Source organism: Gorilla gorilla, chromosome 5 (assembly GCF_029281585.2).
Source record: "Gorilla gorilla gorilla isolate KB3781 chromosome 5, NHGRI_mGorGor1-v2.1_pri, whole genome shotgun sequence".
Taxonomy (NCBI): Eukaryota; Metazoa; Chordata; class Mammalia; order Primates; family Hominidae; genus Gorilla; species Gorilla gorilla.
In genome coordinates this window covers 25955962-26532677 of record NC_073229.2, presented here as the reverse complement: position 1 = coordinate 26532677, position 576716 = coordinate 25955962, and the positions used below count along the sequence as shown (strand labels likewise).

At 37.7% G+C, this 576716-nt stretch overlaps 2 protein-coding genes and 2 long non-coding RNA genes across 13 annotated transcripts; 1 reads left to right on the top strand and 3 right to left on the bottom strand.

The window, feature by feature from the left end:
- Positions 1 to 56784: 56784 nt before the first annotated feature.
- Positions 56785 to 62819, bottom strand: LOC129534379 (uncharacterized). The gene is made up of 5 exons (XR_008680963.2): positions 62549 to 62819; positions 60638 to 60750; positions 59013 to 59117; positions 58459 to 58535; positions 56785 to 56862 (listed from the first exon to the last, which is right to left on the bottom strand). It is a non-coding gene; the product is annotated as an uncharacterized lncRNA (long non-coding RNA).
- Positions 62820 to 118769: 55950 nt separating this feature from the next.
- Positions 118770 to 123154, bottom strand: LOC129534230 (uncharacterized). The gene is made up of 3 exons (XM_063707282.1): positions 121538 to 123154; positions 119632 to 120028; positions 118770 to 118833 (listed from the first exon to the last, which is right to left on the bottom strand). The coding sequence occupies exons 1-3, from the start codon at positions 121683 to 121685 to the stop codon at positions 118770 to 118772; spliced, it is 609 nt and encodes a 202-aa protein (XP_063563352.1). The 5' UTR covers positions 121686 to 123154.
- A 3371-nt stretch (positions 123155 to 126525) lies between these two features.
- Positions 126526 to 467724, bottom strand: LOC101127982 (uncharacterized). The gene is made up of 5 exons (XR_002006576.2): positions 467130 to 467724; positions 465285 to 465376; positions 344643 to 344701; positions 127638 to 127784; positions 126526 to 126854 (listed from the first exon to the last, which is right to left on the bottom strand). It is a non-coding gene; the product is annotated as an uncharacterized lncRNA (long non-coding RNA).
- Positions 467725 to 561694, top strand: SLC35B3 (solute carrier family 35 member B3). Of its 10 annotated transcripts, XR_008680456.1 has the most exons (13): positions 467745 to 467964; positions 468876 to 468921; positions 473186 to 473479; positions 475314 to 475435; positions 480793 to 480947; positions 482585 to 482692; positions 483725 to 483822; positions 485907 to 485999; positions 486407 to 486518; positions 488422 to 488491; positions 499663 to 499958; positions 524819 to 524924; positions 560983 to 561694. XR_008680456.1 is itself a non-coding variant. In XM_055389585.1 (11 exons), exons 2-11 carry the CDS (start codon positions 468919 to 468921, stop codon positions 489847 to 489849), a joined length of 1206 nt encoding a protein of 401 aa, XP_055245560.1. In that variant the 5' UTR covers positions 467725 to 467868; positions 468876 to 468918; the 3' UTR covers positions 489850 to 490327. The 10 variants fall into 10 exon arrangements, 7 of the variants coding, with proteins under 7 accessions (XP_055245560.1, XP_018885615.3, XP_055245561.1 ...); XR_010134176.1 differs by lacking the exon at positions 524819 to 524924; XM_055389585.1 differs by lacking the exons at positions 499663 to 499958; positions 524819 to 524924; positions 560983 to 561694 and adding an exon at positions 489699 to 490327 and having other exon boundaries at positions 467725 to 467868.
- The last annotated feature ends 15022 nt before the right edge of the window (positions 561695 to 576716 follow it).

The following is a 576716-nucleotide window of genomic DNA, read 5'->3' as shown; positions in this document are numbered from 1 at the left end:
TTTGCCCATTTAAGACTAATTGTAATTGGCTATTTTACAAATGGATATTAACAGTGAATCACCTTATCTAGTACATTTTCAAGGAGCCAATATAATTTTTGAACTTTTGTGTTAGGCTGTTAATAACCAGTATCCTATTAATACGATTTTCATTTCTTTCCAAATTACTGACAGAAGCCCTTAGCAGTCCCAGAAAAAATACATTCAGGATAATTTGATGTGGAAAACAATGGGTAATTCTTAATCATTTATTTTGTAAATGTAAAATGAAATGAACACACTTCATCTATCTTTCCTTTAGTGACAGTGATTTAGAGAATAAACAAGTTAAAATTTGTGAAACACTTTCAGTTAGCTTTAGAGCTTATTACTGATTTGCTCATTTGTTGATACTAGTAAAACTTTGTAGATTGTGGTAGCAGAACAAATTTATATTTATTTTTGAACTATGTAAGATTTGCATTGCATTTTAAGAAAGTTAAGTGAGAAAATATCGTTTTCATAAGTTTTCATACTTGTCTATTAATTTCCTAGATTGAAAATGAAAAAGTATTTTCTAAATATAAGTTACATATTAATGCATTGTTCACATTTCTTGTGAGCTATGATTACTACAAATACCAAAATATTAAATTACTGAATGATATTACAGATTCTATATTGTCATACTTCCATCTAAGCATTTTAGGTATTTCTCTGATTACCTCTCTTTTGAGACTGAGTGTATCACAGGCCATTGAGATATGATGATGGCAGATAAAAATCCTTCTTCCCTACAGTTGTATTGTATATATTTCTGATTGTAGGATAGATAGTTTCTTTATTTTCAGTGCATTAGAGATCCAAAATACAAATTAAAAACAAATTTGTGGTAGATATGATTGTTACAGAATTTTAAAAGTGAAACATGTAAAATGAAGAAATACTTCAAATACAAAAAAAATTTTCACCTCACCTAGAGAAATATGTAACCCCCTAGGAGGCCTCTGTTAAATTAATTCTTTGGTGAACTGGTGAACTTATACCTGTGTGTTTTGCTATTTTGTCTATTTTTTGTGTGTAAAGCAAGAACATTAGATAACTCTGCCAATTTAATTAAAGTTCTAGAAAAAGATGGAAATAAACAACACCTAAAAACAGCTTTTGTTCACACCTGAGAAACAGGAAAATCACCTAAATTTCTTTTTATTTTCTCATATTCATGAGACATAAATTTACTCATGGTCTAAATTGAGCCAATATTATAAATATTTGCTATAAGAAACTGATATAATACAACAAACAATATACAGAATATATGAGATTTTCATGATATTTATAGTGACTTTCATACTAAAGTAATATACAGTGTTGTATTTAAAATTTAAAAAATTCAGAAAAGTATAAAGGAAAAATAATCCTCATCCCTTCATCTATGTATTATATGTGTAACAAATGTTAGCTCATTATTATTGCCATTGATGTTAACTGCTTTTTTATTCATAGTTCTTGTTGTCTACGCTTTGCACATTTATTTGGATTTTGCAATATAATTTTTAAAATTTTATTAGTGTTTATAATTTCTAGATAATCTTATGTTAATCAGGCAGACCCTCCTGGTGCCATTCTGCCCACGTCCAATAGGATGGACATGCAGGTGAGTTAGTACCTATTGAATACAGCTCTAATGCAGCTGTCAACTGATAACTGGCAAAAGTTGTTGTAAATCTCTACATCCTTCAGGTGGGATAATTGTGACGTATGTCTTACACTCGTTTCCAGAGTTTCCAATTTTCTTGTGGTCTAAATTGAGCCAACAGTATAAATATTTGCTGTAAGAAGCTAATATCAGACAATAAGGAATATGCAAAAGTATTACATTTTTGTGATATTTATAGTGAATCATATACTAATAAAAGTCCAAATAAACACTTAAAAATAAGCCCTCCAAGTAAACCCTCCATGTTAACCCCATTCTCCCACAGCATCCTTTATTGGGTGTATTCCTTTTCCTGCACCACTCCGCTGACTCCTGAAGTTCTCAGCTCAACTATCTGCATTCTGATCTTTGGTTGAGGGTCTATTTCAGGGGGAATCTAAACTAAGAAAAAACTTCTATAACCAAAAAATGATGCAGATGCATTCTCATTTATAATCCAAATAAGCTTTAGGTTTAGTAAGTTCACATTAATCTGTTTGTGAAAATTACAAATTTAGGGCTACTATACCTAATATTGAGATTCCAATCAAGTACTTAGGCTTAATGAAGCTATCTCACAGACTACATGGTCAGATGCCCATGGTAAATGGTGCTGGACTTGAGAGAAGCACACCAGCGAGCAAAAGCAGAGGATGAACAAGAGCTCCAATAGTGCCACCTCCTTCCTTCCCTCGTGTGAAAGAGCAGGCACGCAGAGTGTGCTATGTCACTTTCCAGAAAGACATAAATTTCTGGAATGTGCAAAGCAGCTACCATAGGAAGGAGGTACAATTCTGTGAAGTTTTGTAATGGCTTTCTCCAAAATGCATTCCCAAAGGTTATGAAGAAAGCCAAAACAGATGGTTCCAAAGAGTATTCACTTCTTCTGAAACGTGTGTTCTAATATTTGACACTAAGCATTGTTTTAATGATTAAGCCTGTCTCTATTTCTCTATGAGAGTAATTTGTTTCCTCCTTTTAAAAAACCCTCTTTCAAACCATCATTCTCAGCAAACTATCGCAGGGACAAAAAACCAAACACCGCATGTTCTCACTCATAGGTGGGACTGAACATTGAGAACACATGGACACAGGAAGGGGAACATCACACACCGGGGTCTGTTTTGGGGTGGGGGGCGGGGGGAGGGATAGCATTAGGAGATATACCTAATGTTAAATGACGAGTTAATGAGTGCAGCACACCAACGTGGCACATGTATACATACGTAACAAACCTGCACAGTGTGCACATGTACCCTAAAACTTAAAGTATTAAAAAAAAAACCCTCTTGTTTTCCCATTCCAGATAGGCCAGTAAACCATTATTTTCTAAGCCACACAGAAGTCTTTTTTTTTTTAAGTTCTAAGAATGTATCCTTAACTTAATTTCATCAAGTTGAGAAAAAGTTTATTTTAATGAGATAATAAAAAGAACTTCAGGTGATTTTCCTGTTTCCCTGGCTTGAACAAAAGCTGTTTATGGGTATTGTTTATTTTCATCTTTTTCTAGAACTTTAAATCAGTTAAATCAACCATCATAAGGAAGTTGTTTCATACTTGAGAATTCCCTATAAGTAAACACAATCTAAATTGTATAAAAAATGTTGAAACCTGAAAAAATAAGATTTTAATTGTTTTTTATTTGATCATGAAGTAGGGGCCTCAGAGAGGATGAATAAGATAAAGTCTGCTGGCTGTCTCTCACAAAAGCAACCCCACTAATGCTAACATCTGGATTAGAGGCTGCATTTTCTGGGTTCGTTTCCTCTGCCTCCTTCTCCCTGATCAGTTTTGTATTAGACCTTTATGTTTTCATTATAACCTGGCAGCAAGGGCTCCCCTAAATAGAAAGTGTGAATGAAAGCAATTTTTTCCATTAACAATATATTTCCCTTTGGGGTCTCTGGCACATTATTGTTCTTTTTTTCAAGGAGCAAAACCCCCAAGAAAACTGTCTTCAGTTGTGAAGCATTATTATAGATCCTATCTGAAGGCCTTCGGTTTTGTTTTCTTCCTATGAAAACATCCTGAAATATGCCCATAAATAAATACAATTTCTGACACAACCAGCCATACAAGTATGAGCAAGTGTTGAACTAAAAACACACATCTTTTTTTAAGAGTAAATTTTCCCAAGTAGCCAATAAGAGAAAATCTGGAAGAACTGAAGTTTCAAAGTAAGGTAAAATATTACTTAAACATGTTTTTGGACAGATTGCATTTTTTTCTTGGAAACCACAAAAATATTACATGCAACAGCCCAAGTGTATTTATTTTACAGAGTTTGTTGATTGATTGTGATATATAATGCACTAAGACATATATATGTATATACACACATATATAAATATACATATATAAAATATCCTAATGTCTTAAGACTGTATAGTAGTGTGTGTATATATAATAGCATATAGTATATCAAAATAATTACCAGAAAAAAGGGTTAGAACAACTGTTCATACAATCAGACCCTCCCCTTCACCTATGTCAGGTCCCCTAACTGCATTCCTATAAATCAGTAAGGCAAGGGCCCAGTGGATGCTGGGCTGTCACCTACAATGTCACTGCAAATTCTACTCTAAGAAAGCAAAACTGTGACTGTGGCTGCCTATGTAATCTGCCCAGGGTCACGGAGTACGAAGAGTGAGGCTGAGGTTGTACCCAACAGTTCTCACAGTCCATGACTCTTTTGACAACATCATGTGAAATATGCTAACACATTTCATGTTGTGTTGTTTTTCTTTTTAATCCACTAATTCCAGTCATTGATTGCATTCTTATGCAATCAATAAGAAGAGTGTGGAAAACAGTAATATTTTAAGCCAATATTACATACTACTTCAATTTCTGTTAGAAAGTAAAATCTAGGTAGAAAAATAATCTCTCAATACACTTCAAGCTCAAAATGGTCCATTTACAACATGAAAATACAAGCGTGATAACATTTTATGGACAGCATCACTTAAAATTAACGGTGGCTAAAAGTTTAAGAAATGCCTATTTGCAGTTATCAGTCCCGGTATAAAACAGACAAACATAGACAACAGCAACATAATGTTATATAAATAGCTGTTACTATAAAGAAATGGTCAATTCCTTTCTTCCTACTCTATTTTACTTTTTAAATTCTGCCTGACAGGTGATAACTCAATTATCTACTGTAATGAAAGAACAGAGAGAAGGGAAAGAAAGGCGGATAAGGGAGCAGCTCTCAGTATCACATCTAGTTTAAAAGGAAAAATAAACAATGGAAATCATTTACAAATTGATATGTTGGTTCTGCACTTACCATATTGGTAATTCTGAGCGAGAGAAAAAATTCCCCAAAAACAATAAATATATAAATTTAAAAGTGCTCCGTGTCTTACCTAAGGCTCTCAAGGGAAAAGTGTTGTGGCCTAGCTTTTCCTGACCCTGCCACTTCCTGCTCAGCCAGGGTCTGTCAGCTCATCTAGGGACAGCTTACAGTCACACAGGTAAATGTTCAAAAATAAACACATTCCAGTAAAGGTTACCTAATGGCTTTTCATGGATTTCGAAATCACTTTCCAACTATGTCAGCCTAAAAAAAAATTCTGATAATTTATGTTACCCAGATGTTAAGAAATCCAACAGCTTTCACTACTCATAAATTTAACAGCATTAATCACCTGCTGGCTCCAAGCAACAATTCCCGCCAAGAAGGAAGTAAGGAGCTTTGTGATACACTAATAGGCTCCTTCCCTTACCATCCAAGCTGAGTTTGGGTCTCAGTCCTGCAGCTTCACACCCTCCCCAGCCTCCCACAGAGAGATCCTCAGGCTCCGCACACCAAGAGTTCCAAAAACCCACTATGCCAATTCTACACTGGATGCAGGAAGCGGAAACCAGAATTGGGATAGGGCTATTTCTAAATCTCAAGGAACAAGGAACCCTAGCTGTTGGCTAAATTAATAAACAAGAGAAGCATCAGAGCAAGTGTAAAATAACAAAAACTTAAACTTGAAAGTAGAGTAATATTAAAAAGTTAATTGTGACATGCCTTTAAACATGTGCATAAATTTTAAAACTATTTCGCCCAGAGTTTTCTCTTTCCCGTCTGCCAAACCCATTAACACGTGAAAAATTCTGGATTCAGATTACACTGAATTACACTGATTACATTTCATTTCTTTGATGAAAGTGCGAATGAGCATCAGAATGGTAGTAACATGGAAATCAGAAAAAGGTTAGATTTGAAACACATTAAAGCCCAGGATAATACTTGCTGATTCTCATGAGTTTAGTATTGGACTTAGACCACAGCAAGGAGGTAGTAGATCTGTAATAATTCAGAGTGATTTGTAGAATTTTCATCCACATAACTGCCAATCTAAGCCTTCCTGTCTTGCTCTAGCAAGTCTAACTCATGCCTCCCTGGACTTGCTTCATCATCTCTTGCACTTCTTGTGGAAGCTCAGAATTTTAGCTATAGGACTGGAAAAAACAAACAAACAAACAAACAAACAAAAAACTATTAGTGGCCCCCATGTGCCTGATCCATCTGAGAAGGCACCAGTTGGATGGATCCATTTACCCAGGGTTACCCAGGGAAGATGCACGTTGTCTCCTGAAGGGGGCTCACTACCTGATGCAATCGTTGCCGGGACTAATTACTGTCAAGGGCAAGATCTTTATTCTCTGATGCAAATTATCCTGCTGCTGCTCAGAGAAATGAATATCTTAGAGTACATACCTGCCATATATCAGTTAGAGTGTTTATAGTCTTGAAATGGTTAACCTCATTTACTCAATCTACATGGGGCACCTTTTCTTTTGACTGCCACTCATGATTCCAAGGCTACTTCTTATTCTTGAGGTGCTTCTCCTTTTATTTACCATTATTCTCCTTTTCCTCATAGAAGGATATGTTGGCATAGAAGGATCTGTTGTATATGGTTATCAAACCATATCCCCATCCTTTTGTACCTCCACCATTTGTTCATTGCATGAAGTACAATATGCAAGTTTCCTGCTAGTCATACTGGGCAATAAAGACGGCAATCCTTGGTTTCCTCATTCTAATGGTGTAGTTGGAAAATCAGAAAAATAACTCTTTATACACAAAGACTGGATATAGTAAGAAGTACTCTAGATGTAACAATAAAAAGCAATGTAGTCACAAGAAAGACAGACACAATCATTTTTGAGAGGAAATAGAGTATTTTTTTCTCTGAGAGGTTGCCAATCTACTCATCAATCAGAGTAGCTAATATTTTTGAATGCTTACCATGTATTAGACACTATACTAAGCACTTCATATACATTATAATTAATTCTCATACCAACTCTGTGAGGAAACAGGCTCAGAAAAGTTAGTTTGCCCAAGAGCAGACAGTTGAATTGGGATCTGAATCCGGTCTGCTCTTTCCAGAATGAGAAATTTTAATGACTACTTTATACTTCCTATATGAAATAAAGATAATATGGCCAGTGCATATATCCATTAAAATACTTTTTTCTAACCATCCACATTTTCACAGATGCAACTGTGTTGACTTGCAACTGGTTAAAGTAGCAGCATTTATTTTAAGTACTGCTTTCCCCAGTGTAATGAGATACGAGGAGGCTGTACTGGCAATGTTGTTATTTAATGTGCTTTTCAGTGGAAGATTCTATATAACTTATCATCATTAATCATTCATGGAAAAATGAACACTGAGTGGGTGAAGTTTTTTGTGGAAATATTATCTTAGGTTATTAAAATATAAGTAGATTTGTATGCACAGGAGTTATAGTCATGGGAGAGAAAAGTATGAACTTACACAGCAAGTGAAACCCAAGTTAGAAGAATACTACTAGGAAGTCTTGGAAAAGAGCTGAATATTTAATTTTAGGTAGACACTATCAGGCTCTGACTTTGAAAGATTACCTAAGAAAGAGGTTCAATAAAAGTGATAGGAAAACATGAGTCCAATTAATAACAATTATATATATATATATATATACACATATATATGTATCACCCAAGTATACCCATTACTACATCTAAGTCACTACTACCCATTGAGATAAACTATTACATCTATGAAACCCAAAAAGCTTTTATTAAAAATAAACATTCAGAAGCAAGAAATGACAGAATTCGTAGAAACTAGAAATATACATTTTAAAGTCAATAGAATTTGAGGAAATATGTAAAACATGCAATAATTGAAAATAATTTTATAAAAATATGAGAGACTTCCACATAGATTAGTATCCAAGAAGTTTAAGATTCTTATAATAGAAATGAAAGAGAGTAGAAAGACAATAAACTGGTGGAAACAATCAAAGAAATAATAATGGAAAATTTATCAGAGCTGATGATAACTATGAATCAGTCTTAAGAGTAAACATGGTGACTGAGTGCTCAGCAGGATTTTTTTGAAAAACAGATCCATCCCTGGACATATTCCAGTGAAATTTTTAAGCCAATAGTATATGAAAAATTCTTCAAAGTTCTAAAAGAGTCAATACAGCTTATCTATAAAGGATTGAATTTCAAATTGTCATGTTTCAATAGTGACGTTTACTAGAAGGCAATGTCTTCAAATTCCTAGGAAATGAATTTGTCCTAAAATTCTGTAGCCAGGAGAACTAACAATCAAATGCAACATCACAATACAACTTTTCCCAACACATAAGAATTCAGAATTTTATCTCCTATTATTTTTTAGATAAATTGAAGAGGTTCTCCAGGAAAATGGGTAAGAATTTATTTTTTTTGTTCTATAATAGTAAAAATAAGTGATGATAAGAGAGAAATTAATAAAAATTCTTACGCTCAAAAAACTAGGACATGTAAGAGTCATGCGTGTCAGGCTGGGTCCTCTAGGAAGCAGATGCCAGGCAAAGAAGAAATGCAAGCTATTTATTGGAGGTGATGCCTGTGAAGGATAAAGAGGAAGTGGGGAAGAGTAGGTGTGAAGAGGCTAAAGACAGAGGTGCTGGTCTGATACCTACAAAAGGTAAGCAGGTTATGAGAAAGGATTGGGTAGAAGCAGTCTCAGACTATTTGATATAGCTTGGAGAAGGTCTCAGTCAGCCCAAAGGAAGGTCCAGCTCAAAGATTGCTTATGGAGGGTTTCATACTGAGCCAGAATGGCCAGCTGCCAATATACCGTCATGCTTAGGCATTGGCTAAGCTGCCCAAGGAAAGCATGACCTCAGTTTGCATGTGCTGCAGTTAAAAAAGCACTGTAGTTGGAGACTGTCAGCTAACTTCACTCCTCACAACAGCTTTTCTTGGGGGTTGATCTGAGCAGCACATATCCGAGGCTGATTTACCATGGCTAGCTAGGTCTACAGCCCATGTTTTCAACCACTGTCTTATGTTATCTGCTTAAGTCTATGGGTAGTCATTCAAGATAGGGTGATTAGAAAGTGAATAGGAGGTAAATATGGATTAAATGCAAAAAATACTTTTGCATCCAAATGCTGGAATTTCTAGAATTTCTCCATTAGAGATTAGATATTTTAATATCTTATCTTACAAAACATTAGTAGTATCTTAAACATATATATAAAACATGCACACAAACCCATAGAAAGAGAAGTAGAAATGAAGAAAGCCAACTACAAAATAGTGATTACAGCATGCTACAATGAGTGTAGAAAATGGAACAAAAACATATAAATAATTGCTCCATATGTATAGTGTCTAAAAGCACACACACACACACGCATGTGGCACACACACACAACTCCTAACCCTATTTGCGTAAAGAAAAGAAAACTGTATGCCTAGAACATAAAAGTGGGATAAAGACTTCCAGCATTCACTTAGGAGAATTCCAGGCCAATGAAGGTGCAACTGTGTTATGTACTATTTTGACAATTTTTAGGCAAAATTCTATAAAATTTTCTGTTGGTTAGCAATGGCACTTTCTTCAGAATTATTAAGAGAACAATTGAGAAAGAGATTTTACTTCTCACCACTTGTTTTTCAGGTATACAAACTCAGCTGTCAATTCTTCAAAACGTAAATCCATAACTTGTGCCAAATCTGCCTCTTCTATCTGTAATCCCAGCATTTCTCCACTATCCAAAGCTACAAGACACAAACACTGTCTTTACATCCTACTTGTTGTTAGATTCAGTTCCTTCTAATTTCTTATCTCCTCTGTCTCCCTCTTCTCATTCTCTCAAAGAGGACATGTCCTAATTTCCTACCTTTCCCTTCTTTTACGTGCTTTTTTCCTCTACAGCAGATATGCACAAGTGGTGGCAGTGTAGAAAGAATTATGATCCACATGAATCATGTTGTGCATTAATTAAGTACTTTAGACATCTCTGTAAGCATAGACATGTTAGTATTCCACATCTACCTCATAAACCCATCAGTGTGTAAAATTTTGTCTTTCGTATTATTATCATTATTTTTATTTTTTTTTTTTAGTAAATACTGGTTTCACCATGTTGGCCAGGCTGGTCTTGAACTTCTGACCTCAGGTAATCCACTTGCCTCTGCCTCCCAGAGTGCTGGGATTACAGGTGTGAGCCACCGTGCCCAGCCTAAAACTTTGTTTTCGATACAACTTTGTAAGCATGATATAAGAAAGGACTTATACATTTGTTATATGAGCTAGGCAGGCCAAGATTCTGAAACTAAATTGGCACCAAAGAAAGCATGTTCACATTGGAACGCTACAACTTGACATCCTGAAGTTTAAAATGTCATGATTAGGTTAGTAAAAGTTTCTACTGAAACTCAAAAAGCGCTGAACTTGGGCAAAGGGAAAAAATGCCATGACTCTTGATGCTCTATTGATCACAGGAAACATGATTTTACTTTAGTAGTGACTGCATTGTAAATATTATGATTTACTTTATTGTTGTTTCAGATTTTTCAATTCCCTTCATTATACTACCAAAAAATTCTAGTATTGAAAAGTTTGCTGCAAATCACTGAATTGAATTAAGCAAAGTGGGAAATGAGAAGTACTGGAATTTCAGTTACTAGAACAATGAGGCAATTTGAATTATGACAAGGGCTAGCTGAAGGAAATCTTAATTCCCTAATAATCATTCAAATTTTGATTTCCAGACCTTCAACTCTCCAATACACTTGTAGACTTAAATAATAATCCTTGGGAAAGTAGCGCTTTCCCTGAGTTCCCTCCTACTGAAAGAAAGGAACCTGGAGAATCACCAGGAGTATATTCAACCCTGATCATATGACCTATCTCATTTAATTGTTCTTTTGGTAAGACTTTTTTTCTGTGTTCACTTACCCACTTTGTTCCCCCAACAATTAATTCATTCTCCCAAACCATCGATATGAGTCTCATAAAATAGAATTTATGAGTTCATCCTCATATGGGGAAATAGATAAAGCATTGCTTTAAAGAACCTGAGATTTCCCTTGCTGAATTTTTAATTAATAACAAATCTACGGCAGGAGCTTAAGGGCCTTTCATGTCGCAGCTCTGCTCTAGTTTGCTTTCAGACCAGAGAAGAGACATCTGCCAAATGCCTGGTTGAAGTGGTGTTTTGCTTTCTCTTTTCAAGTATATCTAGCAATTGGAGATGATATTTTTTCTCCGATCTGAACTACTTTGTCAGTGTGTACATTGAGCTGTGCCTCCAAATATTCCCACTAAAGCAGAAACAGGTCCGTGGGACGAGCTGCTGAACAGATGATGATCCCTGTTTTCAGAGCTTGCACCACTGAGCACCTACATCAGAAGCACTTTGTCAGGTGTCAGCTTTGGGGGAGAGAATCAGCTCTAGCACAGAACACCTGGCTTTTGGGAGCAAAACCACTATTAGCACTCAGATGGCAAAACAGCTATCCCACATCCTCTTTCCAGTTTACAAACCCAGAGAACTCAAGGGCTATGGGATGCTGCAAGAGTCCCCTGAAGCACTGGAGATAGCAGGCAACGAAGCTGCTAAGCTTAGATTATGCCTCTGAAAAGCTAGGCCAGCTACTCCATGGATCTCTTTATCTGTGGGTTCCACTGTGCTTTTTACATTTGGGGTGAAAATATGAAATCCAACCAATATGGGAATTTTCCACTGTGGTCCTGAACTTTTTGACTCTGACCAGGCACCAAAGATGCTAAAACCCAAACTGGCTCCAACAATTGGAAAACTTTGGTTTCCAGTGAGGAAAAAAACAAAGATTCACATAATTATACACACAATTACATATATATATATATATATATATATATGCACACACACACACATGCACACATGCATATGCACACACACACGCACACACACCACATCCTCCAGAAAGGAAAGAATAAAATACTTGGAAATATATGGGGGAGGAAAACAAGGAGATCTATACTTTAATTTCAAAATACAATAATATTTTCTGAGTTTTCCTCAAAAGCGGTCTTATTCACAAGTAGGAACAGGTGAAACTGATACTTTTTATATTTTATTTTTTCTTTTTAAGGAATACTATCAGTTAATCCCCCTTATTACATAGGGCTTACACAAAACAAATCAATATTTTTAAAGGATTGTGTATTTCTAAAACACATTGCATTTAAAGTTCCTTTTGCCAACAGGGTTTCAACACATTTTAGCATAATTTTTAAAGACAGAATACTCTTGTACATATATTTTCATCCTGATACACCAACAAAATGCAAGCAATAAAGCTAAGTTGAAACCAATTAGTAAATCAATGAAAGGGAATAAAAAGCATGAGTTATATAACTCTGGCTTCTTAAACTGATAGAAAACTCTTTTATCGACTGCATTTTGCTTACAACATGGGTAAGCAGGTCCCTGAGTTTTTTACCATTGAATTAGGGACAAACGTGTGTGTGTGTGTGTGTGTGTGTGTGTGTGTACGCGTGCATGCATCGGGGAGAGAGAATATGAAAGAGAGAAAGAAATACGGCATTTTATTTAGTGTTCTGTCCAATTTCAGTTTCTCAGACTATATGCCTTTCTATGCAATTGATGCTGAGTTCTTTAAGCCAAACCCAGCTGAAAGTTCAGATATGCATTTATCATAACACTTGAAATCCAATCTCTGTTCCTTTTCCTTTTTCTTTGTAAAAAGTCATTACCAAACATATTGACTTCAAACCCTGGGGACTGAGAACCAGCAAAATTTGGAACAAGGATAATAGATAACAGGTTTTTGTGAGTTTGCCTCCCTCTTAGTAATAAAGAAAATGAAGAGAATGAGATTAAAGAAGAGAAATAAAAAGTGAGCAAAGGCCCAAGACCAACGACCTCATCATCCCGCAAATTAGACTGGCGTACCCTCTTAAAGGGAAAATGTTTTAGAATTTCCAGACAGCCGTATCTTCTTTTCTGGAGGAAGCGTTCATCATTCGTGACAAAGGGTAGTTATTTTGTGTGATGCTTTGTGCTAGACAAATAACAACCTAATTCACGATGGGAGCTGTTCAATGATAGGTAATGATTTTTATTTGAGAAATGTGTACTAATATCACTTAACTGATTACCAAAGAGAACTTGGTCAATTTGGCTGCATTCCTCATTCTGCCTGTGCTGTAGGATTGTTTTAGTATTGGCATTGTCAGGCAGCTCCGGCATGGCACCTTTCATGCCCCATTGATTATTTTCAGCCTATTAAGAGATGCAATTCATCAGTCATTTTCAAGAAGTATTAGCTTTGTGTTTTATATGGCATTGGGCTGCACTCTTCCTGAAGGAAATAGAATGGAGGAGGTACTAGGGTGGCAAATGTTGCAGGACCTAAAAAACCAAATGAGGGCCTTCAAAGCTGTGCATCAGAAATTACTCCAGCCTAGTCAATGAGAGGTCCATTTCCAGTTTTCATATTATAGGACGTTTTGGCTACTGGCAATACATATTCTTCTCAAGGTTATCATGTGCCTGTTCTTAGCAATTTCGCGTCTCACATTGGCTGGAAGAAATGTTTATGCAGTTGCATTTGAAGTGTAATCCAAAAGTTTTCTGATCAAATATTTTATTCCTAGGAGACACTCAAATTCAATCACTCCAAGATAAATGCTGAGAAAGTCATGTTTAAACATCATTCTTAGCTTGACGGTAGAATATAATCCATTTTAAAGGTTCATGGTAACACTGAGGAAAAATAACCCATCATCCAACTGCATATACATTAGGCAAACCAGTCTATCTAAATGAATTGCATGGCATGACATCGGAAGAAAAAGGGAGAAGATTTAAAATAGGTGAAAATGGTTTCTAGGTATTTATTTAAACATTGTAATTCTTTATCACATGCACCCTTTACCTTCAAGTTATCAAATCATATTCATGCTTTATCATTTTATGCTAAGCATAAAGTATGTCTGCAATAATATCAGAAATGGCTTCCATTATTTGAGAACTTATGCATATAAATATTTTTACATTTTTTGCTTTTTTGTTATTTTAGTACATTTGTCTATGACAATGTCTGAGGACTTTTCTTTATCGCTTGTTAATTGTTTCCCAGTGTTCTCATACAAGACACCAAAGAATGTCTTATTGGCCCAATGGAGGTGGCAAGACTGATTGTCAGGATGTTCTTCTAAATCATTTAACTTCTTATACGCGAGTGTAATCTTTAACTTACTTGATTCTCCACTTTATCTAACTACTTTCAATAAAAATTAAAGTAAATTTTACTATTGCCAAAGCACTGGAAATTATATCAAAATGATTTACTGAATTATTTGTAGAGTTAATGGTTCATTAGGAAGGGGGGAAGGAAGGAAGAAAATAAAGAGGAAAGAAGGAAGAAAAGAAAGAGGAAGGAAGGAAGGAGGGAGTGAAGGAAAGAAAGAGAGAGGAAAAAAGAGGAAGGAAATTTAAGCCCATAGGAAGCAAATGTCCTGCATACTTATTTTTAATTACAAGTGAAAAAACTTTTTGCTTTGCTTTTTAAAGTTAGCATGAAAATATAAAGCTAACTTTACAAAAAGCAGAAAATATAAAATTTACTATGCCTTCCTGTGATTTTTTTTTTATCCATATTTCTGGCCAGCAGTAAAAGATTCTTTGTTTCTCTTTTTTTTTTTTTTTTTGAGACGGAGTCTGGCTCTGTCGCCCAGGCTGGAGTGCAGGGGCGCAATCTCAGCTCACTGCAAGCTCCGCCTCCCGGATTCACGCCATTCTCCTGCCTCAGCCTCCCGAGTAGCTGGGACTACAGGCGCCCGCCACCACGCCCGGCTAATTTTTTGTATTTTTAGTAGAGACGGGGTTTCACCATGTTAGCCAGGATGGTCTCGATCTCCTGACCTCGTGATCTGCCCGCCTCGGCCTCCCAAAGTGCTGGGATTACAGGCGTGAGCCACCGCGCCCGGCCCTCTTTGTTTCTCAAAGAGAAATAGAATTGTTTTTTAGTTTCACTGGAGTTTTAAGGTTACTTTAACTCCAATTAAACTTAATCATATTAATTATCCTTGAATCTATAATCATAATACCTACTCTTTTGTTTGTTTATGATTGCTTTGCTTGAGTGCCTCAATTTTTTTTTAAGTCTTAATGACCTGCCTTGGATAAACAGTTTATACTTGAAAATAAATGAAGACTCTTTGCATGTGTGATATTGTTGTATAATAGAAATTTTAAACTCCTTTAAGAACACAAGGAGCTACTTGCTCCATTTACTGTCTGAACTGAAAGAATAAGGTGCGATTATACACAGTGTAAATTAAGATGTCTTGAGAGCATAGAGCTTTAGGTGATACGTTAAATTAAGGTTCTCAGATGTGCGTTTAATTAAGATATTTAATTTGAAATGTCTGTGCTCTTCTTTAATTCCAATTGATTATTAAGAATAGATTTCTTTAGGATATTTAAAAGGTGAGTAGAGGAACATATGTTGGCTGACCTCAGAAGTTTATCTAAGATATTCCAATTGTCAAACAAATGTAGTGTTTGTCTCTACTTCACCTAGGATGTTCTGCCTGGAATCTGAGGCTCCTATTCAAATGCTAGATTCAGGTAAATCAAACATGGGACAAGTTGAAAATGCCCCTTAATTTACCAAGAGTAGCCTCCCTCCGAATCTCCAGCTTAGTTATTTATTATTTTTGCTTACACCTGATAAAATAATTTGTACTATAGCTGTGGCTACGTATCCAAACATTTTTAAATGTCCCAGTTTGCAAATATTCATTGAGAGCTTACTATTTGGAAAGGACTGTATCAATTACACTAAAAGTTGAAGAAAATTATTTGAAAGCATTCCACTGTCAAGTATCTTACAATCTAATTAAGAAACCACATACAAATACACACACACGAGTAAATGATTAGATGATAACATAAGATATGTTAAAAATGCCAAGTAATTTCTGTGAAAGTCAGAGGAAATCTAGAGGTGCAGGTGATTCTGTAGATTGTAATGGTAAAATATGGCCTTTCAAAAGAGGAGATTTTTGCTCTGGACTTTGAAAGAAGGGCAAAGTTAATAAGAGGAAAAAACATTGACTGACTTCCCATAATATATCTGGAATTCTCCTAAGTGCTTTTCATGAATGGTGGCTTTTAAATCTCAAAATGACCCCATGAGATTGCATTATTTATATTCCCTTCTACAGATAAGGCAGTTGAAGTACAGAGTGCTTAAGTTCCACAGCCAGGCGGTGCAGAGCCAGGATGTGAATGAACCTCAGAAATCAAGTTCCAGAACCCCTTCCCTTGACCCCCCTGCCCCCACCACAGCCTCCACGTATCAGAAAAGCAGAGAGACGAATATGGGTCAGCATGAAGAAGCAGTTTAAGATTTCAGTGGTGTAAGAAATGGTCCACTCCAAATCATATTCCAATGAAGTGATTAGAAAGTAGAGCTGAAATGTAGGTGAGGGCCAAGGTGAAGACTTCAAAAGGCAAATTAAGTTGATTAGGCCTTTGTCCTAAAGCAGGAGGGAGTCACTGAAGACTCTCCAGTTCACTGCTGACATAGCAAGGTGTCCTTTTCAGAGCGTGTTCGGGCTCAGAGGCCAGGATGATTCAACTTCCTGTGGAAAGCTAACACCCATCAGTTATTGACTACTTATGCTCCCTCCTCTAGCTTTGTATCTACAAAACCTGAAATTTACTTTTTTATTTGATTCACTATTTTCCCCTTTGTGTTTTGAATGATAACCTTTATCTATATTTCGGTTGTTTCTTAATGGAAACAAAAAGGCAGTGTGGGGGCTTGGAAAATTGACAAACTAGATTTGAATCTGGGTATCAGTGCTTACTAGCTGCAGGAATTCAGGTAAATTATGTAATCCTTCTATATTTCAGTTTCCATTCTCAAAAATGAGGAAAAAAATAGCCCTAATGATAAAATGAAAAAATGCAAGTGCGTGAACATTGTAACGACTTCAAGGATAATAAGAACCAGCATTAGTTTGCAGCTTAGTGCATGGCACGCACTGTTCAGGGTGCCTGATACAACCTACTGTGCTCATCTCAGGACACTTTCCTTAGGTACTCACTTGTAGTATAGCAAAGAGGACCAACAAAGCAAGTTACTTTCCCAGCCTCAAGAATAAGTAAAGGCAGAGCAAGGATTTGACGTCACTTCAGTCTGATTCAGAAAAAAATAATTTGGTCTTTTCTACTGGATGGCCTCACAATTGCTTACTGGTTGATAACACTTTACTTCCCAAATCATGGCTCCCTACCATCTCCATACACTTTGCTCATAACACAAACTGTCTGCATTTTTCTGTCTCTAACATCTTCCCATATACTATTATTATCTACTTCATCTGATTCCCAGAACACTCTTCCTGAAGCGCTAGGTGGATCATGTCATTCCCCTGCTCAAAATCTTTGAATGGCTTCCTGCTTCTCATTATCTAATGATTAAGATGAAAGCCAAGAGCCTCACAAATGGGTCTACCTCTATGATGGTATCTCTCTCCAGCACCTCTGAATAAAACCCTCTTCTCCATCCAGTGAGCTCACTATTTCACTGCTTGAACATACCTTGAACTTTCTTATGAGTGAGTCTCAGCTAGAGGGAGATAGAGACAAATGCATTATGTTTTTTCATGAAACTTATCAAGGCATTCCAACTATACGAGAAGATTCATAAAGGCATGGCTAAGCTTGTCCTGGTCACTTCCATGAGGTTCCCAGCACCTAACATGCATATAATATATAGATACACATACACACATACATATGCATACACACATATATGTAATAAATGAATGAACAACCATCTGCCTGGAGTTATGATAGCTGTGTCAGTTTACTTCAGGGCTTGTTATTTGTGACCCTCAAAAGGGCCTCCCAAAGTAAATGTTTCAGTTTACAAATAAAGAAGCTGAACATCAGAGGACCTTAAGAACTTTGCCAAAGGTCACTCAGCTCTCAAGGAAAAGCTCCCCAACTCCATCTGACTCAAAAGCAAGCCTTTCCACAGTATGCATCTTTTCACAATGGCTGTGTCATGCCGATAGATTCTCCTTTCTCTGTCTCAGGTTCCTCCCATTTAAGTAACTGTCATAGACTTGAGGTCGTTTCAGGTGGTCCCCTATTTTAACACTTGATGATTCTGTACATCTGTCTGTGAAATCCAGAGAGGATTTGTTAAAGTAAACATAGTTTTTTTGAAGTTCTTTGTGATCACAGCTACTGTTTTAATTCACCAACACTCAACAAGAATTCTACAGCAACCATCACACTGATGCTACCCATCAACAGCCCAGGAACCACAGCTCTCTTTACTAACTTAATTTATTCTCAACTTTTAGAAACTCCTGGGATACAAAGCCAGACTGGTTGCATGAAGCTGGGGAACAGGTTAAAATCTCTGGAGATGAGGGCATGAAGCAATAAATCTTTCTCTTTCCCCTCTAGTTTGACAAACTGAAGACTCAGAACCTCCTAGGTCCACGAGACCCCATTAGATTTCCTTACGTGGAGAGGAAAGTTCATCATAGTCCTGAGGCTGATCTCAGCCTGTTGGGGTGTGGCTTGGGGGTACAAGCGGACTCTAACCTTATCAACAACAACAAAAAATAGTTTGGAAGTTATGGAGACCATAGGAAATGTTTCAAGAAGCAAGTCAATGAAACAGATCCAGCATAGGAAGTCGGAGCACATAGCGCATCAGAGAGTGCATCAGTGTAGCAGGTGAGTCAACTCGCATAGAAAGAGCTGCCTCTCTAAAAGACAGAGGCCACCAAGCGTTTGACAAAAGACACTGATTTTTTTGTTCAACAGGAATCCATTAAGGACACTGGAAAAGAGAGAGAGGGAGAGAGACAAAGGAGGAGGGCAGCTCACTGGCAGGCACAACGTAATTACAGCTATTACATTTTTTTCCTAAAGTAGTTATTTGTGGTTCCTCCAAACTCTAATGTGTTTTTATGTTGCAGCCTGTTGTGATTGGGGCAGGCTGCTTGACATTTGCAAGGTTCCATTGCTATTAAAAAGAATGATGTTATCAAGAGGAAAGCGAGGCGACAAAGCAAAATTAATTAACACCACCATCTAACAAAGCAAAATAAATTAAACGATGGTTGACTTACATTGTGTACTTCCCAACGGTGACTGAGGGAAAACCTAAGCTTTTAACCCCCTATGCTCTGAGCTTAGCACCACGGGCGAGTGAGCTCCTGTGCAACTGAAGGACGCTCTATGTTCCATGTTTCTACACAGGCAAGCTAAGTGGTAAGCCATTCATACCCTTCAATAATAAAATTGTTGCTTGTGCTTTCTACAGAGAGGGCAGCAGATGGAACACTGTAGGGAATGTTTTCCCTAAGTCTGTATTGCCTCCAAGCACACTTAAAAGAAATATTATTAGCTTTGCCACACATTGAACATAAATGAGGATAAACCAACTGGTAAATTTTAAACCAATTAGAACCCACAATGTCCCCAGATTCTGTGGGTTCTATGGTGCCAGTGATCTGTCTGTCACTTTGCACATGCCAGTGTCACCAATAACGGCTAGAACAAGTTGCCCAAAGCTACCACAAAACAATAGTAGCTTTCTAGAAAATGCTTGATGGCATAGAAATGAATACTGCCATAAGTAGTTACCACTGTCAGTCACTAAATGCGGACCTATGCAGCTTGAATCCCGTGGCCAGAACTGTACTACAGGTGTAGAGGGACATAAGAGAAATATGGTTCGCTGCCTACGAGAGTTTGTAATCTGGTTGGAATGGTGAGATATGATCAGGTGCAACAAACAGAGCAAGATAATGATATACTGTGTGTGTATATAAATACACATATGTACATTATATATAAAACAAGAAGTTATATTGATCTACATGCAGTTACAAACAGAAAGCTACATTGCTAGATCTAATAAAGTGTTTAGTTTTTTCTTCTTTTGAAATTAACCCGCTGCTTCACATTTCTAACATATTTTACATTTTGTTTTCAAAGCACTTTAGTCTATAGTATTTGGTCATCACAACATGACTGAATCATTGCATGAAATAATTAAAAGACCAGCAGGACCACCACGAATATAGTCCCATTGTATAGATTAGTCATGGGCCTAGTGAAGTCACGCTACGTATGAGACCAAAAGACTAGTATGTTGTTTTAATAGTGCACAGATTGCTGATTTTTCATTAAATTTAAATATCAGAGAAAAAAGAGAGATCACTGTGAACTGACAATGTTCTAGAATATGTTGCAGAGGAGAAGAGGAGAGGGAGGCCTGAGGAAGGGAAGAACAGGTGCTCTGAGCAATGGCCACAGCAAAGGTTACCTTTACCTCATCCTAGTTTCTCTTCTTGGGGAACCACTCTTAGAGAGACCATTCTGAGCAGATATTACCATCTGCTCCCCACCATAGACAGGAGTTTTTTCTTTTATTTTAAGTTCTGGGACACATATGCAGGATGTGTAGGTTTGTTACATAGGTAAACGTGTGCCGTGGGGGTTTGCTGCACCTAGCAAGCTATTACCTAGGTACTAAGCTCGGCACGCATTAGCTGTTTTTCCTGATGCTCTCCCCACCTTCATAGACAGTATTTTAAAGTATGCCAATGAGTTTAACAGGTACTCATTTTTTAAATCAGTAATCAAATAGCTGTGATTAATTAGTAGGCACACATAAAATTCACAGAAAGTAAATGTCCAGGCAGGGCACGGTGGTTCATGCCTGTAATCCCAGCACTTTGGGAGGCCGAGGAGAGCAGATCACAAGGTCAGGAGTTTGAGACCAGCCTGACCAACATGGTGAAACCCTATCTCTACTAAAAATACAAAAATTAGCCAGGCGTGATGGCATGTGCCTGCAGTCCCAGCTACTTGGGAGGCTGAGGCAGGAGAATCACTTGAACTCGGGAGGCAGAGGTTGCAGTGAGCTGAGATTGCACCACTGCACTCCAGCCTGGCAACAGAGTGAGACTCCGTCTCAAAAAAGAAAAAAAGAGAATAAATGTCCAAGTAAAACTGGACCTGCAATTATTTGCACATTAATAAGAATAGCCTTTCCTTAAAGCCCATAAAATAACTACAAACCAAACATCGAGAACAGCTCTGTTCCTGAGGAAATCTCAGGGCCAAAAACTGTTATCCATTGTACCTATTGCCAAAGTAACACTACCTTTTAGGGGAACTTATTTTCAATGGTGATCATACAAAGGAACAGGTCATAAAGTTTGTATTGCCCTATTGGGAAATTTCTAGAGTTTATTTGTAAGAAATAGGCTTCTTAGGCTTATTGCAATAATAGAAAAGATAGACACAAAATACCTCCAAAAATGGAGGGTTTTAACTACCACCAATAAGTCAGCTGTTGTTCAAAGAGAACAAACAGAGATAAGAAGATATGAACATCAATGCAGGTTATTATTACTAAATGGAGCTCACTAAGCTCAGCATCCCTGACACAGTGTATTTTAGACGCTATAAATTTCAACCTAGGCCAAGCTTTACAGAAACTTTTAAAAAATGTTTTATTATGAGTTCAGGGATACAAGTGCAGGTTTGTTACATAGGTAAACTTGTGTCATGGGGGTTTGTTGTACTGATTATTTTATCACCAGGTATTAAGCCCAGTACTCATTAGTTATTCTTCCTGATCCTCTCCCTCCTCCCACCCACCACCCTCCGAAAGGCCTCAGTGTGTGTTGTTCCTCTGTATGTTTCCATGTGTTCTCATCATTCAGCTCCCTCTTATACGTGAGAACATCCAGTATTTGGTTTTCTGTCCCTGTGTTAGTTTGCTAAGGATAATGGCCTGGAAGACAACTTAGGCAACACTATTCAGAACATAGGCATGGGCAAAGATTTCATGACAAAACTGCCCAAGGCAATTGCAACAAAAGCAAAAATTGACAAAGGCGATCTGATTAAACTGAAGAGCTTCTGCGCAGCAAAGGAAACTACCGACAAAGTAAACAGACAACCTAAAGAATGGGGGAAAATTTTTGCAAACTATGCATTCTGGAAACGTGTTTTCTAAAGCAAATAGATACATACCTCTTCCATCTTAGCATCCTCATCTTCATGTACGTATGTATGTATACATAAAATATGAAACAGAACAAGATAAAATATAACTCATGTCTATATTCTTTATATGTTCAAGTCCATTTCTATGTTTATCTTTTTTCTCATTTCACCAGAGCTTATTTGTGCTAAAATTGATGAAGCTTATCCAATAATTAAAACTGTGGTTGAAGAAGATACAATGGTTCTGAAGTATCTTTCTTTGTCAAGCAACTCTATTTGGTACAGGGATTTAAGTCAGATGGCAAATGTGACCTAGTTTCAACATTAAAACGTTCCTAATTTAGAAATTAAAACGCCTTAGTTACACTACCTATAAAATGAAGATAAAGATTCTAAAGAATTCCTTAATGATTTATATAATAAAACATTTATAAATCACATCATAGACGAATGTAAAATAGTAATGACAAAGCATTCATCACTCTGATACCAATGAGGTGTCTCCGCTTTCATATTTTCAAATGGAAAATAGTATATACTCATTTCTATTTTTATTTGATAGAGAACATTATGTGATATTCTGCTAATTATTTCATTTTATAATTACACTTTGCTTAGCCAAAAGTTAAAATCCACTTGTTTTACTTGAATGTAGAGGAAGAACCCCAGGAACAGATATTCACTGCAAGGGATATTATCCTGGAATTTAAACAATTCAACACCATCTCGTACATGAGCTCATTCAGTTGTATGTGTTTATAAACTCCCCTATGGGGCATTGGATAATTATATTCATTCATCCATCACTCATTCACTCACTCTTGCATTCTTTAACAAGAATTAATTGAGCACCTATTATAAACTGTAACTTGCAGGATGCAGTAGTTTTCTAGGGCTGCTGTAACTAACTACCACTAGGTGGCTTAAAACAACAGAAATGTATTCTGTCTGAGCACTGTAATCTATAAACCCAGTGTCAAGATATCAACGGGGCCATGCAAGTCTGAGACTCTGGGTAGAATCTTCCCTTACCTTTTTCTAGCTTCTGCAGGTGGCCCCCAATCCTTAGTGTTTCTTGGCTTGCAGCTGAATCTCTTCAATATCTGCTTCTGTTGTCACCTGGTATTCCTGTGTGTCTCCACATTCATTTGGCATTTCTCTCTTCTTACACAGATACCAGTCATGTTGGATTAAGGGCGACCCTACTCAAGCATGATCTCATCTTAACTTGATTACATTTGCAGAAACCCTATTTCCAAACAAGATAACATTTCAGATACCAAGGTTAGTGTGTCCGGAATTGGTGGGTTCTTGGTCTCACTGACTTCAAGAATGAAGCCGCAGACCCTCGCGGTGAGTGTTACAGCTCTTAAGGTGGCGCGTCTGGAGTCTGTCCCTTCTGATGTTCAGATGTGTTCGGAGTTTCTTCCTTCTGGTGGGTTCGTGGTCTCGCTGGCTCAGGAGCGAAGCTGCAGATCTTCACGGTGAGTGTTACAGCTCATAAAAGCAGCGTGGACCCAAAGAGTGAGCAGTAGCAAGATTTATTGCAAAGAGCAAAAGAACAAAGTTCCCACAGTGGAGAAGGAGACCCAAGCAGGTTGCCAATGCTGGCTGGGGCAGCCTGCTTTTATTCTCTTATCTGGCCCCACCCACATCCTGCTGATTGGTAGAGCCAAGTGGCCTGTTTTGTCAGGGGCTGGTTGGTGCGTTTACAATCCCTGAGCTAGATACAAAGGTTCTCCACATCCCCATCAGATTAGTTAGATACAGAGTTTGGACACACAGGTTCTCCAAGGCCCCACCAGAGCAGCTAGATACAGAGTGTCCATTGGTGCACTCACAAACCTCGAGCTAGACACAGGGTGCTGATTGGTGTATTTACAATCCCTGAGCTAGATATAAAGACTCTCCACTTCCCCACCAGACTCAGGAGCTCAGCTGGCTTCACCTAGTGGATCCTGCACCGGGGCTGCAGGTGGAGCTGCCTGCCAGTCCTGCGCCGTGCGCTCGCATTCCTCAGCCCTTGGGTGGTCGATGGGACTGGGCGCCGTGGAGCAGGGGGTGGTGCTCGTCGAGGAGGCTCGGGCGGCACAGGAGCCCACGGAGGAGGGGGAGGCTCAGGCATGGCGGGCTGCAGGTCCCGAGCCCTGTCCCGCAGGAAGGCAGCTAAGGCCCGGCGAGAAATCGAGCCCAGCGCCGGTGGGCCGGCACTGCTGGGGGACCCAGTACACCTTCCGCAGCCACTGGCCCGGGTGCTAAGTCCCTCATTGCCCGGGGCCAGCAGGGCTGGCTGCTGCTCCGAGTGCGGGGCCCACCAAACCCATGCCCACCCGCAACTCCAGCTGGCCCGCAAGCGCCGCACGCAGCCCGGGTTCCCGCTCGCGCCTCTCCCTCCACACCTCCCTGCAAGCTGAGGGAGTGGGCTCCAGCCTTGGCCAGCCCAGAAAGGGGCCCCCACAGTGCAGTGGGGGGCTGAAGGGCTCCTCAAATGCCACCAAAGTGGGAGCCCAGGCAGCGGAGGTGCCGAGAGCAAGCGAGGGCTCTGAGGACTGCCAGCATGCTGTCACCTCTCATTAGGACTTCGATTTATCTTAGGACTTCAATATATCAAGGTTAGGACAATTCAGCCGGCAGCATATGGGAACAAGGTAAAGCTATGTAGAAGACTAACATGGTTTTCTACTTCATGGAACATACAATATTCAGAGGTGTTCAAACATACAAAATTTTTAAAAAATATTTTTATATGTCATTAATAGCAATGGTAAGAAGTACGGTAACAGAAAAGCATGATATGAAATGGTAATAAGGATGACAAACTGCAGGGGTGTGTATGGTTCATCCAATATACAGTACTCATATGAAGAAAAAGTATTCTATCTCTGGGCACAGTGGCTCATGCCTATAATCCCAGCACTTTGGGAGGCTGAGGCGGGCAGACCATTTGAGGTCAGGAGTTCAAGACCAGCCTGGCCAACATGGCGAAACCCTGTCTCTACTAAAAATACAAAAATTAGCTGGGTGTGTTGGTGCAGGCCTGTAATTCCAGCTACTTGGGAGCCTGAGGCAGGAGGATTGCTTGAACCTGGGAGGCGGAGGTTGCAGCGAGCTGAGTTCATGCCACTGCACTCCAGCCTGGGTGACAGAGCAAGACTCTGTCAAAAAAAAAAAAAAAGAGAGAGAGAGAAAGAGAAAGAAAAAGAAAGAGAGAGAGAAAGAAAGAAAGAAAGAAGGAAAGGGAGAAAGAAAGGCAGAGGAAGGAAGGAAGGAAAGAAAGAAGAAAAGAAAGGGTAATCTATCATTTTAGGATGGTACAAAGTCTGCAATTCCTGGGTTCAGAAGGATCAGCTAGTTGATGCTCCAGATTCTTTTTACCTTAAGTATTAGTTTTGCTATCATTAAGAAATGCTTAATCACAGAAGTGATAATGATGCGCAATGCAGTATGATTGCAGTGTGCAGATTCTGTGGAAATTGAATTAAATAATGTCAATGTTAAAAATATTGATTTTAATATATTTTGAATTCCCTGTAGCTGTTCATTCCTCGAATGCTGATGATATTTGGAGATGATCGAGAAAGAAGCATAACATTAATCAAAAAATTACAATTTCAGATTATTCAGAGCAAGAAAGTGAAGTTTACAAACCACTAAAGATGATGCTGTGGGTATTTGTACATATGAATGAGTTCTGTTGTCCATGTGGAAGTCTGTCATTTGAAGACAGGTACAGAGTCTACTGCAGCCAATTTCTATAGCAATAAGAGCCATTAAAAATGTCAGGATCATATAAATTGAGATCATTTGCCCCAACTTTGGGATTAGAAGCAGAGAAAACTCTCATTCAAAAGGAAATTTGTGCTAGCTTTGTCTTGCTTTTCAGAATAGATATCAATGCCAGGCTCTCAAGGCTTAGATTGCTTCTGTGTACCATTGAAATACAGAAAACCTTCCATTGTTCACGAATATTTATAAGCTTTCTCTTCCTCATGACACATAGGTAGGACTATGAACTTTAAGTGAGTGTATTTCTAAATATAACCCATTGACTAGTTGAGAGTTTTAAAATGTCCATTCCAGATTCCTTACATCTTCCTGCCCTAGATAAATTCAAATGTGGTTTGCTGTAGTACTCCTGATTACCAGGAACCATTACTGAATACAAAATGTGATTATGTCTATTTGAAAATGACAGAGACCATACACATTTCTGTTAGTGTAATTTTGGCCTCCTGCTTTGACATTTGTACATTCTCCCAACTTAAATAAAAATCTAAGGATAGCATTATTACAGTGCCCTTCAAATCCTCAAGTAACTTGATCTTAATAGTACATAGATGCTTCCACTAAGATCTTTCCTTTTGATTGTACTCAAATATTTTTGAAAACTACAGGCTTGAAAATACAGATAAAAGATAACTGATCCAAAAAGGTGTTCTAATATTTCCCTTGCTTGCTTTAGTGACATCTCATATTTCAGTTTCCAGTTTGCTTTTTAAAAATTTTTACTTTTGACCCGGTGCAGTGGCTCATGCCTGTAATCTCGGCACTTTGGGAGCTGAGGCAGGCAAATCACCTGAGGTCATGAGTTCGAGACCAGCCTGCCCAACATGGTGAAATCTCATCTCTACTAAAAATACAAAAATTAGCCGGGTGTGGTGGCAGGTGCCTGTAGTCCCAGCTACTTGGGAGGCTGAGACAGGAGAATCACTTGAGGTCGCGAGGTAGAGGTTGCAGTGAATCAAGACTGTGCATTGCACTCCAGTCTGGGTGACAAAAGCGAAATTCTCTCAAAAAAATACTGATAACAAAATTAAATGTTTGCTCTTTTTTAAGAAGCTAATTACTATCAATGATCAGTTTTTCCTGTCTAAACTATGTTCTAATCAGTTTATCCTCTGTAAACATATCTCTGTTCCTGGAAAATAATATGTCAAGCTTGGATGAGACAAGTTTCTAAAGTCCCTTTTGTTAATTGATTGATTGTGATAAGTCTATTTGATCTATGGTTTAGTCCTATGTATTTTGGAAGAAAATGTCTCCTCCCTTCAAAATACATGTGCTCAGCTACCCTGTAGTGAGTCAGTGAAAGGTGTCCACTTATGTACAGCAGAAAAGGGATGTAATGAATCAGAAAGGGATGTGTTTTATGCAGTAAGCACTTTCCACACTCTTTCCTGCACTGCTACATTTATGCTGAAATGGTCCATTTATTTTAATCCTAAATAGGGTCCCTAGACAAGAGCCGAGAATGGAAGTCAAGTAAAAGAAAAAAGAAAAGGATTTCTATTTCAGAACAAACAAAATTCAAAATAAGGGGGAAAAAAACAACCCTCATTTAGCCCTTGGTAAAATTGAATTTTTATGGCACCTACTCTTTCTCACTGTGGGAATTTGCTTTCAAAGCTTCTCCCTTACCCTCCAATCTTGACGGGGCTTGCAGCTAAATAAATCATCCCCACTCTCTCATCACAAGTATGTTTCTGCTGTAGTCTGCATCTCAGAAGAAGGATGGGAAGGTTGAGTTAAAATCATCTGTTCAAGGTAGAGACCTTCAATTGATAGGTTCGAAAAATGAGTCTGTGAGTATCAGCAGCCCCTACAAAATTATCTTCTACTCACACCAGTGGGATCAGGGCACAAAGTCAAGAGCACAGCCCTCCCACAGGCCCTACCAACCAACCCCAAACAGGCAGCATAGGAACATTGCTCAAAACAGAAATTCGGGAAAGCAAGCCGTGTAAGGCAACCACCCTCCTTTTTTTTTTTTTTTTTTTTTTTTTTTTGAGATGTAGTCTCGCTCTGTCGCCCAGGCTGGAGTGCAGTGGCCCGATCTCGGCTCACTGCAAGCTCCACCTCCCGGGTTCACGCCATTCTCCTGCCTCAGCCTCCTGAATAGCTGGGACTACAGGCGCCCGCCACCATGCCTGGCTAATTTTTTGTATTTTTAGTAGAGGCGGGGTTTCACCATGTTAGCCAGGATGGTCTCGATCTCCTGACCTCATGATCCGCCCGCCTCCGCCTCCCAAAGTGCTGGGATTACAGGCGTGAGCCACTGCGCCCGGCCGGCGCCAGCCCTCTCTATCATGACTGGGAAAGTTTAAAATCTTGACCAATTAATATAGTTAGATAATGAAAGAAATAGAGCAGAAATGGAGATTTTTCAAAGAACTGGAAATAAAACTACCATTCAATCCAGCAATCCCACAACTGGCTATATAAGCAAAGGGAAATAAATCATATAGAAAAAGATACTTGCACTCGTACATTTATCACAGCACAATTCACAATAGCAAGACCTGGAATCAAGTGTCCATCAGTGGATAACTGGATAAAGAGTGGTATATATACATCCCATGGAATATAGTCTGCCATAAAAAGAATATCATGTCTTTTACAGCAATGCAAAGAGAATTGAAAGTCAGTAGCCTTAGTGACATAACGCAAAAATGGAAAGTCCAATACTGCATGTTCTCACTTACAAGTTGGAGCTAAAAAACGGGTAAACACGGACATACAGAATGAAATAATAGATATTGGAGACTACAAAAGGTGGAAGGGTGGGATGGTGGGAGGGAAGTGAGGGCTGAAAAGTTACCTTTTGGGTACAATGATCACTACTCAGGCGATGGGTACACTAAACCCCAGACTTCACTACTACACGATATAGGCATGTAGGAAACCTGCACTTGTACCCCTTAAATATATAAAAATAAATTATATTTAAAAAGAAAGAACACAGAGAATATTCAGGATCTGGTAGTACCTAATTACCAGTATTAGATGAGCACACTTGTCCAGTAATAACCAATCATCTCTCCAACAGTTACTTGGTGGTTAACTACTAAAATGTAGTCAACATGGAAGTCACGCCACTAATTTCTCTTTTCTTAATAACAGCATTTGTGCTTGAAGTGAATGTTTGTCATATTTGGTTTCCCAGTATATAAACTCATTCTTATTTCAGAGGTATCTCCACTGTGAGAGTCTTTGTTTAAAGGGAGCCATAACTTCCTGTATAAATGAAAGACGGGACCAGACACTCCATCTCTCCACCCAGCCCTGAGAGTTAAGGTGCAGGCATGTGGCCAATAACAGAACAATTAGATACCACAGTGAGAACTTTGAAGCTTGAGCAAGTGACATTAAGACAAAGTAAGAGTTAAAATCCATTAATAGTAGTAGTGACATTAAGAGTTAGTAACATTAAGAGTTAGAATTCATGAATAGTGGTGGCATGTAGTGATGAAGGTGGTGTTGCAGTTTTGAATGCTGGTGGTTAGAATGCCTAGAAAGAGTGGTAGAAAAGTGATAATAGAGGCACTCTAACCAGGTTGTTTCTTTAATGTAATGCATTTGTTTCTACTGCCAAGCCTTCCTTAGTTTCTGCTAATTTTAGGGGTCTTCCAATTGTTTCTTTGAGCTACTATTTTGCCAAGTCCATTTCAGATTAACTTAATCATCTTCTGTTACTTACACTCAAGGAGTCAGGGTTATAGAAAACAGAGCCTTAGAAACACATGGGAATAAGACATTGGTTGCCTGTCCTAGGTTGAGGCAAATGTCAGTCAAAGTCATATCAATATTTCAGGATAGAAATATGAAAGCTCATGATACACATGGTTACAAAAGAGGAACTTGGAATTATTGCAAAAGAGAAGCAACAGGAGTCTAAGAATTCAAGAGAGCAAGGTCAGGTGGCTGCTCTTAACAGCACTTGCCAGCTTAAAAAAAGAAAATAGCAATTTCAAGTCTCCATACTGCATGATGTAAGGCATAGAGCTTACCAGAATATCTTATAGCTCATAACTACATAACTGAGATTGCTAAACTAAGCTGAAAATTTCACCCTAATGGTTGTTCAATTACAATAACATTGGAATTCCAAGTCTCACCATTTCTCAGTGAAAATAAAAGCATTGATTAGGCATGAGCAAAACTCTTAGGACTGGAAAAGCGTCTTGAAACCATAAACCCATGAAAAGTATTTGTCCGAATAAGGGTCTCTTTGTCCTATGGGTGGATTCTCATTCAAGAGTGAAGCCAGTGCTAAAGTCCCAGCTCTTTCAGGGTGTCCATGTCTTTTATCAAACTTAAAGCCTCACATGCTCCAACGAGCTAATTAAAAGCCAAACTGAGTAGGAGGAATCTTACATACACCAAAGTATTGCTGGATTTGGTTATTCTAGATTATTGAAAATCTGACTAGTGAGTATTGGAATGTATTCTGAGTATACTAGAACAAGGGAGAACAAATTTAATCCCAAATCCAACACAGCATCTATTTGAGAGAAAGTCTGAGTATGCAAGACTGGTTCACACTATGCAATATTATGATAGTCCACCCTAAGCATAGGCCCATTGACAAAAATGTATTGGCTGCATATAGAGAAGAGTGTTTACTGTCTCTGGAAGCTAGGAATGTTGGACTAGATACACATGCTTTTTTCCTGTCCTCACTCTCAAACAATGAGAAATGAACCTGGGGAATGCCAGCATTTGTGAACAGCACTTTAATGATGATTTCCTATATCTTGTGATGCTACAGTTCAGATATACATTCGTTAATTTTAATAGAGTGGGAGGATTCCAGAGTGTGAGATGCAAAGTGGTCACCAAAACAGTAATCAGAGAAGGCAGCAGCACCAGTGTGGGAAACAAGATGGTCCTATTCACAGAGGTCTTAGGAAGTAGTTAATTGATCACAGGACCTGTAGAACAAAAATAGATGAGTAGGCATCAAGGCCTGAAAATTTTAGAGCAAAGCCATGTTTGTTTCAGCAAATAACTATTCTCTTTTTGACAAATGACACTTGCCCTGTAACTGGGTACTACTGGAGATCAATCTGGTCGTGGGATATCAAGTGGCATGCAGTCTGAGTTGACTAGTAAGACTTGGACATTATACGCTCCTCCATTCACAAATTCACGTCTTCCCAGCAGCAGTCCATCATTAACTCGAAGTAATTTACGTGGAATTGGAAGTGAGCAGATCAGGAAGGCACTAGTAATCATTCACACTCCCAGCATATTTACTCCTTTCACAATTCTGCCCCCTCTAAAACTACCTATGGCTTCCTGAGTAATTTTCCAGGAGAATCAAAATACTTTGTGATCATCATATGGACAATACTATTGACACTAGACAGAATGCCACAACATTTCAGCCAGTTTAGAAGTGGCCCAAGAGGATTGTGGAGAGGAGAAATACACTGGTGATCCCTCAGTGGCTGCATTTTATGAACTTTACCTGTGGAGAGATTATCTGGGGTAAGTTTCCACATTGATTCATTGTCAGTAAATGATGGTTTTGCCAGGCATTCTAGAGCAAGATTAGAGAATGTACAACAAGAATCTAAGGATAAAAGGTATGTGAGAAGACCTCTCAGAATGAGCCCAAAGTTTGAAAACATTCACATCTCCTATGAGTATTCGCAAAAAGTCCCCTAAAGTAAGAGGACTTTAAATAAACATATACACAAGATTATCTACCCTGTGGGCATCTGTTAGCTTCCTTTCCTAACCACTCTAGTGCTTTAACTTATGAAAAAGGGGACAAGGTAGCATAGTTAGAGGTTAGCCATAAATTCAAAACATGGATTTTAAACTTGACCAAGATGATTAGTCCATTGACTGGTCTGTCCCCAGCAGCAGCAAAGCCAGAGCTCCTATTCTGATAATCATACCTCAAGGCCACCAGTCATATGTTCAGTGCCACATTGATTCTAGTTGACCCTGTTCCCTCATGAAGGGGATAATAGTTGGTCCTTGCAAGTATAAAGGCGTTCTGGATTTAGATTTGTCTTCTCTGCCCATCATTTTTCTGCAAACAACATCACCTGTGAACCTACTGAGCACCTTGCACATAATCACAGTATCCCATAAAATAAAATTGCATTCAGGAATTCACTTTGCAATTAAAGAACTCAGGCAGTGGGATGATGCCGATGGAATTCAGGATCTCAAAACACAGCATCAACCAGATGCAGATGGCTTTGTAGAGTAGTGACATCATCTATATGACTCAGTCTCAGCAGGGAGATAACTCCTTCTCAAGTTGGGGTGCAGTCTTATAAAATGCAATATACATTCTGATGCTATGAACAGTAGATGTTACTATCTTTCCATATGTAGAATCAAAGTCTCTGGAATCTAAGGGGTAAATGCATGAATAGTCACTCTCAGATAAATGACCCATTTACACTTTATTTTTACTCAGCTTCCTCAATTCTGGGCTCTTCCAAGTTTAGAGGTTTTCATAATAAAGGGAGAATATCCATCTCTACAGGCCAATGATATTATGGGATCTGAGACTGCCACATAGACATTTTAGGCCCCTATGGATAAACAGGCTGTCTTCTGTTACTGATACTATCTTTTTGATAGTCAGGATTAGGATTGTTGCATGCAGCAAAAAGGGTTATGGAAATGGAAACCAGAGGAGCCTTTATGTTGACTCATTATTCTATCATTCCCAGTGGCGGAAAATAATGGACCTTTACATCCCTTGTAGATAGGATCACCAACATTTGGGTTTCCACGCTGGGTAAGAAACCAGATCAAATGGGTTGCTAGGGAGAAGCAAAAGGAACACGGATTGGTTGTGGAGAAGGAAGGTGCTAAATACTAACTTCATGAACTAGCTTTCTTGCCAGTTATCCATAATTTCTAGAGCCTTCATCCATAATTTCTCTTTGTTGTGGAAATGTGATTTTATATATTTCAATTTCCCTTTTGGTTTCTATCTCTCTCCCCCACAGTTACCTATAGGGTTTGTTGTCTGTGGCCAACTTTAAACTTGCGCCATAGGTTGCAGAATATCTAACCAAGATCACCACAGAATAAGGAGAGAAATGGCCCATCACCTGGAAGGCTGTAACGTGGAGCCATAAGCAGATATTGAGAATTTGGGATGTCTCCCTTTGGGGAAAAGGAGTGGGTATATTTAATTGCCCATGGAGTTGCATCATATTGAGAGGTATTGTTTTAAGATTAGTGTGGAAGAAATATGTTATCTGGAGGCTGGATAACCAAATAGGCTGACTGTAGTGGATACTGTCTGCCCAGCATAGAAACCTCAGTCCCACTGTGGGGACTTCCTCCTTGGATGAGTCTCTGTGGCAACCTCCAGTAGCAAGCGTGCTGATGTAGCCATGAAGAAGGTAGTGCCTGTGGGGGTAGCATACCTGGAATGTAACTGCAGGGTGACCTCTGCTGTGTTCCCAAGTGTCTGGCCTCTGCATTCCCGTCCATTTTCTGAATCCATTTCTCCAATCATTTATTTCTTCTATGGATGACTTGATTCACTTCCATAAATTTGTTTTCTGCTTAAATTCATAAGAGTTGATGTCTGTGATCTGCATCCAAGAATGCTCACTGATACATACGCAGTGTCATAAACAGGAAAGAAAAATATCCAATGCTGTAATTAGAAAGAAAGATGAAAGTCTTGTGTATACTGTACTGTATCAACAGCTAATGTTTCTTGAAGATGCTTAAAAAATGTAACCAGTTTAATTATTACAAGTGGATACAATGGACTGAATGTCTGTGTCTCCCCTAAATTCCTGTGTTGAAATCCTAATCTCCACTGTGATGGGGTTAGGGAGTGGGCCTTTGGGAGGTGATTAGGTCATGATGGTGGAGCCCTCATGAATGGGATTGGTGCCCTTTTAAAAGAGGCCCCAAAGAGCTCTCTTCCCCTCTTTCTGCCATGTGAGCATACAAGGAGAAGTCAGCAGTCTGCAACATCGAAGAGGACCCTTACCAGAACCCAACCAGTCTGGCACCCTGAACCCAGACTTCCAGCCTCCAGAATGGTGAGAAATAAATTTCTTTTGCTTATAAAACACCCAGTTCATAGTATGTTCTTATAGCAGCCTGAACAGACTAAGACAGAGGATATCTGTGGTATATTTTTAACAAAATCATAGACAGCACAAAGCAGGCTGGAGAAGGAATGGGGGTGGAGTATGAGGAATAGAACACGATGAATGACTGAATCAGAATGGAATAGATACACAATCAGCTGGAGTCAAGGTCCAAATAAAATAAGATGAAATATAGTAAATACAAATATGGAATTCTGCATGATCAAAAAAAACAGCTGCACCATTATAAAATGTAGAAAGAGAGGGAGCAGGATGTGTTGACAACTTCCAGTGTGTTTCAGAAATATTTAGGCATTGTATTGAATAATAGTCTTTGGATGTATCAACACTGTACCTCTCCCCTTCCCAAGCTGCTTGCCTCTTGAGTATCTGTTTTCTCAACAAGCTCCTCCAGTGACTTACCCAGAAAGGAGAGTAAAAAAGGAAATGTACCGTGATGTCTCCTGAGACTGTACCTTAAGAAATTCAGCCCTCCTGATCCAGTATTCAGAGAACAAGTCTGCCTTCCTCTCTCTCTCTCTCTCTCTCTCTCTCTCTCTCTCACTCTCTCTCTCTCTCTCTCTCTCTCTCTCTCACTCTCTCTCTCAGCGGATCTCTATCAGAACCAAGGACCTTTTGGCTTGGAGCTGTGAGTACTCTCCTGCGCAGGAGGTGCTGCTTGGTGTCAGGTTTCTGGAATCCTCTTGCTTCCACCTCTGGTGGCTTGGATTTTATTCTTTCTCAGAAATGCATGTGCTTCCATGCACTCCATTCTCCAGAAGTACCCCTGAGCTCCTCCACTGGCTCCAAGATTGCATCAATAGTGAAAAAAATCTTGGCAATCACCAGAGCCTGCCATCTCATGCTCCCTCTACTAAAATATTGACTGCCTCCTACCACAGAGCCCCCAGAAAACTGACCAAGTGGGTCATTTCTAGCTTAGACAGAGGAAATACTTTATTTGAATATATGATCTGTGCTAAAACCAACCTGATAGGATCCCATCATCTTCCAGTTTTCCTTTGCCCTATCCTTCCTTGTCTTGTTATTCCACTGTATCCCACCTCAACTCATCTCTCAGTGGGTCTTATTTATTTATCTGAGACAAGGTCTCACTCTGTTGCCTAGGATGGCATGCTGGGAATACAGGTACATGCCACCATGCCTGGTTAATTTTAAAAAAACTTTTTTAGAGATGGGGTCTTGCTGTGTTGCCCGGGCTACTCTCAAACTCCTGGACTCAGGAGATTATCCCACTTCAGCCTCCCAACTAGCTGGGATTACAGGGATGAGCCACTGGCTCTGACAGGGTCTTTCTCCTCTTCTGGCACCTTGGGTGGATTATTCAGAGACAGACTCCAGGATGAAAATTTGGCTGTAGGAGATTTATCGGAGAGTCCTCTCGTGAACGTTATTCAAAAGAGGATGAGGGAAGCATAACTGAGCAGAGAGAGAAAGTGAACTGTGATGCAATTGCAGCAGAAGCCTCAGAGGATCCCACAATCCCACCAGGGCCTCTGAACTGGATGCAACTTCAGAATTGTCTCAAATTGAGGCAACAGAGCTGAGACTTTGTTCCTCCCACCACCGCCCTGCCCCCAGCCCCAGCTCATGAGCCATTAGAAGCAGACTATCCCAGGGACAGAGTGTAAACTTGCCCAAAGTAGCTTCCTTCAGCTAAGAGCAATTCCAAGAGAGGGATTTGGCTGTTAGACAACAGGAGCAAATACTCTCAGTGCCTTGGAGAATGAGTGTCCTTGTCTTGGAGGGGGCATCTGAATAGCACACCACAGCATCCGCTACTCCTGGGCATATACAGCCCAACACACCTAGAAGGAGAAGCTAGCTCTACGACTATCTAGTCAGAGGAGTGGGCCACCTCCCTTTCCACTCCAGTGAAACTCATGTTGCTACTTTTCCTAAGCACTCTTTTTATTAGAAGGATTCTATTCCACTGGAAAATACTTAATGCTCTAGTGTTGGGACTTCTAGTGAGCTTTCTTCACATAGCTCTTTAGTGCTTTTCTTAAGCTCCTGAAGACAAAAAAACCGAGGTGTCCCACACAGCAGTGGAAGGACCTTAGAGATGGCCTCATCTAGTCCCTTCATTTTCAGGTCCTCGGAGACATGGCACGTCTTCCCCAAGGCCACACATCTACTTAGCATTGGAATCAGAACCATAACCCTAGTCGAGTGGTCTTTGTTCTCCCAGCAAATGATGCTCTGACGCTGATGCTGTACTATATAACTCATTAAGTTTGGAAGTATGTGTCCTGGCTCCTCACTGAGGCTGCAAACGGAGGCATTTCTGAAGCTTTTTTACAGAATAACATATAAAACAATAGGAGGACTAGTAAAAGCCCATCTCTACTAAGACTTCATTCAACCACTGGGTAGGGTTAAACATTAATGCATTTTTTCAGTTTTTTCATACTGCACACTGGTGATTTTCTGGCTATAAGTTATAACAAAGTTTATCATTCAAATGGCCCCCTAAAGTGCAAGTTGTCTTAGAGGAATAAATAGTGTCTAATATGTCTGTTTTTCTGGTAAAGGAGAGAAAAACAGAAAACTGAATAATATGAAAAAGAAACAGGAGGAAAAATTAAAAACACAAGTAGCAGTGGTTTTCGCCCCAGTGGAAAACATACATTTATTGGGAAGAATTCTCAGCAGGAACAGTGGAAATCTTACATTTTCTAGTTCAATTACAACACCAGGATCTTAGATATTGGTAAGAGGCTTGTTTCCAAGAACTCTGATGCTGAATCAATACAGTCCTAAGTGATACATTAGAAGTACTGCAGAAAATGTCCTACCATTATTAATAAGTTGTTCCATAGCCTTCAATATATTTTTTCTTACACATTTAGTCATTGTTTAAATTACTGTTTTACTGAAATGAAATCATGAATGTTGGGGATTTAGGAAAAATAATGCTGCAATTTGTAAGCCAGCCAGCCTGGCTGTTCCGTCCACAGGTCGAACCATCAACTTACGATACACAATGGATTCCCTAGGAAATTCTCAGATCAGCAATTTTTTATGAAAATGCACCATGCTGTCCTTTGGACTCAAATTTGAGAATACTATTCAGATATTAGTTGGATGTGTTTATATTTATTGTTTTTAATGGGATTGCATGGTGCCAGGCAACACTTTTCTCTGTTGGATACTGTTTGGCCTTTGGCAAAGGAAAGAATCTATGCCGCTTAATACCCAGCACATTAGAAAGGGTCCCTTAGCCCTTCCCAAACTCCCGATTCTCTTCAGATAGCAGTCATCTCTTTACCATGAAATAAGGCTTTTCACTCCAAAATTAAAAATCAAGCCTAGAATTGAATGCCTCTGAGAGAAGAGATATATTGATGAAGCATTCATGGTGTTTTTGAGGTAATATTGAGAAATGACCCTTCCTACTCTGGACTTTGAGCAGAGATAATACATGTGAGATGTTTGGACACAGCATCTGATGTATACAGTAGCAGGTGCAGAACAAAGTCCTCTTGTATTAACTAAAGAATAGAATATAGGGCCGGGTGCGGTGGCTCACACTCATAATCCCAACACTTTGGGAGGCTGAGGCAGGCAGATCACAAGGTCAGGAGATCGACACCTTCCTGGCTAACATGGTGAAACCCCGTCTCTACTAAAAATACAAAAAATTAGCCAGATGTGGTGGCACGTGCGTGTAGTCCCAGCTACTCGGGAGGCTGAGTCAGAAGAGTCACTTGAGCCTGGGAGGCAGACATTGCAGTGAGCTGAGATCATGCCACTGCACTCCAGCCTGGTGAAAGAGTGAAACTCCATCTCAAAAAAAAAAAAAAAAAAAAAAAAAAAAAAGTAGATAGGCAGATCCAAATTGGTTGAAGATCTGTACTTGAAAAGTGTTGACTAATGAAAAATGTGACAAAAGCAGAGACTCAAGCGATATGTCACAGGAAATTTACACGTTAGGGCATTTAGTTAGGACTTCTGTTATAATGTCATTTGAGAGGATCCAGAATGGGCCATTTAGCCATTATTCTCTCTTCTACGAGCCTTGCATGGAGGGATAATACAAATTTTACCTTTTGTCACGCAAATTTGGCCTTAAAAAGAAAAGTTAACAGGTTGGATACACAGACACAGAACATGGTAAAGTTAATCCCATGCATAGTTTGGGGGAAGTGGGGAATATTAAAATGTTTTTTAGAGAATCCAGAAAGATGGGCAGCATATATTTTTTCCTCTTTAGAAAAGTTTGGTTTCAGCTGCTTTTGATTTCAGAGAAGCGGACAAACCTAATTGAATCTCTTTTCCATCAATGCAATCAGTTTTATTTAATTTATAGACCATAGCAGAATTCCTTAGAGGTCACCTGTTCTGACCCTGCCATTTCATGGATAAATAAACTGAGGTCCAGACTTACTGAAGGTCACATATCAGCCTGTGTGGGCACAGATACATTTACGATCTCATCTTACATTCATTCACACCTACAACTCCACCCGAGTTACCCAAGGAGGGCTTCTTTCTACTGGGGGCCAACATCTTGTTTCTTAGAAACAAGAAACCATAGAGTATTCTGTGGGTCATTTCCATTGGAGAAATAAGTGAGACCACAAAATGTCAGCCACAGAGGATGAGAAGCAAAAGGAAACGAGCTACGAAAGAGCCCACATGGAAGGGACAATGACAACTTGCTTCTTCTGCCCCATTTATACCTTCAGTTCCCTGCCAAGGTAAACATCCAATTTACATACACATCAGTAGGTTAGAACAGCACTGTTATCTCCATTTTACAGAGAGTAAGCTGTGGCATAGAGCAGCCAGAAGATTTGCTTCTGGGAAGACATTACTCAGGCAAGGTTGGTAGAACATGTGGCTCTGAGACCAGAAGAAATATAAATGCTTCCTTGTGCTGTAATGGGCCTAGATTAAAAAGGTTTCCTGGGAAGAGTGCTGTGATCATAAAGGGCCTCACTTTCTGCCCAAAGTCCAAGAAGGGGGAAAAGTTCCTGACTATAGAAAGGAGACAAGGACTGTAATTATGCTGGAGGTAATCCGACAGAAATGTTGTTTGGGGATAAGCTTCTTTGAAGAAAATTTTATGAGTGAAGTTGATGCTTGCCTTTGGCTGGCTGGCAATTTATGATCACGAAAACCCAGAACTGCAACTTTTAATAATGCTAATAAATGTCACTTTTGTCATTTCTTTTATCGTTATTTATAGTAAATTATTTCTTATCCCAATTCAATTCATCGAGCATTTGACATCTTCTGTGTTTCAGGCCTGTGGACTATACCGGAGATTCAAAGATGCGAAGATCTCAGGAAACCTCAGGCTTTGATGAACAAGCAGTCCAGACTTTCAAAATATGTTGCAGGGTTCCTATAAACCATGCATATTTAAACTTCTAAAACTGGAAACAAAGATAAAACATGGATAACTGGAAATATTCTGCATGACTGTTGGAAAAAAATAGCAATAACACCAACTAGGAATGTAAATAACATACTTAAAAGCAACCTGGGCCGGACGCGGTGGCTCACGCCTGTAATCCCAGCACCTTGGGAGGCCGAGGTGGGCAGATCACGAGGTCAGGAGGTCGAGACCATCCTGGCTAAAACAGTGAAACCCCATCTCTACTAAAAATACAAAAAAAATTTAGCCAGGCGTGGTGGCACGCACCTGTAGTCCCAGCTACTCAGGAGGCTGAAGCAGGAGAATCATTTGAACCTGGTAGGGGGGGTTACAGTGAGCCGAGATCGCGCCACTGCACTCCAGCCTGGGTGACAAAGTAAGACTCCATCTCAAAAAAAAAAAAAAGAAAAGAAAAGAAAAGAAAAAGAAATCTGAAGAATTGGCATTGGCAACGGCAAAAGAGACCTTTTCGTGGGGAAAAAAAAAGTGACTGCAGAAGAAAGCATCTTGTTGATGAGAAAGGGTAGTGGATCCGTCTGCTTATGAGAAAGGATTCAAGAGATAACTTCCATAGCTCCCCGGGGGGCTGCAGGACCCTTCCTGCTCCTGTATTTTCAGACTAACATGTTTCTGTCTTCTGAAATATAAGCTACTTGAGCATTTATAAATTACCTTGCAATATGAGGTAAATTTACTGCTTTCAGGATGACAGGCAGAGTTTGCAAATCTCTTCTTCTTCTTGCTTAATCCCTGGATTTTACCTATACTCTGAATGCAAGTAATGCACATTAGTCAATTAATAGGCTGTTAAATGACAACAGTTCCGGGCAATTTAATTACTGTTGGTAAAATAAGAAATGAATGATTTCATGTCAGTAACCAATTCCACTTCCTTTCCTTGGAACAGATTAACTTTGGGTCATGATAGTTTCTCTGGAAAAAAAAAATTGATTGTTTCTGTGAACATATTAGATGCCATTTCATGTATTACAGAAATTTAAGTTTTTGTGTTGTATTTCTTATCTAGATGGGGTGTGGGAAAGTTATACCAATGATATTTATTTTCAAATATAAGAACAATATTGACTTTTAAATAAATTAATTAAAATTGTTGATGGAAAGGCCAAGGCAAGAATGAGAGTCATTTGACTTTCTGTCCCTATTCGTCCTCTGCCCACCCTTGCCAATTCTAGACCATTCTTACTGTTTTATTAGTTGAGTAAAAATCAAGAGAAAAAATCAAGGAACAATAACCTTAGTTTTAGTGATTTTTTTTTTCATTTTGCACTCATTTTCCTTAGAATAAACCCCAAAATGTTTAACATAGTCTTTCTTAGTAATCTGGCTCCAAAGATTTGACGTGTTAGTTTGTTTGACGTCTGTAGTCCCAACCATAGTCTAAGTCTGATGAAGGCAGTTACTTAATTGCTTTGGTTCACTGTTATCTGAGGGATTTGAATAGTGCCTGAGCCAACATTAACTAATGAGTAGAACAGAAGATAGCTAAGGACAAGATCTCACTAAGAGATCTCTGAATGCATATAAAATAAGGAAGAGTGAATTGTCTAAAAACAATATATAGGAAAAAGTGAAAAATTCTACACTCTACTGATGAAACAAAGGATTGGACTGCATCACATAGGCTAAGATAAAGATAAATTGGACCTGAAAAAGTATGAACCATGAAAAAGCTGAATTAGAAACAGTAAAACTGTCAATCTTCTGTCCCTACCCACCCGAAGATTAGAAAACTCATTGCTTGCATCTCTGTTGATCATCTCCGTTGATAAACATGTTTTAGTAGCAATTAGGTGTGTTAATATCTAAGTTTGCAGATGGTTTCTTTAGAGCAATTAAGATTTTTGAAATATAGCCTTCCTCTGCAATCCCCTGTTATTAAATATTTATTGAAAAGCAAAGAAGATTTGTAGTTACATTTAGGAAGGATTATAGGGTTTACAGTTTGTGGGGATGAAACACCATAACATTCATTTTCAATGATTGGATCATCTTGCCTTACAATTAATTGCTTTATTGCATTGACATCTGGAGGGAGAATTTTTGGATCAAGTGCCAACAAATCCACATACATTCTTATCCATTTAAATATCTCTTTCAAATACAATCCATTCCCTGTAATACCCCTACGTACTCAGTCTACTACTGGAATACTATCTAGGCAGACACAAGTCCACCCTTCCTGTCCACAGTATAGACCATTGCAACAATCTCCTAATTGATTTCTCTGCCTTCAGCTTCACCTTCTACCAGTGCATCCTCTATTCTGGAAAGTTATCTTTCTAAAATGTAAAATTGATTCTTCCATTCAGTGGTTCAAAGCCTTCCATAATTTCTCAGTTGATAAATTAAAATCCAAATGGCTCCTGCTAGCAGAGATCTTGCACAGTGTCCCTCTCCAGTTTCATGACCTGCCACCCGGAACTCTTGCCCCACATCTGGCCATTCATGTTCATGTGCACCTTGCTAGTCTGTGGCTGCGACACTGTCCACATCTTCTGAGCAAGAGGCCTTTTATTTAACCAGAACAGCATAGTGATGAAAAAAGAACAGACTCCAAAGCCAGATACTGGGGTTCAAATCCCAGCTCAGTTCCATAAGAACAGTGTAATTTTGGACAAGTTACTGGTTTCTTGTGTTTTTGTTATTATGAGGCTAACAGTGCCATTCTTATTGAATTGGTTAACACATATAAAACTCTTAGAGTAGTCCCTGGTTCACAGTAGCAGCTCAATAAAGTCAGCTACCAGTACTCACCCTCCAAGTCCTGTCTCCAACATCATCTCCCCCGTGGGGTCTTCTCTGATCTCATCACCTGCCCTCGCCCCACCTCAAGCAGGTCTGATCACTCTGAACTCAGTTTCACCCACTGTGTTGCATAGAAATCATATATTTATAGATCCAGCTCCCCACACATTGTGTGATCATGGTCAGAGGTTTGCTGTGTTCATATTGGTATTGTGAAAACCTATCCCAACACCCAACATGGGTAACATAAAAGAAGCTCAATAATTACATTTAAATAAATGAATGAACAAATAAAAACACCAAAAAAAGTAAACTGGAAGTGCTGAAGGGCAGGCTTTTGGAGTCCTTCTGAGTGATTAGGCTCTGTAGTGGCACAGGCATGAAAGGGATCCAGGCTAGAGCTGATTCCGATCACATGGCTCTTCTCCAGTGAGAGGAGTGCAGCTAAGACTCCAACACTTTGGCTTTGTAGGTCCTAGCTGGTGAGGGGTGCAGGGTGTGGAACATCAATCACAGGGATCCCCTTTTGGATTCTAGTCACTGGCTCCTGCCAGGAGGCACCTCTCATTTTTCTTTTGGGTCATTTTCTGGCTTATTGAAGCTCGCCTTTTCCAGGGGCCAGGCAGAGCACCTCCTCTAAAGAGGCTGACGATAGCAAGGAGTAAGCACTGACTTGGCACCTGTCGCTGGGCTCAGTGCTATGCACAATCTATTTCATGACAGTATAGAGTTAACCTTAGTTTCTGAATTGAAATCCATCCCTGCTCCACCACTGAGTAGCTCTGTCCTTAGGCAAGTTACCTAGTTTCTCTGTGTACTATATCTTCAGGCATAAAATGAGAATAATACTAATAATGATACCCACCTCATAGCACTGTTGTAAGAATAAATGCATTCAATCCATATGAAGCCTTTAGAATAGTGCCTACTACTTTGTAAGCACTCAGAAAATGTTTTCTGTTGTTACTGTAATTATCCCCATTTGACAGATGAGGAAACTGAGGCTCGGACAGATTAAATCACCTACCAAAGGTCACAGGCTACAGAACTGGGACACACAACCACTCTTTCTAAGATTCATCACTGCCCCCACTCCAATAGTAAAATCTCCTTCTGTCTCCAGTCCATCATCCTTCTCAGGCAAGGCAGAGACATTATCCCCAGCATGGCTCCTGATCAATGAGGCACAACATGGCACAAGCAAAATCCCTACAATCTGCCCATGCATTTTTTTTTTTTTAAGACAGAGTCTCACTGCGTCGCCCAGGTTGGAGTGCAGTGGCACAATCTCGGCTCACTGCAACCTCTGTCTCCCGGGTTCAAGCGATTCTCCTGCCTCAGTCTCCCAAGTAGCTGGGATTACAGGCGTGCGCCACCACGCCCAGCTAATTTTTGTGTTTTTAGTAGAGACAGGGTTTCACCATGTTGGTGAGGCTGGTCTCAAACTCCTGACCTCAAGTGATCCGCCCGCCTCGGCCTTCCAAAGTGCGGGGATTACAGGTGTGAGCCACCGCGTCTGGCCTGCCTATGCAATATTTAGAGCAAACTTAAACTAACAACAACAAAAAATTGCTGCTTATCTGATATTGAGATCCAACTGGAAGTCCTATATTTGCATTTGCTAAATCTAGCCAAGCTACAAGATGTGTGTGTGTGTGTGTGTGTGTGTAAAGTCACTTGCACCATCAAAGAACTTTTGTCACCTTATTGCTGGCACCCTCGGGGAACATCTTAAGTTACAAGGCAGACCACGAAGGCAGACATCCTGTGTCTCCCTGCTCTTATGAAGAGCTCTGAGATATCAGTGAACATCTTCGATGCTAGTAGAAGGTATCTGTTAGAAGACACCGAAGTAGGTCTGTTGAAGATGGTTTAGCAAACCCATTAAATAAGAGAAATGGGATCTGATTTCTTGGGAGTGGCTCATGAACAACCTCAGCTCAGCCCGATTTATGTAGTTTCAAGAGATTTCCATTTCCTGAACATTTTATGATGTTTATTTTCCCCTCTGACTTTAGGAAATTTCACATGCATGATTGCAGGTTGAAGAAAATGTGGTAGCTTGTGGGGCTGCCCACTAAAACCATGTTTTCCTAATATTTGGCTTGGGTTAAGTAAGAGATGACACCCTCCTAAAATGATCTTCCTCCTCCCTCCATCCCAGGGACGCAAGATTCACTTTTACCTTTTCCAGAGAACTTTAAACTGTCTCAGATACCATGTGCAGCATCCACACTGCCCTTACTTCAGGAGTCTTACCAAGAACTTGGGCTATTGTGGGTGAAGATCCAGACATCCCACTACTGGATTCCAGACATCCAGACATATGTGGATTTGGGATAGCGTCATGCCATATGCAGGTCAAAGAGTAGCATCCTCTTAAGACTGGAAATAGGGTTGTAGGGTATTACACCTGGCGTTTTCCTCAGACTTCTCCCTAACTTCCCACACCTTGCTTCTTAGTCAAGGACTTTGGTTCTTTCTCTGAGCCTTGCTAGTAGGTGCTTTCAGACAGTGGAATTTTATTGCTTCTCTCTACTTCTGTTCATTCTTTGCTTGCTGTTGGGATTCCTATTTCCCATATAAGGGCTCCTAAATTTACTACAATGGCATAGAATTCCAAAAAGTGAGGATCCTTTGGTGCTTTGGCTGCCTGACCAACCTTCCCAGGGCTGAGTCCACTTTCACAAGGAGGAGGAAGAACTCTCATGGAGGAGAGAATGGCCCCCGGAGCCCTAAATGTGGGCTGCATTACCACTAAAGCAGACAGACTTCCCACTCCGGTTGTCTCATTCTCCTGCTCATTTGTTGTGTACTGTAGAAATCCAGGTGGAAGGATAACTGATATTGACAATATTTTGAGTTAAACTGAGGGCAAATTAATGCTAATGTTCTTATTCTACAACTCTAGTATATCTACTTCAGTATTCTGAACAATTATTTGGTTTACTTGAAATTGTTTCAATAATTTTTCATTCTGTTTTGAAAGAAATAAGACTCTGAGCATCTGAAGCATGCAGGCAAAGATGTCCTAAATGAATAAAGTTAGGAAGTATGTTTGTCTTATCACACCATCTCTGACATTCCAAATCCTCTGGCTTAGTTTCCCTGTTCTCTACAAATTGGCTCTTCATATTAAAACCTTTAAGAATTGCCTTCCTGAGATACTTTTCTTGTTCAACTCCTTGGAACAAAGATTTATCCCTTAGTTTTTTGGGTTTTTTTGTGTGTGTGAAGAATTAATTCCAGAACTTGATTTGGGAATGTTGAAATCAACTCAGATCTCTTGAGTTACTCCATATTCCATTCAAAGGGAAGTTTCCCCTCTCCTGAATTCCATTAGCCAAACTTTAAAGGCTTCTCAGACAGCATCAGTTTATGTGAAATAGACAGAGGTGGCTGTTCAGCCCACAGCTGCTGACCCAACTGTGGGCCGTAATTCATAGCGTGAAAAGGCGGTGGGCTCAACAGCAAGGACAATGTAAAATTGCCCTTCTGGAACAGGATGATGACTTTGCCTCTGTTGTGATGTTGAGGTTGCTGGCTTCACAAATGGAGGGAAAGGAAAAGGAGGATACTAGGCAAAGAAAATTAGAACTTGAAACATTGGGAAATACACCTGAGACACTCTTTTCTAAAGGCTTGCATATTCAATTGCAGATGTTTTTCCGTAAAGCAAACCTGACGATTTTAGTCTCTCATTTAAGGTTTTTACCAGGTGTTTGTTTTTTGTAAAAGAAAGTCCAGGCACTTTTGTGTGGCCCATACCAGGCACTTCAAAGTCTGGCTTGGCCAGTCTAATCCCCCAATATTTAATTAAAGGTACAAATGCTGTTTCTCTACTCAACTGGAAATGGGAAGGCCTAGTTACAAGAATGAGACAGCATTCCTTGCCCTTAGAACACTGTCTACAGGTGTGGCAAATGCGTCTCTTTCAGCCTTTCCCAGTTATCCCACACTTCACTGGGCATTTTCTTTTTTTTCAAAACCACTCACAATTCCCTACTTCCTAGCTTAGCCTTGATTGGTCCTTTCTTTTTACATTTGAACATGCAATTTCATTTAAGAAAATTGTATATATAACTTAAAAAAATAAATATATATTTATAATTGTACATATATGTATCCTTCATGGCCCTGTCTCTGCCAAATGCATGTGTCTGTGCTCTCCACATTCACAGAATTAGTGTGTGCTCTAACAGTCTGTTCTGTCTGTTTTCATGTCTGTTGCCCCTGCAGACAGTGCTCTAAGGGCAGGGAATACTGGCTCATCCCTGTAACTAGGCCTGTCCATTTCCAGTTGAGTAGAGAAACAACATTTGTACCTTTAACTAAATATTGGTGGTTTAGACTGGCATTACACTTCAAGACTAAACTACAAATTAAAAAATGATTTACTTTGTACACACACACACGCACACACACTCACACATACCTCAGTTCTGTATTATCAGGGTTGCAGTTGCAGAGGACAAGATAAAATTCAGCAAGAAATCTCCAAGTGCCTTCTACACGAAATATGCATAAGAAATATACAATGTGATGGATACCTTCAAAGGAAATGTGAAGTTATTAGGCCAAAAGCAGAAGATGATTATCATCAGGCACAAAACATGTGCTCCAGACAGTAGGAATGACCCAGGAAAGGCAGAGCATGGAGGAAGAATGAGATGTCAAGGAAGGCTCTGAGGAGGTGAGACCATGAGAAGGGTGAGGGGATGCATGGAGGAAGCTCCGGGGTCAGAATCTAAGGACATCACTGGCCAATCAGCAGCTTGGAGAGAAAGATGCAAGGGACAGCTTTTAAGGAAATGCCATCCAATTCCAGATGGAAATCCTGTCAGTCAACATTGGCCTTATGACCTTTGACCTTCAAGCTTTCTTGTTCTCCCACTGTCATACATTTTAAAATGACGAATCATGAAGTATAGAAAAAAGCCTGGAGAGAAAAATCACATTTTAGATTAAAACTCGAAAGCATTCCTAGTAGAAAATACTTAACACTGGTTGTGACATTTTTATGAGAATAGGCCCCAGATTGTCTAAATTTGTCTACTTGACTCTTTTTTTTTTTAACTTTTATTTTAAGATCAGGGATAAAAGTGCAAGTTTGTTACATAGGTAAACTTGTGTCATGGGGGTCTTTTGTACAGATTATTTCCTCACCCCCAGGTATTAACCCAAGTACCCATTAGTTATTTTTCCTCATCCTCTCCCTCCTCCCACCCTCCACCTTCCAACAAGCCCCAGTGTGTGTTGTTCCCCACTGTGCGTCCATCTGTCCTCATTGTTTAGCTCCCACTTATAAGTGGGAACATGCAGTATTTGGTATTCTGTTCCTGTGTTAGTTTGCTAAGGATAATGGCCTCCAGCTTCATCCATCACTCTTCTTATCATGCCATCTGAATAAATCCGTTGTTTAATTTACTTTCTCTTCATATCAAAAAAGATGAATTGAACTTGAAGTTGCAGGGTAAGGCGAGGAACTTACATAGAAAAAAAAGAGTGCATCTTTATTTTCTCTAATTTTTGAAATTTCCATCGATTATGAGGGCAGGCAACAAGTCACAGTAGTATTAGCAATATTGTGACTTTCTCGCCGGTAGAAGTCACAAGGAGCCTATCCTATTGGAGGTGTTGAAGCTATCTGAAAATATCACCAATGCCCATGACCACTTTGAGATTATACTTGTTATTAGAGTCCCCTCACAGATATTCTTATTGAATGCATTAATGAAGATGTGTACATACAAATACATCTTTTCTTAACTATTTTGACATAATTGATTTCCTTTGTATTCTCCTGTATTTTATTTTATAACTTTAAGGTCTGATTCTGAGAAGGGCGCCAAGGTCCTCTGCAGGCTGTCCAAGGAGCCATGCACAGATGCATGGAGAGCTCCTGACTAATGTCTATTACATAGGACTAATAGTGGTACTTCCTTCATAGGATTGGTTGCAATGATTACATATGCGAATTCATATCAAATTCTTAGAATAGTAGCTTGAGACATAGCTCCTAATGACCATTACTTCTTACTTTCATTATCAATACAAGGGAAGGCAGAGTCCTGAAGCAGCTAATGCTGCCCTTCAAAAGCCATGCAAATTCACTAGAACCCTCCATCGTCCTCAGAAAGAAAACCTAAAAGGGGGCTGTGACATGATACCAGGCAGTGGATATGTGAACATACATAAATGATTACCAAGAGATAGTTTGCCATGTATCTGTTAAAAAGAAATCAGCTTCTTCATCAATTGGTTCAAAACAAACCTTTTTGATTCCCCCTACTAGTGACAAAACCTGTCACACAAAGCAAGGTAATAAAAAAAATGTATAGTGCAATCATGAAAAGTGAGCATACAATTTCTTTTGTTTATCCTAGTTTTTATCAGTTCAAGTTCTGTTTTTTTCCACTCATCATCTGTTGTCACAGTTGAGAAATTTAGCATTTCGCCTAAAATGTTTCGCATGATGAATTATTAAAAATCTTTAACCGCTGGACAACCTTACTGTGGTATAGGTTGTTTTGTTTAGTTTTGTTTTGTTATGTTCCTTAAAAAAATTACCTCTTGTTTTGCTGTGAGGGGAGACAGCTAATGAAAAATGGCCCAGAATTATTGTGAAACAATTGTCTGTAGTGTAATCAAGTCTGTTCTGCCCTCCAACTACTCCAGGATATAATGATACATGTATCATTAAGCAGCTGCTATGGATGCCTGAGGAAACTGGTAGAAATTTGTACCTATTGTTTTCCTTTCTCCAGCCTCGTTTCCCAAGCATCACCCATGTTCTCTCATTTCCCTCATGCTTTTTGGAATATGGCTGCAAAAATTTTGTGAAATACAATCATGTATCTTCACACTTATATAAATGTGCGCATACACACACACACACACACACACACATTTCCTTTTCAAAAAGCAAACCATACAATAAAACATTCCATTCTTCTGGGAACTTTTTGTAATTATGCAATGCATAAAGTAAGCTTTTTAGGATGGTGATTTTTAACACAGAAAGCAGGGGTCAAGACAGAGTATGTGACTAACGTTTAATTAGAAGAGCTTCCAAAATAAAGCAATTGTTTGTTTAATGGCTGCTAAATTTTATGTAGCAGAAGGGCTCAAGCTTGATCTCTCTCCCTCGCTCTCTCTTTCTGTGTGTGTTGGTGGTGTTTGTATGTGTATGCGTTGGTGGTGTTTGTATGTGTATGCGTTGGTGGTGTTTGTATGTGGTGGTGTTTGTATGTGTGTGGTGTTTGTATGTGTGTTTCTGGTCATCAGGCTGCAGTTCAAAGCTGCATTCTTCGTACCACAGTCCTCCAACCCACAGGCAGAGTAGAACAGATTTGCCCAACAGCAAATCATTATCACCAGATAATGATAAGGTGATATCACAGTATTTACAAGTGCTCGCATTTATCTTTCATTTTCTGTCATGATTTCCATCATTTCAATGTTGCAGAAAGAAGAAGCATGGGAAAGAGTGGGTTATAAGGCAGTTCTATTTGTAGGAGATTCTCCTTTCATAGGATATAACATAAAACTCATACATCAAGAGGTTTTCCATTGAATGTTTTCTATTTGCCTATATTTTTGATGCCATAACAGGTCCACAATCCACCAAGCTTGCTCTCTATAACTAACGTATGCTAAAACATGTTTATCTATTGTGCCATGCAATTAATACAGCATATGAATAGATAAGCAACTAAAAGCTGTAACCTTAGTTTAGTGAAATAACAAATTAACATGTTGTTAATAGAACATTAACATAGCCCTGCCAGTAGAGAGCATTCAATGTCATATTTGTGTATAAATGTATTTTGGGACAATTAGAATTATCCTGGGGCAGATTTAACTTGTGCATTTTATATTTGTGTTCTATATCTGCAACAAAAGTACGCCTATGATGTGTGTTCAAGTGCCTCTTACTTGCTATGAATGTATGCCCAAACTAACATGATTTGCTTTTCAGCCATATAAAAACAGCGATCCATTTGAACAATAATTTAGAACTGAACAGTAATACACACTTGAGATAATATGGGAAATAGGACAATCTTTTAAATGATTTTTATGCTGTCCAACAATTTTCAAACATGTATATGGACAAATGGAAATCTTCCCAAAACGTAATTTAATTTTGAAGAAAATTCAATGTAAAGAGTGGAGCGGAGCGAGATGTTTTCAGCTACATCGTGCTGAACTACAATTACTGTCCTCATGTAGGATCCCACTAAAGAGAGCATATTATGTGTTCACATACCCAGCATCAGAAATTACCACAAGAAATACTAGTTCATTATCATATTTAAATAAGTTTCACTAATAAGAAACTACGGGGCTATTAATCCAACTAAATGAAGTAAACATTTAGACTTGAAATACAGATGAGTCAGAAAATTGGCTTTAATACTTTTAGAAATCAGAGTGCTACAATGGAAGGTACTCACTTCAAGTTGTAACCCTAAGACCAGAAAACTAAGGGAGAACAGGGGTTGGGATGGAAAATGGTGTCAGAAGCATCTCTGTTCCAGTATGTTCACTGATCATGGTCCAAGGAAGATGTTCAGTCTTCAGAGGAGATTCACTGTGCACCATTCCATCATCTCTCAGTTTATTCAAGAGCTCAACCAAGCCTTCAGCACAGATCAACCATGCTTCCTGTTCAGAGCTCAGAGCCATGCATCACTGCTGATGAAGCCAGACTTCTGGAGCAGCAGTGCCACACTGCTCTGACCAGCTAGGCCCTTGAGCTGTTACTTCTCCTGTGGTGTGAGAACAGTTCTTCCTATCTGTACCTTCTCTGACTCACATTCTAGGTAGCACTAAATACCCTCCAAGGGCACAGGGGAGAAGGAATGCCAGGGCACCATCAGTCATTCTTAAAATAGTCTCATTTCTTCCTATTTCAAAGCATATTATCTCCTTAGCAGGACTCATGATCACTTGCTTTGAAATTTGCATTGATATCTAGGCCTCTACAAAACATAAATGTGTTATAAAATAACAAGGTTTAAAAATACTATCATAAAATAAGACGTAACTGTATGTAGGGCACAGTAGAGTAGCCAGAGTCCCTATATCTCAATGTTTTCTGGAAGTGAAGTCTTACAGTAAGACTCTTAGATAGTCAAAGTTAAAATTTCAGGAAAAGTACATAATTCAGCTGGACTTTGAGCCAAAGGGATGAGCTTCAAGTTTCATGCTGCAGGTGAAAAGGCATTTTTGAATATTTGTATTCCAAATCTGTTCAAAACTTTATTTAGCTGAACAACCAAGGGGATCAATATATATGAATAAACTTGAGCCTTTACTGATGCAGCAAAGCTTTGATAAATGTCAATCAAACATCAATTTTTTAAAAGATGAGGAATGATAAATCTCCCAATATCCTTCTTGATTATGTTCTGTCATTGTGACCATCTCATGGGAAAGAATACAGGTTCTAGAATAGAAATCAACCAGGAACTTCATCAAATTAATATTTTAGTATTGTAACTGACTTCAAGAATTTTCTAAAACAGTTGATTTCAATAGAAAGAAAAAAAAACACCCAAGTGTACTATTTCAAGTATATACATAGGTTTTCCAAAAATTATTGAATGGTAATAGAACTGGAATGATGCCCTGAACCAAACCCCATCTAGTCCTCGCTCTCATTCTGCCAAAATCTAGGTTCCAAACTCTAAAAGTAAAATAAGTAACGACAGTCTGTAATTGGCTTTCTCTCTTCCTGAAACCTACTGAAAGACAATGGAATTCTGTGTCAAATTAGTTGGCATGCCATTCAGATGTTAGTAGAAAGATCTTAATGCTAAAATACATCAACATTCAATCTTTTGTGGTTTGTGGGAATGGAAAAACAAACACCAAATAAGTCCCGGTATTTGAACCACAGCAGGCTAGGACATTTATAAAATTCTCCTAAGGAGGCAATTTGACAAAGACCAAAGAGGGCAAAGAAGCTAGTCTGGGAGCCAGGGTATGTTTGTAGCACAGAGTGCCATCAGGAAGGCTTTGCACTCATCATAGAATTCATTGCACGTGGTCCCAGATGAAAAGCTATATTTGTAGACAAATGGTACATTTCAGAGAAATTACATCTACTATAGCTATGCAAGAGTTTCAATCTAACTCACCTAAGAAATCATGAATTTTAGTACTTTTTCATGCAATCAATAAAAATTGTAGGAAGTGGAACTTGGGACTGCATATTAATCTTGCATCCAGCTCCTTGCTAGCTTTCAACAGCAACTATTCATCTTGTTGAGCCTATAGAAGTGATTTGTTTCATCTGTACACTCCATGCACAGCTAAATATAAAATCAACTTCTATTTAACAAAGTGGACTAACAGCATGAGGCCTATCAGGGTAGCCTGCAACCTTGGTGTAACATTGCAAATGCCTGCAACATGTCAGCACTGAAGCCAAGCCATTAGAATGTTGCTTAATAATGAAGCCGTATCGATAGGTTGACTAATTGGAATTTTCCATCATAAGTTGCTGACAGACCTGGCTCTGATTTTGTTTCCAAGTGCTTCAACAAATATTTCTCCATGCCTTGAAGTTCTTCAATTACTTAATCCACTTACTGGAAATCAAGTTAAAATTATCCATTAAGCAAATGACTCATTCTCATTCAGCTAAATGAGGAGTGCAAATGGCCTTCACCTTTTTAAAAAAGTGAATTCTGCCCTGGTCCGTGTTTTACAGGTCTTCATCTGTTTGGCTGTTATTCTGCATTTAATAAATGGGGCCTAGACCATTGGCAAGTATAAAAACAGATTGGAACGTTGGATGTCCCCATCAAAGTCTATTTAACTTCCATGGAAAGGAAGAATAGATCACAATCATTGTTACCCCGCAAAAATTCCTCTGAGCTTTCTAAATTCTGTTTCACATTCCCCTAATTTCAGCATAGTCACCCACTGTCACATGTATGTCCAAGTGCATGCGTGTGATGCCTGTGTGCTCGCACGCACACACACACCATCCAGCTTCGATTCTTGGCCATTTTTCTTACCAAAATGGTCATCGCCAACTAGGATCCTAAAGATGTGAGGTTTTGTGCCAGCCTAGATTGATTTCAGAGTGACAGCTTTAAGTAAGTGTGAGGATATTAGTAGCGGTTAACTACGGCTTTTGTAACGAACCACTCTGAAACGTGGTGGCTTACAACAACCATCATTTATTTTTTCTCACCATTCTGTGGGTTTGCTTGGCAGTCCCTTTGCTGATTCTGCTTGTGCTCACTCATGTGGCTACGTACAGTAGCTTGAGGCTGGCAGGTTTAAGATGCCTTGGTCACATGCCTGGCCTTGGTGCCAGCCTTTGGCTGTGGCATTTTGGTTTGGTTTCTATCCACGTGGCGCCTTTTCCCCTGATAGACTGGAAAGGCTTCCTTACATGGTGGTATTCAGAGTGGCATCCTAAGAGATTAAAGAGTTGAAAGCCACACACTTTCTAAGTTAATTCTAAGTCTCGGGTCTGGACATGGAAGTTGTACCATGACACTTCTGTCTTTTTTTTTTTTTTTTGAGACAGAATTTTGCTCCTATTGCCCAGGCTGGAGTGCAATGGCGTGATTTTGGCTCACTGAAACCTCTGCCTTCCGCATTCAAACAATTCTTCTGCCTCAGCCTCACGAGTAGCTGGGATTACAGGCTTGAGCCACCACACCCAGCTAATTTTTGTATTTTTAGAAGAGATGGGATTTCACCATGTTGGCCAGGCTGGTCTTGAACTCCTGACCTCAAGTGATCCACCCCCCCACCCCCCACCAGCCTCCCAAAGTGCTGGTGTTATAGGCATGAACCCTCATCCCCACTTCTGTCATATTCTATCTGCCAAAGCCATCAGAAAGCCAGCCCAGATTCAAGAAGTGGGACAGCAACCTCACCACTGAATGAAGCAGCAAAGACATACGACAAAAGGGAGTGGATTCTAGAGTGGAAGAAATCTGTGGTCATATTTTTCAATTGACAGTGATATCAAAGTTGAAGGAACGTTTTCTTGAGGAAGACGCACTGCTCAGCCATTTCCCCTTGTTGGTGGTGTAAAGAAGTGGAAAATGCCATTGTCTTTTCACATCTTTTCCTATGATGTGGCTCCCTTGTGCTTATTAGAGATTGGCTATTTAAAGTTCTTCCCACTGGAGAGAGCTCTGGTGTGACCTCAAGAGGAATGTGAGTACAATTATAGCCTTGCATGCCTGTCTTTAATTAAGGGTAGGAACTGAGCACTTAGCACAGGCCCTGTCACCTAGGAGCTGTTTAATACAGAATAAGTAAATAAGGAAAAGATGGGCTCATCACAGAGAAAACTTACTGACCCTTTCTTTCCCTGATAGTTAATTTTTCAAAGACTAGACTTATATTTATCAGAATCAGATTCAGAAACATGTATTGAGTAACCACTATGTGGTCCCGTAGGGTTCTATGCATTTTGATGTTCATTATCTCACTTTTATCCAAAAGGCCAACCTGACCATGAACATTAATGGAGACAGCTAAGAGGAAGAAAAGTTTAAAGAATAATTTCTCTGGCCCTGAATACATTAGAACCTCTTCAATCTGCTCATTTTGTATTCAGAGTTGCCATCAAACCATCACTCCCAACATGCAATTCAATTCCAGGGCTATTTTTGTGATTGCATTTTATTACTTCTTATGTTAATATATGAAGATACTAAATTTATCCCACACTTCATTAACATTCTGTGAAATATTTTTCTTTCATCTTGACATTTCATTTTAAAAATTAACTGTTTGTTTGCTAAGAACATTCTATTATTTAATAAGTATTAATCTTTGAAGGCTGTCTTTCCAACGATAAAATGTAAATATTCCACATTAAGAATTTAGAAATGGCCAGATGTCATGGCATGGGCCTGCAATCCCAGCACCCTTGGAGGCCAAGGTGGGAGGATCACTTGAGCTCAAGAGTTTGAGACTAACTTGGGCAACATAGGATGACTGCATCCCAATAATAAATGTTAAAAATATATTATCTGGGTGTGGTGGTGTGTGCCTGTAGTCCCAGCTCCTCAGGAGGCTTAGGTGAGAGGATCATTTGAGCCCAGGAGGTGAAGCAGTAGTGAGCCAGGCTGCGGTGAACCATGATCATGTCATTGCACTCCAACCTGGGCAACAGAGTGAGACCCTGTCTGAAAAATAAAAAGAAAAAAAGAAAAAAAATAATTCAGGAGAATTGCCACTCTTAACTCAGTGGAATGTCAAATTAAAAAGCAATATTTTATGTGTACACTAAAAGAAAATAAATCTAAGTGTTTTAGTGGGTGAAAAGGGAGTAGAATACAGAGATAAACTTTTCTTAAAAGAAATTCACCATTAGAAACCATTGAGAGAGAGAGAGAGAGAGTATTTGCTAAGGAACCTAAAACAAGAGAGAACTTTTTAAGAATATAATTTTGATTACCTCAGTTACTCACTTCAGATGTGTCTGTCTCAGGGAACTAGAAGACAGAACCATAAAACATTTCCATTTGGGGAAAGCACTATTCTGCTTTTGTTTGTGACTATCAAGAAAGTCATTGGTTGGTTATACGTGAAAACAACACTGCCAAAAGATGTTGAAATAAAATGACAATTAATATGTGCTCAATTCACTTCAAAGAGACTGAAGTTTACATTAAAATTTCCCAAGTATTAGCTATTTACATTTTTAAGAACTTTTCTTAAGAACTGGAAAATAAAAAAATAAAAAAAAAAAAACACCATGAGGTGACCAAAATCAATACCTTACATGATGCCTAAAAGTGATCTGATGACCAGCATAGTTTATAAAACTCCAGGGAATGTGGTCTCTATAGCAGTTGACTCCTTCATGCTGGAGTAACTGAAGGTTCCTGGTTTCTAGAGAAACCAAAACAGATGCAAGTTACGTAATCAAGTTAATATGTATTGCGAGCCCACAAGGTACGGGGCTTAAGTAACAGTGTGTGGATCTCATGTACAGGAGCAGCTGTGGTTGCCTTACAACCTCTTTGTTTAATGGGGAGTGAAAAAGCCACACACATCTACAACTGATAACAGAAGATAAAATATTTTAGGGAGGCATTCTACAGATAAAATAGTTTACTTTTGGCTGAGTGTGGTGGCTCATGCCTGTAATCCCAGCACTTTGGGAGGCTGAGGCAGGCGGATCACTTGAGGTCATGGAGTTCAAGACCAGCCTGACCAACATGGTGAAACCCCATCTCTACTAAAAATACAAAATTAGCCAGGCGTGGTGGTGCATGCCTGAAATCCCAGCTACTTGGGAGGCTGAGGCAGGAGAATCACTTGAACCCGGGAGGGGGAGGTGTTGCAGTGAGCTGAGATGGCACCATTGCACTCCAGCCTGGGCAACAAGAGCAAAACTTTGTCTCAAAAAAAAAAATTTACTTTTAATGCATATAACATAGATTTTCCTTCTGATATTTAATATTTTATTATCTATTGACTAGTCATTCTATTATAATGATCCCAGTGGTAAGTTAAATGCAATTTAAGGAAGTTAGTGTGTGTCTTATCCCTACAGATTGAGTCTTATCTATGATGTTTTAATGAAGAATTTTATAAAATTTTAGAATGCAAAGAAGAAGAATGCCCTAACCTTTATTAGATGGAAAATGCATTAATATATTAACAACTTAATTAAACACCATGGCCATTAGCTCAAGCATTGGTGTCCAAACTTACCTGTGTTCCAAATCACCTGGAGGCCTTGTTAACAGAGCTCCTGGGTCCCACTCCTAAAGGTTCTGTATTCGATAGGCCTGGAATGAGGCAGGACTTTGCATTTCTAACAAATTGGTGATACAAATGCAATTGGTCCAAGGACCAGTCTTTGAGAACCACTAGACTAGTCTTCCTTGTAACCCAAAGGCTTCTACTGTCTTTCCATTAGAATCACATGGGGAACTTTCAAACTATAACAACTGGACCACAATCCAGAAACGAGTCAGTTAGTCCCTCTGCTGTTGGATCCAGAAATCAGCATTTTTTTTTTTTGAGATGGAGTCTTGCTCTGTTGGCATTTTTATATAATTTTCCCAGATGGTTGTAAAGTGCATCCAGGGATGACAGCCACTGATATAATTCAAGGATGGTGTTTTAAGAAGTCATTTTGAGCTCAGCACCCACTGTCTGTTCCAGTGCTCCCCTTCGTCTCAGCCCCAATGTGCCTTTCCACCTCTCCTTCCTCCAACTCCCAGGGCTCCTCTGTTCCTCTCATTGTTTTCCCTACTCTTATAGTCCTGTTTGGCCACTCCTCCATCCTTGGCTTTCCTGCTCATGTGTCCCTGGGGCCAGTGCTGGGAACCAGCCTTGAGAAGGAAGGCATATTGGACCAGAAGTCAAAGAACCCATGCACTAGCCTCCACTTTGCTATGAAATAGCGTAATGAATTTGGAAACACTTCTGAGTATCAGATTTTCAACTTTATAAAATGGTGGGGTGGGGTTTACTTTTAAGTTATTGTATTATTTTTTAAGATTCCCATCCAGCTCTAAATTTTAAAGACTCAGCCTGATCAACATGGAGAAACCCCATTTCTACTAAAAATACAAAATTAGCCAGGCGTGGTGGTGCATGCCTGTAATCTCAGCCACTCGGGAGGCTGAGGCAGGAGAATCGCTTGAACCCGGGAAGCGGAGGTTGCCCTGTGCCATGGGAGCTGGAGCCCTGGTGCTTCTTCATAGCTGTGGCATTGCTTTTGTCCTGACTTCGGCTTAGAAATCTAACTTCAGCTTCTTGTCCTCATTTTTTATTAGCTTCATCTATAATCAAGACACTCATCTCTCTCTCTCTCTCTCTCTCTCTCTGTGTGTGTGTGTGTGTGTATGTGTGTGTGCATGTATCCTATCTGATGACCTAACCTGTATCCAGACTTTTCTCTGTTTCTGAGCAATTGGTCATGACCTTTTTGGCTCTCTACTAAACTAGATTTTTGTTTGCTGGATTGTTTTAAATCAGAATAACTTTACAAGTAGGCAATGAATTTCCTTGTAACTATTGGAGAAATCTGGGATAGAAAACCTGCTAGGTCTCATTACTTCTTCTCCTACGCCAAATTTTCTCATTTGGAAACTGGGGAGAATGGCCTCTATAAGATAGGATTACTGTGAAGATTAACTGAGGCAATACAAGGCAATGAATGGAAGTACCTTCTCACATTCAGCCTAGAACAAGGTAAAAAATCAGTGGCTCTTAAAGCTCTTTCTGCTTTTTTCATTGACAAACATAGTTACTGGCCTTTAGTTAGCAGGGTGAACTGCTGTGGACCCAGGCTGGGCTTCTGATTGGAGATAGAATTTTAAACTAGGTGATCAGGGATGGGTAGAATTTAGAAAATCACAGAGAAGTTTTTCTACCTTGGGAAGAACGACATGGTCCCATGCAACAGCAAAGATGTGAATGAGGAGTGTCAGGGGAACAGTGCACTGGACACCTGAATGGTAAGAAGACACAGTGATGAGCAGATGTGAGGCTGAGTGTGTAGCTAATATCCATTGAGCCCTTACTCCATGTTTGGCAGCAGCATGCTAAGGACTGCATCTGTCACCCTCATTCAAACCTCACTATATCCTAAGAGTCTTTACTCTCATGGAGAAAGAAACTAAGGCTTACAGAAGTTGTATGGCCAGCCCGAGGTCAAAGAGTTATTAACCTCAAAGTCAGTGCTTAACCCTGATCCTCACAGACCAAAAATCTGTGGGAGGTTGGGTTCGACAGGTCAGTTAAGAGAGAAAGAGAATTCAGGAGGGTCTTCAGACAAAAGCAGTACATTAAAAGCAATACAAAAAAAAAAAAAAGATGAGCCTTAACATACTGCTCTGGTTTTCCTAAACAAAAGAAAAAATACAGCAGAAGCAAGGAGATAATCAAGATGGCTATCTAGATGTTACTTCCTGGAAGCAATACTCACGTTTTCATTCATTTTGCACGTGGACATAGTGGTTGCCACACACCAGGGACAGAGCTTGCTAAGCAGATAGCCATTCTCGTAGGAGCTCATGGTTTAGCAGGGGAGCTGGAAAGTAAATAAGTAAACAGAGAAAACAAATAAAAACAGATGATATGAGGCTATGAACAAAATGAACACTGTATGACAGAAGAAGCATCTGAGGAAGTGACAGCTGAACTGAGTCCCAAAGGTAGAGAATGAATAAGCCATGGCAAAAGCCTGATGAAGAATGTTCCAGGCTGAGAAACTGCTGAGTTAGGAAAGGGTTGCTTGGCTTCCAGAAACAGAAAGGAAGCTCACATGGGTCATGGGGATTCTGGAAGGGTGGTATAGAATGAGTTGGGAGAAATAGGCAAGACCTAAATTGTGCACGACCTTGTAGGCCTGAGAGCAGTGGAAAACTATTGAAAGACTGAGCAAAGGAGAAAAATGATCCCATTTGTATTACAAAAAGATTGCTGTCACTGCCATTGAACAGGGCTCAAAGAAGAAAAATGCAGAGGAGTAGTCCAGAAAAGAGATAAGATAAGCATATAGCAAATAAATTTAACAACTCAAGGAAGATCAAAGCTTCAGTGGGCTAGAGAGACGGATAGAGGGGGATATAGTAACAGTCCAGGGCTGCAGCAACTCTGGAAAATACTGATGAGTTGTTAGGAATTTCCCTCAGGTAGAAGAACCAGAGAGGCAGGAAGATGAACTGTTCATGGCAGGGAAGATTCATAGGGCCCGTACTCTAAGAACTGGATGTTCCAAACACATTCGAAACAAATTGTAATAGCTAATATTTCATAACACTCTGAGATGTGTGTACATATCACCTTCTTGAATCCTCAGCTCAGCTCTGTGAAGTAAATATGTAAATATGATAGTTATCATTCTTGCTTACAGATCAAAAGAACTGATTTGCCCAACACAATAAAAGAAATAGCCCCATCAGCTAAAGACATCTATTCCCCTACTATTCTAGCTGGATTGCTTGAAGATTGGAAACATGTCTTATCCCTGCTGGTAGATTGATTATATTACAATAGTTTTGTAACCCAAAGTTGTTGATGATAAACCTGAGAATTAGGACACAAGTGGGGTAAAACCTTAATGATTTGATGATGAGATTAAATTGCAGTAACTGTACTCCACCCTCAAACCCAGTGGTTCTAAATGTTTGGTCCCCAGACCAGCGGCAGCATCAGCATCACCCGGTGTATTAGCTCCCAGGACTGCCATAACAAAATACCATGAACTGGGTGCCTTAAAAAACAGAAATGTACTTCTCACAGTTATAAAGGCTAAATTGTCTAAGATCAAGGTGTCAGCAGGCCTCCTGAGGCCTCTCTTCTTGGCTTGCAGATAGGCATCTTTTCCCTGTGTCCTCATCTCCTCTTTTTATAAGGACACAGTCATATTGGATTAAAGCCTACCCTCATGACCTCATTTAACTTTAATTATCTCTTCAAAGATCCTATCTCCAAATATAGTGTGTTACGGCTTCAGCATATAAATTGGGGGAGAAGGGTAGAAATTCAGTCCATGATACCTGGGAATATGTTAGAAATGGCATTTCTCAGGTCCTGCTCCAGACCTACCTAGTTGGATACTCTGGGGGCTGGCCCAGCAATCTGTGTTTTCACAGGTTCTCCAGGGGGTTCTGATGTAGGCTCAATTGTGAGAATCACTGATCTATCGTAGCACTATTTCCCTTGACAAAGAAAAGGGAGAGAAGTTAAGAGCAAAATTTGAAGGACAGTTGGAAACACGAAGACATCAGCACACAGGAATACTGAAACACAGAAAAGAGAAGAGACAAAGGAAGGCCTGAATGAGGAGTGAGGGACATCTTCTGAGTACTCTGGTGGACCTCAGTTCATACTTACAGCATTCCTGATTAGGCAACGAGCAATTTACTTGATGGCACTGGTTGCCTTGTGGAACAGGCATCCACAATGTTTAAAAGAAAAAGCTCGGCCAGGTGCAGTGGCTCACACTTGTAATCTCAGCACTTTGGGAGGCCAAGGCAGGTGGATCATCTGAGGTCAGGAGTTCGAGACCAGCCTGGTCAACGTGGTGAAACCCCATCTCTACTAAAAATACAAAAATTAGCTGGACATGGTGGCACGTGCCTGTAATCCCATCTACCTGGGAGGCTGAGGCAGGAGAATCACTTGAACCCGGGAGGCAGAGGTTGCAATGAGCCAAGATCATGCCACTGCACTCCAGCCTGGATAACAAGAGTGAAACTCCAGCTCAAAAAATAAAAAAAGAAAGAAAGAAAAGAAAGAGCTCTTGCTGCTCTAATTGTACCACATGGCCCTGCTCAGCCCTTGTTTGACAAGTGTTGAATACTTCATCTGAACCTTGAGCTAGACCAATAAAGTCATATTGCCCAGAGATATTATTACTGAAGAAGCTGGTCTCCCCAAAAATGGGGTCTTTACCTGTTCGGTGCCACAAAGCCAGTACATAAAAATGAAAGTGAGAGTCAAATATTGCAGGCTTTATTCAATGGCCATGGAACTGAGAAGCAAGAGCTGGCTCACAAATCAACTTCTCAACTCAGTAGAGCTGGGAAGCCACAGATATAGGACATCTTTAATGAAGGGGTTGGGCACTAAAAGCAAGGGGGGAAATGTTCATATCTTTTCTGGGAATGGGTGGAGAACCCCTCAAAATTAGAATTTTTGTCCTTTGGCAGTTTCTTCTGGTCATTGTCATTGGTGATTGTCAATTGTCATGGCATTGGTGGGAGCGTCATTTAGCATAGAAATTAGATTATAAGGAAGTTACAGGTTCTTCCGAGGTCATGTGAGCTGTCATTGTATCCCACCAGCCTTAGCCAGTTTGGTCACAGGGGGAAACTTTGACTCAGGCATCCTGTTTCCTAGAGATAAGCAAAGTTAAGGTGGTGTAAAAATTCACCTAGGTCATGTAGGCATTACACTGGGTTATGATGTAAGGTTCGTTTGGAGACAGAAGTACTAGGGGGTCTTTCTGCTCCGTTGAACTAAGAAGCCTAGTAAAATTGGTGCCATGTCAGCCATATTAATGTTGTGTATGAACATATCAGAGAAAACAAGTCCTTAGAGGAGTAAGAAAAGGGGGTCGAATATACACCGAGAAAGAAAGCAGAGATGCCAGCTTCTACCTGGCTCTGCTTTTGATCCTCAGGCTCTGTGAGCTATCCCTATATAATTCCAATAAGTTCTCTATTTTACTTGTTAGGATGGTTTTCTACTCCTTAATCCCAAAGGATTCCTGTTACCTGGGAGCCAAATAGCTAAACTTTTACACCTATGTTAACATTTAGTTTAAAAATCCTATCGAGGTCTGTGTTGGTGAAGAAATGAAAGTCCATATTGTTTTGCCACAAAGAAACAATCCTTATACCTATGTCTATACACACTTAGGTGCCAGTTCAGTTTTCCATCTGTCCTAAAAACAGTAGTGATAAAAAGGGAGAAAAAATAAATTCGAATGACATTACTCCATCTGTTACTCACGTGATTTGAAAATGGCCTAAGCTAATAATAGAGCTTCCAAATTTCCATTTCTTCAGCAGAACTTGAATGCACCTGGAACTCTCTTTCAAGTTAATGTAAGCTGGCTATGCAAAGCGGTGAGGAAAGCTGGCACTGGATCACAGGTATTCTCTGCATGCGAGCCCTTAGAAGGTACGGTGGAGCAAGAGCAAGGTGCTATGCTTAATGCTCAATTTCCTTCTTTAGTAGATTCAAACTGTACCCACATGGTCTCATAAAATGCTTAACTCAAATTTCTCTGAAATTGAAAAGGCAGAATCCTTAATTATCTTACTTATGGAAAAACCTGTATAAAATCAAAACAAATTACATTTTGGCAGTGACTATAATAGATTAGGAAGGTCAAATGTAGTATTTTTTAACTGAACATACGTTTAGGAAAATATATCCCAATAGTTTATTTTCCTAAAAATCTTACAAAAACCCTTTGATGATTTTCTACTTGTGGAAGCCTGACACATGTATCATGCATATGGATAGCTATCTAACATATGTATGTTGGCCCCATCGACAATAGCCTTCCTTTTCATTGAATCATCAAATTTCCTTATAGAGAGAATTTCAAATCTCACAACTCCAAAAACAGGTGGATCTTGGGCATACTCTGATTTTGAAACGTTCTGTAGATTTAAATGCAGCCTTACAGCTATCACCACAGTTATTCTTCTTTCAATTTATTTCATGGTGTTTTTATTAAGCACCTATTATATACCAAGCATTGAACTGATCACTTCATGCTTAATGAGAAAGACAAAGAAAAATACAGAGAGCACTAGAAGTTTAGAAATGAGCTGTAGCAACACAGGGGAGAGCAGTGGAAGGGCCTGGTTATGAGAATAACAATTTAGAACAATATGTATGTTCATTATTAAATCCCCATTAGTCTTTGGGAATTTAAGTGCATTCACACAGCTGAGAATTTGTGTGATGCCTCAGGAATTCACATACTCTGGTCTACTTAAGAGTGCTGGGTCATGTTTGGTCAATGTTCTCATGAAAACAAACATCAAAGGTCAGAAAATATCTTATTTAGTAATTAGGATAGTCTATTTTTAAATGGATAATAGTAGCAAAGCTTAGAGCACAGTAATGAAACCTTAGAGCAGAGATAGGAGGAAAGATTTGTATAGAATGGTCAAGTGATTATAAGCAAAACAATTGGGTGGATCCGAGGTTCCCTTGGCCAACTTGCATAGAGCTTTGATTTGCTTTCAAGTTCTAAGTCTGTGCAATTTGCTCAGGGAAGGAGAGGAGAGGAGACAGTGTGGATGGGGGGAAACAGTCTGTGCAGCTACAGGGTAAACATGGAACTATTTTGGGTAGTCTTCTTTTTGCCCAAAGACTTGGGAAGTTAAACATTATTCTATTTAGCATGAATCAGATCAAATGTGAGACTTAAAGACATTTTACGCTTCACACAGGCTATTCAGGGTGATTTATTTAACCTTATAACTACCTCCATCTCTCTCCTCTCTCATACACACACACACACACACACACACACACACACACACACACACACACCACATGCACACATACACACACACAAAGCCCAAAAAACAAAAGAAAAAACTAGTTTACTAGTTTTACCAAAACAACTAGTTTACTAGTTTATTAGTTTTCTGTGACCACCAGTGGAAAAGTTTGAATTTTTTTTTTCTTGGCAGAATCAGTTTGACCACTCACCACTGAGATTTACCAAAGAGAAAGGAGACTATAAATAGAGAACGTGGAGAAAATGTTTCGGTAATCTAAAAATGAGACAAAACAGATCTATATATGAGGGAAGGCAGTGAGTGTAGCAAAGGAAAGGTCTACAGGACTTAGATCCAGTTACCAGAGGGAGGCAGAGGTGGAAGAAAGCTAAAATTAATTAAGAGATTTAGGGCTAAAATCTTCTTGACCTCTTGCCCGATTCTCAAGTTAGCTTGCAAAACTATATTCAACTTACGCTCCATCCCTTCCAGCTGGTTGATTCAGAACCTGAAAATTGTGTATGCTTTGGTCATTGAGATCAATTCCAAAGGGCTGTTATGTGAGATCAGAACTTTCTTCTCTATGTCTGATGAGTAGATCCTCCTGACCCTGCCTAGATTGTGTGCCTTCTTCTTTCAGCCATAAAGAGGATAACTGTTTTTTTGGTTTTGGTTTTGGTTTTGGTTTTGAAAGAGAGTCTCACTCTGTCGCCCAGGCTGTAGTGCGGTGGCATGATGTCGGCTCACTGCAACCTCCGCCTCCTGGGTTCAAGTGATTCTCATGCCTCAGCCTCCCAAGTAGCTGGGATTACAGGCGTGTGCCACCATGACTGGCTCATTTTTGTATTTTTAGTACAGATGGGGTTTCACCATGTTGGCCAGGCTGGTCTCAAACTCCTGACCTCAGTTGATCCACCCACCTCAGCCTCCCAAAGTGCTGGGGTTACAAGCGTGAGCCACCACACCTGGCCATGATAACTGGTTTTGCTTCTCACTATGACACAAAAGCTATTAAAGCACTAGAAGGAGACATTATGAAGGCTCTTTGTGATCCAGATTATGAGCTTCTCAATCACTCAGACGCCCAGAGATTCTCAGGTAAAGCATCCACTCGGTAGGAATTGAGTTTTTCAGCACATGCAACAACTTGGAGCTTCCATAAAACTTTCAGAGATGAAGTTTACTGGGTGCGATCCAAATTGTCTTCCCTGAGAAAAATGTTATGCTTCATGTACAGCTAAATATTCCATTCACAGTTATAAATACAGAAACGAGATTAAAAGAGAGAAGAAAAGAGGGGCGGTGGGATATAAGGATAACTTGGAGATAAGACAAGCTTACATAATCACACAATAATTTAACAAGGAAATTTCCTTGGAGTTAGAGGTTGCTAAACCTTCCACAGGAGCAACATTTTCTTCCTACCAGCAAATTCAGCGTTGGTTTCTTAAAGTGTTTTCCATAGAGCAGCATGAAGCCACATAAACCAAAACCATGGTTAGTTGTTCAAACACGTGACAACTATTTGTGCTTTTTGGTGATGAGTGGTTGAAATAATTAGGATCCTTTTCTAGTTATTGGCGTGCCAAGCCAGGGGCAGAGGGTGCCTTTCTGAGTGGGGAAAGGAAAAGCCAAAGGCAACTATTAGAAGAGACTGTTACACAATTTTGAGCTAACATATGGAATCAATAGCCAACATGAGCAGCTGTGCTCGGCTGTGGAAAGGCCTGAAATAGTGTAGTCACACTGTAACCAATAAAACGAATGATTGACTAAAGGAGAAAACATATGTGTGGAGAGAGGGGGAGCTCCAAAGCAGGATTAACAGATGCATTTACTTTGAAAAATAGAGTACTGAGAAACAAACCATGTCATGGTTTTCTTCTTGATTGACAGTGAAACATACAAGAGCCAACACTGGAGAAAAGGTCTGGACCCAGGATTATGTAGTTAATTTCTGACTCCACGCTCACTAGAAGTGAAGAAAGCTTCCCCTGCCAGAAATCAGAAATAAGCACCATGAGGCTTAGCTAGCACACTCTGTAGTCTGGATGCCTTCAACTATCCAGTGGGCATGCTAAGATGTCACAAAATACCCTCAGATCTACATAATGGGGAAACAAAATCCACTGTAAAAGAAAGGGCCTATATCATCTAAAAACTGGGTGATCTGTTTCTTAAGAACTCAAATTTGCCTATTAACACATTTCACAACTAACAAAGAGAAAATACTTTTATTGATGCTGCCAAAAGAAAACATTAGTTCTGTGTGTTTTATTTATTCACACTAACATTCATTTGGAAATCAAATAGCTTGGATTATATCTTCTCCATGTGCCATGACTCAGAGGTATAGTATAATACCAAAAAGCTTACTCAATCCCTTCATTTGCCATGTGTAAAATAGAAATAATAATACCTCTACATAACCAGGCAAATTTACTAGGGCAACAAATACCAATATAGAGAGCTATGTAAAGTATTATAAATTTCTTCAAGGAGAACTAAATGCACATTTCAAATAATATATGTATTATTGCTAGGAATAATAATGTATGTATATACCAATCTTCCACATTAAATAATCATTATTCTTTTTTAAATATGGTGCATTTTTTTTCTTGTGAGGGTGAAATTTGCATTATTTAAGTATAAAATCCACTCCCATCTAAGCTGATAGACAACGCATTCACATGACTTAACACCTTTTCTCCAGCCCTGAGTGGGCTATGCTGTGACTTAATAGTGATTTTCTGTGTGTTTTGAGTGAGATTCACGACCGTGTCAAGCCAAGAACTCTCACTCAAATGAGAACCACATTATTATTTTTTTTCCAAATAGAATACTTTCCTCGCTCAAACAAGCAGAAAGCCCTGCACCTGTGTTTAAAAACTCTAAAACTCAGAGGTTGTATTCACACTCTGGAGTGAAAGAATATTGCCCATGTACCAGGGCCTCTTGGATCCTCTCCATCAATTTTCTGTAGTTTCTTGCCTGAAGCCATCAGTGAGGAACCTCATAAACCCGAAAAATACTAAACACCAGACAATCAGTAAACAGGTTGTTAAAAAATAATTGAAACTCCCATTTCCACTGCCCATCCGGCAACTTTGTTTGTATCTAATTACTCCTCATTGTGCATCTCTGATGCATGGACAGGATGCAGAGTATCAGCATGACTTCTTCTGGAATTAAAACCTGGCCATCACATGTTACATTACTTCAAAGCCTTGAGAAGTTCGGGTCAGGGTCAAGATGATAACCAACAGCTTCACCTTCTCATTCTTGTCCTATAGAAGCACTGTGATGCACTACCCAGGGCTTTTGTGAAATGCTAAATACTTTACACATTTGCTGTTAGAGCTAAGGTTGTATTTTTTAGTTTTAATGGTATTTGGTCCTTTATTAAGTGTGTGTAAGGGTAAGAGGATGAGACGACCCAATTGAAAGGCTCTGCCACTGGGGAAGGTGGAGCAAAACAACTCCAAGTATTTGTCCAAGGATACAATAATGATACCTACAAAAGGGCCATACCATATTATTCATCTCTCTCTTTGCAAAAAAAAAAAGAAAGCTTATTATTATGAGAATGAGGGAGAGTGAGAGAGAGAGAGAGAGAGAGAAAAGCCTAATCACTGTATTAGTCAGGGTCCTCTAGAGGGACAGAACTAATAAGGTAAATGTATATATGAAGGAGAGTTTATTAAGGAGTATTAACTCACATGATCACAAAGTCCCACAATAGTCCGTCTGCAAGCTGAGGAGCAAGGAAGCCAGTATGGGTCCCAAAGCTGAAAAACTTGGAGTCCTATAGTCAAGGGCAAGAAGCATCCAGCACGGGAGAAAGATGTAGGCTGGGAGGCGAAACCAGTCTAATCTCTCCACATTCTTCTGCCTGCTTTTATGCTATTCCTTGCTGGCAGCTGATTAGATGGTGCCCACCTAGATTGAGGGTGGGTCTGTCTTTCCCAGTCCACTGACTCAAATGTTATTCTCCGTTGGCAACACCCTCACAGACACACCCAGGAACAATACTTTCCATCCTTCAATCCAATCAAGTTGACACTCAGTATTAACCATCACACTCTGTGTGGGGCCTTTTTGTATGGAGTTTGTGAGACTACTATAACTTGCATATTGCCCATTTCAACTTCATGCATTTTCCATGGGTCTTCGTTTCATTTTGGATTCTCAATGAAAATTTAGGCCCAATCCCTACAGACAAGCAATCAGGCTTTCATCATCCAGGCTGGAGTTTTGACTGGGGAATCTGAGATCCAGAGAGAGTGGCTCTCAGAATAGATATGCTCCATCCATGTGGTTATAGCTTCCAATTTGGTCCTCATTTTTAAAGATATTGAAATAACAACAATAAAGTTTACCAGGCACTAGAGGAAAGCCATTGACATAAAAGATGGAGACTCACACAAGCAGAAAGACAAAATCAACAACTTAGAGGAAACTGAGATTATGCAAGCGGAAGAAATCTTCCCTTAAAAGCTATGATTTATATTTTCAGAAAGATTCTAACAGATATAGCAGCTACAAAACGGGGACAGAATGCTATTAAATAGAGACAATGAGAAAACACAAAAAGAGTTCTCAGAAATTTCACATCTAAAGGAAATTAGTAAAAAATTCAATAAAAAGCTGTAAGAAAGAATTTCCACAAAGTAGAAACAAACAGAAAAGAAAAACAAACAGAAAATAGACAAAAAGATGAGTATTTGAGCTCAGGAAATCCGATACTCCTCCCACATCCCCCCACCCCACTCACCCTACCCCCTGCAAAAAAATTTTTTTTCAAACATATAGAGCAGTTAAAATGGGAGGGAAATATAATAAACAAAACAAATAGCGTTTTCTAGTAGTAAATGGCAAAAAAAAAAAAATCAGATTAAAAAGGCGTATCAAGGGCCCAGCACAAAGGACAATAAAGAATCAACAATTTGGTAAATTTTCATAAAACTGTGGCAACGTTGAGGTAAAACAAAATACTGACAACTTCCAGAGAGACAAAATAAAAGATCACACAAAAAGGATTAAAAATCAGAGTGGCATTGAAATTCTCTAGTTAGAAAACAATAAAACACAATAATTTCAAAATTCTGAAAGAGAATCATTTCCAGCCTAGAATTCTATAACCAGGCCAACTATCCACAAAATGTTGGACTAATAAAAGTTATTTTCTACATGGAAGGCCTGTCAAGGGCCCAGAACAAAGGACAAAACAAGAATTCTCTAGTTAGAAAACAATAAAACACAATGCTTTACTGTTTTCAACTCTACCACTATCAAGGGACTCAATCCAGAAAGAGTGACCGTGTGATGGAGTGGTCATAGCATGAGGTAGGAATTAGTCTGTGCCATATGAAGCACATAAACTTGGACAAGTTGCTTTGCTTCCATAAGCCCACGTTTCTGCTTCTATAAAATGGTGACAATAGATGGTTGCAACATGGTCATTGTGAAGATAAAATGAGATAATACACAGTGCTGTTTAATCAAGTTAATCTTTTGTTAATACCGGTGATTCCAGTACATTCCTATTTTTTTGCATAAGCCTCTTCTTTTAAGCCCTTTGAATGATGATTATTTCATTAGCAAAATTCCCGAAGTCCCGGCATGGTGGTTCAAGCCTGTAATCCCAGCTCTTTGGGAGGCCGAGGTGGGCGGATCACTTGAGGTCAGGAGTTCAAGACCACCCTGGCCAACATGGTGAAAACCCTGGTCTCTACTAAAAATACAAGAATTAGCCAGGCGTGGTGGCACATGCCTGTAATCCCAGCTACTTGGGAGGCTGAGGCAGGAGAATTGCTTGAACCCAGGAGGTGGAGGTTGCAGTGAGCCGAGATCACACCACTGCACTAAAGCCCGGGTGACAGAGTGAGACTCTGTCTCAAAAAAAACAAAAAAAAGCAAAAAAATAAAATTCCTCTAATAAGCATTACTGTGTACATCTACCCTTAAAACTTAGTTTCAAATTGAAATCTTATCTTGACCTATCTTGTAGATAGTATTCAAAAACGTTCCTATATAAGGGAATCTCTTAAAAGTATTCTTAAATGAGAAAAATTATGTTTTAAAAATATTATACATTAAATTTCATATTTCAACCTATTTGGTGATGTTATATTCTGAATCCATCTTGTTTTCAAAGGCAAAGTCCCCAGTATATACTGCATAGCAAGCATTCATACCAGCTTTTTTTTCAATTTCTATTATTTACTGAAAATATTATGAAAAACATCATGCTCAGAGCTGAATACATGTTTTCGTTACTCTTCCTTCCTGTTTAATTTTTTTCTGGAGCCTACTTCAGGATATTGGAAATGAAAATTTAATAAAAAATATACAAAAGCCAATGTGTTTTTCAAGGAAATTTAATCTATATGTTCTGATTCATTTCCATTTAAATCATCAAAATGTTACTTTACGAGAACCATTTTAAATATAAGGAGACTCCTGTGCCATTTGAGCTTCATTTTATTTTTATTAGAAAGTGCACTCTCTGTTGCTTTATATAAATGCACCCTAAAGTTTGAAACAAACCCCATTCCGCTGTCCAAACAGGTTTGCATTTTATACAGATACAAGCTTATCTTCATGGTCAGTTTCATCTCACCTGACTGGCGGATGCTTCTTTGAAAGGTAGGAACTAAGAGCTAATTGCAAACTACTTCTTTTGTCTTTATTTTGCAAGAGACTTGAACACAGACACATGCTTCACTCTTGATAAAATCTTTGTGTCCCTCACCTCTCAGGGGGCCATGCACACAGTTGCTGGTTCAGTGAGTTACTGGGTAGTTTCTTAAGACACCTGCAGTAATGCCTAGCCATCATGAATGCTAAAGAAGCCCTATTTCTACCTAATTTCTGCACTTTTCCTGCAGTCCTCAGGGTGCACATCTTAGGATGCTCGACTCCTGGCCATGTTACTCTTCCACCAACCGAGGGGCTCAGCAAGAGCCATCGGTTTATCCAAAGTGATTTGTAAATAAAGGAAAAGTCAGAATCACATCATTCTTGTGGTCTGACACATTATACCTCTAACCAGCATGTCATTCTAGAATTATTTCTCCTCCCTGCCTCAGTTCCTCTCTTTGTAAAAGGCCATATATTGCCATCATATTATTTTTGTCTCATTTAAAATTCTTTTATAATATTTTAAAACTAATAATAGTACTATTTCTATTTTGCTTAATTTTTTTCAGAAAACTTCTATATTTGTTATTGCCCTATACTTTGAGAGAATCCAAAAATCTATTTCAACTTTAACCGGACCTAGTCAGTGTTTTATCTATTGAATAAATGTATAAAGTTACACTTTTGAATCTATGAAACACATTGATAATTGAGGCATCTCAAATGTCTTCTGCCTCATTAAGTCATTATAATATATTCAGTTCAGCTTTATTATTGAGTGTATTTTATTATATGCTAATTCTTTGAAAATTAGAAACCATAGTGGCTATATGTAGAAACTCCCTTGTTAAATAGAATTTTGGATTAGGTAGATCTCTCTGTTTTACCATTACTACGATCACTGTGTTGCCTTAATAATAATAATACTAATGGTAATCACTATTATGTCTGGAATTCTAATCATGCCCAGGCCACTGAGCTGAGCAGCTGACAAGCTGCATCTCCTATAACCGTCACAATATTCTATGAATTGGTTGTTATTTTTGGCTTTAATTCACAACAAACCTTTTAACTATTATGCAATCAGATAGCTTAATTGTTATTCAGCAAATATTCTCACTGTCATATCTACAATGAACAGAATGTAATTCCCCTGAATGTTGATATTGACCATGGCCTGGGAACTTGTTTTGGAAAAGGAGGAGCTAGGCTTGTAAAATGCTGGTGTGGAAGAGCTTTTCCCATTGGGCACCAATCATCATGACAGAGCAGAACTCAGACCCAGGCATGTGTTGCTGTTTCCTACATGCTTACCATGTGCCATGCGCTTAGACAGTGCCTTCTCAACATGCTACATGCATTAACTTATTCCAGCCTTACCACAACCCCATTTTGCAGATGAGGAAGTGGAGGTATAGGTTTTAAGTAACTCACTGGTTCACATAGCTACTAAATGGTGGTGCTGGCCTTCAGCGGAGTCCAACCAAAGTGCACACACTTAACCACAACATTGCTGCCCTCATATTGGCTTCTCCATACATTTAAAGGCCTTTTGAGAAAACCAAGAGTTATTTTAAAAATGGGATTAGAGTATAATGGGTTCAAGGCTGAAACTGGCCTCTTTTAGATGGATGTCACTCTGAACTTTGGCATTCTCATTTGTAAAATGGTGACATAAATAGTATCCAGCAACAAGGACTGTTTTGAAAAACAGTCAAGATCATGCAGAAAAGAAAATAAAAACCCTCAGTAATCCTTAGCTATTATTATTACATAAGTCATAATGTAACAGAGGAAAATACTCCTATTAGAGCATATGTAATAGAAAATTCTGGTGCAAAGTACTTTGCAGGTCCACAGACATCATCTCCCTTCCCCTTAATAGTTATAACCAAAATGAATGGCGTGGACATTGTTTTATACACCAGTTTTAGAATTATACAAGGACCTAGCTCTATCAGGAGCCAATGAAAAATTGTACTGTGATTTTCCATTCCCTTTGTACATATCCATGGAAATTCAGTCGGCTCCCTCAGCCGTCTTATCTGTGCTTTCAGCAACCCGTTAAAGACCAGCTAGTGCATCTGAAAGTTCTTTTACTCAATCAATGAGCTCGTTGCCATGGCAGGCTAACACGAGGTGCCATTGATGATGACTCGATTTCCTCTCGCATCTGAACTGGAAAGGGAGAAGACAGACTAAATGAAATCCCATCCATCTTAATGAAATACAATTATATTCTCCTTATTAATCATTTACGAATCAATATGTCTCTTCTTGGTGAACCTCACCAGAATTTGTCATTCCATGCCAAGCCTCAATACATCTTGCCTTGTAGTGATTTTTATAAGTTCAGTCACCTGTGTCCCAGGGTAAATAACAGTGTTTTCTCATACTGCAGAGCGAGGGCAAGAACAGCAATGACAGGGTGGATCGCAGAAATCCCCTCTGAATGCTAAGCAGCCCGCTGAATATTGCCTTCACGTGCATAATTTAAAAATGTACCCTGTTTTATTTTTAAATAGCATGAAGGAAAATGGATTACCTTAGAAAGGGGCTTATTCTAGTACCATTAAGTGGGAAAACCTCTTGGGTATTCTTACCCATTGACTGCTATAATCTTGCACGGGCTTATCAACATATTATGTATGTATATGTATATACATAGAGAGAAAGAAAGATTTCTTAGAGCATAATTTATAGCCCATCTCACTATACTTTACATATGCATATAATGTATCAATTTAACATTTTACTTAACAACAGTCACCTGTGGAAAAACTACTATTGTTTATATCTTCTTAATACGGATCGCAAGACTAGACTTGGACTTCATGCATTCTGTGGCTGCTTTGTAGCTATTGTTTAATTAATGAGAACAAAGCAAAGAATAAGTAAGAAGAGAGAAAGAGAAAGACAGTGATTCCGGCGGCAAGAGTAAGGAATAAGTGAAGAGAAATAGATTGTTTTAAATGTTAAATTGGTTTTATGAGTGAGAAGTAAGTCATTCTATGGTATCTATCTCACCAGGGGATTTTTGTTATTTGTGCCAATTTTAACTATGTCTGAACCTTTATTGATGAGGAATTGTATAACCAGAACAAGTTTAAGAATACCTGGGGCATGCTCCAAGTTATATACATATGAGAAAATGCTTAACACAGATTTGATAGCTTTCCCACTTAGCATACATACTATCTATATATCTATTTTTATCTATGTCTTTATCTGGAGCTATAGCTGTAAGACCGTCTTAACAAGACTATATGCTTTTCCCTTTATGATTGAAAAAAAAATACTAGAGTAAAATAATCTAGGAGCTTTACATTAAAAAGAAAGGTTTGAAATGCAAGAAAACAAACACCTCACAAAGAAACATCCTGTGTGCTGTTGGCACCCCTCAGTGTCAGCCTCCTTGAGCAACATAAACGCAGGCACTGAGGCGTGACTCCAATGCACCCTGAAGTCAATGAAATTTGAGGTCAGTGATTTTAAAAAGTATCTGGAAAATCCGAAAGGATTGGTGCAGTTAGTTCAGTTACAGACACTGTTCTGAGTAGGTGGCTTTTATAGGCCCCATACCAGAGACTATCAAGGGTCTGGGAAACCCTGTCCTTTTTCCTCCCCGTTACAATTTCTTCTGATAGTACTCAAACTCGCAGCCTAACACGAATTGGCAGGGATGAATTAATTCAATTATATGATTGGTTCATTAGAGATTCAGGTTAAGGGTGAAATCCAAGAAATGTGTGAATCAAAGAGGATAGAATGCCTTTGACCCTTTAATCACTTCTGTGCCACATTCTGTCTTCCCTGCAAAACAGGAGAGGTTTCTCCTTCCTTCTCCTATGGTCTTCCTAACCATAGCTTCTAATCTCCCTCAAAATTTATTTTCCAAGGCTCTCAAACCCATGCTTGTAATAGGAGAACCAGAGATATATACCTGGGTAAGATTGCAGCCCCCTCCACCACACTTTAAAAAAGAAAGAAAAAGAAGTGGCACTTTAAAATCAATTTTTTTTTTTTTTCAGATGGAGTTCACTTTTGTTGCCCAGGCTGGAGTGCAATGGCAGGATCTTGGCTCACCGCAACCTCCACCTCCCGGGTTCAAGCCATTCTCCTGCCTCAGCCTCCCTAGGAGCTGGGATTACAGGAATGTGCCACCACGCCAGGCTAATTTTGTATTTTTAGTAGAGATGAGGTTTCTCCATGTTGGTGAGGCTGTTTTCAAACTCCCGACCTCAGGTGATCCACCCACCTCGGCCTCCCAAAGTGCTGAGATCACAGGTGTGAGCCACCGCACCTGGCCCATGCCCATATTTTTAATGGATCCCTACTGCTTTCCTCCAGGAAGCCTTCTTGGATTTCCTTGAACAAAAAAAGTACAAATACCTGAGTTTATCAGTCTTCCTATTGACAGTCTGAAGAAGTCTTTACAGAAGACACTTTGAAGACGCTAGAAAACAGAGAGAAAGAATTGTCTTAATATTTAGTGATCCTGAGAAAATCAGATTTGGAATAACCCTGTAAAGGTGTTCCCCCTGGGACTTAGAGTGAGTGCTCCACAAATATTTACAGTTGGATAAGGTTTTCCAAGGGGAGAATAAAATGCAAAGTTGTCAATAAGTAAAATTTGAAAATGCTCACTACACTTTATACTCCATAGGGACAAGTTTATTTTGTCTTGCATAGTATTTCAATCCCTCAATCATATGGTAAGAGAAGAATGTATCACCTTCTGAGAAACATCATGCATGGAAGGAAGGATTTTCTCTGTATCTCCTCTTAACCCGTATGGCAGGAATTTTGTGGTTGTTATTGCTAGTGAGGAGTTAGCTTGTTTTCTCCCACTAGGTTCAGGAGGTCAGAGACTGATTGTTTTATCTCTGTACTCAACACATATCATACTACCTGGCTCATAGTAAAGGCTATGATTTTAATAAACAAATATATAGCAAGTTTCTCCATGTAACAAATTAGTACATACATTTTTGTGATAGACGCAGCCCTTGCAGAATGGAGATTTTCATCATCACGAATGTTCTAAAGTGAGACATCGCACAGGCTACTTTTATTTTGTTTTTAGTACAGACACAAAGCTAGTCATAAAGCATTAACACAAATCTAGATCACTGGTCTCAGTTTTAAAAAAAGAATGATGCTCTCATATTCCAGTATTCACAAATTCTAAGAGATCTCTCTTTCATTCTCCATAATCCCAAACCTTTGCACTATGTTATTTGCAGGGTTATAAAAGGACAGTTCTGATCAGTTTGCCTTCTATAGGGTATCTGCCATTATGGCTGAAGAGCGTGAGTCTAATCTACAAATAAATGTGGTGCTGATTTCTGATTGTCGCAAACAATAAAAGAGGTTTTACAATTGCAAATGGTTTAATTTGTTCAAACAGTCCCTTGTTCATTTTCGCTTCCCTTTACTCTCATGTTTCAGTTCACATGCAAGTCTTCTTAATCCAGAGCTCCAAAATCAAGATTGGTGGGAAGAAAATCCAATTGTTTAGGGTCAAAATAAAGACGTTTTTCAAATGCCAAAGAAAGAGAGCAGGGTTATTCGACTTTGATGTTAATACCATGCCTTTTGTAGTTTTCCTGTTTGTTTGTTTTCATCTTCCACTGTCAACAGGGCACCAGATTTTATAGGCAGCTTAACACAGAGCAGATGTTGATTAAAAGAAATGTGGTTTTGAGTGTGACATTAAAAAAATATCATTGTCTCCTGTCTAAATGTTATATTCTTAATGGGTTTAATTTTTTATTAGTTGATATATAAGGAAACAATAAGCATACATTCAGTCTTAACTGAATCATACACAGCTCACTAGCTGGACCATGAATAAGGCAAGAAAGGTTCATACTTTAATATTTTAAAAAAGAAAAAACATCTACTTTGTGCAAAAAGCATGTGTTTCCTGGCCAAGCCTCTTAGCATTTGTATTTATTTTATGAATAGAAATGGTTTAACCGTGGTAAAAATGATCCTGAATGCATGATTTTAAGATCATCTCTAAATGCATTCTTAATCCGAGTATTTCTTTTATTTTGATCAATGATGACATACCAAGAGCAACTTTGGAACTAATAAATCTGGAATAAACGTGACAAAGATGAAAGCAGAGTTGGAACCTTGAAAGACAAAACCAAACAAACAAAAAAGCTCCAATGACTTTACAGACACCATCATGTAGGAATTAAACAGAGGCTATATTTGGCACAGTTGACCACTCAGGTGCTAGAGGCATTTCCAAATGACTGAGCCAAGAAAATAGTGCGTCCCTACTTGTGCTGATATAAGTTTGAAAGCTTTGATGAGTAGATAAGACTAGATACCTGACTTCAGCAGTCCATGACCCCAAAATAAATGAATGTGGAAGACAAATTTTGCACAATTGGAATGAGAAACCCTGCAAGATCCATAGCAAAGTACCTGTGTGATCATTTACTTGCATTGCCCAAAACCGAGCCATGTGCCAAAAAAGGCTTCACTTTGTTCTTTGGTACACAGACCAGAAAGGAACATATGCAGTATTGTGTGCTGCTGTTGTTCTTGCTATTTTGGGCTATAGAGGTGCTGTACCTACAGGTTTAGTTTCTCTAGGTAAGCTTTGGCCAGGTCGCTCTACGGCCATGAGTCAGCCATCTGAAGGTAAGTAAGTGCTAATAGTACTGATTCTCATCCTTTCTGTGCATTACTGGACCACATGTGGTCCAAGAGATTTGTTGGATAGAAAAAAAATCCTTATTCAAAGTAGTTAAAGCAGAATCAATGCGACAATGACCAGTTAGGTCAAATCTTAAAGTTAGTTTAAGAATTCCTTTATATTGGTAATCTATGTGCATTATGGAAAAAAAAACTGTTATCCAAATAATTCCAGCATAATCTCCTTCATTTGCCTCAATGATACTGCAGTTACCTTATTTAAAAATAAAAATGGCGTGTAATATTAGTCCCAAAGCAATAAAACCTGATATGTGCTATAATTGGGAATATAATCTCACATTTAAGGGTACACTCCAAAGATTCTAGCTCCTTCAAAAGGGACTGGTGGTGATGTATAAATGAAAACTGTATTTCAAAGAGTCCCGTAGACAGTGTAAATATGTTTACACACACACACATACACACACACATATTTTTAGTCAGGGAAGAAATACAGTGCCCTTAAGTTATCTTTGGTACATTTTTCGGGTTGTTTAATTCCTTAGTTTCTTCATTTTTTGTCCTGAAACACTTTGGAGATAATTAGGACCGCTATATTTTTGGTTTTTATTTATGAAAACTATATTTTTCCTTTCAAAATAATATTAAAAGATAAAACATAAAAATACAACTTTCTTTGTGCCTCATATTCCAATCAAGAAATGCAAAAAACATCACTAATATATCCTATAGCCATAAGTGGCATAATTAAAATGTTAGGAGGGTCACAAAAGTGAGAGGACTTCCCACAGACTAAGAGAAAATATTTACAAATAACATCTGATAAACAAATGACTGCTACCCAAAATCCATAAAGAACACTTACAACTCATCAAAAGGAAAATGAACAACCTGATTAAAAAATGAGCTGAAGACCTGAATAGATACCTAACCAAAGAAAATTTACAGATGATAAGCATTTGGAAAGATGGTCAACACCATATATTATTAGGAAATTGCAAATTGAAACAACATTGAGATACCACTGTACACCTAGTAAAAGGCCAGAATCTCAAACATTGACAACACCAAATACTAATGAGGTTGTGGAACAGTGGGAACTCTCATTCACCGGTGGGAATGCAAAGTGGTACAGCCACTTTGGAAGACAGTTTGGTAGATTCTTAAAAACCTAAACATACTCTTAACCATACCATCTGGCAATTGTGCTCCTCGGTATTTACACAAATGAACTAAAACTTATATCCACACAAAACCTGCACATGGAGATTTACAGAATCTTGATTCATAACTGTCAAAAGTTGGAAGCACCCAAGATATCCTTCGGTAGGTGAATGGATAATTAAACTGGGGAACATACAGACAATGGAATGAATACATGGAATATTTATTTATTTATTTATTTATTTTTGAGACGAAGTCTTGCTCTGTTGCCCAGGCTGGAGTGCAGTGGCACCATCTCAGCTCACTGCAACCTCCGCCTCCTGGGTCTGAGTGATTCTCCTGCCTCAGCCTCCCTTGTAGCTGGGACTACAGGCACATGCCACCATGGCCAGCTAATTTTTGTATTTTTAGTAGAGACGGGGTTTCACCATATTGGCCAGGCTGGTCCTAAACTCCTGACCTCGTAATCCACCCACCTCAGCCTCCCAAAGTGCTGGGATTACATGGAATATCATTTAGTGCTAAAAGAAATAAGGTATCAATCCATGCAAAGACATGGAGGAAATTTAAACACATATTGCTAAGTGAAAGAAGCTAATCTGGAAACGATACATACTGTGTAATTCCAACTACATGATACTCTGGAAAAAAAGAAAACCGTGGAGACAGTAAAAAGATCAGTGGTTGTCAGGGATTGGGGGAAAGAAGGGATGAATAGACAAAGCAGGGAGGATTTTTAAGGCAGTGAAACTGCTCTGTATGATACTATAATGGTGATACGTGCCATTCTACATTTGTCCAAATCTATAGAATATGCAACAGCAAGTGTGAACCCTAAGGTAAACTATGGACTCTTTGTAATAATGTGTCAATGTAGGTTCAACTATTGTAACAAATATACCTCTCTGATGGGGAATTTTGGTAGTGGGGAAAGTTGTGTGTATGCCGGAGCAGGGGGGTATATGGGAACTCTAAAACTATTCTGAAAAATAAAGGGTATTAAAAAATGTTGGGAGAACATTTGAGACACAGATGATTGCATGTGGTTGCAGCTGCTTGTCATTGTAATTTTGCTGAAATATCCACCATTTTATTTGTTGCATCACAAAAAGAACTGTGACTTACGTTTCGTAACATGCGTAGCTGATTTCATGCACTTTTAACAGTTCAGAAAAATCATTTCTCTATGCCAACTGTTGCAAAACATTTTTGTTGTTTATGACCTCTGTGGTCGGTCTCTAACTTTGCACACTAAATATGCAGAAGAAAGGGCAAATAGCAGCTTTGTATAAATGGAAAAACAGCGCTATATTTTCTAATGTAAATGACTGAAAGAGTATCCTTTGAAGTTGTAACTACTCATTATGACTGAAACTTTATAGATTCAGATCTGTGGTTCCCAGAAACTACAAAAAGGAAACAAAAAGGAAGATACCCCAGTAGAAAGCATATGGAGTGTGGCAAGTGAGAGGAGACTAGATCGTAGACTCACACAATATCATGGCAGGAAGGACCCTAAGGGAGATGTTGGCCCAAGGATCTTTTCTCCGCCCATCCATGGCTGCTTATAGCATCCGGAATAGGCTTCAGATAGATTCATGTAGCCCTAGAAACTACAGGAGAAAAGTTAATTCGCATCTGCATATGTGATGTTTAGGGAGAAGAAATCCCATCACTTTCATTAGAAATCTCAAAAAGCTATACGATGACCCCAAAATGGATAGGAATTACTGAGACTATAGTCAGCATCCCAGAGATGTGAAGAAACACACTTAGAGTCATGCAGTGCTTATATTGGTGTTTAAAAAGTTTGTTGACTTTTTCATAATCCAAGTGACTGATGAAACGTTTAAAGAATAAAATGACAATCATAGAAGCGTAAATATTATAGTTATCAAATTAGGCAAATGGTGCCTACTTGATTGTTTTTAAAAAATAAAACGTTGCCTAGAAAATATATTCCAGTAGGGTGAATCCCTTTGGTGTAAATATTAAATTATCTAACACATAATCTTTATTTCTCAGTATCAGACAATTTTTCCTGCATCTATGTAGAACTGTTTGTGAGCATAGCAAACAGAACACAGGTGATAACATATAAAAGGCAGCAGACGTCTCCCCTGCCACAGCCTACTGGCCACAGTACCTCCAGAATTTCCGCTTACTCTTTAATACTCCTGAATTAGGCAATATTATTTAATATTTGTTCTTTGAAACACAAATCTCATGAAATTCTCCAGGACAAAGGAGTCTCATATCAAATATGTTAAATAATATTTGAAAAATCCCAGTGTACATACATATATTAAAGGCTCTGACAAATTCTGTACTCAAGATATTTCACTAAACTTAACTAAGTTTTATTTCTTTTTTTTTTTTTTTGAGATGGAGTCTGGCTCTGTTGCACAGGCTAGAGTGCAGTGGAGCAATCTCGGCTTGCTGCAACCTCTGCCTCCCGGGTTCAAGCAATTCTCTGCCTCAGCCTCCCGAGTAGCTGGGATTACAGGCACCCACCACCATGCCCAGATAATTTTTGTATTTTTAGTAGAGATGGGGTTTCACCGTCTTGGCCACACTGGTCTTGAACCCCTGAACTCGTAATCCACCCACCTCAGCCTCCCAAAGTGCCAGGATTACAGGCGTGAGCCACTGCTCCCAGCCTAAGCTTTATTTCTTAAACATATTTGAGCCTTTTATTTATTTTCTTTAAAAAAATGCCCAGCAGGACTTGGAAAATAAGGGAAAAAAAGGCTCTAATGAAATGTAAACATGTTATCTGGAAGAGGAACACTGTAAATTATTATATTAAGAGCTGTGAGTGCTTTTCAAAAGTCACCAAGTAGAATGTTAAGGGAAAAGGACTCTCAGCGGGAGGAAGTCAGAAAAAGATGTTCAGCCCTTTGCAGATGTTAATCATGATTTATTCTCGGGGTAGTCTGGGATGAGACACATGGGCAGGGATTCACAGATTTTGGAGTGCAGGAAAATCACTTCGTGAACATGTGAAAAGTGCAGATCCTCATGCCCCAACTCAGTCTTTTTCCAAGTCTGCATGGACCTAGAGATCTCACATTTTTAGGAAGTACCCTGGTGACTTAGAAGCAAGTGGTGGCTGGATAAGCCTTGAGAAACTGCATTGAGAATGGAGAGGACAAAGAATAGGAAAGATAGAGAAGGAACAGGCAAGACCTGAGAGCAGCTGCCTGATTTCTTCTGATGCTCGGAAAGTTTGTGCATACAGCTTTTCCTGGGCCCACAGGAGAGGACTCTGTGTCAGCCCCTTTGTCCATCCAGTCCTACAGGGCTGCATTGCATCCTGTTAATTCCAGCCTCAATCATGGATGACTATCTTCAAGATGACACAAAAGCTTTTACATGAGCCGGCTTATTGTTACCAATAGTTTCACTTAAGCGCTTTGATCAATACCTGACAAGTCAATTAAAGCATGCAAATGCTTTCTCAGGGAGCCCCACTGGAGTCCCCTCTTTTGCTTTTAAAAAGCATATTTTGTTCTTTTTTTTTTCTTTTACAAAAAGAAACACAACTTTCCCAAATTTGTGCATCCTTCTGATTCTGGTTTTAGAAAGGAAATGAAATTTGTCACGCTGCCATACATCATTTCCCTCGCAGTACAATGTCCCATCTGTGTGTCAAGTACAAAAGAAAAGCATTTTGTGAAAAATTGCTGAAGAAGTAATGATTTTTGTCCTCAACTCTTTGTTTTGCCTTTCAATAAAGAAGGCGACATGTGCCACAAATGATGTATTATTGTTTAGGTACAACCCCAGTAATACAGTGCATAACCAAAACCATGTTTCACAGCAGAGAAACTATAGTTTACTGCCCCTATGGCTCTGATGAGAATATAATGTTCTACAGTTTATAAATGCTTTGAGGTCAATACATGATTTGCTTCAGCTTGTTCATCCAATGAGCAGGGGATCCAAAAATATATCAAGCTATTAGACAGCCCCCTGGAAGCTGGACTGAGGCAGCAGTGATGGAGAGGTTCCATGGAAACCCCTCTGTCAGCTGGAGATAAGATAATTAGATCCAGGTAATACACTGGAACCCCAACAGGGAGCCGCCATGCAAACATGTCATCTTTATGGGCCTTTCTTATCCTGCACAGCAAGTGTGGCCTAAGACAATGAAGCATTGAGGGATTCACTGATGCCCAGCAACGCCCCACAGTCACTCAGTCAGTCCCGTTATCTAGAGACCCTTCTTCCTACAGAAGTAAGCCAAAAGGACAGGGCCCCAAGAAAGGTTCTTTTTAAAGTACTTGTTTTTATTTGTCAACCAACATTTTTTTCTCTTCTTTTTTCCTTTTCTTACAATATACCATCAATCATGTATTGGATTCATCTTAGACTTCAATTATGTACATTACCAATTGTTCATTTGTTATTTAAAATAACTCTCATATTGGGAATGCCCTCTAAACTGTAATCAAAATAGTTACTTGATTCAATTCCTTGAATTAAGTAGAATGTACCATCCTTTCACCCTGACTTCAGGTGGCTAGTCCTTATGATTTCATCATAATTTTACTCATTTGACAAATATTTATCGAGGGACCTGAATTATGCCAGGCATAGCACTAAATGCTGGGGATACACTGGACCACAGTCAAGTTGTGAGAGATTTTACAATGATATTTTGTAAATAATAAGTTGCTTACATTTGTGAAAAGTACTGCGAAGGAAAAGTATAGTATGCTTGCCAAGAGAGATTAAAATAGGGGTACTTCATTTAGTTTGAAAAATCAGACCCTGTTTCTCAGAGAAAGTGACATCAAACTGAATAAGATTTAGCTAGGTGAAGGAGGGTGGAGTGATAGCGCTTAGACTGAGGGACCTTCTCTCAACAGAGGTAAATCCATGTGCAAAGTCACAGAGGTAGAAAGGGCTATCACCACCACTGCTAACACCAATATAAGCACCATCAGCATCCACTATCATCATTACTATTATTATCATCATCACCATTATTGTCACCACCACCATCATCATCACAATTGCCTCCACCACCACCATCATCACTACTACCATTACCTCTGCCACCGCCATCATCACCACTACCATTACCTCTGCCACCGCCATCATCATCACCACCATTACCTCTGCCACCGCCATCATCATCACCACCATTACCTCTGCCACCGCCATCATCACCACCACCATTACCTCTGCCACCGCCATCATCACCACCACCATTACCTCTGCCACCGCCATCATCACCACCACCATTACCTCTGCCACCGCCATCATCACCACCACCATTACCTCTGCCACCGCCATCATCACCACCACCATTACCTCTGCCACCGCCATCATCACCACCACCATTACCTCTGCCACCGCCATCATCACCACCACCATTACCTCTGCCACCGCCATCATCACCACCACCATTACCTCTGCCACCGCCATCATCACCACCACCATTACCTCTGCCACCGCCATCATCACCACCACCATTACCTCTGCCACCGCCATCATCACCACCACCATTACCTCTGCCACCGCCATCATCACCACCACCATTACCTCTGCCACCGCCATCATCACCACCACCATTACCTCTGCCACCGCCATCATCACCACCACCATTACCTCTGCCACCGCCATCATCACCACTACCATTACCTCTGCCACCGCCATCATCATCACCACCATTACCTCTGCCACCGCCATCATCATCACCACCATTACCTCTGCCACCGCCATCATCATCACCACCATTACCTCTGCCACCGCCATCATCACCACTACCATTACCTCTGCCACCGCCATCATCACCACCACCTCTGCCACCGCCATCATCACCACTACCATTACCTCTGCCACCGCCATCATCATCACCACCACCACCATCCCTAGCATCATCTTGACCACCCACATCACCACCAGCATCACAAGCATAATTTCCAACTTGTTGTAGAGCTACTAGGGACTAAGCTGTTACACTATAGAAGTCATCTTTAATGCTTAGTATAATTTTGAAAGGGAGGTATTACTATCCCCAACTCAAAAATAAGGATAATGTATCTCTTTATATTTGTAACTTGAATAAGTCAACCAGCTGATGAATGGCCGATCCTGTATTTTAATCAAATCAGTCTGAATCCAATGCTTATACGAGCTCATTATATTAATAGTAAACATTTTAGTATGGTATGTTTCTAATAATGCTTTTTTCAATAGGGATTTTTGCATTTTAATGTATGATTTTTTACCATGTTTGGTTAAAAGTTTAAATGCCAACATTTATGCCAGTGTGTTCAAAGAACATCTTTATAACCTTTATAACCCCCTCATTAGCATCATTTGATCTGAAGATTTTCTGTAAATTATTTCAAAGGCCAACTATCAGGAGGAGTTTCATCTTACCAAATAAATGTGAACATATATGAATTAGAGAATATAATTTTAAAAAAAAATTAAATTATAAACAAGATGGAGCAGAAGTACCAAACATGCTTCACTAATTGAAAATGCATTATACTAGTACCATTTTGTTCGGTTTGGTTTGATTTGGTTTAAGTTGAATGAGGCCTTAGAGATCATTCCAATCAGTACTTTTGTTTTACACATGAGATCCTGAGGCATGAGAGGAAAAGAGACTCATCTGTGATCATGATCTCAGTTTCATGGTTCACAACAATTCCTTGAACACTGACCATGTCCCAGACATCGAGTTATGCAACAGAGCTGCAAAGAAAAGTAGCCCCTGAAAAGTTTATCATTAATCAAGGGTAGATAATGAATTCAATTTCTTTAAAATGTGGTCTAGTGTAGAGATTGCAGCCTGCTATAGAAACAGAAAGAAGCAGCACTTGAGAATTTAGAATTAAGCACAGGAGAAAAAGGGAAGAAAGGTCACATCTAAATAGAGAGACTAGCTCAAGCATGGATATGAATAAATGCACTTAGAGCACAAGATGAAAAGTGGACAGTGGCTGGACAGATTGCAAGGACCTGAATATTGAAGGTTTTAGATGTTATGAAAAATTGCCTAGACTTGGCAGTGGCAGCCCCTGGATATTTTCCAGCATGAAAGTGTACAGGCTACATCTCTTCCTTCAGTAAATGGAGGAAGATGGTATAGTGACATGGAGTGGAGGTCAGATAGGAAGAGGGCTAGCCTGAAGTCATCATGTCCAAATAAGAGCCTGCTGCCATCATCCAGGCATAGAACAAGATCAATTAGAGTAGAGGTGGAGGTGAGATGACGCATTCAAGAAATATAGGGAGGTAATATCACTAGATACAAGATTTTGCATATGGTTTAAGTAACAGGTGGAGCCTTGAAATGAATAAAGACTAATGAAAAAGAAGCATATTGAAGGTCAAGTGCATAAAGGGCTGGATTGTGGACATTTATACTTTATGAATTTTGGATGCCTTTAGGGCTTTCAAGACAATACATTGAGTAGGCCATTGGCTATGTGAGCCCTGGTCTAACATCTGTGGGAAAGCCAAACTAAACTCTTGATTCCCAGTCAATTACTCATTCTACTATAATTTACTGTCTTCCAGGGACTCTGAGCTTTCCCCTTAAGCTGCTTTTTCACAGTTGAAATGAAAGAGTCACCTAATAAGACAACAGAAATTATATAATAAAATCTGCTCTGAGCTCATACCACATTAAAGACTGAATAATAAACAATTAAATGCCTCTGTGTTTGGTTCACAATGATTACATTTTAGAACTGGGAGAGAGCTCATAGAATGGTCTAGGGCCTCAGTTAATTCATACTCAAAAATAAATAAGTCAGTCTATGTGCAACGCAGTTATATACTCTCTGGTGGGTCCCAAGCCCTCCAGACATTTGGAATTACACATCCCTTTTAAAATTAAAGTAAAATAATGGAGTTATCATCCCATACACAATGGAGTTATTAATGTTCTCCCTAAGATTACCGTGGATGGCTCAGAGCAATCTTGCATAGTGGTTTAAAAGCAAGTTCCAGAGTCAGATGGTGTTTGAATCCATAATATGCCATTTACACCTATGTAATCCTAAACAAGCCGCTTAAGCTCTGTGTGCCTCAGTTTTCTTATGCGTAAAGTAGGGATAACATTACCTATGTAATAGGATTGTTAGGGTGTTAAATTTACAATGCATTCAAAGCACTCAGAAAAATGTCGAACACAGTAAACACCCAATGAATGTCAGCTGTGATGCGCTCATACCACTCACTTTCTGTCTCTTCTGAACATCACGTATTAGGCCATAGCAGGTTTCTCCTCTCACCCGCTAGTCCTTTGAAGACCATTTCCTTCAGACTGCTCAGCCTCAATCCAAAAGTCCTCTCACTTTATGATGCCCAGGGATTCCGATTCTCTCTTCCAGAAGGTGCGTGAATGGAACAGTGGAAGATGGGAAGCTGCCACTTCCACCACCATCAATCCCCACAAGGTGTCTTTCCAAGACAAAGGAGAAGTTCTCTTTCCACGAAGCATTCTGAACTGTTGGATTCTCAGGGCAATGGTTCATTTTTTTTCCTAGGTACCAAGTCCGGTGATCCCCAGTCAAAGATTATTTCTACAACACTGGGCACTGCCTTTTCTGCATGCTTGACTGCAGATGCCCGTCCTGTAGCTGTTGGTATAATCTGTGCATAAGCCATGGCTTTATAAAAATAAATTGACGGAGATGGAAATCTGTGAAGTTTATAAAACTGTGTATTTTTGACAAAAGTTACATTATAAAAAGGACAGAGGAGAGATATGGAATAATTTATAAGGACAATCCCATGGGATAGTAAATAAACTACAGAGTAAAGCCTGAGCCAAACTATCTTCTATTAAAGTCTCTTCATTGTTATTCAAGTGAATTTCATCCCTCTCCCAAGTGGAAACTATTTGCACAAAACAAAAATATTAGAAATAGAACCCTAGGAATTTGGGCAGTGAAAGAAAATCTTGTTAAAACTTGAGAGAAGAATTGGCTTTAGGCAAAATTGTCAAGATTCTTTTCAACACCTTTCTGCCTCTCTCTTCAGTCCCTTTTTCTTCTTTGCAAATTCTCATTTCTCCCAGATGCCTTTCTTCATTATTCCAAAGGCAGTATTACATTTGTTAACTCATTAATTCATTCATCCTTGAGTGCCTAAGATGCACTATGCACCCAGCTCTGGGAACACATAAATAAATGGGAGAGGGCTCTGGCCTTCCCAGAGCTTACACACCTCTCTTTAGATTGCTCACCAACTTGCAGAAACCTACCCACCAACATGTAAAAACCAACTATTATATTGTTCTTTTGACCCAGGAAATAAGCTTTTGAGATAAAAACAAGCAATATCCTCCCTCACTGGCTTTCAGATTACTAAAGAGAGATCACTGGACTTAGATCATAGAATCTGCCTATCCCAAAGTAAGAAGTCACTATTTGTATATTTATATATCTTTTCAACCTCAACTGTAAGAAAAACAGCTTGTGACTCTTCACTCAGCAAATCAAATGGTCTGGCTGGTACACAAACAACAAGATAACTAAAATCAGAGATAACTCCACAAGAACACAAGTTGTTTATTTGCAATGAACTTCACAAAGGGTTAATAACCTTAATATAAAACTAATTTAGAGAAATTAATAAGAAAACCACTAACTTTTCCAAAGGAAATGAGCCAGACACACAAAAAGGTAATTCACAAGTAATAAATTTAAACAAGGAATGAGCATTGTTTATCATTTATATTAAATAAGACATACATTTCAACTATAAAGCTAAAAGTTTTTTATACAGTGAATCAATATGTGAGAATATCTTACATTCCAATAAAACATGTTTGAGCAAGAGAATACAAAATCATGTTTAAATTATTTATCCACAGAAAATATTTTTTAAATGAGAATGTTCATACTTTTTTCTAAAAAGTGGATTAGAGTTGTTCTTTTTAAATATACTTTTCTGTATTTTACACTTTTCACTCCTTTACACCCAAACACTTCAGTGTGTATTTCCATATTTCTATACACACACACACACACACACACGCATTATTCTTTCTGCATAACCAGAGTATAATTATCAAAATCAGGAAATTAACATTGCCACAATACTATCATCTAATCTATAGATCTTATTCAAATTTTATTAATTATCCCACTAACATCCTTTAGAGAAAGCAAAGCAACAAAACAAAACAAAAAATGTGATGTGAGAGCCAATCCAGAATGACATGTTGCATTTAGTTGTCACATCTAGTCTCCTTTAACCTAGAACAGTTCCTCAGACATTGTCTTGTGCCACTTAACATTTTTGAACACTACTGGCCAATTATTTTGCATAATGTTCTCACATGGGATTTGTATGATGTTTACTCTTGATTAAACTCAGATCATGCATGTTTGGCAGGAATACCATAGAAGTGATACTGTATCCTTCTCAGTGCATTATACCAAGAGTCACATCATGTACATTTGCTCCATTCCTGGTGAGTTCAAATGGAATTATCTGGTTAAGGAGGTGTCTGCTAGGTTTCTCTAGTGTAAAGTTGTAGTGTTTTGTGGAGAAATATTTTGGTAAATAAACTTCCTGTTTCTCATCAAAATTAACCCACTAGTTTTAGTACCTATTGGACATTTCCTGGTCTGAACCAAGAATCTTTATAATCATTGTCAAATGGTAACTTTCTAATTTCACCACTTTTCTAAATTTATCAGTTAGTATTCGTATTCATTTTTGAACATGCATGTCTGAAATATAGAATCAGAAAAAAAATGGTGTTAAAACTTATAAATTGATGCATCTTGTTTTGTTATTTACCTTTAAAGAGTTTATAACTCTCATTATTTTATCAATTTAACACATTCCTTTTGTCTTTCAGAATATAAGGCTTTTTTTTTTTTTTTTTTTTTGGTTAGCAAATCAAAATTGCCTAAAAAGTGAGGGAATTCAGTCATTCAACTTCAATTACACAAAACCAATCCTTTTAATCCTGTCTTCTCTTGATTGTTTATGAGATTACCACTTTGTCCTGGACAGAAGGAGAAAAGTTTACAAGGTGGAAGCAAGAATTTCTAGTTCCAAAGCAAAATACTTATGGCATGACAACAGGAACAAAGGAGTAACTGATAAAAACAGCAGGAGGATTCATCCTTAAATTGATTCACGGGCTCAGATAGTGGAGCACAGGTTTAAGAAATGTGCAAATGCAGCAGTATTGACATGATTTCTGCACTCCTAGGCAACCTCTTGCCTGTATTCTGTGAGAACTCAACCCGCATACAGGGAATATACTGTGGGAGCATGTATTGAGATATTATGGGAGCTATAGTTTTAACGCAGGACTAGGAAAGTCTTGATATGCTAGGGAAAGATGTGAACACTAAAAGTGTGATGCAGTTCTGCATATTTCACTTACTGAATCATGCTGGGAAAGCACTAATGAAACCCGACCACATACTCCTTTAAAATGCCTCGCTCTCTCATTCCCAGAGAAGGAGGACTTGGTGGTTTTTTTTCTTTTATTATACTATTTTGCATGTTATAGATAGATATAGAAGTAAAAGTAGAGATAGAGAAATATTTTTTTTCACTTCCACTCAATTTTTATTTTTATTTATTTATTTTTGTATTATTATACTTTAAGTTTTAGGGTACATGTGCACAACGTGCAGGTTTTTTTTTTAATTGACTATTCCTTTTAAAATGTTTGCTGTTTGAAGATAGGTTCAGAAAGTTCATCAGAAAAGATATTGGACAATGTAGAGAATAATGAGGAAAAGAGAGAGGAGAGTTTTAGATCAAAAAAGACAAGTAGATGCCATCTAGTTCACACCACCAAATTTTATATACACACATATATATATATATGGAAATTAAGGCTCAGGAGAGGGAATTTGCATAAGATTTATGAAATGGAATAGAGGTAAGAACTGAGGTGGCCTGCCAGCCTCTGCAAGGCTCTGGAACTGCTATCCAATGGCACACCATGGTCATGCACAGTTCTAGGGCTGCTTTCTAGCTGGTGTCTAGCTGCAGTTGTAAAAGTAAGAAATCCCAAGAGTAGGGTTGCCAGATTTTTAAAAAAGGAGTGTCATCAAATTTGAATTTCATACTAAAACCAAGTAGTTTTCATATAAAAAAGTCTCAAATATTCTATTAGATATACTTATGCTTAAAGAAATTTGCTGTGTAGCTGAAATTCAAATTTAATTAGGCAGTCTGTATTTTTACCTGCTGAATTTAGCAACTTCACCGAAGAGCCGTGTGACCAGAGACTCACAAATACGGAGTAAAACAAGAAAATGGTATAATTCATCAAGAGTATAACTCTAAGAAGGAGTTTTTGATTTATGAAGTGATAGATGTGAGATGACATACCCATCATAGAATTTAAAGTTCCTATTTTTAAAATAAAGATTATTAAATAACCATATAGCAACCTTAGCTGTATTACCTCATAGATTCACTGTGAATATCCATTCAGATTTTAGTTGGAATACAATTTAAAAAATACATGAAAACTAGTGACCATGAAACATGCATATATATATATGCATCTAATATATATCCCGTTTATCCTCTCAATTATCCTCTTAGTTATAATCTATTTTACATCTATCTTATAGATGATGAAACCAAAACTCAGAGAAGTTGAGGTTGAGTAGGTTTTCCATGATGTCGTATGTTGTCAGAGTTTTTTGATAGACTGGCTATTTAGGCAAAGTCTACCTAACTCTGAAGTCCCAAATCTTAACCATGACATGATAAACAGCATCCCTATATTTGTAGGAATTTAATCAGATATGTACAAGGATATTTATGTTCTAGGATGCTCACCATAGAGTTATTACAAAGAAATTAAATTATTAGAAATGGTTACCAATAATAAATTCACTCAATGAATTAAAGATCACATGTTGATAAAATGCTGTGTCATCATTGAAAGTGATGTATAGAAAGATGAAACAACTAACTTAAGGATAAATTTTACAGAAGAAAACTTTGTCATATTTATCAGCAGGTATGTAAGTAAAAATGTTATTTTTGAGAAGGGGGATTATTAGTTGTGTTTAATATTTTCTACAATCTACAAAATACTTTTGTAATCAGAAAAAAATTGATGGACTCTATAAAAAACAAATTTGGTCAAATAATGAAATGTACCCAACAATATAATTATGTTTGTTCCCTCTTTTCTGGGAAGGGAACAAGAGGTGATGTTAGCTATGGAAGAATAAAGAACATTTGGATCACAGTCAAATCTGTAACACAAATCCTAATCTAAACAGACAGTGAATTAAGCAATAAATTCTTATTTTAACAATACATTCAAACATTTAATGGAAGTTATTTTTTCAGGTTTTACTACAATAACTATAATCCTGGATGGCTGGTGTAATTGGGAACTCATTAGCCAAAGTCACATCTGAAGTATAAGAAAACAATTACAATAGAAATTAACTATAATAACACCCAGGCATCACCTGCAAGCATGAGAAAATTTCCTATTCTAAATTGGATATCAAATTTTTGCAACTTTATAGTGTCATAGTTTCATAGTTTTGTAGTTTTTGTTATAAGATTATCATTGCTAAAGACAAATGGTATCTAAATGTGTTACAATTTCAATACTACTTGATTTAACAGAGTGTCCCTAGGCACACAGAGGATAGGAAGGACGGAATTTAAATACCATTTTGGACACTGGGGCATGAAAGTTGGTTTAGAAGTGTTGCACAAGTCTTCCAGACCAATGCTCATTCAAGCACTTTATAGAGCAATGCATATTTTAAACAAATCCAAACTTGTCAAAGAGTAGAGGCAATGATGTCAGCAAGAAGTTAAAATAAAAGCAGTCTCGCTATTCAAGCAAGATAAGAGTATTTACCTTTCCAAATGAGAAGAGACAGATGAATGCAGGAAATATCCGCTAATCATTTGGATTACTCTCTAGGCAGAAGGAGGCAAGGCCAATCCAAATTGTAGAAACTTCAAATTGCAAAGCTTTTCACTGGTATTTGTCCTCCTAAAACTGGCTAGTACTTATATATATGTATGTATTATATATGTTTCAGCTCCCAGTGGGCTTAGGAGACCTAGCTCCTAATTCAGTGAGCTGTGAAATAAAACCATACTGACTACCACACAGCAAAAGACTCAGGCACCCCACCAGGTTCTAGCCATGTGACTGATCTTGGTTTAGGTTCTATGGGGTTGAATCCGAGGCTACTACACCAGACACACAAGAGAGTTGCGATTCGGGTGCTAGTTAGGAAAATGCCATGGAGGAAGTCAGTGTTTGGTTGTGGGGAGGCAAAGTTCAGCTGCCAAACCTAGATATCAGAGGTGGGAAGTAAGGTTCTCAAGTAAGGTCTGAACCCATCAGATAATGGAATCAAAAAGACAGGCTCCTACTACAGAAATGGGTCAGATTTGCATAAAGTTGCAGGACTATTATGACCCACATCATCTGGGGTAGGTTGCATTCTTTCTCTTGGTCTCAGATTCTTCACCGATTGAAGGGCATAATATTGTTACTCAAACACCAGAAGTTCAGTCTAGATTCTGTTGCTTGCTGCACGGAAAGCCAATGACTGAGATGTCAGTATTGCCAAGGAAGAAAGCTTTCATCTTGTGCCACAGTTGAGGAGATGGGAGCTCAGTCTTAAATCCAGGTCCACTCACTCACTCCAAGACAAGATCTAGGGTTGTATATAGCAAGGAAGAAATGTAACAATGTGTAACAAAATAGAAACTAGGGAGGAGCAAGGAATCAATTACGGTGAATGAGAGGTCCACCATCTCATTGGCTGGATGTGGTGACCTGGTGAATTTCATTTCTTTGATACTTTGATACTTTGAGAAGCCTGAAGGTCTGCAAATATAAGGTTCAAGCTTTAAGAACAGAAGGGTCAATATCTATGCTTATCAAAAAACTATGTATGGGACTATTGGGTCGTTTTCAATATCAACTGCTCTACCCTTACCTCTAATGTTATTCATGGAATCACGTGTGATAAAGTCTCCTCAAAAATAAAGAGTGCAGAATTCTCTATATAAATTAATAAATATTTTCTAAATTTGGTATTCTGATAATTAGTTTATTTTCAATTATTAAATACATTATAAGTATCTTTACCTCCTTACTCCTTATGCCCCAACTCTCAACCCCCACACATCTCCAAAGAATGGCACCTCTTCTCCTAGCCAGAACCCATCCCTCCAGATGTACTTAGGTACCTGTCCCCTCATTCACTTATTCCTTCATTCAGCAGACCCTGATCCCTTAATTCCTTCTTATTTTCAACTTTTCCCCCTCTCCTGGCTCTTTCTCCTCAGCATTAAGACAATGTTCATTACTCTTATATACACATTTTTTCTTTCCTTGCATCTAATTGTAATCTTATCTATTTCTCAGTATTTTAGAAGGACTAGTCAACAATCTTCAACTATCAAAATATGACCTCAGCATTCATTTTACTGAAATGAATTTCACTAGAATAAAAACTAATAATAAAAAGTATTACAATGGTTAAACCCATTAAATGATAATTACTATTTGTTAGGCATTATGAGAATATCTCCATAGCAACTCTAAAAATTAAGCAAAACTGTTTATTACCCCTTTACAGATAAGGATTGAGACCTGAAGTAGTTAAATACCTTCTCTAAAGACAGAGTTGTCAGCATTGGAGCCAAAATTGGAAGCCAAGTCTACCAAATTGTAGATTTCAACTCAGAGTTCCTTCCTAAGTACCAGACCACTTACACAACTGTCTACTGTCTGTCTTCTCTTGGCAAAGCAATTTCAATAAGTTCAAAATCGAACCCATCATCTTCTCCTCTCTAAATCTGCATCCCTACTTCTGGCCACCTCCTGTGGCCTTCCCCTTTAAAATAAACTACCATATGTTTGTTCCGTCTGATGGCCAAACTCTTCCCAGTCCTATAAAAAGTGAGCTGTGCATAATTCCTAATGTTGCCTTACCTCTGAGTAGCCTCCCACTGTTATATTCCACAAGTGTTTATTGAGCAGCTGCTACATAAGGCACAGTTTAGAGCCTAGCGACACTAAAAGATGTAAAATACGATCCCTAGACTCAATAAATATATAATCTATTGAGATAGAAAAGAACCACTCAAAATAGTTAGAGAAAGCTATAAAAGGGATTTAGAACAAGAATCCATTTAGTATGTAACTTGCCACACAATACAGGAATCCACTTTCTGATATCTCTGCTCTGGCATGCCCAGTGAAGAGCAATTTGGAAAGCCTATGTATTAGAAAACATTTTTTATACTGGACTGAAATCTCTGTTTTTTATTCTACTCTCCAAAATAACATAGAATAAATCCAATCCTTTTATCCTCAAATTTTAAAAGCATTTTTGAATATCTTCAAATATTTTCAGTGTAAGACTGTTGGCCCCTCTGAAGGGGTTTCTTTGTACTGCTGATTGGCCTAGATGTAATAACAATATACCATAATGTCAAAATTTTCAGGTATTATTAATTGAACCCCACCAGAAGCCAAGAAGTGTGCTAAGAAATGTACACATATAGATGAATAAGACATAGCTCGTTTCCTTAAAAAATGTACATTTATATATATACATATAAATGTACAAATTATTATAAATATATATATATGTGTGTCTGTGTGTATATATATACATATATTTTTTTTTTTTTTTTTTGAGACGGAGTCTCACTCTGTTACCCAGGCTGGAGTGCAATGGTGTGATCTCAGCTCACTGCAAGCTCCACCTCCTGGGTTCAGAGCATTCTCCTGCCTCAGCCTCCTGAGAAACTGGGACTACAGGCATCTGCCACCATGGCTGGCTAATGTTTTTTGTATTTTTAGTAGAGACGGGGTTTCACCTTGTTAGCCAGGATGGTCTCGATCTCCTGACCTCGTGTTCTGCCAGCCTCAGCCTCCCAAAGTGCTGGGATTACAGGGGTGAGCCACCGCACCCAGCAAAAAATATTTTAATGAATTTGAAGTGATAATACATATATACAAAACTGGACATAATCAATGAAAAATATACCAAGTGCCTTGAAAGTACAATAATCCACCTAGGAAGCATCTTCTGTCAGTTGTGATGAAGGTTGAAATGAGTGCAAGATCTGAAATGATCATAGCCCAAGAAAATAGGATATGTATTTTTACTTTTCAAGCTCTCTTCATTTATATTTACATTTTACTTTTCAAGGTCTCCCCATTTATATTTATTATAGATATAAAAAGCACACTAGGCTCTAAAGCGTGCCTTATGTAGCATCTGCTCAATAAACATGTCTATGTATGTTTACATACATAAACATTCATGTATGTTTGTGTAATTCACATATACATTATAATATATAATATATACATATTAAACATTAATGTATGCATATTCATTTACATACACATACGTATATTTTATATATATCATATTTTTTATATATATCATATTTATATATATGATATATATATGAAATAGGTATCTCAAATGTAGAATGCTTGAAAACCAGGTCCAACTTTGAAATGCACACTCTCTAGTTCTCAGAAAGTGTTTAATCATTCCTGTTCATCAACACCCACACTGGCTTCTTCTCAACTGTTCTAAGGCAAAAGAGATATGAATATAATATCTTGCATGCATGAATGCATAAAATGAAACGGACTCTCACTAATTAAATATCCTTTGTCAAGGAAGATATAAAGAGTGGAAAAAAAATCAAAGAATAGAGCAATAAAAGGAAAGACTTTTTGTTGGCACTACTTTGCGAATCTATCCCAAAAATGTGTATGTAAGAGTCAGGTTTGGAATTGTACCGAAATTTCTCTGAAGATATCCATCTTTTGGAATAAAATGTCAGGCCAATTCCAAATTCTCAAATGACTATTTGCCAAAACAAAACATAAAAGCAAAGAAAGACATTTTCTGTATGGTGGAATGGAAATTTATTTTACTTCCTAGTAAATAAATCAAAACAATATCAAAGTAATGCCTCAACTTTTTTGTAGAGAAATGTGTATTCCTAATATAGATATTATGAACATAGACAGTATACATACTTGGTTTTGAAAAGTAAATAATAAATACAAATAAAATATTCATTTGTCATCATTTATCTCTTTCAAATTTTAGTTGCCCATAGGAAAGTCAGGTATACTATATACGAAAACACAGAAGAAAATTTTCTAATGATATATAACTGCCACATAAGATATTTAAAGAAAGACAATTTTAAAGGGAACACATTACCATATCATAATTAAGTTGAAAATTGAAAACACACTCTTTTTCTGTTTAGCTTGAATTTTCTAAACTGTATATACACATTAACAAAGGTCATCTGTGTTGGGGTATAATGAGTCTTCTGTTTATTTTTTTCTTCTTTGTATCTCTATGTACTGAAAAATCTAATTATCCTTTTTAAAAATAAATGTTAATAGCATATTAGTCATCTCTGCTACAAGAAAAATAACCTTAAAACTTTAGTGGCCTTTAACAACTGTTTATTTCTTAGCCTTGTCAAATGCTGGAAGCTGAGGTTTTTGTGGTCCTTGTCTATGTGACTTAACATTCTGGTTGAAGGAACAGTCTTTGTTTGGGACATGTTGTTCTCATGGCAGAGAGAAGGAGCAAGAGAGTTGGAAAAAAAAAAAAAACACACAAAGGCTTATCAGGTTTCTACCAGACTTGTGACCACCAGCTCACTTGTAGACAGCACAGCAAGTCACATGACCAAGCCCAACTTCAGAAACCCATAGGAGGCATAGAAAGTCATATGGTAAGTCATGTGACAAGGAAAGTCACATGCTACATACCCACATGGATACATGTCCTTTTACTGGAAGAGGTAGTGATGATTGCGAACAACAATAGCATCAACCAGAGAGTATAAATGTTTCATTCTAAGAGAATTTCCAGACTGAGTGACTTGCATTGATCATAAAGAGAGCTTTAAAGAAAACATACGTGCATATTTTACATGTATCTCATGTAAAATCTATCTAGCCAAAATAAGAACTTAAAATGATGCCGGGGATATAAATAATATGTAAGATATTTAACCATCTTTGGGAACTTAAGCATGAACAATCCACATTAATGAATCTCAAGAGTATGGTCTATCCACAGTTTTATGAAGTAAAATATCAGAATAGAAAAACGTATGAACATAAAATATTCAAAATAGCACGCTTGAGTGTGCCATCAGTCTGAATAGTCCACTCCTGCACAGCAAGATGTCAAACTTGATTTAATCTGAAAAGCACTTATTGAACCTCCCTCTTTCAAAGAGTTCACACTCTCCAAGGGAAGTGAGCACTCTCACGTGGCTGTGAGACAGAGCTGGGTACCAAAATCATGTCAAAGGACACCCCACACCCACGCATGGCATAGAGACAGTCATTCTATACTACATATACCCACGTGCTGCATTTACTACTGTTCACCAAGAGCCTCATCAATATTAAGGAAGGTGCTCAAGGGCCACTATCTAGTTTGACACTCTGAGGTAGGTATTTGCCCACTTCATTAGGAAACAGGACCACGCGTGTGTAAGCACCAAGCCACCTGAGGCCATGGAAACCAATGTTTAATTTGAGGAAGAAATAAACACTTAAGATTGATGTGAGATGCATTTAAATTCATCAACACTCTTACAGTTCTTTTATTTATAGGTTATACGGCAGAGCTAGGACCCCACGCCTGTGGTATTTCTAGGAGATGTGGACTTAAAATTAAATGAGAAAAGAGGCATAGTCATAAAGTTTGGGAAATAATATGAATAATTTCTAAACAACTTAGAGCTTGGAGGCTTGTAGTTTGCAAGTTAGAGCTGGAAGATTTAAGTTAGGGTCTTGTTTAAAATAGCAAAGAACAAAAGAAAAAGGAAAGAAACATGAGAATAATGCAAATACCTTTTTAAAATTTTTTTTTAAATCCTGCACTCTTTAAAGGTAAGATTTGCTTTAAATATCAGCTCAGAAGTGAAGAATATACAAATCTGATTTTTTTATTGTCAAGCTACCAAGGGGCTACTAGACCCCCGATTTGTATCCTTATCCCAAACGATCTCATTTTTAAGTGGTTTATAACCTGTCATAAAATTTCACTTTGAGATGAGAATATATGGTTTCATTTTTTTTATTATACTTTAAGTTCTAGGGTACATGTGCACAACGTGCAGGTTTGTTACATATGTATACATGTGCCATGTTGGTGTGCTGTACCCATTAACTTGTCATTTACATTAGGTATATCTCTTAATGCTATCCCTCCCCCCTCCCCCAACCCCACAACAGGCCCCGGTGTGTGATGTTCCCCTTCCTGTGTCCAAGTGTTCTCATTGTTCAGTTCCCACCTATGAGTGAGAACATGCGGTGTTTGGTTTTTTGTCCTTGCAATAGTTTGCTGAGAATGATGATTTCCAGCTTCATCCATGTCCCTACAAAGGACATGAACTCATCCTTTTTATGGCTGCATAGTATTCCATGGTGTATATGTGCCACATTTTCTTAATCCAGTCTATCATTGATGGACATTTGGGTTGGTTCCAAGTCTTTGCTATTGTGAATAGTGCCACAATAAACATATGTGTGCATGTGTCTTTATAGCAGCATGATTTATAATCCTTTGGGTATATCCCCAGTAATGGGATGGCTAGGTCAAATGGTATTCCTAGTTCTAGATCCTTGAGCAATTGCCGCACTGTCCGTCTAAAAGCGATCTATTTTATAAATGTTGAAAATATACCAGGTTATTTTGATGTAAATAGATTAGTAACTGGAAGAGTGTAAACTGCCTTCCTTTGGGCAGTACTGTGACCTGGTTAGAACTGGGAGACAGTTGTTGTACTTGAGATAATTTCACATCATAATGGAGTTCTTCACACACATACAGGTTCATACAACATGATCTGTTTTCCCCACCAAGATTTGTTTGTATTAACCTTGAAGATTAATAGGGCCACACCTATGATTAAGTTTTTTTGGAGATTGGCTCCTCTGCCTTGCAGATCAGAATTATGTACCATTGATCCACTCTGGAGATTACTTGGAAGGGCAGCTTGCAAGCCAGTCAAATAAAATCAGAAGGCCAGGAAAAAAGCAAATGCTTTTAATTTGTCCATGTTATGTCAGGGATAATAAGTAAGCATCAACATTTCAGGGCCCTGACCAATAGCAAAGACAAAAAGTGTGCGTGTGTGTGCACATTTGTGTGTGTATGCACATATATATATTTACATACTTAAATATATACATAATAAATAAACACATTTGTTTATATATTTAGATAACACTGTATATATATAGTGAGATCTCTCTCTATATATCTCACTATACATAGTGAGATATACACATATATATACTTATATATACATACAGTGAGATCTAAATATGTAAATAAATATGTATTTAGCTCTATAGCCAAAGCGAACTTCCCAGCTAATGCATCCAAGACCTGTGTAATTTTTGTTCATCTTTAAGAAGAACACAGGTGAGCAAATGATGACAATGAGTAGTGTCTGATACCATTAAGGCAATTTCTTGCTCTGTCTTCTCGTCATTGCCAAGCAATCCTTGAATGTATCTTTGGTAAAGGCTATACAAAAAAGGATAAGACTGAACATATCATATAGAAAGGAGATTGATGTACGGACAGGAATCCAAGTTTCAGTTCCTAAAATTGTTAAATGTTCAGACAGTTTTGTTGTTGTTGTTGCTTTGTGTTAGTTTTCTTTCTTTAAGCCTTAATTTCTAAGTAGCAGTATGGAACAAGATACTCTCTATTTTTAGCTCTAAAAATATAGGTTTCTATGCTTCTGAATGTTACCTCCTCCAGGAATAAGATATTCAGGGAGAAAATATCAAGGTTTTAACAACAGAGGTCCCCTGAAATTTTATTACTTGTTTTGTAGATTGACCCATTAGAAATGAAACAATTGGACATGTGTCTTTGTAATTAGGGTCATTAAAAGCTTTTCCCGACAAACCTCATCATGCTTGATAATCCTTACTTATTCACAAGGTCTGTCCCCTTGGGAGGCATGGTATCTGGCACCTAGAATAAGCTCAGACTCTGTCTTGACTACAAAACACAATAAAGTAATGAACAAACCCGTGTCCCCAAAGAGTGGTTTGTCATGTGTAAAAATCAGGAGAGAGGGCATACACATCACAATTTAACGAAAAGGGCATCTAAAACCACCAAATTTTACTTTTGGTTGAAATGTGGTGCTTCAGACCATAATCAGGATAGCTGGCTCTGCAGGAACCACTCCAAATACGTTATGTCCAAAGACATTGTTACCTCGGCATTCCTACTGACCTTTTGGGACTGACACCTCCCACCACGCAGCTCCCACAGAAGTGCTGTATGAAGTGAGGGAATTCCAAGGCAAACCTTATTTGCAGATCTAAAGGAATGGATTCCTCTTACTCTGTGCAAGTAAAAAATAACACTATTTATGCTCAACTAAAGATCTGCCTTTCTTGAGGTTGGCACTCCTTTTGGAAGGCATCTGTTACTGACACCCAATCATAAGCAACATTTTTTTTTTCACCATGAGCAAAAAGTTCAGGAGGTGAAGTCCACTGTCCTTTTTTTTAAGATTACAATTCACTTTTTATTTCTTGATCAGAAAATATATGAAGGGGACATGTCAAGCTCTTGTCGTATTTTATATCAGATGTCTTCTGAGCCACGTATGTATTATATGTCTCAATATGTAAAAAGAAGAAAGAGAAAAAGAAAGAAAAACTAAAAGAGGGGGGAACAATCTCAGTTTCAAATAATGAGCATGTGTACCTTTTTGCCTCAGGCCTTCATACACAATTTAGCCAGGAAGCCAGGGTAGATCATGATTTAGCTTTTGACATCTCCTGCCTTCAGGCCAGGAGAGACTAATACCGATTTCTGACTGAGCACGCCACAGGAAAAAAAGTGAGAGAGAGAAAGGCCTTTTATTGACTAAATGATAAAGAGGTTTGTAATGATAAATAACAGTCATTTTATTGTGGAATTCCCCAGAAAAGATGCATTCTGCAGTGTCTGAAGGAGCCTAAAAGCTGAGGTTGCTTCCCCATGGAGCCGAACCTGTTAAACTCCAATTTTTACAGCCAGGGATAGAGGTCGCAAATTGCGGGCACCTCTGGCTATTAAAACCGCAAACCCACTCTACATAGCTGGGGTGGCAGCCTGCTTCTCGGCTCAAGGAAAATTACCAAAGGCTGGATCCCAGGGTGGTTGGTAGAAGGTGCCACTGTCTGTCTGGTATCTGTCGGTCTGTGTCACCTCCTGGCTCCACACACTCGTGTTCTGATGTAATTCAGCTGCTTCTAAGCTCAGGCTGCTGGAGAAATCACTGCCAGTTTTGATCGATAGTTTAATTGTAAACTTTGGGAACAATAATGGATAATTTGGCTTGAACCGTCCATTATGAGCGATGTTGTCTAGGAGAGAGCCTTCAAAATTAAACAAGAGTTGGGCCACATTATTGCATTTGTACAACTCACCCAGAGTTAAATAAATCCCCCTTTACAAATGCTGTCTTGGCATTCTGTGGAGTTCAATAAACATAGGCCCAGGCAGAGACAAGGAGGAAAGAAAATAGTGAAGGGGCCAAAGTCAAAACTAGTTACCTGCTGTTTTCCTCTGAAATATTATTATTATGTCACCAGAATAATTCTTTAAAATAATCTTTACATAATAAAAAATGTAAAAAGAAAAACTTCCCCTGAAATAATTCATCCAAATAAGTGGATAAATTACTTCAGGGGAATTTTTGTTTTTCTTAATGGAAATTGAAGCCAAGCCAATGAAAATTTTTAAATCTGTAACATTGGTGACTACCACAGAATAGACTTCTCCGAGGGATATGCAAGACCATTTAGGCATCGGTTGTTTTTTTCATGAAGAAAAGACTATAAAAAATGAGTAAAAAATTATTTTTACTAAAATATTATTAAATAGTGGAAATAACATGTTGCATTAGGGATTTAAAACAACAAGCCCCAAACCAAGGTTTTTCTATCCCTGTAGGAATAATTAACAGCCTGGCTCAAACCAACCAAAGGGCATATACTTAGACACACTTCCGACATTGAACCCAGGGACTCAAATATCTACGAATATGGTGACAGGGTGGGGCTCAGCTCCAGAGTTTAGTGGTGGCCTATCTTGGTGTCTCACAGAAGCATTTTCCCAAAGGAATATCTCTCAGGAGATTGAATAGTATTACCACGCAGAATAGAGGAGAGTCCATAATGGAAGGATGAATAAAAAAGGGAGGTTCTAAAGACACCTGGATCCAAGTGCCAGCTTGTGACTCACTACCTGACAAGCTGCTTCACCTACCTGTGCCTCAGTGTACCCATATTTTACATGAAGACAATAATGGTAATCACTTCATAGAGTTATTACAAGCACTAAATAAATTAATATGTGAAAAGCACTTAGAACAACAGGAGACACATAATAACTGCTGACTTGAATAATAGTAATAATAATTCTAATGGAAATGCTTAAAAAGTGGCTGGTGAGTTGTCACGTTTCAGCAATAATATACATATATACACATATATATACACACACATATATACACACATATATATACACACACATACACATACATACACACATATATACACACACATATATACACATATATACACACATATATACACATATATACACATATATATACACACATATATATACACATATATATACACACATATATATACACATATATATACACACATATATATACACATATATACACACACACACACACATATATATATATATATTTTTTTTTTTTTTTTTTTGAGACGGAGTCTTGCTCTGTTGCCCAGGCTGGAGTGCAGTGGCGCGATCTCGGCTCACTGCAAGCTCCGCCTCCTGGGTTCATGCCATTATCCTGCCTCAGCCTCCCAAATAGCTGGGGCTAAAGGCATCCGCCACCATGCCGGGCTATTTAATTTTTTGTATTTTTTTAGTAGAGACGGGGTTTCACTGTGTTAGCCAGGATGGTCTCGATCTCCTGACCTCGTGATCCGCCCGCCTCAGCCTCCCACAGTGCTGGAATTACAGGCATGAGCCACTGCGCCCAGCAGCAATTATATTTTTTAAAAAGTCTTTGTATTTTTTATTCCTTTTGTGTGGGTAGAGACTTTCCTTTGACATAATTTTATTTTCCAATTTATGTTTGATGCTAACCTAATCTTTACTGAAACCAACATTCTAAGTTGTTGGCAGATTGGGAGCAAAAGGTGATACAATAGCTTTTCTTGTTCCAGGGCCCTGCTGTCATCCTCTCCATCCAGTAATCTCACCCTGACTAGTATGATAGTAAACTATCTTCCAGGTCAGTGGTAAATTTTAGGGTACACCAGTCCCAACCCTTTATAATCTATCCTTGTAACCACCTTTGGGCCACTGAGCTCTATTTTCATACTCAGGGATGCCTCCAGCTCACTGGATTAATCCCAAGGTGAGGAAGTCATATGTAACAGGCTTGGTGCACTTCAGTTATCAGCATGTACCCTGTAGTCAGGTCATCCCCCCCGTGTTCCAGCTTCACCATCACCTAACTATGACTTGGTCTATGTGCTTAGCTACACTGAGCTCCACTTTTGTTATTTGGAAAAGAAGGCTAATAATAGCTACCTTTTAGATCCGTTATAGGATAGGATTCAAAACAAGTTTGTAAACTCTTAGCACAGACTAAAAGAATGGCAATTGATTGTCGTTGTGAATAGTATCATATACTTAATCAATGAAGATTTTTGCCAGCTAGACTCGAGGCCATGCTCCATTTTTTTCTACAATAGCTCTGCATTGTTCCCAGGTTCAAGTTTACCCATGAGCTCTGCTTCTCCTAATGGAGTTTGTGCCAATGTCTATATTCTAGAGCTCCTGTGCTGACGACATGCCCCATGTTCCAGTCTTTGTTTAAAAAAATAGAGAGCTGGCTCACTCTTTCTAGATCCACATTGCTAGCACCCCATAAGTCTACGCCATTTATAACTAATCATAAGATAAGGCAAATTTATATTGTACTAAGATAATTACAATGCTTGGCTAAATAAAGGTAATGGCCCTTAGCTATCAAAGGTCAAAATTCATTTGGAAGTCAAAGGTCAAAATTCATCTGGGAGCTGAGGCTCCAGATGTAAAGAGGTACCAGAAAAAAACAGAATCATGTTCAGAGAAGGGTCAGCAAGATGAGAAAGTGACCGGAAACCACACCAAATAAAGAGCCATTATAAAGAGAACTAGAAGGAAATTTCAGGAAAAGGTTATAGCTTTCTTGAAGGGCTGCAAAGGAGAACAGTAGATAGATGTAATTACGCTCAGAACCAGCACCGAGAGAAAGATCTTTCCAACACTTAGCACATTGGCTAAGTGTTGCATTAGGGATTCTAATGAGACCATCTTCCCCAGAGAGAAGACAGTACCACTCCTGGAGGCTGTGTGCTGTGTGAGCACAGGGGTCTACGTGAAGCGTTTTATTTTAGGAAGATGTGTGGGATTAGATGGTCCCAAATGTCATTCTAACTCTCTGACTTTATGATCTGATCATGCTTCAGGGCATTAGTGCCTTGGGGTGCTTTGTTGAGTCTCAGAAGCTAGTACTGCCTAATGCACTTGACATTTAGAGGCAAGGAGCATGTAAATATCCTATCCCTTTCTCACAGTCCTGCTGTGGCTGAGGTGCAAAAGTTTTCTTTCTGGACCATCACAAGGTGAGGAGATCAAAGCAGCAACAACATGCATGGAGAGCAAACTTAGAGCTTCTGAGTCTTTGCAAAATGCCTCTTTATCCCTAACAATTAGGAATGCAAAAATGTTACAGTTTTCATAAAAATTAACACTGTAAAGATAACCTCAGTATGAAGCCTCTATGTGTAGAATAAATATTAAATTATTCAGTAAGATATTTCAAATACATTCTCTACTTGAGGATTCTTAAAAATCTCCCATGCCCTATTTGAGAAAATCTTCACTCAGATACTTAATTTTCTTCGTTCCTCAAAGCTCTCTTTCTCTGTTATTTAAAAGCATGAATCTTCCCATTGATGGAGATATCAAATGCCTGCCATAACCAGATTTAATCCTAGAATATCCTCTTCTCTTCTTCTCTTTGTAGACATTTGATTTAGCTTCACCCTCACAGAAACTCAGAAAGGATAACCTATTCTTTGCATTGTTATTGACAAATGCTTACTTGTTATTGCAATAGACTATGACAATAAGTTATTTGCTATTGACCAAATTTTGACAGTGCCATAAAATATTTTAACTTGAACTGACGTGGGAGTAGATGATCATGTAGTCATTTCTCCTAAATAGTACCCAGGGGTGCCTACATGCTCTGTTCCAGAATAAAGAACCCTCCAGGGATTTGAGATGAAAGACCATCACTAACGAGATATAACCACTCCCAAGGAGGGCGGATCACCTAAGGTTGGGAGTTCGAGACCAGCCAGACCAACATGGAGAAACCCCATCTCTATTAAAAATACAAAATTATCCAGGTGTGGTGGTGCATGCCTGTAATCCCAGCTACTCGAGAGGCTGAGGCAGGAGAATCGCTTGAACCCGGGAGGCGGAGGTTGTGGTGAGCCGAGATTCGTGCCAGGGCAACAAGAGTGAAATGTCATCTCAAAAAAAAAAAAAAGATATAACCACTCAGCAAGGTTTTTATGAAACATATTGTAATAAAAATGCATGTAAAATTGGAATGTTCACAAATACATGCTGCCATTCTTGATCTTCTACAAGACAAGACAACAAATTGACGGAATATTTGCTAAAAATACTTCTACATGTCCTCCTGACTTGGATGAATGACACATATGTGAATCTAGTAAATTAAATCCTGTGGTCAGAAGTCTTCGACGTGCATTCAACCAAACAAGGAGGCATGGTGAACATCCTCAAAGCAGCCAGGCAATGCAGCTTTGGGGCTGAGTAAATGGTTTGGCTTTTATTTGTAAATGTTGTGCTTTTCTTTCTTAAAGTTGGAATCTTGGAAATCTGTTGACTTTTTTTCCAATAGTGAGTTGAAATTGCCCTTCATTTATATTCACTTTGTTTTGTAATTAATAAAGACTAATTAAGATGAATCTTGAATTTTTTTCACTTCTCACCTTTTCTCTGGAACTTGAAATCCTATAACTGGTTCTTCCACAGCAAAAATATCCATCAGATCTGAGATCAGGATTCCCAGAGAACGCATCTTCACCAGTCACACCCGGAGGGCTTCTAGACAGCATGGTGGCGTGACTGGGAGACTACACAATTTTGTCTCTATCCTGACTGTAAGCATTTTGCCTGACAGGGAAAACAAAGCTATTTATATTTTAATTTCAGCTCATTTTAAATAAAATATCTTTCTGCTAGAGATAATTTTGCCCATTGATCATTTTGATCAAATGTGAGTTATGTTACAGCTATCCTGTACCTCTCTCTTCATCAATACCCAATGAATATTGTGACTTAGAAAAAAAATTGGCCAAGAGATTGAGCTTCTAAGTTTCATATCCTTTTTTCTATTAGTCTTTCTCACTCTAGTGAGAAAAAGAGGAATATATTTATATTCAGACATTGTGTGTTCCCCAAAAGAGAGGCTAACATCATCCTGCATCTAAGTTAGCCCTAGACAAAGTTTGATTCAGCAAGATTTGTCCGTGGCCCTATCCATTTTCTTTTTTCAATATCATTTTACACTTTTAAAACATACTTTCTCCTTTCCTTCCTGCATTTCCTAAACATATGCCCTTCATTCCTATTCAGTAATTTCACTCTTCTTTTTCCTGTTTTCTTTCCAAACTACTTGGACTACCTCAAGAAAGCTGTTGGCTCTTTCCAGAAAATGCACGTACCCCAAAATTCTGGTAAGCAACTTTGGGAGTTTTACAAATACCAGAGATGCCTGATGGGCTAAGAACCTATAGTCTTAATGGAAAAATTAAAGTTTGCTGTGACAATAAGCCTTGTATAAATTAGTTACTAAATCTAATTACTGCCTAAAAGACTATCATAGAGATCACATAAGTAATATCCCAAGAGTTTTGGGGGCAACCCTAGAATATAAACATAATAAAAATTATTCCATTTCTAAAAATTCCTGGGGTTCAAAGGACTGATTTTGAGTTGATAAAGAGTAAGAAAGGAGATATTATAACTGGAAAGATTCATTTCATTCATTAAGTGTTTGCTGTGTCTGGGTTGTTAAAAAATGTGGATAAGATGTCTTTGCCCTGGAAGGGCCCTCAGCCTCAAGGGGTGATTTTGATTCAGCAGGTAATTCTTACTCTTTAGTGTAAGGGCTTTGATATAAATGCACTAGGGACACCGAAGAACCCATGAGGGTTCAGGGATGGCTCATCAGTACATGTTAGCCAAATTAAAAGGTAGTAGAAAAATGTATGTATGTGTTGGGGGAGAAATGGAATCCAGAGAGAGTGAAAAGCACACCCAGTTCACAGCAGTGTGGAAACAATATGGCGGGTTCAAAGAGCAACAGTGTAAATTTGGATTAATAGAGCACCAAGTCTGAAGGAAACAATGTGGGAAATTAGAGAAGATATTTAGTCAATGGCTTATATTTCATATTAAGAGTCTTAAAATTAAATAAATATATATATATAGTGCAGAGGGATCTTAAGGAGGAGAATGGCATAATATTAATAGAAATTGCACTTCATGTGTTTGTCTTTAGCCATGAGGCAGATCCATGAAAAGAGGCCCATATAGGAGGCAGATAAAATGATGAAGAGACAGAGGTGATGCAATACAGTGACCTCCTGTTAGGTCTGTCTTGCATCAGAACCCATCACAAAGGGCCACTGTTCATAAAGCTACTTTTTTTGTGATAGAAAAGAATGAATCTGGAATTACAGAGGGTTTATTTTTCTTTCCTTCCTTCATAGCTTTGGCTGAAATCTCTGTCCTAAGTCTTATCTTATTTAAAAAAAAAGTTTTAAAGCAACTAAACATCATTGACAGAAGCAGCTTTGATGGGTAATGTTCCATGATTTAAATAATGCCTTTTTTCCACATACACGCAGAGCTCTTCTGAGAAGTAGCAATTATAGGATTAACCACCACTTCAACTATGAAGTATTTGAGTACCTCTCAGGCTTTTCTTTGTTGAGTTAATAGTTGTTTGTAAGATGACTTTACTTGCTTTCTGAGTAACGGGTACTGAGAATTATTGTTTTTCTTCTCAAATTTAAATATAAAATTGAATTTGTGCCATCCTGGAAATCCTGACCAGCAAACAATTTATCTCCTGAAGTTCATTATATTGTCCAGTAAGATGAATGTCATGTGTTGTCCCATTATTTTTGAAAATGAGGGGAAAAAAGTTAGCCTCTCCAAGAAAAAAGACAAAGAAAACAAACAAAAAATAGCATCCCTTTAAATTAACAGAAATTGTAGGCAAGGAATTGTGCCTGGTCACCATTACAGCTACCAATCTATCAACAAACTGGGTGTTTTGAGGACATGAGTCCTTGGGGCACATCTCTGATGTATCCATGTTCTTCAGAAAAGACCTGCTGGCCTGAGGCCCATGTGCAGCTACTGGAATTTCTGACACTGTGCTCAAGGGGTAGTCAGGAGGAGGCCGAAGGATCTACCAATATCTCCTGATATGGTTTGGCTGTGTCCCTACCTAAATATCATCTTGAAGTGCAGTTCCCACAATTCCCATATGTTGTAGGATAAACCCGGTGGGAGGTGATTGAATTATGGGGCGGGTCTTTCCTGCACTCTTCTCCTGATAGTGAATGATTCTCATGAAATCTGATGGTTTTAAAAAATGGGAGTTTTCCTGCACAAGCTCTTTCTCTTTGCTTGCTGTCATCCTTGTAAGATGTGACTTGCTCCTCCTTGCCTCCCTCCATGATTGTGAGACCTCCCCAGCCATGTGGAACTGTAAGTCCATTAAACCTCTTTCTTTCATAAATTGCCCAGTCTTGGGTATGTCTTTATCAGCAGCATGAAAATGAATTAATACACCCTCTGAATGTCCCAAGGGCTACTCACCCCTTTCCAAATTGTGTTCATTTCAAGACTTGGAGCATTCTCTTTTTGTTTTGTTTCTAGTGTTTTGATTTCAAAACTTACAGATTCAAAGAAGTTGCAAAAATAATACTTAATCAATAAGGCTCAAGGAAAGGAATTATGTCATTACGTTTTGTTAACAGCCATGACTAATAAATAACCACTGCTTCTTTCCAACTTCAGTTCAAGACTGTAGACATGACTGTTAACATTAGCAAGACATTAAATGTTAAAGAACATGGCTATTTGGTCGGGAGTGGTGGCTCACACCTGTAATCCTAGCACTCTGGGAGGCTGAGGCAGACAGATAATGAAGTCAGGAGATGGAGACCATCTGGCTAACACGGTGAAATCTTGTCTCTACTAAAAACACAAAAAATTAGCCAGGCATGGTGGTGTGCACCTGTACTCCCAGCTACTCAGGAGGTTGAGGCAGGAGAATCACTTGAACCCGGGAGGTGGAGGTTGCAGTGAGCCAAGATCGCACCACTGCAGTCCAGCCTGGGCGACAGAGTGAGACTCTGCCAAAAAAAAAAAAAAAAAAAAAAAAAAGAACATGGCTATTTAAATATAATATGAAACTACTATCATATGGGTAGTCTTGCTACTTAGCAGCTTAGTCATTGGTGGTTCAGATCCACACCAGAAGCATTAAGGATCTTTGAGTTTTTGCTTTCAATTCTGTAGAAGAGACAAAAGCCCTGTCCTTTCAAGTTGAAGAAGAAAAACACACACATGCACAGTGTATGTGCAAAGAAATAACTGATCCACAGGTTTCCCTCATAAGATCTAAGTACAAATTGCAGAAAAATTGAAAAACTGCTTTAATTATTTCATTTTCTCTGTGTAAGCAAAAGAAAAATACGTGAGTAAATACATATATTAGAAGTAATAGTGGAGAAAGGCTTTTGTTACTAAATTATCCTCAGAAAATTCAAAGAAACAATCAATAGAATCAAAAAAGCAATCTGTTTTATTCAATAGATTGTACTTTGTTTATGGGCCACCGGTGACCACTAATAAATGAAATGATGTTTGCCTTTGATGAATCTATTTGTATATCACTAGTTTTGAATTTCATTTAGCAACACAAGCCCAGGGAACACATTTATGGAAAACGAAACAAAACAAAACAACAAAACTGGCTCTGAGTAGATCATGGGCGTGAAGTAGGTCTTAAATCATTTAAAGTCATCCTTTGTCATTTAAAAATGCCTATGGTAAATCATAAAATCAGAAATGCTGCCACTAACACTCTTGAGTCTGGAGTCAGAGTGGTAAGGAAAAGAACTACATTGAGTCTGAGGGTTCCTGAGTGCTGGTCTCAGCTCACTCACAGACTTCCATGGGCTGACTATGAAATGTTTTCTCATCTATATGCATTATTTTCAGATGAGTGTCATGGTTTATAAAGAGATTAAATTGCTTGGTTTTAAGCTCCCTTTTAAATTTAAGTTAGGATTTGATGCTACTGTCTATTAATATGAAATAAACACAAACTTCAAATTTGAGTAAAATAAAGAGGAAAAATGAATGTGTACTGGACTAGCATGCCCCTACAGAATTCTCAGGAAGGAGGATGACTATAGTTTTAAAATATTTTATTTTATTTTATTCTCTTTCAAATACATTTTATTTAATATTTTAAATGTTTTATTTTATAAATTTAGAGTTATAAATAAGTTGTGAAACTATTACCTGTACTACAACGCGTAAAAGAGATTTCTCCTATACCTTTATCTAGCTTTCCCTAATGTCAGCCTTCTCTATAACCATGAAAATAATTACTGAAACCAAGCACTTAACATGGGTACTACACTATTCTCTGAACTACAGACTTTATTCTGATCTCGCTACTTTTTCCTCGATTGTCTTTTTTCAGTCCCAAGATCCCATCCAGGATCTCACATTGCATTTAGTTGCCACAGTTCCTTAGTCTCCTCCAGCCTCTGGTATTTTCTTAGTCTTTCATTGTTTTTTTTTTTTTGCATATCTAATTATTTATTGAATGAACAAAGAAACTTTTCCACCAGAACTGTTCTGGTTTCTGCCAGAACAGAATATATGTACCTTATACACGTGTTGAAAATCTACCTCAGTTTGCTTTAAAAATCTATTCCAGGCCTGTTATAAAAGATTCCTAAGCATTATTTATTATTCTGGGCTTCAAAACCCATTAACAAGTACTTACACCCCAGATAGATCAAATTGTAGACTAAACTACAGCTGGCAAAGATCACAGCACTAATAGAAAATTCTCTGAATCTCTTGAACTTATGGGTTCTAGATAAGAAAGGACTGAGGAAGAGCTCTTCAGTTTGGGAAACTGAAATGAGAACAAATTACAGAGCTATTGGTACCAATTGGTGACTATTTAAATGTGTTGCTAGGCCCATATTCCTGATGGATTTATTCCAAATCCAGTTTCATATTTAGGAAACAAATGAGATTAATACACGTGTGTACCCACATGTAGAAGCATATTTACAAAGTATAGATGAGCAACAATCTGGTGGGGGTGTTATCTGGGCATCTTTAGTGCTAGCTAAATGAACAGCTCACCAACTGCTATGGTTTTACAGTCAGCAGAAATAAGTGGCTGGAGTTCCAGACATCAAATCCTTCTATATAGTTATTCAGTGGCAACATCAAGTACATGAATGGAGGTGTTAATTCAGAATTGTGTGTGTGAAATAAACAAGGAAGACTAGAAATCCCATTAAGATATTCTCCCTTGGCCCCTCATGCTCACATACACACACACACACTCTCTCTCTCTGTCTCTCTCTCTCTCTCTCTCACACACACACACACACACACACACACACACACACCCCACATATGACCCTCAGGCAGTACGCCCTCTAATGGAGCACTAACATCAGGCATGACTTGGTGGCTGCTTTGGGGAATCAGGTGCTCAGCTTCCGCCATCTTTGCTCTGTGACAGTTTCTGTGTCACATACACCATCACCAGCCTGACACATGTATGCCATCTCCCTTAATAACCCAGGGAGGTCTTGGGGGTCAGAGGTTCCCCTCAAATGACTGACAGCCATGGAGGCACCATACCTGCAATAGAGCCGTCAGCTGGAGTGAGACGACAGGACCCCGTGGGGAATTCCTTTCTTTTCCAACAAGGAACCTTCACTCAGCATGACCTGCCTTGGAGAAAGCTTGGGACAAGGTCTTCTCTTTTCCCCTTCAAATCCTGCCTTGAAACAAGCTCTCTTGGCCACCTGCAATTGCTGTAAATCAATTTCCAAACAGAAATCACTATGCAAAATATGCGTAAGCCAAGATGGGTAAGAAGATGACAAGTTGCCCTGTCCTGCCTCCTGTCATGTGGGGTCTCCTCTCTCATCTTCTACAAAGCCCCAAGAAGTTCAAAGAGGACTCAGACTCACAGATATTTAAGACTAGAGATGGCTCAGATTCTTCTGCCTCTGCCACTACCCACAACCTAAACTCCTCTTGCTCCTTTGGTATATTTGATCATTATTGTTGTTTGGTTTTTGTTTTTGTTTTTGTTTTGTTTTTTGGTGTTTTTTTGCTGCTATAAAGGCACATGCACACGTATGTTTATTGCGGCACTATTCACAATAGCAAAGACTTGGAACCAACCCAAATGTCCAACAATGATAGACTGGATTAAGAAAATGTGGCACATATACACCATGGAATACTATGCAGCCATAAAAAATGATCAGTTCATGTCGTTTGTAGGGACATGGATGAAGCTGGAAATCATCATTCTCAGTAAACTATTGCAAGAACAAAAAACCAAACACCGCATATTCTCACTCATAGGTGGGAACTGAACAATGAGAACACATGGACACAGGAAGGGGAACATCACACTCTGGGGACTGTTGTGGGGTGGGGGGAGGGGGGAGGGATAGCTTTAGGAGATACACCTAATGCTAAATGACGAGTTAATGGGTGCAGCACACCAGCATGGCACATGTATACATATGTAACTAACCTGCACATTGTGCACATGTACCCTAAAACTTACAGTATAATAATAATAAAATTTAAAAAAAGTCTTTCATTGTTTTCTATGACCTTAACAGAGTGTTTTGAAGACCACTGGTCTGCTCTTTTGTAGAATGTCTGTTCACTTGGGTTTAACTGATGGTCGCATTAAGACTTTGTGTTTTTGGCAAGAATGCAACAGAAGTGATGTGTCCTCCAATATCTCATATCAAGGGTCTATGATGCTAACATGTCATCCGTATGATATTGTTTGTTTGTATAAATAAATTTTATATTCCCCTATAACTTCCTAAGCCTGGATATCAACAAATTTTTATTCATTTTTTCATTTAACAATAAGAAATACAAAACTCTATCAGTCTTAAATCTTAATAAGTGCAAAGAGTAAAACTATATATTCTTTATCTAAGAAGGATGCTCAAGTATGAAAAGGAGAAAATGGAAATTTAAAAGGGATAGGGGAGCTGCTTCAAACTCATGTAACTAACATGAAGTTTCTTTGTACGGGCAGCGATTGTATTTGCAATTAATAACATAGCCTTTCAAAAGCTTAGTGGAAATACAAAACAAATGACAAAAATAGACATGAAAATGTCTTTTTATATTTTTATATATATTCACAAATACATATATTTGTGAAAAGATACTCAATGATCTTTTCACTGAAAAGATACTGTAGATAGTGTTATCTATATATTTTTTACAACTGGTCTGTGTATAATTTTGCCACACTCTGTGTACAAAACCCCTAAAACATACGATTATACAATTTAATAAATTGATTTTCTTACTATTAATTTACCTAATGAACATAAACGTTCTTTGCATATTTACTTTCTACCTCTAGGTCTACCTATTATAGATATCCCCCCTGATTAATCGCTCTTCTCTTTGTTCTGCTTTGTAGAAGTTAGGTATAAACCAGAAAGACAGCAGGACACTGCATTCCCAAAGGTGAGATAAGATGAAGAGCTTTCTTGCTTCCATTAAGTTAGATTTGTGCTGCATTTACTAGAATGTAATTTGAAACAATTAAGCAAGAGGTTGACAAATCCTGAAAGTGAAAGAATGCCCTGAAAGGCGATGAGGAAATAAATGAAAAAGACAATTAAAAAACAAATACTCAGCTGTGAGTTTAGGAACAGCAAGGAACTCTATCACTGCATTTAAAATTACTAAGGCTGGTTTGCTGGGTTAGATATACTACAACTCAGAGTTTCAAACGCACATCTTAACTTGAGAAATGAATTCAACTGTGTTCCGGAAAAAACAAAGTTAATGTTTTTAAAACTGCTGATTCCCAGATGAATTAAATTTAAACGATAACAAAATATATTCAGAGATGAAATATGAAATAGCAAAACTGTAGCAAAAAATAATTATAAAATTCTTACTTCATGAATGTTAAATTAAGTTTAGCCTAAAGCTGCCTTCTTACATATTTTAAGTTCTTCCTAAAGGTTTTTTGTACATAGCGAAGTGTAAAATAACTGGATGTGTAAACAGACTGTGACATACACTCTTGTGCCAATTACAGATTTTCAACCAATTACGAGCAGTCAGCTGGTCAACCCTTTTCAAATAAGACAAACATGGAGCTGTAACTGATCCAGCTATTTCTGCACCTCACTTCCATTTTCTGTGCATCTTTTTTTTGTGTCCATAAATCATCTCCAACGGTGGGGCAGCACTGAAGTCACTCTCAACCTATTCTGGTTGGTTCATGGGCTGCCCAATTCACCAATTTTTCTTTGCTCAATTAAACTCTGTTAAATTGTCTTAAATTTTTCTTTTAATGTGAGGTACAATTCACATTTTTCTATTTTCCATTTAATAAACTAAAATAACAAAGTTCCAATGAGAAACTCTTTAATTTGAGCAATAATTTGTATTTTTTTAAATGAAAGCCTGATGTTATTTCTGATTTCATTTCTTTTTTGTATATATTTTATCATATACACTTAAGCAAATCTTAGTCAAAAATCAAAAGGCAATCACAAAAGATTGTAAAGATACCTGTCAATCAAATGCCCACCTTCTTCTGCACATTTGTTAGAGAAGATGAAGAACAGAACTTCTTTTGTTATTTAAAAGTTAATGAAGGTGGCTGGTAACTCTGCCCTGTCCTGCTCAGCAGCATTGTGTTCGGATCTGGATGTGGGGATTCAACAGGTCGTTAACAAACAAAATTCCAAGTAATAGTTAAAAATTTTGAGGATGTTTAATAAGTGATGGAAAAAGACTAGACTATAATAGCTGCCTCTAAACATCTGAAGCATTCTCAGGTGAAAGAGAGATTTGTTTCATTCTCTGAGACTCTTGGAGGGCAAAAAGAAAACAAAGCAGGAGAACATTGCAGAAAGGAAGATATTGGCTCATTGTAAGAAAGGACTGTCTGATAATTATTTTGCCTGAAAATATATCTAGCTTTCAAGAGAGATGGCACTACGTATGTACAAAAAAGTGAGATGACCTCTTATTATGGCTGTTATAGAGGTATTCATCCATCTGGTGATGTTATATTAAATAATTTTCATGTTTCCTAATACCTCAGAGACCTTATACATGTAAAATAGTTATGTAAAACAAGTAAGTAGAATATTTAAATTCCATAAATGTGTTCCTTTGTTTAGAAAGCTCTTAGTCCACTATGTTGTAAGTTGATGAATGAATATATATGAAACTGTCCTAGAGCTTCTATTTTAAACCTCAGGATTTTATTAGTAGTCATCAGTGTATTATGTAATAGCTAGCTATCTAGATAGATGTACAAAGTTACTCGGTTATATATATATATATACACACATATACATGTATATGTATATATTATATATATGCGTGTGTATAGATAGATAGATACATAGTTATTCAGGCTAAGAAAGTAAATAAAACAATCAAAAAGTCAGTATTTTAATTTATACTTTACACGGCTTTAAGTTACAAAATCATTTTTGCTGAAGCACATAGAAGGCCTTAAATAAAATAAGCCCATACTCACTTTTAAAAAATCCTTAAAATTATATTTCCTAAATAAATATGTTACTGTTAATAACCAAATGCTTTATGATAATTTCTAGAGAGTTTCAGAGACAGTTAATTTTCTGTGAGGAATTTGTTTTATTTCTATTAAATGTATTCTGTTTGTATTGTTTTTGAATGTTCACAGTCTGACTCTGTTTCCTTCACTTCTGTCTTGGGAAAAAAGAGTATCAGAGAACACAAACAGCTTGGGCTGATGTAGAAAAAACAAAGGTAAGGAAAGGGCATTTTCTTCAAGTCTTATTATACCAGCCTCTTTGGTTTTTTGTTTCCTCATTTATCAAGGATGGATGGGAGTGGGGCCTGGAGCTGCCCAACCAGGGGCTGGCACCTCCAAACAATTAAAACAGCATGATATGATTGGGGCCAGATTTAAATTAAAGAAAGACAAAGAGAGGACATGGATTCCAGCAGATACCTAATGAACCAGCAATACACTGTACCAAAACTGGTGAATACACGTGGTACATACAAGGCAGTAGGAAACAAAGCAGCTTGCAAAGGTAAGCTAACTAAGAGAAATCTTTCCAATCGTGCGAGACTTGAAGGAGGGGTTCTTCTAAAACTGCCATTCTCAGCTGCCCATCCCAGTATTTAAATGACTAGGAGTAAAAGGGGAGGAGCTATAACTAAACTTGCTGAGCATTGTCACCAAGGCTGATCTTCTCCAAAAGGCAACTCTCCTATTTCTGGGACTATCTATGCTAGATGATGATGATGATGATGATGATGATGATGATAATGATAAAAAATAATTCTAGATAAGCCTATGGAAGAGTGATTCTCACTTGAGAATCTTTTCTTATTGCCATCATGGATAATATAAAAACCCTACAATAGGCTCTTTCAAAAAAGGTTATAAAAAATGAAGTAGGCTAAGAATCCATTTCCAATGACTCTTATGTGGGGATGAGTAGGATTTTGATGTTTTTAGGCTTTGAAGGGTATACTATTCAACAAAAAACATTATTAAGCACCCTAAAGCTATCCGTCTCCTCCCAACCATTCTCCACATTGGACCCAGAGGTAGCATTCTAAACTGTACATGTGATTAAGCCCCTCTTGCCTGTTCCACTCTTTGAAGTCTTCCCCCGGCCATAGCATTTCAGACCCTCTGCAGCCTCATTTCTTACCACCCTTCCTTTTCTATGTTGCTAAATGAAATTCCGCCACGTGCTTCTAAGGTCCCCTGTGCCTTTCCTACAAGGACACCTAACACTTTATTATTTGCTCTATGTATCTGTCTATCTTACCTGAAAAAATAGAAACTCTGACATACAGAATGCCATACCTTCAGTACCTAGCACAGGGCTTGGTACATAATTGGAATACAAAAAATATTTATTGAAAGAATGAATAAATAGACTCAGTGGAGAAACAGGGAGGCACTGGGCGAGTACATTTTATCGTGGATCTATAATGCATTGCCCTCTTTCCTACAAGGACCACAAGAATGATCCTTTTTGCAAATAGAGGAACAGAGGCAGAATGTTTGATGCCGCTTCTAAATCACACAAGTCGTTACTGTGGAGATGCCCTCCCCTCAAATTGAGATTTATTTTAACCATGCTGTCACAGACAAAAACACCGTCTACTGGATTAAGTTCCCAAAAAGGAGAGGAAAAAGATATTAAATGGATCAATATAGAAACCAGATATAAGTGTTGTTTCTCCAGAGGTTTTACTTTCATTAACTAACTTACCGAGGAAAAGTATTGCACAAATAATCCATGGGTATAAAATGATCCTGGTATTTGGAAGAAAGAAACTAAGAAAAGGACTGAATTTGCCTAGAGGCATTTCCAGATTAACCTATCTATACCATGTTGCTCCAACGGAATTAAAGGCATCACAGGAAATAGATATGCCCAAAACCTGATTTTCAATCTCTCGATAGTTTATCAGATCTCTGGCATCACCACGTTTTTGTAATTAAGCAAACCAGGCTTGCTCACACATAAGACCTATAAAAAAGACAGCTTCTCCCATTTCAGCACACTGCGTACTCCACGTCACAGGACGGACTCTGGTGTAAAATAAAAGGAGAGCACTCTGGTTAGCAAACACCACACCAAACACTGCCCTCTGGCTTTGCTCCACTGAGACTGAAAAGATCCTATCAGCCTTTTCAGGTTATCCACTCCACAGGACTTTGGATGTCTTCCGTTTCTGCAGCTGGTTACTTTTACGGTATAATCTGAGATTAAACATAGGAAAGAAGAAAAAAAAGAATTGCAAGAAGTGTACTCAAAATATGATAGTCCCACTAGGAAGCATGCAACACTTAAACCTTGAACACCAATGGCCATACACAACACTACCATGGCCTGACCAATAAATCAAACACACATGGCTGTGACTATTATCTGTATACCCCAAAGTCTCCCTGGTGAAAGATAAGAATCTACCTTTGAGTTTTTATAGGAATGTAACAGGAAAGGGTAGCCTTAAAGTTCTAGTGGAGGGAAGAAAAACAGAACATTTAACCTATGTTTACGGAAATCTATTACAAAGTCATGATGCCATAGCAAATTTGTGCCCAGCAATGTATGGCCGAGTGTTTACGATCTTTGTAGGCTGAAGTTCACCATGAAGACTTACACTTCTGTGGCTTTCTCCTGTGGGTGTTACTACCTTACCATTTGAAGTCTCTTAGAAACTCTTATCATTGAACAGTAAACCTGTTGCACTTCCAGCGCCTATTCAGATAGTCTTCTGGATCATCACAGAGAGATGTTTCCTAATCTTGCCTTTTTCTTTCATTGAGGGTGGTTACAATGTGCTAAGAGCTGTGAGTTCAGGGTGTCTGGCTGCTGAATACCTTCCTCTCCTGATGTCAGTCGAGTCGGTTCCATTTACCAGCTGTGTGACCTTGGGAAAATCCCTTAACCTCTCTGTGTCTCCTCTTTCTCTTTGGTAAAATGGGAACAATTATAGTCCTCACCTCAGAAAATTGTTGTAGGAATTGTTACAAAGCAATCAATGAGCTTCCTACCCAATGCTCATAGAGGCCAATACCACAGCACCAACTTTAGGAAAAAAAAAAAAAGCTTTATTGCAAATTGACTGGTAAGGAAACAGGAGGAAATACTCAAATCTGTATCCTCGGGCTGGGTAGGGTTTCATAAGCATAGGGTAAGGAGGTGTGATCTGATTGGATCTTGCAGTAGGTGATGCCAGGAGGCATGATCCAACTGGATCCTTCCATGGGGTGACCCCAGGGCTCAATCTGATTGGATCCTGGATCCTGCCATATGGTGTCCACTTCTCACATTGGTCCCCGCTCTTCCAGCTCTCCCACTGGAACTCTTGGGTTCCCCCCTGTGGTTGTGTGCTTGGTTCATTTGGGCAGGCTGAGGTTATACGACCTTCAACTTGGGGGTCCATGGCAGCTGAAAGACAATTCGCAACTTTGTTACATAAAAATTGAACCAGATTGGTCTGGTGTGGCTGCAGAATGAACGAAAACGGAGAAGATTTAGAACTGTGTCTGGCACGCAAGAAGAGCTAGAGAGGCGTTGCTAATACTCCCGTTACTCACAAATGAGGCTTATAATATATGATTTAGGAAAGAGGAGTGATATTCCTTCTCTCAGAGAGTCAAAACCCTGTTCTCATGACACCAAAGGTATCTTCTCAACTCCCTCAGACTCCTTCTGCTATGCTCACTTAATCTGTCAGATAAATTAAGTGAACTAGCTTCATAGTTACCTATGTTTATAACAATTATTTTCTGAAACAATGAATTCCATTTCTAAACTACTTTCAGAATACAACTCATTAAAATCAGGGACTGCCCTCTGAGCTCTCCTAGCTGACATTTAGCATGGTATGTGGGCTAAGAAAGACAGCAGAAGAGAAATATTTTATGGCAGCATCAGGCCATTTAATTAATATAAACATTTAGGAAAATCACTGTGAGTGAATCTGATAGTATGCTTTGTGCATGAGTGGTTTTGACTAACTATACCAGTTTCTACAGAATAGTTATGGTTGGCCGGGCGCAGTGGCTCACGCCTGTAATCCCAACACTTTGGGAGGCCGAGGCAGGTGGATCACCTGAGGTCGGGAGTTCGAGACCAGCCTGGCCAACATAGTGAAACCCTGTCTCTACAAAAATACAAAAATTAGTCGGGTAAGGTGGCTGATGCCTGTAATCCCAGCTACTCGGGAGGCTGAGGCAGGAGAATTGCTTGAACCTGGGAGGCGGAGGTTGCAGTGAGCAGAGATCACGCCATTACACTCCAGCCTGGGCAACAAGAGTAAGACTCCATCTTAAAAAAAAAAAAGAAGTTATGGTCTTGTTTTCAAAGTGCTTCCTAAGCATATGGGCAAGTTAACTTGTTTAACCTTTGTCCTTGGCCTGATGGAAAGCAGCAGAGATGCATTTGGTTAAAACCTTCCGGTTAATAGATGAATGCTTTGAAACACTGCTCATGATTTTCATTCCTTGTAATTATATAATAAATAGAGGAATAAAATCTCAATAAATTGTGTCCTGAGCAATGTTTGATTCAAGTGAAATTCCAATTTAATATGTTCTATGGATAATTTCATGTTTTCATCTTAAAATTTTTTAAATTTTTATGTTCAGGGGTACATGTGGAGGCTTGTTATACAGGTAAACTGCGTTTCACGAGGGTTTGGTATACAGATGATTTTGTCAGCCAGCTAATAAGCATAGTACCTGATCCACACCCTCCCTTTCCCCATTAGTATGTGTCTTGGGAAGAAGCAGTGTGGTACTCTGAGAAAAGTATGACTTTTGGATTTAGTCAGACCTGCATTTGAATCCCGTTTCTGCAACTTTACAGCTGTTGGAACTTGGGAAATTTGCTTAGCTTCTCTGAGTTTGTTTCCTAAACTATGAAATAGAGATGAAAATGGCCGATGGCACACACCTGGGCCAGTGCCTGACGCTCGTAGGTGCTTCAATTGTGTTGGTTCTTCTCTCCTTTTCCTCTCCGCGCTCATTGAAGTGCAGGTCCCAAAGACTTCCATGTGGGTAGAGCACTTGCTGCTCCATCTCTTCCAGGGCAGTGCTTTCATGCCACTAACTTAGGACCAAAAACAACAACAACAACAAAAACCCCACCAGCTTTCACACTCTTCTACTCTGTTTCAGTACCCCCTGCTGCTTCTTTCAAAGGAGAGCCTCTCATTCCCCCTGACCTCAAACATTTCTCAGATCCTAGGAATATGCATTATCTATTTTCCACTTCAACCCAGATTAAAATTGTGGCTCTGCCACTTTTTGCTGTGTGACATTGGGGAAGTTACTTAACCTCTCTGTGGCTCCACTGCTTTGTCTATAAAATAGGAATAATAGAAAGACCTAACTCGAGGTCGTTTTGAGAATTATAGGAGCTAACAAAGGTAAATCACCTAGAACATTTTCAAGCACATGGGCAGCACTCAAATGCTAGCTACTATTGTTAATATTCTGCTCCAGCTCCCTGGGGCCGTCAACCCAGATTTTTCTTGTGGTCATGCTGTTCCCACACCAATCTTGTGTAACCAGAAACTATCTATGGCCACTCCTACCACAGCCACTGACACCTACAAGTAGGGGGCTAGTTCTTTAGGGTCTCTGATGAGCCACCTGCGACTCTCTGCTACCTGGGGACATCCCGCTGCCACCATGTACATGTGATGTCCCCTCTACATGGCCCTGACAGCCATGCAGCTGCCTTTCTGCCAGACAGAAACATTTGTTTCTGTTTTACTATTTTTTTCATAGATATTTCTCTACCACTCAGGTGTGATTTCACAGGGCTGGACCAGGGGATGATACTGATGACACATCTTCCCCTAATCTCAGATCACCCTTTCTGACCAGAAGCCATTTTTCTTGGATCTATGGTCTGTGCTTTGATTTCTCCCATCCGGAAGGTCAACTTTGTTAGGAAGATTCCTAATACCTCTTGCAAATAAAGCTGCTCCTCAGTGTGCCTCACATGTCTGAAGCCTGGACCTCCACTGCATGCTGATGGTCCTCCTCTTGGTGATACAAGTCACTGAAATCTCTAACTAGAGTTTTGCACAGGAAATTTCCTTGTTAGAAAAGTCAAATATGATTTCAATAAAGCAGCCAGAGGACCTGATGCTACTCTATCAGAAAATATACAAAGCAGCAATATGATGCTACAGAGAAAAACAGTTTTCTTCCCTATCTATATGGTCAGCTTTAATCTAGTCTCAAAGAGGGGAATCCCAAATGTCTTTTGTACACATTTGTCCACAAATGGGCATTTGCATGTGGTTAAGTTGTTGACATTTCTAGGCAGAAGAATGGTTTGGGGAAAGCAATGGATGAACATTTTCTACTTTGGTTTCAACTTCTTAATACTAAGTAGAAATCCCTTTTTCTGATATCATAGGCAAGATGACCCCCTAAGAAACAGCCTGGACAAGTGTGAGTGCCAGAGTAGCAGCACACGTCTGCGACATTCTCACAGCACACACTGTGAGAATGGCACCTGCGCAGATACTAATCTCAAGCCATCCGCAGCGTGTCCCTGGTAAAAAGAAAAGAAAACCATGAGAGTTCTAAAAGAAAATAAGAAAAGAATATTTGCCCAATTGCCTTGGTGTTTGGTTTGAAATGAATAAATAGTTTTGATGAAATTTCATCATTAGAATGTAAGCTCCATGACGGTAAGAAACTTAATCTGTCATGCTAACTACACGATCACCAGCAACTAGAATGTTTTTGTTTAATGTTCACTCAGAGTTAGTGACCATTTAACATATGAGAGCTATGCACTAGATACATAGAAGTTTATTCATTCATTCATTCTTCCATTTAGCATATATTTATTTAGAACCTACCAAGTCTACATGGACGACTGACTGAATGAATGTATGAATTAATGAAGTTTTCTCAATATCAGAATTTAGTAGGTTTTGTATTTTAATTTACTGATACTTTGAACTAGTTAGGCTCAAAGTCTGACAGACCGTAGGATTATTTTTTAATGCTCCTTCAGAATTAATGATTACTTCGAATATGAAAGGTAAGCACTGAAGTTGAACAAGTGCAAATTATAACATTCTAAAAAATACAGCTAGTAATTGTATTTCAGAGGTCACAATCAACAAGGTCTAGGCCAGATGTATCTGAATCTATATCTAAATATTTTACATCTATGTAAACTTAAATTGTGGAAAGCTGTGATCTTAAAATATTGAACTTGGAAATTCTTATAAAAGATCAATGATTAGTGTAAAACATTAGTGTAGTGTAAAACCACTGTCATTACCCAAACTCTTGGGACACTGAAGTTATGACTTTTTAACTGTGGGATTTTTCACTCTTCAGTTAGTTCTAGAGCTCATTATAAGGAAATATGTACACATAAGCTTAGGGGGAAAATTTTTTTGAAAAACTACTATTGTCTTTCCTTCAGTCTTCTTACTGAGGAAAAAAGTGGTTGTCACAGATCTTACATTTATGTAGAGTATATTTAGTGAGTTACAACTTGGATTGTGTCCTGTGATGTGAATGCTGTGTGTTTTGATATCAATGGTTTCTACTGCAATCACAGAATTATTTTGCATTAATCTCTTTAAATAGAAATTATAACCTTTGGGTATGACATTTTGTTTAACAAAGATAAAAGCATTACAAAAACTAGTAATGGGTGCTTATTTAATATGTAGGTAATTTTAACTTAAAATATAGTCTATACTGGTGTTCTAAATTGATTCACATTTGTCATTATTCTTCAAACCTGCCCATCTTTATCTAAAATGTTTCAACGGATGTTTTGATTACCACATTAAAATAAAATAAAGTGAGTTTGATATGCATGAACCTTTGCAACCTTACAGAGTTACAGATTTAAAACATGATCCTGGGAACTAACTTTGCTTTGACTCTGAATTTTTTGTATGTATTTGTGCCCCCACCCTCCTCCCATCTTTGTGTTATGTTAAAAGACATTTGATCAGTTAAAGTTGATCATGGAAGATGATTTGGCATCCATGTATGGCTGAGAAACCCACACACAAATATGAAAAAGGCTACTAAGCAAAAGAGCCCTGATTAAGCTTCTTTTAACCTAGCTACTTAAATAGCTAATCTCTACTTTTTATATCTGTTACATTTTATGCCAATCAAAAAGCCTTCCAAATCATAATTTTTAACAGTTTGAAAATGTTTGTTCCTGGCTTTTTAAAATTAGCATTGACTCCAGTACCTCTGATACTAGAAAACTAGTGCCAGCCAACATGTGCAAGATAAACATTTTAATGATAAATGGTTTTCTGACCAATTTCTTTCTTCTTTTCTTCCTTCCTCTTCTCCTCTCCTTGCCTTGCATCTCACCTCTTCCCACCTCTCCTTCCTCCATCCCTTCTTTCCTTTCTACTTCTTTCTTTCTTTCCTTTTCTTCTTTCTTTTCCTTTTCCTTCTTATTTTTCACTTTCCCTTCCTTCTCTTCCCCTACCCTCATCTCTTCTCTCTGTAATGTCCTCATTATGTAAGCAAATGATTAAACCGTGGAGACATTCAAATCACAGAAGTGATCAAACAGCCACAAGGATCTTGATTTCCTCCTTAGAGGTCTGGAGAATTGGCTTAATCTCTTGCAGAAAACTCTTTTCTGGGTTGGATCAGCCTTACATAATTGGGTGCAACTTGAGTTCTACTTCAAATAAGAGGACCCTCCAGGCCAGGCTGCTGTGCACTTGTCTCCTTAGAGATTTTCACAATGCCTCTATGATAGCCAATGGCCACAGAAAGTTCAATAATCCCTAGTTATGAATTGGAACTGGTTTATTAGATCTTAGTCAATGAACAATATGAAGGAGTGAGTTGTATCTTAGAGGTGGCACAAAGGATTCATTTTAATTAGCCCTCAAATGTAAAAGGTTGTGAACCACAGAAGATCTATCTGTGCATTGAAAACTGTTATGTGTATAAGCCTTCTCAGAAAGAAAAGGAAGCATAGAGAGTGGTGAATTGCTTTCCAGGAGAGAAATCTTGCATCTTTTTGGAATAAACACGTTTTGAGTATCTAACACCTATTTCTTCTGGGCACAGACATTATTTCTAAACTGAATGTGTTTTTTGTTTGAGTAAATAAAGCATAGAATTTCACAGAATTATTTTCCAACTACAGAATTTCACAGAATTTTCCAGAAACTGGTATGTATTTCTTCCATAAGCTCAAGACCTTTCCTTTCAAATTATGCATCTGTGTGGATGATTCGTTGTGTGCAAGGAACCTCACAAGGTAAGAAGTGAAAGCAAAAAGCTAAGTGGTATACAACCTGATGGTTCTTACCTGTAAGGATCTTACATAAACAGATAAATTGGTTACCCAAACAATCATGGTGGAAGCTGTAGTCTGGCAATGAGCTCTTCTAGGACCCTCTAGAAGTGACCCAACCATTATATGTTTTGTTATTCCACATAAAAGAAGGAACAACATTGTTCTCTGCCCTCCTCCCCCAGGGGGACTGGGGATAATGTTGGTAAAGTTTATAAAAGTTCTTGCTATTATGATTCGTCTTAATTTACTTGAACTTACTTGATCTATACTCTGCTAATGTATTGTCAGTGCTCAACACGCACACAAACATGCACACACACACACACACACACCCTTTGTGGAAGAATATATGCCACACCTCCCAGCTGATCAGCTTATAGGAGGAACATTAGCATGCTTGATAGAATGTCTTCCGTATGTGCAAAATGAATTTATGTTTTGTCCCATTTTTTATGCAGGCTCCCTAATGCTTTTTAAACATGATGTCATCATAAGAACATGTGTATACATGTACTTCTGCATAGAGCACTAAAATTAAATTGACTTGCTGGCAAAAGTTAGAGAAAATCCTTTTCTAGCTTCTCTGTACCACTCAATAAATTATTACAGTCTGTGCACAAAACACAAATTACATGCTTTATTAGTATGTTCTGTGGTAACCTCAAAACCACAAGTGTTTACATGTGCTGCACGCATGCACTTTGGGGCTTTTTAATAGCGGGTTGACAAGAGATTAAAGGCAGAAATATGGCATTTTATTAAAGCAAACATATCAGCATGCCTACCATGATAAAATGATCTAGTTTTCTTCAGACACGAAAGTTTCTGTTGAGTGATACCTTTGCAATTCCTTGAGGGCACCCTATTATTCACTTTCCTCAACAGAGAGCAGCTGCAAATGGTCTCCAATTTTCAAAGAGTGTTGCCTGGTCATTCTTTACTGTCAAAATGAAGAAGAGCATAAAAGTTAAGTCAATAAAGTAATATGAAATGCTTAATATAAAAATTCTAGAATGAATGATTAACCATTAAAAACTTACAGTAGCTATTTCATCCAGGAAAAAAAAAATTAACATTTCCCCTGAAACCTATTAACACACCTTGTAAACAATATTCTTTTTTGAAATATATGACCTTTCTTAATGCTCTCCACACACAATGCATTTTTTCTTCTATCCACTTCACCTCACTGATATGAAGTTAAATTCCCCAGGAGAGAGTGCTTCGAGCTCCTTCCTCAGAATCATATGGTCTCCTCTTGTATATTCCAAACGGATGCATTCATTTGTGTTAGGTGATGCAACAACCTGTTGTTGTTAATACAACTTCAAAATTACAGACTTTGCCAGTGGACAATCAACAGGCCAAAGATAATGCCTACCTTGGGGCCCACGCTTCCTTATCAATCTATAAAATCTTATACATTGATAATTATGGAAATTGGTATACAAACCTGTTCTCGGTTACACCCATCTTTCATCTATGTCTCTACTGTATCTATGGATGTTGTGTAGAGGGCCATGTGCAGAGAAAAGCAGACTTAAAAGATTTTTTTTTATATTTTTGAGGAAGCTATTTGAAAGAGCAGGGCTGAATTTAGTCTAGGACTTCTTTTCAAAGTTAAATCAGAAAAAAATCAAGAATATTCAGGACCTATCCTATAGCAAATCCCTCCATACCATGATGTTGCTAAGGAAAATAACTCCTTGGGCATAAGACTTACCAAGAATGATTTTGATGAAAAATGATATAGTTGGGGTCAACAAGACCGCTCTTTGAGGCTGCCAAATGTTTTCCACACCGCAGTTTTAGAGCTATTGGGGAAGCCTCCATCGTGTCATCCTCAGAAAGCCATCACCAGGGCTGTGTCCTGTTGGTTAACTTAGGAATGAGTGGGTATGACTTGTTTCTGGAAAAAATCTCACATTGTATGAATTTTAAGTATTCCTGTAAATTTATTTGTTTTAACGGATACTGTGAAATGTCATTTCTCAGATGTTTTATTCCAGGAATTGGACAGAAAATTTGTTTTAACATATACTGTGAACTGTCATTTCTCAGATGTTTTATTCCAGAAATTGGACAAAGATGTTCAAACTGCTCCTAGTAGGGAGACAGGAAACATACTGACTGGTGGCCTTATTGGGTTATCAAGAATTTGTCTAGCAACTTAGAAGCATTCTGCTCTTGAGGAAAACCTCAAAGAAAAAGGATGCGTGGAAAAGAAACAACTAAAGAATATACAGCAAGTCCTGGACAATAATACTCAAATGCTTTAGGTAGGTGCAGATAAAATGTGAAACGCCCCTTATATAGTCTTTGTTTGTTTGTTCTATGTTGACATTTTTTAAATGAAACAGTAGATTCCCCTCAAAAAACCCACAACTTACCTGCTCTCTCCTCACATGGATGAGCCTGGCCTTTCCATTCCTGCCCTATAGGACTAATTCTACAACTATCTCTGGGTAAAGGCTGGGAGGTAGGGAGGATCAATGTGGGGAGGGTCCCTTTGTATCCTCTTCTATCAGCCATTTCAATGCAATTTTAAAAAGATAAATTTTATATAATTAGCTATTTTTCATGCATTTGACTTATTAAAACACTTCTGAACAAGATACATGATTTCTGGTAGGTTTTAGTTACATTTACATGTGTTTATGTTGTGTGTGTGCGTGCATGCGTGTGTGTGTGTGTGTGTATTTTTGGTGTTACTGGCATAAGTTGTGCTATGCAATCTAGGAGATTGAAACTAATTATAGCAGTGAGGCTAACAAAGTGTGAAAAGTGTGAAAGCCATGAATCTGAATGAAACTTTCCACTTCTGTCTATGAGTTTTTATAAAAACTCTGATGATATTTTCACCCAAAATATGTGTTTTTCTTATTTTAAATTGTTAGCAAGCTAAATAAATCATCCTGATTATTTTTATATTACATGGTTAATTTATACATTTTTGCAAATGACATCAATTCCTTTCTTCTTGTGTCTCTTCTTGTCCTTTTTGCTTCCCTCTACAAACACTCAATGCATATTATATGTTTTTATATACACACATATGGACCATGGTTCTAGGTGTTAAACACACAGAGGCAAATTAAACTTCAATCCTGACTTCAGTGAAATTACAATTCAATTTGTAAGCATCATGATAAGGATAAGTAGAAGATTATGTGAAGTATACACCATGGAATACTATGCAGCCATAAAAAATGATGAGTTCATGTCCTTTATAGGGACATGGATGAAATTGGAAACCATCATTCTCAGTAAACTATCGCAAGAACAAAAAACCAAACACCGCATATTCTCACTCATAGGTGGAAATTGAACAATGAGATCACATGGACACAGGAAGGGGAATATCACACTCTGGGGACTGTTGTGGGGTGGGGGGAGGGGGGAGGGATAGCATTGGGAGATATACCTAATGCTAGATGACGAGTTAGTGGGTGCAGCGCACCAGCATGGCACATGTATACATATGTAACTAACCTGCACAATGTGCACATGTACCCTAAAACTTAAAGTATAATAATAATAAAAAAAAGATTATGTGAAGTAATTCCCCAGATTGTTTATGGTTTTATGCTACACAGCACAATAAGTGACTAACATACGTTATCTCATTCAAACCTTTGGAATTGAGAAAGATATGAGAAATCTGAAAAAGAGATCAGGAACAAATAGACATAGAAGAAGAACTAGGAAGCTACAGTGTCATGCAACCCAGAGGTAAATTGTAAGTAATGCCAAGTGTCATGGAAATATCAAGGATCAGGCTGGGTGTAGTGGCTCACACCTGAAATCCCAGCACTTTGGAAGGCCAAGGTGGGTGAATCACTTGAGCTCAGGAGTTTGAGACCAGCCTGGCCAACATGATAAAACCCCATCTCTACTAAAAATACAAAAATTAGCCGGGCATGGTGGCACACGCCTGTAGTTCCAGCTACTCGAGAGGCTCAGGCAGGAGAATTGCTTGAGCCTGGGAGGCGGAGGGGTTGCAGTGAGCTGAGATCATGCCATTGCACTCCAGCCTGGCCAAGAGAGCTAGATTCCGTCTCAAAAAAAAAAAAATCAAGGATCAATATGGTATATAAGCAATGATTTGGAGAATGATGCCATCATTAATATTTAAGAAAGTAATGGAATGGAATTATTTAATTAGTCAAGGTGAATGCAGATATTTATCTTTGTTCTCTTATGAAATTTTATTAAAATGACAGTAAAGGGAAAAGGAAAACATTACAAAATTAAATTAAAGGAAAAAGGAAAACATTACAAAATTAAAAAGTGTTTAAGAAAAAAATGGTAGCAGATGAAAGATTTCAAGACTACTCAGGAAAATGGAAAGTGATAGCTATATGATAGCAAGCTTATGTATCAGCCTCTCCACTCTATTCAGGGCCAAACAAGAAGCAAGTTAATTTTCACCAAGCAATTCCAGAATATCTCAAAAATTAGAGGCAGTGGGTACATATAGAGGCAAAGACACAGGATTAATGAGAAAAGGGGAATTGATAATACCCCATGATCTCACTCATATGGGGAATCTAAATGAGTTGTTCATAGAAGTAGAGAGTAGAATGGTTATTACCAGAGGCTGGGGAGGGGATGAGGGATGTGGCATGGGGAGAGGTTGGTGAACAAGTGTAAAGTTACAGTTAGCTAAGAGGAATAACGTCTGCTGTTCTATTACACAGGAGGGTAACTGTAATTAACAAAAATGTATTGTATATTTCAAAATAGCTAGAAGAGGATTTTTAATGTTCTCACCACAAAGAAATGACAAGTGTTAGAGATGATGGATATCCTTATGCAATAATAACATGATCCTTATGCAATGTCTACATGTATCAAAACATCACACCGTACCCAAAAAGTACGTACAATCATGTATCAACTAAACACAAAATAAAACTTAAAAAAAAACTGTACACTCCAAATGCTCTCTCCTATCTGATAAGGAACAACATTTCTGCCACCCTACAGGAGACGGGATGTTTACTATGGAAATACTTTGAACCAGAGAAGCTCTGGGATCACAGACATCAGACACAGTTGAACATAAGACTGAAGCACCAGTGCAGTGAGCCGAGATCACGCCACTGCACTCCAGCCTGGGCGACAAAGCGAGACTCCAACTCAAAAAAAAAAAAAAAAAAAAAAAAAGAGTGAAGCACCAGAAAGAGAGATAGTGAACTCTCTTTCTTATAAGAATCCCCCCACCTCCTCCAAAAGGTTGAGTTTCTACATGGTCAACAAATCACACCCACTTACTTGCCCAGGACTTTCTTTTAGTGTATCACTGCATCATTTTGGAATATGAACGGAGATCCAGAATAATGCAACATGTTTTAAAGTCTCCAACATGAAAGACAAAGATCAAAGGAGATAGAAAAGGAACTCAGAGAAAATGAGACCATTAAGAGAGGAAGTGAAAGCTAAAAAAACAAATGAGCAAATGCAAAAGAACAACAAGACAACCCTGGAATTGATAACCTCGAAAAATAAGTGAGAAAGTAAGAGAAGATTCATGAAACCAAGAAGAATACTATTAAATAAAACGAATATTCAGAAAAAAATTACTCTCAGAAATTACCAACTAGTACAAAATAAATCAAAAATGCTACTTAAGGACTGGAAGATACAATAGAAGAAAACGCAAAAGATAAAACAAAAATATATGAAAATGAAAAAAATGGATAAAAAAGAATCAATTTAGGAGCTACAGAGAGAACAACAAACTCAGAAGGAAGAAATCCCTTAAAGAAATAACAGAAATAAACATCTCAAAATTAAAAATAACCCAAAGCATTTCTTACCACATTGAAGGACCCAAGAAACATTCAACTCATTGAATGAAAGGACTCCACCAAAATGTGTCATTTAAAATACATACTTCAGGCTGGGTGTAGTGGCTCATGCCTGCAATCCCAGCACTTTGGAAGGCTGAGGTTGGCAGATTGCTTGAATTCAGGAGTTTGGGACTAGCCTGGGTAACATAGCAAAACTCTGTCTCTACAAAAATAAAAATACAAAAATTAGCCAGGCATGATGGTATGGGCCCATGGTCCCAGGTACGTGGGAGGCTGAGGTAGGAAGAGCGCCTGAGCCTGGGAGGTCGAAGCTGCAGTGAACTATGATTGTCCCACTGCACTCCAGCCTGGGCAAGAGAGCAAGATCCTGTCTCAAATAATAATAATAATAACACATACATACATACATACATACATACATACATACATACATACATACTTCAGCCAGGCATGGTGGCTCATGCCTGTAATCCCAGCATTTTGGGAGGCCAAAGCTGGAGGATCGTTCAAGTCCAGGAGTTCAAGCCCAGCCTGGGCAATATAGGGAGACCCCATCTCTACAAAAAAATTTAAAAATTAGCCAGGTGTGGTAGCATGTGCCTGTAGTTTCAGCTACTCGGGAGGCTGAGGTGCGAGGATCACCTGAGCCCAGGAGGTTGAGACTACAGCCTGGGTGACAGAGTGAGACCCTGTCTCAAAACAAAAGAAAAGAAAACAAAACAAAACACTATACTTCTCAGCCATAAAAAAGAATGAGACCATGTCTTATGCAGCAACATGGATGGCACTGGAAGCCATTATCCTAACTGAAATCACTCAAAAATAGAAAGTCAAACACTGCATGTCCTCACTTATACACGGGAGCTAAATAATGGGCCCACATGAACATACAGAGGGGAATAGTAGATGCTGACTCCGAAACATGGGAGAGCAGGATGAAGGTTGAAAAATGACCCACTGGGTACAATGCTCACTATTTAGGAGATGGGTGTACTAAAAGCCCAGACCTCACCACTATGCAATATATGCATGCAAGAAATCCTCAGCAGTACCCACTAAATATATTTTTTTAAAATTTCAAGGCCTAGACTCCCAGAGAAAAGGAAGATCTTGAAAGCTTACAGGTGAATATCTTAGTATTAAAGTTTACCGTATCAATAAGGATGCTATAGTGCTGTCAAAGAATCTGAAGATAAATCAGTAATAAATACACAGGGAATATAAGAAAACAACACAAATTAAGACAATTATTAACCTCCAAAGAATATAAGAAAGGGAATGTAATTGTAGTACTCTGCATTACTTAACTATGGACAATATGCATCTAGTTGTTATACTGTAAACAGGGACTAGTGATTTAATACAAAAATTGTAATTGAAATAGGGCAGGCAGGTGAAAGAAGATGAGGGGGGTTAGAGAGTTCCTTAGGGAAGATTCTTCTGTTGTAAGAAACCAATAAACAACACATAAAATAAAGTCCGGAAATAAGAATGTATGCATGTTATTTTGCAAAACAGATTTTCATGTCAGAGAAAATGTCCAAAAGAATTTCTGAGGAGTAAGTTAGAGAGGGATAAGACCAACAACTGCTATTTTTATTTTCAAGCCTTATAGTTTTCAGTGCTTTTAAATGTATTTATATGTATTAGTTAGCTAAAAATTTTAAAAATGAATACATTCAATGAGGTTAATCTAAATGCATTAATATCGTACTATGTTGAAAACACATTGTTATATGACGCGGGCTGCAGAAAAATACATTTAGTACTAACCCAATTATGTTGTTAATATATTTAAATATTTACTTCTAGCTATAATTTTGTTGAAAACGACTTAAAAGACCACATCAAACTGGATGGCAACTCCATGGGAGGAACTTTGACTTAACTCAAAATAGGTTTGATTCCCTGAAATTTTTATATTTACAGTGTCTTCAGATATTACAGGCATAATTTTTAAATATTTGGACACTAAACAATATTCAGTCCATATGAAATTACATATATGTGCATGGGAAAATAAATAAATTCACAATCACTGAAAGGTTGAGATGATATCTTAGGATAAAAGGCTTTCATTTCATTTTTACTCAATTATTTACACTTTTCTCTGTTGTTTGGATTTTTGGACAGGATAAAGCAAGTATGCATTAGCATAAGCAACCATGACATTAATATAAAGCTGCAACATGAAAATATATATGCACTAAAAACAACTCCCGGAAAGAAGGATAAAAAATAAAGGGTTGTAATTAAGACGGTATGATTACAAGGGTGAATTTTCTTACTTGTCCAAATTTTGCATATGTGCTATTTACACGAAGAAAAAATGGCTGATAATATTAAATAAACAAGGAAGGAAAATGGTGAATGTGGAGAGAAAATGGAAGTGGGGGGCAGGTGGGAGAACTCCTGTTTATTAATCATTTACTATACGCTGAGCACTGTGCTGTGTGTCTTGGTGGCAGGGACAGCAGCAGCCAAAAGATTTTCCCCACTGCCCTAGCACAGTATCAGATGTCCAATTAACATTCTTTTTTCTTTTTTTCTTTTCAAAAAACTATTTTTATTTTCTATATGAAGTATATTTAAAACTGGAGAACATGAGGACACAGATCATATTTTCCATAAGTCATGTCTTTCTTTGCTCCCAGCACTCTGTCCAGTGGGTCACGTTAGTGGCAAAAACCATAGAGAATGGTGCAGAGAGTTCTCTGGGACAAAGTAAGGGCCAGAAGTGATGTGTCATAGATGAAAAAGCAGATTACTAATGAAACTGAAGAAAAACAACATATGGCATGGAATTAACCCACAACTAGCAGTAGGACTTAAAGATGAGAAATATTAGAATTTTTTTCAATGACAATATTATAATAAAGGAATAAAAGCATTGCTATCTAAGACACTGCTTACATCTGGATTTAAATTTAGCTATTTTCTTTTTCTAGACAATCTATTATTATTTAAAAAGAGAAATGAAAATAAGAAATTTGATCACAGTTAAATGGGATTCAAGGAATCTTTTGCAACACATCATTTCTTATTAACCTGAGTTTTAGTGAAGGACCAAATGTAGTTTGGTGCTGTAAAAACAAAATCCTTTTTTTTTGAGACAGAGTCTCGCTCTGTCGCCCACGCTGGAGTGCAGTGGCGCGATCTCGGCTCACTGCAAGCTCCGCTTTCCGGGTTCACGCCATTCTCCTGCCTCAGCCTCACCGAGTAGCTGGGATTACAGGCACCCGCCACAGCACCCAGCTAATTTTTTGTATTTTTATTAGAGACAGGGTTTCACCGTGGTGTCGATCTCCCGACCTCGTGATCTGCCCGCCTCGGCCTCCCAAAGTGCTGGGATTACAGGGGTGAGCCACCGCGCCCAGCCCCACCAATTAACATTCTTTATAAACGGTTGAATCTAGGAATGAAAGAATGGATAAATCAGTGAGTTATGCAATATTCCTGAAGTTGGCAATGAAAAAAAAGAAAAAGATATAGTGTCCATGATAGTCATGAGCAGGGGCAATATTAAGTAATAGAATTTCATTTGGTTTTCACAGTGATGGAAATTGAATATGCTTAAGGAGAGTAGGGGATCTGAAGATGGTTGTGATGCGATTGTGAATGATGTCCTGAAAGGACTTAAAAGGTAAGATGGTAAGATTCAGAGCAAAACAGCCATTAGCTTCAGCTGACTCTGCTGAGAATAGAGGTGTACAGCTGTTCCCCAAAATAAGCACAGTTACATGGGAAGGTGATTTGAGAGTGTACTTTGCCTTGTCTCCAACTTCACATGAGCAGCCATAAGCTTGTACTTGGGGGGTAACAAAAGTGTAAAATGAAAGCTTTTAAAAGATCCCTTAAATATTAATGCTAAAGTTTTTTTGAAATATCTCTAAAACTCAGTTGCCAAAACGTCCTTAGAAACAGTTCATACTAAGGACTTGTAGAGTCTTGAAGTTTACAGGGGTATGTTTGCCTCTAAGTCCAAGTGCAAACATCAAAAACTGTGGCAATGAGCTTTCACTAGTATGTTTGATAACTGTAGGAATTTCTGTTTTAAAAGAACACACTAGATTGTCTCAAATTATTTATATTTGTTCATAATTCTAGTTATTTTATTGCAAAAAAATCAGAAGGTGAAGGATCATGAAATTCAAATCATAAGCTTTTCTTCTTTTATTTAAATTATTGATAAATTGGATATTCACTTTGAGTTGAGCTTAAACTTTTTAGAACTTCTATATTCTCTTCTATAAAATCAGGATTAGAATAAGTCTAGAGCCTCATGAACTATTAGCTTTTACATGATAACCACGACTATCAATAGACATTGTCCAGGGAATTCTCTCAGTAATCCCCAAATATGACAAGAACATGTGTCCTATAACCCTTTCAACTCACAGATGAGAAAAGTGACCTATAAATGATTTAAGGTACATGATTTAGGTATAAATAGCTGTGGGGAAAATGAGAGCACCTGTAATATCTTTCAGGGATTTAATATTGCAATTTAATGAAATAATTATGAATATGTATTTAAATGGAATATACATATTTTGAAGAGATCAGACCTCACTGTTTTGCCCAGGCTGGTCTTGAACTCCTGGGCTCAAGGGGTCCTCCTGCCTCAGCCCCCAAAAGTGCTAGGATTACAAGTATGAGTTACCGTGCCTGGCTTTAAATGGAATATTATTAAAGAAACATATCTGAGGCATGTTTTCTCTGGGCTTTGTGGTCTCTAAGTACCTACACAGAATTGAGACATGAAGATCTGGCCATTGACTAATGTAATGAATCACTTTAAATAAATGGATGACATATTGGTAGAATTAAACTTTTTGATAAAACTCTTTATGTACTTAGTACGTTACATGCAGTATACATATTTTACTATAGTGCACATTATATATATATAAAATATGTAAGTAATATATAGTAAAAAATTATGTTATATATAATGCACACTATAGTAAAAAATATAATGTGCACTATAGTAATAAATATAAAATATATTTATATTGAATATATATATAAAATGTGCAATATAGTAAAACATGTATATTACACATAATGTACAAAGGATTTATTTCCTTTATATTCACAAAAGATTCTGGATATTTTATCATAAATATTTAGCTCCAAATTCCCTGAGAATTTTAATATTTAATAGAAATTTTATAGATATAACATTTAATAGAAATTTTGTATCTTGAATTTTTATTTTAAATCATGTGGAATATATAAGGAGAAACTGGATTAATTAAAATGGCCCAAAGTAGGACATCTCCTCTATGATCTGTAAACAAGGCAGAGAAAAGCAGGGAAGAATAAAGACTGTACCAATTGTCAAGATCGGAACGATAGCATGTAACAGAATCAGAAAATGATGTATTTATTTTAAAAACAGACTAAACATATATTTTAAGCATGACATCATGATGGAACTGACTAAAGCTAGGTCAGTGTCAAACACTGACATAATGGTTCCTGTCACAGGATATTTGACCTTAGAGAACATTTGAGCACTTACCAAGGATATGAACCCACCTTGAAAGTCCCATGGTGAGATGTGTGTGATTAACACTAGGACTTTGTAATTTAACTGGAAATGGATTTTAATCAGGTGGTAATATTATGGGTCACACTCAAATGCTCTCGTATAAGAAAGTTTAGAAAGATTTAGACTTTTTTCTCTATAGTAGGTACAGATCATAGATTCTATCTTGGACTAGCATGTCTCTTGGGTGCTTGGTAGACATTGCTGCTCTTCTGATAGATAGAGAAAATGAGGTTACAAAATTGCTCTACTATCACTTACTCTTAGATGGAACAGGTAAAAATCCTTGGGGAAATCATGTTAATGGGCTATAGGCTTTCCAGAATTTAGCTATATGCTTGGAAAAAGAGTTAGAATGCAAACTTTAGATTTGAGCAATACCCCCATTTCATTTCTTATAATAGCACTGTGGTTTGGTGAGATATTTTTAAATTTGGAAAAGCAGAGCCGTAAAATATGTCTTTTTAAAGAAATGTATTCACTGAAAAGCAATTTATTTTCCTCGAAACATAACACATTTATGTATATGAGCATCATGAGAATTTGATATTGGTACTCAATATAGACTTTTTGATAAAGGGAGGCTTTGAGATAGATAAAGTTTCTTCTTGCTGATCAAGACAAATTCTCATCTTGCAAGAGCATGAGGACATGTTTAAATTCTATAAACAATACAATACAGAAAGAATAAAAAGAAATTTGTTGAGCAGGAGAGGTGAAATAAACAAACTAATAAAAATGAGGGAAACATGTAAACATTTACAACCTGTTTACAACTTCCTCTTAAAACTGCTTATCCAAGCTCATTCATTACATTAACAGAAAAAGGACAGACACCATGCTCTCGTCATCTGTCTAACGTGAAAATTCATTAGCATATCATTAGCATGTGGCAAAGTTTAAATTTTCCACTTATAAGCACATAGCTTGGGTGGGCTTTCAGCACACCAGCAATCTGTCCAGAAATTGTGTGAACATTGGTGTATTTAAATTCCTGAACTATTCTTTCCTGAAATATTCTCTACCAGTAAAGCTCATGAACATAGAACACCCATTCCCACTGACTGTGGAAGACAGTCGGCCTCCTTAAATCCTTCAGTTAAGGACATACAATGAAATGCCTTGTTAAGAACCTTAATTTAAAGCAGCACACAGTTCTGTATGTCAGAGGTAATAATTACCTTCTTTAATGAGCCTGACTTTTCTCTGTGATGAGTAAGACTCCCTCCACTTTGTTTATAGTAACTCTGGATTTATTTCAGGCTTTCTTCAAGTGCTCTTATTTTAAAAAAATAAAAATTTTGTCTGTTTTTCTGGGGTCAAATTCTGCCTACTCTATACTGAAACCATGTGCTGTTCAAGCACTGCTAAGACCAATTACCCATATATTCCTGGGACATGCAGGGGCCTATAGAAGTCATATCATCCATATCCCAGCTTCTAAGCAGAGCTACAGATAAATTATGTCAACCTGAAAAGGCCCTACCCTATGATTTTAAATAACTTCCATGTGAACTATAGCTATCCAAAATGTCCCAGCAAATTAAACAATAAAATTGAAAAGCTCTTGAACAAATTGATTTTATAGATATCTATTATAATCTTAAGAATTTAAGATCTATGTTTGCAGGCTGAGGAGGGCTTGAAGAGTTATACTCAAGTATATGAGAAGTTATGTGGCAACTTGCTTTAATTATAATATTGGGCATTTCTTGGTTTCCTCCAATATAGTTTGATCTTTCCCCTATCTTATCAGCTACCCATAACACGCTTCCCAAAATCGATACGCATTTCATATGAAATAATTGAGAACTGTTTCAGCTTTTAGATGTTGAAGAATTTAAATCACATAACATAGTCCCTTCAACTTACAGACAGGAAACAAATAAAAAAACACTAAATGGTTCCTCTAAGGTCATACAGTATTTATGTGAAAGAAGCAGAAGTTGAACTTAGCTAGTATTTGGTATATGAGTCTAAATCTTTCTAGTCTATGTAAGTCTGCCCTTTGTTTCTGGATAAAGAGAGCCAATTATACTTTCTAGTGTTTTATGAGATATGTACTATTGCATAAGGTTCATTTCATAGAGATGTTTTATGATTTTACAATTTGAAACTACTAGCTAGGGTTATTAATTTCTTGTTAATCCTATCCTAGCACCCAGTCAGGCTGAGATTCACAAAGGTTTGGAGTTGGAAAAAAAAACCTTAGAGGTCCCGTATAGAGACATTTTTTTAACTGTAAGGCAGTTTCACTAGTAGTCCTTAACTCAGGGACCACAGAAGAACCAAGCCACAGGCTTGCCTGTGTCACATAGTGAGCCAGAGATGGTCTGGATTAGCACTAGTACCACCAATACCCAGTACGGTTCCTTTTTCACTCTAAAGAAGACTTCTTAGGACAAGAATCTTGACCCTTTCTCAGTTTATATTTTTCAAGTGAAAATGGAATTGCAAAATTGGACCATAATTTGCATTAAAGTCACCCTAAACCCTTAGCCCCTGTAGCTGGATGCAGGAGCAGCAGAACGTGTCAGCATGGATTTGTCTTCTTCTGTTTCTTTGGTGTCCTTCCTTACAGTCAACCACTGAAAAGTTTCTACATGGAGAGAGAGTTTGTTCTTGAAGCCCCTTGAACTGGCACCATCCTTTCCAATATTTTCTCTGGTTCTTTCATGTAAGTGTTATATCAACTTTTGAAAGAGTGTTGGTCTGTTAATCATTTCTTCTACTACTAGAAAATTAAACAACATCTTTAAATCTCTTGGGTCTACAGTCTTTAGTTATTTTAACATTTAATACAGAAACTAGGACAATTCTACCCCTAAAACATCTTATTTTCAAATCTACTTGCTTCTGTTTCCAAAGTTCAAATAAAATATAGAGAAAAACCTAAATGGAAAGGTTCCTGTTTGTCATGGCTATGGCTAATCTGGCTATGTATTTAGAGCTTATGAACTGTGCCTGTAGGGCAAGGATGCAAAAAGTTAGGATTTCAGAAAGCCCCCAAGACACACAGCCAAATCTGTAATGTTTAATGAGATCACCTCCAGATGTAACTAACATTAGGAATGTCCAGTTGCGCAATATTATTTCTTTTATTAGCAGGTAATTTAGGCTTCTGAGCAAATTAACAAAATCAGCAGAATAGTCAATATTGAGTTGGGCTATCACTGGTACACTTAAGAAAGAGCTCTTTTGAATTTTAGGAGTTAGCACCTATTCAAAAATAAAGTATAGATTTGTCATTTTTATTTTTTCTTATCCAGTTCCCAGGCACTGGGAGAATGAATGGGATGACAGAAAATAATACAGACCTGAATTTGATAGAACCATGTTTGAAACCCAACTTTGTTGTTTCTAGCTATTATACTTTAGGAAACCCCTCTCAACCATATTTTTCAATCTATAAATTTGGAATCAATATGCAGTCTATAAGATTGCTGTGAAGAACAAAGTAGATAATTGACATGAAAAGGTCAAATACAATACTCGGCATGTGGGAGAGGCTGTTTCAGAAAGTGTGGCCCAAGATTAACGAAAGAAAAAGTGGTGATATGTATAATATTAACAATTGAAATATCTATGGTAACCTTTGTTTCTCCAAAAATGGGATGTTCATAACTCTAAAGAAAAAGTATTAACCCCAGAATTTTGGTTTCTTATTTACAAGGATTTTGAAGGCAGCAGAGCCAAGTTATGTAAACTCCTCCAGAGATTTTTGTCTGGTTTTTTAAACTTGTTTATCTGAGACTATATCTGATTGAATTGTCATAATTTTACATTGCATATTAAACCTGAAGAAATTTAAAATAGATATACTAAAATTCCATTCCAATCTCTAAGTTAGAATCATTCAACACCATCAAGTGCTTGGAGCATTCATTGCAACACTTGGCCCCAGCTCAGCAGGGCCTGGACTCGCAATCACCCTAAGCTTTATGAATTAGAGCCAAATCAGCCATTAAAGAATCCCAAATACTCAGTCTTGGGTAAAAAATGGTGGTTATCAGTGTACAAATGTGACTCCATGTATCTCTAACATCTATATCACTTCAGTGAAACAGCAACAATCACATTAATAAAAAACACAATCTAGAAATACCTCAATATTTATTAAAACAACACAAACAACAATAAATTTTGTAAGACTTTAGCCATAGCACTTGATATATGATAGAGGTCATGCTCATAAGTAGTTACTTTAGAAACTGTTAATCCCTTTTGGCAACCAGTCACAGGAAAGCCAGTAAGATTCATTAACCATTAAAGCTTCAGCAACTAATTTTACTACACCATTTTCAGAAAGAGCAGGCTGGATAGAATCAGCATAACTAACTTCCTAAGTTAATCCATATATTCAATGCAACAGAATTTTTTCCTAGAACTTGACAACCTTATCTTAATGTTTATACGAAAGAGCTAAAAGGCTACAAATGATCAATTCTATTTTGAAGGCAAAAAGGGTAAGGGATTCATCCTATCAGATACACAATGTTTTAGAAGGACCAGGAGGAAGGGGAGGTAAAAGAGGAAAAACTCATGTAACTATGACAATGTGTATTAGTGCAGGGCTAGGGAAACAGAGCAGAGAAACAGAACAAAGTGCCCAAGGATGTTTATATAGAAAATACGATTTAGTATTCAGAATAAAAAAAATCTTACAAATCTATGGACAAAACCCAGTGCAAACATTTCAAACTCTGTAGTTATAAATGAAATGAATATTTAAAACACAATGATCTAACTCTTCACACTCATCAGACTGACCAATATTAAAAGTTACTTAAAAGTGCTAGGATATGGAGAAAGAGAAGAAATTGTCAATAGCTAGTAAAGCTGAAGATGGGTATAACCTACAGCCAAGAATGCCACACTTGGAAAAACCTTCTACATGTGAATGTAAGAAAACATACACAAGAGTATTCATTGCATCATTGGCTGTGATTAGGGAATAGACTTAGGAACAAGATGACCTGAACATCAATCCTGGTACCAATCCTTATTAACTCTGTGAATTCAGGCAAGTTACCAACCTCTCTGTGCTGTAGTTTCCTCATGAGTGAAACAGCCTCACAGCTATTGTAAGGATTAAGTGAGTTCATACAAATGGAGCATTAAAAATAGTCTTTAAATTTGATGTTTACTATTGTTTAATTATATTTATTTAACATATACTTGTTATTCCAAGTTTACTAACCTACCACAATAGGAAATGATTCTATTTACAAATCAGAACTTCATTCTTCCAAGCTACACTAGGTCACATGGAAATCACTGTTCTTCAAGGCTCAAACCTCATTTCAGCTGCGGAAAAATTTCCTCAACAAAAGCTTAAGCAGAGGCAGGTAATGGGGTCCAGGATAAACCTAATCTTTCAGAAGTCAGCATGACATGGTTAATCTCCATCATGGTACCCAGATTTCACGGGTTAGTAGAAATAAGCAAAATTAAAGAAAACCAGATGCACCAAATTCTAAACCTAAGAATTGGGGAGACTAGGGAATGCTCACGTTTTTGAAAGGAAGCCCTCTAATTTCAATAAAGTGTAGTTCCCCCACTTTAATTCAAATTACGATTTGGTTTACAACAAATGCACACACATACACAGCTTGCTGAAATTTTTTAGAAAATGTACAATGTAATGAAGTGATTTTTGTACTTGAAATCTTTATTTTATAATCACAAAAGTGATAGGAAAATTAAAAATATTAAAAACACAGACTTACAAAGAGTCAAAAAATTAAAAATTATCTTAGCCTCTTTCCTTCACCCTAATGATTTCTTTCCCTGACATTTTATACACACACACACACACACACACACACACATACACACACGCACACCCCACAGGGTATTTTAAAAGCACATGAGATTGCAATATTCATTACATATGCATAAGACCAATTTTAGTTTCATTCTTTCTTATCCATGTGTATATCCAATTATCCCAATATCATTTATTAAATGACTTCCCACTGACTTAAAATGCTATTTTTATTACAGTCGTAGTTTTTTTCCTGGAATCTAGTCTATTCTATTGATCTATTAGTCTATGCCAGTGCCAAAAACCACATAATTTGATTTACTATACTTTTATATTATATTTTGATGTCTGTAGAAAAAGTTCTCCTTCACTCCTCCTTTAAAATTTTTCTTGGCCATTACTATGGTTTCTTTCCCTCACCTCATCTTTGTGATTGACTTACAAAGTTCCGTAAAGTATATTCTGGAGATTTAGATTGACACTTCTTTAAATTTATAGATTTATTTGCAAAAATGGGGTATTTTCAATATCCCAAGATATGCTGTAAGAAGAAAAAAGTGGATTACAAAAAATATATACCTTTCTTGAATATTGAATGTCAGAGAAAGGTAATTTTCTAAAGATAGATAAGTGAGGGTACTCATTTTTATTGTGAAATAGGAAGGAAAGGATAAAGTGAAAAATAAAGGCACAAACAATATGATGCATTATAGTTTAACTGATTCGATTTTGAGGCATGTCTCTTTTACCCTGTCTGGACCAAAATTTTCTCATCTGTTAAATAAGAAACTTGGACAGGATGAGGTCTAAGGCCATTTCCAGCTCTATAGTCTAAGATATTCTTACTTTAGACAGGACAAAAGCATGGGCCAAGACACATGCAGCTAAACACCAATCCAGACACACTTTGTGCGTGGCCATGCTTGCACCATATTCTGGGAAGAAAACAGATTTATTGCCCTGCCTACATTTGTGGATTAGTCAGCCAAACTGAAGGAAGGCATTGTCCATCTAATTTTTCACTAGAGAATGTTGAGGCTCAGCAGAATTAAGCAAATTTTCCAAGATCACACAGGTAACAAGTGGCAGAATGTCACTTCAATACTAGATGTGTGATTCCAAGGTTGATTTTCTTCCTGCTGTGTAAAGCAATTCTGAGTGCTTGGTGAGGCAACAATAGAATAAATGGGCAGGTAGATGTCTAAAAATTAAGAGATTAAGGGTATCACATTTCAACTATATATTATCTCCTGACTTCAAAGTAGAAAAATAAGCACTTGCTGAGAAAAAAAATAGACCATATTTAGAATTGACCTTTTAAAAATCATCATCGAAACTAGATGTCAGAAGAATTACTTTTAAAAAGCAGTGACTTAAGACTGACTTAAACGGACTTCAAGTCTCTAAGGATGAAGACAACAGGAGAAATCATTTTGTACTCTGTTATACCAAATAATACGACCAATAAAATGAGTGTTATCAATATCTTCCACCCTAACTAGCATCTATTGTACTATCTAGCCTATTTATAATAGCACCATGAATGGTAGCTTTTAAAGAATTATTTCTGTAAAATCAATAAGTAAAAGAACTATGTTAATAGTAAGAGTTTATATTTACTGTATATGCAGCGTATGCCACGTGTTGTTCAAGTTTTTTACAGATTGCATAGTTAAAGCAGTTTGCACTCTGCCCTTCACCTAGACAGCAGTGTGTGTATTTAAATACAGGCAACCCAGCCCCCAAACTCGAGATCACTGTGCTCTCACCAAGTAAATTTAATGAACTTCTGGGGAAGAAGAAGAAGAAGAAGAAGAGGAAGAGGAAGAGGAAGAAGAAGAGAAACAGGAAGGGGAAGGGGAAGGGGAGGAGGAGGGGAGAGGGATTGGGGGAGGAGGAGGGGAGAGGGATGTGGGGAGGGAAGACGAAGACAATGCAGGGGGAGGGGGAGGGGGGAGGAGAGGGAGGAGAAGGAAGAGGAGGAGGAGAATAGGTCAAGTTACAGTGCACAGTAGGTACTGAATACTCTTCTAAGCTCCTTTAACATATTAACTTCTAACAGCCCTTTGAAGTCCAGTCACTGCCTAATTCCTTAGAAGCTGTGTGATGCTGGGAGAAGTAACTAACATAACAGAGTTTGACATTAGAAACAAGAATGGTAATACTTAACACAGAGTTTCTCTAAGGTTTAAATGAGTGAATTCATTTGAAAGTATGCAGCACGTAACTGCTCAATAAATCCTTCCGGTTTTTGCCTTTCTGTACAATATTTTCCATGTAATTTCAGAAAATTTCATTGTCCCCATGTAAAAGAGTAACTTCATGGATCTGAATATTTAAGAGCACCAGAGTTTTCAAATTCATAATTCAATCTAAAAAATCTAATTTGTTCGACTCACTTTTACCTCCTTCTTAATAGTTTGTTTAATAGTTCCTTCTCTCCAACACACTAGGCTAAAAAATATGAGTATCTGTACACCCCACCTCTAAAGTCCCTTTCCAAATAGAAAAATACTTATAAATCTGAAATCAAAGCGATCTTGTGAGAAAAAAGAGGATTCTATTACAGTTTACACACAGTTTACACTTATATAATCATCCACTGATGTTAGTTAGGCTCATGCTAGACCAAGAGTCGCAGAATTTTAGGGCTGGAAGAAATGTGACTTACCTGTACAATAGCTGCATTTTACATATAAGAAAAGTAAATTTCAGAGAGGGTAAGCGGGTTGTCTAACATCACTGAATAGCTTGGGAGGCTTGCCAAGGGTCACAGCCCAGTCCTGTGTCCTGTAAGCATCGAATATGTTGACAAATTTAGTTACTTGGGCATGAAGTGCATGTCATCACACCATGCCCTCTCAGCACTGTTGGTACCAGCTGAACAATTATTAGACAGTTGTCATTACCAAGAATAGGTGGTCTTTGGCCTAGAGTTGTACTCAAACATTGTTTTTGTTTGTTTGTTTGTTTGTTGAGACAGAGTCTCGCTGTGTCACCCAGGCTGGAGTGCAGTGGCGCCATCTGGGCTCTCTGCAACCTCTGCCTCCCGGGTTCAACAAATTCTCGTGCCTCAGCCTCCCTAGTAGCTGAGACTACAGGCGTGCACCACCATGCCTGGCTAATTTTTGTATTTTTAGTAGAGATGGGGTTTTGCCATGTTGGCCAGGCTGATCTCAAACTCCTGACCTCAGGTGATCCACTCACCTCGGCCTCCCAGAGTGCTGGGATTACAGGTGTGAGCCACTGCACCCAGGCTCAAACATTGTTTTGTAAAGTGATAGGCTATCAGATGCAGAGTAAATATCATGTCATTTGTTCCCCTGTGCTGGCAAAAGGAGTTGAGAAGAGCAAACTGTTTTTATCTCTGCCAAAGAGGAGGAGAGACTTATTAAGAGACAGTAGTTCCTAGACATGCCCAGCAGGACATTTTTAAAAAATTATCTATACTTTCACCCACCCCATGATTTTGGAAAATGTGTGGAACAAACTACATAAGTGAATATATCCTTATATCCATTTGGTAGTTCTATGATCCACCAATAATGAGAATGCCTCAGATCTCCCATTTCAAGTTTTCACTTAAAAGTTTGAAGTCTTCAGATGATTCAATAGCCCAAAGTCTTAAGAAGTTTCGGAAGCTCAAGTTGGGATCTCTGCTCCTATGAACACCTTACGTTAAAAATGGGATCTGACGTTCAAAGATATTTTATCCCATTTTGTGCATAAAAATGTTCAGGCAAACCCAAATACACTAGAACAACACTCTAAGATGAATTTAATATCTTTTTATGTTCTTAACTAAGTTTTTAGGAAAATGTGATTGTTTCTCACCAATTGTAAGATGCAGCATCAGTGAGAAAGACTGAGGCTGAAAATTCAGTTGGCAAACTTTCACAAAGTTTGGAAGTGTGAAGCAGAGCTGTTTGAGCGCAGGAGGTCTTTTAGATGTAGGGAGTATCTGGATTGAACGATTTCAGAGAGAAATAAAAACCAACAATCCCATGTATGCCTACGGTAGCAAGCATGTCATACACAGTTTCATTTAGTACAGACTGAAGGTCTCAAAGTAGGTATCAATGACCTGATACAATGAGAGACTTTAAGAAACATGTCCAAGGGACAGAAAACTGTGTTTCATATGCTATCATTTATATTTTTATATGTTGAAATGAAAGCATGAACCAATATTTTCTTACATTGAAAATGAAAAGACAAACCAGAATTTTTTTAAAAGGACATCTAAAGGTGAAAGGTAGTGGAAACAGGCATAGAAAGATACAGGGGTAGAAGCTAGACTTCTCTGAATATACCTTGCTCTGTAGAACTTACTTTGGAACCACATAAATAGGTAAATAGTTCACATAATCATAAACCAAAATTAAATGTTAAAAAGTAATTTGTAATATCCAAAGCCAAATAAAATAAGTTAATTTAAATATGTGTCAAATTGACACCAATAGAAAAAGGGGGATTTTTTTCAAGTGACTTTAAGACATAGTATATGACTATACATCCCTAGTGGGAGAGACCCTGTGGGCAAATATAACCATGAAAAAAATCTGTTTTTGCTAAGCATAGTGTGAGCGGTAGTACTGGTATTGCTATTCTGAGACTGTTATGCATGGATTATGTAATACATCAATTAAGTATGTTGGCATTATTGAGAACTGGAATTTTCACTGTGACTTGGAGATATAATATTGAATGAGGGCAGGTAAAAATTCAGAATCCTGAATTTGATTAGGAAAGATCAGTATAAACCTATTATGCATTTTACCTTAGAATTGTTTACCTAGCACAATCTACTGAAAATGCCTAGAAACTATTAGGTAGCAACAAGCACCATTAGTGCCCAACACTATTTTGCACTAAAAGAAACCAGTTTTCTTCTGAGAAATGACTGATACCAAGCCTAGAGCAAGAAATGTGCAAAATGAGCCTGAAATATTTTGTACATTACAAAGTAAGAAAGCTACCAAAGACTTTTAAGGGTGTGTCAAGAAAACTCAGGAGCTAACTTGAACAGACTCCTGTATTAGCCAAAGAGACTTTTGAGGCATTGATAGGATAATAACTAAATCTGACTGCGATTGGCTTAAGGTGTTGCCAAAGGCATCAGATATATTTAAACAAATGTGTTCTTAACAAGACAAAAAAGAACTAGTTGGATATCTCTGGAGGATGATGATATGGAACCAACCAATTATTTTGAAAACTATTAAATAAAGAGAAAGACTCAAGCATTTATCCTGCCTTCCTGTTCATACATATTTTTAGTATTCCAATTAATATAAGAATAAATTTCCATTTTAAACATGTAAATTAAATACAATAAGACTTTACATATGAACTAAAATTTGCATTTACCAAACAAAGCTATTACACCTTGCGATTCATATTTTGTTTCAGTCTTTTAACATTTAAGAACAAATAACTTCAAGCGGTTTAACAAAATGACAGAATTGATGGAATTAAAGTAACGTGTTCTGTGTATTCCTCTTTACAGTGACACTGATATGATTATTGATTTAGAATTAAGCACAGGACGATGTAGCACCAGAGGGATTGGAGACACAGACTACACCCAGCACAAGCTCTAATGAATCCAAAGTTTTGCGAACTTAGTCTCAAAATTAAAACATTTAGCCCAATTCTCGTGTGTGAAGCCAACTGTGTAACTGGACTTCTCTGAATTTACTTCTATGTAGAATAGCAGGTTTATTAAAGAATATGTAATAAAAATGTGTGAAATTGAAGCCAAGATACATATTATTAAAACTCAGCAGTAACCACAGCAATTATTTAGAACTTAGTCCAACAGAAGATTTTCTTTTTCAGAGACATTATTTAGAATTAGCAACCTTAGTAATAATAAAAAGTATACCAGCTTTTAGTTAGTTTCGATATTGTTTTAAAATTCTCTTTAGGATTCAGATGACTGTGGGCAAAGCACCCCTTATTGCCTGCACCGAGAACAGGCCACTCCCACTGGCTCTACCCACAGTTGTTGCCACTGGATCTGGGCAACTGACTCCAACATCACAAGAGAGACAACTAGACATTATTCACCTACTAACTGAAATATGAGACCTTGTCCAAAAATAGTTCTTGCTAAAAACAGCAAATATAATCCAGCCTCCAGATTCAACTATAAAAGTGCAGGAAGTACAGAGTTCACAGAAATCAACCAGCAAAATCCAGACGGTAGGGAACCCACACAACAAAAGACACAGATTTTTCTTTTTCTTTTTCTTTTTTTTTTTTTTTTTTGAGACGGAGTCTTGCTCCGTCGCCCAGGCTGGAGTGCAGTGGCGCCATCTCGGCTCACTGCAAGCTCCGCCACCCGTGTTCACGCCACTCTCCTGCCTCAGCCTCCCGAGTAGCTGGGACTACAGGTGCCCGCCACCATGCCCGGCTAATTTTTTTGTATTTTTAGTAGAGACGGGGTTTCACCATATTAGCCAGGATGGTCTCGATCTCCTGACCTCGTGATCCGCCCGTCTCGACACAGATTTTTCAACAAATATTGCAGAAGGAGAGAGGAGACTTAAGAGATACATCAACTGATGGCAAACTATGGTCTTATTTGAATCTTGATTCAACACTTTTAACAAATTATCTGAGACAATTGAGAAGATATAAACACTGACTAGACATTTGATGGTATTAAAGCATCATTGTTAATTTTTACATGTGATAACGACATTACTTTTTAAAAAAATTTTAGACAGAGTCTAGTTCTGTCGCTCATGCTGGAGTGCAGTGGTGCGATCTTAGCTCACTGCAACCTCCACCTCCTGGGCTTAAACCATCCTCCCATGTCAGCCTCCAAGTAGCTGGGACCACAGGCATACGCCACCATGCCTGGCTAATTTTTGGATTTTTAGTAGAGACAGGGTTTCACTGTATTAACCAGGCTGGTCTCGAACTCCTAACTTCAAGTGATCTGTCTGCCTCGACTTCCCAAAATGCTGGGATTACAGACGTGAGCCAACACCCCAGGCCCTGACATTACTCTTATGTTTAATAAAATAGCTCTTAAATGTTAGTGATAAATACTAGATTATGATATAATATCTGATATTTGTTTCAAAATTATCTGACAGAATGGCAGTAAGTGCAAGTATAGATGAAACAAGATTACTATGAGTTAGAAACTGTTGAAGTTGAGTGTTGTATAAATGGGACCTTATCATTTCACCCCATTTCGTACATATTGTATATGAAATTTTCTATTAGAAAACGTGAAAAAAGAATTTCCAAAGATCACAAAGCTGATGGGAGATTTGAATGGTATGCAACTCGATTTCCTTTTATGGCAAGCAGAAGAAAAATTACAGAAATGAGGAAAGGTACTTGTTTCAGGAAGAGCTGAGTTAGCGGGAAAAGACAGGGCAATTAACCTCACTCTTTACACCTGAGAAGGAACACTTCTTTGAAATGGGAGACATGGAAAGAAGAATATGTGAAGAAATCTGAAGATATTGGCACATGTATGTTCTACGGAAAGAGACGGAATGTGGGGATCTTGAAGGCCTTGAGCAATTAACTTAACAACTTTGCTTCTGAAGAAAAGTGAAAGGGCCTGAGAAGATGGCCTCCAAGTCTCTTTCTCCGCTTACTTCTACCATATTCTCTCATGTCAATGACAGAGAACAGAACCAGTACCTTTTCAATTTCAGACTTGCTGTTAATAATGAATTTGAAGGCCAGTAATTACTTTCATTGTTAACTGCTTTTTCTCTGTTTCTCACAATACCTGGTAAAAATATGCCCTGAGAATCAGTTTTTCATAATTAGAGGTTCCATACTTGACCTGTAAATGATTCTTGTGTACTATTAAAGACTTGAAGTTACTACTTTACTTGGATAGTTGATAAAACCAGGCTTCACATCATTGTCAACTCATGAAATGGAAGGTCATTCTTGCAATAAATTCCAGTAAATTCTGATGGATTTTTCTTATGAGTAGTAGAAGGTGGTAAGGTTGGTTTTGTGGCAGGGATTTCGACCCTCAAATTTGGTCCTTTAGCTGCAAAAATTTAAGAACAGATGAAATATAGCTCTCATGTGGTAATATCTAGGGTGCCTGAGGCAAAGCTCACTGAGAAGATGGCCTGGCCGACTTGAGAATTCTGAATTCATTGCTTTCTATCTACGAAAGCCGTGGGAAGCACAGGAAAGGCAGCACTATTTCTGCTCTGCCAAAAATGTGTTTTGTAGCACTTCACCCCAGGATCATGGAGCGGAGTACTTATAGAGACTGACACTTCAATCATACATACATTGACACATCACATTGCATCACATCTCCTGAATTGAATTGATGAAGGAAATCAGAAAAGGGTGGCTACATTCAATAATCTGAATTCTTCGGAGACAGCTCAGTACTCTGCAAGTCAAAAGAAGAATAAATTATTACAGAGGACTCTACAATGCAGCTGCTTCATATTAAACACTGTCAAATAACTCCCAACTTTCTTTGATCTGAATGAATTCTCTATATTACTTTGGTGACCTTTAGCACATCTCTTTTTGACTTCCATTCTTTCCTCTTTTATTCTATTTCTGCCTATAAATGTTCATTCCTCATTTTCACTATGTAGCATATATAAACTTATATATCATATAACTGTGTGTATGTGTATATATAGAGAGAGAGAGAGACAGAGAGAGAGACAGAGATAAGATGTTCAGTTGCTTTTATTTTATGAATGGATTAAAAAAACCAGTAAGTGTTGTAGTAACTTAAAAAAATGATAAAGACACAAGAAGTTAAATAATCTGGCAAGAAATAAAACTATAATGCCCTGGGCTGCTGGAGTATTCTCCCTCTGATGATTTAAGGCATAAAAAAGACAAATCACACAAATTCTGTATCTAATGACTTTTTATGTTTTTCCTAGGAGTAACAGTAATGATTTTAAAACTTTGGAAGAAAAGAATCAACAAAATGTTGAGGAAGACAAAAGAGTACATAATGAAAATAAAAGCTATGTTCTTTGGGGAAAAAAATTGAAAGGTTGTAAATGGAGGAATAAGAAAATGGAGAAAACTGAAATTCCACAGGCAAAGTGTCTTCCATTATTTCATCTTTAAGACAGAATATAAAGCAAACCAATAAAACATCAATAGGGCAAAACAGAAGTATATTTATTATATTTTAGGTTTATTTTTTATAAATTTATCATAATAAATCTATGGCTACAGAATAATAAGAACAGTACTACTTATTGTGTACATACTAAGTTCCATGTTTTAACAGTTATAGTGTATAGATAACTTAAAAACTACAGATTAGAATAAGCAAAAACTGTGTGCTTTGAAACTTTTCGTTTCAAAATAAATTAAAAGATATAAGCAGTTTAGGCTGGGTGTGGTGTCTCACGCCTGTAATCCCAGCACTTTGGGAGGCCGAGGTGGGTGGATCTCTTGTGGTCAGGAGTTCAAGACCAACATGATGAAACCCTGTCTCTACTAAAAAATATAAAAATTAGCTGGGCATGGTGGTGCACACCTGTAACCCCAGTTACTTGGGAGGCTGAGGCAGGAGGATCATTTGAACCCCTGAGACAGAGGTTGCAGTGAGCCAAGATCACACCACTGCATTCCAGCTTGGGTGACAGAGAGAGACTCCATCTCAAAATAAAACAAACAAACAAAAGATATAAGCAGTGTAAGCAGTTTAAAACTTTCCCAAAGCTTGCCTTTTCTTAAATAATTCTAACAAGCTAGACAACTTTTCTGGAGGGGAGAATAAATTTCTGTTTGAAATGAACTCAATAGTAACATTCTTTGAACACATGCTTTTACATTATTTATGTGCCAAAGTAAGTTATAAAGACTAATTCACGTTTGGCCATGTATTACAAAATAATAATAAAATATACTAGAACATAGAACTGCTAATGAATCACTTATAGAACAGTAAATATAATACACCTGTACATCCAGAATCAAATTCTTCTTTTTAGGGAGACCATTACAAGGACTGTTTTTGTCCCTATCTTCGTATCACCTATCGAAGCCAAAACATTTCTTAAAGAATTTGATTCTTTGTTAAATGTAGATAGGTGACCTCCTAACAGCACCTAATATACAGAGTTACTATTCCATGGAATCACCTGTCCTTCAGTCAGTACAACTCTGAAATGCTCTGTCATACTTGCTGGAAATGGCACACATAAACAATTACATACAATCTTAGTACATTTTGAAAAAATAAGTTAATACAATACTCTTGATCAATCCCAAATAAATGCATTTTATTTTCCCTCTCACCACCACCTACTTATTATCCAATAGTTTAAAATGCAGACCAAACTTACTTTACAGACAGTATTGAGTTTTGAACAAACGATTTAGTTTATCTTGGGATGATGTAAGAATTTTAATTAGTTAATGATTACAAATCACTTTAGATCCTTAGAGTAAAGAAGTTATAGGTTGGTAAAGTGTTTGTATCATTGCAAAATTGTGAGTATAACATTGCATTAATTATGACTTTACATGGACTATAACTCTGAGGCATTTAACTCTGGAGATAATTTCAAGTGTTGACAGTCTTCTTGGAAGTTATGCAAAACTGTGTTGCTAGACCATGGTTGCTATGCTATGGGTTTTATCAATTTGTGCTGTCCCTGTTTGGTATAAATCTCTAAATTTTTTTAAACCAAGGCTACTTTCTGCTATAGGGTGTATTATTCGACAAATTATTTTCACTCAAATTTATTCTTTGTACAATTCAATGGGACTCTGTCATTGGAACTAACTCAGAGATTAATTAGATTGCCCCATCAGTTTTATATCTTTTCCTAGCACTATTTACATGTTTCTCATATTTAAAATTAATAGCTTTCTTTACCTACAAAGTCAATGACATCAACACATAAGTTAAGTGGCTTAGAACTAAACTATTATCATCAATTAGAAATACTTGTTGAGGTGGAGCCATAGCTCACTCCTGTAATACCAATACTTTGGGAGGCTGAGGTGAGCAGATCACTTGAGGCCAGGAGCTTGGGTCCAGCCTGGCCAACATGCGAAAGCCCATCTCTACTAAAAGTACAAAAATCAGTCAGGCGTGGTGGCACATGCCTGTAATCCCAGCTACTTGGGAGGCTGAAGCAGGAGAATCACTTGAAGCTGGGAGGCGGAGGTTGCAGTGAGCCAAGATGGTGCCACTGCACTCCAGCCTGGGCCAAAGAGACTCTGAGAAAGAAAAGAAAGAAAGAGAGAAAGGGAGAAAGGGGGAAAGGGAGAAAGGGAGAGAGAGAGAGAGGGAAGGAGGGAGGGAGGGAGGGAGGGAAGGAGGGAAGGAAGGAAGGAAGGAAGGAAGGAAGGAAGGAGAGAGAGAAAGAAAGAAAGAAAGAAAGAAAGAAAGAAAGAAAGAAAAAGAAAAAGAAAGAGAAAGGCTTGTTGAAGTTATACAAATCTTTTCTTCTAGCTTTATTGATTAAAATTCTTTTAGTGGCTTCCCATTCCAGTAGAAAAAAAGTGTTGGTGTAAGAGAGTTTTTATTCTTGGGACTCAACCTATCTTCAACTTCTGATGCTTTTTGATTTTACCACTTCTGTTTAACTCACACAGGTCCACATGTACACACACACACACTGTGTTTCAAGAACATGGATGGCCCACGTTCCCTTGAATACCTAAAAACTGCCTTCCTCCTTTGTATCCATCTGAAAATATTCTTTTTATGCTGTTCAAGTATCTTTTTATGCTGTTCAAATAGTTGACTTTTGCAAAGACTTCCTCAACATCCAAAAATAATCCATTAATTCTTCTCATATTGATTCTTAATAAAATATCATTTTTGGTTTCTACTATGTCTACATGTACCATTAATTTATGGGATCTTGAATAAAAAGAAAAAAAGATAAAATGAATAATTTTTATATCAATCCTACTTTGAAATAAGTATTTTTTCTCCCCATTTTTCCTGTGATAAAACTGGATAATATCAAGGTTGAGTAATAGCCAAGGTCATATGGCTACTAAGTGGCAGAGTCAGAATCTTGACCCCAAATTCATCCAACTCTAAAGCCTATTACCTTCCACTGTGTGAACAAGACTGTGTCTTAGTTCATTTTGAGCCCAAGTTCCTTACACCATGCCTGGAAAACAACATTAAATTAGTAAATGAATAGAGGTATAGATGACTAAAACTCACAGGACATGAATTCGACTACTTAAGTGGTAGGGATGAAACGCTTGATGAACAAGATGAGAACACCATAGTGACCTCCAGCATGTAATCCCTGCTTTTTACCAGCCCCAGCCCTGTACTGAGTGATAGCATAATGATGTCACTCATCTCCGGGAGACCTGCCACCTGCATGATCTGCCATCATGGGGACTTTTAGAATATACAGGGTGGTCATTGTTTCTCACATCACTGCTATTTTGGCAACACTCAATGTTTTGGACTTCCTCTTCTCCAAATGTACATATTTTATACATATTCCACCATTTTATAACTACTTTTTTAAAAGGCAATATAATATTATGTAAAAAAAGCATAGATAATGATTCCTTGATCCTAGCTCTGCCTACCTTTCCCTGGTTGAATGATCTTGGACAGATTGCTTAACATTTCTATATGTCCTTTCACTCATATGTAAAGTGAGATAAACAATACCTACTTCAGAAGGTCGTTGAGAGAATTCTATGGAGAAATGCACAAAAATTGCCCAGTACAGTCCCTGAGATAAAGCAGACCTTCCTTGAATATTAGTCTTTCCCCAGTAACCCTAAGAACACTCCTTGACTGTGCCTAATACTCAAGATCATGCTTGCTGTCACATCGTTCTGTTTCCTACTGCAGGCTGGGTGCAGTACCTGAGCAAATTCAGTGTTGTGATCATGAGTAGCTGCCACAGAGAAGGATGGGTAAAAGAGAGTGGACACGTTGATTAAAGATAGAGTGCAAAGAGAGGCCTGACCAGTTTACATTGGCTCGTTTGTTTCAACAGACTTGGTTCTCTTAAGACAGTGTCTGTGTAAGATTAATAACTTTTACTTACCTAAAGGAGGCAAAAATAGTTTAAATGAAGAATTCCCAAATGAAGGCACTGCTCATCACATTATCATTCCCCTAGGGAGACTACATCCTCCCTAGAATTCATTTCTTGATCATGTCTATTAAGAAGAAAAATAATAAATCTTCCAGATGCAAATAAACTATTGTTCAGTGTTCACTTCGTTCTCAAACACCCCAAAGTCAAGCTACTCCAGTTTATGGTTTACTTTCTCCACTTTCTTCTTTATGCATTCAAATTGACAAATGCCCTTGTACATTATTTTTAACCTGCCCATATCTAATGCATCAGTATCTTGTTATGTTTCCCTTGATTTCATTGCTTGCAATGCTGGTATCAGCAGCACAGAATTGCCAAAGCACTAAGCAGCCCAATTTTTCTTTAATTTCTCAGGAAATTGACAGTTTTATGAACTGTCTCTTTACCTATGCCCCATAAACATGTCAGGCTGTGGAAAACCATTCTAATTAAATCCCAGGGGACCGCAATGGAAGATTATAGCTTCTTGGCAGGTTATTAAAAAACAGTTGTTCATATATACACAAGTATGTGTACTGGAGCCTAACATTTGACAGAACAGTCAAGGAATTAACCCCACTACCAGCTTCAGCTCCAACCGACTGAAGAGAAATGAGCAAAGTGAGTGAAAGAAGAAGACTGCCCTATTCAATCTTTTATTTTTATATCCTTAGTGGGTTCCTGTAGATCACTAGATAGTTTAAAAGGTGTCTGAGGTCTCCACCTTCCTCAATGGATTTTAAATACCTGCTAGAGCGAACATATACAACTACTATTTTTCGAATGAGTAATTTCTGACACCAGGATGCACATGAAATACATCTCATCAAGCTGGTGGAAAAAAAATTAAATAAAAAGAGTTTTCCTCTCTCAGAAATTCAGAATGGAAACATCTGGTATATAGAAAGTCAAATTTAGGGAAAAAAGATAACTGTCATTTGTGAAATTGTTTTTCAATAGCATATTTATTCTTGCCAGATGAACCACCCATTGTAACTGGATAGGTAAATATTGCAACCTGATTGGTGACGGCCATTTCTTGAGTGGTTAAATTAAAATCCAATGTCAAGAGGAATGATCTGAAAAGTTGCCTGCAGGATATATGATTCATAGAAAAAGAGTATGACATTTAATTAATTAGTTTAATTGGAAATTGTGTACTAGCTAAATAATGATTCTACCTGACATATTCAAGAGTCGTTAAAGTGTGATCCTGAAAATATATCTTCCCATTTCCCAATGAGAAACGCCTGGTGGTTATGACATCTTGCTCCTAAGATTGGTGTTCATACTCAGCCTCTCACAGGGACAGTTCCGCTTTCTCTCTTCCATAGCGATGGAGTGTACCAAAATTTTCTGGCAACTATATGAAAAATATGGTTTTGGCCATGGTCTAAAGGAAAATTGAGTTGAGAAATTACTGTTGCCTCATTGCAAATCCAGCATCACTACTGTACAACCAGCCCACATGCCTTTCCTCAGAATAAAAATCAAGTGGTGCCAGCTTTGTAAATAAAAATCTTCGTGTATGTCACCTAGAATCCAAGCCAGTTGCCAATCGAATAGACTAAAATAAACCTGAGACTACTCATTAATCAGGTCCTATGTGATGATGAACACAGTAGCATCTTGAAAACCATATGAGAAAATGGGCCCAGTACTTGGAAAATTTTATTGGTTTGGCCTATATTTTTCTGTTGTCTGTTTTTTTCTTCTGCCTCTTTTGATACTTATTTCCTCTTACTTCCATCCTCATATCCCCTATGTTTTCCAGAATCCTTTTCCTCTGCCTACAAATATGCTCAGTTCTCCTTTAACCAAATATAAAAGTCTTTCCTTGAACCTACTTCATCCTAAAGCCTCTATTTCTTCCTTCCCTTCACTGAAAAAAAAAATCTTGCAAAAGTACCTGTTCTAATTCTAGTTTCTCATCCGCTCAGCTGACTACCTCTCCATCACTTCCAAACTGTGCTTAAGAACCTCACGCTCCTATTGAAAAGTGGCACCCAAGGATGACTAAAGAATATTCAGCCATGTGATGATCTCTCTCCACTCTGGACATGGTTTAGCTTATTCATTCCATGTCCTGGGAATCCGCTTGTATCTGCCTTGTCTGTAGCTCTTGACCACCTATTAGCATCCTGAATCTGGCCTTTGGGCACTGCTCATGTCTAGTTAACGGCTCCCCTATGACAAACCATTCCAGGTGCATCATCTCTCAGGTCCTGTTTGGCTACAAGGATTTCCAACTTCAACCTCTTAACTCTCCTAACTCAGGTACAGAGTTTCTGGTCAGTGGTCAGTCCCATGATTAAGGTATTCTATCCATATCACATTCTTTATTGAGATAATAAGTGCATAACTGCAACCTAAGATTTATTCTTTCCCAATTTCCTCTTTTATTCAATCTTTCAATTGAGTACTGGTTCATCCTCAAGAACCTCTCTTCTTAGTTTGCATGTTACCAAACTATCTTGATTGTTTCTAACTCTAAGAAATCTCTCTTAGTCCTGTTCAGCAATACCTCATAGTCTTTCTTCCCCTTAATGATAAAGATTATGCAAGATTATCTAATAAGCCATCTTTGTCTCTTTCTGTACAATCTCTCAAATTAATATGCTGTTCTATGGATTTGTTGCAGTCTCAATATCAAAAACTACCAAATGTCTCTCTCTTTTCTCTCTTCAGCTTCAGACTTAAATTTCCCGTTGGTCTTTGGCCATTAATATTTGGATGCCTACCTAACTTAGTATCTTCCAAATGAAAGTGTCCCCACAAGCCCAGTTATTCTTCCTTGTCTTTCAAAAGTCCATTGAAAACTATTTTCTCAGACTCCAAAGTTTCATTAGTATTTTTGACTACTAATTTTTACCAAGTAGCCAAATACTGTGTCTTTTACCTCTAAAAAATCTCACACATCTAACCAATCTTGCCCAATTCCCCTGCAATTTTTGTCAACTTTCAAATTTATTGCAGTAATCTGTAATTGATTTATTTGCAACATCTTCTCATCAAACATACTATCTTTAAATCTTCCTTGCTAAAATTTAATTGCAATCAAGTCTTCCATGTGTTTAAAAAAAGTTAAATAACAATTATAAGATAATTTATTATTGCCAAAAATGTTTAGAACCAATTCCCCATCCTTACACTCTGCCTTCAATCGCCTACTCTCCACCTCCTTACTCCAATTACAGCCAGACTCACAGAAGCATTTCCCTATCTCAACCAACCATATTTATAAACGCCTTCACTATTTACTTACATTCTTTCCTCTGCCTTTCAAAGTTTCCTTGACTATCTACATTTTAAAAATATATATGTATTTTTTTTTGCCATGTTGCCATGATGATTCCAAGTCTAGGGCAAGAAATATTTAAGATGAACACAGACCAGACATCTTGATCAGAGAGCAACAAAGCTGTGAAAGATTACTAGGGTCCCATTAGGGGATGTAAGCAACCAAAAGAATTCCCACTCGCCAAAGATTGGGCTCTGCTTGCCACAAAGGGTAATATCTAAAAACTATCACAACACATTAAATTTATTAAAAAGTCATGAGTTTATAATGACCTTTTAAAATATCATAAGAAAATAGTTCCCATCCTTTGAGGTCTATTTCTAACGGGACCTTGTTCACATATCGGTTTTTGATTCCTTCAAATGAATTGATCAGCTCCGTCTTTTGAATTTTTACAACATTTCACTCTTACTACTACTATTCTATTTATATTAATCTACCTGCATCTAATAATATGAAAAACAGGTGATTCATAAAATCACCTTTAGGGTCAAGATTGCATTTAAGATGCATAGAAGTGTTTTTTGAATGCTCGGTGACTCATTCTTCCACCCCAACAGTTCTAGTAAGAACCAATGTCTTACAAAACTAAAAATTTTAAGTATTCTCTTTTTGTTTATTTTCATCATTTTAAAGTTAAATTTACTCAACTTAATACCTATAACTTTTTTGTCTGTTACTTCAAATGCTCTGGCAAATAAAGTTATTATAAGAAAAGGGGAATCGTATATTAGTAGCCTGTTACACTGCAACTGTCCCTTTTATTGATATTCAATAAAGATTGTTAGGGAACCGAGTATAAGAAATCACTATTTCCATATTTGTAATGAATCAAAAAAAAATAGGCCAGGTATCGTGGCTTGAGCCTGTAATCTCAGCACTTTGGGAGGCTGAGGTGGGTGGATCTCTTGACGTCAGAAGTTTGAGACTAGCCTGGCCAACATGGGGAAACCCTGTCTCTACTAAAAATACAAAAATTAGCCAAGGATGGTGGCTCATGCCTGTAATCCCAGCTACTTGGGAGGCTGAGGCAGGAGAATCACTTGAACCCAGGAGGCAGAGATTACAGTGAGCCAAGACTGCAACACTACACTTCAGCCTGGGTGACACAGCAAGACTCCGTCTTAAAAAATAAAAATAAAATAAAATAAAATAACAGGAACAGAATAATTTGAAACATTTTAAGAAACTAAGATTCTTATATCTGGTTTATTATTAGAAAATAATAAATGAAAACTATTTTAGTTTATTTTATTTCCATTATAATTACTACAAAGATTGTAAAACATTGTTTTCAGCACTTTACTGGGCTTTGAGAAGTGATTAAACTTGCAAGTAACACTGAGAAACGTAGCACCTTGCAACCATGCAGCCAAGCTGGTGGACTAGCAACATGGCCATTGCCTGTGAGATTTTTAGCTATGTAGAACCCCAAAACCCACTCCAGAATGACTTAATCATCATCTGCATGTTAACAAGACTCCAGGTGGTTCCCGTGCCTATTAAAGTTTGAGAAGCACTGATGCAGCACACTGCAGGTGACGAACACACCTACTGCCTATTGAAATCTGTCTTTCAAGCTAGGATCACTAGTCAAGGATTGAAGGCAGTCCTCTTAATTAACAAGAACTAATTTCTACATAATTTCTACATGATATATCTTTTAAAATGAGGATTAGTCTTGCCATTATTCTTGGGAATTTTACTGTGTATGCAATGATCCATGGAACTCTCTGGACTTTCAGTATCTTGACCTTTTTAATTCCAAATTTTCTTTCAGTCCACTTCTGTGCCTCGTTTCAGGGGTTTGACTCTAGACCCAGGATCAGTACGTATAGCTACAAACTCTTTCCTACACTAGATGTCCCTCCCTCTTTAACTTATTCTGTAAAGAACTACCAAAGAATTCTTTGTAAATGCTGTGATATTTTATCATGATTACTCTCTCTTCTACTATTTGTAATGACCTCTTTAATAGCACCTACCAAATTGTTTGGTAATTTTTGGGTCTCGATGTTGATTCACTCCTCCCATTCTCCAACCCTTACGGTGTGTGAGATGATTCCCTATCATCTCTGTGGCATAAATGACTAGCCCAGTTCCTGTCTCAAAGCAGGCACATAGTAAATATTGGTTGAAGAACAGACACTGTCAGAAGGTTTTTCTCAGCTTTCAAGAACCTTCACACACAGCCATTTGGACTAAATATGAGTACCTTCATTTTGCAAATGAGGAAACTCATGGCCATGACTTGCCCAAAATCCAAAGATTAGAAATGGAATGAGCAACAAAGCTGTCTTTGACTATTCTGTGATGCTATAGCAGAATGCCTGAGACTGAATAATTTACACTGAACAGGTATTTACTGCCTCACAGTTCTAGAGGCTGAGAAGTCCAAGATCAAGGGGCCAGCATCTCACAAGCTCCCTCTTACTGTGTCATCCCATGGATGAAGGGCAAAGAGAAGGTGAGAGACAGAAAGAGATCTAAATAGTAGCCTCAAGCCCTTTTATAACGGCATTAATCTACTCACGAGGGTTCCACTTCACCTAAACTCCTCCGAACACTGTTGCATTAGGGATTAAGTTTCCAACACTTCCTTCATAGGGAACACATTCAAGGTAGGTAAAAACTCAAGTTTTTTGCTTCTATTAAGCATTTATGCATGGATTTTCATTTTAGTAGGATGTTTTTCCTGTTTAAAGTTATCAAAATAATTTAGTAGTATGTTTGCCAATTTTACATTTTAAGTCTTGCCACAATCCACCTTTTCTTGTTCATCCACTGGTAAGAGTGCACTTTCTCTTTTATATTCAGGTAAATCTGCTCACCGACCCACTCACCTCATGTCTCTTCCTTCCTCAATACCTATGTTCATTCAGTTGTTCTACAAGAAATGCTTTAATCCTTAAATAAATCCAACTCATCATTTAAAAGCTAGTTAATACAATCTCTAAAATTCTGTTTCAATGTTACTCAATACTGCATAATTTTGCATAGCTTCAATTTGCAAAATTACAATTATCTTGATTTAGTTAAATAACATCAATTCCCCCAACAACATGGTTCCAATTTCAGCTACCATGGCATATTAACTGTGAGTAATTGCATGAAGAAAAACCATGCTGCTAACTCTAGTTGAAATTTAGTTAAAGATCTACATCACGATCAGTGCACAACCATGTCACTTCCTCCAGAGTCTGCTGGTAATTGGTCACTGTGCCTGTTACCAGTTCACACAGAGACAGCAAGGTGGGTAGCTGTGTTGACTCTTAATCTCTCACCAATCACTCCAAGTAACATTTTACAAACGTGGATTATCAAAAGAGAAAACTAGTCAACCTACGTGACAATGTAACAAAAAATGAAAAGTGGTAATATTGAAAATGAAAGTAGGATCAGCGGTAACAGAGTCCTAGAAGAAATAGCTGATCGTGGAATGCTGATGCTGCCACCCTTCTGGAGATTCTAGATGTGCAGCCAGAGGAACTTAGTGAGGGCAAACTTACTGACAAAAGAAGAATGTGGTTGTGATGAAAAGGATGAACATGCTGACAAAACAAAGCAAAAGAAAACAACTTCACAGATAATTCATGGCATTGAAAATGCAAAGGATAAAATGTCAGAAGCTGACCCAAACTGAGAAAAGAGCATGAAAATTTGCCAAGGCATAGAGAACATGAGCTCTCCATAGTAGAAGCTATACAAAATGAACAAAGGCAAGCACTGTTCAAGCAACTCTAGATACATTTTTAATTAAAAAATCTTTAATTCTTAATGGTTTTAATATTTAAATTACACCACAGTAAGTAAATATTAGCTTTACTATTTTTATTTCATTTGCAAATGCTTATAATCAACAACACAATAATTCTTTTTTTTAATTTCAACTTTAATTTTAGATTCAGGGTGTACATATACAGGTTAGTTACATGGTATATTGTGTGATACTAGGGTTTGGGGTATGGATCCTGTCACCCAGGTAGCAAGCATGGTACCCAATAGGTAGTTTTTCAACCCACGCCTCCTCTCTTCCTCCCCTTTCTGTTAGTCCACAGTGTCTATTGTTTCCATATTTGTTTCCATATGTGCTCAATATTTAACTTCTACTTATATGTGAGAATGTGCAATATTTGGTTTTCTATTCCTGTATTAATTTTAGGATTATGACTTCCAGCTCCATCCATATTACTTCAAAGGACATGACTTTATTCTTTTTTATGGCTGCATAGTATTTCATGGTGTATATATACCATATTTTCTTTTTCTAATCCACCAGCGATGGACGCCTAGGTTGATTCCATGTCTTTGCTGTTGTGAATTGCACAGCAGAGTACATATGAGTACATTTGTCTTTTTGGTAGGGTGATTTCTTTTCCAGTGGGATTGCTGGGTTGAATTGTGGCTCTGTTTTAAGCTCTTTGAGAAGTCTCCAAATTGCTCTCCACAGTGGTCGATTTACATTCCTATCAACAGTACATAAGTGTACCCTTTTCTCCACAGTCTTATCAGCATCCATTATTATTATTTTTTTTTTTACTTTTTAGTAATAGCCATTTTGACTGGTGTGAGATGGTATCTCAATGTGGTTTTGATTTGCATTTCTCTGATGATTAGTAATGATGAGCATTTTTTCATATGTCTGTTGGCCACTCAAATGTCTTCTTTTGAGAAGTTTCTATTCATGTCTTTTGTCCATTTTTTAATGAGGTTATTTGTTTTTTGCTTGTTGAATTGTTAAGTTGCTTCTAGATCCTGGATATTAGACCTTTGTTGGACGAATAGTTTGTGAATATTTTCTCCCATTCTGTAGGTTCTCTGTTTACTCTGTTGATAGTTTCTTTTGCTGTGCAGAAGTTCTCCAGTTTAATTAGCCCTCACTTGTCAATTTTTGTTTTCGTTCCAGTTGCTTTTGGGGACTTAGCCAAAAATTCTTTACCAAGGCCAATATCGAGAAGGGTATTTCCTAGGGTTTTTCTAGGATTTTTATAGTTTTAGGTCTTACATTTAAATATTTAACCCATCTTGAGTTAATTTTTGTATATGGTGAGAGGTAGGGTCCAGTTTCATTTTGCATATGGCTAGCTAGTTATTCAGTACCATTTATTGAGTAGGGAGTCCTTTCCCCATTGCTTGTTTTTGTCAGCCTTGTTGAAGATCAGATGGTTGTAGATGTGCAGCTTTATTTCTGAGTTTTGTATTCTGTTCCATTTGATCCATGTGTCTGTTTTGTACCAGTACCATGCTGTTTTGATTACTGTAGGCTCATAGTATAGTTTGAAGTCAGGTAGTGTGATGTTCCAGCTTTGTTCTTTTTGCTTAAAAATGCTTTGGCTATTTGGGCTATTTTGTGGTTCTGTATGAATTTTAGACTAATTTTTTCTAGGCCTGTGAAAAATAATGTTGGTAGTTTGATAGAAATAATGTTGAATCTGTAAACTGCTTTGGGCAATGTGGCCATTTTAATGATATTAATTCTTCCAACTCGTGATCATGGAATTTTTTTACTTACTTATTTGTGTCATCTCTGATTTCAAGTGATGTTTTGTAGTTCTCTTTGTAGAGATCTTTCACCTCCTTTGTTAGCTGTATACCTAGGTATTTCATTTTCTTTTTGTCTATTGTAAATGGAATTGTGTTCTTGATTTGACTCTCAGCCTGGACATTATTGGTGTATACAAATGCTACTAATTTTTGTACATTGATTTTGTATCCTCAAACTTTATTAAAGACATTTATCAGTTCTAGGAGCTTTTTGGTGCAGTCTTCAGGGTTTTCTAGGTGTGGAATCATATCATCAGTGAAGAGAGATAGTTTGACTTCTTCTTTTTCCTATTTAGCTGCCTTTTATTTATTTCTCTTTCCCAGTTGCTCTGGCTAGGACTTCCAGTACTATGTTGAATATGAGTGGACAGAGTGGGCATCCTTGTCTTGTTCCAATTCTCAAGGGGAACGGTTTCAGCTTTTGTCCATTCAGTATGATGTTTCCTGTGGGTTTGTCATAGATGGCACTTAAGTTGTAGATGACTCTTTGTCTGTTAAGGATTTTTATCATGAAAGAGTGTTGTGTTTTTTCAAAAGCTTTTTTCTGCATGTATTGAAACGATCATATGGTTTTTGTTTTTAATTCTGCTTATGTAGTGAATCACATTTATTGATTTGTATACGTTGAACCAACCCCAACTTTGCATCCAAGGAATAAAGCCTACTTGATTGCAATGAATTAACTTTTTTATGTGCTGCTGGATATGGTTTGCTAGTATTTTGTTGAAGATTTTTTTGCATCAGTGTTCATCAGGGATATTGGCCTGAAGTTTTCTTTTTTCGTTGTGTCTCTGCCATATTTTGGTATCAGGCTTCATGGAATGAGTTAGGGAGGAGCCAGCGCCCTCATCCCTCAATTTTTTGGAATAGTTTCAGTAGTATTGGTGTGGGTTCCTCTTTGTATATCTGGTAGAATTTGGCTGTGAATTCATCTGGTCCAGGGCTTTTTTTTGGTTGGTAGATTTTATTACTGATTCAGTTTCAGAACTCAATACTGGTCTATTCAGGGTTTCAATCGCTTCCTGATTCAATTCTGGAAGGTTGTATGTTTTCAGGAATTTATACATATCTTCTCTAAATTTTCCAACTTGTGTGCCCAGCGTTGTTCAAAGTAGTCTCTTGTATTTCTGTGCTATCAGTTGTAATGTCATTTCTGATTGCAGTATAAAATTTCTTAAGGTTTTAACAAATTCTTAAGCAAGAGCACCATTAATTTTTTCTACTGATGATTAAGCTCTCTTTCCATAATTTCAGCTTGCATAGCCATTCTATGGTTTCACACTGCTGTGCTGAGAACTGCCTCTACCTGATTTTTCATGAATGTTAGTTCCATCTCAGCTAGGTTTAGAACTACTGGAAAATGGTACACTTTTTATAATCTTTTTATTGAGGTAAAATTCACATAATACAAATTCACCACTTTAAAGAGTACAATTTATGGCTGTTAATACAGTCATAATGTTGTGTAACCACTACCACTATCTAGTTCTGTAACATTTTCATCATCCCTAAAGAAAATCCCATAACCATTAACCGGTCACTCCACATTTTCCCCTCCTCTCTGCCACTTCCAACCACTAATCTACTTTATGTATGTATAGATTTACCTTCTAGAAGTTTCAGCTAAATGAAATTACACAACATGTGTTGTTTCTGTCTGGCTTCTCTAGCTTAACATAATGTGTTGAAGAGTCATCCATGTTGCAGCACATTCATTTTATGGTTGAATAATTTTTTCTTGTATGAATCTATCTTTTTTTGTTTATCCATTCATTAGCTCCTGGATATCATTCCCACCTTTGGGGTCTTGTGAATAGTGCTGCTATCAACATTTGTACACATATTTTTGGTTGAATATATGTTTTCAACCCTCTTAGGTATGTACCTGGGAATGGAATTATTGTGTCATATGGTAATACTGGTGTCTAATTTTCGAGGACTCACCAAACTGTTTTCTGCTGCAGTTGCATCATTTTACATTCCCACCAACAACGTATGAGGGTCCAAATTTCTCCACATCATTGACAACACTTTTGAAGTGTTTTCAGCCTAGTGATCCTAGTGGGTGTGATATGGTATCTGATGATCGTATTGATTTGCATTTCCCTAATGACTAATGATGTTGAGCAACTTTTCCTGTGCTTTTTGGACATTCTTATCTTCTTTGAAGAAATATCTTTTCAAGCCCTTTGCCCATTTTTAACTGGATCATTTGCCTTTTTGTCATTGAATTCTAAAAGCTATTTATATATTCTGGATGATAGATCTTTATCAGATATATAATTTGCAAATGTGTTTGGCCATCCTGTTGGTTATCTTTTCACTTGATTGAAAGTGTCACTTGATGTACAAAAGATTTTAATTTTGATGAAGTCCAGTTTATATATTTTTGTTATTGTTCGTACTTTTGGTGTTATATCTAAGGACCATTGCCAAATCCGAGGTAATAAAGATGTACCCTAATGCTTTCTTCTAAGGCTTTTATAATTTTGGCTCTTATATTTAAGCCGTTGATCTATTTTGAGTTAATTTTTGTATGTGGTGTAAGGTAAGAATCTAAATTCATTCTCTGGCATGTGGATGTCCAGTTGTCCCAGCACCATTTGCTGAAGAGACTATTCTTTCTCATTGAATAATCTTGGCTTCCATGTAAAAAACTTAAGTGGCCTCAAATATATGGTTTATTTATGGACTCAGAAGTCTCTTCCATTTATCTGCATTTCTATCCTTATCCCTATACAATGCTGTTTTTATTACTATACCTTTGTATTGAGTTTTGAAATTAAGAACTGTCAGCCAACTTTGTTCCTTTTCAAGATTGTTTTGGATATTTGGGGTTCCTTGCAATGTTGTGATTTTGACTGGGATTACATTGACTCTACAAACCAATTTGGGAAGTACCACCACCTAAATAATATTCTTTTATTCCATTAACACAGGATCTATTTGTAATTATTTTGGTCTCCTTTAATTTCTTTCAACAATATTTTATAGTTTTCAGCAGGCAAATTTTGTAGTTATTTGGTTAAATTTGTTTCTGAACACTTTATTCTTTTGAAGATATTGTAAATGGAATGTTCTGAAGTTTATTTTTGATGGGTCATTGCTAGTGTAAAGAAACACAACTGATTTTTTATATGTTAGTCTTGTATCCTGAAACTTTTCTGATTTTGTTTATTAGTCTCAATAGTTTTATTGGTGAATTCCTTAGAATTTTCTGTAAGATCATGTCATCTGTGGATAGGGATAGTTTTACTTCTTCCTTTCCAACGGACGGCTTCTATTTTTTTCTCTTTCCTAATTTCTCTGGCTAGAACTTCCAGTACAATGTTGAATAGAAGTGGTGACAGCGGACATCTTTGTTTCATTCCTGATCATGTGAGTGGGGGCAGCTTTCCGTCTTTCATCAGTAAGGATGAGGTGGCTGTGGGTTTTTCATTAATGCCCTTTACCATGTTTAAGGAAGTTCCCTTCTATTCCTAGTTAGTTATGAGTGTTTTTTTTAAAATCATGAAACAGTGTTATATTTTATCAGATGCTTTTTCTGCATTAATTAAGATGATCACACATTTGTTTTCCTCCATTCTATTAATGCGGTATGTTACATTGGTGGATGTTCACGTGTGGAACCACCCACACATCCCTAGGATAATCCTACTTGGACATATGGTATAATCCTTTTAATATGCTGTTGAAATCAGCTTGCTCACTATTTTTTTCGCACCTATATTCATTTGTTTTCCTCCATTCTATTAATGCGGTATGTTACATTGGTGGATGTTCATGTGTGGAACCACCCACATATTCCTAGGATAAATCCTACTTGGACATGTGGTATAATCCTTTTAATATACTGTTGAAATCAGTTTGCTCACTATTGCTGAACTTCTTCACATCTATATTCATAAGGGATATGGGCAGTAGTTTCTTTTCTTGTGATGTGTTTGTCTGGCTTTGGTATCAGGGTACTGGCCTAATATGAAGAGTTAGGAATATTTCCTCTTCTTCTGTTTCTTGGAGGGATTTGAAAAGGATTGGGGTTAATTCTTTTTTTGACATTTGGTAGAATTCAAAAATGGCATTATATTTTTCAGTTTGAGGGTATGTGTCGGGGGGTGGGTCAGTGTGTGTATTTGTTTGTATCCCTCACTGTGCTTAGCAGGGTACCAGACATAGAAAAAGAGATCTATAAATGCTTGGGTAAATTTCTAGACAAATGAGAACATTCATTTTAAAAATATACATAAGTCAACTTATACAAAGCTGTTTAGAAATATGCCCACTTTATGAATATGTTCCTCTAACAGCATTCCAGCCAGGCCCTGAAATGAAATGTTCAAAAGGCTAACATGGCAGGGATGATATGAACACACATTATGGACAGAGGAAAAGAGGAGCAAGCTCTACTGAGTGGCTTGAAAGGAATCCTTGGAGGTAGTACACTTACCATCCAAGGAGAAACTATGTAAAAATCCATAAATGGATTAACGAGCAGAACTGTGGCTGACGAAAACCAGATTAGCTCTGCCAAAGATAAGAGCCGTAAAATGCACCAAGAAAATATCCAACAATAAAAAGAGAAATTATCTGCTGGTAAAAATTCATGATTCTGAAAGTAGATACCACCAGCCTAATTTAATAATTGTAGAATCCCCGATGGAAGGAAAAAGAAGGATATGGTTGAGCCTTTTTCAAAATTTAATTAAAACCAACATGGCACTTATTCCTCTGCTCCTCCAAGATTCAAACAGTTTCACAGTGTAGCAGCAGACAGGCCACGGTCAGAGGCAGTGACTCACCATATTTTCAGAAGGGGATTTTAAGAATCAAAGAGGCACAGTTCAGAATTACAAGGCATAAAGTTCCACATGCAGCTTGCAAATCTGTCCTTCCCTGTCTATTCACTGCATGGTTTCTGCAGCATAGTGCACATAGACAGTGTGTACCAAATGAGGGCTGGCTCCTGCCTGCCTCACAGCCAGCCCCTGGCAATGCCACAGTCATCAGGGCCTTCACGTCTCCCTGGGAAGAGGAGCATTCTTCTCTTCCATGCCCAGGAAGGAAACTTACAAGATCACTCCCAGACATAAAGGGAAGCAAAGATCCTAATCCATATTTTAGGTCTGCTTGATATTTGTTGAGATGTAAACCCTACTGTTAGATGTTTCTCTTTTTTGCTACCTGCTGGAAGAATACAGGACCACATGCTAATTGCAGAATCCCTTTTTGAAAATCTTCAGATTCACATGCTGCTCTTACCATTTGCACTTAGCAGGCATCAGTCAAAATTTGTTAGATTTACTGGATTTGGCAGAAAACAATTTGAATACTAACTTTTGCTTTGAAATACATTTACACTACCCAAAAAAAGGGGAGAGAAGAGGAAAGTGGTGAGGAAAAATGGTGGTTAGCAGGAAAGCAAAGGCTCCACTGGATTTGGGTCAGCTTGGCAAGCTGCAACAAGCAAACATCCATGACATTTGCTGTTGCGGATTCACATCGCCTGTAACCCATTCCCCACAGCCTTCAGTCCAGGAAGTCAAGTTTATTGGTGAGTGATTTACTTGCAGAGGTGTTGAGCTGGACACAGGTAAATAATCTTTAGTGTCAAATTCTGCTCCAGAACATTAAAGGTATAAATACAAGTTATCTTTATTAAAGGTCTTATTGGATGTTTATGTTTTTACTTTCAGTGGTAGAAGTTTGACCCTGGAAATCTAAATAAATAAACAAAAAGCACTGGATACACAAATTTTGAATTAAAATGGACTCATCTAAAGATTTTCTACATTGGAGGAAAAGGCATATTATTTAGTGATGCACTGAGTTGTCCAAAGTTCATTAATGTCAACTGCTAGCAAGAAAACTACAAGATCCTAGGGTTTCACATTTATTAAATCTGATAAGAATTCAAAATATGTCTCAAATGTTTTCTTATGAAATAGTTAATTCAGTTACCACTTTCTTTTCAAAGTTTTGGTGAGTTCATTAAACTAGATGGTTAGGAAACTCTTTTTGTAAGTTTGTGCCCTCTTGATTTCTCCTCCAATTCATTAGCTGTTCATTCTTAATCCGATACTTCATGGACAATTTTTTCTGTTATTTGTTTTCTCTACAATAGTACCTATGATATATGAATGGCACATGGATTTTCAGTGTACTAATTGACTGGTTAGGTATGGCTTGCCCAGTCACTCAAGGAAGCTGTAACCTCATGCTGATATATGTATGTGTAAGGATACGTATGTGCGTGTCTGCCTCCCATAGCCATTATCAATCCATGTAGTAGCATTTTGTAATTATTTACACTTCAGAGTTTATAAGGCATTTTCATTAACAGTGTTTAGCTTAAACCCGATGAGCTAGGTAATTCTCATCCCCGTTTTATCAATGGTAAAAACTAGCTTCATATAAGTAGAAATAATTAACAATTTCACCTAACTACATATATCTCCTGCATATGTATTCTTATGAGTCCCAGTTTCAATTTGTATCTGAACTCATATAACCTAGGGGTTGAGACCAAAGGCTTTGTAATAAGATAAGTCTGAGTTCAAATCCTAGCTCACCTACTTACCACCCTTGGCAAATTATTTAAACTCCTTAAGTTTTAGTCTTCTTATTTAAATATAGGAAGTGTGCCTGTTACCCAGGGTTATTGTAAAGATTAACGGTGACATGTCTGACTCTTTTTACCAAGTATTAGTGATGTATTAACAACAATAAGAATGATAATATAAATGACATTGTTGTTTTGTTATTATTTATGAATCCAACTGCCATAGACTTGTTCCTTTATATTCACTGAATTAAATTTAATTCTTGCCCTCCTAAGAAATTACAAAAGGCACGCTTAGGTATCCATATACAGTTATAACATAAAATTTCTGTCAATGACAAACCACAAACACGATAGTGGTCCCATAAAATTATATGCTGTATTTTTACTGTAGATTTTCTATGTTAGATACATAAATCCTTGCCATTGTGTTACAATTTCATGCAATATTCGGAACAGTTACATGCTGTACAGGTTTGTAGCCTAGGAGAGTTACAGTTTGTAGCTCTACCACATAGCCTGGGTGTGCAGTAGGCTACATCACCCAGGTCTGTGTGAGTACACTATGGTGTTCATGTTCACACAATGATGGAATCACCTGACATGTCCCTCAGAACGTATCCCTCTTGTCAAGTGATTCATGACTCTATTTGTCTGAAAAGTAACCATTGGGGCATGAAGCTAAGTTCAGGCTGTGTGGATGGGAGAAGTCATCGGGGGTTGGAGGAGTATTTGCAGGGTGGCTGCCCCAGGGAGGAGCTGCAGTAGCTACATGGGTGGTTTGAACAGATGAGGCTGGAGAGGAGCAGGGATAGGGGAAAAGGAGGTGGTAGTGGCAGAGGGTGCCTGAGAGAGCCTGCCACAGTAGGAATCCTAGCGCCTCCCATCAGCTCCTGCCCCACGCCTCTTCTTCTAGATCATTCAGGGCTGCTTTATTTTCCCCAAATTTTGCTTTTTTGGCTTAAAATGTTTTACCCTGTAATTCCACTTGCCTTGCAGTGCCTCTCCCACGAAAGCCACTCCTAGGTCAGCCCAAGGTCAAAATGCCAGGGACTCCAGTTTTCTAAAAATTCTGTCAGTGATGGGTTCTCTGTATCTTGTCACTCCATTAGTGGGCTCCCTTTTCAGCCAAATCTGTTTTCACCCTCCCCCTTCTAAATCTGATGCTTGAAATTTCCTTTTTAGGATTCCATCCTTTTTTCCACTCCCAAGCCCAAAGCTGAGCAAATGCTCCCAAAATGGCTAGTCTTGGGAGAAGTTGTCTCTGTTCTCATTGAAGGCAAAACCTATCCCCTAATTTTCGGTTAAGCGACCCTTCTTGAGGTGCAGCATAGTGCTTCAGGGCACCAGGAGGTTAGCAGCAGCCTGCCTAGTGCAGACCCTGCCCTGCAACTTTTTGGTCACAGGCCTCAGCGAAGTCACTCAACCTCTTGATTTATCAGTTTCCTCCCTGTATAGTACAGGGACAATAACAGAACCAAACTCCTAGAGTTGTTATTAGTTAATATTTTTCGTTTTTATGACAGAGTATGGCACCAATTAAGCTCCATTCAAGTGTTTATTAAAAAGTAATCAGTAAATATTTGATCTTAAATTATGTTGCAGACATGCATCTACATTCCCAGCTACTCGACAGGCTGAGATGAAAGTATCTTAAGGCCAGGAGTTTGATTCAAGACCAGCCTGGGTAACACAGAGATACCCTGTCTCTAAAAAATATCTCTGTCTTACTTCATTTGGGTTGGTATGACAAAATACTACACAGTAGATAGGTTAAACAACAACATCCATTTCTCACCATCCTGGAGGCTGAGAAGTCCAGATCAAGGCGTCTGCAGATCCAGTGTCTGGGGAGGGCTTCCTAGTTCATAGATCACATCCTCCTCCTATGTCCTCCCATGGTGGAAAGAAAGCAAGAGAGCTCTCTGGGGCCCCTTTTATAATAAGGGCATGATATTCGTTCATGAGGAGTCCATCCTCATGACCTAGTCATCTCCCTGAGGCCCCACCTCCTAGTGCCATCACATTGGGAGTTATGATTTCAACCTATGAATTTGTGGGGGGGAACACACCATGTTCAGTCCACTACAAACTCACCCGCCACAGAAACTTCCTGAACTAGCTCGTCCTCTGCCTAACACTTCTACTTACTTGCTGGCCAGCCACCAGCAACTTGAATTAACAAAGAAAACTCATGCAAATTTTATTTACCTAATATGTCACCTTAGACTCACAAACTGCCTCATACATGAGTATGCTATTCTTGAACTTTATTATTTACTTTTCCAGGCCCTTATTTCTAGGCCATTGTCTCTTCTTAAACATCAGTATAATAAATAGCATTGCTTTCACTGAAATCCTTCTAGCTGCGGTCCCCCAGACCTAAGTCCTCTCCTCTGGACAAGTATAAGGGCTGAGTGTTGAGAGGAAACTAAAGGTAGAGAATGGCTGTAGAGACTGCTATGAGTAGGGCTTGTGTAGGCATTAGAAGGAAGAGCTGATTACAAGATTGATTTCTGCACCTCTCCAGTGGCTGCACCCACAGCTCATCCTGAAGTTAGATGTGCTATAAGACGCAAGAGACAAGAAAAGCCTCTCCTCCTTACTGCTCAGGAAACTTGTCTTCTGGTGTTTCTAATTTTTGCCTAGCCAGACCACAAGTTTACAATAGCTAAAGCAGCTTTCTGAACAGGGGGTCAATTTTTTCCCTTTGTGAGTAGTGGAAATCTATACAGAGCAGCAGTCATGGAGGAGGTCAGTAAACTGAATCATGTACATATCTGTTTACAAAGTGAAAGATCTTATAAAGCCTCTTTTTCTCCTTTTGATCAGAATGCAGCAAACCACCATGGCATGTGTATACCTATGTAACAAACCTGCATGTTCTGTACATGTATCCCAGAACTTAAAGTATAATTTAAAAATTTTTTTAAAAAAAGAGGTGGAGTGTAATTTCCCTCCCTTTGACTGTGGCTGAGAACAAGCTACTTGCTTCTAATGAATTGAGAAAAAAGGTCTGTGATAGCATGCAAGGTACTAAATGGTTCTGCAACTTCCAAAAAAAAAAAAAAAGAAATACAATAAACTTTTGAATAATGATCTTATACATACACTTATTAGTTCTAATATTTTTATGTAGATTCATAAGATAGATGATTACATCAACTGTGAATAGAGACAGTTTTTTTCTTTACAAATTAGGTGTCTTTTATATCTTTTCTTTGCTGTATTGCATGACTAGAACCTCCAGTTCTATGTTGAATAGAAGTAGTAGGAGCAGACATCCTTGCTTTCTTCCTGATTTTAGGGAAACGTGTTAACTAATTAACTATTAAGTTTAATGTTGGCTGTAGATGCCCTTGGTCAAATTGAAAAAGTTATCCTCTAGTCAGAGTTTTCATGAGAAATGTATATTAGATTTTGTTGAATACTTTTTCTGCATCTATTAAAATGGTCATATGTTTTGTTTTTCATTTTATTTCTTTAAGTCTGTCATGGTGAATTACATAAATTAATTTTCAAAGGTTTCATCAACCTTGCATTCTTGTGATAAGCCTCAGTTGCTCATTATATATGAAATTGAATTCAACTATATATATATAGTAATTTTGCAAAGAAATTTAAAAAAAAAGAAAAGAAAGAAAATCATTTCTGTCACTCTTCTAAACATTGCCTTGTGGTCAGACCTTTAATGAACATATGAGGCAAAAAAAATGGGCCCTGTGATTTATCAGACCGTGCGATTTAGATACGATTGAATTTAATGACCTCGTGCTCTGCTTCTCTTTGGCAATGGAAAATGGCGTCATATGTTGGAGAGAAAGGACCGGTAGAACCAAGTATTCAAATCTCAAGTTTAGGCTCTAATTTCCCTAAGAGTCTTAAGAGCCAAGATGGGGTTTTCGTATGAATGCAGAGTATGCACAGGTTCCTAGTGGACACAGTAGGCTTTAAGATCCTCTTTTGTATTTTCCCCAGTGTCTGTGCAACGTTCTGTCCATACATGCTCCATAATAGATCTATATTGGTTGATTTAGTGTATACGTAATAATAATGTGTTGTCTGTATTTGAAATGCTATGGCAGCTATATTAATAGTTAAATTACTTGCAGTTTCCCCATTGATGTCATATGAAATGGCAAAACTAAGAGCTCTATGTTGATGAATGAACACACAGGGCAAGCATCTGGGAGCACAAAGAGGTATCTCCCTCTGGTGGAATTTAATTGGCTTAAAGGAACAACTGCGCAATTATCTTCCCCTTTTTCTACTTTCTGTGCATAAAGATATTATTTCAGCATATATGTTTTCAGCACAATGTAGATAGAAAACTATTGAAAACATATTTGAAGCGAATCAGACAGCATGTATAAATAGTATGACTTTATTTGCATCTCCCTAATGAATGAGCCTCGTTTCATGAGTTGATCTATCCAGCTCCCATAATCTGTTTCTCTTTCCATCCATGAAGTCCATCAATCAGCTTTAATCAATATTTTTCAAAGGCAGCAGGGCTTTTGCTACTGGCTGATTAACACAGAGCTATTTAATCTTTGTCCGTCAGTCTTACCTCCAAATTCTAGGTTCATATCCAATTGGCTTGAAAATCTGATTGATTTAACATTATCACTTTTCTGGAGACCTCAACATTTGTCAATAAGCCTTTAAAAGATACCCCATTTATACAGGTGAGGTATATTTAATGAATTATTATACTAAAAATCAGCGATTGAAGTATTTCATTATTTATATTCTGTCATTTTAAAATAGCATGAATAAATAATTTGTACATCAATGTGTCTAATGTGTACTGGTTTATATATAAACTAATATACTACATTGCCATACTGAACTACATTTCTTATTGTAAGTGATGCTGGAATAGAAATAGGACTTGTTAATAATAATATTGTTTTGACAATAATAAAAACCCAAAATAAAAAGTATATATATGGATTGTGAACAAAAATCAGTTTCATAAAATTAGTTCTGTAGCTAGAATGCTTTCATAAACACAGATTTGGACTTATAAGTGTGAGAGTGTATTATATTTTTGAAATCTATCCACAAATAAATTTTCTAACCCTTTATTTATACACTTAGAGAATGCATGTTTACTACTATGTATAATACAATATTAATCCAAATTATAATTACAAGACAATGAAATTATCTTGTGTTAATTAAAAAGAGACCTTAGCACTGTAAATACCACACAGAAATGCTGAGTGAAAAATTCTGTTACTCATGCCAGGATTTCCACTCCTGGCTATGTTGAGTACACAGGAGTACAGTGAAACCCCTATCAAAAACAATGAGAAAAGTCAGATAAAACACAAAGTTATAAGTTTGAAAGCAGCACAAAGCCGCCAAGACAACCAGGAATTGAGGGGCCAAGATGTTGTAGAAAGGAGAACCAAGGAGAGATGAGCCTACTTCTTAGACCCATTTTTTCCTTGGAGCAGTTGCTGATTCTTGGCATTAGGTAAAAGGTGAAAAATTTGAGGTCAAGACCTGGGCCAGGAGGCCAATAGGCCAGCTGAGTGTCTCAGTTTCACAGGAATGGAGAGACAAAAATTGAATTCAGGGCCTCAAGGCAGCTTACATCCTATAGAAAAGGGGAGGATGAACAAGTGAGCTCAAGGTCAAGGTCTTCACGTTCCAAATTCTTTAACTGTGAAGCAAGAGGTTAAGAAGCTAAGCTGAGACTCTGAAAATTAAAACAGAGTTTTCAGCAGTTTTACAGGGCCTAGGAAATAAATATTGCAGTTCAGAACCCACCAAGGAGTTGGGGATTTGAGTAAACACCCCCAGTCTCCGGGGACTAACCCTTGGAGCAGTATGGACATGAGTTAGGAGCAGGCTGACAAAAATCACAGCCTGACCCAGGGCAGCTCAGTTCCTGACTGACTGAAAATAAATGTTTCCGTTGTCTAACACAAGTTTTGATATGTTATATATTTTAAGTATGCACATAAGTTTATATGAATATTTATATAATTGTGGATGTATGCATAAAATACATAAAACAAAATAAAATATAAATATCGGATATAAATATATGTAAAAATATAATACATATTTATAATTATTTTATATATTTATATATTTTAAGTAATAGCATTTAAATATATAAATGAATATATAAACAAATATGTGAATAAATATATTTCATTATTTTTCTTATTTAAAGATCTAATAAATATGTGAACATAAATACTATATTTTTAATATTACAAGATGTATACATGCATTTTAGATGATAGTCAAAGAAAAGGCTGAAATCAATGATCTCAATATTCATATTTTAAAGGAGAAAAGTGTACACCAGCTTAAGTCCAATGAAAGTAAAAGAAGTCATAAAGAGAAGAAATATATCATAGATACCAGAAATGAGAAAGAAGTCATTATAGCAATCCTATGGATATTTTTTAAAGTATTAAAAGTGTAGGATACTGTGCCAATATCCTCTGTGCCAATAAATTAAAAAATTTTGATGAAATAGACAGATTCCTGAAAAAACTCAACTAAGAAACTAACACAGGAAGAAATACCAAATCTGAATAGGCTTGTATCTACAAAAGAAACTGAGTCTGTTATTAAGATATTTCCCCAAAGGAAATACCCAGGCTGAGAAATCTTCACCAGTGAATTCTTCCAAACATTTAAGAAGCAAAGAAGCCTATTCTTATATAAACTCTTTCACACAGTAGAAAAAGAATAAATACTAGCCAGTTGAATAATAATTAAGTCAATACTAATTATATTCAATTGTACCAGATATAATATTGGTATCACTATATCAATAATAATTCAATAATAATAGTGTCATAATTATACCAGAAAAAAAAGTCAGCAAGAGCCTGTGCCCAAGGTCCCTAAAGACTTCTTCACAATAGCATTCAATCTTGTCAGTGGCCATTTGTAAACACCTCTGATTGCAGGTTTTGCTCATCACTGTTTTCTTAAAATGACGGGCAAGGATGCTAAAGACGGTCGGAACCTACAGCTATCCCCACTGTGGATATCTGTTTTCTGAGTCAGAGCTCTTCAATTAGATAATTAAAGTCTCATACCCAAATGACGAGCTTATTGTTCCCAGAGTAGAATGACTTTCTCAATCATAGACACAGAGTAAAATGTAGAGGCCCCTATATCCAGCAAAGCTGATGTACATAGGACCACACGTAACGCATGCTGGGATTCCTCTTCAGCAGCAAGCACAGTGCTTTTCACCCAGCAGACATTCAACACATTTTCATTACTTTATTGGAAAAAAAAACACAACGTGCAATTTGACTGAACTGCAGTAAAATCAATTAAGATTTTTATGTTTACTTTTTATGGAGTTTAGAAGGACATGGTAGTCTCATATCCAAGTTTGCCAGTTCATTACTGTCATTCTAGTTGAGTGTCATCGTGAAAGAGGAAGGAAAATATTGATTATAAAAGCCCTACGAATTGCAAAGAGCACATACTACATCACGGAGAACTCATTTTTGAATTCCTGCTCTCTGGGAAATGCCTGCTGGCTAATGTTTTGGTTTGAGGGCTCCAGATATCAGGAAAAGAAAAACAAGAAAATTCAGTAAATTGGCTAAACAACATAGTGCTCACCTCCCCCAGATTCAGAGGCTAAATTTTATTCTGAAGAGAAGTCTCACAATACAACCTTGGCGGTCATATACTGAAAAAGTTGGTGGGGAAAAACTGTGAAGCTCTTCTGCAGTGAAGCAAAGCATAATGACAGCAAGTTTTAAATTTCCAACTAGCAGGCAAATTCACTACTCCAGTATCACCAACTGAAGTGTTCTGTGGTGAAGCAGAAAACACCCCCATAAAGCAAAAGAGAAGATAGATAAAAGGAAGCGAGGTAAAGCGTGGCAAAGTCGAGCTTGCACCAATGTTTCCCAATTGTTCACTTTCTTTTTCATAGTTCATAACCAACAGTGGGCAATAAACCATCTACAAGATGAATCATACACTTTTACACACATAGGCTCATTTTAATTTACACCTAAACTTCAGGAAACATACATCACTATGAAGTCCTTTCATAAAAATGACAGATAAATGAAAATAAACGACTTGATTTAAAAAAAGAAAAAAACAGATTTTTCACCTTTACTTTTAATGAGAGAATCAGAAGTTTTGTTCCCCCTTGAAGTTAAATATAATTTTGTGTTGTATCAAATGTTTAGCACCTTTCTCTGCAGCTCCGAAGCAGCCCAAATGTAATTTGAGCTAATTCATGAAATGTAGTTTGTGTAACGATATTTATTGTCTGTGAGATAAATACTCAAAATATATCAGATTTATTGATGTCTTGAGGAAGTGGCATTACGGCTGCTTAGAGTGAACCTCTGGGCTAAATGAATATTCAGAGAAGTGAAAGCAGATCGCTGGTATGTGCCTTAAGAAAAAACAACAACAAACAGAAAAATAGCCGGGAAAAGGAAATTGCCTACAGTCTAGCTATTTTAGAGTGACGTGTTTAACATCGATTGCAATAGAGATCTGAATGTGGGTAATGCAGAAACCTTTTCTATAAAAATGGGCACAACAGAACAAGGATACGCAGAGTAGGGTTTGTGTTATTTCAGTTCTCTTCTTAGAAAATAACGGGAAAACAACGCCTGAAGAATTTATGAGCAAAAAGCTCTTGAGTATGTTTTTATGGCATTGTAGAATGAAAGAAATCATGCTCAGTTCTCAGACAAGATCAAGACAGAAGGACGACCCTGACCAACGTGGTGACACCCCGTCTCTACTAATAATACAAAATTAGCCGGGCATGGTGGCGGGTGCCTGTAATCCCAGCTACTCAGGGGGCTGAGGCTGGAGAATCTCTTGAGCCTGGGAGGCGGAGGTTGCAGCGAGCCGAGATCACGCCATTGCACTCCAGCCTGGGTGACAAGAGAGAAACTCCGTCTCAAAAAAAATAAAAATAAATAAAACAAACAATAAAATAATGCTATGAGTTAAAGTTTGCAAATCAATCATTATTTTTAGAATTTGAAGGATGTAAAGGAAATAAATACTTTAGATAAGTTTGTTGCCTAAATGGCTTCATAAGAAATTAAGGAGAAAGCCCTCAACTGAAAAACTGTTGGTTCATTGGGTTTAAGTTACTCTTCACTAAATAGTAGTTTGCTTTCTACTTCCCCTACCCACACCCTTTGCGATATATCTAATTTCAGAATTGGTAGAAATATATCTAATATATTTTTCACTTAAGTTTTTAATTTTAAATTCACTCTTAAAATTTATATTTGTTTCACTTTCCAATCTGCTTTCTTTGTTTCTGTAACAGAGATACAATCCATTTCTTCATCTACGAAACTTCTAAACATTACCATTTAAGTTCTTTTTCAGATTTTTCTATTATCTGCAGTCTCAAGAGGATTTTCCTGTTGGTTGCATTTGGTTTTCAGTTTTAGCTTAGGGTTATGTGTCAGTTTTATGGTATCAGTTTCTTGTCCATGTTATAGAACTTTTTTACCTGTATTCACAGTAGCATGGAATTCTAGTTTCTCACAGGGGCTTCTGTTTCTATCTATAACGAAGGGTGGGTGCATGGCTTCCAGGAGACTCCCTTAGACATTAGAATTAGTAGTGGTTTTATCCAGGTTAAAAGATAAAACAACACTTCCACATCCCACAGTGTCTTAGACCCATTGGTACGGAAACCCAAACACCTAAGAAAAATATCCAGCCTGAAAGCCCTGAAACACCCCATGCAGACTGTGGTTCAACTCCGTGACTCTGCATTTCTTTTTCTGGCAACTCAAGATTTCCCTTTTCAGGTTTTTGAGCTTAGCCAAATATTTTGCTTTGTTTTGTTTTAAACAAGCCCTTTTTTATCCAGAATTCCATATATCTGGGATACAGACACAGCCGCCCAAGTCAGCTTTGTCTGTGGCAGTGCACCAAAGAGAGGCAACAACATTCCTGCCACTTTTTCTTTAATATCAATGTGGTTTTTACTTGTAAAAGCCAGTCCATGCAACAAAATCAGAATACATTCTACCAGCAGAGTGACAATGAAAAACATCAATTACTATGGGCCATGTTTCCTAGGCATGTGATTGTTCACATAATTTTAGAAGCTGAATTATGCAGATAATAAAGTTATCAGATAGCACTAATGACCTAGCCTGGAAAGAAAGAGAAGTACTACTCACTAAAAAGAAATTGTAGCCAGAGGATACTAAATAATAATATAGTTGTGTATGGACAGCATATTAAGCAATTGGTGGTAGTGATGTCTGGGAATTGGGGGATATGTGTGTGTGTGTGTGTGTGTGTGTGTGTATGTATGTGTGTTTGGGAGATTTTAGTTTCATTCCGATTTTTGGTTTTAAGTTTTGTTTATTTGAATCGGCACCCTTTCTCCTGGCTGTTTTTCCATAGTCAGTCTTGGTTCACTGAGACTTTTTTCATTAAAGCAAGTAATAGTTTTCCTCTTCATTTTTTCTTTTAGACCAAGACTGAAATTGGCCTGCAGATCAAAGACCATGGCAAAAAATTCCTGACATTGGAAACTGCCTTCCAAAACATCCCTGTGCCTCATCCCTTTCTACACATTCCATATAAAGAGATTGTTTCATTTTCCACCTGGCAACGCTTAAATTGTTTTATTTTTCTTCATTAAAGCCACCACGCCTCTTCATTTAACTCATGTTTTAGTACCTTGATTCAGCAGGATCATAAAAACTTTTATTTTTGTTGTCGTTGCTTCTTTTCGCCGCAGGGAGAAGTAAAAAAGAAACAAGTTAAAGACTATACAGTTAACCCTTCTTTAAAAATATATAACTAGATTTCTAAAGGAATGAAAAAATATGGTACTAGTGGGAAAACTGTGCAGAAAAATCTATATTTAACTTGAAATAACATAACTTTTTGTGGGAGTGTTTGACATCCTCTCATAGCTGCTAAGTCCCCTTGAGTCTTCAGTAAATATTAATTATGGATAATTGACAATTTCCGTCTTCTAATGGAATCTTCAGAGGCAGTTTTGAAGTTTCCACTTTGTGCTAGTGCAGCCTTCAACACAGGCCTTTTCTCTGTTTTGGAATGTAAACAAGATATGCCTATAAGAAGTAAGTGTGCATTTGGGGGGTCCCCAAAAAGAAGTCAGATTTACATAGAATTACGCAGAATGAAATCCTATTACAAACAAGAGAAACTGGTTTTTATGTCTCTTTGTTTTTAAAAGCAAAAGAATAATGCCAGATTCTAACCAAACATTCTATGTTCCAAATACGTTTTCCATTGTGTACTAAGTTCCTCTCAAGTGAATGCTCTTACTGACCATCTTGTAAATGGCTTAAGTAGTTACAATCCCCTAATTAGAAGAATATAATGGCAGTGGCAAACGCCACCACAGTGCCTTAGCCTGTTTCCTACCAATTTGACTCGATCAGTCTATTATGTTTGCTGTAAATCTAAATGCATAGCGATCAGTGAATGACATGAACTCATTGTCTCAGCTCAGTTTAGAATTTTATTTTGTAATGGGCATAGATGCATTTTTAAATGTGACACAAATACAAACATGTGTACATATGTGTCTATATATGTATATATGTTTGTTTATATATGTGTATATGCAGACAGGTATGTATATACACAATATATGTACACTATGTATGCTATATATACTGTATACTATATACAAGGTTATTTTTGTTTTCCCAGAGTTGGAGTCTCACTATGCTGCCTAGGCTGGTCTTGAACTCCTGTCCCCAAACTATCCTCCTACCTTAGCCTCTCAAAGTGCTGGAATTACAGGCATGAGCCACTATGCCCTATATACAAAGTTCCATATAAGGTATTTTCCTCATCGTTCAATCAAATTAAAGTAGATTAGTTCTAGAATAGAAAGAAAACTATAATATATTTCCACTGTGATTTTTTTAGTAAATAAACAACTTTACAGCAATACCTAAATCTGAATTTTTGAGATTTAATTTCTATAAATGTTCAGAAACATGTCTTTTTTTCTCAAACAAGATTCACCTTCATTTGTTTTCCTCATCATAAACTGCATACTTAAGTAAAAGACTCTGAACTTCTCTTCTTCAGGTATCAACCATATAACTTCAAACACATGGATTTCTTGTTTGTGGATTGCATATTTCAAATGGAATTTGTGCTTATAATCCAAAACTGTTGGTAAGAATTTAGGTCACTCTGTGTACCCTGCTCTGCTGTGCTTAGTCAAATTTTCTCAAATACGAAACTTTCAATAAATAATATGAACTGATAGTCCCAGTCCCAAGAGTCAAATGGGACTAAAAAGCAAGAAAGAATACTGCCTGCTCATCTAGTCACAGGTAGAAATTGGGAAAATCTTGCTTATCTGAATTCTATGAAAACTCACTGTTAGCCACAGTTACACTTTTTATCTGTTTATCACTCCAACTCAGAAGAGAATATCCCATAGCAAACTTTCCTACCCAAGATAATATTAGTAAGACTTGTTAACGCTTACAGAGAGCTTACTACGTGTTGGGAACCATTCTAAACCCCTTACACAATTCATCTCCTTTAATCCTCACAATCTTGTGAAGTAGAAACTATTATTTTTTCAAAATTTAGATATGAAGAAACTGAGGTACAATGATGTTAAAGTAATTTGCTGAAGACTACATAGATTGTTAGTGGCAAAGCCAATTTAAAAGAAAATTCCACTTGCATTTGTCACTCACATTAAGCATGGCATTATAGAAGGATCCAGGGTGCGACTGCAGTTTAGATATTACATGCCCATATGCACTCAGGGCCAGTACACTTAATGAAGACAGTCTAGAGTGAGAAAAGTGATGGGCCAAGAATCAGCCGACCTTGACTTCCAGCATCACTTCCAGCCTAGCGCCTGATCAGCATTTAACCTTGAACAAACCACTTAACCCCTGGACCTAAATTCCCAATCTGCACAAGGAGAGATTAGATGTTCTCCAAGGTCCTTTTCAACTTCAAAACATATGTCTCTATGATTAATGGCTGAATGAATGTCACATTGATCTCATGACTTGTGGGTGTGTTGGCCATGTTAATGTTAAAGCTACTAAAATGAATCTATCTGCTTTCTAAATAGAGATTCAGCCAGTGTCTTCAGTTTAACAGGACTAAAGAAAAGACTGTTTTCCAAAGCCGTGAGTCTCTGAAATTTTTACCAGCACCAGTAGAGATTTGCTCATTCATTTATTATATTAAACTAATAATTTTTGAGTTCAAGTAATGTTCCAGGCATTGTTCTAAACATTGGGCTACATGTTTAGAACAGAAGGCAAATATGACTTCTGCCCTCATGAAGTTTCTAGCAATACATATGTTTGTATTTCTGTATGTGTGTGTGTAAACAGTCATAAATGATACAGGTTGTGATAAATTCCAGAAAGAAGGTGAAAAACTTTGCTATGACCCAGAATAGGGAGGAAAGCTCTTTTCATAGACATTTTGGGGAAGTCTAGCACTTTCTTAAAAATTGGAATGAAATTATATCTGTTTAGTAATCTCATCAAAATTAAGAAGACTTCAACGGTCATTTTGATTTCATAGACTATTTTTCTATTAGGGATTACGCATTAAATTTCTGAAATTTGTTAGAATGGAAGGCCTACCTCTATCACTTTTGTTCAGTTGTCCTCTGTAGTCCAAATTACTTGCTTAGTAAGGTATGGCTGCTAATAGCAACTCTTCCTTGAGGTTGTCTTGAGGATTAAATAAGATAATTGGTATACTGCACCTTTTATCAGCCATAGAAAAATAATAAACTATCAACAATTTTCAGTCATTTTATCTATATCTGAAGATTTTATATTTGTAAGGAAGATTGTCCTTCTCGTTATGTTTAAAGTAAGTATGAGCCATCTTACGTACTAAGTTTCTAGGATAATTCTAAATTGCTATTGAGCTGAGTCAGTAAATGTTGTTTTTTAATTTATAAGACACTCTGGCAGTTTCTCAAATCTGAGCGGGCATTAGAATCACCTAGAAGACTTCTTAAAATATGAGTTTTGGGGCCCCAGTTGCAGATTTCTGATTCAATAGATCTGGGGTAAGGCTGAGAATTTGCATTTCTCACCATTTCCCAGGTGACGCGCAAGCTGTTGGTCCAGGGACCACACTATGACACAGCAATTGCATCCCGTTACATGCCAGGCACAATGTGAGGATCTTTGCATACTGTCAAATATCTGATTCTCAAAATCACCCTGCACTGTAGGCATCAGGACACCTATTTACACAGAAATCAGAAGAAACTTGGCTAAGGTTGCAGAGTTCCCAAGGACTAGAGCTGGGTTTGAGCCTCAGTTTGCCTGTCCCAGAGCTCATTACAACACGTACTGTGCATTGAAACACTTTCTACCTAAGATTTACTGACAACTCTAAATTGATTTCTTAGAAAGACTGGGCCCCAGCAAAATATCTACATGACCATGGTATTTCAGTTAGAAAATTCATAAATCAAAAGCAAACTGAATCTCAGGAGGCTCTCTGTCATGATCGCATGTGCTGCCCAAAACCAAAAATTAAAGTCTCATGAACCATATAAAAAACATTGGCTTGGCATTCCATTTTCTTTGTTTATAAAACTAATGTAATACCTTATTTGAATTTTGAAAAATATATCTCCATAGAGAAAAATGAGTCATTCTGGAGGTTAAATCCACTCCATTCTCATTTTTGTGAAATATAAGTTTAATTGAAATGTAACAACAAGCTAGAAAGATTTGAGCTGAGTGAATGATGTTTGCTTGAGTTTTGATGACACCTAGGTGAAAGTAAAGACAATATGATATATCCCTCAACATTATTAGGATGGAAGAAAATTCATAAAATAAATGAGCTATCATTTTAGTTTCAATAGAAATGTCTTTTTCACAGCCTCACCTCATTCTTCGAATGCACGTAAAATATAATATATTGAAAGGAGAAAAGGCAAGATGAACTCCTTTCTTGGGGTAGTAGCCCTGAAACCCAGCACACTGTTGGCATCCCACAAAGTGGGAGCAGGCATTCCTGTAAGAAGGCTTTCCCCGGAGATGAATTCTTATTTGCACGTATCATTTACAGCTTTGCCATGTGGGTTCAGATGAAAATGGAACTCAGAGGGGGGGCATAATTAATTGAATCAACTCAAGTCCTCTGACAAAAAAACAGGCAAGTGAAAACTATCAGAGGTTTTTAGAGCTTCCTGGTGAGCTTCCACTCACCAGGAAGACATTCTGACTCCCAAAATGTATGAACCCATTCAAGTGCGCGAGCAAGTCAGACGCAGAGACAAACTCTGCATTTAATATCTTTTGAAAGCATACTTGATTTTTTTAATCAAATATGTTGCTTGTGTCCTCATTTGCACATTCTCTCACTAGATTAGTGGCCATCCTCTTTTAAAAGCCAAAGCACCTACTCATGTAACCAAACACTACCTCCTCCCCCAATAATCTATGGAAATAAAAAAATAAAAAATTAATAAAATTGTCTCTAACACTAAAAATTAAATAAATAAAAGCCAAAGCAGCGCCATAAAACTCCCCAAGCCAGAATGCAAAAAGCAGTCTTTTTTATTTTGCTCAAATCTTATTTCAGAACTTTAATTTCGATCATGGTAAACTAAAGTAATCAATCATTCGGCTTTTTCCTTTATTTGGAATTACATTGCTCCATTGAAGCCTATTATTTAGCTTGCACAAAAACTTTAGTTTTCCGTGACATGAAAGACATGTAGTTAAATATATGAACCCTGCTTAGAGAACCAAAAGGAAGGTCTCTTTTAGTGGAGGAAATGGAGAAAAATGAAAGAAACTATGGATGTTTAAAATTCTCTCTTTAATTTTAAGAACCATCGAGAGCCACCAACTATGTAAAAGTAACAGCAGGTGTCCTGAGATTAGAAAAGTAGGCACGCAGAAACCTAGACATCAGCTGGAGCCACATCAGTGAGGAGCAGTATTTCTGAAGAAAAGAAGGAAAGACATGAAGGCATGTGTGCATTTAATCAATAGTAATTAGGCATTGTTATCATAATGGAGATCCAGTGATACTTGAGGGTTGTCCTTGGCCTTGATGAACTCAAATCTAGTGACAGTCACTTACACAACCATGCATAAATCCAGGTAGAAGTGCCACTATCATATTTAAAAAGCAATGTCCCATTATGTGCCAGGTGCTTTATACACATCTGCTCAGTTCCACAAGTTATTGACAACCCCCATTTACAGGTGTAAAAACAGATTCCCGACTTGTCCAGGGCATATAGCTGATAAGTAGTGGAGCTCGAATTCTCTTCTTGCTCCCTCTGCTAAAGGAGAGGTTGGCCAGGCGCAGTGGCTCACACCTGTAATCCCAGCACTTTGGGAGGCCGAGGCAGGCGGATCATGAGATCAGGAGTTGGGGACCAGCCTGACCAACATGGAGAAACCCCGTCTCTACTAAAAATACAAAAATTAGCTGTGGCGGCATGCGCCTCTAGTCCCAGCTACGCAGGAGGCTGAGGCAGGAGAATGGCTTGAACCCGGGAGGTGGAGGTTGCAGTGAGCCGAGATCGTGCCACTGTTCTCCACCCTCCAGCCTGGGCAACAAAGCGAGACTCCGTTTCAAAATTAAAAAAAAAAAAAAAGAAGAAGGAGGAGGAGGAGGGGGAGGAGAAGGAGGAGTGGTCTTGCTAGCTGAAACTTACCACATTGACAGGTAAGAAAGACAAGAAAGGTAAGGGAGATGAAAACAGGGGAACAATATGTATTAAGGGCTTTCCATGCTGTGTTTTATATAAATCACCCTTCCTGTGAGGGCAGGGTAGAAGGCCAGGTCAAGAAAGACTCCACAGGGAAAGTTACATTTATGTTAGATCTTTAAATGAGTAGGATTTGCCTCATCCTGGTGTCTTCAGCTGAAGGAAACTCAAGGAGGTATACGGATGTAAGCCCCCTGGTTTGTCAAGAAGGCAGACTGTGGAAGCAAAGGGGAAAAGAGGAAGTTTGAGAAGAAAATTGGCTGAGGATAAGTTTAAAGAACTTTGAATATCTTGCTAAAGTATTGGATATTATTTAGTAGGCAAAGCTGAAGATGAGGTGACGGTTAAAAAAAGTTGCAATTTATACCTTTTATACACTCTATCAACTCTAATACACAGATTAGAGTATCTAGGTGTTGTTCAATGGATAATTGTCAAGTTACATTGAAGGCTGTGCTATTGCAGTGTTAGTGAAACTAATCACTCTGATTTATGTAGGGCTTCTCTCTCTCAAGTGCCAGGCACTTTGAATATATTATCTATTATCTTTTTTCCTTACAACAATCCAATAAGATTGTCATCATTGTCTACATTGTATACATAAAGAAATTGGGTGTATAGAGGTTATGCAACCTCCTAAGGACAAACAGTGAATATGCCACAAAGCCTAGATTTGAAGGCTAGTTTCGAATTCTAATACCTCTGCTCTGTCTATTCTTCTGTGCAGTTTTTCCAGATGCACTGATGGATTTGTACAAATCTATTCAAAATATTTGCCTTCTCTCCCACTCCAATCTACCGTTCCTTCTTCCCTTAACTGTTGTTCAATGGCAGCTTGGGTTGGAGATGAAATATGTGATGGTGAGCACGGGGAAGGTAATTGACCCCTATGGGGATCAGAACTAGCACTTTGTTCTTTTTGAAGTAGTGAAAACAGATGCAGTGAGCAGGAATTTGGACTCTGAGTAAATGAAGGAGAGTTAAGGCAGAGAAAAGGGGCGTTAGTGCCAACATGAGATAATGATGACAGAACACCAGGTGATTCAAACATATCACAACGTACAAGTGACCCTCTGGTTTTGTAAATGAGAGCATGCACCTGAGTGACAATTTACTACCAAAGAGGAGCAGGGGAGTTGGGAATAGAAAGAGCCTTGACTTAACTGAAGAGGAAACAAAGCCACAGAGGAAGTTCAGAAAATGTTCCCAGGGAAAACTGTGGGAGGCCTGTGCTTGTTAGTTACTTCCCAGGCCAAACCATACACAGCCTAATACATGTGTTTGCTTAAACCCTTGCACTGTAGCTTCTTCCAAGAGTAAGTAAGAGGGACTCTGTGTCCACTAATAGCAAATGATGCTTTCAGTGTCAGAGTGGGAAAAAAATAAGAGGTTCAGGATAGACTGCTGGTATAAAAATCAAAGGCATATTTGAAAAAGTTAGAGGATATGAGAAACTATTACAACATTTAGGAGGGCAAGGGGGAGCTTTTTGTCTAGATAGTTATCTATTCCTTTTCATTTTTTCCTCTCTGGGATGAACAATCTAGGAGAATAAACCTAAAATAAACTAGCAAATAAAACTCTCTAAAAGAAGCTAAAGGAGAAAATGTTAGGAAACTGTCAAGTCTCAATCATAATTTTGACAAATAACATGTCCTGAAAGGACATTAGCTTTTCTCCAATTCCTTTACCAGTATGTTTTCTTAAAAGATATTTATTAAAAATCCACAAAATAAACCAAAACCATCTTGTGAAAATGTATTTCCAAAGATAGGCTATTTTGTTATTACTTTGCTACTTGGAAAGGCATTATTTGCTTGAAATTTTACCCAGGCATAGGCACATTCTTTCATTCTTTTTTTAAATGCCATATAATATACTCTATTCCCAAGGAGTGGCTTTCCTGCCTTAAGAAAAAATATTGTCAATATAAAAATATTCATGTTAGAATTTGCAGGGAGATTAACAGCCATCAAGGTCCACTTTAAATTTCAACTGATTAAAAAAACCAGCTCAGAGAGGTAATGATTTATATCCTGTCACAGTGACTTTAGTGGCAGAGAGGACATTGGGGCCTCTATGTACTGAATCCATGCCCACTTCTCTAGCCACTACAACATTCACAAACAATTTTGAACTTTAGAGAAACTATACTCATGAAAGAGTGTCCCCTTCACCCCAAAGGAAGATGGGAAACCTATTACCAGTCACTTCTGGAATAAAAAGCCAAGCATTAGGCCTCCAAATACTCATCTGACATCTAAAAGATGATGCAGATAATGTGTAGGAACCGAGGAGTAAATATTATATTTGTAGAAATACTACTCAGAAAAATATATACTTTAAAAGATCGCTGATTTTATAATTTACCTGCACGGTGTAAGTTTTTTCACAACTCCACCCATAAACCTTCAGTGCAATCACCCCGCCATAAACCCATTGCTTTAATGATAAAACAGCTTATAATTTCTGCTATTAAACACGAAACCTATTAATCCAAATAGATGTCTTCTTTATTTTTTTTAATCTTAAAAATCAAAGGTCTATTTTTCCTCTGTGTATCCTGATTGGAATTTCAGAAGGAAGACATTAAGAATCCACAGTTTCTTCACATAAAAATTGAGTTTTCATGTCAAGAAATCCATGAACGATGATCTAACAGAGCTTCCCCTAGAGTACTGAAGAAGACGGGACCTTCCCTAAGTCGGCTTTGAACCATGAGAGCAGTCCATCTCTCTGGCTGTGTAACTGTTGAGCTCTCACCCTCTACCACAAGAGAAAGAAAATCACTACCAGCATTTGATTTGGAGTCTGCTCAGGGAATCCTGAGTTCTACATCCAACAGTGCAGATGGAGAAGAACAGAAGACTGTCGAGCGTCACCTTCTCTGAGGTGTCCACATTCTTTAATAACATCAGTTTCCCTGGTTTCTTTTCCTTTTGGCCAATAATGGGAGCAGACTAGCAGTGGCCATTAAGGTTTTCTCAAATGAGAAAACAGGAAATAGAAAGAAAGAAAGTCTTCTCCAAGCATGATGCTTCATAAACCCTAGTCCACATATATCCTCAGAAAATTAATGTGTCCCTGTTCTTCAGAGCCTTCTGCAAGAGGACCTCCAGATAAAGAAGTGTAACAACGCCATTACCAGTATCCCAAGCCATTACAGTCCATCTGCAATTTAACAGTTTGCTAAACTATCAGTTTCCTGTAAGGCGTTATAAAGAATTTTTTTCAGCAAATTCATAATCAGCAACCGAGCAAGCAGCAAGTCAGTAGTTGGAGTCCATGGTCTGAGTCTGTCCCATCTCTTGAGTCACCAGAATTTCAGGTAAAACAACACCTGATGGGCAGTAAACATTCTCAGGAAACATAGAAGTATTGGCCATCCATTCATCATGTAAACACTCTGTTTGTTTTGAATTAAAGAAAAACTTCCCTTGAGTCATTCCTCTTAAACAGAAGAGAAGACATTAAAGGAAACTACGAATAATCTGCTTTGGTTTGGAAAGGACATTGACAAAAAGCCAAAGAGCCTGTTTTCCCCCTTTAATTGATGTTCAAAGCTGATTTGAAACAGGCCAACTACTTTCAAACATACATGTTAACAGACCAGTACACTCCTCACTTGAATCAAAATAATCCAACTGGTCTGGTCTACCAACTTCTTCTAGACTCACAGAACCTTGTATATCCTATAGCTCTGTATTCTGTTCTATAGAACCCATGGCCCTGCAGCTCTTGTTTGAATATCATGAGTAAACTGAAGCTTATTTTATCCCGAATTAATTTTTTCTATTATTAGTTAAATCAAATTGTCAAAAAATTATTTCACATATTAAAACAAAATATAACTCTTACAGCACCCACACATTGACCCTAAGTAAACTCTCCAGAGATTATTCTTCAAAATAGATCTACTTCTTTTACATGATAGATTTTCAAATATTTGAAGATAAGTCTCCTCTAACTAAATCTCCTCAACATGATGTGTCGTTTTAGGCCACATTTGGTGATATTCCCCAGAACCTTCAATATCATATTATTATTTGCTTGTCCAGCAATGATGTGTAAAATAATGTACCAAAAGTGGAACACAATTCTCTAATAGCGGTTTTAATCCTTTAATCCAAGTAATGGTATTTAAAAGAGTAACTGATACTTCATAATCACTCAATAAATATTTTCTATTTATTGGTTCTACCAATTTGGCACTAGGTGCTGTTTTAGGTATTGGGGATACAGCAGTAAACACAATAGACAAAAATCTGACTCCTTGCCACTTATGTTTCATTTGTTACTTGACTCACTAGAACATTGGTTGAAGTAGACCCAGAATTATTTGAAAGGTATTGAACTGCACAGGGTTGGAAATTAGAAGGCTAGCACTTGGTTAATATTTTTTAGCGGATGACATCTCATAAACTTGAGATCATTTGCATTTCCTGCATCTTAAAGTAGCTGGATGATAAGTGAGGGTTAAACCTCCACTGGCTTTCCATTACCTAGGAAAAGGTAGACACAGCTAGAATAATTTGTAAGGCCCTCCACCATCTGGCTCTGATCTTTTTTTTTTTTTCTCTAGATTTAAATCTTGACCTTCTCCTTTTGTTCCCAAATTGTTACCTATTTTTTTTCCAACACCCTGTGTGCAAGCAGACACTACATCCTCACTGGTCCATCTCCCTAGAATTCCCTCACCCAGTTTCTCCTCCTAGCAACACCTCATCTTTTCTAATTTGGCTCAAAATCCTAAATTGTCTTCACAATCTTCCTTGACCCATCCCTATTTCCCCCAAAACAGTTTGTAGCTTCATCCTCTGCTTCTAAATATTTTATTTATGCCTCTTTTATAATACTGGTCTTCCCAGATCAATAATTCTTTACTTATCTGTCTACAGTAGTGTAATATAAGTTTTTTGAAGGCAGAAGTAATGTCGTAATCAGTGTTGTACATATAGAGTTTGAAAAACATGAGGCCTCTTGTTGTAAGTACACAATAATATTCATGAAAAGATAATTAATGAAACCATTTTGAAAATTATAAAATGATAATATACATATAAGATTATTTTAATAAATGTTTATATAATTTCTTGAGTCTACCATTTGATTATAGACGTCCAACTAACTGATTTTATGTGCATGTATGCAATTGACAGCATTAATTTAAGAATCAAAATGGAATTGGTAAACAAAATAAAAATGAATTTTATAAGGATCATTAACAATAATATTACCCTTATCATTACCTCAGTTTAAATAATTCCAATTAAAAAGTACTTCATACATTTCAAAGATTTACTCTATAGTGTATTGGCAATCCAATCTAAGGATATACTCAGTTAATTTTTAAAATAAATTCAAGTATTAATTGCGTATTGCTTATGAGGTCCCCCAAAATAATAAATATCATTCAAATTAACAATAAGAAATAAATACCAAACGACACTCAAATACCTTCAATATATTAAAATAAATATCACCCTTCAGATAAAAGCATTTAAATATGTTAGATATATTTTCATTGATGATATTCTTTATAGCAATAACTCTTCAAACTAAGCAAAAAACATGATCAAACCCCAAAAATGCCAAGAAATGTATTATTTTAGACTTATAATTCATTTTATTATCAGTAGAAATGATAAGATAAAAAACAACAATAATTAACAATTCTTAAAGTGTGAAGGTACTGAAAGAATATAGCCTAATAACCACAGTAGTTGAGAAAGAAAAGAGGAGACATTTTTCAGTAAATTCAGGGTAGATCTTGGCCACCACCCTTGCCAGGTGCAAACATTACATACTGGTAGTGTGGCACTGAATGTCTTCACCCAAAAGAATCAAGGGCAGAGTTCAATGCCCTGAGCTGCCTTGAAGGCCACTCAGTTCTGTACACTCTGGTCCTGTAATAAAGACAAATTGATCATCTGATTTTTGTTGATAATAGAGTGTATACTTCCCCACTGATTTTTGTCTTCACCTTAAGTTCCTTTCTCCCAGGCATGGCCATGGCTTTAGTTCCCAAGCTGATCTGAACTCATACTCTTTCTCATTCATTTCCTCCTGGTAAATGGGCTCTCAAAGTGGTGAGATTCATAGTTTCCTTGTACTCTCATTCCAGACTTCTCTGAAGGCAGATAACCGATTCCTAGATTTCCCTCTGCCAGGGAGCAAAGACAACATGCTGCTGCCTCCTTACGTCATTTGAAAGAGAAAGGTAATGCCAGAAAGGTACAAATGAAGTTTGAGGGCAACCTCTATAATGTATTTGTGACTGGTCTCTATACACATGGATCTGCTCTGCTTCAAGGCCACATAACAAAAAACAAAAACTCTAAGAAGCTATTAACAGAATAGCATTTTTGGCTGGGCACAGTGGTTCATGCCTGTAATCCCAGCACTTGGGGAGACTGAGGTGGGTGGATCACTTGAGCCTAGGAGTTCAAGACCACCCTGGGCAACATAGGGAAATCCCGTCTCTACCAAAAACACAAAAATTAGCAGTGTGTGGTGGCATGAGCCTGTAGTCCCAGCTACTCAGGAGGCTGCGGCAGGAGAACAGCTTGAGCCTGAGAGGTCAAAGCTGCAGTGAACCATGGTCACACCACTGTACTCCAGCCTGAGCAAGACAGTGAGACCCTGCCTCAAAAATAAATAAATAATAAATAAAAAATATATATGACATTTTCAAAGCTTAAAAATGTGAATTTATCTTAGCAAAGAGAAAAGCCTAAACTTGTTTAGAATAAAACACTAATGTTATACTTTAGCAAATGGGACCACTAGAGCTCAGTTAAATTTCCTTTGAGTTGATTGTTTTAGAAGCTTAAAATTAGGCATAGACTAGACTTATAACAGTGTGACAATTAATATTGTAAACTTGACTGGACCAAGGGTGCCAAGATATTTGGTCGAATATTACGCTAAGTGCGTCTGTGAAAGCATTTTTGGAGGAGATTAATGTTTTAATCAGGAGACCAAGTAAACCAGATTGTTGCCCTCCTTAATGTGGGTGGGCCTGAACCAATCAGTTGAAGGCCAGAATAAAACAAAAAGGCCAACTTTCCTGCTAGTAAGAGGAACTGCTCCTGCCTGACTGCCATGAGCTGGTATATCAGTCTTTTCCTGCCTTCAGATTCAAACTGAAACATTGGCTCCTCCTGGGTCTCAGGCTGGACGATCTTCAGAATGGAGCTACAACATTCACTCTCCTGGGTCTCCTGCTTGCTGGCTGCAGATTTTGGGATGTCTGAGCCTCCACAATCGTATGAGCCAATTCCTTGTAATGAATAAATGAACGATTAAATACACAAATAAATAAATAAATACTATTGGTTCTGTTTATCTGGAGAATCCTGACTAATGCAAGCAGTGTTACCAATCTTTACTTAACCTTTCTAGCCATTCGTTTCCTCATCTGTAAAATAAGAGGCGTTGCTTAACTCTGAGCCTCTTTCAAACATCATGTAGTTTTCCAATTCTGTAAATGCCAAGTCAAATGATCCTTTTTATCTCTGGCTTTTATGGGATGGGAGCTTACCTTATGCCCCACACTGGACTGGTGGGTGTTACATGTATCTGCTTATCTCATCTCACAACAAGCTGGGGTGTTATTATTTCTTATTATTATAGGTGAGGACACAGAGACATTCAGTAAATTGCCCAAGATCTCAAAACCTGGAAGAGCCTGGGAAAGAACGCAGACTTATTGCCTTAGTAAAGTTAATTAAACAAACAAACAAACAAAAAATGAAATGAAAAAACAACTTGAGGAAAATATAAGAAAGTGAAAAGTAGTGGAGTTGGGAAGTAACTTCTTGATACTTAACCATAATTCACTAGGTCAATCACTCTCAACTTACTTTTCTTCCAGATTAAAAATTAAGTACTTCTCTCTCAAAAGAAGGTTCCAGTTTTAGGATAGTTATGACCGTTTTGTTGCTGTTGTCGTTTTCTGTCACCCAGGCTGGAGTGCAATGGCGCAATCTCGGCTCATTGCAACCTCCGCCTCCCGGTTTCAAGCCATTCTCCTGCCTCAGCCTCCTGAGTAGCTGGGATTACAGGCACCTGCCACCATGCCAGGCTTATTTTTGTATTTTTAGTAGAGATGGGGGTTCACCATGTTGGCCAGGCTGGTCTTGAACTCCTGACCTCAAGTGATCCACCCACCTCAGCCTCCCAAAGTGCTGGGATTACAAACGTGAGCCACCACGCCTGGCCCATGACCATTTTTATGCCCACTCTACCCCTTCAAGCTTTGACCCCAATCTCACTTGATAAACAGAAACTCTGCCTGTTAAAAAGAAGAGGTGAATGTGACTTCTGGCAATACTTTATTCTCATGCTTCTATTTCTCTTGTCCTGAAAATGTGTCTCCACACCTGGTTAACCAAAGCACTGTTTTAAGTAATGAATTAAAATATATGGGCATGTGAATGCGCATACACAGTATGTGTGTGGAGGCTTGTGTAACATTCTATTCTTCTCCTCTGAAGCACATTGATGAAAATGAGTGTATTTATAGGTAGTCTTAAATTTTCCTGCACTTAATTGTGGTACACAGTATATTTTGAGCAGACTTATCTACTTAATTTTGTTTGACTTAGAGTACTACTAGTGTTCGCTATCCTCTTGAATTATTTCGGGAAGTGGAGAGAAAGTAATTTTGTTTGAAAATATGCCTGCACTCATCAACATATATGTAATAATAATGGCTAATATTTGTGGTATAGCAAACTGTATTATAATGGCAATATTTATGGTATAACAGGCTCTATGAAGCAAGTGCTTTTATTATCCTCATTCTACAGTTGGGAAAACAAGATCTTATGGAGGGTTAAGTAATGTATATTATATCACATAAAAGCTGAGATTTAGCTAGTCTAGAAATTATACCTAAAATTAAGGGAATGTAGTTTTCAGATAGGTTCAAGAAGCAGAATAATTACTAACTTTAGGATACACTCATTATGGACCCTATTCTGATTCTTCGGTGACTGCATGCACAGCAAGTATCCTCTAACCTCTTCTCTATGAAATAAAGTATTGTATAAGACAAATGTTTTATGCTACTTCTTCTGTGCTTAAAATACACCCGCGTGTTATAAGGTGTTCTAGAGGGATCCAGGTTTACCAGGTAACCGTAGATACCAAATCCTGCCACTGTCAAGAGTCTTTAATAGAAGAGACACCCAAACCTGCTTCAACACTGTCCTATTTTCCATGATTTCTTAAAGATTCTAAATAGAATCCATCATTTGATAAGCCATGGGGAATACTGTACTTTCAGATTGAGCAATTCTCCCATGAATAATCTAATTTGCTTTTCAGTTTGGGAACTCCCTCACTCACTGCTTCAGACTTTTAAGGGGTTTAGGATAGAAAGGAAAGTGAAGATTAAGTAAATACCTGAAGCAGCAACAACATTTTGGATATATCAAAGCTTCTACTTACTAGATTTAAACACAATGAATTTCCCAGAAAGGCAAAGGGGAGTGGCTCTAACTATGCCAGGGGGAACAGGAGTGCCAAGAGACCTGAGTGGCAGTTTGCTTGGCTCTGTGACAATGATTTTGCTCAAATGCTCCCCACCTTGCTTCCGAGCAGTGCAAGAGCCTCGGTTCAAACAAAGCACTTACACAGCCTCACCTGTGGGTTGCCAACACCTCGCAGGGTGGAATCCTGGCTGTCAGACAAAACTCCGACTGAAAGTTCATTTCATAAATGACTTTCCAAGTCAAAAAGCCATTTTTACTGGGCTGGTTTCAAGCATATCGCTGCCAAGACTTAAATTTCCCATCTCACACTGCCATCTACTGTCTAAGGCCCAGTGCTCTTAAAAAAAAGAAGAAGGAATGATACACTAAGCTTTCCAGGAGTCCAGGGCATTATTCGTGGACGCTCTTTTCAGAGTCCCTCTTGAGCGGTAATCAAGTCTGATTGCTTTTATGTTCACCAATAACGCTATACTTCAGAGTCATATGAAATACATGTGGACCAAAACCACATGCATTTGTGTGTGTGACCTCATGTGAGAAAAAAATATATAGTCTGTTTTAAAAGAATTGGAACCACCATTAGTTAGTATCCAGGGGAAACAGACCCAAGAGATCATGATTGAGAGTCATTGCCTCATTGTTTTAATTGTAGAAAAACAAAGCTGTCTCGAACTGACTGGACTTCATTGACATTAATGTGGTCTCACCCTACTAGACCTTGGCAGCTAATAAGAATCTTGAGAAATGAACAGTCAGGACTAGACAATGTCAGGATGCCCATCCAAGTCCAAGGGCGCCTTCAATCATCGCAGAACACTGATCCACTGTGGGCCTTGCATGTGCATTTCCTCCTTCCACCACTGATCATTTCCCCAAGACCAGGCTCTTTCACTTTTAGATAAATTGGCCCAAAACCCAGTGCTTCACTCTCTCCTTCATAGAGGGAGGGAATTCCCAGTCATCACTGCCACAAAAAACTAAGCACTTTTCTGATATAACTGTATTTATCATTTATCATGCACCATCATTTAGTTGTTGTTGTTTTGTTTTTTAAAGGGGCAATGGGAAGTCATAAACAAGTCTTGTATTAGAAGTCCAAAGAGCTAGTCTTCATCATGACTTTGGCACTTAGCATAAGGATGCATGACCTTGGATAAGGCACTTGATGTCTGCAAACCTCAGCCTCTGTTTCTCTATTTGAAAATGGGGATAATAATTATTTCCCTTCCTGCCTTATAGGTTGAAAGAATATAATTTAAGTAAGCTATACAACTTGAAATTTGCTAAGAGGATATATCTTAAGTATTCTCACCACCTCCTCATCGAAAAAAGAAAAAGGAAGAAAGAAAGAAAACTATCTGAGGTAATGGATATATTATGAGCTTTATTGTGGTGATTATACATGTATCCATCAAATCATGAAATTGCACACCTCAAATATTTACAGTTTTTAATTGTCAAATAACTCAATAAAATTTAAAAACTTACAAAAAAAGCTATACAGAAGTGAATGATCATTAATATTAACACTGTAACTTAACTGCATGCATATTTTTCCATTTAATTTAAGTGTCACTTCCAGTTGCACCTAGAATCTAAAGCTGTATCTTTCATGCAGTTGGCATTTCTGAAACATTTGTTGAATGACAGATTGATAGATTGATAGTCTCTGGAATTTCCTAGGAAATTCCACCTATCTACACGGAAGCACTTACGTTCTCCAGAGAGCATTTACATTAATTGTCCAACTTTAAATAACATCCTGATAAATAGAAAAGAGCTCACACAGGGCAAAGCGAGATGTTTTTAATTGAAGTCCTTGTGGTACTTTTACTATTTTAATTTTCAAAAAGCATTTGCACTGCTATCAAATGTGTTTTTGAGAAGGTATACAAAATACAACAAACTATAAGATAAATTTATTTGCTTTAAGTTGGAAAATAGCAAACCTTTCCTCGCTGAAAAACCATAACTGAGCAATAAGGGGAAAGTCAGAATTTCCAGAGCAGTAAAACTAAGACTTTTAGGCCACCCATTACAAAGCAAACCATTTTTAAAACCTTAAAAATAGCTCATGAATATATTTGTAAAAGAACACCACATACTAACAAACAAAAATAGTTGTGTGCTTGGGTGCGGGGTGTGTGTGCGTGTGTGTGTATGTGTGTGTGTAAGTATATGTAGGTTCCGAATATTTCAGGAAACAAGGATCTATGTTGATGTACGTAGATTCATTTCTTTCCATTTTGATTATAGTCACGTATTTTCAAGATACTATGCATTAAAGTTAGAGTCAACAGCCATGAGATTGACAGAGCAAAAGAATGGCCTTTAACATGTTCAAACTGATGTCTCTGACTTAACACCACCATGCTTCTTGCTGAAAATATATACTAAATTCATTCCTATTGCTTTCCCTTTAAACTAGTGAATTCTACTTTCCTTACCATTAATTAAGTCTATATACCATATAATTTAAGTAGGTTCATCTATGAGACTTTGGAGACACAAAATAGAGGAAAACCACAGGAAGCCAGCAGGAGGTCAGAACAATGCTTAGAGGATTATTCTGGCACAGGCTTTCCCTAAAGGGGTCAGCTAGTGATCTAAGAAGGCACCACTCTGAGCTTTGCAGCTGCGAGACTGAATCCTGCACCTCAGAACTACAACTGGGTTAGTTTTTACTCTGGACTTGGTAGTACTTTCAGATGGAGGAAATCTGCCTTGGGGAAGGGGGTAGAGCAGTGTCTGTACCAGGCGTCTCTCACATTACAGTGTGGGCCTCGGACTCCCAGGGAGGCTTGTTAAAACATAGGTTGCTGGAGTCTCTGCCCAGTAGGCCTGGGGAGGGGCCTAGTATTTGCATTTCAAGCAGCTTCCCAGGTGGTTTTTTTCCCAGGCTGATTTTCTTATATTTCTCTGTCTTCTTTTTTAAAGAAAAGAGAATCTGTCTTTTATTTCTAAGGCACCACTATATGGCCTAATGTTCACTGGCACATACTAGGAGCTCAATAAAAGTTTGTAGAATAAATGAATGTTTAAGTAAATTTAAATGCATAAAAATATAAATGAATGATGTAATCAACTAAAGTTCTATGTATGCTGGAAAAATAAATATAGATGTATACTGGAGGAAGCTCCAAACATCTTTTGAGTACCTACTATGTGTCAGGTGCTGTGCTAAAGAGCTAGGTATATGACATTAAAAAAAAAATAGATTCCATTTGGATCATCATTTAGTTTGTAGTCAAGTGGAGAAGATATACAGCTATGCATCACTTAGCAACAGGGGTATGTTCTGAAAAATGTGTCCTTAGGAATTTTGTCATTGTGGGAGCATCATAGAGTATATTTACACAAGCCCAGATGGTATAGCCTACTACATACCTAGGCTATGTGATAGAGTCGGTTGCTCTTGAGTTACGAATCTGAACAGTGTGTTACTGTGCTGAATACTGTAGACAATTGTAACACAAGGGTAAGAATTTGTGGATTTAAACATAGAAAAGGTGTAGTGAAAATCTATACCTTTCGCACTTATAAAAGATTTTTATATGGTACATCTGTATAGAACAGTTCCCATGAACGGAGCTTACAGGACGGGAAGTGGCTCTGGGTAAGTCAGTGTGTCAGTGGTGAGTGAACATGAAGGTCTAGGACCTTACTGCACGCTACTGTAGGTTTTATAAACACTGTACATTTAGGCTACACTAAGTTTATTTTTAAATATTTTTATTTCCTCAATAATAAATTAACCTTAGCTTACTGTAGCCTTTTTGTGTACTTTTTAATTTTTTAAACTTTTAGACTCCTTTGTAATAATACTTAGCTTCCCACACAAATGCATTGTATAGCTTTACAAAAAAATATTTTCTCTTTATATCTTTATTCCATAAACTTTTTTCTATTTTTAATTAAATTTTTTTTTTACTTCTTAAATATTTTTGTTAGTTAAAAATGAAGACAAACACACACATCAGCCTAGGCCTACACAGGGTCAGGATCATCAAGATCTCAGTCACTGCATGCTCTCACTCATAAGTGGGAGTTAAACAGTGAAAACACACGGACACAGGGAGGGGAACATCACACCCCGAGGCCTGTTAGGGGGTGGGGGCCAAGAGGAGGGAGAGCATTAGGACAAATACCTAATGCATGCAGGGCCTAAAACCTAGATGACGGGTTGATAGGTGCAGCAAACCACCATGGCACATGTATACCTATGCAACAAGCCTACACGTTCTGCACATGTATCCCAGAACTTAAAGTAAAAGAAAAAAGAAAAAAACAAAAAGATGCCACTAGGCAGTAGGAAATTTTCATGTATCCAGGAACTTAAAGTAAAAAAAAAAAAAAAAAAAAAAAAAAGATGTCACTAGGCAATAGGAATTTTTCAACTTCATTATAATGTTATGCAACCACTGTCATACCTGCAGTCCATCATTGACTAAAACATTGCCATGTAGTGCACAATTGTACATTAAAGACATAATTACCAATGTCTAAAATAGATTGTGAGGGAGGAGCACACGGTGCATGGAAACTCAGGCATGCTGCAGTGGTATGGGCAACTGTGGAAAATTTCTTTGAGCTCTGAACAGTAAGTGAGAATTATCCAGATTTAAATTGTAAAGATGTGAATATGAAAATGAAAATTCACTTTTACATGAAATATTTGAATATATCATATAAATCACGTTAATAGTGGATTTGGACCCTGCAGCAAGAAGACCACCTGTTCTTTCAAATGTTTTCAGGCCAACAAATATCACTGGTCTATAAGAACTCTGGATTTTTGTTGGTTTTATAAAAATTAAAACATAGAAGAAATCCAAGTTTTTAGTGAGTGACTATAAAGAGAAAAGGAACAACAGTGAAAAGAGTAGTAACATGTTTGTTGTAACTGGCATTTATCATCTCAAATCTTATTAAAACATGGATTACCTCAAATGCCCTAATTATATGTTCAGAATGAGCTATATCTCTTGTTAAGAGTATCAGAGTAAAATAAAAGCATAATGAGTTTAATTCTATCATCACTTTGGCTCTTGCTGGGTACAACTTAAAAGTTTATTTAGAACTGAGAAAATGCTACCTCCAGGGAACATTTTTCAGAAAAAAAAAAAGATATAATAAAAGTAATCATGTGACAGTCCTCCATAAAAAGAACTTCACTTATTGTAAAAAGAAAATTTTAAGCTAACATTGGCTTACATTTTTTAAATAATGCAATTCACACAAATTTATTCTCTGGACAGCTGGATGTTCCATTGTTTCCAAATGAAAATAGTAGATTGTTTGCACCTGGTTAACTTAAAGGCCATTAAAAATAAGAAAAATATAAATTTGGAATTTTAAAATAACTATATGTATTTCTGCTTTTATATCTTCTCAGAATTTTAGCGATATTCCCATAACCCACTGTATAAAAATAAATTAAAATATTTTAAGACTTCTCTGTGGAATTACATGAACAGGAATAAATTTCAGACTCCAAATACTTGAAGGAGCAATCATCGAACACCTGTTGGAACATGGCACGTGGTTATCCACTGGGGGATTGCGGTAGCATTTAGGTTGCAGCCAAAAGTACACAAAGACATAGAAAGTAAGAAAGAGCATGATGTACTCAAGAAATTAGTATGGCCTCAAAATAAGGTTGATGTGGGTAGGAAGTGGTTGTTGACTGAGGAAAATAACCTGGAGAGGGAAGTAAAGACCAGATTACAAGGCATGTTATAAGTCATGTATCCTAGCTTGTGTTTTCCCAAGAGTGAAATACAAGACAGGCCTTGGATACAGGTCATTTATTTAAAAGTTAATTTCAGAATGCACAAGCAAGGAAGAGGTAAAAGAGAGATAAGGAAAGAAGATAAAACAAAACAAAACAAAAAACAGTGTGTTATTGAGCTGGTCATGATTATTGGCAATGGGTCTCAACCCTACATGCCTACATGGCATCCCTCTGAGGTACCAAGTGTAGTCATGGCCTCCAGTGGCCTCAAGGGTCTAAGAAGAATCCCAGTGAAGGCTGGGAGGCTGGGGTGGTGGGAAAGGCTGGCACATCAATCCATTGATGCCGTCCTCCATTGTATGAGAGTTGCCCCAGGGGAGCCACATTGAGCGATGAGCAGCTCCACGATGTAGAGAAAACCCTGATGTAGAGACAAAGAGAGACCATTTAACTCACATAGGAAGCCACTGGCTTTTGAGAAACTGCCCCTAACCTCAGACATGCTGATGGACACAAATTATACGGGGCTAGATTGTGCATTCATAATGTCTCCCACTCCATGTGACTGTTTACATGTTACTGGTTTTAAGCAATGAAGGGACACAATCAGATTGCGATTTGGCAAGTTTAATCTAACTGTAGTGAAGCAAAGAGATTGAAGCTGAGCATAAGAAACAATGACCAGGCCGGGCACGGTGGCTCACACCTGTAATCCCAGCACTTTGGGAGGCCGAGTTGGGAGGATCATCTGAGGTCAGGAGTTCAAGACCAGCCTGGTCAACATGGTGAAACCCTGTCTCTAGTAAAATGCAAAAAAATTAGCTGGGCATGGTGGTGGGTACCTGTAATCCCAGCTACTCGGTAGGCTGAGGCAGGAGAATCGCTTCAACCCAAGAAGTGGAGGTTGCAGTGAGCCGAGATTGCGCCATTGCACTCCAGCCTGGGCAGCAGAGCAAGACTCCATCTCAAAAAAAACAAAAAAAAAAAAAAAAGAAAAGAAAAAAAAGAAACAATGACCAGTTGGAAAAACAAATACTTAACAATGATTCTAGATAGGAAGAAGTAGAGGGATTCATGTGCGATTTTGGAAGGAGAATGGACTGAAGGTAAGAAGTACATTATGGGGATGATAGATAAGGACAAGTTAAGGATGACCCCAAGCTTTCTGACTTCTACAATGGACGACAGTGATTCCATTCAGAAATAGGACAAGGGATCAACTGGGTTTCCAAAGTACAGCAACAAGAAGATACATCCATTCTTCATGTCATTTACTGATTCAACGATAATGTTTTGAGGACCTGCTGATCTAGGAACTAGAGATTCAGCAGTGAAAAATATAGACAATATCCATACTCTCCAGAGTTTATATCCATTTGGAATAAAAAAGAAGCAAGCAAATAAAAAGATAAATAAATACAACAATTTCAGATATGGACAAGTGATATAAAGGTCATAAAAGAGGAGGATGAGATAAAGTGTAATGAGAGTGGGTTGAGCTCCTTTGGAATGAGTGTTCAGGAGAGACCTCATGAAGAGGCGATATCTGAACCAAGGTCAGAGTAACACAAAGGAATCACAGGAATAACTAGGAGAAAACTATTCCAGGCAGAGGGAAGAGTGGGGGCCAAGGGTAGGATGAAAGCTGGCACACCCAAGGAGCAGAAGGAGACCATATGGGTGAAGTTTAGTGAAACCAGGTGAGCCTGGCATGAGGTGAGAGCAAGAAGGAACCACAGTGGCAGATCACGACAGGACTAGAGACCAGGAAAAGGAGACTGGATTTTTATTTCTAGCATTAAAAAAATCATTGGTGGTTTTCAAGCAGGGAGATAATGCAATTAGATTTCTGTTTCTTAAAGGTCACTCTGGATGTTTTGGGGAGAATGGATTTTTAGACAGGCAAGAGGAGACACCTGGGAGATTGATTAATAATGAGAACTAGCTCTAACATTGCTAAGACACTGCTCTAAGTGCATTGCAAGGGTTAATTTATTTAATCCACACAGCAACTCTACAAGGTATACATTATTTTTACTCCCTTCTACAGATGAGAACATACATGTTTCATAACTTGCCCACTGTCAGGAGGTAGCCTGGCTCCAACCCTGTGCTCTTACGAACTATGAATCTTACCATCAGATATGAGGCACAGTGCTTGCCCAGGCCAAAGGTGATAGAGTGGGTTGAGTGACTAGAGATTGAAACCAAAGTCAATTCAGGGAAAACTGTGATAGGCTGAGGTCCAATCCAATATGAGGTTCATCTCACAAACACCTAAATGTCTTCTTTATTCCTCTTATGCATGGGTTGGTACACTTTATTGACTTTTGGGCAGATTATTAAACTGGAAGAAATTTTCTGGATTTGAATTATTTAGTTAGGTAAAAAAGTAAAACATTCAAAATTATCTTTAACAGTTTTCAGCATTGACAAAATCCCCATAGTTCTGTAGGTGGAGAAGATAGAAACATTAATTGAACATGGTCAATATTCTTAAGAAATTGGTACTAGCGAAAGGGATGGTAATGCAAACAAATTTATTACAGTGAGTGACCTGGCAAATAAATGTTTAATAACTGGCACTTGGGAGTGAGGGAACCCTTTATTTGTAGAGTTTGCCAATTTGTGTGATTTCAAGCTGCTGATGGTACCTTAACTGACTCAAAGAATTCCAGAAAATTTAATACTCGGCTCTCTTGAACCAAGGCAAACTAGCTCCAGCACTTACAGTACAGTGTGAAGAATGTGGAAGAAAGGTGTTCAACAGAGGATCTAGGACCCCAGAAAGAATCCTGACTGATTATGCCCAAGAAAATCATGCAACACTTCAATGAGGCAATGGCATTTGAACATGGTCTTTAAGAAGGGAGGAGGAAAACTGTCAGTTTATGTATAGTCTATGGCAGCTTCAGTTTACATATTGTCCATAGAAGATTTCTACTACAATGGTAACATCAAGTAGTTATAATAAAGACTACAGGGACCACAAAGCCTAAAATATGTGATTCTTTCCAGAAAAAGTTGCCAACCCTTGCAATAATCAATGACAACAAAAATCAATTAAACCCTTAATAGAGAAATGTCTTAGACTTTCAACACACTAATACAACTTCTTCCATCCCACTCTCTGCTGATGAGCTTGCTTGAGATTTTACTGAGACACTGAAGCAGTCAGAGCACAGTATCCTTGCTTTTCCTCCTGCTACCACGGGCAAATGATCATTGTGCCTATCTAGAGCCAACCTTTTCATTTGTATGCTACAGACCCACCCCTCAGGCTCACCTAAGGTCACTGGTCCAAGTATCCAAGCCTCTCTCTTCCCTGAATCATCGGGTTTTTCCTCTCCACTGAATCATTCTGATTAATGTATAAACATGCCATTATTCTCATTTATTATTATTGTTATTATTATTATTATTATGGTAAATAACATTTGACATGAGATCTACCATCTTAAATTTTTAAGTGTATAATACATTATTTTTTACTATAGTTACAATGTTGTACAGTGGATCTCTAGAGAGATTATTCATCTTGCTTGACTGAAACTAATACCCATTGATTCATAATTTTCCATTTTCTGTTCCCCACAACAATCACCTTGCTACTCTTTGATTCTATAAATTTGACTATTTTAAACACCTCATCTAAATGGCATCATGCAGTATTTGTCTTCCTGTGACTGACTTATTTCACTTAGCATAATGTCCTCAAGGTTCATCCAACTTGTCACATTTTGCAGGATTTCCTTCCCTTTTTAAGGTTCAATGTATTCAATTGCATGTGTATACCACATTTTCTTTATCCATCCATTTGTCAACAGACATTTAGATTGTTTCCACATCTTGGTTATTGTGAATAATGCTGCAATGAACATACGAGTGCTTATATCTCTTTGACATTCTGACTTCAATTATTTTGGATAAATACCCAGAAGTGGAATTTCTGGATCATATGGTAGTTCTATTTTTTATTTTCTGATAAACCGCCATACTATTCATTCCTATCAACAGTGTGCAAGTGTTTCAATTTCTCCACATCCTTGCCAACACTTGTTTTTTGGTTTTACTTTTTATTCTAGTTATCCTAAGAGGTGTGAGTAGATAACTCATTGTGGTTTTGATTTACATTTCCCTAATTATTAGTGACATTAAGAATTTTTATATACCTATTGGCTATTTTATGTATTCTGGAAGCATCACAATTCCTGATGTTAAAATTCATTACAAACCTATATCATTAATGAAAATGATATAGTACTGGCATAATGACAGACCTGTAGACCAACAGAACAAAATAGAATATCCAGAAAGAAAATCATGAATATATGGACAACTGGTCTTCTAAAAGGGTGCTGAGAATATAAAATGGGGAAAATCTCTTTAAAAAAGGGTGTTGGGAAAACTGGGTATCAATATGCAAAAGAATGAAATTGGACTTCTGTCTTACACCATATACAAAAATCAACTCAAAATGGGTTAAAAGCTTTAAACGTAAGACTATAAATATTCTCAAAAAACATAGAATGGTCATATTTCTCTTGACAATAATCTCATGGATATACCACCACAGCACAGACAGCAAATATAATAATAAACCAGTTGAACTTAGGTCAAACTAAAAAGCTTCTGTACAGTGAAAGAAACAATCAACAGAGTAAAAAGGCAATCTATGGAATTGGAGAAAATATTTGTGAACCATATATATCTGATAAAAAGTTAATCTCCAAAATATATAACAAATGCCCACAACTCAGTAGCAAAAAATAAAACTACTAACCCAGTTAAAATCAGCTAAGGACTTGAAGCAACATTTCTCCAAAGAACACATTATACCATATTTTAAAAACAATCTGCTCCCGGCCGGGCACAGTGGCTCATGCCTGTAATCCCAGCACTTTGGGAGGCCGAGGCGGGCGGATCACGAGGTCAGGAGATCGAGACCATCCTGGCTAACACGGTGAAACCCCGTCTCTATTAAAAACACAAAATAATTAGCCGGGCGTGGTGGCAGGCACCTGTAGTCCCAGCTACTCGGGAGGCTGAGGCAGGAGAATGGCATGAACCCAGGAGGCGGAGCTTGCAGTGAGCCGAGATCGCAACACTGCACTCCAGCCTGGGTGACAGAGTAGACTCTGTCTCAAAAAAAAAAAAATCTGCTCCCAATCCCCGATTCAGCTACCACCTCTTTCTCTTATCTAGTTTCCCCAACACCTTTTATTGAAAAGACCTTCCCCATTTTATATTTTTGGCATCCTCTTAGAAAGACCCTATATTTGTGGTTTTATTTCTGGGCTTTCTATCTTATTTCATTGGTCTATATGTCTCTCTTTATGCCAGTACCATATTGTTTTGATTACTACAGGTTACTCCTCTTTTTTTTTTTTTTTTTTGAGACAGAGTCTCACTCTGTTGCCCAGGCTGGAGTGCAGTGGCACAATCTCGCCTCACTGCAACCTCTGCCTCCTGGGTTCAAGCGATTCTCTTGCCTCAGCATCCTGAGTAGCTGGGACTACAGGCACATGCCACCACACCTGGCTAATTTTTGTAGTTTTAGAAGAGACAGGGTTTCACTATGTTGGCCAGGCTGGTCTCAAACTCCTAACCTTGTGATCCACCTGCCTCAGCCTCCCAAAGTGCTGGGATTACAGGCGTGAGCCATCGCGCCTGGCCGGTTACTCCTCTTTTTACTTCAAATTCCTCAAAGGAGTTGTTCCTGATTTGTCTCTTGTTAATCTCTATTGTATCCACTTCACTCAAATTTTATCACTCCATCCTTCTTACTCTATCAAAACTGCTCAAGGTCAACAATGACCTTCACATTGTAAACTCAGTAGCTAATTCTCAGCTATGCTATGGTGTACATGTTGGTGTTCCCTCAAAATTAATATGTTAAAACCTAACCCCCAATGTAATAGTATTAAAGAGTGGGGCCTTTAGGAAGTGATTAGGTCATGAGAGCTCTGCCCTCATGGATGAGATTACTAACTGTATATAAGAAGCTTGAGGAAGCTCCACAGCCCTGTTATACCCTTCTACTACGTGAGAACAGAGCAACAAGGCACCATTTTTGAGGCAGAGAGTGAGCTTTGCCACACACTGAATCTGCTGGCACCTTGATCTTGGACTTCCCTGTCCCCAGAGCTGTGATACATAAATTTCTATTGCTTATGTTGCCCAGACTATGGTTTTTTGTTACAGCAGCTCAAATAAATGAAGACACTAGATGATACGGTTAATCACTTCCAATTCCTTAAAGTACTTATTCACCTGACTTCTAATTAACCATACTCATTTGATTTCCATTTTTGTCAGCATTAAGACCTCATTGACAGCATGTATTTCCACCTTCCGTGTCATAGATTAGAAAGATAAAAACTGAGGTGCACTTAACATGAAAATTATGCATTCACCCTCAAGTGAAGGCTATAAGGACATCACAACTCAGAACAAAGGTTTAGGTTTCATAGTAGTTTAAATGGATCGATATGAAGACAGAATTGACCCATTACTGGAAAATAAAAGTATGAACTTGCTAAACTTGAAAGAACTTTGGTGGCAACAACACCTAATTCCATGTTCATGTGGCGCAAGTGGTTCTGTCTCAGCAAAACAACATCATATGCCACAATAAATTGATCCTAATAATTCAAACACTACCCTGATTCCCTAAGAAATTACAAGAAGTGCCTTATGAATCCTTCTGATGCGTTTTCTTCTCTAATAAGATTATGGGTCAGTAACCTCAAAGGTAAATTTTACTTCTATTTTTAAAAATAAAGCAGATTCAGCAAGTTAATGTTTTATTTTCTCCTCTATTTTACAATTGAGATATATCTAAGCTTCAAAAGAAAACAGAAACGACTTTTACCCTGACCTCATCATATCTTCCTTATCTTCTTTTGACGTATACTCTCTATATTAATTGGTTCTTAATTAAGCTTTGTGCTTCGGGATTTGAAATAGCTTTAGAGTATTGGTAGCCAGTTTCTACTCTTGTTCTTTTTTTTTAACAATGTTGATTGAAAATTAATTCAATGTAGAAGAAAATGACGATGTACTATGTAGCAACGTGGCCTGTGGGTGCTCAATTTAAAAATCCTGTCAATTAGGGTCGTAATTTCAACTAAAGTTTGCATATAGACACTAAAAAGGCATCATCCTAGAGCCTAAAGGCATAATCCATGCTCAGAAGAATCTCTTTTGTTAGTCAATGAAGATATTATTCTTTATTTGGAGAGAGGACAAAAATATTTGTTTCTGGCTTTGAATTTCTAGTTAAACAATATGAAATTATTGAGGGTAATTGTACCCTGCACAAGGTCTTAATGTAACATGGAGACCTGAAAAACACACACATACAACTTTCTGAATGTTCCTGTAAAGCCAGCCCCCAGCTATAGAGATCTGAACAACATTTGATTAAGATTTAAATCTTATTGCTTTTTTCCTTACCCAGTGGGAGTCATTTTGTTTTTTGTCTGTTTAGAGCAAAGAATTCCTAGAAAACTATATTCAGATGGTTCATAACAATCAGGTGATTGTTCTTTTTCTTATTTGTAGACTTGATTTTTCTCTTTAAAAATTCATATTTATCTATTGTCTGATTATGTTCTCCATAAATCCAAATGTTACAATGATGGAAAGAGTATAATAATTCAATTGCTTTAACAATGGCTAATAACAAATGGAAAAATATATTCTTAGCTTACTTAATGCAAATCCACAAAAGCCTTTTTAATTTTTTCCCCTATTTTCTAATATTGAAACATCATGCTGCCACATTTAACAGCAGGTAAATTACTAAAACCTGAGCCAGCATTACCTTTGCTGAAAGTCAAATAAGGACATGTAGGAACTATACTAATTTTGAAATATAAACTCATATTTCCTTTTAAAAAATATTCATAATATGTATTCCATTAACACAGAGTATTAACCAGTCTAGTACATTTGGATATTTCTGGTTCTGAGTAAGAATGAATATTTACTAACAAAATTCTGGGAAAACTTGAATCTATTAACATCAATCATTCATGTCCCAATGTCAAAGTATTCTAGTTGCCTATCCAATGGCCCTTTCCTTCTTTTCCCCTAGCAATTGAACTGTGGACATTGTGACCAAATTGTGCACTTTGCAGCTACATTGTGGCAAATGACCAACTCCAGACCCATAGTATAGGTTATTGGTCATTCCATAGGTTCTATGAAACTGCTGATAATTCTCCTTAAAAAAGAGATCTGACACCGCTGTTTCTCAAATTGTGGTTCATAGTTACTTGGGAGTCTAGGAGTTCAAATATGATTTTTTAACGTCTATTTTAAAAAGAATGTATACAACTTCGAAAGATGAAACCTCCATTTTGCAATGAGGTTTCCCACTTTAAAGTCATCATCAGATGGCTTTTCTTTCTGAGCCTGGATTACTCCCAAAGCAGGGTCTAATGCAAAGGTTTGCTTGCACTTGTTCACTTAGGAATGTGGTCCCAGGGAGAAGTACATGCTGAAGAATAAAAGAGAGAAGAAGAGGAAAACCATCCCAAAAATGTTTTATCTGCTTAGCAAATGCTATGGGAAGCTGGTGCTTGATTTCCCAGTGAATACTGAGGAGACTTTGAAAAAACATCACAAAATTGCCTGGTCAGGAGATAAAAGAGGAGAGTAAGAGGAGTCCCACAGGTGGCAGTTTTCCCGCTTTTGGATTGCACACAAATTAGTGCAAAGTGGCTTCTCAAGAACGTGTCCTGAAAAGGCACCAGAGAAGACCAGGGCAGGAGCCAAGAGGTGAGTTGAACAGCTCAAGCTGAAGCACTGGATGATTGCTAGGCTCATCAAAGCCAGTATAGTAGCTAGGTTAAGAGGTGGAGCCAGGAGAATTCTGAGGGATAAAATACAATCTACCATCTGTACCACTCAGATCCATTCACGCACTTTATTATTCCAGTCTAATACATTGTGATGGTGCTAGCTAGGTACAATCTCAGCAAGGATGTTGTACAACAGAGCCAGTAGAACAAGCTAGATTACTCCTGTTACATCTGAGCCTGATATTCACTACAGCTCTCCCCAGCACGTGGGGATTACAATTTGGATTACAATTCAAGATGAGATTTTGGGTGGAGACACAGCCAAACCATATCATTCTGCCCCGACCCCTCCCAAACCTCATGTCCTCACATTTCAAAACACAACCATGCTCTCCCAACAGTCCCACAAAGTCTTCACTCATTCCAGCATTAACCCAAAAGTTAAAGTTCAAACATCCCTTCCACCTATGAGCCTGTAAAATCAAAAGCAAGTTAGATACTTCTCAGATACAATGGGGATACAGAAATTCGGTAAATACACCCATTCCAAATGGGAGAAATTGGCCATATCAAAGGGGCTACAGGCCCCATGCCCTAATAGGGCAATCATTAAAGCTTAAAGTTCCAAAATTATCTCCTTCGACTTAATGTCTCACATCCAGGTCACACTGATGCAAGAAGTGAGCTTCCATGGCCTTGGGCAGCTCTGCCCCTGTGACTTTGCAGGGTATAGCCCTCCTTCCAGCTCCTTTCATGGGCTGGCATTGAGTGTCTGCAATTTTCCAGGCACACAGTGCAAGCTGTTGGTGGATCTACCATTCTGGGGTCTGGAGGACAGTAGACCTCTTCTCACAGCTCCAAAAGGCAGTGCCCCAGTGAGGACTCTGTGTGGGGGCTCCAACCCCACATTTCCCTTCCCCACTGCCCTAGCAGAGGTTCTCATTGAGGGCTCCACTCCTGTGGCAAACTTCTGCTGGACATCCAGGTATGTCCCTACATCCTCTGAAATCTAGGCAGAGATTCCAAAACCACAATTCTTGACTTCTGTGTACTCATAAGCTCAACACCACGTGTAAGGCACCAAAGCTTGGGGCTCGCAGCCTCTGAAGCAATGGCCCGAGCTGTATGTTGGCCCCTTTTAACCATGACTGGGACAGAAGCAGCTGGGATGCAGGGCACCATGTTCCAAGGCTTCACAGAGCAGGAGGGCCCTGGGCCTGGCCCATGAAACCATTTTTCTCCCGTAGGCATCTAGGCCTGTGATGGGAGGGTCTGCACTGAAGGTCTCTGACATGCCCTGGTGACATTTTCCCCATTGTCTTGGTGATTAACATTCAGCTCCTTGTTACTTATGCAAATTTCTGCAGCAGGCTTGAGTTTCTCCCCAGAAAATGGGTTTTTATTTTCTACTGCATTTGTCAGGCTGCAAATTTTCCAAACTTTTATGCTCTAATTCCTCTTGAATGCTTTGCTGCTTAGAAATTTCTTCTGCCAAATACCCTAAATCATCTCTCTCAATTTCAAAGTTCCACAGATCTCTAGGTCAGGGGAAGAACGCCACCAGTCTCTTTGCTAAAGCATAGCAAGAGTCACCTTTATTTCAGTTCCCAATAAGTTCCTCATCTCCATCTGAGACCACCTCAGCCTGAACTTAATTGTCCATATCTCTACCAGCATTTTGGTCAAAGTCATTCAACAAGACTCTAGGAAGTTCCAAACTTTCCCACATTTTCCTGTCTTCTTCTTCTGAGCCCTCGTCTCCTGGTTAACTGGCTGTTAACCAGTTCCAAAGTCACTTCCACAATTTTGGGTATCTTTATAGCAGTGCCCCACCACCTGCTACAAATCTACTGTATTAGTCTGTTCCCATGCTACTATAAAGAAGTACCCAAGACTGGGTAATTTATAAAGAAAATAGATTTAGTTGACTCACAGTTCCACATGGCTGGGGAGCCCTCAGAAAACTTACAATCATGTGAAAGGCACCTCTTCACAGGGCAGCAGGAAATGGAAGTGCAGAGATAAGGGGGAGAAAGTCCCTCATGAGAACTCACTCACTATCATCAGAACAGCATGGGGGAAGTGCCCACATGTTCTAATCATCTACCACAAGGTCCCTCCCCCAACACGTGGGGATTACAATTTGTATTACAATTCAAGATGAGATTTTGGGTGGGGACACAGCCAAACCATATTACCACCTGAGCTCCATCTCCTTTCAGATCAGTGGCAGCCTCAGATTCTCACAGGAGCGCAAACCCTATTGTGAATTGCACATGCAAGGAATCTAGGTTGTGCACTTCTATGAGTATCTAACTAATGCCTGATGATCTGAGGTGGAACAGTTTCATCCTAAAACTATCCTGCCACCCTCTTCCCCTGTCCATTAAAAAATTATCTTCCATGAAACCAGTCCTTGTTGCCAAAAAGGCTGGATACCACTTAGACAAAATGGAACAATCCTCTGAAAAAAACACAAATAGTTACAAGAAACAATTTGAAATAATTTGAATAGCTCTTTAACTATTAAGAAAATTGAAATTGTAATTTTAAAAAATTCCCAAAACATAAATCTCCAGACTTCAATGAATTTACTGGAGAAGTCTACCAAATGTTTAAAGAAAATTAATGCCAATTCTAAACAATAGCTTTCAGAAAAATAGAAAGGAGAGAACACTTCTCAATTCATTCCATAAAGCTAGTATTATCACCAAAACCAGATAAAGACAGTACAAACAGAAAACTACAGACCAAGATCCCTCATTAATACAGACACAACAATCATTAGCAAAATCTTACCAAATAAATTCAGCAACATATGAAAAGAATTATGCACCATGACTACGTGTGGTGTACGGTAAGAACACAAGGCTGGTTCAGCAATCAAAAATCACTGTAGCCCACCATGTTAATACACTAAAGAAGGAAAATAAACATGAATTTTGACAAAATGTAACACCTATTTCGAAGAAAAGAAAGCTGTTGGAAAAATCGAAATACAGAGAAACTTCCTTGACTTAATAAAGAGTACCTGCAAAAAACCCTACAGTTAGCATTATACTTAAGAGTGAAAGATTGAATTTTCTCCCTGTGACTAGAAAGAAGGCAAGAGTGTCCACTCTCACTACTGTTAATCAAAACAATGCTGGAAGTTTTAGCTAGTTTAAGAAAGCAATAGAAAGTGTTCACATTGGATAGGGAGAAATAAAACAGTCCTTATTTGCAAATGACATAATCATCTAAATAAAAAATCCCCAAAAATAAAAAAAAAACCAAAATGAACAAAAACAAAAAATACCAACAAAAGAATTCTGGAACTTATAAGTAAGCTCATGAAGGTTTCAGGATATGAGATAAATATACAAAAATCAATTGTATTTCTATACATTAGCCATTAACACAAATATTTAAAACAAAAGATAATTTACTGTACAATTTAAAATTGCTCAAAGAAATAAATATATGTTAATCTAATAAAACATGTATAAGATTTGTATGTTGAAAACAAAAGACCAATAGAGGAAACCAAAGAAAACTGAAATAAATGCATAGCTATAGCATGATCATGGGATGAAGCACTAAACATAGCAAAGGTGTCAATTCTTTCTAAATCAATAAGCAATCTTACCAAGATCCCAGCAAGGTGTTTTTACAGACATAGACAAGTTGATTTTTAAATGTGCATAGAAAGGCAAAAGAATCAAGAAAGCTAAAATCATTTTGAATTAAAAATTGATCTACTAGATGTTAAGACTTATAGCTTCAATAATTTAGATGATGTGGTACTGGCAAAACATAGACACAAAAACCAGTGGAATAGAACAGAGATCCCAGAAATAGACCCACACGAATATGCCCAATTAATTTTTGACAAAGAGGCAAAAGCAATTCAATAGAGGAAAGGTAGCATTTTTGACAAATGATGCTGGAGCAATTGGATATTCAGAAGCAAAAGAGAGGGAGAGGAAGAGAGAGAGAGACAGAGAGAACCCAAACCCAAGTCTCATATCCTATAAACTCAAAATAGATTGGATCATGGACTTAATTGTAAAAAGTAAAACTGTAACACTTTGAGAAAACAGTAGGAGAAAATCTTCAGTATCTAAGGCTAAGTAAAGAGTTCTGAGATTTTACACTAAAAGCATCATCCAAAAATAGAAAAAAAATTGACCTATTGGACTTTCATCAAAATTAAAAACTTCTGTACTGCAAAATGCCCTGTTACAAGGACAAAATGACAAATTACAGACTGGAAGAAAATATTTGCAAACCACATATTTGACAAAGGACTAGAAAATATTAAAACTCTCAAATTTAACAGTAGAAATAAAAAAACAACAATTCAATTATAAAGTGGGCAAGAGAGATAAGGAGATATGTCATTAAAGAGAATACACAGATGGCAAATAAGCCCAAGAAAAGATGTTCAATATTATTAGTCCTTTGGAAAATTTAAATTAAAATCATAATGATATATCTAATTTATCAGAAAGGTTAAAATAAAAAAAAAAGTTACAAGACAAAATGTTGGGAGGAATGCAGAGAAACCACCAAATCACACCTACTATGTAGGCGGGAACATGAAATGGTCCACCCACTCTGGAAAACTGCTTGTAGGTTCTGAAAAATCTATACATGCAACAACTCTCCTACAACCTAGCAATTATTCTCCTGGACATTTCTCTCAGAGAAATAAAAACATGTTCACCCAAAGACACGAGCACAATTGTTCATAACAGCTTTATATGTAATAGCCTGGAAACAACCCAGATGTTCTTCATGAAGCAGTGGTTGAACTGTGTAATATTCATACCATGTATTGCACACTCAGCAATAAAAAGGAATAAAATACTGATACATGCCACAGTCTGGATGAATCTCCAAATAATTAGTTGGAGTAAAAAGGCCAATCCAAAAAGTTACACCCTATATGATTCAAGTTGTACAACATTTTTGAAATGAAAATATTATAGATATAAACATAGTATTTAGGCTGCCTGGAATTAAGGAGGGAATGCAGGCAGGAGGGAATGCAGGCAGGAGGGAAAGGCAGGTAGCAATAAAAATGCATGAGAGATGTTTGTGGTAATAGGAATGTTCTCTATCTTGCGTGTATCATGTGTGAATATCCTGAGAGTGAGAGTGTATTACAGTATCATAAGATGTTACCATTGGGGGAAGCTGAGTACACAGTATTGTGATCTCTGCATATTACATCTTATACTGTGTGTGAATTCGCAATTACCTAAAAATTAAAAATTAATTTATAAATTATGTGGTAGCAGTAATCCCATTATTTTCTTCAACCTGTGTCTAAATCCAGGTGCAATTATTTTTATATGCTGCTTAATAGCTAAATAGTGTGATGTTTATTACTTCCAGAATGTACTACACTGCATTGTGAAAGAGTCTGAAATTATTTTCAGGTGAAGAACAAAAGAAACAATCAAACCTCAAACTGTTGCCTTATTATTTTCTTTTTGCTGATTTTATACTAAACTATTTTAAAATATCCTTCTGTACTATTTTCTAATTGTAATTTTGTATTTAATTCATAATCCAAGGGTCTTTTAAGTATACTGATATGTTTCATTTCATTCTAATGATTAAGAATGGAAATTAAGTTTTACTCATGGCAGAATTGACTAAGTCTTCCACTTTTCTTCCAATGCTAAAATATAATTGAAACAGTAGAAAAATGGCAATACATTCATTGATGCTTGGTAAGATCCACCACATTTCATCAGTGAAATACATTATCACATTATCTACGAAACACATTGGGCTTTACTCAATACAAGGGTAGCTTTAAGCTTTTGAGCTTGGGATGGGATTTGTAGTTATTGTTTTTATTTGTTGGCAGTTAACACAAAAAAGTCAAGGACTTAAGAAGTAGGGCTTTTTCCTTAGTAATAGAGCATTAATTTAAGATTCCAAAGTGACTAAGTGATCCATGGTTACTTAAAGGATATTTATCAAGCATATGTCCATGTTTCCAATTCTCCCCATGAAGTTAAGAGTGAAATAGCTGTAACCTCTCAGGAACTCCAAACAAAGATGTTCCAGACTCAGCTGTACCATATAGGAGACTCGAATGAGTTATCATGAAATCTCATTGCTCAGTCAGGCACCCTCTTAACACTGCAAGATTACTTAGAGAATCCTGTAAATTTTAGTCATGTGGCTCAGAGAGTATTGCTCGGTGGTTCAAAGTAGACCTATTGGAGGGTAGTTCATGGTTTATGGATCAGGGAAGAGGTTAGGAAAGTCATAATTTACCTCTATGCCCTGCAAAGAAACCAGTGTTAGAATCCAGTCATTTGAAGTTAATGCATGATCACTTAAAAAAAAAAAAAAAGAACGGTAAAAAATTGAAGCATAAGAAGAATAAAAGGAAAGGTAAGAAAAAGAGCAGAGACAGCCAATCAAGATCAATAATCACTGACCTCTGTTTTAGCAAATTTAAAGAGTAAACATAATCCTAGTTCTTCTGATTTACTTAGTTATGTTGAAGTAACTCTAAGGGACATTTAAAAATATTTGTCTTCACAAATATGCTTAGCCAGCCCTTTTAACAAGCTTCTCGGGCTTTTGTCAATCAACTGGATATGTAGTATTTTTTTCACCATTTTGTACAAAGTAACACATAAATTCATGTCCAGTGTTTAGACCGACTGCAGTAGCATTTATGATACAGCAAATTTATGGATAATTCTATTTGCAACCCAATGTTACATTTATAATCAATACCTTTAACCTCAAATTCCATCCTCCACTCATCAAAAATTTCAGAAAAGTCAAAATGAGCCCCTTTTCAGAAAAACATTGGAGACTTTGTTGTAATGAAACATCTCCCAAGTCCATCATATACTCACACATCATAAACTTATTCTGTGTATGCTGTAGACAAACTTTTTCAAGTAACTCTAAAATGAGGGACCAGAGCACATAGATTATGAAGTTTCAAAAAGTGGAATGTGATTTACACTCTTTCATTATTTTCTCAAATTAGAGTTTAGTTGCCATGATTCTGGGAGTTGACTGGAGCCAAATACCTATGAAGGGAAAGAATATAATTTTTCCAATATCTGGGGATTGCCATATTCCATCAATGTAATTTATTTAGCATGTTCAATAAATCCTTATATAATTTTTAGAAAAAAATTAAAAATCACCTAAATGTCTAAAAGCCTGAATAATAAATTTTAAAAATCATTATTTTTTTGCTGCAAATATGAAACACCAACACCAAACATTGTGCAAGGCATGTAAGCCAAGATTACCAATTTGTAAGATTACCACTTGATTCCCAAACCTGTTTCTAGCCCTGTGTTTCTCATTTCTATGAATGCAATGTTACCTTCACTCTCCCAGGAATAGAGATGAATACCGAAATGCCTTTTAGCTTCTCCCTCCAACCTTCCCTGTAACATCCTCCCTTCTTTTGGCTGTTCACTACTTCTGATTCCTCTGACGTTGGTCCGGTATCTGTTTCTCCTATTCAAGTTCTCATTTTCTCACACCTAAGTGATTGTGGAATTCCCCACACTTCTCACCTAGGAGCTTCCTCTTCTCTTAGTCCATGTTAGGCACCCATGTAAGATTAATCTTCTTGTACCATGTACTGTATCATAATCCTCTCCTGCTTCAAAACCTTCTATAACTCCCTTACTGCACAGAAATCATTCAAGTTTAATTGCTCAGCCTGACATTCAAGGCCTCATGTGATCTGAATTTCCTCCCAAGGATCCCTCCTGTCCACCTTTGAGCTGTAACTCCTAGGATGATTTCCCACGACAAATGTTTTCTCAAACACATTTGTGCGCAATTTCCTATTTCCTACAGCTGTAGATAATTTCTCCCTGCTCTGGTGCTCTACCTGCATCCCCCAATAGCAGTAATACTTTATTTGTACATGTGCTTTCTTTTCCTTTTTTTTCTTTTTCTGGAGATGGAATCTCACTCTGCCGCCCAGGCTGGAGCACAGTGGCACGATCTCAGCTCACTGCAACCTCCGCCTCCCAAGTTCAAGCAATACTCCCCCTTTAGCCTCCTGAGTAGCTGGGACTACAGGCACGCGCCACCACACCTGGCTAATTTTTGTATTTTCAGTGGAGACGGGATTTCACCATGTTGGCCAGGCTGATCTCAAATGCCTGACCTCGTGATCCACCCACCTCAGCCTCCCAAAGTACGGGGATTACAGGCGTGAGCTACCACGCCAAGCCGCTTTCTTTTTCTTGATAGACTATATGTTCTGTGATGTTAGGTACCATGTCATATCCATCATGGTGTGATTCACCATATCTGACAAGTGATGGGGTAGACATAAGTGAGTATTTATTGGATAGACTGACATATTCTTCTTGAGAAACAAATTTTTAATATAAATACTTGCAAATAAAAGGGCCCCCTAGTTTTCCATTACAATTTGTTCACATTTCTTACATTTTATTGGTAAGATAAATGTAGATAGATCCAATAGATGAGTTTTAAAGCCAGCATGGATTAGTTAATAGGTTTCAGTTCCTTGGTTAAAAAAAAAATTCTGAAAATTGCTTGTTGTTATGTTTTAAAGAATTTTGCAATCTATTTTCAACAAAAACATAAATCTAGTCAATAAAATGGTGATGAAATAATTATGAGAACAATGATCTTTAAAGGATTCTTTTTTCTATTTTAAATGCCACCTCAGAGGCTGATGCATGGTTTTATTTTTTCACCCAGTGCAAAGAGAAGGCTTTTTTAAAAAAATTCTTCGTCTGGACTGAAGTAAAAGAACTATAAAAGACCTTAAAATAAAGTCACTTGGGTAATCCCCCTGCCTTGGGAGGACTATATATAAACCCAACTGGAAAGAGAGATATATTTTCAAAATTGGGAAGGGTAAATATAAACCTGAACTTCATGTTAACTTTCCTTTGATTCAACCAGGTGTTTAAACATCCTTGAAAGGTAAAAGTTTCTTTTTCCTCCTTAAATACTCTGCACTTCAGTCACTTGCATTGAACATTTATAATCTGCTGTGAATTATTTCTCTCATCAGTGCTAGAACTAAGAAATGTCCTGTTTTAATAGAATCCATTCCAAAGTAACACAAACTTACATAACACTTGAATTACAAAAGAACTCACCACAATGTGCTTTCAAATAATCAGTTTCCTTAGTGCATTTAAAATATCATTCAATTTATAACTTCTCAGAAACATATTTGTTACGCAAATTGAGGTTTATCTATACTTTGAATGTTAGGTTATATGGAACCTATGTAAAATGAATAAAAATATTTTAAAACTGCACAATATTTCAGCATATATAATAAAAGCTCTGAAGTTGGAATATTTTGAAATTAAGAGGCAGGTGACTAATAGTTATTTGAGAATTTACTGTGTTGGGTGCTATAATATGTTGATGATATGTTACTTACTATTATACCAGGCAATCAATAGACTTATCAGATTGAAACTATAGGCATCCTATTCAGCTATCTTTATACAAAAACCAAGTAGTTCAACATTATACGATTGTAATATTTTGGTAAAGACTTTGAAGCAATTGTTATGTTTTATTAAAATCTTTCACCTTACTCAAGTATTTTTCTATTCAAATAAACCATTTAATATAATGTGGACAATAATGAAAACTTCCTTTCTCTCTCTAAATGTAAAATAGTGGAACATCCATTTTAATTGTCATATATAAACATGAAAATTAAATGCCACTGAATACTTATAGCGTAGCTTGTATCCCATCCCCTTCTCATCAGAAATTGTGGCAGTGTATCTGCATGTGGCATTGATTTCTGAATAAGCAGCCAAGTTGAGGTGTGATCAGTTATACAGACAAGCTCACTGAACTTTCTTATATCTGAAACATCCCTGGAGGCCCTTACAATTTCTCAATGTCATAGACTTTAATCTTTATGGATCTTAAGTCCAAAATTAGAAAACACAGAATATCATGATTGCCTACAATATGAAATATTCACAAGTATAAGTAAAACCCATTTTCTTTATATAAAAAAGCACTTTATATTGAAAACCCATTTTCTTTATATAAAAAAGCACTTTATATTGAAGTGCATGATCAACCACCTTCGCTACAGTAACTTGCTTTTAAAAAATGAACAAATACGGAACAAATCTAAATTTTCTATCTAAACTTCTTGAAACCACACCTCACAACTATTATTCCAATGGATGTTATTTGTTTCCATTTGATTGTTTACAGCTCAACCACACTTTTAATAGCTCCCTGTATTGTAAATTCTGAAAGTTCCTGTACTGCCTTGACATCTGTGAGCCTTGCAAGGCTTCAAAGGCCTACTATGAATTTCTCTGCTCTCATCAGATATGCAACCTCTGCCCTCAAAAGGAAAGTCTCCCCACCTAGCTAGTCCCCCTATCTGCTGGGCCAGTTGCTCACCACATGGTCCCCCACACAACAGGTTTCACTTCCCTGCCAGCCCATGAAATTATTCAAACAAGCCAATCACATCCTTCCATAGGAACCAGGGGTCACCTCACCCTCTTGTTACTACAAAGCCTACACTCCTACGCCCTTTGGGGTTCACTCTCCTCCTGAGCCCATCCTCATGTGACTCTGCATGGAGCACAGTGTCCTCTTCCCCTGCACTGCAAATATGTATGGCTAATAAGCTGCTGTCAATCTCATGGTTCCCAAGTTGGGTGTTATGTATTTGGTCGTCTTGTAATTGGAATTGGGGGTTCCTCCTTCACCAACAGGGTGAATAGAAGGTATAGAAATATTCTTCTAATTTTTAAAATTCAGTTAGTAGGTGAACACGTCATGGAAAGGATTTTATGTTTTACAGCCCTGCCACACCCATGCTGCTGGATGAAGAAGGCACGAATAATGTGAGGTAGAAACCAGCTCTGTGCCTGTGTTTGGGTGTAACCACGCTGTGTGGGACACAGGAATGAAGGGAACTAGGACAAAGAAAGACCGAGGAGCATGGTAGCATCTCTGACATTGTTCTACACTGGGATAAGTTTTCTCTTCTCACCAAAAATTATACTGAGGGTCTAGGAGATATTTCAAACATTTAGAAAATGAGACTGAACATTTCACAAATCTCATTAGATGTCTCTCTTACTATTTTAACTTAGGTTACCCAGAAACCCAGAGATTAGGACTCTAGAGTCAGTGCTTCATTTGGGAGGTGAAGAAATGGGATGAGGATTAGCAGGAGGTAATTACAGTGTTTTATCAAGCAAGATGTCACTATAGATATTTGGAGCTTATTTCCACTGGGAGACTCTGAAAGACAGTGTATACATTCACCTCAGAGAAATCTCAGTCAAGATGGAGGGAGATGGGTTCCACAATCCTGAGATGGCTGAACTCAATAAGAATTAATTTTCAGCTACCCTTATCCTCCCTACATAAGGATCACCCTCTTTCAAACAGCGCACAGAACCCCTGTCCCCTGACATCAGTCTCTATTGCTTGTCCAGCTTTATTTAATTTATATTTCTTATCATCTCCACAAATACTACAATGTTCTTTTTCAGTTGCCTGTATCATCTACAGGGAAGATCCAAATGACTGGAGACTTGTTTTGTTCACTTCTGTAACACCAGGGAACAACCTAGTACATTGTTGGCACCCACTAAAGAATGAATGAATGAATGAATGAATGAATGAATACATAAATTCCATGGGGGGAAGTTCTTGGAGCAGTGAGATTTAACACTGGGGCAAGAGGACCAAACTCCTACTGGTGGGCTACAAGAAAAGGTTAGGGCTGAATGTGGGGCCAAAGCAGGCACACATGGTTCCCCAAAGGTGCAAAACCACTGAGAGAAGCAATGGACTCAGCGACTCTTCTCCAACATTACTCCTTTGTGCGACCGGCCCATGGGAAGCTAAGATGAGTCCTTCTCATTTGTCTTACCAGCATCGCTTTTTTGAAAGTAATCCCATATCACTCCTCGACATGTTTGTAGTAGCACAGTCTACATTATGTGGGTCTTTGCTGCACAAAACTATTTTCCCCACTAAAATGTAAGTTCTTTTTTTTTTTTTTTTTTTTTTTTTTTTTTTTTTTGAGACGGAGTCTTGCTTTGTCGCCCAGGCTGGAGTGCAGTGGCGCGATCTCGGCTCACTGCAAGCTCCGCCTCCCGGGTTCACGCCATTCTCCTGCCTCAGCCTCCCGCGTAGCTGGGACTACAGGCGCCCGCCACCACGCCCGGCTAATTTTTTGTATTTTTTAGTAGAGACAGGGTTTCACTGTGTTAGCCAGGATGGTCTCGATCTCCTGACCTCGTGATCCGCCCGCCTCGGCCCCCCAAAGTGCTGGGATTACAGGCGTGAGCCACCGCGCCCGGCCTAAAATGTAAGTTCTTGAAAGAGGAAATTGTGTCCAATCCACATGTGTACTCCAGTCAGAGGTGGGCAATCACGGCTTCTTAAAAAATGAATGAATTCATGATCTATTAGTTATTATTCATTGCATGTTTAATGGTGTGGCTTTCAGGAATAGGGTAGGTGGTCATTCTGATCCGTAAAGCAAGGATTTTCACCCATCCCTCATGCATGCAGGTAAAAGGAGCTCCCTTTGGCATTTGAGTCAATATTATTCAACTTTCTGTGCTGTCTTATTTGGCACCATATTTTCTAAGACGAAAGCTATTGTAGACCTTGGTTTCTATGTTGCTTTGCTTGTGGTTTTTCTCCTCTTCCCCAGCCTGCTAATGTCTCGGTCCCTCTTGAGGACTCTTGTTCCATTGTTAGCCTCTTAGGTGTTGGTGTTCTTCAGATCCTTCCCTGCACCACATTCCATTCTTACTCTAGATATTCTCTTCGAGCTATCTTATCGTTTCCAAGTCTGTATTCATCACACACAGTCTCCTGAAGCCCAGGTATTTTACTTCAGATCTGATCTTTCTTCTGAGCATCCAATCTGCTTACTAATCAGCTAATTGAAAATCTCTGCTGGGCATCACATGAGCCCCTCAAACTCAGCAGATACAAAACTGGGCTCATCATCCTTCTCCCTACACCTGCTCTTTTGCACGTATTTCCTATTTTCAGGAACAGTAAAAATATTCAACCACATTTATCCAAGCTGGAAATTCTATCATCATTATTGAGTCTTTCTTTTCATTCACTCACTCATTTACAGTGAAACAGCAAGTTCAGTCTTTACCTTTTGATCTTTCTCAAGTCTTCCCATGTCTCTTCATTCTCCACTGCCCCTTCCCTATCAAGGTGGCATTGCCCTTCCTCTGGGTTGCTGCACCAGGCTTCTAATTAGTCTCTCTGTCTCCAGTTTTACCCCTTCCCATACATTCCCTGTGCTATCACAAGAGTAATCTTTCTAGGACAAAAGTACCATGTTTTACTCCTCTGCTTAATATCTTTCAGTGATTTCTCATTGCTCCTAAATAAATCCAGAGTTTTATCATTGCATATAATACTTCAAATAGATACTATAATTTCAGTTCCAGCCTTGTCTATCATTTCTTTCTGAGAATTTTATTTTCCAGTTATATGGCACCTTTTTCAGTTTCTCTATGTGTTATGCTTTTTTCTTATTTCTGCAACATTTTGAGTAAGCTGTTACCTTTGCTTAAAAATTTATTGCTTCCTCTTTCTCCTTGTCTGTTATTCATTTTTCTGGTCTCAAGTTAGATGCAGCTTCCACAGGCAGTCTTTGCCGACCCCCATAAATCCAAATTAGGTTCCTCTTTTATATGCTTTTAAAGCTTACCCTATCAAAGCCCTGTCTTGCAATTGTCTGTCAATATTCTCTCTTAAACTAAAAGACATGTGAGACAGAGGAGGTATCTAATCCTTTTGATTAAAGAATCTATCACAATGCCTAGCACATAACTGGTAATCAATAAATATTTATTGAATGAACTAAAGAACTACTAGTAAAGTTGATTGGTCACCCCTGACGTACATTCAGAAAACAGGCATAGAGATATCCTAGGAAAAAAATTAAAACTTCCATAAATAATTATCAGAAATTATTTTTATCATGCTACCTATTGCTATTCAAGCCACTAATTATGTCTATGAATGATAAGTACCCCAAAGTGTTCTGTTTGATATTCTTCACACTTTTTAGTTGGCTAATCAATATAAATGCTGCGCTCAGCAAATTCTAAGCAAATAGGGTGAAGATTTATAGATTTAGGTTGATTTTCATACAAATTTGTAAATATGCCTACTGAGGCCTATAAATAATTGACAAATCTTTGGGTAAATATATCTATAAATTCCGATCTCCCCACACTTTGAAAGAATGTTTCTATAGCTTTTTGCAAGTATTGCAAAGCTGAATGATTTGATAGGCATAATACCAGAGCTGGCTGCTGGAATTTTCAAGTATGTTTACCAGGAGAAAAAAAGTGTGTGTGTGTGTGTGTGTGTGTGTGTGTGTGTACACGTGTGGATGCATATATTTGTATATATACACATGCATTAAATACATTTTTCAGATTGTAATTACTAAGTTTGTTCCTAAGGGAAGTGTGTGTTCTAGAATGAGGAGGATAGTTCTTCCTGAATGCAATGATTCAAATGCAGTAAGCTACATATATTACCTCTGCTACCTTTTCATCCCTAAAACCTGAAAGATTCAGTGAAAATAGCGTTAAGCAGTTGGTCACTGGTGTTTCTCATAGAATCAAGGTTCTATTTGGTGGATGTTTTCACAATTTGCATAAAATTAATCTAACCTGGAAACCGATTTTCTGTGTCTAGCTCAAAACTAATAATGAAGTGTAGTATTTGCTGAGCACCACCTAGCACTTTCATTTTTTTCCACACAAGTTAAAAATGATCAGTGACAAGATAACAAAGTGTAAATTAAAATTTTTCTCAGAAAAGGTTTTGGGAAAATCCTTTAGAATGGCCTACATTTTTCTGGTTTTGAGGCGACCCCAGGTAGTTCCTTTTTTTTTTTTTTTTGAGACGGAGTCTTGCTCCATCGCCCAGACTGGGGTGCAGTGGTGCGATCTTGGCTCACTGCAACCTCCGCCTCCCGGGTTCAAGCAATTCTCATATCTCAGCCTCCCCAGTAGCTGGGACTAAAGGCACCTGCCACAGCTCCCAGCTAATTTTTGTATTCTTAGTAGAGACGGGGTTTCACCTTGTTGGTCAGGCTGGTCTGGAACTCCTGATCTCAGGTGATGCACCCATCTTGGCCTCCCGAAGTGCTGGAATTACAGGCGTGAGCACAAAATTGTTGAGAATCTCTAAGGCAATTTATAAGAAAAAATTCATCTTGAAATTCATCATCTGGAAATTTACCTTCTTTTGTAAATATGTGGTAGGCTACATTTTTCAGAGACAAAGGTGGTATCAAGAAATCCAACATTCCTCAGAGGATAATGTCAGGAGCTATTGAATGTCAGTTACCAGTTATGGGTGGCTCAGAGTTTCCTTTAGAGATTGATCAGCTTCCAGGGACCAGTGCCATCCTTACTGGCTGAAATGATGTCAAAACAGTGAGCTGTGATCAGTGCAAGGATTGACCTGCCCTAGCAAAGAGGGACTCCTTGTGAATGAAACTGGTGTATCCTTTCCTAGTTGATTTCCACTTCTTTTTTTCTTTTTTTGAGACAGAGTTTTGCTCTTGTCCTCCAGGCTGGAGTGCAGTGGCGTGGTCTCTGCTCACCACAACCTCCACCTCCCAGGTTCAAGCGATTCTCCTGCCTCAGCCTCCCGAGTAAGTAGCTGGGATTACAGGTGCCCACCACCACACCTGGCTAATTTTTTGTATCTTTAGTAGAGACAGGGCTTCACCATGTTGGTCAGGCTGGTCTCAAACACCTGACCTCGGCCTCCCAAAGTGCTGGGATTACAGACGTGAGCCACCGTGCCCAGCTATTGATCTCCACTTCTTAACTTGAACATTGGCTTTAAATTCTATTGTTTAGTTTGATGAATCTCCAACTCCTTAATCTAACCCAGGCTGATTTCCAGAGTGAAGTTTACTATTCATTTTACCTTTGATGTCATTCAAATTTTGGACCCCATTCTTGCCTGATTGTCTTAAACCCATTTTCCTAAATCTTATCTCATAAAACATTCATATACCTGACTCAAATTTTTGTTTTAGTACTCAACATTATCTCTAAGGATACCACTGCTCATAAAGGGAGGGAGGGATTTTCTGGATCACCATATGCCATTGGGCCAACCTAGAACACAAAGAGGTGGCTTATCAGGTTGTTTACCATCACGATTTTGATATTCCTGCATCCTTATTACTACATTTAACCATAATTATTTGCTTATTCACCTTCTTCTTCATTGACCCATTCACCTCCCACCCTAGATAGTTACTTCTTAGAGACAAAAAGCAGGTCATATTTTCCTATGTATCTACCCAACAGATTATGTAAGATTTTGAAGTAAAATTGTAATTATTGAAAACAGAATGTCATTAAAATGTATCTTCACAAAAATAAGAGATAAATGGAATAAATTTAAAAATGAGAGGTGAAATGTACAGGACTAAATCTTGAAATTCTAAAATTGCATTTCAGAATATCTCAACTAACAAAAAGATACTTTGATGAAAAAACATTTACTAGGATAAATTTATATACTCTTTGAGAATAAAATGGAATTAAGAAAGGCTTTATTTTGTAACATCTAATGTTGGTGAAGGATTCAAAATAATCATAAAGAGATGTCATTTGATAAAATGTTTCTTATAAAATATTTGTCAAAGAAAATCTCTCTGAAAGAAGACAAAAGGAAATCATATTTGTGAAAATATATGTCAAAGAAATTGAATAGCCTTTTCTCCAAAGAAGATATATAATTTGCCAAAAAAGCACGGGGAAAGATGCTCAACATCACTAATCATCAGGGAAATGCAAGTCAAAACCATAACGCGGCATCATCTCACACCCATTACTATCAAAATAACAAATTCTGTAAGATTCCACTTATGTGAGGTACCTAAAACACTCAAATCAATAGAGACATCGGCTGGGCACGGTGGCTCACACCTGTAATCCCAGCACTTTGGAAGGCCAAGGTGGGCAGATCACCTGAGGTCAGGAGTTCGAGAACAGCCTGGCCAACATGGCGAAGCCCCATCTCTACCAAAAACACACACACACACACACAAAAACACACACACACAACTAGCTGGGCATGGTGGCATGTGCCTGTAATTTCAGCTACTAGGGAGGCTGAGACAGGAGAATCACTTGAACCCAGGAGGCGGAGGTTGCAGTGAGCCGAGGTCACGCCACTGCACTCCAGCCTGAGCAACAGAGCAAGTCAATGTTAAAAAAATAAAAAATAGAAACCTAGAGTAGTGGTTACCAGCAGCTGGGGAAAAGGGGCAATGGGAGTTAGTGTTTAACGGGTTCAAAGTTTCTGTTTGGAATGATGAAAAAGGTCTGGGCATGGTTGGTGGAGATCGTGACACAACAATGCAAATGTCCTGAATGTCACTGAACTGTCCAACAAAAAATGGTTAAATTAGTAAATTTTATGTCATGTCTTGGTAATCATAATTTTAAAAATAATTTTTTAAATTATTAAGGTCTAAAGTGAATAGTTCATTATTTGCAAATTTCTCAGCCATCAGCCATGAAATACCAACATTTCAGTCTTCGTCTGTCAAATGAACAGGGGACAAAGTGGTTATCTTTAAGCCAAACTCTGCCTGAAATAAGCTGACTACATTAAACTGGTCATGAAGTTATAAAGTCTCCATTACACTAGAACCTTTAGCTTTGTAAAAATTTTCACATGAAAATATAATTTAGTTTTAGATTGTATAAATTATTCATTATGAACATCATATATAATTTTATTATTAATAATGACAAACTAAAATGGCAGCATATTCTAGTTTTCTAAGGTATCGCCTCATCTATTGTCTCTAACTTTATCCTCAGTGCAACCTTGTACAAATGAAGACAAGGGTATTAAGCAATTTGCTTAATGGCAGATGTGGGAATAAGATCCAGATCCTCTTGGGTGTGTTCAATAATTACTTGTTTATGAACTGACCACTTGGGATTCTCCTAGAGAAAAAACGCTATGAATCTTAGGCCAGCCCATAGACTCCCTTATGTCAATTTAAGTTAAAACAAAGTTACCCACTGAAAACATTTTTTGATTATGTGATAATTTTATTCATAAAATATCCCTAATTATAAGAGCCAAATTAAGTTAAAAAATTCAATCTCAAGTCTCCCTTTGAAGTCTCAAATTTTGAGTGGGTTACAATGATCTGTGCCACAGACAAGCTATACCATAAATTACATTAAAATGTGGGCATAAATCTTATTAAAATAGGTAATCAAAGGTGGAATATAAATCATGCAGAAAGTAAAAGAAAAATGTTGTTTTATTATTTAAGCAACAAAAGAATCAGATGTAATGACAACTGATAAAATGATATGATGCACAACAAAAAATTCTCAATACTAATTATGCAGATTAAAAAAAGAAAATGAGAAAGTTCGTATTAGGTAAGCTTGTCATTAATAAAGTCCATTGAAGACCTCTAAGAACAAGAAATGGTGAATTTTAATGTAAGTATTGAGGTGGATATTGGAGAGCCAATAAAATTGGTACGTGGATGAATTTTATAAAGGAGTATAGAGATGACCATCAAAGCCGGAATTTCAACAGAAGTAGAACTGAGGCAGGACTTTATAAACAGTACAAGTTTCATGTACCCAAATCTGTGGACAGAGATTCAAATCATCGATTTTTTTTCATTTGAGGAAGTTGAGGTCCAGATATACTAATTAATTAGTCCCAAGTCATAGTTAGGCTGAAGCCAAGATTCATATACAGGCTCACTCTAACATTCTCAAGGCTTGGCAGAGAGGGCAAAGAGGCCCACGTATCCCATGCCACAGACCACATACCACAGCCCCAGCCTTGCCCTTTTTCTCTTTTTTTTTTTTTTTTTTTTTGAGACGGAGTCTCGCTCTGTCGCCCAGGCTGGAGTGCAGTGGTGCGATCTCGGCTCACTGCAAGCTCCGCCTCCTGGGTTCACACCATTCTCCTGCCTCAGCCTCCTGAGTAGCTGGGACTACAGGCGCCCTCCACCATGCCTGGCTAATTTTTTGTATTTTTCATAGAGACGGAGTTTCAGCATGTTAGGCAGGATGGTCTCGATTTCCTGACCTTGTGATCTGCCCGCCTCGGCCTCCGAAAGTGCTGGGATTACAGGCGTGAGCCACCGCGCCCTGCCAGCCTTGCCCTTTTTACTTCCCTATCCTGGTTCCTTCATGCAGCATGAAGGGCCACACATCCTCATGCATGCATGCATGCACTGTGGGCATCTCAGCCTGCAAGTCCAAGATCTGTCCGTGTTCCCCAAACCCCGGCACTTGCACCCCTCAGATTTATAAATGAGTAAGTCATGGGCGCAGCTGAGAAGGTGGGTCTAGGGAAGCGATCAAGGCAGAGCCAGGGAGGAGACTCAGGCTCTTCCAGCAGGGAACTCTGCGCCCCAGGTACCCAGATCATGGTGCAGAAACTGGAGCTTGGGCCCTGGTGGGCACTTTCCCTTGACCCCAGGGATTCCTCATGCTGTGAGGAGGGGCATGGCTAGAATAAGCTAGCACAGGTCCTATGAAGCATGTTCATTTCATTGGAGGCTTCCCTTCCCAGGTCTAAAAGTGGCACTTTGTATAAATCCCTTACGTTTACATAGCAACTGTGGTCAACAAAGCTGTTTTACACACATGATGTTATTTGATCATCCCAGGACACGCATGAAGTAGAAAACACAGGTGTCATTGAGGAAATTGTGACTTGAGATATGAGACTCAGCATCCCAAAGTTAGAAAGAAATGGACCTTAAGCTTGACACTACCTACTTCCACTCTGCTTTCATTTCCTCTGTTCTGTATCCATTTCCCCTTTCAAGAACTTCTCACTAAGCCATTCTTTTTGGTGTGAAAAACATTAAGCTAGATCATAACCAAAATGCAGGGGCCAGCTTGGGATTTCATTCAAGATATTTGGCTTTGGGATTTGGGAAATATTCACCATGAATAAAATTAATATTACATATACACTAGCACAAATTACTAATGAATTGTCTTAGTCTAGTCGGGCTGCCATAAATTTATTTTCTCACGGTTCTGGAGAATAGAAGTCCGAGATCAAGGAGACAATCAACTTAGTTTCTGATGAGGGCTCTCTTCCTGGCTTGCAGACAGCCACCTTCTTGTGATCTCACATGGCCTTTCCTCAGTATGGTAACACGGAGGAAGAAAGAGCCCTGTTGTATCTTCCTCTTCTTTTAAATATAATTATTTATTTGTCAAATAAGAATTGTATGTATTTACTGTGTCCATGTTGTTTTGAAATATTCTGTTTATCTTCTTATAAGGGTACCAGCCCTATCAAATAAGGCGCCCATCCCTGTGACCTCATTTAAACTTTATCACCTCCTCACAGGCCACATCTCCAAATACAATTACATTAGGAATTAGGGCTTCAACATATGAATCTGGGGCCAAGGACACAAACATTCCATCTAATATTAATTCAGACATAAGATGCATTTCTATCACAAAAGTGATGCCCAATAAGTTATTATTCACCCTATTAGAACTGATTAAACACAGAACTGCTTAGCTCTGCTGCATTCCACAAACATATGATTACTTTCTTTGTGTTGGAAGCCTCTGAAGAGCTTTACATTCTAGATTGACCTACATATAATTGCAAATGCATACTAAGTGTGATGCCAGACACGCACAGCATTCCATGGAAGTCTGTCCCAACTGTTGCTGTTACAAGCAAAACCTAAGTCCAGATTCCTTCAGTGCTCCCCACTAGCCATGGGTCAATATTTCTCAGCTGCTGATGGGTTCACCCTAACAAGGAGCTAGGGGAAGTTAACTCACCCAGCATTTTTTTTCCAGGGGTAAATATATGTAAGATGATACTCTACATACAATTTTACCTCCTGCCACATTTAATAATTATTCACTATTATGGTCAGCAAATATTTCATGTGCCAGAAATCATGCCAAGTGCTGAGGAGACAACAGTAAGCAAAACACACATGGTACGGCTCTCAGGAAGCTCATAGTTGACTGCTGACAAGCATTTTACTATGCCATGGAAAACCTTTCTGTGATGGCAAGTTTTATGTCTGCATTGCCCAAAATATGAAACTGCTTCCTAATGTTGAACATTTGTGATTTTTATAACACTGAAGTGATTTTTTCTTTTGAGACGAAAGCTCACTGTTGCCCAAGCTGGAGTGCAGTGGTGCAATGTCAGCTCACTGCAACCTCCACCTCCCAGGTTCAAGCAATTCTCCTGCCTCAGCCTCCTGAGTATCTGGGACTACACGCACGTGCCACCATGCCCGGCTAATTTTTTTGTATTTTTAGTAGAGACAGGGTTTCACTATATTGGCCAGGCAGGTCTTGAACTCCTGTCCTTGTGATCCACCTGCCTCGGCCTCCCAAAGTGCTGGGATTACAGGCATGAGCCACTGTGCCCAGCCCAATGAAGTGATTTTTGTAACACTTTTGATTTGTGATTTTTATAACAATGAAGTAGCTATGATAGATAGCATTGTCCACATGTTCTACTATTTCCTTGGGATGGAGTCTAGGATCTTGTTTTAAGATTTTAATGTAGATTAATCCCATAATCAATGGAAGTAATGTTTAATCTACGTGAGATAGTATATTTTAAACCCTTGTACAATAAAGAATGTCTTTTGCTTTTACAAAAGAAAGATAACACAGTCAGGTGTATAATTGTTGAGACAGAATATTTTCTTGTCAGGGATCTAGACAAGTTTGCCATCATTTTCAGTTATTTGAAATTTGCATTGTTTGAAAATTATTTCAAATTATTTTCATTATTTCAGTAATATAGTTTGGCTGTGTCCCCCACCCAAAATATGTTCTTGAATTGTAATCCCCATAATCTTCATGGTGAAGGGAAAGACCAGGTGGAGATAATTGAATCATGTGGCAGTTTCCCCCAAGTGGTTCTCATGATAGTGAGTGAGTTTTCAAGAGACCTGATGGTTTTATAAGAGTTTGATAGTTACTGTTGTGTTCATTCTCCTTCCTGTTGCCTTGTGAAGAAGGTGCCTTGCTTCCCCTTTGCCTTCCACTATGATTGTAAGTTTCCTGAGGCCTCCCCAGCCATGCTGAACTGTGCGTCAATTAAACATCTTTCTTTTATAAATTACCCAGTCTCGGGTAGTTGTTTATAGCAGTGTTAAAACGGACTAAGACACACTTAGCTTTTCAGAGATGTATGAAATCAGTTTGATTTTTCCTCTTTTAGTAATATATTTTTGTTGCTGTTGTGCCTGGATGCTTTAAAGGTTTATTTTTAATTTATTTGTGTACATTAAATTATGACATTGTACACCTTAAATATAAACAATTTTTTCTTGTCAATTATACCTCAATAAAGCTGGAAAGAAGTTTTAGCAACCTCTATTTTTACCTGTGACCTTCCTTATTAATGTTAACTGAAACATACAGTCTTTTGATCTGCATGTTTACACCATTTTTTCTGCTAGTGAAATTGTCATCAATGATTCTGAATGTTTGTTTGCTTTTCCCATTAGGAATAGCTATCATTAGGTTAGAATCTCCATTCTCTATTCTTCAGATGTGTCATCTTCTTTTGAAATCCAGTATTTCAATTGAATTTGTTTGTTCACCTGTTGTATGGAAGTTCTTCTTCCCAAATTTGCCCTGGACTCACTGATGTGATTTTCCAAGTGTCAGCTCTGCTCTTCATGTCTCCAATATAAATTTTAATTATCCTACTCAATGTATCACAGCACAGAAATTCATCTCTGTCTTATCCTTCTCCTACTGGCACTGTTTTCCTTTCATTTCGCCTTTCCTCTTTTAATATTCTGTGACTATTCCAGAGAAGTTGCATCTTCATGGCATCTTACTATTAATGCCTAAATAGTTTTGCTTTCTTCTAATTCCTCATACAAATCATTTTCATGATACACTGACTCTGAGTTTTCAGAATAATGTTTCATGTGCCTTGATGTAGACGAGCCTTTTATGGACCCTATTCAAGTTTAGTTGTTGTTGATTTTTCTGTTGGTTCATCCAGAAATCAGGAGGTATCTGTGCTGACTCATTCACTATTTACCAGTGAACAGCAAATGGGCCCTACCCATCAACCTATTCTCCACACACTCAGCGGCTGGTTTGTATGCCCCTATTGAATCAAGAGGGTCCAATTACCACTTTCCAGTAGACTTTTTCTGGGTCTTTCTAAACTTCACATGCGTTGTCAGACCTTTTGTACTATGGGTGGATGAAGGGCATAGAAAGCCATAATTGTCAGTACAAAATGTCACCCACACAATTCATCCTAGATTTCCTTGTAGAAACAGTATCACCCATAGTATAATATGCTGCTACCAATTCTCCAGCCCCAAGGCCACCTTGCACCTGGTTGTTTTGTGAGGCTCAGCATTTCTGACTAGAGGAGACACAAGACAGGTGGCCAATACTGTGCCTCAAGGAGTGATGGTTCTGCAGGACAATTATCTCACTAACGAAGAAGTAGACACTGCAAGAAAGCAGATCTCCCCAATTATTTTTATTACAGTTAGAGCATGGTTCCCTCTTCAGTTTAGTTCCATCATCCTTATGGTTATTAGAACATTCTTCCAGATTCTGAAATTGGATTAATGCTAGTGTTGTTTATTTTTATTTGCTTGCATATTTGCTTGTTTTTATTTTGTTTATATTTTGGTATGGCAATTTTGATCTTTCCATACTTTTATAGGAACTTGCAAAGGTTTACACCAGCATCTGTTAGCTACATGCTATTTTAAACCTCAAAAACATAAAATTTTGATTTGAAAGTCCATTTATACAGGTAGACACATACAGAATTATTTCATTGACCATTGTGATTGCACAAAGCCAGCTAACTCTAAGCTACCATATTAAACTAGTTATGGTTGTGTGAACAGAGGTCAGGCCAAAAGCCATCCAAATGCATATCCAAATGCAGAATGCACCTTGTTGTTCAATGATCAGTCACACCCACTATGTTTATGGCTTTTGATTAAAGTAATAAAAATATTTTCTCCCTAAGTTTTTATCCTTATCTGCTTTTGAAGAGACCCCCTAGGTCACTTCATACCATGCAGTAACCACTTTAACATTGTGCCAGTTCTGAAAGATTAAGAATCAAAGATAATCTGGTGAACCTTCCCCACAAACACATACATACAGACACACACACACACAACTGCACACAAGCATACATGGGCACACATGCATACATTGTCACACATAAACACAATTAGTTGGGAAAACAAGTTAAAGAGTTCATTGCAGACTAATCAACCCAGGGCAGGGTTTTCAACACGTTCAACCCGTTGCAAAACTTGATCTATTAGGACACCCCCCATAAATAAATGAAAGAACACTTTCCTGGAGAATTATTAATATATGTTGCATCAATTTTTGCCATAAGTGAAGTTTAACAATATTGAGTCACACCAGAACATTTTGTCATTATGAGTAAGTACCTTTCAACTTTTAAAAAACATGCACAAATTAAAACTAAAAAAAACACAGCATATCTTTATATTACATGAGAAGCACAAAGAGTATAATACCATAAATAATTTTTTTCTATCCAAGTTAGCATTGTTATTCAGAAACCCATTTAGAAAACAATAAAATAGGGTATCATGGGAATAAGGGATCATTTTCCATGAGACTTTAATGTGTGATTACTTAGTTACATAATTAAAAGCATGACAGTAGTACGGTGCCAGGGTTCTATTGCCAGGAGATTATATCAAAATAATACAGTCTATTTCACATCCTTTTTTTTTTCATTTTCCAGTACTGAACAAAATTGTATGTCAAGTCATCAGGTAATACTTATAACATAACCAATTTTAGTGATCAGCAAAGGGATGCCAGACTCTCACATAATGCTGCACAATAATATTGACCCGCATTTACAAATGTTACTGTCTCTTCACTTTCATTTCTTTTTTGTTTGACTTTGTAGCACTAAAGGTCAGGAAGTGGTTAGAATCACATGGAGAAAAATGATAAGAATGTCAAAATAATGAGTGCAAAACTTTTTTAAAGAGTTTTTTTTTATTCTTAAGGTTTCTATGGTTACATACAAACCACATAAAAGATAAAATAAATGTATGCCCAGTGCTGGGCCTCATGGATAGGAGACTATATTGTAAACAAACACAGTGACCTTTTCAAGCATAAGAGTACCCAGAATAGTACCTAGTACATCATCAGCACTGAAAAATATTATTAAACAAACATTAATTGGGCAATTACTTTTCTTCTAGAAGCTTCTATTAAATAGGAAAAGTTGACTAATTGTCCAAATAGACTCTTACTAAAATCCTTTCTGTAAGTGTGTTTTCTTTCTGGCCAAGACCACTAATTTTTTGAATGAGACAAACCAAATTGTCTAACATCATAGACACTTCTAATTTGTATTAGTGTCCCAGCATCTGCATTAATAAAGCCATGTTATCTGCCTGTAGCCCTGCATTTTTGCTGTAGAAAGCCATGGCAATCCCATTTAAAATCTTTTAACCTATTCACTTCATGGTAGCAGCAGTAAGCAGAGCCTTCTGGGCTTTGTAACATAATAGCGCCCCTTTATCACGCTGAATGGTTTATTAGAACCTGCTTGTACTGATGATTTAGTTTTACCATGGTGAGGCCACCACTCCAGGGCTTTCCACTCTGTTTGGGGACTCTTCTGTCATTTTAATGTTTAGGGGTTTGTTTGTTTTCTTGTGAAATGGCCTTTCATTTAATTTTAGCATTATTTACATTATTTATTATCAGGAGACAAATTGAAGACTTGGGGGTTGAGAACAGTGCACTGTACCACAGAATCCCTCTGAAATCTGTAGTGCACCAATATCACCGAGAATATTCTGACTCTCAAAAGTCAACACACAGACTCTTGTTTCAGTTACAGAACCAAATAGAAAAATAATTCCTAACCATCTTCCAAAGTTGAATTTTGCAAACCCAGCTGCTCTGTTATACCTAATGGAGTTTCACATCCTAATTTCCTTTGTCTTTTTTTATTCTCCAGTTTCTGGGTATGCTAAGGGCAAAAAACATAAGCTAGGACCTGAGGTCCTAATACCAAATACTGAGGAAAGTTAAACCCCTTGCTGCTGCTTTTTTTTTTTTTTCATTCTATCTTTTAACTGTATTTGCAGGCATGAAATTCTGCCTTTAATTTCATTATAAACCCTGCCTAGTTCCTCTGCCCCATACTTCCATCTCCCCTTTCAGGGAGGGACCATGAATTGAACCTCAGCCCACAAGATACCAGTGGGCTCAGCACCCTTTTGAGGTTAACTCTCTCCAGCCTATTTTGTAAACCTACCAATTGGGTTGCACTAGTCTTGGCTTTCTCTTCCTCCCTCTCTGAAATGGGCTTTAATTATCAATACATTTCCTTCTTCACCCTCCCAAGACCAGAGATTTAATGACAAATCTATTTGTGTCCGGAATTTGGGGGGTTCTTGGTCTCACTGACTTCAAGAATGAAGCCGCGGACCCTCGCGGTGAGTGTTACAGCTCTTAAGGTGGCGTGTCTGGAGTCTGTCCCTTCTGATGTTCAGATGTGTTCGGAGTTTCTTCCTTCTGGTGGGTTCGTGGTCTCACTGGCTCAGGAGTGAAGCTGCAGACCTTCGCGGTGAGTGTTACAGCTCTTAAGGTGGCGTGTCTGGAGTCTGTCCCTTCTGATGTTCAGATGTGTTCGGAGTTTCTTCCTTCTGGTGGGTTCGTGGTCTCACTGGCTCAGGAGTGAAGCTGCAGACCTTCGCGGTGAGTGTTACAGCTCTTAAGGCAGCGTGTCTGGAATTGTTTGTTCCTCCCAGTGGGCTCGTGGTCTCGCTGGGCTCAGGAGTGAAGCTGCAGATCTTCGCGGTGAGTGCTACAGCTCATAAAAGCAACGTGGACCCAAAGAGTGAGCAGTAGCAAGATTTATTGCAAAGAGCAAAAGAACAAAGCTTCCACAGGGTGGAAGGGGACCCGAGCGGGTTGTCAATGCTGGCTCGGGCAGCCTGCTTTTATTCTCTTATCTGGCCCCACCCACATCCTGCTGATTGGTAGAGCCAAGTGGCCTGTTTTGTCAGGGCGCTGATTGGTGCGTTTACAATCCCTGAGCTAGATACAAAGGTTCTCCACGTCCCCATCAGATTAGTTAGATACAGAGTTTCCACATACAGGTTCTCCAAGGCCCCACCAGAGCAGCTAGATACAGAGTGTCGATTGGTGCACTCACAAACCTTGAGCTAAACACAGGGTGCTGATTGGTGTGTTTACAAACCTTGAGCTAGATACAGAGTGTCGATTGGTGTATTTACAATCCTTGAGCTAGACATAAAGGTTCTCCACGTCCTCACCAGAGCAGCTAGATACAGAGTGTCGATTGGTGCACTCACAAACCTTGAGCTAAACACAGGGTGCTGATTGGTGTATTTGCAAACCTTGAGCTAGACATAAAGGTTCTCCACGTCCTCACCAGAGCAGCTAGATACAGAGTGTCGATTGGTGCACTCACAAACCTTGAGCTAAACACAGGGTGCTGATTGGTGTGTTTACAAACCTTGAGCTAGACACAGAGTGCCGATTGGTGTATTTACAATCCCTGAGCTAGACATAAAGGTTCTCCAAGGCCCCACCAGAGCAGCTAGATACACAGTGTCAATTGGTGCATTCACAAACCTTGAGCTAAACACAGGGTGCTGATTGGTGTATTTACAATCCCTGAGCTAGATATAGAGACTCTCCACATTCCCACCAGACTCAGGAGCCCAGCTGGCTTCACCCAGTGGATCCCACACCGGGGCTGCAGGTGGAGCTGCCTGCCAGTCCCGCGCCGTGCGCTCGCATTCCTCAGCCCTTGGGTGGTCGATGGGACTGGGCGCAGTGGAGCAGGGGGTGGTGCTCGTCGGGGAGGCTCTGGCTGCACAGGAGCCCATGGAGTGGGTGGGAGGCTCAGGCATGGCAGGCTGCAGGTCCCAAGCCCTAACCCGCGGGAAGGCAGCTAAGGCCCGGCGAGAAATCGGGCACAGCGCCGGTGGGCCAGCACTGCTGGGGGACCCAGTACACCCTCCGCAGCCACTGGCCCGGGTGCTAAGTCCCCCATTGCCCGGGGCCAGCAGGGCTGGCTGGCTGCTCCGAGTGTGGGGGCCCACCAAGCCCACGCCCACCCGGAACTCCAGCTGGCCCGCAAGCGCTGCATGCAGCCCCGGTTCCTGCTCGCGCCTCTCCCTCCACACCTCCCTGCAAGCTGAGGGAGTGGGCTCTGGCCTTGGCCAGCCCAGAAAGGGGCTCCCACAGTGCAGTGAGGGACTGAAGGGCTCCTCAAATGCCACCAAAGTGGGAGCCCAGGCAGGGGAGGTGCTGAGAGCAAGCGAGGGCTCTGAGGACTGCCAGCACGCTGTCACCTCTCATAATGACAGTAAAAGTAGAATTGAAATATAATGCTAATTTTTCAAAAAAATATAATTTTCATAAACTAAACATAACATCACTGTGAAAAACTATGGTATTGCTAAATTTATGCTATTTTAGATATGGAAGAACACAATGTTCTAAATTAAATTTGGTAGATAAGGATTGATTGGCAGATCTCAGCTTCCATTTAACCACAGCATGAGGAATACCTTTGTTTTTTTTCAGGCCACTTCTCAAATCATCAGACAACGAGAAAGCACTTTCTAAAATAATAATTTAAGGGCTAGTCAGAATAACTAACAAAAACCTTGTCATTTTAAAATCAATCAACAAAACCCAAAGGCTAAAATTATTCCTACCTCCATTCTTAATATCAGCAATGAGGTGAGAGATTTAATTAGGAGTAAAATGATCAAGAAAACATGGGAAAAAACTAAATACCTATAAAATTTTTCTTTAGTAACTTTGCTATGGATTAGGCCTTCAACTGCCACTGAAAAGGTTAAATTATTTATATATCTGGCCTTGCAGATCACGATATTCCATCATATTTGCTGTGTAAACCAGGAAAGAACAAAGACAATCAATGAGGGTGGATTCTTCCAAATTTCGGCAGCCTGCAATGCTAAGATACCCTTCCTGGTGACACATCCAAATGAACTCCATCCAGAATCAAACCTTTGCATTTGTCGACCTTTGGTGGAGGAGAAAAAAAAGGCTAATGGATAAATTCCATGACTACTTGCTTTCTGGTATGCAAATTTTCTTTGGCAAGTTCTGCATAACAGAAATCTCATTGAATTTAATGAAATCGACGCAACAGCCAAAAGTTAATACCATTTAGGTACCAAATGTGTCAATCACCATTATTGTTTGATTGACTTCAAAAATAAACCCACAAAACATCTCTGATCTCTTGTTCAGTTTCTGGGGATTTCAGAAGAAATTCAGTTAGTAACTTAACATAATTCATTTCTAGTTACTTCTTTTTTTTTTTCAGAGCTGGAAAATACTATAGTCATTGGCATTTGAACTGTTCCACAAATGATTTTTTTTCTCCCAATATGGACTGATTACAGTCTGAAGCTTCATGCATTCTTTTAATAAATTAGTTATTTGATAAAACAATAGAGTCAACAAAACTGATTCACCAAAGTCCATGCTCACCTCATTTGCAACCATAAGCCCACAAAGAATAAATAGCATCCAGTGTGACAATCCAAACATAAGGCTGAAGTTATCTTTTTGTTCATCATTCACTAAAGTTTGACCTGAAACATGAGTTAAAAGTAACTGCCTAACAGAAGCACTCCTGCTTTCTCCTGTATAGCTTCCAATTTGTCTTTGATCTGAGTTTTAAAAACAGAATCAAACAGTACTGATTTTTAGGAAAAATATAACCAGATCTCACTTCCTTAACAAAATAGATCCTTGCAAATTCTATAATGTTGTGTGAATGAGCTTTCTTACTAGAGACAGCACTGACTTATGGCATTAAATAATCTTAAAACAAGTCCTGCAATGGTTTCAGTGCAAAGCTTAAGAAAACTTCCACCACTTCACTCAATATAACCTGAGTTTTAGAGAGTTCTGAAATTATAAGTAACAAAATGGGTCAATTTGGCTTTCTCTGATTAGTTTTCTTTCTCATATTCTCTATCCTTAGCATCTAGCAGGATGCCTAGTTTGCAACTGGTATTTAGCAAGTATTTGATCAACGAATAGCATTTAAAATGAATGAATCAATAAACATCTTAGTTAGCCATGTTAATTATTAAGTGATGGACAGATTTTTCAAAATTCATATCCATAAAAAGAAGTTCCTACAGATGTAGAGGATATACTCTCTATATTTAATATAGGAGTGGGTAACTGAAATTAAGTAGCACATGAAAATGAAATCTCCCAAGCAGTAATGTAACCATGTATATCAGGGTTTCTGATTCAGGTTTTTAAGTTCTCCTATTTAGTAAAATATTTAAGTCTAATTTTTTATCTTTTTTTAAAGCACTCTTAAGTTTCATGGACCAAGTGCTAGTTATTCATTTTAGTACTTTTTTCTACAGCTTCCAGAAGGATAAAAAAGGAAGAAGCAAAAAGCCACTTATACCTCTGTTTCCAAAACATGATGTCACTATAATGAAGACAAGCAACAGGACCACAGAGAGATGCCTTCATTCAGCCTCAAGTATCCACAGAAAATTATTATTATCACCCCCACCACACACACACATACCACCAAAAAAAAAAAAAAAAACCTCTGCAAGATTTTTCAACTTTATCCTAGAGAGAGCCAAAACAAACTGTATTTTCTGGTAAGAAGAAAATTGGTGTTCAAAACCATAGAAAGCATAGATACAAATTACAAATTATAGTTCTGAATATTCATACCTGTATTCATTAGATTTCATTGCCTCGGTTATTGGCCATGTTGTTATGAGTATAGATATGAATCAAAGATAAGGAGTATTGATTTTTGAAACCAACCCTTCATCTTACCCTTAGTGCCACCATTTTATAGTTGTGTGATTCTGAAGAATACCAAACAAGTATCTGGTAAATATAAAATTTATACACTTTCTGCATATATATATATATATGTGTGTGTGTATGTTGCTTTGAGTAACTTAAAAATCATAGATTTTTCTAAAATCTGAAATGTTATTATTGTATTATTCACAATTTCAAAGCAGAGAATGTGCAGAGAAAAAGGTAAGTCTGAGGGTAAAAAACAAATTATCTAACTGAATGTTGAGGCTATTCATAAAATGGAATTTTATCTTATTATTGAGAATATAGTATAACATTTAAAATACTTAAATAAGCTATACAGACTTTCCAGATATTTTATTTCTACCTAAACTAACATGCTGTGATTAATTCTGAGCACCTATAACATAATCTTAAACTCTAATGTGACAAGTCAGAAAAACGAGGAACTTTTTTTTTAACCCAGGCTTTCATAATTTAAAATGTAACCTTTTGGTTTACATGATGCCTGCAAGCAGTGACATAGATGTTGACAGCATTAATATCACTATTTCTGTCACTAAAATCTATAGCAAATACATTAGCAGCCACAAACGGAGGTGGTTTTTCAGAGAGCTTGCTAATTGCATTGCAGCTGTGAACTTAGTTTTGCGGTGTTCATACAGAAAAACACAGAGCTGAGAAGGAAACACAAACCTTAAGAAGACTGTAAACAGGTTGATAGCTACTTTTGAGGCCGTGTATTTGTATTTAGATTATATATCATGTTCACATTATTGATATTGTAGACTGATGTTTCCCAAATCTTGATCAAAGATATAAAGACTATCTATTAGTTTGAGACAGAACAATTTACCAAATGCCCTAAATTAAAGGTAGGAATTTAATGGAGTACAAGAGCAGATCTACATTAGACTCTAGGATGAACTCAATTCTTACTCTTCTTTTTTTTTTTTTTTTTTACTGTTTTTTATTTTTTCCTTTTTTTTTATTATTATACTTTAAGTTTTAGGGTACATATGCACATTGTGCAGGTTAGTTACATACGTATACATGTGCCATGCTGGTGTGCTGCACCCACTAACTCGTCATCTAGCATTAGGTATATCTCCCAATGCTATCCCTCCCCCCTCCCCCCACCCCACAACAGTCCCCAGAGTGTGATATTCCCCTTCCTGTGTCCATGTGATCTCATTGTTCAATTCCCACCTATGAGTGAGAATATGCGGTGTTTGGTTTTTTGTTCTTGCGATAGTTTACTGAGAATGATGGTTTCCAATTTCACCCATGTCCCTACAAAGGACAAGAACTCATCATTTTTTATGGCTGCATAGTATTCCATGGTGTATATGTGCCACATTTTCTTAATCCAGTCTATCATTGTTGGACATTCGGGTTGGTTCCAAGTCTTTGCTATTGTGAATAATGCCGCAATAAACATACGTGTGCATGTGTCTTTACAGCAGCATGATTTATAGTCCTTTGGGTATATACCCAGTAATGGGATGGCTGGGTCAAATGGTATTTCTAGTTCTAGATCCCTGAGGAATTGCCACACTGACTTCCACAATGGTTGAACTAGTTTACAGTCCCACCAACAGTGTAAAAGTGTTCCTATTTCTCCACATCCTCTCCAGTACCTGTTGTTTCCTGACTTTTTAATGATTGCCATTCTAACTGGTGTGAGATGGTATCTCATTGTGGTTTTGATTTGCATTTCTGTGATGGCCAGTGATGGTGAGCATTTTTTCATGTGTTTTTTGGCTGCATAAATGTCTTCTTTTGAGAAGTGTCTGTTCATGTCCTTCGCCCACTTTTTGATGGGGTTGTTTGCTTTTTTATTGTAAATTTGTTTGAGTTCATTGTAGATTCTGGATATTAGCCCTTTGTCAGATGAGTAGGTTGCGAAAATTTTCTCCCATTCTGTAGGTTGCCTGTTCACTCTGATGGTAGTTTCTTTTGCTGTGCAGAAGCTCTTTAGTTTAATTAGATCCCATTTGTCAATTTTGTCTTTTGTTGCCATTGCTTTTGGTGTTTTAGACATGAAGTCCTTGCCCATGCCTATGTCCTGAATGGTAATGCCTAGGTTTTCTTGTAGGGTTTTTATGGTTTTAGGTCTAACGTTTAAGTCTTTAATCCATCTTGAATTGATTTTTGTATAAGGTGTAAGGAAGGGATCCAGTTTCAGTTTTCTACATATGGCTAGCCAGTTTTCCCAGCACCATTTATTAAATGGGGAATCCTTTCCCCATTGCTTGTTTTTGTCAGGTTTGTCAAAGATCAGATAGTTGTAGATATGCGGCGTTATTTCTGAGGGCTCTGTTCTGTTCCATTGATCTATATCTCTGTTTTGGTACCAGTACCATGCTGTTTGTCTTACTCTTCTTTAATTTGGCTATATCTACCTTCAGTCTCCCAATGCCCTCCAGGGCAAAGAAATCTCCTGTGTTCAAAGCACAAATCCTTCAGTTCCTGGTGATAACCTTAGAGAATGCAGTCAAAGATGACCTATCAGAGAGGAGTAAAGCTGGGTTTCCAAAATAAGCAACCTTATCTGTGTAGCCTACACTTTTAAACGACACATAGCAGGTTTGCCCTTCCATCAAAAGGCAAATTTATCCACTAGATATTCCTGGACAATGGAGGAAATGTGATTTTCAATTCTGAGCAATTAGTAATTTTTAAAAGCCATCACTCTGTTTCTATCATAAAGAATAAATACAATTTATTATCATATCTCTGTACCCCAATTTTGCTGTTTTCTTTAAAAACAGAAAAGAATTAACAGCTAAAAATCACTTTCCTTATTCCATCTGCTGAAAATCCCAGATCTTTAAGACTGGAAAGAAGTTTTTCAATTACTGCTTTCTTTCCCATTTTGTATATGGAAAAACATAGTTAGAGAGACGATGAGTATGATGAGGGCCCCTTCCAAAGTCATACCCTGGTTGGGGGCCCCAAACCCCTGGCTCCCTGACCCTGCTCATTCCACTGCCTGTCTCAGCAGAGCGCCTCAAGGATGTACATTTCTTAAAAGCCAGTGCTCCTCACACACCTTCAGAGAAAACATAAAGAGCGTATTCATTCATTAGATTTCATTGCCTTAGTTATTATCCAATTTGTAAAAGGATAAAGACATTTTTGTTTAAAGCATCATGATACACCATTGGGCAATGGTCATAAATTCAATATTCTTCTAAGAATTAATCGAAGAATAGAAAAGGACAGGTATACCTTTATTTGATAGCACTGCCATACCGTTAAAAGAAAAAAATACTTTCCAAATAAAACAAGTTATTGGCAGTAAAATGCGGGGTTTCCCCACCAATTTTAACATCAAATAATCATATCAGGAAGCCCCAACTGCCAGTGTCAAGAGGACAAAGGGATTCGTGAATGGCATGTTGTTAGATTAGCCTTCTTCAATGGGCCCCTCCTTTTCCTTTTATTCTCTGTTCTTTGTGATTGCCTAAGCAACAAAACAGAATCTTAATCTTATGATTGACTTAATTTATGACTTTGTGATTAACTTGATTCATGTGAACTTAAAGATGGAAGCATATCACCTAACCTATAAGAAATTATTCATGGTTCATAAGGTATTTAACTAATGCTTATTCTAAATCCTCACATATCATGATTTGCCCTACGGTGATAACCAAGAAGATAAGATAAAAGAAAATGACTCAGGAATAATTGGACATTTTATATTTGAGATTTAACATTTAACAAAACAATCTAGACTTTGTTCTTACCAATGAGGTTTCATATAGTTGAAACAAATAAAATCAGAGTTTACTAAACACAGTACTTTATTCATCTTATGTCAATTTCGAAACAAAGAGACAGGGTACTTGAAATTATATTGTTTTGAAAAAAAAAGGGGGTCCATTTTATTCCGACTCAAAATACATTATAAAAATGGACATAAAAATAACAAATTGCCAAAAATGATGAAACTTAATTCCTTAGAAGTAATAATTGAATTTTAGTTGACCTGTGTGTTTCATAAATATCAATTAAAATATTTTATTGTGTTACATTTTTGCAGTTGACCTTCAATCTGTGTAAATTCATTACAACTCTACATATTGGATTTTATTTCGCAGCAATTTGTGCCATAAAGATTATAAAATCAAACTGTGAGACAATGAGAGTCAGAAGGAACGTGATAGATATTTTGGTTTAAGGGCAAAGGCATGAGTTTGAATCTCACACAGACTCTCATCTTGCTTAAGATACATGATCTTACACAAGCTGCTTCACTGCTTTGGGCTTTGACTTCCTTTTCTATATAGAGGTGGGTAAAAAATACCCACCTCATGTGCTTATTTTAGTAAAAATTAAAGGGTCACACGGTTGCTGTTCAACAGTGGCATTCTTATTATTATCTAATTTATCTTCACCCCCTTCCTTTGAAATGGGAAAATCCATCCAAGAGCCAGGGTCATTCATGTTGTCAGGTACCACCCCTGTCGCTTTGTTAGTTTCAAATGTGCCCTTTTCCCAGGCCTTATGCTCATGCTGTGGGGATAAAGAGGGGGAAAATCTTTTAATATTGAAAACTGATTTGATTCCTACTCTCAATAGCTGAATACCTAAAAGGGAGGACCAAGGGTCCCCCGGGAACAGCAGTAAGCATCTGTAGTAACATGAGATATAAAATAACTCTATACATTGCTGCTGCTTATTTCATATGTCATAACTCAAACCTCCCACTCTGAAGTATTTATCAGTATGGATTATTGTCACTACAACAGGGCAGAAAATGGGTGGGTTGGGAGAGATGGAGTAGAGAACAAACCCAGAGTTTAATTATAGCCACACTGGGATGGTGTCTCAGTCAGTCCAGAATGCTGTAACAGAACACCACAGACTGGGTGGCTTCAACACGGAAATTTATTTCCCACAGTACTGGAGGCTGGGAGGTCTGAGTTCAGGGTGCCAGCATGATTGAGGAGTTCTGGTAACCCTTCCTTGGTTCATGGATAGCTGTCTTCTTACTGTGCCCTCACATGGCAGAGAAAGGGAGACCATCTTTCGTGTCTTTTTAAAGGACACTAATCCCATTCATGAGGCCTCCACTCTCAAAATCTAAGGCCCGGCCTCCAAATACCATCACGTTGGAAATTTAGTCTTCAACGTAAGAATTTAGGGGGGATGTGGGAACGCAAGCATTCTATCCATAGAAGATGGAGTAGGGAGACTTTGTAGGCTGGCAGGATTCAAGGTTACATGCAAGCTGTTAGCATCGGCCCCTCTCACTTCCCTTACCTGACCATTCTTCCTGTAGTTCCCCCAGGTGCCACCTTAGAGGAAGGGCTATGCTGTTTTCCGCTGCCTCAGTCTGCCCTATCTATTCCTCTAGAAAACTTGCTTTCCTTCCCTGCTGTTTAGTTAGATAGTATGAGGAAAGTGCCTACTTCATTCCCATGGAGGTAAGTGACTGATTACCCTTTATCTTCTGTGGCGCATTTGCTTGAAAATCCAAATAAATCTCAAATGGATCACATCCCAAACAATGTGAACAACATTTTCAGGTGGTGTCTGGTCACTCCTTTGAAAAATTGGGAGTACAAGGAATCCAGACGAGCTAACTTTGCACATGAAACGTGATTGCAGCAGCATCTCTAAACGGGAAGCTCGCTTACAGCCTAACACCCAGGGGAAGGCTGGTCTCTTTATTTACAAAACTCCTAGGGCTCATGGGATTTACTTTCTTTTAGCTCATTAAAGCTTTTCTTTCTAAAAACAGGCCTTCCAGCTTTCATTTCTCTGCTGGTAGCTCTTTAAGGACTCCACTCTCCCTTCTGATTTCTGCTCCTTGGACATGGATTCCCCAATGTTGTACTGATTCATCCACGACCAGGGCTCCCTTCCTGACAGCTGGCCTGTGCTTTGTTATGGGAGTTCCCCAACCTAGAGCTGGCTCATTTCATCGTTGTTAATTTACAGTGTCACAGGTGTATTTCCAAACAATTTAATAAGTGTAATTGAATCCATTATATACCAAACAAGTTGTTTCACAAAATTCTATTCATTGGGTTGCCTTCTACTGAGGAACATCAGTAATTACTCCCATGATGTAGAATACTTAATAATCCCGGCATCCCTGCAGAAACAGAAAAATCATCTTGAACACACGTATCTCCTCAAATTACTACAGTGATCACTGGCTGGAAGCCAATGATAAAGAATGTTTTAAAAGAGCTAGGACTTTTCATACGATAAATGAATGTTTAAGATTTTTCTGTTTTTTTTATTTTTTTTTAGGAAGGGACTCTATCACATAACATGCCTTGTCTATATTTAGAAAATGAGAACCAGATCATTTTATGCATCCACTTACTTCAGGAGCACTGCTATGCCTCAGCCATTTGAAGGGTTTGCTTATTTATCTTGCAGGGGAAGAGTAAGAGCTTTATGGCTATCTAAAGATGCTGCTAATGTAGGATAAAATGCCTTTTCATGAATGTTTTTGAGGTTTAATGTTAATGCACTGTATTATTACTCCATAGAAGGGAAATGAAATGTAGTGCAGAAAACTAAATGCACCCGATGCATCAAATCAAGGCTAAAGAAGAATTGTGTTTCATGGAGAAAAGTTGTCACTGAGATGGCAACTTACATGTGTTTGTTCAAATAGACAGATTGCTTAAATAGTGTGGATTGCTTAGGATGCATGATCATTGTGGGCTTTTTGTGGAAAATGTGTGTCCTTTCAATAAGTCAAAAACATTTTTGCTGACTAATGTTAGAAGATGCTAAATTTATCAGACTGGTTTATTCATTGAAGAAATGTCAGAGTTTCACATGAGTTGCTCCACACTGAGATGAACTAGTTTTAAAGTGAAATCTCTAACACATTTGCTATTTATCACAAACTTATGACTAAGATGAAAGGTAGCTGGAAGCAACAGAAAAAAGACTGGACCTGGTATCAGAAATAGTCCCTGGTCCAGTTTTTACTACTAATGAGCTCTGCTACCTGGACCTAGACTAAACACACTTTTTAGTCTTTTAAACCAGTACATTTAAACTTTATTTTATACACACATACCCCACAGGCTCCAGTTATATTGATCAAGACCTAAACTAAGAAGAAAGAGAAATATAAAAGCTCCAAATTCTTGACCTTCCCAAAGGGAGCATTAAAAGCCATAATTTTGTTCCTCTCCTTGATAGTTACATAAAATTTTAGCCTTCTCTTAAAATTTTAGCCTTCTCTTGAAAAAGATTGAAATAGCAACTGGTAGAATGAAAAAGAGTGGCTACACTTCCACCTGTAAAAAATAAATAAATAAAAGGCAAGAGTATTACATATTTTAAAAAGTATAAATCAGGATGACAAAAGAATAACAGAAGAATAAAAGTAAAGGGTCTAAATTTCCCCTTTATAATATAGGCAAAGACTCTCAGAAACAATTGAAAATAATAATCTGTTATTTCTTACACAAAATATCGCAAAAATAATGTATCACAAGAAAATGTCATACACGAGGCTCTAGAATGCAGTTCCCCCCCTCAAAGAAAAACCCAGAGTACAAATATTGATGTCAGTATTATTTGTAATAATGACTACATTCTCTGTAAGCTCTACAAAATGGGGACAGTGAATTTTGTTCATAGGCTCCTAAAAGTATTTGGAATGTAATCAAACTTAAAGAAGTACTTGTTGAGTGAATAAATCAGCTAATTAATCATTGTTTTGTTAAGACAAATATGAAATTGAGTAGAGCACAATTTTACATTGATCTAGTTTATAATCAATAAGAAATTTATAACTATTCAACTTTTATGCCCTGAATATTCTCAAAATGTCTTAATTTCAAAATGTCAAATGATGGAAATACAATCTTAGGTGTGCTCAAGTAACATTAAGAAATTGTATGGCTAAAAATATGGAAGCAACCTAGGTGGCCACTGATGGATGAATGAAGAAAATATGGTACACATGGAATACTATTCAGCCTTAAAAACATGAAGGAAATCTATCATTTGCAACAACATGGATACACTTTGAGGATATTATGCTAAGTGAAATAAGTTGGTCACAGAAAGGCAAATACTGCATGGTTTCACTAATGTGAGGTACCTAGAGGAATCAGACTCATAAAAGCAGAAAGTAAGATAGTGGTTATCAGCAGTAGGAGAGTTACGAAGTTGGGGAGATGTTGGTCAAAGGACACAAAGTTTTATTTAGACAGGAAGAAAAAGTTCAAAAGTTCTATTGTGCAATATGGCAAGTAGAGTTAATAACAATGTATTGTTTACTTCCAATTGCTGAGAGTAGATTTTAAGTGTACACACACACACAGATACATATGTGAGGGAATGCAAATATTAATCAGCTTAATTTAGCCATTCCACAATGCATACATATGTGAAAACATCATGTTGTATACACTAATTATATACATTTTTATTTGTCAATTTAAAAGAATAATAATGAAAGAAATTACACAGCTAAATCAAAGGATGCACGTGTCAGAGTAACTGGAAAGACAGCACATGAATGCCACACAAGAGTCCTGTTACGTACAACCCCACTCACAATCACCTCTTTTTTCATTCTGTACACACCAGGCTCACTGCCCAGCTAATAGCCCCATTAAGCAAACCCAGGTTCTCCTATATTTCAACCTCTGTTTAGATACATTGCCTCACACTATTAATAAGTATCATCAGCCTTCCTAGCTTTGCCAATGCCTCAATTCCCTTTCTGCCTTTCTGCACATCACTCCAACAATCACTGGTCGACTTTATTGAACCTGCCTCATGGGCAGGATCCATATAGGGCAAATTTGTGAAGAGCTGCGTTCCTCTGCTAAGCAGTTTGTAAGGCATTCTAGCTTAAATAGGGAAGCAGATAATTGTTTTCACCAACATACATTCCCTCGAAACTATCTCACTAAAATTAAAGCAAGGTCATTGGCAGGCTGGGGGCCAGAATAATGAGAGATTATTGACAAAGAAACTAGTTACGAAAATGCTGAGAAAATCCAGGCAATACATAGAGAACTTGGAATAGCACAATCAGTAGGAATAAACTGGAGAAGTCGGGTTGGAAATACGTTTGTGATTTAACAGGATGAGGTGGCTAACAAATAAGGTATGGAGTTAAGGATGACTTCAAAGTGAATAGTTTGCAAGATTCAGGGGATCATGATGCCATTCACACATAGACAGAATCATTTTAGAAAGAAAGGACATCTTTGAGGGGAAGGTAATGGCTTTCGTTCTGGACATCCTAATTTTGATGAACCCATGGGGCATCCAAGATGAGAAATCTAGTAGGCAGTTAAGAGGAATTTGGTCTAAATAATGTAGCTAATCTGGTAACAGGCTGTTTTGACTGAGTACCAGCTATAGGCAAGAAGTAATCATTGGAACAGTAAGAAATTACTAGATTTTACGGTGCATTAGATCAAGAAGAGGGATAAATCGCTCTTTGGCACAGCTGTACATCTTAGTGCCTATTTTGGGTCCTCAATAGAAATAGATTAGGACAGATTGAACCTATGGACATGGTGCAATATTTAAAGGTAAGCCATGCTGTAAAGAAATTAATATAATGTTCAGTATCTTTAAAAATATTAGTCATAAGTTACATAAACCAAAATAGCAATGCTAACATTGTAAAAGTAAATTTAGTTAAATTATTAATGACTCAAACTTACATCTCCCCACTTCTTAAATCCCACAAGATTCCTGTTGTATGTAAGCAACACTTTCCTCAAACCAAGAGCCTTTTAGGAGCCTTCTATCATATCCATCTGGCACCAGGGTAGCAACATTATGGATCATTGAGACAGGTTGGCTAGAAAGGTAGATCACTTTTGTCAAGGAAGAAAATTTAAAGAGTCAAAGGATCATAACTCTTATCCTCTACAGTAAAAATGGCATTGTTGATGATTTAAGAACTTTGGATGGTGCTATTCAGCCCAGATAATTATAAAGAATACCCCATTGTGGAATATTATTCCATAGGTCTGTAAATTTTCTGTCACTTTTCCTATTTCAGCTCATCTTACACATCAAACAACTCACCCTGTTTATAAAATGGAAGATATGCCGTATAACAGTTATATCAAAAAAGATCTTTTATGTGTAATCACTTCATAAAGTGCTGTTCAAACATAAGGTATTAGTAGTTATTTTAGCCTATCACATGAATAGTGCATCCAGACTCCAAGATTTAGAGATTTAGAGTCAAGCTCCTTTTTCTTTTTTCTTTTTTTTTTTTTTGCCAAGCTCTTGGAAACAGTACACTGGATTCTAAAATAGAAAAACAACAGTACAGAATTATGATCATTGCTCTAGACTTACTGGATTTAATTATTGGTTCAAATAACAATGATAATAATAAAACCAACTTTAAATTCAGCACTTTTTTCTATGCATTGTCAACCCCTTTTGAATTTCATCTTTGACCCTGAAGTACAGATTCGATTCTTTCTTCAGAATGTTTACATTTATTTCACCTTCCCAATTACCTCCTTTTTCCTTGGTCTCTGAGTTTCAGAGGTACCTGATGCATAATTTATGCCCTGGAGACAAAAATATTGGCTGCCAAGATGCATAAAACTAGTGGCCCAGTTGTGAGGATGAATTAAGAATGGACATCATTTTATTTCATTTTAATTTAGTTTTGTTTAATTCTAGTTTCAGTTTTGATGACATTTTGCCATGCTTCCCAATTTTTTTCTTTGATAACAACATAATTCAGGGAGAAAGTACAAATTTGCCACAGGTTGAACACTTAATTTGTGTTCCTTAAAAAATGATGCTGTGCTTAGTTTATTGCCAGGAAACTTCTTGCTTGATGTTTTGGTCTGTTTTGTTTTTAATGTTTTAAACAAAGAATATTCTGGCCTTTACTTCAGAGTTTCTTCCAAAGATACATACGCATTTCTAGGAAGAGGAAACAAAGAGTTGTAAGACATCTATCATCATAAAAAATTAATCACTTGACTCATTCCCTGTCCTGCTTGTTTCAGTTAGTATTTTCAGCTTCCCAAGACCATATTGTTCTACATCTGTATGTAAGAGCTCTGGTGTATCTAGAATTTGTAAGCTGTCCAGCAAAAATGAAAAAGGGTCTCTCCATTCACTTTTCAATGATTAAAAAAAAGAGAGAAAAGCATCAATTTTATATAACTCTCTCTTTTACTCTAATCTTATTCTCTGCCTTGTGTTAAATTCCAGCAAGGCCCTAAACAATTGAAAAATGAACAAGTTGGTTGATCTTTAGCAAGTGAATACATTGTTCCCTAAATGGTTTCAATTACACAGGTTAGCTCTGTTGGAGGTTGCACTCACTGTGATGTTCTAAGGAGACTACATGGTTTCTGAGAAGATAAAATATTCGGTAGCACTGAAACAGGTCGAATATAATCCTAGGTAATATTCTGGTGCTGTGTTGTGGATTTGCAATAGGTCAATTCAGACAAACTGGAACTACATTTCCCAGAATTCCTTTATCCGCAGAGTTCTGGGTTGGGGGTGGAGCATAAGTGAATTTGCACAAGATTTGAAAGGTAAAAGTGAAGTAGCAGCCATACTCTTTGCATTCTATAAAGGTCCACAAGGGCGTCAGGCTGTGCTTCAGACAGCACACATGGTTGTCCCAGTGCCAGTTCAACTGGTTGGCTGGGGTGGCAGCCTAGTGCAGCTCCTCAGCTCCTTCCCACTCCCCTCCTTCAGCTTATCACACCCATGGCAGCAGCAGATTTAGCTTCATGAGGAAAAGCTCCAGCTTCTCCAGCAAATCGATTCCATAATCAAAGATGGAGGCTAACAGGTGGTAAGAGGGGCTAATGGGTCCCAGTTGGTCCTTGTGGGAACCAGCTCAGCCTCAAGGGTTCCAGATTGTTTGAACCCCTCTCTGTTTCATGCTCTCTTTTCTCCCAACTTTCTGCCCCGTGGACTTAAAGCTCCAGCACCAGATAGTGAAGGAACAGCCCCACATTGACTGCTTCATGTGTCTCAGTCCACCTTCACGTGTCTCAGTCCGCTTAGGCTGCTATAAAAAATAACAAAGACTGGGTGGCTTAAACAGCACTTACTGGATCACAGTTCTGGAGGTTGAAATGTCCACGATCAGAGTTCCTGCATGGTCTGGTTCTAGTGACAACTCTTCCTGGCTTGCAGATTGGGGCCTTGCTGTATCCTCACGTGGCATAAAGAGAGCTCTTGTCTCTTCATTCCCTTGTAAAGGCTGCAATTCCATCATGAGTTCCACCCCCATGACCTCATCCAAGCCCAGTTACCTCCCAAAGGCCCCACCTCCAAATACCATCACACTGGAGATTAGGGTTTCAACATATGATTTTGTGGACTGCAAACATTCAGTGTATAGCAACCAGCTCCCACTTGTAGTGGACCTGCTTTTCTGACCCAAGCTCTAAATGCTGCACACTGAAATTGCCTTCTTCATGACTGTTCTTATGTGCTGTTTACTTCACTCTTTCCCATACCTCTACCTCTCAGAATCTGATCTAAACTTACACGAAAAACTCAAAGCCTATCTTTTGCATGAAGTCTTCCCTGATATTTATGGTAAAAATTAACCACTTTCTCCTGCATGTCCCTAAGCACTTTAGTTATATCTCTCTTTGTGCACTTAATGCATCCTGCCTTGTATGGCAGTTCTGTGTATCTCTGCCTCCCCTTGTAAATTTCTTGAGGGCAGAACGATGTCTCGCTCATCTTTGTATCCCCAAAAGCAACTATCACAGTGCCCCATGCAGAACTGGAGTTCAATAAATGTCTGTTGACTTGAAGTCTGGTGCAGCTTGCTTTATCCTCTGGCACTGCTTGGGTTGTCACCATGACTGTATCTAAAGGACAACTTTACCCTTCTGGGCTCTCTGCTCTTGTTTTATCTATTTTTATGATGTGTTTATACATAGTCCCTGCTTTATGCCAGAAGCCAAGCACTTTGGTGATACATTTTCAGTCAGGTTAAATGTTTGGCATTTTTTTTCAAGTGGAAAGGCCCTCACCGGATGTATTAAGAGTTTTCTTTTGAAATGTTATCATGAAAATAAATGGGGCAAATAACTGCATACAACAAGGCACTGCATAGTTAATGTAGCAAAGTACCCTGCACACAGCAAGCTCGTAGGAAACATAGGTTGAATGATGGAGGAAATAAATTGATGAATTTACTAATGAATGAAGAGCCTAACCAAGGGACAAAGCCATCAGGTATATGTATAGTACTGCCATTTTTAATGACATGATTTGAGACTCTTCCAAAGAAACATAGATAACTACCTACCTTGATGTAGTCCTACCAACAGGCAGAGGATTTCTCTCCTCCAAATTGCAGTAGTTCATCATTCTTGCTTAGAGTTTGCTATAAGCTATAGTTTATAATGAACTATAATTTATGGTGTATACAAGATAGGTCTTACCTACATTTCAAAAAATAGGGAACCACAGAACAATTCATGGAGCATAGTGTCGAAGGAAAGGAACTATTGTCAGAATAGATCTAGATCTATTTTTTTTGTCTAACATCTATGAAAGAAAGGGTGAATGGTAATGCATTAAATATTTTTCTAATATTGCTAAATGAGAATTTTATAAAATTCTTTCAACTCCCATCTTGTATATGAGATTCTAGAAGTTGCCATAAATTGCGCTAGAAAATGGGTACAGCTTTGTCTTGGAAGTTTTATGTTTCAAAACATTTTTCCCTCAAAGAAAGCTTTATTTCCAAGTCCTGAGGTGCCAGGTAAAAATATAATATAAAGTAATTATCTAATATCTCACTTAGTAAATCATCAGGATAAAACTTCTTTAGCAAAAAGCTAGCTCCTTTTGTTTATGAGGAAAAAAGAAATAAAAGAGACTCCGGGAAATTTTTCAAGTGATTTTAAAAAGCAAAACTTTTACTCTAATCATTTTCTTGTAAATAAATCTAAGAAAATAATACTTTAGCTTAAAGTAAAAGTGTCCTGGTTCAATTTGTGTCCACTTCTATGCACAACCTATCATGTTACCTTTCACAGTGTCTTTGGTTGCACTTTACGTATCTTAAGCTTATCCTGCTCAGTATAGTTATCTTCACAAAATTGCTTTGGTAACTCAGGAACTGCAACATTTCTGTTGCCTCATTATCTAACAATGTATCCAACCAATCAAAACTCAAGAGGGTCAGAGAAGATCCTGCAAGTCATTCATCCAACAAATCTTCATTGAGCAGTAATGAAACATAGGCTCTGGTTTTCAATTTAGGACTGAGGACAGATGCACCCACATGAGTACAACACTTGTCACAGGTGCAACCATGGAACATCTCCACAGACATCAAGAGGTCAAGAAAGACAGAAAGGGTGGCTTTTTTTTTTTTTTTGAGATGGAGTCTCGCTCTGTCCCCCAGGCTGGAGTGCAGTGGCACGATCTCGGCTCAGTGCAACCTTGGCCTCCCGGGTTCAAGCAATTCTTCTGCCTCAGCCTCCTGAGTAGCTGGGACTACAGACGTGCACCACCACACCCAGCTAATTTTTGTATTTTTAGTACAGACAGGGGTTCTCTATATTGGCCAGGCTGGTCTTGAACTCCTGACCTCGTGATCAGCCCGCCTCAGCCTCCCATAGTGGTGGGATTACAGGCGTGAGCCACTGCACCCGGCCAAGGGTGATTTCTAAATTACATCTTGAAATATTATCAGTGGTCATCAGGCAGAAAAAGGGTCTAGATAAGACAAAGGCATCTCATGCAAAGAAAGCAGAAGGAGCAAAGCATGAGATACGGAAGGCTTTGGTGTAATCAGAAAAACATCTGGTGTGGCCGATGCTTGTCAGGGAGAAGGAAGAAAGTAAGGGATGCATTATGGGTTGAACTGTGGCTCCCCAAAATTTACATGTTGAAGTCCTAACCCCATACCTCAAAATGTTACTGTATTTTGAAATCAGAGTCTTTAAAGAGGTAATCAAGGTAAAATGAGACTGTTAGATTGAGCAGTAATTCAACGGTACTGCTACCTTAGGAGAAGAAGAAATTGGGACACAGAGAGATACCAGGGATGTGTGTGCACAGAGGAAAGGCCCAGTGAGGACAAAGAGAGAATGTGGTATTTACAAAACAAGGAGACAGGCTTCAGGAGAAACCAGCCCTACTGGCACCATGGTCTTGCACTTCCAGCCTCCAGAACTGTGAGGAAATAAATTTCTATTGTTTAAGCCACCCAGTCAGTAATGTTTTATTATGGAAGCTCTAGCGAAGTAGTACAAGACAAAAGAGATGAGGGAGGCAGGGATCTTCATGGGATAACGTGTATGCCCTGAGAAGCTCACACATCCTGCAGGCTATGCAAATCCTTAAACAGTTAGACATAGGAAATTAGCAATACGTTAATAATATGTTATACTTCATAAAAGTATCACTCTGACAACTGTGTACAAGGTAGAAGATACCAGCTGACTACAGGAAGAAAAACTAACTGTTGAATCAAGTGGCAATGAGAGGCTAACAGAGGCAGGCATGGAGGGGAGAAGAGTTCTGATGTGTGAGATGTTTCAGAGGCACACTCAGCCAAAGCTGGACCCAGAGGTGATGTCATGTTGTACAAATAAGAACGACAACCTAGATCTGCTTCAATGCAGGGACCTACGATACAGGAACTCAATAAGCATTTATTTATCAAATGAATGAAGACAAGCCAACTACCCACTTTCATTAGATGGACATCTGAGAATAAACCATACTACTCCAAACATAATAACATCCATTCTACTACCTCATGTCAATTATGCTCTGCCATATACTAAATGTGCAGAGAGTTGAGTATTGACTATAAAACTATAGATAAAATATCCATCCATTCTCGTATGATTATACACTTTTTCTATAATGTGTTGATTGAGTGCTCAATGGATATACAATTATGTGCTAGCTTGGTTCAGGAGTGGTGTCATAAAGTAATGTAGAGTAGATTTGTGCTCTAAAAAATATTTCAAAAAATTCAGAGACCACAAAATATGTGTTCTTTGAATGTATGCAGCAAAACTAAATTTATTTCAAAATGTCAGAGGAGAGGTGCAGCTAGTGTGGCCCTGACATACCTTATTCTAAAGGGGTCATGTAGAAAAATTTCTGTGTGAAGGAAGAATAAAGAAAAAGTTTAATCAAGGCAGTAGGAACTTAGTGAGCATTGAGGGATGGGTAGAGTTAGAAGGTTTGTCTTCTTCAAGATTTTTGCAAAAGCACAAAAGAAAGAAAGAAAGAAAAGGGGTCTTCATGGGAGAACGTGTATGCCCATGTAAGAAAGTACACAGAAAACAGTAATACAGAAGTAATACAGTAAGAAAACAGTAATACAGAATACTGATCTGGCTAGTATGGAAAGAAGTACTGATATCATCTAGGTTACCCATTTTAGTTTAGAGCAGGGGTTGGCAAGTTGTGGTCCATGGGCCAGATCCAATCCACTGCCTGTTTTTGTATTGCCCATGAGTAAAGAATGGTTGAAAAACATCAAAAGGAAAAAAAAAATTGATATGTGAAAAGTACATGGAATCCAGTATTCGTTAGCCATAAAGTTTTATGGGAATACAGTCATGGTCATTATGTTTCCATATTGTCTGTGGCTGCAAGGGCGGAACTGAGTAATTGTGACAGAGATTGTATGGCCCACAGAGCCAGAAAGATTTGCTATCTGGGACTTTACAGAAAAAGTTTTCTGACCTGTGGCTTAGAGGAGAGACGAAAAGGCCAAAGACCTAGATAGTCACTGTCGTTTTATGAATACTACAGTGATACAGAGGCGAGCTTCCTGCACACAGGACCATGTAAGTGTTTGTTAAATTAGCATCTTGTAATGTGTACCCCATGGAAATTAAGTTCAAGGAATATTAAAAATTGTCACATGGCAAAAAGAGGTTCAAAACAGCCTAAGCAAATGATAACTTTGAGAGATGCTGAATGATATTTCAAGGCATTAATATGCCAATATGTTATGGGTCTATAAGGGAACATCACACACCGAGGACTGTTGTGGGGTGGGGGGAGGGTGGAGGGATAGCATTAGGAGATATACCTAATGCTAAATGACGAGTTAATGGGTGCAGCACACCAACATGACACATGTATACATATGTAACAAACATGCACGTTGTGCACATGTACCCTAGAACTTAAAGTATAATAATAATAAAATTTAAAAAATTTAAAAAAAATAAACATTTCTCAAACATCCTGGTATTTTTTTCTGCTCCATCTAACTCTCTAACATGGGACACTGAATGGCACTATTATTTAATAGAATCGGGGAGTGCCACATCAATTTGGTGAAGATGGTGACAATCGATAACATTTATTCAGTACTCACTGAATTATTTGAAAATTTAACTACAAAGGCATACAATATGTGATATTCTATTGATAATTCATAATCTCAAAAGTTGCATTCTGATATTAATGTTGCCAACACATACCATCTACTTCTTGGTGACCTGTAAGAATTAAATTCTTGGCAAGGAAACATAGCTTCTGAAGGCAGGGAAAGTCTACTGGCATGAGTGCTACTGTTTAAAAAGACCAAAGGGGGTTTAATGTAGTAGAAAGCCAAGGTAGCCAGGTTATCAACCAGCACAGATTTCACTCAGAGCCTCTAATCAGCAGGACCCCTTGGAAAAATACACAGCCTGCAAGGGATAATCACTGCTTGGAAGATATGTTATGCAAAATATGTTCTTTTTGTGCGAATACCACAAGGCACTGAATTGGCTCCTAGCAGGAACAACCATGGAGGCTGATAGAATTATCTCACCAATTTTTACTGTTTGGGAATATTCCTAAAATTTTAACTTCATTTCTTGATTTTATATCACTGGAGAGAAGTACTAACAAATCAGGACTGGGATAATAAAATATACTGCCGAAAATAAGAAGAGAACTTCTATCAGTTTGTTGAATGGCATACCAGAGTATTTGGTGTTTTTCGTTTTGCTACATATTTTGCCCAACAGTTGCAGTTTGCCTTCCCAAAGAAAATTCACATGCCCAGAAGGCACCAACCTCAACCTTTCTGTGAATGGTGGATTAAAGAGTACAAAAACAGGCCGGGTGCAGTGGCTCACGCCTGTAATCCCAGCATTTTGGGAGGCCAAGGTGAGTGGATCACCTGAGGTCAGGAATTAGAGACCAGCCTGGCCAACATAGTGAAACCCCGTCCCTACTAAAAATACAAAAATTAGCTGGGCATAGTGGCAGGCGCCTGTAATTTCAGCTACTCAGGAGGCTTGAACCCAAGAGCTGAGATCACACCACTGCACTCCAGCCTGGGCGATAAGCGTGAAACTCCATCTCAAAAAAAAAAAAAAAGAATACACAAACCTACTTTCTGCCCAATTGTCTGAGTATTATCTGTTATCATCATCATCATCATCATCATCAGAGAAATTTCTATTCAGGAAAGCCTTAATTTAAATTACCACAAAGGCCACGCATCGTGGCTCACATCTGTAATCCCAGCAGTTTGGGAGGTTAAGACAGGAGGATCATTTGGGGACAGGAATTCCAGACCAGCTTGGCCAACATAGAAAGACCCTATATCTACAAAAAATACAATAATTAGCTGGACATGATGGTGCACACCTGTAATCCCAGCTATTTGGGAGGATTGTTTGAGCCCAGGAGGTTGAGGGCGCAGTGAGCCATGATCATGCCACTACACTCCAGCCTAGGTAACACAAGAAGACCCCATCTCTAAATAAATAAATAAATTACCATGAAGTCATAACCCTTAGTAATCTGTCCAGTAATTTCTGATGTTTATATATGTTAACTTTCTAAAATATGGCAAAAGTTACTAAAAATGTGTCACTATAGCTGCTATCATTTTATTTTTTTAATATTAAATCCAAAGACTGGTTGCTAAGATCCTTCACAATAATGAACTTCAGGAAATTCTAGAAGAAAACAGAAGATGACACATGTGGATTGGTCGTCATGCATCCTGATGGCCAGCTTCTGGCACAAACACTGATTTTTATTTGGCACCTAACTCACTGTCAGTTCATAGGACCTGAATGTGACCCATGGGTTAACTAATCACTATGTTGCATTTTCCCTGTCCACAAATCAAGGTGGCTAGTAACTCTAGCTGGTCAAATCAGAGTGACTCTCAAGGCATGCTGCCAGAAAAGTTACTTGTTTGCTGCAGGCTTAAATGTTGCTGACCCTCATGCTGCTGCAGCCGTCCTGCCACTATGAAGACACTGTCTAGGCTAAAGCCAGGCTAGGGGGCAGACGAAGCTGTGAGCTGGAGGAATTTTGAGTACTGATGACATTATTCGAGGCCCTAGACCAGATTATGGTTAAATCTAGTCCTCTTTCAAACTTTTGAGTAATATTTCATTTTTATTATGCCACTTTGGGTAAATTACAAGGAAGCGTTTTAGCTGTTACAGTAACAAAAAAAAATAAGCATCAGAGCCATGCTGATAGCTCAGCTCCAATGAATCTAATGTTTCATTAGGAGAAGGAAACAAAGAGACTACTGAGTCTGGAGTTTCCTCCTTCTGGCGGGTTCTTGGTCTCGCTGACTTCAAGAAGAAAGCCACAGCCCTTCATGGTATTACAACTCTTAAAAGAGGCACAGCCCCAAAAAGTAACCAACAGCAAGATTTATCATGAACAGCAAAAGAACAAAGACCCCACAGCATAGAAGGTGACCTGACAGAGTTGCAACTGCCGGCTACTAGCCAGCTTTTATTCCCTTATTTGTCCCCACCCACGTCCTGCTGATTGGTCCATTTTACAGAGCACTGATTGGTCCATTTTACAGAGCGCTGATTGGTCCATTTTACAGAGTGCTGATTGGTCCATTTTACAGAGTGCTGATTGATGCGTTTATAATCCTTTAGCTAGACACAGTGTGCTGATTGGTGCGTTTTTACAGAGTGCTGATTGGGGCATTTACAATCCTTTACCTAGACACAGAGTGCTGATTGGTGTGTTTTTAGAGAGTGCTGATTGGCGCATTTATAATCCTTTAGCTAGACACAGAGCACTGATTGGTGCGTTTTTAGAGAATGCTGATTGGTGCATTTACAATCCTTTAGCTAGACACAGAGTGCTGATTGGTGCATTTTTATAAAGTGCTGATTGGTGCATTTATAATCCCCTAACTAGACCCAGCGCACCGATTGGTGTGTTTACAATCCTCTAGCTAGACAGAAAAGTTCTCCGAGTCCCCACTCGACCCAGGAAGTCCAGCTGGCTTCACCTCTCACTACCACAAATAAATAACTAGCATAAGCCAAACATTTTATATTTATTAAAACCTCTTTCCCTTCTGGGTTACAATATTAGTATTTTGCTCCTATTTCTGACCTTCAGAGTAATAATTATAGATCTGAGCTGCCTGGGGTTTGCCTGTATCCTCCGTAGATTATAACATTTTGTATTCCTTTATATTTAGATTTACTTTTTAGGCTAATCTTATGACACATAGTGACACTCAGAAGCTCAGTGTTTACTATTTGTCTTATAAAGAAATGAAAGCTCCATTCATATGCAACTGTTCCAACTGTGTCCAGGTATACTCATTCATGTAGTCAATAAACAGTTAGTGGGAAGCCTCTCTATTCTAGGCACTGTTGTCTGTACCGGAGACACAGCAGTGAGCAGATAGGCAGACATGCCTCCTCTTGAGGAGATCATATGCTAGAGGAGGAGAAGGATGATACACAAGAAAAACACATGAAATTTAAGCATGTTAGATAGTGAATTCCATGAAAGGGATCCCTGAGATGGGTAGGGGCATGGGTTACAACTTTACATAAAGGGGACTGGGGAAGCCTCATCAGGAAGGTGACATTTAAGTAGAGACCTTAATTAAGGAGGTCAGAAAGAAGAAACATTGTAAGCAGAGAGAGTAGCAAATGCAAAGGTCCTGTGGTGACAGCATGCTGTGGACACTGTGTGTGCTCTAGAAACAGCAGGGAAGCTGCATCAGTGGACCAGACAGAGTGAGGAGAGGGAACAGCAATAAGAGGTGAGATCAGAGAGTATATGGTGGAAAGTGAGTGGTGAAAGAAGGTAGCAGATCCAGTAAAGCCATACAGGCTATATGGATCCAGGCTCTTCGTTTGTCTGTTTCCTTAATGCGTAAAAAACATTGGAAGTTATAAGCCAAAGTGCCATAATCTAACTTACATTTTAACAGGCTTACTCTGGCAGTGTTAGAATAGACTTGAGGTCAAGATCAGAAGGGAGATCACACAAAAGAATATGATAATAATCCCAGTAAGGAATTATAATGGCTTGGATGGAGGTGGTAGTGATAGAAAGGTTAAGGATTTATCAGATTCTAATAAAGACAGTGGATATCGACAACATATTCTGATGAAGTCCAGATGCCATAATGTAGATGGAACTTCATGATCCAAGTGCCCTGGTCACTCCTTGCCTCTCATGCCACATTCCAGCCACCTTGACCTGCCTCCATTTCCCCTGGCGCCCTGCCCTCTCGCCCTAGCAGATGCTAACCTGCTGTCACCCGGCAGGACTCAAGCTTGAATTCACCTCCTCAAAGGAACCTTCAAAGCCCTCATCACACTAGTTCTATGTTTACTTGTCTACCCCCCACCACACCATTACACTTCTCGCTGCTTGAAATTCTATTCTGTGACTTGGTCAAGGTTACATCCTTGTGGTTTAAACAGTGTTTGCCATAAAATCGACACTCATAAATCTCTGTTTAATGAATGAGTGAAATCCCATTTTTATTTCGTGCTTTTAAATTTACTTAATTGTTCTTTCCTCATTTGTAAAATTGGGTAATAACTTCCTTACTAATTTTGTTGATGTGAAGATGTAAGTGTCCAAGATAAATACAGGCAGAGAAGAGGCACACAGACATTTCTATAGCTTAACTCACCGATTTTCAGTTTATACAACTAAGGAAGGCTGTCCTATTTTGGCTGACTTTCTCTGCCTTTTGAAAAATATGTCTCCACTTTTTATTTAAAGTGCTACTTTACATTTTTGAATGCTTGCTTTACCTTTTAAAATATTAGCCGAAGGATAGGGAAAAGACGTTGGATTCAGTGAGAAACAAACCAAACTTTTGCAAGAGCTTTGCTTATTCCAACAAAAACAGTACTGTGAATCCCCCCAAAGGGAGAGTGGGTGCTGACCTAATCTTGTTTGCTTTCCTATTCAGTATTCTTCCCTACCAGCCTCCCTGGGGGCCTTAAAAGGAATTACCAAACTGCACAAAGAACTGCCTTGATGGTCATGCTTACTTGGTGTTTCTGGTCTAATGGACGAGTGATGTTGAAATAACAGAAAAGTGCATTTTTTCATTTTTATTTTGATAGCTTAACATTTTTAGGAAGTTTGTCTTCCTCTCCAAAGAAGTATCACATAGAAACAGCAAATTGATTGCTTAGTAGGAAAAAAAATACCATCATACTCCCCGGGAGAAACTGAAATGATCATTAATTTAAGTAATTGTAGCCTCTATTTGTTGGTATTTACTATATAGGCTAAACAGGCACTGGGATGAGTGAATATTCTCATTTACCACCCACTCCCCTAGAAGTCTGTGAAATGTGTACTGGTATTATCACCATCTTGCATGTATGGAATATGAAGCTTAAGGTGATAGAGTAGTAACTTGCCTAAGGTTACATAGCCTTCTAAGTGGCAGAACCTATAGACTAGTGACTCCATGATACACATTTCACTCGAGAAGTGCCTTTTCATTTGTATCTTCCCATTTTATGAATCTTATATCAAGGCTTTCCATATCATTCTTCAATTGCTGTGGTGGGTCCTCAAGACAAAGCAAGAGGGAGAGAAAATTAGATAAGTCACCTTTTTAATTTTCCTTGGTCATCATGTAGACCATGCTAGAGGAATCTTCTTAAAACACTGCTTTCCTCTGACTCCTGCACTACACATAAAGCACTGATAACTCTCATTGCCAATAGAACATAGGTCATATTTCTTTGTCTGACATTCGAGGGTCTTCACCCTCTGCCCTGGTCTTCTTATCTGGTATTATTTGGGCCTTATACTCAAGGTCACAGCATGAGTTTCTGTACTGAAAGGCTGCTCAGCTATATGCAATGAGCCTGTTTTCAAAAGGCTTGAGCACAAGTCCATCTGTCTGCTCTCCATTTTTTAAATATCCCTTGGGCTCTCTAATTCCATTCCCAATTCATCTCTCTTGAATGCCTACCTCTATAATTTGCCTATTGAGATCCTATCATATTCAAATGACTGCTCAAGCTATTCATCTTTAATCATGTCTTTCCGAAGCAATTTCTCTTTTGTTCCACATTCGAAAAAAATTTACTCTGAACCATATATTCATGGTGCTATTCCCATATTGATTTGAATAGTAACCTGCCTCATCTCTTTTACTAGATTTCAACCAACTTGAATATAGGAAATTGTAAGAGTCCAGGATAGGTTTGGTTATGGTGTAATACAGAAATTTCTCAGTGAGTTACAATAGCATATGTGTATTTCCATTTCATGCTCTGTGTCCATCAGCTCTGAACTTGGTTTCCATAGCATCATCCTCCACCATGTGGGAAGTGGCCCATTAAAATGGCAAGGACAAGGACAGGTAAGGTAAACGCTAGTTCTTAGGGCTTCTACCCAGAGGTAGCACATCACACACATCAAACTTACTTACATTTTATTGTCCAAACCAAGTAATTGGTCAAGGACAACTTCAAGAAGAGTGGAGACATGCAAACATAGCATGGTCCTGGAAAGAAGAGAAACAGGATATTTATAAAATTCCCTAATGGCTATCAAAGCCATCTTCACAGGCATCACAAGAACTAAGGCCTTTACCCACTTCTGCATTTCAGGTATGCCTCACCAAGACAAAGACTAAGACCATCTTTCTGTACTTCTCTGCTGTGGTCAGTGTACAAGGGTAGGGCTAAAACCAAGACAAAGACTAAGACCATCTTCTTGTACTTCTCTGCCGTGGTCAGTGTACAAGGGTAGGGCTGAATTGCAAACACTCTCCCTGCTCTGGCTCCAAGTGTTTCATAACCATGAAAGTACAAAGCCAGAAAGAACAGACAATCGTGCCTGTACAACCTCAGAGGCCCTTTGACCTTCACACACAATCAATATTGTCTTGCTAATAATTAAAAGGAGGGGCTGGCTGATGTCTCAGTTATTGACAGATCCAAAATCTCAGTGGCATACAAAAATAAGCAAGTTTTTTCTCACTCACACATCTTCAGGGTAGTTGGGATGTAGCTGAGCTAGGTCAGCCGCAGCTGGGTTGGGGTCCAGGCTTCAGATTGGGTCCAAGTTATTCTGTGTGTGTCTCTCTCATCCTCTAAGAAAAATTACCAAGGTATCTTCTCGTGATAAAAGGCAGGAATACAAGAATGCAAGCCCAACTGGGCAAGCACAGGTTATGCCTCTGAACAAATTGTACCTGATAAGGTCTATTTGACCAAAGTAAAACACACACTCAAGCCCCAGGCCAAGGGGTGGTAAAGAACACCTCGTCCACCATGAGACAAAGTCACAGGGGCAAGGAGAGAAATAGTATACTCCTTCCACCAATGAAGTAGGGAAAGAGGTAACATTTGTGTGCAATAATCTATCTACCCTATTTGATGTCAAAAGAGGGGGAAATACATGAATTTAATGATAACATTTTTTACGCTCAAGCAATATTTCTGCAGGACTTCTCTAAGTCGAAAGATGGATGTGCACTTATCTAAGAGAGTTACGTCTGAGCTGTGTATGTTAACTGACATCCGGAACTATGTTTTTTAAAATAAATTGCCTATTCTTCTTCCACTGCAAATCACATAGAGAAAGCCCTGGACTGCTGGAAATTAGAAGGTGTCTGATGTGTTAGCATATGGGGGGATGATTGGGACTCCATGCCTATATTATTTGGAGCATTTGCGTCAGGTGTGATATGGCCAGTGCCAAGTTGTTGGCAGTAGCACCATTATCAAACAGCTCCAGCAAAAGATTCCCAACGTAGGTGACGAGGTTCTTGTTCCCTCGTCAAGACTCAACAGGAATCTTGAAGGGAAACAGACTGAACTCCTAGACCTCTTGCTACTACCAGCAGATCAGGAAGGGGGTCTTAAGTATTTCCACCCTGAAGACACACTGGAATCACTCCCCAGTTGTATAAGGTGGCACATGCTTACATAATTAATTCGAAATTTGCAGGATATTAAATTTAAAATGACTAAAACATGACAAAAATATTTAGAAAAATAGAGGCCAGGAAGAGAGAGGAGAGATCTAATGCAAGAAAATATTAATGCAAATCAGACTGTAGAGTGGAGGTCAAGAAACGGGAATGAGAAGTAAATTGTTTAAAATAACCCATTTGGAGAACTCTTTTTCTGCAGAAGGTCCAAGAAAATTAAGGCATTCAAAAGTTTCTGAGCATAGAGTTTACCTTATATTGAAAAACCACATAGACATATGCAAGAGCAGTGGAACTACAGTTTCTGACTTGAATTCAGTTCTGTGGGTCTGAAACAAGAAGCTCTGGAGGGTCTAAGGGAAGCAGGTTAGAACAAAGAGCTGGGCTGGAAAACTTCACAGTGCTGCTTGTGGTAGTAAGCTCTATAATTTACCAATAAGAACATAATTTGTATCCCCCAAACTGTGTGCTCTGTGGTAAGGTAAATTATCATTTTCTAGTCTAAACAAATGGCTGCAATATTCTGGTGTGGATTCTGCCCCATGAAAAAAGGATATGAACTATTTGTGTAGGACTGGGGCTGACCTTCCAGGGTTTGAAGAATGCATTCTCTCTTCAGCTTTTCATGGGTGGAAATGGAGAACACAGGTGACCACTGCTTGCCAATGTCCTGGTTGTCCCCACCACCATTTGCATTTAGCAACAGTGTGGTCCATCCCATCCCATTTGTGATGATGGAAATGTTCTATGTCTGTGCCACCAATAAAGGGGCCACTTGCCACATGTGGCTATTGAGCACTTGACAAGTGGTTGATATGACTGAAAAAATAATAATTTTAAAATTGTACTTAATTTTAATTAAATTTAAATAGCTATACGTGGCAAGTGGCTGCCATATTGAATAGCACAGTTCTAGAATCTCTGAGTCCTCTGAGCCTCCACACTCTTTTAAGTACTCAAAAGCTGCTCACATGGTCCCGGTTCTGCAAACACATACTCTCACTGCCAGTAACTGAGTGCCAAGGAGCAAATGGCAGTATCTTAGCAGCTTTTTCAGCTGTCAAAAGAAAAAAAATTTCTGCTTCTGGGCAGACATCTGACTGTGCAGCCGTTGCAGAGAGACAATTTAGTTCAGAATTATGTGCCACCCTGACTCTACCTGGCAGGTGCCTTCTGTGCTAGCTCTTCTATCTGCAAACTTGAGAAAGATGACAGGGTTTTAAATGATTAGCTCCTCTGGGCCACATTACTTAATTATACAGTACATCCAGGGATAGGCACATGGGTCTTTTATGGTAAATGATATGACGGTCTTAAAAACCCATTAATATGTCATTAACCAAGCAGACATTTACTAATTAAACAATTAGCCCCTCCGTTCTATTCCTTTGTTCCTCCCAGAGATGCTCGGTTACCCAGATCCCCAATTTAGCAGAAGTCCCCCACTTCTTTTCCCAGAGAAAATCACTCGTAAAGCAAACTCAGAGACTAAATGATTTTACCAGATTTTTTTTTCCAAGTTGGCTACGAAGACAATCAAAGCTGATTTCCATAGCATAAATGAATGTGGATGTTGGTCTGGTTTAAATAAATCATCTTGATATGTAAACCAATTTTAGATATATGTGAAATAGCATCCGCCATAACTGGCATAAATACTGAATATAACAAAACTACATATCCCAGTTAAGTAAATACAAACAGACAAGATTAATGACTTGAGATGTATTAATATGATTCATCATAAAAAGTCAATACCAAAGAAATGTGTAATGTTCTTAACTTTGTATCTCAGAAGGTTTTTAATATCCATTATGCTTTCAGCTAATTTTAACTAAATCATATTTGTTGTGCTGAAACTGTGCTAAACTGCGGCACAAGGAGAATTATTCAGAATATCAAAATATAACATCGCAAATGTCTTCTGAAACAAATGTCTTGTGTATTTTAAAAAACGAAACTTAAAAGTTTTAAATTCGGATTAGCAATTCTCTAAGAACATTCAGAAGTATTAGAACACATGCATATTTTTTCAGCTACATTTTGGTTCTCTATTTTATGATTCAACTTGACAGTTACCTTTATCAATCTCCTGTTGACCTAAAGTAATGAACACTGGCAAAGGATCAAAAGCTGGGTAATAACTGGTATGGTCCAGAGATGATTTAAAAAAAACAAAAAACGCTGGAATTGCTGGAGCTTAGATGACCACATTCTCATGTGGCATGATCAGCTCCAAGTTGATCAACTATTTTTGGTTTTTCTACTTTGTCTATTGGCTTGTCTTTCTGCCTTCCAATGAGGTGATGAAGCTGAATGAGAATTAACACAATGCCAGAAATTATACTAACCGCAAAGTATGTCTAGTTAAGATTCTCAATAGCTCTAATCTTGTGGAGGACCAGCAAATGGATTATCCACTCCATGAAATGGGTATGCAAGGGGTCTCAGGGTAGTTGGAGCACTGTACCCAGGGCATTAATTGCTCCAGAAAAGCCCACTTCATGCAGACAACACTGGTTCTTAGACCAGAAACAGCTCTACAGTGAAGCTAATAATGCTTAAGCTTCAGGACCCCTCAGTGGCCCAGGCTCTTGCAAGTACTGGGAGCTAGTACTTACTGGTTGGGCAGGGGAAGTCAGGCAACAGTTAGGAAAAACTCTTTATACATCGCCACAAGTGATTTAAGAAGGAAGAGGCATGGATCTCGAAAGCTTCTGTTACATGTTCACATTTCTATTCCCATTCTACATAAATATTGACTTTCATATTTATTTATATTTAAACTTTTCAGTACCTTTTTAAAGGAGAACTCCTCAAATAATGTAAGCTTTGGGATGCACAAATGTGGATCTCCTCTTAAGTTAACTGATGTGTTTGCTGCTGATATTAAATAACGGGCTCTGATGATCTATTGTAAGATGCTATTTGATGTAGCACAAAGTTGAGGAATATTAATTGATTATGTGAGTGTTTAAGGGTATTCTGCAAAAAGCATCATGATTTTTGTGACTTTCTGCTGGCAGAACCAGATTGGAAAACTCTCAATCCACATAGAAAACACTGGGCAGAGGAGTGGAGGATCTGGCTCTCCTCGTCTGTGCAGCACTAAGGGACTGTGTGGCCTTGGGAAAGTTAGTGTCTCTGGCCTTCTCCATGCTCACATATAAAAACAGGGAGGAATGGAAAGTGGACTAGATCCTTGGTACTCAAAATGTGGTCCAAGGAAGTGCTTTAGAAATGCAGAAACTGAAGCCCCACCACCACCCGCCCAGATCTCCTGAATCCAAATCTGCATTTTATCAAGATCCCCAGGAGATTCATATTTGCCTTGAAGTTTGAAAAGGGCAAGTACAGGAATGCCCCTAATACCCCTTTCAGGTCTAAAATCCCAGGACTGAAGTGTAGGAGGGCACAGAGAAATCAACCGAAATATTTAGGAAAAAAATATTAAACTCTTGCTCAACTTTACCTTCTCCTCACTATCCTTTTATCCCCAACCACTCACAAATTTTCTTTTTATCCTCCAGTCCAATCGTATTTTATCTATCATTCATATTATTTGGTTTATCTAATTTCTTAGAATAAATTCACTGAGGAATTTCAGTTTTATTTAATCATAATTGTGTTAGTTTTTTTCTCACACTGCTATAAAGACATACCCAAGACTGAGTAATTTATAAGGGAAAGAAGTTTAATGGACTCACATATCCACATGGCTGGGGAGGCTTCAGGAAACTTACAATCATGGCAGAAGGTGAGAGAGAAGCAAAGGCATGTCTTGCATGGAGGCAGGTGGACAGCAAATGAGGGGAGGGGGAAGAGCCCCTTATAAAACCCCCAGATCTCATGAGAACTTACTCACTATCACAAGAACAGCATGAGGGAAACCACCCCCGTGATCCAATCACCTCCCACCAGGTCCTGCTCTTGACAGGTGAGGATTATGGAGATTACAATTCAAAATGAGATTTGAGTGGAGACACAGAGCCAAACCATATCAATTATGACCTTTCACACGTTGCTGAATGTTTGTGCTCTCCCAAAATTTGTATGTTGAAATCTCCCAAGGTGATGATAGTAGGAAATAGAACCTTTGGGAGATGATTAGGTCACAAGGACAGAGCCCCCATGAAGGGGATTAGTGCCCTTATCAAACAGGCCCAAGGGATCTCATTCATCCCTTCCATCACGTGAGGACACACTGAAGAGAAGATGCCATCTACAAGGAAGTGGGCCCTCACTAGACTATTCCAGCACCTTGATCTTGGACTTCCCAGCCTCCAGAATGGTAAGAGAGAAGTTTCTGTTGTTCATAAACCACTCATCAATGCTGTTCTGTTTAGCAGCCCTAAAAGACTGAGACATGGATGCAGTTCAAAGTTTTGAAGATGCAAGAAATAAATAAAAATTATATACTGTCTTTAATTCAAAGTGATTTCCTATAAATACCAAAATACAAATTATAATTCAGTTCATTGATTATTTTGTCATGTCCTTTGAAACTTTCCTCTTTTTAAAAAATCTATGTAATAATTTCTCCAACTTTCAAGGGAAATTACATCAAAAGGCTTTCACAGTAAATCAGGCTGGGAGTGGTGGCTCACGCCTGTAATCCCAGCACTTTAGGAGGCCAAGGCAGGAAGATCGCCCGAGGTCAGAAGTTCAAGACCAGTCTGGCCAACATGGCAAAACCCCATCTCTAATAAAAATACGAAAATTAGCCAGGCATGGTGGCGCACACCTATAATCCCAGCCACTCAGGAGGCTGAAGCAGGAGAACCACTTGAACCCCGGAGGCGAGATTGTAGTGGGCCAAGATTGTGCCGCTGCACTCCAAGCTGGGTGACACAGCAAAACTTCATCTCAAAAAAAGAAAAAAAAAAAAAAAAAGAAAAGAAAAGGCTTTCACAATAAATCAAAGTAAAAAACATTGGTGGCGAAGGTTTGATAGTATGGCCCAAGTTTTCTGGATATTGACATAAAGCTGCCCAGTGACAAGCCTTCTTATAAACACTACTCAACTCTACAAGGTCACTGGCATGTATTTGGGTTAAAGAACTCTGTGAGACACACAAACTATATGTTTATAAGAAATGTTTAATTGAAAACGTATGCCTACATGAGATTGTATTCCTTGTTTATGAAACTAAAAGGTATTTATCTGTACAGGTTGCTATACTTGCATTACATGCAAATAGACTTAGAGATAATTTAAAAGTTCTAAGTAGTGTATACTTTGAAAAACTTTGATCCCTAAAGAGAGAAATAGAAGTCATCAATAAACTTGGCTCTGACTTTGCATTAGTCATAGATTCAGAGAATCATGAGCTCAGATTCCAGTAAATACCTGTACAACAGGAGAAAAGCCATTCAACATTTCAACACTGGGAAACATTTGCGTGAGAAAGTTTCTCACAAAGGGAAGATCAATCCCCCCTCCACTAACTGAAAACAAAATTAATTACCACAGTTGGCAGGAGATAAATGGCTTCAATGCACAGAATTGTGTAATTACAGCAGCTGCAAAGCTGGAAACCTGTTCCTAACTTTGAACCTCAACCTCGACTTGACATTTCTCTCCATGTTCAGCTGTGCCACTAGCAAGCATATTCAAAGTTCCTTCATCCTGCTTCCATAATTATATGTTGGGGTGCAGAAGTAATCATTGACTCCATTGCCTACATGAACCTTATCATCCTCTGCTTTGCAAAAGGTACGCTGTATCATCTTTTGAAGTGTTGAAATCTCCAGAGAGAAAAATTTATTAGGAGAAAGTTACTGGTATGGCAGCAAAATTAATTCTGCCAGAACATGTCAAATTAACCACCCTCCTAAGGACTGGAGTCACAGCCAAGTTCAGAAATGGACAAATATCCAGTATCAATTTCTTCAATGTCACTTTAGGTTCCAAGGTAAGCATCGCAATCTATCTCAACATTCCAATGTTTAGTCCAAAACAACACTGGCTGGAAAACAAGAGGTTAAGAACTAAGGAAACACTTCAAGCAATTCTTTTTTTCCCTCCCCCTTTCCAAGCAGCAACAAAGGTTGTCAGTTAGGCTCTGTGGAGATTTTGGTTCTCCCTTTGAAGCAAAGAGAAAAGTTTTTAATCTCATCTTTAATTTTAATCCTTTAAAATATGTAAGTGATTTAGAAATGTACAAGTTAAATTTGGCAGAGGAGCCTACTGGTAGAGAAGTAAAGCAATTTATTTCAACTTTGCAATAATAAAATAGTTCAAAGCTGGCCACCTAAACTATCCAGATGCCTCAGCCACAAGCTGCAATCTACTGATTTTTAAAATTCCCCTTATCAAAAATGCTTAGAAGAGCAAAGTATATGGTACAAACAAGGGGAGTGACAAGGTAATATCAAAGAAACATGCTCATGCTTGAAAATGTATTTACATATTGGTTTGTTTCTCCTGCAAGGGAAAAAAATCTCCATAAGCTTTTCAGAAAGTTTTTCTTATTCGAAGGGAGTTTTATCATTTCAGAGTAATACATTTACAGGTTGCTATATTTAGGGATTCAAGTCATTCATTTTTGATGCACAGCTATATACTCATAGGATTCTCATGTGATTTACATCAAGTCAGAGACAGTAGGTCTTGCTTAATGGTGGTATACTTGTGCCTGACAATGGTTTTTCAGTTACTATTTCTACATTTTAATAAACACTCCTCACTTAGCAGAATAAAACAAACACCATTATAATGGTCACAAATTCTGTGAATCGGATTTGAAGAGGGTGCGGGAGGGATGGCTTGCCTCTGCTCCATATCTGGCCATTCAACTGGGGAGATTCAAGACTGCAGGCAATGACTAGTCATCTACAGCAGGAATCCCCAGTCTCCGTACACAAACCTATACTGGTCTGTGGCCTGTTAGAAACCAGGCTGCACAGAAGGTAAGCAGCCATCAATTGAGCATTACCGCCTGAGTCTGCCTCCTGTGAGATCAGTGGCAGCATTAGATTCTCATAGGAGCCCAAACCCTATTGTGAACTGTGCATGCGAGAGATCTAGGTTGTGTGCTCCTTATGAGAATCTAAGTAATGCCTGATGATCTAGGTGGAACAGTTTCATCCCAAAACCAACCCCTTACCCCCAACCACCTCCAACCCCCACCCCTGTCTGTGGAAAGACTGTCTTCTACCAAACTGGTCCCTGGTGCCAAAAAGGTTGGGGGCCATTGATCTAGAGGATCATGCACACACATATGCGGTGACTGAGCATCATCTAGACCTCAGTTAAGACTATGGACCACAATACCTAAATGTGGCCTCTCCATTGATTTCTTGGGCTTCCTTTCAATATGGTGGCTGGATTTTAGGTTGTGATCTCAAGAGAGAGGAAATGGAAGCTGACCGTTTCTTAACACCTGGACCCAGAAACTGGCATGGCATCACTTCTACTACTGATCAAGCAGGCACAGAGTCCAGACTCAAGGTGATATATACCCCATCTCACAATTAGAGGTGTCAAGGATTTGTGGACCAGAGTGGTATGCTCATGTCCTCATCAAAGACCTAATTGTTGGCAATTACTTTGGACCCGTTCTGCCCATTCCAATTAACTTTGTCTCTCTAATTCCTAAGTTCTCATTGCCCATAACTATAAAGCTATAGCTCTTGCATCCTGCCCTGTTCTCATCATTTTTTACTTCTTTATTGTCCACTCAGTTCACAACCTGATGGCAAATCTCCAATCCCCTGCTCTTGCCTAATGGGTGCCAGTCATTAAGCAGGGGGGTGATGCTGTTTGGTGGATGAGCAGAAAAGGGACTATGGGCTATGCTGAAGTGGAAACTGGAAGGAGAATAGCTAAGGGAAGGTAGTAGAAAGCTTTTCACAGTCACTAAGGTCTAACACAGAAATCATTCCACTGACTTCTGGAAGGAAGCCAATACAAATCTAGCTTATCTTTTAGTGTTAATTTATTATAAATTCAAGTGTTAACTGGCCCAAACAAATCATTATTGCCAATTTTCATACAGCAAAAACAATTAAAATTTTAATGACAATCATATAGAAATAGCAAAAGCTCTAAAGATGTCATTTCCAACATCTTCAGATGGAATTTCCCATGGCAACCAAATGGAAAGTGATAAAAATTGTTTAATATAATTAATATGTATGTCTTACATGGAAATGTATAGCACTAAATCAGTGAGAACAATGAGACTGTATTTTAGAAATAAAATTAGCAATTGAAAGATAGGGATCAGCCACGTAAACCTTACCTATGAGATTTTACTCGTTTTTATGCTTGCTTGTTTTCTGTTTTTTGTTTCACTTTTTGTTTTGGAGGGTTCAGTTATTCTTGTTGTTGCATAGTATTTTAAAAAATACTTGCACACTTTTAGAAGAGTGGATACAAGATTTTAAGCTGATTTACTTAAATTTAATTATGCAATATAATCTCCATTTAATAGATATCCCATCAGTTCCCCTTTAAATGCCAGCCTGATGTTTCTTTTGAATGTGATCACATGCAGGTGACTGGAGATGCACCTCAGCTTTGCGTGGGTTGTATTTGAGGCTATATGCTGAGACTTTGGATTTAAGAAGTTCTCAGTAACATCTGAGATTCTATGATCACCTACCTGTCTGTTAGGTTTCAGTACACTATAAAGTGAATCAGCTGGGCATGGTGGCTCACATCTGTAATCCCAGCACTTTGGGAGGCCACGGCAGGCAGATCCCCTGAGGTCAGGAGTTCGAGACCAGCTGGGCCAACATGGTGAAACCCCATCTCTACTAAAAATACAAAAATTTGCCAGGTGTGGTGGCAGGTGCCTGTAGTCCCAGCTACTCGGGAGGCTGAGAAAGGAGAATCACTTGAACCCGAGACGCGGAGGTTGCAGTGAGCAGAGATCATGCCACTGCACTCCAGCCTGGGAGACAAGAATGAGACTGTCTAAAAAAAAAAGAAAGAAAAGAAAAGAAAAGAAAAGGAAAGAAAGAAAGAAAGAAAGAAAGAAAGAAAGAAAGAAAGAAAGAAAGAAAGAAAGAAAGAAAGAAAGTGAATCAACCCATCAAGGGCTACAATACTTTGGGGGGAAGTGGAGGGAAGTGAAGGAAACTGTCCTGTAGGACTGGATAAGCCAGATGGGAGCCAAATATCCACAGCTCAGGGTGAGTGCACTAAACTGAAAACTTCTAGCAAACTCCTTAGAAACACTGTAAAATAGAGATCAATGTTAACTAACACTTCATGGAAATCTCATGTCTTGAGAAAGTAGAGATTTTTCTTGATGGCAGGAGAAGCTGGGCAGCAGATAAGCTTAGGCCACTTGAAGGTCTCTGTACTGTTCCATCTGCAAACATGAGATCCAGGAGATTCAGCTGTTAACATGGTTTTAGAACTTTTGTAGAGTCTTGAAGGAGGTCATTCCGGGGATGAATGAAAGATACATTGATCTTTGACTTAAAGCATGCCACAGAAATATAGGGATTGAGAGCCTTGGAAGTGGACAAATGCCAACATTAGGAATCGTTCACAGAATCAAAGTTCTGAGGCCTCCATTCTCTGGCAGATTACCCTACTCTCCTAGATAAAACACATGGCAGAGTAAAGAATCCCCAGGATATATAGGTCAAGAGATAATTCTGTCATTGGCAGTTAGATAGAAGGTCAACATAGAGCATCAGGAGACCACATGGCCATATTAAAGCATTTTGGATGTCATCACAAACCAGGATCAGGGATGTATTCTGTTATTGAAGCTAAATACAGAAGAGAGGGTGGGGAGGGATGGAGACAGAGGGTAAAGCAACTGTACCAAGGCTCTTCTGTGACACCATCATCATTCTCTTAGCTGTTATGTTGAATGTCTCCAGGGTCTTTCAGATAAGGCCTTTCTGAAGGCCCCAGCATCCTTCAGAAGAGGGCTTCAGACTTTTTCTCCTATTTATTAATGCTTAGTACCTAGCTATTTAGGCACTTCACATTTTTTCTCCTATTTATTAATGCTTAGTATTTCACTGACTCCAATGGCTTTATAAGATGAAGACTCTCAAGTTTAGAACACCAATCCAGACCCCTTCCTATGCTCCAATCTCATATGTTCAACTGCATAATAAATATCTCTACTCAATGCTTAATAGGCATCTTGAAGTCAACATTGCCAGAAATAATACAGTGGTGACTCCTTCTGAGATCCGAGGCCCAAAAGATAAAATCCTACGAGATGAGGATAATTAGGTTCCTCATACTCTACTATACATCTCTAAGCAAACCCAACGTTTGGAAAGTGTGCCCACAGATTAGCTTCTAGACATCAAGATCCACAGAATTGCTGTGACTACTTCTACACTCTTGGACTCCAACTATAAATGAATGACAGAATGCCAGACTGCCCAAGATCAGGGAATAAAAGAGACACTCCCACATTGCCTTTATATGTGATTAAGATGTCAGGTTTGTTGACCATACTCATTACAGGCATGAACAATTCAAGTGGTACAATATGAAATAGCACAGTCATAATAAATGCCATGCAATGAATTCTCATAAGTATCCCTTTGCATGACTTTAGGCTAACATAAATGCTGAAGCAATGGCTAATATTCAGTACAGCTGAGATATTTCCTGGCAGCTGCTGAAGAAACATGGAAAATGGACCAATAAGAACAGGCTGAAGAAGGCTGAAGGAGGCTGATAATTTATCAGAACATTTGGTACATGACAACTGTTATAAAAGGTAGGGCATTTATGTTAATTCATCATTCAGCAATTTGATCAATGAAAGAGAAAGAAAGGAAGAAAGAGACAGAAAGAGAAGAAGGAAGGGAGGAAGGAGAAAGAAGGAAGGAAGGAAGGAAGGCAGGAAGGAAGGAAAGAAAGAAAGAAAGAAGGAAAGAAAGAAAGAAAAAGAAAGAAAGAAAAAGAAAGAGAAAGAAAGAAAGAAAGAGAGGAAAGAAAAAGAAAGAAGGAAGGAAAAGAAAGAAAGAAAGAAAGAAAGAGAAAGAAAGAAAAAGAAGGAAGGAAGGCAGCAAGGAAGGAAGGGAGGGAAGGGAGAAAGAATCAAGAAACGATGTATCTGAAATATCAGTAAGGTCCCAATAGGTGCTCTGTCCTAGTCAGTTTGAGCTGCTGTAACAGAACACCATAGACTGTGTGCTTAAACAATAAACAGTGATTTGTCACAGTTCTAGAGGCTGGGAAGTCTCCAGGCATTTATGCTCAATCCTTGTACTTTGCTTCTTGGACTGCCCCAGCATCTCAGAGTAAATTTCTGCCTTTGTTTCTTAGCTAATTCTTACCAAATTCTACAGAAAAGTCAAGAACAATGAGGACAGAAGAGAGAACTAAAAAGAATACAATTATTGATGACTGTGATCCCAGCAAAATGCTGAGTAAATTAGACTGAAATTTCAAAGGATTAAAAGAAAGATTGTTAGAGGATGAATAGAGCGGGTTGAGAGCATTTATTTAATACATGTCAGCAGTTAAAGCAAAATGAAATAAAATGATGGCTAGAAGAGGCAGACTATAAAAGGAAGAACTGTTTAAGAAAGGAGAGGCTGAGTGTTTGAAGGCAAGGAGAAAGGAATCGCTGTAATGAGAAAGACTTAAATCACAGTCAGGGGAAAAAATAAGCTTCAGAGTGAGATACCTCAAAATAACAACTGGACAGAACCTAGGACACAAATGGGGAGTGTTTGTTATAGTGAACAGGACTCAGCATGAGAGCTTAGCACAGAGGAAGAGATGAGTAAGAGAAAGAGATGAAAGTGGATGTTTCTGCAATGACTAGGGTTGGACTGTGAGAAAGAGGAAGTAAGAGTTAGTTTGGAACAGGGCCACAGGTGAAAGCAGTAAGGAATCAGAAGGAATAAATAGAAGAGCTTCCAAGAAGAAGCAAGTGCCAACATGTAGCTGGAAACAACATCTGCCATTTAAGTCTACATTTTTCTAGAAACAGAATTTAAAGCTATAAGATACCTCAGGAATGTTTTTATTTTTCCTAGTGATAATCTATGATCTAAAGAGAGGTGTGAATAATGTATATTTAAGAATTATTTTAGATTGGGGGGTTGATGTTGAAGGCTTATCTAAAATCAAGAGACTTCAGGAGTCTAGACTGATGTGTATGAACCACTAAAACTAGAGACAGCCTCATCATTCAGCTGGGGAAAGATGATGTCATCAAAAGACATGAAATACTGGGGCAAAATAAAATAAACTAAAAGGGAGTGTGGATCACGAGAGAAGAGATACTGAGAGTTAGGTTCAATGGGGATAAAGAAGAGGAGAGATGGCAAGCAAAACAGTGTGTCTGCAATGAGCCCACCAACTCAGATTTCAGCGGTATATGATGAGCAATTCCAGAGCATGGCAGCTAAACAGGGAGAGTGGAATGCTGCGACTGTTGATACTATGAGTCCGTAAAGCTTGCTTGATGAACTTTCAGTAGGAAAGCCAATGTCACTGAGAACAATGATCAGAAAGGAAGAATAAATGAATCAAATATTCTAATAACAACTAAGGAGGGTAAAGTCTGGAACAGACTCAAGGTTGACTCCCATCCGTTCCACTTAACAGTTATCTTTGGACAAGTTATTCAACATTGTGAGCTTCATTCTCCTCTGCTACAGAATAGAAACAATAAGTAGACACCTCTTAAGTATCATGATGAATAAATAAAATAAGGCACGCCAAGAGCTTAGCATGGAACCAGCGCAGAGTAACTCCTCAGTAAATGCTAGGAAATACCACTAGAAGGACAAAAATCAAATGCGGGGAGCACTCCAGGGCAGCCAGAATGATTAAGAAAGGAAGCATAAAGAGGCATCTGGAAGACTTTGAAAGATAAGGAATGATGGATAGCTGGCAGTGTTCTGGAAAGATCCATCAAAAATGGCAGAGGGAAGGGCATGTGTCTGTTAAGACACGAGAACCAAGGAAAAAGTGAAAATGAAAAATGGGCTCAAGAGAGACAGAATTTCCCCAGTAGCCAATCAAAGACTTTGTAAGTCACAATCAAAAGGAGTAGGGGAAATGAGGGGAAAGTATAAGGCAGTGGTGAACGCCCAAAGAAGAGATGAGCAGGAAAATGTTAGCTGTCGCGAGCACTGGAAAAGACTAGACGTGTCTAACTCCTCTCATCGTCAAGACCCAGAAGACATCTCCGCTAAACAAAAGGGGGAAAAGCATCTGCTTCTCAAAGACAAAGGGCCTGAATGTTTGTGTTCTGTTATCCCAAGAGCCAAGAACATGAAGTCAGGTGTGTGATGTTCCCCTTCCTGTGTCCATGTGTTCTCATTGTTCACACTGGGGCCTGTTGTGGGGTGGGGGGAGGGGGGAGGGATAGCATTTGGAGATATACCTAATATTAAATGAAGAGTTACTGGGTACAGCACACCAACATGGCACATGTATACATATGTAACTAACCTGCATGTTGTGCACATGTACCCTACAACTTAAAGTATAATAAAAAAAAATACAGCTATTATAATAAAAGATTTTACTCTCCTGGAAAAAAAAAAAAAGAACATGAAGTCAGAAAGAAAGATCACATAAGACATCATCGCATATGTGCTCACTAAGACCAAATAAGCTTTCACAGAAGTCTCATCCTCATAACTAGAAAAACACTACATAGACCATTTTGTGTTGCTTTTTTTTATTTCGTGTCTTTATTTTTCTGTCACCATGCTCAGGCCTCTCAAACATGTTTAAATAGTTGTGGTTTAACATTAATGAGGTACATGATCTTGATCTGCTAATGATACAGATTATGTTTTCCACCCCAAATATTGATTATTGTATGATGTAAGTAGTATTGTTCTGTTAAAATGCAGAACAGGTGAAAGCATCTTCCTGCAGAATTCATAAAAATGTGAAGAATCTATGTGAACTATCTCTACTATTAATATCCACCAACCTTAGCTACAAATTCATCTATTTCTATTTTGGTATCTTCCATCATCCTTTTATCTTCCACTTCAGAATAAACACTTTTAGATTTTACTGGGCTACAGAACTTTTATTTTCTAATCATTCACTGCCATCCAAAAACAAAAGTTACCGCATGTTTTATAGTACATCACAATGGTGTTTGTGAGATTATACTGGGAAAACTGGAGGAGTGGGGGGAGGGTTCTATCTTTAGGCCATATCATTTACATATGAGAACCTAATACTAGTTAAATAAGTGAAAATCACAGCCTTCCAACACAAAACCAGCTATTAAAACATTGCCATAAGCAAAATATTGAATCTTAAACTGAACTTGCACAAAATGGAAATGGACAGAAGGGCAGGTCACTAAAACAGTATTGTTTTAATCTTTTCCATGATCCTTTATATCCATGGATTTCTCTACATTCTCCCCTGTATATTTTATAAAAATCACTTTTAGGTTTATGGAAAATGGAGCACAAAGTGAGCAGTTTTTTTAAAATGAGTTGCATGGAAGAAAGAACAGCAACTAAGATTTTTGCGATTAATTTGATAGACTTCCAGTAGGAAGTATTTAGTTTATCTGCACATATAAAATGAATATTAAAATATTCATACCCCAAGGCTACCAGCAAAAGTAGATAACAGCTGTTGGTCTAAAATGTGGTTTCATTATGCAGAGATTGGAATAAGCTTGTAATTATGAATTAAAGCTGGAGCAGTTAAAAAATGTTGAGTAGATTTTCTAACCTCAACATTTAAAATCAGTTTTCTGTTAAGAAATAAAGAAAGTGTTCACAGCAATGGGCTTTCAAGTGGTATCAGCAATAGCAGACTTGCTTTTGCTCACCTCAAAGAAAAAAATGCAATAGATCCTTCACATAAATTTCTTAATGATTTTTTTCCTAAAGCAGGTTTGATTATCTTATTATACTCAGTCCATATTCCAAACAAACAAAACTCTAGTTTAATATTTGTTTTAGACCTGAAGACCCACTAATACAAGGAAACAAGGGTTTAAAATGTATTTTGGTTAATAATGCACATTATGAGTTTTTTATGTATATGTATTCTTTTCCCTGGGACATGATACCACTACAACAGATAATATTTTTAAGGTAGTTACACTATCAGATTAACAAAATGAAGTATTATAAATAATATAATTTTCTTATTTGAAAATCACTGAAGTTAGAAATATATTTTTGATTGCATTCTAGTAGTAAAAAATAGGATAATCTCTTTTCCTATTGTTCAAGTAATAATCCACTGAGAATTGCGACTTTAGTTTAAAGCAATGTAAATAATATAAACTCTCACGCAAACACACACACACCCAACATAAACAAATTATATGGAACAGAGTAAAGCATGAATTTTCTCTCTCACTGCTCCCCTATTACAATCTGTTAAAAAACAGGATGGATTATTACTGGAAAGAAAAGACAGACTATGATTGAACAATATGAATAGTGACTAAGAGATGCTTTTACCTTATTGTGACACATTTCGTTAAGAATTACAAAGCGTTTTAAAAATACTTTCTTAGATTAAGTGTTATTATCTGTTCTTCAAAATGAAGAAATTTGGCTTCAGAAATTATGTACTAGACCCAAGATGAGTAACAGTTAAGTACTACAAAAAAAAAAGATAAGAAACTGAGAAACTCTGTGTCCATTATTTGCTGTGACATTAACTTTCAGCTAAATTATGTGTGTCTTGGCACAGTGAATCACATTTCCGTGCTACTTTTTCCTTTTACTACTATACTAATATTCTACCTCTCTGATTCTAAAATGTGCCTAGAAAACGAAGGGGAGAGTTAACACTCTAACTCTCCTCTACACATTCCACCTCCCTGAATCAGATGCAGGTAAGACAGCAAGGCAGACAGCACAGAACCTCTGCAACCGTTCCCGTAGCTCCAACCAGCACCTTGAGTTTTGAGCTGCTCATGCAGAAGAAAGGGAGAACAGAAACAATGATCTGAATCACATTTTTAAAAAATCACTCTTTATTTTAAAATAATCTTAATAGTATAGCTGAATTGGAAAACAGAAAAAGAGAAGTTCATCTTTGTTATACTTTATGTATGACACCTTTAAACATTGTATGCCAGGCCGAACATGGTGGCTCACGCCTGTAATCCCAGCACTTTGGGAGGCCGAGGCGGGTGGATCACCTGAGGTCAGGAGTTTGAGAGCAGACTGACCAACATGGCGAAACCCCATCTCTGCTAAAAATACAAAAATTAGCTGGGTTTGGTGGTACGCACCTGTAACCCCAGTTACTAGGTAGGCTGAGGCAGGAGAATCTCTTGAACCTGGGAGGCAGAGATTGCAGTAAGCCTAGATCATGCCAGGGCAACAGAGCGAAACTCCATCTCAATCTCTCTCTCTCTCTCTCTCTCTCTCTATATATATATATATATATATGCTGTGAGTGTATTCACTCTGTTCCTGGAATGGAACAGTGGTAACAGAGCATCCAAAGATGAAAGATAAACCACGCAATGGCAAAAACCTGCCATTCTCCATGGAGCTCCAGTAATATATTCAATAATTTGTGTAGACAAACAGGCTTCTAAATGCCTTCCTTGAATAAATGATAACCATGAAAACAAATTGACCTCAAATATTTAAAAGTAACCTACTACTTTATTACCAATGTATCAGCAGATAAAAATAATTGCTTATCATAAAGATGACTTTCCAGTTATCCTTAACAGGAACCAAGAGAAACTTTGATGAGTGTAATCAATCTAAAATCTGTTTTTATGCTCATCCTAACAGAAGTTGTAATGCAAAAATTAGAATCTAAATATTTGTTAGATATAAAAACTTTTATAGCTGAATTATAAGTGAACATAAAGAAAAAGAGAGTATATTTCCTTCCCCAAAACTCAAATAAATAAATAATAAAATAGTTAACAGAAGTATATAATACTTTGATGGTTTACATTAGATAATCATGTTAATGTTTTAATTAGAAGCTCATGGGTAATATTAAATACAAATGTAAACATTAAAAAATTTTCTAGTTATATTGTGGTGCTTTTTTTCCTGAGATAAAATGCCAATATAAAGGTAGTAGATAACATTAAGAGAAACATGAAAAACGTTGAAAAGAATTTCTTTTTCCTTGCAAATGCCAACACATAATTATATGGCAAGAACAGAACTTGTGTAATTTTTTATATAAAATAAAAAACACCTTGAGAAATAACATCAGCCCTTAGAGCATCTAAATAGAGTTTAACATCTTTGAAAATACCATACAAATATTAATTAATCCTCACTTAAAAATGGAGGTAGATAAGCATGATCATCACCCTCTGATGAAGAAATAGACAGTGTGGTCAAGAGTCTAGCCCAAGGACTTAGGCTGGGGTCATCTGTCTTCAAAAGTGTGTAACTCCAGAAAAAATCAGGAGGGAGAAGACATACTTCAGATTGCAGTTGTTTCTAAAACATTAGGGTTTCTGTTTATGGCCTGAATCTCACCCATTTATATTAATTGAACACCTTTCTTTAAGGATAGCACTCAGCCACACAGACATCCTGCGCTCTTTTAATTGAGCCCCTTTGGGGGAAAGTATCATTTAAATATAACAATATATTCAGAACCCTAAAATAATTTGATCTATAATAAATTCTTAAGCAAGAGAGGAAGACCAGCCTGGGGACCCTGGGAGGGGAAGATTGCCAGGTACGAAGTCAGAGATTCACAAGGAAGTTGTAGAAGCTCCTTCCCTGGAGACTTTTAAAAATAGACTAGACAGCCCTCTCCATACCTTGGTGTAGGAGGCCCCATTATACTTTGCTATTAAAGAACTTCACTATAGGTTTCCTTAGACTTGATTTTTTAAAAAGGGAAGAAAAAAATGGGAGGAGGGGAAGGGAAAGCCACCTGGTGTGAGGAAAATTCAGTTTAATAAATGCCTTTGATAGTTTATTATAATATGAATTCTCTGATTTTCACGCTGATTTTAAGGATAACATCTTTAAGGGATTTAGATTCTGATATCTAGTAGGTTTCTCTGCTTTACATTTTTATTACTATTTTGTTCACTATATATTGTGCTATTTTTATAACTTCAGTATATACCAGGTCAAGCAGAAATTGGAAGTTGTGTGGATATTTTGTATTTTTCCCTATTTTAATGCCATAATTCCCAATATAATTGAATATATATGAAAACACACACCCCTAGATACATAAAATTTAATAATAACTTTTCAGAAGGAACAATCAGCATTTTAAATATATCTCTCTTCTAATTAATAAACTACGGAATATAGTCATCACAAATTCCACATACCTTTCACCTTCAATTATGATTGAAGTTTGAGACAAATCTTTTTCTTATTAAAAAAAATAAAAGAAAGAAAAAGAAAATGCTTCTGAGTTCATTCTGGATACTCGAATGTACGCAGAGCATTATGGAAACAAGATATTTTTTATCACCCATGCTCAAAACTTTGACAACTTTTTTACCTTTATGATTGACAGTATGTATTTGAGGCCTTTTGAGGACCACAGAGATTTCTTCTGCATTAACTATTTGGTTAAACTCATCATTTCTTTCTTAATTGAGTTACCCATTAGCATTTAGATAAGCTTCTCTTGAAAGTAAACTAGATGCTTTGGACAGATAGTGTTAAGCAGCTGAAAAATAGTATTCATTTGACTATGTCACAACTTCTAGAAAGTTCCACAAACTGTTCTAAAAGGTTTGGCAATTATATTACTTTAGTAAGTTTCTGCATATAGTATTTTTTAATACCCTATGATGCTGCAGCTGAATCATAGAGTAATCTTTCTGAAAATACTTCAAAAACTCCATTAGGGGTCCAAATTCAAGCTAAAATTCATTATGGAGCAACAATGCAAAAAATAACATAATATGTCCACCAGCCACATCATAATGTATAAGTACATTGTAACATAATTTCCCACCTAGCAGCTGACAACACTTTTTATCCTAATTGTGAATTCATCTATATTTAATAAATATTAATCAAGGACCCAAAACATGCTACCCATTACAGAGATTTCAGTAACATTTTAAGCTTTCGAAAGCATCACATATATTTATCCTTGGTATTAGTTTTCTATTGCTAATGTAACAAATTACCATAAACTGGCATTTTACAACCTAAGAGTGCTAGAAGTCAGAAATCTGACATGAGTTCCACTGAGCTAAAAATCAATGTGCTGGGGTGGTTGTTGGCAAGATGGCCAAATAAGAAGAGCTCCGGTCTGCAGCTCCCAGCGAGATCAATCCAGAAGGTGGGTGATGTCTGCATTTCCAACTGAGGTACCTGGTTCATCTCACTGGGACTGGTTAGACAGTGTGTGCAGCCCACGGAGGTTAGCCGAAGCAGGGTGGGGTATCGCCTCACCCAGAAGTGCAAGGTGACAGGGAACTCCCTCCCCTAGCCAAGGGAAGCCATGAAGGACTGCTATCCAGCCCAGATACTATGCTTTTCCCACAGTCTTCACAACCTGCAGACCAGGAGATTCCCTCGGGTGCCTATACCACCAGGGCCCTGGATTTCAAGCACAAAACTGGGCGGCTATTTGGGCAGAAACCGAGCTAGCTTCAGGAGTTTTTTTCATACTCCAGTGCCGCCTGGAACACCAGTGAGACAGAACCGTTCACTCCCCTAGAAAGGGAGCTGAAGCCAGGGAACCATGTGGTCTAGATCAGCGGATCCCACCCCAACAGAGCCCAGCAACCTAAGATCCACTGGCTTAAAATTCTTGCTGCCAGCACAGCAGTCTGAAGTAGACCTGGGACGCTCAAGCTTGGTGGGAGGAGGGGCGTCCACCATTACTGAGGCTTGAGTAGGCGGTTTTTCCCTTGCAGTGTAAACAAAGCTGCCAGGAAGTTCAGACTGGGTGGAGCCCACCGCAGCTCCACAAAGCCACTGTAGCCAGACTGCTTCTCTAGATTCCTCCTCTTTGGGCAGGGAATCTCTAAAAGAAAGGCAGCAGCCCCAGTCAGGGGCTTATAGATGAAACTTCCATCTCCCTGAGACAGAGGACCTGGGGGAAGGGACAGCTGTGGGCACAGCTTCAGCAGATTTAAACGTTCCTGCCTGCTGGCTCTGAAGACAGCAGCGGATCTCCTAGCACAGCACTCAAGCTCTGCTAAGGGACAGACTGCCTCCTCAAGTGGGTCCCTGATCCTTGTGCCTCCTGACTGGGAGACACCTCCTAGCAAGGAGAGCTCTGGCTGGCATCTCGCAGGTGCCCCCCGGGGCAAAGTTTTCAGAAGAAGAAACAGGCAGCAATCTTTGCTGTTCTGCAGCCTCTGCTGGTGATACCCAGGTAAACAGGGTCTGGAGTGGACCTCCATCAAACTCCAGCAGACCTGCAACAGAGGGACCTGAATATTGGAAGGAAGACTAACAAACAGAAAGGAATAGCATCAACATTAACAAAAAGGCTATCCACACAAAAACCCCATCCAAAGGTCACCAGCATCAAAGACCAAAGGTAGATAAATCCATGAAGATGAGGAAGAACCAGCTCAAAAAGGCTGAAAATTACAAGAACCAGAATGCCTCTTCTCCTCCATAGGATCACAACTCCTTGCCAGCAAGAGAACATAATGGGATGGAGAATGAGTTTGAAGAACTGACAGAAGTAGGCTTCAGAGAAAGGTGGGTAATAACAAACTCAACCAAGCTAACGAAGCATGTTCTAACCCAATGCAAGGAAGATAAGAACCTTGAATAAAAGGTTAGAGGAATTGCTAACTAGAATAACCAGTTTAGAGAAGACCATAAATGGCCTGATGGAGCTGAAAAACACAGCACGTGAACTTGGTGAAGCATACACAAGTATCAATAGCTGAATCGATCAAGCTGAAAAAAGGATATCAGAGATTGAAGAGCAACTTAATGAAATAAAGCATGAAGACACGATTAAAGAAAAAAGAATAAAAAGGAACAAACAAAGCCTCCAAGAAATATGGGACTATGTGAAAAGACTAAACCTATGTTTGGTTGGTGTACCAGAAAGTGACAGGGAAAATGGAACCAAGTTGGAAAATACTCTTCATTATATTATACAGGAGAAATTCCCCCACCTAGCAAGACAGGCCAACATTCAAATTCAGGAAACACAAAGAACACCACAAAGATACTCCTCAAGAAGAGCAACCCCAAGACACATAATCATCAGATTCACCAAGGTTGAATGAAGGAAAAAATGTTAAGGGCAGCCAGAGAGAAAGGTCAGGTTACCCACAAAGGGAAGCCCATCAGACTAACAGCGGATATCTCTGCAGAAACCTTACAAGCCAGAAGAGAGTGGGGGCCCATATTCAACATTCTTAAAGAAAAGAATTTTCAACCCAGAATTTCATATCCAGCCCAACTAAGCTTCATGAGTGAAGGAGAAATAAAACCTTTAACAGACAAGCAAATGCTGAGAGCTTTTGTCACAACCAGGCCTGCCTTACAAGAGCTGCTGAAGGAAGCACTAAGCATGGAAAGGAAAAACTGCTACCAGCCACTGTGAAAATGCCAAATTGTAAAGACCATCGACACGCTGCAGAAACTGCATCAACTAACAGGCAAAATAACCAGCTAACATCATAATGATAGGATCAAATTCACACATAACAATATTAACCTTAAATGTAAATGGGCTAAATGCCCCAATTGAAAGACACACTGGCAAATTGGAGAAAGAGTCAAGACCCATCGGTGTGCTGTATTCAGGAGACCCATGTCACGTACAAAGACACACATAGGTTCAAAATAAAGGAGTGGAGGAATATTTACTAAGAAAATGGAAAGGAAACAAATTTTTAAAAAAGCAGAGGTTGCAATCCTAGTCTCTGATAAAACAGACTTCAAACCAGCAAAGATCAAAAAAGACAAAGAAGGGCATTACATAATGGTAAAGGGATCAATGCAACAAGAAGAGCTGACTATTTTAACTACATATGCACCCAGTACAGGAGCACTCAGATTCACAAAGCAAGTTCTTAGAGACCTACAAAGAGACTTTGACTCCCACACAATTATAGTGGGAGATTTTAACACCCCACAGTCAATATTAGACAGATCAATGAGACAGAAAATTAACAAGGATATTCAGGACTTGAACTCAGCTCTGGACCAAGTGGACGTAATAGACATATACAGAACTCTCCAAATCAACAGAATATACATTCTTTTCAGTACCACATCAGACTTATTCTAACATCGACAACATAATTGGAAGTAAAACACTCCTCAGCAAATGCAAAAGAATGGAAATAATAACAAACAGTCTCTTAGATCACAGTGCAATCAAATTACAACTTTGGATTAAGAAACTCACTCAAAACCACACAACCACTGAACAACCTGCTCCTGAATGGAAACTGAACAACCTGCTCCTGAATGGCTACTGGGTAAATAACAAAATTAAGGCAGAAATAAGGAAGTTCTTTGAAACCAATGAGGACAAAAACACAACTTACCAGAATCTCTGGGACACAGCTAAAGCAGTGTTTACAGGGAAACTTATAGCACTAAATACCCACAGGAGAAAGTGGGAAAGATCTGAAATTGACACCCTAACATCACAATTAAAAGAACTAGAGAAGCAAGAGCAAAAAACTTCAAAGGCTAGCGGAAGACAAGAAAAAACTAAGATCAGAGCAGAACTGAAGGAGATAGAGACATGAAAATCCCTTCAAAACATCAATGAATCCAGAAGTTGCTTTTTTGAAAAGATTAACAAAATAGATAGAACACTAGCCAGACTAATAAAGAAGAAAAGAGAGATGAATCAAACGACACAATACAAAATGAAAAAGGGGATATCACCACTGATCCCATAGAAATACAAACTACCATCAGAGAATACTATAAACACCTCTATGCAAATAAACTAGAAAATCTAGAAGAAATGGATGAATTCCTGGACACATACACCCTCCCAAGACTAGACCAGGAAGAAGTCGAATCCCTGAATTGACCAATAACAAGTTCTGAAATCGAGGCAGTAATTAATAGCCTAGCAACCAAAAAAAGCCCAGGACCAGACAAATTCACAGCTGAATTCTACCAGAGGTACAAAGAGGAGCTGGTACCATTCCTTCTGAAACTATTCTAAACAATAGAAAAAGAGGGACTCCTCCCTAACTCATTTTATGAGGCAATCATCATCCTGATACCAAAACTGGCGGAGACACAACAAAAAAAGAAAATTTCAGGCCAATATCCCTGATGAACATCGACGTGAAAATCCTCTATAAAATACTGGCAAACCAAATCCGGCAGCACATCAAAAAGCTTATTCACCATGATCAAGTCAGCTTCATCCCTGGGATGCAAGGCTTGTTCAACATACACAAATCAATAAACATAATCTACCACATAAACAAAACTAATGACAAAAACCACATGATTATCTCAATAGATGCAGAAAAGGCCTTCAATAAAATTCAGCACCCCTTCATGCTAAAAACTCTCAATAAACTAGGCATTGATGGAATGTAACTGAAAATAATAAGAATTATTTATGACAAACCCACAGCCAATATCACACTGCATGGGCAAAAGCTGGAAGCATTCCCTTTGAAAAGCAGCACAAGAAAAGGATGCCCTCTCTCACCACTCCTAGTCGACATAGTATTGGAAGTTCTGGCCATGGCGATCAGGCAAGAGAAAGAAATAAAGGATATTCAAGTAGGAAAAGAGGAAGTCAAATTGTCTCTGTTTGCAGATGACATGATTGTATATTTAGAAAACCCCATCGTCTCAGCCCAAAATCTTCTTAGGCTGATAAGCAACTTCAGCAAAGTCTCAGGATACAAAATCAATGTGCAAAAATCACAAGCATTCTTATACACCAATAATAGACAAACAGCCAAATCATGAGTGAACTCCCATTCACAATTGCTATAAAGAGAATAAAATACCTAGGAATACAACTTACAAGGGATGTGAAGGACCTCTTCAAGGAGAACTACAAACCACTGCTCAAGGAAATAAGAGAGGACATAAACAAATGGAAAAACATTCCCTGCTCATAGATAGGAAGAATCAATATCGTGAAAATAGCCATACTGCCCAAAGTAGTTTATAGATTCAATGCTATCCCCATCAAGCTACCAATGACTTTCTTCACAGTATTAGAAAAAACTACTTTAAATTTCATATGGAACCAAAAAAGAGCCCATATAGCCAAGACAATCCTAAACAAAAAGAACAAAGCTGGAGGCATCAAGCTATCTGACTTCAAACTCTACTACAAGGCTACAGTAACCAAAACAGCATGGGACTGGTAACAAAACAGATATATAGACCAATGGAAGTGAAAAGAGGCCATAGAACCAATGCCACACATCTACAACCATCTGATCTTTGACAAACCTGACAAAAACAAGCAATGGGGAAAGGGTTCTCTATTCAATAAATGGTTTTGGAAAAACTGGCTAGCCATATGCAGAAAACTGAAACTGGACGCCTTTTTTACACCTTATACAAGATGGATTAAACACTTAAACATAAGACCTAAAACCATAAAAACCCTAAAAGAAAACCTAGGTAATACCATTCAGGACATAGGCACAGGCAAAGACTTCATGACTAAAACACCGAAAGCAATGGCAACAAAAGCCAAAATTGACAAATGGGATCTAATTAAACTAAAGAGCTTCTGCACAGCAAAAGAAACTAGCATCAGAGTGAACAGGCAACCGATAGAATGGGAGAAAATTTTGCAGTCTATCCATCTGACAAAGGGCTAATATCCAGAATCTACAATGAACTTAAACAAATTTACAAGAAAAAATCAAACAACTCCGTCAAAAAGTTGTCAAAGCATATGAACAGACATTTCCCAAAAGAAGATATTTATGCAGCCCACAAACATATGAAAAAAGCTCATCATCACTGGTCATTAGAGAAATGCAAATCAAAACAATAATGAGATACCATCTCACACCATTTAGAATGGTGATCATTAAAAAGTCAGGAAATCACAGATGCTAGAGAGGATGTGAAGAAATAGGAACACTTTTACACTGTTGATGGGAGTGTAAATTAGTTCAACCATTGTGGAACACAGTGTGGCGATTCCTCAATGATCTAGAACCAGAAATACCATTCGACCCAGCAATAACATTACTGGGTATATATCCAAAGGATTATAAATCATTGTACTATAAAGACACATGCACATGTATGTTTATTGCAGCACTATTCACAATTGCAAAGACTTGGAACCAACCCAAATGCACATCAGTGATAGACTGAATAAAGAAAATGTGGCACATACACCATGGAATACTATGCAGCCATTAAAAAAGATAAGTTCATGTCCTTTGCATGGACATGGATGAAGCTGGAAACCATCATTCTCAGCAAACTAACACAGGAACAGAAAACCCAACACCACATGTTCTCACTCATAAGTGACAGATGAACAATGAGAACACATGAACACAGGGAGGGAACATCACACACCAGGGCCTGTCAGGGGTTGGAGTGCTAGAGGAGGGAGAGCATTAGGAGAAATACTGAACGTAGATGACGGGTTGATGGGTGCAGCAAACCATCATGGCATGTGTATACTTACGTAACAAATCTGCACATTCTGCACATGTATCCCAGACCTTAAAGTATAATAATAATAATAATAAATCAATGTGCTGGTAGGGCTGGCATTCCCTTCTAGAAGCTGTAGGGAAGAACCTATTTCTTGCCTTTTGCAGATTTTGGAGACTGCCACATTCCTGGGCTGTCTTCCTCCATCTTCAACAGTGATTCTCAACCTTTCTGCACCAGCAACCGGTTTTGTAGAAGACATTTTTTTTCACAAACGAAGGCAGGGTGGGGATGGTTTTTGGATTATTCAAGTGCATTATATTTATTGTGGACTTTATGTCTATTATTATTACATTGTAACGTATAATAAAATAATTACACAACTCATAATAATGTAGAATCAGTGGGAGCCCTGAGCTTGTTTTCCTGCAACTAGACAGTCCCATCTGGGGGTGATGAGAGACCATGACAGCTCATCAGGCATTAGATTCTCATAATAAGCACACAGCCTAGATCCCTTGCATCCACAGTTCACAATAGGCTTCATGCTCCTGTAAGAATCTAATGCCATTACTGATCTGACAGGGGGCAGAGCTCAGGCAATAACGAATGATGGGGAGCTGCTATAAATACAGATGAAGCTTTGTTCACTCACCCACTGCTCACGCCCACTGTGTGGTGCAGTTCCTAACAGGCCATGGAACAGTACTGGAGCCTGGGAACCCTGATCCTCAAAGGGCAGGTTGAGGCCTTCTCAGGTCATTTCACTCTGACCTGCTCTGCCTCCCCCTTTCACTGTTAAGAACTCTGTGATCACATCTGATCAGCTGATTAGCAATCTTAATTCCATATAGGACCTCATTTCCTCTTTACCATGTGACCTAACAGAGTTGCAGATTCCAGGATATGGACCTTTTAGGGGGAGGGAAGCAATTATTATCCCTACCAACTTCTTAATCTAAACTACAGATTTATGATAAATTCCCCCATTCCTGAAAAGTACTGAAAAAATGCTTGAAACTGTATGCAAGCAGGAAGGAGGGGGATGCCGGCTACATCTTGATACAGCATCTGCATCTTGTAGTGCACTAAGGGGAGGGAGAGGAGACGGTGGCAGAGGCAGAGGCTGGTATCTAGCCCTTCTGGGCATCACAGCACAGTACTGAGTTCCTGGAAGCTCTAGCACTCAAATTAAGATGTGGCCATCCATGTTGTTATAACTTATATTTGCCAAGGTAGGAGGGTAGAGCACGCAGTAAGTAGTCTCTTGGTATCCATTTGGGATGAGTTTCAGGAGCCCCTGTAGATACCAAAATCTGTAAGTGCGCAAGTCCCTGATAAAAAATGTTGTAGAATTTGCACATAACCTGCACATATCCTCCCATATATTTAAATAATCTCTAGATTACTTACAATACCTAATACAATGTGAATGCTGCATAAATAGTTATACTGTATTGTTTAAGGAGTCATGACAAGAAAAAAAAAGTCTGTACAGGCTCAGTACAGATATAACCATCCTTTTTTTCTTCCAAATATTTTCCATCTGCAGTTGGTTGAATTCACGATGTGATGGAACCTAAAGATATGAAGGGCCAACTGTATTTGAAAATTTGTTAGTTTGATTTATTACTTTTAAGTATTTATGCATAGGGTGTATGGATGTCCATTGGTACACTCCTGCCTTGGGTCTTCAAAATACCAGAGGCCAGTCTGTCTCAGGTATCCTCATTCTGATACTTTAATTCAAATTAAATTTGCACATCTATGAAACAAGTTAACATCTCCCCAGAAAACAGTCTGCTGCCAAATACTAGGATGTATTTAATTTCTTTTGCCTTAATTTGAATTATTCTCTGAGACTACCAGCATTTGTTAAACTCAGTGTTTGAAGGACCTGGATGATTTTAACTTCATTTTCTTATTACTCATGTGTATGTCTGTCTAAGTAAGGGTTCTGAGTTAGCTTATATACAATGGAAAGCCAGGGGAAACCATGAGAACTCTGGGGACATAGGATGAGCTGAGCATAAAGGTTCTCGATAGAGAATCTAAGAGCAGGAAAAATAAGTAGGGTCACTCCAAGTAATGATAACAGATTTTGATCATGTTTTGCTGGTAGAATTATGACATAAAATCTGGAGAATCCAGGAATTTTACATAGGTGTTCATACTGATTCATTTAGTGAACAACATTTTAACTTGGCAAAAAGTATTTGCAGAAATGCAAATTCAAGGTCTTCTTATAATAAAATATGAATCTGAAATTTCATGGGACATGCTAGGACATGACCAACAGCAAGTCTAATCAACGCTGATCATGTGGACTAACACCATCTCTGATAAATGGGCATTAATCTCTAATTGAAGACCAATCTTATTTTTAATATATTGCCTCACTGTTACTACATATTTAGCTATTTGTGTTATTGAAAACAAAACAAAACACAAAAAATTCCAGGTTGTTTTCTTACATCCAACCTCTTTTTGGAGAGGAACTCTGGAAAAAATTAACATATTTCTAATCTCTTATTGATTATGACTTCCACTGGTTATGGATAACAATTACATGAAGTTGACAAGGTTCATTCCTATTAGTTTGAGCCATAAAAAATCAATTAGTCTTTGTTTTGTATAACTATTTTATAAACATACTATTGGATTGTTCTTTCCTGTAAGATTGTTTGATTATGTCTTCTGCGAAAGAATGGGGGGAAATTAATTACCTTAAAAAATTACTGAATCTTAAGAAGTATTTTACAAAATGCCATTTTTTTACTTAATAAAGGGCCAGCTCATATTTCATGAGTTTCCATTCATCTGACAGAGCTGTGGTGTTTGTAATTGTGTATATAAAGTCATCAGTCTTCTAGAACCATCTTTAGCTGAGCAAGCCCCAAAGCATGGTCCATTCTGCTCAGATCTGATCAGCATCTTTATAGCATATCAGCCTTGGGGTTCAATTTTGTTTTAGATGCTTTTATAAATGAGCACAATCACTAGTGAATCTGTTCTTCCAGATTGCAAAGAGAAAAATTGAGAGAGGAACTTTAGTAGATTACTGTGTCATTGAGAATAAAATACAAGCACAAATGCACCTAACGTAGTCTCAGGGATGATTTTGTCGGGTGTACATTTTCAGTTTTATTTCAGTAAAATTAGATGATTGTCTTAGTTATTATCGTTTTTGAAGTTATGCGCTAACCCCAGGCTAGGGGTATGATCAATGCGCTATCTAAAAAAATCAATTTGTTCCAAAGTACTATGTTTTTCTTAAAAGGAAGGAAAGGTAAAAGAAAAGAGAAGCAGCAATAGAGGAAAAGCGTAAGAATTATTTCAGGACTTTCTTCATTTAGACAGGTGTATGATGCATTTAATACTTTTTACTAGCTAGATTCAACAGTATAGTTGTTCTTAGGAACCAAGACATCTGCAGAAATAGCAGAAACCAAGAGGAAATTTTAATCATTTTAATGGCTTTTGTACTTATAAAATTTTCTCAGAAAAGAGCTCATAATGCTATTACCTTAATGAGTATTTTAAGTCAGTAGAACAATTACAGTATAACATTCAGATAAAAGTTTTATTTTATATATATATTTATAAAAACCTTTTGCTGTAGCCAATGTAGATCAAATAAAACATTGTTTTATTTAATATTTTAATAGAAGAAATAACATTTCCAAAGGTCAGGATATCAAACCATCAAGAGCTTATTTGTAATTTATGAAGCCTCAGAAAGACTATGAGGTTGTTAAAGCAATTCCAGTGCCCAGCCAGACATAATTTTCCCCTTTTATGCTAGAAATGTAGAGGAGTAATAGCAGCATCAAAAATCCATGTCAATCCTGTCCTGTTCCTGGAAACCTACTTCCAGTTATTGTAAACTATAACTATATACTAGAGATTTTACTCTGCATTGCAGGAGTGAACACTGACATGAATGAGCCTCAGATAACGTTCCGTTTGCCTGGTTCCTATCTACCCATTCTGTGCAGGGCAGCATATCCTATAGCATCTTTTTAAAATAACACTCACAAACAGAACTGAAAAGTGAAATACAATCCAGCAATCACACTCTAGTATTTTTCAAAGTGAGTTGAAAACCTACACCCACACAAAACTTTCACATGGACACGTATAGCTGCTTTATTTATAATTGCCATAACTTGGAAGCAACCAAGATGTCCTCCAGTAGATGGCTGGATAAGTAGACTGTGGTACAACTAGACAATGAAATATCATTCAATGCCAAAAAGATGTGAGCCATCAGACATGAAAATACATGAATGACACAAATGCTTATTATTAAGTAAAAGAAGCTGCTCTAAAATGCTACCTACTGTACGATTCCAACTATATGACATTTTGGAGAAGACAAAACTATGGAGAGAGTAAAAAGATCAATGGTTGTCAGGGGTTTGGGGAAAGAAAGAGAGAGATGAATAGGCAGAATACAGAAGATTTTTAGGGCAGTGAAACTATTCTGTATGATACTATAATGGTAGACACATGACATTATACATTTGTCAAAAAACAGAGAATGTACAATACCAAGAGAAAACCCTAATGTAAACTGTGTGCTTTGAGAGATAATGATGTGCCAAAGCAGGTTCCCTAATTGTAACAAATTCTCACTATGGCTAGGGATGATGATAATGGAGGAAACTGTGCATGGCGGGGGTAGGGGGTAGGTGCGACATCTCTGTATTTTCTATTTCACTTTGCTGTGAACCTCAAACTGCTCTAAAAAATAAAGTATATTTTTTTAATGTGAAACAAATACCTGAGACCACTTCAGATGCATTTCTTCTCATAATTTCTTCTCCATCACACAGTAATCTACTAAAGTTTATTTCTTGACTTTCGGCCCCTATCACAGCATCTTTAGAGTTGACTGCATGTCTGACCATTTTGGCTGCATTCACCTTTATGGTCACATAAGTTCACTTCTATACCAATCAGCAATAGAGCCACAAATACCAGATCAACAGCCAAGATTTCTGGTTCCCCGGGCCCACGACTCATTATCTTGTCATTTTTATGTCAAACAGAAGCTAGAAAAGAACTTTATAGAAGTCATGAATGATTTAAACGATTTTTAATTACTTTTCTTCGAAATAAAACAAAACTACTTCCGGTATTTCTCTAAAAATATAATTTACCACATTTCCCCATCCCCACCCCATGGTTTTTTCCTCCTTTTTTGTAAATTTCAATTTCATGAAACTAAGTGTAGTTAAATGTAATTAGCATGAAAAATATTGATTTTAAAAGTGGCTGCCATTTCGGCCGGAGTACACTATACTCAGAAGTTTGTGGAGAGCTTCAGCTTTTAGTAAAACTGAACACATTTTGGGTTAGCTACAAAGAGAAAAGGTAAGGGATGAAACAGGATTTCTGAGTGTTGGCTTTATGCACAAGTCAAATGGAGATAAGGAACTTCATTGCCAGCATTCGATTGGGTCACAAAAAGACACATTTGAAGGAAGGAAGAATTATAAAAAAATTACTGCCCGGCTAGTAGAGATCTTTCAACCAGACCTCTCACCCTTGGAGGAGGGGGAAAGGAGACGTTAAGCACCACAGTAGGAAGATATTAATAAATAAAACTAAACTAAAAAGAGCAGTATCTGAGAGAAAAAAATGACAAAGAATGATAGACCCTCTAACAGCAGATTCAGAGCTAAAATACTTCCAGCCTAGGGCAGCTGCCCCCCGATGGAAAGAGATCACCAGTGTGCTTCCTGCCTGGGCTGGGCAGCTCAGGATTCAGGTACAGCTCAGCTCACCGTCACATCTCAGGCGGTGCTGAGGAAATAAGAGAAACACCATGTTTGTAAGGTTAAATAGACTTACAGAGAAAAAGAAATTAGGAATATAGGCAATTCTATGGAAACCAGAAATAGAAGTGCGAGTAGAAATATTGGTAAGAACTTTGAGATGCCGTAAGTATTCAAAAGTTCTTACCAATATTTTGCTGTTTGGCCTTTTGAAGAAATCTATGGTGAAAAAAAAATTCCATACATGGGTATCTACCCAGAGGAAAAGAAGTCACTATACAAAAAAGATACTTACACACACATGTTTATAGCAGCATGATTTGCAATTGCAAAAATATGGAAGCAGCCCAAATGCCCATCAGTCAACAAGTGGATAAAGAAACTATGATATATAATGGAATACTACTCAGCCATAAAAAGAAACAAAATAATGGCATTCTCAGCAACCTGTATGGAGTTGGAGACTGTTATTCTAAGTGAAATAACTCAGCAATGGAAAGCCAAACATCATATGTTCTCACTCATATGTGGGAGCTAAGCCATGAGGGTGCAAAGGCATAAGAATGATACACTGGACTTTGGGGACTCGGAGGTAAGGGTAGGGACTGGGGAGGGATAAAAGACTACACATTGGCTACAGTGTATACTGCTCGATGATGGGTGCACCAAAATCTCAGAAATCACCACTAAAGAACTTATTCATGTAACCAAACACCACCTGTTTCCCAAAAACCTATGGAAATAAAAAAGAATAAAATTTTAAAAATTCTATACATGGGGATTAAAAGAAAAATAAATGATGGAGTAAAAAATAGGGAGGAAAATGACAGAAAATAGGTATTTTAAAAATGAAAAATAAAGATATTTCAGACAATAAAGATTTCAGAAATAAAGAATTAAAATGACAAACTAAATTCTAGACTGCATAGAGATAAAGAATTTATGAGCTGAATAATGGTACAGTACTAAAGGATTTGCCCAGAATGTGACTCGAATAGACAGAAATATTACATTTTTAGGAATTTTGTAAGTATATTAAATGATAATTTTCCAAAACAAAAGAGATAAATTAGTTGCAAGATCAGAATGTATTTAGTATGTTAAGAAAAATAAATAACTACAAATCAACTCCAAAAAATATTGCAGTGAAACTATAAAAAAAAAGAGAAAAAGCAAAATCTAAAATACTATAAAAGAAAAGATAAACTACAAAGTAGTGAAAACCCAGCTTCCTATCAGTAATAATAGAGGTCAGAAGACAATGTAATAGTATCTTCAAAGCTAACAGAAAGTAATTGTCAGCCTAGAATTTTATATCTAAACCTCATTCAAAAATGAATCCCAAATAAGCAATTTGAAACATAAATAGAGAACTACTACCTATAGGTCCTCAGTATTAAAAAATATTTCAAAGAGAGGTTAATCCAGAGTAAGAAATGGGAGTTAAGAAACAAGAGTGCTCCCAGCTATTTGAGAGGCTGAGACAGGAGGCTCACTTGAACTCAGGAGTTTGAGTCCAGCAAAACCCTTTGATAGCAAGACCAGTCGAAGAACTGGGAGAGAGAGACAGAGAGAGAGAGAGAGAGAGAGACAGAGGAAGGAAGGAGAAAGAAAGAAAGAAAGAAAGAAAGAAAGAAAGAAAGAAAGAAAGAAAGAAAGAAAGAAGGAAGGAAAGAAAGAAAGAGAAAGAAAGAAAGAAAGAGAAAAAGAAAGAAGAAAGACAGGAGGAAGGGAGGGAGGGAAGGAAGGAAGGAAGGAGAGGGAGGGAGGGAGGAAAGAGGAAGGAAGGAAAGAGAGAAAGAAAGAAAGAAAAGAAAGGAAGGAAGGACGAAAAGAAGGAAGGAAGGAAGAAGGGAAGGAAGGAAGGAGAAAGAAGGGAGGGAGGGAAGCAGGGAGGGAGGAAGGAAGGAGGAAGGAAGGGAGGGAGGGAAGGAAGGAAGGGAAGGAAGGAAAAGAAACAGAGTGAGAGAGAGAAATAAAAGAGAGAAAGAGAGAAAAGAAACAGGTTGGGTGTGATGACTCATGCCTCTAATAATCCTAACACTTTGGAAAGCTGAGCCAGGAGGACTGCTAGAGGCTAGGAGTTTGAGACCAGCTTGGGTCTCAAACATAGTGAGACCCCCCCATCTCTAAAAAAATAAAAAATTAGCTGAGTGTGGTGGTGTGCACCTGTGGTCCCAGCTACTAGGGAGGCTGAGGTGGGAGGATCACTTAAGCCCTGGAAGTTGAGGCTGCAGTGAGCCATGATTGTACGAGTGAGAGAGTGAGATCCAGTCTCAAAAAAAAAAAAAAAAAAAAACAGAAAGAAAGAAACAAATAAAGGTGCACAAATCTTAAAAACATATGCTAGTAAGAAGTATTTGTCCATTCATTCATTCATTCATTATTTAGTGATACTCTCTAAGAAGTGATCATAATATTTGTTTATGATTCTTAATTAAAAATAAAGTTGGGGACTGAGATCATCATGGTAGACAGGAGGTAGGACTAGATTGCCGCTCCGACTCAGATGGACAGAGCAGTTTGCAAAGGCTTGCATTGTGAATTTTAGCTCCAGATCGACTGCAAGAACAAATCAGCAATCCCGAGAGGACCCACAGACCCTCTGAAGGAAGTGGACTGCACCTGCAGGACCCAGGAGACATCCCAGATACTGTTAGTGCCCCAACTGTGGAAGTGGGAAAAGAAGAGCCTCCTCTCCCGAACACTCACCCCCGCTGGAGAAACTGAAGGTCTGTTTGCCAGAGAAGTTTCCTACCTTAACTGAAGCTGAGTCAATTTAGAGAGCCAAGCAAAATACAGGGATAGAGGAAGCAGCAGAAAGACCCTGGGAGCTCAGCTGGGTCCCCAAGCAGGCCATTCCTGCCTGGAACCACAGGCATCCAATGGGAGGGCAGCCAGAGGAGCAGGGCAGAGGGGAAAGCATCACAGGGAAAAGGAAATTTCCAGCTGAACTTTGTAATAATTTGAATGGGGTGAGAAGCCTCTTGACTAGAACTCCAGGGAGGGTGTGAATCTGGTGTGCAGACTCCACAGGCAGGGGAAGAACCAAACCCTTTTCTTTCACAGCTGGGAGGCGGATAGCCTGGGGCAAGTTCTCAAGCCCAGCTAGCCCACTGCCTGGAAACAAACTCAGGGCTGTTGGTGGGGGCACAGTGGGAGTGAGACCAGCCCTTTGGATTGTGTGGGAGCTCAGTGAGGCCAGTGACTGCCAGCTTTCCCCTACTTCTCTGACAACCTGCATGACTCAGCAGAGGCAGCCATAATCCTCCTAGGTACACAACTCCAGTGACCTGGGAATCTCACTCCCATCCCCATAGCAACTGCATCAAGACCCACCCAAGGAGAGCCTGAGCTCAGAAACACCTAGCCCTGCCCCCACTTGATGGTCCTTCCCTATCCACCCTGGTAGCTGAAGACAAAGGTCATATAATCTTGGGTCCTCTCGGGATTGCTGGTTTGTTCTTGCAGTCTCCCGCTTTTCCTATTGATGTGGTTTCCTATGAGCCAAACTGCAACGATTGTTGTTGTCTCTCTTCTGGGTCTAGCCACTCAGCAAGTCTACACATTTCCAGGCTGGTACTGGGGGTTGTCTGCTCAGAGACCTGTGATGTGAACCATCTATGGGTCTCTCAGGAGGTTAGTTATTAAGCTAATCAGGGAGGCACCAGAGAAAGGCAAAGCCCAATGCAAGGAAATCCAAAAAATAATATCAGAAGTGAAGGGAGAAATATTCAAGGAAATAGAGAGCTTAAAGAAAAAACAATCAAAAATTCAAGAAACATTGGACCCAATTAGAGAAATGCAAAATGCTCTGGAAAGTCTCAGCGATAGGCTTGAACAAGTAGAAGAAAGAAATTCAGAGAACAAAGACAAGATCTCTGAATTAACCCAATCCAACAAAGACAAAGAAAAAAGAATAAGAATATATGAACAAAGCCTCCAAGAAGTCTGGGATAATGTTAAACAACCAAACTTAAGAATAATCAGTGTTCCTGAGGAAGAAGACAGTTCTAAAAGCTTGGAAAACATATTTGGGAGAATAATTGAGGAAAATTTCCCTGGTCTTACTACAGACCTAGACATACAAATACAAGAAGCACAGAGAACACCTGGAAAATTCATCGCAAAAAGATTATCGCCTAGGCACACTGTCATCAGGTTATCCAAAGTTAAGATGAAGGAAAGAATCTTAAGAGCTGTGAGACAGAAGTACCAGGTAAACTATAAAGGGAAACCTGTGAGATTAACAGCAGATTTCTCAGCAGAAACCCTACAAGAAAGAAGGGATTGGGGACCTATCTTCAGCCTCCTCAAACAATTATCAGCCAAGAATTTTGTATCCAGCAAAACTAAGCATCATACATGAAGGAAAGATACAGTCTTTTGCAGACAAACAAATGCTGAGAGAATTTAACAGTACCAAGCCACCACTACAAGAACTGCTAAAAGGAGCTCTAAATCTTGAAACAAATCCTGGAAAATTATCAAAACAGAACCTCTTTAAAGTTTAAATCACACAGGACCTATAAAACAAAAATAAAAGTTAAAAAGCAAAAACAAAAACCAAAAAACAAAAGTACACAGGCAACAAATAGCATGATGAATGGAATGGTACCTCACATCTCAATACTAACATTGAATGTAAATTGCCTAAATGCTCCACTTAAAAGATACAGAACAGTAGAATGGATAAGAAATCACCAACCATCTGCTGCCTTCAGGAGACTCAGCTAACACGTAAGGACTCACATAAACTTAAAGTACAGGGGTTGAAAAAGGCATTTCATGCAAATGGACACCAAAAGCAAGCAGGGGTAGGTATTTTTATATCAGACAAAACAAGCTTTAAAGCAACAGCAGTTAAAAGAGACAAAGAGGGACCATTATATAATGGTAAAAGGCCTTGTCTGACAGGGAAATATCACAATTCTAAACATATATGCACCTAACACTGGAGCTCCCAAATTTATAAAACAATTACTAATAGACCTAAGCAATGAGATAGACAGCAACACAATAATAGTGGGGGACCTCAATACTCCACTGACAGCACTAGACAGGTCATCAGGACAGAAAGTCAACAAAGAAATAATGGATTTAAACTACACCTTGGAACAAATGGACTTAACAGATATATACAGAACATTTCATCCAACAACTGCAAAATATATATTCTATTGAACAGCACATGGAACTTTCTCCAAGATAGACCATATGATAGGCCATAAAACAAGCTTCAGTAAATTTAAGAAAATTGAAATTATATCAAGCACTCTCTCAGACCACAGTGGAATAAAACTGGAAATGAACTCTGAAATGAATCTTCAAAACCATGCAAATACACCTAAATTAAATAACCTGCTCCTGAATGAGCATTGGGTCAAAAACAAAATCAAGATGGAAATTTAAAAATTATTTGAACTGAACAACAATAATGACACAACCTATCAAAACACCTGGGATACAGCAAAGGTGGTGCTAAGCAGAAAGTTCATAGCCCTAAATGCCTACATCAAAAAGACTGAAAGAGCACAAACTGACATTCTAAGGTCACACCTCATGGAACTAGAGAAACAAGAACAAACCAAACCCAGAGCAGAACTAAATGAAATTGAAACAAACAAACAAACAAACAAGGTAGATATATATATAGATATATATATCTATATATATATGAGATAAATGAACCAAAAAGCTGGTTCTTTGAAAACATAAAACTGACAGACCATTAGCAAGACTAACCAAGAAGAGAGAAAATTCAAATAACCTCATTAAGAAACAAAACAGGAGATATTACAACTGACACCACTGAAATACAAAAGATCATTCAATGCTACTATGAAAACCTTTATGCACATAAACTAGAAAATCTAGAAGAGATGGATAAATTTCTGGAAAAATACAACCCTCCATAAATTAGCATAAATTAGGAAGAATTGGATACCATGAACAGACCAACAACAAACAGCAAGATTGAAATGGTAATTTTAAAATTACCAACAAAAAGTGTCCAGGACCAGATGGATTCACAGCAGAATTCTACAAGACATTCAAAGAATTGGTACCAATCCTTTTGACACTATTCCATAAGATACAGAAAGAAGGAACCCTCCATAATTTATTCTATGAAGCCAGCATCGCCCTAATACCAAAACCAGGAAAGGACATAACCAAAAAAAAAACTACAGACTGATATCCTTGATGAACATAGATGCTAAAATCCTTAGCAAGATACTAGCTAACTGAATCCAACAACATATCAAAAAGATAATCCAACATGATCAAGTGGGTTTCATACCAGGGATACAGGGAGGGTTTAACATATGCAAGTCAAAAAACGTGACACACCACATAAACAGAATTAAAAACAACAAAAATCACATGATCATCTCAATAGATGCAGAAAAAACATTTGACAAAATCCAGCATCCCTTTATGATTAAAACTCTCAGCAAAAGTGGCATACAAGGGACATACCTCAATGCAATAAAAGGTATCTATAACAAACCCATGGCCAAATTTATATTGAATAGGGAAAAGTTGAAAGCATTCCCTCTGAGAACTGGAACAAGGCAAGGATGTCCACTCTCACCACTCCTTTTCGACATAGTACTGGAAGTCCTAGCCAGAGCAATCAGACAAAAGAAAGAAATAAAAGGGATCCAAATTGGTAGAGAGGAAGTCAAACTGTCACTGTTTGCTGATGATATGATCGTCTACCTTGAAAACCCTAAAGACTCCTCCAGAAAGCTCCTAGAACTGATAAAAGAAATCAGCAAAGTTTCCAGATACAAGAATAATGTACACAAATCAGTAGTTCTTCTATACACCAACAGCAACCAAGTGGAGAATCAAATCAATAACTCAACCCCTTTTACAATAGCTGCAAAAAAAATACTTAGGAATATATCTTAACAAAGGCGTCAAAAGACCTCTACAAGGAAAACTATGGAACCCTGCTGAAAGAAATCAGAGATGACACAAAAAAATGGAAACACATCCCATGCTCATGGATGGGTAGAATCAATATTGTGAAAATGACCATACCGCCAAAAGCAATCTAAAAATTCAATGCAATCCCCATCATAACACCACCATCACTCCTCACAGAATTACAAAAAAAGCAATTCTGAAATTCATATGGAACCAAAAAAGAGCCCGCAGAGCCAAAGCAAAACTAAACAAAAAGAACAAACCTGGAGGCATCACACTATCTGATTTCAAACTATACTATAAAGCCATAGTCACCAAAACAGCATGGTACTGGTAAAAAATAGGCACATAGACCAATGCAACAGAATAGAGAACTCAGAAATAAACTCAAATACTTACAGCCAACTGACCTTGGACAAAGCAAACAAAAACATGAAGTAGGGAAAGTACACCCTTTTCAACAGATGGTGCTGAGATAATTGGCTAGCCACATGCAGGAAAATGAAACTGGATCCTCACCTTTCACCTTATACAAAAATCAACCCAAGATGGATTAATGATTTAAATCTAAGACCTGAAACTATAAAAATTCTAGAAGATAACATTGGAAAAACCTTCTAGACATTGGCTTAGGCAAGGATTTCATGATCAAGAACCCAAAAGCAAATGCAATAAAAACAAAGATAAATAGTCGGGACTTAATGAAACTAAAGAGTTTTACAAGGCAAAAGAAACAGCAGAGTAAACAGAGAATCCACAGAGTGGGAGAAAATCTTCACAATCTATACATCTGACAAAGGCCTAATAATCAGAATCTACAACGAACTCAAATCAGTAAGAAAAAAAACAAACAATCCCATCAAAAAGTGGGCTAAGGACGTGAATAGGACAATTCTCAAGAGAAGATATACAAATGGCCAACAAACATATGACAAAATGCTCAACATCACTAATGATCAGAGAAATGCAAATCAAAACTACAATGCGATACCACCTTACTCCTGCAAGAATGGCCATAATCAAAAAAATAAAAAAACAGTAGATGTTGGCATGGATGCAGTGATCAGGGAACACTTCTATACTGCTGGTGGGAATGTAAACTAGTACACCTGCTATAAAAACTGTGGAGATTCCTTAAAGAACTAAAAGTAGAACTACCATTTGATCCAGCAATCCCACTACTGGGTATCTACCCAGAAGAAAAGAAGTCGTTATATGAAAAAGATAATGTGCATGCATGTTTATAGCAGCACAATTCACAATTGCAAAATCATGGAACCAACCCAAATGCCCATCAATCAATGAGTGGATAAAGAAACTGTGCTGAGTGTGTGTATGTGTGTGTCTGTGTGTGTGTGTGTGTGTATACATATACACACATATATACATATACATATGTGCATATATACACACATATATACATATACATATGTGTATATATACACATATATAAATATATGATGGAATACCACTCAGCCATGAAAAGGAATGAATTAACAGCATTTGCAGTGACATGGAGGAGATTGGAGACTATTACTCTAAGTGAAGTAACTCAGGAATGGGAAGTCAAACATTATATGTACTCACTAATAAGTGGGAGCTAAGCCATAAGGGTGCCAAGCATAAGAAAGATACAATGGACTCTGGGGACTTGGGAGGAAGAGTGGGAGGCAGAGGGGTAAAAGACTACAAATATGGTGCAGTGTATACTGTTCAGGTGATGGATGCACCAAAATCTCACAAATCACCACTAAAGAACTTACTCATGTAACCAAATACCATCTGTACTCCAATAACTTACGGAAAAATAAAAAAATAAAATTTAAAAAGCACCACAGAACTAAACTTCAAAAAAATTAATAAATAAAGTTGGAAATAGCAATGTAAAATGGAAGTTGTTTATTAGATAGCGAAAAAAAAAAAAAAGCCAAGATCCTTTTTTGTGTTTGACAGTTGATTGAATAATTTTGGAATTTTTGGAAGATTTTATAACTAAGTATATGTACTAAAAATTAAAGGTAAATAATAAAATAAAAGTAAAATTTAATACAGATACAAAGAATGGCTTTAAATTATTACAAGATGGGGGAAAAGAAAATATATAACCTTTATCAAACTAATGCAAGCCAGAAAAAGGAGGGAAAAAAAGGAAGAAAAAAGGAAAAATAAATGATACAAATCCAAATATATCAGAATAAATGTAAACAAAGTAAATCCGTGATCAGATTATCAGATTGCATTAAATATTCAAAACCCAATTTAAAACAGAATCAGAAAGACAAAAAATAAAAGAATAGAAAAAAATTATGCAGCAAATCCTAATTAAATCTAATTAACTATAACTATTGGCTAACTATAATATATTTTCTAACTATATTATAAAATCATTGAAGTATTATTTGAAGTCAGAAAAATTAATAAACAAGTAATATTACAGCAAAACAAGTAATATTACATTACTAGAAAAAACAAGTAATATTATATACTTCATGCATTTAACAACTTGACTTTTAAAAACATTAAAAAAACTAATAGAATTATTTTAAAAATCACAAAAACAGAATCATTGTTTGGATAGTTTAATATATTTGTCTCAGAAACAGAAAAAATTTTATTAAAAATATAGAGGATCTGCAGAACAAAATCATAAACCTGATAATATATAATTTATCTGTGATAAAAATGTATAATTTATATTTAAATATTCTGAATTAATCATTAAAATATGCATTAATATCAAGCCCATATGGAACATTTATAAAATATTTGACCCACATAGTGGGTCTTAAATTAAAACATAAATTTTTTAAAAAACCAGTTTCACAAAGGTCATATTCTCAGAAAAAGAAACACAAAATAGAATTCAACAATAAATAAAGTTCGTCATTTACTTGGAAATTTAGACAGGGATGTTTAAATAACTCATTAGCTTAAAAAAATCACAATAAAAATTATAAAACACACTTGAAATAAATAAAACCAAACAATGAAAGTAACATGAAAATGATAAAAGTAACATATTTAAAACTGTAGAATGTAGCAAAAGTAATACCTAGTATTAAATTTATGGTCTTAAAAGTGTTCATTTAAAAACAAAAAGAAAAACTGAGGGAAAAGAATAGTAAAATGTTTAGGTCAAAAGCTAAAAAAAGAGTAAGGGAAAATGTAAACCTTAGGAACAAATGGTAAATACAGTGTTAGAGTCAAAATGAATTTAATAGATCACTAATAAGCAACAGATCACCCAGAAAACCGTTAGTTGCCTTATGTAAACTTGTTATCCATCGAGAAGAAAGTTTACATCAATCTCACACATAAACAGAAATGCAAAAATACAAAATAAAATGTTAGCCCAACGTCAGCAACAGAAGTATACAATATACAGTACTATACACACATCTAGACACATACATATTTTGGTGTAAGAAAGTTGGTTTTAAAATCAGAGGGCTGAATCTGAGTTCCAGACTATCCACTTACTAGATAAGTATCCTTAAGTTTAGTGTTTAAGGTATCTGTTCTGTTCATGTAATTTTAATAGAAAACATCGACATAGCTACACTCCAGATGGTTCTGAATTTACTCAAAATTATGAAAATCAAACATTTCTCTTTTTTTGAGAAAGGGTCTTGCTCTGTTGCCCAGGTTGGAGTGCAGTGGTGCTATCTTGGCTTACTGCAGCCTCGACCTCCCAGGCTCAAATGATCCTCCCACTTCAGCTTTCCGAGTAGCTGGGACTAGAGGTGCACACCACCATGCCTGGCAAATTCTTTTTTTTGGGGGGGCAGGGGAGACATTTTTTTTTTTTTTTTGTAGAGATGGGGTTTCACTGTGTTGCCCAGACTGGTCTCAAACTCCTGTACTCAAATGATCGGCCTCTCAAAGTGTTGGGATTACAAGCGTGAGCCACCACGCCCTGCAAAAATCAAACTTTTAATGGAATATTTTAGTGGACAAAACATCACCTTTGAAGCTATTCTTTTGTCCCAAAAAGTGTTAATGCTGTAGTATTTTTGTTGAGTAAAAGTAAATATTAACTAAAATAATTTTAAAGTATAAACATATTCCAGGGTTGGCAACTGAATGCTGTTTTGATTTTGTTTTGTTAAAAACAATGTTTTTGTGGTGGTGGTTTTCTTCGTGTAAGTTAAACATTAAAAAAATACTGCTTATCATGACTTTACTTTTTTACTGATACATAATTGTTCATGTTTGTGGGGTACAAGTGATATTTTGATACATGCATATAATGTGTAATGATCAAATGAGCGTAATTTGATATCCATCACCTCAAATATTAATCAATCATTGCTTTGTGTTGGGAACATTCCAAATCCACTCTTCTAGCTATTTTGAAATATATAATAAATTATTGTTAACTACTGTCACCCTACTGTGCTATCAAACACTAAAACTTATTCCTTCTATCAAACTGTATTTTTGCACCCATTAACCAACCTCTCTTCATTCTCCCTTCCCCCTACCCTTCTCAACCTCTGGTAACCATTATTCTACTCTCTGCCTTCATGAGATCAACATTTTTAGCTCCCACATCTAAATGAGAACATGTGATAATTTATCTTTCTGTTCTTGACTTATTTCACATAACAGAATGTCCCCCAGTTCCATCTGTGTTGCTGCAAGTGATAGAATTTTCTATGGCTGAATAATATTCCATTGTGTATATATATCACATTTGCTTATCCATTCATCTGCTGATGGACACTTAAGAAGGTTCTATATCTTAGCTATTGTGAATTGTGCTGCAAGAAACATGTGAGTACAGATATCTCTTCAGTATACTGATTTCCTTTCTTTTGACACTGTACCAAGCAATGGGATTGCTGGATCATACAGTAGATCTATTTTTAGTTTTTTGAGAAACCTTCACCCTGTTTTCCATAGTGGCTGTACTAAGTCACGTTCCAACAGTGTAGTAACATTCCCATTTCTCCAAACCCTCATCAGAATTTTTTTGTCTTTTTTATAATGGCCATTTTAACTAGGATGAGATGATATCACACTGTGGTTTTACTTTGCGTTTTCCTGATAATTACTGAAGTTGTGCATTTTTCATATACCTGTTGGCATTTGAATGTCTTCTTTTGAAAAATGTCTATTCATACTTTTGTCCATTTTTTAAAAAATTCTGATTATTTGTGTTTTGGCTATTAAGTTGTTTGAGTTCCTTATACATTCTGGTTATTAATCTCCTGTCAGATAGATAGTTTGCAAATATTTTCTCCCATTCTGCAGGTTGTCTGTCCATTCTGTTTATTGTTTCCTTTGTTGTATAAAAACATTTTAGCTTGAGGCAATCTCATTTGTCAATTCTTGCTTTTGTTGCCTGTGCTTTTGAGGTCCCACCCAGAAAGTCTTTTCCCAGACCAATGTCCTGAAGCATTTCCCCAGTGTTTTCTTCTAGTTTTTTTTATAGTTTTGGGTTTTGCACTTAAATCTTTAATCCATTTTTATTTGATTTTTATATGGTAAGAGATAGGGGTCTAGTTTCATTCTTCTGCTTATGGATATTTAGTTTTCCCAGAACCATCTATTGAAGGGATTGTCCTTATCCCAATAAAATTTCATGGTGCCCTTGTCAAAAATGAGTTGGCTATAAATGTGTAGATTTATTGCTGGGTTCTCTATTCTGTTCCATTAATCTATGTGTCTGTTTTTATGCCAGCACCATGCTGTTTTGGTTACTATAGCTTTGTAGTATGTTTTGAAGTCTGGTAATGTGATCCCTCTACCTTTGTTCTTTGTGCTCCGGATACTTTGGCTATTTGGGGTCTTTTGTGATTCCATACAAACTTTATGATTGTTTTTTTCTATTCCTTTGAAGATTGTCTTTGGTGTTTTGATGAAGATTGCATTGAGTCTGGAGATCATTTGGGGTAGTATGGACATTTTACACAATATTATTTCTTCCAATACATTAGCATAGGATATCTTTCCATTTTTTTGTGTGTCTTCTTCAATTTCTTTCATCAGTGTTTCATAGTTTAATTGCAGAGATCTTTCACTTCTTTGGTTAAATTTATTCCTAAGTATTTTAAGTTTTTTGTAGCTACTGTAAATAAGACTGCTTTCTTACTTTCTTTTTCAGATTATTTGCTGTTGCTGCATAAGAATGCTACTGGTGTATAGAAATGTTGCTGATTTTTGCATGTTGATTTTGTACCCTGCAATTTTACCGAATTTGTTTATCAGTTCTGACAGGTTTTTGCTTAAGTCTTTAGGTTTTTCTAAATATTGGATTAGTCTTGACATTTCTGATTGTGAACTGCTTCTTGGTACCCTGAGGGGTCAGAATCAAGCACAGCGTAGAAATTCACAAACTCCACCCACTGCATCCAAATGTTACTTATGCAGGGATATACAGTGTCTGCTCTCACGTGGTCTGAGTCCTCCACCAAGGTCTTGATCCTGTAATTCATGAAGGCAATTAGGGTAGAGTCATTATCAGGACAATCCAGCCCTCAAAATGAAACCATCTCCCTTATCTCATCATTGAAATTAATGCCATGATGCTGGAAGAGACCTTAAAGATTATAATCAACCCTCTTGGAAATTTGAAAGCCATAAATTTAGTGGTTCAGGTACCAGAGAAAATTAGAATTAATGAACATGTCCGTAAAAACAGATCAATTTCCAGCCAGCTGCCAGAAGTTGGCATGCTGGCACTGTGCCTGCAGCCCACCCCTGCAAAGTGTCCCTTCACCTGCCAGTGGAAAATCCAACACTTACAGTTACCAAAACAAAAGTGCTGTAACTTGCCTTTTAAGGCAAATTTTTACAGGTATAATGTATTCTATTAAAACATCGCCACCTTAGAACACCTGGAGACTCTGTAGAAACTTGGCAATAGTTTTGTAAGGAATCTAAGAGTTACAGTTCTGGGATTTCCTCCTATCTTCTCCTTTGGTCTATTTCCCATCCACCAAAATAGACCTTGTTTACATGTTTATTTGTGTAAGACGATCAGACCATTTCTTACACACCTGAATACACATGGGAGTGGAGAGAAGGCAAGAATTTCTCCTTCAGAGCAAAAGATGGCATCCTCTCTTGCCATGAGATATGCTGAACTCAAATTTCTTCTTGGATCAACAATAGTAATTAATGTGGATCTGATTATCCCAACTAATGATGAAAGTCCGCTTTGTCGCTATTATATAGAATTTATTTAAGGATCAACATTATTTTATTACAGACCATACGTAAAAGGACAAGTATAATAAAATCTATAAGATCATATAAGGAAAAAATCATATTCCTCTCTACACAATTTGCTTTGTCTTCAATATCTTTGTTTTTTTTTTCAATCTTCCTCACAAGGACTACTGATTGAATTAAACCCAAACATTAGAAAACAACACCATAGTAATTGTTAATACTGAAGTTGAAATATCCTAAGAGAAAACAACCTTTGGGTTTTCAGTATTTTCTTACTGTTTTTGTGGTGGTGGAGGTGGTGATGGTGTAAGTATTTTTAGTTGACTGGAGAGAAAGGAGAGATAAAAGGAAAAACATTCTTGGGTTTTTAAAAAAAATAATATTATCAATGTAATTATGGTAAAGACCATATTTTGAGAGAGGTTTCTAAGCAATTGAATACATATTATATATTATATATTTGTTACATATTATATATTTATTATATATATATAGTTTGGTATTTTAGGCTTTTATCTGATCAAATGATACTTCTTTTGGAAAGATAAAATTGAACCATATATTTATAAATATGTATTTCTATTATATATATTTATATATTTATAACCATATATATATATATGGTTCAATTTTATCTTTCCAAAAGAAGTATCATTTGATCAGGTAAAAGGCTAAAATACCAAATTGGGAAGCAGAAATTTCAGCTGCCTATCTGGCCACCAAGGTGTACATTTTTAAATGCCACAGGGGTGCAGCTTCTTTGTAAAATCTAGCTCCCAACCACCTATGAAACATCTTTGGATGTATTAGAGAAATATTTTAAAGGGAGAGATGCAGAAACCAAAGAGCTCAAAAGAATCAGTGCTGCAGCCCCAGCCCTGAGACGTTTCCTAGGTGCAGTTCATTCCTAGGTCTCAGGAGGGCTCCAGAGAGAATTTGCATCTCCCCCAACCTCTGGGACCCCAAGCCCCGCCCGCAGCAAGTCTATGTCAGAGTAAAATGGATTGGTGTGTGTGTGGGTTTGTGTGTGTGTGTGTGTATGTGTGTAGGTAAAGATGAAAAGGTACACTTTAATTACTCTACTGCAATAAGTACAAGAAAGCTTCAAAGAAATACTGAAACATGCTGGCAGACAGCCAAAAATATTTAACGGTTAGCAGGGTGACTGGAGTCTTGCTGCCTTATTCTTAATAATAGTTTAAAGAACTCTCTGCTCTCCTCCCTGTCACTGAAACCTCTACCCATTTGCACATCATTCCTCTTTCCATACATAGAACATCAGCCAGCCCTCACCCGAGCCCAGGCCCTGCCCTGATGGAGGGGAACTAAGGAAATGCAACTTCAGCTGAGGGGTTCCTTTTTAATTGGTCACGGTCACGCTATTCAAATAGGAAGAAATCTGCAACCCATTAGACCTTTTCCTCCTGCATTAATAGTCAGGAAAAAAATTATATTTTGTAGCCACTTCTATTATTGTTTTCTTTTCTGGTTGGGAAACATTCTCAAAGGGCTGTGCCTGGATAGCAGCATGTAGAGTCAATTAGATGGTGAAAAAATAAAATAACTAAAGGAGTGAACAGATTTCTCCTGCAAATAGAATAGGAGAGATAGGAGAGAGAAAATAGGAGAGAGGAAGGTGGCAAGAGAAAAAGGGGACAAGGAATTTGGCGTACGTGGTAACATGAAGTAATTTGCCACAGACTGGTCAGTTCAATAAAATTACTCTCAAATAACCAACCATGTGTTTTTGAAACATTTCAAATTGATCACAGTAGGTACCCATCATTGTAATCCTTATCGACCTACCCTTGACTTTCATTCCTTCTGGAAAGAAAAGTTGAATCAAATTTCCTGTTCGAAATCACACGGCTGCTCTTGGAACATCTGAGAATTTAAACCTTTTAATATGCAGGTCACAGAAATAGCTACACAATCACGTGTGTTTTCACAATAGTTTGGACAGAATCAAGTAACCATATTAGATGCAGGAAATATTTAAAATATGTGCTTCTGCCATTGGCAGTTTACCTACTTCACTTCCTCCCAAAAATATTTTATGACCTAGCATTTTCAAAACTTGCATAAATTGCAGGATTTTAGAACTGAAAGCAGCCTTATATAGCATTTAATTAAATCTCTTCAATTTCCAGATGAGGATACTAGGCCTGAGGAGATGAGGTGACTTCATCCAAGGTAACAGCTAACTACTAACAGAGTGGGAATTGGGCTATGATCAATTTTTTCTTCTTAAAACACTGGTAATAAAAAAATCGAGAAACATATGTTTGTTTCCACAACTATCTCTATATTCAATTTCCAAATTTAACAGAACTATAACATGCTCTAAATAGCTGAAATTCAATAACAGGTTTTCTATTTTTTTTTTCTATATTAATGTGTTTGTATTTGTACTTATTCACATACTTTTATAACACTAAAAGGCAAATGTATACATGTGACTCAAGTCTCAGTCTTAGAATAAGAAAGGAGATTTAAAGGCAAGATTTTTCCTTGCAGTATATTGTAGGGTATTAAGTAACTTCATGATCTAAGATTCATTGTTTTTCTCCTTTAAAATTGTTTTAACACTATCATGACACTTCTAATAACCATTCTTCTGTTTCAAAAATAGAAATAGACTTTTCTGTAAAGTGTCAGGTAATCGTGAGAGTGGTATTATTTTTTCATGATTATTTACATTTATGACAGTGACATATTATGACTAACAGCAGAAAAGGAACTAAAAAACTTTTAAATATGTCACTTTCATGAATATAGCACTTTATGGTTTCCAAAACATTTTCACTTTCTTAACAAACTGAGAATCCAAGTAAATGGCATTGGCACTTGAATTCTGGTCTTTTAAAAATAATCCTACTCACAGAAATGTGAAGACAGTCAATTTATGAAAAAACTATTTTTAAAGTAACTTACAAACACACACAGTAAGTATCTGTTGTTTTCTGCTCTCTGGCTATCCTTCTTTTTGGTAATAGTACTTTGACTTAGCCCTTCTATGTTCTTGGGATTCTGGGCATCTAAACCCCTTCCCCAACCACCACTACCATCCTCACCCTTATCTCTCACCAACCATATGGAATCATAAGCCACACCCAGCCAAGAAATTCCATCCCCTCTCAACAGGGACTGCTTTGGTGACAGGCACTGAATAAAGTCTTAGCAGTAAGATTGAATCCTGGTGTGCTGCTGGATTTTGTTTGCCAGTATTTTATTGAGGATTTTCGCATTGATGGAATATTGGCCTGAAATTTTTTTGTTGTTGTGTCTCTGCCAGGTTTTGGTATCAGGATGATTCTGGCATCATAAAATGAGTTAAGGAAGAGTCCTTCTGTTTCTATTGTTTAGAATAGTTTCAGAAGGAATGGTACCAGCTCCTCTTTGTACCTCTGGTAGAATTCGGCTGTGAATCCGTCTGGTCGTGGGCTTTTTTTGGTTGGTAGGCTATTAATCACTGCCTCAATTTCAGAACTTGTTATTGGTCTATTCAGGGATTCGACTTCTTCCTAGTTTAGACTTGGGAGGGTATACGAGTCCAGGAATTTATCCATTTCTTCTAGATTTTCTAGTTTATTTGCGTAGAGGTGTTTATAGTATTCTCTGACGGTTAGTTCATATTTCTGTGGGATCAGTGGTGATATCCCTTTTTTCATTTTGTATTGTGTCCACTTGATTCTTCTCTTTTTTCTTCTTTATTAAACTGGCTAGCGGTCTATTTTCTTGATCTTTTCAAAAAAAACAGTTCCTGGATTCATTGATTTTTTGAACTTTTTTTGTGTCTCTATCTCCTTCAGTTCTGCTCTGATCTTAGTTATTTCTTGTCTTCTGCTAGCTTTTGAATTTGTTTGCTCTTGCTTCTCTAGTTCTCTTAATTGTAATGTTAGGATGTCAATTTTAGATCTTTCTCGCTTTCTCCTGTGGGCATTTAGTGCTACAAATTTCCCTCTAAACACTGATTTAGCTGTGTCCCAGATATTCTGGTATGTTGTGTCTTTGTTCTCATTGGTTTCAAAGAACTTATTTATTTCTGCCTCAGTTTTGTTATTTACCTAGTAGTCATTCAGGAGCAGGTTGTTCAGTTTCCATTTAGTTGTGCAGTTTTGAGTGAGTATCTTGATTCTGAGTTCTAATTTGATAGCAAGGTGGTCAGAGAGAGTGTTTGTTATGATTTCCGTTCTTTTGCATTTGCTGAGGAGTGTTTTACTTCTAATTATGTGGTTGATTTTAGAATAAGTGCTATGTGGTGCTGAGAAGAATGTATATTCTGTTGATTTGGGGTGGAGAGTTCTGTAGATGTCTATTAGGTCCACTTGGTCCAGAGCTGAGTTTAAGTCCTGAATATCCTTTTTAATTTTCTGTCTCATTGATCTAATATTGACAGTGGGGTGTTAAAATCTCCCACTATTATTGTGTGGGAGTCTAAGTCTCTAAGAACTTGTAGGTCTCTAAGAACTTGCTTTATGAATCTCGGTGCTCCTGTATTCGGTGCATATATATTTAGGATAGTAGCTCTTCTTGTTACATTGATCCCTTTATCATTATGTAATGCCCTTCTTTGCCTTTTTTGATCTTTGTTCATTTAGAGTCTGTTTTATCAGAGACTAGGATTGCAACCCCTGCTTTTCTTTTTCTTTCTTTCCACTTGCTTGGTAAATATTCCTCCATCCCTTTATTTTGAGCCTATGTGTGTCTTTGCACGTGAGATAGGTCTCCTGAATACAACACACCGATGGGTCTTGACTCTTTATCCAATTTGCCGGTCCGTGTCTTTCAATTGGGACATTTAGCCCATACATATTTAAGGTTAATATTGTTATATGTGAATTTGATCCTGTCATTATGATGCTTGCTAGCTGGTTATTTTGCCCATTAGTTGATGCAGTTTCCCCAGAGTGTCAATGGTCTTTAGAATTTGGTATGTTTTTGCAGCGCCTGGTAGCAGTTTTTCCTTTCCATATTTAGTGCTTCCTTCAGGAGCTCTTGTAAGGTATGCCTGGTGGTCACAAAATCTCTCAACATTTGCTTGTCTATAAAGGATGTTATTTTTCCTTTGTTTATGAAGCTTAGTTTGGCTGGATATGAAATTCTGGGTTGAAAATTCTTTTCTTTAAGAATGTTGAATATGGGTCCCCACTCTCTTCTGGCTCATAAGGTTTCTGCAGAGAGATCTACTTTAGTCTGATGGGCTTCCCTTTATGGATAACCCACCCTTTCTCTCTGGCTGCCCTTAACATTTTTTCCTTCATTTCAACCTTGGTGAATCTGATGATTATGTGTCTTGGGGTTGCTCTTCTCAAGGAGTATCTTTGTGGTGTTCTCTGTATTTCCTGAATTTGAATGTTGGCCTGTCTTGCTAGGTTGGGGAAGTTCTCCTGAATAATATTGTGAAGAGTGTTTTCCAACTTGGTTCCATTCTCCCCACCACTTTCAGGTACACCAGTCAAACGCAGGTTTGGTCTTTACAACTTACAAGTGATGTGAAGGACCTCTTCAAGGGGAACTACAAACCACTGCTCAAGGAAACAGGAGAGGACACAAACAAATGGAAAACCATTCCATGCTTATGGATAGGAAGAATCAATATCATGAAAATAGCCATACCGCCCAAAGTAATTTATAGATTCAATGCTATCCTTATCAAGCTACCATTGACTTTCTTCGCAGAGTTAGAAAAAACTACTTTAAATTTTATATGGAACCGAAAAAAGAGCCCATATAGCCAAGATAATCCTAAGCAAAAAGAACAAAGCAGGAGGCAGCACGATACCTTACCTCAAACTATACTACAGGATAAATTAACCAAAACAGCATGGTACTGGTACCAAAAAAGATATAGAGAACAATGGAACAGAACAGAGGCCTCAAAAATAATGCCACACATCTACAACCATCTGATCTTTGACAAACCTGGCAAAAACAAGCAATGGGGAAAGGGTTCCATTTTTAATAAATGGTGTTGGGAAAACTGGCTAGCCATATGCAGAAAACTGAAACTCGACTGCTTCCTTATACTTTATACAAAAATTAACTCAAGGTGGATTAAACACTTAAACGTAAGACCTAAAATCATAAAAATCCTAGAAGAAAACCTAGGCAATATCATTCAGGACAGAGGCATGGGCAAAGACTTCATGACTAAAACACCAAAAGCAATGGCAGCAAAAGCCAAAATTGACAAATGGGATCTAATTAAACTAAGGAGCTTCTGCACAGCAAAAGAAACTATCATCAGAGTGAACAGGCAACCTACAGAAAATTTTTGCAATCTATCCATCTGACAAATGGCTAATATCCAGAATCTACAAAGAACTTAAACAAATTTGTAAGAATAAAACAATCAAAAAGTGGGCAAAGGACATGCATAGACATTTCTCAAAAGAAGACATTTATGCGGCCAAGAAACATGTGGGAAAAAAGCTCATCATCACTGGTCGTTAGAGAAATGCAAATCAAAACCACAATGAAGTACCATCTCACACCAGTTAGAATTAAAAAGTTAGGAAACAACAGATGCTGGAGAGGATGTGGAGAAATAGGAATGCTTTTACACTGTTGTTGGGAGTGTAAATTAGTTCAACCATTGTGGAAGACAGTGTGGTGATTCCTCAAGGATCTAGAACCAGAAATGCCATTTGACCTAGCAATCCCATTATTGAGTATATACCCAAAGGATTATAAATCATTCTACTCTAAAGACACATGAACACGTATGTTTACTGCAGCACTATTTGCAAAAGCAAAAACCTGGAGCCAACCCAAATGCCCATCAATGATAGACTGGATAAGGAAAATGTGGCACAGATACACTATGGAATACCATACAGCCATAAAAAAGGATTAGTTCATGTCCTTTGCAGGGACATGGATGAAGCTGGAAACCATCATTCTCAGCAAACTAGCACAGGAACAGAAAACTCAACACCGCATGTTCTCACCCATAAGTGGGAGCTGAACAATGAGAACACATGGACGCAGGGAGAGGAACATCACACACTGGGGCCTGTTTGGCGTGGGGTGCCAGGGGAGGGATAGCATTAGGAGAAATACCTAATGTAGATGACAGGTTGATGGGTGCAGCAAACCACTATGACACGTGTATATCTATGTAACCCCAAACCTGCATGTTCTGCACATGTATCCCAGAACTTAAAGTATAATAAAAAATAAATGCGCACACACACACACACACACACACAAAAGATTGAATCCTGGAACTATCAATGGCCTGTCAAGGAAATTTTTTGTTTCTGCTAGGAATTACTAAGCTTGGAGTATGTGAATTAAGAGCAGCCATGTTGCTAGTTTATAAGGAGAGCCTGCCTGAAAAGATGAAACCACACAGAAGCCAGTGCAACCGAGAGATCACTATTGATACTTTTACTATTACCCACGTCTTTGGATCTAGTAATGCCTGAATTCAGAGTAGTCCCTGGCAATTCAGTGACAGGTGCCAGTGAGTCCCCCCCACTACCTTCCCACCCTGGTTTTACTTGTTTTTTGCTTCAACCAGCATAAGTTGGGTTTTATTCCCTTGCAGCTAAAAGACTTCTAACTCATATCAAAGAACAGAGGCTCAAACTAGAAAATGGCAGGAATCCTCAACTTTGTCCCTTGAGCTAATTTCATCCATTTAACTAGAAGTAGCAAATGAAGATTTAAGCAACCAGGACTTCAAATTCTGAACTTAACGTTTTCTTAATCTAAACACTGCCGTCGTTCATAGCCTACTTTGGGCTCACTTCCTGGGATGGTGTTCGAGTTCTTGAGAATCCCAGACAATCCTTAAAAATATACATGAACAGAAAGTGAACAATATTTTCAATTCCTCTTCTTCCTTATTAGCAGATTGGCTGGCCCGAGCAGAAGCATGAGAAGATAGGCCTGGTTAAATGGAATCTGTCAAGCTGGCAACCAAGGCCACAAAGACTTAACTGTTTTACCCAAGTAGGAGGACTTGAGAGCTGTTATAATGCTGATGTCAGGAAATATGAGTATTTTGATCATAACATTTTAGGGTTTTAAAATAAAATTATGTTTGAAAAAAGGACAGAATTCATGTATATCTAAGTTCATAATTTTAGCAAGCTGGTTTATAATGATATTTTAATATATCTAACGTAAATAATTATTTTAATTCTAGTAATGCATAGTGCTACAGTTCTTCCACATCTTCTCAAGTATCTGGACATTGAAATTTTTCATAATTCAAGACATTGTTGTTTTTCTTACCCCCTCCTCATCACCCTTTGGAGAAGTATATTTAAAAGTCACTGTTCTGGCCAGATGCAGTTGCTCACACCAGTCATTCCAGCACTTTGGGAGGCCAAGGCAGTATGAGACCAGGAGTATTGAGCCCAGGAGTATGAGACCAGTCTGGGCAACAAAATGAGATCCTAAAAACTAAAAAAATTAGCCGGAAATGATGGTGTGGGCCTGTAGTCCCAGCTACTCAGGAGGCTGAGGTGGGAGGATGGCTCGAGATGGAGGCTACAGTGAGCCAAGGTTGTGCCACTGCACTCCAGCCTGGGTGACAGAGCAAGACCCTGTCTCAAAAAATGAACAACAATAAAAAAAGACACTGCTCTGGGATACCCTATCAAAATGTAATTTAATATTTTTTTAGAAGATTGAGTAGGGAAAGTGGCACACCAGATAGTAAACCTAACAAATATTAATATCACAGATATGACTTATATAGTCTGCTACATGCTATAATATTTTGAATGTTTCTGAGAACAAAAGTTTAGGATCATAGTAAGGTTGATTCTATAAGAACTCATAAAATGCAAAAATGATCTTAAAGAGAAGCTTTCACCTTGTTTTAAATAACTTTAGCTCACCTGCATTGCTTATGAAAAGGCACTAATTAATTATATTAAAGTGTTATAATATCTTATATTTATATAGCTCTTCCTAGTTTAGAAATGATCTCAACCCAGCAACCCTATAAAACAGGTCAAAGAGAATTACCCCTTCTCTACTGAATGAGAAAAAGAGGCTCAATCAGGCAGCTGGTAAATGCCTAACCTGGATTCTAAGTTGGTTCATACCTTTGGATTGGGTACCAGAAAGCACCCAATCAGGAGCATTTCCTACTTGAGCATCGATCTAGGGTATTTTCTGCTTAGCCTCCAACATCATGACCAAGTGGCCAAACGTAGGTCCAGGTATCAATACTAAAATCCTACCGTGAGCCTTGAGAAAGAAGAAATTCATTTACAAAATCCAAAAGAATGCCAAGAAGAAGATCGGCTCCATGTAGGCGCTAAGGTATCACCTGTCTTGGTTTCCTTTCAGATACCCAAATTCTATCTTGCTCAAACACTATTTTCCAATGAATGAACAAATCTACCCAATTTAATTAATCAGTAAAACCTAGCAAATGCTTGAGTCAATAGTTTCTACGTACATTATTTTGAGACCATAGATTAATTGGTCTCAAAATAATGTATGTATAAACTTTTGACCCAACCATTTGCCAGATTTTACTGATTAATTAACAATTAATAGTAACACAGATACTATTTTTAATGAATAACCAAACCTTCCTCACCAGGACTAGGTGAAATGTGGTTATGAGTTGCCAGACACAGGTCTCAGTCATAGTCTCAGTGTTCTTATATGTAAACCTGTTCGCCACAAAGATATCTTCTTTTGTATTTAATCAAACCTTCAAAAATATACTGGCTATAGAAGAAGCACCTTTACCTCTTTGTAAGAGGTCAGTGAGCTCAGGGTCACAACTTGACCCTGATTTTCCTAATAACCACAGCCTCACTGACGACACTTAACCTGTCTTTCAAGTCTTTCAACCACTCTTCTTTGCTACTTGGGTCCTGGTGATCCTTCTAGTGCAAACTTCTCTTTCAAGCTAATTATTCCTTTGGCTTCTTTCAGTACCCTGGGAGGTTCCATTTATTCTGGCTTCACAGTTTTGTATAGGTAGACACAGCTTGAGTAAACTTCTTATTTACTTTTTCCAAATGTAATGGAGGAAAAAACATACTGGAAAAACTCATCTTCTTCTTTCTCATAATAGTCTACTAGCCTAACCTACCCTTATCTCCACTCCTACTCAAGAATTTAGGCTATTGGCCGGGTGCAGTGGTTCACAATTGTAATCCCATAATTTGGGAGGCCTAGCGAGTGGATCACCTAAGGTCAGGAGTTCAAGACTAGCTTGGCCAACATGGCAAAACCCCGTCTCTACTAAAAATACAAAAGTTAGCTGGCCATGGTGGTGCACACCTGTAGTCCCAGCTACTCGGGAGTCTGAGACAAGAGAATTGCTTAAGCCCAGGAGGCAGAGGTTGCCGTGAGCCGAGACTGTGCCACTGCACTCCAGCCTGAGTGACAGAGCGAGACTCTGTCTAAAAAAAAAAAAAGAAAAAAAGAAGAATTTAGGCTATTATGTATATGTTCTATGCTCCTCACCTTATTTATTTCTGGCTCTATATTTTTTAAAGGCCCTCAGAAAAATACTAAGAACTCTAGGAAGAAATATCATCCATTACAGCAGGGGATTTGAGGAGAATGAGAGTCTGCTCTGATTCCAAATTCACAATAATAAAACTAAGTTATATTTCAGAGTTTAGATGGGAAATGTGACAGAAGATATTTTGATGAGTTGCAGAGAGAATCCCAGCACTCTTTTCTTAGAAAGGACTTGGGTCCTTTATATTAGACACTGTGAAGAATACAAAGTAATATATAACGTACAATCTCCTCCATCAAGTGACTGATAACCTAATTGGGGACAGGGAGATATATTAATGTTGTATATTGATATGTACCCGACAAGTTGTCAGAACAACAAAATTTCTACAAGTTTAGACAAATGAAGGATCAGCGTGTTGGAATCATCATGGAAAACTTCACAGAGAAGTATTTTTCAAACAGTGGATAAAGACCCATTGGTGATCATGAAATTATTTTAGGAAGTTATGACTAGGCTTTGTGGGATAGAAGTATCAAATACAGTCCATGTATGTATAATTTAATGAAGCTTTTGTTTCAGATGTCTTTTGCATTCACTGGGACTTGTATTTTGCATTCACATGTATTTTGCATTCACTGGGACTTGATATAAAATGCATTTCTTATTGTGGGTCATGATCAAAATGTTTAAAGCCACTGTCGTATAGGAGATAGAGATCAAACAGTTCTTTGAAAGAAGAGTAGGACTGCAATGTGCAGAGGGGAAAGTGGTGGGAACTACATGGACCAAGTTGGAAGGCATGTACAAACAAAAAGGAATCAACCAGCCTGGGTTTATGTACGAACGTGAGTGAAAAGATTGTGAGAGGGACTTCTGGAGATGTTCTAATTAAACTATTTTTTCCTTGATACGTAAAGGCTAATTCCCTTTAGATATTTTTGGACAGTGAAACTATATCACTCATCTTCAATCACTTTTAGACATTCATTCATAGCTTCAGTATCCTTTTTAGTGCCCTTTGAGAGCCTCTCTTTCTTCCATACCATCACCCAGTAATTCTGATAAAGCCAGCTTCATACACACACACACACACACACACACACACACGTACACACACACACACTTAAGCATCACACACACAATCCCCTATGGGCTTAGATCTAGATGCAAGTAAGTCTAACAGCCTCCAACTCTGTATACACCCAATAATTATCACAACCACAACACCTAATGCACGACCCGGACAACCTCCCAAATCCTTAAAATGCATTACTCCCATCCCCTTGCAAAACATATAGTTTGTTAGAGAGCTGGTGAGACAGGAAGGGGCAACACTGCTGCTACTGCCTTGAGTGCTTTGCCTCTCCACAAATGCTACAGCCATGCAAATGTCTGCTGATCAGAACCGCCTTGTTCCCAAATTGTCTAGTAATTCATATTCTGCTCAGCAGGAGAGAATGCCAGGAATTTCTGGAGGGGAGAAAAGGAAACTGGAAGAATTCCAGAACCCTTTTGTTATTGGCTCAATTGGCTCAACTGGTAGACATAATGTTTCTGTCTTTAGCTGGAGGTGATTATATAAAGTCTGAGTCAGAAAAGAACAAAAGATTTTTTAAAAAATTATTTAACGCCCTGCAGCAATTTTTGTTAAAACACCAAGGAGTCAACCAACAGAGGGAACTCTAGTGGCTTACTCATAATGCCAAGAGGCAAGTCATGAGTAGAAAATGAAGATCTTGAAAAAGAATGTGAAGATATTTTCATGAGAACAAATCCAATCCAACCAAGATAATTTTACCAACCCTACTATGTGTGAGACTGTGATATCATTTCAAAATAGATTAGTGTGGCCGGGTGTGGTGGCTCACACCTGTAATCCCAGCACTTCAGGAGGCTGAGGCTAGTAGATTACCTGAGGTCGGGAGTTCGAGATCAGCCAGACCAACATGGAGAAACCCTGTCTCTACCAAAAATACAAAATTAGCCAGGTGTGGTGGCGCATGCCTGTAATCCCAGCTACTCGGGAGGCTGAGACAAGAGAATTGCTTGAACCTGGGAGGTGGAGGTTGCAGTGAGCCAAGATCACACCATTGCACTCCAGCCTGGGCAACAAGAGCAAAACTCCGTCTCAAAAAAAAAAAAAAAGATTAGTGTTGGGAAGCAAATACTACCATACAGAGATTGGATTCCTTTTTGAAACAATTACCCAATTGCTTTATGCCATATACATATACAGCCTCTGGTCTGATGTTACTGGCTATTTCATCTCACTATCTCTGGGCCCATCACTAAGTGACTTAATAGACTCTTTTCCAGATAAGAGAAGTAGTGCTTAGCACCAGGGTAATGAAATTTTTGTGGTTATCATCTCCACATACACCTTTTTACCACAGAATGTGTGGGTTTTAAACAAGCGTATCAACCTCCATTCCTTGCGAAACCATGGTGAAATTCTTGAATTATTTCTGGTAGGCGCTTTATCTGTGAAATCCCTTCTAGTCTCTTCGCCATTTTTATAGATGTAATCAATTATTTTAGTCAAACAAAGTACACTGCCAACTTTCCAGAATTCCTAGAACGATTTTAACTACTAGGTTGGGGTTTTATTCGGCATGAGCTTAAAAGTTATTATATTCTAATTGCTTGTGATTGTTACGACATTGAGATTTATTTTGGTTGGTTATTTCAAGGGACTCTTAAAATCAGTTTAGTGACTTCATTCTGGTTTTCCTGATTGATTCTATTATTAGGACTGTGGAAGCCTGGGGCCTTTTGGCCTGACTGAACATCTTGAACAATTCTTTAAACAATTTGGGTTTGGCAAAACCTATTTTGCCAAGAACATTACCCCTTAATTTTTAAAAACCATATGCATTTTAAGGAAAATGTAACCCATATGTTCCTAATTCCTCTGTACTAAACACATCAAAATGTTTTGTAAGAACTGTTTGATTTCCAAGAAGCCTTATGAGCCTTCCTTATACGATCTTTTAAGTTATTTTCTTTTAAAACAGGAAGTTATTTCTGCCAAGGATGAAGTTACTTAGACACCAACTGTTTCAAAAAACTCATGAACTAAGTGGACAGATTTTGTTTCTGTGGGATATATTCACCGAATAAAGTGGTAGCAAAACACACACGCGCGCACACACACAAAACTAAGCTATGAGAAAACTAAATCATATAAAGAAACATTTAAATATATATTCACATATATATATATATATATATATTTCTGAATCCTCATACACTGAAATACTTGGTCATGGATTTAGTATTTGACAAGAACACCTGCTTCAAAGGAGTTTTTGAGAAGTATCATTTTATTTTGTTTTGCTTTGTTTTTTAGTTCTAGAGAAGGTGTTCTAAAATCTTTTCTGAATATCCCTTTTCATCATGTTACAAGTGAACTTTTACCAGGGGATTTGGAAATTTTAATTTGGTTTACTTTCAAAGAATATTAACAAATCAGAACATGTATATATTTTTACATGTCTGTACATATGTGCGTGTATATATATAAATGTTTGTGTGTATGTGATCCTAGATCTTCTTCTGGGTAGTCAGCGTCCCATATTAATCTCTCAAGGAGACTCCAAATCATTGCACTCTTACCCCTCAAGATGGCAAAAATTGGTAATCATTCTTCCCTCCCAGTGAATCTAGATTCATGACTGGTGTGTCCAGTATACACCTGGCAGTTTGCGAGGACAGGGCTCCCCAACAAAACTCCCATGGAGAGAGCAAACACAAAATGGAGAAGTCATTTCCATCTTCTCTAGGTTGCAGTTCTTCATCTATAAGTGATAGAAATGGACAGAATTGTTCCTAAAGTTATATTATGCACAAGCATTTTATGAACCAATTTTTAGTATATTATCTAGCAATTCTGAAAGTGAAGGACACAGCATTTGCAATTAGTATTCAGTGCACACATCGGTTCCTGATGGAAACATTTAGGCACTTTGCTAAGAATAAAAGAAAGAAGGGGAGGGGAAGGGAGGGGTAGGGCGAGGAGGGTTGGGGAAGGGTGGGACAGGGAGGGCAGGGGAGGGGAGGGGAGGGGAGGAGATTCTTCTCTCAAACTTTAGAGGGTTTTAGATAAATAAACATCCAAACATCCAAACCACCAAAAATACAAAAAAAAAAAAAAGGAAGCAAGACAGGAAGAAAGGAGAGAGGAAGGAAGGAAGGAAGGAAGGAAGGAAGGAGGGAGGGAGGGAGGGAAGAAGGAAGGAAGGAAATGAGAAATGTTATGGGAACAAAATTCAAAACAGTATACACTCATTATACAGATTCCTGGTTTATCTGGGCCTGGAGGACAACCTGACTCTTTTGGGACGCACCTATACTAGGGGCCATGCTGAAGCTGGGGGAGGCCAGGGAAACACCAAAGAATTTACTCATGTAATAGTGAGACTGCAATGTGCTGAGGTTGTTTTTGAAAATATAACTCTTCTATCTGAAAAGGCAAGGACGAGGCCAGTCATAAGTAAGATTCTAAAATTCTGAAGAGTAATATTAGAAAGTGCTATGGGCTGGGTGCAGTGGCTCACAACTGTAACACCAATGCTTTGGGAGGCTAAGGCAGGAGGATCACTTGAAATCAGGAATCCAAAACCAGCCTGGGCAACATAGCAAGACCCTGTCTCTGCAGAAATGTTTTTTTAAAAATTAGCCAGGCATGGGAACATGTGCCTATAGTCCCAGCTACTCAGAAGAATGAGGCAGGAGGATTTATTGAGCCCAGGAGTTTAAGACTGCAGCGAACTATGTTTGTGCCACTGCACAACAGCCTGGGTGACAAAACAAGACCCTGTCTGTAAAATAATAAAAAATTTAAAAAGAAGGTGGTATATAGTCTGAATGTGTGTGTCCTTCTAAAATTCCTATGTTGAAATCCTAATCCCAAAGTGATGGTATTAGGAGGTGGGGCCTTTGGGAGGTGACTAGGCAATAAGGGATCTGTCTTTAGAATGAAATTACTGCCTTTATTGAAAAAAAACAAAAACGGAGAGCTAGCTTGTTTCTTCTACCATGTGTGGACACAAGTAGAAGATGTCATCTATGAGCTAGGCCCTCACCAAACACAAAATCTGCTGGCCTTGATCTTGGACTTCCCAGACTCCTGTTGTTTATAAGCTACCCAGTCTATGGTATTTTGTTATAGCAGCCCAAACAGACTAGGACAGAAGGATAATTCAGTCTTGTTATGCTCCTTAAGGATTAAAGAATTGCATGAATACATACATATTTTAAAATAGTTAATGGCAGCTCCACTCATAATTCACTATTAAATTCACCTAAAACTCCCTGAATATATATAATCAACAACACAATGTATTTCCCATTATTTCCCATGTGAAACGCTTATTGATGACATCATTAGAAGCAGATCTTATCTGTAAGTCTGATCCAATAGAAAAATATTAATGAATTGTTCTTAACAAGGACCTAATGCCTTGAAACTGTATCACGTCCACCAATATGGTACGATGTTCCAAAAAATTTACATGGGGTTGAAATTTTCTTTCATTTGTAGCTTTTGGCTAAGGCATGGATGAAGAGAAGAAAGAATTCTTCAGAGTGAAGCAACAGGAGTATAAATGATCATCTGTTACTATTCCTTTTTAACCTATATTGTGAAGAAAGAAAGAAAGAAAGAATGAAAGAGAAAGGGAAGGAAGGAAGGAAAAAAGGAAGGAAGGAAGGGAAAAAGGAAGGAGGGAAGGAAAGAATGAAGGAAGACGGAAGGAAGGAAGGAGGGAGGGAGGGAGAAAGAGAAAGAGAAAGGGAGGAGTCAAAATTTTAAAAAATCCAACAACTTGAGCTTTAAATATACTTAAAAACTGGAATCATTAATCTATCTTGAGCTACAATATTTAGAAAGTTTTATCTGAAAAATAAAGAAAAGAGTGAAGAATACTACAGAATTCTGACTGCTTGAACTCCATTTTTATTTTTCACAAATCCATGTCTGGACTGGCTACTTTTAAAACTACTTTCACATAATTGACCTTGAAACTTTGCCTCTGGGGGAATCACAGGTCAATGTGTTGAAGGAAAGTAATGAAGTTAAAGGTAGAAAGTGAATGTAGATGATACCAATGCAAATTTTTCTGACTCATCAAATTTTTTAAAATTCAGCAATATTAACTTACGATCTACGGATGAGCTATTTTACTTTTCACCCATTCACAGTGACTTTGAAAGGCAAAATTAACTAGATTTGAAAAGCTCTCAATTACTAAAGGTATGTTCCATTTGATGCATGTGATCTCTGTGACCCACTCCCTATTCGTACCCCCTCCCCTTTTGAAACCCCTAATAAAACTTGCTGGTTTTGCGGCTGTGGTGGGCATCACAGAACCTGCCGACATGTGATATCACCCCCGGAGACCCAGCTGTAAAATTTCTCTCTTTTGTACTCTTTCTGTTTATTTCTCAGACCGGCCGACACTTAGGGAAAACAGAAAAGAACCTATGTTGAAATATTGGGGACTGGTTCCCCCAATAAACTTATTTGATGGTAATTCTAACATGTTTGGTCAACCTTTTCTATTAAGCTGTGCTGAACAATACCCACTTAGGCAACGGTCTCCCGCCACCTCATTCCAATCTGCAGTGATGTCTCCAGATTTGTGATAACAGCAATAACACAAAACAGGCTTTCCACTGTTGTGAGTAAACAGCAGAATTCATGAAGAAGCAAACTGTTTACCCATGTGAGGTGAATGAGCTTTTCCAGAAGAGCAGGATTTAGTGCCCTCAAGGAGGCAATTTATTAAACGGAGCTAGAAATGTGTGCTCATTTTGCTGGTCTGAATAGAGCAAAGGCATCATCATTAAATAGTTACTTTAGGGCACCAAGATTTCTGTATCAGGTATTATGTAAACTTTATTTGTACGTGCACCCAGTCCTCCCAACCAGGAACAGCAACATGACAATACCTACTAGGCCATTCTGCAGGATAGTCATGTATTTATAGTGAGAGAGGAACAAAGGCCTATTCTAGAAGTCAGGACACCTTTGTTTGTGTGACCTACTGTGGGCAAAACACATAACAGTTCATTCATCTGTAAACATGGCGGTTAAACAAGATGGTCTCTAAAATCCCCTTCAATTCTAAAATAAAATTATTGATTCATTTTCCTCTCAATGTGTTAATTTATGTCTTCCAAGTTGTATTAAAAACACTTTTATTTCAGTAATGCCTCTTCCCTATTCAGCCTAAATATATGCATAATTACCTTGAACCGAAACAAGATTTTTAGTGTAATATTCTCTTTCCTGTCTCTCCAAAGCATATGGAGAAACCAAAGCAATGCAAAAGTTGTTCTATGGCTGTGGCAAAAATCACTGAAAAAATAATTTCCATGCCCAAATAACAAGAGTTGAAGCCAGTTATCTCATATCTCACCTCCTCTATTTTCCGTCCCCAAAATAGATGATTACTTGCTTATTTTGCAAAGCAGGTGTTACAAAGTTTCCTGGACATTGGGAAAAAAAAACCCAGAGATGCAAAGCAAAACCTGATTATCTGTTTTTAAAAATGCGTAAATCTATTTTGGGAACTTGATGGACTCAGCCATCAGGTGTTTTGGAGAAAAAAAAAAATGAGAGGAAGGCCTGGAACTATAGTCAAGTCAGACTGACTTCAGATAAAATCCAACGTGAAAAATTTTAAACTATTATTGGAAAAATAAAGGAGCTATGTTTATGTGATTAGCTTCCATAAGTCCCTAGTGTTGTACGTCAGAATTCAGGATTCAGCCGCTTAGAATTCTATACCCTCTAATCCTACGTAAAAGTCATCTATGAACGTCTATGTCACATACGCACTCCAAAAATATTAATTCATTGATTTCATTTTGTTTAGATAAAATTTTCAAAAAGACAAGGAATTATTATGCTTCACTCTTTGGGCATGTACACAAGCACCCCAAACACAGCTAAGCTAGTACTTCTTTGAATATAAAAGATCTGCATTACTCCTCTTTGTTTCCAAGAACCTAACACTATGTGCAATAGACGATTTACAAAAATGCATTGCATGCAGAAGAATAAAGTATTTGATGTGCAGTTTTTTTTAAGGCAGAGCAAGAAATGAACACTAAGAAATATAAAATATTTTTAATTTACTCGGTAGTCACTGGTGCCAGGCACTTTGCACATTTTACCTTTAATTCTTAAAATTACCCGCTGAGGCATTATCACCTCCATTTCCCAGAAGAGGACATTTCCAAGAGGTGAAGCAAATTGCCCACCATTATATCGCTAAGAATCGGTAGCTTGGTCTCAAGCCCTGTCTGGCTGGCAGCAATGCCTGTGCTCTCTGTTGCAGCCCAATTTCTCTTCTTAGTCACTGCTCAACCATAAGCTGTCCAACTTACATGTAATTTTATGAATACTGTTATAGAAAAGCATGGAGAAAACTGTGTTTTTGCTTCAGGGCTAGCTAATATCTTCCAACCAAATCTCCAACTAATAATCAGTTTGTCTCATGCCTGGGTTGTTTTGTTCTGTTTTACTAAAATGTCTTTAAAATCTTTTCTGTCAGAGGAAAAGCTTGTCTGAGAAGATAGACATATAAAAGTACCAAAATATCAAATAAAAGGGCCATTAAATGTTCCACAGGTGACCTCTAAGCTACCCAGAGGAACAACGGAGGGAAGACGGAGGTTGGGAGAAAGGAAGGACAACTGTCATAGTCTTCCTAATTTAAGTAAGTCCTCAAAACTCAGCTCCTGAACCAGAGGCCTAATCACTGGAGGTCAGTAGACATATAAGTTTCCATCTTAATTAATTATTTGCCTGTAAGACAAGGCCTTGTGGCAGCCTGGGCTTCTCCCTCAGACTGGTGAGCTGGTGAAGGAGGTCACAGTAGTGACCAAGACCTCTCAGACTATGAGTTGATGATGCTAGGCCCCACCTTGTCCCACATTTCAAATGTTTGTGTTGCCAAAGCTGAAGAATCAGGTTAGAGCTCCAGGGCTGGCTCCATACCCAGCAAGCAGCATGCGGAGCGTAGCAGCTGTGGCCTTTGACCAGAGTTCAATCTTTTTACTCTATGTTCTTAAAACTCTTGTCATCAGGAATGGGGCCTGCTCATTGGAAATGTGGCCTGACTCTTATCGGCTGTACATCCTCCCAAAGGTTAGCGACTTTATCACAATACTTTGGCCATTCACTCCGAAGCAAGCCATATACTGGAATTTCTCATTTGCTCCAATTCTTCATTCATGACACCAGAAACTAACATTTAACTTCTTAAAAATAGTACTTAGAAAATATAAACATCCTTATTACTTGATCTTCTTTCTTCAGCTTCCAAGAGGAGATGATCATAAGTGAAATATGACTAATTTTTAACAATTCACTAAGCTTAAGTTTTATATTTATAGCTGCTCTGCATACAGATGTATAACAAATGTCATATCCAAATTTGTCATAAATATATAATTAAGACATTTTCCAAGGATTGTGCAAACTGTTCTACACAAATTACCTCACAGCAAACCTAGGAGATAGTAATGGGGGAAAAAGAAGGCTGGGAGAGGTAAGCATGTCCAAAGTTGTGGAGCTATTTAAACAAACTTTACAAATATTCATAACTAAGTAGATCACTCTCATATCCATTGAGACAAATTAATTGTATCTTCTGAAGTGGCAAGAACTTATCTGAATCATTATTTTTGCTCTGATAATATACTCATCTATATGATAGCCATTTATTGTACGTGTCCAATTATACAGTCAAAGGTTTAAGGCTGTAGATTCTAATGAAAACTATGAAGTATTTCCCCAGAAAAAAAAAAAAAGGCCATCCATGCATCTGCCACAGTTGTTCCCACAATTTCAGGGCACTGGAAGGGCTTCTGCAGCTTGTCTGCAGGCTTGAAGACCCGTGCACTTTAGAGGATCACGAGCCCAGACTTAGAACACCTCCCACACTGTCTTACACTACTTCCTCTCTTTCGCAGGCTTTTGCCTTCCTCACTTTTGGTGCTGGAGAAAAAGGCTAATGCTGAAAAAGGAAGACATTTGCTCTAAGTGTCTTTAAACTTTGAAACCTTTACAGTCTATGAGGCTATAAATACAGTTTACCAGGAAGCTTGTTTTTCCTTTTTATTATCATATTCTTTAAAATATAAAACCCAGAAAAGACATAACTGTAACGTGCACTCTCTGAGCTGTGACTTTGGTGAGCACTTGGAGAACAGACATGTCTTTATTGGATTGCCTTTGTCTCACAACACAAAAGGCACTGACAGCTCCAGGAAATCCAGATATGTCTGCGTAGGGTGTTTCATGCTGTAGATATTTAAGGAGGTGTGAAAGTGGACATTAGCACTCTTTTTGGAAGGAAAAGACTCTTCTTGCTTGAACACCACTAACATTTAAACATAACTTAGCAGACCAAAATTCAAGGCTATTTAAAATATGTTCCCTTGGTAAGATCTAAAGTTCAGTTGTAAATTTTTAATCTCGGTATGAAATTCACATGTTATCTCACTTTATGCTCCCTCCTAAAATGCTTTAAATTCGAAACATTCTATTTCTTTCTGGGATATGTAGCAGAAATATCTTAAATCTAATCCTCTGTCCCATCCTTTGTGTCATATTTTGGGACTTTATAATATCTTGCCTGGGTTTTTTTAGGATAGCTTCCTGTCTCATAACTCCCTGACCAAGTCAGAGGGTATTGACAGACATTAGCTATTTCCCTAATTATTAAATTTGATCATGTCAACCACTTGCTTTAAAATTCCTTTTGGTTCCTATTCCTTCCAGATTTAGACCCAAATTTCTTATTTTAGCTCTCAAGGCCCTTCCAATCTATTTCTGGCCTATTATCCCATTGGTAACTCTATCTAAACTCCTCTCCACTTCCATTAAGCCACCAATATGCCTCTAAATTCATTCCAGTTATACTAAAGTCCTCATCATTTTTAAGCACATCAAGATCTGCTATAAAAGATATGGAATCAGCCGGGTGCAATGGCTCAGGCCTGTAATACCCAGCACTTCGGGAGGCCGAGGGGGGCAGATCATGAGGTCAATATATCGAGACCATCCTGGCCAACATGGTGAAACCCTGTAGCTACTAAAAATACAAAAATTAGCCAAGTGCGGTGGTGTGTGCCTATAGTCCCAGCTACTCAGGAGGCTGAGGCAGGAGAATTGCTTGAATACAGAAGGCAGAGGTTGCAGTGAGCCGAGATCACACCACTGCACTCCACCCTGACGACAGAGTAAGACTTCATCTCAAAAAAAAAAAAAAAAAAAAGATATGGAATTAACCTAGATGTCCACCAATGATAGGCTAGATAAAGCAAATGTAGTACATGTACACCATGGAAAACTACACAGCTATGAAAAAGAATGAGATCAAGTTCTTTGCTGCAACACGAATGGAGATGGAGGCCACTATTCTAAGCGAATGAATACAGGAACAGTAAGCCAAATACCACATGTTCTAACTTATAAGTGGTAGCTAAACATTGAATACACATGGACACAAAGAAGGGAACAACAGAGACCTGGGCCTACTTGAGGGTAGAGGGAGGAAGGACAATGAGGACCGAAAAGCTACCTATTGGGTACTATGCTTATTACCTGGGTGACAAAATAATATGTACACCAAACCCCCACAACACACTATTTACCTATATAATGAACCTGCACATGTACTCTTGAACCTAAAATAAAACTTAAACATTTTTTAAATTTAAAAAATAAATAAAGAGTTGCCATAATAAGAAGCATGCTGTCTCTCCTGGGATGTTCTTTCTCACCTTCATCAACTAAAGCTGCCTACTCATCTTTTAAGACTCAGTTCCAATGTCATCCCTTCTGAGGAGACTTTCATGAACTCCTCATATAGTTAGCCTATCTTTGTGCTCAATCCCATTTTCTTTGTAACTCTGTAAAAGCTAGTATCAGCCAGGTGTGGTGGTTCACGCCTGTAATCTCATTGGGAGGCCGAGCTGGGCAGATCACCTGAAGTCAGGAGTTTGAGACCTGCCTGGCCAACATGGTGAAACCCCGTCTCTAACTAAAAATACAAAAATTAGCCAGGCGTGGTGGCACACGCCTGTAATGCCAGCTACTCAGGAGGCTGAGGCACGAGAATCACTTGAACCCAGGAGGCAGAGGTTGCAGTGAGCCGAGATCACGCCACTGCACTCCAGCCTGGGTGAAAGAGTGAGATTTTGTCTCAAAAAAAAAAAAAAAAAGCTAGTATCATTGAAAGTTTTATGCACGATAATCTGTCTCACCAGGAAGACTATAAGGTCCTCAAAGACAGATGTATATCATCTTTATAGAGCCTGCACCAGGCCAATGATTGACATAGCTTAGAAATTATTTGAATAATCAGTAATATAGTAGAGTGGATGTGAGAATAAATTTTTACTGTATTACTATCAATCCCTAAATTGGATGTAAATAAATTACAGTAGAAAAATTTAGACATTTCTAAATTAATATTGCTAAAATATTTAAATATATGAGAAAGGAAAAAGAGAAAGTTGAATTTATTTGAACCTTGTAGTCTCTAGACAAAGATGAAATATCACATTCTTAATTCCTAGAATTGTTTTCTTATTTAAGAGAGAAAACGACATTTTAGAAAAAGCAGCTTGGAATTTAAGAATCATAGGAACATTCTGGAGTCAATATATACAGGTAAGAAAGGAACTATGATAGTAATTCATTAAAAAAATGAAAAAAGAATAGGACTTCTCTCAAATCTTACAGGAATTTGTCCTTGCTGTTGCTGGATACAATCCTGGAAATGGATATTTATTATGGCCTTTTTTTCCTTCCAAAAGAAAGCAATTTAGTGTAAAAAGTAATGTTGAGTCTATTTGTGCCTGTCCACCTTTAGTTTGCTCCAAGATTTAGCCCCTAAATCAAGGCTCTGCGGCTGGCTTACATATTTCCCCAAGACACGACCTATCCTCAGTAACCCGTAGCTTATTCAAACTGATAAGTCTCTGGGATTCTGAATTTTATGGTGCAAGAGTTTTACAATATTTCTCTGAAAGTAAAAATTAGAGAAGTGTTTTTACAATATACTGGTGTGAAAAAAGTGATCTATCACATTTTAGAAAATGTGATTTTTCTGTCACACTTTAGAAAAAGACTTGAAATACAATGAAAGTTAAGTAGAGTAAAATCTTACAAAAAAAAGCTTTGGTTTCTGCTGTTTCAATTTAATCAAGGCTTGACCTCCTCTCCTTTCTACCACAATTCCACAGGATGCCTTAAGTCTGACCTCTCCATCCTCTTGCATATCCAGGACAACCTCAAATCCCCAGAAAGGCAAATCTCTCTTGCCCTCCTCAATCTCCACCTGCCTATCACTCCCGCTTTCTTTCTCCCCTCCTTCCCCACACCCAACTCAACAGAACCCCACGGCTAGCCCATATGGTGACTTCATGTAGGTCAAGCATAAGACAAAAGACAAGACACTTTATTGTCATGTGCTAGAAACTTTTGCAATAACTATATAAATATTTGATGACTGTGAGATAAATGGTTTCTCCAAAATCGTTCAATCTGCAAAACTACAAGCAGAGCCACACACACACACACACGCGCGCGCACACACACACACACACCCCTATCAGGACCACTGGCTTTACAATATCGATGAATCTGGTGGAATTTCAAAAAAGGAAATTTTTTCCTAGACTTTCCTTAAAAATACAGCGTTCAACTTACTCCATAAAATCCAGGAACATGACTTAGACATCATATGTTTCCTACTATGTCTGGCAGCTGCTGAATGAAAGAAAAGTATACTGTCAGCTCTAGAAAGAGTCTCCTTCCCTTCAGTTAGGAAGTCGGGCAAAGAAGGAAGGAATTAGGCCACTAGGCAGCACCCCTGGTACCTCTTTGGAGATCCCTGGGAGAAAGAGATCTGGCCTGCCTACTTCCAGTAACAAGCATTCATAGTGCAAGCCTTTTTAGAAACCTTCAGGCAAGAGTATTGCTGAAGGTAAGTTCTGTGATCTGGAGAATTTACTGTGAATCCTAGAATAGATCTGGATGAAGACTGGTCACCATGCTCCTCTAAAATTAGACTAAGAATTAGAAGACATTAGGTGAATATATGAGAATATAGCCAGGCTCATGAGAGCGGAGGGATTTCTGAGGTGAAGAATAATGGAAAATATTGTGAAGAAGAAATTACTTATTATTATATTGCTAGCTAGCTAGCTGGATAGATGGACATGTAAACTAAAGGGCAAATTTAGGACTTCATTTAATACTAATGAGATAATGATTACATCTGGTTAATATTAAAAAGTCATACAAATAGATATAAAAAGACTAAAGCACCAAAAAGAGATATAAAAAGTAGCTCATTCATTTATTTATTCATTCAAAACTACTAGAACATCTCCCATGTGGCAAGCACCATCCTAGGTGTTATAAAGACAGCCATGAATAAAGAAAAGTCTATGACATAGATATTCATTCTTCATTGAGAAGACAGAAAATTAAACAAAAAATATATAACATAATGGCTGAAATGTCAGATAATGACAAATGCTATGAAGTACTTTAAATAAATGATCAGGGAAACCTTTGGTTTTTGCAGTTTTATACATAGAAGGGCAATGTAGTCTCTTTATTTTGTAGAATATTGCTCTGGCTCATGTGTGGTAAATGCATTCTAAGAGGGCAGGAGTGAAAACAAGAAGACCTGTTAGATCATGACTACACTACAACAAGTAAAATCTGATGGCTATGGAGCTATGAGAAGTGACTGGATTCTAGATGTTTTTGAAGGTATCACTGATAGGATTTGTTTTTTGATTCTATGTACTATATGATACTAAAAAAAATTCAAAAAATACTTTCAGGATTCTACCCTGAATAACTGGTAAATCACAGTACCAAATATTAAGATTGATCACGTTAAGGGGTGGCAATTTTAGGGGGAAAAAGTTAACATTTGGTTTCAAATATATTAAGTTAATGATGCCTGATTGACATCCAAGTGGAGTTGTTGTATAAGAAATTACATACACAAATCCAGGGGCTAGGTGGAGTTTGATAAAAGAAGATTTGGGATTTTTCAGCAAGGAGATGATATTGAAAGCCAGAGGACACCTAAGATGTCAGCATAGGTGGAGAGGAGGGTCAGAAGACGCTAAGGGTTCTATCTGCTGGCTGGATGTTGGTGCCTTAAAAACTGTCTATTGAATACAACAGTTTTGCCAATTTGGATTGCTAAATGGATGCATAGAATAGAACCCCAGACCCTCTATGGAGTTTTACATGAGCAAGAAACAAACATCTTAACATGTTAAGCCACTTAAACTTGGAGGTTTATCTGATGCTTTAATTGGTGTTATCATAACTAAAATAGAAATTAGTACCAAGAATGGACACTAACAAAAACAAAACCCTAAAATTGGTGGCACTGGCAGGAGATAACTAGGAAACTAATATCAGAGGCTGGAAAAATGAAACCCCAAGTTAAGCAGAGGCAAAATGTTCAGTAACAATGAAGCCCACGATACCTTTGGAGGCAGGCCACTAACCTCCCTAGCCTGTGTCTGTAGCAAAAGATATTGTAAAATAGAATTATGTGAGCATGCATTAGATGTTACTAGCTTTATTTGGCAAGATATTAGAAGAAGAAATGACCACAAGAAAGAATTATCCAAAGTACACATAATAATGAAAGGGAATAAGAAAGCATCCAGAAATTTTAAGCCTCAAAATTTGGGAATGCTTACCTCAAACATTAATAAGTAATTTTTGAGATTGAATAATGAACAGCCTTAAGATATAATTATGTGACAAAATTCAGATTGAACCAGGCCTTCAACCCAAGCCTATGGCCTTGGGGTAGATGTCATTGAGTTGAAAAAAAAATAAATAAATGGTGATGAGAAGAAAAACAGATAATACTACTTTAAGAATTATGTCTAAGAAAGAACTGTGGGTATGGTAGCTGGCATATTCAACTGATTGTAAGCAAAGAGATGTAACTCTATTAGTTGCTTTCTATTTTTAATTTTTTAATTTTTATGGATGCATAATAGTTACACATTTATGGGGTACATGTGATATTTTGATACAAGCATACAACGTATAATGATCAATGCGTAATGGTAATTGAGGGTATTCATCACCAATTACTACAAACATTTGTCATTTCTTTGTGCTGAAAACATCCCACATTTCTTCTTCTAGTTATTTTGAAATGTGTCATAAATTATTTTTAACTATAGTAGCCCTATTGTGCTACCAAACACTAGATGTTATTCCTTCTATCTAACTGTATTTTGTAACTTTATCCCCTTACCCCCACTACCCTTCCCAGCCTCTGGTAGCCACCATTCTATTCACTGCCTCTACGAGATCACTTTGTTTTAGCTCCTACATATAAGTGAGAACATGCAACATTTGTCTTCCTGTGCCTAGAGGAGATGAAAGTCTTATTAATTTTAAAGAAAATTATATTACAAAAACAACCATGAGCTAGGACGTAAAAGCTTTTGGCTGAGCCTTGAAGCAACTCTTAGGCCACTCAACTCATACAGGCAGGAGGCAGGCAGCAAAACCTCTAGAGCCCTCAACTGCCATTGTGGCCACGGCAGATAATAGACAAGCAAAGCTTCCCAGATGGCAGAAGCAGGGGCCCCACAGAACAATGGACGGGAAAATTCCTCCCTGAGAACAGAATCAATTTCTGACCATGGCACTTCTCTCACTGACAAGACTACGTAACAACTGTCCACAGGATTTCATCATTACCATGGACCAGTGACTACTGCATACATTGCAATTTTCTGTTTTCTGCCTAAGGTATTTATTCCAGTTATCCAGTCCTGGTGCCACCACCCATGTGGCTGGAGTAGAGAAGGCAGAAAATTTGCAACTAATCTAGTAATCTAATAAATAATTGGTAACCTTGCATATTAACAGGTTATAGTAAAGTGTGAAATATTTTGCAAAAATATTACATATATATACACACACATATGTACACACATGCAAATATTATGGATAACTCTTAAATATATTTTATCTTTAGCTTACTTCCAACAGACACTCAACAGTTTAACTTTTTAATGCTTTAAGTTATGTCTAATATCAGGAATTTCTGAGACAAGATTCTACAGTATTTTCATGTCATTTTTAGTATAAGACTTTGTAATCAAAGTCTCCATTAAACTGCTCTAGGCAACCTTGCTTGTCTACACCTATTTCATCTTTATCTACCAAAAGTACTTACGCAAGGAACTTCGTGCTGCCACTACCTCTGCATTATGTATTTTTTCAGGTCCCATAATATAGTACAAGAATAAGGAGGCCTGTAGCTACGGAAATAGCCCACTGTGTTAGTTTTACTTCCTCAACATCATACCCAAAGACAAAGATTTGAATTCACGTAGTTTATTTGGAAATTGATCCCAAGAAACACTGGTTAGAAAGTCGGGGAGTGAGGTAAAGATGGGAAGGAAGTCAGGAAAAGCTACTTTGTCAAGCAAGTTGCCCCTCAGGTGACTATAACTTTGTGCCCTGGGAAACCGTAAGATGGACGCTCAACGTGGTGCTCCTCCATGTTGGTTCATCCACTGGGACCCACAGACCTAATCTTCTGGGTCTGTAATTGAGGGCTGCTCTTTGATGGTACTCTTTCCTCCAGTACTCCCAGACTGCTGCAGGCCCCACTGGCCAGAGACACAGTCATCAGCAATTGGAAGTCAAACCGGATTGTACGAAAATGGTAAGGACACCCGTGATGTGGGCAGCATGTGCTCTATCCACCATGCAATTTGTCAGAGAAAGCACTCATAGGTAGAAGCTGCTGAGCCTAAAATATCTGAAACTCTGTCCCATCAGCATTCCTCAGGGTATTCAGGAAACATTATCAGTTAATATTTAGGATTTATTCCCAACACTTTTTACCTTTCAGTATTTAGATGAAAGTTTTCTCACTATTAAGATATTAGCAAACTAATGGCATGCTTTATATCCAGAATGAAACCCAATATTCAGCTTCTAAAACAACTTAAAACAACTTTTTTCTAAGCATAGATGAGGCTGTCATCTCCCTATAGTGCAATCAGTTCTAAATTTGCACCTATAGTATGTGACATTATCCCACTTGTGCATAAATTACATGCATTTCCAAAGGTGCTAGATATTCTTAATTTTCTTTATAGTCCATTTACAAATAGTAATACAACTGGAGGAAGAAGAATATAGTTAAGTTGTATACTGAGTAATATATAATTTAATCATTCTAAAAATTGCCATAGATCAATTTAAGAGCAGATAATGTTCCTGCGAATAACAGAGAACCAATTGCATGTCTTTACATCAATACTGTCTGTTTTAGATTATAAACTCCTACAGGGCAGGGATAATTTTGTTTAAATTTCCTTGACTAAAGGCTTAGTACCATACCATGCACTTAAAAAAAGGCTTTTTTTAAATGTAAGTACTAATATTTTGATCCTAACAATGTTCAAAAAATTCTTGTATGGTTCCATTCCAGTCAACTGTATGGATTTGGCTTTTTTTAAAGTTCTGATATAAGCCGGGCGCGGTGGCTCACACCTGTAATCCTAGCACTTTGGGAGGCCAAGGCGGATGGATCACGTGATGTCAGGAGTTCAAGACCAGCCTGGCCAACATGGCAAAACGTCTCTACTAAAAATACAAAAATTAGCCAGAATGGTGGCAGGCACCTGTAATCCCAGCTACTTGGGAGGCACGAGAATTGCTTGAACCCAGGAGGCAGAGATTGCAGTGAGCTGAGATCATGCCACTGCACTCCAGCCTGAGTGACAGAGTAAGACTCTGTCTCAAAAAAAAAAAAAAAAAAGAAAAAAAAGTTTTTGTATAATCTACATATAGGCTCTGTTGAATATCATGCAAGTTGTTCAGAAGTTGTCTGTAAACTAAATTCTGCCTGAATTATTCTGCCAACCCGTATCCCAGCTTCAATTTAATTTAGGGACCAGCATGCTTTGAACAGAAAAGTTACCCGTGGTGGTTATTCACATTGCTCAGTTTTATCACATCCCCTTCTCATTCAGGCACCTGGTAGAGTTCAACTTTCTGGCTCCCCGAAGCTTGCACAGGGCCCTGAACTAGTTCTGGGTAAGTACAAATGACATAAATTATTTAAGACCAAAATACATAATTGCTGGCTTGAGACTATCCCAAATTCTATTTCCCTCTATCAAAACAATTGGTTATATTCTGAAGAAATGTTTGCTCCATTTCTGAAGTTCTAGAGTGAGGACACATGGAAACACTCCCTACTGATCCATGCCAGAAATTTAGCATGAGTGAGAAGTAGGCCTTTGGGACTGTAAACCACTTAATGTGGGGAGTTGTTTGTTCCTCCAGATCACACTTTTCACCCTAGTCAGCTGCAGGAGGCCAGTCTAAAGAGTCAGTCCATTAGATTTCTTGCCCACTGGCTCCAGATTGGATTATATTATTAGAGAGATCTGGCAGAAGATCAGAGGGAAGGAGGTGAATGAGGGAGGAGTATTTATATTCCCTTAGTTCACAAGTTCCCATTTCCCTCTGCGACGACCGCGGCTCTTCTCAAGGTGGCCCCTCCTTAGGAGCCTCTCTTTCCCGGTAATTCACCCCTTCAAGCATAGGGTTAGAAATAGACCCTGTGTTATTAGCCTTGGATACACTCTATCTCATGGCTCACCTGTTTCCTATCTACACCTTTGTAAGTAGCCCCTTTATTGGATATTCTTTGAATTACTCTATTGGAATGAGCCATCTGTTTCCTGCCATAACACCAACTCATACGTTTTTACAGCCTGTACTGCCTGGTTTACTCATTCTACCAATAAAACATGACATTGTTCACATAACGTTCTTCCTGAACGACTGTGGTTTCCTCTACATGCAACCTTGCCAAAATCAAGCAAGAGGCTGGAGATCTAAATTCCACTATCCTCTCAACAGTATTTATACAATAGAACTCTTTCCCCCAGACAATAATGCCTTTATGTCTGAGAAAGCAATGGCACTCCTAAATTACAATTTGTTGCTCTTCTGTCCAACCCCAGCCTATTTTAAAACTGCAGTACTGATTCTTTCGCATTTTAGGGAACTTTGAGAAAGCAAGGTCTTTGATATTATTCCTTCCTCCTCACATTAGCTCCACGCATCTTCCCCCAGGTTGAGTTTACTTTTGTTTAGTGTGCCGAAAGAAAAATCTTCATAAAAATAATGTTCATAGAGAGTTGATTAGTGATTCCAGATACTGGATCTTGATAGGCCTGACATACCTTCAGTATCTTAATAAAGCAATTCATTTAGCTAGTTAAGAAATGAACAGATCACTTACCTACTTGGAACCCCAGAAAGACTTGTTTCATCTTGCACTTAAGAGTTCAGTGACATCACCTTAAAAAAAAATCATAAAAGGATCTCAAATACATACAATAAAATTTGAAAAAGAGAAACTAGTAAATTACAGATTATCATCTATGAAGTATGTTCAAAAGCACAGTTTAACAAGCCTATATTTAAAATTACTACAAATAAAAGTGATTTTGCCATTAGAGGTAATTTATGTTTTATGTACGTTTGACTTATCAAATTATCTCCTAGAAGTCCAATCCAAGTTTGTTGGAGACAGATAAACATTCTATCTCCCTAAAAATTACTGTTTTGTTTTCCTTTCCTGGATAGTGCTTCTTTATCCTTGATTTCTAACATTTATGTAGCGTTTCACAATTTCAAATCCTTTTCATATACGTTGGTAGTTCTTAGCCTTTTGCAATTTGTGGAGACTTTTAAGGATCTGATGACAATAATGAACATTCTCACCAGAATTTCGTGCATGCAATGTTGGAGGGTTCATTGATGTCCTAAAATCCATCCAGGGTTACTAACTCCAGTAATCCATAGGTTAATCCTCACAACATCTCTACGAGGTAGGTATTGTTATCACTGTTTTTTAATTAAGAAAATTGATCTGCATGGGGTTCAATTACTTGTCCAAATCATGCAGGAGAATTTGGTGTTAAACTGAAGCCTTTTGACATGACAACCATGTTTTTCCTTGTGTCTCATGACAGCCTCCTACTTTTGTTGATGTGAATCGACACCTATATTACACTATTTTATTTAATGAAGGTACAGTCAAAATCTACTAGATAAGAATCCCAAACATACAAAATTTTCTAAATAAATCAGGCTAAAAATCTCATCTGATCTCCAAATCATAGATCTATTTTGCTTTTAGATTCAGTTAAATCTCTAATCTATAGAAGTCATTCACTCAGAAGCATTTCAAGCTTATCCCATGGTGCTATGCAAAATTAAAAGAAAATATCTATTCCCAAAACATAGATGTGGTTCACATTTTAAACAGCTCTCACTTTCTCTGTTTTCCTGTCAGTATCCATGTACATCCAGCTTGGATTCTGGATCCATGGCCATAGTCCCTGCCTGTTCGGTCTTCCTTCATTTACTTCAACTAAATTCTCAGATTTTCTGACCAAGGATACCCAAAGCCTCTATTTTACTATTAGGTCGAGTCATATGAAACTTTAATCAGCTAGAAAGAGTAGAATATTGTCAGTTTAATAACATTTAGTTTTATTTAGCTTTAGTGCCCTGACCTGTTGATGTTCAAGTCTTATGGGGAAAAGAAGAAGAACATGATTCCAAGAAGACCTGGTTCTAATGCACTGTGCCATTTAGCAGGTCAATTGCTTCAAGAGAAACACTTAAACTCTCTGGGTAACAATTCCTCATCTGAAAATGAGGACAATATGGTTCACAATTGTGTCATAAGATTGTGGAGAAGTATTCCACAAGATAATATCACCTGCGAAAGTGCTTCAAAAATTGTTAAAGCACTATACACATTTAGGTTGCTGCTATTATAGTCAGCAAAGATGCCTTCACCAGCGAAAGCAGCATTAATTTTTTTAAAGAGCAGTAGAATCATATGTCCACTAAATTACTCACTGCAAATGTCCAGCCATCACTAGTACCCCTCACAGGTTGGTGCTGGTTTATTTATATATATTTATTTACATCACATTGTGATGACTTGCTTGGTCAGCTTTATAGAAGAGCTGATGACCTGGTTCCTACATTGAACATAAGCCAGCAGATGAGTCACTTAAGAGACACAGAGAAATTGCATGATGTAATTATCTGCCCACTGAAATCACATAATGAATTTACTATCTGGTATTAAATTACCACTTTGCCATAAATAACACCAACCTAATGGTCTTAAAAAAATAACTGAAATAAAGAAGGGAAAGTTATTTGTAAATAGTGTATGCGAGATTTTTAAAGATATTGTGGTAAAATTGTGTTTTTTCAGAATTTTAAAAATGCACTAGGGTTTATGTTTAACAACTTTCCTGCCTTCTAAAGGTTGAGTAAACAATATTGCAGTATGACTTTCAACATCAGGGCCAAGCCCTTCAGTAAATAAAGCCAAAATGAATTGTATCATTGACTACAAAATGTGCACGGCAAATATAAACCATGAGTAAAAATCAAGTGGAGGCATCAAAGACCTTTCAGCAACTGTTTTCTAGGCTTGTAAAATTCAGCTGGAGAAATTGGTACAGAATAAGTTTACAAAATAATGAATTTCCTACTATGTTATAGATCTTGAAGAAAAAATCAAAATAAAATGCAATTCCTCAAAAAGGCCAGTTTTTTATGATTTGACACCTAACTTATGACCCTAAAACCAACAATAACTGCTGTCACTTCAATAGCCTTTGTAAACATTTCATGGTCAGGTTCTCTTAGGATGCAAATCTGTAACAATTAAAAAGTTTATGAATAAAACAACTCAGGACATAAATCTCAGGTTTCAAACGTGTACAAATAATTTTTACTTTATCTTTTTTTACAATTCATTTCTGTCTTGAGCCTCCATTCTATTCAGTAGCCAAATTTAGGGTTAATCAGTCAGTGCAGTATTTCCTCAGTCTGTGACTAGCTTGACGATGTTGTCTACTCACTCATTATCCAAGGGCTGTCACCTTAGTTTCAAGGAGTCTATGCGGTGCCACTGAGGTGCCATCCTCAGTGAGAATGGGAGGATGTCATCTTCTCTCCCCATGATCAGATGATAAGGCATTCACATTTTTCCTGTTTCTGGCCGTTGGTATCTAACCATATCGCCATGTGCCCACTCTCATTGGGTCTTAGATCATTGCTTCATGGAAGTCACTTTGCATCTTTTAAGACTCTGCTATGAGGCCCCTTCATGTCCACTATCTCTCTCTCTCCTCTATTTATGTGCCTCTGTAAGGAGGAAGTGGAGGAGAAGAATAAAATGTACAATGCAATATGTTGGTAGATAGAGTTTAGAAAGGACTTCTTCCCTATATAGAGGATAAACCTAATGGTTCTCTCTGCTTTTCTCATACTGGTCATCCCAAGCTTTACCCACTTGAGTATGGGCTTTGGATTCAGAGAGTGCATTCAATCCCAAAGTCCACCACTTTGGAAAAGTTTCTACTTTTACCTTGGATACCTCATCTACAAAATAAGTATAATAGTATCTCCCTTATAGGGTTGTTGCAAAGATTAAAGGAGATAATAAATGTAAAAATAATTAGAGCATTGTATGATGTATAATAATCATTCAATAAATGATATCTATTCTCATCATTATCTCTCCTCTCTCCATGTGGTCCTCCAGCTTCTCCTACTCATAGCAATGCATCAACTTATATGACTCCAGTCAAAAGACAGCAGGGTCAACCCTGAGTTTATTAATAAAAGTAGAACACAATGTTGGATAGGAGAAGACATTTTTACAAGATCCCAAGTGTTGGTCTCAACCCTTGCATACATGAGTGTGTGGCATTCCTTACCACTGTAGAAAATGTCCCCACATGCCTAAAATATATAATTCTAATGTAGGCATAGAGAGTTACTATTTGAATCCAGTCATTAATACCTATTTAATGTTATAATCACCAACCACAGTTGGCTATTTTAAGTAAGGAAGGAGATCAGTATGAATTCTGTCAGCTTTCATCTGTTTCTTTTCCTGAAAGTATCCAATTTTAAATCCAAATAACCAGTTCTTCCAAAGTATTTACAGTGAAAAAGCACCAAAGATTAAATCAATCCAGAATCACCTCATGAGTAACTAGCCCGGTAAGTTAATTACAGGATTCTTTGTTGCTCTTTTTTATTGTGGGTAAGAGTTCTTGATGCAGTATTTTTGGTTAATTGAAGATTTTCTTTAAAACTATGCAAGACAGCCAGCAAATAGTGCATTTATGTATGTAATAGAAATGGTTGTAATATATCATTAAGACACTCCAGGGCATGTTTTATTGGTTCATTAATACAGTGCATGCCTTAGGTGTATTCAACCACTCGGGCCCTATATTAATGGACCAATAAAATGTACCCTGGAGTGCCTTAATGCTACCCTAATATGGCTAAGTTTAAATTAATTTTTTCAGGCTTATCTTTTTAAAAATTATTTTTTCCCACTTGGGAAGATAGATTCCTTTACAGGGGGGAAAAAGTTCATGGTAACAGAATAAGAAGAAGCAGGATAATAAAAATCTTTTGGTTTTATCAGTTTTCTAAAATGGCTCATCCTTTCATATGGTTCCATTTCTAATCTCCTGCATTCCATTCCCAGGGTCTTCTCATATCTTTCATAGAAATCAATAATCTTTTGGCTAGGAGCAGGAAACTAATAACTATTTCTTTTTGGAACTAGGAGATCAAGAACCAGCAAATGTCATGTCTACCCATAAAAGCCCTGTTACCTTTCAATCTTTCACTGGGTCAGAACAAATACTTACCTTGCTTTTTCATCTACCTCCTAGCTTCTGTAATGAAGGAATGATGATGCTTCCTCTTAAAAGGAAAACAATTATTTCACCCTTCTCTTTCTGCTTATCATCCACATTATACTCCCTCACACAGCTTTTTAGAAATTCTTGGATTCTACGTTGGGTTATTTAGGAATCCACTTGATAACAGAAATTTGAGGAAATCTGAGGAAGGTATAAAAGTGTTTAACCCAGCTCCAAACTGAGTTAAAAATCTTAGCCTTACTGTGGACTTACTGGGTGGTATCGGTCTAAAAGTTTCCAGTTCCTCCTCAGCAAAAGGATAATAATGTCTGTCTTACAGGCAGAGCATGAATACTAAATAAGATAATGCATGCAAAACACGAGGTATAAAGCCTGGCACATTGAGACCATGGGGTGTTAGTGGTAGTTTTTGTTATTAACTTTTGAAATGCCACTGAAGAAATGAGGATGGATGACAACAGTTAAACAGTTTGGACTTCCCCAAGAAATGCTGACAATTTAGCCATCTAGAGTATACAAAGTAGATGCCCCTTCTCACCCTCCTCCTTTTTTTTTTCTATTACCACTAAAGCACAAGACCTTTAAGGGGTGCCTAAGAAACAGAGTATAGACTAGGGCTTCCTAATTTCTTTACCAATGGTTTAATTTTTCTTAAGACTGTAGTCATGTAGAGATGTTTATCACTACTGATGTCATGAATGTCATAAATAAGTACTACAATGCGGAAAAACACCATTCTTGACTAGAACTACAGTCTCTGTCTTCAAAGAGGTTATCTTTTAGTTGAAACAGCCAAATATATGAAGAAGTTTAAGTAACAATACAAGATAGATTCTATGTGCCACAGGAGTTTTTTATTCAACTTTAAAAATAATGGAAGAGGGTCCTGTGAAAAAGATTAATCACAAAAGGAGTCAACCAAGATGCAGGATCTACACAGCACCCTTAGTTTATTGAGGAAAGGGGTAAATTTTGAACTGGGCATGATGAACTGAAAAGAGAGATGTAGAAGTAATTCACATTGGGGAATGGGGCCAAAAATAATGTAATTTTACCAGCGAGCTTTTGATGAACAATATTTGGGTCAGAAGAATCTTGGAGAGCACTAGTGGGAGATGCATTTGGGCTATTCCACCTTTCAGGTCATAGAAAACGAATACAGGCATTTTGGTCGGGAGGTGACATAAAATAAAAGCAGTATTTTAAAAATATGTTAATTACTGTGATGCCTAGCATGAACTGGAAGGAGGTGAGATGGTATCAGAGAGATCAGTTGAAAGAGGATTACCATATTCCATATTTGAAGTCGTTGGATCCTAAATAAGAAAAACATGAAATAAAATAGAAGAAGAAAGTTCAACAAAAGTTGATAAATATTTGATTGTAAATATGCAAGGGAGAGGAAAGAGAAAGCAAACAAGAAAACCAAAAAGTTGAAGAAATGGGAAAATTATATAACTATTTGCTCCATTTAATTTGCTTAGCATAGAAAAAATAATTTTTCAATATGAGCCTCACATGTTCCTAGAATAAAAAAGACTGAGAAAGTAAAAGCACTATTATTATTAAAAAATACAGTTAAAAAGTAAATAGCTCAACAAAGGTGGGTCAGTTGCATGTATTAATTTAATGTATGTAGAAAAGTACACTTTGTCAATCATCATAGCACAAAATATAGCAACTCTGAAAAATCTCATTTCTTTCATTTTGCCGAAATGATTTTCTTCATCGGAACCCTGACTTCTTCTTTCCACTTACTTAAATAATATTTATTTTTCAAGGCCCATCTTCTCTAAGAAACTTTCCTTGACTGCTCAAACACACATTGAGCACCCTTCCTTCCTTGAACTCCTAGAGCCTTTGCTGAATTAGCCACTTAATTTAGCACTAAATTATGCATGGCAGCAGCACACAAGTTCAGCATAATTATAAGAGAAAGAGGCAACAGTAGGGAATAGAGCTCACATTTCACAAAGTTTACCACACCTACTCCCATTTCTCCAAAAAGAGGAATTCTATATACAGTTGGAAGAATGGTTGCATCATTGCAATGTGTATATCTACTCTCAGGATAATTGCATTATAAAATACTACATCTCCATTTAGTGATTCAAGTAAAACATGAATTCATTAGATCAAAGTTGCATCTCATTATACCCAGAGATTTACATGTTTGAGAGATAGGAAGGGTGCCTTTTATTAATTTTTTTGCCCAATTTGCACAAAAGAAAATTACCATAAATATGTGATGATTTACTGGGAAATTTCAATAATTATGTGAACCCTTTAAGAAACTATATACTTTAATTTTCCAAATATCTGCCCCAACTCAAGGATGGTATAGCCAAGGCTGTCCCAGCGATGACTGCCAGGGCCATGTCTTCCAAGGAGCCATAGCAGGGTGAGATGGAGCATTTGGGGAAGAGGGGTCTGCCCATTAGAGGTCATACAAAGTAAGAAAATCCAGAAAGTCAAGAGAAGCCAAAATCCGTTAAGGAAAGCAATGAATAAAAGCTAGAGAGAATAGTATTTGGAACTAGAAGCCAAACAGCCAGCGGCATATCAAAGCTGGGGTATATTGCCAAGAGTCAGAGCTGAGATTAGTGAGAAAAACACCCAGTGATAGCCTATCAGTCCTAGTGTTGCAAATTTAAAGCAATTGCTTAAAAATAGCTTTGGAACATTTGAGACTAGATTTAATCATACTGAGTTAAAGACATTGTTCTCATTTATCTTGACACCCTTTTGTTTTTGCATTTATTTCTACTATCTTTTGTGTGTCTAGACTCTAGACACAGTCTCAAAGATGACTGTTAATTTCAATAATTTGCCCCAAATTCAAATTTAAAGTTTTAGAGTCACTATATTGTCTCTTTACTATGTACATTCATTTTTTAACTCTCTATACAAATTTTAAAAACTACACATTATCCATAAACCTTGAAGCTGACAATACATTTTCATGATCATTGCACAATGATATCATAGGGAAACAATGTCTTTCTTAATTTAAAACCAAATAGGAAGACAGAAATTTTATAGATTTCCAGTCACATGGCTCAAATTTCATCATCAAATAAGAATCTTTAAGTAGATTTCAGTTTTGTCAATAACTATTCAAGGTCATATTTTAGAATCTGAAATTCTCCCCTCGCCCCCCATTATCTCTGTAATTTAGGCTCAAAAACTGGATTTATTACAGATGGTCTTCTACACTACCATGGAAATAATTGCACCAGCCTTTCTGGAAGGCAATTTGGCTATGCATACTAAAAGCTTGCAAATACCCTTATCTCTCTATCAGAGAGATCCTGTCTGTGCTGTGTAAATTTTTCCTAAGGAAACAATCATGGATGTTGAAAATATTTGTCTATAAGGAGATGTCCATCACATCATTGGTAATTCTAGCTTTTTTAAAAAATCCAAAGGTACAAAATAAGAGTGTGGCTAAGTAAACTATAAAAAATCTGTGTAATGAAAGTAATTAACCACAAAAAAAATGTTGCGGAAAAACATTTAATAAATATAGAATGATGCATTACTAAGTATATGAAAAAATCATCTCACAGTCTGATCCTCACATAGCATTTAACATCTGATCTTCTTAAAACATTGAAAAAGAACAAGCAAGAGGAACCTAGTTGATACAAAATGTTAGAATTCTTTATTTCTGTTTGTTCTTAGAATACAGCATGAGCTCCTTCCTATATTAAACATCCCATATGACTATCTAGTTCCTCTCATTCCATCTTATTATTTGCCACTTTCCTTTTTGCTCACTACTGTCCACTTATTTGTGCTCTGCTCCTGAAATGTACCAGTGGTCTTGCAGCCTTGGGGCCTGGCCATCTGCAGTTCCTTCCAACCAGAATGTTCTTCTTCCATTCACCATCCCTACCACCTGTCCCTGACTCTCCTTCAGACCTCACATTAAAACACATCCTCACAGGAGCCCAGCCCTCTCCCCAGTTTAGAATAAGTCCATTATTAGATATCCTCAAAGAACTCTGGACCCAGTTTTCACAGCATTTAAATCTATTTTAATCATTTAGTCATTTTGTGGCAATCTGTTTAGTATCTGTTATCTCTAATAGACCAAAAACTCCATAAAGGTATGAAATGTGTATTTCATCTATTAGGCATCCAATAAATTGTTGCTGAATGAATGAAGTTATGGGTATTATTTACCTTTTTCTCTTCTAAGTTTCTACAGCAAGCCTGTGTAACTTTTATAATAAGAAAAAGCTTAGTTGCCAAAAAAGTCTAATTGAAATATTCTAATACTAAAGAACATCAGGATTAGGAAGGTCCTGGAATTATTCAGTTTATATCCACATTCCATTTTCTTGCTAAGATAAACTAATCATTACTTTAAAATCAGGATTTAAATATCTCTGTTACATATTTTGAACTTGAATTTGATTTCCTATTTTTTCGCTGTAACCATTAGAAGCTCCTCAAAGTAAGAACATAAAATACCAAGCAGGAAGACTCCGTGTGTGTGTGTGTGTGTGTGTGTGTGTGTGTGTGTGTGTGTGTGTGTGTGTGTGTTGAAAAGAATTTTGCCTTAAGTTAAGAAGCTACTTCTCAGATAGTAAGTACTAAAATAGGAATTTCATGGGTCAGATCAAAAGAAGAGACAACTCTTAAACAGTGGAATGGTCCATTGGTATGTGCGAACTGATATTATCTTCTACTTCTTTCTTTCAGCCTTGACCTATGTAACAAAGAATTTGGTTTTCACTATTCAACCAATGTGAAAATGACTGCCAACCTTCTACATGATCCACAGTCTTAGTCTGTGATTCTTTTTTGATGAGAACAGATCCTTGTGTTTGTACTTGTCTTCGTTTTTTTTTTTTCTGTCTCAAGTTGCTTCTCTGTTTTTAAGCACATAAAATGTATTTCAACACTTAACAACACAAGAAGTGTAATCAAGAGCTACAAAAACGTTCCAGCTAAGTTTCCCTTTTGAAGTGATAACCAAGCATTGCTACACAGGCGGGCCCCCATGGAAGCTTAATAGTATGTTATAAAAACTCTTTTCAACACTAAACAGGAAAGTAAACCTGCCAAATTTACTTTAAAATATGAAATTAATTTCCTGCTGCAGTCTCACTGCCAAAATAATTTCATCCAATGTTGAAGGTTTGTAAGTTGAATCTTTTCCTAAAAATTGGAAATTAAATGCTGTGTTTCTAATTAAGCCTCAAGTTATGATTTTTACTTGAGAAAAAGAACAAATATAGTTACTTCCTCTTCAGGGGATCTGAATTGTTCAATATGTGTAAGGTTCTTGATAATATTTTAAGTTTATTATTAACCTGGCAGAAAACAGTTTCATAACTGGGTGTAATTTTAATAAAATAAAATATAACTGCATTATTATAAATGCCTCTTCTTGACTTTCTCCTAATCTGTCCAAATTCAGTGCTTCTGGTGGAATCACTTGAGTTCACATAGATTTATCTCACCCTATAAAAGCACAATTCATTAAATAGACTAGTCTATTTAAACTAAGGCAATTTTATCACAGTCAATTTAATTATTTAACACTGCTTTTTTAACTCACTACTTAAAGCTTTCTTTTGACAAAGGATTTCTTTAAATAAATGAGTTGTAATTTAAAGAATGAAAAAAGATCAAGTCGCCTTACAATATATGCAATTAGTCTATAGGGAGATGTTTTGCTGATACAAACCTAAGTTTGATTTGAAAGTTTAACTGAATCTCAAGTAACAGAATCCACCAAGGTTATTTCTCAGCAGAAATAAACAAAAAGAAACTTCCTATGTGCTATTAACTTTACTTTCCTGTGTTGGTTGCATTTTCATTTAAAGGGGTAACATTTTGGCCAAGTCTGCATAATTAAACAATCAGTGATCATCTGAATAATTTATTTTAAAGATAATGTAATCTGAAATATGCAGAACCGACTTTCTCATCCTACTAAATGATAATCTGGTTAGTGACTCTGTAAACTAGTTATAAACCATGGAATGAAAAGTTTAATAATTGCCTAGTTGAGTGCTAACAAAAACAAGATTTGCACTACAGATTAAATGAGCTGAGTAAGGAATGTTGCCATAATTAAAGAAAAAAGAATTCAAATGTGTCTGGAGCACTGTGCGTTCCTCAAGCAGTGTCTTCATCAAGGCAATATCATTAGTTTTTCATTTGTGTTATCCAAAAAAAAATAAGGTGAAAAGGTTCAAAGGAACATGCTACATTGTCTGTCATTTTATGAAAGGATTACTGCGATGTACATGCAGCTTTTGATATGTGATTTATGAAATGAAGCTCACGACTTTTAGTCAGATTTCAGGTAGCCTTGCTCCTAAATAGAAATACTCAAAATATATTATTGTGACTCAAATGTTTCAGGCAAAGGGAATTCTTGGTACTTGGCCTTTCATATTTTTGTTTATCTTTCTTTTTATTATTAAGAAATAGCTAAAGATGACCTTCATTTATCCGGTATAGCCACTCCCTATATTTTAGTAAGCAACACATTGGAGCAAATTACTTCTGTTAGTATCGATTAGAGAATCACTAAGTTTTATCAAAAACAAGTGAATAATTGTCCAGAAGTAAACTCTTCATTATACTAGAATCACCTAGAAATTAAATGCTGTATACTGAGATACATCCAAAAAGGCAGTGTTAAACTTAAGGATAGCTCTGTATGCCCTCAGACCTACTTTGCCCTTCTATATCCTAAAAATGAAATACATACTTTTTAATGAAGCATAACAATATTTTCATAGGACCTAAGCTCCATATTTAACCAATCACAGTTTATAAAAACTAAGAGCTAGCCAGGCACGGTGGCTCACGCCTGTAATCCCAGTACTTTGGGAGGCCAAGGCAGGGGGAATCCTTGGGCTCAGGAGTTCGAGACCGGCATGGGCAACTTGGTGAAACCCTGTCTTTACAAAAAAAAAAAAAAGAAAAATTCAAAAATTAACTAGGCGTGGTGGCTCATACCTATAATCCCAGCTACTCAGGAGGGTGTGGCAGGAAGATCGCTTGAGCCCAGGAGGTTGAGGCTGCAGTGAGCCAAGATGGCACCACTGCACTCCAGCCTGGGAGACAGATTGAGACCCTGTCTCAAATAAAACAACAATAACAAAAAAATAAAAATAAAAGCCAAGTTGGAGATCATCCTGAAAGCTTCATTTGGATGTGAATTCACGTGTGTTAATTACCTCATTTAGGAGTACAAAGGTAAGCCAAGTTATATCTGGAGGAAAATGACAGAAAAGTCTACATGAAAATTTCCAAACAAAATGCAGTTGTAATTGTGTGTGTTTACTTTAGTGACCTGTTTCATGCCCATCGTTCGCCTTCTGCAGTAGACGTGTCCAGTGTCCCATCCCAGTCAGGTCTGTCTCTGCCCTAAACATTCAGTTTAGTTCTCCTATGCATCACCACACCACTGATAAACAGCGGCCAAGATTGAGGACACCCCAGTGTGTGGCGAGATCCTTGTAGCTGACAAAGCTGATAATGGCAAAATCAACATTCACGAAATAGTTCTCCACAACAAGGACCTAAATTATTCATCCTGGTTTATCAGAAAGTACAAGGATGTATCTCTCTGAGCTATCTCTAAATTCCAATTATATACTCTCATTCCACATTGAAAAGTAAGGATTGCAAAGGCCTTTGAACCATCACATTGAGCAACAAATGGGTTTTAAAAAGGCTTTTTGGACATACTTCATATTAAAAATATTACAATAATATATATTATAATTATAAATGTAATATTACATAGGCAAATATGAATTTATCAGTGAATTCTCAATAGCATATCTTATTTAAAATGGTAGAATTGGTTTTTTTTGTTTGTTCTTTTTGTTTTTTTTGAGACATAGTCTTATTCTGTCACCCAGGCTGGAGTGCAGTAGGGCAATCTCGGCTCACTGCAGCCTCCACCTCCTAGGCTCAAGTGATTCTCCTGCCTCAGCCTCCTGAGTAGCTGGGCTTACAGGCATGTGCCACAACGCCTGGCTAATTTTTGTATTTTTAGTAGAGACTGGGTTTCACCACGTTAGCCAGGATGGTCTCAATCTCCTGACCTTGTGATCTGCCTGCCTCGGCCTCCCAAAGTGCTGGGATTACAGGCAGTAAATACTTGCACAGCCAATTATTTGTTAAAATTTTATGTGCTACAAAGTGGTGTAGGGTGGGTTTGGGATGGAGAGTAAAGAATGGGCTTCACTTTGAGATGAGACCTAGTCCAGGACATCAAGGAAGTCTCCTTGGAGAGGTTCCATTTGAGATGGGTCCAAAAGTTAACAGGAATTCAGCAGAAAAGGGAAAGAAAGACCATTCAAGGCAGAATCGTTAGGCTCTTTACAGGAAAGCTGACTGGAGAGTAGAGAGCTAGGAAGTTTTGCTCCAAACAGACTGGTAGAGTAGGCAGGAGCCTGGTCATGAAGGACCAGACTAAAAGGGTAGATTTCAAGATTACAGCCCTGAAAATGAATTACATGTGAGCAAAAAGCCAACTAAATGAGCTTGTAGGATATGCAGACAGAACTGAGATTGGAGGGTGCAGAAGTGAGAGTGATGAGGAGGGGAGGAAGCTGCCTACAGCCCTTCAGGAAAATCATGTTTTCTTTTGGCTTGCCAAGAGTCTCGCCTCAGGCTGTCTTTGACTTCTTGTCTTTGTAGCCTGCAATTATATATTCCTGTCTCATCATTCTGTGGGTGCTTCCTGCCTACTTCTGGAGGTTAACCAACCAAGTCTACAGGAACACACACCACCTAGCTCTGTCCATGTAATATACTAGAGAGGGTGGAAATGCACAATGCTTAAATCTTCACTTGTCCAATGGATGTTTAACTCATTCACTATTTCCATCCTCACACAATGAAGACAGGTGAGCCTTTGGACTCTGCTACCTCAAGATATTTAATTAATTAAACACCAAGGTATGTTATTAAGAGTAAGGGGGAGGATGAAAGCTGTTTTGCTCAACTAAATGATAGACTCTCATTACCTTCCAAAGAACTAAATACCTTTTTTCCCCTTTCTTATGGAATATGGATAGAGATATGATTCTCAAACCACTTATGTCTTCAAGATTTAGGCAAGCTTTATAAAGCTTTGCGTATGAAAGTCTGGGAAATTATATCCCAGTTTCTAATCTAGTCTGTGGTTTTAATTTTTTTCTATAAAAGGATATTAGAAAATTAGTTATCTATTTACCTCTCATGGGTTTAACAGATAAAGATATTGCATTTTTGAAATTAAAGGAAGCTCATAATTAAACATTCATCCTAATAAAAGACACCAATCTTGAAGCAAAGGCTACTCTTTATAGAGTTTTTCAGTTTTTAGTTTTCTGTGATTTCTTGAAAAGTCTGCCAAGGAAACAAGTAGCATACTTTTTTATGTCTGCTTCAATTTGAGTCCATATACCATAGTTCTAGGGAAAATTGCACCCAGGATATTTTATTACCTGGTTGGTGAATTAAATAGATATAAATTCCCAGCAGATGTTATGCACAGGTATAGTTGCTGATTACCATTTCAAAAAGTTATAAACTAGCTATGGATGGTATTCTGGGATTGTGAAGAGGAGAGGAGAGGGTGTGTTTGTTTATTTGCTTGTTCTAACTTGAGTTTTAAAGGGTAGAGAGACTATGAAAAAAGCAAATGTTGAGTGTGTGACACAAAGGCAATACTATTGCACCCTGAGATATAGAAGCTTCTCCAAGGAAATTATGACACAAGGTGCTTGATTAAATTTTGCAAATAACTGATAAAATGCAGCTATAGGCAGTATTAAATAGTTGCCCTTTCAAAAGTTTATTTGTATATTATTAAGAAATCAAAAATGCATAGTTCCAGTAAGAAACTGTACAGTATTTGCAATTGTTAAGTATCATACCAGGTAAGTTTGGCTCACAAATACAAGTAAAACCCCGTATTTCTCATATATGAGCATTTTTGTGCAGGATACATAAGATCATAGGAAACATAAGATTTTGAGTACATGATCCAATTGTCATTCCTTTCCATGAAATATAAGGGCTTCATGTATGTTTATTTCAATTCCCTATTCTTTGTTATAGGCTAATTTGAACTCAGTGTGCTGAGGCATATACAGGAAGCTGGGAATATTAATAAAGAAAAAGGAGGGACAAATTGAGTAACGTCCTCAGCATCCCGGTGTTCGCTATACAGACATTCAGTACTCTTGTTTTTGCTCACCAAATCTTCTCATGACAGCAATCTATCCAGGCCTGCTCTGAGCTCCAATTTTTATCAACTGCTTATCTTAATCAATCCAGCATGGCTGATGTCTGCTGGGTATTTTAAACAAAATCATGCTAACATATGAATGTAGATTTAAGAAAGTTTAAAATACTGAAGAGTACTCTAATTTTTAAGAAAAGATTCCTTCGTAGCATAAATTGCTTTTCTAATTTGTTGAAATTTCTAAATTGTGCAAATTTAAAGAAAATGTTAAAGAAACATAGGGGTATAAAGGAAAGATATTTGACATTGAGAATCTAACAACCACAAAGATACTGCCAAGAAATCTACTCGGTCAGTTTCCCTAAGCTAGGCAAGATTTTGACAACCTTTTTGCTGTCTGCACATTTAAACCAACTTCATTATCCCCAACAGTTTTGGGGTCCATATATGTGTGATATTGTGATTTATAATAAGATTTATATATTTGATCTTCATCCAGTTTCCTGTCACACAACTTCTAAAATGCTTGGAATCTCAGGAGTGGTAAGAGTGTCTTTTGTATGTTAATGGGATGACTGGTTGCTGAGAGGCCCTAGATAACCTCAGAATGATCGCTGGCCACCAGAAGACCAAGGCTTGATTAAAGAGTTGGAATATATAGTCCCATCCCCCAAATCCTGGGGAAGGGTAAAGGACTGAAGGTTAAGGTGATTGACACCAATGGTCAATGACTTAATCAACCAGGCCTACATAATTAATCTTCCCTAAAAATCCAAAAGGACTGGGTTTAGAGAGCTTCCAGATAGCTGAACACATGGAGGTTCCAAGAGGGTGGTGTGCCTAGAGAGGGCATGGAAGCTTAGCAACCCTTCCCAAACACCTTGCCCTAGGCATCTCTTCCATCTGCCTATTCATTTATATCCTTTGTAATATCCTTTACAATAAACTGCAAACATAAGTAAAGTGTTTCCCTGAGTCCTGTGAGCAACTCTAGCAAACTAACTGAACCCGAGGAGGAGGTCATGAAAACCCCAGTTTATAGCCGGTCAATCAGAAACCAAGCCACAGCTTGAGGCTTGCAACTGTCATCTGAAGTGGGAGACAGGCTTGTGAGATTGAGCCCTCAACCTGTGGAATCTGATACTATCTCCAGGTAGATTGTGTCAGATTTGAATTGAATTGAATTGTGGAACACTCATCTGATGTCCACTTGGAGAATTCCTTGGTTAGTGAAGGGAGAAAACCCTCACACCTCTGGGGTCAGAAGTGTTGTGTTGGCTGCATGAGAGTAGGAAAAGGCACCCTGGCTTCTTCCTCTATCCAAAAGCGTGCATACTAAAAAGCAGGTGAAGGGAACAATCCTAGCAGTAGTCTCTTTTGTATGTAAATAATGTCATTCCAAAGGGTAGCAACATTGGCACTTTCAACATGATTTATTTTTAATAAATTTTAAAATGCTGAGAAACTCAATACTCAGGAAAGGGCATAAAATGGTTAATTTCCTGTAATCTACTGTTTTAACTGATAGAAAGCAAAATTTCAATAGTGTTGTGTTTTTATTAATGTAATTAAGCTTCCATGTATTTTATTATGAGAGAATTCCAGGTTCCTGACGAATCCTACAAATATACATATGATTACATCTGAAGTGAAAATTATGAATCATAGTTGCAAAATTTATTTTTCTTTTTTTTCTATTATTTTATTGTTAAAATGGAGATGTGCAGAATAGGTCAAAAACAATTCCTGCTATTGCTTTTGCTATTTAGTTGGTGCACTGGTGAAAGAGGAAGAAGAGAACAGATTCTAGTTTGTTTATACATTTACCAGATACTGGACATTTGTTTTTTTTTCCAGTTGGGATAACTTAGGAACAAAGCTACTATAAACATTTAGGTAGAGTTTTGGGGGCATTGCGTGTGTGTGTGTGTGTGTGTGTGTGTGTGTGTGTGTGTGTGTGTGTGTGTGTGTGTGTGTGTATGTTTTCTTCTCTCTCATGTAACTGTGCAGGACCGGAACTCTTTGGTTATATGGCAAGTATATATTTAAGTTTATATATGTTGCTAAACAATTTTCCAAAGTGACTGTACCATTTCACATTACCATCAGCAATATGTGAGGGTTATAGCTGGTCTCCATCCAACCCGGCACCTGGTATTGTCTGCTAAGTATTTTGTTTTAATTTTAACTATTCTACCAGGTACGTTTTGGTATCTTATGGTAGCTGCAATTTGCATTTCTCTAATAAAAAATGGTGTTGAGCATCCTTTCATGTGATTTCTTGCAATCACTATCTGTAGAGTAATGAACTATCTTTTCAAATATTTTGCTCATTTTTAAATTAGGTTATTTTCTAATTATTGAGCCTTAAAAATTATGTATATATTCTATTAAAGACTGCTTCTCAGTTATATGTCTTATAAATATTTTCTCCCAGTCTATGACATTTGCTTTTTCATTTGCTTAACATTGTCCTTCAAAGAAAGAAAGTTTTCAATTTGAAGAAGTCCTATTTATCATTTTTTCCTTTTATGGTTTGGGCTTTTTATTTTATGTCTATGAAATATTTCCCTAACACAAAGTCACAAATATTTCTCCTATGTTTTCTAGTTTAGTGTCTTATGCAGTTTTAAAGTTCTGGGTTTTATATTTAGTTCTATTTTTCATTTCAAGTTCATTTTTTTATGTATAGTACAAAGTATAGGTTGAGAGTGTCTGTTCTTATCTATTATATTTTCAATATTTCTTCAATCCATTTTCTATTCTTCTCTCACTCTTTTCTTTATGGGATCCATTAAAGATATGTTAGATTATTTGATATTGTCCCACAGCTCTTGAATTTACCCTGTTTTCATTTCCCACTCATTTCTCTGTACATGTTAGTTTAGATTATTTTAAAGACTAATGCTTTCCTGATTTTTTCCTCACTAATATTTTCTTCAGCTATATCAAGTTACTGGCTGAGCTGTTCAAAGGCATACTTCATCTTTCATCTGTAGTAGTTTGTGTGTGCATACATGTTTGTGTTTGTGTTTATAATTCTAGCATTTCTCTTTTACTCTGTATTATAGTTTCTAACTCTTTGTTGAAATTTCACACTCCATCTTTTTCATTTTAAATCCTTTGACATTAATCACAGTTATTTTAAAATCTCTGATACTGCCAACATTTTGATCATCTCTGAGTCTGGTTCTGTTGACCGGTTTGTCTGTTGACAAGTGACTGTTCTCTGCCTCGGCTTCTGTGAATCTTAAAACTTTCATTAAACATTGTGTGTAACAGAGACATTATGTGTAATAATTGGACCATTAGTGTAAGGATTTGAGTCAAACTAGTCAACAGTTGAGCTGTATTTGGGTTGTGATGCTGCTATGATTATTGGTTTTGCACCATAGGCTTCAAATTCTTCTAGTGGTGGACTGCCATTGCCTTGAGCTTATAATCAATGTTGGGTTGTAAAAGGTTTTCTTTGCATTTATCTTCTACCTAAGCTTTCATCATCCCTCCACACATTGTCATTTAATGGTTATTTCTCCACCCTCTTGTGTTTCCCCTAGTGGTGGACCACTGCTGTTTGTTATTCTATGCTCTTGTTTGCAAGTGGAGAGTTTTCTGGATATGATAACCTCAGACATGTGGCTTTCTTCTGCTATCCATGGTAGAAAAACTCTGACTTGTATCTCTGGTTAGCCTTAGGCAGAAATTCCCCCTAAATCAGCAGCAGCAAGCCTCTAATAATATAGATGTGGATATAGCCATAAGATTCTGGGAAAAGAAGGGTTTACTATCTCCCACTTACTCCAACCATGGAGTAGAATGTGTTTTACTTCTATGCCCAGCCAGATCAGCTGCTATGTATATTTGGTCTTACTCTGTTGCCACTTCCAGTCCTAGCTGCCTTCACAAAATAGTCCCTGGCCCTGGAAATTTTTGTAGGTTGTCTGATTTTTCTCTCCTTGTAGGATGATAGCAATAGTTTTAATTGTCAGTATTTATTTAAGTCTACTCTCTCACGTATTTTGTAATGTAATCTTCATATCTGGTATTTTTTTTCCTTTTTATTCCAATTCCTGAAGTCGATCAACTCTGAATTTCATCCTCTTTTTTGGAAATTTATTTTCTTAGTTTTCAAACTTCTAATTTAAGGTATATTTTTTCTGTATCCCCAAATGCTTTTTGGAGAATATTCAATCTGAGAAGTTGTATTATACTTCTCTTCTGCTTTGTGATTTTTTTGGGAGGGAAGAATATTCAACAACTGAAATTACTCAGATTTTCTATTTTCTTTTTACAGCAGTTTCATGTGAATGTGATCTGCTTTTTTCTAGTCCTTGTCAATGGGGTTACTAGTTCAAGAGTGCCCTCTTCTGTTAGTTTAATAAAATACAAATGCTTTAATGGGTAATGATAGAGAGGAGAGAGTATTGCCATTTTTTTCCACTTTCTTTTCTGCAGGATCCTTAATTTCTTCACTCTTATTTCCTTTGCCTTAACTGTGACATCTCCAAAAGCCACCACCTTTCCTATATATTTGATTTTTCCAAAGAGCAATGCTTCTCCAAGGATGTTATTGTTGGTCTGACTCTCTTTCAAGGCCCTTCCCTGTAGACAGAGCAATAAACTACCAAGTCCCAGCTCTGCGTTCAGAACTATGGAACTTATTCTTGGACTTTTTCTTACAGAAGTAATTTCTGTGCTTGATCTAAGTGTCTCCACTCATCTATTCTTTTTCATGAAATTTTTTAAGACTTCTCTGCCTTTCTGCCCATACTCTCAGTGTCAGGCACACTCTAGAATTTGGTTTATTATTCGACTTATAAGTAATTCCAAAGTGTTGATGTTTGTGTATCCTATAATGCTAAAAGTGTGGGGCCACCATAGCTTAATATATACTCCCAATTTGTTATGTGTTCTTAGGCAGAAACTGTTTGGAGAAAAATAAAATCAGGTATTTATCATTAAATGATAGTATATACATAAAATTAAATATAGTATTAAAACAGTGAATTTCTGATAAACATAACATGAATGAACCTCAAAAACATGTTGAGTTGAAAGTAGCTAGATACAAAGGACTATATATACTATATGTTTTTATTCATATGTTTTTAGAACATTATTGAAATTCTACAACAGGCAAAATCAATTTATTGTGAGAGAAATAAGATTTTTTTTTTTTTTTTTTTTTTTGAGACGGAGTCTCGCTCTGTCGCCCAGGCTGGAGTGCAGTGGCGCAATCTCGGCTCACTGCAAGCTCCGCCTCCCGGGTTCACGCCATTCTCCTGCCTCAGCCTCCCGAGTAGCTGGGACTACAGGTGCCCGCCACCACGCCTGGCTAATTTTTTGTATTTTTAGTAGAGACAGGTTTCACCGTGTTAGCCAGGATTGTCTCGATCTCCCGACCTTGTGATCTGCCCGCCTCAGCCTCCCAAAGTGCTGGGATTACAGGCGTGAGCCACCGTGCCCAGCCTAGAAATAAGATCAGTTGTTGCCTGAGATAGGCAGTAGATGGAATTCATTGCAAATGAGAACGAGAAATTTATTGTAACTTGTGATGATGAAAATATTCTCTATCTTCACTGGGGTGATAGTTATGTATATGTATATATTTCTCAAAACTTTTCAAATGATACACTTAAAATGTATGTATTCTGTTGTATGTAAATTTTACCCGTTAATTTGATTTTTAACGAAAGTCAATATATTGGCTAAATAGTAGGTTAGATAGAGATGAAGAGAGAATTAATAAGCTGAAAGATCAGAAGAGTAAAAAATAAGAAGAAAGTAAAGAGACTTAGAAAACAAGCTGGGCATGGCGGCTCATGCCTGTAATCCTAGCACTTTGGGAGGCCAAGGGGGAAGAATTGCTTGAGTCCAGGAATTCAAGACCAGCCGTGGCAACATAGCAAGACCCCATTTTTACAAAAACAAAAATGAAAACAATTAGCTGGGCATGGTGGCAAGCACTTGCAATCCCAGCTACTCTGGAGGCTGTAGTAGGAGGATTGCTTTAGCCTGGGAGATTGGGGCTGAAGTGAGTTATGATCACACCACTGCACTCCAGGCTGGGTGACAGAGTCAGAAACCCTGTCTCAAAAAAAAAAGGGGGGGGGGAGAGACCTAGAAAATAGAAAAATAATATCCAATATACATCTAGCAAAAATTCCAGAGAACAAGAATAGGAAGAACAAAAGAGAAGCAACAAAGCAAAATGACTGTGAATTTTCCAGAACCAAAGGAAGAAATAAACTTTTATATGGCAAAAAGAAACACAAAGTGAGTAGGTTAATTTTTCTTCTTCATAATATATTGCAGTGAAACTGCAGAATTTCAAAAACAAAGAAAAAATCTATAAAGAAGGCAGAAAAACAGAATGTATCGAAGAAAAAGTTAAATAATGAGCAATATTCTTATCAATAAAAATAGTTGCCAGAAAACCACTGAAGCGCTGTTAACATAAAAGTTTATACCTAAATTATCACTCAAAACAAAGGCAAAAATAAATAAAAATTCACGTGAAGACAAACTGAGAAAGTTTCCTATTCACTATGAGTTGTTGAAAATTTTGCAAAAGATGTTAATTCAGTAAGAAGAAAAGCAAGTAACAATGTTGGGAAAAAATTAGAAAAAAAATAAGATGAAGACATTTTGTCACAGCCTTAGAGATATGATTAAAAAACAAAGTATGAGTCCAGGCGCAGTAGCTCACATCTATAATCCTAGCACTTTGGGAAGCCGAGGCAGTTAGATCACCTGAGGTCAGGAGTTCGAGACCAGCCTGGCCAACATGGTGAAACCCAGTCTCTACTAAAAATACAAAATTAACCGGGCATGGTGGCACATGCCTGTAGTCCCAAATACTTGGAAGGCTGAGACCGGAGAATTGCTTGAACCCAGGAGGCAGAGGCTGCAATGAGCCGAGATCGCATCACTGCACTCCAATCTGGGCAAGACAGAGAGAGACTCTGTCTCAAGGGGAAAGAAAAAGTAATTATCTGAAAAGGACCAGGAATTATATGATTATTTTTTAAAAATGAAAAGGAAGAAAGACTAGGAAGGACTCTGGGAAAAAATATGACATACAATAACATTAACTAAAGAATTTGTAAAGGCAATGGTGTCCTTGTAGACATAGCACAGTTTCTAAAAGCAGAATGCATATGTTCCATTCCTAATTTGTCACGTTCCAATGTTTTTACTTTGGGTAAGTTACTAAAATATCTCAATTTCCTCATCCGTTAAATGAAAATAGTGACAGTACCCATCTCAGAGGATTGTTGCAAGGAATAAATATAAACAGCTTTTCATGGAAGTTGTCATCATTCTTGGTTACTGATCATACTTAGGCATTTCGATTCTGAAAGCTAGTTGGAACTGAGTGGATTTCCTTTGATAGGTGTGTTTCCTCCTAATAATGAAGTTTCTAGTAATCACTTTGTGATCTTTTGCTAGATAGGACTTTGGATCCTTCACTTGACCGGCATGAGGCTCAGTTTGCTCATCCATACAACGGGAATAATGCTGTCCATCTTTCCATTGTTGTGATGCATAAATGAGTCAGCCAAAATGCATAACTAATAAAAAATATGAAGTCCCTATAATTACCTACATGAGTCAACATCATCCAGACATTTGCTCATATGATTCTCCTCATAACAAGCTCCTCTCCTCCCTCACTTGCCTCCTTGCTGTTGCAGGAATGTGCCCACACACTCCATAATCAGAACCTTTGCACTTGCTCATGTCCAAATATTGTCATGGTTGTGCTTCCATTCTGTTAGGTCTTACTCAAAAGTGATCTTTGCAATAAAGAATCTCTTGACTACTCTCTATTCTAAACATTTCATATCCATGTTCCAGCTTGATCTTCCTCCAACATGCCATATATTGTACTTATACATCTTACATTTTTCTTTCTTCCCTACTAGAATATATGCTTCATGAAAGCAAAGACTTTTAAATTTTGTTTTCTTTCACTGATGTTTCTCCATCACCTATAACAGTGCCGGGCATACCCTTGGCATTCAATAAATATTAACTGAATGAATCATTTAAAGGTTCTGTCAGGCCCATCTTAGGTGTTTCCTCATATTTCCTTCACACTTCCCAATTTCCAGACTCTTAGCAGCTTCCTCCACTCAGACCCTGCAATTCAAATCATGCCTGGGCCTTCCAGATAGCAGTTTTGGGTGTACCAGGCTCTATCCATTAGCTCTCACTGTAGATCCATGCCTATAAGTCATTCCCGGACTTGGCTGAATCACCACATCCACACAAGATGTGAGATCTGGCATCTTGAGTGACCACCCAACAGGCCAGATTATGCAACCCAAAAAGACCAAGACGTTAACTCCTCTCTGTGAGAAGAACTTTGAACAACAGGAAATGAGGGAAGAAGGGGAGATGCAGGCAGCTGTATTCCCACCCTTTCCTCACTCCTGCAGCTACTTAGTGATATGAATTCTCCTTGCAACCAGTCTGGAGATAAACCTTGGGCTAGGCCAACACATTTGCCAAGCAGCCTACTGTGTCTCTCTGTAGCATGTTCTGAAGCAAGAGCCAAGTGTGGTCACAACCCGTTCACATTGCTTCCCATTGCTCCTTGCTTCATTTCTCTCCCTTCCCCTTTTTCTCATTCTCATCATTTTGCCTGAGTTTTCATCTTCGAAATCAGGTGCCAGTAGTGTAATCATAGCCTCAGACTCTGTTTTCTGAAGAACCTGGGTTAAGAGAAGGTTTTTGAAGTTTCCATTCCTTTGGATTCAAGGGGCAAACTACATGAATTACTTAGTAGATGAGAATACAGTGATTGTAAGTCATGTCATTGGAGTCAAACTGAACCAAGTTGAATCTCAGTGGTACCATTTCCTAGCCACATGACTCTGGGCAGTTCACTTAATCTTTCAGATATTTAACATCTCATGTGTAAAAAGGAATAACGCACCCACCTCTTGCTGTTGTGATGACAAAATGACATAACACAGTACAATGTCTGACATGAAATATTTGCCCATAAAAGTGGTGAAACAGAAAAAGCCATAGTACATTGATTACTCCTCACAACACAGTAAGGAGAGGAGAGGATTCAAAGTATGTTGAGCAAAAAAAGCTGTAAGCAATTTCTTACAATGTTGCAGAATATAGTGTCAATACACTTCCATACCAGCTCATAGGTGCAAATGATTTGTTCCTAGGAAACCAAGTGAGAGAATAAGAAATTATGGCAAATTCTGTACATCTGGCTAGCACTATGAAACACTTGTGATAACACTTTTTCATTTGAGGCTCCTAGCAACTCTGTGAGGTAGGCCTCCTCATTTTGCATTTATTTATATTGCAGATTCTTGTTACATTTAAGAGATGAAAAAAAAAAAACAATGCCAAGATTTACATTGTACGTATTAGTTTGCACAGTAGTGTTAGCTGCTGTAACATGCTATCATTTCAGAACTTCATTTCAGAACTCGTAACTGTGGTCAATGGTCAGTGACCCCTTTCAACACAGATATTCATGACTTTTTGTGTCTTGTGGTTCTGCCCTCCTCTAAGGCCTCAAAATCCTCTGCCTTCAGGAAAACACGAAGAAAATGGGAGCATACATAGCTGCGTCTTAATGGTTTGGCCCAGAAAAGACATCCATCACTTCTGTTTGCATTCCATAGTCTTGTGGTTGCAGTTCTATGCAAGAGGTAGAGGGACATGGGGGCATGGGCTCTGGCAGGGAACATACTTGCCAGTCACCACTCTATGATATGAAAGGTGGCATGAAAGATTGATGGACAGTAAGCCATCTCTGGATGAGAAAGTCAGATGACAGAGTTAGTTCACCAACCAAGGAACTGTAACACTAGAGTTTGTGTTCTCTCTACTATGCCATATTGCTTCTCAGCATATATAAGCAGCTCCGCGACAACTCATCACAAAAACAGAAAATCAGACTGCATCCCCTCCTATTGTAGCCAGTTTTAATTATAAAATATGGTATTTGGTTTTTAATAAAAAGCAATATCACATTCCTATTACCTAGTTGCACACATTCTAATAAAACTGTAAGGTCTATAAATATATAGCTCATTTGAGGATATGAATGATGTCCAGGACAAGGAATTTTTCATTCTAACAGCTTACAATATATTTTTAATGAACATGTCTAACAAAATAAAGAGAGGCAAAACTTGGAAAATTAAGACTAACCAATTATTGGTTTAGTTTTGGCCTGCTGTCTTGATTTCTCCTTAGCCAAAATATTTTGAGGTGAATTAGTAAACATGCAAACAGAAGAGAAAACAATAAAACACAAAGACAGTGCTCTCTATGATATGCTAAAGTTTATTTTAAAATGTCATTGTGGTTTACCCAATAGAAATTGAATCCATGAGGGTAGAAAACAAAAGAATCCATTATTTTCATTTGAAATAGAAACATTTATGTTTGCAGCCAAATTTTTTATTTAAAAAGATGAAACAAATTCATTTTGTCTTAGAATTCAACATGCAGGCATATCTCAGAGTTATTACAGGTTTGTAGTCTAAACCACTGCAGTAAGGGAATATTGCAATTAAATAAGTCACATGGGACCTTTGGTTTCCCAGTGAATATAAAAGTTATGTTTACACTATAGTCTATTAAGTGTGTAATAGCTATGTTTAACAAAATAGTATGTAGATCTTAATTTTAAAATATTGCTAAGAAATGCCAACAATCATCTGAGCATTCAGCAAGTCATAATCATTTTGCTGGTGTAGGGTCTTGCCTTGACATTCGTGGCTGCTGACTGATCACGGTGGCGCTTGGTAAAGATTGGAGTTACTGTGGCAATTTCTTAAAATAAGACAACAATGAAATTTGCCACACTGACTCTTCCTTTCACAAAAAAATGTCTCTGTAGCATGAGATGCTCTTTGATAGCATTTCACCCACAGAATGGATGCTGCGTTAGCAGGCACAAAAACAACATGAATCCCCTTGTACATCTCAATCTGAACTCTTAGGTGACCAGGTGCACTGTCAAAGAGCTACTGCTATTAATATTTTAAAAGGCATTTTTTTGAGCAGTGGGTCTTGACAGTGGGCTTAAAATATTCAGTAAACCATGCTATAAACAGATGTGCTGTCATCCAAGCTGTGTTGTTTCAACTACAGAGCACAAGCAGAGTAGATTTAGCATCATTCTTAAGGTCCCTAAGATTTTCAAAATGGTCAGTGAGCACTGGCTTCAACTTAAAGTGATCAGCTGCATTCGCCCATAATAAGAAAGTCAGCCTGTCCTTTGCAGCTTTGAAGCCAAGCATTGACTTCCCCTCTTTAGCTATGGAAGTCCTAGATGACATCTCTTTCCAATATAAGGCTGTTTTGTCTACATTGAAAATCTGCTGTTTAATGCAGTCACCTTCCCCAGTGATCTTAGCTGATCTTCTGGATAACTTGTAGCTTCTACATCAACACTTACTGCTTCACCTTTTACTTTTATGTTATGGAGACGTCTTCTTTTCTCAAACCTTGTGAACCAACCTCTGCTAGCTTCATATCTTTCTTCTGAAACTTCCTAACCTCTCTTAACCTCCACAGAATTGAAGAGTTCGGGCCTCTGGACTAGGCTTGCCTTAAGGGAATGTTGTAGCTGGTTTGATCTATCCACACCTCTCAGGCTTTCCCCATATCAGCAATAAGCTTGTTTAACTTTCTTATCATTCATGTGTTCGCTGAAGTAGCACTTTTAATTTCCTTCAAGAACTTTTCCTTTGCATTCACAACTTGGTTAACTGCTATATGAGGCCTAGCTTTCGCCCTTTCTCAACTTCCAACACACCTTCCTCACTAAGCTTAATCATTTGCAGCTTTTGATGTAAGGTGAGAGAGACTCTTCCTTCCTTTCATTTGAATACTTAGAGGCCACTGTAGGGTTATTAATTGTCCTAATTTCAATATCATTGTGTCTCAGGGAATAAGAAGTCACAAGAAGAGAGAGAGAGATGGGGGAATACTCAGTGAAACAGTCAGAACACACATAGCATTGATTAAGTTCACCATCTTATATGGGCACAGTTCATGGCACTCCAAAACAATTATAATAACAACATCAAAATCAGTGATTACAGATCACCATCACAGATATAATAATAATAATAATTTTGAAATATTACTATAATTACCAAAATATAATAGAGACACAAAATTTACACATGCTGTCAGAAAAATGACACCAATAGATTTGCTTGATGCAGGTTTGCCATAAACCTTCAAACTGTAAAAACACAATATCTGCAAAGTGCAATAACATTAAATATGCCTGTATTCATTGTCCATTTTTTCTTGTAATTTCCGCTGTAACCAGTAAAGTTAGTGTTATGAGAAAAAAACATATATTTATTTAAATGGCATTGACATACACTGAGAATTTTTAAACATGTTTGTTTCCACATGCTCCTTCCTCAGCCATATAGTCTTTGAAAAATAGAGGGATTTACGTAATGGTAGCATGGGCCACTTGTGTGGCATAAATATATACATTGCTAAGTAAACATTATATACACATATATACACATAAAATATATACATAACACTAAGTCTTGCTTATACAAGAGCTAAAGTAAAGAGTGCCTTCTGGCTCAGCTCAGAAAATGTAATTTCTACAATAAATCATTTTTGTCCTTATATCTTGATAGTCAAGGTCCACACAATAAGATAAAACTTTCACACATAGCAAGATAAAACTTTCTCTCTCACACACACACACACCCACACACGCACGCACACGCGCGTGCGCACACACACACACACGCACGGAAACCAGGGATAGCAACACTATCAAAAAGGAAATGGATCCCAAAGCAGTGAATGCTAAATAGTCAAAAATCACCATTAAAAAAGTGTGTGTTGCTGTTTCTTTTATTTAAGCCACGTGGTTTTCAACATTCATCAGAATAAGAGAGAAGCTTCCGTTAGTTTTTTTATGGATGGTAACTAGATCTGCTTTCTTTAACAGTACAAGCCGGCCGTGTCTGGCAATGCGTGTCATTACTCTGATCAGCTGTAGGGGTCTAAAGGCTCCCTGTGTCTGTCTTTTGCTTATCGTTCTAAAGACACTAATCTCCAAATAAGAATCTGGTACTGTTAACCTTAGGTTTGAGCTTTTTAATTCATCAGGAAAGAAAGGGCAGTGTTCAGAATGGTAGAGAAAATATCTACAGTTTATAAAGGAAAACGGAAACTGCTTTCCCAATGTAGCAAATCCTCATCATTAAAAAATCACTCACTCCAGAAGGAAAGGTCCATGGTAGAATACTGTTTTTACCTATCCTTTTTCACTTCGTTACCCAGAAGTTACCTATTTATAATAATGGCAGAGTCTCAGTTGAGAAAAATTCAAAAAATTGGGCAGAATTTTTAAAATTTTCTCTCCTATCCTTTCAGCTGTCTGCCCAGAATTTGACCGTAATTGGAAGCAAGTTCTATGTTTACAGCAATTTATCTTTCTACATCACCTGTTTCTAGGTGATAAATATGCCATTTTAAAATTAGTGTGGCATTTGTGCAGTTAATTATATGCATTAGAAATCATTGCAACAGGAATGTAATTTTCACCCCACACATACGAAAGCAGAAATCTTCCCTAAACACACAACTCCCACGCATTAAATTTCATAGCCAATTCTTACTAAGTGAAACCTTAAAAAAAAAATTTCTGAGAAAAATAATTAAAACTTTGAAGAAACAGTAAATGTTACCAACTCCCCAAAATGCCTAGGAATAAGAAAGAGAATACAGTTTTCTTACAAATCAAAGATAATCACCTAGAAACCCCAAAAAAAGGCTGCTTCTTACCCTCAGGTAACTTAGAGCCTAAAGTATGAAATTTTTAATGACTTATTTCAGGTTCAACTGTAAAGCTACATTTTAAATGTAACATAAACTTGTCAATCCTATATTACTTTCCATCTTTGTTACTTTTAATAAATTACACATAATTACTAAAATCTTGATATATTTTTCCTTCATCTCAAGTTTGGATAAAACCTTTTCTCTATACCATTTGGCTATAAAGAATTTTAAAAGTAAAGTGCTTATTAGCTTGTTATAACAATAGCTGACTAAATGCCAAGAAAAAAGCCACTCTTCACATTTACTTTCATTTTTGGACTCAGTTAAAATACTTCCAAAACATGCCTGCTTTGACTTTGAGAAGATGTAATTGTGATATTAAATTTTATTGAAATTTCTCAGGTCCTGATTTGTGTACAGGCTGGTGCTCTGAGTTCCCACGAAGCAGTAAAACGTTTAAAATACTGTCTGTGCAAATGCAAAATTTATGAATTCACACATCTCTGGTTGATTTATGTGAAATAATAATGCACTATTTAATGCTTAAACATGGCTAGGAGCAATGCTAGGCTATCAAGATGTACAAATGGAATAATAGATTTATAAGACGGATAACCTTCTTGCCTAGAGAAGCTTGTTTAAAGGTGTTGTACAGATATATTAAACTATATGTAATTTTATACTAACTTAATGCTGTAGGCCTGTACTGCAGGCAATAAAAGATTACAGCCATGGCATTTGCAATAATAAAATGATCTGGCTATTCAACATAAGGTATCCGAGGACTAAAAGGAGATAAGGAACTTGTTTAAAACTTTTGTCCCTTTTCATTCATTGCTCTTTACAAAATATTTTTCCCCTTTATGTGGCCAACATAAATCCATGGCCCAGTGGTTGGCTCTCATCATATAACTGGGGGGAAAGTTGTCCGTGAGGATAATAACTGGATGTTTTCAGGGGTCCTCCAGGCACATTTAATTATCACCTGATTTGCTTCAAAAAACTAACCAAAAACTTACTAAGAAGAGACACAAGAGAGAATTATAATTGGCAGGTTTTGGGTAGTCTCTTTACGCTTTTTCTTACACTGCAAGTATTTTTTTTTAGTTAGAGAAGAATATATGATTGTCATCTCAGTTTTTGTTCTTTTGATCTTTGTAAGGTAAACACTGAGATACATGAGTCCAACTTTTATGTCCACAGGAGTTAAGAGATATTAAAAAAAACTTTAGAATTTTTAGTTTTTATTCTCATGATATAGTGCTTTGAATTTTGTAGTGATTTTCTTTCAAAGTTTAGTCTTCTTCCACATAGCGTGCTAAATTAATGACAAAATGTCTCTCTAAAATAGAGATATAAACAAGGTAATAAGCACCTTTAAAATATTTCCATTTGTATTGCAATTTCAACTAAATTTAACAGATGTATTCATTTATCTATACACAATTCAGCAAAGTGATTTTAATAACCAATGAGATATTTTAAATTTTGTATTAACATGCAGAATTTTAATGTGATCTCTTGAAATCACCAATTTTTTGTCACATTAAAACTTCAATGTAATTCATTTTACATTGATTAGTGGAATTACAAACCAAAAGAGCTATACAGGATAAATGACCAGCTATAAGGAAATACAGATTAGTCCTATATTTTCTAATTATATTGCAAAAGGTCCAGTTGAAATCAAATTAAAATTTGGTGACATTTTCACAATACTTAAAATGAACAATTTTTTCTTCCAGCTAGGAAAACTCCATTGTATCTCTGTGACTCCATTGCCTATTTAAGACAACATTTTAGAAGTCTGACAGTAATATCAATTATATGACCTTCAAGTCAGCTCTGTGTGTCAGGAAATAGCCTGATTGCCTATTGACCATGAAATGTTCCACTCTCTTTCTGTGCATATAGTTTCAGAACAGCAAAATTTCCACAGCTATTGTTAATGGCATTTCAGCAACTTTTATTCCCTATTTACACATACAGTGGAAACACATATAATTAAGAAATATCTCAGTGCTGAAATATCATCTTATGTGGGGCTCTAACTGTTGAATGATTTTCAGGATTTTCAACATTGCCCTTAGGAGATGTACAGTATCTGAACAGCCAGAAATCTAGTAACCAGTTGAAACTTGCCAAAATATGTGGTCAGTCTGAGTTTTGAAAAGGCAGAGTATGTAACTTGTGTCCATTTTAACCAGGTTTCCTGTAAGTAACATCTGCCTAGCTTCCTGAGGTGTGACCAACAGAAACACTGTGAAAACAGATAACTGTAGTCCCCTTTATAAAAAGAAGAGAGGAAAGAAACTGTGGCATTGTACAACCTTGATTCCTAAAGGTATACAAATGTATTCTTATTCAGAAAAACATGGATACAAATACAAAAGATACGAATATAATTAGAAAAACATTAAATATGATATTTGAATGTTCTGAATTGGAGGTTAAGAGAACGTTCAAGTTTCTGCTTAAATGGCACCAATATAAACAGCACAACCTCCCCCCTCCTATCTCACTTATTATTTTCTATCTTCTTACCCTGCTTTTTTTTGTCATAGCACCTTTAATACCCAAATTATTATGTATTTATTTGCTTCTCAGTTTATTGTCTCATGCCCTCTACCAAAATGTAAGCTCCTTGAGTGCAGGAAGTGACTCCATTTTGTTCATTGCTGTATCTTCTGAACCTTGGACCAATAGCACCTGGTAGCACCCAATAAATAAACATTCATTGAACAAATCAGTTATCTCTTTCACTAACTAATTCTTTAGGCTTAAATTAGTCATTTAATTCTTCTAGGTTTCAGTCTTCCTCTACTTTCTAGAATGAGGGATTGGACAATCTTTCAGATTAAAGTCTTTAATTTTATTAAAATGCTTTGATCCCATAGACTTTCCCCTATAAATTATGGTATGTTTCCATGAATCTATTTAGACAAGTATTAATTTCCCAAACAACACTGGTTATGGTTATTCCATAGCCATAACCAGATTAGAGCTGGAACAAGTGTCATACTTTTCCATTGTAATAATACAAATTCGTCTTCAGTTACTTAAATTAAAAAAAAAACATAGTTTTGTGCCAGCTATCAATTTATTGCTCCTCAAGTCCAAATCCCTCATTGTACTGCCTTGTGATACTGCAGCTGGACCCTCTAAACATTTCTCCTTTTGTCGACTCAGTTTGTCGACTGGCACAGTTGCAAGTATTATCAGTAGAGGGTGACAGTGGAACAGTGGAGAAGAAAAGGATTTCTCTTCCTCACTCAGTGTTTCCTCCCTTCTGGCTCCTGCAGTGTCTGCTAGCCTGTGGGACGCTGGTAGCTCGGTTACCTAGCAATCCAGCAGCAATCCTGCAGGCAGCTTGCCAGCAAGTTCGACTGGTACCCCAGCCAGCAACCCAGAAACTCTGGCAGGCACCTCATTGAATGGTTTCCTACAGTGTTCTGCCTGTGTTCTAGATGATTTCCCAGTAAGTTTCACTGGCATCCCAGCAAGAACTTTCCTGTTTGTCCTACGATCCCACTTCAGGGAGCTTCTCCTCCATCCAGTGGGCTGCAGCCATGCCCTCTCCAACAGAACTGAATCTCAGCATGGAGGCAGGGGCCGCTTCCAGATTCAGTCCTTCCCGTCGGTACTTGGACTTAGCCATGGCATCAGTGACTGCATTCTCTGCTGTTCCTGTATTCCTAGAAGTTCTGCTTACCTCTTAGTAATTAATCCCTAACTACTAATTAATAATGCTCTATAAGAAACATTAATTATTCAGATTACTGTGTGTTTTCTGTCTCCTAGCTGGACCCTGAATGATAATAGTGGTTAAAAGGAAGTGTTTCCCACACACTGCAGCTAGATTAGTCTGAATTTTCTGCAATACTATTTGTGCAGAAAGGAGGCAAGAGCTCCATATAAAAGTTCGGTGGGTCTTGGAGAGGTCAGAGAAACTTAATAAAATTAAATAATATATCTACTATTACCTCAAATTATGCTAACATCTGTATTTGTATTTTCTAAAGTTATGGGAGTTCTTGTAATTTTGAGACTTATTGTTCCTCAAAATGCTGAAAAACAGAAAAGTCTACAATTTAAAAGTATGCTTCCTTAGTTTCTAGTTTTATACAAGGGAATTATTTAAAAAGAAGGACAGATTTTTAATGAGCAAGTGAGGGAAATGGAATTTAATAAATACACACGCCCCTAGAGTCCAATTTCCTTTATATAAGAGGATGAAATTGGTCAGTAAAATGCCTTCATGTAGATTGTTACAGACTTTACACATGGTTGTTCATATGTATAAACCATCAGGGTCTTACACATCCAACGATAGTAGCTTAAACAGGATTAGGCATGGGTACTTTCTGGTTAGAATATAGTATTTCACAGACCCCATGAATCTTATGGAATGCTTTATGGTTTAATGCAAAACATACAGTAAACCTTCACACCATGATTTCTTTTCTCCTTTTAAAAGACTCCCTTAAATTGTACAACAAACATATATTCTTTTGAATCCGCTTCCTTAACTTTCAAAAGCTAAATAAGATCCTCAATACTTGTGCACCTTCTCCTTTCACTTAGCCAAAAGAGATGATGTCATCTGACAAAAATATACATACTTTCTTATATTCCCCAGAAGCTGTACAGATGTCCTTCACTCTTTTAAGAAACTATTACAGTCAGAATTGGAAATAGGTACCCTATTTAAGTAAACATCAGCAGTAATTTCTGGAAAAAAAAAATTTAAAAAATTTTCATTGATGTTATTCTTTAACTGCTACTTGTTAAATATTTTGAAAGTGTTGTCCCTATTGAAGAAAAGAAATAGAGCCATAATGGGAAATAATTTACACATAAACTATATTGCACATTGAGGGCAGGCTGGATGGGAGAATAAGAGAGGGAAGATGATGAAATTGTAACCTATAAGCCTGAGTATATGTGGAAGTAGAGATTGTTCTTGCCTGGCAAGACAGATATGTTTCTTAGGTATGTTTTAACTGTCAGAGACTGCTCCACTGCTCTCTCTACAGCTTTCCTGCTATTTCAGTCCTGGTGTAAGCCCCTTATTTTACAAACCTAAAAACTAAGCTCTATATAGGTTAAGTCCAAGGTTACATGGCTCATTGCTGAACTGAGCTGTAATGCATCATTGAGAATTGCAGTCCTTTTAACCAAAATCAGTTCACAAACACTGTAGCAGAGGCTGCTAGTTGCCTCCCAAAGTCCAACCTCCTGTCTTGAAAAAGAATTTCACTTTGCAGATGAGCACATTGCTACCCAGTCTCCCTTGCAGCTAGGTGTGGCTATGAGACCACTCGACCTGTAAGATGTAAATAGAAATTATCTACGTAGCTTCCAAGACTTATCACTAAAGCTGTAAGTCACAGCCTTTTCTGCTACCTCAGTGTTCCTGCTGACTCAATTAAAATTAAGCAGCTGACAAACAGTCATCTTGGACCCTAAAGTGATATACTAAATATGACTGACCAACAAGAGAGAAAGATCATGGGTCTTGATGCAATGATGCCACCATACCAGGCCTGGACTCCTTACCTCAAGAAACAAATTATCTTGTCTAAGCCACTAATAGGCACCTAGAGCTAATCCTAATCCTAACTGCCACAGGCAATTTCAGGTCCACGATTTTTACGGCTGCTCTTTGAGACAGAACAACAAATCCTCACATCTCAGGAACAGTCCAACAAAAATCTGAGACCTTGCTACTCAAAATGTGATTCACTGACCAGCAGCAATGACATCAGCTGCAAGTTCAATAGCAACTCAGAATGTCAGTCCTCTCCATACGAAACCTGAATCTGCATGTTTACAGGATTCCTGGGTATCTGCACTCACACTGAAGAAGCACTATTTTAAGGTAACTGACATAACCTTCCCATGAAAATTGCTATTGGACCTAGTGGGTGTGGCCAATTTTATTGTAGGATCTTTCTGCTAAGACCAGCAAATATCATGGTCTCTGGCAAGATGTCCAAAATCTGATTCAGGTCTTCCAGTCACTCGTAGCCAGCTATCAGGTGAAGATCTATATTTTAAATTTAATAATCATCAAAAAGCAATTTTAAACATAATTTTTTATGTCTCAGTAAACCCTAGGAACACAAAATGTCAACAATCAGTTAAAATATGAGGAAATATTGGTCTCTGTTTTCTTCTTGTGATTGTATAATAGTCCTTTGCAGAAGTGGACACAGTTGATCCAGAGGCATGTTTCTTAATCCCAGTCTAGAGTTTTATCCACACACTGTGGTTTGTTTGTGCAGGAAGGAGGAAAGCACTTCATACAAGAGTTTGGTGTGTCTTGGAGATGTCTGAGAAACTTGCTCCTGGTTACAATGAATCAGAGGTAGAAATTGGACTGCCATGGGTCCTAAATATAAGATTCCTTCTCTTTGACCAAAAAAAAAAAAAAAAAAAAAAAAATCCATTACACAATTTTGTCTCTGAAAACATTCTTCAAAAAGGTTTTTATAAGGTGAAGATTCAAAGTTGTATAATGTCCATTTTAAGTGAGTAACTACAATTATTTAAAAATGATTTCTCTTGATATCTTGGCTTCCGTAATTATTTTAAAAATAATTATGATCTAAAGCCTAGTAAGTTTAAGGATGGGAACTAATAACTTTAACAAACCAGAAAGAGTGGCTGTCCAAAGAACTGAACATGTTCTTGAATATTCTTGCTCCAGTACTGACAATGTTTGGAATTGGTGCTAGTTCTCATTGTTCTGTCCAGTGCTTTTTTAAAAAAAAAATTATTTTATTAATTTTTATTTTGTTTAATTTTACTTTAAATTCTGGGATATATGTGCAGAATGTGCAGGTTTGTTACATAGGTATACAAGTACCATGGTGGTTTGCTGCACCTATTCACCCATCCTCTAGGTTCCCTCCCCTCAGCACCCCACCCCACAACAGGCCTCAGTGTGTGATGTTCCCCTCCTTGTGTCCATATGTTCTCATTGGTCAACTGCAACTTAGGAGTGAGAACATGCGGTGTTTGGTTTTCTGTTCCTGTGTTAGCTTGCTGAGGATGATGGCTTCCAGCTTCATCCATGTCCCTGCAAAGGACATGATCTCATTCTTTTCCATGGCTGCATAGTATTCCATGGTGTATGTCTTTGTTATCCAGTCTATCACTGATGGGCATTTAGGTTGCTTCCATGTCTTTGCCATTGTAAATAGTGCCACAATAAACATACATGTGCATGTGTCTCCATAGTAGAATGATTTATATTCCTTTGGGTATATACACAGTAATGGGATGGCCAGGTCAAATGGTATTTCTGGTTCTAAATCCTTGAGGAATCGCCACACTGTCTTCCACAATGGTTGAACTAATTTACATTCCACCAACAGCGTAAAAGCATTCCTATTTCTCTACAGCCTTGTCAGCATCTGTTGTTTTTTTGACTTTTTAATAATCACCATTCTGACTGGTGTGAGATGGTATCTCATTGTGGTTTTTGATTTGCATTTCTCAAGACTCAAAAAATCAGTGATGTCTTAAGCTTTTTTTCATGTTTATTGGCCACATAAATGTCTTCTTTCGAGAAGTGTCTGTTCATATACTTTGCCCACATTTGATGGAATTGTTTGTGGGTTTTTTGTAAATTTGTTTAACTTCCTCATAGATTCTGGATATCAGACCTTTGTCAGATGGGTAGATTGCAAAAATTTTCTCCTATTCTGTAGGTTGCCTGTTCTCTCTGATGATAGTTTCTTTTGCTGTGCAGAACCTCTTTAGTTTAATTAGATCCCATTTGTCAATTTTGGCTTTTGTTGTAATCGCTTTTGGTGTTTTAGCCATGCAGTCTTTGCCCATGTCTATGTCCTGAATGGTAATGCCTAGGTTTTCTCCTAGAGTTTTTATCGTTTGGGGTTTTACGTTTAAGTTTTTAATCCATCTTGAGTTAATTTTTGTATAAGGTGTAAGGAGGGGGTGTCAGTTTTCTGCATATGGTTATCTAGTTTTCCCAGCATCATTTATTGAATAGAAAATCCTTTCCCCATTGCTTGTTTTTGTCAGGTTTGTTGAAGATCAGATGGTTGTAAATGTGTGGTGTTATTTCTAAGGTCTCTGTTCTGTTCCATTGGTCTATATTTCTGTTTTGGTACCAGTACCATGCTGTTTTGGTTACTGTAGCCTTGCAGTATAGTTTGAAGTCAGGTAGCGTGATGCCTCCAGCTTTGTTCTTTTTGCTTAGTTTGATGGGAATAGCACTGAATCTATAAATTACTTTGGGGAGTATGGCCACTTTCATGATATGGATTCTTCCTATCCATGAGGATGGAATATTTTTCCATTTGTTAGTGTCCTTTCTTATTTCCTCGAGCAGTGGTTTGTAGTTCTCCTCGAAGATGTCCTTCACATCCCTTGTTAGCTGTATTCCTAGGTATTTTATTCCCTTTGCAGCGATTGTGAATGGGAGTTCATTCATGATTTCGCTCTCTGCTTGTCTATTATTGGAGTATAGGAATGCTTGTGATTTTTGCACATTGCTTTTGTATCCTGAGACTTTGCTGAAGTTGCTTATCAGCTTACGGAGTTTTGGGGCTGAGATGATGGAGTTTTCTAAATATAGAAACATGTCATCTGCAAACAGAGACCATTTGACTTCCTCTCTTCCTATCTGAATACACTTTATTTCTCTTGCCTGATTCCAAGAGATTGTAAATTTGTGGTGTTATTTCTGAGGTCTCTGTTCTGTTCCATTGGTCTTTGAATTTTATCAAAGGCCTTTTCTGCATCTACTGAGATGATCATGTGGTTTTTGTCATTGGTTCTGTTTATGTGATACATTACATTTACTGATTTGTGTATGTTGAACCAGCCTTGCATCCCAGGGATGAGGCCAACCTGATTGTGGTGGGTAAGTTTTTTGATGTGCTGCTCTGTCCAGTGTTTTCAATGGAGTTTCAAGCAGTTATAGTTATAGACACGAGGGAACTCAAGTCAAACACACCTAAGGATATAATTCAAGATTTTCAAATAAATTAAATAGAGTAATATAGATTTGTCTCTCATACATTTATCTTGGCTTTATTTAATATAATAAATATATCAGAAATTCCATATATTTAAAACGTGCCATGTAATATCTTATGATACATGTATACACTCATGAAACCATTACGAGAATCAAGGCAATAAATCACTCTCAAAAGTGTCCTCATGCTAAGTTTTTGTTTGTTTGTTTGAGACAGCGTCTCGCTCTGTCACCAGGCTGGAGTGCAGTGGCCTGATCTCAGCTCACTGCAACCTCCGTCTCCTGAGTTCAAGCGATTCTCCTGCCTCAGCCTCCTGAGTAGCTGGGACTACAGGCACGCACCACCATGCCCGGCTAATTTTTTCATATTTTTAGTAGAGATGGGGTTTCACCATGTTGGCCAGGATGGTCTCAATCTCTTGACCTTGTGATCCGCCTGCCCTGGCCTCCCAGAGTGCTGGGATTACAGGCGTGAGCCACTGTGCCTGGCCTATGCTACTTTTTAATCCCTCCCACCTGTACCTCCCCACTCCCTGATCCCTTTCTAGAGATAATCACTATTTCGGCTTTCTGTCACGAGATTAGTTTGCATTTTTTACGATATTATTTGTCTAACTTTTTCCACTCTGCATAACAATTCTGATAATCATCTATGTTGCTGCATAGACTAATAGTTGTTCCTTTTTATTGCTGAGTAGTATTACATTATAAGGACATATAATAGCAAATATGTACATATAATAGCAAATGTCCACATAGCAATGGACATTTGGGTTGATTCCAATTTTCAGCTATTATAAATAAAGTTGCTAAGAACATTCATGTAAAAGTCTATGTGTGGACACACAATTTCATTTCTCCTGGGGGAATGTTTGGAACTTGCGGTAGATCAATGTTTACATTTTTAAGAAACTGCCAAACTGTTTTATTTTAAACCCCACCAGCAATAACAAAGTTCAAGTTTCTCCACATCATCACCAACTCTATTGTCTGTCTTGCTGATTATAGTCATTTCAGTGGGTGTGTAGTGGTGTCTAACTGTGGTTTTAATTTATATTTCCCTGATGATTAATGATGTTGAGCATATTTTCATATGTTTATTTTCCATCCATATATCTTTCGGTAAATGATCTGTTTAAGTCTTTTGGCTTTTAAAAATTGGGTCATTTGCTGTCTTATTATCATATTTTGGAGTTCTTTTAATACTCTGGATATAAGTGCTTTAACAAATGTAATTTGCAAATATATTTTCCCAGTCCATAAATAATGTTTTAAATTGTGATATAGGTCAATATATCACTTTTTTCTTTTTGCATTGTATTTTTGATGTTGTGTTTAAATACTCATGACCTAACCCAAGACCACAAAGACTTCTAAATATGTTTATCTCCAGTTGTTCTATGTTTTTTAGGTTTTACACTTAAGTGTAGGGACCATTTCAAGTTAATTTTTTACATGTTGCAATGTATAGTCAAATTTCATTTTTTTACAGATGGCTTTCCAATTATTCCAGCATCATTTATTGAAATTATTATCCTTTATCCATAGAATTGTCTTTGTTGAAGATCATTTCACCATGTATTTTGAGCTTGTTTCTGGGTTCTTTATGCCTTTCCATTGATCTAGTTCTCTATTCTTATGCCAATACCACATTATTTGATTCCTGTAAGTAATGTCTTGAAAAACAGACATTTTAAGTCTTCCAACTTTATGTAGAAATAAAACTGAATTTTATTCTTCTACCATTTCAATTTTGACTTATTTTATTTTGTCTTTCCTTATAGCATTGGCTAGAACTGCTAGTATAATGTTGAACAGAAGGGATTAAAGAGAATACCCTTGCCTCGATCTTAGGAAAAAAGCACTCAGACTTTTGGTATTAAGGGTGATATAGCTGTAGGTTTTCCATAGATCCTTTTATCAGGTTGAGAAATATCCTTTTCATTCACAGTTTTCAGATAATTTTTATCAGGGATAATATTTAATTTTGTCAGTGGCTTTTCTAGTCTCTATCAATTTAACCATATGCATTTTTTATTAATATGATAAATTACACTGATTGATTTTCAAATGTTAAGTGAAACTTGCATTCCCAGGATCACCCTCACTTGATCAAGTTTTATTGCCTTTTTAAAAAATGTTAATGAATTATATTTAGAAAATTTTGTTAATTGTTTTTGCATCTATGTCCATGAAGGTTATTGGTCTGTAATCTTTTGTCCTCTAACATCTTTTTCTGGTTTTGGTATCAGGGTAATGCCATTCTCATAGAATAAGTTGGTAAGTGTTCCATTTTCTTCAGTTTTCTATGTTTGTGTAGACTTAGTATTATTTATTCCTCCAAAGTTTGTAGAATTGCCTAGTGAAGCCGCCTCAGCCTGGAGCTTTCTTTGTGGGAAGGTTTTAGCAAATTCAATTTCTCTTGTAGACATAAACCTATTCTGGCTACCTGTTCCTTCTACAGTGAACTTTGGTAGTTTATGTCTTTCAAGAAATGTGTCCATTTTATCTAAACCATCAAATTTGGGGACATAAAGTTGTTTGTACTATTCATTTATTGTCCTTTTAATATAGGTAGCATCTGTATCTATGTCAGCTCTAGAATTTCTGATATTGATAATTTGTGTTTCCTCTCTTTTTTTCTGATCAGTCTGGCTAGAGGTTTATCAAGTTTGTAAATTCATTCAAAGAACTAGCTTTCGGTGTTACTAATTTTCGGTGTCATTGATTTTCTCTTTTTAAAATTTATTTCTGCTCACATAGTATTTTTCTTATATCTGTTTACTTTGGCATTAGTTTGCACTTTTTTCTAGTCTCTTAAAATAGAATCAGAGGTCAATGATTTCAACTTTTCTTCTTTTCTAATACAGACATTTCTGGCTATAAAATTTTCTCTAATCACTGCTTTAGCTATAGTCTACAAATTTTGATATGTGGTGTTTTCACCTTCAAAAGATTTCACTTTTGATTTCTTCTTTAACTCATCGGATATGCAGAATTATATATTTTCCAAATATTTATGAACTTTTTAGGAATTTTTTTGGTTAATGATTCCCAATTTATTTTTAGAGAATATACTTTATAAGATTTGAATTTAATGAAACTTGTTTTATGATCCCAATTTACATTTAATAAATGTATTGGGTACACTAGAAAAGAATGTGTATTCTGCTCATTGAGTGTAGGGTTCTAGAAATAAAAGATCAAGTTTGTTGATGGAGTTATTCAAATATTCTACATCCTGTAGATTTTCCATTTACTTATTCTATAATTATTGAGACGAAATGTTGAAATCTCTGATGCTAATTGAGGATTTTTCTATTTCTTCTTAAAGTTCTATCAGCTTTTTTTCCATTTTGAAATGTTTGTCTCTGTTATTAACTTGTTATTAACCTTTGTTATTCAATGCATAAATGATTTGGCTTATTATATGTTCAGCAATCTACTTCAATGGATATTAACATAACTACCCCAGCTTTCTTCTGATTAGCGGTAGTACATCTTTTTCCATTATTTTATTTCTATTTATTTCTTTATATTTAAAGTGGATTTCTTGCAGACAATATATGGTTTAGCCTTTTTTTAATCCAAATTGCCAATCTTACCTCTTAATATGAAAATTAGAGCATTCACATTCATCGTGATAATTTATATTCTTGGGTTTAAATTTACCATCTTGCTATTTGTTTCCTATTTGGTTCATCTGATTTTTGCTCTCTTTTTTCTACCTTTTTTGGATTAATTTTTTTCATGATTGCACTTTATCCTTTTTGTTAGTTTATTGACTAACAAAGACTTACATATTTGTTTTTATCCTTTTAGTGGTGGTATTTTTAGTTTTATAGTATAGATCTTTAACTTACTACAGTCTACTTTCAAGTAATATAATGACACTTTAAGTACAATATAAGAAGCTCACAAAGTTTACTTCTGTTTCTGTCTCCCAGACTTTGTGCTACTTCTATCAGATGTTTTCTTTCTACATGTTATAAACTCTACATTATTTCTATTTAAACAATAAAGGATCAAACAAACTGAACAAAAATCAAAAAAAGTATTTTACATTTAACCACATATTTACTATTTCCAGTGTTCTTTATTCTCTTCCGTGGATGCAGGTTTTTATCTAGCATCATTTTCCAAAGGACTTTTTTGTTTTAACATTTTTTATACTGAGGATCTAATGGCTATGAATTCTTTGGGCTTTTTTAATATTTGAAAAAATGTTTCTTATTTTTAAGAAACATATTTTTACTAAATAGAGAATTCTAAAATAACCACTTCTTTCTTTCAGTACTTTAAATATGATGCTCTACTATCTTCTGACTTGCATTATTTCTGTTAAGAAATACGCTATCATGCTTACCTTTTTACAGCTAAATATATGTAATGTTTCTTTTTTATCCTTGCCTTTAATATTTTCTTTTATCACTTGTTTTAAGCAATTTGCATTGGAGCAATTATCTTCATGTTTCTTATGCTTAAGGTTTTTTCATCTTCTTGGATCTCTGGATTTACGGCTTTCATTATATTTGGAAATTTTTCAGTGTTTTTTTTTTTTTTTTTTGCAGGGGCAGAGGTTGCTTCAGGTAGGAGTATAAGTATTGTCCCTGTTATTCCATTATATCTGAAAGTAAACATCTTATTTTAAAATCTCTCTGAAGTAAAAGCAAATAGAACTAAATTTGAATCTAAGCTTTACCACCTACTAATTGTTATTTAATTTCTTTAAGCTTTATTTCTCAATTTCTGAATAAAATGAGAATTAAATGAGATAATGTAAACAAAGCATTTATAGTGTATCACATATACAAAGCATTCAATAAATACAGAAATTATATCTCTAAAACTGAAGACTTTCAGGGCATGAAAAACAAAGTTCAATTAATGAAAATTATTAAGAACATTTTATGAACACATCCATGCTATTTTCTGTTTTTGTTGCATGTTTTACGGAATTATCTGTTATTTCTTGCTGTGAGCTAAAATCTCTCTGTGTTTCAGAAAGTGACTTGCTATTTTGCATTGTACTTGATCCAGAATGTGGTCGGATTTTGTCAGCTATGGAGAACATTAATGTTTTAGAATTTGTTTCTCTGAGCTTTCTCACCTTCCCCCGCCCCTTGAAAATGGTAATGACAATAGCATCTTAGAAATTCAGTGTTATTTCTTCAGAATGCTACACGTGGCAGAAAAGCCTATCCCTAACCCTAGGCATCTATTCCCAACCTAATTAAAATTCCCATTACCTGTGACAGCAACTTCTTGCTTACACACTGGCTACCAACTTCTTTGGGGCACAGTTCGCCTTATCAAACTTTGACAGATAGTTATAGCAAATGGAAAATACAGAGAATTCTTATTTAGTAGTTTCTAAAATAATCAATTTTACTATCTTAGAAACTTTCATTTGTTCAAGCTAATCTGTCACAGCATTTGTTCTATCCTTTAAAAATTAATTATGATGCTGTCTTGTTATATTCTAAAATATGCCAAGTCCTTTGTGACTAAGAATTCTTTATCTCTGACTTGGGGAGTAATCCTTAACCCAGAAGAAGGGGAAGAAACAGCTGTGCTCCTGACAGCTAACAGCTGATTAAGAGGCTGAAAATATTTTGGAAGAAAGTCTCTTTATGAAAAAAGAAAAATTCCAGCAAGATGCCAACAGCAAAGAATTCTAATAATTAGAGCTGAAATACCTTTGTGTCTTGGTATAACAGATAGTGGAGGAAACTAAGGGAGAAATCGCCTGGATGTCACTCAATACGAAGAATTCATGTTTTGAGTTTTAAAACGGTCATCACTGCAGAGTTGTTGGGTGGTAGTAGTTGTTGATAATGATGATGCACTTTTTTCTCTAGGTTGAAAAGTTTGCTATTTTATAAGTGTAATGGTTGATACTCTGTTAAATCCAACAGAACAAGGTTCTATGGCAAAGCTTTCTTTTGTAAGCACCTCGTCTGTAACTTTGGTCAAATTCAGTCATCTTTTGGGAAACTTGCCACAGTTATTAAATTTAACTCAGATCACTAATTGATGAGTATTAATCTGTTGGAAAAATGTGATAAAATAAATTAAGAGAGAACTGAGCTAGAATGTAGTATTAGGGAAGGAGAATTTTTGGAAGAAAATGAACCCTAAGATAGATTTAAAGCCTTATATTTAATTTTACCATAATTTAGGTAATTTAAAGATTTAATAATTCAGAGAAGAATTTGGTTAATGGTATCATTAATTAAAACTAATTTTGTGAAACTCCTCATATAATAAAATAGAAGCTCCAGACTATCATGACCCTGGAAATAACTGAACAATATATTATCCATTTCTAAATTTTTTAAGATGAACATAAAATTCAATTAAATAAATTGAAATAATTACCACAAAAATAATGATAATAATGTATTGAGAAATTATGAGATTTTTATAAGAAGCTAAGCATGTCCTATAAATTTTAGAAATACCTATTATTTTTTCATTTGCATAAAACATACTGTATTTTCAAATAAAATTAAAAATTAAAGATGTTCATAAGTTAGAAAAAATTTTTAAGACCATCTTAATTAACATAATGTAATTTATTGGTCAGTCTTAAAAATTGTGCAAAGTAAACATTTTCTCTTGAAAACTGTAAGACAAAGTCTTAATTTTTCTAATTATCAAAGGTTATATTAATATACTAAACAGTGGTGTTTTATTTGCTGACATTATGTGTCATTTTAAGATACAAGGCCCTTCTAATCAGAATCAAGCTAACACAATCCATATAAGTGAATTAATAGTCATTCCTTCATTGAGTAATTGGCCAAAAGTCTTTGGGCAAGAAAAAGACATTTTCTTGTCAATTTAAATAGAAAAATATAGGGAATATGCTGTAAAACTACAAGTACAAAACACAGGAGTGGCCTTTTTAATATTTTTATTTTCTAAAAATTTTTATATCAATAAAAGCTATATGTAAGATGATATTAAATAATCCATAAATGTTGCTACTCCTATGTTAGCAAGAACATATTTTGATAATTATATATAGCGAAGTAATGAGTTTTGTAACTTGACCATATTCTATAGTTCAAATTTAAAATATAAATTAAGTGTTTTCGATAAAAACAGAAATGGGGTCTCACCACGTTGCCCAGGCTGGTCTTGAAATCCTGGGCTCAAGCGACTCTCCTTCTTTGGCCTCCCAAAGTGAGGAGATTACAGCATGAGCCACGGCACCCAGCCTGAATTAAGTCTTTCAAATAGATTCTCAGTGGATGTAGCAGTAAAATTAGTGAGGAACAGGCAACAACACAAGAACCCTTCATTCTTATAGAGTCCACTTTAGATTAATCCCATCCTAAATCATATCTGCCCAGAACCAACACTCTAGCATAGGATCGCCAGCCTTCTCACGCACACAGTACGTCTCCTGGATACCTACTATACCTTTCTCTACAAAGGTTGCCTATAAGTTACAGGAGCCTATGAAGAAATATCAGCTCACCCCAATTCAGCAGTTACCAGATCTTGAGAGTGTTTGTTCCTTTCATGTATATATTGGTGGTGACTTGTCAGAGCAGGTAGCTCAATACAAACTTCAGGTGGCCCAAAAAAGGGATACAAATTGGAAGCCAGTGAGCTGGATTTAGATGACAGAGGAGTTTTTGTTTGGCTAGCACTGTGTTCTTGAAAAAGTCTAAACTGGCATTCCTGTATGGGAAGCACCCAGATCCTGTTCTCCATAGCCTCTTTCATGCTCTGTTGCCTCACCCCCAGGTGAGTTCCACATGTATGTGCTTGCCCAGCTTGAAGGCACTGACGCTCAGAACACCTGCAGAAGGAGCATGGTTCCAGCCCGTCCCCTCAGCAAGTGATCAAGTAGATGCCACATTGACTTTTCTGCCCTCCAGATCTCATGGCCCCATAAATTCAATCACAGAAACAAACTCACTTGAGGCTACCCAACAACAACAACATGAAATGATTTATGGTGGAATCTACTAGAGGTAAACACAACTAATAAACATTATTAAAAATATAAATAAAACATAACATAAAAGGCCTTAATAAGTAGAGATATGAAGTTTCTGGATAGAAACTCATTTAAAAAAATAGCTTAATTGAGGTATACTTTAAGGATACCACCATTAATAAAATGGATAAAATTAATCCATTTTAAGTGTACAGTTTGAACAAGATTAATCCCTTTTAAGTGTACAACTCAATAATTTTTAGTAAACTTACATAGTTTGACTAGTATAACCCAAGTTCATTTTTAGGCTTTATTTATTTATTTATTTTGGAGACGGAGTCTCACTCTGTTGCCCAACCTGGAGTGCAGTGGTACAATCTCGGCTCACTGCAACCTCTGCCTCCCAGGTTCAAGTGATTCTCCTGCCTCAGCCTCTTGAGTAGCTGGGATTACAGGCATGCACCACCACACCCAGCTAATTTTTGTATTTTTAGTAGAGACGGGGTTCGCTCCATGTTGGCCAGGCTGGTCTTGAACTCCTGACCTCAAATGATCTGCCTGCCTCAGCCTTCCAAAGTCCTGGGATTACAGGCATGAGCCACCAGCACCTGGCCTCATTTTTAGGCTTAATATAATTTTACTCAAACTCATAGCAGGAACGGTTTTTAGGAAATAGAATAGGAACTTGACAAAACTATTCTAAGGTTCATTTGGGAGAACGATGTGTAAAAGTGAACAAAAATGTTTAGAAAAAGAAGAGTGATGAGGGATAATTTACCCCCAACATTAACACATTTACAAAATTTTACCTTTATATTCTAAAGGTAATGTGGTACTGGCCCAGAATTGATCAGTAGAGTCTATAGTCAAGGAGGGGATCCTACAAGATATAAATATATTTTGTATGTTTGTTTGTTTTGTAGAGATGGTCTCATTCTGTCACCCAGGCTACAGTATGGTGGTGCAATCATAGCCCACTGGACTCAAGCAATCCTCCCGCCTCAGCCTCTTGAGTAGCTGGGACTACATGGTTGCATATAATAATTTTTAATTGATAAATATAACTTTTCAAATTAGTAAAGGGAATTTTATTTAATAAGTAGTGTGTGTTTGATTAATTTTTGGAAAAATTTTTAACCTTACCTTACATCAGACCTAATAGTACTCCAAATGATTTAAAGAATTAAAATTACAATAGGGATTTTTTTAAACAAAACACAAGAGCAATATAAGTCATAGATTTGACAATATAAGCATTGAAAACTCATATATATGAATTTTTATTTTAGGGAGGTATTTAATACACTTAAAATGGATATAAATTATCCACTTTATGTGTACAATTATACACAAAATGGATTGATTCTATCCATTTTATTAATTGAGGCACATTTAAAAAACAAAGACCACATGATTATTAAGTGACAGAACTGGGGTCTGTGCTCTTAATCAATATCCTAATCTGTGCTCTTAATCAATATCCTAATCACCTCCCCAAGATAAAAACTGTATTAAGTCTAAAAATGAACTTGGGTTATACTGGTCAAACTGTGTAAGTTTACTAAAAATTATTGAATTGTACACTTAAAATGCATTAATTTTATACATTTTATTAATTGAGGCACATTGAAAAACAAAATTAAAAAAAGGTAGAAAGAGTTTCCATAATAAGTAGGACAAATGTTTATAAGCCTAATACAGAGAAAATTCTAACAAGTCAACAAGAGAAATACAGATCCAGACAGAAAACTGAGTGTCACTTTTTGGATTCTCCAGAAAGCAACATGGAGATGAAGTTCAGTGTTTAGGACATTTATTTGCAAATGTGGAAGACGGGACAGGATAGCACAGTAAGGCAGGAGAAATTGAGATGTGATATGGGTCTGACAGCTTCAGCTAATCCCATGGTGAGGTTGAGGGGAAGGGTTGGGCTCTAGATCTAGAATGGTCATTCACGTTGTCTCAAACTGGACCAAGATGTTCCTTCCTGTATACAGTCATGTACTACATTAAGGACACTTCTGTCAACAACAAATACCATATATAACAGTGGTACCATAAGATTATAATGGAGCTGCCCTGTTCGGGTGTGCCATATTTTATCATTTATACTACGTTTTTACTATATCATTTTATGTTTAGATACACAAATCCTTACCATTGTGTTACAGTTTTCTACAGTATTCAATACAGTAACATGCTGTACAGATTTGTAGCCTTAGAGTAAGAGTCTCTACCATCTAGCCTAGGTGTGTAGTAGGCTCTACCATCCAGGTTCGTGTAAGTACACTCTATGGTGTTCACATAATGACAAAATGGCCTAACAACACTTTTCTCAAAATACATTCTTGGCATCAAGCAACATACGACTGGATTTCCATATCTATCATTCATTGTACTTCAGCTACCCTAAGAAGGGGCATGATCTCAGGCCAGGCAACCTCTGCAGTCAAATAATCCCTGAAGGCACTAACACCGAAGGATGTCTACTCTTAGATCCTGGGGCACAAAAGTTTGCTTGAAATTGGTCCTTAGGCAGCTCATCTCCATGCCTACCACAATGGAAAAATAATATGACCAGAAAATTGGTAATCATACAAAAAAAATAAAGAGGGCCGGGCGCAGTGGCTCATGCCTGCAATCCCAGCACTTTGGGAGGCCAAGGCAGGTGGATCACGATGTCAGGAGTTCGAGACCAGCCTGACCAACATGGTGAAACCCCATCTCTACTAAAAATACAAAGATTAGCCAGGCATGGTGGCACGTGCCTGTAATCTCAGCTACTCAGGAGGCTGAGGCAGGAGAATCACTTGAATCCGGGAAGCAGAGGTTGCAATGAGCCGATATCGCGCCATTGCACTCCAGCCTGGGAGACAGAGGGAGACTCCGTCTCTAAATAAATAAATAAAATTTAAAAAGAGGAAGAAACAAAAGAAACAATGTTCGGTTTCACTAATAATAAAAGTAATGCAAATCAAAATAATGGTAATATACCACCTTGCCTATCAAGTTGCCAATCATTTACAATATTAATAATACCAAACACTTATAGTGTAGTTGGTATGTGCCAGGCGCTACATTAAGAGCTACAGATCTGTTATCTCACGTAATTCCCACAACACTATAAAATCTGTGGTATTGTTTCAATCTTAATTTTGCGGATGAAGAAAGTAATACACAAAAAGCTGAAATAAGTTGCTAAAGACCATATGATTATTAAGTGACAGAATTGGGGTCTGTGCTCTTAACCAATATCCTCATCACCTCCCTAAAATAATAACTAGTAATCATTGCAGGGAGCAGCAAGACCAGTGCTGGCTAATCTACCACTGGGGAAAGTGCACATAGGGACAAACTTTCTTAACAATAATTTAATAATATTGCCTTGAAAATGTTCATATCCAATAATCTTACTTCCAGAAAAATTGTTCCAAGAAAATAATCAGAATTGTGGTCAGTTATTTCTGTATATTTCTAGCAACATTATTTCTGTTATTGAAGAAAGTTTAAACATCTAATAAATAAAATATGGTACATCCACATGATGAAATATCCTGCAGCCATTAGAAATATTATCTTAAAGAGTATTTGAAGTTGGGGAAATACTTAGGATACAATGCTTAGTTTCTTTGTTTTTGTTTTTTTAAGGCAAGAGGTAAACTAACACATGCGGTCTGGTCCTAAGCATGTACATACATGTGCACACACACACACTAAATTAGAAGAAAATATACTAAAAGCTAGTGGATATATCTCAATGGTAACATTACAAGTCATTTTTGCTTTATTTTTTCTATTTCTGTTTTTCAATTTTCTGCAATAAATTTAAATTGCCTTCATAATAAGAATAAAATGCTATATGTTGGTATACAACTAATATTGTGATTTTAAAAAAATTGGGAATATTCACCAAAAAAATCCACACTATATATATTAATAGTTTGATAAGTCTGTAGCTAAATCTCACTAGATGGAAGCAAATACTGACATAGAGCCATATTAGTAAGTTGACATTTTGACCATGTCATGTTTGAAGGACAAGAAACCTAAACATTTCTTTGGCCAATCTTCTCCAAGTCATCTCAAGGTGTCTTTTTGGACTGACCATCTGCCTGATCATACTTTGTGGGACTAACAACAGGTGGCTTCTTGGTGAGGTACCTCAAGAATCTTGTCCTCCGAACTCTGATTCTCTATTATCTACAGCACTAAGTTATCAGGGTAGAGATAACATTAAGTAGAGATAATTAGAGCAAGATTGAGATTTTTTTTCAGACAAGTTTAAGATAAACCTAGAAACATTTCAAGTTTTCTTTAAAAGATTACTGTAATGATCAAGAAGTTTTGTTTTTGTTGTTGTTGTTGCTGCTGCTGCTGCTGCTGCTGCTGCTATTGATCTTAACCACAGAACCAGTCTGGAGAATCACTGGTTCACGATAAAAATTAGACGTCTTTGACAATGAGCTGAGCCACTATGCATATCTGATATCTATTTATGACATTTTCAATAATGAGATAAATTCAAGGTTATGAGATAACCGCCAGGCCAGTCAATGCTTTCATGTGAACAATTAGTTTTCAAATATACTGCATGTAATATAGCCAATACAATGTAACAAACACTTTTCTGGAATAACAACGTAATTCCTAGATAAAGCACCAAGGTTAAAAGATACACCTTGTTTGTCATATGTTCACCTCCTTCACATACTATTTGAAACAGTAATCCATGTCAGATACTGTTCAGTTTCTCATTCAAACAATCCTAAAACGTTAAAATTCCTGGGAACTGATGTTAGAATTTCTGGGAACGGTGGGATAGGATAAGTTTGTGTATTAACAGCAAACCCTTAGATAATGCTAATTATGTCCCAGGCGTGGTTCTAGTACCATTGTATGCACTAACTCATGTAAGCTTCACAACCACCATATGAGGAAAGGGATATTACAGATGGGGAAACTGAGACACAAAATGGTTAAGTAACTTGTCCAGCAGGAAATCCAGGCAGTTTAATGCCAGAGTCCATACTTTTACCCACTTATTATGCTGCAATCTACAAGTTTAAAATAATAATTTAATTTTGGATCTTCAGGGACAGCTAAAAGCAGTAATGTTAGATTACCACCCTGAATTCTGAAATACTGACTCCGGCAATAACATCTAATGTGTCTTAGCAATATGTATACCATTCTTTTCTATAGATGACATTTTTCATAACAGTCAAACAGCCTATGAGATACACGTTCAAGGGAAGTATATTTCATTAAGAGTTTGGCTCTTCTTCACTTATCTACTAGAACAAAAGGAATGTTCCAAGCTCTGCAGGTAAGATGGAGCAGTACTGAACCAGGTGGCATGATCTGCCACCCCGAATTCTTGGGAAGTCAGTCAGTTATGTGGTGCCCACTCTAAAGTGACAAACTCAGGCCAAGAGTCCTGAAGGCTTCAGCCAGCTCTGGATTTTGAGCTGCCCATTGTATTAATCTCTCAATGTTCCCCAGAGACGGGGCCAAGCTGCCTGTTCCTGCCACGTCTGCCAGTGATAACTACTGTGCTCATGATCAGAGTCTGGAAAACTACCCAGAGTGCCAGAAACTGTTTCAATAAAATTGTGAGAATATGTTGTGGAAAGTATATTTATTACTATTTGGTAAACTTTATCAGGGACATTTTCTATTTTCATTACTTTCAATGGCAAAAACCGCAATTACTTTTGCACCAAACTATACTCTTGAACTTTTTCTTCTTTTGTTTTGTTTTACCTGAACTACTACATTTTCACAAGGCAAAACATTAAAATTGCTCGCTTGTCGATAATAACCCTTTAGTTCTTTCTGTATTCATCCATTCTCACACTGCTACAAAGAACTACCTGAGACTGGGTAATTTATAAAGACAAGAGGTTTAATTGACTCACAGTTCCACACACTGTACAGGAAGCATGGCTGGGAGGCCTCAGGAAACTTACAATCATGGCAGAAAGGAAAGGGGAAGCAAGCATACCTTCACATGGCGGCAGGAGAAAGAGGGCGGCAGGAGAAAGACAGCGAACGAAGGGAGAAGTGTCACACACTTTTAAACCATCAGATTTGGTGAGAACTCACTCACTATCATGAGAACAGCAAGGTGGGAATCTGCCCCTGTCATCCAATCACCTCCTACCAGGTCCCTTCCCCAATACTGGAGATTACAATTCAACATGAGATTTTCGTGGGAACACAGAGCCAAACCATACCAGTTCTACTTCCTAAATTTCGCACTGATGGATCTGAAACATCACCCTATCTCAAGGTTGCACTTTTTGAGGGTAGAATCTGTATTTTGCACCCATTAGTCTACAAGTACATGATGAGTATAACCCCTCATAAACAGAACTAATTTGAAAATGGTGTGAAAATGTCCTGTGTTCCCCTGACTATCAGGCAAGAACAATTGAACAGGCACGATGGCTAGATCCAAATAGAGTCCTACTTCTCAGGTATTTTTGAGACACACTTTAAGGCAATACCCTAGATAGAGTCTTTACTGGGATTACTAAAAATGTCAATCTTGATTAAACCAAGAGGTGCCATTGGAAGGTTTCAAAGTAAACTTTATATATAAAGCTATCCTACAATATAGCTCAGAAAAAAATTTATTTCAGTGTTAACCCAAATAGCTTTGCAGTTCAAGCAGTAAAATCATGTCCAGATTTGCCCCTGTACTCCTAGACATGGCCAAACAATTCCTTCTTGGTAGAGCTGCTCTTTGAAAAGATAAAGAGCTCTGTCTGTCACTGCCAATAAATATCTCTACAGAAGCTCTAATTCCAGGAAGCACTTTAGAGCCCCTAGGAAGATAAAAGCAACTCCCCATTGAGGAGAGAATCTTAAAAATGCCCAGCAGCACCCTGGAGAGCAGCTCAGGAGTCCAAGATACTGGAAACTGTGTTCTGAGGAATTCTTAGGAAGAACCATCCCCCTCTAAGACTCTAAGACCTTGAGGAGCCACCCAGCAGGCCATTTGGATGTTAAGAGGATCTTTTACTTGGAAACTTCTGTTTCTCACTTGGTGAGAGAGCGGGGAAAACATCAGGAGCAAGAAAAAGGAAAAGTATAAAAAGTGAAAAAAGGAAAAACTGAAGAGAGAGCGCCCATTATTTCCAGGCAGTATGTGAGACGCTTTACAAGTCTTGCTTCATTTAATCCTCACATCACTGCTATGTGAGGACTGGTATAAACTCCATCTTATGCATGAGGAAATTGACAACCAAAAGGATTAAAAATAAAAAAAAAACTTGCCCTATGTAAAATATCTTGTAAGAGTCAATGTCGGGTCTGTGAATTTTTTGCCATACTACATTGCCTTTCCCATCTGCCTTATTTGTTTCTATATGACCAGGAATGTTTGCTTTTTTCCCCTTACACATTTTGCTGCATGAGCAGAAAATTGTCTTCTTGGAAGTCTACCTGGTGAGATTGGTGTTCTAGAAAAACTGAATTGTCAGCAAAGGAAGAGTCCCTGAAATGCAGTACCCATTGGCATGGCTGTGATCTGGGTGCATCGAAATATGTAAACCTAATTTTCAATCTCCATTGCTCAGCTAATGCCATTGACTTGAGCTTTTTTTCCAGGGCCTCCCTGACACTCGTTACATACATCCTTCAGCTCAGAGCTTCCTATCTCAGTCTTGTTGTTGATATAACAAATAGCTCTACCAGAACATCATTTCCTAATCCCAGACATTTATCACTTCTTTGAATTGCATCTTTACCATTCTCCATCTCTTCTTTTAAGCTTTTAACATAACTTTCTCATGTGCTATATTAATATAATTTTTTCACTTTCATTAAAGGCAGAATTCATTAGCTAAACAACTAAGGAAAAGAAGGAAGGAAGGGAGAGAGATAATCACATTTCCTGAATTTTTGTAGAGTTTTCCCTCCTATGGATCTGTTTACTTATTTAACCATGGAATTTTTAGAAATTGAGTTTTAGAGATGTAGTTCAATTCCTTTGCTATATATATGCAGAAACTTCAGCAAAATTATACAACTAAAGGTAGGGTTGAAGCTATTTTGTCACTATTATGTCACTGAGTTTTCTCCCTATTATGATCGTATTCCCAGAAACAAACCACCTGAGTTATATATACCCAAGGTTTATGATACAGATATTTTGTTAGCTATGTAGATATTATAAAATATGTTACTTAATACTGTAGCTTAAGAAATTATTGATTTATTCAATAATATCTGTTGAATTTCTAATTATAATAATCTCAAAAGTATTTTAAGTTTAATCATCAATAATATCTTTTTATAGAAGTAAAGCTGGTGTCACTGGAATTCTGAGTAAACTTACAGAAACATAAAATCAGTTTCTCAGGACCTATGGCTGTTTAATAAAACGGCCATAGAAGACCTTCTGGATTCTTTCTGGTTTTCTAAATTCCAAAATGCAATAGAAATAAGAAATACAGTGTTTCCATCTTTAAAACAAGCAAAGCACCTTAGTGTACATTTCTAAAATTTCTGTTTTGTTGCTTTTCAGTTTTTATATAAACTGTTTTTAAAACTAAAACGGAGAGAAAATCAGATTTTTGCAGAGTGCACGATTCTAAGATGAAAAGTGAAGGGTAGTTGCAAAGGGTGTTCCCTGCTTCACGCTTACTTTGTAATTAAGTAAGGTGAACCTCAAACAGAAGCTGAATAACACCTGGGTGCGTGCATGCACACACACACATACACACACACACACCTGACATAAACTACTGTATTCCATTGTCATCAAAAATGTAAAGCTTAGCTGTCCCGAGGGCAAGCAAAATGAGCTTCTCAGCTACTCATCTGGGTTTCAGAATGGCAGCTTGACAAGTGGATACTCTTCAGTACACAAAACAGCTCCACAAGTAAAAACCAGTTCGAAGATGCCCTTTGCAGAAAGACGTCCTTTACAGAAAGCCAGTTCACTATTTTGACAAAAGGACTATTTAAACACTGAATTACAGTCGAGATTTGTGAAAGATGTTAGTGAAATTCTCTCCTGCTGCTCCTTTTCCAGAATTTTTTTGTTTCTGGTGCTCTAATTAAATTAATTACATTTTAAAAATAGTTGTCATAATTTTGCGGTGTTACTATTTACACTTCTTGCAATGTCAAACAGCACCATTATATTGTTAAGAGTTAAGCATATTCTACCCACAAATAAATGTGTGAATATTCTTTGACCCAAAAAGGTTATAAAAGATACTGTTACTGTGCCCATGTTTAGCTATTAAATCTTAGTAAACGATTTAAACAGCTCCATTTGAAGTCATATTAACACACCAAAGATTGTGCATTTCCTGAGGATTTTGACTTGTTGAGCTACTAAAGCAATAGACTTTCTTTCATCATACTGAACTCTTTTTGCTTCATTTTCTTCCTGTTCACTATGTCTTTATATTCTATTTGAAATACAGACCTATTTTATCATTTTCTTGCTTTTGGATTTACCTAAAAAAATTGTTTGCTTCAAAATTGAGATGCCTTTGTTATTCAAGATATGCGCTTCATATATACATGAAAATAAAATATACATAATTTTTTATTTTCTAATATGTCAGCTTGATACATAGAAAAGAGACTAATGTTAACTTTAGGTGCCATGAGCATTTTTCTGTTTCATGCATTTTTGTATTATTTGTTTATGTAGTAGCTGTGCCTCTGCTTTTAGTTCCTGTTAATTTATCCACCCTTTTTTCCTATCTGAGGAAGAAGGAAGTGTTTCTTCTGAAGTGAACATTATATTTTGGGGAGGGTGGTAACTGTGATGTGCAGTCCCTCTATTGCCCATGAAGCAGTTCGAAATTCAACAAAAAAGAATTAGTTTCTAACATACTCAAGCTGACTAATATGATTTGACATTACTTGACACTGAAAATTTATTTTAAAGTGCCATTTCTGTTTTAAGCTACATACGCAGTTTCACATTAGCTGAGGTAAAATAATTCTCACCAAACAAAATCAATTCAAAATTTAGAATTGACAATATATTGAGCATAGTTGTGATTCATTAAGAGAACAGATTATTTAAAATCACTAAAATGAATAGTCTTGACAAATTTTATCCCCATTTTTGCCTTTTTCTAATCAATTACCATGAGAAAATGTTGAAAATCTCAACAAAATGCAAACCAAGCCACTTTTTAACAACAAACAACACACACAATAAAACCACTTCCATATACTGGGTAACACACAAATATTTGTTAAAAACAAAACTACATTATTCTCTTCTATCCTCAAATTTACTTTCTTGAAAGCAAAACTACATCATTGCCTACTTTTCTATACCTCAAGCTTTCATTTTTGTAATAAAAACTGCTGTTTCAACCTTTTATTAGTTTCTTGGGTTATTCTCTTTGTCTGTAAGAATCATTCAGCTTCTACTGACCTAGGTAACACTTGCTCATATCAAAATTTAACTCAGGAGTCATCTCCTACAACAAGTTCTCCATAAACCCCAAGAGTAGGTGATTTTCCTCCTATTTGTCCCCATATGACCCCATATTTCTCCTCAACCAGGGTATAAGCTCCTGAAACCTACCACAGTGTCTAGTTTGTAGTAGGCATTCAAGGAATGTTTACTGTTTATTAATAATTCTAAACTCAATACCTTAGGTAATAGTAACAGCTAAGTTTTCACTTCTAGGTAGCTGGGACTTACGAATCATTTATTATACATTATTTTTTCTAATCCAGTGGTTCTCAATGTGTGTTCTCCAGACCAACATCAACATTGCCTGGGAACCTGTTACAAATGTAAATTCTTGGCTCCTACCCCAGATCTAACAAATCAGAAGCTCTGTGATTGGGTCTTTTAAATCAATGTTTTAACAAGCTCTCCAGATGATTCTGATACCTGCTAAAGTTTCAGAAATACTGCTCCAACTAGAAATGAATATTTTGTTCCCTAAAAAGAGTTGTTTTATAAAAATAAATCATGTGAAAATGAGAATTTACCTTCTAAAACAATAAAAAAGATGACCATGTCTTCTAGTTTTGGTCTGCAGGTCCGTGATACAGAAAGGAACAGAACAGAGTATTATTTAACTTCCCCTGCTCTTTGCTTTAGTTGTTCTATGCTAATTGAAGTTGTTGGGAACACACTTGAAACATTATTATACAATAAGAACTTTTTTGTTAATTAGCATTTCTAAAATCCATTCCAAGTCTATTGTCCACATTAAGCGTTGCTGTTCAGTGCACAAATGGTGTCATGAGAAAATTACATGCTTGGTATATTGTACAAATTCTAAATCTACTAATACCGTTCAGCAGCAATGAAGCAATTAGCACTCAATTCTGAAGTGGTGTTGTAGAATAGAAGGCTTAAAACTTATCAGTAGTTTTCTACTTTCCCTAATGCTGATTACGAGCCTATATTGATTGCTTCATTTCCCTCCTAACAGTACGAGAGGCTTTTGAAGACCAAACTGTCAGCTTTACATCACTTATTATGAACAAGCTTCTTTGGGAGATGATTATTTTTGTTGAAGAACAATTGTTCAGGTACGTATTTCTGTAAATCAAACTGTCCCAAAACTTTTTGGCTTAAAGCAAAAACAATCATTTATTTGGCTCACAAATCAGCAATTTGAAAAGGGCTTAACAAGGAAAACTTAGCTCTCCCCCCATACAATGACAGCAGCTAGACTGGGGCTGGAGATGATGCTTCCAAGGTGGCTGGCTCACACGGCTGGCAATTTGGTGTTGTCTGTCAACGAGAAGTTCAGCCAGAGCCTCCATTCCTTTTCACATGGGTTGCTCCACAGTGCAGCTTGGGCTTCCAAACAGCATGGCAGGTGGAATTCAAGGTCAAGTGTTTCAAGAGACAGAAAGCAAAAGCTTCCAGTATCCTAAAGCCTTGGTCAGGATACCAACACAGCCTGACTTCCACTATATCCTGTGGGTCAAAAAAAATAATAGAACCTACCTAGATTCAAGGGAAAAAAAGACAAAACCCCATCTCTTGTTGGGAAGAATCTCAAAAAACTTGTTGCCATCTTTAATCTGCCACAAATTGTTTATTCACTTAAATAGAGTATAGATTTTGAGCTTTTTTTTAATTTATTTTTTTGGGGGAGGGATGGAGTCTCACTTTATCACCCAGGCTGGAGTGCAGTGGCATGATCTTGGTTCACTGCAACTTCTGCCTCTCAGGTTCAGGTGATTCTCCTGTCTCAGCCTCCCAAGTAGCTGGGACTACAGGCGCCTGCCACCACACCAGTTAATTTTTGTATTTTTTAGAAGAGATAGGGTTTCATCATGTTCCCCAGGCTGGTGTCGAACTCCTGACCTCAGGTGATCCACCTGCCTCAGCCTCCCAAAGTGCTGGCATTACAGGCATGAGCCACCATGCCCAGCCACTAACGACATTCTGAGACTTCTTTGGGTATATGTTTTTATTTTAGGCCCTTTACTAAAGTGCTCCTAATATGAGAATTTAATCAGGGTGAAATGAAGAAAAAAATTTAAAAACTAAATATATGCAGGAATAAAAAAACACAGTGAAGAAAATGAATACCCACATCACTTTACTAAAACAAGGTCTGTAACAGAACAGTGAGTGACAAATTCATATGGGTCATCTGGTAACCCTATTTCTGTGAGGCCTAGATGAATACAATGTACCGTGGTGGCAAGTGGACTGAGTTCTTGCCATTCAGTTATCATACAGTGTCTGGTTATATAAACAGAGCTAGTATCAACTCAAAACGAAAAAGGAAATGTGTACAATTACCAACAGAAATATTTAAATTCTTATGTTTTCTCAATGATAGGGGCTTCATTTGCTTTTTGTTTTTTGTTTTAATTGAATTATCCAGAAAACTTTTCCTCAATGCTGTACTCCACATGGCCTTTGGAGCACAAACTAATTCAGGGAAACATTTTAGATGAGCCTGAAGTTCATCCGGTACTTTACCAAATATACCAGAGATAAGGTAAGAACAAGACAATAAAAGAGCTATTTAAGTGAGTGATCACATCCTAAGTAAGAAAAAATTAAAATAAAAATAACAGCCTAATATTAATATAAGCAATTGTAGAGGTAAACATATATTATCCCATGTTGCCAGGAGCTTGCATTTAACTGTGTGGAACGATTAGGAAATAACTTTCTAATGTCAGAGGCAAAAGTTTAGACCAATAAGGCAGGTCTTCTGGGTGTTTGGTTATTGATTTTCTAATCCAATGGTAAAGGTCTGACTTAAAGCAGAGATTGACTATCAGTTAGCAGTGTTTGTTAAATTTCACAAACACACAGTCTAAGAAGCTAAGTAATTTCAAGACATAAATGAACGAAAAGAAAATACATACCTTATACATTTCCTTTAATTTTACAAAGTGACATTTGAGAGCTGTGCATTATTTTAACTATCACATTATTGAGTGGTAATTAATTTGAAGTACAAAAGTTTGCTGGAATCCATGCACAGATGCCTCAGATGCAGTCAACTGCTTCCCTCTTCTGGCCAAAAGTGGAGGGAAGTTTGATTTTTATTACTGAATCTGAATGGAATTGTCTTCATGAGCAGCTCTAAAATCAGGTCTTAAACAATGAAAATTTACTATAGTTTCTATCAGCAGGATAAAATGCAATGTAATTCAGAAAGCATAAGTTAAACTATCCAGAAATTATTTGTAGGCAATTTCATTGAGCTTTTCATTGGTAAAAAATTTTGAAGTGTAAAGAGATTTAAATCTGTGTTTGCCGAACAGTCTTCAGAATAGGAAATGGTGGATTTCATTGCTTTCAGGTCACTGGGGGTTAATATATTTTGATTGTCAACTAAAATTATTCATAGATAGTGGAATGAGCATTGGTGGTTCTTACAGGGAAAAAAATGAGAAATTACAAAGATAAACTCCAGAGATTTCTACCACAGATTCTAGAATAAAATGCAATTTCTCTTCATGATCTTGCTAAGCTTTGCAAGTGTTATGAAGGGCAATGACAAGATTAAATCATCAGATCAAGAGACTCAAAAATATCCCCCTTAATTGGGATAATTTAAATAATTTAAATCTCCCTGTAGGTTCTAATATAGACCCCCTCCCCCGCAAACGACTGAAAAAAAAATCTGTTACAGAAAATTTCAAGAAAAAATAAACTCTTATAAAAAGGCTTTCATAAAATGTTCTTTGCCTAATTTATACAATTATAAATCTGTATGCATATAGACGAACCTATAGACAAATCTCATTCCATATTTCACTCAAAAGGATAAAGACTGGAAATATATATATATTTAATTTGGAAAGGAGATTATTATATATATATATATAATATTAATTTGCAAAGGAGAGCTTTATTTCTCATAAAGAGTTGCAGCCTGCAGGGTGGCCAGGCTGTCTGATGGGTTGGGAAGCACAGCGTCTGGCCAGAAGCCAGAAAAGACACTTTGAGGGAGGGGAAATGGGGACAAGAATTTATCCTGAATGGGGTGGCCAAATATACATATTTAGTGAGCTATAGGAGGTGGATGAATATTTATGATAGGAGAAACATGTGCACATGCAATAGAGGTATATGCTCCTTCATGGGTCCCATACTCCAAAAATGGTGGTGTAAGCACGATCCCAGGGAGTTTTCCACCCTGTGATGGCAAAAGGTGAAGAGAGGGCAAAAAAGCCCATTTTATGAGGCCAGCATCATCCTGATACAAAAACCTGGCAGAGACACAACAAAAAAAGAAAACTTCAGGCCAATATCCCTGATGAGCATCAATGCAAAAATCTTCAACAAAATACTGGCAAACTGAATCCAGCAGCACATCAAAAAGCTTATCCACCACGATCAAGTTGGCTTCATCTCTGGGATGCAAGGCTGGTTCAACATACACAAATCTATAAACATAACCCATCACATAAACAGAACCAATGACAAAAACCACATGATTATCTCAATAAATGCAGAAAAGGCTTTCAATAAAATTTGACATTCCTTTATGTTAAAAACTCTCGATAAACTAGGTATTGATGAAACATATTGCAAAGTAATAGAAGCTATTTATGACAACCCCACAACCAATATCATACTGAATGAGCAAAAGCTGGAAAGCATTCCTTCTGACAACCAGTACAAGACAAGGATGCCCTCTCTCACCACTCCTATTCAACATAGTATTGGAAGTTCTGGCCAGGGCAATCAGGCAAGAGAAAAAAATAAAGCATATTCAAATAGGAAGAGCAGAAGTCAAATTGTCTCTGTTTGAAGATGACATATTTCTATATTTAGAAAACCCCATGTCTTAGCCCAAAATCTCCTTAGGCTGATAAGCAACTTCAGCAAAGTCTCAGGATACAAAATCAATGTGCAAAAATCACAAGCATTCCTATACACCAATAATTGGTGTAGAGTTAATTTTTGTATAAGGTGTAAGGAAGGGGTCCAGTTTCAGTTCTCTGCATATGGGTAGCCAGTTTTCCCAGCACCATTATTAAATAGGAAATCCTTTCCCCATTCCTTGTTTTTGTCAGGTTTGTCAAAGATCAGATGGTTGTAGATGTGTGGTGTTATTTCCAAAGTTTCTCTTCTGTTTGACTGATCTATATGTCTGTTTTGGCACCAGTACCATGCTGTTTTGATTACTGTAGCCTTGTAGTATAGTTTGAAGTTAGGTAGCATGATGCCTCTAACTAGTCAAAGCATGTTGACAGAGCAGAGAGCCAAATCATGAATGAACTCCCATTCACAATTGATACAAAGAGAATAAAATACCTAGGAATACAGCTAACATGGGATGTGAAGGATCTCTTCAAGGAGAACTACAAACCAATATGCTCAAATAAATAAGAGAGGACATAAACAAATGGAAAAACATTTTGTCCTCACAGATAGGAAGAATCCATATCATGAAAATGGCTATACTGCCCAAAGTAATTTATAGATGCAATGCTATTCCCATCAAACTACCATTGATATTCTTCACAGAATTAGAAAAAACTACTTTAAATTTCATATGAAACCAAAAAACAGCCCATATAGCCAAAACAATCCTAAGCAAAAAGAACAAAGCTGGAGGCATCATGCTACCTAACTTCAAACTATACTATAAGGCCACAGTCACCAAAACAGCATGGTACTGGTGCCAAAACAGACATATAAATCAATGGAACAGAAGAGAAACTTCGGAAATAACACCACACATCTACAGCCATCTGATCTTTGACAAACCTGACAAAAACAAGGAATGGGAAAAAGATTTCCTACTTAATAATGGTGCTGGGAAAACTGGCTACTCATATGCAGAAAACTGAAACTGGACCCCTTCCTTACACCTTATACAATAATTAACTCAAGATGGATTAAAGATTTAAATGTAAAACTCAAAACATAAAAACCCTAGGAGAAAACCTAGGCAATACCATCCAGGAAATAGGCATTGGCAAGAATTTCATGACAAAAACGCTGACAGCAGTTGCAACAAAAGCCAAAATTGACAAATGGGATCTAATTAAACTAAAGAGCTTCTGCACAGCAAAAGAAATTATCATCACAATGAACAGGCAACCTACAGAATGGGAGAAAAATTTTGCAATTTACCCATCTGACAAAGGTCTAATATCCAAAATCTACAAGGAACTTAAACAAACAACCCCATCAAAAAGTGGGCAAAGGATATGAACAGATACTTCTCAAAAGAAGACATTTATGTGGCCAAAAAAATATGAAAAAAAGCTCAACATCACTGATCATTAGGGAAATGCAAATCAAAACCACAATGAGATACCATCTCACACCAGTCAGCATAGTGATTGTGAAAAAGTCAGGAAACAATAGATGCTGGCGAGGCTATAGAGAAATAGGAATGCTTTTACCCTGTTGGTGTAAAATGTAAATTAGTTCAACCATTGTGGAAGACAGTGTGGTGATTCCTCAAGGATCTAGAACCAGAAATACCATTTGACCCAGCAATCTCATTACTGGATATATACCCAAAGGAATATAAATCATTCTACTATAAAGACACATGTACACATATGTTTATTGCAGCACTATTTACAATAGCAAAGACACGGAACAAACCCAAATGCCCATCAATGATAGACTGGATAAAGAAAATGGTACATATACACCATGGACTACTATGCAGCCATAGAAAGAAATGAGATCATGTCCTTTGTGGGACATGGATGAAGCTGAAAGCCATCATTCTCAGCAAACTAACACAGAAACAGAAAACCAAACACCACCATGTTCTCACTCATAAGTGGGAGTTGAACAATGAGAACACATGGACACAGGGAGGGGAACAACACACCCTGCGTCCAGTTAGGGGTGGGGGGAGAGGGGAGGGAGAACATGAAGATAAATAGCTAATGCAGGCGGGGCTTAAAACCTAGATGATAGGTTGATAGGTGCTGCAAAGCACCATGGCACACATAGCAAACCTGCGTGTTCTGCACATGTATCCCAGAACTTAAATTTAAAAATAAATAAATAAATAAATACAATAGCAAAATAAAAAAAGGCTGACAGCCAATTTAAACATTCTAGGCCAGATGGGAATGGAGTTGGACAGGCAGTCATCAACCTTTAAAACAAGGTAATCAATTTTAAAAATTTGTAAGTGATGTAAGAGCCAAAAAAACAAAGCCAAAAGCAAGGTTTTTGAAGTTATAATGCAAGAATAAGAAATTGTATTAAAAAGAAAATTTGTGGAAACAAGTGCTTTGAAATATTGATAAGAAATATAAATCAACTAAAGGAACTCAACTTACTGATTGCAGAATATCTGAATGCAAAGAACAACCAAAATTTGAATCCCTCTGTTTCATATTTACTTTTCAAAAATTAAATTTAAAAACTCCCAAAGAAGCAAATGAAGGATTTAAAATTTACAAGAAAAACTTGCATTGGGTATTCAAGGGATAATAATAAGGAATCAAATATATACAAGTCCTCATAACATTTTATAAAGTAATTTAAAACATTCCTAATAATGAGGGACTTTTCAGTTTCTCTGATGACCCTGACACAGCAATCACCAAAATTAGCTGCTAGCAGATCAAAAGGGGATTTTGTGCATTATGAAAAAGGCAACCTTTCCTTTTTCTTAACTGCATAAAGTGCAATTAAGAAAAAATCATCACTGTACAAATCTGCAGTGACTTGGAGGTGAATGGCACCCCTAGAGTTCTGCAATGCACTGCTTGCACAACTGTATATTTACAATGTGACAACCACTGCGGCATTCCAAAACCCATTAGCAGATCCTCTATGCAGAACTTGCAAAGTTGTGGTTGGAAACCGAGATACGGAAGTCTAAAACATTCAAGAAGGTGGTTACATTTGAACTGAGAGAGTTTTCTTGAAGAGAGCTATGCATGTCCCTGCCTCAAAGGGAAAGGGTTAAGTGTGCTGACTCCTTATCTTCAGCCAGAAAAAAAAAAGAAAAATTAGTAGGGCCATTTGGAGACTGGGCTGCACAGTGGGCGAGGGTCTGACACAGGCCTGAGAAATCTAGTGTGAGAATCCATAACATGTTATCTACCCTGATAGTGGACAAAAGAGACATTCCTCCATTGGAAATAGCCTGGAGTCACAGAATGTGTCTGGGCAAAGAATGTGTGAGGTTTCTCCTATGGACCCAATAAGATCCACTCAAGAAACAGAGCAAGGCTTGGGATGTCTTAGGTCTTCCCTAAGGAGATCCTCCTGGAAGGGAGAAATGCAGTAGAAAGAACCTGGAGGCTAACACTGCTAACAAAATAGACTCTCAGTTTCACCCAAATGCCCAGATAAAAGAAGGCCAACCTCAGTGGCCACAAGATCAAAAGATGATTTTATGCAGAAAAGTGAATTTGTGGGGAAATAAAGAAGCCAAGCTGAAAGAACTGCAAATCAGAAATTTCCCATGACGCAGAGGATGGAAAAGTGTCCTGCACAAAAGCCCCATAAGAATGAGACAGCCAGCTGCAGGCCCAACCACAAGGTCACTCAAGAACAGGGAGGGAGAACTTTAAATAAAGTAGAGTATCCAGATTTCACCACTGAACATATTAAAAATTCAATTGAGACTTAAAAAAAAAAAAAACTAGAATTGTTTTACATTGAAGTAACTCAACTCTCAAGAGACTTTATCAGGCTCAAAGCATAAACCAGAGACCAGCAGCATTAGCATCATGGAGGACCTCCTTAGACATGCAGACACTCCAGACCTACTGAATCACAGTCTTCATCTTAACAAAACCCTGAGTGATCTGCATGCACGTCAAAGTTTAAGAAGTACAGTGGTCTTGCCGCTTCTACCTTTCCTAGCTGGCTTCTTATCATTCTTCTTCCTCCCTTCTTCCTTCATTTCCTTCTCCCTCTTCTCCTTGCTTCCAGAAAGAAATGGACCTCACCCTCCAATAGTTGGCACTAACACACACACAGGTCCAGGGGGTTGCTCCCCACTTACCTTCTTCCTGCCTGGAATGATGTTACACCACCAGGAGCTGCAGCAACCATCCTATAACTGTGAGGTAACCAGCATGTGAATTAAAGTCAATGTCCTAAGAATGGCAGAGGAAACAGAAAGAACCCAGTTTTTAGACTGTTGATCTCCTGCACCAGCCCTAAGCTGTCTTCCTCTGGACTTCTTGATATGTGAGAAAAAATAAATAAATAAACCTGTACTCATTTAAACCACTTTAGTCAGGCATTCTGTTCTTTTTGATTATTTACATAACTGGATAATAAGGTATGAAATCAATGTTACCATTGCTGAGTTAACAGGGAGATCTGAAAAACGGAGAATCGCTTCTGAGAAGTGACCTTCTTCGTTGCAGCCAAAATGTCCCTTTCCCTTTGAAAATTCTGATGAAATATTTTTATCATACACTAAACTTTTGTATGTTAGCTATCAGAACTCAACTCTCTTTTTTTAATAGCCATGCCTATTTTGAGGTATTCAAACAAGTTTTTTAAAAGGCATTTCAATCAGAAGAACCCTAAGAAATATTGGCATATGACATCCTCTACAGTGAGACTCACGGAATGTCCTGAGGTAAGACTGTCTGAGAGAAGCTTTTACAGTAATTGTGTAAACTGGAAATAATACAACTTCTTTGGTCCTCTCCCAATAAACACCATTTCCCTTTATCAACACAATAAAGGAGAGGAAATGAGGCATAGCGAATGTGAGCTTGTCCAGAGATCTTCTCTCTTTACAAGTGCCTCTAATTTACACCACCAACAATACGTTCTTCATTATATTTTTAAAAGCTAGTTGCCTACATTTGACAAATTGTTACAGCTGGTATGTAGAAGAGGACAGAAAAGCCATTATTCAGATGTCTTAGTCATTTATAGGCATTTTGCCATTAAAAAAGAAGAAAGGGAGAAAAGCTCAGACAGGAAATATTAGTTATTGGACCACTTCATGATTAATAATGACCTTTTAAAATAATTCTTAATGTTCCACAACATGTGATTCTCAGTGTGGTTGTTTTTGGCATCTGGGGCTGGACAGCTCCTTACCATGTGGGAATGTCCCATGCCATGCAAGATTTTTGCATCCCCAGCACCCACTAACTAAATATCAGTAACACCACCACCCATCACTGTGACAGTATCTGCCCCCCCCCCATTTCCTGTCTTGCCCACACATTTGCAAATATATGGGGTAACATATGTATTTGAAACCTACTGGGTTAGTACCTGCAGAACAAAAGTAAAATAATCTTCCATCCCAAAATCATGTAAAAGCTTCTTTATACTTGCTTTTTGTCATTTTATAGTTTCATTTCTTACGTTAAGATTGTAATCTATCTGAATTTTCTTTTGGGATAAGATCTGAAATAGGGTTGGAATATTATATTTTCCTTTTTTTTTTCCAATACCATTTTAAAGAAGTATCCTTTCTTCAGTGATAAAACACAAAATCAATTTCTATCCTAAGATAAACTTTTCGTCATAATTAGGTTTCCTTATGGACTTCTCTTTCTATTAAAAATATGTCTGTTCCTGTGTTGTTATCTTATTATTTTAATTATTAGAACCCTCACGTGTTTAATTTCTAGGAGGCCAAAGAGTGCCTTAGTACCCTTTTTAATCAAAATTATCTTTACTATTCTTATCTGTTTGTTCTTTCTAAGAATTCCAGAATAGTCTAAGTTTTTAAAAGAAATAGCAATAGAATTTGATTAAAACATATTAGATTTATAGGCTAATTAGGAAAAAGTATTATTTTTCTAATGTTAGGTCTTGCCTATGAACAACATAGACAGCTTCCATGTCTGTTCAAGTCTTCTATTACATTATTCCGGGAACTTTAAAATGTTTCCTGAACAGATTCTACATCTATTTGTATTTGTTAGGTTAATGCCCAGGTTATATTTGGTATTGAATTGGGATTTTGTTTTTATCGTGCTTTCAAACTACTGATTTATTATTAAAGTTTATATATTTCTGCATGACTAGCTAATATGCTACAGTAGGCTTATTCCATAGTCTATGGAAATTTTCAGATACCTAAGCCTATCATTGACAAGTGATAATATTTTGCCTCTGTCCTCAAACTCATTTATTTTAAGGATAAAAGAACATTGGTGATAGTGTGGGCCTTATTGTCTTGTTCCTGACTTTAATAGAAATGTCATTGACTATAATGATGGCCATTGCTGGTTTTGGACATGCTTTATAATATTAAAGAAGAATCTTTAATTAGGAGTCACTAGGAATTTTTGTGGAAAAAATCATTTTTCATATTTTATCTGCTGATGAGATGAATTATATAAATAGATATCCAATTATTTAACCATTCCTTAATTCCAGAAATAAACCCTTAATCACAGCTTGTTATTGTTAATTTTCATGCTGAGATGTATTTACTTTTATTTATGTAGCATTTTTATCTCTATGAATAAACAAGTTTGGCCTGTGTTTTATTTTTCTTTGAGCAAGTTTTGTAAGGTAGCAAGGTTTTGCCATCTTTGAAATACAAAGAGATATTTCTTATCTTTTTGCATCCTCTGGAACCTTTTAAAAAATAATAGAAATATATTCTCAAATAATTAAAAAGCAAATCTTCCATTATTTTGAATCAAGGAAATATATATACATATATTTACATATAAATATATTTTTGACAGCTATTCCATTTATTACAATATTTCAATTTATTAGTGCACATAAAAATTTTTTATAGCTCTCTATGAAAGACAATGCTGGTTACCTATGCAATATCCATTGCTTCTTCTCCTTTGTCAGCATTTTGTTAGGCATAGCACTGTGTTCAACTAAGAATGCTTAATCTCCCAGCCTCCTTTGCAATTAGCATTAGCTGTACAACCTATTTCTGATCAGTGACGATTCAGTGGGGAGAGCTCTTGTTTCAAATCAAAAGGTACAATTGCAAAAAGATAAAGCTTTTGATCTCCCTTCTTTCCTCCTGCAATGCAGATGCAATACCTGGAGGTGTACCAGCAATTTTTTTTTTAGAGGAAGTCTCCCTCTGTCACCCAGGCTGGAGTGCAGTGGCGAGATCTCAGCTCACTGCAACCTCTGCCTCCCAGGTTCAAGCGATTCTCCCGCCTCAGCCTCCCGAGTAGCCGGGATTACAGGCACCCACCACCACACCTGGCTAATTTTTGTATTTTTCATAGAGACAGGCTTTCGCCACATTGGCCAGGATGATCTCGAACTCTTGACCTCAGGTCATCCGCCTGCCTCAGCCTCCCAAAGTGCTAGGATTACAGGTGTGAGCCACCGCACCTCACCTGTACCAGCAGTCTTGTGGTCATGAGGCTGATAGATACAGAAGAAGGATAGGAAAACAGGAAGTTGTAAGAAGTCTTAGTGTTTGACGGTATTGTTGTGCTGCAATTCCAGCCCTAGACTGCCTACTTCTGGAGCTCTTGTTGCATGAGGAAAACAGAAATATTTGTTTATTTAAATCACTCACCACTAGGTGAGGTTATTTGCTTTAAACATAGTTCTAAAAATACACTTTTTTATTATTATTATACTTTAAGTTCTAGGGTACATGTGCACATCGTGCAGGTTTGTTACATAGGTATACATGTGACATGTTGGTGTGCTGCACCCATTAACTCGTCAGGCTGGTTCAACATACGCATATCAATAAACGTAATCCAGCATATAAACAGAACCAAAGACAAAAACCACATGATTATCTCAATAGATGCAGAAAAGGCCTTTGACAGAATTCAACAGCCCTTCATGCTAAAAACTCTCAATAAATTAGGTATCGATGGGACATATCTCAAAATAATAAGAGCTATTTATGACAAACCCACAGCCAATATCATACTGAATGGGCAAAAACTGGAAGCATTCCCTTTGAAAACTGGCACATGACAGGGATGCCCTCTCTCACCACTCCTATTCAACACAGTGTTGGAAGTTCTGGCCAGGGAAATCAGGGAGGAGAAAGAAATAAAGGGTATTCAATTAGGAAAAGAGGGAGTCAAATTGTCCCTGTTTACAGATGCCATGATTATATATTTAGAAAACCCAATTGTCTCAGCCCAAAATCTCCTTAAGCTGATAAGCAACTTCAGCAAAGTCTCAGGATACAAAATCAATGTGCAAAAATCACAAGCATTCCTATACACCAATAACAGACAAACAGCCAAATCATGAGTGAACTCCCATTCACAATTGCTTCAAAGAGAATAAAATACCTAAAAATACACTTTATACCTGTAGTTCAAACTTACTTTTATTGAGGGCTTACTTTATGATACATATTTCTGTAAGCATTTTAGAAATTTATCACATAAAATCTTCACACTCTCCTACAAAGCAGGTGCTACTATTTATCCTAATCAGTGGTCAGTAAGTGGGTGAAGTTGGTGATGTTATTCTTAATTATAATGCTATTATCATAACTATACTAAAATCATAGATTTATGCTTCGTAATTTTCCTGTTAGTCTTGGGTAGAAGCCTCTCTCTTTTTTTTTTTTTTCTTTTTCTTTTTTTGAGACAGAGTCTTACTCTGTCGCCCAGGCTGGAGTGCAGTGGGCAATCCCCAATCACTGCAATCTCCGCCTCCTGGGTTCAAGCGATTCTCCTGCCTCAGCCTCCTGAGTAGCTGAGATTACAGGTGCCTGCCACCACGCACAGCTAATTTTTGTATTTTTAATAGAGACAGGGTTTCTCTATGTTGGTCAGGCTGGTCTTGAACTCTGGACCTCACTCCAGACCTCAGGTTATCCACCCGCCTCAGCCTCCCAAAGTGCTGTGATTACAGGCATGAGCCACTGTGCTCGGCCCGGAGCTTCTCTCTTAACTGGATATTTTAAGAAAATCATTCTTGGAATATTTTTTATCAAGTGAACTAAAGAATTAACTAAAGAACTAAGAATTAAAGTAAAGCTAATTTTAAATGATTAAGTTGTGATTTTGAGGGAGTTAAATCTTTCTTACTAACTTTCATTTTAACTCTATTATAATGAAATGATTATTCTTTGGGGAACTTATTGAATTATCAATTTTCATGAATATTCCATTGGCATAGGAAGAGGTATATTTGCTTTTGTTAGCCACAACGTTTCATATGTATCTGTTAAATTAACTCATCAGTTACATTCCTGAGATTTTCTATATGCTTACTTGATCTCATAGAGTAGGAAAGGTTAAAATCTCTATGTTTCCATTATTTCTTCCTTGCAGTTTAATGATTTTACTTTACATATTTTGATGACATGGTATTTGGCACGTAACAATTGTTACTTTTATCATCATTGGGAATCAGCAATATAAAGATGTTTTCTTTATATTAAGTTATTCTTAATTATAAATAATTACATCAAGGTATTTATATTAAGACATTAATATAAAGGTCTTTTGCAGTATAAAGACCTTCTCTTTATTCCACCTAATTATTATGGTCTTGGTCTGATTTTAACGTTTCAAGCACTGATTTCTTTTTTTGTTTGTTTCTTTTCATTTGCCTGATTCAATTTGCGCCTTTGTATTTTTAAGGCATTCATATTTATAGTTACAAAGCTTATATTTGGTCTTATTTTGTCTTCATGTTCTATTTTCTGTTCTGATGTTTCATTGCTATTTGCTATTTGCTTTATACATGGCAGTATTTGTCTGCTGCTTTGTCTGATTTTTCTTTTGAAAGGTTTTTTTTTTCTTATTTTCAACTCAGTGATTATCCTTAAGATTTTTCTAAACATTTTAACCTATATTTACATAATGGTTAGGATAACAAGTGAAAAATAAATTTGCTTGATTTCTTCTTCTATTTGAAAAACCTCCTCCACCTGCTTCACTCTTTGTGAATTTTATCTCAGACTTTAGGCCCAGATTTTCACTATACAATTTTTAATGTTTATATCTATCTTTTAAGAATAAATTTTTACATGTGCCTTTTTAAATTTACAATCTTACACTATTTTAACTGGCTCCACTACCCACAGACTGTGTTTCCATATTATAATCATGTTACTGACCTCTGAATTTTTATCATCTTCGATTGGCAAGAATGGATCTGCAAAACTGTAAATTACCATTACACTTGAAATAGAGTGGACCTCTATAAAACATGCTAAGTTGACAACTTCTTCACCTCAACATTAATACTTTTAATACAATAGGAGAGAAATTTGAGTCAAATTGGTCTGAGCTAATTTTCCTAGGTTATTCATTTTTTGAGATGTAATTTATATACACACAGTTCCCCATTGAAAGTCTACATCTCAGTGGTCTTTAGTATATTCAAAAGAATGTGCAACAATAACCACTATCTAATGCCAAATCCTTTCATCACCCTCAAAAAGAAACCCCACTCCCTACTCCCCCTTTTCCTCATCCCCTGGAAATCATTAATATACCTTATGTCTCTATGCACTTGCTTTTGCTAAACATTGTATACAAATGAAATCATATGATACGTGGCCTTTGTGTCTGGCTTATTTCACCAGGCATAATGTTTTCAATATTCTTGCACATTGTAGCATATAACAGTACTTCATTTCTTTTCATGGGTAAGTAATATTCCATTGTATAACTATATCTCATTTTGTTCATCCATTCATCAGTCGTTGTATATTTGTGTGGTTTCCACTTTGGCTATTATGAATAATGCTGCTATAAATATCCATGTACAAGTTTTGATATAAATATATGTTTTCATTTCTCTTGGGTATATAATAAGAATGGAATTGCTGGGTCATATGATAATTGCATGTTTAAGTTTTAAGGGACTGCCAGGCTGTTTTCCAAAGTAGCTATACCATTTTACATTAGCAACAGCAACATATGATGGTTCTAGTAGCTCCACATCCTTGCTAATACTTGTTAATTTCTGCGACTTTTAATTTATTATTATAGCCATACTAGTGCATGGGTATGAAGTGGTATCTCATTGTGGTATTGACTTGCACCCCAAAATGCAGTTGAGCACCATTTTATGTACTTATTGGCCATCTGCATATCATCTTTGAAGAAATGTCTACTCAAAACTTTTGCATTGTTCAATTAGATTATTTCCCTTTTTATTACTGTTACGGGTTTTTTATATGCTTTATAAACTAGACCCTTATTAAATACATGATTTGCAAATATTGTCTCCCATTCCGCAAACTGTCTTTTTGCTTTCTTGGCAGTGCCCTTTGATGTGCAAAGCTTTTTAATGTTGATAAAGTTCAATTGATATATTTTTTTCTTTGATTGCTTATGCTTTTGGTGTCATATCTAAGAAACTGTTGCCTAATTGAAGGTGGAGAAAATATACACCTGTTTTCTTCCATGCTGGATTAATTTTTATATATAGTGTAAGACAGTCATCCAAATTCATTCTTTAGCATGTGGATATCAAGTTGTCATGGCACCATTTTAAAAAAGACTATTCTTTTCCCCCCTTGAATGATCTTGGCACCATCATTGAAAATCAATGGACCAACTGACCATATATGTTAGGGTTTATTTCTGTACTCTCAATTCCATTCCATTGAATGATATATGTCTATTATTTCTGTCAGTACCACACTGGCTTGATTAATCTCACTTTTTAACAGGTTTGAAATCAGTAAATGTGAGTCCTACAACTTTGTTCTTTTTTTCAAGATCATTTTGACTATTCAGGTATGTTTACTATCTCATATGAAGTTTTGGATCAGTTTTCCCATTTCTGTTAAAAAAGGCAATTGACATTTTAATAAATACTGCATCGAATTTATAGATCAACTTGGAGTCTTTTACCATCTTAACAATACAAAGTCTTCTCATTCACAAACATAGAATGTGTTTCCATTCATTTTTTAAATAAAAGACATTTATTTAATGTCTTTCAACAATGACTTTTTGTACTTTTCAGTATACAAATCTTGATTTATTCCTACGTATCCTAGGCTTTTTTTTTTTTTTTTTTTGATGCTATTCCAAATGATTTTGTTTTCTTAATTTTATTTGTGGGTTGTTTATTGCTAGTGAACTTAATTACACGTGCTTTTGTAAATTGGTCTTGTATCCTGCAATTTGCTACCTTCATTTATTAACCCTAATAGCTTTCCATGAAATTTTTAATGGTTTTCTATATATAAGAAATGGCTTCCTCTGTGTTTTCTATCATGTCATCTGGAATAAAAATAATTTTACTTCTTTCCAATCTGCATACCTTTTATTTCCTTTTCTTGCCAATATTTCCCTAGCTAGAACTTCTAGTACAATGTTTAGCAAAAGCAGTGAAAGTGAACATCCTTGTCTTGTTCCTCATCTAAGGGGGAAGATTTTCAGTCTTTTACCATTGAGCATATTACTAGCTGTGGGTTTTTTGTAGGTGCCCTTTATCAGATTATAGAACTTTCCATTCCTAGTATGTTGCCTTGTTTTTCTCTTTTTTTTTAACCATAAAAGGGTGTCAGATTTTGGCAAATGCTTTTTCTGCATTTATTGAGATAATCATGTGGGTTTTTTCTCCTTTATTCTATGAATATGGTGTATTACATTGATTGATATTCATTGGTTGTGCCAACTTTGCATTCCTGGGATAAATCTCACATGGTCATGGTATATATTTCTTCATATACGCTGTTAGGTGCTGGTGGCTAGTATTTTGTTGAGGGGTTTGTGTTTTGTTTTGGGTATTTTTTTTTGAGCTTGTTTTTAAGTACACCAAGATTCTGTATAGCATTGTGGCTGAGATCTAAAAGCAAACCTGTATTTAAATTTGCAAAGCACTTAGATACAATCTAGTATAGAGCACTTTTATTTTCTTTTTCTCCACCTGAAAGCCTATAGGATTTGTTTTAATGGATAGTAGTTCACAGAGTAGAATCACAACTTGGAAAACAAATATTTGAAATCTTTCCTTTTGTGATGATCAAAGCCCGGAGAGTATAAATAATACAAGGTCAATTATGAATGGACTAAGATACACATAAACTAACAATAATCCATATTCTACATGCTTTATCATATCCATAACCTAATTTAGATTGTATTTTTATTTAACTTTTTAAACACTTAACATGTTTTATCTGCTAATCTGCAAATGTCAAGCTTTCAGAATATGTGTCTATTTCCTGTATTCAGGCATTAATATTGTCATTTTTTACATTTTTTCACTTCAGTTTTTGATAATAGATTTGTAATCATAGGTTATATTAAAGTTAAAATTTCAGCATCTTTGCTATAATAGTTTTTCCTTTTTTGATTTTGTAATGTACAAAAAATTATATGGTAACAAAATTTTCCCAACATGTTTTCACACAAAAATTTTTGGCTCTTTCATCTTATATTCTTCATCAGTCATCCACTTGTTATTGCACAAATGCTTTAGGGTGTCCTTATTCATTCCATCCACTTTGTTAGGGACAACAGTACCTTTCATTTTATAATACAATGAAAGGAACATTGTATGGACTCTGCCTTCAGGGTTGGAGAAGACACTACAGAAAAAGCAACATTTTCACCTAGTAATAGAAGAGGGGCAGAAATTTGGCAGGTTAGAAGGAGAGAAAGTAAGTATTTCAGTAACATTATTTTTGAAAATAAAAACCATCTCCAAAATTGTTCAGACTAATAACATCATGATTATTTATTTGGAGTAATATTAGAGCCCCAACAAAAGCATGGCCTAAATTTTAGACAGAACATGCTGAAGTAAACAGTAATTATCTTGATTTTTACTTTGTATATTCTCTCTATTGGACCAGGAAAAAAAGCTGATTCTCCTTTAAAATTCTGGGAAAATATCTGCAAGTGACATTTTACAGTTATTTTATCACCAAAGAAATTATCTACAAAGATAGGTAAGTCAGGAAGAGGTTAACCATGCTGGTGTGACATTCTAAGACTGTCAATGAATAATGACTGAAACCAGTGATAACCTGAACTGCAACTTTAGGACACAGATCAGCTTTGACACTATGTGACCTAAAACCAATTATGTTGGGTCTCAGTTTTCACATCTACTAAATTAAAAACAAAGATAATTACATTATCTGTCTAGTCTCGTGTAATATAAAAAGTCTACTATTTTAAAATAATTAACATATCAGTGAACTAAAATTCAGATTTCAGGCAATTTTAACTGTTTGGAACATATTGGCCTGTAAATAGATAAAGAATGCCCTATAGCTAGTTGAAGTATTTCCCAGAAGAAATTGCCTTTTAAATAGACTTCTGATAGGCTTGATTATCTGATTTCTCAACGTACAATAAATTACAAAACTGGGGAAGAAGGATCATTCAGAATAAAATATAGAGGGACAAGAGACCAACAAGAAGTTACAGGTGAAGTAGACAATAAATTTAAACTGAATAAATCAATAACTGAAAGTCCCACTAAACTGCATGCTCTGAAACTTATGCGAACAACCTATTCTGAAGGAACACACAAACAACCCCAGGTACAGTAGACTCCACATAACAAAAAAATCCTACTGAAGATGATCTCATAATAAAAGATAACAAGTAATTGAAAGAACAATAATGCATAAGGAAGATACATTTCATAGGATGTGAAAATGGCCATAAGATAAATATATTTTTAAATGAGTAAGGATATAAAGAAGCAATAGAACCATGATAAAAGAACCAAGAATTAGGGGAAAAAAAGGTAATTTGAGAAAAGAAACAAGCAGAACTTTACACATGAAAAACACAGTTACTAAAATTAAAACTCAGTTTCTGAGTTTTAACCAGCATATTAGAAACAGCTGAAGATACATTTTTCAGATGAACTGAAAAATCGACTTGAAATGATAACCACAAAATGTAATACAGATTTTTTAAAGGAAGTAGAAAAATGTGAAGAAAAAAATGTTTAGAAGCATGGAAGATAGAATGAGAAAATTCAGCATATATTCAATGGGACCACTAGAAGAAAGAAAGGATAAAATAAGAGGACACCATATTTTTAAACATGATTAAGTATTCTACAATACTAATGAAAAACAAAAGTCTCCTAGATCTAGATTTAAAAAATAATTCAGTCTTGGACAAAATAAATATAATAAAGTCCACACCTAGATTTGTGATAGTAAAACTATAAAACATTAAAATTAAGAAAACAATTATTACAAGCAACTGAACAAAATAAATAACTTACACCAAGAAAAAAACTAGTTAGACTGACAGCAGACATCATATAAGCAGATGTCTGCTTATAATGCCAGGGAATGAAATGATTTCAAGTGATGAAATAAAATAACTGAAACCCTAGAATGTATACTCACCTAAAAAATCACTCAAGTGGTAACCTAATAAAGATATTATCAGACAACTGAAAACAGAACAGTTCACTCTGGCATAAACACAAGCAAAACATTAGAGGAAAGATAGATAGATAGATAGATAGATAGATAGATAGATAGATCGATAGATAGATCGATAGATCGATAAACAGTAAACCTACTACAAGTAATTGAAAGGTAATTGAAATGAGAAGTTAATTGGAGGAAACTGAAACCAAAAGGGGAAAAGTGACAATGCAAGAAGCAAAGAAGGACTTCTACTTCCAACCAGGATGGATTAAGAATGAGAGCATTTACCTTCTGCCTTAAATAACTAGAAAACCAGACAAAATGTTTGATGCAACAATTTTTAACACTGAATGGCAGGGAAACACGGGAGGTCAGTGCTACAATTGTCCCAGGTTACTGCCTGAAGAGAATTTCCAAATTACAGCACAAGAAAGAGAAACCCAAGCAGGACCCCAAAACCTAGGAGACAGATGGGAGACCAGAAGTGCTGAAATTCGGGGTTGAGAGGGTAGGTAAAACATGAGAGGGAACTAGACGAGGAAAGAGCTCCCTCTAGAGATCTTAAGAGGAATCCCTAAAGACTGTGGCTAAGAACTGATAGGAGGATATACACAAGGCCAAAGAAAGAGCTACCTGTAAGGAGAGGAGTAGGAGGAATAACCCTATGAAGCTCAAAAAAGTCTGTGAATAATTCATTTTCCCAGAAGCTAATGTGGGAAGACGTCCTAGTATACAGGGCTTTAGGTTAATTACTAAAGAAGGTGTTGCATTAGGAGTGAAGTCAAATTCACTCTAGACCAAAGACTTCTCTGGCATAGCCCTAACAAAGCTTAAAAGCTAGACCACAAAGAATAAAACTAGTTCAAAGCTACTTAATTTCATCCCAGAATCAATCCCAGTAATAGTTGATGGAATATAAAAAATCAACAGCAAAGAACACTAAATTCATATTGTCTAGTATCCATTCAAAAATTACCAGGCATGCTCTCTCTTTCCAGGAAAAGATGCTATAAACACACTTCTTCCTATTATTCCAACGGGATACAGCTTGAAACCCTGGGCACTATTTGTAAATCAAGCATAAGAAGATTGAAATGTGGAAAGAAAAAGGTAGACTTTCTTGGGATCCAAAAAACAACACAACAGTTGGTTAATTATGTGGATTTTCTTTTTGCTTAATATATACCAGTTTAGGTGCTGGAGAAGCCAGCAAACCAAAAATACCAACAGATGCAGACAAACAAAAGCCCCAAGAAAAGCCTGCTCATTTTCTCTAGCCAAAGGACCTGGAGAGTGGCAGTCAAGCAAGGCAGGAAACTTTTAGACAACTACCATCGTATTCTAGTCAAACACTATGAAAAAAGACATCAGCCCCACGCCCTCCCTCAGAAAATGCTGAGTAGGGAGCTTAGACTTCTACCTTCACTTGACTGTAAGGAGGCCAAGCTGGTCCTCGTTTCTGAGTCAGGACTCAGGAATATCATCACTGCCCAGCAGTAATAAGCCCCTCTTCCCTCATGGCATTAGTGAAGGCTACATGGGAAAGGGAATTATTTGAGCAAAAACATTTATGTTCATTTTCTACCTAAAAATGTTAACATCAATTTGATATACAACAATGATTTCCACATTTGCCAAGCTGGGACATTCTACTGATATTCCTTGCCCTTTCATAATTTCATGATGTTTTAAAAATTAAATCATATTAAAATAAATTTGTTTGAACTTTTATTAATAAATTATCATGTATGTAAAGAAGAACAAAAATATCACTCATATACAAATAAAAATTTAACCAATAGAAACAGACCCAGAAATGACACAGATGATAGAATTAGTAAAAGAGTATTTTAAAACAGGTATCGTAAATATACTTCATATACCCTAAAACTTAAACTATAATAATAATAAAATAAATATATATATACTTCATATGTGCAAGAAAGTACACAATAGGATGAAGAGAGAGTTAAAAGATATTTTTAAAGACCCAGATGGAACTTCTAGAGAAAATGAATACAATATCTAAAATGGAAAATATACTCAATGGGATTAACAGCACATTAGACACTGCAGAAGAAAATATTAGTGAACTTGAACACATAGCAGTAGAAACTATCAGAATTAAAACACACACAGAAAAAAGAATGAAAAAAATTAACAGAGCATCAATGACCTGTGAAACAATATTGAGCTGTTTTACATATGTTAAAACAAAAACCAAGAAGAGACAGGGAGGCAGATATTTCTCAAGAAATAATATTAATAAATAAAAAATATTTGAATGTGATTAAAATTGTAAACCAACATATCTAAGAAGTTCAGTGATGTCTAAGCAAAAGAAATGTAAGAAACATCACACCAAAATAATCAAATTTTGAAAACAAGTAATAAAAAAAATCTTAAAAGCAGGCAGAGAAAAAAGGTGCACTACATAGAGAGGAACAATTAGAAGAACGTAAATAGACCTCTCATCAGAAACTATGCAAGTCGGAAAGCAATGGAGAGATATCTTTAAAATACTAGAAAAACTGCCAGCCTAGAATTATAAACACAAAGAAAATACTTTTCAAAAATAAAGGTGAAATAAATAACTTTTCAGACTAACAGCAACAGAGTGAAATCATCACTAGCAGTACTGCACTACAAAAATGTTAAGGAAATTTCTTCAAGCAAAAAAAGAAAAAGAAGGAGAAGGAGAAGCAGCAGCAGCAGCTGCTGCCACCTGGAAATTTGGATCTAAATAGAGGAATGAAGAACAATGGAAATGATAAATATGTGATAAATGAATATAAAATACATTTACTCTTTTTTTTTATTTTTAGATGGAGTTTCACTCTTGTCGCCCAGGCTGGAGTGCAATGGCGCCATCTGGGCTCACCGCAACCTCCACCTCCCGGGTTCATGCGATTCTCCTGCCTCAGCCTCCTGAGTAGCTGGGGTTACATGCACATGCTACCAAGCCCGGCTATTTTATGTATTTTTAGTAGCAACAGGGTTTTGCCATTTTGGCCAGGCTCGTCTCAAACTCCTGACCTCAGGTGATCCACCTGCCTCGGCCTCCCAAAGTGCTGGGATTACAGGAATGAGCCATGGTACCCAGACCATTTACTCATTTTTTTTAATCTCTTTAAATAATAATTCATGGTTGAGAGAATGACTATGGCTAATGAGTTTAAAACAATAGTGAGAATGAATAAGATCTAGTATTTGATAGCACAACAGGGTGACCACAGTCAACACTAACTTATTGTACATTTTTAAATAACTAAAAGAGTACAATTGGATTATTTGTAACACAAAGAAAGGATAAATGCTTGAGGTAGTGAATACCCCCTTTACCCTGATGTGATTATTATGCATTGTATGCCTGTATCAAAATATCTCATGTACCCCATGACCATATGTGCCTATTATGTACCCACAAAAATTAAAAATAAACAAATAAGTATATATAATTCATGTTTTATGTTAATATAAATATTATTGATTCATGTTAATATAATTCATATTTTAAAGAGAAATAAAAATGAATTATGAAATTTGTATGTAGAAATAAGATAAATAATAAGAATAGTCCAAAGACTAGAAAGTACAAATGAAGTAGTGTTTTAAGATTCTTAGAATATGTGTAAAGTGATATGGGTAGAAGGGGGTAAGTTAAAAATGTATACTGTAAACTCAAAAGCAACCACAAAAAAAAGAAAAATATATATTTAATAAGCTAATATTAAATAAATGTAATATAAAAAATCTGTTAACTTGAAAGAAGACAGAAAAAGAGAACAAAGGAGCAGAATAATAATAGATGTATTAAACAGAAAACAAATCCAACAAAAATGATGCAATAAATAAAAATGGTCTGAACATTCCAAATAAGAGGGAGAGATTATTAGGTTAGATTTTAAAAAACAAGACCCAATTGTGCAATGTCTACAAGAAAGCCATTTTAAATATAAAGAATACAAATAAATAAAACATAAAATAAATAAAACAAAAGGAGGGGAAATATTATATACCATAAAACATTATATAAATAATACTTGATATCAATAACAGACAAAGAAAATTTTGGAACAAAGATTAATTCCAGGGAAAAATAGGGTTGGTTGTTTGTTTTTTTAATAGTAAAGAGGTCAATTAGTAAAGAGACCAGAACAATCTTAAATTTGTATGCACCTAAAAAAACAGCTTCATAATACATGAAGCAAAATTGATAGACCTGAAAAGAGAAATAGAAAAACCCACAACTATAGTTGGAGATTTTGACACTCTTTTCTTAATAATTGATAAACAAGCAGAAAGAAAATCAGTAAAGGTATTAAAAAGTTAATCAATACTGTCAATAAATTTGACTTAATTAATATTAATAGGATATTCCACCCTAAAGCTCAATACACATTCTTTCTAAGCATAAATAAAAAATTCATCAAGATACACCATATTCTAGGTCATAAAACAGGTCACAAATACTGTAAAACAATTAAAATCACAGAAAAATATGTTCTCTGGTCAAAACAGAATTAAAATACAAACCAATGCACAAAAGGTATCTAGCATATTTGGAAAATAAACCACGTACTTATAAATAACTAATGAACCAAAGAAGATATCACATGAGAAATTTTTTTTTTGAGACAGGGTCTCACTCTGTCACCCAGGCTGGGGTGCTGTGGCACAATCTCGGCTCACTGCAGCCTCAACCTCCCAGGCTCAAGTGATCCTCCCACCTCAGCCTCCCCAGTAGCTGAGACCACAGGTGTGCACCATCACATCACACCCAGCTAATTTTTGTATTTTTTTGTAGAGATGGGTTTTTGTCATATTACCCAGGCTGGTCTGGAACTCTTGGGCTCAAGGGATACACCCACTTCAGCCTCCCAAAATGCTTAGATTATGGCATAAACCACCACACCCAAACTTATATTTTAAACTGAATTAAAAAGACAACACAGAACATCATAATTTGTCTGAAACAAAATAGTGCTTGCAGAGATGTTCAAAGTATTAAATACTTATAAAAGGAGAAAAGTCTCAAATCAATGATCTAAGCTTCCACCTTAGGAAACTAGAAAAGATTAAAAAGAACAAATTAAACCAAAAGCAAACAGAAACAAAGAAATAGTAAAACCAAAAGCTGAAGGCAAGAGAGAGCATCACCACAGATCCTACAGACATTCAAACAAGTAATAAATATTATAAATGTGTGTTCTGAAAATTCCACAACTTAGATACAATAAAAATTCCCTCAAAAACACAAACTATCAAAGCTTCCTCAAGAACGAATCTCTCTATATCTATTAAAGAAATTTACTTTGTAGAAAAAAAATCTTTACCTCAAAAAAATTCCAGGATCAGCTGGCTTAGTAGTGAATTTTACAAATATAAGAAAGTAATAGCACAAATACTACACCCTCAAAATCATTTTATGAGACCATAATTAACATAATATCAAAACTATAAGATGACTATGTGGTAAAGAATTTTGTCTTGCCCTAAGAGAGGTCTAGCTTTGTCCACAGCTCCTAGGAGTAACCTCTAAACCCTTAGAATTTACCAAGTGATAAAATTGTCTTTGTTTTCCATGATTGGCCCCTCAGACCACACCTAATAGCTTATGTTAATAAGATGACTCATAGTGGATCCATCAGACTGCATATCAGCCCAGTCTCTAAGGACAGTGGGGCTAAATCAATCAATCATGCCTACATAATGAATTCTGGACATAGAAACTCAGGTGAATTTTCCTGGTTGTCAATACTTCACGTGTATTGTAACACATTGATCTGGGAAGATTAGGCATCCTTAGGACAATAGAAGCTTCATGTTTGGAATTCTCCCAGACTGTGCCCTGCATGTCTCTTCCGTTGGATGATTTTAATGTATCCTTTCCCTGTAATAAACTGCAACTGTGAGTACAATCACTTTCAGTGAGTTCTGTGAGTCCTAGTGATTGTCAAATCTGAAGGTGATTTGGGGAAACCCTTGAACTTGCTGTTGGTGTTAGAAATCTTGGGAAGACTTTGGGGTCAGGAGGCATATGCCCTCAAACCTCAAAGTTTGACTAACTCCAGGTAACAACATTAGTAGAACAGTGCAAATCACCACCCCTCATAAATGTATATGCAAAAATCTTTAACAAAGTTTGAGAAAATAATCTTAAATATGTATGGTCAACTGATTTTCAATAAAGGTTTCAAGGCAATTAAATGGGGAAAGAAAAGTTTCTTCAACATCAAATACTAGAATTATTGGATAACCATATGCAGAAGGAAGGAAGGACCCTTACCTCACAAAAATGAACTCATATAATCTAATATATAAGCTAAAACTATCAAAAGTCTAGAAGAAAGCATATGGGAGAAAAATTTTGTGAACTTAGGTTAAGCAAATTTTTTTCTTAGGGTGAGAGATATAGAAAGTATTAACCATTTAAAAAATAACACATTGAGGCCGGGTGTGGTGGCTCATGCCTGTAATCCCAGCATTATGGGAGGCCAAGGCAGGTAGATCCCTTGAGGCTAGGAGTTTGAGACCAGCCTGGCCAACATGGCAAAACCCCATCTTTACCAAAAAATAAAAAAAATTAGCATGGTGATGCCTGTAGTTCCTACTACTCAGGAGGCTGAGGCATGAGAATCGCTTCAAATCAGGAGGCAGAGGTTGCAGTGAGCCAAGATTTTGCCACTGAACTCCAGACTGGGGGAACATAGAGACTCTGTCTCAAAAAAATAAAAATTAAAATTAACACATTGAACTTTATCAAAATTTAAAACTGCTTTTAAATTTTAAAGACAACATCAAGAAATGAAAAAAGCCACAGAATGGGAGAAAATATTTGCAACTCATATATCTAACAGAGTTCATCCTAGGACTACAAAGCAAGTTTCATATCAGAAAATTGATTATTATAAATCATTCATATTAATAAATTAAAGGAGATAAATCTTTGTGTATGCAGAAAAAGTAATAAAATTCAACATCCACTTGTGACTACTAAAGTAAATAAAAAAGAAAGAGAAAACTTAGTCAATGAGGGACAGAATAGAACTTTCTAAACCTGATAAAGGTATATTTTAAAAATCAGAGAGTAAGCATTATATTTAATAATAAAATGTTAAAAGTAATCTGAAGATACCTGCCATTACCATTGATTTTCACACTTTCATGGCTGTCCTAGCCAGTGCAGTAAGATAAAAAGAAAAGAGCAAAAGATGAAAGGAATTGGAAAAACAGAAAAAAAACTTATAATTACTCATGACTGTTTATTTTCTTCAAGAAAATCCAAAGACATCTACAAATAAGTTTTATATTGGTGATGGCACAAACAATTTGGAGACAAAAAATCAGTACAAAAAATTCAAATGCAAATGTTTACACCAGCAACAATCAAAAACATAACTTTTTAATGTGTACAATAGAAATTAAAATAACATGTATCAAGAAATAAATTCAACAAAATACAGGCATGCCTTTATGGATTAAATTATAAGGTTTTATTGAGAGACATTAAAGATTCCTAAGCAAATAGACAGATATCCCCTGTTGTTGAGTAGACCCTATCATGAATATGTATATTCTCCCAAAATTAATCTGTAGAGAATTCAATTTGAATCCCAACAGGATGTGCCATTGTTATTATTATTTTTGAAATTAAAGTTGATTTTATAATTTATTTGTAAGAACAAAAGCCCCCAAATAGCCACCAAGTTGGAGAGGAATGTTAAGCAAATGGATTTTAAGATTTACTATAAAGCTATATAATTAAGAACTGTAGTCTATATATATGCACAGATAAATAGACCCATGAATGGAATAGAAAGCCCAGAAACAAATGCATGCAAAAATGGTTTGTAATGACATATAATACATAGGAAACTTCAGATCACTGGGAAAAAGATGAGGTATTCCAAAGCTACTAGGCATTTTAATTACCCTTGTCAAAAACTGTTATCTGATTCCTACATCACACCATGCATATATCAAAAAGAAACAAATAGTTACTGGTTGATTGACAATCAGTATGAAAGGCAAAAACATAAAGTCTTTAAAAGATAATATAAGAAAGCATCCTTATGACCTAAGGTAGAAAGTATTTCTTAAGCAAGACACAACATGAATCTATAAAGAAAATATTGATAAATTCAGCTACATTAAAAAGAAAGATGTCCGGTCATTAAAAGTTACCATAGAGTAAAAACATAAACTCCAAGCTAGAAGAAGATATTTGTGACACATTATTGAAAAAATCTTATATAGAGAATATATAAAGAATCCTGTGGGCCAGGCGTGGTGGCTCATGCCTGTAATCCCACCACTTTGGGAGGCCAAGATGGAAGGATTACTTGAGGCCAGGAGTTTGAGACCAGCCTGGCCATTATGGCAAAATACCATCTCTACAAATATTTTTTTAATTAGCCAGGTGATACGGTTAAGCTTTGTGTCCCCACCCAAATCTTATCTTGAATTGTAATCCCCATAAGCCCCATAATCCCTACATGTGAAGAGACAGACCAGGTGGTGGTAATTGAATCATGGGGGCAATTTCCCCCATGCTGTTCTCGTGATAGCGACTGAGTTCTCACAAGATCTAACAGGTTTATAAGGGGCTCTTCCCCCTTCACTCGGCACTTCTTCCTACTGACTTGTGAAGAAGGCGCCTTTCTTTTCCTTTGCATTCCACCATGACTGTAAGTTTCCTGAGGCCTCCCCAGCCATGCTGAATTATGAGTCAATTAAACCTCTTTCCTTTATAAGTTACCCAGTCTCATGCAGTTATTTATAGCCAGGTGTGGTGGCGTACACCTGTGGTTCAGCTACTCAGAACGTTAAGGCAGGAGGACCACTTGAGCCTTGGAGGTCAAGACTGCAGTGAGCCATGATCATGCCATTGCACTCCAATCTGGACAACGCAGCAAGACCCTGTCTCAAAAAAACAAACAAACTAACAACAACAACAACAAAAACTAAGAATCAAGAAAAAAAGACAACCCCAAATTAAAATGACTTAGCTCTTCATAGAAGACAAAAAAAGTGTGTGATTTTACACGTACATATGTATATACACCAAAAAGTGCACAACCTCACTATATCAATAGTAATCAGAGAATTAAAAATTAATCACAGTGCAACATTGTTTTATACCAATGAATTGAAAAAACTAAAATCAGACAACACAGTGTTAACAAAGTGTAGATATATAATATATGCTGCTGGAGGTCGTATAAATTGGTACAACATCTTTGGAAAACAGTTTGACATTACCTAATAAATTTGAACATGTGCCTACCTTACGATTCAGCGAGTCAACCCCTAAGAGTATACTTAGAAACTCTTGCACATGCATACTAGAGTATTCATACAAACATAGTCATAGCAGCCTTGCTCATAATTGTAAAACCTGAAATGGCTATAATACCAATCAACAGTACAATGGAAAAATAATTTATTATATTCACACAATGAAATAGTATGCAGCAGTGAAAATAGTTACACATATTTACACCAACATAGATGAATCAAAAACATAACATTGAACAAAATAAGTTAGAGAAAATTTGTGCAATTTGTTTTCATTATGTAAATATCATCAATGGAGTCCAGGCATAGTGGTTCACACCTGTAATCCCAGCATTTTGGGAGGCCGAGGCAGGCAAATCACTTGAGGTCAGGAGTTCCAGACCAGCCTGGCCAACATGGTGAAATCTCATCTCTGCCAAAAATACAAAAATTAGCCGGGTGCAGGGGCATGTGTCTGTAGTCCCAGCTACTCGGGAGGTTGAGGCACAAGAATCGCTTGAACCAATATTGTGCCACTGCACTCCAGCCTGGTTGACAGAGCGAGACTCCGTGTCAAAATAAATAAATAAATAAATAAATATCATCAATGGATAAGCCTAAATCATATATTATTCACATAATAGGAAAACTATAAAGATAAAGAAAAGCAAGGAAAAAGTGAACACAACAACCATTTTCCTGTGACCATTGGGAGGAAAGGAGAGGTTGGGAGGAGAATGAATTCAAGAAGGGTCGGTCACAAAAGTAACATCAAGGCAATATTTTATGTCTTGACCTGGGTAATCAATTTGTGGTTGCTCTTTTTATTATTACTCTTTGCACTGGACATAAAATTTTGTGTATTCTTTTGTATGCACAATAAATTTCACAATAAAAAATAAACCAAAAGTAAAAAGCCCAAAACAGAATATTTTCAATAAGAAAACAATAGTGTGTGTATGTATGTGTGTTTATGTATATATGTTATGTGTATGTGTGTGTGTGTGTGTATATCACCCAATCAGACTAAAACTTCTATAAAATCCTAACAATGAAAACTGTGGAAATAGGGTAGGAATAGACAAAAAAGCTAAAACAGATTATCTAAGAACAAACATAGCCTAAAAACAGTCCCATGTATGTGTGGAACTTGTTATGTGATAGAGGGACATTGCAAATCTCTGGGGAAATGACTCAATAAATGGTACTCAGACAATAAATACACAAACAGAATGGTTAATTCTTATTTGGAATAACATATGTGTCTTCCCAGAGAGCAGAGAGTTACTGATGAATGCCCCATCCTTGGGGTCAGGGGGTTGCATTTCAATCCCTCCTCCAGGTACCGAGAGTAAGGGCCTGGGTCCCTTCACCTCCCTGTGACTCACTTCACTCAGCAGTAAAATGGGGGTGATAGAATGATAGTCCTTGCCTCATGGCCTTGTTAAGATTAAGTGAAGCAATCCACTTCTAGTATTTAAAGAAGCGCCTGCCCTTGGACAAATACTCAATAAATGGCTAGCTCCCAACCTTATTTAACAGTAATTTTCCAAAGTTACGGACTTAATGTGGTAAGAGGTAAAAAAGGCTTTTAAAAATCATTATTGGTTACTTCTCTGTCTCAAGCAACTGACTTTGACTTTGAACAGCTTGAGAGTAGCAATTATGCCTATTCAACTTCACATATTCAGTACCTAACACAAAATTTACCATGTAATGGATGCTCAAGAAATAGACTTTGTGTTGATTTGAACTAAGCAAAGAAAAAGTAGCATTACTAAAAAAAGGAGAAGAGTCATTGTGGGTGTTGGAAAATGCCACCGCTTTTCACTACTGTGTGGAGAAAAACAAAGCAGTGTTTTAAAGGCCAAATATAATGGATTCCCAAGGTTATGCTACTGTGAACTTATGCGACTGTGGAAGAGGAATTAGAATCACTCATTCCAAAATGTAAAATACCATGGAAGATAAAGACATAAAACAGAGTATGCTTTAAGCGAATAGCCCAATTAGCCAAACACCAGGGAGAACTTAAATCAGAATGTACCTTTATATAAGAATAAGCAGCGATGATTAATATTGAAAGGAAAAAGGAAAAAGCATCAAAAAAGTACAGCAATTATGCAGTAATGTGCTATCTCATAGAAAAATCACAAAAGAAAAATCTATACTTAAATGCATCCACATAATTTATTTGTGAGATACTTGTAGATTTCCATAATTAACATAATCCATATCAGCAAAAATCAAAACAGATGAAAAAATGTATATTGTCCATCTTCAAAGAATGTCTGTACCAAATTAGCAAATGTTATAGCAAAATAATGTTCAGGGTGGCTTAATTCTAATATTTTGATAATCACTGATTTGTGGTTTCATCAAAATTCAATGTCTTGGAAGAAATGTGAGTTTCTTAGTGAATTAATTGATATCATTACTAAAAATATTGAAGAAAATCTATTTTATTTGAAATTCACATCATAGACATTCCTTCAGGTGACATAAAAAATTTCATAATCTTTCATTTTTTAAATGAGATTTTTTAAATCTACAATATATAAAAATTTATAGCAACATTTTCAAAACAGTTTGTCTTCTTTTAAAAATACATAGCCAAGCAGTTTAAATGTCAGGAGAACTATGATGAGATATTTCTCTCTAAAAAGGTATATTTTCAATTTCATGACCAAAAAAGAGAATCTAAAAAGCTCTGTTGATTTTGCTTTTTCATGATCATTCCAGAAATGATGTACTGTATATCAAAACTACATCTTCCAAGCTATTACATTTCACCATCTGGTTAACCTTATCAGTAAAGCACTAGAAAACAAATTCCACTCATTAGAATTTCATCCACTCTGCAGAGTTATCCTGACTATAAAGAGTTGCCCAAAACAAAGATAAATTATTATGGAGACCAGAAATGAGCTACATTAACTGTGCATGATTGGATTCAACTAGAAGAACTGAACCTATAACAAATCTTATCGTGTAATGCTGGTGATAGTGGCACAAATATAGACTAGAAAATGCTGGTTTACCTTTACCCAACACAGCATAAGTTGACTGAAAATATATCCAGATACAGACACATTTAGACTTTTAGAGTTTTTAAAAATAAGTATGTTTGAGCCACAAGGGTATCTTCATGTTCTGTAACACTTCTCATACTCTTCTCTGTTTCAGAAACAAGACAGATTTGATGCAAAAATTATTATGATTCTAGCATAGTGACAAAACTAACACCTCCATAAGTAACAGAACTCATGAAAATTTAGGACCGAATTTAGATTTAGGCCAAGAGCCTAAAACACTATTCAAAGTATGCTCTTAGGAAATATATATTTTAGCCTGAAGAATCTGTAGAATAGTCCCAGAAGGTTTCACTGGTATTACATAGAAGCTAGCATCCCCATGCCTATACCCTTTTCATCTTTGCCTGGATTAAGTGCAGGCAGGAGGTGGCTTTACAACTGAAATTGTGGCACAAGAAAATTATTTGTGATCTAAAATATTATGAGGATAATGCTCAAAGAACATAAGACTCAGTAAATATTCATGTTTGCTTTGAAGAATGTAATGATCATGGCTATGATCATGACTTTTGGTAGTTCAAAAGCTCTTCTCATTTCTCTCCACACGTTAAGAAATCAGTTTGGAGTTTCACCCACAAGAGTATTCCATGCCACTCCTCACAGTTTTTCCTTTCATTCCCATAGAATGCCAAAAACTTTCAAAATGCATTACCATGCAAATGTCTTGGGTGCCTTTACTACACATTTATATTGCAAGGTAATCAATAAATTATTATTTCAATATTTATTGGAATCTCAGAATAAGAAAGAAGATAGATTACACAAATTCATCTTCTGTGATTAATGGATGTTCCAGCAGAAGGCATACACTGATGGAGTAGGTCAGTATGCAGACTATATTACTGAATATTTCAACTCAGGCTGTAAATATAGTATCTGTTTCTCTTAGGGACTGTCACACCGAGTGCAGTATAAAAGGCAATAAATTTCAACAGATTAATTAACTCTTTGGTTACTGGGGCTGTGTGTCACCTATCCTGGCACCTAATAAAAATTCCTTTAATGCCAAGACATAAAGAAGGGCCTCTTTGGAAATGAGTTATTAACAGCATTTCGTGAATAGATGGAGAAATTGTAGCCGAGCCATTTAAGTGTCATAAAGTGCAGCAAAGGCTGCTGGAGGCCTCTGAGGGACGCCAGGCAATACCATAACAATCAAATCTGAGATGGAAGAGGGATTGAGCTGTCCACTCAGAATTTTTATATTGTCAAAGAGCAGCGAGGAAATAATGTGATCAAGAAGTGAATTAACCTTGTGTGTGAAAGAAAGGGGATGATCTGATGGAAAAGGCAGTAAAGTAAAAATCACTCCATAATGCCTACATTGCAGCAGAGCCATGAGGGGCCCCTAATGTCTGCAGGCTGTCAGAGAGCAGATCCAGACCTCTAAGTACTATAAACCCATTACCTGCATTAGCCTATAATTGGAATACATTTATTCATGCTTTTTTAGTTCTTCAGGGTCTCCGCGTTGTATACCCACAGAGCATTAATTCCTATAAATGTTCTATCTTTGCACACTCCTGAAAATGGCTATACAGTCTTGGGTGGAAATTAACATTCAGTGAGAGAGGAAGAAAGTGCTGCATATGTAGTACAAGGTTCATATCCATTATCCAGCTCGTACTATGTTGTTTAATTTAGCACCTGGGCTACTCCACCCAAATAATCTTCGGATGCTTTCTGATGAATGTCTAGATATCACATTTTTAATATTTTTCTATTTCAATGTAAGAGCTCCAACAGGCAGAAGATAATAAATATCAAATACTAACCCATGTTTTTTACTAATGGTCAGATAACTATCTTTGAAACTGTAAATTTCATTTCATCTCTTGAGGTTGCATCTCAATATATGGCACTTTTTATAAAGGTCCACACATAATCCAAAAAGCATGTAGAAATAACAATAAAATTTAAATCAATAATTTCTTTCTGAAGATAACACTTTGGCCTAAGTTACTTAGGAGAATCAAACCCAGCAAACACTAGCAAGTAGGTGCCTCGGACATACAGCATTTTCCCTGTACCAGTGCTGCTCTGAATACTTTACGTACATTAACTTAGGTCACTTTGACAACTCTATGAGGCAGGTATTGTAATTACTATCTTCATTTTATTGATGCGGAAACTGGAGCACAGAGAGGTTAAGTAAATAACCCAAATACCCCAAGTTCACACAGCTGATTTAAAAATCTCTGTCTAGGGGTCTGGGTTCTTAGCCACTTTGCAAAATTGCCTTGCCAAAAAAATAGTTAACAGACCCAACATACAAATATTCTATTTGTATTCTACTAATTAATCTTAAAGTTAGGTATGACTATGCATAGATGCGTGTGCATGTTGTTTGCAGGGATTTTACTCCTTCCGCTGTCCCTCGTTCCTCCTGCATTATCAATCATTCTCTCTGTATGGGAATGTTCCCACTGGCATAAGATGTGCTCTAATCTCTCCTACTCTTACTTCCATCTCCTTGATCCAACACCCCACTGTAGCAACCCTTGCTCCTTCCCAGGACAACTTCTCCAAGCAGTTGCATTTACACACTGTCTCTACTTCCTCATGTCCTATTCACTCATCAGCCCCTTAGGAATCTGCCTCTTCCCCCACCACCCCACAAAAACTGTTGTGCTAAATCCAAAGGTCACTTTTATATCTTCATTCTGTTCAACCTTTTGGCAAATGGGAAACAATTACCACTCCCTCCTTCTTGGAAATTGCTCCCTTTGTGGCTTCCCTGGCAACATTACTTTCTGCCTTTCTTCCTCCTGATCACTTTTCTGGTCTCCCTTCGCTGCCACCTCCTCCTTTCCCCAAGCTAGGGTATGGGGGTTCTTCAGAGCCTGGCTCTGGGCCTCCTCTGCCACTTTTCATCCACTCCCCCACAGTTGACTAATCCGCTACATGGATTCAAAACTCATCTTTTGGCTCATTATGCTTATGTCTTTACCTCCTCTTTTCATTCCAAATGTAAATATCCAACTGCTCCCTGACATCTCAATTTAGATGTCTGACAGACCTCTCAGCTTTAACATATAGAATAGAACTCTTGACTGGGGGTGGTGGCCTATGCCTGTAATCCCAGCACTTTGGGAAGCCAAGGCGGGTGGATCACCTGAGGTCAGGAGTTCGAGACCAGCCTGGCCAACGTGGCAAAACCCCATCTCTACTAAAAATACAAAAATTAGCCAGGCATGGTGGTGGGCGCCTGTAATCCCAGCTACTCGGGAGGCTAAGGCAGGAGAATCGCTTGAACCCGGGAGGCAGAGGTTGCAGTGAGCCAAGATTGTGCCATTGCACTCCAGCCTGGTGCAGTGCAATGAGACTGCACTGTCTCAAATGAGATAGACTGTGTCTGAAAATAATAATAATAAATAGAACTCTTAATTTTTCCACACAACTCTGGTCTTCCCACCAAAACAAAACAAAAAAAAAGATACTACATTCCATGCAGTGGCATAAGCAAGAAATCCAGGTCATCTTGGTCCTCTCCATTTCTTCTCATGCTTCACATCCAATTCGTCAGCATGTTCTGTTTATTCTGATCTGTGTCATTTGTCTGATATTGGTTGAAGGGTGGATATTTTATCCAGCTCTGACCACCAGGAATGAGGGGAAGATTTTCTTCATCTATGAAAAGACACAGGAGGAAATGCCTGTCTGGCCCAGGGGATGGCTGAAGCTGCTGTTGCTTTGTGGTTCTGTGAGGAGACATCATCGACATGGCAAGAATAACAGAGCAGAAAGATGGTGAGGACCTGGGTATTGATTGGGCCACTGACTTGACCAGTGCTGCGGGTATACTACCTGTGCACCTCTTATTATGGGACAAAATAAACTCCTCATAACTTTAGTCGGGTCTTGTGTTATTTGAAGCCAGAAGCAAACTAAGTGCCACTTCTCTTCTGTATCATTTATCTGCATAACAAATTACCTCAATATTTAGTGGTTTAAAATGACAATAAATATCTCCCAGTTCCTTTGGGTCAGGAATTCAGAAGTGGCTTAGCTGGGTGGTCCTGGTTTGGGGGCTGTCTCATGAAGTTGTAGATGTGATGTCGACTGGGGCTACAGTCAATGGAAGGCTTAACTGGAGCAGGTGGATCCACTTCCACAATGGTTCATTCACATTCACAAATTAATGTTTGCTGTTGGCAGAGGCCTCAAGCTCCTTGCACATGGGATTCTCTGCAGGCTGCTGCAAGTCCCCACAACATAGCAGCCGACTTTTCCCAGAATGAGAGATCCAACAGCAAGCGAGTCACGTAGAAGCTGAAGCTGTTCTTTTTAATGGCCTAACCTCAGAAATCACATAGCATCACTTCTACCACATTCTGTTCAGTAGGAAAGAACCACTGAGTCCAGCCCAGATATAAGAGATGGACATTAGGTGCCATCTTAGGAAAGAATTTGCAGACGTTTTTACAATTTCTTTTTATTTTTTAATTGAAAAATAATTGTGCATACATACTTATGAGGTATACAGCGATGTTTCGATACATATAATGTATAGTGGTAATTATTTCAAAGCCACCACATACACCTTTTCTCACTGCATTCTAGTCCCAGTCATCTTCTTTCAGTTCCTAGAATTTGCTAAACTCCTTTTTACCTCCAAGTTCTTTCACATGTCCATACATCTGTCTGGGAGGTTTCCCTCCTGGCTGACCTTCCCTGAATACCTTGCTTTCCCCACCCCATTAATCTCTATCCTTGTCCCCTGCATGTTGCATGATGGAAGGGCCAGCTGTTGTCTAGTTTACCATTATATGCCCAATTCTTAACACAGTGTCTGGCAGGTAGCAGGCACTCAAAAAATAGTTACTGAATGAATGAATGAAAAAAGAATATAAGTATGCATCCACAAAATGTTTTTAGAGAGTGGCAAAAACCATTCAGCAAAATCATTCAGGCGAAAATGTCTAACATGATAAGGTGCTTAAGAAGTTTAATATGGAAAGTGACATTCTAGCTATCTTTTGAATATTTAAAGGGCTATCATTGGGGAAAAGATTAAATTTATCCTTTATTATTCATGGAATAGAATTAGAATGAATGGTTAGAAATTATGGGAAAACAGTTTAGTTGAATAAAAGAAAGACCTTTCTAACAATTAGAGTTATCTAAAAAACTGAAGCCAGTTGACTTACAAGACAGTAATTTTCCTACCATTGGAAATGTCCAAACATATAAGACCACCTGCATACCATGTCAGAGAAGAAATTCAGATATTGGATACCAAATGGACCAGATGGCCCTCGGACCCTCCCTTTTTTTTTTTTTTTTTTTTGGAATTCTAGGATTCTGTAATACAAGCCTTAACAAAATATACATTTATCTCAGTTCATTTGTGGTTTTATAACAGAATGCTAAAGACTGGGTAATTTATAATAATAGAAGTTTATTTTATCATAGTTCTAGAGGCTGAGAAGTCCAAGATCAAGGAACTCGCAAAATCAGTATCTGGTGAGGCACCATTCCTCATTGATGACACTTTGCTACTGCATTCTCACATGGGGGAAGATGGAAGGGAAAGGCAGTCAGGTAACTCTCTGAAGCCTCTTTTACAACGGCATTAATCCATTCATAAAGGCTACACCTTTGTGAATTAATCACTTCCCAAAGACTCTCATCTTTTAATACTGTCATATTGGGGATTCAGTTTCAACACAGAAATCCTGGGTGGGACAAAACATTCAAACCATAGCATATTTTAAAAGTTCTAACAACTTGGGGAACATAACAAAGAGATAAACATTCAAGAAACATTTAAGGAAAAAAGAAGACTTCTCTCTATACTGTCATGCTTTGGGAAATCTTGTTTATGCAGAAAACAAAAAAAAAATTTAACCCTTCTATTTCTAATTATTATAATAATGTATTTATTTTTAAAATGTAAATATTGTCATATATTGATGTAATATAGGCATTGACCTCAGAAGAGCTAAAGAAATTTTAACTGAATGCTTAACTATAAGGCATATTTTCTGATTTCTCTGGTTTCTAGAAATAATAAACTACATAAGTTTTAGTTTCTACCCCTGCACTAAAGCAATTTTTAAACCCTGCATTAAAAAAAAAAGATTATTCTTTAAGAAATAACAGAAATATCCTTTAATAGGTGAATACACAAACAGTGGCACATCCATGCCATGCCATGGAATTTTATTCAACAATAAAAAGGAATGAACAATCAAGCCAGCAAAAGACATGTAGGAATTTTAAATGCATATTGCTAAGCAAAAAAAAAAAAAAAAGCCTATCTAAAAAGGATATATACTGTATGATTCCAACTATATGACCTTCTGAACAAGGCAAAACTATGGAGACAGTAAAAAGATCAGTTGTTGTCAAGGGTTCAGGGGAAGGAGGGATAAATAGGTGGGGCACAAGAAATTTTTAGGGCAACAAAACTACTTGTACGATAGTGTACTGATGAATACATGTCACTACACATTTGTCCAAACTTATAATGTAAAACAGTGGACTCTAACATAAACTTTAGTTAATAATAATGGATCAGTATATGGGAACTCTGTACTTTCTGCTCACACTTTGCGCAAATCACTACACAGGTTCCATATTATATATATATATGCAATATATATACTTTATTACATATATAAATCATTGCAGTGATATTTAAGTACAAATTGTAAGAAACAAGTACTAAGGTATTTGAATCAGGCAGAGAAAGAGGCAATAATTAGGTGTAAAATAGTTGATCCAAACTTTGAAGGATTGTAGAATTTGGAGAAAAAAAAAAAACAGAAAAAAAAGATACAATCTAAGCTACTGAAACAAAACAAAGAAAGGCACAAAAGGGGAAACACTACCAGTAGGGGTACTTCTATCAATAATAATGAATATTATAAATATTCATATATGACACTGAAGAAATTGGCCTTGATTGGGCTTGTGATTTATTACGAATTCAAAAAATAATTTAATTGACCAAGACACTGTGATAGGGTCACAACGTTTCCAGATGTTCCTAGTCATCAATTCTGCCCTCCAAAGGCTTGCTGGATGGCATGTGCTGCCACTCTTCAAAGTCATAAAGATGAGAATTCATGATTTCATAAAACAAAGAGTAAATCAAGGAAGTAGGGTAAACATTTGGACAGCAGACTGCACAACTCTACCAACCCCCACTACTGCTAGTCAGGCAGAACTTTCTGGCTTAGGTGTCAGCACAGCAGCCCCACTCCTACCTGAACTCTGCCAGGTGACACAGTTCTGTGTTCTTCTGGGAAACACCTGGACAACAGTCCATGCTATTTCATCCACCCCTGCTGCTCCTAGCCAGACAAGACTTATTGGTATGGGTGGCACCCAAGCAGGGGAGGAGCCCCCACTCCCAGAACACTGAGAGGAGTGAGACACGTGAATTCATGGGCCGATGAGGGAACAAGATATGCCTCCTTCTGCAGGGCCAGTCGGGAAAAGGTATGGCCTGTCTGCCAACCATGGCCTCTCCCTGAGGGAAAGCAACGTGAGTGTGGCACCAGTTATCAGAGGAGGCTCCTCCAAGGCTCTGGAGCAAACCTGTAAAGATGTCATCTCTCTCCCCCCATCATACAGCACTACCGAGAACGTGCTAAAATACAAAAGAGCCACATGACTGAGAAAGAACCTATCTGCCAGCCTTCACTATTAAGTGCCATCTACTGGATCACAGTCCAAATTACAATGCCAAAAATATTTTGCCAGTACACAGTGTCTCTGAAACCCTAGGGAAAAATCCAGCCACAAATAAAGATCCTATATAGAGCCTTGCACTCTGAAAGTACCTAGAAATGAAGCCAACTGACTATATTTATCTTACACCATAGTTAAAGGAACACCAGCTCTCTCAGATGAGAAAGAATAAATGCAAGACACTCTGGCTTTTTCCGGCAACTGAAAAAGCCAGAGTGTCCCCTTACCTCCAAACAAATGCACTAGTCCCCAGGCAATAGTTCTTAACCAGACTAAAATTATTGTAATGACAGAGATAGAATTCAGAATCTGGATGGCAAGGAAGCTAATTGAGACCCAGGAGAAAGTTGAAAAACAATCCAAGGAATCCAGTAAAATGATTCAAGACCTGAGAGGTAAAATAGTCATTTTTAAGAAAGAACCAAACTGAACTTCTGGAATTAAAGAATTCACTATAAAAATTTCATAATATAGTCAGAAACATTAATGACAGAATAGACCAAGCTGACAAAAGAATCTCAGAGCTCAAAAGCAAGCTCTTCAAGTCAATCCAGTCAGACAAAAATACAGAAAAACGAATTTCAAAAAATGAACAAAACCTCCAATAAATATGAGATTATATAAAGAGACCAAATCTATGACTCATTGACATTTCTGAGAGAGAAGAGGGAGTAAACAACTTGACAAACATATTTAAGGATATAGTCCATGAAAACTTCCTCAGTCTCACTAGAGGGGTGGACATGCAAATTCAAGAAATACAGAGAACCCCTGTGAGCTACTGTACAAGATGACCATCTCCAAGATACATAGTCATAAGATTCACCAAGGTCAATGCAAAAGGGAAAACCTTAAAGGCATCTAGAGAGAAAGGTCAGGTCACTTATAAAGAGAATCTCAGCCGGGCACAGTGGCTTACGCCTGTAATCCCAGCACTTTGGGAGGCCGAGGCGGGTGGATTGCCTGAGCTCAGGGGTTTGAGACCAGCCTGGGCAACGTGACAAAACCCCGTCTCTACTAAAAATACAAAAATTAGATGGGTATGGTGGCACATGCCTGTAATCCCAGCTGCTTGGCAGGCTGAGGCAGGAGAATTGCTTGAACCCAGGAGGCAAAGTTTGCAGTGAGCCAAGATCATGTCACTACACCCCAGCATGGGTGACAAAGCAAGACTCTGTCTCAAAACAAACAAACAAAAAAAGAATCTCAGGAAACCATCAGTAGGCATCTCAGCAGAAGCCTTATAAGCCAGAAAGGAAATATCCTCAAAGAAAAGAAATTCCAGCCAAAAGAATTTCATATCCCTCCAAACTAAGCTTCATAAGCAAAGGAGAAATAAAATTCTTCTCAGAAAAGCAAACATTAAGGGAATTCATTGCCAACAGACCAACCTTAGGAGAGATCCTTAAGGGAGTGCTAAACATAGAAATGAAAGATTGATACCTGCCAGCACAAAAACACACTGAAGTACATAGCCCACAGAAAATACAAAGCAATTATACAACCAAGTCTGCAAAACAACCAGATAACAACATGATGACAGAATCATAACCTTACATATCAATACTAATCCTGAATGTAAATGGTTTAAATGTCCCACTTCAAAGGCACAGGGTGGCAAAGTAGATAAAAACACAAGGCCCAAAGTAAAGGGAGAAAGATCTACCATGCAAACAGAAAACAAAAAAGAGCAGGAATCACTACGTTTATGTCATATAAAACAGACTTTAAATCAATAACAATCAGGAAGCACAAAGAAGGGCATTACAAAATGATAAAGGGTTCCATTCAAAAAGAAGACTTAACTAGCCTAAATACATATCCACCAAACACTGGAGCACCAAGATTCATAAAAAAAAAGATCTTCTTGACCTACAAAAAGACTTGACCAGTCACAGAATAATAATAGGGGACTTTAACACTATTTGACAGCATTGGACAGATCATTGAGGCAGAAAACTAACAAAGAAATTCTGGTCATAAACCTGACACTTGAACAACTGGACCTAATAGACATCTACAGAATACTCCACCCCCAAACCACAGAATATACATTCTTCTCATCTGCACACAGAACATATTCTAAGATTGACCACATGCTTGGTCATAAAGCAAGTCTTGACTTCCAAAAAAATTGAAATCATACCAAGCACACTCTCGGATTAGTGCAATAAAAATAGAAATCAATACCAAGAAGATCTCTCAAAACTACACAAAAACATGAAAGTTAAACAAATTTCTCCTGAATAACTCTAGGATGAACAATGAAATCAAGGCAGAAATAAAAAACATTATTTAAAATTAATGAAAACCAAGACAGAACTTACCATTATCTTTGGGGTACAGCTAAAGCAGTGTTCAGAGGGAAATTTAGTGCTAAACACCTTCATCAAGAAGTAGAAAGAGGCTGGGCATGGTGGCTCAGGCCTGTAATCCCAGCACTTTGGGAGGCCGAGGCAGGTTGATCACTTGAGGTCAGGAGATCAAGACCAGCCTGGCCAACATAGTGAAACCCCATCTCTACTAGAAATACAAAAATTACCTGCGCATGGCGGCAGGTGCCTGTAATTGCAGCTACTCGGCAGGCTGAGGAAGGCGAATCGCTTGAATCCGAGAGGCAGAGGTTGCAGTGAGCCAAGAGCATGCCACTCCACTCCAGCCTGGGCAAGAGAGGGAGACTGTCTCTCAAAAAAAAAAAAAAAAAAAAGAAAGGAAGAAAGAAGAAGAAGAAGAAGAAGAAGAAGAAGAAGAAGAAGAAGGAGGAGGAAAGATCTCAAATTAATGATCTAAAATCACATCTAAAGGAACTGGAAAAAAAAAAAGAAAAACCAATTCCAACACTAGTAGATAAAAAGAAATAACTAAAATCAGAATCAGAAAAGAACTACACAAAATTGAGATGCAAAAGTCCATACAAAAGATCAATGAAACTAAGTTTGTAATTCAAAAGAATAAACAAAATTTAAAGACTGTTAGCTAGATTAACTAAGAAAAAAACAGAGAACATCCAAATAAGTGCAATCAGAAATGACAAGACTGATCCCACAGAAATACAAAAGACCTTCAGAGACTATTATGAACATCTCTACTCACACAAATTAGAAATCTAGGGGAAATGGATAAATTCTTGAAAACATACAACCTTCAAAGATTGAACAAGGGAGAAAGTGAAAACATGAACAGAACAATAACAAACTCCAAAACTGAATCAGTAATAAAAACCTAACAGCCAACAAAAGCCCTAGAACAGATGGATTCACAGCCAAATTCTACAAGACATACACATAACTGGTACGAATCCTACTAAAACTATTCCAAAAAATCAAATAGGAGGGGCTCCTCCCTAACTCATTCTATGAAGCCAGTATCATCCTCATGCCAAAATCTGTCAATTTTCATCTGAAAATCTAAAATTTCATCTGAAATTTCATCAAATTTCAATCTGTCTTTTCATCTGTCAGTGAAAAAAAAAAAAAAACTTGAAGCCAATATCCCTGGACAAACATAGATGCGAAAAACCTCAACAAAATACTAGCAAACTGAATCTAGCAGCACATCAAAAAGCTAATTCACAACCAGGCGTGGTGGCTCACACCTGTAATCCCAGTACTTTGGGAGGCCAAGGTGGGCAGATCACTTGAGGTCAGGTGTTCAAGACAAGCTTGGCCAACATGATGAAACCCTGTCTCTACTAAAAATACAAAAAATTAGCTGGGGGTGGTGGTGTGTGCCTGTTAACCCAGCTACTCGGGAGGCTGAGGTGGGAGGATTGCTTGAGCCCAGGAGGCAGATGTTGAGGTGAGCCAAGATTGCACCACTGCACTCCAGGATGGGCGACAGAGCAAGACCCTGTTTCCAAAAAAAAAAATGTGACTTCACCAGGATCAAGTAGGCTTTATTTCTGGTTTGCAAGGTTGGTTCAACATACACAAATCAATAAATGTGATTCACCACATAAACAGAAAAGCAGAAACCCTATGATCATCTCAATAGATATATTAAAAGCTTTTGATAAAACTCAACATCCCTTCATTATAAAAACCCTCCACAGACTAGGCATTGAAGGAACATACCTCAAAATAATAAGAGCCAACTATGACAAACCCACAGCCAGCATCATACTGAATGGGAAAAAGCCGGAATCATTCCCCTTGAGAACTGGAACAAGACAAATATGCCCACTCTCTCTACTCCCATTCAACATAGTACCGGAAGTCCTAGTCAGAGCAATCAAGCAAGATAAAGAAATAAAAGGCATCCAAGTAGGAAAAGAAGTCGTCAAACTATCTCTGTTCACTGACAACATGATTCTATACTTGGAAAACTCTGAATACTCCATCAAAAGAGTCCTAGAACTGACAAACAACTTTAATAAAGTTTCAGGATACAAAATCAATGTAGAAAAATCAGTAGCATTTCTATACACCAATAATGTCCAGGCAAAGAGTCAAATCAAGAACACAATCCCACTTAACAATGGCCACTAAGAAAATGAAATACCTAGGAATACAGCTAACCAAGGAAGTGAAAGATCTCTACAAGGAGAACTACAAAATATTGCTGATAGGAATCAGAGACAACACAGATAAATGTAAAAACATTGCATGCTCATAGACTGGAAGAATCAATATTGTTAAAATAGCCATACTGCCCAAAGCAATTTACAGATTCAATGCTATTTCCATTAAACTACCAACGTCATTCTTCATAGAATTAGAAAAAACTATTCCAAAATGGAAACAAAAAGGAGGCTGAATAGCCAAAGCAATCCTAAGCAAAAAGAACAAAGCCAAAGGCATCACATTACCTGACTTCAAACTATACTATAAAGCTACAGTAACCAAACGGCATGGTACTTGTACAAAAACAGACCCACAGACCAATGGAACAGAATAGAGAACTCAGAAATAAAGCTGCACACCTATAACCATCTGATCTTCAACAAGGCCAACTGAAACAAGCAATACAGAAAGGAATCTGTATTTAATAAATGGTGCTGGAATAACTGGCTAGAAATATGCAGAAGAATGAAACTGGACCCATACATTTCACTGTATACAAAAATTAACTCAAAATTTATTAAAGATTTAAATATAAGACCTCAAACTATTAAAACCCTAGAAGGAAACCTAGGAAATACCCTTCTTGGCACAGGACTTAGCAAAGAACTTTTGACTAAGTCCCCAAAAGCGATTGCAAAAAAAAAAAATTGATAAATGAGACTTAATTGAACTAAAGAGCTTGTGTACAGCCAAAAGAAACTATCAACAGAGTAAAGAGACAACCTACAGAACGGGAGAAAACATTCACAAACTACATATCCAACAAAGGTCTAATAATAAGAATCTATAAGGAACTTAAACAAATCAACAAGCAAAAACCAAATAGCCCTATTAAAAAAAATGGGCAAAGGACGCAACAGACACTTCTCAAAAGAAACATATAAGCAACCACAAACAGATGAAAAAATGCTCATTATCACCAATCATCAGACAAGTACAAACTAAAACTACAATGAGATACCTACTCACACCAGTCAGAATTGTTATTATTAAAAAGTTAAAAAACAACACATGCTGGCATGGCTGTGGAGAAAAGGGAATGCTTACACACTGTTAGTGGGGATGTAGATTAGTTCAACCATTGTGGGAAGCAGCTTGGAGATTTCTCAAACAACTTAAAATAGAGCTACCATCCGACCCAGCAATCCCACTACTGAGCATAAACCCAAGGAAAATTAGATCATTATACCAAAAAGACATATGCACTTGTATGTTCATAGTCACGCTCTCCACAATAGCAAAGACATGGAATCAACCCAGGCGCCCATCAATGGTGGGTTAAAGAAAATGTGGTATATGATATACATATGATATACATCATGGAATTTCATGTAGACATAAAAAAGAACAAAATCATATCCTTTGCAGCAACATAGATGGAGCTGGAGGCCATAATCCTAAGCCAATTAATGCTGGAACAGAAAACCAAATACCATGTGTTGTCACTTGTACGTGGGAGCTAAATATTGAGCACATCATAAACATGGGAACAATGTACACTGCAGATTACTAGAGTGGGGGAGGGGATGTGGATTGAAAAACTACCTCTTGGGTACTATGCTCACTACCTGGGTACAATATACCCAGGTAACAAAACTGCACATGTACCCCCTGTATCTAAAATAAAAGCTGAAAAGAAACTAGTCATCCCTGACAAAGGCTTTCTTGTCCTACTACTCACTATATACGCATTAAGATTGACATACACAGCTATGTGCTCTTAATGGGGAAAACTGTTTCTGCTTGGACTATTTCCTTCTGCATGAAATAGCGCTGTTTGGGTCTGAAATATTTTATCCACTTTATTTCTATTCTACTTATTTGTTGGTATGTAACCATTCACCTCAGCCTACAGGTGTAAGTAGCTATTGACATGGGTGCTCACTCTGTATTGCTCCTTCTATAGGGAATTGCGTGACAAAGAAGGAGAAGTTTTAGCCATTAATAGCCCCAAGGTTTGGCAAGGCCTGATAAGGAGCACTGGTCTGGAGTAGGGTGTCTGAGGGTTGAGAACCCTAAATGGTTATCTAGTTCATTTCTATGATACAGGGATCCCTTGCACAATAATGTCTCAGAAAAGTGACTATTCTCATGTCTGCTCTGTACTTCACAAGACAACCCATTCCATTTTGGAAAATTACTATGCTAAAAGTCAGGAGAACAAGAAATTATATATTCTGTACCTCAGTTTAGTTCTAGCTATGCCTTCCAAAGGCACATAAGTCTAATTCCTTTTTATATAATAGATATTAAATTGCTTGAGGACAATAATTGCATGCTCATTTCTTTCAATGATTCTTCATTACATTATAGTTTCTGGATTCTAGAATAACATAGTCATTCTGTTCTGCAGAGAAATTTGGGTTTGGAAGCCTAAAGTTTAAACTTACACCATGCCTACAAACACTTGGCCTTTGCTTCCCTTCCCCACAACCAATTTGAAAGGAAAAGTTGATTATACTGAATATGTCATGACTAAATGCATGATGATTAAATAGACCAAAAAATATACAGATATAAATGTATGTGAATAAAATATAAATGTAAGAATAACAGCTACAAATACAAATATATATGAATAGACCACCAAAAAGTTGTATATTTTATACAGCCTAAGCCCCTGTTTTGGCTGAATCTAGTTTTTTCAACTATAAAATCTAAGAAATCTCTATTATATATCATTAGATTTAAAAAGGCAGATGCAGAAAATCATGTATTATGTTACTATTTTAAGTTTTTTAAAAGAAAATATATGTTTCTGTGTGGATGCAATTACTATGGATATAATATTGCTGGAAATATATTAAGATACTGGTAACAACATTAGTTGCCTGAGAAGAGAGGAAGTTGGTGAATGAATAAGGCCAAGGGTGTGTAATCAACTTTACAGAAGCTTTTGCAACTTTTGAATTCTTAATTGTGCGGCTATATTTCATAATCATAAGTAACATTAAAACTTAAATAAGACAATAAATAAAAATATAAAGTAATTAAACAAAGAATCACACAAATGCCAGAATAAAACATGTCTGGTGCATTTTCTCTCACCAGTAGTATGATGCATGGCCTATTAATTAAGCACATGGGAAAATGAAATAATCCAAGTACTGAATTCAGTCCCCAAATTGCTGTCTTCCAAGGTTCACATCCAGACAAAGATTCATCCTTATATATACACAGACATGGAGGATGTAAAGTAATCCTCGTGTTCAAGTTTCAAAATTACAGTTCTATATTAAATATAATTATTTTTTAATTTTCATGCCTTTAAATATTTCATCACATATTGGATTGTGCATGTACATCTTGGTTGGAAGTTTCAAACAATTTAAAATGATGATATCATTGCTCATTTTAGCAATGTCAGTAACTAACATGATCAATGGTTTGATAAGATTGATAATCAGAAATATATTTTTAAAGGTATAAGAAAATTACCTTCAAATTGTAGCGTTTGTTTCATAAAGCCATGAACAAATACACTTTCTTCCATTGTTGAGATTCAGAATGTGACTGAATCATTATTTTTCAGTAAGTCAAAAACTAAGGGAATAACACACGGATGTGCATTGCAAGCACAGTCATGTTAGGAATTTGTAACCTAGCATAATCCAATGACAGGTTTAGAAGTAACTCTTTCAACTAAATATATGACAGACCAATTGTATCAAATAACTGCCCCTACTAAATATCAAGTTATAAGCAGAAATCATCGAGTCATTAAAGATACTCTATTCTAGCTCTCATATACAAATCTGTTCATTTAGCATATATTCACTGACTGCCCTCTATATGGCAAGACAGTGAAAACAAACAGAAAACATGGTCACTGCCTTCGAAGAGTTCCTATCCCAGTAAAGGAGGGAGAGAGAAAAATGTACCAACACTGCAAAACACCAAAATTACTGCTCTAATAGAAGCAAACGGACGTGAGTACAAAAATTTTGTGGTGGCCCAAGAGAGGGAACTGTTAATCTACTTGGCAAAGGGGAATGGGGAGGGATCTTTAGGAAGATGCTACCTCTCACAGTAATAAAGCTTGACAGTGGCAGAGCCTTCATTCCAATTTAGATCTCTGGATTTCCAGGTAGTATTCATTTTGCTACACTGTTCCCTAACAAACTGATCAAAGATCACTGATACTATTAGCTACAGCACACACGCATGTGAGTGAGATTTAATTTAAGCAGTGTTTTAAGTAGTGTCTTGCTAACAATTACCTACTACACAGAATGAAGACCTTTTCAACAACTCAAACTTTATACCTAAAGCACTTAACACTCATACACATCCATACTGTGATATGCATATGTGTGTGTACATATAGTTTCACACAGAAGTTAACAGAGATCAATAGCTAGTGATAAGTATTATTTCAAAGCTAGAGTCCAATTCTGTTTATTTACAATCACTTTGGTGCTGAAAGCTTATTAACTAACCAGCTGTTAGACTGCGCTGCCCCAAAGCCATTATCCCAGCAGGATACTATACTTGGATTGGAACCAAAGATGAATCTTTTCATTATCATCTTCTTTCTTATTAACAAAAAACATTTCAGAGGGATTACCTGGCTTAATTGGCTAATTCAATACATAACTAACATGGTTACTTAGATTATCCAACTATACTACCCTCATTAAATGTATGCAAAGAAAGCAATTAAAACCTCTGATGCTATGCGTGACAGGTAAGAAGTAAGTACTAGAGCACACCAAATGTCAATTCCCATCAGGTGGCAAAAGACTAAGTTTGGCACTACAGTGGATAACTCTTACTCTTCCACACAACTGAAAATACTGTAGTAATTTAAAGCTTCAAATCGGCTTTAAAGAAAGAATGGCACAGTATTCAGGCTCAGAGATAATGGCAATAATAATAGTTAAAGATCAGTGGACAGTGCTACCCAATTAAAATAAGAAGATGCAGCTCGTGCCCAAGTCTTGGTATTCTCAAAGCTCCATCAAGCTCCTTTAACAGGGTATGGTGGCTCCCACCTGTAATCCCAGCACTTTGGGAGGCTGAGGAGGGTGGATCATTTGAGGTCAAGAGTTTGAGAGCAGCCTGGCCAACATGGTGAAACCTCATCTCTACTAAAAATACAAAAATTAGCCAGGCATGGTGGCACATGCCTGTAGTCTCAGCCACTCAGGAGGCTGAGGCAGGAGAATCCCTTAAGCCCAGGAGGTGGAGGTTGCAGTGAGTCGACATCGTGCCACTGCATGCCAGCCTGGGCGACAGAGTGAGATCAGTCTCAAAAAAAAAGAAAAAAAAAAGAATGGCCTTTAAGATAACATGAAAATTTTTGTTAAAGTGAAGCATCTATCCTCCCAGAATCAGGTATTCTTCACAGAGGTTATATTCAGCAGCATGCTCTTAGAAATAGAGCTTGTGTCTAACGTTTAAGTGGTGCCAGCCAGGCTCATTCCCCAGTCCCTTAGCTATTTATGCTGCCACACGTGTAACTAAAACTTCTCCTATTATGTCACAAGCCTGGAAAATACACTGTTATTATTCCATTATTTTTATCAACTTAAGACCACACAAGTTTTTTTAAAGGGTAAAAAATAACACCATCTTCTTTCTACATCATGACACGCTAAGATGGAAGAAACCAAAATGCTATTATTTTTCCTCAAGCTATGCTGCTCCTGACCGCCTTTTATTCCTCCCTGATGAATCCAATAGGCTATTGTTATAAGAAGACATCTAAAGTAATATTTCTTTTCCATATGAGTTATATAATCCTAAATGTCCAAACGAATGAAAGCTGGCCATTCTATTTCTAAAAGAAGTTAGATTACTGTTAAGACCTAAATCACATCAAAATAATCACACAGAGTACAAATAGAAAAACAGTATACGTGTGTGTGTGTGTGTGTGTGTGCATACACACGCACATATATATATACATACACACAAAAGAGCTTATTTTATGAAAGACTATTGTGATGAAAGCAAACTAAAGGCAACTGAACCATGGTCACAAATTATTTTGTTGTGATGAAAATTGATTCAAAGAACTTCAGAGGTGGGGAAAGGAGTTGGTAAAAGGATTATTGAGAAAAGAGACAAGACTTTTTCTTTAAACTCAATAGTCATATTAGCAATTTATGAACTTGATTATACCTTTGAAATGAACAATAACTCAGTAACAACTCCAAAAGAAAGACAGTATATTTTTATGATACGGGATAATCATATTGGCAATTCAAAGATGTAATAAACATGACTCAAAGAAGAAACAATTCATAATAAACATAAGCTGAGTACAAATTTCTTGTAAGACAAAAGTTTTTTTAAAAAACTAATTCAAAAAGCCATGAAAAACCTTCATCACATCAAACCTCATTCTCAGAAAATACAAAGAAAATTCTTGTATTTTCCTCTTTCTCTGTACAGAAATAACAAGAATCTTAACACGCATAATAATACAATAAAGTAAACTAGGATTGCTAAGTCATTAGTAACATAAGTGACTCATGAAAAAGTGAACTAATATTCATCTAGAGTTACGCATTTATCATTATGGTTTTTTAGATTGCTTTTCTGGTCGTTGATTATTATCTTTCTGTTTAAGAACTTTAGCCTTAAAGCTTAAAGAAGTAATTATGTCTTTAAATATTACATTCAAATATCTTAAAAGATTAAAAGAAATACCTGCAACATATACCTCTTTGGACTTCATTTAATTGTATTTATTCAACTATAGAAACTTTTCTTCTCACGTACAGAGGACACAGAAATAATTATTTCCACCTATCTTTCTGTCATGAATTAGTCCAGTATTAGCTATAAACAGAAATTGAACAAATTCTTTACAAGTTCTTTGACTCTTTGTTTCTTTAAAATGCAAAAATACAATATATTTTGAAAGCAGTTTTTATATCAATTATATAAATATTTCATATATTTATATATGTTATGTATATTTAATGTAGGTATATGTTATGCTATTAATTTCTTTGCAAAAACAATAGAATGCATTTCACATGTTGATTTTAGATTTTTGCATACTTTCTAGTATTAAATGTAGCAAACTGCCTTTAACTGCAATTACAACTCACCAAAAATTAGTATGATTTCCACATATCAGACTAATATTATAATAAAATCTTTTAATTTATTGATTACTAAGTCAATTTTTAAAAGATCTAAAATAAAAAATTTAACATGTTATAGCCAAATGAAAGCTTTGAAAACAACTATAAATTTTACTTTATTCAATTATATAAATGAATTGAAACTTGCATTTCCATAATAGCATTTGAGATGAAATTTGTTGATAAAGATTCATTTTCTTTTAATACTTCTTCCTTTCAAATAGGTACAAGACTGATTTGTCTAACCCTGGGTTCTGCTAAGTAGCAGAACCCAGCAGTTTTATTCCAAAGATGCAGAGTGGCTATCTAACCTCTGCTGCAATATTGTCTCCTAGGACACCAACATGAAGCTTCTAGAAATTAAGATACATTGTCCTGGATCAACCACTATAACAAAAATTGAAAGTTCTTTATATATCTGGAAGACCGTATCTATTGAATTCCTCTGGAAATATCAAACAATCACTTTTAGACAGGAATTTACATTTCACTTGTTTTAAAATAATGTACTTCCAGTTGGTAAATGGTCACAATCTGTGTCCAGAAAATAGACGAACAACAACAAAACTCCAAAAGAGTAATTTTCGTCTTTAGTGTGTCCCGAGAAGCAGATTTCTCATTGGAAACAATGCAAACAAGAGGAGAGTGCAGCAACATCACAAAAGTATTGAAAGAAAAACATCCATCATCCTAGAAGTTAAAATCCAGTGAAAATAACTTTCAAAAACAAAGATGAACTAAAGACCTCAAAATATATGTGAAAATTAACTCAAAATGGATCACAGACCTAGATGTAGAACCTAAAACTGAAAACCTCTAAAGTAAAATAGGAAATATCTTTGTGACACTGAGGCAAAGATACATTATTAGGTTTCTGCAAAAGTAATTGCAGTTTTTCCCATGGAAACTAATGGCCAAAACCACAATTACTTTTGCCCCAACCTAATAGCTACAACACAAAAAGCACAATCCATCAAAAATTAATTAATTAATATTATACACAACAAAATTAAGAACTTCTCTTCAAAAGACACCATGAAAAGAATGATAAAACAAGCATCAGCATGGGGTAAAATATTTGCAAGCTGCATTTCTGATAAAATGGCTTGGATCTAGAATATATAAAGAATTCTCAAAATGTGATAATAAGAAAAGCTTACTATGGGAGGTTACAAATATGTTAATTTGCATGACTGTAGTAATCATTTCACTATGTAAATGTATATGAAAACATTAGGTTTTACATCCTAACTACAGAAAATTTTTAAAAAGAAATAAAGCAGTTGAAAAAATTTTAAAGGTTAAAAAAAAATTTTTTTAATGAGCAAAAAATGTGAATAGATGCTTCACCAAAGAAGATCTACAGAAGTCAATAAAGCATATGAAAAGATGCTCAATAAGTCAATAAGCATATGAGAAGTATTTAATACTATTAGACATTATAGAATTGCAAATTAAAACCACAGTGTGATACTACTAAGCCTTTTAAAATGGCTAAAATGAAAAAGACTGGACCAGTCTTCTGGCTAGGATGGGAAGTGAATAGAATTCTCATCTACTGCTGTTGGGAATGTAAAATGGTATAAGCATTTTGGAAAACAGTTTAGCAGTTTCTTTTTCTTTTCTTTTTTTTTTTTTGAGACAAAGTCTCGCTCTTGTCCCACAGGTTGGAGTGCAATGGCATGATCTCGGCTCACTGCAACCTCTGCTACCTGGGTTCAAGCGATTCTCCTGCCTCAGCCTCCCTAGTAGCTGGGATTACAGGCACCTGCCACCATGCCCGGCTAATTTTGGTATTTTTAGTAGAGACGGGTTTTCACTATGTTGACCAGGCTGGTCTCGAACTCCTGACCTCAGGTGATCCACCCACCTCGGCCTCCCAAAGTGGTGGGATTACAGGCGTTAGTCACCGTGCCTGGCCAGCAGTTTCTTAAAAAGTTAAATACACAGCTATGTGACAAAACTAGTCCACTTCTAGGTATTAATATTTACCCAAGAGAAATGGCAACATAGGTCCACATAAACACTTGTAACATGAATGCTCAACAGCATCCTGACAAGTAACAGCCAAAACCTGGAAATGGCCTAAATTTTCATTAACAGTGAAATGATAAATAATATTTCATGAAATGGAATTTTAACTTCAGCAATAACAATAAATGCTTTATTGATGAATGCAAAAACGTGAATGACTCTTGAAATAATCTGAGTTTAAAATGTGATATCATATGGCAAAAGGGATTTTTCCAACATCATTAAGGTTACTAATCAGTTGATCTGACTTAATCAAAAGGGAGATTGTCCTTTTAGACATAACTTAATCTCATGAGCCCTTTAGATTTGGGTCTAGCAGTCGGAGACAGAGAAAATCAGGGTTTTGAAACACAAGAAGGTTTTGACACACCTGACTTTGTACATGGAGTGAACCAGTTGGCTAAGAATCACAGGCAGCCTCCAGAAGCGGAGAGAGGCCCATCAGCTGACAGCCAGCAAGGAAACAGGGACTTCAGTCCAATAAGTGCAAAGAATTGGATTTGGCTAACAACCTGAATGAGCTTGAAGAAAGACTTTCAGCTCTAGATAAGACAGTCCTAATCAACACCTTGATTCTGGTTTTATGGGACCCAGAGCAGAGAATCCAGTCAACCCATACCCAGACTTCTCATCTACAAAACTATGAGCTCATAAATAGGTGTTGTTTTCAGCTGCTAAGTTTGCAGTAACTTGTTTTGCACTAAAGGAAACTAATACACATGGTAAAACTATGGTAAAAGAAATATTGTAAAAATATCAGTACCTACCCAGCAGCAATCTATAGAATGGAAGAAAGTGAAAAGTAGTGGATGCTGTAGGAGTCTCACTTGTCTTGGCACTCACCATGCCAGTACATGACCATAGTAGTGAGAAAAAGAAAAGCAGCTCCTGATAGCTGGGAGATTGACTGGTACTATCCAATAAGACACAGTGTCCTTCTGTTGATCATAACCAGTTTCACAGAACACCAATAGTGGACAAGTCTACTCCATGACAATGATGGATCAAAATGAACACAAGACCACTTGGTGATCATGTCTGAACTCAGACAAAAACAAGAACATTGTCTAAACTCCCAAAATGAACAAACATCTCTCTATCTGGGCTAATATAAGTGAGAATTACTTCTTTACCAATTACGGCTGTAGCTTGCTTTTGTTCTTCTCTCCTTCAAGCTAAGAATTCTAGGCCGGGAGCAGAGGCTCAAGCCTGTAATCCCAGCACTTTGGGAGGACGAGGTGGGCAGATCATGATGTCAGGAGTTCGAGACCAGCCTGACCAACATGGTGAAATCCCCATCTCTACTAAAAATGCAAAAATTAGCCAAGCATGGTGGCACATGCCTGTAATCCCAGCTACTCAGGAGGCTGAGGCAGGAAAATCACTTGAACCTGGGAAGCAGAGGTTGTAGTGAGCCGAGATCGTGCCTCTGCACTCCAGCCTGGGTGACAGAGCGAGACTCCATCTCAAAAAAAAAAAAAAAAAAAAAAAGAATTCTAAAGATATCCAGACATAGGATGATCTATGTTTCTGGCAACAGAAAATCCCAGAGCAAATCTCCACTTCCTAGAACCTCTTCCTCGTTACCTGACATGAGACCAAATCCTGTAAATCCTTTCTAATACTTGCTTACTGAGATGCTCCACAGTTCCCCCACAGCATGCACTCTCACTCACTGTGATGAATCAATCAACAGAGAGTTCTTCAACCACAGGAGGGCTCTTGCTATCCCACTTACCCTCTGCCTGGGTGCTTTCTCCTAGATTTGCTTACTGGCATGGGGAAGGGTAGAAATAAACTGTTGGGGAGTTAACAGACTTACAAAAAGTCCTCATTCAATGGGAGGAGGTGGAGGATAAATCTCCAAGCTTCCTCACCCCCTAAGGGAGATAACTCAGAGATCTCCAGTGGAACAGGGCCTCAAAATGTATGGATGGGCTTCAATCAACTTCTGCAGGCCAGGTCTTCATAAAGGCTGAACAGGCAGGGCTCCACAACAACTGTTTCAGCACTGACCGAGTGATGAAGTTAAATATTAAAAGCTGAGACAGCCAGTGCCCTTATACAAAGGCTGGAATGTAACAAAAGCCCATCAGGAATTTTGCCTAGGCCTCTCCTGGGCCTTGAAGCATGACGAGATAATGAAGGAATTCTTAACATGACCCATTTAAGTTTAAACAACTTTTACTGGGGGTCTGAAGAAATTCCCCAGGCCTCCGCAAACAAGTTTATTGGGTCTGAAGGAACTCCCCACACCTCCATGATTTGGCAGGGGAGAAGATAAGGGAATCATCCCAGCACCTGGACGCATTTAGATTAGGTAAGTGTACTGAGGCTCCAGAGGAAGGTCTTCTGAACTCAGATCTTAGTTACAGATTAGAAGAAGTTAATCACTTATCACTTTAGATGAATGTACACTTATACATATAGCTTAGAAGGTATATAAGCTCTGGAAAACTTTATAATTTTGAGTTTGTCTGGTGATATTTTTACAGGCCTTCTCCCTGTACCTGGTTACAGGAATAAACTCCCCTCTTTCCCAGTTCATCTGCATCCCATTACTGGCCCACAGGAATAAGCAGCCCAGCCCTGGGTTTGGTTCCGGAACAAACTGACCTTAAAAAAAAGGAGATTATCACTAACAGCAGCCAGAGAGAAAGGTTGGGTTACACACAAAGGGAAGCCCATCAGACTAACAGTGGATATCTCAGCAGAAACCCTACAAGCCAGAAGAGAGTGGGGTCCAATATTCAACATTCTTAAAGAAAAGAATTTTCAACCCAGAATTTCATATCTAGCCAAACTAAGCTTCATAAGTAAAGAAGAAATAAAATCATTTACAGACAAGCAAATGCTGAGAGATTTTGTCACCACCAGGCCTGCCTTACAAGAGCTCCTGAAGGAAGCACTAAACATGGAAAGGAATAATTGGTACCAGCCACTGCAAAAACATGCCAGATTGTAAAGCCCATAGATGCTAGGAAGAAACTGCATCAACTAATGGGCAAAATAACCAGCTAACATCATAATGACAGGATCAAATTCACACATAACAATATTAACCTTAAATGTAAATGGGCTAAATGCCCCAATTAAAAGACATAGACTGGCATATTGGATAAAAAGTCAAGACCCATCAGTGTGCTGTATTCAGGAGACCCATATCACATGCAGAGACACACAAAGGCTCAAAATAAAGGGATGGAGGAAGATCTACCAAGTGAATGGAAAGCAAAAAAAAGCAGGGGTTGCAATCCTAGTCTCTGATAAAACAGACTTTAAACCAACAAAGATCAAAAGAGATAAAGAAGGGCATTACATAATGGTAAAGGGATCAATTCAACAAGAGCTAACTATCCTAAATATATATGCACCCAATACAGGAGCACCCAGATTCATAAAGCAAGTCCTGAGAGACCTAAAAAGAGACTTAGACTACCACGCTATAATAATGGGAGATTTTAACACCCCACTGTCAACATTAGGCAGATCAATGAGACAGAAAGTTAACAAGGATATCCAGGAATTGAACTCAGCTCTGCACCAAGCAGACCTAATAGACATCTACAGAACTCTCCACCCCAAATCAACAGAATATAAATTCTTCTCAGCAACACATTGCACTTATTCCAAAATTGACCACATAGTTGGAAGTAAAGCACTCCTCAGCAAATGTAAAAGAAATGTAAACTAGTTCAACCATTGTGGAAGTCAGTGTGGCGATTCCTCAGGGATCTAGAACTAGAAATACCATTTAACCCAGCAATCCCATTACTGGGTATATACCCAAAGGATTATAAATTATGCTACTATAAAGACACATGCACACATATGTTTACTGCAGCACTATTCACAATAGCAAATACTTGAAACCAACCCAAATGTCCATCAATGATAGACTGGATTAAGAAAACGTGGCACATATACACCATGGAATACTATGCAGCCATAAAAAAGGATGAGTTCATGTCCTTTGTAGCAACATGGATGAAGCTGGAAACCATCATTCTGAACAAACCATCACAAGGACAGAAAACCAAACACCACATGTTCTCACTCATAGGTGGGAACTGAACAATGAGAACACTTGGACATAGGGCTAGGAACATCACACACTGGGGCCTGTCCTGGGGTGGGGGATTGGGGGAGGGGAGCATTAGGAGAAATACCTAATGTAAATGACGAGTTAATGGGTGCGGCAAACCAACAGGGCACATGTATACCTATGTAACAAACCTGCATGTTGTGCACATGTACCCTAGAACTTAAAGTATAATTAAAAAAAAAAAAGGAGATTATCCTGGATTATCTGAGTGAGCCCAGTGTAATCACAAGGATCTTTAAAATGTATAAGAGGAGGCGGAAGAGTCAGTACACACTGAAGCCATGTGAGAAAGACTCAAATGGCTTTGCTGGCTTTGAAAATGGAAGGGGACAACAAGCCAGGGAATAGGGATAACCTCTAGAAGATGGAGAAAGAAAGAATATGAACTCTCCCCTAGAGCCCCTAGAAAGTGATATAGGAGTTAAGAAGATATCACTTAGGCAGATAGTAAAGGTATGGGAATCCTCAGTAAGGCTTTTCTTTTTAATGAAAAGCAGCCCCAAATCATTTCCTAACAAAGAGCAGCCTGTAAAGTCGAGCCATAGACACAGAATAGATAAGCAAGCTGGGAGCTTCCCTGGGTGAATGACGGCAGGAACTAGTGACTAATACCATGTTCAAGATGGCGGCTCCATCTACTCTTCTCTGCCTTACGTGTACAGTAAGGAGCAGACAAGATGGCACTGGCCAAGGGGAGAGTTCATTTGCATAAGATTACGGTGGGGCAACCAGTCTTCCCCTTGTGCTATGTAAACATCATACCTGATTGAACCAATCTGTAAGCCCCACTAAATCAGACACCACCTCCTCAAACGGGACTATAAAATCTGGCACATTCACTGCCAGCTGGTCTTTTCTGCTCAGAAGACCCCTCTCTATAGAGAGAGCTGTTTTTCTTTCTCTTTTCTTCCGCCTATTAAGCCTCCACCCCTAAACTCTTCATGTGTGTCTGTGTCCTAAGTTTTCCTGGTGCAAGACTATGAACCCCAGGTATATACTCCAGACAACATAGCCGCTTCAAAAGGAATGCAGCACTGTTGACCATTTGATTACATCCCAGTGAGGCTCATTATGTTTGTATGTAATGTATGTATGTATGTATGTATGTATTTAGTAGAGATGTTACTCTACTCTACTCTCTATGCTACTCAGGCTGATCTCAAACTATTGTCCTCAAGCTATCCTCCCACCTCAGCCTCCCAAAGCTCTACGATTATAGGCATGAGCCACTGTACCCACCCAAGACCCACTTTGAAATTCTGTCCTATAGAACTGTAAAATAAAAAAACTGTGTGGTTTTCAAGCCACTAAGCTTGTGGTAATTTGTTATAGCAGCAATAGAAAGCTAATACAGTTACTTATATACACAAGACGGACCAAAGTGAACTAATACAATTAAACATCCCTAATCTGAAAATCTGAAATCTGAAATGCTCCAAAATCCAAAACTTTTGAGCACTGACATAATATCACAAGTGGGAAATTCCACACATAAGTACTTAACACAAACTTCGTTTCATGTACAAAGTTATTAAAAATATTGTTTAAAATTACCTTCAGGCTATGTGTATAAGGTATTTATAAGGCATAAATGAATTTTGTGTTTAGACTTGGGCCCCAGCCTCAAGATATCTTATTATGTATATGCAAATATTCCAAAATTTTTAAAAAATCTAAAATCTGTGAAACACTTCTGGTCCCATGCATTTCACATAAGGGATACTCAACCTCTAGAAAGGACGGAGAAAAAGAAATAGTGATAACAAATAATTAGAGTTTTATTGAAAGGAAAAGAAAGGAGGAGGGAAAATACTGATTTGTGAAAGAAACTGAGTTCACACTTAGGATGACTACAGGGTTATATCACTGCATCCAATGTCTAACAAGCAGTTTGAAAAATGAGAATAAAGCATAGGTGAGCAGTTAATTACACAGATATAAACATAGAGGACAAGTCCGTAATCTTAAATTAAATTGATTTCCTGAAGAAGAGTTTATACAAAAGATCAGGAAAACAGAGACTGAAACATGAACATTTTGAGGACAGGACAAGGAACAGTGAGGTAGGAGAACCAGTCAGTGCAGTAGTACAGAAGTCAAGAAAGAACAAAGTTGCAAAATGCAGCTGGTTCTCAAAAGTTCTAATTGCAGCTGTAGAGAACAGGCCTAATAAATGTTTATTTAGGTTGAACAATTAGTGACATAAACCCTTCAAGACTTCACAGTAGAGGAGTGGAGGAAGTTAAATGCTTATCTTATGTAAAAACAAGCTTTAGCAGTTCCCACCCACTTGCTCCTACATCCCTGGGAGCCATCTTTATTTTTACTCCACACCCACCTGGCCACAGAATTTAGCCTTCTTTAAATTCATCTGAAATAATGCACCTATGCAGGGCATTAATGAACAATGCAGATTTACTGAAGCTTTTTAAGAATATGAAGTGGTGGAATTATAAATCACAGCCTCCATAAAACAACTTAAATACTCCAGTTAGATACAGAACCTATAGTCTCCCAAAAGCTCCCTTCTCAGCCATACCACACTGGTGATTCTCTTTATTCTCTCCCTCCTTCATTTGTTTGTTCTTTCTTTCTTTCCTTCTTTTTTTTTTTTTTTTTTTTTTGAGACAGGGTCTCACTCTGTCACCCAGGCTGGAGTGCAGTGGTGTGATCTGGGATCACTGCAACCTCCGCCTCCCAAGCTCAAGGGATCCTCCCACCTCGGCCTCCTGAGTAGCTGGGACTACGGGCATGCATCACTACACTCAGCTGATTTTATTTTTGTTTTGTTTGTTTGTTTGTTTTCTAGAGGCAGGGTTTTGCCATGTTACCCAGACTGGTCTTGAACTCCTGGAATCAAGAGATCTGCCTGCCTTGACCTTCCAAAGTGCTGGGATTACAGGCAATGTGAGCCACTGCGCCCAGCCTGGATTTTCTCTAGCACTTTAAACTTCATCACCTTCCAAGTGGTGAACAAGAATTAAAGTGCTCTAAAATTCCATTGTCCCGAGTGGTAGACAGTAGTCATATGTGCTACTGAGCACTTGAAATGTGGCTGGTCCAAACCAAAATGTGCTGGAAGTGTGAAATACACACTGGATTTCCAAGATTTTGTATAAAAAAACAGATGTTAAAGTATTTCATTAACAACTTTTTATATTGATTGCAAGTTGAAATGATAATATTTTGGTTATACTGAGTTAAATAAATATATTATTAAAATTAATATCATCTTTTTTTTTTTTTTTTTTTGAGACAGAGACTCACTCTGTTGCCCAGGCTGGACTGCAGTGGCATGATCTCAGCTCACTGGAACCTCTGCCTCGCTGGTTCAAGCCATTCTCCTGCCTCAGCCTCCTGAGCAGCTGGGATTACAGGTGCCTGCCACCACGCCCTGCTAATTTTTTTTTATTTTTAGTAGAGATGGGGTTTCACCATGTTGGCCAGGCTGGTCTTGAACTCTTGACCTCAAGTGGTTCGCCTGCCTTGGCCTCCCAAAGTGCTGGGATTAGAGGCATGAGCCACCACACCCGGCCTCATTTCACCTTTTTAATGTAACTAGCAGAAAATTTAAAGTAGCTTCCATGGCTTATATTATATTCCTATTGGACAGCACTGTTCTGGAAATAAAAAGAACTTCATGTTAATAAGACTAACCCTCCATGGAAGGCAGTTTAAGAATAATCTTCTAAGAGGCTAATCGAATTACTTCTTACAAAAAGAAAACAAAACACAGAAACTTTGACCAAAAAGGATTCAAAAGCCAGGTGTTAAACGAGCAAAATATTTCTCCATCTCATTACACATGCTACCTCTTTATGAAGAATTTTGCCCCATGCCAATTATCAGTACTGGGAAAGAAGAGGAGTCATGGCTGGTGTCCAGGTGGCCCAGTTCTGTGAACCTCTATCCATTTAGGAGACAGCAGAGAAAAGCTGATAGCCCTGGAAGTCAAGCAACCTACAGGGGAACTGAATCTATAACCACAGCCTCATTAGCATAGCCTATAGCTCCCATTGCATCCTGTAGTTAATACCCTTATCAACCCAAATCCCACTATAATTATTTGTGTAATTAATTATCTCCACCACACAAGGCTGTGAGCTTTGTGAGGGCAGGGATCCATGTCTGTCTTGTCATCCACATATCCACAATACCCAGTAGCATGCAGAGTAAGTGCTCAATAAGTATTTATTAAATGGATATTTAATGAAAATCAAATTAACTAGTTTTTCTGCTCAGTGCATCTGGAACCATATATCTATCAATGAACTTCCTAGTTTGGAAATGCTATATAACCTATTCCTTACGGAAGAGTTAGAAAAGTGACAACTGATGACTATATATAAATCGATTATTCTAATGATAGTAGGCTATACTAATAAGAATATTAATAGCTAACTTTTACTAAGTGTTTGTCAGGTAATAGGTGTTGTGATAACCATTTAAAGATCTTTAAACATCTTTCACTTACTCATCACCACAATTTACCACGTAGGTACTACTGTCATTCCCATTTCACAGATGGGGAGATTGAGACTTAGAGAATTTAAGCAATTTGCACAAAGACACTCAAAGAGCAAGGGGTGGTGCAATTAAATTTAATCTGACACTAGAACCTGAGACTTAACTACGCAAGATGATTCTTCACAGACACATGACTAAGTAACACCAATTGACACGAACTGACATTGTTGATCACTCCTTCCTCCTTTAAACATTGTCTTCACCTGGCTTTTAGAAGACTGTACATTCCTGGACCCATCCTATGTCAATAGCTGCTTCTTCTAAGTCTCCACTGCTGGTTTCTCTTTCTCGCTCCCCCAAGTCACATGACTTGATTATCTAGGACATCCTAAAATACATAAAAACACCTCCCAAAAATTGCCCCTGGGAAATAGAAGGCATTTATCCATAGGTGCCCATTCCCCATTGGTGGATCATTGCCTGGGGATGTTAACGCCACCAAACTTCCCAAGGGCCAGGGGTGTGTGTGTGTGTGTGTGTGTCAGGAGTGATGGCATCTCAACCCTATCTGAGCACTGTTCCTGAAAAGGATACTTGCTGATGTTCACAAAACAATGTCAGTGTTCTATCAGGCCAATTTCCTCCAGTTGATACAATATATGGTAGGACCAGTGGAATTCCACGGTCGTGTGTCATTGTCACACCTCTTTTACCATAAAGTGTGTCCTTTAGTTGGAGGCAATACTTCAGAAAATCATGTGTTTGGGCTGGGGGTGGTGGCTCACGCTTGTAATTGCACCACTTTAGGAGGCTGAGGTGGGCAGATCACTTAAGGTCAGGAGTTCACAACCAGCCTGGCCAACATGGTGAAACCGTGTCTCTACCAAAAATACAAAAAAATTAGCCAGGTGTAGTGGCAGGCACCTGTAATCCCAGCTACTGGGGAGGCTGAGGCAGGAGAATGGCTTGAACCTGGGAGGCAGAGGTTGCGCCACTGCATTCCAGCCTGGGCAACAGAATGAGACTCTGTGTCAAAGAAGGAAGAAAGGAAGGAAGGAAGGAAGGAAGGAAGGAAGGAAGGAAGGAAGGAAGGAAGGAAGGAAGGCAGGCAGGCAGGCAGGCAGGCAGGCAGGCAGGCAGGCAGGCAGGGAGGGAGGGAGGGAGGGAAAGAGAGAAAGGAAGGAAGGGAGGGAGGGAGGAGATGGAAGAAAGGAAGGAAGGAAGGGAAAGAGAAAAAAGAAAGGAAGGAAGGAAGAAAAAAGAAAAGAAAGAAGGAAAAGAGAGAGAGAGAAAGGAGAGAGAGGAAAGAAAGAAAGAAAAGAGAGAAAGAAAGAAAAAGGAAGGAAGGAAGAGAAAGAGAGAAAGAAAGAAAAAGGAAGGAAGGAAGAAAGAAAAAGAAAGAAAGAAGGAAAGAAAGAAAGAAAAAGAAAGAAAGGAAGAAAGAAAGTCAATCATGTGTTTGTAACTCTGTTATATAATGGCACTGGCAGAGGCACCATGAACAAGACCAGTCATATCAAGGGAAGTGTCAGTTCCGTAAGTACAAACCACGGCTCTCTCCAGGAAGGAAGGACTTTTGTGTAATTGCTCTCCTTATGGAATTTACCATCAATCTTTGCTGCTGATGGGTTGGACATCCAAAGAGGCAGTAGTCATATCGGCTTTAGTAAGAAAGAGCCTTAATTGTTGGGCCATGCACATGTCCTCCCCTTAATATCACTAAGAAAGTCCTTGTTGTCATCTGACTGCAAAGTAACCCACTTCCAGAGTTCTGAGGAGCTGCATTCTAGACTTTCTTCTTACATCAAATTTCTTAGCTTGGTTTCCCTCAAAACCTGAGACAACTACTTATGTGGGGACAGGTAATTTGGGATGTGATCCTAGTGAGAAACAATGAGAGAATGGAAGGGAGAATATAGACATAATACAAGAATGTGTTATTGAAGTTGCTGTTGTGAGAAACCAGAACCCAATTTCACTGGGACTTTTTGAAAAACACACAGAATGGCCTACAAAACTATCTTGCTCAAGTGTAAGAAGCAAGAGCATTTATCCATCAGTGACTGTCACCCCTTGGTTGAAGGGCCCCAGATGTGTTGACTTACCAACACTTCAAAGCTGTGCAGGACAGGAGCTGAGAGAGCTACTGCTGGAATGTGTGAAGTCCAAAGAACCTCAGGGAAGAAAGCAAAGAGGCCTGGTAAATGTGGGAGAGGAGAAGCTGTCAGGGAGAAGAATGTGGAAGATTGCATGAAACTGCCCCCCACAACCAAGTCAGAAATGAGAGGTGATGCTCACAAGATGTGAATCAAGACACCAAAGGTTTCTGATACTACAGAATTATTAATTTCTTAAAAATTTAAAACCAATTCATAGGACCAGGCGCAGTGGCTCACGCTTATAATCCTAGCACTTTGGGAGGCTGAGGTGGGTGGATCACTTGGGGTCAGGAGTTCGAGACCAGCCTGGTCAATAAGGTGAAACCCCATCTCTACTAAAAATACAAAAATTAGCTGGGCATGGTGACAGGCGCCTATAATCCCAGCTACTTGGGAGGCTGAGACAGGAGAATGGCTTGAACCCAGGAGGCAGAGGTTGCAGTGAGCTGAGATGTGCCACTGCACTCCAGCCTGAGCGACAGAGTGAGCCTCTGCCTCAATCAGTCAATCAAAAACAATTCATAGCTGCAAGTCTTTAATTTTATTTACCAAGTGGTTATCATAGGAGTAAATGAGAAGTATTGTAAGAGAGTCGATATTTATTAAACACCTACTCTATAATAAGTACTACTCCAGATAGTCTCTCCTACATTTCACATTTGACATGTAAAAATATTTCACTGACATGGTAGTCAGAGAAGAGCCAGGTGACATTTGAGCAGTGACTGGAAAAAAATGAGGAAGCAAGCTCTGTGGACATCTGAGAGGGCAGTGTTCCATGCAGAAGGAACAACAGCTACAAAGCACTGATGCTTGCTGTGCTTGGGGGCAATTAGAAAAGCTCTGAAGTGTAGCTTGGATGTGATCCATCAAGAATAAGTTCAGTCTTAAAAGTCAGGGTAAGAATTTTGAACTTTAATCTGAGTAAAATGGTAAACCGCTAAAAGGTTCTGCACAGAGGAGTGGCATATTCAAGTTCTAATGGGATCACTCTAGCTGCTGAATGCAACTATGTAGAGAAATAAAGGGAATGCAGAAAGCTATGCTCACGGCTACTGCAATTGTCCAGGCATGAGCAGATGGTACCTTGTAACACCTCTTGTACCTTAAGTTGTTTTATACTGCCATTTACTTGCTCATGGAAACCCCTAATTTCTTCAGGACAGGGAGCTCATACGCATAGTTTATGATATGAGCTATACATATGCCCATTTAATAGATACTTGATAAATAACCACCATATAAATGGCTAACAGTAGCACTAAATTCACATTATACAGTGACGATATGGCATCACTGAAAGGTTTTGTCATTTACCATCTCTTTAGGAAATTTAAGTTCTCTAAGCCTTAATTCCAACATTCCTAAGTGTTGCTAACACCAGCCTAACAACGTTGGCAAGTATTAAACGAAAATGTCTACCCAGACCTTTTTTTCTCACCACCAAAGTAGGTGCCTTGCTTTCTTACAAACCCTCAATCCCAATACAAGACACAAATGCTACCCTTTCTGAAAAGTGCCTGTAAAATTTTAAAAGTTGTCCACAACTGACTGGATTCTAACATACATATTAATCCAATTCATCCCTTTCTGGTATTCAAGGCATGCTTTCAAAAATTGTCCATCTTCGTTACAGTAATATTTTCCTTAATTATTCTCTGAAAACAGCTCATCCCCAAACCGTCTTGGTTTTTACGTTATTACATCGCAGTGGTGATAGATGAGGCCCTAAACGCGGGGAAAACCTTTTACAAAAGTTTTGATGGCTGGTCCTCAAGCTTTGAGATTTACCTTCCAAGAATTAAGCAGCACTATCGAAACAATGCTGGCAACATTTTTATGCGGTTGCAAGGACCACGGTTGCTGCAGCTACAGGATGAGTTATAACGTCAGAAGCAACCCAAGCGTTACTTCAGCCCATCTTCACCGGAGAAGCCCGTATGAATCAGGCAAAAACATAAAAACAGGTTCTGTGACTTTGCCGTATCTCATTTAGATCAAGTAGCAAGCAGAAGGAAGACAAGGATTTTAAAATCTGGCTCCAACATTCTCCACTTGGTCGTGTTCTCAAATCTCAGCCCAGGGCCGCTGACGTCAAGTCGCCTCCCTCGTGGGCACCACGGGCTCGGGGGTAGCCGGCAGCTGAAACCCGAGGGGCTTCAGAGGCTTGGAGGCCAGGAGCAGGCAGAGCGCCGATGGAATAATGACATTCTCCAGCAGATCGGCGCTCACCGCCCTACTCCATTTCAGTGGGTAGAGATAAAGGCTGAAAGGCGACCCTCGCACCGCCGGGCCCACCTTGGCAGTGCCGGCCTAGCGTCTCTACCCCATAGAGCATGCGCGGGAGGTAACGGCCCGCACGCCACCGGCGGCACAGGCCTGTCGGGAGGCGGGGCCACGCGTCTGCGCACGCGCGCAGGGACACATAGGCGGAAGTGGCCTGCGGGAGCCGGAGTTGAGAGTGCTTTCCGGGGAGGTGACCGCCGCGGTGGAAAGTGCAGGAGTGGGCGAGGAGGAGGAGGAAGAGGAGGTGATGGCGACGGACCAGGGGAGGGGGAGATGCTCCGTCTAGCTGAGACGCCACGCAGGCTGCCGTCACCCTTCCGGGTGACATACCGGCCTTGGGGTACGCGTGCCTTCGGGGCCTTTCCTGTGTTTGGGACCCAGATCTCTTCTCCTCCAGAAAACCTTGACACTGCCCATCTTCCTCATCCAGAAGGAGCGTTCGAGGAATGGATGAGGTCGGGATGGAAGAAACGGGTGACTCCCTTTTTTTAAAGAGCGGAAACCGGCCGGGCGGTTTCCAGGGAGGAGCATCTGTTCCTCCTCGCCCGTTTTTCGCCCTCGGGCTGGCGAGAACTCCCTCAGGTCCCAATCCGTGGACTCGCAGGGGTGAGGTGACCTCAAGGGGTCTTTTACGCTGTTCTCGGGGTCTCTGGAGAACTGTCAGTCACCTGGATACCTCTAGACTGTATTTACAGTTAACTGTTTCCTCGTTCCGTGTTTATTAAATAGGGGCACTCCAAGGTACTCTTTTCTCCATTTGGCTTGCAGTAGAATGTGATTGTTCTGGCTGGGCTATTAAGTTTATGGCATAAACTTCCACTAGAAGTTGTGCAAGTTTCCTCCAGTCTTTGCAACTGAATTATCTCTCCCGTCTTTTTATTATTTAAGGAATATTGAAAGTAAAAGATGGAATGATTTGGTGCGCTAACAAAATCTTAAGTGTTGAGTATCTGCATTTTTTCTACATTAGGATATCAGAAGCCTAGAAGTGTTTTTGATTAAACGTTTTTCTAAGTGAATTGAGATAGTTTGGAACTTGGAAGAGAGGCAGCATTTCAAAATAATTTAGACAGCGTTATTTTTACTTGATTACTTAATATATAAAGTCCTAGTGTTAACTTTTTCTCTTGAAAAAAAAAAGGAATAGTCTTCAAACATTAGCACAGTGTTTCTCCACCTTTGTGTAATGATGTGTGTACAAAGAAATGAGATGGAACTTTGTTTTTTCTGTTTTATAATCGTACACCATAGGCCATGATTGATTCCGGAGCGCAGTTAATCAAGGCATAATGGCATGGTAAGATTCTTTTATTTGTAACGTTGAGTGTGGCAAAGTATAGTTAAAATCACGTTTTTTCAGGTTAATGACACCGTAATGACTTTTTTTTCATATTCTACCTTTTTTTGGTGTGGGACTTTTGTCCTTCAGGTCGGAAAACTCAAAAATAAACTGAAATAATTGTGACTTCAATAGGTCATTGTAACTCAACATTATCACTAATTTTAATTTTTAAATATACATTGTATGCCGGAAATGCTACCTTTTTATTCCATTTTAGCAGTTGAAGTTGAATATCTGTGTTGAATTTAGGAAGAGGCCTCAGGCAATTATACACACCTGTGATTTTTTAAATATATATATATATATTTTTTAGTTTCACTGATTACTGTGAGCTTCAAAAGCAAAGCACAATGTGGATCATTTAGTCTGAAAACTAATTTTAATTCCATGCTTCATTTTTGCTCCTTGCATCACAAGGAGTTTGGCCCATTTTTTTTTTTTAGATGATGGTTAGTATCAGTCATTAATGTTTGAAGTGGAAGGGATATGGCAGACATTCCCCAATGATCACAGTTATTAGGTATCAGAGGTCTTTATCAGTCACACTTTCTCACCAGTGATGTTCTTATTAATAAAACAGCATTCTAAATGCAAGGCTTTGGTAGGCAAGTTTTATGAGACTGATGCCTCAGGCAGAGGAAACAAATTTATTGTCATGTTCATTTCAAATGTTTTGTGGGGAGTTTCAGTAGCGATGTCGGTATTTTGGCATACATGTAGAAAAGACAGTGCTAGAGAGATTTCATTCTGCACATATGGCCTAGATCTGCAGCACATAAAGTTGCCAAGAAGTGTATTAGAAGTGGTAAAGTGTTGGAAAGGAGCTGAATAACGTTGATTAAATAAATGGTGCTTGCTAAACTGCGGTAGAGTCCTTCATTTAATCTTACATTTTTGTTATGTGCCAGAACATCTTAGGAAGATATCTCTTGCCTTAAGGATTTCATAGGCTTTTAGGAGAAACAAGTATAAAAACGAAAAAGCTATACCATTATAATTTAGGAATTTGAAAAATATGTATAATATGATTGAGTCCAGGACATCAACTCGTTTTTAACTTCGAGGCCTTATTCATGGATGCAGCATGATCAGACTTCACGTTGAGCCATGTGACAGATGGGTCAGAAAGGGAAGAATTGATTATAAACAGTCTAGTAATCTAGGCAAGAGAAAATGGCTGCCTGATGGAGTAGGGTCCGAAACAGATATTAGATATAGTTATAGATGTAGAGTTAACAGGAATCTTGGCAAAATATAGAATGTGAGGAAAAGGAAAGATTGTTAAGATGACTCCCAGATTTTTAGCTTGTGTTTCATACTAGGTACTGTTAAGTGAGATTGGGAATATAGGAACAAACAGTAGATTTGTTTTGAGGGGAAAATAATCAGCTTTGGCCATTTTAAATATGAAGTGCCAGCAGAGCTTATGAGTAGAGGTATCAAAGAAGCATTTAGACGTAGAGCTCTGGATCTCAGGAGAGAAGGCAGCGTTGGAAATTCAGGTCTATATTTCCAGCTGCACATCAAAGGGGTGAGTCAGCTTGAGCACACCATATCACCCTAGCAATATTTCTAAAAAGTTGAAGGATGACAGCTAACACACTTATGGACTGTCATATGCCAGGCAATTTTACATTTATTTCATACAGTCCTAACCAAAATCCTGTGATAGGCACATTTTTAACCCCTCCCACTTTTGAAGGTACAGAACCTAAAGCTCAGAAAAGTTAAACGATTTGCCCAAGGCTCCTCAGCTAATAAGTAGTAAAGCCAGATCTTGAACTCATATCTGTCAAAATTCCAAAGCATGGGGAAAGCATTATGCTATACTGCTTTCTTATACTATTACCTGTAATTGTATTGAGTCATTACAATATGCTTGGCAGTTTACTAAATTACAAACATCTCAGAAGAAGGTGACTTTGGGAAAGCGTGACCTTCTGGAGAAATGTTTTGATGCCAATAAAAGGAAAGAACGATATTTTCTAGAAGTTTTATTTATTCTGCATGTATGTGTAAATATATAAGCATTAGTTGTAAATTTTCCCCACTCTTTTTCTATAAGATTTTCAGTTTTGCTCATAAAGTTTGCCAGTACCACCATCCATTTCAAAAATCGTATCCAAGCAGAAGGTGAGTGATTGCAAGCTGAAGTTTGAGGGTATCAAGAGGAAGGATCAGTTTATTTGGTTCATCTGAATATCAGGTCAGAGTATATGCCAGGTACCAAGGACACAGAGACAAATAAGATTTGAATCTTGCCTTTCAAGTTCTCTTTTCTAATAACTGGGGGGATTAGTGATGGTGTCACAAAGGAGGGGATATTAAAGCTGAACTTCCAAACCTGACCTTAAGAAAGAAGACCTCAGGCTGAAAGGACATCATGAACAGAAGGCAGCGGTGTTTTAAAGTCCCTGGTATATTTCAGGAATGAAACATGGGTGGTTTAGGGCTTTATTGAGAGTGGAAGGAGAGCAAACTTAGAAACCTATGTAAGGCCGGGTTTATTTGAATGGTGCACTATATCCATGCTCACACATAGAAAAGAGTAAATTGTTAAGGTTTTCGTCTCTTCTACATTCAAGCACAGGTTTGACCAAATATTTAGGAGAGATCATTTAAAGCATGGTTTTAAAAGAAAGTCACATCTCAAAGATACCCTGCAAGATTACATAAAAAGTCTTACAAATGACAGTGATTGAAACATAATGTGGGAAGCAAGAACAAAGGAAAGCGAAGAATAAACAAGAGGAACACAGTAAACTTCATGAAACAACTTTTCTATTTAGAAATATGGCAGGTGCCCTATAAAATGTTGTGGTGGCTGCATATTTTTAGTTACAAGTGGTATTCAGATCCTTGACCCCTCCTTTAATTCCTAAGGATGACCTGGTTAACCTCTGTAAATTAGCAAACTAGAAGTGATCATGAAGAGGCGACTCTAATTTTGGCCATTTTAAGCCGTCTTGTAACAGTTTAAAAAAACATTACCAAAGGAAAACTCACTGTCAAAATTATTCTTATTTCTCTTCATGCCGCAGAGTTTAAATTTTTGTTCCCACTGGAATTAAAAACAGATGAGTCGTTTCTAAGAAAATAACTTTTTCTTTTACATAGGTTTGTTCTATACTTTGTCATAATTCTTCAGTCTTTCCTCAGTCTTTACATGGAGTTCATTTTTTCAGTTTATTTAAATCCAAAGAGAAATTGATGGCTTCATAATTTTTTTTAGACTGACAAAAAATGATGTTTTCTCCAGCCTTTTACATCCCAGAAGAATATAAATTAAATTAAAACGATTTGTTCCAGAGGAAGAAAACATTTTTTAACCTAAGAGATGCTACTGCTGAAGCATATTGTGCTTTCTGTAGTCTCTGATAAATCTAGCTTTTTAAGGACCTTAGTTTTGGGGGTTTTTTTGTTTTTTTTTTTCATTTATTTTCTAGAGACAGGGTCTGGCTCTGTCGCCCATGCTGGAGTGCAGGGGTGCAATCATAGATTACTGCAGCCTCAAACTCCTGGACTCAAGTGATCATCCTGCCTCAGCCTCCCAAGTAGCTAGGACTACAGGCATGCACCACCATGTCCAGCTAATTTTTTTATTTTATTTTATTTTATTTTATTTTATTTTATTTTATTTTATTTTATTTTATTTTATTTGGTAGAGAGAGGGTCTTGCTATGTTGCCCAGGCTGGTCTTGAACTCCTGGTCTCAAGCAACCTCTCTGCTTCAGCCTCCCAAAATGTTGGGATTACAGGCATGAGCCACCGCACCTGGCCTTCATTTTTTTAGTTTATTTTTTAAACGTCATTAGCAAATATATCTTAGAATTGTCTTAGTATTTAAAGGAGAATTACTTATTTTTTACTCCTCTACAAGTGAAGATTGACTTTAATGTTGAGAATGTTATGCATCAACTATATATAGACACAAAGACAAGTTTAGTTCTTTGATGAAATACTAGCTTTTGTTGCTGTGGAAATAAGTATGGTTTATATTCAGTTTAATGATGTACTAATCTTTATCAGCTGTAGACGAATTGTTTAAAGATTGTAGGCATATTGTTTTTGGTGATTTGGAACCTAGAATACAGGAATTAATATACTAATATCCAGAGAGAAGCAGACATTTGTATAACTTTAAAGTATGATTTGGAATATTATTTGGAGGATTAAACTTTATCATGTAAATGTTTTAATTGCTTATTTCCTTCTCTAGGACTTGACACAGCAAGCAAAAGACATACAGAACATAACAGTCCAGGAAACCAACAAAAATAACTCTGAAAGCATTGAATGCAGCAAAATAACAATGGATCTCAAGTTCAACAATTCCAGGAAATATATTTCTATCACTGTGCCATCTAAAACCCAAACAATGTCACCACACATCAAGTCAGTTGACGACGTTGTGGTACTTGGCATGAATCTCAGCAAGTTTAACAAACTTACTCAGTTTTTCATATGTGTTGCTGGAGTTTTTGTATTTTACCTAATTTATGGGTATTTACAGGTAAAAAAGTTATATGTTTGTAATATGTTAATTATTTATAATAATCGCGGTCAGTATGGGCATTTATTAGTTTTGCCCGAGATAGTCACTTAGGGGATACTGGCTGATTCATAAATTTGAATTTTTTAGTATAGAGTAGAAAAGAGCTTCTTAAAACAGAAAACAGATCAAAATTCAAGAGTTAAATATTTTAAGTGGGGAGGAGGCATATGTAGAGACTATCTTGAAAAATTTTCATTATGAAAATTAAGTTTTAAATATTTAACAAAATGTAGGTAATAATTGCAACCATGTGTTTCCAAGAGAAAGCAATTGATTGGTATCTTGGAACATTATTGAATGATAGTGCAGTTTACTTGATTCTTGGAGCTCAATAATAAAAGATCATTTTTGCAAAAATGTATCAGGATATTTTATGGTTTTCTAAAGGTATCTCTTTAATCCTATAATATTTGAATTATTTCTTTTTTAAACACCTCTTATATTCTCATTCTTATTGGTTTTGTCTTCTAACTTTGCCAGAATCTTACTGTTCTGTGATTTTTTGCTGGCACAAAACATTTCCGACACTGCAACAATTTGTCTCATATTTACATTATATTTGGAAAAGTTACATACCTTTGGCTAGGAGCAGATTTCTGACCTTCAAAGACATGGGCTGGATGGGTGAGGATCCACGCTAGTGAAAACAGGATGTTGGAATGGGTTCTAATTTTATGAATGGTCATTTAATTAGTGGATATTTTCCCATAACGTGAGAAAGCCTTTGTAATTCAAGGAAAGGAAAATGATGTATTTTCTTAAAACACAGATATTTCCAGTATTCTTTAGTACTAAAAAGTTAGTGAATTTAAAAATTGTTGTATTCTTTTTCATTGTCTTGTAGAGATGATCATCAAGGGAAATGTAAGTGAACATGGAATTGTGACTGTTTTTTAGTTAGCTTGCAAGAATGCTATGAACAATATTAATGTAAAACAAAAATGAATTAAAAATTTTAATATTTATAATAACTGATATTCCACTAGTAGGTGATATAAAACTTGAGATGCCACAATGAAGAACAATTAAAAATAGAGATTAGAATTTCTTGTTGAGAAACATTTTAGAAACATTTTTTTCTTCAGCATACCACTGTTACCAAATAGCTTGGGAACAGAGTTAGCCATTGCAATGGAAAATGAATTTGAAATTCACCCTGTAAGTGTCATTAAATAAATTTTCTCTAATTAATAATCAGATAGTTTATAATTGGTTTATGCAAAGTTTTTTTAAATTACACAAACCCCTGCTAATTGTATTTATAACTTAACCACTTTGATTTTGTAAAAACTGACATTGCTACTATTACTTATAATTACATATCAAAATAGTTCAGAGAAAATGGTTGGGGTTTGGTAATGAAGTGTTTTTTATAGATGTATGCATATTCATACATACACTTCATTTATTCAATTTGATTTATTGATCAATTTGACTTATTCCATTAAAATTAAACCATTAATTTTAATAGTTCCATTAAACTATTAGAATAACTCTTAGTGGACTTATTAAGAATGGCTTATTAATAACTGATATAAATATTGCTTTATAATATAACATGTTTAGGCAAATTAACCATTTCCTCTAAAAGAAGGTTTATATCATCTATGGCACAAGAATTTCAAAAAATAACATTACCAATATGAAAGAGCTTCTAACCTCTCTAATTTACATTTTGTTGTTGTTGGAGGTGGGGCTTGGTTTCTTTAAAAATGTTGTGTTTCTAAGAATTTATTTTTAGGAAATTAATGTGCTGCCTTGGACTTAACAGTGTTCATGTGTCTTTTGACAGGAATTAATATTTTCAGTGGAGGGTTTTAAGTCCTATGGCTGGTACCTTACCTTAGTGCAGTTTGCCTTTTACTCCATATTTGGCCTAATAGAACTTCAGCTTATTCAGGACAAAAGGAGGAGGTATGTGGTTTGTTTTTATTTTTTGATATTTCACTTATATTAGTTGAATTTTTTTGGCATACTGAATATGCATGAAATTTATACTTCTATTAAAACATGTGATAGGCACGAACTCTTATCAGTGTAACTAAATAATACTAAATACATTTTATTCATTTATACACTGAAAAAAATAAAGTCTTAAATGCAGTATTACAAAATAAAAAAATAATGGCTTTAGGCTCAACTTAGTGTTATATATTCTTAAAACATGATACAAAACACAATGTACATACTTGATTTGTATAAATTCTGCTGAAATAGGTGCAGTTACTGATTTGTAGTACAACTAACATCACAGTGGTGAAATGAAATATCAGTACAGGTTGAGCATCCTAATCCAAAAATCCTAAATCCAGAAATGCTCCAAAATTAGAAAAGTTTTGAGTGCCAATGTGACACAAGTGGAAACTTCCAAACATAAGTACTTAACACAAATTTTGTTTTGTGCACAAAATGATACAAAATGTGCACCATGACCAGCTCTGGGACAGCTGGGATGCAGGGCACCAAGTTCTTAAGCTGCACACAGCACAGTGACCTTGGGCCCAGCCCACAAAACCTTTCTTTCCTCCTAGGCTTCCTGGCCTGTGATGGGAGTGGCTGCCATGAAGACCCATGACATGCTCTAGAGACATTTTCCCCATTGTCTTGGGGATTAACATTGAGATCCTTGTTAGGCAAATTTCTGCACCCAGCTTGAATTTCTCCTCAGAAAATGGGTTTTTCTTTTCTACTGCATCATCAGGTTGCAAATTTTCTGAACCTTTTTCCTCTGTTTCTGTTTTAAAATGGAATGCTTTCAACAGCACCCAATTACCTTTTGAAGGCTTTGCTGCTTAGAAATTTCTTCCACCAGATACACTAAATCATCTCAAAGTTCCGCAGATCTCTAGGGCAGGGGCAAAATGCCACCAGTCTCTTTGCTAAAATATAACAAGAGTCACGTTTGCTCTAGTTCCCAACAAGTTCCTCATGTCCATCTGAGACCACCTCAGTCTGAACCTTATTGTTCATATCACTATCAGCTTTTTTGCCAAAGCCATTCAACAAGTCTCTTAAGTGGTTCCAAATTGTCCTACATTTTCCTGTCTTCTTCTGAGCCCTCCAAACTCTTCCAGCCTCTGCCTGATACCCAGTTCCAAAGTTGCTTCCACATTTTTGGGTCTCATTTCAGCAACACCTCACTCCCAGTACCAATTTACTGTTATTAGTCCGTTTTCATGCTGCTGATAAAGACATACCCAAGACTGGGAAGAAAAAGAAGTTTAATTGAACTTACAGTTCCACATGGCTTGGGAGGCCTCAGAATCATGGCAGGAGTCAAAATTCACTTCTTATATGGTGGTAGCAAGAGAAAATGAGGAGGATGCAAAAGCGGAAACCCCTGATAAAACCATCAGATCTTGTGAGACTTATTCACTACCATGAGAACAATATGGGGGAAACCACCCCCATGATTCAAATTACCTCCCACTGGGTCCCTCCCACAACACATGGAAATTATGGGAGTACAATTCAAGATGAGATTTGAGTGGTGACACAGAGCCAAACCATATCAAAAATGTTCTATAAAATTACCTTCAGGTTATGTGTATAATGTATATATGAAACATAAATAAATCTCATATTAAGACCTGTGTCCCATTCCCCAAGATACCTTACTATGCAGATGCAAATATTCCAAAACCTGAAAAAAATCGAAATTTGAAACACTCTGGTCGCCAGCATTTTGGATGAGGGATACCAAGTCTGTATCTGTTGTTATTCTGCTTTTTTAGAATGTGAAGTTATATTTTGTGGGATATGCCCCAGCTAACATTGCCATATGATGTCCGATAGCTGAGGTTGCGTTCTTAAGCATTAGAGAAACACATCTCATTCCTTTTCATCAAGACCAAATGTGCTTGTTTGACAATATCATTTCAGGTAGCAACCATCTAGATTTGAGAAATATCTTGATATATCTTTAATGGCATCTAGAACAATATGCAATAAAACTTAGTCTCTGATTATAAACAGAAAGTGGTTAGGAATTTGAATATAAAATGTTCTTGGTTAATGTAAGAAGCGTGCTCCTTCTGTCGTACCCTAATGTGTGTATATATCGTGTATCTATTGGGCAGTTTAAATGTAATAACGACTGTAATACTGACATAACCTTGATACAAATGTTTAATCTTTTAGTGAAGATTTCAAAAATTGTGCAGCTTTTTTTTTAATCATAAAATGGTGTTGAAGTTTGTATCAAGGTAACTACAGTTTTACATATTTAAATCTATATTACAGGTTTCTTTATGGGTCTAATTTTGCCTCTCAACCTGTCTTTATTGCCAATAAATTATTGTAGCAATTATTGTAAAAATATTTGAACCTTAGAATATCATCTTCATTATTTTTATGTTCTATCATGATTCTCCATGATAGAATCATAGAGGCAAGCCGATGAAATCCAACTTCCTCATTTTACCAATGAGAAAACAAAGACCTAGAGGAGTACTGGGAATAGCCATAGGTGATAGAATAGGATGTAATTAAATATATCTGTCAAGACTAATATATAAGGAAGCTTGATGATGATTTACTACTTATTACAAACTACTGGGCCTTCTAAGGTAAGATTGCTTCTAAGGTAAAAGACACTAATACTATCTTTGTAGGTGAAAAATGATACAATGATGATGCATGTTCTGTTACATTTCAGAAAGAAACACCTCCCTATCAGCTACCCCGAAGAGAGGGGAGGGGGCCTCAAGCCTTGTTTATCCCAACTTTTAAATCACGTGACCATAACATATTTTAAAATAAAATAATTTGTACTTGATTTAAATATAAGTGAAATAATTTGGGAGAATAATTTATTTATTTATAATAAATGTAATTATGAATTGAAACCTTTCTGAATTTATTTCTGCAAATACACCCATATCTGAATTTATTTAATGGTACTGCTACTCGTTAGACCTTTAATTAGCTAAACTCTTTGCTGTTGTTATTTTTTTCTTCTTCCCACATTTATGTGAATACCGACATACTGGAATAAGTACATCAATACTCGTTGAGAATTTGGAGTTAGAAACATGGGTTTGGGTCTTGGCACTTGGGTCTTATTACATCTGTCAAGACCTCAGAGAAGTTTCTATAATACTCTAAATTTTACCTTGAGGATCATATGTGGTAATGCGTGCTAAAGTACATCATAAACTGTAATATCCTAAATATACTGCTTATTATTTTTCATCAAAGAATGCCTTGTAACATTATTATTTATTAGTATAAGTTTCTAATTAAGGAGAGTGCTCAGATTTGTCTGGAAGAGGTTTTTAAAGTTAAAATTTTCTCCCCGGCCAGGTGCAGTGGCTCACGCCTGTAATCCTAGCACTTTGGGAGGCCGAGGCAGGTTGATCACCTGAGGTTAGGAGTTCGAGACCAGCCTGGCCAACATGGTGAAACCCCGTCTCTACCAAAAATATAAAATTAGCTGGGCATGGTGTCAGGCACTTGTAATCCTAGCTACTCAGGAGGTCAGGAGGCTGAGGTAGGAGAAGGGTTTGAACCTGGGAGGCGGAGGTTGCAGTGAGCCAAGATGGCACCACTGCACTCCAGCCTGGGCAACGAGAGCGAGACTCCGTCTCAAAAAAAAATTTTTCTCTCCATTTCTAAGGAAGCAAGCAATTGACGTATTAAATAAAATAGAAATAGTGAGTATCCTGGAGGCAAGCTGATCAAATCTAATTTCTTCATTATACCAAGGAGAAAACAAAGACCTAGAGGACTGCTCAGAATTTTTTGAGCTTTTGGAGCTACTTTTGGATTCCCCTACTTTTGGAGCTACTTTTACAGTTCCCCTGTCAGGCTGGTTTTCTTTCTACCTGTACTGTGCTACTCTTCTACTCATTCCTTGTAATTCTTCTGACTTGAATTTTTATTTTCTGCCAATGATTTGCCATTTATCTTTGAGAAAATCTGACCACCTTGACTTGTATCATTTTACCTGGCGAAGTGGTGCTCCACCATCACTGATGATATGCCAATGAGGGTCACACCCCATGGATGGCATGAACACGTTTACACTGATGCATATGGGCATGCCAAGTTGTTTCACGTGGATTTTCATGGTTAACTACTATATTAGTAGTTAAGTAGAAAAAAAAACCCTCAGAATCGAATGTAAATGATGCATTTTAATTGACTTTTTCCAGTAAATTATTTTACCTTATATCTAACCATATATAAGATGAGAAATTTTGTTGCCTTGATTTCAATGTGAACACAAATTCTAAAATGGAAATTACATCTAACTCTCCAGCATTATCAGTATGAATAGTGCCTCATTGTGTCTGTGTTCGTCATACCAGCAGACAAGATTATTAGTTTAGACCATTAAATATCTAGTCAAAGTGAGCATATGCTCACAGTAATGGCTCAAAATTCTGAAGATGCTAAATTAAGAATCTCCTTTAGGAACTTTAGATAGAGCCAAAGTTAAAAGACTTGAAATCATGAGGAGAGAGTCAGATACCTCATCTTAAAAGTTGATTATTATAACATAGAATACAGAGAGATGATCTATAAGATATTATAATAAAAATTACATCTAGGGTTTTAAATCACATGAACTTTTCCTAGAGAAAATCTTGGGTTATTTTAGCAGAATGGATAGATGTATTTTTCCTAATGCTAGATGGAAACATTAGGAAACAGAACAACAATTCAAGAGTTAAAAATTAGTTTCAAAATGTTAAGGTACCTTTTACCATTATCTAGGCCAACATTAGCTGGGCATGGTGGCGCACACCTGTAGTCCCAGCTACTCAGGAGGCTGAGGCAAAAGAATTTCTTGAACCCGTGAGGCAGAGGTTGCACTTAGCTGAGATCATGCCACTGCACTCCAGCCTAGGCAACAGAGCGAGACCTTATCTCAAGCAAACAACAACAAAAGAAGCTCTTTTTCTCTAACTTAAGATGGTTAAGATGGTTTTTATTTGTGGCTAGAACTGCTGTTAAAAAAAAGAAAAAAAAAACCTTTTGTCAACATTTATACCTTCGGTAAAAATCTAAACTCTTTTTTACATAATTGAGTGGCCTCGTTTATGATTGACTAAATAAAGGTAAATTGTTATTTTTATAAACTTTTTTATACAAGAGCATTACAGTTTTTAAATAGTGATATTTTTACTGATATTTCCACAGATATTTCCAGAAATAGTAACCAGAAATTAGAAAAGTAATTAGACATTTACACACTGTGAACACATTATCTTTTAGTAGTATGAATTGGGTCCCAAAATGAAGGTTTTAAAAATTGTCTTTTACAGAATACCAGGAAAAACCTACATGATAATAGCTTTTCTAACTGTGGGTACTATGGGGTTATCAAACACTTCCTTGGGCTACCTGAATTACCCTACCCAAGTCATCTTCAAGTGCTGCAAATTGATTCCTGTTATGCTAGGAGGAGTTTTTATTCAAGGTATAGTAATGATATGTTTTTATACTATTTAAAACTAATAGGCTATGTTATGGCATCTAGCATTAGGAAAAACATTAAACTTCTATTACATTTTCAATGAGCATTCTAGATATTGTAACAATTCTGAATTATGTCTTACCAAAATAAGGTATTCTAAAAACACTGATGGCCAGGCACAGTGGCTCACGCCTGTAATCCCAGCACTGTGGGATGCCAAGGTGGGCAGATCACAAGGTCAGGAGTTCGAGACCAGCCTGGCCAATATGGTGAAACCCTGTCTCTACTAAAAATACAAAAATTAGCCAGGCATGGTGGTGTATGCATGTAGTCCCAGCTACTCGGGAGGCTGAGGCAGAAGAATTGCTTGATCCCAGGAGGCAGAGGTTGCAGTGAGCCAAGGTCACACCACTGCACTCCAGCCTGGGCGACAGAGCGAGACTCCATCTCAAAACAAACAAACAAACAAACAAAAAAACACTTATATGCCTTAGTTTCTGAAGTCAGTAATTTGGACTTAAGAAAAAGAAAAGAATACTTTGTTTTTATTATTTTATTTTGGAATCTACCACATTTCCAGCAATACTATATTTACGTATTAAAGGTCTAGTTCGAAAGTACGTGGAAAGGTCCCTTTTTTCAGTTCCTTCATTCTTCTACTCTCCAGGGCTCTACCCTTCACTTCCATTGTGCATGGGCAGTTCTTATATTGAAGTAAAGTTTAATCTGAGCAGAACTGCGTTTTTACCAACCTGCTGGCTTTAGTGATGTTTAGAGCCCCAGCTAAGTGACAAGTTTTGTGGAAATACGAGTAAAAGAGGAGGCAGTGATAGCAACAAACAGTGGAAGTAGCTTCTGTTGTTCACATTAATTGTCACGAGGAATATTCGTGTTTTAATAGTCGGGTGTTTCTGTATCACTGAAGTTCTTATACAGCCTGATATCATTTATGCATTAGATACCATCCCAGAATAAGCCTTTAAAAATGAAAGTGTTGTCAACTACTTCACGTATCATTTCAGGATAACTTCATATAGGAAAAAATAATTGACCTCAATCCCTATTAAAAATCACATTTATTGTCCCAACTGACTAGGCATATATAATATTGTCCTTATAAACCTTACAAAAAAGTCATACTACATTTTATTTTTAAAATAATGATATATGAAAATAATTTAATTTTCACCTGCCTGGAAGTTATCACATTATGATATTTGCAAACTTAAAACAGTTATGTAACCATAATCATTACTCTGGTTACTTTGTAAATTTACAAACTACGAGAAAATTCATAACCTTTTATTATGCACAAAGTAAAACAGAAACTAAATTTCCAGGAAATTTTTAAAATGTTTGTGGATGTGCATTATTCTTGCTGTCAGTTTTTGCCAAAGTATGTATTGTGTCACTATTATACCAGATAAAGTAGCTCTCGTTTCTAACTTACAGGGACATATTGCTGCCCATTGGTAGTTTTCAGAAGCCCTCTTGTGACTGTCTTCTGCCTTGACCTAAGTGTTCACGTTTTTGGCATTGGATATAAAAAAACAAATCCATGTTCTACTTAACACATAGAGCAAATACAAAGCTGGGTGGGTATCTGCATAATGAAGTGGACTTACGTTTGTTTTATACAGGAAAGCGTTATAATGTTGCAGATGTGTCTGCTGCCATATGTATGAGCTTTGGCCTGATATGGTTTACCCTGGCTGACAGCACAATTGCACCAAATTTCAACCTGACGGGTAAGTAATTTATTTATATTCCTAGCTTTTATAGGCATTTTAGTTTAGAATACGAATTTCGAATATTTTGTAAGCATTTTAAATGATAGTGTCACAGCTGCAATTTTCATATCTAACATAAAGCTTTTGGACTTTCCATATAAGATGTAGTGAAAATATCACAGCTCTGTAGATAAAACAATTTGTTTTTTAGTGTGCATGCATTTTGATGCTTCTCAGGAATGAAGTGTTGACTCAGATCTGTTTATGTCAGTTGTACCTTTATTATAATTATGTCGTAACTCAGTATTAAGTTATTCGAAAATGAATATGAACAAATAATTGTTTTTGTGAAAACTGAGTTAACTGACACAACTTGATTGACAAGCAATAAAATCACTATTGAATGAGGTGTGGGTAAAACCACTGTGAATATTGGAGGGAAGCTCATAAACATATGAAAGGATTCTGTACTCTGCAGGGCACTTTTAAACAAAAACACCTTGGAAATCATGGAAAATGTGTGCTGAGTGTGTTTATACAAAGGAGAAAATATGGAATTCTATGCAGGACCCATGCTCAAAGAAAAAGGCCCTGACAGCAGCGTGCATGTTTATGTGATTTAAATTAAACATTTTAGTAATAATAGGGTTTTTCAAAAATGACTTTTCTCTTCATCTGTTTTTTTTTTTAATTAACTGAATAGCCACCAATCCCAATAGATAGATATCCTAAGAGTTTCTTCTACACTTTCAGAACTAGTGGAACTATTAGACTAGTAGAATATTTATGGAACTGTTATTTAATACGCTATTGGAATGTGAAATGTGATATGTACAGAACTAACTCAGTTTATTAGTATATCTTTTTTAATATCACCTATGTACTTGTTACAACTGATTGTGAATAAGAATATTCTGGATTACCGAACAAATGTAGTTGAAGATCTGCTTTTGTTTTTTAGACCAATGAAATTTCTGATAAAGCTTGATTATAGTTCATATGTTTAAATAAGGAGGGTTTTTTGTTTGTTTTTTTAATACCTTCTTGAAGGTGTGGTGCTCATTTCCCTGGCACTATGTGCAGATGCCGTCATTGGAAATGTTCAAGAGAAAGCTATGAAACTTCATAATGCTTCTAATTCTGAAATGGTAAATACTCTAGTGTTTTTTCTTCAAATTAGACAGATTTAAAAAATGGTGATACACATAATTTGATGAAATAATTATTATAACTAGCATTGCATTTTTAAACTATCATTTTTACAAAAGTAATACATTCAAACGTTATAGGAAGGTAAAAACTAAAACTACAACTAGCAGTGCTAACCGCTTGTTGCATAGTTGACAAATTTTTTCCTCATTGATTTAGTTTTTTATGTATTAAAATAAAATCTTTTGTTATGTCCTTTCTCTCATCTCTTTCTAGTGGGTAGTATTTTTCCATGTAGAAGTTTGTAATTTTTATATGGCCCAATTTGTCTTTTCCTTGCTGGCTTCTGGCTAAGTATCATGGTTGAAAAGAGCTTTCCTAACCCTGAGATTTAGAACATTTCATTCCTGTTGCCTACTAGTTTTGTGATTTCCTTTTTTATTAAGCCCTTGATCCAATCTAAAACTTTTTTAAAAGAACTTTTCTTTCAAATGACTACCATTTTTTCTAATATCATTTATTGAATAATCTACTTTCAGCTCATTTTAAATGCCCTCTTTATCATATCACACTCTTGTGTGGCATTCAGAATTGTATTTGAATTTATTTTTGCAATAGTACATATAATGACAGCAGCTTTATCATACATTTATTATCTGTTAGGACTAGCTACCATTGTTCCTTTTCTTTTGCAGAATATTACTACCAGTAGTTATTCTGGGGTGTTTATATTCCCAAATAAACTAAAAATTCCATTGGTATTGTGATTGGTATGGCATTGAATTATAAATTAATTTAGGGAGAATGGCATCTTGATTATTTCAGTCCAAGAATAAGGTATGACTTTTCTTTTACTCAAGTGGTCTTTTTTTCAATGTCCATTAGAGTTTAAAGTTTTCTTCATGTAAATCCAGCACATTTCTTATTAAAGGTATTGTTAATAATAACTTATTAAAATTATTTCATCTTTTTGTGGTTATTGCAAATAATATCTTTCTGTATCTCTTGTAACTGTTTTTTTTTTTGCAAGTAGTGTCTTTTTGTATATCTTGTAACTGGTTTTTATATAGGAAAATTATGTGTGTGTGTGTGTGTGTTTACATTAATTTTATAACCAACCACCTTGCTGGACAGAAAGCATACTGAATTAAGGATAGACAGGACTATTCTTTCCTGTTATTTTCTTGACACAGAATGGGGCAACTTAGGTAGTCTCTAATAACACAGGAACTTGGTTAAGAATTTTCTTCATCATAATCACTACTCATTGTAGATAAGGTAGGGATGGGCACAGAGAGAATTGAGGGAGTGTAGGTTGTTAGAAAGTTAATATAATGCAGTGTTTATGATGGTAGGCTCTGGAATAAGATAGCTCAGTTCATATCCTGGCTTTACTAGCACTCATTTGGGGAAAATTACTTAATTTCTCTAAGTTGTAGTTTCTTCATCTGGAAATTGGATTATGATAACTAAGAATACCCATATCTAGGGTGGTTGTGAGAAGTAAATGGAATAATCCGTACCGAGCTTCAACACAGTACCTGACACACAGCAGATATTTAGGTTTGCTGCTGCTGCTGCTGCTGCTGCTGCTGATTCTGTTTATGAAAAGCATAGTAAATTGGGATTAAAAGGTTGGTTGGAAAATAGAGAAGTTAAGCAGCAGATATGCCATATGCTGCTTATTTTCATTATATTTTAATGTCTTTTAGAAACTTAATTTTTTTATGTTTTATAAGTATCTTTAAAGCTTTTTGTTTTGTTTCATTTAAGTATTTTTTTTGGAACTCTAATATGAAAATCTGGTTTGATTTCAACAATTAAGCCTAGAAAGAAATGAATATGTAAGCATATATGAAAGGATTAATATTACTAGGTGTTATTTTGTACATAAAATGAGGCATAGACTTATAAAACATTAGAATCAAATATCATTTCTGGAAATTTAGGCCCTATTGAAATGATAATGTTTCTTTTTAAAATGTTTGTTCTGCAAACCTAATTGAGCCATAGAGTTAAAACCCTTAATCTTCCATTTTCAGTTTCATAGTACTTTTTTCTGCTTTATTTTTATCTGCTCTAGGTATTGTATTCGTATTCAATTGGTTTTGTATACATTTTACTGGGATTGACATGCACTAGTGGATTAGGCCCTGCAGTAACATTTTGTGCAAAGGTAAACACTAATCACATTTAAAAAAAAAATCTTCTGTTAAATAATTTTCTCTAAATTTCTAATTTCCCTTGTTCAAAAGAGGCTATCATAGATGTAATGATACCTCCTTTAATATAACATGCCAATCAGAAATTAATTTCAGAAATGAAATGACTGATATTTAAATTTATTTTATCCTTGCTGTACCCTATGAGTTGATTTTTAAGCTGTTCATAATGTAGGAAAGTTGAGGATCTTTAATTTCAACTTTTTTTTTCATTAAATCAAAATAAGAATCTTTGCTTGACTGCATTGTCAAACAACTTATTATTGCTCAAGAAGTTGATTAACATCTGTAGTTTTATTTTATTTGTAATACCTCGGAGTTTGTTTTACGTTTTTCTAACAGGCTTTTTTATTTTTTGCAGAATCCAGTTCGGACCTATGGTTATGCGTTCCTTTTTTCCCTCACTGGATATTTTGGAATCTCCTTTGTTCTGGCTTTGATTAAAATTTTTGGTGCACTTATTGCTGTAACAGGTAGGAGGGATTTACTTGCTTTGATTATAAAATAAGCATTTACATTTTCTCTGATGCTCTTTTTCAAAACATAAGGGCAACATCTTTATATTAAAAAGAAAATTATTATATTTCACCAATTTATTCTTTGACTTATGGTGTTTCTTTAGAATTCTAAAGAAAATGTTGTTTGATCTTAATTTCTTATTTTGATGGTTTAATTTTAAAATCAAACATATACATTTATCAGAACAGTAACCCTTAAACGCATTAAAAGAACTTTCTGTAAAATTATGATGAGATGACGACCTCCAAAGAAAGTACTGCCTTTATATGCTTTTAACCTGTAACTGAAACTTTCAGTTTTGTTGCATTTCAAGTATGAGAGGTACACTTTAAATAAGCTTTTTAGGCCTTTCATTTGTACATTTTCTAGGACACCAACCAGATTAGCTTCCCTTTTCACCAGTAAGCACTATGCACCTGCTGTGTGCAGGGTCTTTGCTTGGCCCTGTAGAAAAATCAGTTGTATTTGTTCTGCTTTGGAGGAGTGTACAGCCTAGTGAGGGGAACAGATGAGTCAGTGTGCCACCTGTGTCATCTGCCAAAACTCTAAGGCACAGCTTTTGCCTTAGAGGTGCAGGCAGGAGTTTTCCTCTCTCACGTAAAAGAAAGCCAGAGTTGGCAATAATCATAGCTAATGCATACATAGCCCTAGTATGTACCAGACACCATTATTTTAATCTCACAGCAGTCCTATAAATTAGGCACTATGATTATTCCATTTTACAGATGGATAAACTGAGGCTCAGGGAGGTTAAGTGACTTGTCTCATAGTCAACCAGAGCCAGGTTCCAGTGATGGCAGTCTGGCTGCACACCTGTGCTCTTCACCATACATTATACTGCCTCTAAGCTGGTATGGTGACTCCATGGTCATGAGAAACCCACGTTCTTTCTGTCCGCTGTGCCATCTTCATCCTCATGCTATGCAGTGGGATGGAGTAAGAGAAGATGAAAATCCTAAAAGCCATACTCCGAGAAACAGCACTTCTGCCCACATTTCACCATAGCCTAGACACATGACCACACCTAGTAGCAGGAGAAGAGGGAACATATACCCAACTCAAAATAGGGGTCCTTTTACTATAGAAAGAAAAAAACAGACATTGGGAATCTGACTCTGGCACGTTTCCAGAACAGCTTCTTCCTTTGGAATTCATTCATTCATGCATAAATTACTAAGTGCCAGGAACTGTACAGTCTTGGAATATACAGATGAATAAGGCAAGAAACTAAGTAAAGCACATAGTCAAGTGGGAAGATGGCAACCGATAGTGCAGTGAGGAGGAAAGTACTGTCATGGAGATCTATGCAGATCTCCCCACTCTGCCTGGGACAGAAAGGAGGAAGGCTTCCAGCGTTATGGCAGACTTCAAAGTGTAGTACTTCAAAGGACAGGGAAAAGTTAATACAGTTGTGTAAAGAAGATTGTAATGGTTACTCATAGTCTTATCCAGAGATGACCCCTATTAAGATATGAGTATATCCTTTAGATTACTGTTTCTAAAGAATAACCCCTGCCTCTAGCTAATCATAGCTTCCATAGGAAAGCCTTTCTCTAAGACTTAAACTGTGGCTTCATAATACCATAGCCTCCATCAAGTACTTACTACAGTTGTACTTTAACATTTAACTGTATTAATTATTTAATGTCTGTTTCCCTACAAGACTAAACTCCATAGTAACAGGGAACAGTGACTTTTGTGCGTGTGTTTGGTTGGTTGGTTTCTACTTTCCATTGTTACCTTGGCACCTCAGCAGATTCTGGCATATAGTCAGGTCTAAATATTTGCTGAATAAGTGATTTCTAAAATATTGTCAAGATAATAGGCACATTCTAAACTAATTTTTTGCTCCTACAGTGACAACAGGAAGAAAAGCAATGACCATTGTACTTTCATTTATATTCTTTGCTAAACCATTCACGTTTCAGTAAGTACTTCTTAATTAAACAATTTTTCTCAGTTTTTAGATACTGTGTTTCACATTTCCTCTTAATCTTAATTTCAACTTTTCTACTTTTTCTTTTTTGTAGTAAGTGTATTTATTTTTATATAAATTAATGTGTTTTTTTTTCCTGTTATGCTTTATAAAGAAACCTTTTCATCTTGATCTCTTAACTATCAGTGTGTCTTCTGCTATTTTGGAAATGTTGGTAATTTATTATTTTGAATTTATCATTTTGTATACTTAAATTGCCTAACCAGAATCCAGTGCAAATGTGACCTGTTTCCATTATGAGTGAATATGAGTGATGTGTACGTTGTTGAGATTAAGGGATTCCCCTTTGCCCTACTGCAAATATATAAATTATGTATTTACATCACATGCTTTAAAAAAAACTAGTTTATTTGATGCCTGTTTCCACAGAGGATTTAAGGTAGAGAAGTATTCTGTAAGTTACATCCTAAAGACTTTAAACTAAGCTTTTATTTTGTGTGTGTGTGAAAGTGTTTACTATCATATTTACTGTCTTTACTATTTGTTTGACATTAGCACCATTTAAACTTACATTGGTCAGGATTGTGAAGTTTCAAACCCAGAACTTAACAATCTATAAGTTTGGAGGGAAACATAAAATTAATTTCCATCAATGTATTACAGATTATTATTTGTCTATAAACTAGTTTTTCTTTCTGTATGTACTAGGTATAATACATAATAGTGTTATGTCATACCTAAATATAATTATAATGATTCCCCTACTTTCTCAGGGATGTTTCTCTCTTTATTCCTTTATATTCTACCCAACTGAGACAACGAGTTGGACAGCTGAGTTTAATTACCAAAATGGCCTTTGGTAGATATACATGTCCAATGCTTTAAGTGTACTCTTACGACTTTTGGTAGGGGACTGTACTTTGAATATACTGTTATCCCCAAAGTTCAAATGAACTATGTCATATAAAATTTTATAAAATATCTTTCTTTATATCTACTCAATGCATTATTAAAAGATACAGAATTCTATCAAATCTCATCTAAGAATACTATTTTTATTTTAATGCTATTATTGTAGGCTTCTAATAGAATTTTACTTCACTGAAGAGTTATTATGGACATATTACCAAATTCTGTGGTTAACAGTACATTGTTATTTTGCTAATTTTAATTTTTTTTCCTTATTTCTTTCTCTTAGGTATGTATGGTCTGGTTTGTTAGTTGTCCTTGGTATATTTCTCAATGTTTACAGCAAAAATATGGATAAAATAAGACTACCATCACTGTATGATTTGATAAACAAATCAGTGGAAGCAAGAAAGTCAAGGACGCTGGCACAAACTGTATAGACAGTGATTGTCCTATTTAAAATAGAATTTTAAGGGAACAATCATCAATTAATTAACTTTCCAAAGGGACTGATAAAAACCAAAGGATCTGGAGGCATTGCTATCCCATTTGTGGATAGATTTCATATGAAGTTGTTTTGCGGTGTCAGCCTTCTCTTCAGAGCATTTGTTTGACTGACTTCCAAAGCAATCAAGAGAGCCACGTCTAGCAGACTTTACAATAAAATGTCAATATGAAGGACTGTAATTCCTAGCAGTTTACTGAGAATTTCACTGGAAATGGACCATGTGTTGCAAGACTAATTGGCTATAATTATATCCTATCAAAGAAATCGATACGTAATAGCAGATTGTTTTATATTCATTCCATTTTGATGGTGTTATTTAAATTGATTCTCTGTTCTAAGAGTAAACTGATGAGTTGAAGTCTGGAGAGAATAACATTCATTATAAATAAAATTATTCTGTGATTTTTCAAGATGTGTTAATAGAATTTTATTATAAAGAGAGAAATGGAAGTTGGAGTAAGGCTTAACATGAACTTTAAAACTTGAGTTTTCTCTGATTTAAAATTATTCTTTAGAGCAGGAGCTCCCAACCACCCGGGCCATGGACTGGTACCAGTCCGTGGCCTGTTAGGAACCAGACCACGCAACAAGAGGTGAGAGGCTGACAAGTGAGCATTACCATCTGAGCTCCACTTCCTGTCAGATCAGCAGCAGCGTTAGATTCTCATAGGAGCGGGAACCCTGTTATGAACCACATATGCAAGGTGTTTGGGTTGTACACTCCTTTTGAGAATCTAATGCCTGATGATCTGAAGTGGAACAGTTTCATAGTTTTATCCTGAAACCATCCCCTGTCCCAGTCCATGGAAAAATTGTCTTCCATGAAACTAGTCCCTACTGCCAAAAGGGTTGGGGACCACTGATTTAGAGAAGACATGCTTTAAGTTTTATGTGGAATATAGGCAAGGTAGTAAAAACAGACATCATTCTGCATCATGTAAGTATGTGTAGTAAGAAAAATTTGCTACAGTTTGCCCAAGTAATCCCAAAGGAATCATGATTGGATTTTTTTTAATTGAAGAAAAAGTAATTGATGTCTCAAAATTATAATAAAATAATTATAAAATTATCCTAGTTTTTTCCATAAAAGTAAGATTTAATTTGGAAGTTTGAGGACAAAACAGGATAAATTTAAGAAACACAAGTAGAGTTAGCAAATTTGGACAATATTTTCCGCCTTAGCACATTCAAGCTGCTGTATAAAATACCATAAGTGGGTAGCTCATAAACAATGGAAATTTATTTCCCACAGTTCTGATGTCTGGAAGTCCAAGATGGAGGTGCTGGCAGATTTGGTGAGAGCCTGCTTTCTGGTTCACAGAAGGAGCCTTCTCATTATGTCCTTATATGATGAAGGGCCAAACAAGCTCCCTTGGGTGCTAATCCCATTTTCAAGGACTCTGCCCTCATGACCTTATCACCTCCCAAAAGGCCCCACCACTTAATACAATCACTTTGGGAGTTAGGATTTCAACATATGAATCTCAGGGGGACACAAACATTCAGACCATAGGAATGTTGCATGCATAGTTTTGAGTCTAAATTCAAAGATTTGGGCACTTATTTTTAGCAGTGATTTTTAGAATTGCTTCTATTGTATTTTTTAAAAATTATGTTATTCTTCGTTTTCAATATAAATAATACTGGTTTAAAAAGCTAGTGCTCTTGGGGACACTTTATATTTTGTGAGTATAATATACTTGGAATAGTTAATCTCATTCTTAAAATTCCATTGTATTCTGATGGCTGTTTAACCTGTTATGTGCATATGCAGGTACAACAGAGCCTGTATCATGGAGGGGTCCAGCATGAGGAATTTGGACTGGTTTTCATTTGCCCATTTGCTAAAATACAGCTGTTGTTTTTTCCCAAGTGGTAATCATTTAAAATTTTTCCTGGCTTAAGATAGACAGGATCTTAATGCATACTTCATTATGCTGCCTTAAACTTTTAAGAAAAAAAGGATTTGTACTTGAAAGAAAAACTTGTCAACTTTCTCAAATCTTTGATAAAATATAAATTTGACTTATCAAAGCATTATTTTGCCTCTACACTTTCCTAATATTTTACCTCTGTCTCCCTATTACCAACATCATTCCGCCCTCCAATTTTAAACAATTCAGCACTGTTTAAAAATCACTAGTTGCCAGTCGTACCCTTTAAACTCCATTTCTTTTGTCATTTGCCATTAGATGGAAGTAAACTTTACCTCACTTATTTGTAATGAATAGTCTGAAATGTGGAATGATTTCTGTAGTAAAGAAATCAACATTTGAAAGTATACTGAGAATGGAGGCCTTGTGAATGGGATTAGCGCCTTTATAAAATAGACCCCAGAGAGCTCTCTTGCCCTCTTTACACCATGTGATGATACAAGAAGTCAGTAGTCTGCAACCCAGAAGAGAGCCCTCACCTGAACATAACCATGATGGCACCCTGATCTTGGACTTCCAGTCTCCAGGAACTGAGAAATAAGTTTCTGTTGTCTTAGACCCCCAGCCCATGGTGCTTTCTTGTATCAGCCTAAGCAGCCCAAACTAAGACAATGCATGAGGACGGGTTTCTAAGTAAAGAATTTGTGAGATATTTGATTGAGACATTAGTTAAATATAGGTAGATGTGTTTGTTTTAAGCAGTATGTAGCTAGAAACTGTTTCTTCAGCTGTATTTACATTAGGTGCCTGTCAGTAGGTACTCACTAAATAGCTGTCATGCAAGACTACTCGAAGAACAAGCACCAGTAGATCAAAAATATTCTGGAGAAATGATGTTCTAAATTCTGCCATATTGTGTTTTATTTTATGACATAATATTCAGTGCAACAACAACAACAACAAAAAACAGTGGATCTAACTGGCCAGCTTCTGTGGATCACTATGTTAAGATTGGCCTAGAAGTAAGCCAGCCAAGCCAGAATTCTCAGTACAACCATGTTGCCTAACAAGGAGTTTGGCTGACCATTGTCCCTGGTTCTTGGGAGGGATCCTATAAGTCCTTGGAATTTTCCAGTTGATAGGAATGTGGTTATTCGTGGTTGGACCCTAGATAGTTTCAGGGTTGGGGCTGGCCATGCTGAGAAGTCTAAGGATGTGACCGTGGGGTTGGGGCTTTGAGCCATGTCTCATCTGCCCAACATTCAGGGATGGAAGGGAAGCTGAAGATTAAGTTTAGTCACATGAACAATGATTTAATCAGTTAGTCCTATGGGCTACATAGTGAAACTCCAATAGAAACTGTACACTGAGGTTAGAAGAGCTTCCCTGGTTCATGACACACATGGGTGTTCCAGGACGGTGATGGTCCTCAGGACGCAAAAACTTAGTGTTTGCAAGCCTCCCAGACCTTGCCCTATGGATCTCTTCTTTCGGCTGGTCCTGATTTGTATTCTTTACAATGAACTTGAAAGTACAATGCTTTCATGAGTTTTGTAAGGCATTCTCATGAATTGTTGAACCTGAAAGGATAATGAGAACCCTTGAATTTGCAGTCAGTTTATCAGAAGAGTGAACGGCCTGGGAACCCCAAGGCTTGCAATTGCTCTCTGAAGTGAGGGCAGTCTCGTGGAGAGTGTGTCCTTCACCTGTGATGTGATGGTTAATACTGAGTGTCAACTTGATTGGATTGAAGGATGCAAAGTATTGATGCAGGGTGTGTCTGTGAGGGTGTTGCCAAAGGAGATTAACATTTAAATCAGTGGGCTGGGGTAGGCACACCCACCCTTAATCTGGTGGGCACCATCTAATCAGCCGCCAGCAAATATAAAGCAGGCAGAGAAATGCACAAGACTGGCTGGCCTAGCCTCCCAGGAAAAGGTGAGACTGGCCTAGCCTCCCAGCCTACATCTTTCTCCCATGCTGGATGCTTCCCGTCCTGGTACATCAGACTCCAGGTTCTAAAGTTTTGAGACTTGGACTTGCTCCTCAAGCTTGCAGACAACCTATTGTGGGACCATGTGTTCGTGTAAGTTAATACTTAATAAACTTAATAAACTCCCATATATATATATATAAATATATATATATATTTCTATTAGTTCTTAATAGAATATATATGTATATTCTATTAGTTCTGTTCCTCTAGAGAACTGTGACTAATACAGATTTTGGTACCAGGAATGGTTCTAGAGGAATAGAATATTAAGGATGGAGTTCTTTCATTGGTTTTGGGGTTTCTGGGGTTGGCTGCTTAATATGATTAAACCCAAAAATGCTAAGGACTCTACTTCCAATAGTATGGAGAACACCGATAGTCCTTTTGGCCTGAACTGTTTAAAGAGTTATGCAAAATAAATGCATTTGACACTCCTGATTCACCACTCATGAGAGGCAAGGAGTTTAGTGACTCTATACATAATACCTTTGACCATATGTGGAGAACCAAGGAACATAATGAAGCTGGTTGATTACTCCTAAGTTCAGTGGACAAAGTAATGAAAGAAAATGATGAACTCAGGGACTGTGTCTCCTGGCTTCAGAAGCAGATACTGAGCCTCAAATCTGCTAAGATTGCACTGAGTCAGAGTCTTTCTCCTGTGGAGATAGAGCTGAAATTGTGGAAAAACAAACACAAGCTTTTATCTTGTGACTGGCTGACCTGCAATGAAAGGTGCATGCACAGCTTTGCCAGGTGTCTACTGTTAAAGGGAGGCATTAATTGGAAAAGAATGGGATCCTGCAACTTGGAATGGAGATGTGTGGGAGGACCTTGATGAAGCTGGGAACACTGAGTTTGTAAACCCTGAGGAACCTTTTTTGCTACAAGGAATAGCTTCCCCATCCCCAGTAGCAGCAACATCTCCTCGCTGACCCAGGCTGCCATCAGTGTTTCCACCTTTGTCTGAGGAAATAAGTCCTGCACTGCTTGAGGCAAACAGTGATGGCCTCCCTTGAGGCAGTTGCCAGGCAAAATAATGTTGATTCTCCTCTGGAGCCACCCCCAATACCCCTGTTTGCTTCTAGACCGATAACTAGAATAAAGTCCCAGCGGGCCCCTAGAGGTGAGGTTGAGAGTGTGACCCATGAGGAGGTGTGCTACACTTGAACTGTTTTGAGTTCTTTAATTTATATAAACAGAAATCTGGACAACAGGCATGGGAATGGATATTAAGCGTATGGGAAAATGGTGGAAGGAAGATAGAGTTGGATCAGGCTGAATTTATTGATTTGGGCCCACTAAGTAGGGACTCTGATTTTAATGTTGCAGCTTGGGGAGTTAAAAAAGGTTCTAGTAGTTTGCTTGGTTAGCTGAAATATGAATTAAAAGATGGCCCACTGTGAGCAAGTTGGAAATGCCTGATCTCCCTTGGTTTAATGTAGAGGAAGGGATCCAAAGGCTTAGAGAGTGTGGGATGGTAGAGTGGATTAGCCACTTTAGAGCTACTCATCCCAGCTGGGAGGGTCCAGAAGATACACCCTTGACCAATGCCTTGCGACATAGATTTGTGAGGGCAGCACCTGCATCTTTGAAGAGCCCTGTAATTGCTCTTCTCTGTATGTCAGATCTGACACTGGGAACCGCAGTTACTCAACTACAAAATTTAAATACGATGAGAATAATTGGATCTCGAGGTGGCAGGGATCCGTAATGGACAGCAGAGGCAAAGCAACAATCAGAATAGCCTGACTCATGTAGAACTGCAGCATTGGCTAATTACGGTGTTCCTAGAAGTGAAATTGATAGGAAGCCTACTGCATTTCTAGTTAATTTATACAAGGAGAAAACTTCCAGATCAAATGGATAAAAGACTAATTTGAATTATAAAAACAGAGAATCATGGCCCCTCAATCAATTTCCAGACTTGAGCCAGTTTACAGACCTAGAACCCCTTGAATGAAGGGGAGGCCAGGCCCCCTTGAGGAAGGACCCCACTACATACCAACAATTTATGCAGTGATTCTTTCTCCCATCCTTCCCCAAGGAGACCTCTGGGTTTTTACCAGGGTAACTATGCACTGGGGAAAGGGAAATGATCAGACATTTCTGGGACTACTGGACACTGGCTCTGAGCTGATGTTGATTCCAGGGGGCCCAAAACGTCATTGTGGTCCTCCAGTTAAAAGTAGGAGCTTATGGAGATCAGGTAATTAATGGAGTTTTATAAAGCTCAACTCTGACTTACAGTAGGTCCAGTGGGTCTCCGGACTCATCCTTTGGTCATTTCGCCAGTGCCAGAATGCATAATTGGCATAGACATACTTAGCAGCTGGCAGAACCCTCACATTGGCTCCCTGACTGGTAAGGTGAGGGCTCTTATGGTGGGAAAGGCCAAATGTAAGCCATTAGAGCTGCCTTTACCTAGAAAAATAGTAAATCAAAAACAATGTCGCATCCCCGGAGGGATTGCAGAGATTAGTGCCACCATCAAGGACTTGAAAGATGCAGGAGTGGTGATTCCCACCACATCCCCATTCAAATCTCCCATTTGGCATTTGCAGAAGACAGATGAATCTTGGAGAATTACAGTGGATTATTGTAAGCTTAACCAAGTGGTGACTCCAATTGCAGCTGCTGTACCAGATGTGGTTTCATTGCTTGAACAAATTAACACATCTCCTGGTACCTGGTATGCAGCCACTGACTTGGCAAATGCCTTTTTCTCCATTCCTGTCCGTAAGGCTCACCAGAAACAATTTGCTTCAGCTGGCAAGGCCAGCAATATACCTTTACTGTCCTACCTCAGGGGTATATCAATTCTCAGGCTTTGTGTCAGAATCTTATTTGGAGAGACCTTGATTGCTTTTTGCTTCCGCAAGATATCACACATGTCCATTACATTGATGGCATTATGCTGATTGGATCCAGTGAGCAAGAAGTAACAAACACACTGGACTTATTGATGAAACATTTGCATGCAAGAGGATGTGAAATAAATCCAACTAAAATTCAGGGACCTTCTACTTCAGTCAAATTTCTAGGGGTCCAGTGGTGTGGGGCCTGTGGAGATATTCCTTCTAAGGTGAAGGATAAGTTGCTGCATTTCCACCCCCTCACCCCCACACACTCCCCAACCAAGAAAGAGGCACAAGGCCTAGTGGGTGTATTTGGATTTTGGAGGCAACACATTCCTCATTTGGGTGTGTTAGTCTGGCCCATTTATCGAGTGACCCAAAAGGCTGCCAGTTTTTAGTAGGGTCTAGAACAGGACAAGGCTCTGCAACAGGTCCAAGCTGCTGTGCGAGCTGCTGTGCCACTTGGGCCACATGACCCAGCAGATCCAATGGTGCTTGAGGTGTCAGTGGCAGACAGGGATGCTGTTTGGAGCCTCTGGCAGGCTCCCATGGGTGAATCACAGCAGAGGCCTCTAGGAACAAGGCCCTGCCATCTTCTGCAGATGACTACTCTCCTTTTGAGAGACAGCTCTTGGCCTGTTACAGGGCTTTGGTGGAAACTGAATGTTTGACTATGAGTCATCAAGTCACCATGCGACCTGAACTGCCTACCAAGAACTGGGTGCTTTCTGACCCATCTAGCCATAAAGCAGGTCGTGCACAGCAGTATTTCATCATCAAATTGAAGTGGTATATATGCGATTGGATTTGAGCAGGTCCTGAAGGCACAAGGAAGTGGCTCAAATGCCCATGGTCTCCACTCCTGCCACCCTGCCTTCCCTCCTCCAGCCTGCATCGATGGCCTCATGGGGAGTTTCCTATGATCAGTTGACAGAGGAAGAAAAGACTAGGGTCTGGTTCACAGATGGTTCTGCACAATATGCAGGTACCACCCAAAAGTGAACAGCGGCAGCACTACAGCCCCTTTCTAGGACGTCCCTGAAGGACAGTGGTGAAGGAAAAATCTTCCCAGTGGGCAGAACTTCTAGCAATGCACCTGGTTGTGCACTTTGCATGGAAGGAAAAATGGCCAGATGTAGGATTATATACTGATTCATGGGCTGTAGCCAATGGTTTGGCTGGATGGTCAGGGACTTGGAAGAAGCATGATTGGAAAATTGGTGACAAAGAAATTTGGGGAAGAGGTATGTGGAGGGACTTCTCTGAATGGTCAAAACCTGTGAAGGTATTTGTATCCTATGTGAGTGCTCACCAACAGGTGACCTCAGTGGAGGAGGAATTTAATAAGTGGATAGGATGACCCGTTTTGTGGACACCACTCAGCCTCTTTCCCCAGCCTCCCCTGTCATCATGAACAAAGTGGCCACGGTGACAGGGATGGAGGTTACTCAGGGGCTCAGCAACATGGACTTCCACTCACCAAGGCTGACCTTTCTATGGCCACTGCTGAGTACCAAATTTGCCAGCAGCAGAGACCAACACTGAGCCCTAGATATGGCACCATTTCTCAGAGTGATCAGCCAGCTACCTGGTGGCAGGTTGATTATATTGACCCCTTCCATCATGGAAAGGGCACAGGTTTGTCCTCACTGGAATAGACATTTACTCTGGATATGGGTTTGCCTATCCTTCACGTAATGCTTCTGCCAAGACTACCATCCGTGGACTCATGGAATGCCTTATCCACTGTCATGGTATTCCACCCATCACTGCCTCTGACCAAGGCACTCACTTTACAGCTAAAGGAGTGTGGCAGTGGGCTCATGCTCATGGAATTCACTGGTCTTACCATGTTGCCCATCTTCCTGAAGCAGATGGATTGACAGAAGGTGGAATGACCTTTTGAAGTCACAATTACAATACTAACTAGGTGACAATACTTTGCAGGTCTGGGGCAAAGTTCTCCAGAAGTCTGTATGCTCTGAATCAGTATCCAATATATGGTACTGTTTCTCCCATAGCCAGGATTCACGGGTCCAGGAATCAAGGGATGGAAGTGGAAGTGGCACTACTCACCATCACCCCCAGTGATCCACTAGCAATATTTTTGCTTCCTGTTCCGGCGACATTACGTTCTGCTGGCCTAAAGTTCTTAGTACCAGAGGGAGGAATGCTGCCACCAGGAGACACAACAACGATCCATTAAACTGGAAGTTAAGATTGCCACCTGGAAACTTTGGGCTCCTCCTACCTTTAAGTCAATAGGCTAAAAAGGGACTTACAGTGTTGGCTGGGGTGATTGACCTGGACTATGAAGATGAAATCAGTCTATTACTCCATAACAGAGGTAAGGAAGACAGGAATGCATGGAATACAGGAGATCGGTGCCTCTTAGTATTACCATCCCCTGTGATTAAGGTCAATGGGAAACTACAACAGCCCAAGCCAGGCAGGACTACAAATGGTCCAGACCCCTCGGGAATGAAGATTTGGGTGACTTCACCAGGAGAAAAGCCACAGTCTGCTGAGGTGCTTGCTGAAGGCAAAAGGAATACAGAATGGGTAGTAGAAGAAGGTAGTCACCAATACCAGCTACGACCACAGGACCAGCTACAGAAACGAGGACTGTAACTGTCATGAATATTTCCTCCTCCTTTTGTTAAAAACATGTTTATGCATGTATACACTTGTACTAAGAAAATATCTTCATTTTATTTCCTTTTCCTTTATCATGTGACGTAAGATTATTGACTTCATATCAGCATTTAAGTATTGCTAACTTTATGCAATAGTATTTGGGTTGGGGACTGGTGCATTTCCAGTTGTATGAAGGATAGTTGTATTATGTTAGGCATAATTATGACCTTATTATTGTCTTTATTTGAAGATTATGTATGATCTCAGGAGATGTGTATGGGTTCAAGTTGAGAAGGGGTAGACTTGTGATGGTTAATACTGAGTGTCAACTTGATTGGATTGAATGATGCAAAGTATTGATCCTGTGTGTATCTGTGAAGGTGCTGCCAAAGGAGATTAACATTTGAGTCAGAAGGCTGGGGAAGGAAGACCCACCCTCAATCTAGTGGGTACCATCTAATCAGCTGCCAGCGAATATAAAACACGCAGAAAAATGTGCAAGACTGCCCTAGCCTCCCAGAAAAAGGCGAGACTGACCTAGCCTCCCAGCCTACATCTTTCTCCCATGCTCTCCTGCCCTGGAACATCAGACTCCAAGTTCTTCACTTTTGGAACTCGGACTGTCTCTCTTTGCTCCTCAGCCTGCAGACAGCCTTTTGTGGGACCTTGTGATCATGTAAGTTAATACTTAATAAACTCCCCTTTTCATATATATATATAATATATAAATATATAAATATATATAATATACTCATATATATAATATACATGTATATTATATATATTACATATATATTATATATATAATATACATATCTCCTATTAGTTCTGTCCCTCTGAGAGCACTGAGTAATACATGTGACATTTGACCTAACTCTGGGTAGTTAGGATCAGAATTGTACTGCAGACATTATGCTTGTTAGCTATCATTAAAGAACTATTAGCATCGTCTGAACTGTTATCAAATGCTTTTAGTTTTCCCAAGTGTTTTTTACCTTAAACCTACTTTATATTCTAGATTTTGAACCCACTTTACATTCTAGATTCTTATTTGATCAGTAAGCCTAAAATTTTAGTAAAACTTGACCAGTAATGGGCCAGTAATGTGGCTTAGCACACTGCAAATATGTATGCATTATAAAATCACATTTACTCTTATATACATAGTTGCAAACACTAGTTTCCATGTCCTTATGATGCATCACCCTCCTGGTACATCCATGTGTTCAAGCCAGGGAAGTTCTCCCAAGTCTTGGTATATGCTTTTTATTGGAGTTTCACTATATAGCCCATAGGATTGATTAAATCAGTGGCCATGTGACTGAACTTTATCTTCAGCTGTCCTTCCTTCCCCAGAGGTTGGGTTGGTATTTCATGGCTCAAAGTCCCAAACCTCATGGCTCAAAGTCCCAAGCCTACGGTCACATCATTAGTCTTTCCAGCATGGCCAGCCCCAACTCTAAAACTAATTACATGGTTATCAAATCATCAGGTTATACATTGTGACACTCAAAACCTTTGCTGTGTGTTTTCTTCCTGATTAAACACTTGATAAGTTTTCTGTATTATGTGTTTGAGCAAAAATATTTTACATTTTCACTTATTCTGCTTTATTGTCCCTATTGACTGTCCCTATACTTGCCCATTAAACCAGCTGTCTTAACATTTGTAAACAGCTAATGTAGCCTCACTGATATGACTGCTCTATTTTTACTATAATGTCATTTATTCATTCATCTTCACTGGGCCAAATATGAACCAGGCATTATACTAGATGCTGAGGATGCAAAAAGAATAAACTATAACCCGTACTCTTGAAAAACTTCCAATCTATGGAAGATTTGCTATGATTGTTATATAAAAACACATCACATTAACCCTAAGTTTTCAGAATATTTTGCCATGGTGGTAGTACTTCTAAAACCACAGTGTGCACATGTACCACCTAAGGATCTAGTTTTTTAAAAAGAAAAAACAAAGGATTTGAATTCAATAGGGTTGGGTGGGGCATGAGATTCTGTTCTAACACACTTCCAAGTGATGCTAATGTTGCTGGTCCATGAACCATACTTGGAGTGCCTAGGGTGTAGCATACAAACTTTCAGAAGTTTTCAATATCAGGACATCTGAAATTATCAGAATAATTTTCACCCAAGTTTGTTCCATTTGCTTTTCAAACTTCACATTCTCGGTGGCCTGCCCTAGCAAACTGAACAGCAATCTTATGTTGAAGAGTTGCTGGCATAAGCAGAAAGAGTTTTTTAATCATTGTAGGTGTTTGAAAGATTTAATATTCATGACTTTCTCTATAAATGTTACCTTTTTAAAAATCTTCATGAAAGTAAGATAAACCTGTAATTCTCTCCCAGTCATGGTCTGTTGTTTTAATTTCATGGCATGTAGTTAAGATAGTTTTTATGCTATTTTGTAGTGACATTATGAAGAAAATGTTCATATCAATGATTTACTGCTATTTCAGAATGAACTGTGAATTACAGGGGGTTAGAGAAGTAGGTCTTAACACTTAAGGGATTCTTCTGAGTCTTTAATCACAAAAACGTGTTTTATTAAATATCTTAATCCTATGATAACCCCCCCACATTTCTAAAACATAATTAGAACATTTTAATCAGTTTTTACACAATTGATAAGATTTAAATAGATAAGTAAAGAAATGTGGATAATTTTTCACTATAGAAAATAATAGCAATAAGACTTTGGAGTCTGATTATTCTAGATTTCATTATAGGGCTCTTCCCCCATTATTTTTCTCCTAATACCAGTTACAGTGAAAGAAATAAAAAGCAGATCAATTAAAATGTTTATTGTGTTTCATTTCTGACTCAACAGTATATAAGCACTTAGGAATTGGTTGGGGCACTTAGGAATTGATTTTTTTCATACATTCCAAAATTCATTGATAGATAGACCTTAATTGTAATTGTTTAGAATAATTTTTGTATATAAACCAGAGACATTTCATAAACACGGGTAATCATCTTTTTCTCTAGTTTCTTTTTTTTTTTGAGATGGAGTCTCGCTCTGTCGCCCAGGCTGGAGTGCAGTGGCGCGATCTCGGCTCACTGCAAGCTCCGCCTCCTGGGTTCACGCCATTCTCCTGCCTCAGCCTCCCAGTAGCTGGGATTACAGGCGCCCGCCGCCACGCCCAGCTAATTTTTTGTGTTTTTAGTAGAGACGGGGTTTCACCGTGTTAGCCAGGATGGTCTTGATCTCCTGACCTCGTGATCCACCCGCCTCGGCCTCCCAAAGTGCTGGGATTACAGGTGTGAGCCGCCGCGCCCGGCCTTTTTCTCTAGTTTCTAACTATATTTTAATTGATGATGTTGGTTTAAGCACCACAGAATCATAAAATCTCAGGACTGTTTGGATGCTTGGCCACCTTTCTTTAAATCAAAGAAGACACTTGAAATTTCTGCTCTTAAGAAGGTTTGATCTAACAGGGTGAGGCTGGGGGAATTTACTGTAAGATGTGTATGAACCATAGCTAGTTTGAATCCTCCATAGCCAGTTTGAGTCATAGAGATGTCCATCTCTAAACAACTGGAGTTATGCTGGATTCAGGAGAAGCATAGAACCAGGTGTGCGGCTGCACTGTTTACACAGGTGATTGATTAGGCCTAACTAGGTCCATGGCTAGGGGACCAGTAAGAGTGTAGATTCACAGGCTGATAGTCCCACACTGAATTAAGAGATTTATTGTTTTAAATGTCCCAGCTATTTGGTAAGCAAGCTAATCTTACTAACATACACTTTATTTGTTCAGTTATTTCTTAGCAGTTTGCCATTCTCATAAAACTGAAGCGTGGGTAGTTACTTTTTTTTTTTCATAATTCTAAGGGGTTATCTGTTAACACAGTTTCTAGGAATATCTAATAGTTTGATTATTTTTTCTCCTCCACCTCTGGGACTCCTATACATGTTGGCAGTTCTACTTTCATCTACATATCCCTAAGCTATTCTCTTATGGTTTCCATCTCTGCTGTTTCTTGCTGCTTCTGAGAGAGTTTCTCAGTCTGGTCTTTCAGTGTACTAATTTGTTCTTCATCTGTTCAACCTGCTGTTTATCTCCTTTGTCGTGGTCGTGTTTTTTATATTTCAACCCTTATGTATTCAGACCTAATATTTCTACCTGGATTTTTAAAACAATTTATTGGTTTTGCTTTATGCTACCAGTATTGTTCCTAATTGTGTTATTTTTTATCATGGTTATTTTAAATTCTTGGACTCTCTTCTAATCATTCTGTTTTCAATGGTAGATATTTTTCAGTTGTCTTTTTTTTTTTAACAGTAATTACACACTTTAGGATAGCCATTGGCAGTTTCTCTCCAAGCCTTCACTGCCTTCTGCACCTTGCTGCCTTCTGTGCTTCTAGTCTATAACTCCAAGGTTAAAACAGCCTCAGTCTCCCCAGAACATCTCACTTTTGGTATTGTTTTGTTTTTTCCTAGAATTCACGTCTGTCTGTCTGAATCAGTATGTCTGTCTTCCTCTCTCTCTCACTCTCTCTCTCTCACTGTCTCTCACCCTCTCTCCCATCCTTTCTCCCTACCACGCCACCCTCCCCCATCTCCTAGTTCCTCTAGGATTGTGTTTTGGAAGAAACCAGCAGCCTATCCTAGCTCACCATCTTGACAGGAGCCAAAACTAAACTCCCAACTCTGTCTTAGTGATTTATACTACTAATGATTCTCAGATTTGCCTTTCTAATACAAATGAAAACTTGCTGGCTGCTACCTTGATGCAATCTATTTCAGGAATACTGGTTCATTTACCAGTTTTAATTGGTAAAATTCAAATTTCGGAAGATTTGTAATGTTTTATTACAAATCTAATTACTAATTTAAATGTAATTTTGAAACATTTTACTAACTTAAATATAGATTTCAAATCTTCTAGGAGAAGACTAAGTAATAGAATATAAAACAGAATTCAGTCCTAAAATATGTCTCATATTATGGCTAATTAGGTAAGATTGTTTTTAATACATAGGCATAATTGTTTGTGATAGGAAAACTTCACCATAAAGCTTTGATTATTTGAGATGGTACCAATTAGTATACTTTGTAAAATTTCCTAATTTTGCTGTTGTCTAATGCATATCATTTGTACAAAGTGATTTGAAACAGGCAGGGAAGCAGTAGTTTGTATTTTGAAGACATGGAAACAGACCTCAAGAAGACAAGTGATGTACCCAAGGTTCACACATAGTAAATGGCATAATGCACCTAAATCGGTTTCTTTGACTCTGATGCCTAGCTGATAATCCACCATTCCTCAACTCCTGCTCTTTCCAGCCACAACAGCACCAGGTTAGGACTGGCATCCTCTCCAGCTGTTTGTGTCCTCTCAAAATCCTGACACTGCCTTCCTTCTCAGGACCATGTAAAGGGAGCAAGACTTTTTCCAAGGAAGGACTTTTGTGGACACTCCTGCTGTCATACTTACTAACCCACCTAAGAAGATTAGCATCTTGAACCAGGCTTTAAGAGAATGCACAGAGGTGAAAGAAGGGATTTCCTGCCTGACATCCCCAGTCAGCCAAATCGACCTGTGCATGAGTGAGTTGGCCTATATAGGTAGACACTTCAAGTCATCTACCAGCAGGTAATGGGACTCAACCATAAAGAGAGGTGTTGAAACGGGGCAACTGGGAGTAAGGGATAGAATCCAAGGACCAGTCAGGATTTTACGTTGAATTAAAGTGAGATACTTTGTAAAGGAGCCAAGGCAAATGTAGTGAAGACAGAGAGGACATCACTGGAAGTACAAGGCAAGACAGAAGCTTAATCTTGGGGAAAAAAAATAGAGTGTAGGCGTCAAAGTCAGAGAAGAAGCAAAGGGAATCTGGCTTGCTTAGCTGTGAACTCCTAGGTCATTTTGTCTCTCTTAGCAAGAGATCCAGTTGGGACTACAGATGGTCCCCAATTCACTGTGGTTCAACTTTTGATTTCTTGGCTTAATGATCAAGAATGTATGAAAGCAACACACATTCTGTAGAAACTGCACTTCGAGTACCCATACAACCATTCTATTTTCACTTTCAGTACAGTATTCAATAAATTACACTGAATATTCAACACCTTATTATAAAATAGACTTTGTGCTGTGTGACTTTGCCCAACTGTAGACTAATGCAAGTATCTAAGCACGTTTATGGCAGGCTGGGCTAAGCTATGATGTTCTGTAGGTCAATAGCACTAAGTGCATTTTCAAATTAGGATATTTTCAACTTATGATGGGTTTATAAGGATGTAACCTGTCATAATTCGAGGAACACCTATAAACTTAAAGCTGGAGCAGGGATTTAAAATAATTAACACTGGAAATTTTTAAAATATGGGATCTAAGTGCCAGATCAGAAGTTGTACTTAAGGATTTTATGTGCCTCTCCTGTGTTAGCTGGAAATGTCACCACAATAAGAAAGAGGAGACTCTAGAATTAGGAAGAAATACTTCTGAATTATTGTCAGTAATATGATAACAGTTAGCATAAATTGCTTGATTTTACTGTGCTTCACTCACCACACTGAAAATGGGGTGATTAAAAATATCTTCTTGATAGAATTAAATTTTCTTCTTTATGATAGTTTTGTTAATAAGTGATACGTAATTTGAAATTATAATATTCAAAATTCAAATTCCATGATCCTAAGCCTTTCTAAGCATACAACTTTGCTTATGAATAGACAAGACTGTTCAAATGATGTGGCTATAATAGCAGAAGGCTTTATTATGACCTTATGAACAGACTTTTCCTGGATGGCAGAGCACTATCATAAAGGGTCCAGCTCTATTTCTATGTGACATTGACACAAGTCCACTCAATAGTTCCATCTAAACTAACTCTTTCAGAAGGGTTAATAGTAACACTCCATGGACCCACTTGACCTCTCCACTTAATTTTGAAAAGTATGAATTATCCACAATTGTAGCAACCACTGAGAAAATCATAAGCTTTCCTTTCCATTTTTTTTCTATGACAGCCATTGACCAAATATGTATTGAACAATTTGCAAGTCTCTTCAGAGATATGTAAACACATATCTATGTATATGAGATAGATTATATATCTGCCTCACAACTCCTTCACTTAATTATCTCAAAGTTTAGTGAGAAGCAGGCATAGAGTTATGGTGCGTTAACTTCTATAATGTGAATGTATATGAAGTGTAATAGGACTATTCTGAAAGACTTTTTCTAAGAGGTAGCATTTAAGCAAGTCCAGGTAAGACATCATGAGGATCTAAATACACACTCAGGGCATTGGAGCTGGTGAGGATGGAACCAATAATAGGGATATCTAGAGGGTAATTGATAGGGAGGGGATGAGGGAGAGGAAGCATCTTAGAATGACTTTTGCAGTTCTGACTTGGAAAACTGGATGAATGTTACTTGCTGAGATACACAATTCAGGAGAAAGAGTGTATTTGTTGGTGGGGAGAGCGAGTTGAAGCATAGTTTGGACATGACTGAGTTTAAAGTCTTACTTTGGAACCTCCAGATGAACAATTTCAGAAAGCAATGATAATATGTAGTTTGAGAGGCCTGGGAATCTGGATTCGGGAGTTAAAACAATGAGCATGAGTAAGATGGCCAATGTTGTTGTTTTTTTAAGTGAAGAGAGTGTTTACAAAGCCTGAGAAACACTGATGTTTAGTGGTGAACAGAGCAAGAGGGACCTGCACAGGGGCTGAAAATGAGAGGTCAGAGAAGGAGGAAAGCGTGATCTCAAGGAGCCAAAAGGAGGAGAAACAGGTCAAAAGGGAGGAAGTTGTCAGTGCCGTTTTTGAGATACATGAAAAATTTTTTAAACATGATCGGCATAAAGATGGATTTATAACAATTAGATTTCTTTACTGACCCTAGATTATAATGCAAACAAATATTTACCATATTCTAATTTTTTCTTTAATTACAAAATAGAATTTTTGAAAAAGATAAAAATGTATTTTATACTAATCATATGTGAATTCAAGATATTTCAAAACAATATAGACTTTCTATACAAACAGCCCTAATTTGAATTCCAGCTTCACAATTAACCTGGAGCAAATTAGTTACCTTCTCATTTTCTTCATCCAGAAAAATGGAATTAGCACACCTTTACAAGGTGATTTTGAAGATCAAACAAAATAATACACATAAAAGAACAGCCTATTTTTTATAAACATTTATTATGTTTTAAGCATCTATTTTAAGAAGTGAGGAAAATATTCAGCAAATGAAGCCCAAAGAAAGCAGAAAGAAGTATGTAATAAGAGCAGAAATTAAATAGTAAATAAAAATATACAATTAAAAAAATTAAGGCCAGGCCCAGTGGCTCACCCCTGTGACCTCATACTTTGAGAGGCCAAGGTGGGAGGATTGCTTGAGACCAGGAGTTTGAGACCAGCCTGGGAAGCATAATGAGACCCCATCTCTAGAAAAAATAAGAATTTTTTTTTTTAAATCAGCAGGGCACAATGGTGTATGCCTGTAGTCCCAGCTCCGTGGAATGCTGAGGCAGGAGCATCATTTGAGCCCAGGAGATCAAGACTACAATAAGCTGTGATTGTGCCACTGCACTCCAGCCTGGGTGATAGAACAAGACTCTGTCTCAAACAAACAAAAAAAAAAGTTGATTTTTTTTAAGAATTAAAATTAATAAACTTCTGGGTTGTCTGATCATGAAATTAAGAAGATAAAAATGTGTAGTATACCTGAAATGAAAAAAGGATATTACTGCATGTTCTATGAACATTTAGGAAGAAGAAAAGAATATCTTAAAGCATTTTATGCCAATAAATTTGAAAATTTAGATAAGAACAACTAATTTCTACAAAAATACAGTCTACCAAAACTGACATAGGAAGACACAAAATTTGAATAGTTCCATATATGTAAGTACCTACGAAAAAACCTACTGTAAGCATGATACTTAATGATAAGTTATAGAAAGTATTTGGTTTGATTTCAGAAATAAGTGTGTATTCCTGTTATTAGTACATTTATTCAACATTGTACTGGAGGTCCTAGCCTGTACAGAAAAAGCCAAAAAACCAGGAAGAAAAAATAACTGTAAGGAAAAAAAAGTATATTCACAAATGACACAATTATGTACACACAAAATCTAAAGCAATCTACAAATACACTATTAAAATTAAAAACTGGATTTAGCAGAGTCTCTCAATATAAGATCAATATGCAAGAATTGTATTTCTTTATACAGCAGCAGACAACTAGAAAAATTGAATATTAAAAGTGATTCTAGGCTGGGTGCAGTGACTCACACCTGTAATCCCAGCACTTTGGGAAGCCGAGGCAGGTGGATCACCTGAGGTCAGGAGTTCGAGACCAGCCTGGGCAACATGGTGAAACCCTGTCTCTACTAAAAATACAAAAATTAGCCGGGCATGATGGCGGGCGCCTGTAGTCCCAGCTACTTAGGAGGTTGAGGCAGGAGAATGCCTTGAACCCGGGAGGCAGAGGTTGCCGTGAGCCAAGGTTGCACCATTGCACTCCAGCCTGAGTGACAGAGTGAGACTCTGTCTCAAAAAAAAAAAAAAAAAAGTGATTCTATTCACAGTAGTATTAAATATCATGAAATTCTTTGAAATAAATATAAGATGTGCACAATCTCTGCCAGTAAACTCTAAGTTATTGAGCAAAATTATAGAATCCCTACATAAATGAAGGTATATTCATGTTCATCTATTGGCAGTTGCAATATAGTAAATTGTCATTCCCAAATGATTTATGGATTCAGTTCAAGTCCCGCATGCCTGTGTACGTATGTGTATATGAGAAAATAAGCTGATTCCAGAATTTATAAAGAAATGAGAAGTACTGAAATGGCCAATGATCTCTTGAACAAAATAGGTACCACCATATATCAAGACTTGTTATCGGCTCCAGTAATTAGTGCAGTGCACTATGGCACAAGAAGAGACAAATAGACTGTTGGAACAACATTAAGAGCTCAGAAACAAATCCACACACACAGGGACATTTGATTTGCCTCAAAGATGGGACTACAGATAAGCGGGGAAACTTTTTTTTTCAATAATTGATGTTTGATGGGTTAGATATGGAAACTATGGAACTTGGCCTAAACTTATAAACTACATATGAAAGGTCAAACAGTGGCTTTCACAAGATATGAAAGGCAAAACAGGCTCTGTGGGGAGGGGAAGTTATTTTGAAAGGAGACAAAAAGCATTAATACAAAGGAGAAGATTGACAAACTATATTACATTAAAAATTAGTGAATTCATCTAATCATGAGAAAACATTGGAGAAGTCCAAATTGAGGTTTATTCTCAAAATACCTGACCAGTACTATTAAAGTGTTAAAGTCAGGAAAAATAGGAACTGAGACAATTGCCACAGATTGAGGGAGACTAAGGAGACTGACCGCTGAACGCAGCATGGTATCCTGGAACAGAAAAAGGATAACAGCGGAAAACCGGTATAATCTGAATAAATTGTGTTGTTTATGTAACAGTGTCGTACCTATATTAATATCTGAGTTTGATAAGTGTTAGTTATGTTTGATAAATGGTTATGGAATGGGTTAACATTAGAGGAAGCTGGATGGAGGATATATTGGAGCCCTCTGTACTCTTTTCTACTCTTCTGTAAATCTAAAATTAATTCAAAATAAAATGTTTAAAAATTTAAAAATCATATTCATCAAAAGACACCATTAAGAAAGTAAAAAAGCAAGCCACAAGTAGGAGAAGAAATTTCCCATACATGTCATCAAAATGAACTTGTATCTAGAATACATAAAGAGCCTCTACAAATCAGTAAGGACAGCGTAATACAAAAGTTGGGAAATGACTTGAAGCCTTTTACAAAAGAGGATAGCCAAATAACTATAAACATTTGAAAAGCCTCATTATGCTTCAGTGATAACCCCAAGTAAAAATCTACTACAATCTTACCAGAAAGGCTAAATATTGACAATTCTCATATGCTGCTATTAGAAGTGCAAATTGCTATAACCAGTTCAGAAAACTATTCAACATTATCTGAAAAATTTGAATGTACATCCAGTGACGCAGAAATTCCACTCACAAGCACATACAACAGAAATGTAGGCATGTGTGTATCAAAAGACACACACAAAAATATTCATAGCAGCATCATTCAGAAAAGCAGAAACTGAGTCACCCAAATACAGTAGTCACCTACAGTCCAATGGGTTAAAAAAAAATTGTGCTATACGCACATAATTGAGTGAATAGGAAAGACTTACCACTACTCATAGCAACAATAATTTGACATACATAATGTCACATGAAAAAGCATAAATACAAAAGAGTATAAACTATATGATTCTGTTTACGTAAAGTTACAAAAAAAAAACAAAGGCAAAGCAAAACTACAATGGTTAGGGATCCATGTTTTGATGGTAAAATTATCAAGAAAAGCAAAGAAGTGATAACGTAAAAGACAATTGTATTTTGGGGGAAAGGAGAGATTAGGGCTGGGGAGGGCTGGCCTGAGGAGGCTTGTGTAGTGGGGCAATGTTTTATTGGCCTGTGTCATGTTTATACTGGTGTGCCCTTTGAGAAATATAACTGAACTGTGTGTTTTGAATGGGTGGAGTTTTCTGTATTACATTGCACAATAAAAGAGTCTTCTAAAAGAGGAAGTGGGCTGGGGGAAGAAAAGAAACATTCTTTAGAAGAACTCAGCAGCTCTCTAAAAATGGAGACTCTTAGATCAACCTATGCGTATTTCTTTGTCTTAAATCTTGTTTTCCTCTTCCAGGAAAAGATCCATTCCTTCCTTTTCGGCCGCATCAGACATTTTTAATAAAATATGAGATTTTCTTTTAACAGCACTTTCTTTTAATTGGAGTAATTTTAACACGCTCAAGTTGTGTACTTAGTTAATGACAGTAGCAGCTGATTAAATGGATGTAACTTATACGCACACATGCCCACCTTCACATACATACTTATTTTTTAAACCCTCCTTTAAAGACAGTATATCTGACTTTAAGGGATGTATTCAGTCATTAGATGCTCTTTCATCACATGCTGCATTAAGTGTTTTCCATTTAGAAGACAGATCTGAAACACCAGCCTTATCATTCTTGGATTTGCAATTGAAGTATAAAATCTTGCCAGAGTTGCATCCATTAAAATAAAACAGTCTTGGAAATTAAGCACTAATTTCCCCTTCAAATGGCCATTTCTGGTTTTTTTCTTTCTAATTACCACTGTAATGAAGTGGCCAGTATTATGGTAGGAAGTGATTTCAAAGGCAGCAATCTCTTATTATGAATTATAGGCTTTATTTTCCACCCTAATGGGAGTCAGCCTTAGTTATCGAAAATGCATGTGCAAACTCCATCTCTGCTGAGACTAAAATAGTTTTGGAATAACAAATCATACTTTCAGCTTAGAGAGACAGTAGGCCTTCAAGCATTTCACTAAAGCAAAGATGAAGAGGAAAACCATTATATTTTCACTACAGGATCATTTCTAACCTGTTGCACTCTAATCTGTTGCTCTCTGTAGCAGACTTTCAGCATATTAAAACACTGCTATATTAATAACATCTGATAAGGACAATTTGTATCAAGATAGATATGAAGAAAGGCACTTAGAAAACCATAAAGCACTCTAAAAGTATTACTTTTTGTTGAGCCATTAACCTGACCACAGGGACTCCTTTGGGTCATGCAGTCCAGTCTGCTTCTAACATGGGCAGTGGCCCTTTCTGTTTCCTGTCAACGTGAGGTTTGACCTAAATATCTTGCTTTCATTTGTTGAAAAGGAAATTCTCTTTTAACTTTGATCATATCCCATGTGGACTTTCAACTTTTCTATGTCCCCTTGAAATTCTTTCCTGTCAAATGATTATAATGTGCCACTGCTTCTTGCCTGTGAGTTGGGGCACAGGTAACACCCACAATCATGCGCCAAGCTTTTAGCAGCTTTGTTAAGTGGGTATTGTGATTGTTTAGTCCAAAATAAGTAGCGATAAGCATGCCCCCCATTCTTTGGTGTCAGTACTATCAAATTTAAATGGGAAAAGCCTCTAGAAATGAGTTGTTATCCATCTGAAAAAGCCATGCTGGGGTCTGCAATATAAACCACTGGGTTTTTTTCTGATGGCAAAATAGAAAAGATCATCATGCTGACCATTTCAATTGCCTACATTGTATATCAGATTATTTTATCTTCTCATATGTAGGAAAATGATAACTTCTTACTCTGATGTCAACAGTAGCAATTTGGTAATGGACAAGAGAAATCAATTTCCCTCATGGGCATTTCTGAGTCTAAGTTTGGACCCACATGTGTTTCCCAAGAGTCTTTCTTCATCCTGTAACTTTGGTTGACCAATGATGTATTCACTGTAGGTTAATGGGAGTAGAAAATGCAAACTGGATCTTGAAAAAAAAAAAAAGAAAAGCATTACCAACTTTAAAAATTCAATCTGTGAACACTTTTGACTATGCAGAATAACTCATGTTTCATGAAGACATTCTTTCTTCATTTTAAAACAAACAGAAAGAAGTCTGCCTAAAAAGGTGATGGAAACTTTGGCTCAAAATACAATGATTACTGCCTGTGTTGAAAAATTATACAGACTGTCTGTGTAGAAAAACTATATAATCCCAGCACTTTGGGAGGCTGAGGTGGCCAGATCACTTGAGGTCAGGAGTTCGAGTCCAGCCTGGCCAACATGGCGAAACCCCATCTCCACTAAAAGCTAAACAAACAAAAAAAATTACCTGGGCATGGTGGTGCACACCTGTAATCCCAGCTATTTGGGAGGCTGAGGCAGGAGGACTGCTTGAACCCAGGAGGCAGAGGTTGCAGTGGGCTGAGATTGTGCCACTGCACTCCAGCCTGGGTAACAGAGTGAGACTCTGTCTCCAAAAATAAAAATAAAAACTATACAGATAGTAAAAAGATGAGGGTGGGCACAGGCTGGGTGGGGTGGGGAAGGGAAGAGGAGGATAGATAGGCAAAGCACAGGTGAGACTATTCTGTGTGATACTACACTAGCAGATACATGACGTTATACATGTGTCAAAACCTATAGAAGTACAACTAAGAGTGAACCTGAAAGTGAACTATGGACTATAGTTAATAATATATTGATATTGGTACATTAGTTGTAACAAATGTACCACACTAGTGAAAGATGTTAATAATAGATAAACAATATACGTGGTGGGAATGGGATGCATATATGGAACTGTACTCAATTTTTCTGTAAATCTTTAACTACTCTAATAAAAACTCTCTTAATTATTTTATTAAAAAGAAAGGGATGAAAACACCTACACAGCAGGAAAGGAATACCCAGTTCTCTTAGTGGAGGTATGGGTGTAAACCCTCAGCCCCAAAACTTGCCCCAAAATGGTATGAGTGATTCATAAAATTGAAAACCTTGCACATATGAATAGACCTAAAACAACGGTAACTTTTTTGAAGTTTTACGATTCCTATATTCATCTGGATTTTATCATAAAGTAGAAAAAGGAGAAAGCCATTCCCTGTTCACCTAGGTATTTTAATAAATGTTAGATGTTCCCCTTAAAAATGATTTGCTTGTTCATTGTGAAAAATTCAGGGAGTAAAAGGCGAAAATAAAAGAAAATCATTTTAAATATTAAAAGATACACAAATCCATAATGACAAGGACATTAAAGGCAAAGATCTAACAAGCCAGCACTAAAAGGTTGGGCGGAGTGAGCAGCTTAGGCATATAATTGCAGATGATTAACAGCAAAGGGTGTTTAGATAGCTGCAGGTAGTTTGGTGCAGCTGAAACAGATTTCAATTAGGGTTCGGCTGCAGATGGAAGCAGGGGGGCCTTGGAGTTTGCATTTGGTTCTTTGGGAGTACGAAGCTATTGTAAGGCCTTTGGCTGGAAATAACATGATTCAGCAGTATCCCTCAGGAATGAGACAGGGACAAAGCTGGGGGGACTAATGAGGAGATGAACTAGAATAATGCAGATTAAACTTGATGAGAGTTGTACTGAAGGAATATCCAGAGGAGAAGACTTTGAGAGAGAGAATGCAGGCAGAACAATAAGCCTAGATGGATACTCGGATGTGAAGAGGGAAAGCACTTGAGCATGACTCCCAGCTCAGTTATGATGTCATTAAATTTATGACACTGGAAATTTAGGGGAGAGTGGGCAGATGGGAAAGGCAGAGGGAAGAGCATAGGGAAGGCAGCTAAATTCAATTGGGGCATGTTGAGATTGAGTTCTCTGTGGTCATTCAGACAGAACTGTCCACTAAGAAGAAATGGAATCTATGGTTCTGCAGGTCAGAATGGTCTGTACCAGAGATGAAGTCATCGGTCTACAGATGAATTGAGTGAAAGCAATCACCCAAAGCCAGGCAAGGTGTCAGAGCTCCAACATCAAAAGGTGGTTGACTGGTGGGTTGGTAAGAAGAATTTACCACTGACCGTATAGGACTGGAAAAGGAAAGGTTTATTAGGTAGAAAGAACGCTGTCGAAGAGTGCAGCTGCAGCGGAGCACCTCAGCAAGAGAGGACTGAGTGCAACACAGTGGATCCTTCCTCAGGGGTATTTATGGACCTTAAAGCCGGAGCTGAAGGTAATTTGGACCATATTAGCCCATTAGTATCATTAGATAAATGATTACATTTGTAGACATTTTTGTGCTTAATGCCAGCCAGGTTGGCACAATGGGTTCAGCATGCACGTATTCTGGAGATGTACAGAAATTCTAGTTACTTATAAATTTATAAGTAAATAAAATAAATTTATAAGTAACTAGAGTTTATAAGTAACTTCTACCTGGTACAAAAGAAGCTTCGTACCAGACGCCAGCTTTAGATAATAGGGAAGTCTAATTGATAGAGGAGATAGAAAGAAATTATTTAGGCAGATAGTAAGGACAACAGAGTCCTTGGCGGAATTTCCCTTTTAACACAAAGCACCTCAAAATTATTTCTTTTCTAACAAGAAAGAGCAGCCTGAAAAATCGAGCGGCAGACATAGATAAGCAAGCTGGAAACTTGCACTGGTGAATGTCGGCAGCCGCGCCAATAGAAAAGGGCTACCTGAGGGCCAGGCATGTTCAACATGGAGGCTCCATCTTCCCTTTCTTCGTCACCACGTGTACAGTAAAGAACCAGGCAACATGGCGCCAGCCGGGTAGCGAGCTCATCTGCATAATAAAAGATTAGGGTGGGGGCAGCCAGTTTCTTCATGTGCTATGCATATGAGACACCTGGTCTGACCAATCTTTGGTGCCCTATGTAAATCAAACACTGTCCCCTCAAGCTCCTCTGTAAAACCTGCATTCCACTGCGGAAGCCACAACCCGTTTTCTCTGGGACTTTTCTCTGCACAGAGATCTTTTCTTTCTTTCGCCTATTAAACTTCTGCTCTAACTGCACTCTTTGTGTGCCCACATCCTAGTTTTCCGTGGCCGTAAGACAACGAATCTCGGGTATTTACCCCAGACAAGGAAGCCGCTTCATAATTACTTCTAAATTCCTCAGATAAGGAGTTTTGTCTTCAGGTGGCCTGCTTGATGGTCACCAGGTGATCTTTGCTCTCCTCACCGAGGAGGCGTCATGTACACTGGGAAGAAAGGAGACCTCAGGACAGAACTCTGGGAAACACAGCCTCCAATTGGCAAGCAGAGGGAGATGATCCTCCAAGGGGCTTAAAGACAAGTGGAAAGAGAGCTAGGAGGCTGGTGCCATGGAAGGCAAGAGAAAGGAATTTTATGTGCTGGTGAAAAACGTTACTAAGTATTTTCCTTCTTCATTTATAGAGTATTTTTAAAAAATCAGAAGATGAAATCGGGTGCCATATATCTTCTATCTTTGAAATATTAAAAATGTGGCTGAGTTAAATCAATCTAATGATAATAGAATGCCAAGTAAGAATTAATTTAAAGATTGTTGTATTCAACTTCTCAGCACTAGAGTCTAGAGAAGAAATACTGCTGCCATCTCCTGGTGTGATTTACCACACCATCATGGCTTATACACTTGTGAACTTTTCAGAGAAAAAGTAAAGCAATATAATCTGCACTCGCCTTAAAGTCAGAAGACCTGAGTTTAAAATATTCCTGTCACTTACCAGTTGGGGACAAATCATTTAACGTCTCTGAGGTCCTATTAGGAGATGGCAAATTCTGGAAATTAAATGTGTTGAATATAACTTTTTAATAATTCAATTTGTATTCCTCAACTCTTTTGTATTCATCACATACTTCCAAATATTGGAAAGTTTGATGTCATTCCGGAGATTAGCTAGTATTTTCTTTTAGCATAATACCTGATTCGAGGCAGCACACAGGTGCCCCCGAGATCATAGACGTTCCTCCCTCTTTGTGAAGATTCTGTTGCAAATGTATACAGAGGCCAAATGGCTGAGAAACCCTTAACTATGCCCATTTTAAGTATAATAATTGGTGTGCAACTTAGCATTTTAGTTAGATCCTAGATTTTTTTAATTGAAATTTCCCCAAAATCATTATCTATAGGATTGTTGAATGTTTACTTCAACATGTTTACAGAATGTTTACAGAAACATATACAAACAAAACATAAACAGGCCTTCTGATATATAGCAGAAACGTAACAATGGTCTTCCTCTCCACCATCAGTCCCAGTCTGTTAATATCTCACTGCAGCTGGAAGGTGACCTCCACATTATATCCTAAACCTGTGTAATAAATAATAGTAGATGTCTAAAGCCCATCACAACAGCAAATGGAGTGGCACATAGCATACTGTCCTCTCGGATTTCCACGTTAGGGGACACTGGCAGACCATTTGTTACCTTAGTCATTTGCAAGGGGGAAAAAGAATTTGATTGTTAGAAAGGATCATCAACCTGAAAGCAAAGTACATATCCCTTGACACACCAAACTGGAACTTTGCTTTTTATTGTGTTTTTGTTTTTAGACAGGTTTATTGAGATATAGGCATAATTTAGTAAAATCACTCTTTTTCACATAAAATTCTATGGACTTTGACAAACACACACAGCAGTATAACATATAGCCTCATCACTACAAAGGACTGAGTACTGTAAGATCCTTGTCCCTTTGTAATCAACCTTTCTATCCAATCACCTCCTGGAAACCAATGATATGGTTTCTGCTTCTGTAGTTTTGCATTTTCCAGAATGTCATATACAATAGAATCAAAGAGTGTGTCCGGCCTTTTGAGCCTGGCTTCTTTCATTTAGCATAAGGCATTTGAAATTCATCCATATCACATCATGTATCAGTGGCATGTCCCTTTTCATTGCTGAGTAGTATTTCATTGTACGAATGTATTGCAGTTTATCATTTTGCCTGTTGATGAACATTTGGGGTGTTTCCAATTTTGGTGATTACAAATAAAGTTGCTATAAACATTTATAAATAGGTTTTTATGTGAACATGTTTCATTTCCCTTAAATACCTAGGAGTGGGATTTTCATGTCGTTTCACTTTATCAGAAGCTTCCAAACTGTTTTCCTGAGTGGCATTCCCTTCAACCATGTGTGAGGGTTCCAGTTGCTCAGCACCCTTACCAACACTTGATATTAGAAAGTTTTTATATCTTAGCCATTCTGATAGGTATACAATGGTATCATCTCATTGTTGTTTTCATATGCATTTCCCTAATAAATATGATGTTGAGTATTTTTCATGTGTTTATTGTCCATCTGTATATCTTTTTTGGTAAAGTCTTTGTTCAAAGCCTTACCTCTTTGTTAACTGAGTTGTTTCCTCATTATTGATTTTTAGGTATTCTTGATATATTCTGCATGCAAGTTTTTTTTAATCAGATACATATTTTGCAAATATTTTTACAAATGTTTTCCAAATATTTTCTCCCAGTGTATGGCTTTTCATTTTTCATAAGCATGTTCTTCAAAAAGCAGAAGCTTTTAATTTTAATTTTGATGTAGTCTAGTTTATCATGTTTTTCTTTTGTAGATCATGATTTTTATCATCTCCAAGAAATATTTTTACCCAAGACCATGAAATTTTTCTTCTATGTTTTCTTCTAGAATTGTTTTTTAGAAGACAAATCTAATCATCAAATAATTTAGAAATTATTTAACTTTTACATTTAGGTCTATTATACTTTTTGAGTTAATGTTTCCATATAATGTGAAGTATGGGTCAAAGTTCATTATTTTGCATATGGATATTCAATTGTCCCAGCATCATTTGTTTCAAAAACATTCCTTTCTCACTAAATTGTCCCTGCATTTTTGTAAAAATCAACTGACTCTTCATGCATGGGTCTACTTCTGAACTCTCTACTCTGTTTCATTCATCTCTGTGTCTGTCATTTTGCCATCACTGCACTGTCTGGTTATTGTAGCTTTATAATAAGTCTTAAAATCAGGTAATGTAAGTCCTTCCCTTTTCTGCTTTTTCAAGATTGTTTAGGGTATTCTAGTTCCTTTGTCTTATACAATTTAGAATCAGCTTGTCAATTTCTTTTTAAAAATTGCGTCTGATATTTTGCTTGGGATGGAGTTGAAATTATAGATCTCTCTATATATGATTATAGATTAATGAGAATTGACATCTTTATATTAAATTTGCCAATCCATGAATATTGTATAAATATTCATTTATTTAGGTCTTTGATTTCTTTCATCAATATATTGTTGAATATACAGATTCAACAATATTCCAGCATATATATCTTGCACATGTTGTTAGATTTCATGTTTTGAAGGCTATTATAGATTGTACTTTTTGAAATTTTAATTTCCGATTGTTCATTGCTGGTATGTAGAAATACAACTGATTTTTCTATATTGATTGGAGTTTGAATTTCAGTTACAAGTTTCCTCCTGGACATTATATATACTAGAACAGTGGTCTTTCAACATGATTGATCTTCAAAATGGCCTGGAGAATCATAAATGTACAAATAAATAGATTCCCAGACCCCACCTCCCACAGGTTCTTATTTCATAGTTCCTGGGATAGGCCTAGGAATTTATATTTAAAAAGCTTCCTTCGGTAGTTCTGTCTTTGTTGAGGTTTGGGAATCGCTGTTAAGCATTTGTGGGAATCAATTATTTAATAAATAAGGCAGATATGGCAAGTAACATAATTCATTTCTTGTACTGACACTACAACCTATATTCATTAGGCATTTCCAGTTGGATTTCTGGTGATAGATTTGTAGTGATATATGTGTTCTAAAACTCAGCCCCTCCTTTTTAGCCAGTGGCACATATTTGTTGGAAATTGTGCCACATTACTAACTGGGGTTAGAAGCTCACTAAAATTCAGTCTATGGCCACACTTGGCCAGATTATCATAATAATGAGCATACTATATAGTATTGCTTTGGGGAGGGACAAATAAAAAGACACTGGCTGGAAAAAAAAATGTAATAAAAATTTGGTTAAATTCTAGGGTGGTCTGCCAAGATGAAGAATGGTGATAAAGGGATTGTTGAGTACAAGTGCTACAAAGTCACCTTTAAGTAGTTTTGGTGGGTGCTGGTGGGGGGTGAGCGAGGTGGGAGGCAAATTTATTACCAGGGCATTGCGGTAGCTCTTAGAAGAATCTAAGAGCAGTGATTGCAGATTGGCCTCCCAGGGGACCAGAAGAAAGACAAAGACAGCAATCAGGATTCCAGGAAGATCCTGTGTTCCTTCTGTTCCTATGAGTGCTTCTTGCTTCCCTCTTGTTTTCTTTCCTGCAGAGCAGCTTTCTCTGCTCCCTTTCAATCAAGAATGTCCCAAAATGAGACTCCAGCTTTTAAGTCTACGTGACCCCAGAAGTCACACAGATGTCCAACTCACCAAGAAGCTCAGAATAGGAGAATTGGTCTTACTCGTATTAAGGAACCACCCATTGATAATATTGACTGATCAGGGCTATGGTAAATGATCTTCAGAGAAAGAAAAGGATTCTCTGAGAAAGATTCACTAAGGCATGCAATTTGATTAACACCTGCCATAAATGGATGCCATATTTGGAATCTCTCCTCTAAAGTATGAATGATAGCCATATAGTGATATGAAGTCTGTCTGTGACAACAATATGGCATGTCCCATGTAAGTGGACATATTTTGAATTGTCTAATAAACTAAAAACAGCATTTGCTAAATAAAACTCTAATGCTGGTAAAGGAAACATTCTATCCTGAACGCATAAAGCTTGAATTTAGTCTATCCTTTTTAACATGAGCATTACAGAAACAGTATTGGGGTAATTAAAACTAAACTACTTCTAAATAAACAAGCTAACTACATAATGGCACCATGGAAATAAGGCCACTTACTTGGATTTTATACTACGTTTTTCTTCTTCACTACTTCTCAGATTGTAGTGGTTTCCAGATTGTACTTGAGAGTTTAATAAAGTTGTGCATAAGCGTTGGCATTACAGAGCTACCTGCATTGCGGAGGGGAAGGTTTTCATGTGCTATACAGAAGTGTTCTAGAAACATTGGAACCAGTGTATACATTCTTCAGAAGTAAGTCCTAGAGTCATAGAAATCAGACTGTTAAAATGCAGTCTTATAGTGATCTATACCTCACTTTATAGAAGAGGAAATTGAGGGCTCTGGAGATTATGCAAACTGTCTAGGTCTCACTCTGAGTTACTGGCAGGACTGGCCTGGGATTTCTGATTCTCAGCTGAGCTGCCTTCTGTGAAACACATTTTCCCACTTAAAAGCTCTAGACAGAAAAAATAACAAAAGTGAGCTTTTCAATGCCAAGTCTGTTGTTCTTCCTGAAGAAACAAGTCTGAACAGGGTTTCCTCAGCTCTCGCCTTGCTTCTGATTCCCACATCTGTCTAGCTGTATCTCTCTCCTTTACTACACTTCTCTGTCTGGGAGACCCAGCTTAGATTTCATATCCACTGCTTTATTAGAATGCTACTTTATCTCCAAAGACTATTTCTGTGTTGCTGATAGTTTTATAAATGCACCTGGGGTTTACAAGTGATACCTGGTGTAAGGATTTATGTGACTAAAAATATTTAGGCTTAAATACAGCAGCAGCAGAAAATGTCTTAGACTTTTAATAAAAGAGTTGACATTGATGAGTGAATGAACTGAATGGTTCCCCCCATACCTCACCGGCAAAATTTATATGCTGAAGCCTTAACTCCTACTACCTAGAGATAGGTGGGGCCTGGGAGAAGGTGATAAAGGTTAAATGAGGTCATAAGGACATGGACTTAATTTGATAGGATTGGTGTCCTTGTAAGAAGAGAAAGAGACATCAGAGAGCTTTCTCCCTCCCCACATGCACACAGAGGAAAGCCCATGTGAAGATCCAACAAGAAGGTATCCCAGGAAGAGAGCGCTCCCAGAAACAAACCCTGGCACCTTGATCTTGGACTTCCATCCTCCAGAACTGTGAAAAAATAAATGTCTTTTGGTTTAGCCACTCAGGCTTTAGCCACCACAGTATTCCATTATGGCAACCCGAGCAGACTGATACAATGAGCAGGACTGTGCAGTGTATTGTAAAAATGTTTTCTAAACTCACATGCAAGGCGCCTCTAATGAGAGAGATAACAAACGTATCTCCAGAACTGATATTATGTATCTTTTAAAGTTTATCATTGTTCTCCAGTATCAGCATTATTAGAGTGTAATATCTATATTTGCATGTGCTTCCTTCCACCATAACACTTATTGCCAGATTTTTCTAACAACCTAGAACAAATTGAACATGTTTGTTTACCTCTTGTATTTATTTCAGAAATACCATTTACTAACACTTTCCTATGCCTCCACCTTTTGTATTATTTTTTCCAACCATTTCTTTGGAGATTTCATCAAATATTGTGACATCTCAACTGCTTTTTCTAAATTCTTTTCTTCTGTGACCGAGTCTTGCTCTGTCACAAGGCTGGAGTGCAGTGGTGTGATCTCAGCTCACTGCAACCTCCACTACTTCCTGAGTTCCAGCGATTCTCATGCCTCAGCCTCCTGAGTAGCTGAGATTACAGGCATGCATCACCACGCCGGTTTTTGTATTTTTAGTGGAGACAGGGTTACACGATGTTGGCCAGATTGGTTTCGAACTCCTGGCCTCAAGCTATCCACCTGCCTCAGCCTCCCAAAGTGCTGGGATTACAGGTGTGAGCCACCGCGCCCAGCCATGCTTTTTCTAAATTCTTAAGTACTATGTTTTTAAAAAGTTCTATAAATTTTACATTATATACACTTTTTAGGCAGTTTAGATTATTTTTCATTTTACCTTAATCATTAAGATACCCTGAAAATAAGTTTTCTGTTTCATAAGCCTGTTAAAGAGATTCTAATGTCTCATCTTTCATCATATTCATCATATTCAGACCCCACTCCTATGTTGTAAGAAGATCCATATGGACAAAATTTATGTACTTATTCCTGTAATGTATAAAATCTCTAAAACAGTATATTTCATTTTCACCAGTAAATCCTGAAGTAATAAAGAAATTTGCCACTAGTTACATTATCCAGCCCCAAGGCATTTGTATAGAAAAGCTTTAAGGCAGGCTGGTAAACTGAATGGCAAGATGGTCTGAATTTATTTTCAGAATCATGCTGTAGGGTCACAATGAAATATTCCATTCCTAGTCTCTCTTGTACATTTCCATTTTCTATTACCTTATTGTTAAAAACCATCCAAATATTCTTGATTGATTGAAATCCAGAAAGGAAGACAATGTTCACCGACTTTTCTCAGTTATAGTGCCAGTTTAAAGCAACTAAGATTTTTTAATCTGCAAGTAGAGCCTTAAAAAACTTTTTTAAATACCAGTTACAATGTTCAGATTTACTTTAGTACAAGTTATTTTATATAAGGAATTTAAACACATCAGAAATTGGGACAAAACCCATTATTTGAGAAAGATTGTCATTCACTGAGCTCATTAAGGGCATAACCTTAATTTTCTGCCTGTCGTCATTTACTGAGGTTTGCTAAATCAGAGAGTATGACTTTGCCCCCATTCACACAATCTGGTGTGATTATTTTGACTGCATATCATCATGTATGTGAGACTCACGCCAACATGAGTCTCTCTCTCACACACACACACAAAACCAGAACAAGAACACAAACCTACACTGACGTCGCATTACCTCTCCAGTCAAATCCAAACTTCTCATGAAAGACAAGTAAAGCCTTCCCTTACCTCCCCTCACCCTCCACCCCTTTTATTTTCCTCCACGGAAGCCTGTGCTCCTACCAGACCCTCTTCCTTCTTGCTGTTCTTTGAGTGTGATATTCATTCCATGTTGCTTTCAGAGTAAAATCAGAATTCCTTAGTATGATTTGCCAACTTCTCCCCAGCCTCACCCCTGCCTGTGTCTCCAACCTCATCACTCACTGTCCCCTGGCACACAAACCTCCCTCCAGCCAAACTGAGGCACTGGAGAAGTGTGTCTCTTCTCTTTCCTCCGCACCCTCACCAAATGATTCCCTCTGCACAGAATGGCCTTCTCTCCTACTTGCTCCGGCTAATCTCTTCTTGTTTTAAGATTCCTCTTAGGTGCATACGCTTTTTGTTGTCCTCTTATTTTTCCTCCACTGTGTCATACAGCCTTCCTCTGAGATCAATTAGCACGCCATGTTTAGCTCTAGCATGGTATTTGTTGCACTGTATGTGTGACCTTTAACTCTAGAACAGGGACTGTGTCTTTCATCTAAGTGATGAAGATGAGTGGAATGGTGCATGTTTATGGAACGCATACCAATAATGTGCCTTCATTTATATTTTTCCTTCTTGCCTCAAATCCTTTTGTCAAAGCATCCCAATCTTTCTTTTTAATAAAAATCTCATTCAACCTTTATCTCTCTATAAACCCCTTTCCCTTCTCTCTTTTCCCAGAGCAAGTGAGTTGTACCTTTATGTATTTTCTGAAGGTCGTTTATAGCCAAATCAGACTGGGAGATTTTCTAGATAGAAAGCGCGTCTTTGTACTTCTGCACAGTCTTATGCCAGGCATGTAGAAAGTTCCTAATACTCATTGATTAATTTGCCTGAATGGGGAATAAAACACTTTGGAAATAAGGCAAAAGGTTGACTCCTTCAAAAGAATAATGACCTGTACAGGGTCATGACACCATTTTAAAATAAAATAATTCCCTTTGTTTAGTAGAAGCACTATCATCATCATCATCATCATCATTATTTTCCAAATAAAACACATCTATCCTGAAGCTAAGAAAAGCAATAAGACTAGTGACATGCTTTGAGCGCATTTATTAGTCAGAACACTGTTCTATTACATGCTCAAGTCTTTAATATGCATGAAACAATATTCTCTGATGCAACAGATGATTAAAGAAATATATTAAAGCATTCATTCTGAATGAAAATACATGGACAAGGTAATTCCCAAGGCTCAGAGCAACTACAGGGAGGAATATAAGCTGAAGTAGGTCATTTCTCCCCAGAGAAATTCTATGGAGATTGCTTTCAATTTTGGGTTTTAAATCTAAGAATTTGCTGTATAGAGAACTGAAAAATAAGGTTTCTGGCTTGTTCATATGCAAGCTCTGGGTTTTCCTTTTTTTACAGGGGTGGAGAAGGGCCTTTTCTTCTCTCTTCTATGAAGACCACTCATTGACGACATCATCGCAGGTCTGGTTTACTATCCGAGCTCCAGGAGCCTCCTATTTGCCATGTAAGACTCTACTAGCTAGCTAGTGTCCTTGCCTAAGCCTCTTGACCTTTCTGGTTTTTTAATTGACAAATTAAAATTGCATATATTTGTCATGTACAACATGACATTTTGAAATATGTATGTATACATTGTGGAATGGCTAAGTCCAGCTAATTCACAAATGCATTACTTCACATACTTAGCATTTTCTGTGGTCAGAACATTTAAATCTACTCTCTTAGCAATTTCTAAGAGAGCAATCCATTGTTACTAACTATAGTCACCATGTCAGCCTCTTGACCTTTCTGAACCTCAGCTTTTCTCTTTCGTGTAGAAACAATAACATATTTTCTTATTTCACATTGGAGTAGAGCTGGGAGGTCGAATACGATAAGGAGTTAAAAATTTTCAAAGCAAATTCAAAGGCAAGGTATTACAATTCATTTATTCCCACAGTTTGGGATACTGCAAATTAAACTTATATGCAGAACATCTGTAATATATCATGAGACCAGTGCCAATATATGTTCAATGCAGGCTGAATGCAAAATCTGCTTTGCTTATCTAGAGGCAGAAGTATCTCCATAACACTAGCTGGCAGCCTTGACTGGGAATATGAAGTCCTGAGTTGTACTCTTCTTTCAACCAATCAATCAACAAGTATATATTGATTCACTGATATTCACAGGCGGATAGGGTAGGCATTGAATAGAATTTTCCCGGCCTCCAGAATAATAATACATATTTGAAGATGTATGGCATGTATGTGTGTCAATTTCAGTAAAAACCCACCCACTGCAGTCATGCAGCACTGGGCAGGCGGATCCAGGAGGGTGGAGAATGGAGCACTTGAGCTGGAACAAGGGAAGACAATGTGGCAGTTTGCTAGGGCTGCCCTAATAAAAGTCAGCAGTACCCCTCTATGCCAGGGAGATGCGTTCCAAGACCCCCAGTGGATGTCAAAACCAAGGATAATATCGAATCTTATATGTGCTGTTTTTTTTATCTGATCACCTAGATGGCCCCCAAGTGACTAACAAGAGGGTAGCATCAATGGCATGGAGACCGAGGACAAAGGGAAATTGACATCCCAGGCAGGAGAGGAACGGTGGCAGATTGTGACATGCTACACAGAACAGTGTGCAATTTAAGACTCAGATATTATTTATATCTGGAAGTTTCCATTTAATATTTCTGGACCATGGTTGACCACCAAGGAAAGTGAAGTGGCAGATAAGGGGGACTACTGTACCCCAGACAGGGTCAGGGGGAGAGGGCGTTAACTGCAGGAAATGTATCCCTTCACAGTTTTGGAGTTCAGAAGTCTGAGCGCCAGGTATGGGCAGGGTTGGTGTTTCCTGAGGTCTCTCTCCTTTGCTTGGAGATGGCATCTTCTCTCTGTGTCCTCACGTGGTCATCCCTCTGGGTCTGTGTTCTCATCTCCTCTTCTTATAGGGACACAGTCGTAGTGGATTAGGGCTCACCATAATGACCTCATTTAACCTTAATTATCTCTTTAGTGATCCTGTCTCCAAATACACTCACACTCTGGTACTGCGGGTTGGTACTTTAACATATGAATCTCTTGTGGGGACACAATTCAGCCCAAGACAGACAGGTGTAATTCAAATACTTAGAGGGAAAGGAAGGAAATGTTCCAGGCAGCCGGAAGGTTCAGATGCGTAAAGGTGCATGGGTTTGCAGGGACAGTGAGTGAACCAGCGTGATATAGCTCCAATCAGCAAAATGCTTCAGTTACCAGAGGACATTGTTTTACTTAATCCATACAACAGTTCTATGAGAAAGAGATTCTTCTTTACAAATTGGAAAACTGATATTTGAGTTGCTTGCCTCTCACCAGTGCCCTTAAGACTTAGTGTGCAAACACATCATCTGGGGATCTTATTCAAATGCAGATTCTTGTTCCTTAGGTTTGGAGCAGGGCCTGAGAATCAGCATTTTGAGTCAGCTGTTTATGCGATATTGATGCTGCTCGTCTGTGACCACACCCTGAGTAGCAAGGTACTGAGTAGCAAGGTATTGAGTAGCAAGGCCCAGGCAGGGCAGAGTAGTGGAAGGGTGTGTTTTAAAAGAATATGATAGGAACAGGCTACCAGTTTGGACTTGGCTCTGCGGTATTGTCACAAATCGTGAGTTAGCTTGTATCATCTTGTGAAAATCAAACAGTAGTGATACTTTCCCAATTTATAGAAAAACAAATAAATTAAGTTGATGGAGTTGTCTCAATTAAAAGTTTTCAGCCATAACATTTTCTTTAAAAATTTAACACATTAACTAAAATGAAAATTCAAGAGGCAGGAAATTTCCAGGAAAAAAAAAAAATTTGGAAGCAGCCAGCTGTGCTTAGTTTGACAACATGTTCTTAAGAGAGATGTGCTCATGTCTGTGATTTGTATATTACATGCAATAGAAAATTCTCCTCCTACAGATATTATTCTTAATGTGCTTAATGGAATTAAATATATCAGTACTCCATGCGGTTCTGCAGCACCCAGATGTCCAGGTAAATAAGCTGGCAATTACTCTATAGGAGGAAGACCAGTGAGGTTTATTGACCAAGGTGTGGTTTGGGGAGGCTGGCTGTGGGAGCATATGTAGGATGGGCGAGAGGAGGAAGAGAGGTTGAAAGCAAAAGAATTCAGCATGAGGTTATGAAGCTCTGGGCAACAGTAGTAATAAAAAGCAGAGGATGGAGGCTGAATCATCCAGCTTGGGGCCCTGAGTTCAGGCTGAGTTCAGTCTTCCAGGCTTTATGTGTCAAAGGCAGGAATGAAGTACCACCTGTTCATGCTTATCAAGAAGCTTCAACTAGGAAACTGGGCCAGGCACAGTGGCTCACACCTGTAATCCCAGCACTTTAAGAGGCTGAGGCTGGAGGATCAGTTGAGCCCGGGAGTTCAAGACCAGCCTGGGCAACATGGTGAGACTGTGTCCCTACAAAAAATTTAAAATAAATTATCCAGGCATGGTGGTGTGTGCCTGTTGTCACAGCTAGTTGGGAGGCTAAGGTGTAAGGATAACTTGAGCCCAGAAGGTCAAGGATACAGTGAGCCATGTTTGTGCCACTGCATGCCCACCTGGGTGACAGAGCAAGACCTGTCTCAAAAAATAAACCAATGAAACAAACAAAAAAAAAAGAAACCAACATTGAAGAAAATGGCTTAAGAAGATTTTAAGATCCATTACCAACTCATGGTCAGAACTACCTTGGAAAACAAATATATTGAAAATACTCTTATAACTAACTGTAAATCTACTTTCTAAATTACTATTTCCCTAGTTGTCGTAAGATAGGCTCCACAGAAAAAGGGAGTGGGAAGATTCAGAAGAGGCGTCCATGATCAATTAAATTTGGAAAATGTTAGATATCATAGCCCCTCTTTAGAGATTTGCCATGCACATTTGTTTATTAAAAGTTCTGAGAGTCCCACTATTAAAACACATATACACTAAAAACTCTGTTGAGCTCTAAGTCAGCATTTCTTTAACTGGCCAGATAATCTTGTTTTAATAAATACTCCACTAATATCATGCTCAACTAGTGTTCCAAGGAACGCATCTTAGAAAACACTGTTGTGAATCAACTAGCTAAATAAATACTTTTGTTCTTTGTAGTTTGTAAACTCTTACATAATTCCTCCACTTAACAATTTGGGAGAAAAAATCATCATTGTGTAAAATTTTGATGAAGAAAGGAGATGGCAGAGAATGCTGACTTTCTGCTCAAACTCATGGGTCTCAAAATCCTTACACTGATGATACATCTTCCCTTTGAACTTTTAGTTGGTCAGTTATTTATTATTCAACCCATAGTTGTTATTTACTTCTGAGCAAGGCATTGTTCTTGGCACTTTGGTGGCATCTAATATAGCACAGTCTCTGTGCTTAAAAACATAACAAGAAATAAAAGGGTCTATAAATAACTCTAACTGGGAGCCTAAGAGAGGAAAGGAGAAAGTCAATGGGATTTTGGAAAGGGATAGATCATAGCCAGTCAAAAGGATCAGAAGAGGCTTTATATGCAGGTAGCTCATGAATGAGAAGATTTTGGCAGATAGGAGTGAAAGAGGGTAAAGGTAAATAGTATACCTTATCATCCAAACCCACATGCTTTTAAGAGTGAAAGGGGGTGTCATTGATGGTGCCACTGACTCTAGGAAGACAGGCATAAGCTGGTCAATTCAGGTTAGGGAGAAGAAACAAGTCAGTTCCTTGGTAGAGATCCTAGGGAGGGCAGAGAATTAGGAATGGTCCAGCCAGGCTAGGACATTAGGCAGGGTATCTGGCCCCCAGCTCCCTCCAGGGCTCATCTTCTACCCTCAGTATGAAAGGATAGATATGACAGGCCTTGGCACCTGCTTATATATGAAAGGAAGGAAAAGTGGGGAATCTACACGAATGGTGAAACTGCCTTTGCAAAAATTATGACAGTGAGATAAATCTGACATAGAAAAGTTAGGACAGTGAAAGGAATCTGACCTAACTGACTCCATCTTTCTTCTAACCTCCAAGCACTCCTTGTTCGTTCCTGGGCATATGCCAAGCTAACTATGGGAGGAATTTAGTTTAACCTTGAAATAAAGATAGTAACAGCTTCTTCCCAAAACTAACCCCCTCCTTGCTGAACGACCAAAACTGCTTTTGTAAAACTAAGAAATTAGCTACAAGGTTAGAATTATGGTTCAGGAGCCATGTAGCCAGAAGTCACAAGATTTGTAACCTCCCCAGTTGCTCTTATAGATAACATCACTATTGTAAAATTTAAGATTGGTGTTTGAGATATTTTTTAGACCATGCATTCTGATGACCAGCTGGCACCACCTGGTTTGGTAAATTGGCTCAATTGGTCTTGTGATCCTACTCAGGAACTGAAAATAGTAAGAAGACAGCTTTGATCTCCTATGATGTCATCTCTAACCCAACCAATCAGCATTCCCTATTCCCTAGCCCCCTGCCTGCTAAATTGTCCTTGAAAAAACCCTAGTCTCCTAAATTGTCAGGGAGTCAGATTTAAGTAGTAACTCCCATCCTTCTGTTTAGCTGCCTTGTGATAATTAAACTCTTTCTCTACTGCAATAGCACTCTCTTGGTGAATTGGGTTTATCTTTGCAGTGGTCAAGAAGAACCTGTTGAGCAATTAGAATACCAAGACAGAATCCTCCAAACAGTGTTCCTGAGAAATGCTTTTCAGGAAGACCCTTGTTCCAGATGTTTGTCAGATCCATTGAGAAACACTGTAGTCTAGACCTCCTCTTGACAGTCTTTAAAAATGTGTTTGAGAGTGCACATTTAAAAAAAAAACACAAATGAACTTATGAACATCTTACTGGAGCCCCCTTTTACCAGTTGGCAAGAGCTGACAGTTAAATTTTTATTAATTTAGTGAGCCACAATTATTAGTGGCTTAAAATCAACCATGGTGGGGCTGGGTATAACAGACATCAGCAAACTCCTGCCTGCCTGCTTTTGTGTGGCTGCACGGTCAGAATGGTCTTTACATTCTTAAATAATTGAAAAAAATTTAGAAGATTTTTTTGGGACATATGACAAAATTAAATGAATTTCAACTTTCAGGTCCATAGATAACATTGTATTGGAACACAGCCATGCTTATGCATTTAGGCATTGTCTGTGGCTGCTTTCACTAACAACAGCAGTTGAGTTGTACTTGAAACAGAGACCATGTGGCCTGAAAGCCTGGAACCTGAAAGCCTAGAATATTTACTATCTAGTTCTTTACAGAAAAAGTTGACCAACCTCTGATTTACACTATGGAAAGCAGCAAATACTGTAAATCAGGGCTTTGGGGTGGTGGGTATTTACCAGCACACCACTGGAATATTTTCTTCCAAGAGTTCTAGCACAGGTGGTTAGGGAGCTATGAAAAGGATGACTTGGTTAGGGAATGAGGTGGCATCTGGTCTGGGTTATGACAAGACTGAGCTGCTGGGGCTAGACATAAAAATTTAGAACCATGCACACAGACGTGATTGTCAAGGAAGTGTGGGCTGAGGAGATCTGAGGGCAAAGCTGTGAGTGAGACCAAAGTTTGGGGAGTTTGGTTGAAGGTGAAATAAAAAGGTACAAGGAAAACCAGGCCGTGCTCAGCATGTGAGAAGTATTTGAAGGAAGGATGAGAAAACCCATTTGACTTGGTGATTATGTCGGTTTTTTGGGTGATTTGAGCCAGATTTCAAGGCAACTAAGGAATGGTGAAGAGTCAACAAGCATGAAGTGATGATAGCTTGAAGGAGAAGGTAAGTTTTTTAAAAACAAAATAAATAATATTTGTTTGTGGGAATATCTGTGTTGGCTTGAAGTCTGAAAGGAAATAGGGAAATTGTTGACGAAAAGGAATACTTGAAGTAAGAGGTGAGACAGATGATGGAGCAGGTCTCAGGGAAAGTGGGGACAAGATGAGTATCAGTGGTGGTGGAGGGGTTGTTGGAAAGCAGTCACTTCTTCCTACAAGACAGGGGAGAGGAGAGAAGGAGGGAAAGGCAACATAAGGAAAACTGAAGGTGGAGAGGGTTGGAGTTGAGCATTTCTGCATTGTCTTAAAGAAATGACAGGTGAGTGATTTGTAGGAAGGGAAGATGTGAAGAGTACAGCCTGGAGCTCCAAGTGAATGGAGAGGGAGACAGTGGGCAGATGTTAGTCAAATCCATGGAGAAACACTGTGGTCCAGACCTCCTCTTGACAGTCTTTAAAAATGTGTTTGAGAGTGCACATTTTTTAAAAAAACAAATGAACCTATGAACATCCTACTGGAGCCCCCTTTTACCAGTTGGCAAGAACTGATAGTTAAATTTTTATTAATTTGGTAAGCCACAATTATTAGTAGCTTGAAATCAACCATGGTGGGGCTGGGTACAACAGAGATCAGCAAACTCCTGCCTGCCTGCTTTCGTATGTGCATATGTGTGTGCACCACTGATATTATGTTATCCATTCCGGATACAAGCCTGGTTCTCAACCAACAGGGGAACTCTGTGCATCAATATCTGAAATACCATACTCCTTAGTGGAAAAAGAAGAGGAGGGATGCAACAAATGCTTGCGGATTGATTTTCTAAGACCTGAACAATGAAGGCTTTAGGAAGTAACCTAACCTACCCATCATTCATAAAGTGATTGGCACCAGGCTGACCTCAGAAGCCACAAAGATGGATATAGACACAGTCTCTACCCTCAGGAAGCTCACAGTCTAGCCCAAATTTGAGTTCAAGCATTTGCTCAGGTCTTCGATGGTTTACCATAGAATTTAGCACTCTGGAGAAAAAAAGCCATCAGCAGCACCAAGTATGTAGGAATAGCATTTGTAAATTCCTTGATGGCAAAGCTGGGCATTGTGGCACATGGACCACCCAGATTGTAGTTTTTAGACTGCATTTTATTACATATTAAATAATGGCAAGTTAAATTTATTAACTTGCACTGCAACTCACAGAAGCTGTTTTTAAAATATGCTATTTATGTGAATAATGCCATCTTTATCTTTACTATGCTGGTCCTCTCCACTGTAAAACAGTTTTCTGTGTGCTTCAGAAAAATGGCACAGTAGAAAAGTTAATGGAAAAGAGCCCTAAGAGTGAATCATGAATTAAGATTGGCTGTAAAGTGCCTTCTGATTTCAAAAAAATATATGTATCTGGACCATTAAATGGTATATTTAAATAAATAAAAATCTGTCCAAATACAGCCTCATCCTACAAATATCTGGCAAATAAAGGAAACATAAATATTAAGTTTCAAATATAAAATAAAAAGGAAATGAAAAACATTTACAATATTAGCCTGTAATAACAAGTGATTTCCAGTTAACCAAAGACCCACTCTCTTTTTTCGCTCAACGAGAAAACAAATGTATTACCTATTTTTTAAGAAAGCAGTTTAGACATGCCATAACTTGGAGGGGGGATACCCCTGTTTTGGGTGCACCATTGTGTATTATAATTTAAACCATGAGGTGTTCAAGTGGCAATCCTGGATCTTTCCAGACCAAAATTCAACACGATACATTAAATACTGGTGAGATAACAAAATTGCTTTTAGTATTCATAATTTCCATCTCTCTGGGGTGCTATTGCCAGTGACTTTTTTTTTTTTTTTTTTTTTTTTTTGAGACAGGGTCTCATTCTGTCACTCAGGCTGGAGTACAATGGCACAATCATGGCTCACTGAAGCCTGGACTTCCTGGGCTCCTGCGATCCTTCCGCCTCAGCCTCCCAAGGAGCTGGGCCCACAGGCATGGGCCACCACTCCTGTCTAATTTGGTGGTGTTATTATTTGTAGAGACAGCATTTCGCCATGTTGGCCAGGCTGGTCTCGAACTCCTGGATTCAAGTGATCCTCCCACCTCAGCCTCTCAAAGTGCTGGGATTACAGGCGTGAGCCACCACACCTGGCCCAGCCAGGGATTTTTGACTTGTGTTCTAATGTAGAAAGATCTAACTTGTGCCTATACCTGGGGTTGACACCTAGGTTAAAAATTATTTTTATTATTTATGAAATTATTATTTAATAACAGCTTTAGAAATGACAAGTGCCCCAAGACTCCTTGTTCTGTTCTGAGTTAAAAGGCAGCCCCTCTATGTTTGTGTTTTTGCTGTAAAGAGATCTATCACCTATTTTGGTCAGCTGGCTTGTCAGTTTTACACACACACACACACACACACAAACACACAGAAACAAATGAGCTCCTCACACTTCATTCATGTCAGAACCCAACAGCTTGAGTAGCGCAAATATTCTGCAGTCACTCATGAAAAGAAATTTTTAATAATAAATATCTAACAATTAATGGGCTGGTAGCTGCAATTGTCTTCAGGGCATAATATCTAATTTCCTTGCAATGTTTCATATCCTTACTTTTCACGCTGCAACAGTCTATCATTAAAACCAAATGCAGGTTTCTATCACTTTTATTTATTTTTCAAATCAACTTATAAATCAGTGCCAGGCCTTGTTACAGATGAGTTCCAATAAATTATCGGCTGTGGACAAATTCTGAATGTTAAACACTTCCTTTCTCTTCCTCCTGCCCTGGGTCCCTGTCTGTCTCTGTCTATTGTTTTTCCTCTCTCCTGCTCTGGGAGGCGATGCTTCCCTACAGCCCTCTGGGCCTCCACACCTCACTGGGCATTGCTTTGGGTACAAGCAACAGAGAGCCCTTAGTATTTAATTATGTGCTATTTAAATAATGCAAAAAGACATTTATTTTTTCAGAGAAAAATATCAATATAGGAGACAAGAGTAGCTTTACAGTCCTTGGAAAATTTACCTTTCTCAATTCCAAAAGTGAAAGCACTCTTGTTAGAGGCTTTTTTTACATCCTCCTAGCAGCCTGAGGAGGAATATATGAGGTCTGAGGTCTATTTTTTTTTTTTTTTAATTGAGATGGAGTCTTGCTCTGTCACCCAGGCTACAGTGCAGTGGCATGATCTCGGCTCACTGCAACCTCCGCCTACTGGGTTCAAACAATTCTCCTGCCACAGCCTCCCAAGTAGCTGGGACTACAGGTGTCCAGCTAATTCTTTGTAATTTTAGTAGAGATGGGGTTTTGCCATGTTGGCCAGGCTGGTCTCGAACTCCTGACCTCAGGTGATCTGCCCGCCTTGGCCTCCCAAAGTGCTGGGATTACAGGTGTTAGCCACTGCACCTGGCCGTGAGGTCTATTTTTCACATACCTCAGTCTGTGATGAAGCCCATCTGCCTTTGTCAAACTGCCTTGTCACCTCTAAGGAGTCCTTTTGCATTCCTCAACAGGCTCCTGTGCAGTCTCCCTGGAAGGGTCTATGGTCACAGCTTCTGGCTTTCTGCTCCCACAGACATGAATATACAGGAACATATAGAACATACAGGAGACATGAGACACCCTTCCCATAAGACTAAGGAACAAAGATTCTAAAGAGACACAGTCTATTAGGATAACTCACGACTGTCTCATGCTTAAACTTATGCACACATTCACAAAGTCTGTCTGAAATACTCATGTCTTAGCTGCAAACTAAAAATAGTGCTTTAAGATCCCACAAACAGTAAGACCTTTTATTAAAAGCTACTTTTAACTTGTCGCATTGTCAGTAGACAATACAGTGCATTTTACTTTATTACCTATCTTGGCCATAATTTTGACTACTGATCCATTGTATGGTAGATAAGAGTATGTGGAGACTTCTTGAAATTGTTCATTTGACAAACTCAAGAAAGCTCTCTCAAATGTCATCTGTAAAAACTCTGAAGTTCCAGTAGGTTTCTGGAATGGATTTCTAATGTTCTTTTATTTTTTTAATGTTTATTATTGTTATTATTATTTTGAGACAGAGTCTCCTGCTGTCACCCAAGCTGGAGTGCAATGGTACGATCTTGGCTCACTACAACCTCTGCCTCCCAGGCTCAAGCGATTGTCCTGCCTCAGCCTCCCAAGTAGCTGGGATTATAGGTGCCTGCCACTGCTCCCGGATAATTTTTGTATTTTTAGTCAAGACGGAGTTTCACCATGTTGGCCAGGCCGGTCTTGAACTCCTGACCTCAAGTGATCCACCCACCTCAGCCTCCCAAAGTGCTGGGATTACAGGCATGAGCCACCGCGCCCAGCCTGTTCTGTTTTTTAATATTTAGTAAAGTCTTCCTAATGGAAGTCTACAGACACATGGGTACAGGGACCATGTGACAAGCTGGGTCTGGAGGGTAATCCTGGAAGGCTGGGGATAGGTCCCAATTATTAATAGAGCCCTGTGAGGCTTCACCAATGAGATATGAAGTGAAGAGCTGGGCCGGATGCCCCTTGCCTTTCCTCCCTAGGACTGCAAGTTTCTACCTCAAGAATCACGTATTTGAGTGAAAGTGTTGCCTTCAGAAAGTGCACCCGGGAGGGCCCATTCCAGATACGTGGGGCCTCTTTCATCTTGCTACAAAATCCTGCCCGCACCTGCAATGATTTTTATTTTCATTCTCCATTCCACTAGTGTGAAGACTCTTTGAAACAGAGAATGTGTTTATTCATTTCTGTTTTCCTCACAGTGTCTTAGCACTGGGCATAGGCATTGCTTGGTGTTCCACATAGGACTGGTATATTTGACAGGGAAATGCAGTAAAAAATTTGGAAGATGTTCTAGTTGATTTTGTAGGTGAGAAGTACTGGCCATCTTGGAGGAAAATGGGAGGAGCCCATATCAAACACTGTCATTTTATCATTTTGACCACAGCTAGCCTTTTACTTGCAATATATTAAAAAAAAATTCATTAAACACATGTCTGTCAGCCATTATGCCTAAAACAAAGATGGACAAAACAAAATCCTTGCCTTCCTGTAGATTAGAGCCCAAAGCAAGACACAAGTGAATAATCACAAAGCAGTCTTTTCCATGCTGTGCTGTAGGCTTGTACACAATGACATTGGAGAAAAGATGACAGGGAGACTTGAAGAGAGAAGTAATGATTCAGCAAAGGAGAGAGACCTGACCTCAGTCTTAAAGAACACCTAGAGCCCAAATGATTGGCCAGAAGACAGATGGACAACTCAGGGGGAAATCACACACACAAACACACACACGCCACTACATGATCATGTCCAAGCCCAGCCCACGTCTATCTCCTGAGCCTCGCCTGCATATTTCACTGCCCATTGGACATCTTCATTTGGATGTCCCATAGGCATTTTAAGATTAACTTAACCAAAATTGAGCACACAGTTTTTTCCCCCAAACCAATTTCCCCTCCTATCTACCTTCCTCACTGGAGGGAACCAATATCCACCCGGTTTCCCAAGCCATAACCCTGGAGTCTTCCTTAATTCTACTCTTCTCTCTCTCCTCCAATGCCGAATCTATCATCAACTTCTATAAATTCTACTATCTAGGTATTTTCAAGCTCATCCATTTTCCTAATTCTAAAGGCCACCACTAACTTTCATCTAGGCTATTGAAGCTACTCATAACGAGTCTCCCTGAATCTATTCTTGATTACTTCCACCTCCAAGTCATTTTCCATCTTGGAGAGGGGAAAAATGTTTTTGATGGTATTGTGTCGAGTCCTCACACTTTCACATAGGCCATAGGGCCTGGATGACCACGTCTGAGCTTTCCCACCAGCCTGACACTGTCAACCAGCCCTACTAAACTTTGTTTGGCTCCTTGACTTTACAGGCTCTCTATTGTTTACAAGCATTGTGTAAGTGCTTCTCTCTGCCTGGAACATTTACATCCCCACTTCCTGCCCCATCCCTAACCCAGCCTCCCTAGCTCCTACTTATCCTTCTGGTCTCAGCATAGACCTCATTTCCACCATGAAGCTACCTTTGATTCTTCAGTTATAATGAGGAGCCTTCCTTGCGCTTTCACGATACCCATATTTTTCTACTGTAACACTCAATCCATGATTTTATAATAGATTCAGTGCTGTCTCAATTCCCCACTAGACCGTGAGCCCCATGAGCTTTGCTCACTGTTGAATTCCCAGTGCTCGGTACCTAGCAGGTTCTTCATAAGTACTACTGATGCCCCAAAGAGAGGAAGGAAGGGAGGGAGAGAAATGTGAGAAAATTAGCTTTTTTTGGCAAACTGAAATAACTACAGTAATTCATTAGGGGGAGTGGAAGGGATGAAACTAAGCCAGTAGATCCTGCCTTGTGGACAAATAACAGGAATATATTTGAAGTCACTCAGAGGTACAACTGAAACTTGCAAGCATAAAATGATGCCTTTAGATGATGCCTATCATTTCCAGAAGAAAATTTAATATGAAACCCACCGGGGAGACTGAATACACAACTGCTGGAGAATTTGAGAACAAAATAAGAGAATGATTAAGTCATGTGGTAGATACTGTAAGTGCAACAAAAGTTCCTAGAGGGGGAATAACAGAGTTGGAACCAACATGGAAGCAATGTGAATTGTTCGGCTTTGAGTAGGGATCTGGCTCAGGAGCTGGAGCAACACATCATAACAACAAGAATAACAACAGCAACTAATTAGATTAGGAATCATGCGCCTACCGTTTATACCAAGCTCCTTTAGAACCACAGCCCATGAGGCAGGCATTATCATTCTCCCTCCCCTACCTTATAACTAGAACACCTGAACATTGGACGGGTCATGAATGGTTGAGTTAGTTCTCAAACCCTGATCTGTCTGTCCACAAAAGGACATAGCTTGGCCATTTGGCTGCAATGCCTGTAGTATGTAGAGCGTAGACTTCGCTGAAAGGCAAAGCAAACTTTATCTGTCAGCTCCTGAGTTTGTATCTCAGCTCCACCACTGCTGTGGGATTTGGGGGAAGTTGCTAAACTCCTCTGAGTCCCCAGGGAATAACTTCTCTTGTCCCCATTTCACAGATTCCCAGAGCTCCCTATAAAATGGGGATAATAATACCTCTTTTTCAAACTTGATTTGAAGATTAATTAATGTCATATTTCTAAAGCCCTATCATGGTGCCTGACACATTGGAGGCACACAATGTACAATAACTATTTCTAGAACAATTTGACAAGTGGATAGGATTTGGTTACACAGTACATAGGGGAGGCTTTTCAGGCTGAGAACACATTACGAACTAAGGTATTAGTGATACATCTCTGTGCAGAGGGAGGATAGATACCTGCCCCACTAGAACAGAGTTTAGAGAAACATACAAAAGTCATGGGGCAGGAAGAACTGATAGCAAAGAGAAATGAGGCTGAGAAGCCAAAGGGGAGGCAGAAACAAGACCAGGTTCACAGAACTTTGGGGAAACCAAGAAGGAAGAGTGAGGTCTTAGCCCATCCTGGCTGCTGTAACAAAAATACCAGTCTGGGTGGCTTAAACAAGTTTCCACAGTTCTGGAGGCTGGATGGCCCAGGATCAGGGTGCAGCAGATTCAGTGTCTGGTGAGGGTTCTCTTCCTTGTTGTAGATGGTGCCTTCTTGCTGTGTCCTCATATGGAAGAAGGGGCAAGGAAGTGCTGTGTCCTCATATGGAAGAAGGGGCAAGGAAGCACTCTGCCTTCTTGTTGTGTCCTCACATGGAAGAAGTGGCAAGGAAGCGCTCAAAATATGAATTTTGGACAGATACAAACATTCAGTCTATAGCCAGATAGCTAAGAAATTTGACCATCAGCAGAATCAAGCACCAGAGGAAAGCAAATGAAAATGAAGACAGAGGAGACACCATCAAATTGGAAAGTGAGGAAGTCCATGGTGAAATTTCAGAGAAATTTCAAATTGGAGAGGCAGAAATCGCAAAGGTAGAATGTATTTAAATATTCTAACTAATTTTAAGAAAACCAGTTTGCTTGTTTCCAACTCCTGATAAAGAGAAGCGAGAGCTTTTACACCAGATTTGTCCGGGATTCTGGCTGGTGTGCTCAGCTGGTGCCTGTATGCAATCCGGGCACACAACAAGGGCAGTAGGGAATTCCTGTCACCTGTGCAGGCACTCTCAGGTACCACAGAAAGAGCAGCTGCCTGAGTTTCCCCGTTACTATCCTGACCTACTCATTTTAATAGAGGACACTCACATGATTAATGTCTACGGTGAGGACCAAGAGCCAAGAACTCAGCGTGCAGTGTCTCTTGGAGAAATAGGTTGCATATGTTAATCCTAAGTCCCAAAGACGGAAAGCAATTGTGTTTGATTAACTAACCCACTAGCACAGTCTGCAAATAGAACCAGGAAGAAAAAAATATTTTTAAGTTGTACCAGCAAACGGATCTTGTGGGTTTATTTCCTTCAAGTGCATGACTTTCTTAATAGAACAGAAAAGCCAAAAGTGCCTAATTGCAGTTTAATATAAGATGTATTTATTGAACCTTCCCCCATAGGCCAGTTCCCCACAATGTGTGCGGGATTCCCTGAAAAGCGGTAGGCCTTTGCTATCTGGAGAACTTCTGCCATGGTTGAAACAGGTTCTCAAAGTACAGCATCTATACCCACCACACCTGGGGGAGTTAGGACTGCTGAACAGCTGTGGTTCAGGGTGGTGCTGGCCACGTTTAAGGAGTTGCACCTTCCATTTTTCAGCAATCTGTACTCATCCAACTTACTGAAAACACAGGTTTTCCATATTTTTTCCATTTTGAAAACTAAGTGAGTAAACTTTCATCTTGCTTTGAGTTTCCAAAACCAGGACTGGGAATCTGACGTCTGACTCACCTGACATCTTGAGGCTGAGGGCTGTGAAACTGGAATTCGGTCTACGTTGCTGGTCACTTAAAAATATTCAGCAACTCAGTCTCCACTAAGATAGAGATGCCTTAACTGGGGAAATTAGAAGGAGTAAATAATTATGTGCTCTTACATGAGCTAGGGAGAATAGAAAGTTATTTACTCTGAAATGACTCTCAAACTTTCTGTTACACACTTTAAATTCAATGTCAGAAGATTTCACACCTGGCTCCTAGTGTATAGCCTTTACTCAGGAAAACAAAAGACTCTGAAACTCTCCAAATCCCTCCAGCTCACTTCTGATGAAGCACATCAGCAGGGGAGGCAAGGAGAATGTTACACATTTTAGAGGGAAGGGGAAAGGAGGCAAATTACCAAAGTAAATACCTAGCAGCTCATTACTGTTCCACTTGCTTTTTCTAGGAGGCATTATTAAGAGAATGAAGGTTAACATTGATTCAGTTTCCAGTGTTTAATTTGAACACCAACAACATTCAATAAGTTTAACCGTTTATTGAACACTTACTATGTGCCATGTTCTGACAGACAGATGCAGTCTCTCTCTTTATGAGGGAGATTGTTAATTGAGTAGATACTATATGTCAGGCAAGGGAAAATGTATTAAATCCTGGAGCCTCTGTCTAATGCAGGAGGCTGGAAACAAACTCATAATTACATAAATAGTTTCATTTGTGTATAATGTTATGAGGGAAAACTACAGTTGACAATGAAAGTGCAACACAGGGAGACTTTACCTTTTTTGCAGGTCTGATAAGGCTGATGAAGGACCATTTATGCTGAAACCCAAAGGAGGAGGAGTTAGAAGGGCAGCCACTTCTAAACAAGTGAACAAGGGGACAGTGGTGTAAGATGATGCACGTAGGTCACACGGGGTCTTCTGGGCCATAGGAAAAACTTTGGACATTGTGGGGAAGGGGAACGGTTTTAAGTAGAAGAGTATTTAATCTTTAGGTTTCTACAAGATCATTCTGGTTTCCAAGCAGAGGATGGAGAGGCGGGTGGGTGTTCCTACAACTTACGGAGATGCAGTAGGGCTTTCTCATTACTCTAAGTGAGGAGGTTCACAGAAGTGAACAGGCTTGAAAACTATTTTGGAAGTGAAATTGACAAAACTTGGTGATGGACAGGCTGAGGGGAGATGAAGAGTGCAGAGAATGACACATTGAGTTCTGGAATGAGCAGCTGAGTAGATAGTGGTGGCGTTCACCAAGGTAGTAATGCTGAAAAGGAACAGACTGGGGGAAAAGATCACGAGCTCCGTTCTGAACACAGTGAATTCTAACAGTCTGTAAGTGGAGGTGTGATGGTTAATTTTGAATGTCGACTTGATTGGATTGAAGGATGCAAAATATTGTTCCTGGGTATGTCTGTGAGAGTGTTGACAAATGAAATTAACATTTGAGTCAGCGAACTGGGAGACACAGACCCACTCTCAATATGGGTGGGCACCATCTAATCAACTCCCAGTGTAGCTAGAATAAAGCAGGCAGCAGGCAAGAGAAGATGGAAGGGCAGAGTAGCTGAGTCTTCCAGCCTTCGTCTTTCTCTCGTGCTGGATGCTTCCTGCCCTCAAACATCAGACCCCAAGTTTTTCAGCTTTTGGACTCTTCGACTTACACCAGTGGTTGGCCAGGGGCTCTCGGGCCTTTGGCCACGGACTGAAGGCTGCACTGTTGGCTTCCCTACTTTTGAGGTTTTAAAACTCGGACTGATCCACCGCTGGCTTCCTTGCTCCTCAGCTTGCAGACAGCCTATCATGGGCCTTTATCTTGTTATCATGTAAGTCAATTGTCCTTAATAAGCTCCCTTTCATATATACATATATCTGATTAGTTCTGACCCTCTAGAGAAACCTGACTAATACAGGAGGTGTTGACTAGAGATATGGATTAGAGTTTGATATGTGAGTATGGAACTCATTGGAGAAGTGTAGGCTGAAAATATATGAGGAGTCACCAGAGTGCATGTGATAACTGAACTCAATGTGTCACTGAGGAAGAGAAGGTGGAGTGAGAAGATCGTGGGACCAAGAGTGGAACTCAAGAACTCCGTATTTAGAGGTCAGATAGGATGAGGTGATGGCAGCAGAACTGAGCTAGGGCAGGCAATGGAGAAACAGGGAGAGATGTGGTGTCAGCAAAACCAGGGGGTAAGTGGAAGCGGTCAAATGTGTCAAAGGCTGCTTGGCGGTCATGTAAGATGAACGCAAGTTTTCATCGGGATTTCATAACCGGGGATCATTAGAACCTTGAGGAGGGCCATTTCTGTGGGAGTAGAAATGGAAATTGTAAACAACTTAAAAAAATTTATTATGAAAATGTCAAGCCTATAAAAGTGAAAAAAAAATTGTATCATGAGCCCTAATCCAGCCAGAACTCAGATTCAGTCATTATCAAGCTCTTGCCACACTTGCTTCATCTATCCTTTTGTTGCTGTTTGTTCCGTTGTCCCATTGTTCCTCCGTTGTGCATGTTTGCTGTTCGACCGCTCACTGATTCATTGCTTCACTCTACACATATTTGCCAGCATTGTTGACTAGTTGCTGTGAAGCATTTGTACTTCTTTCACCTTAATTACCCACATCATGCAATTGCAAGATGAATGGCTAATCTAGTGGTATCGTCCATGACTTTCTTTTAATATGAAGTCAGAAATGTCAATAGAGGAGACTGCTTTATTTTACTTCTGTGTATGATCTTCATACACCATAGATTTTCTAACCTCTGCCCCTTTACCCATACCATTTCCCTTGCTGGAATTACCTATCCTTGAAAGCCCCCATCTATTAAAATTCTCCCCAATGCCAAAAAGATAATACTATCTTTTCCAAGAAGACTTTTCTGACCACTCCAACCAGAAGAGCTTCCTCTATCTGCTGAAACCCTATTGTTTTCTTAGCATGCAACCTTTCTGCATGCTTGTGAACAGAGCATTCCTTTTACCTGACTGTGAGCTTCTTGAAATTAGCGTCTTGAAAGTCATCACATTCACTTTAGTGTATAGTATACTACTAAATACCATCATAGTTCAGTTCTCGATAAACATTTAAGTGGAGAAGTAAAAATGTGTAAAGCGCACCTTAAGCATATAGTCCTGTGCTAAGCTCTGTATTACCTACTTCTCTTTTGCTCTTTTCTTCCCCCCAAATTTGTTCTAGCCTCCGCAATCAGAATTCATCACAGCCATGGGAGCAGAGCAACCCTTTTATATAAATTTGTGCATCATTAGATTCCTAACCAAATTGATATTTTATATGCATAGAAACTTTTTCCCCTATATGTTAAGGTATTTTAAAGATCATTTTCTTTTACCCCTAGTACTCTGAAAGATAGACTTTTAAAATTATACATTACTTCCATATAAAAGAGATTTGAAATGTCAATTATGATCAATCCATACAGAACCCAGAAATGTCACAGAAATATGGAAAGTGTGAGTATATAAACCCCTAAAGTTCTTCCAACCTAAGAATAATCATTTGATATGCTTGAACCAGACTTGGCATAATCTGATATACAAAAAAGTCACATATTAACCACAGTTAAGAAAACTGATAAAAACATGTAAACATCAGATTCAGCACCAGAATATGGTCTGTAGATGGGACAAATAAATAGGTATAAAATAAAGGCAAACAAAAAGCACTTCAACAACAACTTTATTTAGGCATTGTCTATGTAGCACAGGTAATTTATATTATATATTCCTACATATACCTTCAGAATGGACGCAGAAGATAATAAGATGCTGTATAATTAAAACAGGTACAGTTTTAGGATTTGCTGAGGTATCCTCAGGGCTGTTCTCAACAGATTTTTTTTTTACAATAAATTCTTGTGATTTCAATTGTCTGTCTATAGAGGGAAAATAAACAAACATACATGGATGCCATCACACACCTCAGCAGGAACAATGAACTTCTCAGTTATCCTCCCCCTCCCGCTAAAAACCAATTTAATGCACCACTGGAGGTTGCCTATTAATTGAACTAGAAATAAAGTAGCCTGTGAGGGTTGACCCAAGAAAAAACACTTTGTGTGTGTGTGTGCACATGTGTGTGTGTCTATAAACATATATAAGTGAGTGTATATATATACACATACACATCTGTGTGTGTATAATATTTCACCCACAAAGTAAACAAGCAACACTAGTACATCATTTTCTAATTACAGGGCTGTTTCGTAAACTGTAAATGCTAACATGGGAGAGGTAAATCATAGCAATTTAATTAATAAAACAGTTTAGACACTTAAACCCATATGTGTACCCCTGGGGGCAACACATCAATAAGAGAACCTTGCAGGCATATTTTAGAAATTTTATGCAATCATTTGCAGTTCTTGTAGTCAATAATTATTACAAACTGCATTAACTCTTCTCTTGCCATACCCAAGGACTGAATTTGCATTTGTTAAATGTTCTTTCCACTTTAGATAGCCTCTTAGGGTTGCTAGGAGTGGAGGCGCACAGGGTTGCTTTCCCTGAATTAGCAGGACTAAATGAGGTGAGGGAGCCCCCATTTAGCCAAACAGCAAAATATGGGAAATGAGAATCTGGGGAAGGCAGGGGAAGGATTCTCCCTGTCCTTTCATTAAAGGGGAGTTTAGAAGATAACCAGTGTCAGAGAACGGACATTCAGCACTTGAATTCATGTATTTTTAGATCTTCTTTCTATTTTGACCTTTAAGTTTAGACCTGCAGAACCTTCACACATTGCTGGTGGGAATGTAAAATGGTGCGATCACTGTAGAAAACAGTTTAGTAGTTTTAAAAAGTTAAATATAAATGTACTATATTCACTTCTATGTATCTACCCAAGAGAAATAAAAATGTAAGTCCACCCAGAAACTTGTCCACAAATGTTCATAGTGACATTATTCATAATAGCTAAAAAGTGGACACAACCAACTGTCCATCCATTGTCGAATGGATGAACAAACTGTGGTATATCCATACAGTGGAATACAGTTCCTCAGTACAAAGGAACACATACTGATACGTACTTCAGTGTAGATGGATCTTTAAAACATTATGTTAACGAAATAAGTCAGATACAAAAGGCCACATACTGCATAATCCATTTATATGAAGTGTCCAGAAAAAGCAAAGTCATAGAGACAGAGAGTAGTAGATTAATGGTGCCCAGAGCTGGGGATAGGAACTGGGGTTAACTGTAAATAGGCATGAGGGAGCTTCCTAGGGTGATGTAAATGTTCTGAAACTGCGTTGTGGTGATGGTTGCACAGCTTCGTAAATTTACTAAAACTTATTTAATTGTATTCTTAAAATGGATGAATTTTTATTTTTAAAAATTTGTATTTACTTATTTATTTTTAGAGACAAGGTCTCACTCTGTCACCCAGGCTGGAGTACAGTGGTGGGATCATAGCTCATTGCAGCTCCAACTACTGGGCTCAAGCAATCCTCTTACCTCAGCCTCTTGAAAGTAGCTGGGACTTTAGGTGCACGCCACCACGCCTGGCTATTTAAAAAAAAATTATATATATATATATATGTAGAGAGAGAGAGAGAGAGAGAGTGAGAGAGAGAGACAGTAAAGACAGGCTTTTGCTTTTTTGCCCAAGCTGGTCTTAAACTTTGGCCTCAAGTAATCCCCCTGCCTTGGCCTCCCAAAGTGGTGAGATTACAGGCATGAGCCACTGCACCCGGCCAGTGAATTTTATTACATATAACTATTCTTCAATAAAATTGTTTAAAAATTATGCCTATAATTTTATTGATGTTCTTTATTATTCCTGAAAAATGAAAAAAGAATTAATGTTAAATTCTAGCCATATAAGGGAATCAACAGATGAAGTGTTTTGGGACTGTGTTAACACTAAGCCTCCACAAATGTAGGTTTTTTTCTGTGATTGTGGTTATGATTGGTACAGTCTGTGTATACTCAGATCCCCAGTTACCAAAGGGTCATTCTTTTCACTTTTGTTGCTCCCACAAGAGAGAAAATAATAATATCTACCATTTATTGAGTGCTTACTAACTGCTATGCATGCTGTATTGCATTAACTTCCTAGTCAATATAATAATCCATATGTGATATTTTAATATCCCCATTTACATGAGTCAATTAAGGCAGAGAAAAGCTGCATCATCTGCTCCAGGTATGCAGCAAGTGGTGAAGTGGGATTTGGACACAGACAGTCGGCTCCAGGCTGTGCTTTGACCTGCCACCTTCACTGCTCCTTCTAACAGTAGGGGCTGGGTTCTTCCTTCTAGAATCCGAGATTGATCCTCATCTGCTTGTGAGCAGCTTTAAAGGAGGCAAGTGTAGACTAAATAAGCCTCGCTCAAGAGACAGTGTGGAAACACACAAGCCTGCTTGTCAATGTTGGCTGCCTTGGGGAGCCACTCTGCAGAAGAGTGAATGAATGACTATGAACTTCATATCCGCAGGCCTCTCCATTGATTGGCTCGTTATAATTAGCACATATTATTTTTGTAACTAAAGAAAGAAACTAGAAAAGTATTTTTTCTCTGAAAAGGAAGTAAGCAGCTAACAAAGTCATACTTTTTCCAGCTATGGTTGTTTCTAAACTTAACCCAGTTCACCATCTTCAGCAAGAAAAATTGAACAACTGTTTCAATCATGTGGCCTGGCGTTCCTGGAGATTGCAAAAACCTAAAAGAAATCAGACCATGAATAAAAGCACTTAATTTTAATAGAAATGGAAAATTCTCTCTATGCCATGAGCCCTGCATTTCCTTAGCATGTGGCTGCTCTCTGTAACAGACAGCTCAGCGCTGTGCAACTCTCTAAAAGGAGCTGTGCTTCATGGCTACTGAGGGACACCTTTAAAGTTCGGAAGGGTCTTCTGAAAATGCCTGCAAATTTGTATTTTTGCATATAAAGTCTCCATTTACAAGTACATTACAAATGCATTGCAAACATTTATGATTGAATGGAACATATTTTAATCTAAGAGTAATAACATACAATGGTAGTTAGGTTGTCCACAAAGGCTATATAAACTGAAATAAAGAAATACATTGACCATAAAAATGGTGGAGGAGAGTGCTATTTCAATGTTGGCAAATAAAGAAATAGAAAAGAAATTTAAATCAATAAGTATTCTTTTTTTATTATTATTCTACTTTAAGTTCTAGGGTACATGTGCACAACCTGCAGGTTTGTTACATAGGTATACATGTGCCATGCTGGTTTGCTGCACTCAATTACATTAGGTATTTCTCCTAATGCTATCCCTCCCCCAGCCTCCCACCCCTCAACAGGCCCCAGTGTGTGATGCTCCCCACCCTGCGTCCATGTGTTCTCATTGTTCAACTCCTACTTATGAGTGAGAACGTGTGGTATTGGGTTTTCTGTTCCTGTGTTGGTTTCCAGCTTCATCCATGTCTCTGCAAAGGACATGAACTCATCCTTTTTATGGCTGCATAGTATTTCATGGTGTATATGGGCCACATTTTCTTAATCCAGTCTATCATTGATGGACATTTGGGTTGGTTCCAAGTCTTTGCTATTGTGAATAGTGCTGCAGTAAACATACGTGTGCATGTGTCTTTATAGTAGCATGATTTATAATCCTTTGGGTATATACCCAGTAATGGGATCGCTGGGTCAAATAGTATTTCTAGTTCTAGATCCCTGAGGAATTGCCACCCTGTCTTCCACAATGGTTGAACTAGTTTACAGTCCCACCAACAGTGTAAAGGCATTCCTATTTCTCCACATCCTCTCCAGCATCTGTTGTTTCCTGACTTTTTAATTATCGCCATTCTAAATGGCAAGAGATGGTATCTCACTGTGGTTTTGATTCGCATTTCTCTGATGAGCAGTGATGATGAGCATTTTTTCATATGTCTGTTGGCTGCATAAATGTCTTCTTTTGAGAAGTGTCTGTTTATATCCTTTGCCCACTTTTTGATGGGGTTGTTTTTTTCTTGTAAATTTAAGTTCTTTGTAGATTCTGGATATTAGCCCTTTGTCAGATGGGTAGATTCTCCCATTCTGTAGGTTGCCTGTTCACTCTGATGATAGTTTATTTTGCTGTGCAGAAGCTCTTTAGTTTAATTAGATCCCATTTGTCTATTTTGGCTTTTGTTGCCATTGCTTTTTGTGTTTTAGTAATGAAGTCTTTGCCCATGCCTATGTCCTGAATGGTATTGCCTAGGTTTTCTTCCAGGGTTTTTACGGTTTTATGTCTTATATTTAAGTCTTTAATCCAAGATGTAAGGAAGGGATCCAGTTTCTGCTTTCTACATATGGCACGCCAGTTTTCCCAGCACCATTTATTAAATAAGGAATCCTTTCCCCATTGCTTGTTTTTGTCAATAAGTATTCTTTAAATTGGATTGAAGGCTCACAGTTGAGGATCTTGTCATGACCTGAACCTGCTCTACAGTGAGGTGTAATTGGGATGTCCTCTTTGTGACCACACATTCTGACATGTCTCTGATTTTCTCACAGGCACCAAATCTGTTCTTTCCCTCTCAGCCACTTCTTGTTTTTTAACCCTTCTGAACTCCAACTCCATCCATTCATCCATCCATCTTTCATCCATCTATCCTTTTCTGACCCTAGTTGGCTCCTTTTACAGAATGAACCACATTATTTAACTTTTCAGGATGTCCTCACTGACACCCCAAGATTGCTCACCCCATTGTCTTTCTGCTGTGCCCTACACAATATAGGCACTCAATAAGTATTTGCTGACTACTGGCTGATGTCCCACCTTGCACTAGTTGGTGGTGTGGAAAGTCTTAAAACTGGCTTGATTGAATCCAGTAAAGTCTAACATCAGCAGGCACATACTCCAAAATCCTTCCATTCAACTCCAGATGACTTGACGCTGATTTTACAATGAGACTATAACATGTTTATACTAAGCCCTGTCCACCGTTAAAAAATACCAACCCTGGGAGGCAGAGGTGGGTGGATCCCCTGAGGTCAGGAGTTTGAGACCAGCCTGACCAACATGGTGAAACCTCGTCTCTACTAAAAATACAAAAATTAGCCAGACATGGTGGTGCATGCCTGTAGTCCCAGCTACTTGAGAGGCTGAGGCAGGAAAATGGTTTGAACCTGGGAGGTAGAGGTTGCAGTGAGTTCAGACCATGCCATTGCACTCCAACCTGAGTGACAGAGTGAGACTCTGTCTCAAAAAAAACAAAAATAAAACAAAACAAGAAAAACCCTAGGTCCCATCGACCATGTTTTAAACCAGAAATATCTTGAGGTTAGGATCAAGAAAGCCGTATATGTAAAAACTTTCTAGTGGAGCCTCCTGTATAGCCAAGGTACCAAAGCCTGAATCCCATTTTCATATCCCTCACTTTGAGTAGTGAGAGGAGCAAGACAGGTTCCTCCTGTGTTACTGAGATGATAAGAGATACCTGGATTCTTCAAGTTCCCTCTCCCCTCTCCTAAAATGTCTCTTTAGAGCAACAGTAAGTGAACTTATTTTCTGTAAAGGGACAAATAGTAAATATTTTAGGCTTTCAGACCAAGAAGCAATATAATCAACTATTCCAGCAGCTGTTATCTGGTAAATACTTTTTTAATTTAGAAATGTTAAAACCGTTCGGAGCTTGTGGGCCATACAGAAGCAGCCAACAGCCATAGTTTGCCAACCCCTGTTTTGATGTCACTACTGATCTCCTAACTGACAAACCCAAGGGCCTTTTTGAATATTTTATGCACCTTGGCATTTTTTTTTAAATAAAATGGTCTTGCTCTGTCACTCAGGCCAGACTACAGTAGTGCTATCATGGCTCACTGCTACCTCAAACTCCTGGGCTCAAGTGATTCTCACACCTCAGCCTCCTGAGTAGCTGGGGCTACAGGCCTGCACCAGCAAGCCCAGCTAATTTTTGTTTGTAGAGACAGGGGTCTTGCTATGTTGCCCAGGCTGGTCTTAAAACTCCTGGGTTCAAGCAATATTCCCTCCTTGGCTTCCCAAACTGATAGGATTACAGGCGTGAGCCACCACACCCAGCGACCTTGACCATTTTCAAACCCTGATGACATTAATCACCCTTTTCCTCTTAGTGTTTGACTTTCATGTCATTAAACCATCTTGGTCATCCTACCTCTAGCCTATTCCTTCTCTGTCTCATTTACCAGTTCCTATGCTGTACGTGCATGTGTGTGTGTGCGCGCGCGTGTGTGTGTGTGTATACGTCTATTTGTTTGTATCTGTGTCTGCATATGTGTCCCAAGTCGTTGGCCCAAGTTGCTTCTATGGCCCTGTTGTCTATCAAGCTGAAGACATCTTTTTTAAAAAAATCAGCTTGCAGCTCACCCCTGGAGCCTGACAGTGCCGGCCCCAACTGCTCCTCAGATAAACTGCTCTCCTCAAGCTGTGCCTCTCCTGCAAGGAAGAACAGCACTGTCCCTCTGTAGTGTGCACTATAACCTAAGGCTGCTTTGCCCAGCATTTACTGCTCTGCCAAATTGAATCCCGAGGCCATGGGTACACAACCATAGCTGGTGAGAACAGTAGTGGCATCTCCGTCCCCCATGTTGCAAGAGTTTATATTCTTATCAAGGTCAGTTGAATGAACAAAATGTATTTTCCTAATGTGGAAAAACTGACTTAAAATGTGGACTGAGAATAGTTGTCAGTTGCTCAATATATTCAAATCTATATTCAAATGCCATCTCTGCCTTGAACAGTTAGTAGCAGGGACAGCTGTGCCGGGGAAACTACCCTTCCAGCTGGAAGCTGAGCCTCAGAAAGGACTGTAGCCTGATTTTGAAACTACTAAGCATCCTAATGAAGTTGACTTGATTTACATTTTAACAATACCACACAAATGTACTACATGGCACTTTTCCAATAACCACTTCTACATCATTCATTTTGACACCTCCCATTGTATGAAAGGCAGAAGGAATAAAGCAGTATTCTGTGATGAGATGCCTGGGGAGGGGAGCTGGTTTTTCATTTTATTTTCTAATTAGATAATCTTTCGGGATATGCAGAGGTCTCCCAACTGAAATCCCATGATGTTCCTTCCCACTTGCATGAACATGAGGCCTGAGCTCTATCTGTCCACCGGGCCTCCAGGACAGCTGTGCAGTACTTAACACTTAGAATCTGACTCTCTGATCCATTCTGGGGGCCAGGAGTATCCTACTTCCCCTACCACCCAGCAACAGTCAGTCTTGGTTAAATGTATATAAGTTTCGGGATAGTTCCCTTCCTTTAATGGAATGACCTGGTGATGTGGTTTGGCTGTGTTCCCACCCAAATCTCATCGTATAGTTCCCATAATCCCCACGTGTTGTGGGAGGGACTAGGTGGAGACAATTGAATCATGGGGGCAGTTTCCCCCATCCTTTTCTCGTTTTATAAGGGTCTCCTCCCTTCACTGGGCTCTCATTTTTCTCCTTCGTCCTGCCATGTGAAGAAGGACACGTTTGCTTCCCTGTCCACCATGACTGTAAGTTTCCTGAGACTTCCCCAGCCCTGCGGAACTGTGAGTCAATTAAACCTCTTTCCTTTGTAAATTACCCAGTCTCAGGTATGGTCTTATAGCAGTGGAAGAATGGACTAATACACCTGGTCTTCTTGCTTCTTGTCCCTGTGTCCTGGTCAGAAATTGAAGAGCCAATGCTACTTCCCTATTGGCAATATTCGGACCACTTTAAATATGGCCCCTGGGAGGGTTGATCAGAAATTTTCACAAGGCTTGCTGTCCCTAAAGAAGCAGTCCTCTTGGCACTGATGGAGTTTGTGTTAAACTTTGCTAAGAAGGGAATCCTCCTACATTTCTTTACTATTCTCTCTCTAGTCCTTGAGGAAGGTATTACTTATCATGCCTTGGGATATTCCATTTGGATGTTCCTAAGCTTTAAGATTTCAAAAGCCAAGCTCAACATCTTCTGCACACCACAGTCAAGTGTCTGCCTCTAAGAGCTATGAATAGCCCCATTGACAACAGAGGGTTAAATTTTGACTCTTTCTTTGATTCCTTCTTTTCCCTTAAGGATCTGGAAATTTAATATTTGTGCACTGACTCCGTGTTGACTAGCTGGAACCTATATCAGCATTAAAAGGGACTGATACAGTGAGGGCTAGGTCACCTGGTTAATTCCTCATGCAGAGCATCAGTTTCCTCTACAGTATCTGTGGTTAAGTAAATAGTGATTCACCGTGTCCCTACAGTACCTCCAGCAATGAAAAAGACCCTACAGTGTGAGGTGTCACTCAGATTTCTGACAGTACCATCTTCTTTCAAGTCTTTCCTTATGGAAAAAAAGGACATTTTTCTTTCAATAATATTTCTTATGAAAAAAGAATAATATAAAATGGGCCCTGCAATGTGTTATCATTAAATGAACATTAGGGTCAAGGCAAACCCAGGTTCGTATTTTGAAACCCCACAACATAGATATGTCGCTTTTGGCAAAGTCAAATCTTTTTCATCTTTAAAAAAGTAAAATTGCATGGCCTATTTATCTTATTTATTTATTCATTCTTACAACAAGTTTTAATGAATACATAGTATGTGCCAGGCACACTCCTTGATACTGAGGATACAGGAGTAAGCAAAACAGACAAAATCCCTGCCATCATGGAGCTAGCATTCCACTGGGTGGAGAAGGATTCAGAAACAAACCAAATGTAAGAGTAAATTATATACCATGTAGATTAGGGGATACGAGCTACGCAAAAAAAAAAAAAAAAAAAAAAATGGAGCAGGGAAAGAGAATAAGAAATAAGAAATCAATAGTTAAGTAAATATTTAAAGAAGAGGAGTTAAGCTATCAGGATATCTGGAAGAAGAGTGTCTCAGACCAGGGAACAGCAAGCACAAAGGCCCTGAACTTGGAGAGTGCCTGGTATGATGCAGGAATGGCAAAGAGGTCCATATGGCAGGAGCAGACAGAATGAGGATAACAGCAGGAGATGAAGTCAAGGAGGCAACAGCGTTTTTAGCTTCAAATTTGAGAGTTTTGAGCACAGAAGTGACATAATCTGACTTATATTTTAACAAGCTCACTCTGATTGCTGTTCTGGTAAATGGGACAAGGGTAGAATTAGGGAAACCAGTTAAGAAGATATTGCAAAACCCAGGTAAGATATAATAGTTCCTAATATTTTGGCAGTACAACTAAGGTTGGATTCTGAATATATATTTTGAAGATAAAGACAAACAGCTTTGCTGAGGAATTGGATATGGGGTATATTAGTTATCTATTGCTTCATGACAGTTTAGCTCAACACATACTGGATTAAAGCAAACATTTATTATTTCATAGTTCTTGTGGGTCAGAAATTCGAGAGCAGCTTAGGTGGGTAGTTTTGGCTCAGGGTGTCTTATTAGGTTGCAATTAGGATGCTATCAGGGGCTGCTATTATCTGAAGGCTTGACTCGGTCTGCCTTCAGATGGATCATTGCATGGCTGTTGGCAGGAAGCCCCAGTCCCTTGTCACATGAACCTCTCCATTGGGTGCTTGTGTGTCTTCATGATAAGACCACTAACCTCCCCCAGTGTTATGGTGTAATATGTGGGTGTCCCCCAACCCCGAAATTCATATATTGAAACCCCAGCCTCCAATGTGACTGTATTTGGAGATAAGGCCTTTGGGGATGTGATTAAGGTTAGATGAGCTCATAAGAATGGGGTCCTGATCCAATAAGATAAGTGCCTTTAAAGAAGAGACACCAGAGAACTTGTTCTCTTTCTCCACCAGTGAGAAGGTGGCATCTGCAAGCCATGAAGAGAACCCTCACCAGAAACTGATCATGCTTGACCTTGATCTTGGAATCCCAGCCTCCAGAACTGTGAGAAAATTTGTTGTTTAAGCCACCCAGAAGCTTTTATTATGGCAGCCAGAGCATACTAACACAGTCAGAGTGAGAAAAGAGAAACAAAAAGGAAGTCACAGTGTCATTTACAACCTAGTCTTCAAAGTTGTACATCTTCACTTCCATTTTATTTTTTTATTAGAGGCAAGTTAATAAGACCAACTCTCACTCAAGGGGAGTGAAATTAGGCTCCACTATTTGAAGGGAGGAGTATAAAAAATAGTGGGCATATTTTAAGACCACCATATAGGGTATGAAATAAATAGAAGCAAAAACAATCATGCCAAGATTTCTGGACTCAGTAGTTGGAGGAACAGAGCTAGCACTAATGGAAATGTAGGCAACAATGAATGAGTAGCAACGTCAGTTTAGTTTTGTACATGTTAAGTTTGAGTTGCCTAAAACACCTCCAAATGGAGATGTCAAGTAGGCAGTGGAATATGTGAATCTGGAATCAATGAGTAATCTGTACTATAAATACAGATTTGGGAGTTAACGAGCATATAAATTGCATTCGAAGACATGAAGCTTAGTGTGGAAAGAAGAGATGAGGAGGGTAGTAAAAAGGGAAGGGAGGGTAAAAATGAAGGAAGGGGAGAGGAGAGAAGAGCTACGCCTGAGCCCTGGGATATTCTTACATTAAGGGAAAGAAGTATGAGGAGGAACCAGAAAAGGAGTTGTCAGTGGGGTAAGAAGAAAACAAGGAGAGTGATATTTTGAAAGCTGAGTGTAGAAAGTGTTTCAAGGACTACAGAGTGGTCAGCTAATGCCACTGATGATACAGGATGAAGTCTGAAAACTGGCCATTGGATTTAGTAATGTAGAGGTTATCAGTGACCTTAATGAGAACAGCTTTACTAGAATGTTAAAAGGAAAGCATACTTGTGTGAAATTTAAGAGAAAATGAAAAGAGAGGAATCACTGAGGTGATAAAAGCCATCTGGTATATGTTTTCTCAGATTCCCTCTTTACTGAGATTTCCTTGTAGACTGACTAATCATCTCTTAATTGATAAAGCCAAGAGTTTTCTTGAACGTTTTATGCACCTTGATATTTTCACAGCCCTTGACACCATCGATGTACTTTCTTCATCCTGTTCATCAGCTTGTGTATGTGGATGGTGCATGTGTGTATGTGTGTGCGTGTGCTGCATCTACATGTGCACGAATATGTGTGTATCTAGTCCCATCTGCTGATCTGAGCTGCTTCTGTGACCACGCTTTCTGTCTGTCAAGCTTGGGATCCACTTATTTTATTTCTCTCTTTTTTTTTAATTCTTTTTTTTATATATATACTTTAAGTTCTAGGGTACATGTGCACAACGTGCAGGTTTGTTACATAGGTATACATGTGCCATGTTGGTTTGCTGCACCCATTAACTCATCATTTACATTAGGTATTTCCCTTAATGCTATCCCTCCCCCCACCCCCAACTCCATGACAGGCCCCGGTGTGTGATGTTGCCTGCCCTGTGTCCAAGTGTTCTCATTGTTCAATTCCCACCTATGAGTGAGAACATGCGGTGTTTGGTTTTCTGTTCTTGCAATAGTTTGCTCGGAATGATGGTTTCTAGCTTCATCCATGTCCTACAAAGGACAGGAACTCATACTTTTTGGGATCTACTTATTTTCTTAACCCAACTGCAGCTCACCACTGGAGCCTCTTTTAAAGAGTTTCAGTTGTAAAGAGAAGCAGAGGAGTGGGACAGTAGCTGGGAAAAGTGGAGTCAAGGCAAAGTTCCTTTCAGATGGGAGAAATACTGAAGGTTTGAATATAGATACATTATAGAGGATTAATGCAGTAGAGAAAATAATAGTGCATGGAAGAGAGAAGGGGGCATCAATTGTCATGATGACTACATTAAATGAGATAATATTAGCCTTCATTTAAACCCCATGTGTTAGACATTATATAAAATACTCTAGGTACATTATCCTATTTCATTCTACCTGAAGTCCTATGAGGTAAAGCATTATTATACTCATGTTATGGATGCTGATTCCAAGGCTAGTCAAGTAATGTGCCCAAGGTCACCCAGATAATGAACAGTAAAGCTGATGCTCTTGTCTACCTGATGCCACACTCTACACAGTGCCTGCCATGGACAAAAATGCGATGAAAATCTTTTTGTTTGCTTCATTTATCTTTCCTTCCTAGGTAGCTATTACAGTGTGGTGCATAGAGTAAATGCCCAATAAATGGGTGCTAGGTGTATTAGTTCATTTTCACGCTGCTATAAAGAACTGCTTGAGACTGAGTAATTTATAAAGGAAAGAGGTTTGATTGACTCACAGTTCCCTATGGCTGGAAGACCTCAGAAAACTTACAATCATGGCAGAAGGCACCTCTTCACAAGGCAGCAGGAGAGAGAATGAGAACCAAGTGGAAGGGGGAAGCCCCTTATAAAACCATCAGATCTCATGAGAACCTACTCACTATCATGAGAACAGCATGGGGGAACCGCCCCATGATTCAGTTGCCTCCCACCTCCCAAAACATGTGGGGGTTATGGGAACTACAATTCAAGATGAGATTTGGACTTGGGTGGGGACACAGCCAAACTATATCATTCCACCTCTGGCCCCTCCCAACTCTCATGTCCTCACATTTCAAAACACAATCATGCCTTTCCAAACACAATCATGCCTTTCCAACAGTCCCCCAAATCTCAACTCATTCCAGCATTAACCCAAAAGTCCAAGTCCAAGGTCTCATCTGAGACAAGGCAAGACCCTTTGGCCTATGAGTCTGTAAAATCAAAAGCAAATTAGTTAGTTCTGAGATACAATGGAGGTACAGGCATTGGGTAAACACACCTGTTCTAAATGGAAGAGATTGGCTGAAACAAAGAGGCTACAGGCCCCACGCAAGTCTGAAATCCAACTAGGCAGTAATTAAATCTTAAAACTCCAAAATAATCTCCTTTGACTCCATGTCTCACATCCAGACCACACTGAAGCAAGATGTGGGCTCCCTGGCCTTGGGTAGCTCCACCCCTGTGGCTTTTCAGGGTAAAGTCCCCCTTCCAGCTGCTTTCACAGGCTGACATTGAGTGCCTGTGGCTTTTCCAGGTGCCCAGTGCACGCTGTTGGTGGATCTACCATTCTGGAGTCTGGAGGATGGTGGCCCTATTCTCACAGTCCCATTAGGCAGTGCCCCAGTGGGGACTCTGTGTCCCCACATAACCCCACATTTCCCTTCCACACTGCCCTAGCAGAGGTTCTCCATGAGGGCCCCACTCTTGCAGCAAATTTCTGCCTAGACATCCAGGCATTTCCATACATCCTCCGAAATCTAGTTGGAGGTTCCTAATCCTCAATTCTTCACTTCTGTGCACCCACAGGCTCAACACCATGTGGAAGCTGCCAAGGCCTGCGGCTTGTACCCTCTGAAGCCACAGCCCAAGCTGTACCTTGGCCCCTTTTAACCATGGCTAGAGCAGCTGGGACACACGGTACCAAAGCCTTAGATTGCACACAGAAGGGGAACCCTGGGCCCAGCCCAGGAAAACATATTTTCCGCCTAGGTCACCAGGCCTATAATGGGAGGAGCTGCTGCAAAGGTCTCTGACATGCCCTGGAGACATTTTCCCCATTGTCTCGGTGATTTACATTTGGCTCCTCATTACTTATGCAAATTTTTGCAGCTGGCTTGAATTTCTCCTCAGAAAATGGGTTTTTCTTTTCTATTGCATCCTCAGCCTGCAAATTTTCCAAATTTTTAGGCTCTGCTTCCTTTTTAAACGTAAGTTCCAATTCCAAACCATATCTTTGTGAATACACAAAACTGAATGCTTTTAACCGCACCCAAGTCACATCTTGAGCACTTTCCTGCTTAGAAATTTCTTCCACTAGATACCCTAAATCATCTCTCTCAAATTCAAAGTTCTACAAATCTCTAGGGCAAGGGCAAAATGCCACCAGTCTCTTTGCTAAAACATAGCAAGAGTCACCTTTATTCCAGTTCCCAAAAAGTTCTCCATCTCTACTGGAGACCATCTCAGCCTAGACTTCATTGTCCATATCACTATTAGCATTTTAGTCAAAGCCATTCAAGAAGTCTCTAGGAAGTTCCAAACTTTCCCACATCTTCCTGTCTTCTTCTGAGCCCTCTAAACTGTTCCAACCTCTGCCTGTTACCCAGTTCCAAAGTCGCTTCCGCATTTTTGGGTATCTTTACAGCAGTGCCCCACTACCCAGTACCAATTTACTGTATTAACTCATATTCATGCTGCTATAAAGAACTGCCTGAGACTGGGTAATTTATAAAGGAAAGAGGCCGCTGAAAACTTACAATCATGGCAGAAGGTACCTCTTCACAGGGTGGCAGGAGAGAAAACAAGAATCAAGCAAAGGGGTAAGCCCCTTATAAAACCATCAGATCTCAAGAGAACTTACTCACTATCATGAGAATAGCATGGGGGAACCGCCCCCATGATTCAATTACCTCCCACCAGGTCCCTCCCACAACACATGGGGATATGGGAACTACAACTGAAGATGACATTGGGTGGGGAAACAGCCAAACCATATCATTAAGTACTTTTTTTAATGAAAATGAAAATGTATTTAGAAAATGAGTATAAATATTGAACTATTTTTATGCAGTCCTTGAAAGATACCCTGCTATTCAAGAGTTGCCCCTAAATTATATCTTTCTTGTAAACAATTAAAATAATTCAGAAACTTCAATAAAATTAAGTGGATTCCTTAATGTATATTTTCATATTCAACAGTCACGCAATTCAACTTTTAGAATGAAATTTCTAACATTGGTATGACAAGTAATTATTTCTCTAGAACCACTGGGCATCAGAGAATCCGGTTGATTGAATAATACAAATGACAATTTTATACCATCTGAAGATTACCAATTTAAAAAAATCAAAAATCTCTCCTTAGCACCAAAACTTGCCCTAAGATCTTGCTTTGCTGCCTGTCAATGAAGTATTTCATGGTTTGTTCATGCCTCAGGGCTGAGGTTATGAAAATGAATTATCATCACGTGTTTCAATGGAAAAGCAGCCAGGCTGTTTAACCTTCCTAGTTTTCTGAATTCTGAATCAGTGGAATTCTGAATTAATGTCAGAAGAAAGTTTTATTAGGAAACAAAGACAGGAAACCAAAGTAGCCTGGAAGTGCCTTTAAAGGATACCACACACCATTCTGAGTAGACTTGAGCAAACCCAGGGAATAAAAAACATGTATCCAAAGAGCAGCAGGATCTCCCAAGAGCAGCTGGTTCTTCCTGGACCAATATTTCTGCCAAGAACCCCACCTTGGATGTCCTGAATGTTGGATGGTTTTGCATCAAGCCACAATCTCTTGTAATCTTACCAATAATAATACTGATAATCATAACTTCTGTGGCGTCTCATTTGAGCCCATTGTGGCAATAGAATGTCTATGTGTATAGTTAAGCATTTTTACAGCAATGCTCTGTTGATAAGCACCATCCATTCCAACAGTCCTGATCCATTCAACAACAAGTACCATTCTGCTGAAATATTTCCTTCTTTGTCTCAGCCCAAAGGCAACTATGCTGGAAAAGTCTGAGCCAAATTTCTTGAACTACATTTGAGTTATACATGAATGTTGGGAAAAAAACTACACTTTTCCTGTACTTAAAAATTGTTCAGAATTATTCATTTCTTTTCATCTATGGCATTATAAGGTAGTGGCACACTTGATGGCATTTCATTTTTTTCCTAATGTTTCCTTGGCTTTATAAGTTCACTATTTTAAAAAAATTTGAAATATATGCTAAGCTGTTCAATACAGCTAATTTTAATGATATTCAAGAGATTTTTCTTCAGTTCCCTAGCCGATGTCCATGCTCCTCAATGAGGAAGGAAAAATCAATTCAATTATCAAAGCACGGTTAATTGCTTTCAAGATTAGGGTGATTTAAAGAGCAGCAAACTATTTTATCTGTACTCAGCAGTTTTGGCTAAGAATACTCTCCTAAGCGCACTGGAAGAGAAGTTTAAGATTCCATGAGTTCACATGTGACATCCTTCCCAGCTCTTCCCTTGCTTGTCATTAATAGAGCTAATGGCAGGGGCTCTTATACCAAAGAGCCACAGCACGGGGACATTATTTTCAACTAGTAGTATCTGTTTTGTCTCTCAAAAGACAGATATTTTTAGGTCTTGATGCTTGGCAGTCCCAATTTGAATATTTAGTCAAAGTAGTGTTGTGAACATGCATAGAATAGAGAGAAAGCTTCTTTATCCACTTTATATATTCGCTGTGGACCAGAGGTCTTTTACTTCTAGTGTCACTTGAGTTTAGTTCGATTTTTGCAGCTTGTATCATGTTGGCAGAACCTTCTAGAAGCTATGATATGAAGATAGTAAAATGTGGCTTCTGCTCTTTGGGAACTTACAGTCCAGAAAGGAGGGTAGACAGAAGCACAGATCATTTCATCTTCAGGGTAAAACGCAGTTAGGGCCCATGGAAGGCTCAACCAGAAATGTTTCCTGGGCAGCTGTGCCTGCTCTGAGGAGAGAAGGGTGGTGTGAAGGTCGCCAGGGGAAGGGAAATTATCTTCCAGGTGGAGGTAGACATGTGAGCAAAGACAAAGAGACGTGAATCAGCTGGGTGTGCACAGGAAACACTCTGGTATTATTAGGGCATGAGCTACAAGTGACAGAGGGGTGGGAAGTGAGGAGAGGAAGCTCTTAAGCTGAACATCAAGCATCATCCTGCAGGCCATGGAGAACCATGAGAAAGCTTTAAATGGGGATGTAAAATGTATGTAGAACATGGTTTAAATTTCAACATCTTTTGATGGTTAAAAACATATATGGATCACAGAAAATTAGGAAAATACAGAAAATTATAGAAAAGAATGTGTAATCTCACCACCTAAAGACAACCAGCACTAACACTACCACTGTGCTGTTTTTCCTAACAATTTTCCATATGCATGTGTGTGCGGGTATATATATAATGCATATGTATGTATATGTAATATATATAATACATGTATATGTGGTAGTGATTTTCCTAACAATCTCTCATTGTATAAACATATATATAATGCACATGTATATGTAAATTAACGACATGAAAAATGTATTTTCTTAACAGATGATCTGTGGAAGGGAGAGAGCAGTATGCTGGAGGGGATGATTTGGCAAGTCCGCTGAAGAACACAAGCCTCGACTGCTCCCCAGCGTGGAAGAAGGAAGGCGATAAATACTGTAACGGAGGACGAGGAAGGAGCACTGAGTTCTATGTGGAAAGAAAGGGTCAGAAAGAGGAAAACGCCTATTCACATGCATGGCGTTTAACAGATTTATTAGGTTGTTTGCTGTGTGATGTAAATCTCCTCCTCTCTCTCCTTGAAATTTCTTGAGTGAATTCTACATTGTTCATTCATTCATGTTTATGTGCCAGCAAGCTTTGGGAGCACTGTAAAAATAAAAAAGGTTAGACCACTGTTAGACATCTGGGAAACATCTATGTTAGAGAAGGACTATATATTAATTTATCTCATTTATGGGAGGGAAATACTATGATTATTGAAGGTACATCTCTTTCTTTATGGATGGAGTACATCTTATTTTTCTAAAATTTGTATTTGAACCTATTTATTTCTAATTGTCAAAAATGTGAAGTAAGAAACTTAAAAACTTTTTAGTTTCTCTTGTCCCACCATTTTATGTACTTCCACGTTGTCAAATAATTTGGAATTTTAGACTTAGATAATTTTCTAATGTATATTATAGATCTTCTATTTCAATAATTAGTTTATATTTTAATTAAATTGTATAACTGCATTAAAATATACTTAACTATGTTTTTCTAGTTTTATTATTTGGTTTTTCATTTAGGAAATATTTATGTTTGTGTGTGTGTACATATAGTTGCCCTTCTAGAATTCTTTAGTTTGATTGCATCTCTATTGACTAGATAATGGTACATGTCTTATTTATTTATTTATTTTTAAGACAGTCTCATTCTGTCACCCAGGCTGGAGTGCAGTGGCGCAATCTCAGCTCACTATGGCCTCCATCTCCTGGGTTCAAGTGATTCTCCTGCCTCAGCCTCTTGAGTAGCTGGGACTACAGGCATACGCCAGCACGCCCAGCTAATTTTTGCATTTTTAGTAGAGATGGGTTTTCACCATGTTGGCCAGGCTGGTCTGGAACTCCTGACCTCAGGAGATCCGTCTGCCTCGGACTCCCAAAGTGCTGGAATTATAGGTGTGAGCCACCACACCTGGCCAGTATATGTATTTGGGTAAAATTTTTTCAGAAAGAGTAAATGAACCATGATAACTGATCTTTACTTAGCACTTCCCATGTGCCAGTCTTTATTCTTTATCCGTATTAACTCAGTTAATCTAGACAACAACCCCATGAGTAAGTTACCACTACCCAGTAGTGGGTCTTGGGATGTGTTGAAGGAAGGATGACTAGGTATATGGAGATCAATCAGGAGGCGATTACAAGAAACCTGATGAGGGACAAGGGAGGCCTCAGTGAGAAAGAGACAGATGTGAGAAATGTCATGGAACTGAAAATGAAACAAATTATGGGCTGATTAGATATGAAAGCAAGAATAGTGAGCAGGGGCCAGCTGACACGGTTGGCCAGGGACTCTTGAGGTTTTAGCACTGATAGAACCACTCCTGGGAAACCTTTCAATCCCAGACAAAACAGGATGGTTGGTCACTCTAGGAGGCAGTGACAGTCCTGAGATTTCAATTCTGGGTAGCTCAAAGAATTATGGTGTCTTTAACAAAAACACGATGCGCCGGTGGAAAGACGCCTACAGGAGAAAAATAACCAGTTAGGTTTGGCATGTTAAGTGTGGGGCTCCTGTGGGGCAGCTGGCCGTGGGACCCAGGCTCATAGCAGACTCGGTCAGAATAAGAGTCACAGGTGGGGGGCTGCTCACCTGGAGGCAGCTGACGTTCTGATATTAGGTAAACTTTCCCAGGGAGAGAGTTCAGAGAGAACAGTAATAAGAAAAACAACGGGTCCTTGAGTGGCTCTATTTAAGGGACAACCACTATCATCTATTTTATGCAAACAAGAAAGCGATGACACAAAAAAGCTAAGTAACTCACCTAAAACCCCACAGCTATCAAGTGGCAAAGCTGAGATTTGAGCCGTCATTATGATGACAAAATGCACATACTTAACTGTTTCACTGGACTCTGTGGTATAACTTAAGAATGCTTACATACTCAAGAAGACTTTTACTGTGACCACCACTTTTAAACAATAAAAGTAGGCAAGATCAAGAGGAAAACTGAAAAGTTTTCATTGAATTTGTCAATTAGGAAGTCATTGAAAGCTAGAACTATTTTCAGAGGAATCATGGAGGTAGAACCAGGTTAGAATTGGTTGAAGATGAGAGGGAACTACTAATTGGAGTATGTTCTAGGTTCAAAGAAAAAAGTGTGTTTAGATATATAAACATCTACCTATCTCTGCCTAAATATATATATATATATATATATATATATATATATATATATATATATATATATATATATGAGTGTGTGGGCATGTGGCACATAGCTGGCCCCTTTCCTATGAAGAGATTGAGACTGAAAGGCATCGGTATATGAGAGGAGACAGCCTAGCATGTTTATAGGCAGAAAGGACCATAAGAAAGCGAAAGAGAAAAGTAAATAATTGAGGATCTAAGTCCGAGGGAAATCAGAAAGTAGTGGAATCAAGAGCATAAAGAGAAAAACTGGCCTTAAATAACAGGTTGGTGCAAAAGTAATTGCGGATTTGCCATTACTTTTAAGACATTTTTCCCCTGAGCCTGGAAAGAAGTGGTTAAGGTGGGCCCAGGTGGAGTCTACAGCTGGGGTTGACCAGAAGCTGAGTGAACACCGCACTGCATGGGCACCAAGTTTGTTGCAAATAAGAGACATAGGGGTTGGATGAGGGCTTCCGGGGGGTCCTGAATGCTTGGAAGACATTCTGGGAAGAATGGGAGGTGCTGCAACATAGACAAGAAAAAGATGACCAAGTTGTACTGCAGACTTAGCTGAGACCAGAGAACAGGCATTTGGAGGGAATTATTTTCAGTGGGGGTTTGCACTTCTGTTATCATACTAATATTTGTGAAATAGTATTATGTGTGCAGCTTGGAGCTAAGTGGTCTTTCAGCAACATTACACTTGACAACTCCATGAGGCATGAGTTATTACTTCCATTTTGAAGATTCAGGAAACTGAGGCACAGAAATTTTTAAATGAATGTACTGTATATCTACAGTTAGTAAGAATAGGAGTAAGAAAGTCAACCATAGAACTTAATATTCCCCTTAGTGCCTGTGCCTGAAGGAGGCTAAAATCAAAAAGCATTAAATTAAGAATAAATTATAGTTTAGTAGATTTATCAGAACAAACTGTTAGGAAACGTCGGCTGGAAAGAATGCAACATGATATGCTAAGTAATAAGGACCATCATGAGTCTTTTCTAACAGAAGCTTCAGGATTTAAATCTAAGGGACTGAGCCACACATGATGACAGGTTTTTACAGAATCACTTACACAAGCATCATGTAGGCATGCGATCCAAGACCCTGCCCACACTGGCCTCGACACCTTGCCAGCCTCATCAAGCACTACTGATCTGCTCATGAACACACGTTAGCCAAAATCCTGGGGAACACCAACAGCTAAGGGTGCAATCCTCAAGGAAGAGTCCATGTAATATTTAGAACGCATTTCTGGTTATTCATGTGGGCCATTTGGCCATCAGAACTGGATAATCGGGGGATTGTTTAATGAGGCTTCTTGGTAGTTGCGGCCTTCTCTGTGCCCCTTCAGTATCTTGCACATTTGCTGTTTCAGATCCCATCACATTTTCTTACAGTTGTTGGTTTGCACACAGTTCTCCCCAACTCACAGAGAATAGACAAAATACGATGATATCCACAGAACTATCAGACTATCGGCTACATACTAGGTGATTTGTATGTATTTAAAGAATGAGTAAATGAAGAAAAGAATGAATGGGCAAGCCAATTTTAGGTTTCATTTGAATGAAACATGGTTGCACAGGTGACGGTCAGCATACACTGATGACTACTTTCAGTTAATGGGATTTTTAAAATGTAGCACAGTGTATAAAGCAGCTTCAAATTTAATGTTGATGAAGAGGTTACCAAGTAGAGGTTCTGATAGGCTTGCAGTAAAGAAGAGTTAATTCTTTATTCCATCATTTGAGATCCTGCAAGATTTAATCCCAAACTACCTTTTTTATGATATTTCTCTATATTTTCCTTAAAATGCCCATCATTTCAAACAACTCTTCACTGATCCTTGTTTAAATTCCTACCTATGTTCTTCCTACCACCTGAATTGACTTTCCTTTCTTCATTTGCAATTTAAAATCTTCCCAAGCTCCAAGCTAAGCTCCCATCTGCTTCTTGACAGCATGTAACACTATTGTGGTTAGAAAAAATCTCCCCTTTTCCTTTTTTTTTAAAATGATTTCCATTTTTATTTTAGATTCAGGGTGTACACATGCAGGTTTGTTACATGGGTATACCGCATGACACTGAGGTTTGGGGCACGAGTGATCCCATCACCCAGAGAGTGAGCACAGGATCCAATAGGTAGTTTTTCAGCCCTTGCCCCTCCCTTCCCCTCTCACCCCTCTAGTTAGGAGTCACCAGTTCCTATTGTTGCTATCTTTTTGTCCACAATTACCCAATGTCTGGCTCCCACTTATAAGTGAGAACTAACCCTTAACATCCTCCACTTATTGCAGTTAGAAATCTCATTGTGACGTCCACAAAGCAAGTGAATATTTGAATAGTGGCTCAATCATTAACTAATTTTGTGACCTTAGAAAAGTTACTTAGCCTTTCTGAGCCTCATAATCTTCATCTGCAAATGGAAAAATAATAATTCCTGCCTCTCGTTGTTACTATGAACACTGTAATATTGAATATAATTAAATACTCTTCCTCATCCTCCTTATAATTGCTTGTGTTTGGGTAAGCTTGTCTACTAGACACAAGTTCCTCGAAGGCAGAAGTACTCTTCAATGAATCTTTACAATACTCCAAGCACACAATGCTCAATAAAAATTAAAATGAATATGTAATCTGTCTGTGTCCTTTCTATGCAAATAGAGACTGCGAAGATAATTAGAAACAGGGTTTTTTTCCCCTTAGTTATGTTAGCTGTTTTCTCCTATACACTTGCTCTTATTTCATTTTTTATTAAAGACCTAAATAAAAAAAGCCAGATTGTGTTTAGTCAGTCACTAATCCTAGATTAGTAGTAATTTTAGTTATGAGATTTTTATTGAGTATATCCCCCAACACTGATATAATTATAAAATGGCTGCACATGCATGTCAGTACATATTTTACATATACATGTAAAGAACTTAGAACAGTGCCTAGTATATAGTAACTGATTGATCAAAGTTAGCTATTATTATAATTATTAGTGCAGAAAACAATGATTAGGAATATTTGGGTGTTTCTTCTGTTGCAAGCAACAGAAATTAACTGTCAACCTTTAACAAGAAAAAAGGTCCCATGAAATGGTTCCTTATCATTTACAGAATTAGAGGAAGAACTGAAAAATTATGAAAAGCATAGAACATTGCTGGAGGGCATTGCTATTGGATGACAAGCACCAATCTCTTTCCAGAAACAATCTTTGGTCAAGATTTTTATTTTACTGGAAAAGAGAAACGGACTTCAGATGGATTTTGGACCACCCCAGAGGAGCATGGGCTAATGACTGGCAGCCCTTCTGAGCCAAATACTAGGACCGGCAATGGGCAAGCAGAAGGAACATATGTTCCATACAAAACTTAAACAGGAAACAACTCATCATTATGTCATGCTCAGCTTTGTGAATTTTTCGAGACTCTATTTGTGTTTTTTTAATTTTATCATTTGCCAATTTACGGGACTCAATATGTGGGGAATTGTAGACTACAAATATGGGCTTTGTTCTAATTAGGAATTTTGTTAAATGTTATTTAAGCAAAGGAAAAGATAACCCTAAAGCTCCAAGCCATTCCCTATAGGTTATTAAGCAAATATGGAGATGTACAACTAACCTCATAAATACATTATTGTTGTTCTCTGCATTTGATAATTCGATTTTTATTGATTATTATCTGTGGCACAAAGGTTTTGAGGAAAAATCTGTTCACTGATAGGCAAATACATAGCATGCTTCCTATCAGGTTCATTCATTCATTCAATACATATTACAAGCCCTGGCCTGGAGGTAGGTAGACAAAGGTAAACAAAGCTCACAGACCAATGCTGGAGAGGAAACACACTCATCATCACACAGGTAAGTATATGGCTACAGATGAGGACAAATTCTATGAAAAAAAATTCCTATGAAAAATATAATTGGAAATTCTCCTTTATATTGGGTAATCAAAAAAGGCTTTTCTGAATAAGTGAGAGATGATAATAATGATGGTGAAGATGAAGATATGGAGTCCAGATACATTGCAGGAGATAGAATCTACAGGACTTCACGCAACCTGATTGAGAAAAGGTGAGTCCCAGGTTCCTGGCATGAGAAACCAGGTAAATGGGGATGCCACTTACTGAGATGTGGTCACTGGAGTAGCAGTAAATCCAGAGGGGATGGTGAAGCGTTAAAGTTGTTAAATTTGAGCTGCTACATGATATTCAAGTGGAAATATCAGGAAATTCAGCAGGAAGATACAGTGGTGTGAGCATAAAAGAGCCAGGGATGAAGATATACTTTTGGATGTTGTTATATACAGATGTTAATTGAAGTTGTGGACAAGGGCAAAATTGCTGAACAAGAACATGGGCAATGAGATGAAGTGGAAGCTCAGGGCACAGCACTGGAAATTCCAACTTTCGGTAATGAATAGGCAGGAGAAACCCCAGGAAGAGACAGAGAAAGAGTGTCCCAAGACATGTGGAGAGAAGAAAGTGGCATATACATGATCAGAAATGAGAAACATCACAGGAGATGCATGTAAAGTTATCTGGAAATTCAGAGGAGAGAAATTATGTCCAATCATGGAACCAGCTTTAGACAAATCAGTTTTCAAGTGCAACTACATTTTCCAGCCCATTCTGGTTAGAAACCAGCTCCACTGAAATATAAACTTGTAATAACTTGCTTTTTCAGAACATGTTGGTGGCATTGTCAGTCTTGGAAAACAAGAGGACGAGACAACACCTCTGGAAGACAAAGAATCAGAAAGCTCTCCTAACTCTTTTAATGACATGATTGTGGGAACTGACTTGTGTTGGGAAGCAGCTGGGAAAGTTAAACCATCTCTGTAAAAAGGTGTCTTTCTGTATTGGGCTTGCACCAAGCCTTTTCTCACCTCTCTTGAGTGACAACATAATGTGCCATGATGTTGTCTTAAAATCGAGACTCTCAAAAGGCTGTGGCCCCTGTGCAAACGGAGAATGGTTTCTATTATCTGCGGCTTAGACATCAACGAAGAGATTTCACATGAGCTATAATTGGAATCGTGGATAGGCTGGGACCTGCAGAGACAGGAGTGAGACAAAAACAGACAAAGACGTCTGCAAGGTGTTTGCATGTGCAAACACGTATGTGTGGAAAGGCAGAGGACAATCCCAGAGGAGAGGGAGCTGCTTATAGTGGCCAGAGCATCAGTGGCCTGAATGAGGGCAGACTGAGATAAGGCAGCGGAAGTCATATAAACCCGGGCCATGAACAATATTAAATTCCAGTCCAAGAATGTTGTCAACGGGAGAGAATATTCTTTGTGGAGGGCTGAGCTGGGGAACTGTGTGTGTGTCTGTGTGTGTGCGTGTGTGTGTGTGTAACTGATCTGCATTTTATTGTTCTCTGTTCCTACTTCTTGATAGGGAGAAAGAAAAGTAAATCCTCAAGAAAAATAATGTCTGAGAATAATGCTCTCTTGTCCCAAAAAGGCTAGTGATGATGGAGGAGGAAGAAGACCTGCAAAGCAACAAAGAGCTGGTAGCAGAGGGAGGTAGTCAGCAGGAAAATCTTCACTTGCCAAATCCTCACGCCAGCAACTGCAGGCTGGAGTCATTCCCCAAATCTAATGAGTTGACGCCTGAGACCTCTGGACCCAGAAAGAATGAAACAAACCTCTGTTCTTCCATAGGACATTTGCTCTTACTTTGCTCTTCAGAGCAGTTGCCTGCCTTTTGTTTCCAGTCTCCTTCTGTCCCTTCCCCAAGTCCTCAGGGAATATTTTTGAGTTGAAAAAATGACATGATTAAGCTGAGTTATAGAAGAATGGCCAAGTAGCGGGTCTTGGGATGGGCTGAAGGAAGGGTAACGAGGTATATGGAGATCAATCAGGAGACGATTACAAGAAACCTGGTGTGGGACAAGGGAGGCCTCAGTGAGAAAGAGACAGATGTGAGAAATGTCATGGAACTGAAAATGAAACAAATTATGGGCTGATTAGATATGAAAGCAAGAATAGTGAGCAGGGGCCAGCTGACCCGGTTGGCCAGGGACTCTTGAGGTTTCAGCACTGATAGAACCACTCCTGGGAAACCTTTCAATCCCGGACAAAACAGGATGGTTGGTCACTCTAGGAGGCAGTGACAGTCCTGAGATTTCAATTCTGGGTAGCTCAAAGAATTATGGTGTCTTTAACAAAAACACGATGCGCCGGTGGAAAGACGCCTACAGGAGAAAAATAACCAGTTAGGTTTGGCATGTTAAGTGTGCGGCTCCTGAGGGGCAGCTGGCCGTGGGACCCAGGCTCATAGCAGACTCGGTCAGAATGAGAGTCACAGGTGGGGAGCTGCTCACCTGGAGGCAGCTGAAGCTCTGATATTAGGTAAACTTTCCCAGGGAGAGAGTTCAGAGAGAACAGTAATAAGAAAAACAATGGGTCCTTGAGTGGCTCTATTTAAGGGACAAAGGAAGGTGGAGGAACTGGACAGGGAAACAAAGAGGGAGAGGACAGTGGAGCAGAAGACAGCGCTGAAGGGAAAGGAGAGAAAGGAAGGCGTGTGCAGGCAGCTGTTCTTCAATGCTCCAAGATTAAAGCAGAGAAATTGCAACATAGAAGATTAGGCCTTTGGATTTAGTGGCTAAGATGTGATTGACGGCCTTGGAGAAGAAATTTTAGTGGTAGTAAGGGTTGAAACTCTGCATCAAGAAATTCCAGAGTAAATGGGCAGAGACACAGAGGAAACGCAAAAATAGTCTCTCAAGGAGCTTGGCAATGTAGAAAAGAAGGATGACAGCCCGGCGCGGTGGTGCATGCCTGTAATTCCAGCACTTTGGGAGGCCAAGGCGGGCAGATCACCTGAGGCCAGGAGTTTGAGACCAGCCTGACCAACATGGCAAAACCCCGTCTCTACTAAGAGTGCAAAAAAAAAAAAAAAAAAATTAGCCGGGTATGGTGCGGGTGCCTGTAATCCCAGCTACTCAGGAGGCTGAGGCAGGAGAACTGCTTGAACCCAGGAGGCAGAGGTTGCAGTGAGCCGAGATCACGCCACTGCACTCCAGCCTAGGCAACAAGAGTGAGACTCCGCCTCAAAAAAAAAAAAAAAAAAAAAGATGACAAGCTAGTAAGCTATTTTAGCATTACATTAACTTTTAAAACACTAATGGACAGTTGATAAACGGCCGTGGTATGGAAAAGCACTCTGTAAAATTATCAAATATTTACCAGTAACCAGTTACGGGACTTGGTGAGTCACCAGCCCGCCAATCCACTGTGCCTGTGGTCTGTGACTGGATAACTCAGCTCAGACATTTTCCAAGGTTTCTTCCACCTTCACTGGACTTTCTAGAATTCCGGGCCATGAAACAAACAACCATTCTTCTGTGATGCCAAACTGATTTTCCCCAATTATCTAAAGCAGTATTGTCTGATAGAACGTACCATAAGGATGGAAACGCTCTATTTCAGCGGCATCAAATGCCGTGGCCACGAGCCACATGTGGCTATTGAGCACTCAAAATGTGGCCAGTGTGATGGATGAACTGAATTTTTTAATTTAATTTTAATGAATTTAAATTTAAATAGCCGCATATGGCTGGAGCCTAATGTATGGGATAATGCAGCCCTAAGGAACCATCATGAAATTCTCAGAAAATACCAAATAAATACACGATGAAAGAAAGCTATGTTTTCTGTTACCAGGGTAACCATCCTGGCAGAGAATGAGTTTCACCACCAAAGAAAAATGCCTCTGAAAAGGTTAGTTTCTTCCTATTACTAAACAAAGTAGCCCCAAATGTGTTAGGAGAAACTTGCTGAGTGGGAGATAGGCTCAGAAGCAAGCTGGAATTAGATCATTACATCTAGAGTTGGTGTGTACCTAAATTACTAAATTAGTCCTAATTGGTTAACTAGTTTAACTGATTATGTTAGAATAAAAGCTGCTGAAGGCTAGATAAAGCAAAGTTTATTATCTAAATAACACTATTTAAAAATGAAAAATTGTCCTAGAAGTTTTGTCCTTTGATCATCCCTATTGGCTCTAAGTGTTACTAGAAATTAGGATCAAATATCTGAAAAATTGGCCTTCTGTTCTTTTAGTAAGTCAAGGTATTCACTAAGTAAGATATTTTTTTCTTGTACGGAAATACTATTCTGATCCCATTGTGGATATAAGCAAAAGCAAGTTTGAAATTTAATAAGATGACAAAGGGAGACATCATCACTACCATAGTTTCCCAACTGCAAAAACAAAATTACAAATAATTGCCCTTTGATTCATCAGTGTCATCATTTTTAATCTGAGAGGTAAGAGGACTATTTTCTTAAGGCACACAGAATTGGCTGATGTTGAGAAGAGGGGAGCAATTGTAAAATGTTAGCTGGTAATACTGTTACTAATTGCTCAAATGGTTAGAGAGAATTGAGTCTAACAGCAAGAAACCCTAGGCAGTCACCTCAGCATCAAAGGTGGCTTTGTCACAAGCAACCAAAATGAATGACTCAGAGCTAATATTGCCAGTACGGCGAAAAGCTAAAAAGAAATTAGCACATGTCATAGTGTAGTATAAAAGATATTGAACTAGTTGACTTGGACTGTGGTCCTGATCAAAGCACTTACTAGCTACAAACTAAAGCTAAGATAGCTACGCTATCTGGGCCTCAACTGGCTCATTTATAAAATGAATCAGATCCTACACTAATAGCAATAATGATAATCATTATTACAACACGTCCTGAGATGGCCAACTTTGAAATTTTATTAAATAGGACACCTCTCACACATTAAATTAATGATTCTCTGAAGAAACATTTACAATTAAAAGTGGCACCCCAGTGTGGCAGTTCCCCAATAAGTTAAACACGGAATTACCATATGACTCAGCAATTCCACTCAAAAGAATTGAAAACATGTTCAAACAAAAACTTGCACAAGAATGTTCACAGCATCACTATTCACAATAGCCAAAAGGTAGATAAATGAATTGTGGCATATTCATACAACAGAGTATCACGACCATATAAAGGAATATCGAATTGATACATGCTCCAACGAGGATGAATCCTGAAAACATTATGTGAGGTACAGAAGACAGACACAAAAGACAATGTGTGATATAAAACGTCTAGGACAGGCAAACTCACAGAGACAGAAGCAGATTGTTGGTTGCTGGGGTACAGGGGAGGGGTAGTGGGAGTGACTGCTGATGAGATGGGGTTTTCTTAGGGGATGGTGAGAACATTCTGGAACTAGATAGCAGCTTGCACCACATTGTGGATGTACTAAATGCCACTGAATTGTACACTTTAAAATGATTAAAATGGTAAATTTTATGTTATGTGTCTCATGCCACAATTTTTTTGAATGCTAGATAAAGAGTGGAATTGCTCATTTGAAAACTGATTAAACTCAAAAAAATAAGATTCTCCTATGGGTTAACAGCCATTTCATTAAATACTAACCTAATAATCTAGTAATTCACTCTAAACTTCCTCTAGATCTACAGCCCCATGTATAAAAAGAGGACAGTGAATTCGCTAGATCAGTGGTTCCAGTCATGATGTCAGATACACTAGTTTCTTTCAGTCAGTTGTATGAAAAGGGAAGAACTACATCTAATAGCTTGGAGTTGGGTATAGCCTACAGTCCATGTCACCCATGAGAAAGTCCCAAACTCAAAACCCAGCTACCTAGTAGGGAGCATCCTCATGGAAGAAACGTTTGGACTCGCTCATTTAAATGATTCAGTAAGAAATAGCTGCAGCCCATAAGCACCTCAGAATAGTGCTAGAATAACGTCAGGACATTTTGTTAACGAGAACACCATGAAATGATCACCAAGACAATTTTTTAAGTGTGAGTTTTAGGCGAACACCTTTTCCAGGTATATTCCATGCTATAAGCAAGGGATTTCAGAATAAATCTTCCATCTGGCCCACTGGGATATTCTACAATGAGCAGGCCACAGATGCTTTAATAATCTCTACCAGTCATTCATGACCTCCTAAAGACCAAAGTAAGAGCAGTTTACAAGGAAGATAATAAAGTAGATGAGACCAAGGCCCCACCAGCAACTCAAGGAAAATGGAAGAAGCAACTAGGAAAAAGGAGAAGAAAATGTCAGAGGCACCAAAAGAATGATTCAAAAATTTGGCTGTATCACTGGAATTTTTTTCTAGAGAAAATTTTCAGCATGTGTATGACTAATTTCCCAAGGTGTGGATTTTCTCCCCTGATATACAACTTGCACTAAATGCTTTACCATTAACTCAGATATGGTAAACATATTTGTAAATGTCTTTTACCTCTTTGAATACTAAACTAAAAAATCAGTAGTGAGTCAACATAACAAAATTTGTACAATTTTCAAGTAGATGTTAACATTTAGAAACACATTTTATTCCCTATATTGACTTTAGATCTTTTTTTATTTTTTTATCTTATTATTATTATTTTTTTCTGGAGTCTCGCTCTGTCGCCCAGGCTGGAGGGCAGTGGCGCAATCTCCGCTCACTGCAAGCTCCGCCTCCCGGGTTCACCCCATTCTCCTGCCTCAGCCTCCCGAGTAGCTGGGACTACAGACCCCCGCCGCCACGCCCAGCTAATTTTTTGTATTTTTAGTAGAGACGGGGTTTCACCGTGTTAGCCAGGATGGTCTCGATCTCCTGACCTCGTGATCCGCCCGTCCCGGCCTCCCTAAGTGCTGGGATTACAGGCACGAGACACCGTGCCCGGCCGACTTTAGATCCTTTAAATGCATACATCCCCAGAGACTGGTTTAGGTACTTCAAGAAAGTTATTACACATCCTGGGCCTCATGTAGACTTTTAGTCAAAATGGAAACACTCAAAGCCTCTGAGAGAGATGAGAATCTGTCGTGCGATCCTCTTAAAATTAAAATGCCCCAATGCAACATTTTTCAATTGAAGGGTATAGAATACACACTAGGCATTTAAAACACTGCATTGGGTAAGAAAGGCTTTATGTTGAGCTTTTCCTCTTTTTTAAACTTTGATTTCTCCATTCATACAAAAGCCAGATTTGGTAAAAATCTCAGGCAGTCCTTCCTGTAGATTCAAACCTTCACTCAGGGAAGGGAGACATCTACTGGTGGACAAAATAAAAAATTTAGATCGATCGATCTATCTATCATCTATCTATCCAGATGTATATATATACATAATATATATAGAATATAGATTATATAGTCTATAAATACATACACAGACATAGACATAGATACACATACAAATACATACGTACACACACCACATCCTGTAATCACAAAACAAGTACTCAACCAAAGGCATTTTGTAGATATTAAAAAGGACACAGTTAAAATCTACTTTCTTAATGTGAAGACCATGGCCTGAAGCAGTAAGTTACAAAGGAATGAAACAGGCAAGCGCAGTTGGTTCATGTGATGCAGAGAAAATACAGCTCAGCAAACTCTGTGGACGAATTAGGTAATTATACAGTTCGTTTCTCACTAAAAATTCCAATATGATTTCAACTTAGCGAATTCTCGTTTTTAATGTGATTTTACTCCAACATAGTAACTACCCCCAGATTATTATTTTGTGTGTGTGTGTGAACCACTGACATTATTTTGTGTCATTTCTAAATTTTATTTTGGTCTCAATCTATGTAAAGATCATCCTGAATTTGTATTTATTCATTCATTTATTTATTTTATTTGAGCCCTTAATGCTCAATTGGGTCATGTTTTCTAGCATGGTGTCAAAGAATATCACTGGACCCGCTTATGCTGATGTCAGTTTCATCTGCTGACTGATCAGTGAAGCAAGAGAGGAATTTCTTCTGAGCACATGAAGGCCCTGTGCCTTCTTGCTATTTCTCTTTCTTCTCTAAAAAGGAAAGAACAAAAAAAAAATCCTTTCCCCAATCAGCAGTAATCTCTCCAAAGGTCTTTTAATTTCAAAAGTCATAAGTGTTAATTAGCTATTATTAAGTGCCCTCTGTATAAATTAACATGATTGATGAAAAAATTAAGGCTAATGAAAAATGTAGCAATGCATGTATTTTTAAGTGACTATATTAAAAGATGGTGGTCCCTCTGGACAGAAACTAAGGCCCTCTGTTCTGTATCCTGACTTTATTATCTCTTGCTATCTTTCCCCCACCACTTTTTTTTTTTTTTTTTTTTTGGCACTAAGAAAAAAAATGCTGAATCTTTGACTTTAATTCAGTAGTTTGATCATTTCTTTTTTTTTTTTTTTTTTTTTTAACTTGGGACACTAAATTTCACACCTTTATTTAATATTGTCCCATGGGGTACAAAGTCCCCTTTTAACACTCTAAGTGGAAGCAAAATGTCATTTCTATTTAGAAAAGATCAAGTCCAACTCCTCTCCAGAGTGGAACTGGGGTGGGAAGCGGCCGATGAGACCACCCTGAGGGGCCCCCACGCTGTGGAGCGGAACCAGGAGGGCTGATGAGTCACTGCCTTCCCTCCTTCCATTTCCTTACCTCACTCTTTTGAGTATTTGGGACCTAGTTCAAAATTAACAAAAGTTTTTCACAAAAATTAAAAAAGAACCTACAAACCTATACCTTCTATTGAAAGTTAAATAATGTAAATTCCACACTGACTCTTGCTAGAATTTTTTTACGACAGGTAAGATTGTCACAATGACAACGGTTCCATAAATGAAGATTTGGGGTGTACAATGAGCACCCTGTGACTTAATTCAAAGCAAATATTGGTGAGAAATTTCAAGAATAAAAGGTGTTCAAAAGTCATGAAATAAAATTACCAAAATGTGCAGAAAGAAATAATTGGTCATTTAAAGCTATGAACAGAAATCTTTTCATACAAGGCATGAAATAGATTCTCATCTCCTACAGATAATTAGAAAGGAAGTCACGACAGGTACTCATGATTGTAAACATTTTAAATATGACACTTTGATCCTGGATCGAATCTAACCCTGAGAAGATAAAAATCCCCGCATCGTTCCTTTAAAAGAAAATAGGAAAGCCACTATTTTATGTTCACTTTATAAAGGATTATGGAATTTTGCAAATGTGTAGAACTTCTAATGACATCAAAATAACTTCAGATTTGCACCTCCAAATTTCCTGACATGTTTCTAAATATGCAGAATGTCTTCATGAGGTCCAAACATGATATATAATCTATGCAGGCCATAAGCAAGTTAGCTTGCCTGTCTGCCCATAGTAATGCCTTGGGCAGGTGTGTTTTCATCCTCTATCAATTTCCCGCCCTGCGTCTCATATCAATCTCTCTCTTTATGCACACATAAGAAGCCAGGTGATAGTAAACCCAGCCTCGTGTCTGACCTTTGAGGCAATGTTTACTTTGGCCAACTTGCAGTTGAGACGATTGTGACTTGCATCCCTTCATTCTGTTCCATTGCATTTTT

Bases quoted from the DNA above. Each gene is read 5' to 3' on its own strand.
- LOC129534230 (XM_063707282.1), bottom strand. From the start codon at position 121,685: ATGAAAGCACTGCCCTGGAAGAGATGGAGCAGCAAGTGCTCTACCCAC. The intron at 120,029-121,537 runs GTGTGTGCCATC...ATTGTCTTTCAG, and splicing joins AGCGTCAGGCACTGGCCCAG to CTGCCATGGACCCCCAAGTT. The intron at 118,834-119,631 runs GTAGGAAGCTCA...GTTTAATCTCAG, and splicing joins TTGGCCTCTATGAGCATTGG to ATTATACCGTAAAAGTAACC.
- SLC35B3 (XM_055389585.1), top strand. The intron at 473,480-475,313 runs GTAAAAAAGTTA...GTCTTTTGACAG, and splicing joins TAATTTATGGGTATTTACAG to GAATTAATATTTTCAGTGGA. The intron at 480,948-482,584 runs GTATAGTAATGA...TGTTTTATACAG, and splicing joins AGGAGGAGTTTTTATTCAAG to GAAAGCGTTATAATGTTGCA.